The 527,667-nt window shown below is 40.1% G+C and overlaps 7 protein-coding genes and 1 pseudogene across 12 annotated transcripts; 4 read left to right on the forward strand and 4 right to left on the reverse strand.

Moving 5' to 3' along the window:
- The first annotated feature begins 21,800 nt into the window (after nt 1-21,800).
- On the forward strand, nt 21,801-258,221 carry ENOX2 (ecto-NOX disulfide-thiol exchanger 2). Of its 4 annotated transcripts, none has more exons than XM_054695559.1 (14): nt 21,801-21,843; nt 123,890-124,033; nt 198,628-198,762; nt 207,479-207,634; nt 216,091-216,297; nt 222,054-222,287; nt 225,044-225,256; nt 227,149-227,255; nt 234,530-234,644; nt 244,353-244,534; nt 247,342-247,449; nt 250,750-250,858; nt 253,606-253,691; nt 256,694-258,221. In XM_054695559.1, the coding sequence occupies exons 3-14, from the start codon at nt 198,666-198,668 to the stop codon at nt 256,823-256,825; spliced, it is 1,746 nt and encodes a 581-aa protein (XP_054551534.1). In that variant the 5' UTR covers nt 21,801-21,843; nt 123,890-124,033; nt 198,628-198,665; the 3' UTR covers nt 256,826-258,221. The 4 variants fall into 4 exon arrangements, with proteins under 4 accessions (XP_054551534.1, XP_037367833.1, XP_054551535.1 ...); XM_054695560.1 differs by lacking the exon at nt 21,801-21,843 and adding an exon at nt 25,241-25,261; XM_054695558.1 differs by lacking the exon at nt 21,801-21,843 and adding an exon at nt 35,015-35,244.
- A 47,499-nt stretch (nt 258,222-305,720) lies between these two features.
- LOC119245898 (fibrous sheath-interacting protein 2-like) lies at nt 305,721-365,589 on the forward strand. The gene is made up of 23 exons (XM_054695561.1): nt 305,721-305,966; nt 306,354-306,488; nt 306,745-306,906; nt 307,595-307,684; nt 308,040-308,176; nt 309,220-309,361; nt 310,037-310,147; nt 310,535-310,646; nt 318,265-318,330; nt 320,365-320,459; nt 322,062-322,107; nt 323,231-323,304; nt 325,099-325,159; nt 328,111-328,159; nt 333,139-333,175; nt 336,117-344,919; nt 345,993-355,222; nt 357,758-358,237; nt 359,198-359,298; nt 360,808-360,854; nt 361,551-361,594; nt 363,656-363,722; nt 365,385-365,589. Exons 1-23 carry the CDS (start codon nt 305,868-305,870, stop codon nt 365,525-365,527), a joined length of 20,331 nt encoding a protein of 6,776 aa, XP_054551536.1. The 5' UTR covers nt 305,721-305,867; the 3' UTR covers nt 365,528-365,589.
- Nucleotides 365,590-370,119: 4,530 nt separating this feature from the next.
- On the reverse strand, nt 370,120-377,516 carry RBMX2 (RNA binding motif protein X-linked 2). Its single transcript, XM_037511940.1, has 6 exons — nt 377,442-377,516; nt 377,135-377,250; nt 375,759-375,810; nt 374,081-374,210; nt 372,143-372,320; nt 370,120-371,640 (listed from the first exon to the last, which is right to left on the reverse strand). Exons 1-6 carry the CDS (start codon nt 377,444-377,446, stop codon nt 370,904-370,906), a joined length of 1,218 nt encoding a protein of 405 aa, XP_037367837.1. The 5' UTR covers nt 377,447-377,516; the 3' UTR covers nt 370,120-370,903.
- Nucleotides 377,517-382,559: 5,043 nt separating this feature from the next.
- GPR119 (G protein-coupled receptor 119) lies at nt 382,560-383,731 on the forward strand. Its single transcript, XM_037512892.1, has one exon. It carries the CDS (start codon nt 382,638-382,640, stop codon nt 383,643-383,645), a length of 1,008 nt encoding a protein of 335 aa, XP_037368789.1. The 5' UTR covers nt 382,560-382,637; the 3' UTR covers nt 383,646-383,731.
- A 9,897-nt stretch (nt 383,732-393,628) lies between these two features.
- On the reverse strand, nt 393,629-415,661 carry SLC25A14 (solute carrier family 25 member 14). Of its 3 annotated transcripts, XM_037511941.2 has the most exons (11): nt 415,465-415,480; nt 415,088-415,334; nt 409,745-409,838; nt 407,635-407,782; nt 405,006-405,100; nt 403,841-403,926; nt 401,151-401,246; nt 399,525-399,649; nt 398,518-398,653; nt 395,023-395,103; nt 393,629-394,081 (listed from the first exon to the last, which is right to left on the reverse strand). In XM_037511941.2, exons 2-11 carry the CDS (start codon nt 415,160-415,162, stop codon nt 394,040-394,042), a joined length of 978 nt encoding a protein of 325 aa, XP_037367838.1. In that variant the 5' UTR covers nt 415,163-415,334; nt 415,465-415,480; the 3' UTR covers nt 393,629-394,039. The 3 variants fall into 3 exon arrangements, with proteins under 3 accessions (XP_037367838.1, XP_037367841.1, XP_037367839.1); XM_037511944.2 differs by lacking the exon at nt 415,088-415,334 and having other exon boundaries at nt 393,633-394,081; nt 415,465-415,520; XM_037511942.2 differs by lacking the exons at nt 409,745-409,838; nt 415,088-415,334 and having other exon boundaries at nt 393,636-394,081; nt 415,465-415,661.
- Nucleotides 415,662-449,011: 33,350 nt separating this feature from the next.
- Nucleotides 449,012-452,757, reverse strand: LOC119246464 (40S ribosomal protein S23-like; annotated as a pseudogene).
- Nucleotides 452,758-452,885: 128 nt separating this feature from the next.
- On the forward strand, nt 452,886-501,804 carry ZNF280C (zinc finger protein 280C). Its single transcript, XM_037511945.2, has 20 exons — nt 452,886-453,030; nt 462,239-462,284; nt 462,404-462,450; nt 466,106-466,252; nt 469,206-469,271; nt 469,372-469,508; nt 472,323-472,437; nt 475,423-475,593; nt 475,734-475,843; nt 478,609-478,823; nt 480,955-481,112; nt 481,975-482,075; nt 482,826-482,972; nt 488,425-488,556; nt 491,885-492,270; nt 492,706-492,846; nt 496,411-496,473; nt 499,811-499,932; nt 500,071-500,107; nt 500,228-501,804. The coding sequence occupies exons 3-20, from the start codon at nt 462,420-462,422 to the stop codon at nt 500,241-500,243; spliced, it is 2,295 nt and encodes a 764-aa protein (XP_037367842.1). The 5' UTR covers nt 452,886-453,030; nt 462,239-462,284; nt 462,404-462,419; the 3' UTR covers nt 500,244-501,804.
- A 12,096-nt stretch (nt 501,805-513,900) lies between these two features.
- RAB33A (RAB33A, member RAS oncogene family) lies at nt 513,901-524,341 on the reverse strand. Its single transcript, XM_037511947.2, has 2 exons — nt 523,816-524,341; nt 513,901-514,437 (listed from the first exon to the last, which is right to left on the reverse strand). Exons 1-2 carry the CDS (start codon nt 524,071-524,073, stop codon nt 513,982-513,984), a joined length of 714 nt encoding a protein of 237 aa, XP_037367844.1. The 5' UTR covers nt 524,074-524,341; the 3' UTR covers nt 513,901-513,981.
- Nucleotides 524,342-527,667: the final 3,326 nt, after the last annotated feature.

The following is a 527,667-nucleotide window of genomic DNA, read 5'->3' on the forward strand; positions in this document are numbered from 1 at the left end:
CAACAACCCTAAAGAGTTTTCAGAGGGGCTGCAAGGGACTTGCATAACATATTGGACAAATGTTCCTTATCTGTTCTTCCAACTCCTGCTCACTATATTACTACTTCCAGTGGACTTTTATGGGAGAACAGGAAGACTGTGAAGTTCACTGAACTAGGAGCACAACCATTTCTTGTGTCAGACTTCTTGCAAGTTCATGAGGAGACAAAGTTGAAGGCAGACATGGTCTGCTCACATAAACACTGTGGTCAAGTCAAGGAGATGGACAAGTAAGTAATTACATTAGAGGACAGTGGAAAAAATAACTATTAAGGGGGAAGTAGAGGGTACTATGAGGACATAAAACAGGGGTACCTAACCTGTACTTGGGAGATCATGGAGGATCTTTTTGCAGATATAACCCCCAAGTTGAACTCTGAAAGATGCCAAAGAGGTAAGCCTGTGAGTGAAAATGGGTGGGAAGGAGGAATATTCCAAACACTGATAATAACATGTGCGTAGAGTTGGGGTGGGGGGTGTGGTATAATAGCACTGAGTGTGGCTGAAAGTCAAAGATGAGGCTGGCATAGTGTGCAAGGACCAAACCTCAGAACTCCACCTGCACAGGCTGTGCTGGGAAATGAGCCGGGATTTGAACACCCTTATAATTTCTATTGTCAGCTACACATATAGCATCTGCATGAGACATCTCAGGGCCATAAGTAGAAAATAAATTAAAAATGTAATTTTACATAATTTAAACAAAAAAGTTAATTCTTTAAAAAAAATGAAAGGGTCTCCCTGGTGGAGCAGGCAATTGAGCTCTTCACTGTGAAGCTGTCTACAGCCTCTGCAGTGCTAGTTCAATCCCTGCTGGCCTCAGAGCAACCCACATGGTGCAGCAGACTTTTCCTGTCTTGCCTGCTGCTCCCCTCAGCAGTGTATTTCGTCAGTCTACCTGTTCTGTACCCCTCTCTGTCTCTGGTGAATCCTGTCACCTTCCTGCGCATCTGGCCCACACCCCGACTCTTGTATAAATAAAATAAATCTTTAAAAAATAAAAAAAAATAAAAAAGATTTGAAACCATACAGTACATATTCACTGATCAAAATGAAATCAAATCAGGGGCCTCCCTGGTGGCGCAGGCAGTTGAGTGCCGCACTGTGAAGCTGTCCGCAGCCTAGGCAGCAGGGGTTCAATCCAGGCTGGCCAGAGAGAATCCCACATGGCATGGCAGACCTCTCCTGTCGTGCCCACTGCTCCCCTCAGCAGTGTATTTCATCAATCTGCCTGTTCTGTTCCCCACTCTGTCTCCGGTGAATCCTCTCACCCTCCCTCGCATCTGGCCTGTACACCGGTTCTTGTATAAATAAATAAATCGTTAAAAAAAAATGGAATCAAATCAGAAAACAACAACAGAAAGATAACAAGTAAATACCCCAAAAGCTGAAAAATAAGCAACTCCAAATAATCCATAGGTCAAAAGGGAAGTCTAAATAGAAATTTAAAAATACCAAGAACTGAGTTAAAATTAAAATACAACCTGTCAAAGTGTGTGATAAGGAGCTAAAGTAGTGTTGAGAAAAAAATTCTAACATTAAACCTTACAAGAAATAAGGAAATGTCTCAAATAACAGTCTAAGTACTTACCTCAAGAAATTGGAATAACCAAATAAATGCAAAACAAGAAGTAAATAATATTGATAAGAATAGAAATCAGTGAAATTGAAAACAAGAAAATAATAGAGAAAATTTATGAAAACAAAAAGCTGATTCTTATAAAAGAACAATAAAATCGACCAACCAAAAACAAGAATGACAAAGAAAAAAGAGAACATGCAAATTAACAATATCAAGAATAAAAAAAGGAGATTTCATTACAGATCTTATAAATATCAAAAGAGAATAAGGGAATACAAAGAAGACTTTATACACATAAATCTCACTACTTACATGACATGGATCAACTTCTCAGGAAAATGCAAACTGTCAAAACTCAACCAAGTTGAAAATGGCAATCTGAAATACTTGTAATTGTCAAAGAAGTTAAATTCATAATTTAAAACCTCCCAGAAAAAAATTTCCTACTAAATATTCAAAGAAGAATTAACACTGATTCTATAAATCTCTTCTTAATAATCCTTCCCAACTCATTTTATGAGGCCAGTATTACTCTGGTACCAAAAAACATACAAAGAGTAAAGGAAGAAAACTAAGGCGCAATATCTCTGATGAGCTTAGATAAAAAAATCCTCAACAAAATATTAGCAAACAGAATGTAGCAATGTTAAAAACAAATCATACACCAAATAACAAGCCAAATTTATTCCAGGCATGTGGGCTGATACGTGACATTATAACATATGTCAATAACATAACATAAATCGCCAATAACATAACTTACCATATCAATAGACTAAAGAAGTAAAAATCATATAATTATATCAATTGATGTATAAAAAGCACTTGAAAAAAATCCTGTATCCATTTGCAGTAAAAAATAATCTCAGAACAATAAGAATAGAGGGGATTTAACCTTTAGATCACTTGGGGGAAAACTGATTTACCATATTGACTCTTCTAACTGTAGTATTCTAATTTATGAACACAGTGCATCTCTTGATGTTATAGGAGCATACAAATGCATTTACAAAAACTTGCAAGTAACATTATACTTGATGATAAAAGAGTGAATGCTTCCCTCCGAGCCAAAATGTACATACATCCTACCTTAAGAACAAGGCAAGGATGTACAGCCTCACGACACTTATACAACATGAAGTCCAGCAAAAGGAATAAAGGGCCTAGAGGTTAGAGTGAAAGAAATAAAACTGTCCCATTTTCAGATGATATGATCTAGATAAGATATCAAAGGGAAACTATTTTTTTTTTGACTCTTAGAACTGATAGGTAGTTCACCAAAGTCACAGAATACAAGATAAACACGCAAAAATCAATTGCATTTCCATATATTAACAGTGAACATGCAGAAACTAAAATTGAAAACACAATACCATTGGCAGTCACTCCAAGAAATTGAATATTTTTGTATGCATTTAAGAAAAATGACCCAGGACCTGTATGCTGAATATAACGAAATGCTAACAAAACACATTTTAAAGGACCTAAATTAATGGAGAGACACACTGTGCTCGTGGATTGGAAGATTCAACACAGTAAAAACTTCAGTTCTACTCAAAATGATTTATAGATTTAATACAATTCCCATAAAAATCCATGCAAGGGTTTTTGTAGACTTAGGCAAGCTTGTTCTAAAATTTATACGGGATGGAACTGGAGGGATAATGCTAAGCAGAATAAGTCAGAAGGAGAAAGACAAATATCAGATCATTTCACACATGTGTGGAAATAGAGAAACAAAACTAAAAAAAACAAAATCAAAACCAAAACAAACCCCAGAAATCTGACTATAGAATTGAAGCTCCCAAAGGGGGTGAGTGGGGAGAGAGGAGCAAAGGAGGGAAAGGCTCTGATGAACCCCAGTGAAGGATTGTGGATGTTTTGGTGATTGGCATGGTGTGAACCTACACCCCCAATTCATATACAATGTTGCATGTCCATTTATTGAGGTGCAGTGTTACCTCAATAAAAATAATGCAATTAAAAATTTATGTGGAAAGGTACAAGCTCTAGAATAGCTCAAACAACCTTGACAAAGAAAAGCAAAGTGGGAGAAATCACTCTACCAGGTATTAAGGCTTACTGGGTAGCTGCGGCAATTAAGACTAGGTAGTACTGGTGAGGGGATAGGCGCAGAAAGCTATAGAACTGAAGAGAAGTATCAGAAATAGACCACCCAAATATGCCCTGGTGACTTTTTTTTTTTTTTTTTTTTTTTGCAGAGCTGCTAAAATGTTGCAATGGAGGAAGGATAAAAAAATTCACTTTTCCACAAATGGCACTGGAGTCATTGGGCATTCAAAGGTTAAAAAAAAATTTCAAGAAATCTTATACCTTACACAAAAAATAAAACCACTCAAAGTGCATATAACTGGTGTGACAGAAACACCAGTTACCAATACCATGGGTGGGATTCATGGAGGAGAGCAAAGATAACCATATCAACCACCAGGATGCCCACTGCAAATTGCCAATGGAGTTGGCAAAGAAAATAAGACACAGTCGAACATGGATGGAACAATGCTTTACTTATGTAAAGGAGAGATGGAGCAAGACCAGCAATGATGGTAGATGTCTGTTCCTCCTGGAATCCAAAGCAGGGCAATTGACCCTTCTCGTCCCTGCAGAGGATGGACATGGTAGGGTTGGCTGCCCAATGACACATGCTGAAGTAGGTAAACAAGGAGTCACGTTGAGCCTGAAACAAGGAAAGACATTCCCATACAAGGCAATAAACCCTGCGCAGGTTGTGAGAGCGTCTTTTCTCTTGGTAAAGAAGCGTTCCAGATCTAAAACACTGAGTACACAATACTGGGGAAGGGCATCGGATTATGCAATGACTGCTTTCCCAACAACATATACAGCTACAAAAATAAGTACCATATTTTTATTGAGGCAACATCAATTTACTATGCTGTGTATGATTTAGAGGCTTAGACTCATGCCCTTCAGGTGTATGTCACCACAGCACACCCCCCACCTGGGCACCCAGAGTCATCCACCATAATCCACTGTGCCCACTCTGGTAACCTCAAATCTATAGTCAGGTTTCCAGGGTATGTTGTTGGTTTGCCTTTTTCTGATCCTTTGTTTGGTTCCTGTATATTCCGCATGTAAGTAACATCATCCAGTGTTTGTCTTCCTCCTTCTGAATTATTTCACTTAGGGTCATTCTCTTCAGTTCCATCAGTGTTGTCACAAATGGCAAGGGTTTATCTTTCCCAATGGCGGATCAGTATTTCATCGTGTATATAGACCACATATTCTGGAGAAAACCTGTACAATGTAGGACTAAGCAAGGATTTATTAGACTTCACATCATAAACGTGACCTTAAAAGAAAAAAATTGATTTCATCAAAATAAAAAAAACTTTCCTCCATACGGGCTCTTTTGAAAGGATGAATCAGCAAAATACAGGATGGGAGAAAATACACCATGGAATATTACTTAGCAATGAAAGGAATGAACTATTCATAACTAAGAACTGAGTTGTCAAAGAAGGTTCTCAAATAAGGGCCTTAAAAAGTTATCTCAAGGGCATCCCCGGTGGCGCAGCGGTTGAGCGCTGGGTTGCGAAGCTGCCCACAGCTCTGCAGCACCAGTTTGATCCCCGGCCCCTGGGCGAGGGTCCCACATGGCGCGCAGACCTCTCCTGACGCCCGCTGCTCCCCTCAGCAGTGTACTTCATCAGTCTGCCTGCTCTGCTCCCTGCTCTGGCTCTGGTGAATTCTCTCACCCTCCCGTGCAACAAAGAGTTCTCCCCCTGTTTAGGGATGATTGGGGTAGCACACCTGGAGTGGAGACATGGGTGTCATGACGAGTTCATGTGCCACCCAAGGAAGCCAGGAAAAAATGCCACCTCTCAACTTCCCTCTCCCCCAAATAATCCCTTCAAACGACACAAAATAAAACCAGGAGGTCCAACGTGGCTGGTTTAAGATTCTGCAAAGATGTCCTGGGTCGGCAGGGACTTGCTGTGTAAATGTTGTGAAGAATTACTTCCCTCCGCCACCTGATCCTGCCTCTCCACCGGGAGTGTGCTGCTTCCCGCAGATCCAGGCTGTCAGTCTTGAGGTTGATACAAACTCCAGGAGAGGTGCAGCCCTGACTGCCACTCTCCTCTCGTGCTCCTCGCCCCATCTGCTGGCTGGTTCTAAATTCTCTGTACTGGCATTAGAATTCCCCTCTGGGAACCCAATTAGGGCATGCTTCCCAAGCAAGACGAAAGTACCCTCCGTGTGAAGTGTCTATGGAAATGTTCAACATGTTGGTTTGGGGGGACTCAACTCAGCAAGCTGACAGTGCTCCCTAACACCTGTCACTCCTGGGTAGGACCAGAGGGGAAGTAGAAAGGAGGGAGACAGGGCGTGGGAATGGGGACACATCGGGACACAGCTGCCACCGACTGCTGCTCCAGCATGCCTGGAAGAGCAACGAAAACTGAAGGCAAGAGGCGTTCCCTGGGCCCCCGGTGAGCCAGCACTAGCTCTAAGCCAATTAGTTGCATAGAAGGTGGTGAGGTTGCTCAGTCTGGAGAAGCGAAGTATGGAGAGTACTGGGAAGGAGATCAGCACTGTTTTCATTTTTGAGGAAGATGCCTCTCACTGTTGCTGACATGGGAATCGGGACCCATACTTGTTTCTGCGTTGTGGCTTCAAAGCTCACACCGGTGATGCCAGCGAGGTATGGGTGGCAAAGGAAATGGACTTAGATGGGCACAAATTTTTCAAGAGCCGGAGCCTGCCCGCCTATCAGCCTGTCTCCCTCACCCTGGTGTAGGCAGTTGGCACCTGCTAGGGCATGCCACTGCTAGGGCATTCCGTGATTGTGCATGAGAGAGGAGGGTGGTGCAGAAGACCAGCATCTTCTGGGGTACTGGTCAAAAGTACACATTCCCAGTCCCTCTCCAGGCCTCCTGAAAAGGATTCTCGATACAAGTGCTTGTCAAAAGCTGCACTTTAACACGCTCCCACAGAGAGTGCCTGTCGGAAGCCCATCTGCAGAGTCGTCTTTGGAAACCCGTAAGGCAATGGCCCTTTAAGGCTGCTTCCATGTCCAGGAAGCCAAAACTCCATCGGCTGTATCCCCATTGCCAGCCAGTGTAACCCGGAGAGAAGTAGATCCAAGTGCAAGTTGCTTTGCACAGCCAAGGAAAAGGAGACACATTTCCCCAGGGAAAACACTGGCTTCCAGGAGGCTCCAGGTGTCCCGAAAGGGAAGGCACAGTCCCAGGAGGGCTGTATCAGGAGTCACACGCCACTCCTGCTTTATACTCTCTATTTAATAAGAAATACTTCCTTTGATTCTTCGATTCATGTGGTTTCCTTTACTTCCGTGAACATATTTAGAATGGTTCCTTTAAAGTCTTTGTGTGCTAAGGCCAACCTCTGGCCCCACGTGGATACAGTTTCCATTGACTGTTTTTCCCCCTGTGCGTATGGATCCCGCGCTCCTGTTTTCTTATATGTCGCATATTTTTTGTTAAAAACTGGATATTTTAGTAACTGTAAATATTAGTATCCTTCTGAGGCTTGCTGTTGTTTGTTCATTTGTTTATATATTTAGTGACTTGACCGGACTCTAATTCTGTGAATCTGCTTTCTCTGCTGTGAATAGCCTCATATGTTCTTGCCGAGATTCCTTTCCCCTTGTTTTTATTTTTTAAATGGGCTTTCCTAGGGGTTTTGCCTGGGTCCGGTGTCTTAGTGGTTAGCCACCAATTGGCCAGAAGTTGTCTGTAAGTGCTCAGATCCAGTGCAATTTTCACCCTTTACCATTGGATCCATGTGTGGCTTACAGACTGCTTTCTGGTTCAAGGGGAAACCATTCAGTTAGGGACCAGTATTTTGGAAGTATTTTCTCTGGTTTCTCCTAAGAAAGGAGAGCCTTGAGCCTTGGTCTCCAGACCAAGGGAGATGAGTGATTTTAGAAGTACCCTCTTATACTGTTCCTTGCCCTGATGCACTCATTAAGCTTATGATTGGTCTCCCTCTGTTGGTATCACCCAGCTGTTACCCTCCTCTGATTGGTAGTCTCTGTGATCTTGAGAGTGTTCAACAACACCCTGGAGGATGAATTCCTCCACTCTCTGATCCAGATGTGCCAGCCAGTCTTTGCAGCATTCCCCATACCTACCCCCACAGAACCTCAGTGCTATGAGTTGGGAGAGAGCACCAATCAAGAGTCTGCACTGACTGCTTCTCCATGCAGATCCTCCCCATGAAGCAGGGACTGTAACTGAGAAAACAGACACCACCATTGGCTGCTCCCACCAACCCAGTGTAGATTTCTGCTGCGTGGAAATGGGAGAGCTGGGATTTTCATCAGCTTTGACGAGTTTTCCAGTGTAAATTTTCCACGCCAAGGAACTAGCAGAGATACAAGCTACCTACCAGGTTACAGATTCTGAGTCCACCCAGTATGCCAAATATGCATGGGGTAGTAGTCTTTCCACATGAGGAGCTGGGGGAAGATAGGTGCAGCTCAAATGCGATGGCCTGCCACTGTTCTTGCACGTTTCAATCAAATTTGTTGAATAAATGACTTCCCAATTTTCTGTACACCCATTGGTCAATTTTCAAAGACTTCAAAAGCTTTTCTTTCAAAATTTAACCCGTTTATTAGATTCATCTCTGCAGGAGAAAACCCTGTGAGCACTTCACACCAGAGAAAAAGTGCAAACTTTTCTCTCTAAGCCTGAAATCAAGACTACAGCTGCAGGAGATTGACAACCAAAACCAAGGTTAGGTAAGTAGCTGGATGGGAAAGTAAAAACCACCATCATTAATAGCGTGGATCAGCAGGAAGAACATCAGCTATGGCACAGGCAAAATGTATATGCATAGGTTTTTCTATAGCCACCCTTGAAGTAAGTTTCATCTTCCTAGGATGTCACAAGTGGTTCTGTTTGTGTGGCACACACCAGACTCATAATCTATTGAACTTGCATAGTACCTACCTTCCTTCTGGGGAGAGTGCTTATCGGGTGGATGGGTGGGGGTGGGGGGTTCATTCCACTGTCCTTACCAGAGTGAGCAAGTTGACATTCTCACATAGTCCTAACCAGCACCAGGAGGAAGAGAAAGCCCTTGGAGGCTCCCCAGTCTGATGAGAGAGACAAGACACACATCAGGAAGAAAGAAACTTTCAAGTTGCATATAAGAGTCGAGGGAAGTAACAGTGAGGCTAAAAGTGAAGTTAAATCCCAACTTATTCTCTTACTAAATTTGTGACCCAATGCAAGACATTTAACCTGTCAATTTCCTTGTCTTGTCCTTATCTTTAAAATGTTGATGCTTAGTTCACAAGGCTATTGAGATAATTAGATAATCTGAACCCCCCTTACCTCCTCCAACTATCTTATAGCTAATGCTCCTTTTTGCTTAACCCAAGCAACACTGATTGCTTTGTCCTCCTTGAGGATACCAAGTTCTTGCCTGTCTTGGGGTTTTGTACGTTAAATTTCCCTTTTGAAATGTATTTTTTTACCAATTCTTCATGAAACAGGCTTTCCTCTCACCATTTAGGCCTCAGCTTAAATGTCACCTCTGCAGAGTGGCCTACCCTGACATTTCAACCTAAAATAAAACAAAACAAAACAAAACAAAAATCTGATTGCTCCTTACTCCAGCCTCTCGATTCCATCCTCTTTCTTTCCTTCATAGCCCTTACTGATGCCTGAATACAGACACAATTAGCACAGTGACATAGTATCAGGATACCTGGGTTTGGACACTGGCTCTACCACTTTCTGCTCTGTGACTTTGAGAGTTACTTAATCACCCTGTCTCAGTTTCTTCATTTATAAAGTAGGAATAATAACATTATCTGCCTCACAGCATTGTGAGGACTATTGCTTCTCAATTTTAGTTACTATGGTAGCCAGTCTCCCAGGTGGCTTCCAAGGAGCCCCACCTCCTGCTAGTGTCATGAGGATTGGTCTGTATGATAAAGCAAAAGTGATAGTATGTCACTCCTGAGATTTGCTTATAAAAGATTTCATCTTTCATCTTGAATACTCTTTCTTAGATTGCTCTCTCCAGGGAAAGGAAACTAGCTGCTGTATCCAATAGCCCCATGAAGATGTCCATATGGCATGTCAAAAATATAGGCCTCTGATCAACAGCTGGAGTGAAAGAGAGGACTTGTCACAACCACTCGAGTGAGTTTGTTAGCATAATCTCAATCCTCATTGACAAATTGACTGCAACCTCGTGAAAGATCCTTGATCACAATTGTCAAGTAACTTCTGGATTCCAGAACCTTAGAAATTGTATGAAATATTACATTCTTTTGTTTTTTTAAGTTGCTAAGTTTTAGAGTAACTTGTTAAGTAACAATAGTTAACTAGTGTAACTAATAAATTATCTTGTTGGTATATTCAATTATTACTAGCGCTCTCTTATCTATGCCTAGACCCTTTAGTGGAATGCTGAATTTGGAGCAAGTACAAACATTTTATAGGGGTGAATATATTTCAAATTTCACTAGAGGGCTTGGATGGGTCTTATTTGATTGTTGCCACACTATTTCTGGGGTGATGGAAGGACACTGGGTTATGAAAGGATTTTCACTGGTTATCTGAGTGGTCTTGGATAAGTCATTTCACACTTCTGAATACTCTCATCTCTCATTTAGGGAAAATAACACTTGCCATATACATACCTGTAAAGGCAGTTATGAAGATGAAATAATAGATAATAGATGGGAAACCTAGTAAGAGAATAATCAGTGTCAGGATAACACCAAATTCCCTCTAACAACTTTTTTCTGCTTTTTTTCACAGCTAGGCAGCAAAAAAATCTTCTGAATTTTTAAGAAATATATTATTTTTAATCTCTACAGAGAAATTAAAGATTCCGAGGTAGTTACATTATACCAGTATGTTTTAGTCAGACTCCAATTTGGCAGTTCCTTAAGAGCAATATTTCTGTCAAAGCAAAGATTTTCCCCTAATGAACAAGCCATCATTCTCTGTCAGTGGTTATAATTCCCCCCCCCCCATCATATTAATTCTCTTCACTTTGGTCTGACTATGCAATTCCTTCTTGCCAGCAAACAGCTCAGTACTGAAATAATGCCCTTACCATTTGAGAAATTTTCTCTTTGAGCAAATAACTCTCCAAGCTGGAAAGACAGCCAAAAATAATAAAATTGGCTACTTTAAGAAGAGGTAGAAAATAGAGTGAAAAGGGGAATGGAAGCTACACCTATATAAATGTATCTTATTTTGTATATATGTCTTTGGAACCATGTAGCTGTTTTATAAATTAATTTAAAATTTAAATAAATCAAAATGGCAAAGCAATCACTCTAATCAAAATACAAAATGAAACTGGTGAACCTGACTATATATTAAGATGGTGACCTATCACAGTAGGGAATTATTTCAAGTGATATTCAAACACAATCACCTGATTATACATCACTAGTTTGGATATACCTTAGGGACAAAGGCAGCTGCAAACAAATCTTAAAGTGTCATCGATAACTATATTGCTAGTAAAATATTGGTATTGTTATGAAACATATATCCGTGCAAAAATTGTCAAGGTGCACACTTGAGATTTGTGCATTTAACCATCCATAGGTTCATTTCAATAAACGAGAAAAAAATAAGAAAAATGAAAAACAATATGTGATGGTGGGAGAAATTTGACCACAAAATGTGCATTTGCTTATGGGAAAGAAATACTATCAATTTTGCAGGTGTGATATTGGTGTTGTAGTCACTCCATTAAAATCTTGTATCTCAGAGAGATATGCTCTGGAAATTTCGTGGCTAAATGATACATGGAATTTACTGCAAAATCATTCAGTGTTATGGGATGGAGTAGATGGGAATACAGATCAATTAAGATTGACCATGTGCTAATAATTCCTGAAACTGGATGATGGGTGAACGTTATTTCATTACACTATTATCTCTATTTTTCATTAGATTGAACTTTTCCGCCATAAAGAGAAAAAAAAACAAACCTTCATTCTAATAGATATTAAGTTTTGCAGTGATACAGCGCTCCCCCTACTGATCAGTGTGTGAATATAGAAAAGCTGCCTGGCCTCTCTGAACATCAGTTAACGTCGTTTTTTAGATGAGGAAACTTCTAGAGCCTGCCTCACAGAGGGTGGGAGGGTTCGGTAAGATTCTGCAGTTAAGTGCCCCGTGTACAGTGTGTGCGCAGCCCTGGCTCACTCCCCTGGCTTCTCCTTTTATAACAGGTCAGTCCCTAATCGCTCAATCAGCAAAGACGGCTTGTGCTTTTGGTTTTTGCTCCCTGTGAGAGCAAAAACTCTTGCTCTCTCTCTTTCTCTTTCTCTCTTTCTCTTTTCTTTCTTTTCTTCTTTCTTGCAGAAGAACAAACTTGAAATTTTAATGGTAGTCATAGTACAAAATATTATGAAAGTACAGAGGAAGAGGCTCCTAAGTTCAAATTGAGGTATTTTCTTATTTGTTTTTGGTAGGCAACCATGAATGGAAGGATTGAAAAAGAATTAGGGGAAACTTCCAGGGACAGATGATTGAATTGAATTTTGTAGTGAAGAGAGCAGTTAATCATGCAGATGAGGAAGTGAAAGTCATTCAGGCAAAGGACTGAGACAAATGCATGATGACAATGATGTGTAGATTTCAGTGAACACGATAGAGCTTGAGAGAGAGATGAATGTGCTAAAAGGTTAGGCTGCAGAGACGGATAGAAGATCAAATAGAAGCCTTTAATGCTGGGGATGCCTGGGGGCAAAGGGAAGTCATCAAAAGCTTTTCATGGGGAGGAGGAGGTGATTTGATTGCTCTGAGCAAATTGAACTGAGGACATCCATTCTTGCATACTTTGTCCTCACCCCATTCAGAAAGAAAAAAACCCCCTTTTTTTTTTTAAAAAAAAAGATTTATTTATTTATGCATACAAGACCTAGGATACAGGCCAGAGGCATGGGAGGGTGAGAAGATTCACCACAGACAGAGCAGGGAACAGAATAGGCAGACAGACCGAAAGCACTGCTGAGGGGAGCAACGGACAGGAGAGGTCTGCTGCGCCATGTGGGAATCTCCCTGGCCAGCCTGGAATCGAACCCACACTGCAGAGGCTGCGGACAGCTTCACAGTGCTGCGCTCAACCCGCTGCGCCACCGAGGAGGCCCCAGGAAAAAACCCTTCTTTTGGAAACAAACTCACATTTCCACAAAAGATTTATAGACTTTGTGAGAAATTCCAGAATAAGTTCAGAACCAACTGTTTATTTTTGTTTTGTTTTTTTCTCAGAGAGAGAAGAAACTTCACTTTTGAGAGTGTGGGTTTTTTTTTTTCTTTTTTTATTCCCTCCAGCAAACCACCTCCCCGCTTTGCCTTATTCCCTCTGGTAACCATTATCTTCTTTTTGCCAAGTTCAAACTTCTATTTCTTGTACTGTTTGCATGTAATTGACTTGGGGGGGGGAGGGGGGAAACTTATATTCCACTGATGAGCAAGATCATCTGAAATCTGTCTTTAACTTTTTTTCATTCAACATAATCACCTCAAGATCTATCCATTTTGTTCCAAATGCCACCATTTCATCTTTCTTTTTTTTTTAATCAAATTGTATTGATTTGTCATCTATGTGCACGACTATCATTTGGGGAGCACATCTTCAGAGCTCCGTGTGTGCACCCTCCACACACCCTCCCGCAAAGCTGCAGTGCAGAAGCGATCTTGTGGCCACCCTTTCCCTGCCCTGCCCCTCCTTGTCACCACAGCCCACAGGACACAAGCTCAAGTACCTTGAGGTTCCACCTTGGTCTCCAACCAGCACATCATCTCTGATTTTCCCTTTACTTACCACATTTTAATTCAAAACTTGAGTACTTTGTAAACCAAGGGCAAATCAGTGCAATTTTATTTGAATAACTAAAAACTCGATCACTGTTACTAACTAGCTCTATTAAGTAGCTCATAGCTCTTTCTTTTTTTTTTTTTTAATAGAGGCATGTTTATTTATTTATTTGTTTGTTTTTTTTGTTGTTGTTGTTTATACAAGCACTGGGTACAGTCAGAGGCGCAGGAGGGTGAGAGAATTCACCAGGGCCAGAGCGGGGAGCAGAGCAGACAGAAGGACCGAAGGACACTGCTGAGGGGAGCAGCGGGTGGCAGGAGAGGTCTGCGCGCCATGTGGGACCCTCCTCCGGTGGCCGGGGAGCAGCCGGGGATCGAACTGGTGCTGCAGAGGCTGCGGGCAGCTTCGCAACCCAGCGCTCAACCGCTGAGCCACCGGGGAGGCCCAGCTCTTAGCTCGTTCTAAGTGTTTATCTGAAAATGGGGAAGTGCCAGGAAAATCCTTTCCTGGCTGTAAGGATTAGATTTGTAAATACATGTGAAGTTCTTAACGCTGTCCTGGCAGGTACCACACTCTCAGTGAATAGAAACTTTGGATGCTGTTAGAATAGCTTTTATAAGCCAGGGCCTTGGCACGTATTACCACTAACCTTCCGAGGTCCCTGGCTTCCTTTTCATGTCCCATAAGCTTCACCAGTCACCCAGTTATCCTTAGGCTGTCTTGGCTCCCCCACAATCCCTGGCCACCACTTACCCCCTGGACCATCCTCACTTTTTCTCCCAATTTAACAGCCCAATTTCCTACAGTTTGTTCAATACCCCTCGATCTCCACCAGGTGGCACCAGAGAATGTGAGAAGCCCATGGGCTCAGCGCAAAACTTTCCAGACTCCTGGGGGAAGAGAGGTTTTGGTTTTGGTTTGTTTAAAGCCTCTTCCAAACCACATTGCATGGACTGTCTTAGCCCATAAATCAAGTTACAGGCCTGCCCATACTTTTCATTCCTGCACCACTTCCTCCCTCGCCCTTCCTGGCCAGTATTTGGGTCTGAAGTCTTTCTTTTAAGACAGTTTCCCCTGGCACACATCCAAAAGGATCCCTAGATCCTCTTAATCCCTTTGTGGGGAGACAGCTGTTCCCCCTGCGTTTGAGACCTCTCCCTGATTCCCCAGAGTCAATCACTAGTACTTCCTGGGGGATGTTCCCCTGAAGACATTTCTATGACACTGGGAGGGACAAGAAAAGATTAGTCAGCTATGACTGGTTAGATTTCCTGGGCGCCTTGGCCCTGGAATCCTCAAAATTCTAGAGTTTGAGCATTTTTTCTCACACACTGGAGCATTCTTAGAAAAACATGTTATCCAAAGATAAGGCAGGTCATTAGTGAGGTTCAAGGTGGAGGAAGGGAATCAAGAAAAGAAAGCTCAAAAGAGGAGGGTAGAGAGTGCTTAACACGCTTCCCTTTCTCCAGCTTAGAAAGGGGGAAAAACAGTTGCTATTCATGTCATGAATAAAAACGTCACTCCTTATAAGGCACTTGTAACAGCACCTGGTGTGCAGACAGCGCTGTCTTTCCTTCATGTAATTGTACTGCTGCAATTATCTTACTGTTAGAAGTCCTGGGTCACCCTGGAGCCCTCCAGACGTGGTGCTTTAGGAGCTAACCCTTTCCTAGTTCTCCGTTACTTCAGTATCTCCAGATTCCTACTTACCCTGAATTCTTTCTGGCATGCCACAGGGTCTGCATCCTCTCTGTTCTTGTTGGTTAACTCCCACTTTTAGCTAAAGGCACAGAACAGCTAGGGGGCTGGTGATGAATGAACAGAGGTGACTAAAGAGCCAACGTCTGGTCTATTTGTGAAACTAGCCCTCTGGAAGATGTCAGTGCAGCAATTTTTAGCACCAGTGAATGCCAGAGCCTTCTCCCTGATTCCATTCCCGCTTCCTTCCTCACAGCAGCTCTAGCCATTGGACTCAGGAAGCAGCAACTTCCCAAGTGGACCTGAGGGTGATTGCTTTCTTCACTGCCCCACACTGTGCCATCCCGCACTGCTTGCTGTGACTCAGTGATTGCTGATTTCTAGAAGGGTGGAAAAAATGAAGTGTTTGAGGTCACACAGTGTTTCACCCCAGAGGTAGCGTGTTTGCTTCTTCCAAAGACTCTAGGCTCCTTCAGGCCAGGGCCCTTGATTTCCTTTTGGTTATTATTTTGCTCTACATGCTGGAGACCCAGTGATACCGTGGCAATAGAATTCATCTTCAAGTGAGAAAACTGGGATCGTGAGCAGACAGCACTCACTAATGGCATGACCGTCATACCCAGGCTGCTCGGTTTCTGTCTCTATAACATGGGCTTGGCTAATCTTCCCAACTCATCTTCACAGGGCAAGGTCAGATGTTACCTATAATCCATGACATGTCGGTCAAATCCAGGAACATAATAGGTCTGAGCTAGGCATAAGGAATTTACCAAATAACTGCTCTCTAAATGAAAGGAAACCTTTTCCTGCCACATGGCCACTAGCAAAGTGACCCGGATCCCAGAAGACAAGGGAAGAGCGCAGCAACCAGAATTCTGACTCATTGCATCTCCCTCTCCTATCTTGGAAAAGGGACACAAAAGCATGGAGCACCATCTCCCATTTTCCTGGTACACAAAACCCATTGTCCCAATCCTTCCCCTTCCTCTTCCCAAACCACTTCCCAATCCCCATGCCATCTGCAACACCTTCCACCTTTCCAGCTTTCCGGATTCTTGAAACCCTTTGCAAGGGAGTGAGGTTATAGGCTACAGCCAAAATTCCTGGCCAGGGTAGCCCCCACACTTTGCTGTTTACTAGCTGGCAGTAGGAGCAACTGCACTGGGCAGGGAATAATGGGGTGAGCACCAAGATGGCGGCCTTTGTCACTATGGCCTGTGCCAGCAGTGTCTGCTGGTGAATACCTCCAGGAGTACAGGTGATGGGTGCCGCTGCAGGTCCCCTCCATTCCTGTCTCTGCACCTATCAGCAGTCTATTTCCTTCCTTTGGAACGTCCTAGTCCCATCCCACCCACTGAGGTCCTGCTCATCTTCTAATTCCTCTATGAAACTTTCTCTGATTTCTGTAGCCCAACTTTGACCTCCCACTTGTATAAATACCTGGCTTGTTGAAAGTGCCATCCTCATTAACACGCTTATTTTACTGTACATGTCACAAGCAGTCCCTAGGCACACCTGAGCCCTCCAGACTGGGCGCTGGCCTGTCCTGGCTTTCGCTCCCCACTCCTTTTTACTGTTCACCCTTCAAGTCAGCAGCCCACAACGTCACAGGTTTAAACATTCTCTAGTTTCTGCATGTGTTTTCATCTTTTCTCGCTCACTGTAGGCAGTGGCCATGTCTTAGATTCCTGCTAGTACAGCGATTAATGCACTTAATTTACAGGAATAAGAGCTACTATTTATCAAGCACTTAATGATGGGTCAGGTACGTCAAGTGAGACATACTTTAAGTAAATGTATGTCATTCAATCCCACAGCAGCCTCATGAGGCAGGCACTATTGGTTATTTTTCACAGATGAGAAAACAGTAGGTAAGAGAGGCAAGTTGGCGTGTCTGGGCCTGGAGCTCCTCACTAGCAGGCTGACTCCAGAGCCCTCTCAATGAGCGTCTCACTGTTTCTCAAAATGCAGTCTGGGTAAGCCACTTGCATTAGGTTCTCCTTAGCTACAAGTAACAGACTGTTGCAGCCCACCCAAGCTGAAATGAATCAGAATTCTTGCAGGGTAGGACTCGGGAATATTTGAAATTCTGTCCAGGTATTTGAGATTAGACTAAATTTAAGTACCAGTGTGCTACACTTAACACATACATGCTTACACGGAATTGTGCACATAAATGCATACCCATGCATGCACATGCGGTCATACCCATCAACACATAATATTTTACATCAGACTGGTCTTCAGGTGTCAGTGAGGAAACATTTCCATTGAGCCTGCCAAATCCCATCAAGAAATTCACATAATGAATTCCACAGACATGCATCTGTAGGAAAAATGGGTATGAAAATATCTTGGCCCTAGACTCTGGCCATTGGTGTGGGTGATTGGCTGCCCACACTCACGGCCCACCCTCCCCTACCCCCAACTGTCTATGAGTCTCCCCACTAGGTTATATATACCATAAGCCAATTTCAAAAGAAAACGCAGGTACAAAAGAGGAACAAGGTTTATCAAAATCCTTGCTTGGCCAATTTCTTCGCTGTGTGGATCTGAACAAATTATGTAATCTTTCTTGCTTCATCCACTTTATCTGTAAACCTGGGGTAATAATCATAATACTTATTTCATAAGGATAATATAATGGTTAAATAAAGGTTAATAAGAGCATGGTTTGTAAGGCTTGGGACGAGGATTTGGCAAGTAGACTCAATGTCATACAGCAGTAGTTGGCAGGTTTTAAGCTTAGCATTCCCCACTGTGTCCAGAAGGATTACAGACAGGTCCTTAGGTGGAAGATCCTGGGAGTTTACTGGTATGAAAGACTATGTTTGGGGATATGAATACAGGATGGAGGAAAAAATAAAGATATTTTGTGTAGCACTTCCTCCTCTGTAATAATAACTTTTGGTGTGCAGTTTTATCACAAAAACATTTAGTGTTTTCCATTCTTTGGCCTTGGCAGATGTTGTCAGGTATGAGATAAAGTAAGGAAGGTGACATCAGACTGAGACAGTCAGAAGGAAAAGACGTAGGTGTTCCAACTTCCTGAAACAAAGCCTGTAGGGTGGTCAAATGTCTGGAATTCAGAATTTGGGATATTTTAAACAGCTGATATGGTAAATAAATGGTCCATTATATAACCCTCTGGTAGGTATTACAAACACATTAGTGTTTATTTCATAATGAAATGGATAGTCACATAAAATACTCAATTAAGATTAATATTAGCCTCACATCAGTTCAGGTCCAGTTTTACTGCCTGTGTTTGCAGCAAACTTAGGGTAAGTTTTGGTTTTAGTATCATTAATTTATAGGGTTCTATACTTAACCTTTGTCCTTTAAAGATCAGTATTCTGTGGGTAAATGCTGAGAAGTGGAATTAATGGATCTTATGGTAATTCTATTTTAATTTTTTGAGGGACTTCCATACTGCTTTCTGTAAGGACTGCACTAAATTAAGTTCCCACAAACAGTGGAAACTTTTTCTTTACATCTTTTCCAACATTTTCTATTTCTTGACTTTTTTTAAGATTTGTTTTTTATTTATTTATTTATTTATTTATTTAAAGAGGCACGTATTTTATTTATTTATTTGTTTGTTTGTTTATACATGCACTGGGTACAGTCAGAAACGCGGGAGGGTGAGAGAATTCACCAGAGCCAGAGCTTGGAGCAGAGCTGGCTGAAGGACCGAAGTACACTGCTGAGGGGAGCAGCGGGCGGCAGGAGAGGTCTGCGTGCCATGTGGGACCCTCCTCTGGTGGCCGGGGAGCAGCCGGAGATCGAACCTGCGCCGCAGAGGCCGCAGAGGCCGCGGGCAGCTTCGCAACCCAGCGCTCAACCGCTGCGCCACCGGGGAGGCCCAAGATTTGTTTTTTATTTATGCATACAAGAGCTGGGGTACAGGCCAGAGATGAGAAGGGTGAGAGGACTCACCAGAGACAGACCAGGGAACAGAACAGGCAGACAAACCGATAAACACTGCCGAGGGGAGCAGCTGGTGAGCCAGGAGAGGTCCGCTGCACCCTGCCAGACAGAGGCTGCGGATTGCTTCACAGTGCAGTGCTTAACCCCTTGCTCCACCAGGGAGGCCCTTTCTTGACTTTTTGATAATAGCCATTCTAGCCAATGAAATACTACTCAGCCCTAAAGAAAGATGAAATCTTGTCAGTTGAGACATGGATGGACCTTGAGGGGATTATTCTAAATGAAATCAGTAAGAAGGAGAAAGACAAATATTGTATGATTTCACTCATTTCTGGACTGTAAGGAAAGCAAAAGGAGAAAAATTACTAGTTCAAATACTCTCCAAGGGAAATTTAGTCTCTGTTTAGTTTTTTAATTACTGTCTAATACTGATTTCTCCCCAAAGCCAGCGCTCTCCTGTGCTTTATACCCACACGTCCTTGCAGCCTATCTGTCATCTCTACTGAGTATTTCCATAGATTCCTCAAAGTTAAAATGTGCAAAGCAGAATTCCTCGTATTATGCAATCAACAGTCTATGAGCTGAAACCAGACTTTTTTTTTTTTTAAAGATTTATATATTTATGCATACAAGAACTGGGGTACAGGCCAGAGGTGTGGGGCGTGAGAGGATCCACCAGAGACAGAGTGAGGAATAGAACAGGCAGACTGACTGAAATCCACTGCTGAGGGGAGCAGCGGGTGAGACAGGAGACGTCTGCTGCACCATGCGGGTTGCTCCCTGGCCGGCCAGGATGGCTGCGGATTGCTTCATAGTGCGGTGCTTAATCCCTTGCGCCACCAGGGAGGCCCAGAAACCAGACTTTTGATGGCAATCATTATGTCGTTTATACAGATGTCAAATTATAAGGCTGTACACGTGAAACATGTATATACCATTCTAAATGAATGCTACTTCAATTAAAAAAAAACTCAGTCAGAATTTCAAATCACGATATAAAGTGTTTGTGCCAAAATGGTAATAGTAAAATACAATTAGATCTTTCATCTGCAAAACCCCATGTCCTGACAAGCGCGGTTGTGCAAGACAGCGCGCACCGAACTAAAACTCCCAGAATGCCCTACTACTTCTGAGCCCTGGGGATCGTCGGAAGAAGTGCGCGCGGGGGAGGGAGGAATTGTGGGTATATAGAAGTCAGTGTCTCAACTCCATTTCCCACCATGCTCGGTTTTCACTCGCGTGTCTCCGCCAATGCCAAAGTTGCAACCCCTCAGGAAGACCAGCCTCCAGCGACCTCGAACTACATTTCCCATGAGGACAAGGGATTGGGCCGCAGCCGCCGGTGACCGGGAACCAATAGGATCCGCGGCAGCGAGCGCGGAGCGGGTGAGAGTCCAGCCGGGGCCAACGCGGGCCTCCGCGGACTGGCGCGCCGCCGCGGGTTCGGCGGACGCCGGGCGGCGTGGGAGCCGCGAGGGCCGGGTCTCCGTGGCCGTATAAGGAGTAGCGCTCCGGCAGCCGCGAGCTGGAGGTCAGCGAGGCGGAGAGCCCGAGGGGCCGGGGACCGTGGGACCGAGGGGGCCTCGGGAGGAGGGTGCTTCCGGGCCGCGGGCCGCTGCGCTGGCCCCGCCCAGCTCCGCTCCCGTTGGGCGGGGTTCGGGGCCGCCCGTCGGGTGGGCAGCGGCGCTCCTGGGAGCGCGCTCTTTTCTCTCCGTGCCTCCCAGCCGCCCCCCATTCCCGCCCCCGCCGGTGGCTCCACCGCGGTTAGCAGTTAGGGTGCTGGCCCAGGGTCTTCCCCAGGGGACGTCTGGACTCTCCTGACAGCTAGAAGGAGTGGGGTGATGTCTATCTTCTTCCCTCAATTTGCGATTCAGGTTTGGGCACACAATCCTCCCAGTGCACTCTCTCCCCTTTTCTTCTGAGGGCGTGGGAATCTCCTGCCACACCCAGAGTGACTTTTTATTACTTTTTTGCTTTCCGCCCTCCTCGGCCCTTCTCGATGCTGAGCTGAAAGATCGTCGCCAACTGTGTTGGCTCCTCTAGCCAGGGTTTCCCTTCAGTTTCCAGAAGGGATGGGGAGCAGCAGAGGGAAGGTTTTCTCGCTTTTGAGAAATAGATGTTTAAGGTTCCGTGCACAGTTCTGGTGAGAGTAAAAAGCAAGTCACACCTCTTTTAAATACCGAGCGCTTGCCAGCAAAGACTGATAGCACTAATGTTGACAACCATGTAGGGGGCACACCGACTGCAGAATAAAGTAGACTGTGCGAAACAGACTGTATTAATTATTTTGTTATTACATACAAACACGTGCAAAAAGTACTGAGGATTTCCTGGAAGGGGACTGGGGTGATGTAGGGAAGGTCAAGTCTAATCCTGGAAGTCCGGAGCCTGGAAACTCTCATCTGTCTTCCATACCCTCCCGGTGGGCTTTGTGGAGGAGGTGAATTTCAATTTGGGCTCAGAGTACTAACGGGGATTTGGAATGGGTAAAGAGGAAGGAGAAAATCCTTCCTGAAACCGGGCTTGCAATTTGAGAAGGGTAGATGGTAGCGGGAGCACTTAAGCGACTGGTGGCAGAGGGCAGGTTCAGGCAAGGGCGTTGTAAAGCTTGGGGTCATAATAGGACTCTTTGAAACAGCCACCTAGTTTGGATAGTATTCTGTATCAAATAAAATTAAAGACAAAAAATTAAGATTGGGTGATTTTTGTTTTTTTATCCTAGGGGAACCTGATTTGAGATCAATTCTTGGAGAACACAGAAGTGTGGTGGTATGTTCCAGGTGTGTCTAATTTAAACCCAAGAAAAAAATTGTCCTATAGACTGTTTTGTTTGTGGCTATTCTTAGCTACATTCTGGAGTTGTCCATTTTAAAGCCTGGTGATATAAATTTATTTTCTTAAGGAATGCAGGTGCTGTCCTTGTGCATCATAGTGTCTGAATTGTCATTTTATTGGGCACCAACAATGCTGGCCATTTATTGAACCCATATAATGTTCCAGGCACTATCATAAGCACTTTGTTGCATTATCTTAAGAGTCTTACAAAGTAGGTACCATTATTCTCATTTTTCTAGAAAAGGAATTTGAAAGCCAGGGAAGTTAAACAACCTACCTAAAGTCATATCGAATCCAAGGAATTCATTTGGAGTTGGGTGTGTACATTCCTGATGCCAGACAGAGTCCCTCTTACTTTGCTGGTCCCACTCTTCACTGTTGTTCTTGTCTTTCCATGTGTGTCTTTCCAAGTAGAGGTCATTGTGAGATGTAGTTCACCATCCTGGCAGAAATCCAAATGATGCAGTTTTAGTGTCTGTGTCAGTATGTGTCTGCAGTGTACTAGCTCCCAAACCAAAGTAGCTTAACTCTATTGCAGTCATAGCTACCTGTGTCTGCTGGAACAGGAGTCAGCGTAGCTCTTTCTGAATTAGATGTTTCTCTTTATAAAATATGTCAAATCTTTAAGTTATTTGGGTTTGGGCAGTCCTCTAGCTTTTATTTTATTTTAGCTTTTAAGTGTCCTTCTAGGTCACTCCTTGTCCTTCATGACCTTTGCCAACGTGAAGTATTGGGGATACAACAGAGGAGGAGGTATGAGCTCTTCCTGAGTCAAGTTGGGGAGAGAGATGCCCATCATTCTGCAATAATACAGTGTATAGCATAACAGAGACGGGCACAAGGTGCAATGGGAGGATCCAGGAGGGAGTACGTACTGTCAGAGAGTCGGGGAGGAGGCTCTGTGAGGATGTGACATGAAAGATAGGTTTTTAAGGATAAATAGCTTGCCAGGAAAAGACAGTGGGAGGGAGGCAATGCAGACAGAGGGCGCCTTCCGTGGAAGATGTAACTACACAAGCCAGGCACATCCACTCACTACTGAGGAATCTAGCATGGCCGGGATGCAGATTGGGAAAAAGATTTAATGGTAAAAGAGCCTGGAAAGACAGCTTGGGGCTGATGTGTGAAAAGCCTTGATTGAGTGCTGAGGAGTTTGGATGTGCTCCCATAGGTCAGTGATTTTCCAAATGTAGGGCCGCTGCCAGTGGTGGTGATGTTGTACTCCCACAAACATCTACGTTTCAGTAATTCTACAGTATAATGAGCCCAATAAAAGAGAAAACTATATCCTGAAGCCTAGGGTTCCTTAGGATATGGCTTACATAGAAAGTCAACCAGCTTTAAGTTAATTTAAAGATAACTGTTAAGTAAATGACAGTCACACGTGTGTGGCTATGGTAACATTGTCAGTACTCAAATGACTGAAACTGGGAAACAGTGTTGTAGGTAATACACAGCCATTGTCATCATCAGCTTTGCACTTTCAGAGGCATTGGAGGGAGGCATGACCAGTTAGGAGATGGGTACACGATCCTCAGAGAGATGGGCAAGACCCGAGGGAGCAATACATGAGAGATGCACACATTTGAGAGACATTTAGGAGGTAGACGTAGCAGGAGTTGGTAAGATGTGAAGAGTGTTAGTCAGTGGCATCAGAATTATTTAGAAGTCTGTGTGCCACTTGCCTATTATACTTTATAGTCTAAGATGAGCATATCCATACCCAAAGAGGCTGGGTACATATATGTATTAAGGTAACAGGTGGGACTGTTGTCAAGAGTGGGTTTGGATCGCACACAAGCATCCTCACTGCCTTCCTGAGTGTCTACTTGAGATCAGTGGCACCAAAATTTAGGTGCTAGAAAGGAATATAAGTATGAACTGTGACCCATCTGAGGAATTATTGCTCCTTAAGACGCAGCTCAAATGGCAACACCACTACACACACACACACACACACACACACACACACACACACACGAATCGATGTTAGGCTCCTGGCTTCTTCAGGCCCTGCTCTTACCTCTCTCCTGGCCTGGACCACAGTCATGTATCAGTCTGGATGTGTCAGTCTGCCTTTGCCCTAGCCTGTGAGCTCCTGGTGGGCAGGGTGAGGACTCATTCATCTCTATACCCATAATAATCCAGAACAGCCCTTGACACATAGTCGAAACCTAACAAATGGTTATTGGATTAAAAAAATGAATATCAGCGTATTTGCATGAACATGACTGGCTACTACACAGCGCCAAATGCTACAAAACCATGAGCTGTTTGCCACATTTGCTGAAGAAAGCAGCAAGGTAACCTGGGTGTGTAACCTCACTAGAGTTTATTTCTCCCCACTCTCCTGTGGTTACCTTACCTTTCACTTTCACGTCATGTATGTGCCCTGCTACCTGTTTCTTCAGCCTGCCATTGCTTTGCTCCTCTTGGCAGAGTTCACGTTGCCCTGATTCTCTGCCAGGGAGCCATCCCTCCTGTCACTACGTCCAATTGAGTCCATCCTTGAAGTCGCTCTCAAATGTGTCTCCTACTCATGGGCACTGCTAGTGGGACGGTAATTTGATACCGCCCTTCTGGAGAGCAGTTTGTCAACGTGTCAAAAATCTTCCACGGAAGATAGTCTTCAACCTACCACTCCAACTTCTAGGGCTTTCTGCTGAGAAAACAAACATGATGTTTCCAACCATTTAGCACCCAGGATGTGTATTATAAATAATCCCAGAACTGTTTTTAATAGCAAGACGAAAAGGAAAAAGAAAACATTTTAAGTGTCCGGTACTAGAGGTTTGAATTAAATCAATTGTGGCTACATCTATAGGATGGATTATTAAGTAAATTGATGTAACCAGAGACTATTTAATGATGTAGAAGGTTGTTTGTGATATATTAAGAGGAAATTCAGGTTATAAAGTTGTCAGATTCCAGTTTCAATACACATGCACACACATGGTGGCGGGGGGTGTTTGTGTGTGTGAGGAATCCTATAATGTAAAACATACAAAAATGTTGATAGAGGTTTGCTAGAAGTTAAGACTACACATGAGTTCAATTTTTAACTTCTTATTTTTATTTTCTAACCTATAATAAAACATCTGTTAAGTTTAAAAAGGTTATTAAAAATGTTTTCCCTGTTTCCACCCCTATTACCATTGCCTCAGTTTGGGGAACACCATCCCCTAGCCACCCACCACCCCCCAGCAAACACATGACTTCTAGCTGGAATTACTGCTGCCTGCAGCCTGCCTCCCTTCCAGTCCATTCTTCCCAGTGCTGACAGGATGATTTTTCTAAATTGCAGTTTTGAAGCCATCTGAAACCCTGTATGAAATAGTTCCAAGACTGTCCATTGTCCTAAAGGTAAAATCCAAACTTAATAAACTGACTTATAACACCTTTGAAAATCACCTCCGTGTTTCTTTAGCATCATTTTCTCCACTTAGTATTTACTTTTTCTTTGGGTCTTAGGCCAGTGTCTAGCACATAATAGGTGTTTAGTTAATGGTAGCCAAAATGTCATGTGGATTGTATGGGCTAACTATTGTGTGCGGAGGCAGTCCGCCCACATTTCATTTAATCCTCACAGTAAAAATATTAAATATATGCAGTAGTTTATAGAGGAGGGAAATTAATTAAAATAATAAAAGTGAAAGGCCATAATCATGGTAAAGAACCTGTTTTAAAAGAGAAAAATCAGCTCTCCTGTCATAACACAGCTCTCTTCATTTTCCTGCAGCCTCTGCCAGTCCTTGTCAGTATGTGTATAGATTTTGATCATTGGCTTGGACAAGTTATATGTGACCACGGCAGAACAAGAACAGTCCAGACTGACATGTTCTCACCATGTCACAGTTCACATTGTGCTAATGTACCGAAATCTTCCCTTTGTGTACATAACACTTTTCATGCAGGAGAGACGGAATAGCTCCAATTGCTCTATTTTTCTTTCTGTTTTGAAATTCTATGTCTTTTGGGATGGGAATGTCGGCAGAGAGCTCCGGAAAACCGTGATAGAATTGAATGTGCGAGAAACAATGTGTCTCAAGGGAACCAATGTCATTGGTTAATTTATTTTTTTAAATGTCATGTAGATGTATTTTCCAGCAATCTGTCCCCAGGGAAGACCTTGGTTGAATTCAACTGTTAATCCTGTTTACAGAAGGCAGTCCATGCATGCACTACATTCTTGCATTGTTAAGTGATCTCAGACATATGTAGTGGATTACCATAACGACATACAATCAGGTGGATATGGTATATCTGATTTTCTCTACAAAAATGTGTCAGTGTTTGTATTGCTATTCAGGATACTGCACGCGGTCTTTCCTTCATTTTCATTGCAAATAACACCCATTGTGCAAAAATGGATGCTCTTTAAAGCACATTAAGTCCTTAGCATGAATCATCTGAATAAAATGATGTTACCTCATAAGAAATTGTCGTTTTTAAAAACTGCAGGAAAAAGAGTTGGTCTCCTATTCCATGATCAAGTAAGTTAAAGAATGAAAGAGAGAGAGAGAAAGAGAGAGAGAGAGAGAGAGAGATTGAGAGATTGAGTAAAATTTATCCAGTTGAAAATTGGGATATGTGCCAGCAGGGATTTCTTCTTTTTTTATTTCTGTCTCTTTCCTCTGTGGGATGGATAGGCAAAAAAGAGCTACCAGCAAATGGTCTACTTCTCTGTTTACAAACAATTTGAGAGAAGGGACAGTGACTTTCTGTGCATCCAGCCCTGCACAAGCCTGCTGGTGATGTTGTGAGAATTATGACTATGTCAGCTTTTCCAGGGTTTCTGTCTCTGCTGCAGAGATTTGGCAGACACCTCAGACAAATTTTATGTCTCTTAAATCTTCCTCAAGCTAGGCTTGGCGCTTAGATTTATATGTACAAAAGAAGTGAAGTGTTTACCTGTTTGACATTTTTGAAGATCAAAACATTCAGTTTTTAATTCAGCATACACCTCAGTTCAGTCTACAGAAATAGCTAATTGCTTTTCTGTTTGTTTAAAACAACCCAAACATTTACTTTCCAGAAGTGGCGACTGATCGTATGTCTAAAGATTTATATTCCAGGCCACAGGGTTGCTTCCTCTTTTTTTTTGCCTACAGAGTGTGAAGTTTTGCAGAAGTCTTTGTCCCCTGCCACCTTTACTGATGTATAGTATAAAACAATGTAGAATGGGAGTTGCAGTGAAAAAAAGATAGTTGTTATTAACTCCACCCTTACCCCTTTTGGCTCTGTTTTTCCATGGTCCCCAACCCACAAATTGTTGTCCCTCTTGCATCACAATGGTAGGTGCGAATAAGAACTGGAGAACTTTCAGTGACTACCCATTAGCAAGGCAGATCCAAATGCATCTGTGGGCACAGCACACATGAAAGTTTGGCTGTCATTCAGCAGAGTGGAAACACTGTGTGGAGAATGTTATATAAACAACATCGCTTCCCAGATAACCGTGGGGAAATCCCCAGTAAGGGCCCTCCTCATTCGCTCCAGCTGCTCTTCTTTTTAGCCAGCAACAACTGCCAGTGAGAGCTTCCTGGGGTAGAAACTGTCCCCCAGTAAGACCCCATAATATGTCCTCCTGCCATTTTTTTTTTCATTCAGGTCCTCAGAAACACTTCACTAGGATTACTTTGGCCACATAATATTCTAATTTTCACCTTTCAAGTGACACTGAGTTTGATTTAAGGGACCCTTGATGTTCAAGCTCATTTATTCAATAGATGTGCAAGTACATGTTTAGGACCAGACCCAGTACAGATACTAGAGGTACAGTGATGAGTTCAGAGTGGTTCCTGCCTGCCCTTAAGGAGCTCACAGCTAAATAGGGGACAGAGACAGACACTCAAACCAATAATTATATTTCAGTGGGAAAAAATGTTCAAAGATGGAGGTGCCCTGGGAACACAATGGAGTGAATCGCTATGACTCATTGCTGGGTGTGAGCAACTTACACACCTGAGTCTTAACTGCAACTGTTGGATCACAAAGGGTGAGTGGGCATTGCCTACCATCTAGGTGGCCAAAGAGGATTCCAGCAGAGGGATCACTGACAGATGTGAAGCCACTGTGTCTGAAAATGCATATTTCAGAAACCAGTAAGACATTGTGTGTAACCAGTGGGAATATGGGAGAGGGGTAGGGATAAGAATCTGGAAAGGTATCCTGTGGCCATTTGGTGAAGGAAGTCTACTTGGTAAGGAGGCTGGTCTTTATCCTATTGGCAGGGGTGACCAGCATAGGCTTGTAAATGGGGAAGAAAAATGATTGGATTGGGGGATGGGCTTTATGGGGGAAAATCTGGAGACTGAGAAAGTCCATTTAATTCCACAGTCTCTGAGATCACGTGACACTGTTCAGCAGTGCCCTCACTACTGGGTTTTCTTTTTTTTTTTTTTAAGATTTATTTATTTATACAAGCACTGGGTACAGTCAGAAGCGCAGGAGGGTGAGAGACTTCACCAGAGACACAGCGGAGAGCAGAATAGGCAGACTGACGAAGAAATACACTGCTGAGGGGAGCAGCGGGCGGCAGGAGAGGTCTGTGCGCCATGTGGGACCCTCTCCTGGCGGCCAGGGATGGAACCGGTGCTGCAGAGGCTGCGGGCAGCTTCGCAACCCAGCGCTCAACCGCTGCACCACTGGGGAGGCCCTCTACTGGGTTTTCTTTCAATACGCAAAGATCACTTTGAACAACTCTTTCTTAGTGCACGCAGGATATACCTTGCTGTGCTCCTTCACATGTTGCTTAGCTGAGTATTTTTTCTTTGCAACTCAAGTCAGTGATCCCAGCAGTATTGGGACTTGAGTATGATGAAGAAAATCAGTTTCAAAGCATGGCAGCATAGTCTCCAAAACTACATGAGGCTTATTTATTGCTTACTGAGTGAGCAGGACTGAGGTGACTGCTGTCAGTGAGCTCCCCTTGAGGGTTGGGCAGGGAAAGGAACAGAGGCTGAAGAGATGACAGGAGGTAGCTGTCCTTAAAGGCCATATCCAGATATAGGAAGTAGATATAAGAGCTAGAAGTAGATGAATATAAAGCGAATGCATGTTGAAGGTACCTGGGCCCAAACAAATTGTACTGTCTGTCCAGCCAGTCGGTTTTAGAGGGTGTTCTTTCCCTGGCTCGGTATTGCAAATGGCTTTCCATTATCCATAGGATCAAGTCCAAACACTCCAGTCTGGCATTCAGTACTTTTCTGCAGTCTGGCTCCAACCTGCCTTTCCAATTTTCGTACTTCTCTCTTACAGAACTTCTCTGCTCCTGCCAGTTGTCCTTTCAGACTCTGCTTTGTCATTCCCTCACCAACACTGTGAGGCCTCTCAGGGAAGGGACTACGCTTTTTATTTTTACCTCCTGGAATCCCCCACAATGCCTACCATGAGTCTTGTGTGTAATTGGTGCCCCAGATGTAGGGATGGGTTGATTATTATTCCCTCATTCTACTGACGTAATATCCTCTCCACTAAAAGCGACCGCCAGGACAGTAGGTGAAAGGGATCAGTGGTCAGCAAACCATCTTTTAACTTTTTAGTTTGAAATAGTTTTAAATGTAGAAACATTGCAACGGTCATATAGGGGCTCATGTACCGTGCACACACGCTGACCAGAATTTTAACATTGTGCCCTATTTCTGCTTCTCTTTATAAATGTGTTTCTTTGGTTCTGAAACATTTGAGTTGAAAAAGCCATACCCCTTACCTCACTCAGTTTTTCCTAACCTTTTATGATGAAAAAAATTAAATTTTTAATTTTTTAAATTAAAAGTAAAGTAAAAAGAATTATACAGTGGACATCCATATATCTATTATAATTAACCTTTTATTCTACTTGCTTTATCACTTATCCAGCTGTTCATCCATCATTTTATGTTGCAGATACCTATACAATTCTAAATTCTTCAGTCTGCATATCATTACCTAGATGAACAAACTATTTTGTACTCTGAAATCAATCAGATCATCCAATTATACCTGCATTTACTGTGTTGCCAAAGCTCTGGCATACCTGGGTATCTTAGATCTGTGGTCAGGGAACACATGTCTCTCTGATTAACTTTCCAGTGCCCCTCTGCTTCACCTAAAGCAGTGCAGGGCACACATACTATAAATACCGCTTGATGCTGATGAGCAGAGACAGAGCTAGAACCAAGGAAAGAATCACAGTAAAACTAGAATAAACTCAGTGAGGAGGGGTGATGAGAAGATGATGGTCACAAGTGAATGGGAGAGAGAAACCGGGGCTTGGAGAATTGGGAAAAGCTTGTCTTAGTCCACCTGGTCCTTCCAGCAGCACTTCTATCTGCTGCTTTCCAACCCTCTCTAGAAGGATAGGTTTCAGAAAACTAGGGACGATTGCTGCTCAGCAGAGCACATGATGAGTCTTCTTGCTAGTACTTAGGCACAACCAATTGATATATTCATGTTGCTTCATGAATATGCTAATCTAAAAGACAGCTTAGTTTGGGAGAGTATAGGAGGGCCACTGAAAACCTCTTTTAAACTGTATGTTTGATATATAGGCCAAAGAACACATGAGGTCAATAAATTCCTTTTTTCTTTATGACCTTTCCTTTCTTGTTCTGTGGCGTATGAATACAAGGGTAGCTCTAAACTGCATTTATTAATTACTTTGTGCCAGGCACTGTGCTACCTGAAATTACATCACTGACACTTTCTCTACTTCTGTCCCCACTTACTACATAAGAAAATTTGAGAATCAGACTGGGTAAGTACCTGTCCATAAGGCAGAATTCAAGAAACAAGTTTGTCTGACCCCAGAATCCAGTGGTTGTAACCATTTTGCCACATTGTCAGATGAAATGTTTCTTTTTTTTTTTAAGATTTATTTATGCATATAAGAACTGGGGTACAGGCCAGAGATGGGGGGTGGTGGTGGTGAGAGGATTCACCAGAGACAGAGTGGGGAGCAGAACAGGCAGACTGACCTAAATACACTGCTGAGGGGAGCAGCGGGCGAGACAGGAGAGGTCTGCTGCGCCATGTGGGTTGCTCCCTGTGCCAGCCAGGGATTGAACTCGTGTTGCAGAGGCTGCGGATTGCTTCATAGTGCGGTGCTCAACCCCCTGCGCCACCACGGAGGCCCTGAAATGTTCCTTAGTTGTCAACTCAGTATAAATGCAAGAAAGTCTACTTTCACTCCTTTGACATAGTGAGCGATTTATTCACTAAGCAGCCCAACTGAATCAGAAGTCATTGAGATTTTAATCATTAGAGTGTTGATATGGTATGAACTGAGATTACTTGAGTTCAAAATCCCAGTCCTATCACTTTACCATTTGAGTGACAACAAGCAAGTTAAAGTGCAGTTGGGCTCGGTTTCATTGCCTATAAAACAAAAATAATAATAGTGACCCTGTGTTGTGAAAATTAAAGTATCGCGATACATCTGGAATGCTCAAGGTGCTCAGCTATTCTAGGTCACTTTCCTGTCTTCTTCCCCTTGGGAACTTTTCTGTAGCTTCCACTTGGGAAAACAAACTGCTCCTGAAACATTTTTTGAAAAGAAATGTTCTGAAAAGCGAATTCCCAAGGCTGAGCAAGGACAGATGTCCAACTTTTATGTAAAGCATATTTCAAAATAAGAAACATGAACCTTTAGGAGAGGCTGGATGGTACATCTTTCTGCTTCCTGGAGATTAGGGCCAAATTGTGACATCATCTATTTAGTCACTAGACTAAATGTTGTAATTGTCATAGACTAGCAGACCTGGCACACTAGTCATCTCCACGCAGCCATTTCAAGGCAAATGAACTGAGTCTAAGTGAGTACAAGTGACTTGACCAAGGTGAAGCAGTGAAAACATCACTTCTCCCAATTCCTTACCCAATGTTCGTTCTGAAACCAAGTCTTCATATGTGTTCTTTGCAGAAGCTTGAACTGATTAGACTGTCAGCACACTCTTAACCAATGCTTTACCAACACAAAAATAATTGATTTAGAAAACAATCAAATATTTGTTGTGGTTCAAATCAATTCACTGGTTGTTGCTGCTTTCAAACTGTTAAAATTTCTATTTTCTTTGGAGTTTAGCAATGTAGTGTATTTTTCTCCACATGTAGGCGAATGGTTTGGTTCAAGTTCTTGGTTCTTTGAAATCACCCACTGAGATCTTTGTTTTTGGCATACGAAGTACCCAAGGTGGTTAATGATGGGAATTCATTTGAAAAGATCACTCAGATTTGGCGATTCGGGTAGATTAAGGAGACCGTTAGTGCTGACAGTGTGGAGCTTGAATTATGGGTAATGGAAACATTACAACGGGTTTTTTTTGCATGTGTATGTTTATGTGTTTGTTTTTATCGGGGTGCTTGATGCTTTCATTGCCGTTCTTGTTAATTTGGGTGAGCCTGCTGCCTCCCACCTCATTGCCTTTTGGAACATGCTTTCAGTCACGTTGTTGATATGATCCTCATCCTTTGACTGTGGGAAAAGAGCTAACAACAAAATTGTCTTCCCCTACTTGTCCCTTTACTTTGAATGTCCTTCTGAGGAACTTGAGGAATATGAATTTCAAGCTTCAATAAGGAGGAGTTCAGATGCAACACCCAAAGGCAGAACAACCTGATTCTGAAATGCAACCTTTGTTTCTTTCTTACTAGTATGATTTTAAAATCTCAGGCAAGTCCCCTTTGCTAAACTTAAAATTGCGATGGCACCTTTTCAGTGGCCAGCAAAGTCACAGGAGAGGCTGTGGAGGAGGGTTGCAGTGATGAGGACCCTGGGGAAGTGTATCCCACCTGCCTGGCTGCCCACAGGCTAAAGAAAGTGGAGTTCTGGTGCTAGGGCTGTTGGTGCCTTTTCAAGCTCTTGACCATATACCAAAGCAGTTTTGGATGATTCCAGCAAGTGTGTTTCTGATTAGGAAAAAAAAAACAACAACAACAAATCTCGCTTTAGATTCATTTGTCCCTCTTCCCCTTTCCTGCTCCTTACCCATCCCTCCTCCCCTGTCCCCTTTTAATGAGCACACTTGTTTCTAGCCACTGACCACCTCTTTGTGATTCATATTATCCATTTCCCCCATTGATTCAACATAGATTTTGGATATATGTTTTACTGGCATTTTCAGTGTTGGCAATGGCATTCACAGGGGCATTAGAAAAGTTTTCTTCTTACAGGAAGTGGGCTGGGCACTTGTTTGGGGACACAGATGGCATTAGAGAGGGCCAAGGGGAGCTGACATCTGATATTTCTGCTATAACTCCCACCTTTCTTTTGGCTGCCTCAGATTTGGCCCATGTGGACAGGCATACACTTGGGTAACCACCATACAGATGGAAATCAGGACATGTGGGATTTGGCTGAACCAAAGGTCCCCAAACATTGCTTGGATCATTTAGTGCCTCAGGTGTGGCCACCCCAGGACTTCATGTGCTAAAATTGTGTCCCAGCTTAAGCCAGCTGGTCACTGTATATATAGTATCAAGGCAGCTTGGAGGCTCATAAAACATGACTTTGGATTTTTACCTTGTGGATTTAGACTTAGCTAGTTAACCTGAATCCCCCCACACACACTGGGCAGTGAGGATATCAGGTTAATAGAAAGATTTAACAAAAGGAGATGTTCGTTGCTCAGTAGATTGCATTCTAGATGGGGCATAATACTAGAACATACCAAAAAGAAAAAAAAAAAAAACAAATGGGCTGACTTCTCAGAAAGAAAGAAAGAAGAATTTAGAGGACTGCGGTCTCTTTAATAAACTTTCAGTATATTATATATCAGGTTTTTAATTTTTTCTTCTTAAAAAAAGTCCCCTTGGTGGAATATTAAGAGCTAACAGTGCTTCCTATTAATTCTAAATTTGGGAGAATTGGCGAAGCTTTTATGGAATTATATTAGTTATTTTGCTTTTCTTATCTGATAGAGCTGCCTCACTTTAGTCATTTAGGTGAGATTTGTTTCAAGGTATTATTATACCTTGAAGTAATCCCTTACAATTGTATATCCCTTTACAGTTTTCAAAAGCATTTTCGTATCTATTATCTCATTTGCTCTTCACAGCAATGTGAAACAGTCGGGATGAGTGCTATTATGAGCAGTTGGTATGTAAGGGTACTTAGGCTCAGAGTGGTGAAGTGACTCGCCTAGGGTCACACAGCAAAGCTGTTGTACAATTGGAGCCTGAACTCTGCTTGCCTGATGCCCAGCACCGGTTCTCTTTCGATTGTCACGTTTCCTTCCTAAGAGACTCTCCTTTTTGTTCCTACTTATAATTAATTATGGAATCAGTCTAGAAATGATGCTTCAATTTAGCAGGCGAGTGAAACTAAAGCACTTACAGGTAAAGTGCCTCCTTCAGGTCACCTATGGCGTGAGTTTTGCATGAAGCATTTAGGTTTTCACCTTGACTTTAATTGAACTATTTTTAGGTAGACATAGATTGTTTTTCTGTGTTAAACATATGCATAAAAGTTGTGTGAACCACTGATTATAGGTGTGAAAGCTGCACCTGGGGAATGGGACTAGGGATGAAAAGTTGGCTCAAAATAATTAGCTTCTTGCCTTTTTGTTAAAAGATGTCATGTTCAATAGAATTTAATTTCTTTATACTGCCTTTGCTTCCAGCCTTTTAAATACAATTCTTTGGGGAAAATTAGCAAATATTCATCCTGAATGTTGATTTCTTAGAAACAAGGGGAGCTGAAGGAAAGAGAAAGCAGAGGGGTGACTTTCCATGCTGTCTAACAGTGGAAAAGCATTATTTGGTTTTGGGCTGCGAGCTAAGATTTCTTCTAAGGCATGCAAATCGTAAAGTTCTGATTTGTCAACTGCATGCTGTTTCTTTAGGCACTGATGTATGAAATCCCGAACGAATTCTCCGATGAACATACTGCTAATTGCTTCTCCACCTGCTCTCCAACCTCCTCCACCCCACCCCCTCCACTCCCAATTCAGGCTGTAAGTGTCCGTCATTGGAGATGGATGGTGACACATGCAGTAATAGCAATTCATAAAAGCCAGTCCCAGCCCTTGTCTTCAAGGCTCCTGGATTTTCCACTGCCTGCTTTTGTGTAAGTGAAGTGGATGGAAGTACTACTGGCATCAGAATCCACCTCCCTCTGCTCCGTTGCTAGAGCTCAGTTGCTCGGCTGGAGCTGAGCTAAACAGAAGCATCGGATCTGAGCTGAATTGTGGCTGCTTTCTTTCCCCTTTCAATGGGGTGGTGGGCTAGGGGTAGTGTGTAGTGGGCGTTTGGGGTGCTTTGGCTTTTCTTTTTGTGGAGAAGAGGGTAAAGGGAGAATAACTTACGATAGGATACAACGTGAAACAGTTCCCTGAAGAGTGTCACGATGTTCCTGGTACAATATACAGGTACAGTATGCTTTATTTTATCTGAAATTTCTCTTTTGTTTCAAAGTGCATTCCTCTCTTGTTTTGCCTCTAGTTTCAAATGTACTGAAGGACATATAGGTTTCTGATGAGCTAAAGAAAATAGCTGCATAAAACATGCTTGCTCCTAGCTATAATGTTTGTGGCAAATTGCTGTGTAAAATCTGGGCTTTCTGTGAAATTCGTAGTTCCGATCCCTTAATTGTGCACGCTTCTCTGCTGTATTCTTGTATTGAATTTCTCAAGTCCTATGTCTGCAACTGGTAGTATGCAATATAGCCTAGAGTGTTTGCACAGAAGACACAGTGCTTTGGAAGCAAAAAGCAATTTTTGAACGCTGAGTATGTTGTGCTTCTCTAGAGTTTATTAACTCTTGTGTTTGTTAATTGGTTGTCTAGAATTGGGATGTTAAGTAAGGAATAAGGAAACTTCAGATAGGAAGCATTGCAGAACACGTTGCTGGGTAAATTTGTTTCTGTTTTATTATTTAACTCAGATTGATGAAAATTATATATTGTTGTTGTTTGTTTATTCTCCTGGTAGAAAAAATGAATGCTGGAAACAGCAAGACTACACATGCCTGCTTCAAGTCATCTGTAATATAGAATACCATTGAGCCACAAGTCGTCCTTAAGTATTCTCTTAAGCTTTCAGAAACATAATGGTCCATAATAATTAAGCACTGGAAGGCTGATCAAATATTGGTGAATGTTGTTTAAAAGACTTCTTATGTAGTAGCTAGACAGGCGGGATTGTTCCAAATGAAAAACCTTGGGAAAGTTTCACTTTCTTGCTGAACAGAACAGAAGCTCAGCTTGAACAAACCCCATGTTTTGATAAGTTTGAATATCATTTATTGTCAAGGACCTTCACCTCCATTCTTGCTTTATTGCCCTTAAAATATTGTGCTTCAGAGCTAAAAGATCATGTTCTGTTTTGATGCATGGTTTGACAGTTGATTTCACTCCTCATTAATTGGACAGCATGCAGATGATGTGGAGAAGTGAGTGAGTGACAGTATTTCAAGGTTACGCTGAAGAGCATACAGTGAACCTTAGTGCCTGGACCAACAGCTGCTGAATTGAATTGTCTGCAATTAAAGCAACAGCAGGTTTGTGTAGTCTCCCTGCAGCCCATTTATTTGAATTTATGGCTTCAGTTTCTTCTTGGGTAGTGGCTGGTTTGTTTCACTAAGTAGTGGGGAGTTGTGCTAGTTGGAGGTTTTCTCCATACTTCAATGCATGCTTGACTCTAGATGAGCTGTCTCTGTACATTTTAATGTGGGAAATTGTTGAGTTTTTTCTCTTTGGGCTAAAAACCAGAGAATGTCTCATTTCCTCTGCTGCAAAAGTAGATAGACACATTTCCATGGAAAATTTTGCTTTGTTCAATAAATGGACGATTCTCATGGACTTGTGTAACTGGTTTAAATTTCCAGCAGTGAAAAATGTTGGGCTTTGTTATGCTACTAGAATTACTATATCTGGGAAGAACTTGTCTATGCTAATAATACTGTATTGTTAAAAAAATAGTGGCATTATCTCCTTGCCATCTCTCTATGCCAGGGTGACTCCTAGAATAATGTTAAATCTAACTAGTTGGCTTCTATTTATATGCTAAAGTGAATAAATGTTTAATTCTTACATTTTTTTACTTTATTAAAAATAACTTATAATTGCAATATAGTTGTTGGTTATTGACTCATAGTGGATGTGATATAAGATGTTTGCATGGTCATTTAACATATGCTTGGTCAGTTTATCCTCATAACAGCCCTGTGTGAGGTCAATGGCTTTATGACATCCATTTCATAGGTAAGAAAACTGAGACTCAGGCTAAGTAACTGATCTGAGGTCTTAGATCTAACAAGTGGCAGAACCCAAATTCAAGGTTAGATAATCCGATGGAAGAGTCTGTTTTCCTCCCCTTATACCAGACTGCCTTGAAATTGATGGATCCTAGGTAAAGATGACTTAAGCTACAAGTCAAGAATATTAGATTCATTTACTAAAAAAAAAAAAAAAAAAAGGCATTATTTGATAGAACTTTAGGGATTTTTTTTTTCCAAATGATTTTGACCCAACATTTAGTATGAGTGCCTTCCAGATTAATTCTATGAGAGACATTAATGTGTTTTGATTGATTTACACACCACTGTCAATGAAGGTAGAGCCTTGTGACGTTATTGGGAAGTAAAATGTTGTCCAGTCAAAAATGTTAATGTGGAATATTTTCCTTCTAAAACAGACTAATTTGTTTTTAATAGTCTGCTCCGCTTACTTATCTGATTGTTTTCATAAAAGTAGGTGTGTTTTAAATCATACTGGCCATGAATGCGAAGTGCTGTATTTTTTTTAAAATTTGAGTATTTTATCCAGAGCAACAGAAAAAAAAAATATGCAGCTAGCTCACTTTCACACCTTCTCTCTATCTATCTGCTATGTATATTTACATGTATCTAAAGTAGACCAGCTTTCTTCATTTTAAATTTGTTAGTTTAAATGAAAAAAAAAAAACACAACATTTTCTGTCCCATTGAAAAAGGGAATATTGTTTAAAGCTCCTTTATCATGTCAGCAGATGAACCCAGATAGTAGCTCATACTTGGGTAGCTCAAACTGCCTCTCTGGTACAATATCCTTCAAAATCTCTTCAGGAAACATTCTTGAAGCAGTCATTCTTAGATCTCAATTTATTAGACTCTATCCCTTGTACTGAGGAAATGACTGGATTCTCACTCCATAGACATCTCTTCAGCATTTGACAGTGAATAATGGAGAATGTTCTCAGGAAAATGAGCCAGAGATAGGGCAAGTGTTGTTATGACCTGTTTATGAGACTTTAGCAAGATGGTAACGACTATATTGTCTCAGATACCATGTAATTAGAATTTATCCTTACTAGGATGATATCTTTATACTGTCAGATGTCTTAAAGTACAACTATCCTTATATTATTTCCTCCCAGCAAAAAGGAAAGGAAAATGATATAAAGCCCTTTTGTCATTCTTTAAACTTAAATAAAATTTGACACTTTAAAATATATAGGAAGGAACTTGGGAGAATGGGTGATGGTTAAAGGGAGGAGAACTAGGAAAACTAGTTCCTGGTTTGGAGGTATGTGATTGGAAGCTCCATATTGAACTAGGTTTCATGTGGCAAATTTTCTGTGCAGTTGGAAGGTCTACCTGACGTCTCTCACTCTACTCCTTGTCCTTGGAACAAGTGCTCTTTAAAAAAAAAATGAGGGCCTCTCTGGTGGTGCAAGGGGTTAAGCAGCGCACTATGAAGCAATCCCAGCCAGCCAGGGAGAAACCCACATGGTGAGGCAGACCTCTCCTGTCTCGCCTGCTGCTACCCTCAGCAGTGTGTTTCAATCTGCCTGTTCTGTTCCCCATTCTGTCTCTGGTGGATCCTCTCATCCCCCACATCTCTGGCCTGTCCCCCAGCTTTTGTGTGCATAAATAAATAAATCTTTAAAAAAATTTAAAAAAATGAAATGAATTTATTGGGGACTTTTAAAGAAATTGACACTTTCTGATTGGTGAAAAAAAATCTTTTCATCTGATTATGCATTATACTCATTTTTCTTCTGTGTTGTTTGAGGTCTTCCAAATTTGAGAGGGAATAGAGTTCTAGGTTCTGGTTGTTCAGAGAGCTAAGTTGGTTATCTGAGGGGTTTGCCCTTCAGTGTACCTCTGACTGTATTTTAGGGGAGAGAAAGCCACTCTTATGGATGGGGGTATAAGAGCTTATATATACCAGACGGTGGTGTGCTCGTACAGACTGACACTAGCTTACTGAAGGGGATCACTGAGAATATTTACCAATTAAAAGCTTACTCATATCTGCCTTTTTCCAAACCAGACTTAAGATATTCATTATGAATAATAGTTAAGATATGCTGTCTCTGCAGGATAGTTTACTGCTGATGTGCCAAGGACTGGGAGACTTCAGCGATCGCCTTCCTTAAGCTATAGCACCGATGCTTCAAAGGGCTATTGGACACAGCACGATAAGCTTGTGTCCCTCCCTGATACATATGCACGGTGACAAGAATAGCTAACATTTGTGGAGCGTTTACTATGTGCTAGACTATGTTCCAAAAACCTTATATGTATCTTTACAGCACTCTGATGAAGTATGTGGTGTTTCCATTTTAAGGATAGGAAAACCAAGGCATAGAGTTTAAGTAACCTGCCTACCAAGTGACACAGTTACTATCTTGCAGAATCAGAATTTGATTACAGGAAGCCTCTTTCCAGAACCCATGCTTGTTAGCTCTCTGCAGTATGTTATATATCTTTAAGAGCACTTCACTAAAGAAGCTATTTACCCAGCCATGTGCTGCCCAGAGCAGGCATCCCATCGTCTATGCCTTCCAAACACATTGACAGAGAAGAGCTGCCTGTTCACCAGACTATGAAAAATTCTACTTTCTTTCTAACCCTCAGTGCTGATACTGTCTATTGCCAGAGTCCTGGTGCATCACTGCATCTCTAGCTGCTTCTGAACACTGCCACTATTCATGTTCTGTCTTCAGATTTTTCAACTTTCAAAAAAATCTTTCATATTCTGTTGCTTCTCTCTCAATTCTCAGCTTTTTGCAAGAACAAACATTGACAGCCATAGTGCAGTTTTTCCTCCATGCAGCCAAATCACAGCCCACCTTCCCTGCATCCTCTGTCCTCACTCCACTTTGTACCTAGCTGTTAGTGTTATTCCTAAATGCAGATCTTGTCATACCACTATCCTACTCAGAAACCTGCCAAAGGATTTTGGTTTTATTCCAAACAGTCATTTGGGGCCACCCATAGCAGTGTCCCAGGCACCCGGAAAGCCTTAACCCCCTTGTCTCTCACTGCACAACCCACTCTGAATCCTGTTCTCCAGCCACTCTAGACCTCTTCTGGGTCACCAGGTACACTCCAAAATTTTCAGGCTCTTGTGCTTTTTCCTTATGCTGTTATCTACATTTTCAGTGGCCATTCTTCCACATCTCTGACAGCCCTAGAGCTTCTCTACATGTGTGCTTCGGCTCAAATGATGCCTGCAGTTGTACTAAAGTACTTATTTTTGGTCTGTCTTCCCCTACTAAACTGAGTTCCTTGAAACAAAAACCTTATTTTACTCTTAGCACATAGCCTAGTGTCTTGCATATTCTTGCACTTCCATGCAATATACAGGTCTTTAGAAACTGTACCACCAAAGACTTTTTCTCCTCTCCTTCTAGCTCAAGGTTCAGAGCTGTTCTCAAACATGAGATTTTCAGAAGATGAATGGATAGATGGATTCTGCTCTGCACAGATATTCTGGAATATTCTGCTAAAGATTTTCTTTCCTAGTGCAGCTGTCTTGATTTTTTTTCTTCCTTCTTTTGCCTTGGTGGAACACTTTTTTTTTTAAAGGTTTAGTTGATTTTATTTATTTTTTATATATTTTTTATTTTTTACATCATTGTTCATTTTTAAACAATATTTGCTTCTCCCCACCACCTCAGATGTAGTCCCCATAGAGTTTCCTTCACCAGTGCACCCGTGCACCATCACTTTAGTCCCCTGTGCTCCTCCTTCCTCCCTCTGATCCCTCTTCCCACTCCGCCCCCGCAGCAGGTCCCTGACCTATAATTGTCTGTCCTTGCTTTGTTGTGTTTTGTACTGTTATTTTTTTACACTGATGTCTTATTTGGCTTCCCCACATTCCCACCATAAGTGAAATCATCCGACACCTTTCCTGCTCCTTCTGACATTTTCACTGAGCACAATTCCTTCCAGTTCCATCCATGTCGCTGCAAATGCCATGAGTTCATCCCTCTTGATTGCTGAATAATATTCCATTGTGTATATATGCCACATCTTCTTGATCCAGTCATCTATTTTTGGGCATTTGGTTGTTTCCAGGCTCCACGCACTGAAAACAGTGCTGCAACAAACAGGTGTACAGGTGTTCTTTGAATCAATGTTTCTGTGTCCCCTGGGTAGATCCCTAGGAGTGGAATTGCCAAGTCATATGGCAGCTCCATTGTTAGTAGACTTAGGAACCTCCAGACAGCTTTCCATAGTGGTTGGACCAGTTTGCACTCCCACCAGCAATGCAGGAGAGTTGGTGGAACATTTTTGTTGAATCACAAGGGCTTGTCCATGTATACATATTAATATGTTTATTCATACAAGAAAAAGAGTATGTGTAAGCTTATTATTGGATATTTTACAATGCATATTCAGTGTGTTTCTGAAAACATGTTGTAGGGACTGCCCATCTGGAATTACCTAGGATATATGTTTAAAATGCAGATTTCAGGATCCCCCATCAGGCCTACTGAATCACTGTCTAAGTGTTCTGCATTGAGCAAACTGCCCAGATGATTCTTCTGTACAACTGACTTTTGAGAACTACTGTCCAAAGTAAAAAATAAAATGTTGTCCTAATCTATATTCTCTATAGGTATGAATATTAATTACAGTGTGGAAAAACTATCATTAAAAGGTTTGAATTTTTTGGTCTGATTTCAAAAATTTTGGCCTGTTGTCTTGCTCAGTGCAGTTCAATAAAAAACTTTCTGTGATTATAAAATATTCTCTGTCTTCATTGTCCAACACAGTCACCACTAGCCACAGTTATTGAGCACTGAATTGTGGCTTCTGCAACTGAGGAGCTGAATTATGCATTTTATTTAAGTTTAAGTTGAGATTTAAATAGTTCCATTTGGCTATTAGGTGCAATGTTGGATGTGCAGCTCAGAAAGCCTGGCAACTCACAGTGATCATTGCACCAGTGGGGAATCAAACAGGAATGTTGTCTCCTCTAACATATAGGGCATTGCATTTTTTCTTAAAAAACAGTTTACATTTTTAAAAATGGCCTAAAGTCAGTTATCCTCAGAAGTGGTTTAGCAAATTATGATTTCAATTACATTTTAAATGAGATCTACACTCTGCATTTTTCATCAGTGCTATTTTTCTAATCATATTGGTTTGCTATTGAGGGCTGGTTGTTAAGCCTTGATTTCCAAGCAAGGGATGAGACAGTTGAGTTAATGAGAAGGAAGAGCTCCTAGCTCCAATGTTTAGGTTATAGACGTTTTTATACATTTTAGCTCTCATATACCCTTTATACTATTTCATATTGATCAGCCCCATAGCCACACATTACTCACTACTTTTCAGCTTCCATCTCTCTCTTTTTTTTTTTTAAATCTTCCTTGAACCAGTAGTGTACCCCTTTCATGATAATTTCATTGTTTAAAATAGCCTTGACACTTTGGAAAAAATTGAATCAGAAATGGTTTGTAGAGACATAAAGATACACAAGTCTAGGCATTCTGTCTTATTGTATAGAGTTCATCATGTGTATTAATTTTACCTTGTGGATTCCTAAAAAGAACCTAGTGTCATAATTTATGATATTGGGAATCACATATGTAGAAGAATGTGCCGGAGTATTGATGTCTGTAGAAACTAAATGTAATAATCATGCCTTCTTGACTACCGTCTGTTGACAAATCCCACTTCTTTGTACTTTTTTCATTTGCTAAACATTTTAGCACATCCTGCAATTCCCTTCAAGCCTTTCACACTCCTCACTTCCTTGACTTGCTTTTTGTTTTTAGTGGTCCCAAGACTCCCCCCCCTTTTTTGTATCATTCAAACTCACTCCCAGAATCTATTGTTGTGTTGGCCTCACTGAACTGCCTGGAGAAGTTCAAAACTGGTGTGTTTAAGTGCCACTGAGGGCCACCCTGGAGCACTCTGCAAATAGGTTCTTTTGTTTTGAGGACTAAAGAAAAAGTACTGCAGCTCAAGGTTTGAGAAATGCTTGAAGATAAAACCCATTTAGAGTTAAAGGAAAAATTTAACCCCTCACCTTTCCCTCCCCACAAGGTATATCTTGAGTGACAGTTTTAGTTTGTTTAGGAACCTAGACATTTCTACTTTCGATGAAAAAGTTTACTCTGATCAGAACCCTTCATAATTCCAACCAGCAACAATTATATATTCTAGGACTCTTTTAGGAGTTTTACATAAGTTATTTCATTGAATTCTCATTAAACCTCTGAATAAATTCTGATTGTCCTTCTTACCCAAGACTATATATATACCACTAACTCTGCAGCTGAATCCACACCTCAAAACCTGCACTTCTGTTGCTTTTTACTTATGTCTATCTTAGGAATGGTGGTTTTTCTGTCTCTGTGTGTGTATATATGTGCGTGTGAGAGACAGAGACAGACACACAAAATTCTCAGTATTAGAGTGTTCCTTCGCCCAAATCCCAGATCAGTGTAAAGTAAGAGAACATATAGCAGGTACTCCCTGTGTTCTGTGTCTACCACACAGGAACTGGGAGGTGGCCAGTTAAAGCTGAAAGATGAAGACGTTGTAAAGAAAGCCTTCTTTAGATTCTTTATATACTTGACTCTGCCTCTCCCATTCCCTTACCCTAGACTGCCAATGCCTGTTGCTAAATATGGTTGACATTTTTCCAAACACTGCCCTTTAGTTTGGAGGTGGGGCAGAAACAACTACAACCCTAACATGTTATGCTGAGCCATGAAAATATGTCCAGCTTATTCAGTAGAAGTTGACAATATGGATTCACCTAAATTAGTGAAAGGAGCATCCAAAATATAAAATAATTGTGACAATCCATATTTAATAAATATGACAATAATTTTCAAGTAAGTCAAACTAGTCTCAAAAGTTTTTTTTGGGTGAGATCTTACATTTTTCTTGGTTCCAAATATGTAACTAGGTTGGGTTTTTTTGGGGGGGAATTATTAGGAATTATTCCTCCCCTTTGCCACTAATTATATTAAAGATCTTTTACACTATATATATACACACACACATACATACATAGATGATCATTGAAAGTAAATTTTTTTCATGCTTTTATAAGTCTGCTGATAAGAGCAAATAATAAACTATATTAAAAGTGTGCAATGTCACCCCTATGTTTATAGCAGCACTATTTACAATAGCTAAGCTTTGGAAACAGCCCAAATGCCCCAAAATAGATGAATGGATCAAGAAGATGTGGTACATATATACCATGGAATATTACTCAGCATTCAAAAAAGATAAACACATGCAATTTACAGCAACATGGATGGCGTTGGAAGGGATCATGCTCAGCGAAATAAGCCAAAAAGAAAAAGAAAAATACCGGATGGTCTCACTCATAGCAGGAATCTAGAAAACTTAAATAAGGGACCAGGAAAATGAATATAAGAAAGTGAAAATCAAAATCAACAAAAAACTATGAACCAGAGACACTTTTTGGGGGGTGGGGGGTGGGAGGGGAGGGATTGGGGTCAGAATGGGGGGTTTGCAATTGTATGGGGGAATATAAAAATAAAATTTATTATTTAAATTAAAAAAAAAGTGTGCAATGTGAAATGTCATTTAAAAAGGCAATATGGTTTTGAGTAACTGACATGGATATAGACAAATAACTTTTTCGAGCAAAGTAGTGAGAATCCCTTTTTAATTGGTAATAAGGCTGTGCTCAAATTTCCATTCTCTGGAATTGAGATGCTTGAAATGGAAAAGTACAATCGAAATGCTTTAGGGATCTAGGGTGAGTGGTTTATGAGGGTGGGATACAAAGTAAATGCAATAAAGACAGCTTGAGTATTTCGTGAATATTGGCGCTCATGGCTAATTTGAGTAGTATGAGCAATAAAGCGCACAATCTGGCAGAAAAAAAGATAAGCAGAGGCAGAATGATCACTGTTGGAGAACTGAGCTGATTCCGGTAGTATCTTTCCCCTGCCTTTCCCCTCCATGAGTGCCCTCTCCATGGGCCTTGAGACTTTTAACAAGGGAAAGAAATGATCTGGGAAAAAATGGTGTGAAGGAATCGATACGACAAGGCCACAATTGTTTTGTCAAATATTTACAACTGTTTAAAATAAAAAACTCTCACCTCACAGCAAACTCTCCAGAACATTTCCTTGGCTGGCCTCACATCAAGACTAGATAAAGCACAAGCTGTAGAGAAGAACCTCACTCTAACATGGAATATGATCTACGGCACTGCCCTTCTTGGAGCCTCTCCATGGGGATTTATTACTGGAAGTAAGAGAAGGACTGTGTTAGAACATCAGAGGACGGCTCCAAGGCATGAATCCTGAGGTTAGATTTAGAGCAAGGCTCTGGTGTACCAGCTGGACCATGCGTACAATTTTGTTGCAGATGTTTTCCATTTGCAATTTTTGACAAAGGGATTTTGCATTTGCCTAAGATGTCAGTGCGCCAGGATAAGTTAGTCAGCACTACTTAGCCACCAGCACCTACTACATGTGTTGTCTGTACATGCCTAATCCAGTGAGGCAGCTTTTTGCTTGAAGCTTTTCAGCTCTTTCTGATCCCCATCCCACTAGTGGTAAGTGCCCACACCCAGGATCTTCAACTGCCCCTTGCTTTGTGAAACAGATGATGGATAAGCAGCTTTTCTCATTGTATCTCAGCTTCTCTTTTTTAATATAAAATCATTTCCAGTCATTTTTAAATGTAAAGTAGAATAAAGGACTGCTACCCCATGAGTTTCTAAATCTAGATCATAATGGACCACCTGACAAATGACTCCACTTTATGATCCCAAGCTTAAGTTATTGACAGAGAGAAAAGCATTGCAGGATGGAGTGCCAGGTTCTTATGGCATTTATGGACTTAAGCCAGATTATTTGAAACCTTCAGCCAAACAATTCATTCTAGAGCTTTGGAAGCAACTTGTAAAAATCAACAGCCTACATGTTCCATATCTGGTGAGAGGACAGAGAAAGAAAAGAGAATTTAGACTCCAGAATGATTTGTATTCATTAACTTAACTATTATCAGTATTAAGTGTAATATAGAACCTGTTCTTACTAACATTTTTGAGTGCTAACCTTAAAAATGTAGACTAAAAAAAGAGTAATGCAGTCGATAGGCCTATTGCTAAATGATTGAGCCAAAGATAGTACATAAATATTAGAAATGGTGTAAGCCATAGACTTAAGTTTTGTATTTCATAGAAAATCAAATCAGGTCTGATTGCTCCAAGTTCCGTTATTGCAGGTCTGTTGTTATTTCTGAATCTAGTTGGAATATGGAACTATGTTTATAGCAGACATCTTTTATCACATCATTCAGAGCAGTCAAGCCTACTAGACCTCTGATTAGACTCCAGTTGTTCCCAATCCCTGTAAATTGACCCTCGAGGCATATTGAGAGGCAAGTATCAAGACAGATACAAAACCCTAAAAGAAGAAAAATCCGGAAATAACACAGCCATTTCCCAATTTGAGATTGAAAATACGCATTTTCAGACTACATTTTCATGGAGAATAATTTGGGAATAAAGCCATGATTTGCTGGGTACTGCAACACTTAGGGGTCTGCTGTATTATGCTGTGGCTCTCCCCAGAAGTTTTCCAAGATGGTCTCCAAATCATCAACAGGAGAATCGTGTTGGGACTGGGTCAGTGGCTGTAGGAATTCCTCTGTAGACTTGTGGAACTGATGGTTCCAGGTCCACTTATTCCCAGCTTGAGTTCCCCAAGTCTGACTGCTCCAGGATTGGCTGCCCTGGGTCTGATTGCTCCAAGTTCTGTTATTGCAGGTCTGGTTGTTCCCATTAGAAGGTTTTCGGGACTGTTTCCGGGCATCCCTGGTGAGAGGAATAGAGATAGGCGTATTCCATAGGTGCTGAGAGCTTCTAAGTCGTGCTGGTGTTGTTCTTTGGTCAGCTGTTTTTCTGCCACCTCTTACATTTCATTCTCTGGTTCTGGAAACAAGCCTTAACCTGTTTGTAATTGAATTTCAGGCTGTTAGAAAGTTCATGCATCTCCTGTAGGCTGAGGTACTTTGTGAGATCTATCATTGAATACACATAGCTGGATCTGAGACAACAGTTCTGTTTTTCTGTTTCCTGACCAGCACCGTATCTTCCTTCTTCACCATACGATTCCCTAGTGTTACTTTGGGACTGGTGGAGATTCAGGACTGTCAGTGTCCATGTGGGGTATCTCAACAGAGGACTTTTGCAAGGGTGCATGAATTTCTTCAGTGCCATACTTTTCAGACGTTGGTGGAGTCCTTAGAATTGGATGCTTCAGGGCAAGGCAGGCTTTGGGGTAAACTGGATCCACACTCATATGGTTGAGTTCAGAGAGTGCAAAAAACTCAGAGAACTAGATTGTCTGAAAGACCCAGGCTTATCTATGAAGAGCTTTAAAGAAATATGAAAATCTCTAGGTGTAAAAGTATCCAAAAGGGGCTGTGGCAGGGGGAGGGGCTTGGGGAGGATGAAGTGAGTCACCTCCACTGTAACAGGAGCCAACCGGCCTAACCTCGCCTTATGTCTGACTTTCTGAGGAGCCACCAAAATTGCTTTCCAGAGTGACCACACAAATTTATAATCCCACTAACAATAAGTTTTCCAGTTTCTCCATAATCTTGTGAATACCTATTATTGCCTGTCATTTTTTAATAGGTGTGAAATGGTATCATGTGGTTTTGCAAATGTTTTTCTACCACTCTGTAGGTTTTCTTTCACTTATATAGGTATTGATTTTCAGCACAAACATTTCTAATTCTGATGAAGCCAACGTACAGATTTTTTTTCTTTTGTTGCTTGCTTGTGTTTTGGTGTCACATGTAAGAAACCATTCCATTCACTCACAAAAATTTACTCTTATGTTTTCTTCTAAGAGTTTTAAATTTTCAGCCCTTCCATATAGGTCTTTGATCCATTTGTAGTTAATTGTTGTGTATGTTGTGAGGTAGGGGTCCAACTTTATTCTTTTGCATGTGAATATCCAGTTGTCCCAGGATCATTTATTGAAAAGACTGTTCTTTTTTGCATTGCATGATCTTGGCAGCCTTGTTAAAATCAATTGGTGGTAAATGTAAGGATTTATTTCTGGACTCTCAATTCTGTTCCGTTATTCTACATACCTTCCCTTATGCCTCTACCGCACTGTCTTAATTATTGTAGCTTTGTAAAAATTTTTGCAATCAGGAAGTAGGAGTCTTTCAGCTTTGCTCTTTTTTTCAAGATTGTTTTGGTTATTCTGTTTGGGTCTGTTGCACTTCTATATGAATTTTAGAATCAGTGTGTCAATTTCTTAAAAAAAAAAAACAGCTTGTATTTTGAAAAGAGATTGCCTTGAATACATAGAGTGACTGAATTTTGACAGGCACAATCCTCACTTAGAATGGACCCCATGAGGAGTGACTCCATACACAATTTCCATATACCCTTGATCACCAGTAATGCCACTTCAGAACCAAAGGCTTTACAGCTACCTATTTGTTTGTATATTACCCAGATCTCCCAGGGTGTAAATATGTGATATGAACAAGCAGAATTAAGCGATCTGCTCAGTGACCAACACAGTTGAAGAGAAAACTGGCTCAGGCAGAGATAGTTTCCTTTCATTTACTCCCATACTGGTGTGTGTGTTTTGGGGTGGGGGGCGGGTATGAGTGGCTGTGTATGTGACTATGCACGGGATTCTGTTTTAATCCTTGTGCACAGATGTGTGCATCTGTGTGTATGTATGCAAACATATGTGTATTGTTTTCTCCCTTCTATTTTGTTATTGCTTTCGAACCTTAGCAAAGATGACTTTTGATCATGGAAAAGTGTTGCAAATAAACTTTGTGGCATTTCATCCTTTTAGTTGAGCTTATTGAGATTCAGTTATAAGTGAATGTGGACATTCCATCTGAAAAGGGTTATTTATAATTTTATCTTTTATTTCTCTGCTTTCCTTCTCCTACTTCATTCCCCTGCTTGACACTAGTTTCTGCATTTACTTCACACTAGTTTCTGCATTTGCTTCTTGGTTGCAAAACCGCAACTCACATGATCTTCATGGTTTACTTGCTCCCTGCACTGCTGTGATTGCCTGTGCTGCCAAACTTGAGGCGCTGCCTCTTGGCCTTTGTCCTTTCTTCCCACCTTTTACTACCAAGGAGTCAGTTTTTCTCTAGAGCCCTTCTAATTCCCTCACACCCCATGACTCAGATGCCGCCAAAAGAGCCAGGTTATGTGTTTGCATTCTAGGTCATGACAGACACTTAGAGTGTGGGAAATAGAAGCCAATCCTTAGCATGAAGAGAATTCAGTCAAGATTTGAAAGCTTAGTCAGCTAGAAAGCTAATGTTATTTCCTCTGTTTTAAAAATTGCCTCTGCCTTTCTTCTTTTCTGATCTCTCCTTTCTTCATTGCCCTGGTTAATATGATGGCCTGCCACGCAAAGGTAGTTAGGAATGAAGTTCGGTAATAGTTGGTAAGTAGTAAGTCTAGGTTGATGCTGAAATCAAGTAGAGAGGAGATAGACCAACTTGGGCAGATATCAGAATATTAGAAGTTGGGGATACATCGTTTGAAGAGAATTTGTCTGTGATTCTGATATGATCTTCAGTGGATATAATGCCAGTCTGGTTGGAAATCACTGAGGTAAATAAAAGTGACATTCATGAGCATTTTATGTTTTGCCAACATAAAATGACTCCCTGTATCTTAATAAAAATGGGAGGGGATAATGCTAAGTGAAATAAGTTTGGAGGAGAAAGGCAAATACTGGATACTGTCACTCATATGGGGCAGAAAGAAACAAAACAAAGGGTCAGACAAAAGCAAACCAATAACAAACCCTAGGAATCTGACTGTAGAATTGAGGCTACCAGATTGGGAGGGGAGGAGGGAAGACACGGTGGGGAGAGATTGTGGACTGTGGTGGGGGGCTCTGGGTGCCTCGGCAGTGGGTGTGCTGACGTGTGCCTGCGGAGGTGTGAGCCTTTGCCTCTGAATCTCATACAGTGTTGTAACCCAATGTTATCTCAATAAAAAAGCATTTTGCTTTTTTGCTTTCTAACCTTCAAGAACTTACATTCATTTACTCCTAACCCTCATTTAGAGTACACAAACAGCACTAGTCTTACATGAGAACAGAAAAAGCAGAAAAAAACTAATGCTGAAAAGAAATAGATACTTAGAATAATTTCTTAAATGGTTTCCAGTATTTGCAATCTGCTATATCCAGGAGCCAAATAAAGATCTCGTGAAGAGGGGGACAGATAGGTTCTCCCTAGTGATTCTGCATAGCTGAAGCTCTAGCAGATTATGTGGTTAAGGGAACACCACTGTCTGCAATGGAAAAAGAAGAAAAAGGCTCTGGCGGGGGAGGGGGGCTCTCCCAGTTCCAAAATACCTTTTCCCCTTATTTGTATTAATTAGAGATTCAGTTGTTGGTTGATGATCTCTTTTAAGACACACATGTCTCAAGAGGTTAAACCTCAATCATATTTTAGTATCAATTACTTTAATCAGATATTCAGATCAATTCTGAATTGTTTCTGAGGTTTCTGTTGCTCAGTGGCTTAAAAAGGAAGGCATACAGGACGTGTGTGCACCTCCTTGTTGCCACCTTTACCTGTTTGTTGGTATTCCAGGGAGGAACGTTCAAAACACTTCTGTGTTAAAGAGCTCACGTACTGGGATAGAATGAAGGTGAATGATAAAGGTTAATTTGATGCTTAGTTTGTCCTCCTCCTTCACCTTTCTAAATTCTATTCAACTTACCAAACTCAAAATCTACACATCACAGAAAGCATCTCCCTCTTCTTCCAGTCTCCACTGGCTTCTCCCCTCTTTTGAACAGCAGCAGTCTTTACTACCTGTACCACCCAGTCCAGTGTTCCACTGGGTTTTCTATCTCCTATTCTTTGGTGAGTTTGTATGTGCTAATTCTGTTCTCATGTAAGACTAGTGATGTTTGTGTACTCTAAATGAGGGTTAGGGGCCTCCCCTGGTGGCGCAGCGGTTGAGCGCTGGGCTGCGAAGCTGCCCGCAGCCTCTGCAGCAAAGGTTCAATCCCTGACCCCCGGTGAGGGTCCCACATGGCGCGCAGACCTCTCCTGCCGCCCGCTGCTCCCCTCAGCAGTGTATTTCGTCACTCTGCCTGCTCTGCTCCCTGCTCTGGCTCTGGTGAATTCTCTCACCCTGCCACACTTCTGACTGTACCCAGTGCTTGTATAAATAAATAAATAAATAAATAAATAAATAAATAAATAAATCTTTAAATAAATAAATAAATGAGGGTTAGGAGTAAATGAATGTAAGTTCTTGAAGGCTAGGGCGGTGCCTTTCTTATTCCTCAGCTGATTGTTCTCCACAGCATATTTGGATCTAGGCAAACATCAGCTGTAACTACTGTTTGACTGCGGTGGGGGACTAAGGGTGTCTTGGAGTTGGGAGCACTTCGGTAGCAATACCTGAAGGGGGGGCTTCTATACTTCCAAAATATAAGCCACGATGGAACCACTGTTGCCTCAATAAAAATAAACAAATAAAAGAAAAAAGACAGAAACTTTACCTATGCCACTCAAAACAACCTCATTCTATACGGTTATCTACCTTAAAAAATACAACATTGGCAAGTGGACGCAGTGATGCGTCCACCAAGCCTTGAGTCACCGCGCGTCAGCTGGCAGCATTTTCTGCCTGCTTTGCACTTGCCTTACCTCGTGGCATTTGGCCATTCCTGATGGCTAAGATTTTGATACTGGATGCTTCTCATAATGAATAGTGAGAGCACTTAGAAATGCCATTTGCTAGCTTCATGAAAATAGGAGTATTGATGAAAATTTGGTAGGTTTCTCCTTTTCCAAATTCTTAATGTTAACTAATCTTATTGTGATCACACTATATACATATATCAAATTTTTACATTGTATACCTTAAACTTATATCATGTTTTATGTCCGTTATATCTCAATAAATTGGGGGGGGGGTGGAAGATCTGTATCTATGTCATCTCAATAGTTGTTTCTTTGTTAAAACTCTCTGTAGAATATAGAGAAAAAAATTTATTTAGACAGTGTTATCCTTTTTTTTTTTTTTGACATAGACTCAAGGGGGCCAAGTAAGAATGCCCTTCTAAAAAGATAGAGTGGCTTTTAATTCTCCTTAGTAGTTGCTGGCACAGTAAAACACAGTAGCCATTGGCAGAGTGTGTGTTAAAAGGATTTATATATTTAATCATTGCCCCCTGCGCTTCCTCACCTTGTACTTATTCCTTGTAACATCAGGTAGAATACAGTGCTGACGATCACTTCTCTTTCTCCCAATTGAAGTTTAAAAATTATGAACGCTGTATAATGAAATGGTGATTTTTATTCTATCCTGGTGGTAAAAAGGGATTTGCTGATGTGTAAAATGAGACAAAGATAAATAACAAACAGATGTTCTCACAAACTGTTCATTAAATCCCTGCCTGGTATAAGATGCTAGATTACATGTGTTCAAACTCCAAATGTGTTTGAGAATATGGAACATTTATACCTTAATGCCCAATTTAGGAAAGACTATATAGCTTTCTCTGTAAAAATCATAGTAATCAGTGACTTATCGTCTCTTCCTCATTTCAGAATGTCTTGTCATGACTGTTTTTAAACTTTTCTTATTGATTTTGACAGTTCCAATTATCCAAACAGACATTGCCTTATTGAGAGATTATGAAGTGAGTTTAAGCCTCCTGGATTGTAAAGGCCCAGACAGGGCTATCCCATGTGTATAACTTATGACTTTTGCTTAGATCATCTCTAATGGACTATCTGTCATGGGGATTTGACTGTGATCCTGGGAGAGGGAAGAAGGGGCGGAGGGCAGAAACAAAAACATCCTTGTCTTATTCTTCTGCTATTCCACAACAAATTCAAAATTAGAGTTCTTGACATAGTGTCCTACTTGTAGCAAGGACTGCTTGCAGCTGGTTACCCACTGTTATGCTGTGCTGAGTGCTGGGCAGGTGTTTGCTTCTGGTAAGTTGTAATATGCAATTTATGTTCCAAAAGTGGGAATGAGTACCTAGCTTTACCTGAGGAAATGAATAGCCAGAGAAGGTAGCTCAGAGAGGAGATCTGAATCTTGAAAGATGGTAGAAGCTCATTAGAAAAGATGATTCTATTTGGCTTTGTGCCTCAGTTCCTCCTCTGTAAAGTGGGCTTACCTATCTTTATGATACCTATCTTGTATGAGTGTGAAGACTAATGAATTAATAGATGTAATTTAGAACTGTGCCTGGCATATGGGTGATTGAAAAGTTTTAGTCATATCAAGACATTGATGGGTAGAGTTTGGCGTTTGTATATGAAAATGGTGAAAAATTTAGTGTAAGTAATAAGTAGAGGAGTAGGTTATAGATTTACACTTTGTAAAGGAATGTGTATTTTTTTTTCTTATAAGTAATTGGGAACTATTATGGCATTTTATGCTGAGGTTTCAAATAAGTGATCAGATTTGCATTTTAGATCACTCTGCTTGCTTTTAAAAAAATTAATCAGAATGGGCAGGGAGAGGAAAGTGTTACAGAAACTGGAACCAGAAAGATAAGTTATAAAGCTATTACTGTGGTCTAAATCTAAATTAGAAGAATGGCAGTGAAAATTGACAGGCAGGTGCAAATTTCAGAGTTACCAGTTACCACAGACTGGCAACTAACAGCTATGGTTTGTTTGGCCCATGCAGTATTTGGATTTGAATACTTTTAGATGGTGTGTGCTTTCTCCAGTTTGAGTTAGGCCTTGCCACTCCCTATTGCATTATAATGCTGTTGTTATCACAGTCTCATAAATTGATGTTATCACTGGCACTTTATGGGTGATGGAGGGGGAGAGGTTAAGCATGACCCCTAGATTTCTAAATTGAGTGATTGGATAAAAAAATATACTGAAAGCCTAGGTTAGTAATTCAAAACATGAAGCCTTGGAGAGAAAAGATGAATTATGTTTTGAGTATGTTAAGTTGGAGATATCTACAGGATATTAATCACAGATATAGATCTGTGGTTTGGGGTATAAGTCTGTATTGGAGATACAGATCTGGAGAAATTATTAGTTTACAGGTAGTTGCTGAAACCATTTAGGTAGATGATACCACTCATAGTGTATATTTTGAATGGTGAGAGAACTGATTTCAACAAGAAGCTGGTGAAGTGACCTGAGATATTGGAGGAAAGAGTTCTAGGCATAGTCTAGACCTCAAAATATAGACTCAGAGTGTAAATTCAAGTGTAGACTCCATATAGAACCATGTTGAAGGGTGGAACATGGACCCCTGGGATATCCAATACCCTTGCAGGGATCCTGAGAGGTCAAAACTGTTTTCACAATAGTTCTGAGATGTTTTGTTTGCCTTTTTCCCTGTGTTGACATTTTCACTGATCGTGCAAGAGCAGTGATGAATAAAAGTGCTGGTGCCAATCAAGGAAGTGGCACAAAGCTGCAGTGATTATAATTATATTCTTTACCACCATATATTCACAGTTTAAAAGAAATACTTTCATTTATTAATGTCCTTGGCAAAGCAGTAAATATTATTAATTTAATTTAATCTCGACCCCTGTGTACACATCTTTTAAAACTAACTTTATTGAGGGCTAATTGATACACAAAGAACTGCACATATTTAATATGCACAATTTGATGAGTTCATATCTTTTAAATAATCTCTATCAAAATGGGGATTATGCATAAAGCACTTCTTTGGTCCATACTGAAGAGTGTGGACTAAAGTGATAATGAAGTTGTTGGAAAGAGAATCTTGAGCATAGGTATGATGTTGTAGAATGAAAGAGTGGAAAAGTCTCATTCCAAGGTATAATAGTGTCTCAAGGTGAAGCACTTGCATGATTAAGTTGCAAATTGAACTAGCAGCTTTTTCCATAGAACTCCAGTTTTACTTGAAAAAACAACTGAAAACTATGGTTATTCACACTTGGGCATTTAGTAACCCTTTTATCAAAAATAAAATAAGTCCATCACTTTAAGGAAAATACCTGACAGTATTTGTTGTCAATGATAAGATTTGAGCTTTCAGGTGAAATTTAGAATTTTGGAACATTTGTATCCACCACCATGAGCTTCAGAGCTTCCCAGTACAGCATTTTCTGATGAAATTGACAGTGCTATTAACAAATATAACTTTTAAAATACTGTATAATGAAATGTGACACCACTTGATAGATCTGCATAGCTCCGTGAAATGATATTTGTTAAATGATCAATGCTTGATATTGTAAAATCATACCTTGGTAAGTGACTCATTTATAGTAGAAGACTAACCAGATAGGTTTTCATATAAAGAAGTCCAAAAAGTTCATTAATATGGATTCAGATTCCCCATTATACTTGAGGAAACTGCCACTGTCAAATTTTGGTGTAGTATCAAAGAATACCCATAATTATCTGAAAAGACTATTCAAATACACCTTCATTTTCTAATTACATATTTACATGAAACCATGGTTTCATGTAAATATGTATTCATATATTTTAAACAAAGAACACATCACAACAGATTGAATGTAGAAACAGACATAAGAATCCAGCTATCTTCTATTCAACTCTCCTCTATAAAAAACATTTGCGAAGTTGTAAAACAATGTCGTTAGTCTCAGTGTTTTTATTTTGTTTTGGAAAATATAGTTACTTTTCATAAACATGTTATTTATGTTAACATGTATTAGATTTATTGTTGTTATATTTAAATGAATACATAAATCAATACTTTAAAATATTATAGTTATGATTTCTAATACAGTAAATCTAGATATAGCCTATAAAAGTCAAAGACACTTTGAGATCATCAGTATTTTTTTAAAGTATAAAGGGGTGTCACTACCAAAAAGATTTGGAATTGCTATTGTGGATTACTGGGAAGAAGTGGTGGAGGAATAATTGATTCCACTAGTCTTTTTGTTACAGAGCCTTGACTCTTACAAAAGAAATCAACATAATGAAGACATAATGTGGAAAAATATGACTAAGTGCCAAAGCCAGTGGACAGAGACAGTAGGCACTAAACAAGAAAAAAGAAGAGTATGAACTAAAGTGATAATAGAGTTGTGGGAAAGAGAATCTTGAGCATAGATATGATGTTGTAGAATGAGAGAGTGGTAAAGTCTCATTCCAAGCTTGATGTCCACCACAAGCAAAGTCCTAGAGGCCAAGATAAGCATAATATATTCTAGGAAGAGTGAGGAGACCATCCTGACTGGAGTAAATAGTTTGTATGGGTGAATGGCAAGAAATTTCTTGAACAAATAGACTACAGCCATGTTATAGGGAGCTTTAAATATTGAGATGAGGAATTTAGATTTTATGGACAATGGGAAGCTATTAAAGGTTTGTGGTTCAGGATGATAACATGATGAAAGTGCTACTTCACGAAAATTAATGTAGAAGGAGAGGCAGGAAATAGAAAGACTAGAAATGAGTTAGGGTAATATTATGGTTATCCATGCATGAAGTGGCGAAGACCTAGTCATTCCATGATATGGAATGTAAATAATGAGAATAAAATATTGTAAATAAAATAAAATATTGTAAAGGCGAAATGAACAGGACTTGATAGATTAGAAAGAGGGGGTAAATTTTGATACTGAATGACTGAATATAGTGCTGTCATTGGTGGAATATAAAAGAGTGTGGGAAGACCCATTTTAAGTAGTGTATGATAACTCAATAGGTTGTTAACTTGTTTGTTGAAGGTGTGGGACTATCCTAATAGAAATATGTATGTATAAATAGTCACTTGATAGGAAGTTGGAAGAGAAGTATAAACTTGAGAGGCTGATTAGAGAGATGAAGGATTAGAGAGATGATTATAGAAGCTGAAGGCCAGACTATATGGAGGGGGAGATCTGCTTTCAAGCTTACATGTTAGTAGACTTCAGTCCCTTGTCACATACGCCTCTTTACAAGTCTGCCCATTGACATAGCAACCCAGTGGGGAGGATCTAAGAGAGTGAGAAATACCCAAGACAAAAACAAGAATCATTTTATTACCTAGTCGCAGAAGTGGCATCCCTTCACTTTAGCCATATCAAAATTGCTAAAAGAAAGTCAATACATCCAGGTGAAATTCAAGATTATACAAGGGTTTATGAAGACCAGGAGGCAGGGTTCATTGGCTACCATTTTAGAAACTGCCTTCTAATTTTTTGACACATATTTTACACAGAACTGAATTTGTAGAAAGAAGAAAGAAGCAACACTACAGTCAACCTTTAGTACTGAAACCACAAGCACATCCTGTCTCCTGAAATAAGAAAATTTGAACACTTGATCTTAGCCAAAAGGCTGAGAAGCAATAAAATATGAAAATTTTTATCTTCTTCTATAAAGAAATTTAGAAAAATCCTTGATACTTAATACATGTATAATAAACTATATATGATTTATATGCATACATGTGTATGTGTGTATATCTATGTGTATATATATGACTATAAAAGATATACTGTGTTTACTGAAGCACAGACTGAGAAGAAACTGAAAAACCAAAAAGGGAAAAAAGGTTAACATGAAGAGATGAAATTTATCTTCATGTGATTCCTGTAATTACAAAACCACCCGGAAGGACAGTAGAAAATGTTTAGCATTAGCAATAGCTCCATTTTTATTTCAGTACTGTTATTCAATTAAAATAAGTTAATATGAAATGAGATACAAGCTATATCATTGGGATACAGTCCCAATATGTTGTTTTTAGTGCATATTTGAAGCCAGAGAGAAGAAGTAGACTAAGCCAGTACGAAATTGAATTCTAAAAACAGATATTATGGATTTCCTTTTCATAAAAATCAGAACTATCAATCTCTTCCTCTTACCTTTTCTTTAACTTCCATTACATTTTAGTTTAATAACTGAAATTATAAAAATACCCATTTTTGATGATAAAATGGTAATTTAGCAGGAAACAGAACAATACTGTCTTGCAGCAGATCTTTAAATTCAATTTTTACCTAAATTAATTTCATGAGGTCTGAGTTGTTCTATCTAAATCCAGAAATTATATGTATTCATTTAGATTCATTTACCATATTCCATTTACTCCAAATAAAAGCTATAGCCCTGCTCTTGTCTATTGAGACAAAGAAAGGAACAAGGTAAGAGAGGAAAGTGCTTTATTAATCATAACGAAATCAGATGCCCATTTGAAACCGAGCAAGGAGAAAATATGTATAATAATTTGAAATGAGTGTGTCTGTGTATTTCAAAAAGGTGAAATTTCTGATGTAGCCCTTTTTATTGGAAAGACAGACATCTTTGCTCTCAAAAAGGAAAAGATGGAGAGAGGCAGAGCTCAGATGAGATGACCTAAGGTCCCTTGTAGCTTTAACATCCTATTACTCCTATGTTCATGAGATGCATTTGAGATGTAAGTCTTGGTTATTTGTGATAAGGAGAACATGCATAATTAAAATGTTAATATCATCTCTAAACTTAAATTTAACATAAACTTCATTAGAGTCAATACCAAATGTGTGCATGTACATGCATGCATTCAAGACATCTGGACTTGCAGGTTTTGGGAGTGGGGTAGTGCTGTGTACCTTGCAGTAGTATCTTCACTGTTTCCTACTAGGAAATGTAGATTATTGCTTTGCGGACACAAACTGCCTTTGTGTTCCTTGTACTTCAGAAATCCATTAGAATAAGAGGGACGCTGTGTGTGATCAGCTCTCCTTATACCCCTTGGAAATTCTCTTCAAATAGGCTCTTCTCAAATTCCCTTATACTTTTCAGATTTATCTAAGGTAGTTACTCCCAATTTTTCATTCCCTGTAGGTTCTGCTTCATATTCTTTGATTTATTCATCACATATTTATTGAGCACTTACTATGTGCCAGGCACAGTTCTGGGTGCTGGAAAAACATCTGAGTACAGAAATACCTCTGCTTTATTGATTAGATTCTAGAAAGAAGAGATAGGCAAATATTATACAGACATACACATATACATATATATATGTGGTATATGCATAACTACATGGTGATTATCCACACACATATGTATACATATATATATATAATATTGAAGAAATAGAGCAGGATTAGGGGAGTTGAGAACATTCATGTGATACAGGTTGCAATTTTAAATAGGATGTTCAGGGTAACCTCATATTCAAAGGACATTTAAACAATGACTTGAATGACAGTGGCTCTCTGGGAGAAGGACATCCAGGCCAAGGAAACAAGCAGCATAAAGACCTTCAGGTGTCCGTGGAGTGCATGTTTCTAGAGCAGAGGAAGTAAGGGTGATGATTGGGGATTAATTCAGAAAGATGTAATTAGGGGTAAGAACAGATTTTATAGGGCCTGGAGACCATTATAAGGACTTTGGCTTTTAGTCTGAGTAAAATGAGAAAACTTTGGAGGATTTTGAGCATAAGAGTGATGTGATCTGGCTTTTAAAAGGATTGTGTTAGCCGCTGTCTTCAGAAGAGATTATAGGGGTATTAGAAGGGTGGAAGCAGAAAGACCAAATGGGAAACTGTTGCAATATTCCAAACAAGAGAGTGGTGGCTGGGGTCAGGACAGAAACAGTGTTAGATGGTGAGAGGTGGACAGATTCAGGATAAATTATTAGGGTACAACAAACGGGATATGCTGATAGATTGGGTATGGTGTATGCAAGGGAGAAGGTAAGGATGAATTCAAGTTTTTTTGGCCTGAGGAAGGTGAAATAAGATTGACATGCAGGAGTTCAGCTTTGGACATATTAGTCTGAGATGTTTATTAGACATCTAAGTGGAAATGTCAAGCAGATAGGTATGAGTCTGGAGTACAGTAGAAAGGTCTGGGCAAAAGCTATGCACTTGGGGATCTTTGTGTTTAGCACATAGTATTTCAAGCCAAAGGAGTGAAGAGAGAGATGAGATCCATGGACTGAGCTCTGGATCAATCCACTGTTTAAAAGTTAAGGAGGAGAGACGGAACCAGGAAAGAAAACTAAGAAGGATGGCCAGTGAGAAGTAGGAGGAAAATCAAGAAAGCTTGGCATCTTAAAAGCCAAATGAAGTAAATTGACCATTGACCATAATCTGTTCTGTCCTCTAATGCTATTGCCCTCCCTAGTTCAGCACCACATCATTACTTGTCTAAACCTCAGCAGTCTCTTTAATTGGTCTTCTTGCCTCCCTTCTTATCCCCTCTGATTCATCCCCCACACTGCCAGACATTTCTATTTAAAACACAAATTGGATCCTGTCACTCCTTTGCTTAAAACACTTAATCTATTTGTAGTTTAAGCACACTCTGCTGCGTCTCTCCTTCATGCCTCTGCCTTTGCTTATGTAGTCCATCGTGCCTGAATTGCCCTACTACATTTCTCATCACCTAGCTAACTCGTGTCATCCTCCAAGACTCAGTTCAGATACTGTCTCCTTCGGAGAGCCTTCCCTGGTCTTTCCTCTGTACTTGACTTACACCTCGTCCATGTTTTTTATTGTTGCCCTAGCCATCCTATTTTATAATCTATTTATCTGTTTCTCCCATTTAGGCTGTTATTTATTGGAAGAAAGTGATGATATTTTCTCCATTTCTGTATGTTTGGCAGCACACACAGAGTCTGACACGTAGTGGGCACTGAATGGATGAATGAATGAATGAATGAATGGGGAGTTATTTTTATGCTTGCTCTGAATTTGTCAGTTTCAGCTTACAGGTTTATAGATTTTTCTCCACATCTTTGCATTATTTCAAATTCTTCAATTTTAAAATGCAAATACAACTAATTATGGGACAGAACGACAGATTTTCATCTCAGACACAGCAGCATGCTGAATAACAATGTCATGGTTTACTAGCCCTGGGATAGCATCTTCCCCAATGTAATCAATATACATCTGAGTTAGAATAATACAACCAGTGCTCATGAATTGTATTTCTCATGCTAGCACATTTACCTCATACCTTTGCCATGTAAAATACATTCTTGTGGGAAGACTCGAGTTTGCTTGTAGCTCTGGGGAGAAAGAAGGTATTGTCATTCTGGACCTTTTAAAAGGTATTTAATACTCATTTGTCATAAGCTGAAAGGATAAAGCTAGTTTTTTTTCTATTGATGACCTTCATTTCACAGGTAGAAATGTAAAAATGTTCTGGATGAGGCCTACCTGTCATCCAGCCAATCCAATATTCTGAGGAGATCATCAAATATCTCCCTAATATCAAAAATTTTTAAAATTATTGGAGTTAAACATTGGTATATGGTATTATATATTTCAGATGCACAGCATTATAATTCAATATCTGTATATACTTCATCATGATCACTAGTAGAGCCTAAGGCCATGGAGACAGAAAACAAATTTGCTAATTTGCTAGTGGATTACCAAGGATAATAGTGAGCCAAACCACTCCCACTTTCATTTCAAATAATTATTTCTGGATCCATAAATCCTGGTTATTGGAGAAATAACACCACATGTTGGTCATTGATTTAGAGCTTATACTGCATCCTGGAAGGCAGTGCCCCTCAAAGACATCGCCACCTAGTTGATACTGTACAGCGCAAGCTTCAAAAGGCCATTCAAAACAAGCCCTCAAATCTGACTGAAGAATTGAGGCTATAGAGGGGAAGAGCGGGGATGGGAAGCAAAGTGTGTATGGGGGCCCAATGGACTATGGTGAAGGACGATGGTGGGTTGGTGGTGGGTATAGTATGGTAACATACATCTGAAGAAGGGTGACCCTATACTTCTAGGTCATATATGGTGTTGTAAATCAGTGTTACCCCAATAAAAATAATACTAAAAAAGAGGCCATTCCACCAGTGTAGCATGCCTGCTGCTTTAGGGTTATTGGGAACATGGTAGGACTAATAATCCCCATTGCCATGGGCTCATTACCACTATTCATGATTTCCTTGATCAAAAGTGATTCTATGTGGAATGCTATGATGGTGGATGAGGCATTCCATGCATTTATATATATATATATATATATATTTTACATCATTTTTCATTTTTGCACAATGTATGCATTTTCGCCATGGTTATAGTCCCCATACAATTCTCACCCCCACCTTGTTTTCATCCTACTCCTTCCTCCCCCCCTCATGTTGTGTCTCTGGCTTATAGTTGCTATGGAAATAACCCAAATGCCCAAAAATATATGACTGGATCAAGAAGATGTGGTATATATACACCATGGAATATTACTCAGCAATCAAAAAAGAAAAACTCATGCCATTTGCAGCAACATGGATGGAGCTGGAAGGGATCATGCTCAGTGAAGTAAGCCAGAAAGAAAATCAAAAATACTGGATGGTCTCACTCATAGCAGGAATTTAGAAAACTTAAATAAGGGACCAGGAAAAAGACTAATTATAATAAAGTAAAAATCAAAATCAACATTCCATACATTTTAATGAACTGGAGTGGCTGTGCCACTTTATGTTATCACTAACAATATGCGAGATTCAGTTTCTCTGCATTCTTGGCAGTGCTTGGTGGTGTCACTGTTTTTTTATTTTCACTATTTTGATAGGTGTGATTTCATTGTGATCTTAATTTGCATTTCCCTAAAGGCTAGTGGTATGGGATATCTTTTCATCTGTTTATTTGCCACTCATATCTCCTCTTTGGTGAGCTGTCTCTTCATATCCTTTGACATTTTTCTAATTGGGTTGTTTGTATTTTCATGTTCACGAATCTTTTGTCAGATATGTGCTTTGCAAATATTTGTTGTGTTTTTTTTTTTTTTGCCAATTGGTAGTTTGTTTTTTTTAATCCACTTAACAGTCTTTCACAGAGCAAAAGTTTAAAATTATGATGAAATATAATTTATTGATTTTTTTCTTTTATGGATCCTGCTTTTGGTGTTACGTCTAAGAGTTCTTCACCAAGCCTAGATCCCCAAGATTTTCCCATATGTTTTCTTTTTGCATTTTGCCCTTAAACTCTATGATACAAGTTGTATTAGTTTTTTCTTACTATGTGAGTTTTGTCAAGGTTCACCTTTTTGCCTATGAATGCTAAACTGCTCTAGGACCATTTATTGATTACTGTAGCTATATAACTCTGGAAATTGGATATACCAATTCCTCATGTTATTCTTAGTTTTCAAAGTTGTTTAATTAATTAATTTATTTTTGCTATTCTAGTTCCTTTGTCTATCCATACAGATTTTAGAATGTTTGTCTATAGCTAGAAAAAAAAAATCTTGCTGAGGTTTTGACAGATATTGCGTCTATGACCTATATGTCATGTTGAGGGAGAATGATATCTTTACTATGTTGAATCTTCCAATCTATGAGCACAGTAAGTGTCTTCATTAATGAATCTCTTTGATTTCTTTCATCATGTTTGATAGTTTTCAACATATGTCAGATAGACAATTTGTTGGATTTATACCTAAGCATGTCCTTTTTCTGAACAGTTGTGATTGACATTATATTACTAATTTGGGTGTTCACCAGTCCATTGCTAGCAGATAGAAATATAGCTGGTTTTTGTATGTTGGTACTGTATCATCTGACCTTGCTGAATTCCAAATTAGTCCTAGATTTTCTACATGGATCATCATGTCACCTGCAAATAAGGACAACTTTATTTCTTCCTTTAAAATTTGTATGTCTTGTATTTTTCTTTTTTTTATTGGACTAGTTAAAACTTTCAGTACTATATCAAGTAATAGTAGTGACCAAACACCTTTACCTTGTTCCTAGTAATAGCAGTGATGTATTAAGCTCTTCACCTTTAAGTAAGATGTTAGCTGTAGATTTTTTTGTAAATGTTCTTTACCAAATTGAGAAAGCTCCACCTTCTCTCCTGTTTCCTGAGACTATAATGAATTATTGTTGAATTTTCAGATTGATTTTTTTTAAATCTTTTTTAAAAAGATTTATTTATTTATGCATATAAGAGTTGGGGTTGCAGGCCAGAGATGCAGGGGGTGAGAGGATTCACCAGAGAGAGTGGGGAGCAGAAGAGGCCAATCTACTGAAATACACTGCTGAGGGGAGCAACGGGCGAGATTGGAGAGGTCTGCTGCACCATGTGTGTCACCTCCCTGGCCAGGGATCGAACTCGTGCTGCAGTGGCTGCCAATAGCTTCATAGTGCTACGTCTTAACCCCTTGTGCCACCAGGGAAGCCCTATTGTTGAATTTTCGAATGCTTTTTTCTTGCTTCAATCGATATGATTATATGACTTTGCATGTTTAGCTTATTAACACAGTAGTTTTCATTGATTGACTTAAAAACAACAAATAGTCCTCGAATCCTTAGAATATACCCCACTTGAACAGATTCTATTTTTATCTATAATTCTGCTTATATATCTGCTGTCATCCTGTTTTTCACTTACAAGTAAAGGTGTTATTTTTCTCTCACTGGTTTCAATGTTTTGTCTTTAGTTTTCATTAGTTTGCTTATGATGTTTGTTGGTATGGATTTTTTTTTGTTTGTCCTATTTGTAATTTTTGATACTGTAGCTTTATGTCTTTGGTCAAATTTTCATCCATCATTTCTTTGAATACCTGTTAGCTTCTCTTCCTCCTCTCCTGGGAATTCAGTCATACAAATGTTATATTTTTTGTTATTGTCCCACAGGTTCTTGAAGATCTGTTCATTTTTTCAGTCTATTTTCTCTTTGTTGTTTGTATAAGGTAATTTTTATCATTTTATTTTCAAGTCATTGATTCCTTCCTTTGTCATCTCCGTTGTACTGCTGAGTCCATCCAGTGAGTTTTGTTTTTTTTTTAATTTTGGTTATTGTATTTTGCAGTTCTAAAATTTCCATTTGGTTCTTCTATTTCTTTGCAGAAATTTTCCATTTTTCATTTTGGTATGTTCATAATTACTTGTTCAAGCATTTTTATGATGGCTGATTTAAAATGCTTTTCAGATAATTTCAACATTTGTATCATCTTGGTCTTGGTGTCTGTTCTTTAAGTTGAGGTTTTCTGGATTCTTAATATGATGAGTTACTTTTTAATTGGATCCTTGGCATTTTGGGTATTATGAGACAGGCTTTCTATTTATTTTTTTAAAGATTTATTTATTTATGGATGCAAGAACTGGGGTGTAAGCCAGAGGTGCAGGGGGTGAGAGGATTCACCAGAGAGAGTGGAGAGCAGAACAGGCAGATCGACTGAAATACACTGCTGAGGGGAGCAGTGGGTGAGACAAGAGAGGTCTGCTGCGCCATGTGGGTAGCTCCCTGGCTAGCTGAAGATTGTACTCGTGCTGCAGTGGCTGGCAATAGCTTAATAGAGCTGTCTTTAACCCCTGCGCCACCAGGGAGGCCCAGAGACAGGCTTTTTAAAATAGCATTTTAAATTTACCATTGAATTGCAATACCAAATATGTTTTGGGAGTGCACCTTCACACCTCAATATGTGTATATATCACACTACACCCACAACCAGAGTTCTAGTAGCATTCACCACTATTAAATCAACCCCCTCTCCACCAACGCCTTCCACCCTCTACCCTTTCTCCTTTGGCAACCACCATATTTTTTTCTCAGGAGACTCTGAATCTTAGTTACACCTTTCCTTCTAGTAGGTTTACTCTGACATCATGCTGTCAGGCGAAGTGGTCACCACTTCATTGCTGCCACGTGGAAACAGAAGTCCAGGTTGTCCATTCAGCATCCATTTAACCTTGATGAATGTAGAGGAGCAGCTCCTTGCTTCTGGTAGGTGCAGAGGTTTAAGCTCCCGTAAGGCCTTTGCTGACACCACCTTGGTTGTTGGAGGGAGTGGCACCTGGTTCCTGCTTATCATGTGGCCTCCACCAACATTGCTGGCTGGGATGAAAGCCCTACTTGGCCTCCTCTGATACACAGCCCCAGGATGCAGCTTGGGTGACCTCATCAGAGTCTGGAGAAGGTGGAAGTTTAAATTCTATGCTTAGCCTTTGCTCATGGGCTTGAGGGCGATGCCCGGGTTTTTTTTTTTTTTTTTTTTTTTTTTCTATTGTGTGGCTGGAATCTGGTGGTTATTGTTTAAAAGATTTTAGAATTGCCTCTTACCCCTTTCTGGGTCTTTGGGTTAGGGAGAGCAGACTTTTGAGACTTTTTACTGTGTGCATTGGATTGTCTGAATTGCTGGCTTCTCTAATTAATACCCAGTGTGGGATATATAAAGTAAAAGTATAGTCAGGGAACTCAGCACTTTGTCATTCGTTCGGTCCTGAATTCCCTAGCCTGTCTGCCTTCTTTTCTCCACCTTTCAGAGTCTTCTTCTGTTTGTTTTGTATATTATTCCCAGATTTTCAACTGTGCTTTGTGGAAAAAATAGAAATGTATCTACTTTAACGTGTCCTGGAACCAGAAATTAAGGTATGCATTTTATCGTTTTAATTTACCATATGCAAGGCGTTGTTCTGGAAGTGGGTGTATCATCCTATAGCTTCCATTCATAATGTTCATAACGGTCATTGAAATTATATATTGTTATATATTTCCATCATCATGTTCCTTCTGAGCCTTCCTTCAGTCCTTGCATCATTTAGTTGACCTTTGGTGGCTGACCTTCAGCTCCATTTTGATTTCTTTGAATATTCTAATGGTATTTTCCAAATTTTGAGCTCTGTCTGTTCTTGCTTTCAACTATGAGCATAGTAGTTTTTGAATTAAGACAAGAAAAACTAAGATGAGTCCTCATTTCATTCAAAACTGTGTTCAAATGTCACTTCTTCAAAATGGCATTTCCTGAGCATTTCCTGTACACTCACCCATTTTTTCATACCACTTATCACTATCTGATACTGATATCCATGCCTTTCTCTCCCACAGTATACATGCTTTATAAGGGCAGAGGCTGTGTATTATTCACTGGTGTATATCTCCAGTGCTTAGAAAATCTCTGGCATATAGTAGGTTGGAAATAAATATTTTAACTGATTAAATGAATAAATAATTTATGAGGGATTTGGTTGGAAGAGAGAGGAGTGAAGAGAAAATTCTGGGCACTTAGTCTAAAGAAGTCTAACTAACTTGTGTGATACTAAATACTAACTCCAGATTAGAAATATACAAAACAAATTTAGATCAAAATGTGTGAGGGGAAGAAAATAACTTTTCTCTGTTTTTTTTTTTCCTCCCTTTATCTAAGCTGCTTTTTTTATTCTATGAAAATGCCTTAGTATAGGAGCAAAGTCTTTCTGCATGTGGCATTTGTAGCCCTCTGATGGGAAATGGCGTATTCAAAAGTCGAAGACTTCTGACCAGAGAGATTTCCACATTTTGCTTAGATGGCAGAAGCAAGTGACAGTTTGGCCAGCTGCCTTGGGTGCATTAAAACTCATGTGGCCCCTGGAATAACTGGGTTCATGCCAAATGCATGTCTTCCAAATAAAGCTCAACACCTTGAATTGAGTCCAATTTTTAACTGGAGAGTAGTTAAAATGAATAGAAGAATGTGGTGATGTCATATATTCTGTGTAGTCAGAGCCTGTCATATTTCTCCCCTTAATATGACTTTTTTTGCAACTACCTATGGAACCCCACAGAGACGGGGCCTCTCCACTCATCACAGCGGAGGAAAAAATGCAATCTATTCCTAAGATATCATTGCACCTTGGAGGAAGACAGGAAAGGGATGAGACATTTCTCACTTCATCTATTAGTTTGATATTTCTCTAAGCAATTCAGTTATCAGGCACCATACATTGAAAAAAGAAAACCATCCCAAGACGTTCATAAAAATATATCCATTCATAAGGCAGATTCAGAAAAGGAATAGTATATAGTATACTACAGTAAAATATTAGGGATATGCTAAAACAAAAGTGGAATTTAAATTCACCTTAATGTCCTTTCACATCTAATCACCTTCTTGGGAAACACAATTCAGGTTTGATAACATTAGTTATGTTCAACACTTGTCCTGGATAACCGATATCACCCCAGCTATAAAACTACAGAGCCACCTGGCCCTTTCCAGAAAGATTTCCTTCAGAAATTATATTGTTCCTTGAACAGGCAAAGCTTTTACTCAAATGAGCTGTCTCCAACAAGCTTTCCATCAAATTCTCTGCCATTGGTGCACTTGTCTTAATTTTACTTAAGTGCCTGCTGGCTGACTTTGAATCCAAAAAGACAAAGCATATCTTCTGGGATAGAATTTATGCTGGGGAGGCAAAAGAGAAACAGCTGCCTTCTGCTTGACCTCCCTGTCTTCCCACTACTAATGGAGATAAGGAGGAGGAGAGAAAGAAAATGACCCTTGTTCCTAACTTGATTTACTTACTTTGGATACTTCTTTACTCTCTGCATATGAATGACCTCCCTGTAAATAAGTTTTAGGAGAGAAAGATCTCCTGCCAAAGCAAAATTTAATTTGATGATTTGCTCCCACAGATTTATATTTCACATAGTTGGGCAGGGTTTTGCCTTTAGTGCTTGGCTGACTCAAGATGGTAGCAAGATTATTATCCATCTACCCACTCATCCTCCCATCCATCCATCCATCCAGCCAGCCAGCCATCCACTTATTCAGTCTTTATTGAGGACCTGCTACCCCACAGTGATGATTCTACCATGGAAAGAATGGAGAAGTAGATATTTTATTCCAGTGGGTCTTTGAAGATGTCCTGCTCCTTAAAACTCTCTCCTTTGAAGTACATCTTCATTTTATTTATTTTGTTTACCTTGAGAGGATGGTGAGCTTCTCCACAATTGAAACCCCATCTTGTGTTTTCTATGATACAGGACATACAACAAATACTTGCTAGACTTGATTGAACAAAGAATTTTGAAGATTGTAGGTAAGGAAAAGTTTCAGAGTCAGTCATAGCAGTTTAGATCTAGATGGGACCTTAAAGATCATCTAGCCCATATATTTTTAAGAGGTATTTGTGTAAATAACTTTTGTCTGCTTCGAGGGAATAGTGAAGGCCCAGCAGAGGGACTGGGGCAGCTCTTATGGTCTTTACTGTTTTTCAAACATGAGATTTCTACTTTCAACTTTTTTATTTGTAGGGCATTTTTCAAATTTTATTTGAAGAAAGGGTTTGCTGCTTTAAAAAAAAAAAAAAAAGCACAAACCTGAAAACATTGATTGGTCTGACACTTCTGTCTGGTATATCTTTTAGATCAGCCTAGAAAGGTTAGGTGACTTGTTCCAGGTGACTTGTTCCACATGCAGTTATTAATACTCTCAGAACTAAAACCTAACTCATACTTTTCTGTCTTGTTTTTTTCTATGACATTCTGTTGTTAACAGTTCACATCTGTTGCATGATCGACACAATGCTTGATGCATAGATGACATAGCTGAAAGGAGTGTCAAAATCGAGTTTGACAACACATTATCTCCTGTAACTCTGCGTCTCTGCACTTAGCCATGTGGCTGTCAGGCAGTCAGTGCTTAATGGTGGTGGTCTTACTGGTGGTAGTTATTCATCACTAATTGTTTCATCGTGGCTGATAAATGCACTCTAATCCTTTTATGCTGTCCTTATTGTTGCCCCATCACCATTTCTTCAAACAGCTTTCTCATTCTTATTCTCTGACTACATTCCTTGGGGTGGGCTGGATGTGGAAACTGGGACATATATAAGCAAATCTAACCATAGTTACCACTTAAATGCTTTTAGCTGACAGATTTAATTATGCAACACTTAGCAGTTGTCTGTTGTCAAGCTTAAGAAAATAAATAAATGGCTATAAGCATGAGTCATACTAAAAATGATTTCTAGAGTTCAGTTGTTTTTTTTTTTTTTTGTTCGTTGTTTTAAAACAAGAATCTTTGTATCATTTAACTGTACCCTCCTCCTGGCATATCTGTAGCACAATGATTTTTTTGTTTTGTTTTTATTGCGGTAATGTTGGTTTACAACACCGTGAGATCAGAGGCGCAGGATCACACCTCCTCAGACACATGTCACCACACCACACCCACCGAGGCACCCTCAGTCCTCCACCATAGTCCATTGAGCCCCCTCCCCCCTTTGTCTTCCCGCTCCCCATCTTTAACCTCAGTGCCACAGAAAAATTTCTAGGGTAGTTGGTTCTCCTGACTCTTGCTCTGTTGGCTTCCTTAGTTTTGTTTGTTTAGCTTCCCCTCCCTCCACTTCCTTTGTTGCCTGTTTTTCAGTTGTTATTTTTTCCAGTCCAGATGACCAGTATCACTGATGAGGACTTTGAATTTTGCTCCAGGGAAAGTTACTTAGTGTTGCAGTTTTTCACACCTTGCAGACAAATCCTCTAAGAATAGTTAGGCCGGAATGTTCCCTTGTAACACAGATGTAGGACTGTTTCAGGGAGGGTCTGCTGCCCCCAATCACTGCTGCTACTGCTGTTGCCAGTTCAATAGTAGCCAGTGAGCTGGCTTTGTCTCCAGACAGAATTGAGTTTTGTTGGTTTTCTCATTTATTCTTTCTTTCAGATGCTGTTGTCTCTTATTAGCATTATAACACCTCTTAAGAACATTATAATAAAAGTTTAAAATTCAAAGCTAGAATTTCGGTCTCCATTTGGTTAAAAAAAAATAGAACCTCCACTTTAAAAGTTCATGCTAGGTTTGCAATATTTAATTTAAGACTATTTTCAGTATTAATTTAGGGATGATTTTGTTACAGTGAATGAGAAGTAAGGCCCATCCTTTTCAAATGGATGGATTTATTTTATTTTTAAAATTCTTTCTCATTGTATTATTTTTTATTGAGCTTGTATTACAATTGACATTGTATTATTTTTATTGAGTATTATTTTTTAGAGCACTGTATATGATTCAGAGGTATAGGTTGACATTTCTTCGGATAGATGCCACCACCAAGGCAGCTATAATCCTCCACCATAGTCTATTGGGCTCTCTTCCCTGCTCCTACGCTCTCCCTCTGGTGGCCTCAATTCTATAGTCAGGGCTTGTTGTGGTTTAGTTTTGTCTATTCCTTTGTTTTGTTTCTCTATATTCCACATATCAGTGAAATCTTCTAGTATTTTTCTTTCTCTGTCTGACTTATTTCACTTAACATAATCCCCTCCAGTTCCATCCATGTTGTCACAAATGACAAGAGTTCACCTTTTTAAATAACTGAGTAGTGTTCCTTTGTGTATGAATAGCAAATCTTCTTAACCCACTGATAAGTGGGCACATAGGTGTTTTCTATAACTTGATTGTAGCAAAGAATGCTGCGATGGACATAAAGAGTGCATATACCCTTTCTAGTTTGTGTTTTTGCATTCTTTGGGTAGCTGCCTCAGAGTGGATTTGCTGGATCTCATAGTACATCTATTTTTAGTCTTTGAGAAACCCCCATACTGTTTTCCATAGGGGCTGTGGACCAGTCTACATTCCACCAACAGTGTATGAGTTTTCATTTTTATCCACACCCTCATCAGCACTCATTTCTGGATTTTCGTGTTTGTTTTTGATATGGGCCGTTCTCACAGGTGCATTTCCCTGATGATAAGTGAGGAGGAGCAATTTTCCATGTGCCTGTTGGTCATCTGTATGTCTTCTTTGGAGAGTAGCTAATTAGCTCTTCTACCCATTTTTTGATTTGGCTCTTTGTTTTCTTTTTGTTGAGTTGTATGAGTTCTTTGTTGGTCTTTGATATTAGCCCCTGGTCAGATATGGTATATGCAAATATTCTCTCCCATTCCTAGGTATCATTTTAGTGATAGTCTCTTTCACTGTGCAGTAGATTTTAGTTGGATGTAGTCCCATTTGTTTATTTTGGTGTCTGTTTTCCTTGCCAATGGAGTGTAGTCTGAAAAGACACGACAAAGCCAGTGTCATGGAGTGTTGTGCCTATGTGTTCTTGTATGTACTTTATGGTTTCAGGTCTTATATCTAAGTCTTTAATCCAAAAAGAATGGATTTTCATAGGGCATTCTATATATTGTGGTGTAGATTTTTATATTGTGTACTGAGAATTTATAATTCAATATTTTCTGGTTTTCTTTTTTATTTATAAATAGGACTAAGGCTTTTATTTTCATAAGATTTCATAACTATATGTGATTGTAATTATAGTGCAGTTAAATTTTTAAAGCCTAGAGGTTTGGAGAAACCTAGCCTAGTTTTATCATATCCAGGGAGAAGTTGACCAGGCTGTTTTTAGAAGAGATTTTGAACCGAGGTTATTAGATGATTTGAGGGTATGAAACTCTACATTAGAAACTTGGGTGATTTATCAGACTAAAGCTGTTTTTCTATCCTAACATCATGCTGGAACTAGGATTTACGTAGAGCGACATTTTTCTTTAGCACAATATAATTCTTCAACATTATATAATGTAAGACAATAGTTTGCATTTATCACAGTCAACTAACATGCATTGTCTGTGACCCTTTATCATAGGAGTTAAGGTATTAATTTCACAACAGTGGTTTAAATGTGTTGTAGTACAAATTCCAGTTTTTATCCTTTTGAGGTAAATAGATTATTCCTTAAAGATGTGTTTCCACATTAGACAGAAGAATAGACAGTTGTCTGGGTTTTAGTCCAAATTTTTCTATGGGTCCTCTGTCTTCCAGTCTTTCTCTCTTTGAGGTCATCTAATAGATACCACTCTGCTAATTTATCAACTTGACTAGTTTTTATAATTGGATTCAAGGAAACATTAATCACAAAAATAGAATTAATATCTAATTCTATTTTTAAAGCCTAGAGTAGAAAATATATTTTTTAAAACTTAAAACATTTTTTAAGACTACATATTCAGATAGAAGCCATCAGGTGCACACACAAACAGAAATTGTGATTGTATATTAATATACATAGACAACCAAGGACAGGCTCAGAAGTTCCTCAGAGCAGTCTTATTTATATTTATTTATTCATAGTTCCTAAGTATGTCAGACCAGTACTTATATATAGTAGAAAAATGTTTTATCCTTCATTAAAGTAGACTTCAGTGCTTAGCTCACCCTGAGCTCTCCACAGAGATTCATCTTTAACCCAAATGTGATAACACACTTCTTTCCAAATATAGACAATGCAGTGTCACTTTTTTCTGGAGGTTGCTGAGGACCTTTGTGCCTCTCGTTTATTACATTCTCCTAAATTTAGTCTTTCAAATGCCTCAAGGATATTTTCACATTCACTTATTTCAAAACTCGACTTCCTTAATGGGGACAGTGACTTATTGGACATAGATTCAGTCTCCTGGTTTTGAAGTATGGATTTCCTTTTTCTCTCTGTCCCCCTGTACCTCCAAAATAGGCATTCTAAACTTTAAGGACAGTCAGTATGTCAGTGTTCAAATTTGCAAAAGGAAAATCAAAGGCAAGTCTACAGGAAGCTTGGTGGTTCAAAGATACCTGATTTTATTTTTAAAATGTGCTTAAGAAACTGAATATATAAATTCTGTATTTGTAGAAACAAATCTTAATTAAATGTGTAATGTGAGCTTGGCATTTTAAAGACTGCCATGTGAACTGCTTCTGTCATATAAATATCTACCTCTATGATCTGTGGGTTGGATATGGGAATAAGGCTTTTCTTAAAATAGGGTACCCCTTTCCTCTGTATCACCACAGAGAGTTCCTCAAGGAGTGCCCTCCCTGTTATACCCTGATTTCTCAGACTGATCCTGCGTGGTCTCTTGTGACTTCTTCCTACTGCATAAAGGTTGGGTTAGCCAGGTGTACTTCCCTGTCCCTTGATCTCTGCCTGGTTATCATTTATGAATATATCAACTATTTATGTATTTGTATGTGAGATAGAGTGGGAATTTATATAGGAGCCCTATACACATATGTCTCCAGGTATTTATCCAAGTTTCATGGTATGTAAGACTAGCAGACATTACACACATTGCTAGGGGTTATATATTATATATAATAACTATTCTAAATATTCTTATTTTGTTTCTTAACCATTTATGTGACATACTAACTCGATCTACTGCTGAAGTGTAACCACTTCTGAAGTGAAATGGCATGTATCCTAACAGCGTTTAAAATGCTATTGGCATTGTTTATCATAGAAAGTGGACACCCTTCTTTCTTCCTTGCACTGAGAAAGTTTAACCCATCTCCAATGTTGGCAAGGATAATGTTTCTTTTGATTTGTTTTTAAAAGGGTATGCACTAGTAATCTCATTTTAGTCTTTCATTTCCCTCCTTAATATGCTGCCCCTTGGCTTCATTTGCCTCTTTATGGGGAAGAATGCATCCGAGGCTTTCTTTGCTCCTACTCTTGCTATGATATGTTGACTAGTTTATGGAGAAATACATCACCTGCCTGCTGTGCATTTAAATTCCCCACTTTCCTGCTGCATTTGTGTGCAGCAACTGAAAGACAAATAGATGAATACATGGTCATTTTTGTCAGTGTAAGTTTTGGGGTGCATACATTACCGAGCGCACATATCATTAAATACGAGTTTAATATCCTGAAGCAGAAGTGGTAGTACATCAGCTTTGTCCACAGAGGAGAAAAGGGGTCACTGTTTATGAGAACTGAATGGAAGCGTACCCTTCCTTATCAATCAAAGAAATTAAGAGATGAGAATTGGTCTTTTAGGCCATCTGCTTCCTGCCCCGGGGACCAGTGGAGGATGGGTCCTTTCATTATTATAGTCTTAGTGCTGCTTGGAGGGTGGTTTGTGGTTGTTTTTTGCCACACATTTCCATAGCTTTGCAGTAACTTCAAAAGCTTCTTGATATTCTTGGAAGTTCCTCCACTCTTCTTGACCAGAGAAGTACAACTTGTATCTCATTTCAAAGGAGATGCCCTCTCCCCTCTTTTGTAAACCTCCAGTAAGCTTTATTCCACCAAATTGTGTCAAGTTACTGGAGTTCTGCCTTTTCAAGATAACTTGTCACTCCATCTCTCTTTTTCTTCACTTCCCCCATCTTGTTTTGAGTGTTCTTAGACAAATTTAGGAATCTTGTCATCATATCGTGATCTGACATTGTGAACATCTGAACCACCGTCCCTCATGAAGGCTAGAAAGGGGTAGGGAATGGTGGCCAGGAATTGCTTCAATATCTCCTTTCCCTTTCCCGTTCCCTCCCTCATGCCCTTCCTTCCACTCTCTCTCTCTTATACACACACACACACACACACACACACGCACACACACACACACACACCCTCCTTGGACTAATGTTGAGCTAGATCATCACAGCACTGGGATGGTGGTAGTGCATGGAGGAAAGGCCTGAACTGGGCCTGAACTGGGGTTTGGGGCATGAGAATTAAGTAAGCTAAGGAAGCCGCAAACTAGGGAATTTCCAAGCCAGAAAGGACCATAGAAAACAGATCCTTAATTATACAAATGAAGGAAGTGAGCCCTAGGCAATTAATGCCTAAATCAGCTAAATTTTTATTTCTGACAACAACCTGAAGGCCAAGATTGTAGAGATTAAGAGTACAGTGTCAAAGTGCAAGTTTGCCATGAATTAATTTAGTTCATCAACATGTATGTATTGATGGACTCTTAATATGCCAGACACTGTGCCAGATGTTAAAGATACCATATGATCCCTGGCCTCAAGGAGCTTATAGTTATTCACCAAACTGTAATGGTAAATAGCAAAGCAGAGAAATAGACAATCACAGCATTAGATACTGTGTTTCCATAGTCTATGCCGATGCTAACAGAGGATATGGGAGCTGCCCCCAATTCAATTTTAGGTGGATAGGGATAGCTTCTTGGCAGAGGTTACCCAAGCCAAGATGGGGCACAGTGTTCCGGCTGATGTTAAAGTATATACAAATTTCTGAGCAAAAACTGTAAATAGTTCAGTATGGCTAGAGTATAGAGTAGTTAATGGTTGGGGAAATGGGTAGTTAAGGGATTGGTTAAGGGGGCTGTTGGGAGTATGGATGAGACTGGAAATAAGCAGTAATCCACTTGGACTGAGATAATGGTGGTTGAGATGAAGATTCCCATTTGAGGTAGGGGGTAGAGTATTGGGCTTGGTTACTGGATGTGGGAAATGAGGGAGAGGGAAGACTGTAGACCCCCAGACTGGCACTGAGCAGCTAGGTGGATTGTATGTCATTATTTTTTTTTTTTTTTTTTTTTATATTTTTTTTTTTTTTTTTTTTTTTTTTTTATAGAGGCATGCTTTATTTTATTTTTATTTTGTTTGCTGGTTTGTTTGTTTGTTTTGTTTATACATGCACTGGGTACAGTCAGAAGCGCGGGAGGGCGAGAGAATTCACCAGAGCCAGAGCGGGGAGCAGAGCAGGCAGAAGGACCGAAGTACACTGCTGAGGGGAGCAGCGGGCGGCAGGAGAGGTCTGCGCGCCATGTGGGACCCTCCTCCGGTGGCCGGGGAGCAGCCGGAGATCGAACCGGCGCCGCAGAGGCCGCGCGCAGCTTCGCAACCCAGCGCTCAACCGCTGCGCCACCGGGGAGGCCCGGATTGTATGTCATTTATTGACATAGAAGAAAGGGCAGAACTGTCAAGTGAACATAAGTTGGAGGTACCGTGGGGTGCCCACACTGAGAACAGTCTGAACTGGAAGATTATAGATAACAGAGTTATCTGCATATTTAGATATGATTTTTAGTCATGGGATCATGCAAAGCCAGTCTGAGAATTAGTTGCCCTTAGACCTTGTTTGGCCTTAGACTGCTTTAGGAATCTGGCAGCTCTAGACCCTCTCCCTATAAAATTTACATATATAATTCTGCATGCAATTTTAGGAGGTTTATAGGCCCCATAAAGCACATCCATGTGCCCACATGTTGTCTAGATTAAGAAACACTAGTTGTGGGATAAGAAGGAAAAATACATAAAGACAAAGCATTGGCATTTAAGAAATGAATAGAGGAAGAGAGGTTCAGAAGGAAACTGAGAAAGAGAAAGCAGAGAATTAGGGGTGCCACAGAAGATGAGGGGAGAATTTAAGATAGGAGTGGTCTGTAGAGTGAAGTGCTGCAGAAACAAAGAGAGAAAGACTGAAAAGTGATCATTGGCTTTAGCAACAGAGTGTCAGTGACCTTTGCAAGGGTGGTTTCAGTAAAAAGCTGCGGACAGGATCCAGAATGCTACGATTAAGCAGTGGAGGAGAGGAGAGGAAGTGGGAATGGCAAGGGCTGGCCACATGTTTCCAAGGGAATGGGGGTGGGGGGGAGTTTGTTTTTGTTCCTTTCAGACCAAGTTAAGGCTGTTGAATGTCTTTTAGTATTTTAAGTTTGTCATGTTATTTTATGATTTTTTTACCATTCCAAAAAGAACAAAGAAATTCCATAAACAATGGAGTTTCACAGATTTCAGTGCTTGTCTGATATTAATAAATTATGAATTGTGGCTTTAAATCCCTACAGTTCTGTATCTCTTCCTCAGCTTTGCTTAAGGTGTCTATCTACAGAGAGTCCACAATGCCTCAGGCGGTACTAAATTAGCACTGGAGGTATATTCGGGCCAGTCTGGCTGGGGATGAAAGAGGCAATAAGACTGGCTTTAGACCCTTGATTGAGGAGCCAGCTTTGTAATACCCAGCTTAGTAATTATGGGGCCTTTATGTGTGCAAGCGTTAACCTTGGTTAAGCTTTGTCGTAGGTTTTCCAAAACAGCTGGGGCTTTTGGTCTATGAAGACATTAATTTGTGTCTCCAGGGGCTATGCATATATCAAACTGGAAAAGAAGGGAGGAGGAGCAAATTTCTTTGTGTGAATCGCAGCTCCCTGTTAACTGTTTAATTGAGGAGAAGGAAAGAGTCCTATGACAATTACTGAATTAGGGATGCACTATTATCTTCTGCTTGATGTATTCTTTCTTGGTGTATTTATACTAAGAAAGGCAGTAAACCCTGTCTCCTCTAAGAAGGTCTGCTTTGTTGCCCTTCCGCAGAAGTGTTGACTCAGATTTCACAGTTCTTGTTGTTTCAAAAGAAGGCTTAATGTTGGTAGTGATGGTTGTTAATTTAAACTTTGGTCCTCTTTTCTTACCATCTGCTGTGTAGCAGACTCTCAGTCACAGTTCGGGGTAACAGCAAGGAGCCCACCTGGGGAAAGCAGAGTAAAGACTAGGCCTTTGGAAAGTCTGCTCTTTTTTCCTCTCTAGCCATAGAGAAGATTATTGGGAGACCACAGCATCCTGGAAACAATTGTCATGTTAGAGTGAATTAACAGTGGGACGTGAACCTGGATTTAACACCTCCTGACCTTTAAAAACATCAGCATAAATGATGCTATGGTGAGCCCGGGTTCCCCCTCTTGCACTGTTTCAGGCTGATCATTCAGCCATTGAATGAATCTAATTGAAGAATGCCAAAATGTATTAAAAAAGGAGATTCTTCATAGTTTTCTTATTGCTACCTTTTTACTGTGATGGTAAAATATCCTCTGAAAAATACTATAGGAACATTCTCACCCCACCAGTGAGAGAGAGAGAGAGAGAGAGAGAGAGAGAGAGAGAGAGAGAGAGAGAGAGAGATTTACTAAACATTCTTAATATTGGGGAGTGTGCTCATAGGGGGAAAGGATGAAACTCTCCTCTAAAACAGTCCTGTGATGCCACAGTCAAGATCCAAATATCAGAATTTATAGTCCCTGACCCAGTATGCACACTCTTGAATTAAAAGTGAAAAGACATTAATTTTATCAGTGTTTAATGGGACAGTATTTTGGGGGTTTTTTTTGGGGGGGCAGTTTTATTGATAAATATAACCAGCAATGTTGACTCTTAAGCGTTTTCTATTGAATAATGTATCTATTCAATTGGATAATTGTATTCTATTGGATAATATATCAATAGATTTCATATGAGTACCTTTAATAAACTCTTAGAGAACTGTAAAAAAGAGTGTAGCCTGTCCAAAAGATTAGTCTGTACATTGGAGGCCGCTTATAAACCAATACTTTCATATGCAAAAAGGTGCTGCTTTGTAGTCATTTTGATTATGACTTTAAATTTAAATTAATAAAAATTTTACAAATTAGCTTATTATACAATTGCTGACATGAGATAATTAGTGATATATCTTCTCAGACTTTCTCACAGCATTTTACTTGTTGAGCTATGAGGAATATAGTGTCTACCAAATGTCAGCTTGCAAGCCATTTTTTTTCCCTATGGCAAATACATTATAAAAGATCTTACTTAATTCAGTTTCTTTTTTGTACCTCAATTGTAGATGTTAAGCTCTTCCCTTCGGCTTAGCTATATAATCATAATCTTTGTAAAACACAATTTAATTAACTGCTTTAAAATTATATAAGCAAGAGGCTGGGAGAAGAAATGCTCAACTCTTTTTGTTCTCTGTTAAAATTAACACAGGTTGTTTAAAAATCCCATTTTGTCTGGGCTATTCCTCAGTGATCACTGATTAAAAATGTAAGTATGGTATAGGAAAATAGAATTCTTTAATTACCCAGAAGCTACAGAATTGAGCCAGATGTTATTGGATCTGGAAGAGACATTGAAATTTATCTAGCCCAAACGTCTCATTTTACAGATGAGGAAACTATGATCCAAATAGTTTGAATGATTTATCTAGGATTATGTCCTAAGTTAGTGGCACATATAGTGCTCAATCTCAAGTTCCATGACTCTTAGTGATCTTGGTATTCTATGCTGCCTCCAGAAAACTGGAAAGGTAGAAATTTAACTCCAGCTTTTGACATTCAAAGCATGTACTCTACCTCTGTATATTCCTGGCGGGGCTTAATCAATACTAACCCACATGATTAAAATTATTATCTTCTTAATTCAATAAGTTGCTTTGGAAAGCAACCACATAAAATGGATTGGAAGAGACACTTTGGCAGTAATGCCCCTCAATATATGTTGCATGAATTAGGCTTGCTATATTATAGATGCAGTGCAACCTGCTAAGAAAGCAGAGTCCTAGGAAAGAGCTACTGGAGCTAGCCATTACGACTGCTCTGATTCAGAAAGTAACTTGAAGTTTTGATGGAATTGATCACTCATTAGCCCATGGGCCAGAAAAAAAGAAAATCAATGAGCAAAAAAAATCATGGTGATAAGAGAATACACCTAATCCCTGCCTTGTCCGCATATGCTTTTAACTGAGCTGTATCTTCCCAAGAATAAAGAAAATTTAGGTGGAAGTCCCACTCTACTGTGCATGGTAGACTTGGGCCTCACCTCTGGACTAAGGCTTCCCATCCCAGGTATATCTCAAGAAAGACTCTTGCCAAGCTAGAATAAAATAAAGATGGTTAGGGACTAGAAAACCTTGTCATATACAGAAAGGTTAGAAATTTGGGCATTTAGTGCCTGGAAAAGAGAAAGTTTAGGCCTGGAGTAGGGAAGGGAACTGAAATATTTTAATTACCTACTGTATGCCAGGCATTTGCATGCATTATTTCCTTTCATCTGCATACCATTCTATGCAGTAGATATTATCTTTCTTGGTAGTATCTGGTTTTTTGTTTTTTGGTTTTTTTGGCAATATCTGGTTTTAAGGTGACAGATAATAAGGAGAAGACATAGGATGCACAGCTCAAGAGCTCATATTTTAGATTGGAATCTTCAAATATTTGAAGAGCTGATATGAAAAAGAGGATTGAGGATTGATATGTGATACTCCAGAGGACATCCTTGGTCATGATAGTAGTTATAGTTGTAAAAGTAGCAGTAGTATTAGCAATAAAAACAAAGCTGACATTTATCGAGCACTTACTTTTGGCCAGAAACTGTGCAAGCACTTGAATTATATTAACATATTTAATCCCTACAATAATCCTGTGATGTCAGTACCATTATTATTTCCATTTTACATATAAGGAACCGAAATAGAGCTTAAGTCACGTACCTAACATCATGCAAGTAAGGGAGACTGCATATGAACCCAGGTAGTAATAGGAAGGCAAATTTTAGCCTTGCACCAGAGGGATATCTTTCTATTCAGATTATCTGGCAGTGGAATGAGTGTTCTGGGGAAGCAAGGACTATTCCAGCCCTGAAAGTATTTAGACAATATCTGGTCGCTGCTGTCAGGCATGCTGCGCGTGGGATTCCTTTACTGGGAACAAAGTTATGAGCAAGATAAACTAAAAGGCCCATTTCAGCTCTGAAATAATATAGGTTCATAGGCAACCATGCCCTTCCTAGACCTTTTGTGGACTTGGTTCGATACTTAGAGCCCATTGATAGGCAGGTTTCACTTCTGTTACTCAGTATATGAGCTATTGGCACAGGAGAAATATAATTTAATGAACTGGCCCACCAAATAGAGAGAAGCCATTCTAAGGGTTCATTGCATGAACAAATTTAGAAACCACTGGACAAGGTCAAAAGAAATCCATTAATGAAAATTGATTAGCCTCCAGGGTTGTCCTTTCTTAATTGCAATAGTTTATAATCCCATGAATTTAGTACCCACTTTCAAATTCCAACTCTCTCATTTTATCTTAATAATTTCTTGCATTAACCTGCCATATGGTTCTTCCCTTTCCAATCTTGTGATAATGTCACTTATCTATTCATTCAGACACCTTTGTATTTCTAATATTAGCCAATTACAAAAACCATCTGGGATTTATATAGCATTCTCACCTAGAGCACAATGGGTTTCATTTAATTTAAAAATACAAATGTGCCATGCCATGAGGAAAATAACCCACAGATATAGCTAAATAGCTAGCCCTTTCTCCCTCTCCCTCAGCTTTTCTTATCTTTCTTTGGCTACTTTCTCAAAGGAGAAAAATGAGCTCTTTAGGAATTCCAGCATTGTGCATGGTAAAAGTGTGAAGACACTATCATTAACCTCTTTTGCTCAGTGATTCCCAGAAAGGCAGTTAGAGTGTGATTTATCACTACTTCCCGTGACAAAAATGACTGTAGGTTGTCACCTAGGAAAGGAATGGTTCAGGGAGAAACGAGTCAAGAATTGCTCTGGAGAAATATAAATACAAAAGCTTAACACTTCTTCATCAGTGCCTCTTCAAACTAACTAGAATCCCCATAGAAGGCCAATGGAGTCTTTGAATGTGTCCATTCTTTCTGGAGACTCGCTGATCAGTTTGGTTATTGTGTACCACACAAAAGATCAAATTCAGAAGTCCACCTACACCAGTGGAGTCCCCGTGTCTTGGCAAATTTACGTGAAGTTTTTATAAAGCTCCCAAATGCTCAATCTCCTGGAGAAGGAAATTCTCTAACTTTGGTCTAGTGATGTTTCACAGCTGGTCTTTCCCTCAGTTCAACTTTACTTACAATGATATTTCAGAAGCAATATATGAGGCTTATACTATTAGGACCATTTTTACTGACCTAACTGATGCCTTTAATTTAGTCACCCATAAACACGTTCTTCAGAAACCCCATGATTCTAGACTTAGCAGTGACCCTGTAAAATGGTTTTCTCTCCATTTAGTTCTTGTCAACTTTGCCTCGACCTGGAGGTCCAAAATTCTTGCAGACCGTCATGTTTAGTGAAGATTAACTGAAGCCTCTCTTTGGGTGATGGTGAAGGACAGTTCAAAGACTGTGCTGGCAGCGCCATTTGCTATCGCAAAAAGGTTCTCCTTTTGAAATCATCTCCCTCTTTCTAGCAGATCTGCTGGTGTCGAGGGGAAAATTTTTGGCAGAATTTGTTCTTCCAGTTGCTTCCAATATATGTTATCCCCTAAGGCAGAACATTCATGGTAATTCATGTGACATAGCATTTCAGTGGAGTGGTAGAGCTAACTGGGATGTTATAGAACCTTTAGCTTGATATCCTTGTTTTATAGATAGGGAAACTGAGTCCCAGAAGTGTTAAATGACTCAACTGAAGCCGTGTAACTAATGAGTATCAGGGTCTAGAGTAGAACCCAGGTTTCAGGGCTCCTAATCTAGCGCTTTTTCTACCAGGTATGCTGCTTCATACCTAATTTGTTTAGCAGTTACTAGTCTGTTATGTATTTTATGAGTGGCAATTAAGAGCAAGCCTGGATTTGAATTTTACCCTTTATTACTTGTGTGCATTTATACATCGAAACTTAATATCTGAACCTCAGTTGCCTGGTTTGTGAAACTGAGATAAGAATACCTACCTGTTAAAATTATGGTGAGAATTAAGTGATACAATGTATATAAAGCACTTTGCAAAGAGCCTTGCACATAGTAAACTCTCAGTGAAGGTAACTTCCTTTAACTAGGTAGCTTTTCCTCTATATAATGTATTCAGTTCTCCCTGCCTCCTCCCTAGGATGAGAATTCTCTTGGAAATATTAATTTTCTTAAATGATATGCAAATGTGTTAAAATGCAGTAATATTCTAGCTAAACTGAGTCTAGTGTATCTATTTTTTCCTAAGTTAATTGCAGCTTGATTTGGTTCTGTTCTGTATCACATCTATTTCCACAAACAGGAAATTGTCTTTTCTAGATTTTGATTGGCAGGGATGGTTTTGTAAACCTTATTGAATTACATTAGTGTTGCTCTGTGGTGGAGGAGACTCTTTCATTATAAGCCTCTGTTCCTAGGTGTTTATCTTTTTCATAAAATTATCCTTTGGACTGAAATAGTTTCAATTTGTTTTCTCTTTCTGATGGGGTAGAAAAATTGGAAGGTAGGAAAAATGGGGAAATTTATTATAACATTTTATTTGACAACTATAATCACATTTAAAGATTTTCCTGTTTGCCCCTGCGGTTTTAAAATGTTAAAACTCCATAAGAACCCAGAAACACAAAGCACAGTTATTTTAAAGAGCAACTTGCAGAAATTCCACAGGAAGCAACAGGATCTGTATGAGGTCAGAGTCTCGTGAAGACATACACCTGGCGCCAGAAGCTTTCTTTTTCAAGTTATCTTTGACAATTCAGATTTTTTTTAACAGATACATTATTTGAATTGGACACTGTCCTTTCAGATTCCCAACTATCTTCTCAGCACTGTTGGAAAATATTTGTCAGGAAAAAAGAGGTACAAAGTAAGCAAAAAGAAATGATTAGAGAGGAGTTAGGAAAAGGATTTGTAAATGGAATTGGAGGCTCAGTCAAGAAGTTAAGAAAAGACTAGTTAGAGATTTCCCAAACCAATACCTGGTGATTTTGGTCAAATTGCTGTCTCCAGGGCCTGGGAAAGATGGCTGACCCTTACGAAGAAAGCTTGTCCGTTAGGGACAATCACAGCTAAAGGAAGTTGAGGATCCGAAAGGGGAGTGGAGGCTGCTGAAAGAGCATTGGGGTAGACTTAGGAGAGGAAAGGGAAGTATAGAATCATCAAAAACAGCACAAGATAAAGGGCCAGAGCCTGGGGTCAATGGATTAGAAGCTAAAGAAAGAAGGAACACAAAGGGACTGTTTAAACGCTGGAACCAGTATTAAGCTATGTGGTTATTGCAAATTTGACTGTAACTTATCTCAACAGCTCTCATTTAAAATGCGAACTCTAGAGAGTAGGGTTTATTATCTGTTTGTCCACTGATTTATCCCTAACACCAAGATCCCTCCTGTGCTCAGAGCAGGCACTCACTAAGTATTTGTTGAATGAATGATCTGCTTAGAAATTTACTTTAAGGTTTTCTCCCAGTAGTGTAAAGATAACTGTGTGTTTGAATTGCCTGAATGTGCTACAATGGAATGATAGGGAGGAAAAGGTGAAGAAGGACCTTAAACCCAAGATGCAAAGCAAGTGACAATGGCGACCTGGGCTCAGGAAGGGATGGTTTGGGGATCTCCCTATGGAGAGTGTCTCAGTAACTCACTGTAAAATTGCTTTCCTTTTTCAGATCCCTTTTCCCTGAATCCCAAGGTATGCTATCCTGTAATTAGAAAGGAGGGAAATCAAAAACGCAGGTCGTCCCAAGGAAGAAACTCTATTTAACATCTTACCTGCTGCAAACAGCCTATAGCAGTTGCTGTTCCACTGCCTGCTCAATAAAACAAAACAAAACAAAAAAGTACAACCTTAGAAATCAGAAATCCTTGTCTCCTCCTTTCTCCATAAATTCACTTGAACCTATGCACGATCCTATTTGGGCTTCTTATGCCAACTTCTAAAACAGTGCCTGGCACTACGAGGCACTCAATAAATATTTCTTGAATGAATGGCCCTGCTTATCATATGGTTTTGAAGGACCACCTGTGTGTTGGGGCTCTTTCTATAGCCCCCTAAAGAACAGAAGGCTATAGCAGGAAGCAGAAGTGTGAGGAAACTGGGCAAAAGAAATTACAATTGCAGATATATCCGAATTCTGGTGCACTTTAGGGATTCCCCTAAGTGTCTCATGTAAGTTACCACTTCAAATCAACATGTAAAGTAATTATTTTAAATGTGTGATATGAAGCCTCAAGTAAATTTGGCACCTACTTTTCTTCTGGGATAAAAAGGAAATTTAGTGTTATGTGAATGTACCATTTTACATGCATGTTTACACTTGGGTGCCTCTTAAAATATTTGTGTCTTATGTTTCCCTGGCCCATCGGTTAATGCGTTATGCTTAGAAATGTGATTCAAGACATACGAAAAATTGTTCAATATCACTTACTATAAAGGAAATGCAAATCAAAACCACAATGAGATATTACCTCCTCCCTGTAAGAATGGCTCATATCAAAAACAATGGAATCAACAAAAACATAATTCAGCGAGGATGTGGTAAAAAGGAACCCTCACCTAGTGTTGGTGGGAATGCAAGTTGGTGCAGCCTCTGGAAAATGGTATAGAGATTTCTTAATAAAAGTGGAAATACCATTTGATCCAGAAACACTTCTATTAGGTATCTACACTAAAAATATGAAAATATGTATGGATGCCTGTGTGCATAGTAGTGCTGTCCACAATTGCCAAGTCGTGGAACCAATCTAAGTGCCCTTCAGTGGATGAATGGATATAGGAAGTGTGGAATATATACTGAATGGAGTACTACACGGGTGTTCAAAAAGATGAAATAGTGATTTGGTGCACAAAATAGATGGACACTGAGGTGACTATGTTAAGTGAATTAAGTCAGAAAGTGAAAGGTGGATTTTAGATGGTTTTACTCATCTATGGAATATAAATAATAAAAACCACACACAGGCAGAATACAGCAAGAATACATCTTGAACTCAGTGGAAGAATGCTTACCAGAGGGAACAGGGTGGAGAGTGGGAGAGAAGCGAGAGGGAGGTGGAGGGAATATTGGCGTGGGTCATTTTGTGGAGAGTAAGTGGAACATGTGTGCATATGGAAGAACAAAAATATCACCCCAAGATAAAATTAAAAATTAAACAACTTCCTCACTCCTAATCCCAAAGCATTTGAGTGTAACCAACATTTTGCTAGAAGGGGTGGTATGTGAAGGCAGATGTGCTCTCTGCAGGATGAAAGTTGGAATTTGAAGCCTGGAAGGTTTATGGGCAGACCTGGGAGGCTCCAGCTCTGGAAGCCAGGAAGTAAAATATCATGGACAATACTTTTAATACAGATCTAGATGTGTGGGAGGTGAAAGCAGCACAGGAAACATTGACCGAAAACATTTGGTAACCTTGTACTTCCTGCCTAAAAATAACTGTTGGAGAACATTCGTGGGAGGTAGTAGGCTACAGTGAATTGTAACTTTTTCTTATTAGACTCATACTACTGAATTTTTGTATGGTATAGATTTTGTCCTGTTTTATTTTTTGCTCTTAGAAAGGTCACCTCCCAAGTGTGTGTATGTAGCTATATATAGTTTCTACCTTTAGGTGCATTTGTGTTCCCGAGTTACATCTTCAACAACTGACATGATATTGTTTAGGCAAGACATTTATTTTGAGCACTATAAGATTTCTGATGGCGGTGCTGTAAACTCCAGCTCTAAATTGATGTTGAAGAATCGATAAACTGTTTAGCAGAGGAATAAATGACTTGAGGTAAAAATAACCAAGTAAAATGTAACTCCCACTTTCTGTTCAAGTGTGTGTAGTGAGAAGAGGCATACTTGACAAAGAGAGCCTTAAACAGTTATTATCCTCAAGGTCCTGTCCTTCATTTGGGTTAACTTTGCAGATATATATATGTGTGTGTGTATATATATATATATATATATTTATTTAATCAGAAAGAGATCACCATGAAAGGAAACGAGAATCCTCTGATTACAGCCTAGCAAAGGGCTCGGGGTCACGAAACCAGGCAGACTCTTTTCCTAAAGCTGTCAGGATTATTTCCCCCATCTAGAATATCTTTATTTCATAGCAATGTGCAGATGAATGATTATAGAAAAGCTGAAGAAGAGCTCCTCAGGGGAATATTTTTAACATTATAGTTGAATGGTACCAATTGGCTTCTTGCTTTATTTGGTATGTTCTAATGATGTCGCTCCCCCATTTGACCAATGTCCCAGATACTATCAATGAGATCCAGAAATTAATTCATTTCATTTCATAATTCATCAGAAATTTATTGAGCACCTCCTTGGTGCTAGATACTCCATTAGGCATTATAAATACAACAGTAAAAAAAAAGCCCTCATTGAGCTTTGAGGCAGACAAGTAAACAAATACACACATGCATGCGTATGTATGTACAAATATATACAGTATTTCCTGATAGTAAGTGCCAGGACAGCTATGGATTAAAAAAAAAAAAAAAGAGGACCTACTTAAATGACATGGAAAGTAGGTTTCTTGGAAAAGATGCATTTCAAACTGAAAGCTGAAGAATAAGAATGCAGATGGCGCACAGAGCCTGTGGACATCAAACACGGGTCCCTGAAGCAAGAAACGAACAGAGGGAAAATCAGCATAGTGGACTGAAAGGGGATATGGGGGCCTCCCTGGTGGCATAGGGGTTAAGTCTCAGTGCCATCACCAGAATGGCCTGGGTTCAATCCCCGATCCCCAGCCAGGGAGCTGACCCACATAGGGCACAGCAGACCTCTCCTGTCTTACCCACTGCTCCCTCAGCAGTGTATTTCAGTAGATCCACCTGTTCTGCTCCCCACTCTGTCTCTAGTGAATCCTCTCACGCCCTTCTCCCCCCGCACCTGTTGCTACATCCCAGTTCTGGTATGCATAAATAAATAAAAATAAATTTAAAAAACTTAATGGAAGGGCATTTGGTATGAGATGAAGTTAAGAGATGTAAGCAGGCCACATCATACAGGGTTTACTGGTCTCAAGAACTTTGGATTTTGTTCTAAAATCACTGGGAATCCATAGAAAGATTTTAAGCACAGGATTCGTATGAACTGCATTACATATATATATATATATATATATATATATATATATATATATATATGCAAAGATTACTTTGGCTGCTTTGTGGAGAATGAGTTAAAGAAGCTGGGCAGGAAAAGAAGCATGTCAGCCTATTTAGCTATTTATTGCAGGAATTTGAGTAAGAGAATCTGGTGACTTGAGTAAAGATGTATTAGGGAAGATAAAGAGAAATGGAGATTCAAGATGTATTTTGTACTTAGAATCCAAAGGCAGGACTTGCTCATGGTTGGGAAATACAAGGAGTTGAGAGAGTAAGAGCTGACTTCCAGTAGAAAGGAAAAGTGATATGGGATAAAGGGTTATTTGCAAGAGCAAAGTATAGGCAAGAGGGAATGGGACTCAGGGACACACTTTTATTTTAACAGGACAGAAGAGAAAGAATATAGATCAAGATGTAGGTCCGTTTTTCAGATTTGGTGGTGGGAAGATGACAGAGCTCTTTGGGATGGTTCTTGTTTTCTCTCTAAAGCATGAGGAGAGATTATCAGCTAAAGGCAGGAAGCAGGAGAGGAGTGGGGAAGATGTGGGAGGATTGAGGAGAGGTGAAGATGATACATCACAGTCACTTTGAAAAGTAGAAAAGCAATTTTAATGCAGAAGGAGCTTTGCTGGACAGAGATGAGTGCTCAGTTGGGGCTTGTGATCATGAATACTTTAAATCAAAGCGAAGTCCATTAGCTCAGCTATGTGAATTTTCTCTGACCATGTTCAGTGGTTTATGTGCAAGCCCAGAAAAAGACAATTTAACTGAATTTGTCTCACATTTTGCCATATGAGTGTATCTGGAAGTGCAAAATAATGGTACAATGGAATGACCATTTCATTTGGGATTAGAAGATCTGGACAGTAATGCCAACTCCAGCTACTTGGAAACTCTGTGACCTTAGGCAATTCACTTTACTTTGCTCTGTCCCACTTTTTCTCATTGGTAAGATAAGCAGGTTAAACTAAATCATCTTTAAGGTTCTTTCCAGCTTGTGAAATGTGTGATTTCCTCCTCCTTGCCCCTTGGAATAATTTCTAACCTCAACCAATCTCTCATTAAACTTGTTATTTTCCTGGAGTATAGATGAGCAGTTGGGAGCCCATCATTGAGAAAGATCTAAAAGGAAAAGCCAGATCAGCCAGGACATTAGAGGCAAGATGAAACTAGAAGGGCTAGGACAAAGAGGTGTGCATTGTTGTAGTTAAGCATGTAGACTTTGTAGCCAGACTTCTCAGATTTGAATTCTAGCTCCTCTACTTTCAAGCTGTGTGACCTTGAATACGTCATTTGAACTTTCAGTGCCACAGCTCTGTATCTTTGTAATAGCACTGAACACTGCATACCTTAGTAGGGTTATTGTATGTATTAAATGAGTTAGTGCCTCTGATTCTCTTTGAACAATGTCTCGTATGTACTGTGCCCTTAATAAATGTTAGCAATTACTATTATAACTTAAGTTCTACACCATGCTTTTGGCCATAAAACATATGAAATCTTGGAATTTCTTCTCTTGCAGGCATGCATACCAACTGAAACCATATTTAGAGTACATCATTTAGCTTCATGGTGGCATAGAAAATGATTTTGGAACCAGATGAACCTTGATTTAATACCTGTGTCTGCCATTTACTTAGCTGTGAGGCCTTGGGTAAATAAATTAAAAGAGATGATATTCAAGTCCCTCTCTTATAAAGTAAATACAACAGAAATATATATCTAATATTTTATGGGAAGAAGTTAGACGAGCTAATGCTTGCAAAGCACCTGCCAGTACAGGGCTTAGCATATAGTACAGATTTAATCAAAACAATGATGATGCTTTATAATACCATGCTCTCATGTTTACATTCTTATGTCAACTCCTGATGTAGACAGAACTCTTGTCTTCGGTACTTGTTATTTTCCTGGAGTACAGACAAGCAGTTGGGAGCCCATCATAGAGAAAGACGTGAAAGGAAAAGCCAGATCAGCCAGGACATTAGAGGCAGGATGAAACTAGAAGGCAAGAACAAAGAGGTGTGCATTGTTGTTTGTTACACTCAATTTTGTAAACTTACAGATTTTTCAACTTCGTAGTCTTCCTTCAGAGTTTGAATATTGCCTACCAGTGAGGATGGACTAATAGAGTCCAAGACAAAAGTATGCGTGATCTCTGCTCTCTATGGAGGCACCATTGCCTTTCTTCCCACCCATTACGCGTCAGTACACTGGCCATTTCTCTGAGTTTCTTGAGCTCCTGTGGGGAAAGGAAAGAGCTGGACTCTCAGAACTGCTTTGGGAGCAGTACCCACTTTGCTTCCTAGGTTTGAAAACACCCTACTGAATTGTATTGATTTTTTGTAAGGAAAATAAATATGGAGGAGAGCCCCTTATTTAAATGCTTTGTAATCAAACTAGATCATAAAGGCCTCAAAAGGGAGCTCAATTAATATGGATAGTTTAATCTCAGTGTTATTTTCCACACAGTATTACACAGATAAATCAGACTTAATTTTTTTCTTACCAATTGCATTTCACAAAAATATTAGATTTAGTTCTTCTGACTGAAATCTTGGTCATTCTTGTTAAATGTGCTTATCAACCTGCTGATTTCTTCATGAATAATGTTACAAAATTTTATCAATTTAAAATGTAAAGTAAACTTTAACCCCCACCCTAATTTCCCCTTGCACGTGATAGCTAAATAAGTATCTTGAACTGAGAAGCTGAATATGACCTTTGGCAGAGTGTGCAAAGCTGATTAGTTGGTGTGAATTATGGGCTTGCTCTCTGCCTCAAATATTTGCTCTTACCTGTTTTTCCTGCTCTAGAAAGAGTGCGATAATAATTGGTATGTTACCAGGCTACACTGCTCTAGTCCTGGAGCCTCAACTCAGATATTTTGATACCATTTGTAGTTGGCCAAGTTCACTTCACTTTTTAATCCATTTCCCCTTCAGAAAAATGACAATGATATTATCTGCCCTTATCTATTTTGCTTGGAGTTTGTAAGAATAAATGAAACATGATGGAAGCAGTTTGAGCATAAATACATAAATCTGAAAAATCATGACTTCTCTGGAAATATTTTGGTATACTGATATTTATGTTCCTAAAAGTTCTTCCCTTTTATAGAGTACATAATATACTCCATCAAATTTAAAGAAACACATACACACACAAACCCTTATGTTATCTGACATAAATTTTGAAAAATGGTTACTTCGCACTTTGTAGAATTTGATCAGCATATTAATATACCTAACTATGTCTGTATCTATCCATCATCTCATTAATATATTCAAGAAATATTTACTAAGTCCCTACTATGTTCCAGGTACTGTGCTATGCTGGGGGGAAACTATAAGTCAGGAATGATTCTTGGCTCATGAGCTTATGGTCTAGTAAGGAACACAACAGATAGTTAAAACAGTTTAAGTACTATAATGGCTGATTGTCAAAGTATAATAGAATACTGAATAGGAGTGCAGAACCTGACACATGGAGGGTAGAAAAGGTAGAAGACTTCCCACAGAGCTGACATTCATGCTGAGGAGTAAAGAATGAGTAATTGTAGCCTAGCAAAGAAGAGTAGAGTGTTCCAAACTGAGGGGAGAGGGACAGTATCATTGCAAGGTTTTGCAGTATTTGAATGTGTGTGTCCGTTCACATTTCAAAATCACTTAGGGGTAGCCGGGCCTCTGCCTAAATTTGGAGGAACTTTATGACTTTTTAAACCTGTGGGTTATTGGCCTGGATACACTATATGAATGAAAATGAAACCCTGACCTGGTTTTGCGCTTGGATTACTTTTCTAATTCCTAAATGTCAAATTCTCAAACTTGAAAGTTTTATTAGGACATTTTTATAGTCTTGACTGTTGTTTATTTTGGTTATCATAATTGAGATAATTGCACATTTGCATTTAGCATGAATTTAAATACTTTTAATGAGTTTCTGTATAATTGTGCAAAGAATGCAAACACACATATCCCTTCAAATTAGTGTGTTTTTATTCTTTGGGTAGATACCTAGGAGTGGAATTATGGGATCATATGATAGATATATTTTTAATATTTTGAGTTATCTCTATACTGATTTCCATGAGGGCTGAACAAGCCTGCATTCCCATAAACAGTGTCCAACGGTGCCTTTTCTCCACATCTTCACCAATTCTTCTTGTTTCTGGTCTTTCTGACGTGGACCATTTTCATAGGCATGAGGTGGTATTTCACTGTGGTTTTAACTTGCATTTCCCTGATGATAAGTGATGATGAACATATTTTCATGTGCTTGTTCATCATCTATATGTCTTCTTTGGAAAAGTTTCTATTTAGCTTTTTTTTTTTTGCCCTTCTGGGTTCTTTTTTGTTATTGTTGTTGTTGATTTGTATAAGTTCTTTGTAGATGTTGGACATTAGCCCCCTGTTAAATGTATGATATGCGAATATTTTCCTCCCATTCAGTAGGATATCTTTTTGTTTTAATGATCATTTTTTTCCCACTGTGCAGAAACTTTTTAGTTTGATGTGGCCCCTTTTGTTTATATTTGCTTGTTTCCCTTGCCATAGGAGTTCAGTCCCCAAGTACTTCACTGAGCCTGATGTCATGGAGTGTCTTGCCTATATGTTTTCTTCTATGTATTTCATGGTCAGGTCTTACATCTAAGTTTTTAATCCATTTTATTTTAAAGATTTATTTATTTATTTATACAAGCACTGGATACAGTCAGAAGCGCGGGAGGGTAAGAGGATTCACCAGAGCCAGAGCGGGGAACAGAACAGGCAGAGCAACGAAATACACTGCTGAGGGGAGCAGTGGGCACAACAGGAGAGATCTGCGTGCCATGTGGGACCCTCACCAGTGGCTGGGGATCGAACCGGCGCTGCAGAGGATGCGGGCAGCTTCACAGCCCAGTGCTCGACCGCTGCGCCAGCAGGGGAGGCCCAGTTTTTAATCCATTTTGAGTTAATTTTTGTATATGGTGTAAGATTAGTGGTATAGTTTCATTCTTTTCTAGGTGTCTGTCCAGTTTTCCTAACACAATTTATTAAAGAGGCTTTCCATTTTCCAGTTTATACTCTTGGCTCCTTTGTTATAGATTAACTGTCTATATAAGTGTAGGTTTATTTCTGGGATCTCAATTCTATTCCATTCGTCTATGTGTCTGTTTTTTTCCAATGCCATAGTGTTTTGATTACTATAGTTCTGTAGTATAAGTTGAAGTCTGGGCATATGATACCTCTGTTTGTCCTCCTTTTTGTTAGAACTGCTTTGGTTATTTGGGTTCATATGAGGTTTCATATAAATTTCAGTAATGTTTGTTCTTTTTTCTCTGAAAAATGCCATTGAAACTTTGATAGGGATTACATTGAATCTATACCTTAATAATTGTAAGTTGTTTCATTTTATGAATGTTCCCCAATGTACTTATCAATTTCCTTGTTGATAAGCCTTGTTTCTAATTTTTCATTGTTAGTAAAACACTCCAATACTCACCATTGTATATGCCTCCTTGTGTGGATGTGTGAGATCTTTTTCACCTTGAAGTGATGTTGCTGGGTTGCAGAATGCACGCCTCATCAACTTTAGTAGATGCTGTCAAGTCACTCTCCAAAGTTGTCATTACAAAATACCATAAACCACATAAATGTATTGCTTGTAGCTCTGGAGACTAGAAGTCCAGTATGAGAGTACCAACATGGTTGAGTTCTAGTGAGGACCCTCTTTCAGGTTGCAAACTGCAGATATGTATTCTCACATGGCAGTAAAGATGGTAGAGAGCTCTCGGAGCTCTCTTTTATAAAGATTACTAAAGCCATTCATGATGGCTCTATCTTAATGATGTCAATATCTTGCGAAAGCTACTCCTCCTAATATTAACACACTGCGGGTAAGGATTTCAACATGTCAGTTTTTTCAAAAATTTATTTATTTATGTATACAAGAACTGGGGTGTAGATCAGAGATATGGGGGGTTAGAGGATTCATCAGAGAGAGTGGGGAGCAGAACAGGCAGATCTACTGAAATACACTGCTGAGGGGAGCAGCAGCGGGTGAGACAGGAGAGGTCTGCTGTGCCATGTGGGTCACCTCCCTGGTCGGCTGGGGATTGAACTTGTGCTGCAGTGGCTGGTGATAGCTTGATAGCGCTGTCTTTAACTTCTGTGCCACCAGGAGGCCCCTCAACATGTCAATTTTGAGGGGACAGAAACATTCAGTTCATAACTTCTTTATACTTCCTGCAAGTAGTGTATGAAGATTCCTTCTCCACATCCTCCAACAATCAGCATTGTCATACTTAAAACATTTTGCCAGGGCCTCCCCTGGTGGCGCAGCGGTTGAGCACTGGGCTGCGAGGTTGCCCGCGACCTCTGCAGCGCCGGTTCGATCCCCAGCCACCGGCGAGGGGCCCACATGGCACGCAGACCTCTCCTGCCGCACCCGCTGCTCCCCTCAGCAGTGTATTTCGTCGGTCTGCCTGTTCTGTTCCCCGCTCTGGCTCTGGTGAATCCTCTCACCCTCCCGCGCTTCTGACTGTACCCAGTGCTTGTATAAATAAATAAATAAATATTTAAAAAAAAAAACATTTTGCTAATTTTGTGGGTATGTTTTAACGTGTATTTTCTTGTTTATTAGTGAGGTTTAATATCTTTCCATGTGTTTATTGGCCAGGTGGGTTTCTTCTTCTATGAATTGTATATTCGTATCACTTGCCCATTATTCTATTTTGTTGTTAGTCTTTTTTTTTTTTGATGGATGTGAAGATTATCTGTTCTGCATAGGTACTCCCTTGTTTTATAAATATCATCTTATAGTCTGTAGCCTGTCTTTTAATTTTGTTTGTGCTGACCAGAATATTAAAAAAAATTATTGAATAAAATTTATCAAGTTCTTTATTCTTTCAGTATAAAGCTGTGTGGAAAGTGTATCATTATCATTCAACCTGTACTCCTTATCATTAAATTTATTTATTTATTTTTTAAAAAAAGATTTATTTATTTATTTATACAAGCACTGGGTACAGTCAGAACCGCGGGAGGGTGAGAAAATTCACCAGAGCCAGAGCAGGGAGCAGAGCAGGCAGAAGGACCGAAGTACACTGCTGAGGAGAGCAGCGGGCGGCAGGAGAGGTCTGCGCGCCATGCGGGACCCTCCTCCAGTGGCCAGGGAGCAGCTGGGGATCGAACCGGCGCTGCAGAGGCTGCGGGCAGCTTCGCATCCCAGCGCTCAACCGCTGAGCCACCGGGGAGGCCCACCTTATCATTAAATTTGAATGAAGCAACTTGAAGGAAAATGCAAAATTATATTGCTGTGACTTCATGTAAGACAAACTTGGGAAGTTATCTAGAAATGAATGAGAGTTTTCATCACTAGAATTGTAACTTCAGTAGAACAATAAAGAAACTAAGTTAAGCAAAATGAAGACATTCTAGAGCTCTGCTATACAATAATGTACCCATAGTTAACAATACTGTACTGAAAATTTTATTAAGTTGATAGAACTCATGTTACATGTTCTTTTAGCCATATTGAGAAAGAAAATAGGTTAATAATTCAATACATATATTTTCAGCCTAAAAAAGGTAATGTCATAGGAAATGTAAGTGTTATTTCCTTCATTTATCGCTAATAGCATTCCTTGGATGACTCATTTTATCTTTCTTCTGGTCTTTTCATATATAAGTGAAGAAATTGTATCATATGGTTTCTGAGTTCTGTTCTGGTTCTATGATATGGGAAATGAAAAAATGGTTTAGGTGTAGGCTAATGATTTCAAACACTCATTCAGATCAGGCCAGTTTTTCTCAAGAATTCTGCCAGTATTTCTTAGAGACTTTGTAGTACACATTTCTATGCTGGGCTCATCCATGGTGCTAAAACAGTTCTCATAGATACTTTTGGAAGACCTAAATGAAGAAAAGCAGAAGAAGACAAGTTGTAGAAGTTCAGTGAGGGGAGTGAGGTGTGTTTGTAGAGGAAACCTCAGGACTATTCTCAATGCCTTTATTTTGCTTTTTTAAAAATGCCTTTATTTTGATAAAGAACAGACCTACTATGTGGAGGTGAACTGGTCACAGATGTGGATCTTACAGAAGCATTCACCAGTAGTATCAGACTTGCAGGGCATTGCGCCGTGCCCTTAAAGATGACCCTTATCCCCCAAACACATATACCACATGCATTCTGTAAACTTCACAAACTATTAATTTTCACATATAATAAAAATATGTCCCTTTCCTCACTATCACCGTGATCTTCTTTGTAAGTTGTTCTACCCACAATATATAAAGATACATAAAAATGAGAAGAGATGGGCAAATGTAAGGAATGACTTAGTTATGGGCCATCAAATCAAAGTTCAGGTTAGCGCAGTCCAAGTGCTTATACCACTTAGTTTGGGGGAAATAAAAAATATCTTTGTTTGGAGATTTGACTTGGCCTTGGTTAAAGGGCCACAAAAGAGTGACATTTCATTGCTACCCCTGTAGAACCCAGTACAAGAGCAGTGGCGCCAGTCTTGGCAAATGTGGAACTAGCATTATTACTTTAGGTAGTGTACTGTAAACTTCCTTTGTGACAGTGTTATAGATGCTATCTGAAGTGGGTATGCCAGCATCGATGCTTGTTACCATTGTGGTGACTGGTTCATTGTGTTTTCAACAGCTGCACATAAATCAGCTCCTCCTCTGTAGTGGAATAGCTAGTGCAGCTACCAACCAAAATGAAATAAACTATAATTTTCCTGTATCTTTAGGTACCTAAAGCAGTATGTCTCTGTTAATAAAGTTAATAAAACTCTCATGGACACTGCCACTTCCTCTTTTGTCACCTTTATTACCATTTCCTGTTGGTCAGTAGGAACAAAACAAGAACTCACTTTCAGGTCACAAGATTTTGAAGAAAATATTGACTAGCCTTAGTTAATTAAAAGGCAACTTAAAACGTTCTGGCCTTTCTATTACACACCAGGGCAATTAGGAGCCTACTGTAAATGTGCACTCTCTGGTGTGCTAAAAGAGATATGAAGTTGGTAGTTGATGCTCTACTCTGTGATGTGGGCTACAATACACAAAATGAAAACCTGTAGAGACATATCTCATTTGATTGTGCTTTACCTTATTTACAGTTTTTTCTCAGTTGCTGAGTTTTGTCCAAATTGAAGGCTGTGGTCACCCTACATTGAGCAAGTCTATGGGTACCATTTTTTTTTTCAACAGCACGTGCTCACTTCATGTCTCTGTGTCACTTTTGAATAATTCTCGTAATGTTTCAAACTTCGTTATTATATCTGCTTTGGCGATCTGTGATCAGTGGTTGTTGATGGTGCTATTGTGACTGTTTGGGGGCACCATGTACCTCACCCATAAGAGATGGCAAACTTCATGGGTAAATGTTGTGTATGTTCTGACTGCACCACCTCCCAGCTCTTCTCCCATCTGGCTTCCTTCCTCTCTGAGACACAGCAATATTGAAATTAGGCCAAGTAATAGCCCTACAATGGCCTCTAAGTGTTAAAGTGAAGAGTCTCACAACTCTCACTTTAAATCGAAAGCTAGAAATGATTAAACTTAGTGAGGAACGCACATTGAAAGCCCAGGATAAGCCGAAAACTAGTTCTGGAGAAGAGGCTGTGAACACTGTTGAAATGACAACAAATGATTTAGAATATTACAAAAATGTATGTAACAAAGCAGCAGGGTTTGAGAGGATTGACCCCAACTTTGAAAGAAGCTCTACTGTGGCTAAAATGCTATCAAACAGCATCCAGGCTACAGAGAAATCTTGCATGAAAGAGTGAGTCAGTCAATGCAGCAAATTCATTGTTGCTTATTCTTAAGAAATTGCCATAGACACCCCAACCCTCAGCAGCCACCCCCCTGATCAGCTGACAGCAATCAATACTCAGGGAGGCCCCTTCTCTGATAGAAGAGTGATGACTCACTGAAGGCTCAGGTATTGGTTTGCATTTTGCATCTTTTTTAGCAATAGAGTATTTTTTAATCTTGAATCAAGGTATGTACACATTAGTTTTTAGACAGAATGTTATTGCACACTTAGTACTACAACATAGTGTAATCATTTTTTTTAAGGAGGAACACAGTAGAGCAGTTGAACATTTTGTAAACATAACTTTTATATGCACTGGGAAACTGAAAAAAAAGTATGACTGGCTATATTGCAATATATTCGTTTTATTGCTGTGGTCTGGAACCCACAGTATCTCCAAGGTGTCCCTGCACATTCTACAGCTCAGTAGGGTGATAGAAACTACATGTGCTTGGAGAATAGAATTCCGGGAGTGGTCCTTATGCTCTAAGTGTTATATCCAAAAAGCTTTTTTCATCTCATGGGGTATTTACTATGCTACCCAAATCATTTTTGCTGTTTGGGGTCTGCTGCCCTTCCCGCTATAAGGGGTAGCAGATCTCTGAGAGTTCTGCAGATGTTTTTGGACAAAGCACTTCATCACTACTTGACATATATTTCACTTACATATTTTATTTCTGTGTTATCTCCTAGACTGTGAGCTCCATGAAGGCAGGGATTTTTATCTTTTTTTCCACTGTTTTATTTCCAGAGTCTGTTATGTAATAATTGCTCAATAATATCTGTTTTTTGGATGGAAGGAAAATTATCCAAATTTCACTGAGGCAGTCTTAGCTCAGGTTCCTAGGAAAACTACAGGTAAGAAAGAGTGAGTAAAAGTAACTCATTTTTTCAAAGATTAACTTTTATTTATTTATTGTATACAAAAGCTGGGGTGTAGGGCAGATGTGCCCAGGGTGGGGGTGAGAGGATTCACCAGAGACAGAGTGGGGAGCAGAACTGGTGGATCTACTGAACTGCGCTGCTGAGGGGAGCAGCGGGTGAGACAGGAGGGGTCTGCTGCTCCATGTGGGTCAGCACCCTGGCTGGGGATTGAACTCATGCTGTAGTGCCTGCCAATAGCTTTATAGTGCTGAAATTTAACCCCTTGTGTCACCAGGGAGGCCCAAGTAGCTCACTTTTACAAAGTATTTTGCTGTGTATCAGATACTGTGTTGACTATGTTTTACGTGGATTATCTCAATTAAATACTGTAAAGGCTCTGTGAAATAGATAGTATCCCCCATTTATAGACACAGAAATTAGTGTTCAAGGTGTTAATTATCTTGCCCCACAAGGTTCCACAGTCATGGGTGGCAGGGCAGTTATACTAGAAGGTTTGACTCCAGAGCTTTTGTTCCCCTGCCTTGTCATCTATAAAAAAAAAAAAATACCACCTGCTCCCTCCTCAGTAGTACTCATGCTCCCAAGTAAGGCTATAGGATGATCACCTTGGTTGGGGATGGACTTTAGACATGAGAAATCACTTTATTTTTTATTTTTTTTTTTTTTTACGGAGGAGAATCTGCTTTATTCAGAGTGTACTGATTGAAATATTAATGCATCTAAAAAATACCATTCACTATGACATCGAGATTGGTATCTGGATATCATGGTTTAGCCAAGTTGACATGTAAAATAACCATCACAGAGAGTGATTCTTTTTTTTTTTTTTTTTTTTCTTTTGCTTTCTTTTTTTTTTTAATAATAAATTTTATTTTTATATTCCCCATACAATTGCAGCCCCCCCATTCTGACCCCAATCCCTCCCCTCCCACCCCCGCCCCCCTAAAAGTGTCTGTGGTTCGTAGTTTTTTGTTGATTTTGATTTTCACTTTCTTATAGTTATTCGTTTTCCTGGTCCCTTATTTAAGTTTTCTAGATTCCTGCTATGAGTGAGACCATCCGGTATTTTTCTTTTTCTTTTTGGCTTATTTCGCTGAGCATGATCCCTTCCAGTGCCATCCATGTTGCTGCAAATTGCATGTGTTATCTTTTTTGAATGCTGAGTAATATTCCATGGTATATATGTACCACATCTTCTTGATCCAGTCATCTATTTTTGGGCATTTGGGTTGTTTCCAAAGCTTAGCTATTGTAAACAGTACTGCTATAAACATAGGGGTGCAGGTGTTCTTTGGAATTGATGTTTCTGTGTCCTTTGGGTAAATACCTAGGAGTGGAATTGCTGGATCATATGGAAGCTCTATGTTTAGTAGGTCCAGAAATCTCCACACAGCTCTCCATAGTGGTTGGACCAGTTTGCACTCCCACCAACAGTGCAGAAGAGTTCCTTTTTCTCCACACCCTCGCCAACATTTGTTGTTGCTAGTTTTTTTAATATGTGCCATTCTCACTGGTGTAAGATGGTATCTCATGGTAGTTTTGATTTGCATTTCCCTGATGACAAGAAATCACTTTAGATGGCACCTATAGAGAGGATGTGAATCCCAGCTGCTCCCATGAGGAGGACTTCTGTCAGTAAAGAGATTGGAATCTGTTTCTGGATATCCCATTAATTAGCCATGACCTCACCTCTCAAACACCCCAGAATTATCAGCAAAATGGAGGTGGGGGTGGGGGGATTGTAGTAGACCAGGTGACTGCCAAGGCCCCTTTCAGCTCTAAGACCTTTTTTCGGACTGAGTGAATGGAAGGTGTAGCAATTAAGAGGCATCGTTTACTTACTTTCACATTGGTAGCTCAGATGCCTTTCTAAATTTTACTTTTCCTGTCAACCTTGTTGGAAGATCCCACCCACAGAAAATAGGAATGATAATTAGTCCCTCATTTTTTAACCACCCTGCAAAATTGTCACCAATTCTGTTTCAAACTTCATACTGAATATCTTAGTCTTTCAGCTCACGAGTCTTATGCTACCAAAATACATGGCTGCATTAATCTTCACAATGGCTTTTTGCTCCCTTATTAGAAAGTAAATGACCTTATAAAATACTCCGGAATGTGGCTATAGAACTGTTTGCAAATGAGTAAATATAGTTAGGGGAGATAGTGTGATATACATATTCAGTCAGTCCATCAACAAATATTGAGTACCCACATGTGTTAGGTATTGTAAAACTCTAAATATGTATTCTTTTGGCCAGCTTAAACCTTTAGAAGCTATATTGGGCAAATTATCCTCTTTAAACCACAGTTTTCATTTTTAATAGAAAATAATAATACCTGCTCTACCTACTCCAACCCCTGGAGTTGTAAAAATTGAATAAAAAGTGGCATGAAGTACCTTTGTCAACCATGTGGACCTCATTAAGATAATTTGTCCAAAGTCTCTTAGTGAGTCATCGATAATTCTAGAAGTAGAAATCATGTTCTGATGATAAAAGTTACATTATAGAACCCCTTTCTGATTTGGAAATACTTTTTGCGGAAGACCCTTATGATGCATTGTTAATATTTTGACATTCAATAGACCACTCATTGCTCTTCTTTTCCACAGAAATATTTATGTAATTATGCATACCCTATCCTTTTGATTACTTTTGTTTGTACATGATGTTACCTTTGCTTGAATCTCTTACATGGAACATGATTTTCCAGTAAGTTTGATAGCAGTTCCTTAGTCACACAATGACAGTGTGAACAGTGATGTTCTATAACAGAAGAAAGGTTTAAATGATGTGAGAAAGTGTGCTTACAGGCTGCTGGCCTAATGGATTGTACATTTTTCCTCTTCCAGCAAAGTTTAAATGTCAGCCAAATTTTGTATTAACTAGAGTTGGTTGTGTCAGCTGTAATTCATAGCATCCTTTATGTAAATGATGACATACCAGCCCAGGCTGGTAAAAGGAACCCCCCACAAACAGATACCTGAATGTCTTGTAAACTTTTCAGTTAAGCACACTCATGCAGTTGATAGCAAATTGTGGATCACTTGTTTCTGGTAAAATTGCTTATTTTTTTTTTTTTTTAGTAAAGCCTTGAGGACAAACATTTCTAAGTTTCCCCCCTGCTCCCCTCCGATTGCTAGCAGGAATATTAATTGTCCTCACTGAGTAGAACTCTGCTTTGGGTTTGGCATTGACATTGTTTCCTAAGTGAAAGAGACCAGAACTGCCTTCACTATGCCTCCCTCAGTTGGAGGTCTAAGGAAGTGAAGAGAGAAGTGCTAGAAAGGGAATGAGTTGTTACGAGGGAAGGGATGAGAGGCCAGAGCGCTGTCATAAAACGTGCCACCACACATGTTTTGAACCCTGTAGAGTGTACAGTGTGGTGATGATATATTCCAGCCCATAAGGGTGGTGTGCATGCCTGTGCCAGGGCTGGGGAAGCGGGGAGCAGACAAGATGCCATGTGCATAGGAGAAAGAAACTGTGCTTACACAACATGAGTGGGATTTATAAAACAAAAGGAATGCAGGTAGAGCTTGGAATGCTTGGCCAGGGTAGGGGAAAGGTACTAGTAGTGTTGGCATGTTCACAAGGAATATTTACTTCATAAAAGTTTACTTTTAATGGGGTAACATTGGTTTACAACACTGTATATGATTCAGAAATAGACGTTCCCACCACCAAGGCACCCAGAGTTTTCTACCATAGTCTGTTGTGCCCCCTCCCCCTTTGCTTCCCACCCTCTCTCTTCTGCTCTAGTAACTTCAGCTCTACAGTCAGATTTCTAGGGCTTGTTATTGGTTTGGTTTCATTTGAACTTTCGTTTTGTTTCTCTATATTCCTCATATAAGTGACACCATCCGGTATTTGTCTTTTTCCCTCTGACTTATTTTCCTTAGCATTAGCCCACCCCCCCAGTTCCATCCATGTTTTCACAAATGGCAAGAGTTCATCTTTTTTTTTTAATAGCTGAGTAGTATTCCATTGTGTATTTATACCACATCTCCTTAATCATCCACTCATCTGTCAAGGGACACTTAGAATGTTTCCATAACTAGCCATTGTGAATAGTGCTGCAGTGAACCTAAGAGAAGTTAAGGAATCCTGGACTATTCTTCCTTGCCCTTCTACCACATTCAGCTTAAATTTCTTCCAGAAGTGCTAGCGGGTTTTCCTTTATCAATGACACTATTTGTAGAAAAAATATCTTTGGAAATACAGAAAAGTAGATATGCAGTCCAAAGCTGCCTGGAAACCACCATCATAATGGAATGGGCAGCTTTACCAGAAGTATGAGATCTCTGGGAATTGATGGTTTAGGAAACAGGGAACATACCAGGTTGATAAAACAGGGTTGAGAAATGAATCTGGATCTGAGTAGAGTAGCCATACCAGGGAGCCAGTTCTATAGCCTGACATGAATTCTAAAGATGAAATCAGCAATCATCTGTTTCTAAGGAAGTGAGAATAGGAGTGGTTGAAAGAGAATGGGTCGATGCAGGGAAAGGTGGCCAGAGGGCTATTATAAATTTTGTCTCCAGGCATGTAGAGTGTCTGCAGAGTGCACACTGTGGTTATAATATGCTGCAGTGTGTGAGTGTGTGCGCGCGCACGCGCACGCATGCCTGTGCTGCTGGTGGTCTCACACTTGTCTTGATTATTAAGGAATAAGAAGAGAAGTAGAAAAAAAATTAAAGCAAAATCAAGTGAGGCACTTTAGGTGAATATAAAGGAAAGGATTCCCTACAGCTCAAGTCTGGTATATGTATTGAGAGGGAAATCAGATTCTTAATTACTAAAAGGATATTCACCAATATGCTGATATTGCTGGAATGTTGACTCCTAATGATTCAACTCATCATTGCTTAAGGGAACAAGAGGTACTACTCCAGTTTTCAACCATCTCTTATGGTGTCCTAGGCTCCTGAAAAAGTTAGCGACACCTTTGGGTGCCCAATACAAGGAAAAGAATAGTGTATCAAGAGAGGCTACTAACAATGGTTCCAGTATCAAAGTTTGGCTGTCACTCCCTATCTCTATTCTTCCAAACAAGGACTTAGCAATAAACTGCAATTTTGTGTTTATGAAGCTAAAAGGAAAGTATAGAATAATGACTCTAAGTGAGAAATAATTCAGATTTAAGCCCAGCATTGATTATTCAGGAGCTCATTGTCTGGTTTGTAGATTATCCATACCCTTCGCATCCCTTGTTCTCCATTCTACTCTCTGCCTTTTGGTAATTTTACTGCTCATTTGTTCTTTTATCAGAAAGTGGGCAGAGAAGGAATAGGAAAATGGCACTTTTATTAGCCAACTTTGCTACCTGAGAGTGCTCTGGTGAAGATTCTGACAGAGAACGAAGCAGAACTTTGGACCAAATGAGAGATTTAAGGTCTATATAAATTTCAGTTTTCTTCACAACCTCTATCTCCTGTGAAAAGGTGAACTAATTGTATAGTTTTTCGTGGAGGGGACTTGATAAGAGAGGAAAATCAGGCCCTTAAAGAAAGTGCTGAAAGTTCTGTTTTTCAGACACCCTTATCGACATATTAAGCTACAAAATATACCACACTAAGCAGGCTTACATCAGGCTCTGGGGATAGGTAAATGAAACAATTTAATGTGACATTTACAATAATATGTTTTTATTTTTTATTTTTGGTGATGGTCAGCGTTTTTTGTTTTTCTGAATCACCTTTGCAAGTTTGTTATTCACTACCACTGTCATTTATTTTTTCCTCTCAGTTTTTCCAGTTCCTCTCTGTAATTCCTTTTGCTGTGTTCCATTTCATTCATTTCCTGACTAATTACTTGGGGTTAGTAATGAAGCCATATATATCATTTTATGGCTTATTTATGAAGTACAAATCTAATCATGCTATCATACATGTTTTTGAAAAGTAAAGGGTTTTCATCATGGGTAAATTGACTTGGATCACAAGGGTTATCCTTTGTGGTGGTCCAGCAAGCAATAAAAGTGACATTAGTTTTAATAAAATACATGTGTGTGATGTAGCATGTGCCTTATTTATGGTGAGGGAGAAAGAAGTCAGAGGTTTAGAAAAATCAGTTATAAACTTCAAGAAGAAATGGGTTAGAGAGATGAAGAAATCTTAAGTGTTTAAATAAAACATTTTATAAGCAAAGCATTGGGCAAGTCTATTTTGTAGAATTAAGTAAGAAATAATAAAAATTAGAACTGCTTCTGTTTTTTTTAAATCCTTGACTTTTAAAAATATTATATATGCTCTAACTAACAGAATATTTTGTGCCAAATATACATGAAGCCAATATTCTTATGTTTTAGAGGGAGTCTGAAAACAACAGAAAGGCCTCATAATTGGTGTCAGCCATGCTTTCATTTGTGAGTAAAAGATGTATCATAGCATAATTGACCCCATCCTTCCAGAAGTGAAAAGAACTCTAATAACAGAAAATATTTGTATCATTGTTTTCGTTTGAAGTCTACCTTTTTGGGCTTAATTAATGTTCCGTTTGGCAGGATTGCAATTAAGACTCCGTCTGCTTAAAACAAGTTTCTTATTCAGAATTGCCTGCTTACCATGCTGGTTTCCTTACTTCTGGGAAATCATTTGTAAATAATTAACTTAGGCAGTAGTGCAAAGTGAGCCATTGATGAGCTTTTCATGACTGCTATGGAATTCTTCCAAATACAACTCTCCTGACCCCTGGAGTCATAGTTGGGAGACCCAGCTCGGCCACTGGATTGCTGAGGAAACTTGGTCGAGTCATGTGGCCTCTGTGAACTTAAGTTCCATAAATTAATGGTAAAATCATGCCTTCTCTGGTCACCCCATTAGAGCAGTGTCTGATTATTCATTATTATTATTATTGTTAAAATAAATTCAAGCATCCATTTAATAATATCAGTTAGTGCTTTTTCCTGCTTTTGCAACTTTTCAACTTTATCTACATCTTGTCTATAGGCGCCAGCGTCTCACTGAGTCAGATGACACAGTATATTTGGTGACACAGTTCACCACTATGCTGAAGGGCAGAAGAACGCATTAAAAAAAAAAAATGTAACTTTCCAGAAGATATCTGGGAAGCAGCAACAGATATATTGTCATTTTGAGCCAAATCATTTTGTTGACCGTGAGGCAGAAAGGCAGCAAGCTCAGATGGGAGAACCATAGTCATTATCCAAAGGTCAGACTTGAAAAGCAGACTCTGCTGTTTCTTCTCCTTGCTCCCATATGTCTGGAGGGCCATGTGGGCGGCAGGGGGAGCCAGAAATCTCACTATCAAAAAAAAAACATTTAAGTGATTTTCTGCAACTAGACTTGCATTCTTCTATGCAGAATGACAAGACCTATCTTCAAGGAGTTCTTACTCTAAGAAAATAAGGCAGGAATATCAGACAGAGCCCACATCTATCTTGCTGTTTAGCTCAAAGTAATCGTTCCATAAATGTCATCCGGACAATTGGATGAACGAATGGGTGAACTGAGGAGTAATGAATGAACAATGAACTTTGAAAGGTAATTCGATAGAGTTACTATTTGGAAAAACAGAGGTGACAACTTGAAAACCTTTAGCAGTGTAACTTAGAGTCAAGCATTAGAAATGTAAATACTGAAATTCAGACCAAGGGTGGGGAATGCATTCATTATTATTAATTTGTATGTAAAATTGAAACAAAACTTAGCATTAAAGATTTCCAGTGAAGTTACACTCCAATATCATGAGGATATACTTTTTGTTGAATAATTTATCATAATATTTTAAATCTTTTTGATTTATATTCTACAAAAACATCTTGGAGGTAATATTTAAGCTTTTTCTTTCATTGATGGTGAACCATATACCTCAGTAAAAATATTTATCCCAACAACATACATTCTACAGGTGTGGCCACAAGGGACAGGGGGACAGATTTTTAATCAAATCATCTGGGTTCCAGTTCATCCACATGTTCATGTTATTACTTTAGCAATCCTTGAAGCTCCCATAAGCTGCAGTTTTCTCATCTACAAACCAAGGCCACTGACTCTCACGCAATTATAGGAATGTTCTGACGGCACTTAGTAGAATGTAAGATTCTATAATAATATAAGTTTTTCTGAGGCCAGATGTTAGACATAATGTCCTCGTGCTCCAAGACTTTCCTTTCTGGCATTCTGGCATAGAGGTTGGGGTGCAGTCCCTGAATGTTGCTTACCACCTAACAACATTGAAATTAAAGATGGTAATATGAAAGACCTCCAAGTTATTAAACGAAAAGTATTCTAACATGGCAGTCGAAAAGATTATAAGGTTTCAGTTGAGACTCCCTTTATATGGTACTACTCTTTCAAAGACTTCCCCAGACCTCACTTGTATTTGCCAATCCACATGGCACATACCATGCATTGCTCTGGTTGGCAGTGTTTAGAATGGAGTTGTTTCACTGATAGGCCCTCATCGCATTTGACTAGCACCAAAGTTGCTGGAATCTTTGCTTTAATGTAATCATCAGTCCCACTAAACTGTAAAATGCCATTTCATTTTAGAGGATTATTATCTTACTACATATAAATCAAGTCACTATCCTCTAAAATACAACTATGTTTAAGAGCACTCAGCAAGCCACAGCTATTTTCTGTATGTTGGATGAGGTTGTAAATGTGTCACCAAATGCTCAAATCAGATTGTTACTGAAGCACAATCCTATCTCCAAGAGGGAAGACAACTATTAAGAACGAGCTTAGAAAAAAGACATTTTGTAGATGTATTAAAATAGAAAACATAAGCTGATTAGGCAAAGTTCCAAAGATTCATTAGTTTATTAAAGTAGATTGAAATGAATGTTTGAGAGATTTAAATAAATTAACCTTTAATGAGTACCCAGGGGCCAAGGAAAAAGAATGACAGAGGATTAGGAGTATTTTGTCTGATTGTTGCATAATGCACACTGATTAGTTTTTTTCTGAATGCTCATTGCTGTATAACAATACTAATAAATAAAAAGATTATATTTAAAATATCTCTAGATTGTAATTGCTGCCTGCTCTTATGTGTACATAAATACCGTGCTTGGATTTAATAGCAGTCCCTATAACTTTGGCAGAGAGAGACAAGAATTTTTGTCATTACATCATTACATTTTGAAATATCTCATATGTGAGCAAAGCTTTGGTCAATTAGGATAAGTTATTCCTAACATGCTGGACATGCTTTTAGCATTTCAGCATTAAATTTTTATTCTGAATTTCCAAACTTGTGCTTTAAATATTTTTGATAGCAAGTTTCTTAGAAGATATGTTGGTTTTTAAATATCTTATTAAGAAAAAGCCATCTCTGTGCTTCTATACAAGTTCTGGTTTATAATTAGCCAAATTCTTAAGAAGCAAATTTTTTTTGGAACACTGTTGGAAATGACTTGATTTGGGGGAGACAGTGTTGTAACTGTACTACTATAAAGTCACTTACTGACAGTGTAGTAAGTTTTGTGTTGGTGCTACTGGGAAGGCATTCTTCCAGGTCTCCCTCCTCTCCTTTATTTATCCCTGTTCCTGAGTTGTGTATCAGGTTTCTATTAATGTCTTTCACCAATACCTTTGTTAATGTCGTTGCATCTTAAACTCCAAATTTAGACATCGCATCGTTTTTACCTTTCATTTCTCAGATGAGGAAACCTCTGTGAAAAATGACTTGTCCAAGGTTGATGGAACAGCAGAGAACAGAGCCTGTGTCTGTCTGGCCTGCTCTCTCACTAAACTTAACTGTGGTTTTGCACATTCTTTGCATTTTACCAGGTTCTTCCTAAAGTTCAATGGAATCATTGAGGAATAGATGAGAGGTGACGAAGGCAAAACTCATTAAAGACTGATTTTATTAAATGTAGTTGTGTAGATGCTTCATGACAGTGGTACATGAAGTGAAGTAATGAGTGATCTACTTGATGGTAAGGGTAGGTGGCCTGCCACCCTGAAGGTTATGAGATTTGAGGTCAGTCTCTAAAGACAGTTTGGAATCTTTCTTTGGAAATAAGAAAATAGAAAAGGATCATATGTCATGACCAAGTGTGATTCATTCTGGGACATAAGGATGGCTCCACATTTGCAGATCAATCAGTGTAATTCACCACATCAACATACAGGAAGAAAAAATATAACAGATACAGAGAAAGCATATGACAAAACTCAACATCCCATTTATGATAAAAACTCTCCATAACTTGGAGATTGAAGGAACATACTTCAACATAATAATGGCCATATATGACAAACCCACAGCTAACATTGTTCTCAATGGTGAAAATCCACTAAGATCTGGTACAAAACAAGGATGTACACTCTCACCATTACTATTCGGCATAGTACTGGAAAACCTAGCTAGAGCAATTAGGTTAAGAAGATATAAAAGGAATTAGAATTGGGAAAGAAGAAGTAAATAATGTCATACCACAGGGTGGTATGTAGAGATGAGAAAATGTACCATGTGTGAAAAAATAGTGAAACATGCCATATGATACTGTGTAATTCTAAAATATTATAATTTTTTAAAAAAGAAAACAGATATAATATTCCTGATATTTTAGCTTGTATCTCCTGCAGCAAGGAAAGGGACATAATCATAGAATTAATATAACTTGCCTAAATTTTCCCCAAGACTTAACAATTTTGTCCAATAACCCTCAATCTATCCATCTTTCCCCTAGAAACATTATAAACTGGACAAGTGTAAGTCTAACCTATTTATACTACACAACCTGCTTATTGTAGGTAATGAGTAAATAAACTTACCCTCTAAGTGTTATGTAGCTTTAACTTTAAAAAAAAAAAAAAAGACCCCTTTGGGCAGTGGCTATTCATTTGCTCCATTTGGAGCAGTGGATTCCAGTTTCTGGATGCACATTACAAGCAACCAGTAGCTTTTAAAATACCAGATGCTTCCCTGCTCTATGCAGAGACAAAATACTAACAGCCATGTAAACCAATGGTACTTCAATAAAAATAATTAAAAGTAAATAGTAAAATAAAAGCTTGATTCTCAGGCCTCATTGTGACCAATGAACTTAAAATTTCTGGGAGTGAGACTCAGGCATTGGTATTTTTTAAAGTTCTCCAGGCGATTTCACTGTGTAGCCAGAGGTGACACTCACTGCCTTGAAGTCTCCATCTCTTCTGGGTCACTCCTAACAAATCTGTGAGGTCAGGGACTGGGTTGAGGCAAGAAGCAAGTGGTGAAAAAAGAATGTGAGCTACTTCTGGCACTGCTCACTTTGTAGCAGAACAAATTTGAGTCACATGTGTATCAGAAATCAAGTGTGTTTTAGAAGCCCAAAGGGAGGATCTTGACATGGAATTGGTGTGCTGCACTATTGCTATGTGGTCACCTGGAGCATCCACCCAGGAGGCCCGGCTGCCTGGCCAAGGTATTCAGGATCTTAGCTCATTGCTATTTTTTTCTTTATTCTACCGTCAACCCATGATGGTGGGTTTTCTCTGTCCGAATTTCAGCCCCTGTTTGCTCTGTCAGAATTTCCAGGAAATTCTGAGCCTCAAAATTTATTAAGACTGTAAATTTACCAATTAAAATCTGTTCTCAGGGATGCATGTCCCCAAAATGAAGAGGTACGGGGTGGGGAGGATTCACAAATAAAGCAACCACGATGAAAGATGGAAATGGATTCAGTTAGAGAGGGAGCGAAAGTTGAAATGATTTTCCAAACAAGATTAACACCAGGATCCCAGTGATATCATTTGGACTGAGAGGATGTTTAGGTCTTTTCCACTCCTGGATTCTTCTTGAAGGTAGTTTGCAAAGTCCTTCGTCTTTCACGCCCTGACTTCACTTAGTACAACAGCTTCCTCTACTGTTTAATTACACTAATTGGGTTGTACGCTTGCTGCCTCTGTACTGCCTAGAACTCTTAGGTGTAAAGAATCAGTGCAATGTTTAAGGCCTCTCTCCCATGAGGTAGCTTGATTAGGTCTCCCTTACAGTGCTGTTTTGTTGCAGAGAAACTCATGTTGAAACCCTTCCTGGAATTGAATTCGGCTATGACATTCTCTTCAACTCAATCGATCACTTAACATCTCTTAGGAGCCCCTGTTTGCTCTGTCAGTTGTTTGTCTCAAAGCATCTTCCTTAAATGAATTTACTTTAAAGTTAAAGATGATTGGAGTGCTTCCTCTCCGGGAGACAATTACATTGCTGTATTCTTTGGGGGGGAGAAAAACAATGTAGCATTATTTTTTCCAAGCTTTCTTTGAGTATTGCTAAAAGGAGAATTGTCAGCTTAATCCAACATACTATAATAACCAAAAGACAATTGCTATTAAAATTCAGGATTTTCTAATAAGACCATTTTGAGGAGTTGTTTGGAAGCAGGAGAAAGGGGGAGAAGTATGAAGGGAGAAAGGGAAAGAATCTATTAAGTATTCCTGACCTTTAAAGACACTTTTGTCAGTGAATGCTGTAGACAAAATAAACCATATCAGAAACCTGTTATTGAAATGTTTTTCTGCCTCTTTAGCCCAATAGTATGTTATCCTGCCTCTTAGACTATTATACTTTATCTGTTTTCTGGATGAATTGATATCTTCTGACAGGCTTTGTTAAGTGTACATAGTAAAGGTCAAGTGTAAACCATTTGCTGGTGTTTCCTGGCAGGCTTTATGTCATGGTAAATAGAGATTGGAAGAGGGTTTACTTTGCAGTATAGCTGTGTGGATAGTCTTCCAATGGATTGTGCTATTTCTCCTAGTGAAGCTCATAAACCTTGCAGGATTTTCAGGACTGTGAGTTTTAAATGGAGTCATCTCAGACTCCCCTCTTTCCCTCAACTCTCAGATCCAATCAAGCACCAAATACAGATGATCGTGCTTTGCGGATATCTCTGAAATCCATTCATTTCTTCCTATCTGTTGCCACTGTCTGAGGTGACAGTACTGACATCTGTTCCCTGTATCACTCTGGTATTCTAAGTGAGTCTCTGCCTCTGATGCCTTCTCACCTCCCGTGCATCCTCCATGCTGCCAGCAGAATTAACTTTCCAAGGAACAGATCAGATGTTGACAACCCTCTCTTGAGAACATACACAAACCCACAAACATCCAGAATGAACCCCGAGGTACTTCAATAAGTGCTCTGATTAAAAAACAAAAATCTCCATGTCTCTCTGTACTCATGTGGAGAGAGCCTGTGGAGATTAGAAAAAATTCACTGAAAAGGTGACATTTTATCAGGGTTTCGAAGGTTGAGTAAAAGCTCTCTGGGTTGAGAACAGGGGAAATGGTAGCTCAAGCAGAGGGAATGGTTTGTACAGAAGTACGGAATAAAAAGCCCAGAAATAAATCCATGCACATACTGCCAGTTGGTCTTCAACCTGGATGCCAAGAACGCACAATGGGGAAAAGATTATCTCTTCAACAAAATGGTGTTGGAAAAGCTGCATATCCACATGCAAAAGAGTGAACTTGGACCCACAGCTTATATCATATATAAAAATCCGCACAAAGTGAATTAAAGTTTAAATGTAATACCTGAAACTGTAAAACTCCTAGAAGAAAATCTCAGGGAAAAGCATCGTGACATTGACCTTGGCAGTGGTTTTATGATACGACACCAAAAGCACAGGCAAAGGAAGTAAAAATAGGCAAGTGTTACTACATCAAGCTAAAAAACTGTATAGCAAAAGAAACAACAACAAAAGAAACAATCAACACAGTGAAGAGGCAACCTACAGAATAGAAGAAAATATATCAATTCTAAAATATATAAACAATTCAATAGCACAGAACAAAACAAAACTGATCATTAAAAAATTGGCTAAGGATTTGAATAGATGTTTCTCCAAAGACAATATGCAAAAGACCAACAAGTATATGAAAAGTTGCTCAAATCATTAATCATATGGGAAATATAGGCCAAAACTACAATGAGCTAACACCTCATACCTGTGAGGATAACTGTTTTAAAAAAAGAAAAGATAGCAAGAATGGATGACCATGTGGAGTAATTAGAACCCTTGAACACTGTTGGTTGGAATGCAGAATGGTGCAGCTGCTATGGAGAACATATGGTGGCACCTCAAAAACTTAGAAATAAAACTATCATATAATACAATCTTGCATTAGGCAATTTTGTTATTGTGTGAACATCATAGAGTGTAATTACACAAATCTAGGTTGGTTAGCCTACTACATGTCTAGGCTATAAATATCACAGTCATATTTATGGCCTTTAATTAAAACATCATTATGTGATGTGTTACTGTATAGGATTCCCTCATGTGGGAACTAACCAAAAAACTTAAAAATCAGGATCTCTAAAAGATATTAGCACCCCCGTATTCATTGGAGCACTAGTCAAGATATGGAAACAACCCAAATATCCAACAGATGGACAGATAAAGAACATATGGTATAGACATACAATGGAATATTATTAGGACATTAAAAAGAAAGAATTCCTGCCATAGCCAGGAACATGGATGAACCTTAAAGATATTATGCTAAGTGAAATAAGCCAGTCATAGAAGGACAAATAATTGACTTAGATGAGGTATCTAAAATAGTCAAACTCATAGTACCAAAGAGTAGAACAGTGGTTACCAATGATGGAGGGCTGGAAGTGGGTGAAAAACTGTTCATCAGTAAACATCAAGTTTGACTTGTGTCCTATGAATGAGTACTAGAGAACTGCTTTATAACATCATGCCTATAGTTAACAATACCGTATCATACACTTAAACTTTTGATTAGAGAGTAGATGTCATGTTAAGTGTTGTTACCATAATAAATACACATTTTTAAAAAGGAGATTGAAGAGATATGGAAAGGCACAGCATGTTTGAGGAATTTGAGAAGTTCGTTATGAGTGAAGGATAGGGTACTTGGGGGAAGTGGCAAGAGAGGAAGCTGATACAATAATTTGAGTCAGATTTTCTGTGTATTATCTGCTTGTCTTTTTGGTTGTGACCTGCTGGAGGGAAAAAAGTGTCTTACTCAGTCCGGATGTCCTAGGGCCTGCCTAGCAGACTGCCAGGCACACAGAAATATTTGAATTAATTGGATGACTAAGGAGAGAGACTGTCTGTCAATGTTAATTAATTGATCCATTCATTCCAGTACATATTGAATACCTCAGTTAGACTCTAGGCTGAAGCAAAATTAAGATCCTGTTTATTCTTTTATACAACAACAATAGTAAGTCTTGTTTCAAACACAGATTAGTTTTATTTATTTCTTTGCAGCCTTTTCCCATTACAGTCATGTTGTCTTCTCAAAGAGTAGATTCTGGTTTTCTTTGTGGTAGATTTAACTTCAGCTCAGGAATATCTCTAAAGGAATTCATCACTTGTGAACACCCTGTATTGATACTCCTAAGGTGGAATTGTTATAGGGGGAGGTATAAATCTATAAAGATGCATTATCATATTACCGGAATCTCTGTTTTCTCCCGTGTGTTTAATTTCACAGCCAACAGCAGGGTTGTTTATCATACATTCTTGAAAAATGAGTCCAAATGGGGATCCAAGATTAGGAATGCAGAAAGCATAACTCCAGAACATTAATGATACAGTATAGCAAAATTAATGTCGTGGGGGAAAGGAGGGAGGATACAAATTTTGAACATGTAAATGAAGATTTACTGTATTTATGTAGTTCTATCTTTAGGGAATGCTAAATCACAAACTCATCATTGGTTAATTAGGAGGTAATTAAAATTGTAGCATAGTGATTGGATAAATAGTTAATGAAGGCTGAATGAATGAAGAAAGAAAGTCTAGGGAAATTAGTGTGTACATTTTGGAAAACCAAAGATATAAATGGTATTCATGGGCCTCCCTGGTGGCACAAGGGGTTAAGCACCACACTATGAAGCAATCTGCAGCCTCTGTAGCATGAGTTCGATCCCTGGCCGGCCAGGAAGAATCCCACATGGCACAGCAGACCTCTCCTGACTCGCCCGCTGCTCCCCTCGGCAGTGTATTTCACTGTCTGCCTGTTCTGCTCCCCGCTCTGTCTCTGGTGAATCCTCTCACCCCACGCATCTCTGGCCTGTACCCCAGCTCTTGTATGCATAAATAAATCTTTAAAAAAAAAGAAATCAGAAAAAAAATGGTATTCATGTAGTCCATCAGTCTTAAAGTATACCAATATCCTTTTAGCATTCATTGATAAGATTAACTCTCAAACTCCAAAGGAGTTTCTATTCTCACTCTCCTCTTCAAAGCTTCCTACACTGAAATGCAGATTTATCTAACTGCTACTTCAATTTTCACTCACTTGCAGTGAAATTATTTTGCTGAGTCTTGTTTACAACTTATTTATTGGAGTCTTAAGAATCTACTAGTGGGAATTGGTGTATCCTGTAGTAACTGTTCCTTCTTAAAGGGCTGGCTCAACCTAGGCTCCTGATCAGATCCAGCTGACTAGTTAGTTTTCAAAACCAGTAGAGTGGTTTCTTCAGGGAGAACTATGCTTGCTTTTGAGAATGACCTCAGCTTTATGAAATCAATCAGCCTGAAGGGAAGATCTCATTACAGATCTGACAAGATAGACTCCAATTTCAATAGCAGAATAACTCTCTGTCCTCAGGCACGGAAATCTGCAATTATTTATTTTATTTAGACAGACACCCATAACACTACCTCTGGGGACAATCTCAGGTAAATATGAAACAGATAATCTAATGGTCAGTGTGTTAGGAACCTGCCTTGTGCCTCTCATACAGGTGGAAAATTTGTCAACAGGAATTGCAGCATGCCTAGAGCCAGCTCAGAGCAGGCTCTGATGAATCACCATCTTTCTAATCTCCTAACCCCAAAGATGTAGAGAGAAAGGTAGTTGATGTAACTGTTCCTAAGGCTAAACTACAGGAAAGTAAGACTTTCTCTTCTCATTTCCTCTGAAGACTGCCAGACTTTATCCTAAGGAAAATGATAGATCACCCGTCTGCCATCTGTTTCTTTGAACTGTTCTATCAAATCAACAATTTTTTGAACTTTATTTTCATTGAGGAATGTGATTCTTTGCTGTGCTCCCCAAGCCTTAAATTGTACAGGGGAAAAGAACCCTGAAGAGTTCTTCTTCTTGAAGTTGGAAATAAGTATTTTGCTTTCCTGCTCACGGAACTGAAACACCTTAACAGATTTAGTTCAGACTTTTCTCAAATAATTCACCTTTACCAGGCCTGGGAGATGTCAGCCTCACAGGAAAAGCACAGAGAACATTCTGAGTGTAGGAAAATATGAATTTCGAGAGAAATGGTCCTTCTATGTTCCAGCTTTAGTGTCACAGTTAGCAGTGTTCTAATAACATAGCACCCGTCTGAACGTGAGCACGATTAAAGTGTTGGGAGGAGGCATTTCAGTTGTAAGGGGGAAATGTGGTTCTTTCTTGTTGGAAAGTTCAAGGTGGTGACAAATACGGTCTCCCAAAAATAGTGCAAGCAAAGAACAATCACGGACTACTGCCAGCTTTATTTATTAATGATTTACCTTGATGACTGTGTATTAACTGCAAGAAAGGGTTATAGACTGAATGCAAAGCTCACATCTTCCAAGTCATAAATAGGATGGAATCTGGGGGCCTAAAATCAAACCTAGTCAAACTTTCATATTCTATTCTGAGACAAATATCTATAAATCCTCAATTGGTTTAGAAGGGCACTAATCCTTATTTAGTGTCTAATATGTTCTAGACCCTGAATGTATTCTAGCACTTAATTCTCCTCACTTCCCTGTAAGGCAGGCATGACCATCTCCATTTTACAGCATAGAAACCATTTTAGAGAGAGGAAGTGACTTGTCTTATATACCTTATGAGTACCTTATGAGTTGGGAATCCAGTCTGACTCCAGAGTAGCGCTGACCAGTAAAAGTTTTTGCCCCATGCGAGGCGGCAGCCACCAGCCGCATGTCACTGTTGGGCTCTTGAAATGTGACTAATGCTGTGACTGAAGACTGAAGAGCTGACCTTTTCATTTTATTTCATTTTACTTTCTTTGAACTTGGATTTAAATGGCTGCCTGTGGCTGCTGGTGACTGGATGGGACAGCACGTGTTGAGGCATGGCCTTTTCTTGACTGTAATTGTAAAGCGGGAGTCTGTAATCTGGTGTACACAGAATTAGTAAGAGAAATTCCGTGCATAGGGGTTGCCTTTATAGTGTTTTCTCATGTAAGAGTCTTGTTGGAAGGACTCTTTTACTTCTTGGGGGACAATGAAGTTATGCAGAATGGATCATAGTCTTCCACTCCACCCTGAGGAGTCTTCTGGGATCCTAGGATGGACAGGATACCAGGAATGCTGAAGGAACCCCAAAACATTTCTTCTTCCATTCATATCAGCCCCAGCAGCGGACTGGTTGCCATCTAGAGTGGGAAACATAGCTATTGTGCCCAAAGCTGATGCTGAGTTGAGTTCAGTACACATTTTGGAGTGCTGATAATAGTGTGTGGGGCACCATGCTGGGCATGGGGGAGAGTAAAATAGGATTGAGATGGACGCATGTAAAGTGTGTCCTCAAAGTGTTTAAACGTGGTGGTGAGGTAAGGCAAGAGGGAAGGGAAAGTAAGACAGATTTCCAAAGAACTATAACATACAACATGTTCTAAAAGGCACAGGGAAAGCGTATGGATTAAGATCTGAGGAGGGTCAGAATAGTGGTTTAGAATTTTAAAAGCCGAAGTTCCTTGTTCTACTGCTTGCTAGCTATGTGACCTTGGGAAATTTACTTAAAACATGTTGCAAGATGGGAATAGTAACTAGAATGTAGATTAGTAATCTATGTAAAGCAGGCACATTCTGAGCAGGCAGTGAATGGCCCTTCGCTTGTGGATGTACTCTCGTGCATACATTTTGTGTTGGGTGGAGGTGGATGTGGAAAGGCATCATGAAGGAAATAGCATCTGAGATCAACTCTAAAGGAAGGGCAGTGTTTTTGAAGGCTGGAAATCGAGAAGAAGGTGGAGGAGCAGCAGCATGACCCAAAGATGTGGAGTTCGGAAAGTACTGTAATGAATTTTAAGTGGTAGGTAGTCCCATTTTGTTAGTGTCATACTCGTCTACTCACACCTGTGTATCAGCATCTTCAGGGAACTTGGTAGAAAAGCAGACCACAACCCAGACTTACTGAGCCAAAATCTGCATTTTTCACAAGATCCTCAGGGAAACCCGTGGTTCAAGAAATGTTAGGGTAGAGCACAGGCTGGGGCATAGTAGGAAGCAAGGCTCGGAAAGGACAGGGTAGATTAGGGAGTCACTAGAAGTCTCTGAAAGATCACTGTCAATAAAAATCTGCCTGTGAGCAGTATCAGGCTTTGAAAAGGGGGATGGGACAAATGCACTCATTGTTTTCTCTCTTTTGAGCGGGAGAGGACTTTGCCCCTTTTCTTTCTTCACTTGCTTTACCTCACCCATTTATCTTTTACAATCACCCTGCTTCAGCCAAACCAGTTACAGAGAACGTTGGACTCACAAAATTGACAAAGTAGGTTTCATTCGTTTGACATCAGCTAAGACCTGCAACTGAGAAATGTTCATTGGTTTTGGCTACTAAGCCCTGTGGCTGGGGAGTGATATTGCAGTCTAACTCTTTTACACATTGTAAATACTCCTTCAGAAGTAGCCGGTGGAGCAGTTGGATGGTGAGAGCTGAAAATGTGGTGTCAGAGGTTTCAGACCTGGACTGGGGAAGGAGCTGGGGGAGCGCTCCCCAAGATGGATAAATCATACAAAAGCTCCTGCCTGCGCATTAAGGGGGCCTGGTCATTATCCTAACCACTTATTTAATTCAAATGTTTTGGATTAAAAACTAATTTGGAGACCCTCTCCTTTCCCTCACCACGGCGTCCCAGATCTGATTTTCAACAATTAGAAAATAGGACTTGTCATGCAAATTTGTTTTATACACAAATTAGCTACAATGTTCCTGTTGCCAAAAACTCATATATTCTATTTTTCAACGCAACTGTCTGTCTGGAGATTGCTGCCTTGAATTGAATTTATCAGGTTTCTCAGGATGTAACCATTTTCTTATAAAGGAAACTAATCCAGGGAAGATAATGTGTTTCTGTACCACCTAAGTCTGTGGGCCACAGCTGCAAATAAGAACTAGCAGGGCCCCACCGGGTCACCTTTTGGTCCTTTATCCTGGAGCAATCATTAAAAGTGTTAGATTGCATCATGAAGGTTAGTCCTTATTTGACCTGATAGTGGAAAGCTCTGTAAAGTGAATTGTGACCGTAACTACTACAGCAGTTGAGCACAAAGAGATCATTGATCTTCTTTCACAAGCATCATGAAAATTCTTCAGTGTTTTCCTCAAAGCCCAGGAACCATTTGCATCTGTGTGGCAGACATCATTGCATAGAAAGCCCTGACCTGCAGACCGGAAGATTCACTAGGATCCACACTTCATCCTGAGATGCTTGATCTCCCGGTTCCATTGGATAAGAAATGTCATTCTCCAACGACACCACCCCCACCCTTCGCCTGCATGCATACTTTCTAAAGGGGCCTCATGTGTGATAGGGAGTCAGATTATCTATATTTTGACACAACACAAAATAAAAGCTGGTCAGCTGTCTAAACAAGTTGACCCGATTTTAGATGAGATTCCATTGCCATGCGGATGTTCTAAATTGTGAATATAAGACACAGAGATAGCAGAAATCTCTCATTAAGGTCTAGTACCTATTTCCTTTTATTTTATCAATTTGTGCTTTCCATTAACAAGCTGTTCATTTTGTGGGGTTAGGCGGTGAGCAGACGAGATGTGAGGAGGAATGAATGAGCAAAGTTCAAGTTTTATTAAATTTATCCTCCGGAATGAAAGGGCAAGGACTACGGGAAATATATGACTTCGGGAAATTTCTAATTTTGCTCCATTAGTTATCTGTGACTCCCTCATTTGTTTTCTTACAGTGATTGTCAGTAGAACCCTTCCAAAGTTAGATTTCTCATGTAGGCTCATTTTAGGGACAATAAGAAAGTTGACGATTAAACAAAATGCATCTTGTTTTGTTTGGGGGACATAAAAGGAACCCTAATAGAATAAGTGGTAGTTTTTGAAAAGGTAAGGAAGGTCAGCCGAATCCCCGGGAGCATAAATAGGAATGGTCCCCAGACTAAGAAGAGCTCCCACTCTCCAGATTTAGGTCAGGAATTCTATAGATGAGGTCCTAAACTGCAAAGAAGAATGAACTAGGATAGCTTCAAAAGATTATTCCTAATTTAATATTCCCCAGTTTCATCATGTCCAGTTGAAAGTTGGTAGAAAATGCTTCCATAAGGGATTTAAAAATAAATTCTGCAGTTTGGGTGAGAATTACAATACAGTAATTGCTCATGGTTTATACTTAAGTCATAATTGAAATTTCAGCAACAAGAATTATTGAATTTAAAGGTGTGGGGATTTCTTTTTAACATTGAAATTGTTTAAATAGGGCTGTTTTACTTAAAATAACATCAGGCATGGATCACAAATACATGACACAGAAAAAGATCCTATAAGTATTTATTGATTTATTGGCTTATTTACTGCTGGCTAACAGTAGGAATAAAACAATACAATAAAAGTAGCTAGGCATCACCACTGTGTCTTAGGATTTTGCTATTTCTATAACCCTTGCTTTCAAACCACAAATCTTTAGAGACTGCATTGTGTCCTGGATATAATATAAAATGTGGATTTGTATTCAGTGAATCAGCTTACACAGCGTGATATCTCTCTTGTTGATAGGAGATCTTTCCCTATAAGAAAGAAGGCGTGAGATGGTGCCCTGAATTATCAGGATTTTCACATATGTTGATCATATATGAGGAGGCTACATAGAAAGTACTCAAATCTCACTCTTAATTCAGTGCCAAACAGAAATCTGTACATTAGTGTGAAGAACAAAATACCTAAATCCCTGAAGTTATCTGGGACTAAACAAAAGGCAAGCTCAATTATAGTCAAATGTCTATTACTAAATGCCTTTAGTTCATCAGATTTTTCCCCCTAAACTCCTTCAACTTTTAGAAGAAGGTATAAATAGCAATGAAAAGGTTCAATGGGGAAAGCAAGGTATATTCATGGATCAGGGCAAATTCAGACCAGTCTCCTCGCGTTGTACATTAACAATTCAGAAATTAAAAATAGAAACCCAAAGTTATAATAGTAGCAGTTAATATTTATTGAGCATCTGCTCTATGCCAGATGTGATGCAGTGTGTTCTACGTACATCATCTCATTTAATTTTTTTCACAGTCCAGTGAGTTAGGTGCTCTTATCAGTCTCCTTTTATAGATCAGGAGCTCTGTAAAATCCAATCTTCTACTTTAAAAGGCAGTGATGTGGACTAACATATTATTCTGTAAAATTACCAAGTGCAAAACAAAATAAGTACATTTTTTTCTGATTAACCATCGTTAATCAGAACCTCCTAAATCCCTGAGCATTCCATTTGATCAAGATTTCACCATCTTGCACTATAGTACTCAAATTATGGAAATGCATTTAAAACTTGATTATTCTAAGAAATGTTGATATAATCAGCATCAGAACTTTTAAGTTGTGGCATTAGCTCTTCATTATCATCTGTCAAGTTTTTACTCTAAGTGAGTAAGTTCCTAGAATGAGTCACATACTCCTACCCTATTGAGTATTAATTTATTCATTCAACCAAGGCCCACTCTGTTCCAGGCATCAAACATGGTGATGGGTACAGGGGATATAGTTGTAGAACAGAGCAGGGGAAGACAGGGAGAGGGAGAGAGAGAGGGACAGGAATAGTCAGAGGCTGAGGGAGAAGGAGGAAGCAGCTGAAGCAAAAGGGAGAAGAGAAAGGGAGAGGGAGAAAAAGATGAGATCCTCCTTAGAAAAACTTACAAACTTGCGGGGGGGAAAGTTAGGTTGTGTTTTTTGTTTAATTTTTTTCTATTCCAATCTAATCTCTTATTTATTCTAAGACTGTATGTTTGTACACATACATATTTAAACAGAGTAATAGTACATATGCTCATTTATAACCTGCTCTTGAAGTTTGCACTATAGTGATTATTTTTCCATGCCAATGAATATTCTTTTTATTTATTTATATAAAAATATTGTGATGTCATTAGTTTGTAGCACTATACATGACTTATGATTCACTTAAATTAATAAGATAATCATAATTTTATATATTTGCTTACCTTTGCAACAACCTTGTGAAATGTTATCATTCCCCTTTACACATGATGAAAGTAAGATTAGGGGAGATTACATGAATTACCCAAAGCTACTCACCTAAAGTAAAGGACAGGGAACCAATATTTGAGTCCTAATCTGTCAGGCTCAGAAGCACTACTGCTTCCATCATACCATTCTATCTCCCATGGAACTCATTTTGAGCAGTATGAAACTGCAGAAAGAAATGCCAAGAAAGTTTTGGGTAGTGTACTAATATTTGACTCTCTGGGAGCATTCAAGTGCCAGAACGGTCTTCCTTTGAAAATGATATGCAAATCTAGTCTGTGAAAATCATCTTGGTCATGACCTGCATATTTCCTAATACACTGCACTGGGTGTTCGTATCTTTAGTTCTAGTCATGACACGGATTTAATAGGACATGCATAATGATGCAGTGAGTGGTGGACTCAATATACACAAGCAAGTTTTCATCCTTTCACTTAGCTACTCAGTTGATGCAAGGAAGGAATGTTTGACAAGTCCCAGAAGACATTTAATGGAAGTGTTCCAAATGGAGTCTGATTGCTGAAGAAATGGCACTAGTTATGCAGGCTGAAAACATTAGCTTAGGGATGCTTTTTATTAAAAACAATATTGTAAAACGTCATTTTGTTAGAGCCTTAGCATGCATTGTACTGAAACTTGATTGACCTTTAGCTGACTGGATTCCAAGCCTTTTATTGACATCTCAAAACACTGCCTCAAGAATTCTATAGCTGCAAGCCCTGGAAAAATTGAGGGTTAAAGAATGAGCCCTGAGAGGCCAACCTGATTTCTCTTTTGATAGGATTAGAGAACCAGTAGATAAAAGGCTTAGGCGAGTCACCTAACTTTGGACTTTAACAAACCTTCTGATTCCACATTTCATGAAGTTTTAATTGAAACACTTGAAATCCCAGGTGCTGCTGAGGAGTTAAGAAACCATCTCTGCTGGTCCCTGACTGACCTGTGTAAGACTTGGAGAGTAGAAAATGCCTTTAGCCATTTTATTTGGTGGAGCAGTGACTAGTAAAGTGACCATGTTTCTGAAATCATTTGAAGAGGAAAGGATTAGCACTACCCAAACCTGGGCCTTAACCCCCATCACTCTACCTACTAAATAACACCCCCTTTTTATTATTTTTTTAATTGAGCTAACTTTTAAAACACTGTGTATGACTCAGAGGTGTAGAATCACACTTCTTCACATGGATGTCACCACACCATGGCACCCACAGTCCTCTGCAATAGTTCAGTGGGCTCCCACAACACTCTACCCTCCTCTCTCTCCCTCCCCCTCTGGTAGCCTTAATTCTGCAGTCAGATTTTTTAGGGTTTGTTTTGCTTTAAGGTAAACAGACGAAATAACATAAATAAATAAATAACCCCCTTGCAGTTTCTGTGTCTTTGTCCTCTTTCCTCATTTGATGTGGACCTATAGTTTTCTTTTCTAGAATCCTCTATATTATCAACCAAAGTGACTGTGGCACCAGGATAGTACAATGATTATATCTGCATCAATGAAACAAACCTTATAGTGAAAGGATGGGAAAATGTCAGGAGAAAACCTAAGGAATATATGGCCAGCATTTTCAAAGGCAGATTGAGTCCAGTCATAGCCATGTTCAAAGAGGATCCTATCTCTTTAAGGGAAGAATAGAAGACAATTGATAGCTTATGACCAAAATATTAATTTCCCAGTCGCAGGGGGGATCTTGCAAATGACAGCGTCACAACCTTTTAAGGGCCTATATTTCAATTCTGTATTTTTCAACAAGATCTGTAAATATTACAGAGGGCAACTGGCTTTAAGCAATTCATGTATTAGTCCTAGACTTTGAAGATTTAAAGAGTTTTCCTCTGGCTCAGATAAAATCTGGAGACATCCCAGTCCTTAATGGAGTCTGGACTTTGGCTTTCTTTTTCTTCTTTAGGATTGAACCAGCTGCCCTTTGACCCTGCCAACAACAACGAGCCCCTGCAATTTGGTAGTGCCAGTGGCCCTTTGGTCACAGAAGGCCTCAGTGAAAATGGAGGGGAGTCAAGCAAGAAAAGAAAGAGAACAAATGCTCCTGCAGGTAAGCTAGGCGTTAATGCACTCTCTTAAGCCAGTGCGACTGAGCCAGCATTTCCCTCGAGCCTTGTATGTGGCAGGCACTGTGCTAGGATTTGTAGGAACTACAGAAATGAAAGAGTCCCCTGACTTCAAGGAGCTCACGATGATATTGAGGGGGAGAGTAAAGCACATACAGGAATAGTTTTAATAATAAAGTAGCATAAAATAGCATATCACTAATGCTGTGGTAAATGCTTTAAAAGGAAAAAAAATGTCTATGGGAGTATAAATGGGGGAAGCGTTTCCTTCAACCTTGGGCATCGTGGAGCACTTCACAGTGGAAGTACATTTGTAGTTGGCTCTTGAACGGGTGGGCTTGAGACAAAAGATGAGTAAAGACCATTGATTTATGTGGAAGGAGTTGCATGAGTGAATGGTTTCACTGTACATTTTCCTTTGTGTGTGCACGTGATAGTCCACCCTTGGGCGCGCTTCTGATGCAGATAACTGCATATATTTACATCTCACCACCCCACCTGTTTCCCCCAGGGCACACGATGCCTGTGTGTGTGTGTGTGTGTGAAGAACACATTTTCTTAAATCCTCTATCATAGCCAGCTGGCTTTGTAGTCTCCCCTCAAGTCCCCTGTATCCCTTATGCTCCATTGGTCTAATCTCATGCTAAATTTCTCCAAAATGAGTGGGGAAACGTAGGATAACCAGGTCTTAATTGATCATTTTTATTTTAAATTTTCTTCAAAACATCTCTTTGTTGCTTGGCTATTTATTTGGAAATAGTAACTATTGTATATAGAGTCTTGCCCGAAATTTTGGTACTTTTTTTGTTCTGATTTTTACTATCACTTTTATATTCTGATTATATGTTTATAAACATATCATATCCTATTTCACTTTTAGTTTTTATCTTTTAAATTATGTTTGTTGTGGCGATTTACAATGCTGTCTGTGTTTTAGGGGTATAGGTTCACCCCATACAAATGTGTTATGACACCAGCCCACCACCAAAGCCCCATAATCCTCCACCATAACTGATTTTAAGTTATTAATTTTTCTGCTTATAAATCAAGATATTTGGTAAAGAAAACTTTGGAAAACAAAAATACAGTAAAATATTAGCTATCTGGACCCTCCAAAAAAGAGTGATTCTCAAAACTGGATTTTCTGGAACACTGGAAAGTATAGCCAAAGAACCAGCCTGAGTTGTAATGGCATCTGTCTCCCTCTGTGGCCTGAGGTTGGTTGCTTCCCCCTCTGAGTTTCACCTCTGAGTTTCTACTGTAAAGGAGAGTGATACTAAAATCTACCTCTTAGGGAGTGACAGAATTAAATGAAGTGATGCAGGTAAAGTGCTTCATATGCTGTCTGCACACAGCAGTCACTTCGAAGGTGTCATTATTTTGTTATCATTATTATTATATGATCATATCATATACTTCATCTTTTTAAGAATCAACACATTTCACAATTTCAGCTTGGCCATTGTGGATGCTAATGGGGCTTGTGTGTGTGTGTGTGTGTGTGTGTGTGTGTGCGCGCGCGTGCATGCGCACCCGTGCCAGTGCATGTGAACTTACCTGCCTTTTAAGGCGCATGCTCAACATAATCTCGACATTGCTTGCTTACAGGCATAATTCCAATCATTAATTATTGTGCTGTACTATGACATGCTACTTTTTCAGGTTTTCATGGTTTACTAAGGAATATAGGTCTTTGCCTCTACTCTAAGTGGTGGTTTTTCAGTTGTTCCAGCCACGTTTTACTTTGTCCTGTGCAATCTACGGTCACTTCTGGTTTCGCTCAATATCTCTTCATATAGCAGCTTTTTTTCCTTCATCTAATCAGCTACAAACTTTAAACAAAAAACTCATCCCTTTCTCCATGTTGGTTTAACATTATTATGTTAAGTATGAATTAAATCAGCTTCACATGAACCCCTTATGGAGAGGGTTCCAAGAGTTAGGGCATCAAAGTTCAGACATCTATTTGGGCTGTTCTGAGACCTTTGCTGGTCACCTACTAGTTTTTCCCCTGTGTTCATGATCAGGATGTACTGGTTTTGAGTAACACCTCATGAACTGCTGTTAACCCTTGAGAGTGGGAAAGTGGATGTGCATTCATCTGAATGGTGAACTCTAAAGTAGTGCAGTTTTACTTCCAATGAGCGTATTCAGCAAGAGCAGAGTAACTGTTGCAGATATAGGGTTTTAGCGGTAGACTATGCTAATCTGTAATTAGCAGAATCAATTTGCATTCAAATAATGAATATGCTGACGTTCTTAAAAAACAGTATGTTCTTTAAAATAGGTGAAATAGGCCCCTGGCAGGCTAATGATCTCTCTTGCAATCTTTTTCGCACTATTTGCTTAGTGAACCCTTTCTTTATAAGTAATACAAAGGTAACACCAGCCCAGGTTAAATTACCACAAATTTCAAATTAGTGTAGTTGAAATTAATGAGGTGTTACTATACAGGGAGTCTCTTAGAATTGGGCAACTGGTAATCTTATGATATAGATTATAAATGGGCAGGTTGCCTCATAATGATTTTCTTTTATGCAGTACCAGACAAAAGGAAGAGGGAAGTTATTTTGGGAGTAGAGACTTCCTTCTTCTTTTGTCACAGTTCTCTACATCTTAGTGAGGAATGCTGGGGTTGGAAGTGCTTTCAGTGGCTGCCCATTTCAGTGCTAAGTGGAGATACAGGTCTAGCTGTTACAAAACTCAACCCTGTGTGCCCTTTCAATCAAAGATCTACCTGCCTCTCCTTTCATTACAAATAAGGGATAGGTCTTTGCTTGCAGCTCTAGTTACTCATTACACATTCTTTTTTTCTTTCTTTCCAATCCCTCCTACCTCAACATTTTCTATACCCTGTCTCTCTCCTTTTATACTAAAATTGATTTCTTGAAGGTCAACAGTGATCTCCAAATTGTCAAAGTCAGTGGCCTTTTGGCAGGTTTCAACCACCTTGACCTCTTTGCTTCATTTGATGCTGTTAACCTCCCTTTCCCTGCATTCCCTACTCTTGCCTTCTTTGGCAATACACTTAATAGATTCCTCTTCCTTTTCTGTCTCCTTTGTACATTCTTTCTCCTTTTCTTCCTATCTCGATTGTAATTGAGGTTACTATTATCCACATTCACAAGTGAAGAAATAAAGGTTGAATAGAGTTACCAAAGCATGAACATTTAACCAATCATTTAACCAAGTCTCCAACTCTGGCCCCTAAGCCAGAGTTACTATGTTTGTAGATAGTCAGAATCTGGACTCATTACCATAAAGTATATTAAACATCAGTAGCACACTAGGGGGGCTATATTTATGTGAGAAGAAGGTGGACAGAGCTTGGATTTGATTATCTCTAGAGTCCCTTTGAACTTTGAATGCAGATCCTGCAGTTTCTTATTTTCAACTTTCTTGTCTGCTACTCCCTAAAACAATCTTCTTCTTCTTTTTTAAAAAAGATTTATTTATTGGGCCTCCCCTGGTGGCGCAGTGGTTGAGCGCTGGGCTGCGAAGCTGCCCACAGCATCTGCAGCGCCGGTTCGATGCCCGGCCGCCAGGCGAGGGTCCCACATGGCGTGACAGACCTCTCCTGCCACCCGCTGCTCCCCTCAGCAGTGTATTTCTTCATCAGTCTGCCTGTTCTGTTCCCCGCTCTGGTGAATTCTCTCACCCTCCCGTGCTTCTGACTATACCCAGTGCTTGTATAAACAAACAAACAAACAAACAAACAAACAAACAAATAAATAAATAAATAATTTTTAAAAAAAGATTTATTTATTTATGCATACAAGAACCGGGGCACAGGCCAGATGCGGGAGGGTGAGAGGATTCACCAGAGACAGAGCTGGGAACAGAACAGGCAGACCGACCAAAATACACTGCTGAGGGGAGCAGCGGGCGCGACAGAAGAGGTCTGCCGCGCCATGTGGGACCCTCGCCTGCCGACTGGGATTGAATTCGTGCTGCAGAGGCTGCGGACAGCTTTACAGCACTGCGCTCAACCACCTGTACCACCAGGGGAGGCCCCAAAACAATCTCCTTTTTCAGCCAAGCTGACTGCTTCCTCTTTTCAAAGTGACAATGTGCTGACCTCACTTGATACCTTGTTCATGCCATTTTTTTGTGTGTTTTCCCTCTACTTTCACCAGTCAACATCCTGTCCAACTGACAGCAGCTCGCACATGGCTTACCTTCTCCAGGAAGCCTTCTGGATCATCCAGTTTAAAGTGTTCACTTGTACCCCTTAGTCATTATATTCATATGAATCACTTGCTACTGACTATAAATCACCTCGAAACAGCCAGTCATCTGTTTATATGAATATGCCTTAATCTTTCAACTCAACATCAACCCCTTATTGGAAGGCTCCCTGACCAGCAGAGTTAGAGTATCTTGCATTAAACAGAATTCCAGTTGTTGGTTGAGCACATATTTGGTTGAAGAATTGCTTTCCCTTTGCCTTACTATTCTCTTGCCACTCCCGGAGTAGAATGTTGCATAAATTGGTCACTCCATTGCTAATGTTTGATCACTTGACCCCAAATGTCAAACTCCAGACATTCATGAAATTACATACTGAGAAGCAACCACAAATAAAACTGGATGTTTGTGAAAAATATACTTGGCTCCTATATGATCCTTGATTCTTTACTAGGTAAAATTTCTTGAGTGCCCTAGGGGAAAAGATAGGTAGCATTTGGGTGTCCTGCCCCACATATCTACTGCAGATTACTGATCTAGTTCACAGAGAAGGGTAGATGACTGGATCAAGAAGATGTGGTACATATACACAATGAAATATTAGTCAGCAATCAAAAAAGATAAACTCATGCCATTTGCAGCAACACGGATGGAGCTGGAAGGGCTCATGCTCAGTGAGTTAAGCCAGAAAGAAAAAGAAAAATACCGATTGTCTCACTTATAGAGGATCCAAATATAGAGGATCCAAATAAGGGACTAGGAAAAAAAAACTAATTATAATAAAGTAAAAATCAAAATCAACAGGCAACTATAAACCAGAGACACACTATGGTGGGGGAGGGGGGAGAAGGGAGTAGGATCAAAACAAGGGTGGGAAGAGCGCAAGGGACCCTGGTGATTGTTCATGGGTGAATGGGTGGTGGGTATTTTACGAGGACTATAACCAAGATGAAAATGCATACATTGTACAAAAATGAAAAATGATGTAAAAAGTATATAAAATAATTAAAAATAAATAAATTTATTACAAAATTAAAAAAAAAAAAAGATATGTTACCTCTGACCACAAACTTGTCCGTTGTGGATCCAACTGCTCACAAATTTTATCCTAAGGTGAGCTCAGACATCTTCAGAGAATGTTTGCTTTCAAATTTCACCTTTTCCCCTTGGAAATGTTTCTTCAGTGATTCTGCGACTGCATACATTGTTTAAGATGGCAATGAATACACTTAATCAGCTGGTACTCTATGACAAAAGAATGGAAGATCATTAAACTTTTGTCAAATCATAATGCCAAGTTCCTGTCCCGAAGATGCCAACTGCCTCCTGGTTTAAGATCCACCTGGACTTGTAGAAACAGATGCCAACTCTCTTCTAAGATGTACCCACTAAAGTGGAAGAATCCATGAATCAACAAAACCAGCGGGATGATGACTAAAATTGAATGCATTCTTTTAAGTAACATCATGACATGCTAGTATCCAAAGAATGTATGTGCTCTCTGAAAAAGTGAACAGCTAGACTGGGGATAATTATGAAACTAAAGTGATCATCCAGATGTGGACAACTTGTGTTTCCACTGGAAACATGGACCTGTGTTAAAAGATAGGCTTTGGGCCTCCCCTGGTGGTGCAGGCAGTTGAGCGCAGCTCTGTGAAGCTGTCCGCAGCCTCTGCAGCGCAGGTTTGATCCTGGCCAGCCAGCGAGGGTCCCACATGGCAGGGCAGACCTCTCCTGTCTCGCCCGCTGCTCCCCTCAGCAGTGTATTTCGTCAGTCTGCCTATTCTGTTCCCAGCTCTGTCTCTGGTGAATCCTCTCACACTCCCGTGAATCTGGCCTGTACCCCGGTTCTTGTATAAATAAATAAATAAATAAATCTTGGAAAAAAAAGATAGGCTTGCATTTAAATACTCATTAAATGCAGTATTTAACAATATTGCCATTTTTCATTTGAAATAATGATTGAAGATCTCTAGGAGGACCTTTATATGCAATAATATTTTTCACCTGTAAGGTGGTTCTTTCCCTTAATATATTTTCATATTGCCTTCATGTTGCAGATAAGATGCTGACAGTGAGAGGAAAAACAACTTTGTCTAAGATAGACAAGCATCACCAGGAATGTTATGATATGATCAGGACCTCCAGATAGTATCTAATTGTGGTGATAGACCCCTAATTCAATTATCAAGGTTTCCTTTCAAATTCCTGGAAGTCAAAATGAGACTTGACAATATGAAAGACAGTGAACAGTAGCGGCACTGCCAAGGCTAGACTAATGAGAGGAAGTGGGCCTCCAGAGCATATGGAGAGGTTCAGTCAGCTATGAGGAAGAACTATATCAGAATGAGTTATCAGGGGGAGTTGTTAAAGCGTGCTTAGAAGAGAAATGTAAAAATGAGATGAGTGCTCATCTGCCTAGGAGTACTTTTATTTCCTTTCTTACCTAGAAGAGGCATCACAAACCAGGAAACTTTTCTGTGACACTTTACAGCCCTTTGATTTACCTCAGACTCACAGGGCTGAGACTTTTATTTCACATGTACTTTGAAGTCCACAAATGAAAGCATTGATTGTTTTTAAAGAGAGAAAATGCCACCGTTTTATATCATGGTGTGTGATATTTCTAGCATGTCAGCTGAATTATTACATTGCCAAAGACAAGAAGAGCCTATTGTTTCCTTCAGATGGAATTAAAATAAGAAAAAGAGTAGACTAATAGCCCTACTCAGTTTCTTTAGTCCTTTGGACATTTTTATCAGATTGCAATTTCAAGAAATAAAACCATATCTTGATAACTAGAGGAAAAAAGTTAGCTGCCTTCATTCTTTCTCAGGTCTGACAGAAACTCAGTGTGAAATTTTTCATCTTTAAGGACTGTGGCGGGAGGGGAGAGGTAGAGAAGAGAGTGAAGTGGCACAAAAGAGGGAAGATAAAGAAATGCAAACATAATCTCTCTCAAGTTGCCCCGCCCTTTGGAATAGCTCGGAATGATTTTGAGACTTCACTCTACGTCTTTAGGAGTTCTTTTCTCTAGGGGACCTGTAGTGTGAGTCGGCCTCATGCATTGGTAATAAAGAGGCCAGTGGTAGATGTCAAATCAGAGTGTTTTAGAGTTACAGGCCACATCCACTAAACCCATCATTTTTACACATGAAAAAACAGAGACCCACAGAAGAAAGAGACTTGTCTAAATGTCCATGGTTAATTAGTGGCAGAACCAGAACTAGTTATTACCAGACTAGAAGATCATTTCAGGTTGGCTTGGATTGTGGCATGTGATTGATTCATTTGAACTGTATAAAGTGTTTCTCTAATCTAGGGGAGCTTGCTTCCCACGTGCTAATAATATGACCTGATTTGTAGCAAGCTAACCCACAAGTCTTCCTTTCTCTTCTGTGACACCAAAGTATAATAATTATAATGCTTTATTGCTATCACTACTACTACTACACTAGCTAGTAGTATGGAACATCTACACGTGCCAGACACTGTTCTAAGTATTTCTAATATGTTAATTTATTTTATTTTAACAGCAACTCTATGAGTTTTTAAAAGCACCCCAGATGATTCCAATATGCAACCAGAGTTGAAAGGCAGTGTAGCTGTCCTTGCTGTATCAGATAACTGGGTGTGCCTAGGCCACTGTGACAGCATATATCTAGAGTCTTCTGTTAAGAACTGAAGTGGGGCCTCCCCTGGTGGCGCAGCGGTTGAGCGCTGGGCTGTGAAGCTGCCCGCAGTCTCTGCAGCACCAGTTCGAACCCCTGCCCCCCGGCTGGGGATACCACATGGCGCGCAGACGTCACCCTCCATGCCCGCTGCTCCCCTCAGCAGTGTATTTCATCAGTTTGCCTGTTCTGTTCCCCACTCTGGTGAATTCTCTCACCCTCCCGCGCTTCTGACTGTACCCAGTGCTTGTATAAATAAATAAATAAATAAATACATAAATATATAAATCTTAAAAAAAAAAAAAACTGAAGTGACGGTGAAGTAATAGGCCAAAAGCTGACAAAGAAAGTGGTTGAGTAAATGTAGACCACTCTTGGCATTTCAACACAGAAAACAGAGACCACCTAATTTGCAATTTTTTCTTTCCTTGCTTTATTTCCAAATATCCATTTATTTCCTATTGAGATTAAAATCCACGATAATGACATTCCCTCTTGTAATGGGAGACAAGAACATCTTAATTTTTTTTCCAGTCCTCCATATCCTTGAAAATGTAAGCCGTTCAATTTAAGCCCCATGGGTCATTGTATTTCACATTGCACTATTGCTTGTGTAATAGTATTAATTTTAAAATATTTTCTTATTTTCCATTTGAATTTTAAGCAACAACAACTTTCAGTGTGCAAGCTGTTTTATGGAAGGTGGTGAGTGAGAGTTGATACAAGTGTCCCAGAAAGCCTTTAGACACATGTCCAGCTGCTGAAATCCAATGTCCTATTTGGGAGAGAGAGGTGGGGAGGGCAGTTTTCAGCAGGTGGCATTCCTTTGCTACAGTTGCTTTCTTCTGCATATTTGAACAACAGTAGGGAGTGGCAGCTTTTCTTAAATATTAATTGTATGCCAACCCTATAACCACGTGTATTATATATAAAAACTCAAGAAAAATTCACAATAAATCTGTGAAATAGATACCATTTTCTCCTTTATTTATAGATAAAAAGCCAACTGACGCTTGGAAAACTTAGGAAGCTTTCCCAGACTCCACAGAGCAACTAGTAGAACAGAATTTCAAAAGAGAGAAGCAGGCTATTATAGTTGTTAAGAGCACTGCTCAGAATCCTAGCTCTTACTTGAGGCAGGTTATTAGAACCCTTTGAGCCTCAGTATCCTCATCTATAATGTAGGGATAATAATACCAGTGTGCAGGTATTTGAAGGATTAAATGAGAAAATGAACATATAGTGCTTAGTATATGGTGTTCTTTTGTTCAGTATTTATTTAGTGTTAATAAACATGAGACATTGCAACAGGCATTAAGAATACAGCTGTGAATAAAGACAAACTCCAACCCTGGCCATGTGATGTCTAGTGAGGAAGATAGTCATTAAGCAATTAATTGCACAAATAATTATTTGTAATTATACGGAGTGCTATGAAAGAATGACTGCTTATAAAGAATACTCAGTAAATGAGAGCAAATATTTACTGAGTGGCTATTATGTGCTGGGCTTTATGCCAGGTAGAGAGTTGAGTGCAAGAACACAGTTGGGATGAAAAGTAGAGGCAGTTTCTTAGGATCTTATTTCAGATCAGGGTGAGGCTAAGGAGCCATCTTCTTTCCTCTGGTCAACCAAGGAGGGTTTTGGGGGAAGGAGGTAAAATTTCAGTAGATGCTTGGTTGAGTTCACTGACAAGAGGAGAGCTCATGTTGAAAATGTTCCTTCTTTCCCCAAAATTAGCTCCTGGGGATCAGAGGCCTCCCCAGCATTAGTGGTCTTCGTGTCTGCAGGACAGAGAACTTCAGAGGCTTGTGTGCCAAGCCACAGGGACCGGTTTTCCCTCTGAGATGAATGCTGAGTGCTGAACTTGCTGAACAGGCAACAAGTTATAACTATAAACTGTTTTCAGATGCTAATTTAAATATTAGCCCCTACAAATATAGTAGTTGTGCCAGTCAGCTATTTTCTAATGTGGGCTCGTTTATTCTTTGCCATACTTACGCTGGTCTAGGGTGACTAGACTGAGAAACACGGGCTAATACATCCTGAATTCTCTCAGCGGGATAACCTTGGGAGTAGAGCTTCCCTTGACTTTGGGCTGGGTCTCCGTTAGGCAGTTCTTACCAACCTGAGGCATGTGCACAGGGGAGTTTACAGGCGGGGGTTTCCCACCCATTAAGATTCGTGTACCCTTTGCTGTGAGCTGCCACTTTCTCTGTGGCATAGCCTGCCAAGAGGGAGCTACCTTTCACTTTTTGTCCTGCGATCAAATAGCCAGTTGGTTGGAAAGCTTTGTTGAAGCTTGGACTGCCAAAAGTGTTGTTTGTCTTGATCAGAGTGAGTAAAGTGAAAGGACCTCAATTCCTCACCTTCAGCCCAGTCCCTTCGCTGATGAAGTTGTAACTTGGGACTTGACACATCAGTTAGTGAAAGTCTGTTCTCCATAAGCTAGTCAAACCCTGGCTTCTAAGTGGCGGGTCCTATGCACTTTGCACTGTGCCCCACTGCTTTGTAGGATGCTAAAAATGGCAGTGGTACACAGAGTGGTTTTTTTTTAAAGCTATATTTTTATTTATAGAAGAGCTTGTGTGCAGGCCAGAGGTGTGGGAGGGTGAGAGGATTCACCAGAGACAGAGTGGGGAGCAGAACAGGCAGACAGTGCCTGAGGGGAGCAGTGGGCGAGACAGGAGAGGTCTGCTGCGCCATGTGGGATTCTGCCTGGCCGGCCAAGAATTGAATCGGCGCTGCGGAGGCTGCGGCCAGCTTCACAACGCGGCTCTCAACCCGCTGCACCACCGGGGAGGCCCAAACACAGAGTGGTTTTTATCATGGATTGGAAAGAGGCAAAACTAGAGCTGGAGAGAGAGAGGAGTTTGAAGACTTTTGAAGTAGCTAGGGAAAATGAAATATGGGCCTGAGTCAGTATTAATGGAATTAGGGATGGACAAGAAGGGTTAGATACAACAACCTTAATGGAGGTAAATCATCCTGAACTGTTATGGCTTAAGGAGTCATAAAGCCTAGAAATGGAGAAAAAATGAAAATCATCAAAGCCAGTCCTCTATCTTTAAGCAGAATAGAAATACGGCCACTTGTACTGCTGTGTCCACTGAGATTCAAGCCAAGCGACTTGACGAAGGTCTCACACTAATCTGGGTAGAAAGGAACTGCAACTCAGAAGTCCAGCTTCCTAGTATCATCCTCTTGCCACGAAAGCATGGAGTCTCCAAAATCTGCTTCTCAGTTTGTTAGCTTTATTTAAAAATACTTTTATTGGGCCTCCCCTGGTGGCGCAGCAGTTGAGCACTGGGCTGTGAAGCTGCCCGCAGCCTGTGCAGCGCCAGTTCGATCCCCGGCCACCGGCGAGGGTCCCACATGGCGCGACAGACCTCTCCTGCCGTGCCTGCTGCTCCCCTCAGCAGTGTATTTCATCACTCTGTCTGTTCTGCTCCCAGCTCTGGCTCTGGTGAATTCTCTCACCCTCCCGCACTTCTGACTGTACACAATGCTTGTATAAATAAATAAATCTTAAAAAAATACTTTTATTGACATGCAAACAAGTGAAAAATCAGATGCGTACACCAAGAAATTGTCACAGACAGCACACTTATGGAACCAGCTCCTGAACACATCCAACACCACGGAAGATACTCGTGCCCTCTTCCAGCCACTGACGTACCCACCAGGGATAACGTCTGCCCTGACTTAGTCTTCCTCTTTTAATACATACCTTCTGGCGGGCCACATCAGACAGGGAAATTCACTCATGGGGATCCTCCTGTTGCTAGATATTTAGATTATTCCTATCTTTTCCTGCAACAAACAGTGCCTGCACAGAACATGCACGCGCATGCTACTCTGTACATGTGAGCAGGTGGCACCCAGGATAGGGTCTGAGAAGGAAGCATTAAGGGTTTTGTACATTTTGATAACTGATACCATTATGACTTCTGCAAAGTTTTCCTTCAACCATAGTGTGGATTCCCTATCTTTTTGCTAGAATACAGTATCATCAACCCTATGAATTTTTGCCAAATTGACAGGTGAAAATTGGTCGCTCCTTATTGCTGTAATTTGCATTACTCTGTGAAGGAGTGATTTTTTTCGAATGCTTACTAATCCTTTGTGTTTCTTTTATAAATCAATTGTGGTATCTTTCCTCATGTTCCTATGGAAATTTTTCTTTTATTTTTGGGCTTGTAAGCATTCTTTTGTGGCATGAAAATTAATATATTTTCTGTTAAGTGTCTTGCAAATATTTTCCCCATATATCTGCACATTGTTTATGCTGTGCATAAACAATGTGTTCTTTTCACATCAAAACGATTTTATAAAGTTTTTGCCCTCTTGTAGATTCTTTTATCATTCCTTTAAGTATGGAAAAGCACATATTCTGAATTTTTCAGGGCAGCCCTAGTGTCCCCAAAAGTACAAGTGCATATGTCAAATCATGCCTTCCCAATTTAGAGTCAGAAAATTTAGTCTTCCTACCCATTGTGGTTCCTGGTTTGTTTTCCAAACAAATCCAGGTGCTCTTTGAGGAGCAAAATAGGGTAGCAGGACACACCTGTCTTATACTTGTGGAATCCGGTATGTGCTAAAGGGAATGTGAATATGGTGTAACCTCTGGGCTTTCTCAACATCATGTCCCCAGCTGTCTTCTGCTGCGACACTCAAACAGCAAAGACACTTTGGAATGTTTGGTTGCCATTTCAAAGTGTTTGGTTACACAGAAGGAGGTCTGGAAAATTTCTGCTGTTGTCTATAAAGGGAAATGGAACTTTTTGAGCACATGGAAAAGTCTCTTAAATTCCCATCCATATTCTTCAGGCCTATAAAGTTTAGTTGTATCTAAGAAGTAAAGAGTTTGCTAATCAAATTTTTTAACTCTCAGGATAGTGTTTACACTAATGTGACCAGTTTAAAAGCATTCTCAGCAGTAGACGATTTCAAACAAATAACATGCTAATCTGGTTATTCAGCAAACATTTATTGGATGTCCACTGTCTTTCAGGTGACATTGGATGAAAGGGTAGATGAGTGTGCTCATTTCTAGCTGAAACTAAGAGATGAATAAGACCTGGCTCTTGTCCACAAGGTGCCTACATCTGGTAAATAGAAATTATTCCCTTCCATTGATGAAAAACACTTCCCTGTGAATTCTAAAGGGACCAAATGGATTAGTTTTTAGTTAGAATTACTGAGTTTGCTTGAAAGCAATAAAAACTGAGCTTACCCTCATTTAATCTGTACCAGTGCCTTTTTCCTGTATTTTTCTCTCAGGAGCCCCATTATTATACTCATACTCTTTATTTTATTTTTTTTTTTCAGGAAAAGCTGGTATGAGCATTCAAGTAAGGAAAAAATTGTCTTTTCCTTTGCCAAAATTTCTTTTGTCCAAATGTCAGTGACACCTTTAGGATATGAAATGGTCGCAATGATCTTGGTTTCAATTGATAGGAATTTAGATGGTAGAAATAAGAGGAAATGGGGAGATGGAGACTTTGAGTCTGCTTCAGCCTTAATTGTCGTAAGGAATGACACATTTCTCACTGAGAAATGTTCTTGGTGATAATTGGCTTCCTGTTGCAGACTGAATGTGGCTTGAGAAGAAACTGCTTCCCCTAGATTATGGAATAGGCAGTGTTGGTATTGTATTTTTAAAATTAATTCAGTAAACATTTGCTCTGATAATTAGACCTCATAGAGCTTCATGCTGAGAGTACAATATCATTTGTGTGTGCAATTTAAAAGTTTCTTCAGAGTAGGTCAGCTTAAAAAAATGACTTTTCCCCTCTCTACCTGCCCCTCTCACCTCCACCCAAGCTTTATTTGAGGTTGAGACAGACAGGAAATTTTAAGGCCCCAGACCTTCAAGGATAACTCTGCAATTTGGAGTTCCATCTCTCTGCAGCCTGCCCTCCCCACAACATACTTACACCAATTCTCACAATTTCTCTTTGAAAAGATCAGGCTGCCTCTGCTTGCAAGAGAGCTCCCAAGTTATTTATGCAAGTTAGCAGCAGTCCAGTAATTCTATCCCCTCCCTGGGGAGCAGATGCTCAAGTCTTTCAGATGTCTCTGGCTACTGTTGGCTAGTTTTCTTCCAAGACAAGAATTTGTAGCTCTGAGCACCTCCAGAAAGGCCAAACAACTCTCTCAGGGGGATCCACTGTGAGACTGAAAGCTTAGTTGGAAATAAGAAAAGAATCAGAGCATGTAACAAGCAGGGTATTTCGGGAGGTGGATGGGGGTGGTGTAGAGAGAGGGGAACTTAAATATCATCGAGTCCAGTGGTTCTCAACCAACATGCCTGAGAGATGCATTCACATGTGTATCTGTTTGGCACTGCTGCCAAGATCCTTGTCAGGGGGTGGTTGGGGCTGGAAGCAAGTATTTCTGTTGGAGCAGTTTCTAAGGAATATTTCTTAGAAACTATCTGAAGAGCATAGGTGAACTTTAAAAAAACCCCTCTTTCCCAGCTTTAAGTGAACGAAGTTTCCATGCATCATGCAACAGTTCAGTGGCAAAACTGACTTGATCCCAGGTCTCTGGACTCCGCATCCTCATGCTCTGCTCTGGAAAAAAAGGAGAAACAGCAGGTGAGAAAGGAGGGAGAGAGAAGTCACTACTGTGATGGTCTCCTTGCCTCCATTATCACTGTCTTTGAAAAGTCTCAAATAGCCCAAGCTCTTGATGTCAAGCCCCACAAGACTAACTTTACAAGCTCATCTCTGGAGCCTTGTCACAGCAGCACTGGACTCCTGGACAGAATAAACCCTGTGTTTTCAATCCACTTCCTCTACCCAGACAACTTCTTCCTATTAGCCAGGCAAAATCCACTTTGCTCCCCACAATGACAGTTACTTATCACAGTGCTTGCTTGGTATTTTGCGCCACGATATCTGCATGTAGTAGCTTTCAGATAAATAAATATGCATTTAACTTCCATAATTTGCACTTTATTTGAAGGAAGACATTGCAAAAGCCCACCCCCAGTGTGGCTGCCTGTACAATCGCGCCTCCACGGACCACTCCCATCTGCATTCAGTTTTCTCCTGTGTTCACATTAGTATTTTGTTTGTCTTGTAGCACTTCGTACTTTTTGTCTTGTATTATCATAGCACTTTACATACACACATACATTCCTGGCCTGTAAGTTCACGAAGGTGAGGGTCGTGTCGCTTCATCTTCATGCTTCTCCCCTTGGTAACCATCACAGGGCTACACACGTGGTAGCTTCCCAGTAAATGAAATAAATGAACGAGTAAAATTTTCTTGTTTTCATACTTCTTTTCTTTTTGAGAAAAGTAATTTTAATGGCATTTAATACCAGATAGTGACTTACTATAGTTACTGTTTTACTATTCAATTAGTTGAATATTCTACGAGATATTTCTGAACTCTTTAAGCTGAGGGAAACAGATGTTATCTGTCTGCATTTGCAGCAAGAAAATTGAGGCACAGAGATACTGAGTAACACTTTACCCAAGTCACAGAGACAAGACTGGAAAACAGGTGCTTACTCGTAAGCATTTAACCAGGGCCTGCCTTCCTGGTGGTGCAAGGGGTTAAGACACAACCTATGAAGCTATCATCAGCCACTGCAGCACAAGTTCGATCCCCAGCCAGGTAGCTGACCCACATGGTGCAGCAGACCTCTCCTGACTCGCCCACTGCTCCCCTCAGCAGTGTATTTCAGTCAGTCTGCTTGTTCTGTTCCCCACTCTGTGTCTGGTGAATCCTCTCACCCCTCCCCCCGACACCTCTGTCCTGTACCCCAGTTCTTGTATGCATAAATAATAAATAAGAACACAATGAAGTACTGTAAAGGCTATAGATTTATGGCAATTCTGAGGGAGTTCTCAGGAGATGGGTATTCTCGTCCGGAGATGGGTATTCTCGGCATCCTATGATCCTGACCATAGGCTGTTTCCCGGGAGGAATGACGTGCTTTCCCAGCACATGTCCTAGCGCTTGCTGTGCTGCCCCAGTGCAGATCTGATCCGCTAAGATGGTTCTTGCCCTCTCGTAATCAGTTCACACCTGTGTGCATACATGTGCCTCTTAAGAAGTGTCGGGTAGAAAGCATGCTAGACAGTTTTACATCCACGAGTAAAAATTCTTTTCATGACATTTATATTTAAAAGAGTATAAGAAAGATATACCTAGTAGAGAAGGTGAGTACAACTGAAATTATATGGTGTAATCTTTTTTCCATATATAGGCAGAAATTTGTTATCTAAAGAAAACAATGGCAGAATTGAGTAATTAATACTGAAGTTTTATTTATAAATATAGAATTGTAGCACTAAGGAGGACTTTTAGGGGGGAAATAAAAGAGCAGGATCATGTCTGTAAATTCAGACTCCTCCCCAAACACCACATTATTTAAATAGTGACATACTAGTTCAGAAGACTTTATTATCAACCATTTTTTTAACCTTTAGGTTAAAAAACATTTTATTTATTTTTATTTTTTAATGATGTACCATTGTTTCACATCCTTGTTTATTTTTTCACAATATCAGATTTCTTCCCTCAGGTGTGGTCTCCATAGTTTTCCCGCCACCAAAGCACCCATGTCCTCTGCCACAGTCCATTGTGCTCACCTCCTGCCTGTTTTCCCCGTCTCCATAGTTCCTTTCTTAAACTCAACATAGTCCCTGCTAGGTTGTCAATTCTCCAGTGACAGAAGCCTTACCTTGTTTGTTTATTCATTCGTTCACTCCATAAATACTTATCATATCCCTGCTATGTACCCGGCACTGTTCTAGGCTATAGGCAGACAGCAGTGCATAAAACAGAGTCTGTCCTTGGCCTCACAGACCACACATTCTAGTGAATGAGACAGATAATAAGCAAATACCTATATAAATTGAGGTCCTTAATTAGTTAAAAAAACAACAAGACAAATGAAAGGCCTGCAGAATGAACAAGTGCTGCAGTTTAGGTAGGGAGGTCAGGGCAAGGCTGAGCAGTTGACATTTAAGCAGAGACTTTGTCTTTCCTGAACAACACTACCCCCAACCCTGGCTCAACCACCATAGCTAGTACAGAGCTAAATATATAGTTTACTGCCTGTGCAGTTACTGACTTTCACAACATCCTTCTAAAGAAATAGGGTAAGAGCTAATATTGATTACTGCCTAAAACTCTGGGCTCTAGAGTCTTGGGCTTAAAGCTGCCATAAACTAGTCTTTGCTGTTGAGCAAATAGCCAACTACTCTAAGCCAATACTTGCCTAAATCTGTGAAGTGGATTCAGTAGCATCTACCCTCAGGGTGATTTTGTGGATGAAATACCAGATATTAGATTACTTATTGCGAAAACCGCTTGAAATACACCCGTACATGTGTGGAGCTCTGATATGTAGCAGAGAGAGCATGTCAGGTCAGTGGGAAATGGAGAGACTGTTTACCAGTGAAGTTGGAAAGATGTTTATCCATATGGAAAAAGATGAAAATAAACCCTGTCACACTCTATACAGGTTCCATCAAGAGTATAAATTTCAAAAACAAATTTTTAATTCTGGGTAGAAAATATTAGTGAATATCTTACTAACTTTGGAATAGAGAGATGTCTTAAGTCACAAAACAATTAACTATAAAATAAGCAATACATGAACTATTTTAAAATGTAAATTGTTGTTCATCAAAATACTCCTAAAAGAATGAGAAGAGACAAGTTACAAATAGAGAAAATATTCACAAAACAAAGAAATAATAAGAATATAATAGCAATAATAGCAAGAATGGTGAAGGGGGTCAAAAGGTACAAACTTCTAGTTATAAATAAATAAATCTTGGGGATGTCATGTAAAGCATGGTGACCATAATTAATAGTACTGTACTGAATATTTGAAAGTTGTTAAGAGTCGATCTTAAAAGCTCTCATCACAAGAAAATAAGTTTTGTCACTATGTACAATAATGGGTGTCAACTAGACTTATATGTTATATACAAATATTGATCATTATGTTGTACACCTGCAGCGAGTATGTTATATGTCAATTGTATGTCCATTTTAAAGAGTAATAACATTAATTTTTTAAAAGAAATCCCATAAGGAATTGGAAAAAAACAATAAACAGACATTTCACAGAATTTCAAATGCATGTGGCTAGTTAACTTTGAAGAGGTTCAACATTGTTAATCAGGAGGCCTCCCCTGGTGGTGCAGTGGTTGAGCACTGGGCTGCGAGGCTGCCCACAGCCTCTGCAGTGCTGGTTCGATCCCTGGCTGCCGGCGAAGGTCCCACATGGCAAGCAGACCTCTCCTGCTGCCCGCTGCTCCCCTCAACAGTGTATTTCGTCAGTCTGCCTGTTCTGTTCCCCGCTCTGGCTCTGGTGAATTCTCTCACCCTCCTGCGCTTCTGACTGTACCCAGTGCTTGAATAAATAAATAAATTTTAAAAAATTAAAAAAAATAAAAGTAAACATTGTTAATCAGGAAAATGCAAATGGTGTCATAAGATACCATTTTATATCTGTTGGTTGACAAAAAGTAAAAGGTGACAATACCAGGCAGCCTTTCTCAGTTGCGGTTCCTGGAGAGAACAAAGTGCTAATGCCCAACAATATCCATTATGTGTACAGAATTAAATTTTATGCTTCTAGAATGGTACCAGTTATGTACCATCCTTGAGAGAATTGATGAAACAGTTACTGAAATTATTTTCTGTGTTCTGGGTTCAGATTACAAAGTCCAGCTAAGAAAGGCAAGGATGGAGAAGATGCCGTTACATGATTCCTTGTGTGTACTCATAGGACGATTAAGGAATTGCTGCAAACACTATGAACATGTTGACATTATCTCCTAAAGTTGAATGCTCATATAGCCTATGACTCCAAAATTCTCCTCCTAGATAAATATCTAAAAGAAACTCTTTTTCATGTATCAAATGAGATGTGGACAAGTATAACAGTATAGCTTACAATACAAAAACCTGGAAACAACCTAAATCCTTATCAACATTAATTATACATTAATAAACAGCTATATTCATATAGTGGAATTTATAGAGCATTCAGAGCAAATGAACTACAGCCATACACAAAAATATGGATAAATTTTAGCAATAAAATATTAGATGAAAAAGTAAGCCCTAGGGCCTCCCTGGTGGCACAAGGGGTTAAGCATGAGCACTATGAAGTTATTTGCAGCCACTGCAGCACAAGTTCAATCCCCGGGCGGGGAGCTACCCACATGGCACAGCAGACCTCTCCTGACTCACCCGCTGCTCCCATCAGCAGTGTATTTCAGTGGCTCCACCTGTTCTGCTCCCAACTCTGTCTCTTGTGAATCCTCTCATCCCCCACACCTCTGGCCTGTACCCCAGCTCTTGTATGTAAAAATAAATAAATCTTTTTAAAAAAGAAAGAAAAAGTAAGCCCTAAAAGAATCCTAAAAGATACAAAAGTATCTTTATCATACATGTAGGTATAACAAAACTAGTATTTGAAAAACAAAGGGATAATGAACAAAGGATTCAGGATGAGGGCGATCTTGACTGGTGTGTGGAAGATATGTAGGATGGGGGTGGAGGAATTGTCATAATAATCAAGGTCTTTTTTTTTCGGAGGGGGCATTATGAATTTGTAAGTGCTTATTACATTATTTAAAATGACTAGCTAAATAACTAGGGGGCCAGCGCTGAGTATATGTCATGATCCAAGTAATGTATGCACCTGATTGCTTAAAAAAATACATGAATAAGGAAGTACTTAGCCTCATGCTTTTGATATAAAATAAGGCTAAGTAAATGACAGTTGTCATTGCTACCATTTCTTCTTCCCCCTACTGCTTCTCATTTTACCTTCTGTCAAGAAATCATTATTTTCCTGTTGTGCCTGAGAATTAATGAGTAGAAATATTAATTTGCATGAAGTTTCCCCAAATGACTAAGAGAACTAGATTCAAAATTTGATAATTCCAGAGTTTTCAAACTTTTATAAATCCATTAGACATCATTCATTGAATTGTGCTTTTTTAAAATTATCAAAGTAGTTCTATACATACACTTTTAGGATTTTACTAACACCAAAAAGCTTTAACCTCTGCATGTTATGACTTTGGTACTCAAAATCGTAATAGTAATTTAATCTAATGGTGGCAGATGGTACTGAATTAGGGCACTCTGCTAGAAGATTATAGTGTGTGATGAATGGGTGGAGAAAAAAAAATTGCACTCTTAGCTTGGATCTGTAAGTCTGTTAGCTATTATTATTTATTTATTAGAGCTTACATAGCACCTACTCTTCATTCCCTGCTGCAAACTTTCCTCTATTTCCACCATCAAAAGAGCTGAACTATAACTTTTTCAGACAAGTTTTTAATGTTACAATGGGGTAGGAGGAATGATCTGGAGGTGTTGTCTCATTTCAGTCTGTTTTTGTGGTGAAGGGTTCAGTGCATAACAGGAAAGAGAAAACTGAAGGAGTCCAGAAGATGAAATGCATGAAAGAAAATAAGGTAAGGGCAAGAAAAGCAGGATAGTACTGGGGGGAAAGTATCAGAATGACAAGCCAGAAGATCTGGAGTTTGGCCTAAGCTCTGCCCTCACATCATATTTGACCTTCAGCCAGCTCCGTACCTTTTCTAAGTCTGTTTTCTGGCATAGAATGGAGAAATTAGACTAGACATGACTATGTCCTTTTAAGCGTCTGCATACAGTTTAAGACAAATAGGGGGACTTTACTTCCAGGAAGATGGAGTAAACACTTTCCCCTACTACTGCCACTAGTTCAGTTACAAACATTGGATATTATATATTTAAAAATTCAGACTGTAAGTTACAGAGACAAGGGATGGTGGTGGGGGCAGAGGGATAAGACTTAGCTCTTCTAGGGCCTGTGTCTTTCCATATAAATGTTAGAAAAAGCTTGTCTGTGTCTCCAAAAATAATGCCCTTGCTGGAATTTTGATAGGAATGGCATTGAAGCTAAAGATCAATTTGGAGATTACTGACATCTTTACTAAGTTGTGCCTCCCGTTACATGAACACAGTGTGTTTGTTCATGATTTATGTCTTATTTCATTTGAATTTTATAAACTGCAGCATATAGATCATGAACAGGTTTTGATAAACTTATATTTAAGTATTTCATTGTAATTGAATAATTTTAAATGATTATATTTTTAAATTCAGTTTCCATGTGCTCATTGATAATATACAAAAATGCAATTGATTTTTGCATATTTATGTTGTATCTTGCAATGGGATTTTCTGTATAGATAATTATGTCTACTTTGTTAAGTTTTTCTATTTTTTCACTTGACTCAAGCAAGTTCATTATAACTTGTTGGAAGATTTTTCATCAAGGCAGATTTGAAATGTTTACCAGATAATTCTAATATCTCTGTCATTTCAGTTTTGCATCTATTTATAGTTGTTTTCATTTAGTTTGAAATTTTCCACGTTCTTGGTATGACAAGTGATCTTCAGTTGAAATCTGGGCATTATGAGACTTTGGATCTCCCTCTGCCACCACCACCATCCCTTGTCTTTTTCCTTCCCCCTCTCTCAACCTGAGAGCCCTGAAAGTGTTTTATGTTGTCGAATTGTCTACTTTATAGACATCTAATATTTGTTTTTATCATCCTGGCTTGCTCTGCTGCATATATATATATATATATATATATACACACACACATATACATATTCATACATATAGACACACATATATATTCAACTTTCCTCCATTTGTTGAAAATGGCTACATTCGTACTTTTACTTTTACTTTACTTTTTACATAATTTACTTTTTACATACTTTTACTCTTTCGTATATGCATGTACCACATCTTCTTTGATCAATTCATCCATTGAAGGAGACTTAAGTTGCTTCTATATCCTAGCTATTGCTGCTGTGAATAATGTAGTCTATATGGGTTTTTTTGTTGATGGTTTCATATTCTGTGAACAAATGCCCAAGAATAGGATTGCCAGGTTGTGCTGTATATCTATTTTTAATTTTTAAGGTTAATCTGGATTGCTTTCCATGTAGATTTCATCAGTTCACATTCCCAGCAACAGTGTAATAGGGTTCCTTTTTCTCTGCATCCTCTCCAGCACTTGTTGTTGGGGCTCTTTTTGATATGTGCCATTCTCACGGTGTGAGGTGGTATCTCACTGTAGTTTTAAACTGCATCTCTCTTATTAGGAATGACAATGCACATCTGTTGGCCTTCTGGAGATCCTTTTTGGTGAATTGTCTATTCACATCTGCTGCCCATTTGTTAACTGGGTTATTTGTTTCTTTGTTGTTGAATCATATGGATTTTTAAAAAAATATCTTGGATGTTAATCCTTTATCAATTATATATTGTGTAAATATTTTCCCACTCAATATAGTGTCTATTTGTCTTGTATTTTCTTTTGTTGTATGGAGACCTAAGTTAATCTTAAAAAAGGAATATATGTGGAGTAATCAATCTATGCGATATTGTCTTGCCATATAGCTTAAGCAATCAAGTTCATGTGGTATTGATGGAATGATAGATACATAGGACAATGGAACGAAATAGAGGACCCAGAAATAGACCCACATAAGTGTACTCAACTGATTTTTCAAAGTGCAAAAGTAATTTAATGGAAAGAGCATAATCTTTTACAACCAATGGTGCTAAAGTAATTTGACATTCATAGGCAAAAAAAATTAGCCTAGATCTAAATCTCACCCCTTATACAAAAATTAACTCAAGATGGACAATGGTCTTAATTTTAAAATGTAAAGTTAATGAAACTTCTAGGGGAAAAACCAGGGTAAAGTCTTAGGGATCTATAGCTAGGCTGTTAGGTCTACTTAGGTGACACCCAAAGCACAATCCATGAAAAGATCAATTGATAATTTTGACTTCATCAAAATTATACTTTTATTCTGTAGCCTATAGACTATTTCTCCTAGCCTATAGACTAGAGGAAACCTTTGCAAATCACATATCTAACAAAGGATTAGTACTTAAGACATACAAAGAAGGGCCTCCCTGGTGGTGCAAGGATTTAAGTCTCAGCTCTATGAATCTATCTGCAGCCACTGCAGCATGAGTTCGATCCCTGGCCAGGGAGCTACCCACATGGCTCAGGATATCTATCCTGCCTGCCCACTGCTCCCCTTAGCAGTGTATTTCAGTCGGCTTACCTGTTCTGCTCCCCACTCGGTCTCTGGTGAATCCTCTCACCCCCCGCACCTCTGGCCTGTACCCCAGTTCTTGTATGCATAAATAAATAAATAATAATAATAAAATGTATACAAAAACTCTCAAACTCAACACTATAATACATAAAAACATACACACAGGTGTACATATATATGTACATGATCCAATTGGAAAATGAACAAAGACATGAACATGTCTTTGTTCATCAAAGAGCATATACAAATAACGAATATGCACAGGAAAAGATGTCCATATCACTAGTTATTGAGGATACACAAATTAAAATCACAATGAGATCTCACTTAACCACAATGGCTAAAATAAAAAATAATGAGGATAGCAAATTCTGGCTGAGATATAGAAGAACTGAATCAACTGATACGTTGCTGGTGACAATGTACAATGGGATAGCCACTGTGGAAAATTTTGATTCTTTCTTTAAAAAACTTAACATACAATTACCGTAAAACTCAGTAATAGCAGCTTGGACATTGACCACACAGATAGGAGGTGCACATGAATGTTTTTACCTGCTTTATTCATAATAGCGAACAACTCAACTGTCCAGCAGTGTGTGAGTGGTTAAACCAACTGTGCTATAAACATACCATGGGGTACTAATCAGCAATAAATAGAACCAAAGTGTTCATAAATATAACATGGATTAATGCCCAGATAGGTATGCTGATGGGGGAGGGGAATCTCAAAAAGTGATAAACTTTGTGATTCTATTTATATAATGTTTTTGAAATTGAAATTATAGAAACGAAGAACAGATTGCTGGTTTCCAGGGGTTAAGAAGGGTTTCAGTAGGAGAGGAGGTGGGTATCACTACAGAAGGATAACCTGAGGACCCTTGTAGTGATGGACAGCTTCTGTATCTTCATGTCAATTCAATGTCCATGTGATGTTGTTATATTATTCTCCATGTTGTTGTACTATGATTTTGCAAGATGCTACCAAAGGGCATGGGCAGCAATCAGTAAGGGATACACAATATCTCTTTATTGTTTCTTATACCTGCAGGTGAGGCTGTAATAATCTCTCAATAGAAGTTTAAAAAGGAAAAAGACAAATGAACAAACCACACAAGAATAACTGAATCATGGGCCTCCCTGGTGGGGTTAAGACGCAGCACTGTGAGGCTATCTGCAGCCACTGCAGCACAAGTTCGCTCCCTGGCCAGGGAGCTACCCACATGGTGCAGCAGACCTCTCCTGACTCACCCGCTGCTCCCCTCAGCAGTATATTTCAGTGGATCCACATGTTCTGTTCCCCACTCTGTCTCTGGTGAATCCTCTAACCCCCCACACCTCTGGACTGTACCCCAGTTCTTGTATGCATAAATAAATCTTAAAATAAAAAGAATAACTGAATCCCCATTCTGGAAAGCAGTGGTTCAAAAAAAAAAAAACATTAAAACAACAGGAATTGGGCAGGACCTTTTTTTCAAAATTGATGACCTCTTTCCTCTTTCCTCTCTGGCCATCCCAAGGCCCTACGAAGGTTTTATTCTGCCGCCTACCAATCTTACTGCAGACAGTGTGAAGGTATGTGAACCACACAGGGTGATGCCTGGTGGTGCGCTGTATAAATTGCACAGATCTGCCCCCGGTGGCCAATATTCTTCATCCAGAAGATCTTTACCTGCATAAGTTGGACAAAATGTGTTTGGCATGACCGCAGAAATGTAGGGTATAAATTTGTAAGGGGGCAGGCATGTACCCGATCACACAGGAATGCTAATGCTGACAAGTTTGGGGGCTAGGGCCAAGACAGGTGCCAGGGATATGTGAATGTTGCCACACACCCCACCCCACCCCCACAGGGAATTGGACAGCCTTGTTCCAAGGAAAACATTGAATGAAGAAAATAAAAGGGTGGGTAATTACAGTGTGAGAATTCTTATAGAATATGTGAAAATGTTATGCCCTAGTCATAGGAAATATTCTGAAAAGTGATGTAGCATTGTACCTCCAAAGGCAAAAATTCATTCATCACGGTGTAGGGTATGTTATGCCAAGACATTTGGAAGTAACAGCTCTTGCCTGAATGAATATGGTTTGTGCTTTCACAGTTTTCATCCATTTCAGATGAAACCATTGCCAATTGCTTACCTTAGCTAATAAGTTAGAATCTTTATACCACGGGCCGTTTTCTCAGGCTCAAGGTCAATTTGCTGATTGTTATTCTTCCTTTTCTCCAGTTGCCACTCCCCCCCTCCAGTTTATCCATTCAGAAAATGGGATTAGTAGGCCAAGAGATTAGATTTATTATTTTAAGCAAGAGAGCTGTTCAGTCTGGAGTAAGTATTCATGAGTTTGCCATTAGTTCTGTTACAAACCCCAAATCAGCAGACATATAAAATACACATATCCACTAACACAGTTCCCCCTCAGCAGCTGCACAGGGTAAGCAGCTTTGAAGAGGAAATCAATGTTTAACAATATTAGAGAGCCCTCAGTTTGGGAGATGATTTAGCCACAGATTGTATCCAAAGTGAAGTAACTCCCTACAGACAGTATTCCTCATGGACAGTGTGCCTGGGAAGGTGGAACCTTATCTGAAAAAGGTGAACCTTACCCCCATAGGCAGCATCCCAAGAAAGTCACAGCACCATTCCAGGAAAAGTACAACATCCACAGGTAGCACGGAAACAAAGTGCAATATCCCAAGTGCTGAGGAGGGCCCTCTAACTTACACAGGACCCAAGTCCTCATGTCTTTGTGGAAATGTCAGTTACCCCAGCTGTCTCATATGAGCAGCTTGGAAAAAAGAATTAGAATGAAAGTTGCTCCTGATTTTACAGGTTTTTGTCCTGATATTGTGAGAGGTAAGTAAGTCAATGAGAAAAGTTTATACATGTCAGGTTGACTTTAAAAATGTTTGGAAATTGGACCTCCCTGGTGGTGTAGAGGGTTAAGTCTCAGCGTTATCACACTATCACTGCTGCAGCCTGGATTCGTTCCCCGGCCAGGGAGCTGACCCACATGGCACAGCAGACCTCTCCTGTCTTGCCCACTGCTCCCCGCAGCAGTGTATTTCAGTCATTCTGTCTGTTCTGTTCCCCACTCTGGTGCATTCTCTCACTCCCCATATATCTGACCTGCACCCCACTTCTTCTATACAAAAACAAATCGTTAAAAAAAAGAAATGTTTGAAAATCAAAAGTTTATCCTGTGGCTTCTCTCCTTTCCTTTGTGTAACTTACAGTTCTGACAAACTTTTGAGGATAAAAATTGCATCATGGAGTCTGACCTAAAATATGACCCAGGGCCTCCCCTGGTGGCACAGCAGTTGAGCGCTGGGCTGCGAAGCTGCCCGCAGCCCCTGCAGCGCCGGTTCGATCCCTGGCCACCGGCGAGAGTCCCACATGGCAGGCAGACCTCTCCTGCCGCGCCTGCTGCTCCCCTCAGCAGTGTATTTCGTCAGTCTGCCTGTTCTGTTCCCTGCTCTGGCTCTGGTGAATTATCTCACCCTCCCACGCTTCTGACTGTACCCAGTGCTTGTAAAAATAAATAAATAAATCTTAAAAAAAAATATGACCCAATGTGTTTAGCATTCTGAAATATATGAGTTCTGGAAACATAGACCCAAAAAATGATCTCAGAGGTTCATCTTTTTAGGTAAGGTTCAATTTTTTAGGTAAGGAAACTGCCCAAAGAGCAGACTGGCTGTTTAAATATTTATATAATTATAACAATGAAAACAATTACAATAATAACAACAATAGAAGTAATAATAAGAATTTTTGAGTTCATACTATTCCAGGTAGTGTTCTGCTGCTTTACATGGATTGTTTCATTCATTCCTTGAAGGTCATTTATTATCATAAGCCCCATTTTATAGAGAAAGAAAGTGAAACCGAGAGATTTAATCACATAGTTCCTTAATGCCGCTAAAGATTCCTTATTATTGGGTCCATAATTACCAAAGTAGACTGTCAGGCAAAAGTCAAGTGATTATTCTGATATAATACAGTCTGCGGGATTTTGAATTGCTCTGTTTCGATGAAGATGTCATTTTCAAGGATAATTTGTTCAGGGTCTGTATTTCATGTGGTCTATATTCCTATTAGAATAGAGTTTTTCAACCTTCTTCATTTCTAGAAGATTACTTAAGATATAAGTCTGGTGAATGCTTTGCAAGACAAGCTTTGAGCACATAGATTATATTCTATTTTTCACTTAATGGGAAAATAAATAACAATGCTTAAAAGAGGTTAGTGTATACCTGTTTTAAAGGTGCCCAATTGACTTTTTTATTTTATTTCAGAAATTTAGTACAGTTCATGCATCTTTCGCAAGCCAAGGACTGTAGGTCCTTTCTCTGAGATATATGTTCAACTGGTAGAGGATGGGAAGAAATTTATAGTTCAGCTTTTATGGAAGACGGGTGCCATTAATATTGTTCTTCATAGCAATTCCCACGGAAAGGAGGAGATGGACAGAGACATGGTCAGGGAGAGGTAGACATACAGGCATAGAAATAGCCATGAACAGAGTTGGACAGAGGTAGGGATGGACAGACCCAGAGACAGAGACAGCTGGTGGGGTGTTAGTGGGGTGGGGGGAGAGGAGCAGAGGGAAACATAGATAAAAGGATGAAGATCAACAGATAAATGTAGAGAGATGGAAGCATCTCACAAGAGATGGACAGATACAAGGAGGCAGACAAACTGGAAGACAGAAAAAGAAAGAAGAAAAGGTAAGAGATGCAGAGAGAAGTGAGGAACAGGGAGAGAGAAATGGAGATGGAAAGATAGAATGATGCGCAGAATCTGAAGGATGAGAGAGAGTGCCAAAAACAGAAAGCTGAAGAACTAGTGGAAGACAGAAACCAAGGGAAGAACACAGGGAAAGCTGCTGCCCCCCAGAATGGAGAGATAAGAGAATAGAGGGAGTCCCAGCTTACTGCAGCCGAGACTCGTGGTCAGAAATCACCATGGGACTGGCACTGGGTAGGAAATCCTGAATTGTAATTGACAAGTGGCTAGAGGCTCAGTATCGACAAGTATGAAAACCAAAAACTCCAGAGACCGCAAGTCATGTGGAGCCTCCATTTACCTATAGGAGTTCAGTCAGATTCCCACAGTAATAATCAGAGAAACCTCATGCTTCCAGCAAAGGGAGTGGAAAACGCGCCATTTTGAAATCTGCAAAGGCTCTGTGTTCTTCCTAACAGGGTCTGCTGTCAGGGAAACTAGTTAAGCAGAGCCTGACTTATTGAGGTTTTGTCAGAGCCTTACTGACTGGTGAAGGGAAATAGCCAACTCCCACCCACTCTAGCAATCCTGTCCCACATAAAGCGGGAGTAAAAAAAAAAATGCTGAGAAACTCTTGTGAAGTTCATGGTCCAAAGGCCTAAACCTCATCATAGGATAACCGAATGCTTCTACTCCCTCCACCCCGCACAGCTTCAATACTTACATGTCATCAGAAAATGAAAATCAAAACAATGAAATACCACTCCACACCTACTAGAATGGTCAGAACCCAGAGCACTGACCGCACTAAATGCTGTCCAGATGCAGAACAATGGGAACTGTCACTCGTGGTTGGTTGTCGGGGGTGCAGAATGGTTCGTCACTTTGGAAGATAGTTTGGTGATTTCTAATTAAACTAAATATATACTTGCCATGTAATCCAGCAGTCATGCTCTTTGGTATTAGAGTTTAAAATTTATGTCCACACAAAAAATGTGCACACAGTCGTAATTGCCAAAACTTGGGAGCAACCAAAGTGCCCATCTGCGGGCCAGTGGATAAACAGTGCTACATCCAGAGAATGGAATAGTATTCAGCACTAGGAAAAAATGAGCTAGTTTTTGGTTATCAAGCCATGAAAAGACATGGCCAGACATTACATGCATATTACTAAGTGAAAGAAGGCTTTCTGAAAAGGCTATATACTATGTGATTCCAAGTATGTGACATTCTGGAAAAGGCAAAATTGTAAAAATATTAGTGGTTTCCAGGAGTTGAGGGATGGGCAAAATGAGTAGGCAAAGCACAGAAGATTTTTAGGGCAGTGAGAATACTCTGTAATACTATAGTGAGGGATACATGTCATTTATGTTTAGTGAAACCTATTAATTGTACACCACCAAGCGTGACCCCTGATGTAAATAAGGACTTTAGATGATGATGATGTGTCTATGTGAGGTCATCAGTTGTGACAAATTATACCTCTCTGTCCACACAACACCACAACTCTGGTTGTGTTGATAATGCGGAAGGCTATGGGTATGTGGGTGCTTGAGCAATATGGGACTTCTCTGTACCTTTTCCTCAATTTCTCTGTGAACCTTAAACTTCTCTGGAAAAATAAAGTTTAAACAAAGATATGAAGTACCTATCCTTGCTACAACAAGGATGAACCCCATAAACGTTATGCTACATGGCAGAAGCCAGACTCACATTTATATGAAATATCCAGAGAAGGTAAAGCTGTGGAGACAGGACTGGTGGTTGTCAGGGCTGGGAGGAGGAGAGATGGGGGTGTAACTGCTTACTGAGTGCAGACTTTCCCTTTGGGGTGAGAAAAATGTGGGACTAGATAGAAGAGGTGGCCGCACAACACTGTGTGCTAAATGCCACTGCATTGTCAACTTTAAAATGGTTTATGCTGGGCCTCCCCGGTGGCGCAGCGGTTGAGCGCTGGGTTGCGAAGCTGCCCGCAGCCTCTGCAGCACCAGTTCGATCCCCGGCTGCTCCCGGCCACCTGAGGAGGGTCCCACATGGCGCGCAGACCTCTCCTGCCGCCCGCTGCTCCCCTCAGCAGTGTACTTCGGTCCTTCTGCCTGCTCTGCTCTCCCCTGTGACTCTGGTGAATTCTCTCACCCTCCCATGCTTCTGACTGTACCCAGTGCTTGTATAAATAAATAAAAAAAATTAAAAAATCTTAAAAAAAATAGTTTATGTTATGTGAATGTTAGCACAATCAGAAGAGGCAAAGAAGAAAAAATGAGACAGAAGACATAGACCATGATCGACAATGTGACAGGGGGGAGAGGCAAGAAAACAGCCTGAACGCCGGGGTCAGACAAAGTGGTAAAGGGAAAGGGAAGCACAGACAGGCAGGAACAGAAACAGGAGGCAGGGAGGGAAGCAGACAGGTAGGAGGAGATGTCGACAGAAACAAACGGGCAAAAAGAGTCAGATGACGGGGAAAGAGACCAGGTGGGCAGAACGCACAGAGAGGCTCTGATGTGGGGAGATGAGAGGAGGTGAAACACACACACACAGAGAGAGAGAGAGAGAGAGGGAGACAAGCAGACAGACTGACAAGAGAAAGACATAAATAGACCAAGAGACAAACCTGGAGACAGAAGGACAGACTTGGAGGAAGGGAGGGAGACCAGGAGGAAACGAAGGGGAGAGAGAGAAAGAGAGAGACTGATAAAGACTGTGTGACAGGGAAAAAGGCAAGAAACAGAGGAACTGAGAAATCAGAGCAACAAGAGGCGGAGAGACAAGTTGATGCAGAGGGAGAAAGAGAGAGAAAAAAATTGAACAATAATCAGCTACACAAAGACAAGAGTTCAGCCTGACATAAATACACACAGTCAGAAACAAGCAGACAGTCAGGCTGATGGAGAGACAGGCTGACAGGTTGCACAGAGACCCAGAACACAGGCAGACAGATGTAGAAAGAAACTGATGCAGAGACAATAAAACAATAAAGAGACAGGTTAACAAAGACTGACGGAAAGAATTGACAGACAGAGACAGGGAAAAGGAGACAAGCAAATGAAAGAGGCACAGAGTCAGAGAGACTGATCCAGAGACGGGAAGGCAGATATATAGCACCAGACAGTAAAACCCAGACAGAGACTGATATTTACACAGAAAGAGAGAGAGAGAGACGGCCGACGCCATTGGTCAGAGACACACACAGACAGGCCAGAAGGCGGGAGGCAAAGACAGAAACACAGAGAGACAAAGTGAGGTGCAGAAGAATGAGGGGTGGGGGGTGGGAGGGGGTGGGGGTTAAGCCTGGGGAGAAAGAGACAGAGACAGAGACTTGAAGGAAGAAGGTAGTGGACAAAGAGTGCCGACAGCCCAGAATATTGATAGAGAAACAATCAGGGAAGCAGAGAGAACACCAAAACAGACATGCTGACCTAGACAGACAGAAATGCAGAGAAGAAAACTGCAGAACAAATGGAGGGGCCCCCTCTCCGGCCTCACCCCACTTTCCCCACTGTGACCACCACAAATGCTTCAGTATTTGGCATTAGATGAGGAACAGCAGGGAGGAATGTTCACACAGTGCCTAGGAACTGGCAGAGATTTGGGGGAAGGTGGTGTCTGGCAAAAACCATTCAAATCATGCTGGGAAGGGGATGAGTATGAACTTTTTTGCCTTTTGGAAACATTCCAGGGCCCCTGTACTGCTAGGTAGGAGAACCCTCGTCCTATGTCCATTCTGTGAGCATTGGTCCTTGTCAATACCCTGGAGTTTGGGTTGTTGTTATTTTTGTTTTTAAGCAAACACATGAAACCTCTGAGAAGTCCATTGTTTGCAGATTTCCCATCATGCTTCCTTCCTCCCTGGAGGAAAATGCTTTGTTTCTTTGATAAAGCAAACTTACCGCTTTTTTCTTTTACAGTTTTCTATTGAGTGTCTTGTTTTCATAGTTTAGAATTCATATAGCTCTCAGGCAAGTTTCTCTAAGATGTTTCTGTTTAATATTCAGCTGCAGCTCCAAGGAGTTTAACATTATTTTCCTTTTTAAAAAATGAAAATTCTAGGGGAAACTTTTCTTCCTGAAGGCATTTCACCTGAAATATCTTCAAGGGACTTCTGGCCTCTGCCTAATTATCAATGGCATCTGATATTTGCTCTCCCAATGTATTGAAAATGTGCAAATAACTAAAAAGATGTGCTCCACAGGTGGCCTTTTTGTTGCTTTACCCAACTCCTCCTTCCCAGCAGGAGAAAGCTCTGGAAAATGAGTTTGGGCTGAGAGAACTAAAGTATGAAGGGAGTCTGTGTGTACTTTGCTAAGGCCTGATGCAGGGAGCAGCAGTGGCCTATTCTCTTAGAAAGTTCTCTGGCCTGTTTGCGGAGTTCACTTCACCTTCTAGAGAAACAGACTGGAAAGCCAGTCCTTTGGGCATCAAGAATGTAATGTTCACAGGAGAAAAATTCCCGTAGCATGTGATATAAGCTCCAAGTTGTAATGCTGTCTACTAAAACTGTCTCCACATGTACTTGGAAAGCAAAGAGCTTTTATTCTCACACTCTTTAAGAAATTCCTAGAATTTTAGAATGAGGAGGATTCTGAGATCATCCAGTCCATAACTCGCACTTACAGTGAGGAAACAGGAACAGTAGCGATATGATCTGGTAAGCGGTGAGACAAAGAGGGTAGGTTCAGACCAACCTGGACTAGGTGTAACCTGTTATATTCAGCGAATGTTTGGCCTTTCTGATTCCTGTAAAAGGAGAAAGATAATACGACTCAGTGAAGAAATAAGAAGGGGGCCGTGAAGAAATAAGACAATAAAAATGGAGTAATGTGCTTCCCGTCGTATCTGGCACGTAATAGGTGCTAAATATGATACTCTTATTAGTTCAGAAAGAAGTGACTCAACGAGTTATGGCCTCTTGATTCATGATCCAGTACTCTTTGAAAACTGGGATACAATATACCCACCGAATGTGTAGCGATAGACTTAATGTACAGTTAGCATTGCAGCACTGACCTCTATGCCCTCTGTTGTTATTCCAAATTTTCACAACTTTGGGGAAAACAACAGCCTAATGAGCATTTCTAACTACATCACTCCACATTTGCGTCTAATCTTTGTTTATTTTCTGCAGGCTTTCTTCAATGGTGACTAGCCTGAGCTGGAATCCAAAATATCCGCAGGTCTCCATATGTTGAATAAATAGATCTGTCCAAAGACACTGAAGACTCCAAATTCAATCACAGCCACTTCCCCAAATTGGGGGCTTGGTAGATCTGAGTAATGCTCCAAGTTTTGCACACGTTGCTGCAAATCTCAGTTATTGGAAGACACATAGGATAGGGACCCTTGTCTGATAGCTGAGGCTAATTGCAGTGTGCCAAGAGCTTGCTCAGCAGAGAAGCTCTTTGAAAAGCCTTGCTTCAGGGGCAGTATACCCACAACTCACAGCTTCTTTGTGTCTTAATACAGGTCATCTGTACACAGTATCTGGAGTCACCTGAGGGGTGAAACTCCAAAGTCAATTCAGGGAGATAGTGATCAATATTCTGCTGAAACCAGGGGGCATTTGGGCTTGTTTTATCTGCATGGACTGTTATAAAGTTGAGCAGGGGAATTAAATTCTGAAAACAAGTTGGAACTCTATTGAAAGGGTGTTAAACTAGGAATTGATTCCAATTTCTTTTATACTTGAGTCTTTTTCATTTGAATGGCTATTTCTTATATAAATAGATTTAGGGGAATTCAAACTTTCTGCTAAGTGCCATTTGTTCTCTGAGATATATTGGGGTGGAAGAGAAACTTCATAGACTTTTCTCCTGTCTGCTAGGAGAGTACAGGCTAAGATCCCATGTAGCTTATGAGGGCTTTGTCTGGAGTAGTTGTTAAAGCTGTGATTTGCTGGCATTTTTCATAACTTGACTCCTCTGTTTCCCTGGCCAAGGAGCATGCCTCAAATCATCCTTCCACCCAAAATTAAAAACGTGAATTTGATGCTCTGCACACCACTAGTCCCCTTTTTCATATTCCAGTTAATATTTGAATGGGAGATTAGCATGAGTAATACTCTTCACATTTTCAATGTCAACAGCCCGTGTTGTGCTCTTAACAGACTCTAAACTGGCCGCCATTTTACTCACCTGTGGCCTGCACACAGCTTTGCTCTTGTGATGGCGAGAAGAGCATCATCGGAGCTCTGGTTCTGGAGGTGCCAGTGCCTGCCCAGCATGGACACAACCACCCACCTTGGTTTGGGGTTGTGGATAAGGCATCAAAATGTAATCCTCTGCCCCATTTGCTCTTGAATAGTCTCTTGTCTCACTTTCTCAATTCCTTCATGCTTGGAGACTAGCTTCGTTGTCTGTTCTTTTGGCAATGGGAAATCCTGGTTGGGGGGAAATGTGGATCCTAGGCCTAAATCAAGGTGGGGAGGCAGGTATATTTAAAAGCAGTGCCAATTAAGGCAGGAGGAAATCTGGTAGATATCAGATTTGTAGCTGCTATGTTACTAACCTCGTATCTAAAATAAGGAAGGCATCCTAACTAAGACTAGAGAAGACAAAAGCAAGGTGCCAATATAAAGGAGGATGGGGCCGTGGGTTTGTAAGCACTCTTGTTTGGCAGTGTAGCGGTTACACATTAGTCCACCTGGGAAATGAGGCTACGGATGTGGCTCAAGTTCCTGACTCTGCGATTGTTCCTGGAGTGTCCTGTCTGCATGGGGAAAATGATGGGTAGAAACAGTGTCTGCTGGCAAGCCGATTGCCTCATTAACGGGAAGCTGAAGAGGAATGTGTAAGCTGGGAAATGCACTGGCCTTTCCCCAATTGCTTGAATTAACACAGTGGCAATTTCTCTTCACAAAACTGATGCCTTCTCGGAAGTGAGAACTTGTGGTTATAATTCATCACAGGCTTTGGAGAATAGATGACAGGTTCTGAAAAAGGGCTTGAAGTTGGAGCTGGCCAACCAAATCATCTTTCCTGCCAGCCTTTACTACTGCATTGCCACCACTTACTCTACTCTTCAGTTCCTTAAGAACCAGTTGAACTTTGGACTTTCTCTAACCTTCACTCATTTATACCAATGGGGCAGGAAGGGTGAGCGTGAAGTCCCGTCAAAGGATGATTACCTTTACAGCAGTAGATCTTAGACTGGCATTGCTTTAGAACCTTGACTGAGAGACTGGGAGCTCCCACATGGGGGGATCTCAGTCCTTCTTCTGTCTCTGGACCTCCATACAGTAGCCATTTCAGGGTTCTGCATATAGTGAACAAGCAATACGTGAAATCACACGGACTGTTGGATCTTCTATCTTTTCCATCTCTCAGCAGTTTAGAATTTAGATTGCAGAAAACAGAGTGACACCTTTTACTGTGCATTCGTCCTCCAATAACTTTTTTATTTTAACATTTATCATTTTTTAATTTTTTAAACAATATTTGCTTCCTCCTACCCCCTCAGATTGAGTTCCCATAAAATTTCCTTCCCCAAGGCACCCGTGCACCATCACCACAGTCCTCTGTGCTTCTCCCTCCCTCCCTCTTATCCCCCTCCCTCCTCCTCCCCTGCAGGATGTCTCTGGTTTATAATTGTTTGTTTTTGCTTTGTTGTGTTTTGTACTGTTATTATTATTTTTTCATACTGATGTCTTATTTGGTTCCCCTATATTCCTGTTACAAATGAAACCATCTGATATTTTTTTTTCTTTTACCTTCTGGCTTATTTCACTGAGCATAATTCCTTCTCGCTCCATCCACATTGCTGCAAATGGCATGAGTTTATCTTTTTTGATTGCTGAATAATATTTCACTGTATATATATACCACATCTTCTTGAACCAGTCATCTATTTTTGGGCATTTGTTTTGTTTCCAGGTTTTACCTATTGTAAATTCAATGCTATTCAAATAAAAATCCCAATGACATTCTTCAAAGAAATAGAACAAATACTGATGAAATTCATATGGAACCACAAAAAAAAAAAAACATGAATAGCCAAAGCCCTACTGATGAAAACAAAGGAGAAAGGAGGTATCACACTTCCAAACTTCAAGCTATACTACAAAGCCATAATAATTAAAAACAGTTTGGTATTAGAACAAAAACCGACACACAAACCAATGGAACCGAATGGAGGGCCCAGAAATAAAGCCACAATTATATGAACAACTAATCTTTGACAAAGGAGCAAAGAATATGCAATGGAACATGGACAGTTTGTTCAATAAATGGTGCTGGGAAGACTGGATCTTCACATGCAAAAAAATGAAACTAGGTCACTACCTCTCACCATGCACAAAAATCAACTCAAAATGGATAAAAGAACTGGACATAAGACCTGAAACCATAAAATACATAGAAGAAAATATAGGTAAAACACTACAAGACATACATGTTAGAAACATCTTTAAAGACTCATCACCCAAAGCAGTGATAGTGAAGGCAAAGATAAACACCTGGGATTACATCAAACTGAAAAGCTTCTGTACAGCAAAAGAGACATTAACCAAAACAGTGAGACACCCCACTGATTGGGAAAAAAATCTCTGCACTCCATTCAACTGATAAGGGACTGATCACAAAGATATACAAAGAACTCAAACAGCTCAACAAAAACAAAATAAACAATCCAGTCAAGAAATGGGCAGAAGATCTCAAAAGACATTTCTCCAAAGAGGAAATGCAAATGGCCAACAGGCATATGAAAAAATGTTCAACATCCCTTATAATCAGGGAAATGCAAATCAAAACCACACTGAGATACCACCTTACACGAGTAAGAATGGCACTTATCAAAATAACAAGCAACAACAAATGTTGGAGAGAATGTGGTAAAAAGGGAACTCTCCTACATTGCTGGTGGGAGTGCAAACTGGTCCAACCACTGTGGAAAGCTGTCTGGAGGTTCCTCAGTCTACTAAAAATGGAGCTACCATACGATCCGGCAATTCCACTACTAGGGATCTATCCAAAGGACACAAACACAGTGATTCAAAAAAGCACCTGTGCACCTATGTTTATTGCAGCACTATTTACAATAGGTAAAACCTGGAAACAACCCAAATGTCCAATAATTCTTCAAGCACATTCTTCTGATCTTAACATCAAGCCTATAAAATAGGCCACGAGTATCTAAATTTCTCCTATGCTAAATAGATGTGGAGAAATTTGGAGACTCATGGCCTATTCTATAGACTTGATTTTAGGAATGTGGATTTTTTTCAGTCAGAGATCATGTGACTGTAGATGTTGATGTTACAGTGGTTTATCAAAGGTAGCCATTGCCATCTATGCTATTCCTTATCTTTCCTATGTACTTTGTGGTGACAGAGGAAAGAAGAGGGAACAAGGGCACCAATATAGCACATTAGACAACACAAAGTCAGAAATAGTTGTGTTCAAATCCTGTCACCACTATGTCCTAGCTATGTGACCTTGGATTAGTTGTTTCTCTTTGAAAATCTATTTCCTCAACTTAAAATTAGAAATAATATTATCATACTGACCATGTCAAGTTGCTGCAAGGATTAAAAAAAAAAAGATAATATGCTTCCTTATATATATTTTATGGTTTCAGGTCTTATATCGAGTTCTTTAATCCATTTTGAGTTGGCTTTTGTGCATGGTGTGAGGTAGTAGTCAAGCTTCGTTCTTTTGCATGTAGCAACCCAGTTTTCCCAGCACCATTTATTGAACAAACTTTCTTTGTTTCATTGCATATTCTTTTCTCCTTTGTCAAAGATTAGTTGACTGTAAATCTGTGGGTTTATTTCTGGATTTTCTATTTGGTTCCATTGGTCTGTGTATCTGTTCTTGTCCCAATACCATGCAGTTTTGATTATTATGGCTTTGTAGTATAGTTTGAAGCCTGGGAGTGTTATACCTCCATTCCCTTCTTTTTTTTTTCAGAGGAGCTTTGGCTATTCGGGGGTTTTGGTGGCTCCATATGAATTTCACCAATATTTGTTCTATTTCTTTGAAGAATGTCATTGAAATTTTTATTGGAATAGCACTGAATCTGTAAATTGCTTTTGGTAGGATGGCCATTTTGATAATGTTAATTCTTCCAACCCATGAACAGGGGATGTCTTTCCATTTCTTTGTGTCTTCGTCTATTTCTTTTAACAGTGTTTTATAGTTTTCTTTGTATAGGTACTTTACCTCTTTTGTTAGGTTTATTCCCAATTATTTGATTTTTTTTTGTTTTTATAATAAAAGGGATGGTTTTCTTGATTTCTTCTTCGAATTTATTGTTTGTGTATAGGAAGGCAACTTATTTTTGTGTGTTGATTTTTTTATCCTGCTACTTTACTAAACTGATTGGTTAGTTTGATTAGTTTTTCTGTGGAGTTTTTGGGGTTCTCTATGTATATTATCATATCATCTGTGAATAGTGATAGTTTAACTTCTTCCTTCCCTATTTGGATTCTTTGTATGTCTTTTTCTTGTCTTATTGCTCTGGCTAGGACTTCCAGTATTGTATTGAAAAGCAGTGGTGAGAGTGGACATCCTTGTCTTGTTCCAGATCTTAATGGAAATGCTTTTAACTTTTCACCATTGAGAATGATATTGGCTATGGGCTTGCCATATATGGCCTTTATGATGTTGAGATATGTTCCTTGTATCCCAAGAATTTCAAGGGCCTTTATCATAAATGGGTGTTGTACTTTGTCGAAAGCTTTCTCAGCATCTATTGATATTATCATATGGTTTTTATATTTCTTTTTGTTGATGTGTTTGATTACATTGATTGATTTTCGGATATTGAACCATCCTTGTGTCCCTAGAATAAATCCTACTTGGTTGTGGTGAATTATCTTATGGATACATTATTGGATTCTGTTAGCTAAAATTTTATTGAAGATTTTTGCATCAGTGTTCATTAGAGAGATTGGCCTGTAGTTTTATTTTTTTGTATTGTCCTTGTTCAGTTTTGATATTAGTGTAATGTTGGCTTCATAGAACGTGTTTGGTACTATCCCTTCCTTCTCAATTTTTTGAAAGAGTTTATGAAGGATAGGCACTAGTTCTTTTCTGAATGTTTGGTAGAATCATTTGTAAATCCATCTGGTCCTGGGCTTTTGTTTTTGGGGAGGGTTTTGATTACCATTTCAATTTCACTGCTTGTAATTGCTCTGTTTAGGTGTTCTTTTTCTTCTTTATCTAGTTTTGGGTGATGGTAAAGTTGTACACCTCAGTAACATCTTTAAAGACACATCACCCAAAGCAGTGCTAGTGAAGGCAAAGGTAAACAGCTGGGAACACATCAAATTAATGAGCTTCTGTACAGCAAAAGCGACAGTAACCAAAACAAACAGACACCCCACCGACTGGGAGAAAAAATTTGCACACAACGCTAATGGTAAATGTAAATCAAAACTACAATGACAATGAGAGACCATCTTACACCAGTGAGAATGGCACATATTAAAAAATAGCAACAACAAATGTTGGCAAGTATGTGGAGAAAAAGGAACTTTCCTGCACTGCTGGTGGGAGTGCAAACTGGTCCACCACTATGAAAAACTGTGTGGAGAGTCCTCAACCTGCTAAACATGGAGCTTCCATATGATCCAGCAATTCCACTCCTAGGTATTTACCCAAAGGACACAGAAACACTAATTCAAAAGGGCACCTGCCCCCTATGTTTATTGCAGCACTATTTACAATAGCTAAGCTATAGAAACAACCCAAATGCCCAAAAATAAATGACTGGATCAAGAAGATGTAGTACATATACACCATGGAATATTACTCAGCAATTTAAAAAGATAAACTCATGCCATTTGCAGCAATACGGATGGAGCTGGAAGGGATCATACTCAGCAAAATAAGCCAGAAAGTAAAAGAAAAATACCAGATGGTCTCACTCATAGCAGGAATTTAGAAAACCTAAATAAGGGACCAGGAAAAAGGCTCATTATAATGAAGTAAAAATCAAAATTAACTAACAACTATAAACCAGAGACACACTATGGTGGGGGAGTAGGATCAAAACAAGAGGGAGTGGGAATTGTATGGGGACTATAACCAAGATGAAAATGCATAAATTGTGCAAAAATGAAAAATGATGTAAAAATATATAAAATTTAAAAAAAATAAATATTTTACCAAATTACACACTTTAAAAAAAAAGATAATGTGCAAATATGCTCTAGCACAGTGATGGAAGTTGAAGTTAGGTCTCTACATTTTTATTATGTCTGAAGACATAGCAAGAGAATCATCCATTGATGGGTTGTGATTCAACCATTGAGATGGAATCCTTCTGAAATTTACATTTTCATTTTTTTCTCTTTTCATTTTCTATTTTTAAAAACATTCAATTCCTTTCCATCATAAATATAGCATATGCCATTCTCTCACATCATTGCATGGCTTAATGAATGGATTGTGTGTTGTTAGGATTATTTGAAACCTCCACATATCCAGATGGCATCCCTGTCTTTCTCCTTAAATACTGGTGTATATTATTAGAAAAATTACTGTGTGTGTGTGTATACACTCACAGACACATAGCAACAATCCAATAAATCATATATATGTGCATAAATATTTGAACCAGTTAAGTAGAAAATTTACTGATTCTTAGATTAGACAAGTCTTTGTCACAGTCATCTAATTCAACTCCCTCCTCCTACCTCACCACCTCGATGCAAAATTACATATGACACATTCCTGACAGGTGTTCAGCTAGCTGTGTTTACACTCCAAGTGATGAACTAAGTGAAGAAATTTAATGGTTACCAGAGGGAACAAGGGGATGGAGGAGGGTGTAGGGGAGAGAAATAGAAGAGGTATGTGGTATGGATGGTTTGGTGGAGAGTGAGTGGAACATTTGTGCACATATAGAAGAGCAAAGATGTAACTCCAAATTTAAATTAAAAAATAAAATAAGTAAATTTTAAAATAAATGAATAATAAATACTCCAAGTGACATTGAGATCACTGCTTTACATTTTAGCCACTCCCCTCTCCATGGACCGCATAGGTTCTTGTGGGGATTCCATTGGGTAAGTTAACCATAGACCATAGTGCTGGGTTATTGAAGTATTGCCTGTTATTGTAATTGCTACCCAGCTGGACTCCAGTTAGGAGGACTCTCTTATATTGAATCTTAAACTGCCTCCTGCATCCTAGGTTTGCACTACAAAACCTATCACACCAAGTGTAATCTTTTTTTTCCACATGATTGTCATTGAAATATTTGATTACAGCTCCCATGCTCCCAAGTTTTCTCCACATTCAGTTAAATTATGGTAGTTACTTCAGAATGTCCCTCATAAGAGGTGTTTCCAAACACTTCACCCCATACTCTTCCCTCTGGTGATATTCATTGTTGCTCTTGTTACCTGCTCATCACAACAAAATACAGTAGCCAGAGCAGGACTGTATTTGTTAGCTTCTCCAGGTCTGGAGTCTGGTTAATGCTTCTATTAATATAGTCTGAGTTATATCTACATTTCTCGAAGTCATTCCATGTTGTTATCTCATATTAATGTTGCAAACTAAAGCCCCTAGGTCTTTGTAATATGAATTACAATGAAGCCACATTTCTTCCATTCTGTTCTTCTGTGGCTACCTCCCCCCTCTTTCCCCTATATGCCATCTGTTTTCATAGTTGTGGGTTCATCATTCCAGCCACTTTTCTTCATGCAAATAAAGATTAATATGATGAATGCAATCCATCACAAAGCAAGGAAGATGTGACATTCACTGTCTTCTAGCTGAGAATGTTCTTGGCAGTTTATTAGTTCAAGTGCAGGTTTTTCCCATCACCTTAACACCATTCTGATCCTTCATGAAAGCCATTGTGAGTCCATGTGTTCTGATTCCTTCCAGGGCCTTCAGCCTCTGCTCAGCTCTGTCCTATCATCAGGAGAAATCATATTTTAATTTAGTTTGTCAAGCTAGTGTAGAGTAGTGGCTGGCATGCTTAGAAAAAGCATGAACTTTAATAGCAGACACATGAGGTATAAATCCTGGAAATGCCATTTACGAGCTGTGTAGTTTGGACAAAACCTCTCTCAGCCTTAGTTTTCTGTGGCTTTAAGATTTCAACAAGACAGTTTATGTAGAGTAGTGCCTAGAGAATACCCAATAAATGGAGTGACTTTTTGAAACTCAAGTCTATCATCAAATGAATATATTCTCCAGTGTTGTCTTACCTACAGTTGTAACAAGCAAGCCTATTATTTTATACATTCTTCCAAAAAGCATAGATTAAAATCTTGAACAGGAAATGGGCAAGTGGAGAGTCCTATCAAAATTGTTGTCCATTTATTCATCACCATCTTTGAGCACAATTCTTCAGCCAGTTAGGAATCCCATTAACTAAGTTATTGTCTAATTCAGTTTTTGTCATCTTTCTTTTCTTAAAGACAAATTGTGAAGGATTTGCTGTAAAGCTGTCACTCTAACAGCATTTTCAAAGAAAAAAACTAAAATCATCTTTCCTTAGCCAGATAAGTGCTTAACACTGGCTTCCCTGGTCACCACTTACTTTCCTAAGTACGTGTGCGTCATCGATTTAAGAGGCCATTGTTTAGCAGCGACGGTTTACCAGTTCAGCAAGCTGTTGGTTTTACAATCTACATTTTCTCTCCTTTTGAAAAAGAAACGGGAGAAAAAGACACGAAAGATACTGCATGCTGTCATAAAAGGTGGCTTCCCACGCCTTCTTTACTTCAAAAGCAACCCTGCAACCCCCTCTGGACCAAGGAGAATGATGTATAAACACTATTTGAAAGCACACGACTTGCATTCTGGGGGTGGTTAGAGTTACCTGGAGTTCACAAGATAATTTTCTTTATCAGAAACAGAGCTAGTTTAACTCTCTTGAGCACCTCACATTTAAATATTACATTGTTCTTTGTTTCTCCCTTTCTATCTCCCTTTAATTAGTGTATCCATCTGTTTTCCTAGTACTAGGGGGATGCTTATTGGTTGGTAATTACAGTGATGTCCCTGGGCTCCTATTTTGAAAATGTGTTCCACATTCCTGACCTTCCAGGCTCCGTGACAGTTGCTCTTTCCTGGAGTGCTGTTGCTTGTCATTGTAGGTCCCTGTTATGTCCTCCTGCTCACTCAAGCCTGGAATTTAATTCCCTAGACCACTCTTCGTGAATCTGATCCTTTGCTCCACTATCCCTGACCTCTTGTTAGAGAGTGATTATATCCAGGGTTTCTAGCACAAGATGATGATCCAAACTTCCCATCCATCAGAAAGTGTATGAGGGAAGCCAGATGTGCTCAGCATTCCATACCTTTAAGAAATGCTCCTTAGAGAGAGAAAATGAGAGGAACCAAGAGTGTCACCTGGAAGAGTGGATAGACATAAGGATGAGCAGTTTGCAAGCTTGGCACACTTTTGCCAACAATTGGCTAGGTGTCCTTGAGTTGATTCCTCTGGCTCCTTCTCCTTGGTCAGAAGGAATATGTATTCCCCACAGGACGGTCTCCTCAAACCAACCATGAAGACTGCAGAATCTGATCTTAACTTTCGTAGTCAGTGGCATCTCCCACTCTGTCCCCACAATGATGGTCATCACGTTTTATGAATCAAGGTGTGAATAAAATATTAGAACAATTGGTCCGGCCCAAACATTTCATTTTTAAATTTATCCACGTGAAAAGACTTTTAAAAAGTGTGAAAATAAAGTCTCATTCAATGGATCACCTTTATCATCGTTTCCCCTGGAGTGCTTATCACATGTCAGCACCTTGCTTAGTGCTTGATGGGCGTTATGTCATAGGCTCCACATTATAACTCCATTTTACAGAGGAGGAAAGTAAGTGCCACAAGGTTAATTTATTAACTCAAGGTAATACAGCATGTAAACGGTCATCCTGGGACTCAAACTCAGGTCTGTCTGACACTACAAACCAAGTTCTAAATCATTATTCTGTCTAATTTCAATGTGATTTTTATTCAGGAGTGAACAGAATGCTAGGAAAGGCAGACCACACTCTGCCTAAGCACTAAGGGTAAATTGTGGCTTAACCAGACATTTTCACATTTCTCTCCACTCCGATCAGTATCTTCACAGATGTCCAATCTCATGCATGTCTTTTCCTTTGATTCACTTCACACTATTCTATTCCCACACCTTTCGTTTTCCCTTTGCCCTCCTCTCTGCCATGGAAAGTCTAGCCATCCTGTCAGTGCTTCATTCAGTTCCATTCCTTTCATGAAGACTTCTCTCACTGACTTCCCTTTCCCCGTGTCCTTACAGCATGTACTGTTGTGATGATGACACATAGGAATTTATTATACTCTATGTGGTGGTTTTGAATCTTCTTGAAGTCAAGAATGTTTTATATTTTTGTTTATTTCCCTGTCACCTTGCACATGGTCATTTTTACAGAAGCTCAATAGATATTTGCTTTGACTTTAGTAGATACATAATGATCAATTGAATTCATTGACTACTGTGTATTTACTCAGAGTTCTCCAAACCAGTGGTCCTTGTATTTTCTCAGAGTTCTCCAAACAAGTGATTCCCATGATGAGGAATTAAACATATGTCACAAGTCTTCAAATGAGTGTAAAATTGTTTTGCCATATCTGATTTATTTATTTATTTATTTATTTATTTATTTATTTATTTATACAAGCACTGGGTACAGTCAGAAGCGCGGGAGGGCGAGAGAATTCACCAGAGCCAGAGCGGGGAGCAGAACAGGCAGAAGGACCAAAGTACACTGCTGAGGGGAGCAGCAGAGACTGCGGGCAGCCTCGCAACCCAGCGCTCAACCGCTGCGCCACCGGGGAGGCCCCATATCTGATTTTTAACTTACACTCCTGACAACACCTAACAAGTAATATAGTTATTTGAAAAGTGTATTGGTGAATTTGGTAAACCGGTGAAGATTTGGGTTCTGTTCTTGACTTTACCCCTTGCTATGAGAACGGGGACAAGTCCCTTAACTTCTGTGAGTCCTAGTTTCTTTATCTGGTAAGTGGGAATAATAATACCTGCTTTCCTCACCTCAGTGGGTATTAAGAAAATATAAATGAGAAAACACATTTGTTGGCATGTATTACAAAATGTAAAGCATTATGCAAAATTGACCTATTATAATTACTTTTCTACTTTCTTAGCATTTGTAATTATCTAGGAAAGAGATTCACTACTATCAATTATTTAGAAGTAATTCCATCACTTCCTATGGAAAGGACTCCAGCTTAATCCTCAAAGCAAGTGTTAGACTTGGCATAGGGTTTCTGTGAGTTGGCCAGGATTCTTTCAGTGATGGAATCATGTGTTCCTGATCTAAAAATTGGCTAGTGTGGGCACAAAGAGAAAACCACTTTGTTTTCACTAGGTAATAGGGCAGCCCTCTCTGGCTGCACAGTTGGGGCCTTTGTAATAGTACTTGCTTGCTGTGCTTCCCATGGGGTGAGTTAATGAACCACCAGAGAGCTGCTCTGAATTAAAAAGGTCACACCTGACATGATCCATTTCAGCACAAACATCCTGTTCTTTTCCCCTCTTCAAGGGGAACATTTTACTTAAGACCATCTGTGATTGGCTAAAAACTTAAATTGTGTGATGGCACAATGACCCTTGCAAATAAATGTCGGGAGAGAAAACCCACAGAATCATAAAATGTGAGTGGTAGAAGATCCTTTAGAGATTATGGAGTCCAACCTCATCTCACAGGTGAGGAAACCGACATCCAGAGAGAGGAAGTGACTTAGTCAAGATTACACAGTAAATTTGTGGGCAGAGCTAGCACTAAAGCCAAATTTCCCTGTCTCTATACTTTCTGTTCACTGTACCTTCCTCTGCTTCAGTTCATTCAAGTTAAAGGTCTTAAGGCTTTTCAGTACTGACAGTGACTTCAGTGTCATCCTCTAAATTGGACAATCTCCATCTAGTCTCCTAGCCAGGAACAACTGCTGTGTGCCAGCCCCATGTATTCAGAATCAGACACTTTCAGGTTTAAAGCACCAGTTATCATACCTTCAAACTTCTGTCATCTCCACAGAGGAGTCCAGCAATCATTTCACACCTACATAGTACATAGTTTTTCTAAGTTATTGAAATCTTTTTTTTTAAGATTTTTTTTTTATTTATACAAGAACCAGGGTACAGGCCAGATGTGCGGGAGGGTGAGAAGACTCACCAGAGACAGAGTGGGGAACAGAACAGGCACACTGACTGCTGAGGGGAGCAGCGGGTGAGACAGGAGAGGTCTGCCGCGCCATGTGGGCTGCTCCCTTGCTGCCCGGGGATCAAACCAGCCCTGCAGAGGCTGTGGACAACTTCACAGCGCTGCTCTCAACCGCCTGCGCCACCAGGGAGGCCCCAGTTATTGAAATCTTTTGGAAAATAAAGTCACTAGCATGGTGAGCAGCTGGGTGACATGGTAGAATAGAGCATCGGCGTGGAAACTGAAAGTGAATTCACCTTTTCGATCACTGACAGGAACCCGGAGCAAGTCACATAGCCTTTCTCTGTCAAACAGGAGCCTTGATTCCAGCAACACATCTGTGCTCCCTCTCTGGTCCTCCCTTTCGCCCTTAGGTCACTCTTACCTCAACTACACCTTTGACGCCACTCCCCACTCCCCGTGAACCTTCCAAACACCGTCTGTTAAATTGTCTTGGGTCTCTCGAAGACCTTCCTTTTAACCCACCTTAGCCCACTCCCTGCTCTGCTAAGTGGCTTGGACTTGGGCTGCTCCACCCGGGTGCTGGCCGGCCTGCAAGACCTGAGATTCTATCACTGAATCTTTGGTGCTATGGGTTAGATTTTCCCAGGCTAGGAATTCAGAACATCCAGCTCTGCTGTGGCCCAGAATCTTGAGTAACTGGCTCTGGTTCTGTGGATCTAATACTTAATGCATTCTGTTCTTAGGTGGCTTTTGAGTGACCAGACCATTAAATGTGATTGGATCATATTTTAGATGGCAGGATCTGGGTGATCTGGAAGTTACATAGCTTAGAAGCATTTTAGTGTGTGTGTGTGTGTGTGTGTGTCTTAGCAATTAATCCAACTTCAAAGAGTAAAGAAGAGGTAGAAAGTACTCTTTGCAGATTGAATATGTCAAATAAATTGCTTTAAGAAACTGCAACACGGATTGCAACTTAAGGTGAAGGTGAAGGTGTGAACTAGGTCCTTACAGTTGGCCTCATTCCATACTCTGCTGGGCATTCCGGGTATTCTCTGTGACTGGGTGTGCCTGACCATCTTCAACCAAAATGTTCCCTTTGTTCCCATGTATATTTTGCCTCAGCTATTTAAGTCTTTTAAACTTCTAGATTTAGGATGTTGTTGAACATTTTCACCCTCCTGGAAAACTTTCCTGTGGCCAGACATTAAGAATCCACCTCCTCAGAAAACTGCTTGTTGTAATGTGTTTAAATACTAATGGGTATAGGGAACACTGATTGTTTTGCCCTTTCTGGTTCGCTAAGGTCATTCAGTTGGTGGTTATACATTCATCAACCCTTTCGAGACACTTCGGGAGCATTTGTATCATGACTTTATCTATGGTAGAGCTAGAGACCCCTTAGGTGGGCAGGGTGGCCTGAGATGAATCGTGACTTAAGTATGGAGTAGGAAAATTCCCAATGCAAGTAGCAAAAATAGAAGGTACCAATGATGATGTCTCCAAGCCATTTCATCTTCAACTTTGGAATGCTGCATTGACCCAGGGAAGCAAAGGACACCAGATTAATTCTCAAGGCACATAGGACTGCAGCCCCCTCTACCTCTATTCTAAAGCACAGATCGGTAAACTACAGCCTGTGGGTGAAATCTGGCCCACTGCCTGTTTTTTTTTCTTGTAAATAAAGTTTTATTGGAACACAGCCACACCACTTGTTTACATACTATCTCCGACAGTTACAGGGGCAGAGTGGGAATAGTTATGACAGAGGCTACATGGCCCACAAAAACTAAATATGATCTGGCCCTCTATATAAAAGTCTGCTAACTTCTGCTATAGATTAAAACCTGAGTTTGAATAGCAACATAAAGGTCACTTGGAATTCAATTTCAAGTAAAAGTAATTTGCAAGTTGTATAGCTATAATCCCATAGTATTTTTTAACAAAATAATTTTGCTGTGTATGCTTTCTAAAAATTCAAACAGTAAAGAAAGATGTGAAAATCGCTCACCATCACAACACCCAGAGAGAACTTGTTAACGTTTGGTGTATTCTTTTTCTCGCTTTTTGACCAGTGTGTCTTTTTTTTCAATAAAAACAATTGAATCATATTGTACATACTGTTTTGTAACTTAACTTTTTTATTTATTAATGTTTCTTGGCATCTTTCCATTTCATTAAACAGATCTACCTCATCATTCCTACTGGCTACAAAGTATTGCACTGTATGAATATAGCATTTAATTTATTTAACTAATCTTCTATTGTTGGACACAAATTGTGCCTCATAGATTTTCTTCTCATGGCAGTCCCATAACAGGCATTCATTATGTGTATTTCTTTTCACACTTGTGACTTTTTATGTTCTCCAATTTTTTAGAAATCATCAGTTACTTATGATGTCAGAAAAAAATTCCTATAGCATTCTCTTCTTGGGTGAATGAATGTTTTTTCTAAATGGCAAGAGGTTTCACTTACATTAATGTAGACACAAAACCAGGAGGGTCCAGGAGGTCACCTTCCCTCACAGGTAGAGTGAATTAGTGTACCCACTGAGATCATTAAATAACAGCTTTGCCACGTAAAGCTTGTACATTTTGATAGGTTTTTGTGAAAGCTTCTCATCACATTAAATATTAATGACTGATGGCAAAGCATTGCTTTAGGAGAACATAATGGCCCAAAGAAAACTAAAAAACACTATTAAAAAAAAAGGAAAAAAAAACCCTCTGGCAGGATCAAATTTCTAATGGAGATAATAGAGCTGGCATCCAGAAGAAGAGGTGGGCAAGGCAAGAGGGTGCTATCTCCTAGGGAAATGGGCTGAAAATAAAATGAACTCAGAAGTCCAGGAAGCTCCTCTGTGCCCCTGACAATTAGGGACGTGTGAGGGGGGCGGTGCAGAGTGGGCACAAGTGAGCTGTCCACCCCTGCCCTGCTCCTAGGAGACATTAGATCCCCATAGCTGCAGTAGGCATTCACATGGATGTGGTTTTCAGGTCCCCTTAGGATATCTTTATTCTCACCCATTGACTATTCACCTGATTCCAAAGAACTCTGCTGATAGTAGGCAGCCCGCCCAGGCATCTGTGGTGGGTTTGGTAAACAGGGAGCCAGTGTGTGGGGAGGCGTTAAACTCAGTGCTAATCAAGTTGAATAGATGAATGACATCAAGGAACAGCAGAGCGCAGCAGGAAAGACTACAGTCATGTGTCGCTCGGCGACAGGGCTATGTTCTGAGAAATGCATCGTTAGGCAATTTTGTCATTTCACAGATGTCATAGAGTGTAATTGCACAAACCTGGCTATTGCGGTCGACTACACACCGAGACTAGATATAGGGACTGCTGTCATATAAGCCATCCTTCGTTGACCGAGGGGTCTGTTTGGAAATGCTCTACCATGGCGGAAATGTATTCTCTCTGCGGAGGTCCATTCTCCAAATGGAAAAGCAGACCGGCCTTTAACATTCCGCACAGCCGGGTCCTGTGTGTCCAGTTAGCCTTTAGAACAACTCTTGGTCTTTACCCAACACTTTCCTTCTAAGTCGCCTCCAGTATTGCAGGGCATCCATGATAGGTAAAGAGATGCCCGCTTACCCAGGCACGCAGAAGCACAGAAGTTTCTGCTCACTTCCTTTCTTGTCAAGGCGGTGATTCTCAGTCTTTTCTTCCCTCCCACTCTTTTCCTTCTCCACGTGGCATTGCGACCTGTCCTCTGGTTGCTCTCCCTTGTCTCTCCAAAGGCCAAGCAAAAGAATACCATTTCCCCTGAGTTCCCTCCGCCTAAATGAGCCTGGAAGTTTCTTCAGTGGCAATCTCATTAACAGCATCAGAGCTGCTTGGAGGACTTTCAGGAAATTTACTGGTTCTGATTCTAACCCAGACCTCCCTAACCTTGATTAATTGTGTCACATCCCTCCCAGTTGCCAAATTTGTAAGAGCAATAACTAACATCCCAGGGAGAGGAGCAAGTATTATCTCTGCAGGAAAACTCTGCATTGCTTTCCCATACTGGGCCCATCTCCGCAGTACATTGGATTAGCCTGCCAAGCTGGAAACCCTGTTCTAATCTGGAACACATATCTGACTCTATTGGAATCAGCAGGGTCTGCTTCTTCTCTGCTGCTTCTGTCTACCCACATTTTTTTCTTTTTTTCTTTTTTTTACTTAAACTGGCGAGAGAGAGTGGGGCAACTCAGGATGTTACAGCAATGTGATTTTTAGTAAGTAACGCTATAGAAATAGTGGCTAGCACATGAGACATTTTTGCTGTGTGCCAAAAACTTTACACATCTTATTTTATTTATCCCTCATAACATCTTATAACGTACATACAGCGATCACCTTTTTGCAGGTGAGAAAACTGACTCAGGGAGGTAAAGTACCTTGCTTGTGAACCTGGCAGTCACACCCAGATCTTGATCCTAGGGCCCATCTTAAACATTAACTCCCCCTCCTCTCCACACCAGCTCTTCAGATGGCAGGGCAGCCACCCTGGGCAGGAACCAGCCCTCTAATCTATAATCATTATAATGGCAGCAACAGAGGACTAAGTCCCATTTTGAAAGTAAAGGCAAGTCTGAGCTCATTTCCAGAAACCCCTAGTTTATTTCAATAGCTTTCAGACTCTTCAGGAAGAAGTTTTAACTGGGGTAACAAAGCCCTACATATAACCTATTCTACCTGTCCCTACCAGCTGCTACAGTATAAACAACAAAATGCTCTCAGGCAATCTTCCAGTCTTGGCTGTGTGATCCCTCTGTGTGTGCATGTGTGTATATATATATGGGGTGTGTGTGTGTGTATATATATATATATGTGTGTGTGTATATATATATATATATGTGTGTGTGTATATATATGTGTGTGTGTGTGTGTGTGTATACACACACACACACACACACACACACACACATACTTTATGTGGTATATATAGGGGCAGAGGAAAAGAGGGAAAGCTAGTGAAGTTTCTTAGGGACTTGGGCCAGGGCTACGTTTGGAAAGAGCAGACGCAAGAAGGCAATGAGAGGCCGTGATTGGGCTGATTTTCTGAAACCAGCTGGTTAGTTTTCTAGCAGGAGAATCCTATGACTCAATCTTTTCTCATTCGCCTGTGCTGATTGGGATCTCCCAAACATAAACATTTGGTGCCCTGAGTGATCCAGAAGACCACCTGGGAGCCTCTCAAAGATCATAGGTTCTAGTATTGTAAACCAATGCTACCTTAGTAAATAGTAAATATATATATATATATATATATATATATATATATATATATATATCATAGGTACTGCAGATCACTCTGGGTAGATACCCTTTATTGAAAACCGCTTTGGCTCCAAATACAGTTGTTATTGCTATGAGAGTTCTAACACATGGAAAGTGTGTATCAGAAACTTCTAGCAATTAAATAGGCTGGCTGATTAGCTATGATGCTTTCAGTGTTTCTGATTTTGATCTGGGCCAGTGCTTTCTAAATTCTCCAAAGATGACCTTGTATCATGTACAGGCAACATTTTAGTTGATTATCAGACCTTGAGATTTACATTTCGTTGTTCTCTCCTATTTAACTGCTTGTTTTCCATTATGTATTCATTGAGCTTTGGGGAGGTGATATTGCAGTTTGAGGTGATTTGGAGGGGCAGGGAAGCATGAAGGCATAAAGAGAACAAAAGTAGAAAGGGAGTGGTTAATTGCCAATATGTGTTTTGGAAAATATGTTTTATTCAAATTCAAAAAGAGAACTCAGCTGCACAGATCCAAGATGAATACCACAGTTAGGACGGTGTTCAGCCACCGGTGAAAAGCATTTCTCCCTATGGTACTTGGAAAACATCCTGACATGCCAACTCTAGACACCTAAACTTCTGAAGTTTCAGAAGTTTTTACAGAATTCCTGACACATTGAGCTGTCTGACCACATCTATGAATTTGTCCAGAGGAAAACTGGGTGAAAAAGGAAAATTACTTCCTCTCTGGCAGTAGAGGGAACACAACCTTGAACTTTGAGAAAGGAGTCTGTGAGCACTCACAGAGATTTGGGGTCCATTCGTCATCATTTTCTTAAATGAGGGTAGTCATTCTGAGGCTGTCATCACAAGTACCCACATCCCCCTTGGAGTACCTATGCTGTAGAACATCAAGTGTGGTTTGAACTAGAAATCATCATAAACCCCTTGAGTCTCAAGCCCGAAGCAGTCCTCAGACTCCAGTTGCCTTTCCTATCTAGCAGGTTCTTTCCTACTCTTTGAAAGAATTCCAGCAACCTACAGGCCCCAGGTGTTCTAATTCGTTTTCTTATACTGGAAAGCAAACAGAAAAGTCATCTCCTGCATCCTGAAAAAATAAGATGTTATTTCCTCTTATGACCTTGTCTCTGAGGAGAAAGTCATCCCCCACCCAACTGCTCTCCCCCCCTAGAAGCATCCCTTTGCCCTGGAGTTGCCTTACCTTGACATATGTGGAGAGGGAGTTATTTATATCATTTTGAAGAAATTCAGTACAGAGAAACCACATAGTATTTTGTTTTTTGGTTTTTGTTTTTTTGTTGCCGCCCTCCATATTTTATTGCATCTGGGTGTCTCACAGTGTCATACAGAGGTAGGACCATTGATTTTTAGGCCTAAGCCTCATTCAGGGCCTTCATAAGCTTTTACAGGTTAAAAAGGGTGATTTCCATAGCGTAGCTATTGTAAACAGTGCTGCTATAAACATAGGGGTGCAGGTGCCCTTTGGAATTAATGATGCTGTGTCCTCTGGGTAAATACCTAGGAGTGGAATTGCTGGATCATATGGAAGCTCTATGTTTAGTAGGTCCAGAAATCTCCACACAGCTCTCCATAGTGGCTGGACCAGTTTGCACTCCCACCAGCAGTGCAGGAGAGTACCTTTTTCTCCACATCCTCACCAACATTTGTTGTTGCTAGTTTTTTTAATATGTGCCATTCTCACTGGGGTAAGATGGTATCTCATGGTAGTTTTGATTTGCATTTCCCTGATTACAAGTGATGGTGAACATTTTTTCATATGCCTGTTGGCCATTCACATTTCCTCTTTGGAGAAGTAATATATAGATGACTGGATCAAGACGACGTGGTACACACACCATGGAATATTACTCAGCAATCAAAAAAGATAAACTCATGCCATTTGCAGCAACATGGATGGCGCTGGAGGGGATCATGCTCAGCGAAATAAGCCAGAGGGAAAAAGAAAAATACCGGATGGTCTCACTCATAGCAGGAATCTAGAAAACCGGCAGTGACAGCCGCCGTTGTGTAAAATCTCAGGGGCGTTGGGGGGAGTGGCGCGAGTTGGCGGCTTCCGTGCTCCGGCCGCCTCAGGCCGCCTCAGGCGTGAGCGCCACCCCCGTGTGCGCGGCCCGAAGCCCCGCCCCACATAGTATTTTGAAGAGAGAAGATTTAATGCAAGTATTATCTATATGAGAGACTTGACTAGTAAGAAGTAAAGGCATATTAAGATATAAAGAGCAGTCACTACCCCTCAGACTGAGCTAAAGCACCCATGGGAGAACCCTTCCCCCAGGGATGAGAGCCAGACCTTACCGGAGAGGACACAGTTATGGCTCACTGAATAGGAGAAAAGTTGCTGTGGTGCGGTGCCAGCAGAACTTGCTGAAATTCTGCTTCCTGGAATTTTCTGGATATCTGTCCTGTGGCACTTCTGGGAAATCCGCCCACTACAGTGCCAGGGAGAGCTCCCAGGGAGGTATCTCAGCATAGGCACTCCACACAAGACCACATGGGGGAGGGGTACCGGGAGAAGCTGCTGGATGCTGTCGATCACCATGTACTATAGGAACTACATGTTAGAAAATAAACCGCAGGACCTTGGCTCAGGGGAAGCCAGTGTGCTGGCCAGGCACTGGGAAGCCAGGGCCCTGCACATAGGAGCCACCAAGTGAACACTCCAGCACACCAGAACAAGAGAGAAAAGCCCCTTCCTCCTGAAAGGTCTCCTTGAGCCACTTAATGACAAAGCTTAACACTCTGCTGCAGAGAAAGGTTAAAAACATAAAGCGCCCAGAATCCTTTTCACAGAACAAGCAAGAAGGGTAAATTTGGATCTAAAAGGTGATAACTGACATACCAATCCAGCTCAGGTAACTCTCTCATAGTGTTAACTCCTAACCCAGTTCGTGTTCTGAGTGGTCTTTCTTCTCTTATAATTTGGGGATAAGGGGGTAGAAATCAGTTTCTTTGTCACCCTTGCCCCATCCTATATACACCAGGTAGATAGCAACTATACCTCTGGCTCCACTACACAAGATCTCCTGCTATAACTGCCAAATCCAGGTTACTTACCTTCAACTCTTTGTTCTCCACTATTCTCACTGTACCAGCTGGGATGGGGACACACATTTCCTGATTGTATCAGGTGGCACAGTTCAGCAGCTAAGATCATGGACTTCGGAGTCAGGCTTGGATTAGAATCCTTGCTCTGCCACTTACCACCTGTGTGGTCTTAGGCAAGATGTCTAACTCCCTTGATCCACCATTTCTTCAAGTGTAAATGGAGATAACGAGACCTGCACCTCAAGAGTACTGTGGAGATTAGGAACACAGAATGTACCAAGCACACCACCTGGCACCTAGGGTCAAAAATAGGAACCCGGATTCAAATCTTAGCCCATCAGGCTTGGTGTGAAGCCTTTGAGTAAATTGCTTCACCCTCCAAGGTCGAGGTGATGAGCAGTTCAGCCCCTGGGAAGACGAAAAAGAGGGGATAGATTAATATTTCTATAGGAACAGTTTCTGCATTTGAGTTTAACGTAAGGAATAACTTTGATCACAAACGTTTCCTTGAGCATTGAGGCTGCAGGAAACTGCAGCTAGGGGTAGGAGTACCCACTTACTTACACTGCATGTTCACATAACAGTTGGTCCCCCACCTCCAACCAGTGTATGTTTAATGACTATACCCATTTAAAAATATTGAAAATCTTCTGTTCTGGTTGATAAATAGATGTTGCCAGGAGCCCCCTATGTGGTCACCAGTCCCCGTGTTCAATAAATAATCATTGTTCCAGATCCCCCTCAGTAACCTGTCACCCAGGCCACCCCATTCCTTCTGGCACCCCCCTAGTCTTCGCCACAGTCTAGCAATAATTGATTGACTGCTGGCATAACAAAGGTGTCTCCCAGGCCCTGCTCTGGTGCTAAAGTTCACTGTCCAATTCTGTTTTATTGCTCATGCCATTCTGTTTTTTTTTTTAATATTTTGAATATCAAGGCTGCTTCCCTTGATCTTTCCCCCATGACCTGAGGTCATTCTTGCAAAGAGAACCAACCAGCTTATCAGAGGACCACAGTGGAGTTTCTTGCTCTTATGTTAGCTAGTCAGTTCGTGAAAGAAGAAATTAATATGGAAATATTAGCACGATTAACTTGGAATTTATGTTTATAAAAGTGGGGGAAATCATTTCTACTTAAAAACAAACCAACAGTTAATATTCACCACAATTATTGTCAGGCATTACAATGCTGTCAGCAGATTTGAAGGTGAAAATTGCTTGTGCTCTCTCGGCTATTTTTTCATTCACTGTGCCATATACTGAGTGTAAGTAAATAGTATATAATGCATCACCCCTACCCTCAAGGTTCTTATAGTCCAGCTGGTAGAATATGGCAGGGACCCATGCTCTTATCCATACAATGTAAATTACTGATACCCATTTAGAGAATCACAGTAGTGCTAAGTGTCTCTTAGAAAGGTACAGTCAGTATACTTTCTGTGCTAGAGGAGAATCCCCAGACTGGAAAATGCTCAGTTCCTGTGGAACAAAAGAGGGGGGCTCACCTAGACAAAACCAGGTTATCTCTGTATTAAATTAATACTGACTTAGCAGTGATGAGTAATACTCCATGCAACAAACCCTGATTATTAAAGAAAAACTTACTGAACTCAGTAGAATGAGGCAAAACAGACCATTGAAGGATCCCTTCTACTCCTGTGATGGAACAAATTAGATAATTTTGATTTCCTTATCCTCCTCTGTGAAATTATATTTGCTAGTAGAGTGTTAATGTCACCGGTAAAGAAAGAGCAAAGATGAATCATTAGAATGAATGTTCAAATAAAGAGCACCAGATTCAGAAAGTCACATTATATTGCCTAAATAAAACCAACCAGGGTTTTCCACTCAAACAATCTTAGCCCTTTGTGTGTAACACGGTTGTTAAAGTGCAGTCACTGGAACACAGATTCCTCCTGAGTAATGCTAGAGTTGGTGCTTCTGGTGCAGAGACTTTCTAGAAATCCAGCAGGGTTCTCCTGTTTGACGTTTTCTCAGCCACCTTGGGGAGAAGGCATCTTTCTGAATTCGTCAGAATCCATTTGGCTTTCTTCGTTTCTGATTAGCAATCTCCTGCACCAGCTGGAATGGGAAGGGGAGTGCAGAAGGATGGCATGTCCTGTACTATCCCCAACCCACTCAATTACCAGCCTCACCCTGGAGTCTCTGGTGCTTGCCAAATGGCTTCCCTATGTGGGAAGCTCTTAGGGATTGAAGTTGCATCTGCAGGTGGTAGGGAAGTGGCCCTGTGGGCGCCAGACATCAGATTTGTCTTACTCTTTTGCCTCATTCTCCAAATCAGTTCTCATCGAGTGCCTACTGTGCACCAAGGATAGCCCCTTCCACTTAATTCCTCGAAGTCTATCTGCCTTGTGTTTCCTACATGATTTGGCCAATTGGCTGGTATCCTAAAATGCATCAACTTCAATTCTCCCCTCTGATGAGCTTAAGTGGAATTTAATAATCCCTGCTAAATTGTCTTATGATTCTGTCATATGAATAAAGGCTACAGACTCTAGGTTAGATTGTAAGCATCGGATTAATTTTATTGCAAAGGTCAGGCTGCTCTCCTGGTGTTCTGTTGTGCTTGAAGGTTAGTCACTGCATGCTTGACCAAAACCTTCCTGTCTGAACTGTATTCAAAACAGATTTCAAGGTACAGCCAGATTGAAAACCAGACATTTGGAGATAAAAGACTGTGGACTCTGACCCCCTGGAAATAGTAAGCAGCTGCAGTGATTTTATGTGTATATATAATACATCATCATCTCTAGGAGCTGATGGGCATTAAGCTCAGCACCTCTTGCTCCCAAAGCAAATGTCTGCTCATCTTTTCCACCTAGCTGCTCATGTCAGAGTCAAGAAATATTTCTTCCCAAATGACTTCTAAGCTTGCTAGCCTGAGAAGTGCTGCCCCTGGGGATGCGGGGTCTATCAGTGGAGTTTGGCTCAAAAAAAGACATAATCGTATTCAGATAATAGCAGACACCTCCATCTTGGTTCCCTTTAACCTTCATCTGTCTTCCTAATTTACCACCAGCTCACCTTTTCCAGCTCATGTCCTTTGGCCAACCTTATCATGAGTTCATGCACTCCTGATGTATGTGTCAATATACTCATCAGTTCAGGTTCTACAAGTAACATTCATGTAATAACCTGTCATTTATATACCTAGAAAAAATCCATAGATGGGCTCTCAGGGTATAAGATAGCATTCGGGCTATTGTCAGAACTGTAATACCTGGAAGCTCGAGGGGCTGGGGTCACAGACTTCTCATCACATGACAGTTCCTTTGGGAATAATTGTCATCGCTTTCAAACTTCCTAAAATGAAAATTGGCCCTATAGAAGGAAATGGAATCAGATTGCAATTCTGCATTAATTCTTCTCAATGAGAAATTTACAAGAATATCCAGGGAAGCCCAGTAGCCTGTTACTCCTCACAAAGTTCAGCTTTTGCCTGTGTCAATAACACTGTGGACTCACTGTGTGAAGAACTGTGGACCCACTGTGTGAAGGACAGTGTGTGAGTTCAGTGAGTTCAGTTAAATTATCTACAGTAATCCCCACCCCCTACCCCATCTCCTTACAACCAGTCGTGTTTGCTAGACAAGGACAGGTGCGGTGTATAATCTGAGGTCGTGAACCAAAGGAAAGTGGAAAGTGAAGTTGCTCAGGAAGGCTTTGTCTGAGATACCTATGAACACCAACTAAGTGATGACAACAGATCCACAATGCCTTTTTCCAGGAGAATTCAGTCTCTCCTTGCACATACTCCATGAATGGACTAGCACTCCAACTGGACAGACAAGTCAGACTTAGTTTCTGAGACAGAATGACGGCTTGGCCACGAGATGTCTAATAACTGAAACATGTGGCCTCTCTTCAGCCCACAGCACAGACTACCTGCCTTTTGTGTGCTCACCAGGCACTAGAGTACTCTATCTTGAATTATCTGCCCTCCAGCGCTTAGATGTATATATAGGGATGTGCCAACCCGATGTGCTTGCCTGAGAAGCACTGCCCCCATGGAAGCAGGACCTATCAATAAAGTTTGGTTCAAAAATGACATGATCATATTCAAATAATGGCAAACGCCTCCCTCCTGGTTCCCTTTAGCCTTCATTGTCTCCCTAATTTGCCTCATGTGCTCTCCTGTTCATCTCCATCGGCCACCTTTAGTGTGACTACTGCTGATGGAAGTGTGTAATACATTTGTCTGCTTGAGTTCTATTAGTAACATTCATACAGGAATTTGCCAAAAACCTGCTTTTCAGGTTTCCTCATTCCTTTCCTCTAGCTAGCAGGATATAGTTCCTTTTGTTTACTTTTGCTTTTGTTTTCCTTGCTGTTAGAGTCAAGTCCCAAAAGAAATCCCTGAAGCCAACATTGCAGTGTTTTGCCTATGTTTTCTTCTATGCATTTTATGGTTTCAGGCTTTACATCCAAATCTTTGGTTCACTTTGAGTTCAGTTTTATGTATGGTGTGATATAGTGGTCTAGTCTCATTCTTTCCCATGTGACTGTGCTATGTTCCCAATGCTTTTTTTGAAGAGACTTTCTTTTCTCCATTGCATACTCTTGGCACTGTTGGTATAGAATGACTGTCCCTATAAGTGTGGGTTTATTTCTGGGCTCTCAATTCTATTACATTTTTCTGTGTGTCTATATTTATTCCATTGCCAAACTCTTTCTATTGTTACAGCTTTGTAGTATAGTTTGAAGTCTGGGAGTGTCTCTAACTAGTAAGATAAACAGGATTGTCACTCTATATTTAGGGCTTCTGTGCAGTCTTGTTTGATCTTTATTTTGTGTGTGAATTTGCCCATCCCACTTCTAAGTCAATCATAAACTCTCTTAGTGAAATAACTATCTTCTGCTTCTCTTGTGTCCCTCTCAGTCACTAAGAAAAACTATAACTAGGGCTCAGTACACACCATTCATTTATTCATGAAACTAGGAAATACCATCCATCCAAATGGATTAGACTGGTTTCTTAACTCAAGTGTATTCCTTTTTTTTTCTCAGAAGTAAAATTGTACTCTAAAATTGTACTGTGCTCTAACAGAAGTAAAAATGTACTCTGGTTCTGGGCTTTTATCTGCAGATTTTCCAACTACTATGGTTGAAGAAATCTATGCCTTTCACGGTAGCTGAGAGCATGACCGCAAACCATGATAGGTTGCATAGAGTAGGTACTGTCATCTTCAGAGGAGCAGCTCAAAGCCCTTTGCCTCTTTATCTTGGCTCTTTATAACCCAAGTCCTGCTATGGAATGGTGGCACCGCTTGTGCTAATTTTCACTTAACCTCTCCATGCCCCCATGTTTTCTTCAAAAAAAGCCCATCAATATCGACCTGTCTTCCAGGGATGTTTTGAGGACATAATGCTGATAATAAAACATTCTCCACGAGAGAATATTAATGACTGTTATTTTGTAGCCTCAAAAGGAGCGGGCACTCAGCAGTAATTGGGGGCCATGTTTAGCCACCCAACCACCCATTATCGTTAGTACTCAAATTGATTTTAATGCATCATAATAATGCAGCATATATTCCACATTTGGGGGGCAATTTATTGTCAGGTGGTGATTGTTAGTGATAGAGAATCATTTGAATGTATTCAGAACATAGTTGTACACATCTCTTCTTTTTTTTCCTTCCTTTGTTTGCAGGTCCAATTTTATGCCCCTTTGCCAATCCAGTTTTCTCCTTTACACTGCATCTTATAGTATTGTTTTTACTCCTTAAATAAGCTTAGTATTTCAATGAACAGCTTGAACTCAGGAGACTGATTTAGAAAAGCAGTTTAAGTCACCAAGTCCAAGTTAAGAATGGTGGCAAATTTTATCACTCAGCTTTATTAATGGACCTCATTGCGCTGTATTGCGTTTCTCTCCCTGATGCGTTTATATAAAAGCCCTGGCCTCTCTCATTAACCCCTTTGGCTGGTGTTAACTCATTCCTGGGCATTTGTTGCCATAGTTGCAGCCACCCCTGTGGAGGCCGTGCAGGGGCTGGCCTGGCTTTTCCAAGCGTCAGCTGCTAGGCGGAGGGCAGGAGCCTTGCAACCTCAGAGGTCAAACAGCCATGTGCTTAAGTCCTATCTATTTTTTTTTCCTTAGCAGCAGATGGGCATGTGGCTGTCCAGTCTCAAAGTTGGGAAACCTTTGTGGGAACATTACCTGCACGCTTCCTCTCTCACCTTCTCTTGGGCCTGCAGGCAGGTAGCCTTGCTCCGTGTTCAAAAAGATGATCAGTATTTCCCCTTTGTTGTTTGAATGTCTTCCTTCAGCACCTGCAGCAGCTGTGGGGAAACAGCCACAACTTGCTTCTGTTCCCTGAAATAATTGCCAGCAGTTTTATGGAGAGTCTCTTGTGTGTGTTTTTGCCGGTTTACAGATTTGATTATATCATTTGCAGAATAGAAACGTGGCTTTCCACTGCTTACTCTCATTCTTGTAGATCTTCAAGGAGAGACCCTTTTAAAAACAAAATGGAAATGACATGCAAATAGTTATGTTAATAGCACACACACAAAAGTCAGAACTTTCAGAAGGTTCCTCGGGTGCAAACAGATCAGGTGATGAACACATCTTGCATACATTTCGATTTGAGTTACCAGCTGGTGCTGTCCTATGAGAAATGACAAGCACCAGAAGATGGTAGATACCTGTAATGGATGACGTGGTCTGCGCCAGGCTCCGGCACTGACATAGCTCAGAGCAAACGCCACAACTCCCACACACACACAGATTGGGAAGGTGCAAGGGGTTTTGAGGGATATGTTTGAAAGTGGAAAGTTTCCGCTGGTCATACAGAGTTTAAAATAAATTTTCATTTTGGGCCTTCCTGGTGGTGCAGGGGTTAAGTCTCAGTGCTACCACTATGAAGACCCACCATAAGGGCCTGAGTTTGATCCTCCGCCAGGGAGCTGACCCACATGGCGCAGCAGACCTCTCCTGTCTTGCCCGCTGCTCCCCTCAGCAGTGTATTTCAGTAGATCCACCTGTTCTGCTCCCCACTCTGTCGCTGGTGAATCCTTTCACTGCCTCACCTCTTGCCAATACCCCAGTTCTTGTATGCAGAAATAAATAAATCTTTCAAAAAATGAAATTTTCATTTTGTCTGTGCTATGCCAGTTTGGCCAGACAGCTGGCAAGGATAAACCCAGGACTTGGTTCAGATTTGGAAAATTCATAGCCCTCTATTCCTTTACCTTGACTTTAACGGAAATGATATTATATCACATCATTAACAACAGCAGCAGAACAGCGACATCGTTAACAACTAACCTTTACAGCGGATCTTAGAGCTTTCAAAACACTTTACAATGCATATATCTTGTTTAACCATCTGCCAACCCTGCAAGATCAGCATTATTCTTCTCTGCATTTCTATAATGAGGGAACCAAGACTCAGAGACATTAAGTGACTTACCCAAGGCCACACAGCCAGTAAATAGCATAGTCTGACTCCAAATTCCTGGGGTCCCCATGCTAGGCAATGTGTACAGCCTGTCACCCTGCTCTGCAGGTCACTGCCACCTCCATATCCCCAAACATGTGGATAAACAAATTAAGGCCCATGGAGGGATTCACTTGAAAAACAAATGGAAAGTAGTCAGGTTACAAAAAATAACTGTCTTTCCAAGTGGGTTTACTATGAAAGGATATCTTTGACACTCATGGAAAATTCATACCTTCCTAACTACTGGGTAGGCTGGGTCGAGGAGTAGGGGTGTATGAACAAGGCAGAGGGGTAGAACACGAGGGTGGTCAGCACAAATTCAAGCTCCTAGCAATTAAAGAATCCTTCAGAAATGCAGGCAAAACTTTTCTGAATGGGCAGCATCAGCATATGTAATTACTATAAAGATAAACAAAGAATAAAGAATACAAAATTCAGAAGAGTGGTTATTTTTATGGGGAGATGGGAGAAATTAGGGATGTGGTGACCTTTAAAGGTAATAGTTACAGGGCCTCTCTGGTGGCGCAGCGGGTTGAGCGCAGTGCTGTGAAGCTATCTGCAGCCTCTGCAGCACAGGTTCAATTCCTGGCCAGGTGGGGAGATACCCACATGGCGCAGCACACCTCTCCTGTCTTGCCCGCTGCTCCCCTCAGCAGTGTATTTCAGTCATTCTGCCTGCTCTGCTCCCCACTCTGTCTCTGGTGAATCCTCTCACCCCCCCGCACCTCTGGCCTGTACCCCCAGCTCTTGTATGCATAAATAAATCTTTTTTTTTAAAAAAAAAGGTAATAGTTACATTCTTTTGCTTAAAATGTTGGTTGAGTACACAATATTCATTGCATTTTTTTATACTTTTCACTGTCTCATAAGCTCTCCTTGTACCTACTCAATATTTATTTAAAAAGTTAGAAAAAGGGTGTAAGTCCATGCAAAAATAGGAGTTGCCATACAGAAATTACCTGTACATTTTCAAGTTGTGTAGTCACTGTTGACAACTACACTGTGCACTGTGCACTTTAGTTAAAAAAAGAAGAAAGAAAAAGAACCTTAGCAGTTTGCCTTGACAGGGTATCCCAGTAACATGCCAGTTAGTCTCTCAAAAGTTGTGATTTTCTGTGAGGACATGTTTACCCAGAATTTTCCTGACGTCTCTAAGTATTTCAGCTGCCTGCCCCTCATCCCCTTCCTGACAGTGAACTTCTGGCTTGTGAGAGAGGAAAGAACAGAGACATAGTCATATGGAAATCTGCAGTTAAGTGCTTAAACTGTAACCAAGGATTTATGGGTTGTTACCCACAGACTTATTATCTTTCTGGCTTTTCCCGGTGTTGGACCTGGCAGCTAAGGCAGAGAATGGATGTTCCTGTATGTTTGTTCTCGTCACAGGTTGGTTTCTCTCCGGCCAATCTAGGCATGCTGTAAACACAGGCTGTCAGGAGTTATGGCTTCTCTTCCATGTGGAAATAAGTGGATAAGCAAATACTCCTAGCCTGATTTTCTTTCCAATTCATTATTTACAGGGAATTCACCCTTTGTAATCATTTTCAAATCAAATTTGCTCTACTGATCCCTGTAAGGTTTACTCTGGAGATCATCACCAACCTAGACATCTTTTATATTTTAATAGCTTAGGTCTCCTTCATATTAATACCAATTTAAAAAAAAAAAACATGAATGAATTAGAGATAATGTCACTACTGGCTTGGAGATTCACTCAGGAAGAAAATTTAAGTTACCTCAGAAATGGATAAAAGAAAGTCGATGATTCACATGTGTTTGCTATTTGGACTGCTATTGCTGTATTGAAATATTCAGGAGCACTATTGAATTAAATGGGGCAAAATATGTCATATATTAGAAAGGTTCTGGGAAGGTGCTATTCTCAGTACTTTTCCAGAATCCCAAACTGTCAACCGAATCACTTGCATGAGATAGCTCCTGGACTAGGCCGATAGTGTGTGTCCTGCCCAGCTGCCACAAGGTCCCAGCCATGGCCTTAGTCTCCCTTTGTCTTCTTGAAATGCTGGCCCTGAAATCCAGGTTCTTCTCCTGCCTAGCCCCATCGCTTCCCATCCCTGTTATGGATAATCGAGATGTGATACTAAGTAATTCTGGCTTTCCTCCACCACAGATGGGTGATCACAAGAGAAAGCATGGATGCAAATAAAATACTGGCCATGTCTTTGGAAGAAAAGCAAATGGGTTTTGGCAGCAGGTCCGATGGGCTTGGGATATAGACAGTGGAGAAGGGAGACACTGGAAAATCTTTTGAGGATTTTATTAGTAGTACCACTTTCAGAAAATGCATCAATCAGATGAGAGGCATATAAATTAGTCCTGCTGTTCTTTTTGGCAGTGTTCTTGGCAAAGAACTAGTTGAAGGGAAACCATCTCATGTTGTGTGTTTTTGTTAATAGATTCTGCCCTTTTATTAATAACTGGTTGTTCCTGTACTGGTACTTTGCTGTCCTTTTCACCTGAATGAATTATAGCACCAGCAGTGGCCCCTCAGTGGCCTACCCAGTAGTTAGGAAGAATGAACTTACCATGAGTGTCAAAGATATGCTTTCATAGTAAACCCATTTGGAAAGACAGTGGCCCCTCTTTTCCATAAGATGTCAGAGATAATGCCCACTAGTATTAGTACATTAATAATAATTACTAATATTCTACTACCCTTTACTGAGCTCAGCATGGTATTGTGCCTTTTTCTCACATGTTTTCTCCTTTAATCCTTACCACGGCCCTGTGCAATAGGTGTAAGTATTTTCCTCATTTTTCAAATGTGGAAAATGAAGAACAGAGACATGAAGTCACTTCCCTAACATCATACAACTAATAAGTAGCAGGTCAAGATGGGAACTCAGATCTAATTCAGACCGTGATCTTAACCCCATTTTTATTTCATTCGCATACATAGCATTAGAGGTTGCAAGTGTAACCTAAGTAAAAATGGGGGTTGATGGGAGTGTGTTACAGTCTTAAAAGAAACAGTCCTTTTGAAACATGAAGGGTGTTGGCAAAGTGGGAGGTTCTATACAGTAAAGGTATAATTTCTGTAAAAGCAGAATTTCTGGAACCTTGTCAAATTGAGGTGCAATTTGAAAAGTTCAGTGAGGTAACCTGGAGAAATAAAGAAGCTAGAAAGGGCCGGGGCTGCTGGCCTTCCACAGCTGAATGTGTATATATAGCATTGCCTTTGGTATTTGAGGCTGTCTCTGCTGAGGCAGCTGGTTCTCAAGCCAGAGTTCCCATTATTAGTAGCAGTTAACACTTGACTTGTTTATGGTGGTCATGGCCAGTGTCCCACCCCCCTCACTAAGACCACGGTCTTAGAAAATACAAGTGACTCCAGTTGTATAACTTTTTTTTTTAATGTGATTTTTTAAAAGATTTTTATCTATTTATTTGTACAAGCACTGGGCACAGTCAGAAGCGCGGGAGGGTGAGAGAATTCACCAGAGCCAGAGCGGGGAGCAGAGCAGGCAGAAGGACCGAAGTACACTGCTGAGGGGAGCAGCGGGCGGCAGGAGAGGTCTGCGCGCCATGTGGGACCCTCCTCCCGTGGCCGGGGAGCAGCCCGGGGATCGAACCGGCGCTGCAGAGACTGCGGGCAGCTTCACAACCCAGCGCTCAACCACTGTGCCACCGGGGAGGCCCCAGTTGTATAACGTTTTGCTTTTAGGAAACACCAATGACAAATAAACTGATGCAGAAAATATTCCCCACTCATGCCCGTAATGGCCCAACACGAAGAAATTCTATTCTAGGTTTTAGCCTGATCTCCTAAACCCTGTAAGATCTCCATGGTGCCATCACTGACTTAGCTTTGGAGGCTCGGTTTAAAGTTACCTCCTCCAGCTTACCACCACTTCCTCCATGCTCCCTGCTTCCTCCACCCCCTCTCCTCCTGCTAGAGTCACTGCCTCCCCTTTGTCCTGTCTCAGGTAGCCATTCTCAAACTACACGGGAGTTTTAGTTTTCTTGTCTGTCTCTCCCACTACTCTGTGAGCCCCTCAAACGGTAGGAAAGCAGGGATTTTTTTTTTTTTTTTACCTTGGCACCGCCGACTAGCATATGAATTTAACATGCTTGTTAAATTAAGGACTTTTTATGGGGACAATAACCAAGATGGAAATGCATACATTGTACAAAAATGAAAAATGATGTAAAAAAATATATAAAATAAAAATTAAGAAACACACACACACACACACACACACACACACAAATTAATGTTCAGAATATATCCTCAAATATGACCATAATCTCCCTGAAAGATTCAGATCCAGCTGCGCAGGTTCACCCCTGTGAGAAGAGCAGGATCATCCTTAGTTATAGACAAGGAAACTGAAGTTCCATGTTTCTCACTTTGGCCGTGGGAGTAAGAGTTACCTAGGGCGCTTATTCAACACATTCTCCAGCACCACCCGGATGCAAACCTCAGCCTTGGACCTTCCACCTCAGCGATTGAGCAGATTCTGATGCACGTGGTTGAGCTGCACTCTGACAAACGCTGGCGTGAGTGATTGCTACACAGCAAGTCAAGCCAGAGTCCAGGCCCCGTCCTTCTAATTCCAGCTCATGCTCTACCGCTCTTTGGTGTACCCTGTCTCCCACGGCAAGGAAGTGGACTGAAGTATGTTGGAAAGATTTTCAGCAACAAGGGCTAAAGCAGGATGGCTTGTGGATTAACCCCAGCGCTGTTTATTTTTTTCCTCCAAGAGATCCTGCCATTCTTCCAACAGCTTGGCATCAGGGTTGCCAAGTCATCTCTTAGGCAACGACCTCAGGGAAGCGTAGACACGGGACATTGGGAACTTACAGAGTTTGTGCTTCTGTTTTTTTCTTTATCCATTCCCCCACCACCAGCAGCCACACCCTTTACTTAAAGAGTCGCCTTAATACCTGTTGTGTTAAATAATCAGGTTTCTAGTTAAAATCCAGTAACTACCACGTGAATCCTGACAGTAATGTTAATGTGTCTGTTTCAAAACCAGGAGAGGAGGGGCCTCCCTGGTGGCACAAGGGGTTAAAGACAGCGCTTATCAAGCTATGGCCAACTACTGCAGCACAAGCTCGATCCCTGGCCAGCCAGCGAGTAACCCACATGGTGCAGCAGACCTCTCTTGCCTCGCCCACTGCTGCCCTCAGCAGTGTATTTCAGTAGATCCGCCTCTTCTGCTCCCCACTCTCTCTGGTGAATCCTCTCAACCCCCACACCTCTGCCTTACACCCTAGTTATTTTAGCATAAATAAATAAATCTTTAAAAAAACAAACAAACAAAAAACCAGGAAAGGAAATGTTTGACTTAACAGGCAATTAGTAAAGATGTTAGAAGAGCTGAGGTAAGGTCGCATTTTTACTGCCTGTTTATGCCTTCAATGCTCTTTGTCTTACTGTTAGGCGAGGAAACGGGATGAATGTGACGGTGCAATCCTGGAGACCCAAGCTCCTCAGTCAGCCATTCACTTCAGCCAGGGTAATACGAGCTCACTGGTAGCTCAGAGCTCAAGAAGCCTGGGCTGGAGAGGTGGGGGATTATAGTCCTTAGTCCAGAAAAGCCCTAGAGAGTGTCTGTGGTGCAGCTAGCCACCACTCTTCCTGACTAAGGAAACCCTCCAGCTTTCCCATGGCAGAGTCTGCTGGGGTTCCGGGACCCCTCCATCCAGCCTCAGCCTATCCTCCTGGCTCAGCTATCACCTTGATGTGACAAGGACTATCCCTAAGATTCTTCAACTTGTGCTAGCCTATCCTGCAATCACAAAGGGGATCCTTGGCTCTGGTTCAGTGAATGGAAAAAGAGACCCAGAGGGCAGCTGAATGGCTTCTTTCTTAACTGGGAAAAGGGGGAAGGAAAAGTTCAAGGAAGAGGGGTTAAGAGCAGTGATTGCTTGTTCTGTGCCCGATGTTAGACTCAGCATCCTTTGTAGTGATTCTAGAGCAATCGTACTGAGCTCAGTGATTGAGAGGATGGGCCCTGGAGCTGTCATGTCTGAACTGGAATTCCAACTCAAGCCTTCACTCCAGCTGTGACATTGGGCACCTTCCTACATTGTGTTTCATTTTCCTGATAAAATGAGTATAATGATACATGTTTCCTGTCTCATAGGGTTGTTGCGAGGACATAATATATGTAAAGCCTTAAAACAGTTTTTGGCATATAATGAGCATTTAATCAGTATTAGGCATCAACATCATTATTGAGTATCATTAGCTTATTAGCTAATATCATTAGCTAGTTCCTAAATGATAACTACCGTTAACACCAACTCCAGGTGACTAAACAGGCTAAAAAGTTTGTAGAACTTTCCTAACGTCATACAAGCTAGTGAGTGGTAGAGCTAAGGTTTGATTTCAGATCTGTCTTGCCCCCAAGTCTGTATTCCTGTCTCCTGTTGCCTTCATAAGCCTAGGGCATCTGCTGTGAGGTCCTTGGAGAGGTGCATGCGACCTCCTTCCTTGCTCTGCCCCACCCCCGCGGGAGGGCTGGCTTCCCTAGCTTTTTACAGACCTGGTTAAAAACCTTTTAACTGCTCCAATGTGGAGGTGGCTGTCTCTGGGACACTCCCGCTTACAGACTAGAACCATGGATCTTCCAGGATAAGGGATAGCCTGAGAAAGCACCATCTGCCCTAAGGTTCTCATCTGCATACCTCGAGGATAGAGCTACTGTGCACCCCCCAAACCCCATATCACACTCAGAACCTACGTGAGAGTGACTCCGTCCTGCATAGGCTGACATAAAAAAAAAAAAAACCCTTTCCCTTTCATATTTCCTTTTCCTTCTCTTTTTCTCTTTCCCAAGGAGGAACATGTTGTGACATCCTGACCCCCTTGAGTGCCTCTTTGATCCATTCTTGGTAACACTCAGGAGGAGATAAAGCCCTTGCTTGTCTCAGAGCATCATTTCTCTCAAGCTGCCTGGGAGCCTGTCTTACAATAGCCACCCCCACCCTCCACCCCCGCCCCCGCGTTGGTTCTCTCACCTTGCATAGCCACGACACAAGCTGTGGCGTCACTGCTGGTGACGTCTGATCCCAGAGAGTGGGGGTGTGCCTGCGGCGTCAGTCATTCACAAACAGTGATGCATTGTTAATTTTCAGAGAAAATGAAAAGGGATTCAAAATAACACCTGCAACACACAATATATTGCTTCGTGAGCAATAAATACCAAGCAGAAGATAAAGACCTTGAGCCCTAGGCTTAATACAGACCCAAAACACAATTTATCTACTGCTGTGTTACATAGTTCTAGAAGATCCAGCCCTACCCCTGTGCCATCATATTCCACAACACATATTTCTTGAGCGCCTACTGTGTGCAGTGCCCTATATGATGTGTTCCATGCAAGCATTTTCTAAACTTCCTCTCTCTTTCCTTTGTATTCCCACTGCTGTTCACAGAACAGCTTTGTAAACAGTACCCCACCAGCCTTCCATGGCACCTGGACTCCCCACCATGGGAATCATTTCTTCTTGGTGAAGCATAATAGATTACTAGTTCGGGTTGGCGGGGTTGAAGGTGGGTGATGATCACATTAGTCTTAACTCAGTGGTGTTAACGAGTAGGGCATAAATTGTGGAAGTTGGGATTGGCTGCATTGTGGATGGGGAGGGAATTTTTAAAAAACCTGGGGTAGAGGTTTCTCCAGTAAGAACATGAGAAAATTGCTGCAACAGAACAGGATTTCTCAACCTTGGCATTATTGATATTTTGCACCAGATAGTTGTTTGCTGTGTGTATGTAGGAGGGGATCTTCCACACATCAAATAACTTTGATAGTAATTGACTAGTTAATCAGAGAAGAATAAACATAACAAAAATAAACAGATGGCATGATTTGATAGCTATGGAGTGACACCAAGTCAAAGCGGATGATTACTTCTTAATAAATAAAGTCTTATTCTTTTGGCAATAATGAACTCTTGTTCCAACGTGCCACATCATCTGTCTACTGACCTAGAAGGCACTCATTCACAACTACTCTACAACGTGCAGTCTCTTGAGGAGTTGCCACATGAGCAGAACAAGAGACCCAGCACAACATGACATGTTCTTCAGATTTGGGTGAGGTATTTTGAATACCATTTGACAACCAACTGCTAGCACTTGTCTTCTGAATATTCTTGGCCATTGCCAGTGAGTGTAGGACTCATGCAAAAATGAGAAATCTCTTATTTTAGTGAGGTAGAACTACTTTTATGAAACAGTTGAAGAAGTTGCTAGATGCCCATTTTTAGTCTGGAGTGTGAATCAGGCCAGGACAACTTTTCTACCGTTAAGTGATGATTCTGAACAGATGTTGAGCACAGCATGTTTTGCTAGTGCAGACCTTAACTCCAGATTGCTGCCGGACTGAGGTGATCACCTGGGATTTTTCTTTGAAAGTAAAAATGTACAAACTTATCTGTACATGTGACTGCCTATATGGGGAAAAGGCTATAGCTAATGAGATTAATCTGAGTTATTAGTTGGGTACATCTATCCCTGGTTCTAAGTCTAAATAAATTCCTACATGTAGATTCAGTTGTCCTGGGGAGTGAATCAGTATAGCAATTTTTCCATCTTTTTTAAGTCAAGTTATCATTCTGAAAATGTACACAAATTATCAATGAATATCATTGCATAGATTGCTTATTGTGCCCCACATCAAGGTAGTCGATAGTAAACATCCAGTTGTTCTTGCTTCCTGGAATGCTCTGAACCCTAATCCTCCATTCACTACCTGAAGGAAAATCTTATCCTCCTTAAAGACTCATTCCCAATGATTCTTTCCCAGTGAAGATTTCCCTAGCATTCCTCATCTCCTCCCTGCCTACAGCCCCAATCATAAATATCTAAATCCTCTCCAGCAAATTTAATTACTCCTGCTCTACTCCTACTTTACTGATAGTTTTATCACAATACTTATTACAGTAATTTGTATTTGGTTGTTTATATGTCCTTTCTCAGACTGTAATGCAAGTTCTTCCAGAGCAGTTAATAAATGGATTTTGGTTCATCTTTGTATTCCTAGTCACTAGAACAGAACTGGGCTTAGAGTTCGACTCGATAAAAGTCTGGTTTGGGGCAAAAGAATGAGAGAATAAGCGAAAATAAGCAAACATGAAAATCAAATTCTAAATAAAATGTTATAAGGACACATAGGACAGAGTAATTAATCCCAGTAAGGTGACGTCACAGGCAAGGTGGCATTTGAGATGATCCTTGAAAAGTGAGTAGGACTTGACAGGTGGAGATGAGTGTTGGGGAGTGTGTGTGTGGGGGGGGCAGTTAAAGATGAGAAGGGCACTTAAGGCAGAACTCCTTAAGGATTTAACAACCAAATTCATTATGAGAAAATAATGCTGTTAATTACACATGTTCCTTACCTATTCATGTAACTCTAGCAGGAACACTGCTTGCTAACATTTTAGCAGGCAGTTTGAATTAACACATATTTTGAAAATAGTAACACTGCTTTCTGTTTAAAAAAAAAACTGATAATTTTTTCAAGTACCACTTTTTAAAAATTTTATTAAAATAACATTGGTTTATAACATATAGGTTTCAGCATCGTACATCAACATCTGTGTATGCTCCATTAAGATCACAACCAAAAGTCTGGTTTCCATCCACCATCATACATTTTACCGCCCCCTGCCCTTTGCCCATTTTAGCCACTCTTTTAACCCTCTCATTTTACCCACTCCCCTCTGGTAAACACCATTCTGTTCTCAGAAACTAAGAGTTTGTTTTTGTTTTGTTTGTTCATTTTTTTTGAAAAATAGATAGTTTAGATCTTTTTCTCCTTTTCGCAAATTAGCCCACAGCTTGATTGGGTGAATTACATTGTAAATTCCCATTCTTTAATCTCAAAATTCTTTATTGAGAATAATTCTTGATTCTCTTATATTCCCCATGGTTGCAGAACCAATAAGTCATCAGAATGTTGCAAGAAATTGCATCGGGGCCCAATCCTTCTAAACCTAGCTACTTGCTCTGAGAGTCAGTATGAACACAGTAACCTCAAAAGTCCCTTCCAGCTATAACATTCCCTAAAAGCCCATCTCCCCTGGCTGGAAATTGAGAATGATCTAGATGACCCTAATACTGACTACATAAACTCTTGACCCAAAGGGTATTTAATGCCCACGTTTGTTTTCTAGATAATATTTACAAGAAGACTATTTCTAGCCTTCTCATATACCTTCATGAGAGAACACTAAAAACTGGGGGTGAGGATTTGAGTTCCTACAGATTTAGAAATCATCAGTTCTGAAAGGTGACTTCTGACTGCAGTAACGAATTCTTAGGGCCAGCAATAGGCAGCATAGGAGAAGAAACACTAATATTTTAGAAATAGTATTTTTGGCCACTTGCATTTGTTGTTCTGACCAATTAGTGGCCAAAATAGCACTTGTATAAATAACCCGGCCAAGGATCAATTCTGATGTTGCCAAGTTGGAAGGATGTGATAGACGTTAGCAAGCTACTATTAGAACAGTGTTGCCTTCCGGGGTTTAATTGGTAGGAGTGTACACTGGGAGGTAGGAGAAAAGCCATAGAAAGCTTTTCCTATGGATATCTGCAGTGAAAGGGTAAGTTCCAAAATAAAAGTCTCTTTTTTTCCCTTTTTTTTTTTTTTTGCTCACCTGACTTATGATTGTATCTCTCTCAACTGTATAGTATATATACATCACTTGCAGATATAAACCACTTCAATGTCTTTCCTTATATAATCACAGTTTCTGGAATGTCTTCCTTCCCTCATAATTTTCCTATCTAATAACTACCCTGCACCCGAGACCTGTTCTATAGAAATCTGGTCCATTCTCTCAAATTTCATCTTCTCCATGAAGTCCCTTCCACCTACTGATGCCTTAGTCCTCTTCATTCCTTAAACTTCAGTAATGTTTCTGGTCTGTACCATTTGAGTCATTGTTTCCTAATTGTTTTATTGGAGGTAGTAAAGCATAGTGGCTAAAAGCACATATCCTGTGACTTAATTGTGAAATGCAAAACTATTAAACTTTTAAAAGATCACAGGAGAAAACCCAGATGACCTTGGATATGGTGATAACTTATTAAATACAGTATCCAATGTGTGGCCCATGAAAGAAATTATTGATAAACTGTAATTCATTAAAATTCTCAGTACAAAAGTCTGCTCTGCACAATACAATGTCAATAGAATGAGAAGACAAGCCACAGACTGGAAGAAAATATTTGCAAAATACACATCTGTTAAAGGACTTATCTAAAATATACAAAGAACTCTTAAAACCAACAATAAGAAAACAAGCAACCAGATTAAAAAGTGGGCCACACCTTTAATAGACATCTCACCAGATATGACATACAGATGGCATATAAGCATATGAAGTGATACTACACATTATATGTCATCGGAGGCATCGCATGCATCAGGAAAATATAAATTACAACAACAGTGAAATGCCACTACACACCTATTAGAATGGCCAGAATCCAGAACACTGACAGCACCGAATACTTACAAGGATATGGAGCAACAGGAAATCTCATTCATTGCTGGTCGAATGCAAAATGGTTCATCCACTTTGGGAGACAAGTTGACAGTTTCTTACAAAACTAAATACGCTCTTGTTATATGATCCTGTGATGGCACTTCTTGATATTTACTCAAAGGGGTTGAAAACTTATGTCTACATAAAAACATGCTATAAACATGGATGTTTATTCATAACTGCCAAAACTTGGAAACAACCAAAATATCCTTCAGTAGGTAAATGGAGAAATAAACTGGTATATCCAGACAATGAAATATTGTTCAGCAATAAAAATAAAAATAAAAATAAAAATAAAATACTATCAAGCCATGAGACATGGAGAAAGACGTGGAGAAAGCTTGAGTACGTGTGTCATCATACATTTGTTCAAACCCATAGAATGTATAGCACCAAGAGTCAGCCCTGGGCCTCCCCGGTGGCGCAGTGGTTGAGCGCTGGGTTGCGAGGCTGCCCGCAGCCTCTGCAGCGCCGGTTCAATCCCTGGCTGCTCCCCAGCCGCCGGCGAGGGTCCCACATGGCGCGCAGACCTCTCCTGCCGCCCGCTGCTCCCCTCAGCAGTGTACTTCGGTCCTTCTGCCTGCTCTGCTCCCCGCTCTGGCTCTGGTGAATTCTCTCGCCCTCCTGCGCTTCTGACTGTACCCGGTGCTTGTATAAATAAATAAATAAATCTTTAAAAAAAAAAAAAAAAGAGTCAGCCCTAATGTGAACTGACTTTTGGGTGATTATATCAGTGCAGGTTCAAAAATAACAAATGTACCCCTCTGATGGTGATACGTTGATAATGAGGGAGGCTGTGCATGTGTACAGGGTGGGAGTATATGTGAAATCTTCCCCTCAACTTTTCTGTGAACCTAAAACTTCTCTAAATAGATAAAATATTTATTAAAAAAATAAGGACAGAAAGAAGGGATGGAGAGAGGGAGAAGATAGCAAAGCAGAGAGGAAAGGTAGGAAAAAGGAGGGAGTAATGGAGAGGAAGGGAGGGAAAGAGAGAGAGAGATTCTGTGACTTCCTGCCAGCTCCAGCTGTATTGTTTGGGTTGGGTTTGGTTGGGGTTTATGGTTTTTTGGTTTTTGTTTAGTTCCTGCTATTGAGCTAATGTTGGTTTACAACACTGTATGGGATTCTGGGAAGTAGGTTCATACCTCATCAGATGTCTGTCACCCAGCCACACCCACCACCAAAACACCCACAGTCCTTTACTCTTTTACCAGTGGGCCCCCTCCCCTTTTTGTTCTCCCCCCGCCCCCCGCCCCAGTTCAAGCTGTATTGTTTTAACCCTTGTAAAAACCTGGAATTAAAGCCTTATTCACAATCCTCCATCAGTCCATGTCTATAGTTGGCCAGAGTTTACGTTGATAGGTAAACTTGATACTGAAACCTTAATATAACAAATGCTTTTGTTTGTTATTTATTTCTAGCTGATAATAGTAGAACTCTGAATGTGGATTCCACTGCAATGACTCTGCCTATGTCTGATCCAACTGCGTGGGCCACAGCAATGAATAATCTTGGAATGGCACCGCTGGGAATTGCTGGACAGCCAATTTTACCTGGTATGCTATTTTTAATCACCTCACAAGTGTTTCCTTTTATTGACTATGTGGTAATAAATATAACAGGGTGACGCAATTTATTTTGAAGTTGACATTTACCAGATTCTGCCTAGAGTGTGCATTTTTTGGTAATATGAGCTTTATAAGCTGGGTGACCAGTAATTACTACTATACTCCCTATGGCATGATGGACCAGCTGGAGGTATTTCTTTTGCAGCCTATGGCCACTGAACATTTAAATACCTCATTGAAATAAAAGGCAACAGGATTTGCAAAGAATTACAAAGCTTGTCTCCTTTTATGTATTTCTAAGAGGAGTCAAATAAGCGTAGAGCTGGAGTGAGAACTGACTTAACAGCTCAAAACTTTTAGATTGCTAAAGAGGACAAAATGAGATGGTGGGGGACATCAGAAAAACAGACTATGTCTTACATTAAATAGCTATTAGTATTTTTTTACACAAGTAACCCATGGCATAGTAACTCCATTTCCACTAAAGGTAAAATCGGAAGAAAACTGCCTCTGCATTTGAAAGGTTTAGTTTAACACCAAGAAAAAGCTTTCAGTACCATCAGCTATTAACCATTAAAATGGTTTTGTGAAGACATTAGAAAATTGCTGTCTTGAGCCAGGGTGTCTTTTAAACATCTTAAACATGAATCTTCCCAGTTACATTTAATGTGATCCTACTTAAAAGCACGAGGGTCTAGGACCTCGCTACTCAAAGTGTGGTCCACATAACCTGGGGGTCGTTAGGAATGCCAGAATCTGAAGCCCTAGTTCTGACCTACCGAATCAGACGCTACATTTTATATGATCCCCAGGGTTTTCCCAGGGACATTAAGAGTGAGAACCAGCAGCTCTCCTGCCTGCCTGTGACCTATGCAGGTGTTTCTTTTCACCCACATTCCTCCCTTTGCAAAGCAGCAGCGAGAGCTTCCTCCCAAGGCCGCCGACCTGTGACTATGCAGGTGTCTCTTTTCGCAAAGCTGTCCCTTTCAGAGGCAGCTCTTTCTGCCCGCCTGTGTCTGCGCAAGTATCCTTTATTCCCTCCCCTTTTTATAATAACCTGCCCTTTTGAATGTAAAAAAAGTGAGAAACAGAGCTAGAGTCTGCTAGTTTGTTGTGCAATCTGTTTATAAGTTAGCTACCTCCTCCCACCACCCCCCCCCGCAGATAACTTCATGATTCTAGATTTTGAATCCTTGTAGGTTATAATGGGAGTGAGGTAGGATAAGCAATACTTAATAACCTTAATAATGTTATTACATTGAAAGCGAGAATAAAAAGTCAAACATAAAGAAAAAAGATATGTGAATGAGAAAAAAAAAAAGGAGCTCAGATTCTGCATGTGGCGGAGACAAAGAACTGTCACACCAAACTGAAATTCATACCATGGGCTGTAGCAACCAGACCTCATCTGACTCTGTTAGCCCAACCATGATTGAAATGAGCAACCAGTGTTCCTCTGAGGGCTAAGATGATTGGACCACGGACCTCCTGGTACTTTCTTTTGGTATGTGTACTTTTAAAGTTGTTAGCACATTTTTAAAACTTTCTCACTGAAATAACATTTAACATTGGTTTATAACATTACATAGGTTTCAGGTATACAGCATTATATTTCAGTGTCTCACCACCCAAAGTCTAGTTTCCACCTATCACCATGCATTTGGTCCCTTTTACCTGATTTATCCCCTTATTCTCCCTTTCCCTAGTGGTAACCACAATTTTGCTTGCCTCTAACACCAGAAACAAAAGTGTTAGCAAAGAAGTGGAGAAAAGAGAACCCTCATACACTGTTAGTGGAAAGGCAAAATGGTGTGGACACTATGGAAAGTAGTATGGAGATTCTTCAAAATATTAAGACTAGAAATAACATATGATCCAACTGTTCTACTCCTGGGTATTTATCCAAGGAATATGAAAACACTGATTTGAAATGATATATGCACCCCTTTGTTCGTTGCTATTCACAGTAGCCCAGACTTGGCAACAATCCTCGAGTTTTAAATAACTAACAGAGCCGGTCTGGGATTGGAGGGTATTAGGACAAGAGCCAATATTACATTGCGGTTAAGAGCTCAGACTCTACAGTTAATCCACCTGATTTCCAAGCCTGTTTCTTTCTACTTCATCTTGGGCAGTAATAGATCTTCTGTGGGACTCAATTTCCTCATTCATAAGATCAGACTAATAGTACCTAACCCTTAAGTTTGTTGTGAGAATTAAATTGTGTCTAGCATACAGTGCTCAAAAACGGTGGCAATTAAGAATCATTCTTTTCAAGTGAAAATCAAAATCAACAAAAAACTATGAACCAGAGACACTCTATGGGGGGTAGAGGGCGGGAGGGGAGGGGTTGGGGTCAAAATAAGGGGGTTGCAATTGTATGGGGAATATAAAAATAAAATTTATTATAAAAAAAAAGAATCATTCTTTTCTAATGACTTTTACGTTATTTTATAAACCATTATTAGCATATGTTCTCATGGACATTTCTAAAGGAAGTGATGGGGTTTTGTTTCATTTTTGTTTATTTCATTAAAATAGAATTTAACTATTAAAATAGAATTTGAAATATTATGTATTATTTTGACTCCACCCAGAATGGTCCTGAATCACAATCCTTTATAGTTTAGAGAGACTGGAAAACCTTACTTGGCTTAAATGTGTATGGAAATCTGAACTGTATGGGTGGATGTCACAGGAAAATTCTTGAGTCCAAATCTGCTCTGATGTCAAGGGTACTAAGTTTCAGGTTACATCAGATTACTTGTAAATCAGCACATCTGAGCATAAACCTATGCTCACAAAGTAATCTTCATTGCCAAGCCACCCATCTATCACGTAAAGCAAAAAAAGGCTTAACTCAGAGAGTAAAAGATCATTCAAGCCATCATTACAGGCTCTAGAGTGGTTATAATTCCTACCTCTATTCCCCTTTACCTACATGTTGTTTTCTCTTTTGTTTGTTTTATTTTTTTTTTATTGAAGTACTGTTGGTTGACATCTTGTTAGTATTTTGGGAGTATAGGGTCTCCCCCTTCAGTCCTCCTTAAGGACTATGAAGAAATGGCTTCTCAAGGTCCCTTTCAACCTTGTGATTCAGTGATACTCTAGCTGTGTGCCAGAAAAATTAAAAATCCATCCTGTTCTAGAAATACTGATACTTAGTTTGGTAAGCCCTTCTTGGCTTAAAAGTGCATGGGACACTAGCACTGGACCAAGGCATACTTCATAAGCTTTGTGTAAAATCACTTGAGTTCTGTGTGAAATCATTTTCTCCTCTCTGTATTATTTTAAGAAAGCAGTTTAAAATCAAGATTAGAATATGGATTCTGGGTTCAGACTACCTAGATTCAAATAAATCCATGCTCTGCCATTAAGTAGTTATGTAGCAGTTGGCAAGTTATTTAACCTCTGTATGCCTGAGTTTCTTCATCTATAAATGAAGTCATAGTGGCACCTTAGTCACAGGGCTGTTATGAGCATTAATGAGTTAATGCATAATTAATGTATATAAAGTAAAGTTAATAAATATAATGTCTTAGAGTAATGTTTGGCTCACATTAATCCTTCAGTGAACTCAGCTATAATTATTATTGCTTCAAATTCACATCTGATATATGATTCACAAAAATTTGAATTGTGGCTCATTTGTATTCTTAACAGTGAAGAATAACAAATGCAGGGCTGAGATTTTTCCCTGGTGACGCACTGGACAGTGGTAGGTGAGGAGAACAATGTGTCTTACACTGCTGATGACTGGACTACTCCCTACATCGAGTGGCATGTCCCCAGAATTAGGCACTCAGTGCTGTCTGCCCTTCTTGCCAAGGTCTGGGTAAGAGGGTGCCATCATCTTTATTGTGTAATGTTTCAACTGAATGGGCTAAAACTTCCCTCTAGTCTCTCCCACTCAAGATCCCTTACAATGGAAAAGCAGCAAATGAGCCATATGCATCTGTTTTCCAAGGGGGCCACTCATTGATGGCTCAATAATTCAGCTACTTTTCTGCCCCTTAGTAAGCATCCCACTGAGCTAGCCGACTTTTCTTTGTCCTGTCTCATCTGGCCTATCCGTAACAATAGAAAAGGCTTTGGCAATGATGAAAAACAAATGATACTGAAGCTTCCTTGACTTCCTCCAGAGAGCTCAAATCTGTACTGTCTTTTGGACACACACTTGCCCTCAAGGCAGTGTCTGGGTTATTCTGCCCACTCTGTGGAGAGCTGAGACAGGCCATCTCTGGGGTTTGACGTGGAGCTCACATTCACCTAACTTGGCATTTTCTCCAGCTGCTCTTCAATGAAGTTAATCCACATGGCATGATTAGGAGCCCCCTCTGACTGGAAGCTGTCTTTCCTGCAAGACTCTTTGCTTTTCTAAGCTGGTCAAATAAGACCAAAGTTGGTTTTCAAATGAAGAAAGGCATCGAAAAAGAGCCAGGCCTTCTGCTAAGAAGGATTTTTCCACCCATCACCTTAGATGAATGGAAGGATGGACCAAGTAAGGGGTGCTCATTGAATACTGTGTGTTGTTTTCTTTATTTCCCCCCTCAATTAAAATATCCTTAGGAGCCCATCTGGCCTTTCTGACATCCCAAGAGAGAAGAGTCTCTCCTTATGGTGTCTCCTCTGTGTTGGCTATGTTACCTCCATAGTGAAAGATGTTGGAGAATGTAGATTCATGGACCTTATTCCCAGAGCAAGATTCTGCCCATCAATGGGCGTTGTCACTTTTTGTGTATTTTAATTGCTTTTATTGCACATAAGCTATTCACTGCATTCAGTTCAATATATTCAATATTGTGTGTGTTGCCTTTTTATTAAATATAAGTTTAATAGAAAAGTTTTAGATTTATAGTCAGTGCTGATCATTGTATTTATAAATGAAATAAAGGCCTTTATTGATATCTCATTTTGAAAGCAGGGAGAGGCTGGTAAAGTAAAATGATTTCTAGTAAAATTATTTAAATCCAGGAGGAGAAAGAGAAAACTAGAATAAATTCATTTTTTAAAAAATTATCCATCCATGCACACAAGAACTGGGGCACAGGCCAGAGGTGTGGGGCGTGAGAGGACTCACCAGAGACAAAGTGGGGAACAGAACAGGCAGATTGACTGAAATACACTGCTGAGGGGAGCAGAGGGCGAGTCAGGAGAGGTCTGCTGCGCCATGTGGGCTGCTCCCCGGCCGGGGATCGAACTCATGTTGCAGTGACTGCGGATTGCCTCACAGGTTGCGTCTCAACCCCTTGTGCCACCTGAGAGGCCCAGAATAAACTCATTTATAGTAGTACAGTCAACAATTGAGATTTAAAGGATTCCATTAAAAGCTGAAAAATCTACTAGAAAAAATGGTAAATAAAATAGGATTAAGACTACTATAAAAGTATAAATACAAAATTGACTGCTAAAATAAAAGATAAAAACCTTGAGTCACAATGGTTTTTGAAAAAAAATACATTAGGTAAGGAAACAAGCAAATATAATGTAACTCGCATTATTGTAAAATGCTATTATAGTTAAAAAACATTACTCATGTCAATAAATATGAATGGACTTAAATCAATTACATCAAAAATTATCAGTTTGTCAGAAAATAGAGCCCAACTATATCCTTTATGAAAGAGTGATTCAAAAACATTAAGAGAATGAACAATGGTATTCCAAAGAAATAAGAAAGCAAGAACTATCATCTTGATATCAAACTGAGAACAGTTCAACCTCAAATACATGAAACATGAAAATACTTTTTAATGGCACAAGTTGCAGTTCACCATATGAAAATTATGAACACTTGTACATCAAATAACAGTAAGGCCACCTTATAAAAACTATAGAAGATGCAGGGAGACATATACAGAAACATAGGAGACTTTAAAGCACCTTTAAATAATAGGAGACTTTAAATAATAGGAGACTTTAAAGCACCACTCTCAGTTCAAGAGAGATCAAGTGGATAAAAAAAAAAAAAGTAACATGTAGAAGACAGAAAAGATATACTGAGATTGGCATTGTCATTCTTGGGAGATAGTTCTCCCTGGACCGAGAAAGCCAAGTTTGATGGTAACAGAAGCAAAGAATGAGGACGTGCAATACATGACGGGCCACTCCTCTACAGGCTCCTCAAGGGGGTCTGGACTTGAGTTTCTGTTATTTTTAATATCTTCCACTGATAGAAGATGTCTTCATTAGCAGATAAGGTTGAAATTCTGAGAAAACACTCTTTTGTACATCATCATGGTGGACACTTCACCAAGAGCTAATAGTAGATAAAGCACTAAACCAATTAGAATTAATGTCTCTCCAAAACATCCTTGAAGCCTACCCAGTGATGGTGCTCTCAAGACTCCTCTTGGAATCTATTATGAAGGATTATCAAGTGACCACTTATTCTTCATTCATACCAAAGCTATTTACTGAGACCTGCTGTATACATTGTACTGCCAGAAGCCCTGAGGATAAATGAATGAACAAAAAGGTCAAAGATTCCTGCCCTAATTAAGAAAATCATCCCATTTACAATTGTGCCCCCCAAAACTAAATACCTAAGAACAAATCTAACAAAAGATGTCAAAGACCTATATGAGGATAATTATAAAACATTCTTAAAAGAAGGCACAAAGATATGGAAAGATATTCCCTGCTCATGAATGTGGAAAAGCAGCATTATCCAAATGCCCATCCTACCCAAAGCAATTTACAGTGTGTTGTAAATTATTGGACTTCTTTGATATTTTAGGTTCTGTAGTACTTGCATAAGACCCATGAGTTCAAATGGTTGTTTTCTTGGTTGACATTGGAAATTGACATCTACTTTTGTAATTAGTGGTTGAAGATAAACAAAAGAAATAATCAGTGTGATAGGAGCCTTTGAAATGTCATGTTCTCCTGCTCTCTAGCAAGCCCTGATGGCCAGGGTAGCCTGTGGAACTCCTGGCCTATTAAACACAAGGAAGAAAGGGCCTTTATCTACTCTGGCTGTAACCATATGTCGTGAAGGCATCTGTTTTTAAATGAATTTCATACAATATTAATGTAACCTACCAAACAGCAGAGTGGTGAGTACATCAGTCAGAAGTTATATTTATCCTGTGTGTTTGTTTTTTTTGTTGGCCTCCATTTCTTGGTAGACAGTGCGTGGAGACAGGCATTTCTTTCTGTCAGAGTGGCAGAACTTGTTTAATGAACTAATGTTTCTGTAATCTGTGGTAAGGTAGAGTTGTGGGTGACAGAACTATATGAATAACAGTGAGGAGGCAGTGGAATCATAAAAGGAAGACAAACATTTCAATAGGAGAGGGAAAATAGGTAGGATGGTTTCGTTGGCACACAATCTAATCTGACCTTTCCCTACTGAAAATTAACAGTTTGGAAATGGGTGAGATGTTGTGACCAATTTTCTGAAATCGTCTACACAAGGAATCAGATTTTCCAAAGACATAAACCCCATTCTTAACCACGGTGTTCCTATTCTACAGCATAGAAACACATGGTATTGGGGTCTTAAGTTCCCCAAGTTAGGAAGGAAGGACTGAACTCCTGCCCACCCCCGTACATGGAGCTTGACATAGAGGAGGCCATCACAAATGTTTCTGGAATATGGGAATGAATGTCTGAACCCATATGAATCCCAATCTCCATTTCTCCCCTGGGGGCGCTGTTCAATCTTCTATGCTACCTGAGGGTCAACTTGATGTCCAAGAAGCTCCAGGGCTCATGCCTATAGAGTTCTCCAGAGTCTTGGTTCTAGGAGCATAAGCTGGCAAATGAATCAACCCAGCTGGCTGACACAGTATGACTTTCACATCATGTGACATATTGCATGAATATGGTGTTGACAGTGATTTGGGTTGAATCAAATTGTAAATATAGACAAACCTCACACGACAACATTGCTTTGGGGCCCTGCCTATCATAGATGCATCCCTGAATGAAACAAAGGATGATGCAAAATAAAATAAAATTCAGTGGCAACAGACATAGAACAGATTTTAGACAGCAGTAAGAATGATCCAGACTTACCTGAAAAGTGTTCTTCAGGGAGGGTGGCAGTTAAACCAGGTTTTAAAGCATAGGGATAATTTGGGGGATGGGTGTCTCAGATGATTCCAGGCAATGAAAATGGCATGATCAAATGCATAGAGAATAGTTATTTATTGAGCATTTTCATTTATGAATGGTGCTAAGCACATTACATTCATGATTTTGTTTATTCCTCGCAGCTCCTTGTACAGTAGAGCGTATTAGCCTTATTTTGCAAATGAGGAAATGGAAGTTTGCAAGATTCATCCTGCTAATGAAAAATGGTAGAACTAGGACCCAGGCCTGCCTTATCCCCAAAGCTGTGTGCTCTGAACACCATACTATACTGCAATGAGACAGCAAGTGCTGCAAGGGAGAACAAGAAGCCTTGGCTGACGGGAGCAGAGGGTGTATGTTGGAAACTAGTGGAAGGGCCTTCGATATTGAAATGAGATGTAGAGGTTTAAATAGACACTGGTCAAAAAAAAAAAAACAACAGCCCCATTTCAACAGGAAAATGCACAACTATAATATATTTAAGACCTGGCGATGCTAGCTTTCTGTTTTTGTAAATATTTTGCCTCTGTCATTGAAAGACCTTTGGTTTGAAGCTTATAAGAGTCTGCTCCACTTGACCTCGCCTACTGTCATTTATTGTTTTCTCTTTCCTTTCCTTTTTTAGACTTTGATCCTGCTCTTGGAATGATGACTGGAATTCCACCGATAACTCCAATGATGCCTGGCTTGGGAATCGTGCCTCCACCAATTCCACCAGATATGCCAGTAGTAAAAGAGATCATACACTGTAAAAGCTGCACGCTCTTCCCGCCGAACCCAAGTAATATTCTGCTTTGCTCCATGCAACTCACAATGTTTTGGTGTCTAGAAACACTTTCTTCTTTTTCAAAAGAATACCCGAGGGCTTCATAGTTGTATATATAGACGGTTCACCTAGAAAACAGAAGATGGGAAAATATTCCCTTACTAGGCAAGGCTGAATTTTAGGCACTGAACAGTAGATTTCTGTATGCTGGTTGCAGTCCAGATGATAAAACATGTTTCTAAGGCCACTCATAAGGAGCTGAAATGTGTTGGTACAGAAGGAGGCACCTGACATGAATCGTTCAACACTGTCATTTGAAGGCTCTCCTTTTCATAACCAGCCCACATGCTGATGAGGCAGAAAGAGAGTGAGGCCTGAAGCTCCCCTGAAGCACACGAGAATGTACATTTGGTACTAAGAACTCGCCACTGCTACCAGCTATGCACACATCACTCAAATTACTGCTGGACAACTGATGGGTGGTGATAGGCAGTGAGGTGAAGTTCGACTTACTATGAGAGTGGAGAGGAATATTGAGGTTAAGTCAGACTACCTGCAGCCATCCAGTCAGTGCAGTTCATGTGGAAAAGATCTAGGGCTCTATCTTGTCAGTAATGAATAGGTTTCTTCTTGGACTCCTCAAAACATCTGCAAAGATGGGGTGGCCATCTTTTGTTGAAATTCTAGCAGCAACAATAGTTGACTCAAACTTTTTTTCTGGATCTGTTTGGAGTTCTGTTTGTTTAAAGGATCAGAAGCTACTTCTGCATGTCACCCAAGCCTCATTAGAACATCTCCCACTGTTCTAACGGTGCTGCCTGGCTTACTAAAGGGAACCCCCACTATAGTGCCTAGAGAGTAGAGCTTTTAAGGAACACGCTCAAAGGTTCAGGCCATAGATCAAATGAACTTGCCTTATCATGATAAACATGAACCTTTGGCGTGCGACTTCAGTCAACTACATCATCTCCTACTTCACACAGGGATCAGTTAATCATAGTATCAGGCCCTGACAGAGACACAGAGTCCACTTAGTATGGTCTGTTCGTAACCAAGAGAATTTGAGTCACTTCGGGTTAGTAAGATACATCATCTTGGCTCCTTGCTAGTGAAGAGTGTTCTAAATACCTTCTTCAGTTCCTTGAACTTGGTGATCATCAGGGTACTTTTTGCCAAACCATTAGGAGAACTAGGAGGCCAGCCTCTCAAGAGGACCATGTTGGGAGAAGAGCTAGCATGTCACAGGAGAGTAAAACAACCCTAGGCAGTCTTACCTGCCATCTCAGGTGAATGAGCAGGGCTGTTGTACCCTAGTCTCTTTTTTTTCTATTTAAATTTTATTTTTATATTCCCCATACAATTACAACCCCCTTATTTTGACCCCAATCCCTTCTTTCTCCACCCCCCACTCCCCATAGAGTCTCTTTGGTTCATAGTTTTTTGTTGATTTTGATTTTCACTTTCTTATAGTTATTCATTTTCCTGGTCCCTTATTTAAGTTTTCTAGATTCCTGCTATGAATGAGACCATCCGGTATTTTTCTTTTTCTTTCTGGCTTATTTCGCTGAGCATGATCCCTTCCAGCGCCATCCATGTTGCTGCAAATGGCATGAGTTTATCTTTTTTGATTGCTGAGTAATATTCCATGGTGTATATGTGCCCACATCTTCTTGATCCAGTCATCTATTTTTGGGCATTTGGGTTGTTTCCAGAGCTTAGCTATTGTAAATAGTGCTGCTATAAACATAGGGGTGCAGGTGTTCTTTGGAATTGATGTTTCTGTGTCCTTTGGGTAAATACCTAGGAGTGGAATTGCTGGATCATATGGAAGCTCTATGTTTAGTAGGTCCAGAAATCTCCACACAGCTCTCCATAGTGGTTGGACCAGTTTGCACTCCCACCAACAGTGCAGGAGAGTTCCTTTTTCTCCACAACCTCGCCAACATTTGTTGTTGCTAGTTTTTTTAATATGTGCCATTCTCACTGGTGTAAGATGGTATCTCATGGTAGTTTTGATTTGCATTTCCCTGATGACAAGTGATGTTGAACATTTTTCCATATGCCTGTTAGCTTAGTGCACATGTCTCTGCAAAGGGACGATGGACTTTTCCCTCTTTCTTCCAACATGTTGCTTGTGGATTCGAGAAAGCTGTACACCCGTGATACAGCCATTTTTACTTGAAAAGCCATGAATTTAGGTATTGACAGTTTTAAAAGCTCCTGCTTATGAAAAGGTAAAACCCTGCAGATTTAATCATTAATTTATCACATAGCCTGCATTAGGCTTGCATTGTCTTGATCAAGTCTAACCTAACAGGATGGCTCATGACCTGTAATGTCTAGATTGGGTGCAAAAGATGACTTTACAAGATGCTCAGCTTCTAATTTCCAAAGAAACAGAGATGACTTGTGCCCAACAGACCACTTTGTTGAACAGTCTTTAAACAAAGTACAAATACATGGCTTACGAGGACTCTGACTTTCGACAGTCTCTAGTGAAAGAAACAGACATCTCTCAAATGTTTTTATCTTTCCCCACCCACTGCTTTCTCAGTTCTGCATTGGAAGGGCCACAGTGTGAGAGGGAAAAATTTTGCCTCCACAGCTCAGTCCTTTAGTTCTTCATCTCTGCGTTAAGAATGCTGACAGATTTTGATTTTTTCTTTCTTATAGTTATTCTTTTTCCTGGTCCCTTATTTAGGTTTTCTAGATTCCTGCTATGAGTGAGACCATCTGGTATTTTTCTTTTTCTTTCTGGCTTATTTCGCAGAGCATGATCCCTTCCAGCTCCATCCATGTTGCTGCAAATTTCATGTGTTTATCTTTTTGACTGCTGAGTAATATTCCCTTGTGTATATGTACCAACTATGAATGCTGAAGTTAAAACTAAATTTGCACACCTCATCAAACTTACTAATTACTAAATACTACTTGATAAATACCCTTATAATCAGTTTCTCAAAACACAATCCCTAGCCTAAAATAGATTTATTGGGTAATATTACTAAACTGAGACAAAAATAAACAATTTTGCAAAGAACCATAGTTTGAAAAAAGGGAGAAAAAAAAAGAATGCTGACAGAGCAACTAGTGACAGTAAAGTGGTGGCTTCTGAGAATGAACCTGGCTTTGGAATTGAATTCATAATAACACTCCTACACCACTTGAAGAAAACTGCTATCTATTTCCTTTGTAGAACTTGAATTTTGTTAAAAGGGGGCTCAGGCTAACTGGGCGGGAAAAGCAGTAACAGAGAAGCCTCCCTGGGTTCTCAGCTGAAAACTCGGCAAGTGCCTTTTTTATTAATAGTCCCAAGACTTTTTGAAGGTGAGATGGAGAAAACTGGAACTTGGTATGGCTGAATCCTTTATCTTCTCCAGACCCAAGCAACCCTGTCTGATAAGATCTTGATTAGAAACTTACCTCTCTGCTATAGACTCTTGCATTCAGTGACTTCTGATATTGCAATAAGGCTGCAATTTAGGGTCCCTCATAGTCTTTCATGTACCCATTCGATCTGTTCCTAAGTCTCGTTGCTTCATTAGAAAATAATTTAACCATCAATTCCTTTCCCTCTCTCCTACGTGACTCTTAAGCCAGGTGCTTTTCACCTATACAGAACCCTAAAATAGTCCTGGGGTCCCATCCTGAGTCTAACTCCTGCTTCAAGAACCTTTCATTTGTGTGCCTCATGCGACTGTCTTCAGTTCACAAATTTCCTCTTGCTACTTACCACCCTTTAGGCAGGTTCAACTTCTTCCTCACCCCACACTCCTCTCCTATCCTAACCCTCTATTGGAACATTTCTACATGAAATGTACTGAAATTAAAACAGTAGTTAGTCATTCATCACACTAATGCATTTCCACTTAAATATTGGGTGTTAAATCCAATAGACACTGTTTAGTCCTTACAATAATTTATCTCCCTGCTATATGTAGCACTATTGACCCTTTTATCCTTCTTGAAACATTAGACCATTTACAAGTATAATAACAACTGAGATCACCAGAGAGATGATATAGATCAAGAAGGGAAGATGTCCAAGTAGAGCACCCTGAGGAAGTCCAATAATTCAAAATTGTTGGAACAATTCAAAATTGTTAGCAATTTAAGCCTCTAAAGGATTCATCTTTCTGAGCTGTTTCCAGTTCTTCTCTTCTTCTTAAATCTTCAGTTATGCTTTTTCCCTACCCTTCTCTCAAAATGTTCCTTCTTTAAGAACACTAGTGCCTTTGTAACACTAAATCGAATGGTCAATTTTCAATTCTCTTTATAATTGACCTAATAGCCATATGTGATGCAGTCGATTACTCCTTACTTCTTGACATCCTTTCTTCACTTGCTTCTAGGACACCACACTATTGGTTTTCCTCCCACTGTCCTGTCTGCTCTCTTGCTGGTAACCTTCTCTCCTCCCTGATTTCTTATCATTGGAGAGCACCCACTCTCTGTGTCCAGACACATAGGAAAGTGCCCAGGAACTTAAAAAAAAAAAAAAAGGAGCATTTTATTTTGCATTTTACGATCTCAAAACAAGCAGACCTCATTTTGTCTTCTGGAGCTGGATTCTATAAAGAGAATTAGGGAAAGAGGATAAATTGAGAATTGATAAAGATTGTCAAGCCTTCTGATTATTTCCAGTCAGTTGGGATTACATTAAAATCCATCTGACCCCTGCTGATTATCTAAGGGGCCTTCAACCTTGGACTGTCTAATAAAACCAAAGACTTTGTAGTATGTAAATTCTTTTTTTTTTTTTTTTGTGGGACCCTCACCAGCGGCTGGGGAACGAACCAGCGCTGCAGAGGCTGCGGGAAGCCTTTGCAGCCCAGCGCTCAACCGCTGCGCCACCAGGGGAGGCCCTGTAGTATGTAAATTCTAGCAAACCAGTTTAGTAGTCTGTGATGCTCTTTTTTTTTTTTTTTTAATAGAGGCATGCTTTTTATTTATTTGTTTGCTGGTTTGTTTGTTTGTTTTGTTTATACATGCACTGGGTACAGTCAGAAGCGCGGGAGGGTGAGAGAATTCACCAGAGCCAGAGCGGGGAGCAGAGCAGGCAGAAGGACTGAAGTACACTGCTGAGGGGAGCAGCGGGCGGCAGGAGAGGTCTGCGCGCCATGCGGGACCCTCCTCCGGTGTCCGGGGAGCAGCTGGGGATCGAACCGGCGCCACAGAGGCCGCGCGCAGCTTCGCAACCCAGCGCTCAACCGCTGCGCCACCGGGGAGGCCCTGTGATGCTCTTTTGAAAGATACAGGTGGTTTCTAGATCCTCCATGCTGCTCCCAGCCTCACTTCTCGAAGATCATCAGTAACTCTTATCTTAATGCTGATTGCTCCAACACAGCTCCCGGAGGTGGATGTTTGGATAATTAGAATTGCTAGAAGCTCCTCCTTTTCCATTACCAGAGATTAGAATTCTTTATACTTCCAGTTATCTTGAATTGTTTTACATGAAAGTTTTCTTTTTCTCCAGTTGGAGTGGAGATTGGGGTGTTACAAGAGCTAAGCACATTACCTGATTAATAGGTGGACTTTGAATTTGCTTTCCTATGGAGTTATCGTGGCTATACTAAGATCACTGTATTTCAATGGGATTCGGAAATCAGGTTCAGGAAACAAAGTGCTTTGAGCTGTTAATTAAAGAACAGTACTATCCATTAAGGAAGATAGTGCAGCCTACTGCCTTGCTTGGTGCCATACACCTAAATCTCAGCAAATGCTATCAAAGAGGCTTTCTACATTTATCTAAGGAAAACAAATAAATCCTCAGCATTCTTGACACAACACTTACTGGCTTTTATACTCCTTGACTTAGCAGAGAGTCACCCTAGAATAATCACTATATCTAAGTACTGTGATTATTTCATCACCGAATTTTTAAAACCCACAAATGTAGTCAGGGGAAAGAATCTTTGTGTCTTCAGTGTTATAATATACAACTGTAGCAGTAACCAGACATTCCTTAGTCTTTCAGTGGACAAAGGTAAACCTAACTAAGCAAACTCAAATAAAATAAAAAAAGGTGATTATTTAGCTTCACAAAAAGACTCTTTGCCATTGAATTCCTTCAAATTGTAAACTTCAGAAGTCTTTATTCTAAAACAGGATTTTAGACGCCTTTGTTTTGAAACTGTGGCTCTAAATTACATAGATACCCAAATGCTGATTGGGAATGTTCTTTACCTAAATAGTCAAAGACTAGATTGTGTTCCACACTCAAAACCATATGTGTCTTCATAGCTATAGGGTCCTCTGTTGGTAAAATTGATTCCTTCCCAAACCCAGTGTATCTAAAGGTCTGGATAAAGCAAGGTATGGGGAGTTTAGATGCCCAGGTCTTCTCTACCACTCCAGTCTGGACTTGTGATAGGGCTTTGGAAAGCCTGAGATTGGTAATTAAGAAACCTGAGTTCTATAATAGCAAATAATAGTAACATTATAATGACAACTGGTAGGGAACCTGGAAAGCGCTAGATACCGCATGCCATACACACAATATATTATCAATTATCCTACCCTTCTCAGGTATATTATCAATTATCCTACCCTTAACATGTAAGGGACAATATCCCTATTTTATAGATGAAAACAAAAATGATTTTCTTAAAGGTTATGTTATTTTCCCAGTGAGTAATTAAGCTAGGACTTAAATCAAGGTTTACCTGTTCCAAGTTCATGTTCCTTCTCTAATTTGAGGACTTTGAATGCATCACTTTAGCTCACTCAGCTAAGGGTTCTTCCTCTGTAATATGAGAAGTTTAGATTAAGTCAGTGGTTTTCAGCCCCAGTTACACATTAGAATTGCCTGAGGATCTTTTGAAAAATAATGTGCAGGCTTCACCCCCAACTAATTAAATCAGAGTCACTGGAGTGGAGCCCAGTCAGTGTTTGGTTTTGTTTGACGCCCCAGTTGATTCTAATGTGCAGCCAGCGTTGATCAGCACTAGAAGTATGATGTCTAGAATCTTTCAGTTTTTAAGAACACAAAAGCATAAGTCATGAGAGATTCTGGACTTTATTTTCCCCTTTCCACTAAAACTATAACCTTTCTAGTATCTGTGACTAAGACATTTCAGATTCTGGCTCACTTGCTTATCTTTTTCTCTTTAAGTTTCTCATATGGAACATAAATCAAGACAGTAAGTTCTTGAAATTAGAGACAATTAAAAAATTAACAGAAACTTTGTAAGTTCCCTGACTCTGTTTACCCCTTTAATTGACTGAATAGAGGAGAAGACAACTTCAGGAACAAAACGGATTATCCCGAACCGCACTGATTAAATAGGCAGTGGGAGCAAAGGGAGGAAGCTATAGGTACCTGAGGAAGCACCCACACCATCTGCCTGCCAGCTTGGAAAAGCGTCAGGTGGGCACCTTGGCCTGCTCTACAAAGTGAAACACATTTATTTTTGCATGTTAGCTGTAATCACCGGTTGAGCTCTCCAAATCTGCAGCTGGGAGAATTATTGTTAAGAGCTGAATGGAAAGAGCGGATTACACAAAATAAATCCTTGCAGATACAAAACCAACACTAGAAAAACCCTTGACCATCATGCTTTGTTTTGGGGGGCTATGAACTGTAAGATTTTGCTCAGAAGATGCTTTGATACATAGAAATAGCAACAAGGAACTGGCAGATACAAGCTTTATGTATAAGATGAGTGAATAGAAAGCATATTTTTTAAGCAGAGAGAGAAACATCTCATTAAGTATGTTTTTAATGACTCTCTATAGCCAAATTTATCTCACTTTAGTTAATAATTTCCCAGATGAGCTTCCTTTCTCTGCTGTCTTTCACGCTTCCTTCTAAATGCTGAATGATCAGTTCTGGATCTTACCTTTCCAGCAAGGAATTTGAGAAGGGTTCCCTGCTGTCAAAAAACAAACAACCTAAAAGGGATGGGTTGTCCTCTGGCTGAGTTTGTTAACCAACTCATTCTGACGGGTATAAATATTTTTGTAAATATTCACTCCATCATCAAATGAATCCTGAAACAGTTCTTCCAGTGAGCCTGAACACAGTGTATGTAGTAACTACACACTCAGTTGAACAAACCCTTCTCTTGGGGACATTGGTTCTGAGATTTCCTGAAATTTTTAATTCATTAAGTGGGATTTCCCTCCACTGCCTTCTTGATGACTGAAAATCGGGCAGAGTTGGGTTGCCACAACAAAAGTAAAGAACAAAATTAAATAAACCTTCACTGGAGTGGACAGGTATGTCTGAGTCTTTATATAACCTGTAGATGTCATGGTCACCAAACAATTGAATAAAATGATTTTGAGCCTCATGCAAACAATTTACTTGGAACAGAGAGATGAGCACCTTGGAGGTGACTTGCTTCCTCCAGCATTCTCATGCAAAAGTTTGATGGGGACAGTTGGGCTATCTTTGAGACATGTTAGCTTTCCAAGAGGTCTGTCTCAAATAAATATTTTAATTTCAAATGCTTTTGCACTTACTGTAGATCTTCCACCTCCTGCAACCCGAGAAAGGCCACCGGGATGCAAAACAGTATTTGTGGGAGGCCTGCCTGAAAATGGGACCGAGCAGATCATCGTGGAAGTGTTCGAACAGTGTGGCGAGATCATTGCTATTCGGAAGAGCAAAAAGAACTTTTGTCACATTCGCTTTGCTGAGGAATACATGGTGGACAAAGCCCTATATCTGTCTGGTACGTGTTTCGTTGTGCGGGCTGTGCCCACCAGGCACAGCAAATATTGGGGGTCAGTTTAGGGTCTTCAATAGCACCCAACTGTCTATAGGACAACTGTAAAACTCCTTATTTATATCACCTAATGTCCTTAATAATCTGCTCTACCTCTCGGTGCCATCTCCCAATCCCTCCTTCACACACCAAGTCCCAACCACACTGAACTAATTCAGGTTCCCAGAATTTGCTGTGGTGTGTTATGCCTTTTCTTCTGACTAGAATTAGCTTCTGCATCCTCACCCGCACACACACATCTTCTAATCCTAAATGCTCCAGCTCAAGCATAACCTTTCCTGGAAAACTTTGTCTGACTTCTATATGCTGCCTCGGGCTGCTTTGGGCACTCTTTCCTCGCTGCTTCTGCAGCACCCAGTGACTCCACCTAAGGTGATACCTGTAACACCATGCTAGAACTGTCTCCACATGTCTCCCTGCCAAAGTGTGAACACAGTAGAGGCAGAGATTGTGTCTTATATAACTCTGAGTGCCCAGTATCAAACACATAACCTGGCACAAAAAGAGAAGCTGAAAATAGCTAAAGAAATCAGTTACCAAGTTTGTATTGACAGCTAGGCAGAATGATAAGATATTGAGAACACAGCAAAGACCAGGACAGAGTTCTTGCCATCAGGGATATTACATTCTGGAAATAGCAAAATATGAGATATGTATGAATAAATATCAGGTAGCATTGATCAGTGCTACAAAGAAGATAAAAATGGTTAATGTACCTAGGATTATTAGGAAAACTAGTTTTCACTAACATTTGAATTAAAACCTGAACAACATAAAGGAGGCTGCTCTGGAACATCTGGGGGAAGGGCATTACAAGATAAGGAAGAGCAAGTTAAATACCCTGAGCTGAAAATGGACTTGGCATGTTCAAGCAGAGAGGAGGTTACCATGACTGGAGCATAACAAATGAGAGGTAGTAAAGGGAAATGGAGTCTGAGAGGCAAGCAATACTGAATCACGTTGTGCCTTATACTCCACTGTAATGAGTTTATTATTCGGGATGCAATGAGAAGCCATTGGAGGATTTTAAGGAGTAGAGTGACAAAATATGATTTAGAAATATCACTTCTGATTAAAGGATGGACTGAGGGATGTGGGCAGTCGTGGTGACTGGGAGATAAATTAGTCAACTGTAGCATTAGCCAAACACAGAAGTGGCACTGGCTTATATAGTCCAGTAGTTGGAGTGGGGATAGTAAGAACTACTTTGTATAATATTTCTTGTTTGTAATAAGTTCAGATATGAGAAACTGAGGTAAGAAATTAGAATTTGAATAATTTCTGTTGAGTATTATAAAGAGAAACCCTTTGTTTTTTTTGGAGGGGTGGTTTCAAGATAAAGTTTCATGGCTGATAACTTTATTTTAAATTGGTATGCCATGCAGAATAGAAAATAAGTAAAACCTACTTCACCCCCTTAATGAACTTAGAGTTATCATGCAGCCATACATTCATTTATTAAAGAAACATTCAGTGCCAATCATTATTCAAGACATACTCATTGCTGGTAATAATAAGAAATTGAAAGTTATAAGTGCTATAGGAGAAGTATGAATAAAGTGGTATGGACATTCAGAAGAGAAAAAGAAAATATGTATTTCTGACTCCTAACTGAGGGTATCAAGAAAGGGAGCATTTGGACCAAGTGTTTGACACAGAAAAGCATTTGCATATGGACAATGGGCCATAATACAACCTGAGCAAAAGTACAAAGGGGTAAGTTCAAGGAAACAATGAATGTTGGTTTGTGTACTGAGCAGAGTTGAAAGGGAGAGGGAAAATATCAGTTGTTAGCATACTATTAAAGATTTTTTTTTCATTTTTTTCATTTTTTTATAATCCCCATACAATTGCACCCCTTTTATTTTGACCCCCAATCCCTCCTTTCCCCACTCCCCCACCATAGTGTGTCTCTGGTTTATAGTGGTTTGTTGATTTTGATTTTTTCTTTCTTTTTTTTCATGTCAATTCGTTTTTTTTTTTAATTTACTATTAAAGATTTAATGGAGAATAGTTGAAATTTTTGAACAAGGAAGATGATCGTTTCTGAAAGATTAATCTGACAACTCTGTATAAAAATGAATTAAGAGGAGAGAAGAGAAAGGGGGAGAGGAAGTCAATTAGAAGCGTGTTACATAATAGACCAGAGAAAAGGTAGTGAGGGTTTGAAAAAGTAGGCTGGTAACAGGGAAGGAGAGGAGGCAGATGTAGAATACGCGTATTATATTTTCTAAGTGCTGCAAAATCTAACTACTGAAGATTCAACAGACCTTAGCAATGATAACAGCACTTCACAATAGACTGTTTTAATAAGGTCTTGAAAAGCCCTAGCAGTTGTACATAAAAGATGACAGTGCTGCTTAGGTAGCATCCACCTAAACATCCCTGAAACCAGCTCTCTAGTAACAATCACCTCCTGGAAAGATTCTTAGTGCTGCCAAAGGAAAGGGGATTGCAATCAGTGATGTGAAAACAACTTTATTTTGTTCTTTATATTTGAAGCTACCTGCTGGAAGTTCACAAGTGCTAGAAATCTGAATTGGATAGCTGTTCTCCCACATTGTAAAAGAAAGAGGTCAAAGCAAACAAAGATACCCCAGAAAGGGGGCTACAACATGTAGGAATAATCTTTTTATTTCTATTGGAGTAGGAGAACTTTCAGAATCTGGAGTTGTTTCTAGTATACCAACCTCATAGCATCACAGCATCTTTTGTGTGTTTACATAGCGCTTTCAGATTATTCTCTTATTTGGCCCTCTCCAAGATCCTGGAAGGATAGGCAAGGTGGTCTTGAATAGCCCTATTTTTCTCATGATTCAACTGGTATTATTGCAATGAAAAATATACAATAAAAAATTTTAAAGAAAAAACAAATGACAGTATATTGTAAACTGTAAAGCAATAGTTGCTTGTGAAATTTATTCTTTCTCTTCCTAAAAAGAATGGGTGGTACTTTTAGTGTTATTGCACTTTATTCTTCATAACAGATTTATTGAAGAATTAATATAATCATTGACATACCATAAATTTCACATATTTCAAAAAAGCAATTTGATATACACACATACAGCTGTTATATCATAACCACATCAAAATAATAAATATATTGAATACCCCCACAAGCTTCTTCATGCCCCTTTTGTACTGTTCCTGCTACCCCTGTCCACTTCTCTCCCAAGGCAACCATTGGTCTGTTTTTAGGGTTTCATACAAATGGAATCATACATTATGTATGAACTTGATTCCTTTATAAAGATCCAGTTTGGTATCATTGACCCCGTGCTTGTATTTCCTTTAACTTTCTTTTTTTTTTTTAGCATAGGTCTGCTCATGATGAATTCTTTCAGCATTTGTATTGAATATGTATCAAAAAGAATTTATCTTACCTTTCTTTTTGAAACGTATGTTCTCTGGGTATTGTATTCTAGGTTGACAGATTTTTTCTCTTAGGTGTCACTCCACTACCTTCTGGCTTGCATTGTTTTCACAAAGAAATATGATGTTATCCATATCTGTTTTTTCTCTGTACATAATATATCTTTTCTCTGTGGCAGCTTTTAAGATGTTTTCTGCTTTTTGTTTTTGTTTTTTTGCCGCTGTTGAACAATTTGATTTTGATGGCCCTAGTGTAGTTTCTTCATGTCTCTAGTACTTGATGTTCATTGAACTTCTCAGATCTCTTAGCTTCCATCAAATTTGGAAATTTTCCTGTCCTTATTTAATCTTCAACTATTCTCTAACCTTTCCTCTCTCCAATCGGGGCCCTGATTAGGCATATATCTATATCTAGGTATCTAGATATAGATATATAGATATATCCACACACACACATATATATATATTATATACACACACATACAGCTCTCCACTGGTACACTATCCATATTGTCTGTCTTTTTTCACTCTGTATTTCATTTTGAATACTTTCTATTACTGTGTCTTCAAGTTCATTAATCTCCTCTCCCATAATGTTGAATGTGCCATTGGTCCTATCCACTGATTTTTTTTTTTCAACTCAGTCATTGTAGTTTAAATCTCCAGAAATTGGATTCTGGCTCCTTTTTATATCTTTTGTGCTTCTACTCAATATATTTAATTTATCTTTATGTTCTTAAGCATAAGTAATCCACTGATTATAGTTGTTGTCCTTATCTAATAATTATATTATCTGTAATACCTCTGTTTCTATTTTGATTGTTTTTTCTTTACTATGATTTTCCTACTTCTTTGCATCTTGGAAAATTTTTTGTTAGATATCACACATTTGGAATTTTACCTTATTGGGTGCCAGATACTTTTCATTACTATAAATATTCTTGAGCCTTGTCTGGGATGCAGCTAAGTAACTTGAAAAAAAATTATCCTTTTGGGTCTAATTTTTTAAGCTTATTCAACAAAACCAGAGCAAGGTCTAGTCTAGGTCAATTTTTCTCCACTAAGTGAGGCAGAACTCTTATGATTATTCTACCCAGTACCCTATAAATTATGAGGTTTTTCTGCTCTGCCTGGTGGAAAGAGGAACTATTCCTAGTCCTTTGTGAGCTCCAGAATTGTCACTTATTATGCTCATGTAGTTTCCACACATAAATGTGGACATCAATATTCAGCTAAACAATAGTGGAGAACCCACTTCAAATCTGTGAAGCTCTTTCTCTGTGTGACTTTCTTCTTTCCAGTGCTCTACCTTGTAAACTCTGTCTGCCATAGTCTCCCTAGAGCCCCAGTTTAGTCTCCTCAGGTGAAGAAACTGACATACTTTTCCTGAATTCACCTCCCTGTACTAAGGCCTGAAAAGTCTCTCAAAGCAGTAAGCTGGGAAAATAACAGGGATCACTTCATTTGGGTCTTGTCTCTCAATAATTGTTGTCTTTATGACCTTATGTCCTGTGTCTTAAAAACCATTGTTCATTATATTTTGACCATGCTCTTCAAGCTTGTTCTGAGAATGAAATGAGATAAATGTGTGTAGACACATGTATCTCAACTCCTAAAATTAAAAGGTTAATAAAAATTTAAAATTTCCCCCACTTTTTGTTAGGAGACATATCTTGGGTAGCATAGCTGGTAAAAAAGTGGAAGTAGGGACTTACATATCCTGGTTTTCTGGATGCTAGTCCTATACCACTTATATTACAATCACATTATCTCTTTGTTTTAAGGGTCCAAATCATGTCACCTGGATCACATATATATATCACTTCCCATCATATCTAATTTTTTTCCCAGAAAAAAAGATTCAGAGTCACCAAATACATCAAGGAAGGAATTTTAGGGATTGAAATGCCAAACTGAGCCATTTAAATTTCATCAAAATTCTGTGTGGTGATATTGAATGAGTATCATTGAAATTATCCAAAGACATCATAGTTTGGAGCCATTTCTAAATTCTTCCCAGCCCTCGATGCCATGTAAAGCCCATTCTTGATATTATTACTGAGCCTCCTTCAGCCAGAAGTAGGTGGCACATGGAGGAATTGAACACCTAAGAACAAGACTAACCAAACCCATAGGCTAGTGAACTGTTATCAGAAATGAGAGTATAATCCAAGTCTTTTGACAGTTCACCACGCTAGTAGTGGGAAGAAAGTTTGGGAATATGTGGTCCCTTGAAACAGCTGCAAGTGCATCTGAAAAGCTGAACTTAGTTGCTCACTCACTGGGCTACCTTGTACCCCCTTCTCTCCTTGCCTCTGTGCATTTAGGTTACCGCATTCGCCTGGGCTCTAGCACTGACAAGAAGGACACAGGTCGACTCCATGTTGATTTTGCACAGGCTCGAGATGACCTGTATGAGTGGGAATGCAAGCAGCGAATGCTAGCAAGAGAGGAGCGCCACCGTAGAAGGATGGAGGAAGAAAGACTGCGCCCACCATCCCCACCCCCAGTGGTCCACTATTCAGATCACGAATGCAGCATTGTTGCTGAAAAACTCAAAGGTATAGAATACATTTAAGCTTTGTGATTAAAATAACTTTTTAAAAGAAATTTGATAAATGTATTTGTGTTGTTGGCAGACATCCTTTGACTTTCCCATTAACAGAGTCTGGGGATTTCTTTTGTTGGAGCCTTGCAGTTAGAAAGGTAGACCTAGTAACTGAAGAAACCAAAAGCATTCCACCTGTGTCTCTGCACCTTCACTGTCCCAAGGAATGGTATTTTTCCTTCCAAACAGCAGGTGACTAGTAGGAAACAGGTTTTCTATGTCAGAGGCTTTTAGTTGTAATCCATGTCTTGGGGCCTGTAGGCACACCCTTACACAGTAGATATAAGTTAGTTTTAAATTCTAAATCAAAGTAAATAAGAATAACAGAACTTGATATGACCCCAGAAAACTCGGGAAAAAAAATCCTCATTTTACAGATGAGAAAACAGTGGTCCAGAGAGCATTCAGAGTGGACAGTTTTCTTAGATTACCTTAAGATTTGGCCACCAGCAACTGAAACATTCTTAATCACTTTAAATGGCCCACTTGTTTCACACGATGACTGTGGAGAGTTACGGACATGAGTAAATCAGACTGGTCTCCCTTTAGTTTTGATTCCTTTTCCCCTTGCTTGACTCTTAGAGCCATTTTGCTGCTCTCACATTAGTTGTCCTGTCTAATTGCCTGTATTAGTAGCTCAAATCCACTCTTTTTCATTCTCTGAATGTATTTGATTTTATTGAGTGAGTGTTAATGTCCCACTAATCACATCGATGACACCAAACCACCGCCAGAGCATGCCTTTTCCTACCTTCTTGTGCTCCAGGCTCAGCAAGAGTCTGCTAATTCCACTTCCAAATAGGTCTCACTCACCAACCTTGTCTCCACCATATAGTCTCAGGGATGCACACAATTAAGAAATCTTTTGTTTGGATTGATTTGTCTTCATGTCAGAGAAGAGCAGAAAACAGAATCCAAAGAAGAGACACAGAAATCATGATGCTTTTCAAAAGTTGGAAAGGCTGAAAGCATTGGTAAGATACCAGTTCCAAGACTCGCCTGTTCACACACTACCAAACAGGTCAGTTTGAATCTTTTTAAAGAGTGAATTTGCTGGTTATGTGGACCCCAGAGGAAGCATCAACATATTGACTACATGCAAGTCATCAGATAAAAAGCCGCTCTATTGAGGAGGCCAAACTCATTACAGACACACCTCAGAAATATTGCAGAGGGCCTCCCTGGTTGTGCAAGTGGTTGAGCGCAGCACTGTGAAGCTGTCCACAGCCTCTGTAGCGCGAGTTCGATCCCCGGCCAGGGAGCTACCCACATGGCACAGCAGACCTCTCCTGTCCCGCCCGCTGCTCTGCTCAGCAGTGTACTTCAGTCTATCTGCCTGTTCTGTTCCCCACTCTGTCTCTGGTGGATCCTTTCACCTCCCACACCTCTGGCCTGTACCACAGTTCTTGTATGCATAAATAAATAAATCTTTTTTAAAGAAAAAGAAATATTACGGAATCTGTTCCAGACCACCACTGTAAAGTGAATGTTGCAATAAAGTGGTTCACAAGAAATTTTTGGTTTCCCAGTGCATATAAAAGTTACATTTATACTCTACTGAAGTAGTGTATAAAATGCACTACAGCCTTATGTCTAAAAAAAAAGTACACTCCTTCATTTAGAAATACTGTGTTGCTAAAAAAATGGAAAAGTGATGCTGCTGGACTTGCCCATGCAGGGTTGCCACAAACCTTCCATTTGTAAGAAGTGTAATTGCTAAGCAGCACAGTAAGGCAACACACAATACAAAGAGGTGTGTCTGTATGTGTGTGCACTGCCAGAAGCCAAGAGGCAAGAAGTTCAAATTGCAGACATAGGGTTTCTGACCTGAGAGGATGAGGAATCCTAGAGCCTTTAATGGGATGTGAATGAACTTTCCCTCTGAGGAGTCTTTAACAGCAAGAGAGAGATTTAGATGGCTATCTCAGAAGGCTGAGCTAGAAACTTTGGAGTAGCTGTTGCTACTATTTAAACATCAGAGAATAACTCCTAACTAGCTGCAGAAATCTACTTAGAGGGTTCCTCAGGCAAGAGAAAGAGCACGTGGAGAAATGTCAAAATAGAATGAATTACATCAAAACAGATTGTGACTGGAGCTGAGTAGACGGCCTGGAGCTGTGGATTGAATGCAAAAGTGATGTTATAAAAGGTCAAAGTTGTAGGTGTTTAATACCTGAAGAACTGCCCATTTAACTCGTTCTTAAGGCTCCCTCCAGCAGTTTCCTGGATCCAGGATAAACTTACCGTCAAATTCAAGTTAGACTCGAGACATGTTTACTTTTCCTTATTAAAAATCTGGGGTTATAGAATTCTGAAGTTCTCTCGCTGCTCACTCAGACATTACACACATACACACACATACACACACACACACACACACACACACATACACCATCGGAGGGGTTAAGACATTTGCAAAATGTGGAAACTGCATCCGTAAAGAAACGATTTTTTAAGGAAAGAAGAAACCATTTCCTTTCTGAAAATTCTTCATAGCTAACAAACAGCCAGTCTGAGGACTTCTGAGTCTCCCACTCCCTCGGTGGGTCCGCCGGCTGCCCGTGCGCGCCGCGTGCTCGCTCAGCCCCTCGCCCTCAGCAGTTAACAGCCACGGCGCAGAAGCCACGGTGGCCTCCTGAGCGCATGTTGGAAAAGTAGATTGAGATTTGGTTACTTTTGAGGATTCTAAACATGCATTTTCCTTTTCAGACGATTCCAAATTTTCAGAAGCCGTGCAGACCCTGCTCACCTGGATAGAGCGAGGAGAGGTGAACCGCCGCAGCGCCAACAACTTCTACTCCATGATCCAGTCCGCCAACAGCCACATCCGCCGCCTGGTGAACGAGAAGGCGGCCCACGAGAAAGACATGGAAGAAGCGAAAGAGAAGTTCAAGCAAGCGCTTTCAGGAATTCTCATTCAATGTGAGAATAAACATATTGATTCCATAAAACATAGTTCTGCAGGCAGCAGAGTTCTACTGAAAGGGGAAGGCAGTCCATCACAGAGTCACCACTTGTTCCACACACAAGCCCCAGCCTACAGTGCCCCCTGTGGCAAAGGCAGGGGTCCCCTGTGTCACCAAATGCCCAAGCTCCAGTTTCACAGGATACGTGGAGTCACCGCCTATTTTCATGTTCTCTGGTGTATCGGCTGCAGCACCTTAGAAATGTTGACACTGAGGCCCCTGTCCTGTACTTTCACTGCTGCTTGTTCTCAACTTGAGTTCCAAGCACCCTCAGGTCTCCCTGGAGAGTTGAGGATCTCATTGCTGAAGTTATAACGCGACATGAGCACTTGTGAACATCTTAGCTCTGATTTTCATCGTGATTATCATGTAATAGGGTTTTTAGGTACTCCATTTTAGTGGTAAATGTAACTGTACCTCCCAAGGTGATTGAATAAAAAGCAGATATGGCACGTCTGCCTTTGGTTTTAGTTTCCTTTGATATTTCCTTAGCTGGATGCCATAGACACTAGGCTGGAATGGGAAGCCACGGAAATGGCTGTTTTCCAAAAGAAATGCTTATCCAAGATCTCAATGAGATAGATGAGAAAAATTCTCACGGTCTGTTTTTCTTTCACCGTACTATTAAATTATGCATGTCTATCCTTTGAGTAAGGAACTGTGTCTACCTTAAGAATACAGGTGCAGTTGTATGATTTTGCTTTTAAACTGTTATGGCCCACTGTCCTCATATTTGACTTCCCGGCCTTGATTTGTACATAATTTGAATTAAGGAGGCGTTGTTTGATTTTCCTTTTTTATTTTGAAAGTATATGTGGGCATAGAATCCGGGAGGAGAAAATACATGTGTTTAGGACTTCAGAGTAAATTGAAAAAGAAAGCAGCAAACATCATGAGACTATAAATGTTTAAATCGTTGTTAAAGAAGCTTCCCTTCTCTTGAGCTGGCTAGGTAAAGACCCCAAATAGTTGTACACATTTCCTTATTTGACATTTTAAGAAACCCTGGAAAATGCTCTGTTTGACAATACTTGCACAGTATACTTCCATAACAAATATTTCTCCAGTCGACAAACCTACTTAGGTTGACTTAAAATACATTCCATCTGGGGTCTCCCTGGTGGCGCAAAGGGTTAAGACACAGCCTATGAAGCTGTCCGCAGCCACGGCAGCACGAGTTCGATCCCCAGCCAGGGGGCAGCCCACATGGCACAGCAGACCTCTCCCGGCTCGCCCGCTGCTCCCCTCAGCAGTGTATTTCAGTCAGTCTGCCTGTTCTGTTCCCCACTCTGTCTCTGGTGAATCCTCTCACCCCCATGCCTCTGGCCTGTACCCTAGTTCTTGTGTGCATAAATAAATAAATCTTTAAAAAAAATACATTCCATCCATCTTAGGCTTTGATATGATGCTAGTTAAACATAACTTGGAATAATAGAAGATTGGATTCTGTTCAAGTATCCAGGCTCACTTCGGAGGACTAGTTTAGGAAAGCAGCCAGTGGCCAAAAGGAGCTGTTACCAAGCAGGGTACATAGTATAAGTCACATTCACCGCCATGCCTGCCTTTCCTGCCTCAATATATACCGACTCCCTGTATTAACACTTCAGTCACTACATCACTCCAGACCTCCCAGTGTTCCTTTTTTTCGGCACACTGATGTCTCTGCCTTTGATGCTCCTTTAAAATCATGGTACCCCAAAGTGCATGGCCTTTCCAGAGCACAACTACAGCCTCATGGTATAACAAGAAGGCACAACAAGCCTGATTCTTCTCCTTTTTTTTTCTTCTGTCTTCTGCCATCCCTGGATGACACCCTGGCCTGATTCGACTGCTGATCTGATGCTGCAGTTGAGCAGATAGTAGCTGTGTACCATTCCGCCTCCAAGCAAAAGGCCTGGGACCACTTCACAAAAGCCCAGCGTAAAAACATCAGCGTTTGGTGCAAACAAGCTGAGGTTGGTAACTTCTCATTCTAGTAGCCTTGGGGGAAGGGGGGCAGTTTCTTTCTTTAACAAGTTATTGATCTGGAGGTTAGCCAGAATTAAATAGTGCCAAGCTCTCATGGGCACAACGAGGCCCTAATGAAACACTAAGATGTGTTCTATAGCCTGTCACTGTATCCAGACCACCTGCTGCCAGGAGGGTAATAAATGTGCACGTGTGGTCTGGAATGCATTCTGCTGGCTAGAAACCTTAGTAGTGAAAATGTAGCTGCGATAATTGTAAGTTTACTTCTGTAAGCGAGCTAGTCTTGAGTACAACAGTAATTACTGACCTGTGTATCTACTGTTAGTAATATTAGGGCTGTCTTAAGTTTATTAGAGCCTTGACAGTTGATGCTGGAAACTGCCTGGTGTTACACTGGAGCATTAGAATGTCTAAGCTTCTTTTATCAAAGCCATTCAGCCATCTTCATAGGTGGCAGCTTTAAAGGTATCAGAGGACTCTGATTTCAAATCATGGTTGACACACACCTCTCTGCTTGTGCTCCAGTGACATTTTTAGCACAATTCTAGAATATGTCTGATGTGATTCGATTGCTATTCTGAATCTGAGATTACAAACCAAGATGAAAGATTTGTTTTCACTGATTTCCTTTGCAAGGGTGCTGTGTATACCCCCAGTCCTCCCATTCCTGTGGGCGGCTCCCTTACCCAGCGCTGACATTTTTGATCTATATATGCAGCGACTTTTTCAACTTCATTTCTGAGTTTTCTTTGCCCACGCGGCGGTGGTCCCATCACAGCTGTCAGTGCAGGTCGTTGTCGTCCTTAATATTTAAATCGCGTCTGGAAGGCATTTACCTTTATAAAGCACCTTCGCATTGTTATGCCACCATTGCAAGCCCCCTACTGGATGTGGAAAGAACACTGAACTCAGAGCCAGACACAAATCTAAAGCTCAGTTCTGACACCTGATAGCTGTGCGACATTGAGCTAGTTCTTCAGCATTTCTCAGTCTGTTTCTTCACAGCTAAGTTGTAGATTTATACAATTGAATGGGATAAGAGATGCGTCGACTGTGAAAAGTAAGTGGTAAATAGTATTCTTTCAATTTATTGTTAACATAGACTAGGAACAGGAATGGAGGAACAGAGAGTAGGAAGAGTATTCATATTTTACATGTGAGGAAAGTGAGACGCAGAAATGTTAAGTGATGGACACAAATTACATAGTCAGCAAGTGGTCATTTCACAACTAGAAACTTTTATCTCTGGTGCAAACTGCATTGTGGTCTTGAGCAAATCATTTAACCATTGTGGGTCTCGGTTTCCTAACCTGTAAAATGAAGATGATGATCTATCTATTTGTCTGTCCTTCATGAGAATACATGACAGAGTTTGTGGTGCAACAGTTTGAAAGCCATGAAGAACATGAACAAGCCAAATCCTGTTCATAAATGGATAGTCTCAGCCCTCAGTTCGGATACAGCAAAGGCATCTGGGAGACACTGGGGAGAAATCCCTGAAAGCATAAGCACAGTGAATGGGTGGAGTCATAAAAAGTCAGTAACATTTTTAATTTTTTTTTTAAGAATTAGGAACAAAGGGAAAGCTATTGACTTACAGAAGCACAAAATGATTTCAGAATCCTAGGGTCACTGCATGTTTTTGAACCTCAAAACAAGCAGAGTTCAACATTTCATTCCAAAAGGTTACTGGACACATCCTCTGTTTCAGGTATTATAGCAGGCAATACAGAATGAAATCGTTTTTTGCTCTCAGGGAGTTAGAAGGGTAACAAAAGTGGTCAAGAAGGGAGTAAAGTTGAGTACCCTAAATTTAAAATATCCGAAGTCTTACTGCAAAAGAATTAAATATTGAGAGAAAATGCTCAATGTTCCTTACCATTGTAGAAAAGTGATAGTAAGTCTTTACTTCCCCTTCAATATGTGTATATGGGCATAGAAGACCATGTCTAAACTGCCTTGCCCTGCACAGAAAATCCAGCCAGGACAATGATGCCTCTTTGTAGGAGGAAAAGAGCGTCTGGTTAGAGCGCTGACTCACCTAGGCCACAACCCGTTGGTAAAGGCCTTTGCAACAAGACACTTTCCACTAACATTATTCTTCGAGTCTCTCAGTCATTCTGTGGAGTCTGCCTACCTGGTGGGTATATACAGTCATGGATTTAAGGATGTTTTGGTGAACAACAGTCCACATATGCAACGGAGGTGGCAACAGGCCACACCATAGAGCCGAGGTGGGTGGAAGGCCCTACCATCTAAGTCTGTGTGGTTCTCCTCTATGACATTTACACAACGATGAAAATCACAAAACCAGGCATTTCTCAGACTGTGTCCCCATTATGAAATGAAGGAGTTTAAATGTATATGCTCAGTAAAGGGACCTCTGTCAGAAAACTGGACATTCTCTGGGCCTGTGGAGAAGTGTGAGAATAAAGTACATGGCCACTGTGAGTGGCCAAAGGCCAGATGTTTCATGCTGTGCTTTTCAACTTTTTAGAAACCAAAACAAATTCTTCCTGCCTGTGTGGACTAAATTAAGGTCCACCTTGTATAACTCGGTCTTGAGAAGTAAAACTACTAAGAGTGGAATATAGCTCATGACTCCCTCTGACACTGTATTCCCTACTTTATAATGATACCTTTTAAAATCATGATTTTTTAAAATCTCTGCTTACTTTCACTTTATAACAGACAACTCAGAGGACTAAAGGAGGTGTCCTATGGAAAGTAACAAAACTGTCCGCTCCAATTGAGACAGTCTCTCAGCACCCCCACTGAGAATCAGAGCATCTCAGTGACTTAACCAGACTGGCTTTTCTTGACCTTGATAGTGAAGCTACAACTCATATGTCAAGGTAGACTTTTCTGAAATTTAACCTTTCTCATCAGTAATCTCTGGGAACAAGGTAGCTGGTCACCTCCTCCTGTCATAAAGTATCTGTTCTTTGTCTCATTGTCCTCCTGCCAGCAGCTAACACTGTTTTCCTCTGGTGGAGAGAGGAGGTGATGGAATAAGAAGGAAAAGTCCCTGCCTTGGGAGAGTTTAGGCACTCACTTTGGTAGCACAAGCCAGCAGACTAGCTTGCTAATGCATCTTGTTCACTGGTTCACTTTCATGGTTATCTCTGTGTGTGTGAGGCTCCTGCTAATTCAATTGGAAAGGGCAATAAGAGAAGGTTAAAGTGCCTCCCCTATCTAAAGGAGGTGCTCACTTTACTAGCAAATCTGTTTGTTGTGGGAACTCTGCACAGAATTGTTTAAAACCTATGAATTTCTCTCACCGAGAAGCTGGCCTAGGTTGGAAGCTAGCCCTTGGATATCCATAGGTACTAGAAGATAACCCCTTGAGTCCTCCCTGTTGGGAGATTTTGTACCACTGGGCCAGGGGAGACGGTCCTTGGCAATGACTGGCATTCAATCCATAAAAGGAAATACTGTGATTGCTAAAATAACTTTCTTTCCAGATTTCCAGGCCTACTTTTCCAAACTCTGAAGAACTGTTTGCAGATAGACATCACATCATCTGCATACCTGTGTTTTAGGACCCATTTGCATAAACACTATTTATTGATTTTCACCCTCCAAAACACACACTAACATGGTTTGGATCAATTGTATTGGCCAATACATGTCATACAACAGACATTGATTAAGAGCTTGTGTTTGTGTTTTGCTTCATGGTATTGAACGATCTCAGAATCCGATTTCTACGTAAATTAGCTCTCTCCTTATCCTCTGCTCTTTTCATTCCTTCATCTGACCCCTTCCCCACCAAGTATCCTGTTAATATTATAAGTCTGGGTAAGTGCAATTTTGTTACACATTTAATAAGAAACTTTGCTTTTCTGATAACCATGCTCCAATCAGACATCAATAAGGTATGTTTCAGTCCACATAAATTTTTGTGAAACTGTGTATAGGTAGGTAATTAACATGCAGTGATTGATGATGTGCTTATTTGATGATAAATCAGAAATGTTAGCTGATACAAGGGTGATTCTTTTTATACATTCTCCTCTGTCTTGGGAGCAGTGTGTGCATTTCCAAGCTTTAGAAAAGTTACTGATAGAGCAGTCTCAAAGTCATTATAATGCGTTTTCAGAAATCCCCAGGAGTTCACTGTTTAGGTGAAAATATCACAGATCCACTGTGATCAGAAGAGTGATATAGAGAACTTTAGGAGGACTGTCTTACCTTTTTTATGATGTGACCTATCACTTACATGGCCCAGTCAATCAGTAGATTTACAAATGTACTATTCTGTCAAATGTTTTGATGTCATTTCCACTCCTAGTTTCAGCACCAGTTATAAATGTCAGCAACTGTTGGAGGCAGCTGTTTCCCTTGTGGCCTGCACTTCAGTGGCTGAGTACTCTTCCTATGTCCAAGTTAGGTAAAATGACTTCAGTAGGTAAATGCCACCTTTCAACCATTCATTTTGAAGGTATTTCCCAAATACCTTGATTTTTTGATCCAACTAGAGAACAAGGTAACAATTACTTAGATAACAAGTGTTTTAATGGTAAGGTTTTCAAACAGTTAGAATCTCTCTTTCTGTAGTTAGGGGTTTGGACATAACTAAATGCTCTGCATAAGTTTACTTTAGTATGCTACTTTAGAACCTCCATGTCCTCCTCTTTTAACCCAGTCATGTGACTCAGTATGGCTAGTTCTAGAAGAGTAATGATAAGGACCTTAGTTTCTTCATAGCTAAAAAGGTTGTCTAATAGTTAGGGACTTTAAAGCTCTGCCCCTTTACCTGCCTCACTGGAAACTTAGAGCAAAGCTGCTTCTTAGTTTATCTTACCCTCATTTCATTATCAGCTAAAAGAACTGCTAGCTCTTGTTCCTGAAGCATTTTGAGGTATTGATATTAAATTTGCCCAGAGGTCAGTTATATTTTTAGGGATTTTTTTTTGAAGATGTGAAAGACCTCTAGGTAAGCTGTACCAATTAGACATTGAACTTCTTATACTTCTAAAGAGAAATTAAGCTTTCTTGCCCAGCTGGAAGCAGAAAGCTGCTTTGTGGATGCTGGGCAGCTACAGGGCATATCTTAACATTCAGTTAGATCTTCCTGCCCTGGGACATTTCCCCAGAAAGAACGCAATTTTCTCTTCTGAGAAACACAATAACTTTCCCAGAGTTCAACGATGCATTTGTGAAATCTGAGTTGGCCTCTCTTATACCCTCTGACAGTCTACATTTTTGTTAGGCAATGCAAAGACCCCAGCTTTTCCTGATACAGTAAGTTGTACAATATTGGGATTTGCCAGTGTCAAACCTCATCATAACCACCTTTCCAATAACAGCTCTTTGACGGTGACTGAAACACAGATGCCTGGGATAGAATGAATTCTTAAAAATGACCAATTCCTATGTTGTTCGGTGTGCCATGTGTTTGAATAAGACATAGAAAATCTTTCTCTTGACACAGCCCCTTCAAGTTCATTTTCCTCGAGCAAGTCATTATATTCCGCTATTTTAAGGAGTGCCCCTGCAGCACATGAGGAAGCTATATCAGTATTTCTATCTTCTATTACTTCTATTTTTATATTACCTCTTAAATTGCCATGATAACACTGAATAGCTCATTTTTTAAAACTACTTTTATTTATCTTTAGTGAAAACTTAACTTGATATAGACATTATTTTTTCTGGTAAAGGGAATAAAAAAGGATATTCGTTGAGATAGTGATTAGCTATAGCATAAATTATTAAGAACGCCATTTGGAATATTTATAATCCCCCTAAATAGAGGCAGTTTTTGCCAGACAGCTTTGGCTATTTCCTGCGTTATGGCACAATTGGGGCTACCCGAGGCAAGGAATTCTCAGTGCTGCGGAGCCTCTGACAGACAGGTAACAACTGGCTTCTAAATGATTGCAAGCTGCTCCGAGTGCACCGTTCTCCTGCTTCCTTTTTTTTTTTTTTTTAATAAAGTGACTTTTTCCACTGTGATCTTGGTCATTCCCAGGGTTCTTCCTGAAGATGTGCGTTTACCTGGCAGCGCTCCCCTTCACCCTGAAGAGCTTCCTTCAGCGTTTCTTAGCTTGCAAGTCTTTGGATGACAAATTCTTACACTTATATTTGTCTGAAAATATATAAATCTAATCTTCATTCTTGAAATAATTTTTTCTCTGAATATAGAATTCAATATAAATTCAAAATAGGTATTTTTATTTCTTCTTGTACTTTCCAGATATTCCCAGAATTCTGGCCTTTATTGCTTCAAAAAGAAATTTAAGTATTCAAATCACTGTTGCCCTGAATAGACTTTTTTTCTGGCTGCTTTTAAAAATTTCTCCATTTTTCTCAATTTTATTGAGGTGTAATTGGCACACACGCTATATATGTAACATATGCAAGCATCATTACTCACATATATTGTGAAATGATCACCTCAATAGTTTTTTTTAAGATTTATTTATTTATGCATACAAGAGCTGGGGTACAGGCCAGAGATGCGGGGGGTAAGAGGATCAACCAGAGACAGAGCTCGGAACAGAACAGGCAGACTGACTGAAACACACTGCTGAGGGGAGCAGCGGGCGAGACAGGAGAGGTCTGCCGCTCCATATGGGTTTCTCCCTGTCAGGCCGGGGATCGAACTTGTGCTGCAGAGGCTGCGGATTGCTTCATAGTGCGGTGCTTAACCCCTTGCACCACCAGGGAGGCCCACCTCAATAGTTTTTTTAAGAATCCTATGCTTTATTGTGAGTTGTTGGGTTGAAGTTCGAATTTCTGTCTCTTCTATGGCAGCTCAACTCTCAGTTCAGTTCTTTTAGTCTTAGTTTTGTTGTTTGGAATCTACCCTATGCTTTCAAGTTCAATTAAGTTCTATTGAGTAAGATTGTAAGGGGAGACAGAAGAAGATGGAAAGAAGGAAAATCGAAGGGTTTGACATGGAAAGGTGAAAATGATATATATCTCTTAAGGAAAATTCCAGAAATCCACATGAGTGAGATGTGACAGCTCTTTCCTCACCAACACTGTTTTCTAATATGGGAGGAATACAAGAATCATCAACTATCAGAACTCTGGTTATGGAAAGAAAAGCCTATGCAAGACAGTATACAAAGTCTAGTTTTTCTATTGAGATTACTTCAGCCTCAACACACCCCTATGCCTTTGACGTTAGAGTACTCTGAAATTTTATTATTAAAAAAAAAAAAACCCTGCCTTATCCTATCCTTACTGTGTTCATTTCCTCAACATTTTCAAGGCTTTCCTATCTAAAAAGCATACCTTTGAATCTTAGGAAATTCGCAACATTCATAATGATGAATTAATGGGAATCAGGCGAGAAGAAGAAATGGAAATGTCTGATGATGAAATAGAAGAAACAGCAGAAACAAAAGAAACGGAAGAATCAGGTAAAGATAATTCTGCTTTGTTTTACTTAATATCTACTTGAAGGGGAGATATTTTAAAACCGTTAACGCCCGGAAAGGTGTGGGCACAAACACATCAGACTGAAATCAGCTAGAAACAATTGGTCGAGGGCATTTAAGTACATACTCACAAAATATCAACATTGGCTACAGGGTATTTTGTAGTCATCATTTACCCCTGCCTTCCATCATAATGCCTAATTAATTGTAAACTATCTTTTCTATAGGTGCTAAACATTTAGGCAGATTAGTCTATATTTTGTTTGGGTTCATTAATAACAGTCTACAGTAGGACTCGTAAGAGTTTATACATAAGTAGGTAACTAGCCAAAGTTTTAGGAAAATTAGTTCAATCCCTATATCACATATACCTTACACCAAAATTAACAGCAGATGGTTTTAAAATGTAAAAAACAAATACATATAGCAAAAGATATTCTGGAAAATATAGGACTTGATTACATAATTTGGGGTGACGGTCTCCCAAGAGACCTTTTGACTTTAAGAAATCATTAGACTGGTCCAACCACTATGGAGAGCTGTGTGGAGATTTCTGGACCTATTAAACATAGAGCTTCCATATGATCCAGCAATTCCACTCCTAGGTATTTACCCAAAGGACACAGAAACATCAATTCCAAAGAGCACCTGCACCCCTATGTTTATAGCAGCACTGTTTACAATAGCTAAGCTTTGGAAACAACCCAAATGCCCAAAAATAGATGACTGGATCAAGAAGATGTGGTACATATACACATATACACCATGGAATATTACTCAGCATTCAAAAAAGATAAGCACATGCAATTTGCAGCAACATGGATGGCACTGGAAGGGATCACGCTCAGCGAAATAAGCCAAAAAGAAAAAGAAAAATACCGGATGGTCTCACTCATAGCAGGAATCTAGAAAACTTAAATAAGGGACCAGGAAAATGAATAACTATAAGAAAGTGAAAATCAGAATCAACAAAAAAACTATGAAACAGAGACACTTTTGGGGGGGTGGGGGGGGGAGGGGAGGGATTGGGATCAGAAAGGGGGGGTTGCAATTGTATGGGGAATATAAAAATAAAATTTATTATTTAAAAAAAAAGAAATCATAAGTTTATCAGCATAAAAATTAAATTAATTAAATTTCTGTTAAAACATCACCAAGTTAAAAGAGAATTTACAAACTGGGAATATCTATAATATATGACAGTCTACCTTTCTGCAGCCCTCCACAACCTACTGTCTATATTGAATAAACCCTTTGTGATTAGTGCATAGTTAGCATTTTCAGTCTTAGGGGTTTATGGTGATCCAAACAGGAGTCTATAAACAGTTGTCTGGGGAAAAACTTTTACTCTTACCCAGTATAGTCAGGACCTCATTGTGAAACAGAAGCCATGGTGTGTGTCCCCTGTGGAACTTATAAGTCAAATCTGTTAAGCAATATAGAAATATACCACCCTTCAATTTCATAATGAACCACCTTGAAGATAGGGTTACTATGGGGAAGATAAAAAATATCAGCCAAAAGACCAGTGTTTTCAGGTAAACCATTCTTGACAATCATAAAAGTTAGTAAGGTACAAAGGACAAAGCACAGGACCCACAATTAGAACACCTGACTTCTAGTCCCAGGTCTGTCCTTCTTGACATAGGAAGCACTTCTTCCTCACTGATCCTCAACTTCCACACTTATGAGAATTGCATTATAAAAGACATAATAGGGATTTTTTGATGGTTAAATGAGTCCACTCATTCATTTAATAACTATTTCATGACAAGCACTATGCTAGATATTGGAGATATGGTAATATACTGTCTTCAGTGCATACACTTGTACATGTGTGTGTATGCATGTGTGCATGAGTGAGTGAGAGAGAATTATGTGTGTGAGAAGGAGATACAGAGACAGAAACAGATTGAAACTAATACAAATCAGAATTTCTTGGTTTCACTGCTTGCATATTGAAGTCAGCAGCTCTATAGCTACTTCACTGGCCCTAGAACATTCACTCCATTGAAACTCTTAAGGGAAGAAAACCACCAAGTCAGACTTTTAAAAAGCATTTGTTAGGTGTTGTATCTGAATTTCTTCTATTTCTAACATATGTTAGATACCTAAACATACAACCTACCATCTTTATTGAATAAACCCTTTGTAATTAGTGGATAGTTAGCATTTTCAGAATAGTGGTCTAATTACTGTAAATAATATCAAGCCATAGCCAAAATAAACAAAAGAATTTAAGAATAATTGAGCTGCTCAAATTACTTAATTTCTTAGTCAGAATACTTTATAGCTGATTAACCTTTGACTTGTAGGATTGCCTCCACCTCAATATCTACAGTATTGTATACAGTGCTAATCCAGTGTTACACCGACATGAATGCAACCATAAGTTGCATCCACTTGATAAATTGCTGAGTTTGAGGAGTTATTGGGGGAGGAGAGGGGTGTATGAGAAATTCAGATTGAATGCACTTACTAGGGTTATATAATTCCATTTTGCTTCTGTATCTCTTTTGAGTTAAAAGCTGTATTGGCTACTGCACAGAATCTTATTCGTTTAGAGACTAGAAACTCCCTGACAGATCATCTTATAGCTATTTTCTTTCCTGTTCCACATGCCAGGATGCTGCTTTGTCAAATAAAGCTATCTACAATAGACTTAATGGAGCTTACCAAATAGCTTTTCTCCCAGAAGGTTTCAATTCATTTTAATTCAAGGACTTTTGTGCATTTTTCTTCCCCTCGATCGTATCTAATTTTGTTATCTTGCTTCTGTAGTACTCAACTGCAGAAATCCTGCACAGTGTAAGCCAGTGAGCGGCTACTCAGTTTTTATCTAAATCTGATACATGTTTTAGTTATCATTTGGTTCCAATTAAAAGCTTATGCAACTGGATCTCAGGGTTGTTGGGTTTTTTTTTTCTCTCTCTCTCTCTTCAGGCTGCCCAACTTGAATTCCAAGAGCCAATAGCACTTTTCAGGTTAAACTTTAGTTCCCAGAGAAAGTAAGAGTCAAAACTAGCCTAGCAGTTTCAGTTACCTTTCCTTGGAGTGCCACAAAATTTCCATTCTTCATGAGACTCTACACTAGCCAGCCCATATTTGTGATTTTGTGCTGGAAATACTATTGCCATAGAAAAAATGACTGCTATGTTCAAAGCCGTGTATAAGAGGAAGAATAACATCAAAGCAATTCATAACCGTGTGAAACTATTTCATTCTATTGTTAACTATGATGGAAAATCCTTGTACCCATGTATTTATATGAGAACAGCTGTTCCTTTTCAACATCTATCTTCTGCCTTCTTCACTTAGATTAGTGCTTCTCAGACTTGGCATACGTAAGAATCATTGGGTTACCTTTAAAAATCTAGATTTGGGGACTGCAGAATCTGACTCAGTAGGCCTGTAATATGTATTTTATCAGGGCTGCTAAATGATGCTGCCAATCCAAGGAACACATTTGGAAAACATTGACTAATTCTTCTTCATTGTTGTAGCCAAAGTTTTCCCATCCCAGAACATCCAATCTCCTTCCTTCTCTTTTGTGTCCTATAAGTTGATGATCATACCGATATAATATTTGTAAGTCCATAAAAAATATAAGCAAATGCAACTTGGTGCTCACTTGGAAGGTACTAATTAAAAAATGCATCAGGGACAAGCGATATTAGTGTGGGCCAGAGTGGTTGTAGTCAGTGAAAATTGATGAAACACTTTGAAAGATGAACAGGTTTGAATGAAAAGAGGGGAAGAAAGAAAGCATCTTGGGGTGGAGGAGGAAGAAGAGAAGGAGTAGGGCTTTTCAGAAGGGGGAATAAGGATAGTATGGATAGGGAATAAAAGACTGATTAGGCAGATGGGTCCAGATTATGGGGAACCATAATTATGGTGCTCATCTCATTATGAGAGTGTGCACCTCATTATGGTGCTCATCTCCCTCTCTTTCTTCCAACTCTTTTTTTGTTTGTTTGCTTTTTGTTTTTGGGGGTTTTTTTTTTTGGCTTTTTCCCTGTCACTCACTCCAGCTCTACCTTTTTATGAACCTGCAGAGGAATGTTGTAAACTTTTCCTTCTATAATTTGGTAACATTTTTAGCACCTCTTGTCATACACGTTTGTCAGGGTAGCTGACTTCTTGAATTTACTTCCACTCACCTTTTGTCTTCTTTGTACCATTGTACCTACACATTAATTTTTTTAATAGCACAAAATGCTTTTAGATCTTTTGTTGTAGAAAAACATGTCTGGGATTTTGCTCAAGTGGCTTCTCTAAAAGGAGTTCACAGCTGTCTTCATGCTTTTATATTGGCAGGATGAACTGACAGCCTTTAGATCTGAGGAGCAATCCCCATAAAGAGAAACATTTTTCCCACACAGGAAATAGTCAAAAAGGAGAAGCCAAGAACAAATGATGGTAGGATATGAGTAAATTCACTGTCCTATGCTCTTTAGTATCAGGACTAATGGATTCACCTACTCAAACATATTATTAAAAGGTAATATTGAACTTTTCAATGTTCTGGCAATGTACAAGGAACTCCAACTTCAGAAACAGGCCCAATTAATACTAAGTCTGTGAAGGTAAAGACTTAGTGTCCTCATTAAAATGACAAAAAACCCTCATTTCAGAGAGCAGGAAATACATTTTGTGAGTAAGGCCCCTCAGTAGCATTATGGGAGATCACATTTTCTTTTGCCTAGTGACAGGTCCAAGCTGAGGATATTATTATCTGCTCCCACTTGGCTGCAGATACCATCTCTGCTCATCAGGATATCCTGCCCCCAGGAGGGAAGCCATCTCTCCTCTTTATTTCCTCAGAGGGCAAATATTTTCATATTTCACCTACAGAATATGCCTCTAACCGTTCTCCCAGATCTCTGCCCTTTTCTTGACCATGTTTCTCCACATGATTCATAAGACATGAGCATGCTTTACTGACCTACAGTACAAGAAGAAACAAAAAGAGAAAAATGAAATATCACCATTTTGTATTGAGCGGTGTGGCTCGCCAGCGGACAAACATGCAAACCAAAGCAGAAATAAATAACCGTCCATCTGTAGCAGTCACTTGATTTACAGACTAACCTCTGTGCTGTTCCTCCAAATGCCAGCTCCAGATGCTATCCTTGGTGCTGACCCAGCAAGCAAATCAAATATTTCTTCCCTTGTTTGGCAGTTAGTGGCCCTTTTTCTATAGTTTCTTGTGTACAGTTGTCTTCACTTTGAGCATTGTCTTTTGGTGTCGTTATTGTTAAGAACATTGCCTGTCTGATGACAACTATCTCAACTGCTGGGAGAAATGGCAAGGATACCTATTATTTAGAGTGTTTGCAATCCAAGTCTCTGTGTAACAGCTTTCTCTTCAGAGACACAAAATATGTGTGATTACAGCAAGAATTTAAATCAGTTATAAAACCAAACTTAAAATGTGTCATGCCAGAGGTCTTTTGACATTTTTTAAATCAAAGTGCAAGGTTTAGAAGACATAGAGATGGTCAATAGGCACATGAAAAAATGTTCAACTTCACTTATCATCAGGGAAAGCAAATCAAAGCCACAATGAGATACCATCTCACACCTGTGAGAATGGCCCATATCAAAAAGACTGGAAACAGCAAGTGCTGGGGAGGGTATAGGGAAAAAAGGGACTCTGTACACTGTTGGTGGGAATATAAATTAGTTCAGCCTCTATGGAACAATATGGAGAGTCCTTACAAAACTGAAAATAGAAATACCATGTGATCCAGCAATATCACCCCAAGGTATTTACCCAAAGAATATGAAAACACTAATTCAAAAAGATATATGTACCCCTATGTTCATAGTAGCACTGTTCACAATAGGTAAGACATGAAAACAATGTAAACGCCCAACAACAGATTACTGGATAAAGAATTTGTGGTCCATGTCCTCACTTGATACTTACTACTCAGCTATTAAAAATGATGAAATCTTGTCTTTTGTGGCAACCTGGATGGAGCTTGAGGTGGGTGTGCTGGGTGAAATAAGTCAGAAAGTGAAAGATAATTACCAGATGGTTTCTCTCATATCTGGAATATAAATAACCAAAGCAAATGAACTAACAAATCACAATGGAAATAACTCTTAGACTCTGTGAAAAATGTGGTGGTTACCAGAGGGGATGGGCGGGGGCTGGCTAAGCAGAAAGGGTTGAGGGATCCATCTGGTAGCAGGAAGGGCACTAGAACTATGGAGGTGGGTGGGGTGTGGCTTATACACATACAGAGGCGTGAAGCTGTACTCCTGGAAATAATATACTTTTGGAAATCAATAAAAATTCTTTTCAGCAGAAAGGAAAGGAAATGCAAGGTTTAAAACTGTAACATATGGACAATTGCATGGCCATCCACAAAAACAAGTGTAAACTCTGAGAATATGTCTCGCCGCTACTAGGTCTTTCTCACCCAAACCCTGCCTATTACATTGCCTGCCTCTGCTCTGGGTAGACAATCTGATCACATCAGACTGTGTCGGTGCCTAATTGTTTTAGGAAGACCTGGAAGGTTTTGAGTAAACCAAGCACCTCCCTAGAGGCACCTTCCTTTTAGGAATTGGGAATGTTTTCACCCTGGAATATGCTTTTCTTTTTTCTATTTCCTCTTTGTAAAGCACAATATCTTTCTATCCATTATATAGAGGGTGAATCTTGTCTTTGAAATTCCACCATTTATAGCTAAAAATGTCAGATTTCATTTCTATTACTTTCTTTGACTTTCTTCTACCCAAAGATAGCAGAGAAAATTCATACCTTTGTTATATTGTCTTTAAACATTTTAAACATTTAATGTAGAGTTTTGTAATTTTGATTCATTTTGATAATGTCTCTTTTCTGGGCTTTATGCTCTGTTAGGAATTTAAAAAAAAAGGAAAATCTAGGTGTTGCCACTAATTTGGAGTGTAAACAGTAGAGATTAGTGGAATCTCATTTTTTACCATAGTCATAGACCTGGAACATGGAATATATTCAATAAATGTCTGTTGAATTAATGAAAATCCTCTGATTAAATATTTTGAAATAGCCCTTATGATTCTTAACCTTGAAAAAGGTACCATAACCATAAATAATTAAATTTAACCTAGGTTTCTCCATGCATCTCAGTTTTAAAAAAAATTTTAAATGAACAAATTTTTAAAGCAGGTTTTGGCTCACAAAAAATAATTAAGCCAGAGGTATAGAGTTCCCAAATAGCCTCTGACCCCCTGCACATAGTCTCCTCCACTACTGACATTCCTTACCATAGGAGTACACTTGTTATAATCAATGAATATATCATTATTACCCAAAGTCCATAGTTTTCATTAAAGCTCACTCTTGGTATTGTACATTCTATGGATTGGGACAAATGTATAAAATGCAAGCATCCACCACTGTGGTATCGTGGAGAATAGTTTCATTCACGAAAAGTCCTCTGTGCTCAATCTATTCATCCTTCCTGCTCCCCTCCCCCACCAACCCCTAACACCACTGGTTTTACTGTCTCTCTACTTTGACATTTAGAGATATCATATAGTCAGAACCATACAGTATGCAGCCTTTTCAGATTGGCTTCTTTCCTTTAGTAATACTCATTTATGTTTCCTTCATGTCTTTTCATGGTCTGATAAATCATTTCTTTTTAGCACTGATAACTATTCCATTGTCTGCATGTTACCACAGCTTACTTATGCATTTACCTACTAAAAAACACCGCAGTTGCTTCCAAGTTTTGGCAATTATGAATAAAACTGCTATAAATATCTATGTGCAGGTTTTTGTGGGGACATAAGTTTTCAATTCACTTAGGTAAATACCAAGGAGCATAATTGCTGGAGTATATGATAAGAGTATCTTTAGTTTTGTAAGAAACTCAAATTATCTTCCAAACTGGCTGTACTATTTTACATTCCCACCAGCCATGAAGGAGAGCTCCTGTTTGCTCCACATCCTCACCAGCACTTGGTGCTGCCATTGTTTTGGATTTGGACCTTTCTAATAGGTGTGTAATGATATCATATTGTTGTTTTAGTTTGCAATTCCCTAATGATACTAATGATATATGATGAATGTCTTTTCATATTCTTCCCATTGGTGCGTGTGTGTGTGTGTGTGTTGTGTGTGTGTGTGTGTGTCTTTGGGGAGGTATCCAGGTTTTTAGACCAATTGGGTTGTTCATTTTCTTTCATTGAATTTTAAGAGCTCTCTCTCTATTTTGGATAATAGTCCTTTAGGAGATATGTCTTTTGCAAATATTTTCTCCCAAACTGTGGCTTGATTTTTTCCCTCATTCCCTTGGCCTCTCATCCACGGTGGAGAAATCTTTAATTTTAATGAAATCCAGATTATCAATTATTTCTTTCATGGATCATGCCTTTGGTAATATATCTAAAAAGTTACCATCATATCCCAGATAAACATTTTCTTTTATGTTAACTTCAAGGTGTTTTAATAGCTATCACTAATTTCACTTCTACATAAATATATATGTGTATTTATGCACATCCAGTATAAATAATTAAATATATAGTTACTCTTATTTTGAGCCAACTATTTTGTTAGGTCAATTAAGACTAGGAAAAAATAAAAGTTTTCGTTTCACTTTCACGTATTTCTTTTTTGATGCTCTTCCTTTCTTTCTGTGGAGTTAACTTTCTGACCTGTGTCATCTTCCTTCTCTTAAAACCTTTTTAAAATTGAGGTATAATTGACATGTAACATTATATTAGTTTTAGGTGTACAATATTATGACTTAATATTTGTATGTATTGCAAAAGGATCACCACAATAAGTCTGATTATACATACATAATTACAATTTTTTCTTGTGATTCGAATGCTTAAGATCTACACTTAGCAACTTTGAAATATGCAATTCAATATTATTAACTATAGTTGGCATGCTGTACATCACATTTTCATGACTTATAGCTGGATATTTGTTTGGCTCTCTTCCCCATTTTATCTACCTCCTTTACCACCCACTCTGAGCAACCACCAGTCTATTCTCTGTATCTATGAGTCTGAGTTTTTGTTGGTTTTTAGAGTCCACATATAACTGAAGTCATATGGTATTTGCTTTCCACTGCCTGACTTGTTTCACTTAGCCTAATGTCCTCAACATCCATTCACATTATCTCAAATAGCAAGATTTCATCATTTTATGGTTGAATAATATTCATATATATATTCATATATATATATATATATATAATCATGTACAACATATGTAAGTTTTGGTCAACAATGTACCACACATACATAGGTGGTCTCAAAACTTCTAGTGCCTAATGACGTCATAGACTTCATAACACTGGCCACAACCTTGTGTTAACCATGTCTCTTGATAGCCTCATTTTCCTTTGTGCTTGATTCAATCTCATGTTGTTTTGTTCATCATGGACCCTAAGTATACAAAATCTGTGGCTAATTTGTCAATAAGAAGCCACATTGACTGATTGACCTGGAAACAAACTGAAAAGTAATTAAGGACTAAGAAAATGGGAAGTTGGTCATGGTTAAAGCGCACCAGCCAGATATGTCCCATTCCACCATGGCTACGATCTTGAAGAACAAGAACAAAGTGGCAGAAGCTGTTAAAGGCTTTATACACATCAACTTTCATGGTACTCAGAGGAATCACAAAGGAGTCTGGATATATGATTTTATTACTTTATGTTGATTGTTTAGCCTTAGTATCACAGGCAGAAGCTCTGAAGGAAGAAAATGACAGCCTCCGTTGGCAGCTTGATGCCTATCGGAATGAAGTGGAACTACTTAAGCAGGAACAAGGCAAAACCCACAGAGAAGATGACCCAAACAAAGAACAGCAGCTGAAACTCCTGCAGCAAGCTCTGCAAGGAATGCAGCAGGTAAACGCATTTTGGTTTTCTGAGATTTTCAGAGGGATACTATCCGCTTCTGGCCTGTAAAAGTCACCTGCAAGCAAATAGAATAGCAAGCCTCTTACTCTTCTTGATATTCTGTTCTCTGGCATAGCTGAGGAAGAAATTATGTGTTGTGGTTAATGAAATGTTCTAGTTAATATAGGGATAGCAGTGGGGCACCAATTTTCAAAGAATGAGCATTCAGTGAAAAATATTTAATAACAAAACTATACAGGACATAATATAATCCTTTCTTTATGCTTCAGAACGTACAATGGGATCTGGACAGGGCTTCGGGATCTTTATGAAGAACCTCAATTTCTTAGCTATGACAAAGTGAAGGTGAATAAGTATCTAGCTGATGCAATGCTGAAGGACTATCTTTTGGAAGGAATGGTAGAACTCCTACCCTTGACTTTGGTGGAGGCAGGGGTGTTATAGGTTTTTAAATGTTAATGCTCTGGGCATACAATACCAATTTGCTTTTGTTTTGTTTTGTTTTCGGTCACTCATGTGAATGAGCCTATCTGCATATTACCAAGTGTAAAAAGTAAAGTTAGTAAGTGCATCCAAATGTCACTGCATTCAAATACAACATCATGTAATAGATGCTCAGTATCTAGAAGTTTTATATAACCATCACCACAGTGAGCCTACAACTTAAAAGATATCAAGGGCCTCCCTGGTGGCACAGGGGTTAAAGACAACACTATGAAGCTGTCGCCATCCACTGAAGCACGAGTTCCATCCCCGGCCAGGGAGCTACCCACATGGCGCAGCAGACCTCTCCTGACTTCCCCGCTGCTCCCCTCAGCAGTGTATTTCAGTAGATCTTCCTGTTCTGCTCCCCACTCTGTCTCTGGTGAATCCTCTCACCCCCCACACCTCTGGCCTGTACCCCAGCTCTTGTGTGCATAAATAAATAAATCTTTTTTAAAAAAGATATAAATATCTAGTCTCATGAGGGTAGAGGAGGGAACAAAGGGGGGAGGGGCCCAATGGACTATGGTGGAGGATTATGGGTATTTTGGTGGTGGGTATGGTATGATGACATACAAGTGAAGAAGTGTGAACCAGTACCTGTGAATCACATACAGTATTGTGAACCAACATTTCCTCAATAAAAAATGATACAAAAAAATAAAAATATCAAATGAATAAATAAATACATCTATTTTTACATAGTATGGGAGTAGTTTCTGTCCAAGGGAACCACCCGCTTCTGCTCACCAGACTACCAGCTGTTTTCCTTACAATTTAAACTGTGCAAGAATTTTTTTTTTATTGTGTGCCTTGGGATTATCTCAGATTGAGCGAATTGTTGGTTAGAAATCACATATTGTGAACAGAGAGTCTCTTCTGGCTCTAGAAGTCCTGTGTTCCTGTTACTTCTGCTACCCTTGTCTTCCCGTGTGACAAGCAATAGCACGTTAATATGTCACCTTTCCTGTTAGCAAAATGTGTGAAGTAATGCTTACCTTCCCTTTACTGTCACCGTGGAGTTTAATTAGAACATGTAAATTACTTCAGAGATGTTTCCTCCAAAAAAAAAAAAAAAAAAGCATCTTCTCTGTTAGATTTCCAAGAATTTTGACAAGGTACATGGTGCTGTGTCTGTTAGCTGTTTTGTGATGGTCTTTTGCAAGCCTCTGAAAAGCAAAATTTTGGAAGCATTTTATTGTTGTTTTCCCCTCTTAGTTTGAATTTGAAGCCATTCTATATACAAGTGGTTCTATTACTTAAATACAATTCAGACTATATAAGCAATTTTTCATTTTATCATTCCAGGAGACCACAGCGAGACAGTCACACCTATACATTCTGAAAAATTAATATCACTCATCTTGATCACTTTTTATTGGAAAATAGCCCTGTAAACAATAAAGTTTCTTCCATCTTATCCTAAAAAATATGTATAGTCAAATATGTTAGTTAAGATCATGAACTCTGGAATTGACTCAACTTGAGTTTCAACCTCAGCTCTACCTCTTACTATCTTAAAGGCTTTAGGCTAACACTTCTTTAAGCCTTAGGATCATGTATCCACAAGGTTATTTGAGGCTTAAATGAAATAATGTATGGGAAACCCTTGGCACAATGCTTGACACATGTTCGGAGCTACATATATACCATTTGTTGTCATTATTGACAATGAGGAATGAAGTACCTTGCCTACTGATATGAAAACTAAAATTTGTGAAATTTAGATTCTTTACTAGTTTCCTCACAGAAATTGAACTTCTCTTGGAAAATTGCTATTTGCAAGAAAGTTTTACAATATTAAAGTCACTTCTAGGCAGCAATCGAGATATTGTCCATTCAGTTTTAGCTGCATCCATCCCTTGTTTCTCACTGGAATAGGAAACCAAAGTAATTAGATGAATCCGTTTCTCAGGCTCTTTCCAAAATATGAAGAAATCCAAAGGAAGTTCATTAGATCCAAGATAAAATAACTTCAAGTGGAAATTATCTTGATTTTTCCCTGGAGTACCTCTGCAAAAAGAAATGATTGTGTGTGCTGGGGGAAAGTGAGGCTAGCCCATCTAATATCTAACTTCATCCGGGATTTTTAAGTGAAGTGGACTCCTTGAGGCTTGATTGTCATGGTGGAGTGTGGTGGAAGACTGTGGGCATTTTGGTGTTGGGAAAACTATGGTGACTGCACCTGAGAGGAGCAATCCTATATTGTGAAAAAAATAAACAAGGATGTTTTAAAAAATAATAGTGATGATGATGATGATGATGATGATGATGATGATAAAAGACTTGATTGTCTTTGGCTTTTCTTGTAGCATCTGCTCAAAGTCCAAGAGGAATACAAAAGGAAAGAAGTTGAACTTGAAAAAATCAAAGATGACAAGTTACAGGTGGAAAAAATGTTGGAAAATCTCAAAGAAAAGGTATGAGTCCTACGTGAGCTTTGCCCCTCACCCCTTTCCCCGCTTTTCAGTGAACAATGAAAATGTCCTGGAAGTTACTGCGATAGGAATCAATATGGAATGTTTGGCGAATTGTGGATTAAAAGCCCCTCTCCAGGGTAATTCTTGGACCTAGGACTCTGCTTTTAGGTTCTTGACATTTCTGGAGTTCCAGAGTACTTTTCTTTTCTTTTTTCTTTTTTTTAAAAAAAAAAGATTTATTTATGTTTGCATTGAAGAACTGGGGTGTAGGCCCAGTTCCCAGCACCCAGAGGTGCTAGGAGTGAGCGGGTTCACCAGAGACAGAGTGGGGAGCAGAACAGGTGGATCTACTGAAATACACTGCTGAGGGGAGCAGTGGGCGAGACAGGAGAGGTCTGCTGCACCATGTGGGTTGCTCCCTGGCGGGCTGGGGATCGAACTCGTGCTGCAGTGGCTGGCAATAGCTTGATAACACTGTGTCTTTAATGCCTGCGCCACCAGGGAGGCCCCACTGCCTGATCTTAATGCCTTAGAAGGAAGAGAAGGTTAGAAGCTCAGACCAAGAGCAGTGCTACGAGTTCCACAAGAGCTCATGCTCTTTATCTTTCATGCTCAGCTGAGGAAGATGCAGTTGCCTGCGGCCCCCGGATGTGTCTGGCAGCACAGTGACTTCCCCCAGAGTGCCATTAAGAACTGGCAACCTTGTGTAGTGGAAACAAATGATTGAAAGTGTTTTCTTCTGGAGGCCATTTGCAATATGCTTTTAATTCTTCCACTTCATAAAACCAACTCACTTTCCAGTTTTGTGGGTGCTATTAAAGAAACGAGCGCAATCCCAGAGAAATTCATTTATCAAGCATTTAATTGAAAAGTGCCAAAGCTGCTCTATTTAGCAGGACTTTCCTCACACTATCAAAGCTTTTAAAATGTCCCAGAGCTGCTGCATAGCTCTGTTGCGCCACTTATATAAAATGGAGTGTGGAGTCAGAGACTAGAGAGACAAGGGGTTGTGCTGATGACATTAGGCTTAGAATCACTCTTTAAAATTGACCTCACAAATTGACTGAAGGTATTTTTTTTAAGATTTATTTATTTATACAAGAACCAGGGTACAGGCCAGATATGCAGGAGTGTGTGAGGATACACCAGAGACAGAGTGGGGAACAGAACAGGCAGAGTGACTGAAATACACTGCTGAGGGGAGCCACAGGCGAGGCAGGAGAGGTCTGCCGCGCCATGTGGGTTCCTCCGCCGCTGGCGGGGATCGAACCGGCACTCAGAGGCTGCGGACAGCTTCACAGCGCTGCGCTCAACCGCCTGCGCCATCAGGGAGGCCTGACTGAGGGTATTTTTAGCATAAGAAGCTTTCTGCCTTGTGAAGTGTCTCCTGTAAAAAAAAGCAAGAGGTCAAATAGCATAGAAGAAATGTGCCATATTTTACCTAAGTCTAAGTGTCTCCCATTCCAAAACTGAATATCCCATGAAGTGGCAGCTAACAAGGACAAGGAGAGAAATCCAACAGACAATCAGGAAAATGTGGCTCAGAATGTTTTTTCCTGTTATTTTAGGCAGAGCTTCTTTCAGAGAAAGGTATGACAGTTCATTATAAACTGATCTTCCCTGAGATTCTGATTTGTGACCAAATATTTCAACCTGACACAATTAGGTTAGGAAGCAAAGTACCATCGCCATTAGACAGCAAAAATAATTTCAGGTTGAAAGGAAACAATACATTTTTGTGAGAAGGGCTCTTATTGTTTTTGTTTGGGTTTCTTGACAATAAACCACAATATGAGTTATTGTCCATGTTTCACAGTATAACAATATGACTTATGTCTGTCCTACTGCAGAAAGAACCAGCTTTTTGAATCTGCTAGTAAAATTCAAGGTGATAAGCATTCTTTCACTATACCTTCTAATTTTTTTAATGCCAGCTATAATACAATGGAAGTCAGGTTTCAGTAAGGCTACATTTCTATTCACGATGACTAAAACTTCTCGGTATGTCTTCACATCTTAAATCAACCCCAATCTGCCACACTCTCACACTTAAGAAATGGCTTACTGGATCATTTAATGTTTTAAGGGGGTGAGAAGCAGATGTACAGCCCATGGCTTAGACGTGAACCAGCAGCTTAAATCAAACTTGGCATGATGGTTACTGCCTGGATTGGATTCTAAAGGCCAGAGATTGAGTAGGTCATCGAGAAACGTTTCCCTTCTGACTGCAGCCGGGAAGCCTGTAAATCCACAAAACAACATAACTTGCAGCGTAGACCATTCATTTCATTCAAGGGCAGCGTCCTGGAAGCTTTGAAGACATCTTAAAGGAAACACAAGGAAATCCCTCCCCGCTGAGGGCTTGGGAAGGGAGGTGACAAACCATCCTAGTCGGCCATGATCTGCCCCCACCCCACCCAGAAGCGTTTCCCCTGCCTTTTCTTTGACAACAGCAATGAAACTGAAGTAGTAATTTCTCTTATTCCTTCTGAAGGCTCTTCCTTCACATTTATAATACAGGGGGGAAAAATGTCCTCTTAGAGCAAAAGAAAGATCTTTGAAAGGTCTGGAGGTCTTTTTCGGTTTGATTGCTAGTCATAGATTTCATTCGAGCATCTCCTAGGAAACATACCTGCTCTGCTCAGACAGGGGAAAACTTTCATCCGTAAAGGCCACTGACTAATGATATTTTTGGTCATGGTCATTTTTTGCTGGTAAAGTAAGAACTATCCTAACTGATAATGTCCTTATCAGAGAGAGGAGAGCTGATAGTCAATAAATAAGAAGCTCTAATGCTTAGTTGAAGGACCCAGAGTTGGTTGCCTGCGAGTGGATTAGCTATGCTGTCCATTCTCCACTCAGAGGCAGAAAGTACCTTTAGCAAAGTGTGCACCTAAAATTACCAAGAGTCCTTTTATTGGAAGCCTGCACTGAAATATGACTCTGCACTTCTAGCAATGTGGGGCTTTCCTCAGACAATTTCCCTGATTTATCTGAGCCTCACTTTCCTCATACTGTAGAAAGGAGCTAAAACATACCTAACAATGTATGGTATCTAGTAGACAAGAAATGTTGTGTCTGGTTCCTCAGAAATTTGTAGAGTCAAAAATGATGAAATCAGAAAAAAAAAAAAACTGGCAAAGATGAATATCTAAATTGTTCTGTATTTTGAAACCATAGAGAAGCTTTGATAATCTGTGTAGGATTTATTTTAATGAATGCTGTTTTCCCTACTGTAACTGAAAGGAAATCTGTTACCAAATAAGGTGAACTGACCCAGGAAGCATATTATTCCCCCAGGAAAGCTGTGCTTCTAGACTGTGTGCCTCAAGCCAGGAGAGCGACTACCCTCTCGAGAAGACCCTGAACAGCAGTCCAATCAAATCTGAGCGTGAAGCCCTGCTAGTGGGTAAGGAAGCTAACACCCGCATACACTGTGTAGTATGCCGTGGAGGCCGGGGAGGGCTTACCTGCAATCCATAAGCACAACCAGGCATTTATGAAGCATGACAATGCAAGGAGAGAGTCCTGAAGACAACTGAGTCAGAAGCAGTACAGATTTCAATAAAAATAGTAACAGCAAAAGAAAAAAGAAGAAAAAGAGGAAAGGTAATAGCAGCTCCTAGCCCTCTTCCAGGTCCTGTGGCCCCTGCACATCAAGCTTATCGATGTTGTACTGTATGCTAACAGGGGTCTCCTGGAAAAACTCATTGGATATTTTAAATCTCTATGTAAGGATAGCTGAGCCCGCTCACTCCCATTCAAGGGGCAGCGCAAAGCACATTGGGCAGAGAGTTTTTCCAGATCAGCTTCCAGAAGAAGTGTGTGCCTCATTGATTTTTTCCCAGGTTACTGGCAAATGACTCAGGAAGCTGCCTTTGGGGTGTTGGACTCTGAATGAGGTCAATGCTAGAATTGCTGTCATTATATAAAAACTGATTTAGGGAGACAAGGTAGCATAAATGGTTAAGGAATGAATGGTATTTGCCCCACCATTTCCATCTTGAACTTCAGTTTCTCCATCTGCAGAATAGGCACGATCATCTGACCTGCCTCTAGTGGCCACTGAGGGTATTAAATATGAGATGCATCTAAATCACTTGGCACAATGGCCAACCCATAGTAAGCCCTTAATGAATGGGAACCATTTTGCTCCTACAGCAGTGTTGACAAAAGCTTGTTGACATCACATTCCGTTTGGAAAACAGTGACAGACTGAGGGGCTACAATATGCAGTTCTTTAGAAGAGGCCAATCTTAGGGCTCAGCAGATAACCCCAGCTGCTTCCAGGAAGCTGAGCCACAGATTAGTTCTACCCCAGTCTCAAAAGTCTTCCACAGAGATTGGCTTTTGCATATTTTTAAGATATATTCTGCCTCCTTTAGTAATAAGTATTGTACTCAGATTTAATACTTTGATATGTTAATAAAGATGCACAGGGGATCTGCCATTGAGTCTTCAAGAAAAGTGACAACTTATTTCCATTTTCCAACTTCAGGTTCTTTAACAAATTGGCATGGCAACAGGGAGACCAGTCAGAGAAGAGCTGGGGTAGGAAGAAGCTTCGTAAACAGATAGTTCTAGAAAAAGAGATGGTTATAGTGTTTCTTATTTTTTAAAGAAGGTAATTAGGGGCACACAGAAAGGATATTTGTTTTTTTTTATTGGTGCTTTGCATGTGAAACCACAAAACCTGTTTAGTGTTTTGAAACCTATGACATTATTCTTGGCCTCTCTCGCAGACTTTCTTGGCCGTAGCATTCAGAATTCTTTTGAATATGGACCACTGTCTCAGGAATTTAAGTTTCTAAACAGCCAGTGTTTTGAAATTCAATTCACCTAGTCATTTCAGAACAAAGTAGCAAGATGCCAGCCTGTACCTCCAAGTCACATACAGTGTTGTCAGCCAACATTACTTCAGTAAAGAACAAACTTTAGGTGAAAACATTAAACCTATAGCTTACGTGTAGTCATTTTTCAGACTTTATGAAATAAATCTGGTGACATCACTATTGGGGGAAAAAAGAATAAAGTAGCACTGTAACTAATAGCATACATTTTGAACAGATTTGCAACATGGATTTTTCAGCCAACCTCCTTGTCATCTAATATTTGGAGGATTTTCACAAAAAAAAAAAAAACTGATTTCAACTTCAATCTACAATTTAAACTTGTGCTATCACTTGCCAGTCTCTTAAATGGATAAAGAAGTTGTAGTTAATAAACCAAATCAGATTTAGCTCTTATTTCCTGGCAGTTTTCAGCAAACTCAGTTCTGGGTCTATGTGATACACCCAAGATCTTAAGAAAGGAGGTAAATTCAAACAATTTAAAGAAAGAAGTATTAGACTTTTGAACAATTTATTTTCTACCTATTGCCAGAGAAAGAGGAATTAAAACAATTAACCCAATGGCCAGAACCATCAAGGAAGCCGCCAGTCACCCCAGACTTGTGCTGAGCTAAGCAGAATTGATGCCCAGTCCTGGAGGCTGTAACCCCTATGGAAATGACTTGAAGAGTCTCAGGCTCTGAGCACAAATAAAATGCTCATGATCACTTGAATGAATGAAATGTTTGGCTTTTCTTTACAAAGCTACTCCCAGAATAAAGCCCAAATACCATCAAAAGATTCTCTTGTGAGACGCACGAGATTAGTCAGGGAAAGATTTGTACCACTGAGCTTTGTACTTCTGCTGGCACAACATTATTAACACGTAAGAGGCTGAAGCCCAGTTTAAAGACCATGCAAAGGAATTGCAAGCACCCAGCACAAACTAACCTCATTGTCAAATGTAGAGCTCAAATGGCCGTTCACCACAGTGAATGATGGAAGGGACTCTTCAAATGCCAAGCAGTGACAGGTTGTAGTGAGAAGCAGCATGGGCAGTGGTTAAGAGCAGCATTCTGGGTTCAAATACCAGCTCTGCCACTTACCAGCTATGGGAACTTGGGCAAGTTGCTTAAACTCGCTGTGCCTCAGTGTCCTCATCTATGAAATGGGGGTGGTAATACCTACCTGAAATGGGGGTTGTTGTAAAGATTAAATGTGTAAACTAGCTGTCTGGTGTACACCAGTTAGTTCTTGCTATATACATTGTCATGTGGCATCTCAAGGGGTAATGCTAAGTGTGACTTTCGTGGTATTGTGTCTATAGGGATTATCTCCACTTTCCTTCACGTCCACCCATTCGGAGCAAGCATTGAATACATCTGTTCCTACTTACACCGTCTAGATAATAAGGTATGTTGTGGGGGAGCTGTAATAGGCATGCAAGGTTGTTTGTAAACAGGTGACCTTCCTCCCCTCAAGTGTAAATAGGTCATTAGTTACAGCTCTATGGAAATTTTGCTCTCCTTTTCTCACTGTGATTCAGAGTAGAGCTTCAGTAGAGTTGTTACAGGACAGGGAGAGGGGCAGCCCAAACCTGTCTATTCTATTAAATGGTTTCTGCCATTCGCCTCATCAACACAAAACTTATGAGACTTTAATGGAAAGGAACTTTAATAAAACTAGGAAATAATACAGGAAAAGCAAAGAGTCTAGTTTCTAAATGAAGCACCCAAAGTTACCCGTCCCCTCGTGGGTAAAAGTCCATCCAAATGGGATTGGCCCAGAGCAAGGCCCCAAAGCCTGCCACAGGTCTAAAGCATCTTCCAGTGGGGACCCACAGAAAAGGGTCAGAAACAACCAGACAAGCCCAGAAGGAAAAGAGCAAAATCAACATCAAGATAAAAGCCGCCATTGTCACCTCCCCACGGGTCTCACCCACATCCGTGTCACCCAGTCCACGACCAAAAGGCAAGCGCAATTTCTTCACGTGTCTCTTGGCTCCATGCGCCTCTTCCAGGTCTCCTGGCTCCATCCTGCTTCCTTCCTTCCTCAGTCTCCTCTGCAGCCTCTTCTCTCCCTGCTCAGCTCCACCCTCCCTTGGGTGGGGCAGGAAATCTGGAACCTCCCCCTTTCCTGGGGACCAGCCTGTTACAGGGTGACCTCCTGTGCCTGTTTGCCTGGACTTGGGGCTTCAGTGCTAACACCAGGGAAGTCCTAGGCCAAACTAAATGCACTGGCCACCCTACTTCCAAGATACACCATAGAGGAGTTTTCCTCCTTTCTCCTAATTTACATATAAGTTGCAAGTTAACGATTATTTCTCACCAGTCAAACTTATGCCCTGGGTCTTTAGCCATCAGTAGATGTTAATGTTCAGAATTGAAGGCCTTACTCCACCTTTCTCCCCCACCAGCACCATCCCCATCACCTCTGCCATTATCTATGATGAAACACCCAAGACAAGGACAAAAAAGCGTGGAACGATAAGTCTGTAGCCAGCTGAATATTGGCTCTCTTGAACCGCTTCCTTCTCTGGATGCTATCCTGTGGGGGAGCTCACAGGGCACCAGGAGCAAGGGCAAGTGCTGGTTCCCTAGAAAGTCAAGGGTGCAAGGATGCCTCTTAGAGGCAGGAGGGAACTCTATGGACCCCTCTGAGCAAATAAGCTCATGATAGATTTTTTTCAGAAGCAGCACTCAGTGGAACTTGCTCCTGGATTATACTCACTATTTCACAGGATCTGGGCCTTCTGAGAATGCCATTCAAATGCAGATGCCTGACAATTGGCTATCCACAATGTTAAGCCATTTAAGCACATGTCCTCATAACAAAGTAACTGGCCCATTTGGGAATCCAGCTGTGGTGATAAATCCTCCTCATGGCATTTATTTTAGTTCTAGCTAGCAGTCCCCTCATTTATCTCTGGGAAGTGATGCTATTCTGCAATTAAATAGCCCATTTGGCAGCTAAGGGAAGGATGGAATGTGAGCTCCCGGACCAAGTGGTCAGTGGAAGTGGTATGAAAATGAGCTATACGTCAGTAAAATGATCTGCTTCTGTTTTCAAATTGCAAAAATAATGCATATAGACTGTCTTAAAAATGTAAGCAATGTAAAAATATAGTAAATGGAAAGCTGCCCCCATCCCACCCCTCAAGAATAAGCACTGTTAATAGTTTGCAATATCTTATTTCAGGCCCTTTTCTATACCCATGCTGTACTGCCATTGTATGTATCTCTAAGCATTAGATATTTATGTTTTTTGAAATGGGATTTCAATTCTACATGATATTCTGCAATGCGCTTCTTTCTCTTAACTGGATCCAGTCTACTAGGTGCTCTGGGAGGAAGACCTGACCTCTCCCAGCCTGGCTCCAGTTCCCCCTGAGCAGCTTTCTGCCACAGTGGTGGCGGGGCCACCCCAACGGAGCCTGCAAGGTGTCAAAAGAATTGGGGAAGAGTCCCAAGCGTCCCTCTCTCCAACTTCAGGAGTATCCAGTGAGAGAGCAACTCAGTTTCTTTAAGGAACCCCTAGTGCTCTTCTGCCATGCCCTGGTGCCCAGGTTTAGCTAGGAAGGTTGCTGGTAACATAAAGATGGCCACCTGGAGAAATCCTGAAAGGGGTGCATAGGTTTATTCCTGTATTGATGAGGGGGAAGTAGGTGTGGTGTGGGGCTCTGTGGTGGGGAGAGAGAGACAATGCACAGAAGTAGGAACACAGAACATCCCCCATTCCTGTCACTTTTCCTTTGTGAATTAATGCATGTCCGTTTCTACCTCCTTCCCCTCCCAAAATGGGAGCTTTGCAGCTTCAGTGGGCCAGCACCCTGTACCTCAGCCCTTATCAGCCACCATTCAGCTGGCTACAACCCCAAGCCATTCCACACAAGTGACACCAGACCTTTCCAATAGAACGCTCAGTGGCAATCGATCTCAAAACAGCATGCTCAGTGAAAGAAACTAGTCCCACAAGAATATACAGCATATGATTAAACATAATATGAAATCTCCAGAAAATGCAAAACCACTGTGAAAAAATCTAAATCAGGGATTGGAGTGAAGACGACCGCAAAGGGACACAAAGGAGTTTTGGGGAGGTGAGAGAATGCTGTAAAACTCAGCTGTGTCAGTCGCACAATTGTATAAATGTATCAAGGCTCGTGGAACTGTACGTGTAAAATAGGTGAATCGATTGTGTGAAGCAGTTATAAAACATTTAAAAGGAAAGGATTCTATCTGGTGGTCACAGCAGAGGAACGCTGCCATCTGGGAGCCACTCACCCAGCACACACGCACACGCGCACGCACGCACACACACAGCTGTGCTCTTCGGCACCCCAAAGCTGGGAAAGAAGAACCCGATCAGGCTAGGGCGAGCTGGTTTTAATTGGCCGTGTCTTCTCTGTCCCACAGATCTGCACCAGTGATGTGGAATGTCTCATGAGCCGACTCCAGCACACCTTCAAGCAGGAAATGACTGGCGTTGGAGCCAGTTTAGAGAAGAGATGGAAATTCTGTGGCTTTGAGGGCTTAAAACTGACCTGAAGCACTTTGCCTAACAACTTGGGATCCTGAAAATAAATGTGGGTTGGACAAGCTTAGAAAGTGATTTGTATTTTCAATGGTTTTCAAGTGGAAATTGTTTTCGATTTGTCCATTCATTCCTGGAATATCTTTTGAGTTAAAATAAGGATCCTAGAACAGCACCTCGAGCTATAGGCCCTAAAAAGACTCAAACCTCAAGTGCTGTAACTTCCTCCCCCTCTGTCAATTGGTTGTCTTTTTCCATTGGTAGTATTGAAAAGGGCCTGAGGCTGAAGCGTATTTGGGGTGTTTTTGGTGTCTGTACTACTGTTATAGTCTTTGGTATTTTTTTAACACTGTTCATGGAAAGCTTTTGATGATTTTATGTGCTTTGTGTTTCAAAATGTTGCTTCACATTAATGTTGCTGCTGGTGAGAGGGATGAGGGGAGCACTAGGCGCTCTGTAACTTACATGTCTTTCTAATCCCTAGTAAGCCAGTTAAAAAATAACACATCGGTGTCTTCTAAAAGGTGTTTGACCGGGTTCACCTTTTAAAGGACAAAAGCATGGTTTGTGGCTTTTGCAAATTTACTGTGAGCCAAAAGTTGACAAATGTTTCGAAGTTATTTTCGCTAATATATCAGATTAAAGATTTCAGAATTAAAAATAAATAAACCTAGCTGTATTCGCAAAATGCAAGTGTCCAGTATGACTGGCATGTGAACGTGCTGCTCAGAATCACTTTGTAAATAGTCTGCTTTTGAAGGAGGGCATGTTTAGTTTTCTATGAATTAAAACATATGTGAGCAAATGTGAGTGTGCGTGCACACACGCACACATTAGCAGAAGGGATTTATTTTAATATGCTTTCCCCTCTGACTTTCTGACAAAGTCTGTTGCTCCCTTTCCTTCTGCTGTCAGTGTGTTGAATTGCAAACTGTGTACTGCTGTAAATACTATGTTTACTTCATGCTGAATGTTTGTAAAGAGTTGATATGAGTATTAATAGAAAACTCCTGGTAACAAATAAATAATGGGCCAGAGAGTGTGGCGCTTCCTGTAAAAAGGTCAGCTCCATGTTGGGTGTCGATGGCCGGGGTCACCCCAGCTCTGTGGTGCCCATCAGCTGGTTGCCATGGCAAAGGGTGCACAGACTAGTCAGGAACTCTGCTGGGCAGAAAAGAAAGCGGCGGGATGATGATTTGGGGCTAAAATCTAGAGGCAGAGATGATCTTGTCTTTAGCGGTGGTGGTGGTGCTCAAGCAGACCCTCCCTTGAGTCTTGATTCAAACTAAGGAAACAAACTAAGAAAGCAAAGCGACAAAGGGTATTTCAGGAACATACTTTGTAAATGAGATGTCAGTCGTGTTCAAAATTGTATTTTTAAAAGATAAATATTCCTTTTTTTATACCTCACTTTGGTGTTCTGTTGTATTTTTTTTTCCGGTGAACTTGTCAGTTGTTTCCATGTCTATGTAACTTTGGGGTTACATCTTTACTCCTCCATTTGCGTGTGTTTCACTCACCCTCTCTTGCTCTCTAAGTAATGATTTAGTAGATCATCTCTCTTGCTGCCTTTGGGTTACCAAGATAATGAAGGAAGATGCTAAACCTTCAGCCTTGACAACTAGAAATAGGGTTCCATGGCAGTCCATTCATGCTGAAAGCCGCATCCCTCTCAAGCACCCGCTGTGACACCAGCAGGAAGCTCAGGTTATTGTCACATTAGCTTCCTCGCTAAAGGTCTGTGCCATCCACACTGCAGAAGGCCTTGTTCATCAGTCCTGGGGTCCAGGAAAGCCTTACTTTAATCATACCTGTGTAATCAAGGGAAATTTACTACTTGTCAATTATTTCTTATTTAAATAAGTGGAATAAAATGAATTTTTAAAGCAACAACTGTCACACCCGGGCCACTCGCTCTCCTTCACCTCATGTACTTGCACTATAAATGGCCTCTTTCTATTACTCCTGCCAACTTAGTGCAGACGTGCACCTCCCAGCCTGCTTGCATTGATCAGTTGTCATCATTAGTTTTATGTGTGAAGTTGGCGAGCCTAGAGTGCTCGGGTTCTTGGTCAAACACCAATCTAGATAATCTAGATGTTACTATGCAGGTATTTTTGATATCTAAACATTTAAACTGGTGGTCTTTGAATAAAGCAGATAACCCTCCATAATGTGGGTGGACCTCATCCAATCTGTTGAAAGCATTAAGAGAAAAGATAAAAGCCCTCCAAGGAGAGAAAAATTGTGCCTCCAGGTTGCCTTTGGTCCCAGGACAGCAGCATTAATGCCTGCCAGACTTTCCCGACTGCCTCCAGCCTTGCCAATTTTAAACTTGCCACACTCTACAATCACATGAGTCAAGTCCTTAAAATAAATCTGTCTCTAGATACCTATGTATGTTTGCATGTATATATTATACATCCCATTGGTTCTGGTTTTTTGGAGAATTCGAATACACTACTCCAGAGCACAAAAATAGAATCTGTTTGTATCATCACATAATCAAATTGCACACACACCATCTTATACAATCCTTTCCATTCACCATGGAAATATATCTTACCAGTCTTTCAGTTGGGCAGGAAGCTTTAAAGATTTCGACTTGCCTAAATTTTCTATTTGCATGTAAAGGTCTCAAAGGCATACTGAAGCAAGTAATTGGGGCAGCACAAGGAAGGAAAATGAATTTATTGCACACATGAGTGTTTAATGCAATAGAACCTTGTGGAGATATCAGATTTGGGGTGGGAAGTGGGATGCAGGATATATTAAAGAATATTATTCCAAATTTCATTCACTCCCACGCTGTGTGACTATTAGACTACCCTAAAATTAATAGTCTTTGGCATCAGAAGACTTGACTCATTAACAGTCATCACTAAATACCTTAGGGTGGTACTTTATAGTATTTTCAAAGCAACTCTGAAAATAGACATTATGTCATCTGTGACCTAGCAGGGGCGGATGGTTCCCTCATCATTTTATTGCAGTTAAGGAAAACAAATCTCAGAAGGAAGAGGAGCCGTAGTTTAGGTCATACCGTTAAGTGGACAGTGGAATTGGTGTGAGACTACAGGACTCCTGAATTCTCCTGATCTCTTCCCACCTCAGCCCCAACCTCTGCCTAGTATGGCTGAGAGAATGTAAAATTAAGAGTTGACAGATTTTGGTGCCATGAACTCCTGGGAAAGCCCGTGAAGCCATTATCAGAACCACATTTCAAAATGCATAAAATAAAACACAAAATTGTGATTACAAAAGAAATCAACTAGATGGAAATAATACAGTTATCAAAACACATTTGTAATACAGTAACATGTGCTCCTTCAACACTTTAAATACAATGGCAGGTCAAATAACTACTATAATTCTGAAATACACTCATGTATGATACGATGATGCCTGTGATACTGGTGGGAAAGTCACAGGTATTGCTAATACCTCTGTATTTTGTTGTCTACATTTATAAATGGAAGAAAATGTTAAATCTCAGTTATTAAACATTAACCAAAATATAAATGTGGTTAACCAAAATTTAAATGTAGTTTTTCCATCAAAATTCACACACTCCCTAAAATTTATTTCTAGATAAAAACCCCCTGACAGAAGAGACTGATAGAATATAAAGTGAGCGCCCCCAAAGTGGGAGCAAGAATATTTTTATTAACTATATAACTATTTATAAATTACTTTCAGCCGTGGCTATCACACAGCAAGCTTATGAATGTGTTTATTAAATAAAAGTATATATTAAATATGAAGTTTCATAAACGATAGATATAAATGCTTTGCACATTTTGAAATAGTGAAATTCTAAGTCACTACATAAATGGTGGGAGGGTCACGCAAGCCTGTATTTCTGGGTGAAAAAGTGACAGATGAGCTTCAATGTGAGCAAATACAAAGTACTGCATTTAGGAGAAAATGAGCCGAATGCTATTCAAAAGATGTTAGTCTCCAAACCATCAGTTCTGGCACAGGAAAGGGATCTGGGAGTTGTTGAAGAGATATCCCTGAAGACATCTGTCCAATGTGTGATTGGAATAATAAAAAGGCAAAAATTATTAACACAGTTATAAAATATAGAAACAAAATATAAGACATCATCCTATTCCCTTTACTTAAAAAAAAAAAAAGTTTAGTACCCACACGGTAAATTGGCATGTTTCATATGGATGGGCCTCACTTCAATTCATATTTTTAAAAATTATTTATTGAAGTGATATTGGTTTATAGCATTATATAGGCCTCAGGTATATGGTCTTATAAATCAACATATGTATATACTACATTATGTTTACATCTTAATTCCAACTCAGATGTTGTTCAAGTGTTTATAATGTCCAAGACACACTGCCAGCCAATAGTGGATGCAGAGCTGAATGTGAGAGTTTGAAGAGAAGCTCAAAGAGTCTAGAGTTTGAGTGGGCGTTAATTCATTAACAAGGCATGTCTATCCTCTGCACCAAAGTCACCCAGTATTTGTCTTTCATTTCTGGCTCATTTAGTATAATCTCACTCCAGTTTCGTCTATGTCATCACAAGTGGCAAGATTTCATCTTTTTTTTTTTATATATAGCTGTATGTAGACCACATCTTCTTAATCCATTCATCTGTCCTTGGTCACCCGGGTGAAATAACTTGTCTATTGTGAACAGTGCTGCAGTGAACATAGAAGTGAATATATACCTTCAAAGTAGTATTGTTGCATTCTTTGAGTAGGTACCTAGGAGCAGATCTGCTGGGTCATGTGGTAGATTTATTTTTTTATACTTTGAGAAACCTCCAGACTGTTTTCAATAGGGGCTGTATAACTATTTATAAATTACTTAGAACAGTTGCCATCACACAGTCTACATTCCCACCAACAGTGGAAGCGAGGTGTGAGGAACTGGTAGAGGCAATCAGTTTGATGGTGGTGAATGATATTAGCACTTTGGTGATGGATGAAGTGTGGTATATGCATCTATGGAGCCAGCAGGATTTACTGACGAATTGGTTGTGAGGGCAGAGAAAGAGAGGGTTCAAGGATGACTTCGAAGTTTTTAGCCTGAGCAACTAGAAGGATTGAGAGCCATTACCTGAGGTGGGGGAGACTATGGGATGAGCAGATTTGAAGGAAAAGGTCGATTTGAGGTTTATTCCTGACATGGTAAGTTTGAAGTACCTATTACGACTCCAAGTGAAAAGGTCAAGTAGACAGATATATGTTTGGAAATTGAGAGGAAAGTTCTGCACCAGAGCTGTAATTTTTTTTTAAATAAATTTTATTTTTATATTCCCCATACAATTGCAACACCCTTATTTTGACCCCAATCCCTCCCTTCCCCGCCCCCCACCCCCCATAAAGTGTCTCTGATTCATAGTTTTTTGTTGATTTTGATTTTCACTTTCTTATAGTTATTCATTTTCCTGGTCCCTTATTTAAGTTTTCTAGATTCCTGCTATGAGTGAGACCATCCGGTATTTTTCTTTTTCTTTCTGGCTTATTTCGTTGAGCATGATCCCTTCCAGAGCCATCCATGTTGCTGCAAATTGCATGTGTTTATCTTTTTTGAACGCTGAGTAATATTCCATGGTATATATGTACCACATCTTCTTGATCCAGTCATCTATTTTTGGGCATTTGGGCATTTACAATAGCTTAGCTATTGTAAACAGTGCTGCTATAAACATAGGGGTGCAGGTGCTCTTTGGAATGGATGTTTCTGTGTCCTTTGGGTAAATACCTAGGAGTGGAATTGCTGGATCATATGGAAGCTCTATGTTTAGTAGGTCCAGAAATCTCCACACAGCAGAGCTGTAAGTTTCAGAATTGTTATTGTATAGATCATATCTGAAGATGTAATAGTGGATGAAATCACAAAGGGAGTGGGCGTTGCTAATGAAAAAAATAAATTAAGCACTAAACCTTGGGGCACCTCAATATTAACAAAGTGGAGAAATGAGTAGGAAATTGTAAAGGAGAAAGAGCAGACAGAAACCCAGGAGGAAATCATATTTCAGGAGTCTTGCCAACGTCTACCTTCATGAAAAGCAGCAGAGTCTAGAGGGTTATCTGCAAAACTGAGTGAAAAAATGAAGAGTGAATAGATTAAAGGTAAAATCTATAACAATTCTGAAATTACTTGTATGCACACGCCAGTCTATTAGGTTAGCTGTGTGGACTATGGAGGAGACCTGAGGTCACAGGATGATGTCGCCAAATTCAGCACACAGGCCATGGCTTGGGCATCCCACTTACTCTTCAACTCCCTGTCTTCTCCCAAAGTTCTGGGCGTGAAGTCCCTTGTTCTTATTTGATCCATTTCTGGGCTCCCTTCCCCAGATTCTATGCCCAAGCCCAGCCTTGGAAAAATTAGCTCACTCAAATACTCAGGGAACTTCTTAATGAGCTTGATTTTCAGCTGTTCAACTTGATGGAACTCACAAAACTGTAAAAAAAAAAAAAATCAACTGAGACAGTCTGACAGGAGACAGAACGCTATTAGCAGCCCCTATTAGCAGTGAATGAGTGCCTGCAAATACGCTCATCTCCCCAAGCAGCGAAAGGTGGGGAGATGGTGGTTTGGCTGAGACGCGTCAGGAAGAAAAGGGAGGCAAGATAAAAGGAGGGGTCTTTATTTTCCTTCACTTATTACATTTTCACTTTTCTTACCACTAGGATACATTAGTTACGTAAACACCACCGGATAAAGAACTCATGGAGAAGCAGCAAAGAGATCATCAAACATTACTGCTTCCCTGGATATCTACAGATAAGAGTATTAACTCTAATAGTACTCCTGTAATGACTCGATCATTACGGCTGCAGCCTGTAGGAAATTCTAATTTTGAAATCCCACCTCTGAGGCTTATTATTGAGAGAAAAAAGAGATTGTCTAAAAACCTGCCAAGGCCAGTTACAAAAAAAAAAAAAAAATTCATGAAAACAGCATCGTCGGTTGGAATTTCAAAATATCAAAGCTGGAGGGGCCCTTCACAAGCAGAAGTCCGAGCCCCTCTTTTCAAAAATGAAGAAAGTTAGGCCCAGCGAGGGAAATGACCTGACCACCGTCGCAAAGGAGAGCGGCAGAGCTGGGCCATCCTTCACCTCCCCTCCCAACTCGGTGCTCTTTCTTTTCAGTGCACTTGAGCGTGTACTAATGGAAAACAAATTAAAGCAGAAGATTACAAAAGAGTTAGAAGACCTGAAATTGTTCATAAAGGATTGTTATTTTCTCGACTGGTTCCCTGCAACACCAGAAATCCTCGCTGCAGTAATGCACAGAGCAGAGCAAAGACAATGACACTCAAATGCTCGTCCCTACTCTCCTCTGAAAGCATTGTATTTGCAGCCTTTTTTGCCTTCACGGGGTGAGACTCCACATATGTAAAAACTCAATTCAGTGCCATTGAAGATTTGTTATAATGAATACTGAAAATCACAGGTAATTCACCGTCCCCCTGGAACATCTTATTATGCCATCAAACAGCTGAAATTCCCCACCAGCCACGACAGCGGAACCCAAGAGTGAGTCCTTCTTGTGAGATGGACAGAGTAGATTAAATCGCCGATGACATTAGGCTGGAATTTTCATGAACGAGGAAAGGTCAAGGAGACCGATGATTGTGTGTGCAAATGTGTGGAGCTGGAAGCCACGCCCGCCTCCTCTCCACGGGGGGCTTGGGGAGCCCCTGCAGGGCGCCTCCTTAATGGCTCACCTGGGAGCAGAGAGTGCCGAGAGCCACTTTCATTAACAATGGGGAGGGAAAAGAGGAGGAGGAGTTTGTTTCCTTGCATCCTTGTCCTGTCCTGCGTTTCCTAGGCGCACTTGAAGAAGAAGAATTGTTTCAAATGTTTTCCGAATTTTCTCCCTTCACTTTGTTAAAGTCAGGAAGCAGCGGCCACTACAGCTGGAAGTAAGTCTGTCTTTGCCCGGGGCATCCAAAGGTAGAATTAAAGGCCCAGTTCCTTGTCTTTTTCTGGTGTCCGGGCGAGGGAGTGCTCCCTCTCCAGTCATCTGTTTTTCTTCCCAATTCATTCTGACTCAGAATTAAGAATATCGACGTCCCATCACCTCCAAACCTGTAAAGAAAACCAAGTAGTTGCAGGTGAGGACACCACAGTGTTCCTTTCATATAGACCTTCCTTACTCCAGGAGAAAAAATGTACCAGTGGCCAGAGATGGGTTAAAAAGGCAACTCTCAAAAGTAAAAGGTATCTTCCTGGCTTTAAATTGACACTCTAATCAGTGAGAAAATGCTAAAATAACCCAAGGGGAGAAATCCTGGGCTCTCAAAATATTAACAAGGATGTAAAACAGTGCTCCTCCATTAAATAAAAAATAATAAGGGCCTCCCCGGTGGCGCAGCGGTTGAGCGCTGGGTTGCGAAGCTGCCCGCAGCCTCTGCGGCGCAGGTTCCATTCCCGGCTTCTCCCCGGCCACCGGAGGAGGGTCCCACATGGCGCGCAGACCTCTCCTGCCGCCCGCTGCTCCCCTCAGCAGTGTACTTCGGTCCTTCTGTTATAGGACAGGGAGAGGGTCAGCCCAAACCCCGCAAACCTGCCTATTCTACATGGGTTCTGCCATCCGCCGCATCAACACAAAACATAGGAGACTTTAATGGGAAGGAACTTTAATTAAACTAGGAAACAATACAGGTAAGGCAAAGAGTCTAGTTTCTAAATGAAGCACCCAAAGTTACCCGTCCCCTCGTGGGTAAAAGTCCATCCATATGGGATCGGCCCAGAACAAGGCCCCAAAGTCTACCACAAGTCTAAAACATCTTCCAGTGGGGACCCACAGAAAAGGGTCACAAACAACCAGACAAGCCCGGAAGGAAAAGAGCAAAATCAACATCAAGATAAAAGCTGCCATTGTCACCTCCCCACAGGTCTCACCCACATCTGTGTCACCCAGTCCACGACCAAAAGACAAGCGCAGTTTCTTTACGTGTCTCTAGGCTCCATGCGCCTCCTCCAGGTCTCCTGGCTCCATCCTGCTTCCTTCCTCAGTCTCTTCTGCAGCTTCTCCTCTTCCTGCTCAGCTCCACCCTCCCTTGGGTGGGGCAGGGAACCTCCCCCTTTCCTGGGGACCACCCTGTTGCACTTCTGCCTGCTCTGCTCCCTGCTCTGGCTTTGGTGAATTCTCTCACCCTCCCGTGCTTCTGATGGTACCCAGTGCTTGTATAAACAAACAAACAAACAAATAAATAAATGAATAAAATACATGCCTCTTTAAAAAGAAAATAAAAATTAATAATAATAAAATTTTAAAAAGGTAAAAACCGAGAATGCTAGAGTAAACCAGGGAAGCATTTATATGCTTAGCATTTATATGCTGGGGAGGGGAGGCTAGAGGGTACAGCCTTTGCACTCATGCAATCACTGTTGCAGTTGGGAAGGCAAGATGTACACGCTCAATAACAAGCAATATAAGAAAATACAAAGACTGGGTGGAGCATGTGACAAGAGTTCACATGCAATGAAAGGAGAGCGGTGAGGCTAGAGCCCTCCGCGAAGCCTTTGTAGAGGAGGTGGCACCGTGAGACCAAAACAACTGCATACACAAAGCACAGTGGAAAAGTGAGGACGCCGGCCTATTTGGAAGAAAGTTAGTGTAAGATGAGGCGGGGCCTGGAGACCCAGACGGAAGAGCCTGCACCCAGTGAGACTAGAAATGAGGACACTGTGTCAGTCTGAGGTTAGGAAATGCTGCATTGCCAACAACAACAAAAAAAAGTAGGCAGGAAGGATGAGCTTCTGATAGAAACAGAAAGGTGGTTATGGATCACCCAGCAAGAGACAGTGAGAGTTTACATTACAGACTCAGAAAGAGAACTGCAGTTAACAGGGTAAATGTGCCTGAGCTGACAGAAGGGGAGAGGTTAGACAACTTGGGTATAAACTAATTTTGTCACCAGTTACTGTGTAACCATGATGATGCTGTATGTCCGCTGCTCTCCAGTAAACAGGAATAAGAATTAATGAGGTGCTCTCTCTTGCTCTTGCTCACTCTCGCTCTCTCTCTTCTCTTCTCTTCTTTTACTAGAAATATTAGAGGGGAAAAAAGGGAGTTGGTTATAAGAATTAATACATACAGATATTTTTGGCTTAAATTAATGACATTTATTATTTCACATACTACGAAGTGTAGAGATAGAGCAGAATCCAAGCACAGTGCAATTAAGTACTGGAATAAGTGTACAATGAACCTCATCCTCATTTCTGAACATTTGCACTAAGCTGTTCTCATTTTAAGGACTTTGTAGCTGATAATGTGTAGAAACATAAAGAAGCAAACCATGAGAATGGTACACAACTCTCAGTATGGTCCCTGTTCTATTATCCTTTTACATAAAAGGGTGATACAAGTTTTCCCAAACAATGAACACCAGTGGACAGTAGACTTCAAAGAATCAGCTTGGTCTCTCTACACAGATCAACTCTAGCCCTGCCTCTCTATTTATTCAACGAATGATGATTCTGCTATAGGAAACTTTGACATTTTAAAACAGTTCATTAATTATGCATCAACATCTGTATGGCAAATGTGCCATTCAGCAGCAACAAGTAGGACACATTGAAATTCTGATTTGATAACAAAAAATATGTTCTTCAGATATCCATTTATGTGTTAGAAAACCAATGCAATGCACTATAAACCTTAGGATTTTGCTTTCTGTTAGAAAACAATTAGGTGTATATATTTGGGGGAGGGTTGCTAATTTCATCCCCATATATCATGGGGACCAAACCCAAGGCCTTTGTAGAAAGGGGTCTGTGTATCAATATATATATTTCTATAAGCCAATTTTCCAGAATTTGATTAAATCTCCTCTGGGTAGTTTCATGCCAGTTCAACACAGACAAAACAAAGTTAAAGAATTAGGAGAAGCCCATACTTTGTATAAATGAACCATTTCAATTTAGCTCCTAAAACTAGGCCTTAATACAGCCTCATGTGTATAAACATCATTCTGGAAGAGGAAAGCAAATCATTATTAAAATAAAAAATTTTGAGTCCATTAATTTACTGTTCATGTGCCTTGAGGCCAAAAGTGAAGAGTTCTATGGTCAAAATCCAATCATCAAAAAATAAAAGTCATTTTCTACTAATCCAGAGATTCCTATCTTGGGATCATGAACCCCTAGGGGGTCCACAGCAGACTTCAGGGAGACTTTGAAGTCTCCAAAATTGTGTATTAAATTTTATGCTGGGGCAAAGGGTTAGAGCTTAAGTACATTCTTTTGAGAATGGAGTCCATGGCTTTCATTATACTCCCCAAGATATTGAAAATTCTTAGCAAAATGACTGCGCTGGTAGATCAAGAAAAACAATTAAACATCTGTCCCTTTCTACAAAGGCCTTGGGTTTGGTCCCATGTGATTCAAGAGGCTGTCCAAGTGGCTAGAGTTCATGAATAAACAGTAGTTGCAAATAGGTTCAGATCTGCCAGATGATATTCAAAATGGGATGTGTGGGTCAAAGGTAGTGAATTCATCAAAAGCTATTTTGATACCCTATAACATGTGCTGAATGTGGGCACTAATGAGCTTTGGGCAGATGAACCTTACAGTTTGACTTTTTCCAGAATCATCAAAATGTGTAGGGCTCCAGCAGCACAGTGTATAAACTATGTTCCACAATTCAATACTGTAGCATCCAGTTAGATGTGCTTCTGATGTGGGGTATCAAATTTCAAATGGAGAAAAATTAAAACAACAGCTAATAATAATCAAAGCAGTATGGCACTGGAATTAAAATAGACACAGAGAACAATGGAGACTTAAGAGCCCAGAAATAAACCCACACTTATATAAACAGGTAATTTATGACAAAGCAACCAAGAGTATACAATGCAGAAGAGAAAGTCATTTCAACAAATGGTGTTGGGAAAACTGGAAAACCACATTCAAAATATTAAACGCAGACCACTCTGTCACACCATACATAAAATTAACTCAAAATAAGTTAAAGACTTGGATGCAAGACTGGAAACCATAAAATACATAGAAGAAAACGCATCAGTGATTGTTTTGGAGACTGGATTCCAAAGGCAAGGGAAACAAAAGCAAATATAAACAAAAGCAAATGTAAAAAAATTACAACAAAATTAAAAGTTTCTGCACAGTGAAAGAAACTATCATTAAAATGAAAAGACACCCTGCCAAATGGGAGAATATATTTGCATGTCATACATCCAACAAGAGGCTAATATCCAAGATCTGCAATAAACTCATACAACTCAACAAAAAAAAAAAAAAATCAAAAAATGGGCAGAAAAGCTAAGTAGACACTGCTCCAAAAACACATACAGATGGTCAACAGGAACATGAAAAAATGCTCATCGTCACTTATCATCATGGAAATGCAAATCAAAACAGTAATGGGATGCTATCTCACACTCTTAGAATGACCTTTTTTTTTTTTAAAGAATCAACAAGTGTTAACAAGTATATGAATAAAAAGAAACAGTTTTATACTGTTGGGGGGAATGTAGGCTGGTAAAGACCCTGTGGAATGCAGTATGGAGGTTTCTCAAAATATTAAAAATGTACCTACCTTAATGATCCAGGAATTTCCACTCCTAGGTATCTACCCCAAAAATACAAAAACACTCACTCAAAGGGATAAATATTTCATTTCAGCACTATTTATAATAGTCAAGACATGGAAACAACCTGAGTGCCTAATGACAAGTGAGTAGATTAAGAACATGTGTGTGTGTGTGTGTGTGTGTATGTATATATATATATATATATATATACACAATGGGATATTACTTTGCTATAAAAAAGATAAAATCTTTCCATTTGGGTTGGAATGGATGAAACTGGACAGGATCACGTTAAGTAAATTAAGTTAGAAGGAGAAAGAAAAATACCAGATGATTTCACTCACATGTGAAATATAAAGAAACAAAGCAAAGGACCAGACAAAACCAAACTTTAATAAACCCTTGACATCTGACTGCAGAACTGAAGCTGTCAAAAGGGGAACACAGGGCTAGGATGCAAAGAGGGGAGAGCGTCCAATAGACTATGGTAGAGGATTATTGGTGCTTCGGTGGTAGGTACGGTGCGGTAACATACATTTGTAGAGATGTGAACCTATACCCCCGACACACATGTTGTGTTGTACCAACATTTCCTCAATATAAATAACTTAATATTAAAAATAAAGACAAAAATAAAATAACATACACAATACAATGTTAAAGGTAATCTGTCATCAAAGTTTATACTGACTTAATGAGGTGGAGAGAAGGCATAGACACCTCACTTCATTTTCCTTGGCTGTGATACTCTCCCTGTCCTCTGTAGCTCTCTAGGTGACATTGCCTCAAATGCAGTAATTTGTGCTAACGTGAGCACAATGAGACAGAGCCTCGACACCGTGCATACATAAGCAAACAATGCACAAAACTTCCAATCAACTAAACCAACCATGCCGGGTTTATGAAGGAAAAAGAAAAGGGCAGAAGACGTGACAAAATATACTCACTGAGAAGCACTTTTGTCCACCTCCACCTCTGCTTTATTGCCTTGTTAAACAAGAATTATAGCATAAAGCACAGGGTTTATATTGCAAGCTGGTCACATGTGGTGCCAGCGACCTGAGGCTCTTATCGACCCCCAGCAGATTCGCTCACAGCCCTCTTCTGTCTCTGCACACTTTCCTGAATTCAACCATGCTTGCTCAGTGTCCTGTACCTTCCATTCTCTTCCCTGTACTGGCCTTGGGTATGGAACACCCAGCCTCCTGGGACCAGACAGGAGGACCCTTTAGTGAGTCTTCGTTCTAACAAAAAGGAAGGGGGCTACTGTGTTTCTATTGCAGATGGCATTAGAGGAGGGGGGAGGTAATTAGAATATTAAATCGCCTTTATTTTTATGCATGGTCAGATTTTCTATTTGAAATTGAGAAAGCTCTGAAAACATGTGGCTGTGCACTGTCTCCAGGCTTGGCAGCTCATCCTTTCCAACTGTTGGGATGAGTGCCCGGCCTCAGGGAATCGTCCCTTTATATGGCAGCTACACACCTTGCCCAGAAAAAAGCTTCTAACAATTTGACTTATTCTAAAGAACCCCCATAGCAACTGAGAGGCTATTAGAGCGGTGAGATGTTAGGTACACTGAGCTGCATCTGCAGAAAGGCAGAGAAATGGAGATGAGAGCAATATTGCCCGCAGAAGCTTTACAAATGTGTGTGTGTGTGAGGGGGTGGGGATGTGCAAGTAGGAAGGAGCCACTTAGAATTTTCTGCAGAAGAAACTTAGGTTCTTTTCACCAAGATGGTATGAGGACCTGCGCTGAGGTTAGTTTCTGGAGAATTCAACTCCAGATTTTAGTGTCCCAAGAAAAGTGTTCTTAGGAAAGATTGGAACCCATCCAGTATCTTAGAAATACCAGTATGTAACTATTTACTTGAGGATGTCAGCATTTCCATCATACCCAGTCACTCGTTTGCAACACTTAAGCAAAAGTTAGCAAAAATCTCACATTTATAGAACATTGGGTATTTTCCAAGGCAAAAGCATAAATTATTACATGTAACTCACAGACTAATGAATCAAAAATATTTAATGTGAGCCTACTACACACATAAGATACACACACCATACCTAATCGTGCATATAGCCTCGAAGTTGGCCGATAGTAGATTATTTTAGGCCTCTTGAGATTTTTATATATTTTTATATATTTTTAGTATTTGTGCTCTGATATTTCTGTCTCAAGTGCTGTTACTTAGACAAACAATGAGTTTGACTTTAATCCTGGTCCAACCATTAACTAGTTCTTAGAGAGTTGGCACCTTGCTTAATCTCTCTCTTCTGCAAATTAATTTTTTATAATTATTTTTTTGTTTATATCTTTTACATATTGTGTATTCCCCGTAACATTCCCACCACCAGTGAACCCATGAACCATCACCGTAGTCCCTCGTGCTCTTCTCTCCCCTGTTTTGATCCCTTTTCCTTCCCCTCCCTTGTAGAATGTCTCTTATTTATGGCTGACTGCTAGTTTTGTTGTTTTATTATTATTATTATTGTTATTATTATTGTTATTTTTTCCTGATCCCTTATTTGGTTCCCCTAAATTCCTACTATAAGTGAAACCATTCAATATTTCTCTTTTTCTTTCTGGCTTATTTTACTGAGCATGATCCTGTCAAGCTCCATCCACGTTGCTGCGAATGGCATGAATTTATCTTTGCTTTGTTGTGTTTTGTATTTCACAGGGACAGACAACCCAATAGAACAGGACAGAGTCCAGAGATATATATGTATAAGAATACATGTATTGATAGTTTCTGTAAAGCTGAAGTAGGATGAAAAGTAAGCACTTTAATTAAAAATGCTGGGAAAATTAGGCATCCACAGGGGAAAAAATTTAATATTGACCTCTACAACACTTTATATATGAAAATCAATGCTAGGAGGAAAAAACACCTAAATGAAAAATGTACAACTTCTGGAATTAACACAGCAAGTTACTTGGCAAGCTCAGGGTAAGGAAGGATTTATAAAACAGGGGAAGAAAGTAGTTATCACAAAGAAAAATATTAATAAAAATCCAACTATGTTAAAAATGAGAACATAAGAGATGTTGTAAGAGAGTTAAAAGACTGACCGTATGGATAGAAAAGATTTTGCAGCAGCCATAAACCTGTAAAGGACTCGTGCTCAGAATATGTAAGAACTCGTACAAATCAGTAAGAAAGTAAGAGTTGTGAACAGGTACTTGATAAAAGAGGAAATTCAAATGGTCAGTAAAAATGAAAAAGTGTTAACTTGATTAAAGATTAGGAAAATGCAAATAAAAACCGTAATAAAAACCTACTACAGGGCCTCCCCGGTGGCACAGCGGTTGAGCGCTGGGTTGCGAAGCTGCCCGCAGCCTCTGTGGCGCCGGTTCGATCCCCAGCTGCTCCCCGGCCACCGGAGGAGGGTCCCACATGGCACGCAGACCTCTCCTGCCGCCCGCTGCTCCCCTCAGCAGTGTACTTCGGTCCTTCTGCCTGCTCTGCTCCCCGCTCTGGCTCTGGTGAATTCTCTCACCCTCTCGTGCTTCTGACTGTACCCAGTGTTTGTATGAATAAATAAATAAATAAATCTTTAAAAAAAAAAAAACTACTACATACCCATTTGACTAGCAAAAATTTAAAAGTCTGTCAAGAGCAGGTCTTCAAGCAGTGGCTGAGTGTGGAGAGAGGCAAATCCATTTTACCCAAAGCAACTACAATGCTAGGCAGAATGACAGAAACCATCTTTTAGGCATTCTGGATATTAACCAAAAATAGGCAGTTATCTGAGAAAATATGTCTTCTTGAAAACCTGCCAAAGTTTGGAAGTGGATTCTGGCCCAGGGATGTTTCAGTGGGATTCTGGCCCAGGGATGTTTCTTCTTTCCCGCCTCAGGACCACTGATGTGGAGGTCCTACCAGATCTTGACATGGCAGTTTCTCTGCCAAGGTGAAGGGGCAGGCAGGGCTCACTCTGTTTTGAGAAGAATGTGATGCCCATACTTAGCAACACTGTCTGTGAAATTAACCTCTAAGAGGTTGACTAGTGGCAGAAGACCAATCACTTGGCTCTGTTAGCTGGAGGTTGTAGCTGTGGTGATGTTTAACATATTTCTCTCTGGGTCTGCTCACATGCACAGAAAAGGTCTCAAGAGGCCTAAAATAATCTACTATCGGCCAACTTCGAGGCTATATGCACGATTAGGTATGGTGTGTGTATCTTATGTGTGGTAGGCTCACATTAAATATTTTTTGATTCATTAGTCTGTGAGTTACATATAATAATTTGTGCTTTTGCCTTGGAAAATACCCAATGTTCTATAAATGTGAGATTTTTGCTAACTTTTGCTTAAGTGTTGCAAACGAGTGACTGGGTATGATGGAAATGCTGACATCCTCAAGTAAATAGTCACATACTGGTATTTCTAAGATACTGGATGGGTTCCAATCTTTCCTAAGAACACCACACTAGACTTAAATTGACTGTGTTCCCATCTCAACTCCACCACCACTTGACTGTGAACTTGGACCCCAGCTTCTACATCCATAAAATGATAATAAGAGTACTTATGTCATCAAATTGTTTTGTGAATTAAGTGAGCACTTAGTGCATAAGGACATAGTAGGTACTCAATAAATAATGGTTATTAACCAAATGTGTCTTCTATTTCTTTTTACTTAGCAGTGTTTTCTACTTTTTTTTATAATGAACATTTTTATGTGAAAAGACTAAGTGGTAGAATTTAGGTAGATGAGAAAGTGATGTTAAAAATAGTATTCCTTCAGCTAAAATGAACTATTTCATCCCATTTTTTGGATCCTCAGCTGCATCCCCTCACTGTCTCTCCTGTACTCTTTCTGATACATTATTAGAGAGAGGAACACAGATTGGATTTGGAGGCCCCATTTTTTAAAAATTATAATTCATAAGAAGCCAAAATGCACGAGGGAGAAAACTTAAAGGGGATGCCTTCATTCATTTTATTCAGAAATAAAATTTCTGAATTCAATTCATTCTCTTGTTAAAAGAAGCAGGAGGATACAAAGAGAGAGTTCTCCAGCTGAAGAATCAACTTTCAACCTGCTTAGAATTTCAGAAACTGTTCATGTGAACAAGCTCAATTTTACACTCTGTTCTTCTCATCTTCAACATCCAAGAAAGTAAATTCAATAGGAAACAGCTCTTTTAGGCTAGTGCCACATCAATTTATTTTGTGTTTCTCAAGTGTTGATGCAGGAGGGAGAAGGCTACTTTGCTCAATCCAAAACTGTAAGAACAGCTGCTGTTACAGTCCTGCTTGCTGGGCTGTAACGCCCCTAGTGGAGTAACAGGTTTATAAAATGCATTTCTTTCTGTTCCCTTTCCGTAGAAATGTTGATTTTCAGAGTTGAGTCTCCTGGATACTTTGTAAGCAATAACTTTTTAACCTGGGGCCAACTGATGGCCGTAAGTGGTTCTATGAACCCACTGAAATTATATGGTCAGTTTTGTGTGTATGTGTTTCCATCAGATTTCCAAAGAACACCATGACCTAAAAGCAGGAACTGGCTCAAGAGATATAATTTAGGGGCCTCCCCAGTGGCGCAGCGGGTTGAGCACAGCGCTGTGAAACTGTCCGCAGCCTCTGCTGAGTGATTCTATTCCTGGACTGCCCGGTAGAGTCCCACGTGGCACCGCAGAACTCTCCTGTCTGGCCTGCTGCTCCCCTCAGCAGTATCTGCCTGTTCGGCTCCCCATTGTGTCTCGGGTGAATCCTCTCACCCTTCATGCCTCTGGCCTGTATCCAGCTATTGTATGAATAAAAAATAAATCTTTTTAAAAAAGAGATGTGATTTTACATCTGTCATTGGTATAGTTAAATGGAAATAATTGAAACCTAGCTGTACTAGATTTCAAAGTCATTATAGTGAGGAGGGCCAGCATCATAAGTCAGAAAGCTGCATAAATGGTTTGAGTAGAGAGACTCTGAAAAGGCATTTTTGCCTTCGATATATTCACTCCCTCCATTGGTTTACCAGGGATATCCAAATTCTTTCTATTAGCATATCCCTGTAGGGGCCTCCTTTGATTAGTTTCAAAAGCTTCCAGGGACCTCTGCTTCCTCTCATGGTAGACTAGGTTATTTGAAGGAACCCTACAGCCAAAAGCAACAAAAATGCTGTACAATATACAAAGACGTTCTCTTCAAAATACTCACATGATTAAAAGATAGTATGAGAACCGCCAGGTCGTTGTTTCGGAAGAAGTCCAATCCCATAGAAGTAAGTGAAATTAGGACACCAAAGCCACGTTAGCCATGATAGCATTCACTGGTACTGCACATTTTGGGCACCAGTTCCACAATCAAGGGGCAAGATGTGGAGAAGTCACAGTCCGGATGTCTTAAAGGAGACCCAATTTACAGGAACCTGACATTCGAAAGGACTCTCTGTAAGTTAGGGTATGGATAAAACCACAACTGAAATAGCCCAACTAGATTAATCAAGGTTTGGTCAGGAAAAAAGTCACTCTATTTACCACATTTAAATACAAAAAGTGTAAACACAAAGAAGCAGAGCTACGTATCAGTTGGAAAAGCAAAAGAGACAAATTGGGTCAGGGAAGTTGCATTCGCAGTTTTCAGCCTGATGCACCAAAGCCAATGATTCTTCAAAACTCATCTGGAACTACACTGGATCTAAACCTTTGGATAACTTCCATCAACGTATCTTATATTTCTAACTCTTTTACAGTAAAAATCTCACTTAATTTATTTATTTTTTTTTAAATATTAAATTTTATTTTTATATTCCCCCATACAATTGCAAATGCCCCATTCTGACCCCAATCCTTCCCCTCCCGCCCCCCACCCCCCAAAAAGTGTCTCTGGTTCATAGTTTTTTGTTGATTTTGAAAAAATCTCACTTAATTTAGATGTTACTAGGAATTATTGTTCATTGTCTTAGTGATGATAATATTGTGATTATGTAAGAGAATGTCTTTGTTCTTAGGAATTGCATTGTAAATAATGCTGCAATAAACATGAGAGTGCAGATAAACTTTTTGATATCTTGTTTTTATTTCCTTTGGATATACACCAGAAGTGGAAATACTGGGTCACGTGGTAGTTGCACTTTCAATTTTTTTGTGAGAACCTCAATGCTGTTTCCCATATGGCTGAACCTATTTACATTCCCACCCACAGTGCAGAGTTCCCTTTTTTTCACATCCTCACCAACATATCTCTTGTCTTCTTGGTAATAGTCATGCCATCAGGGCTGAGATAACAGATCATGATGGTTTTGATTTGCATTTTCCTAAAGATTAGTGATATTGAGTAGCTTTTTGTATGTGTTCTTTATCAAAAGTTGTATTATATGTATTTTTATATCCAATTACAATGCTAGAGAAGTGATTTTACATTAACATTTCACAATGAGGTTTTTAATAGATTACCCCTTCCCTATAATGTGATCCTTGAACTTCTAGCCATTGATTTATGAACATCAGCAACAGACATTGCACAAGTTTTACTCAACTCTTCTACTGGATCTCCAAAGCAGCCACTGATAGCTGCAATGCTTTTTGATATGAGCAAATGATAAATCCTTTGAAATTTTCCACTAAGATATGGACATTAAGAGACTTGCCCCAATGCATACATAAATTGATTCCTAGAAATTAGTATTCTGCCTGAAATATCAAGAACATTTTGCCCATCCATAAGTAGAGCACAAGGAAAGAACACTGAACAAAATGTAAAACAGGGCCTCCCTGGTGGCGCAGGTGGTTGAGCGCAGCGCTGTGAAGCTGTCCACAACTCTGCAGCGCGGGTTCGATCCCGGCCGGCCGGCGAGAATCCCACATGGCGCAGCAGACCTCTCCTGTCTTGCCCGCTGCTCCCCTCCGCAGTGTATTTCGTCATTCTGTCTGTTCTGTTCCCCGCTCCGTCTCTGGTGAATCCTCTCACCCTCCCACACATCTGGCCTGTACCTCGGTTCTTGTATGAAAATAAATAATAAAAAAATGTAAAATATAAAAGAGAGAACAAGCATTGTGTCAAGTTAAAGGAGAAGCATTTGTCAAAACCAGGGGACTGAACTGAAACTTAATGTGGACACTTGAGGTTGGTCCAAGCATTTATCCACATGTGTTATTTGAAAGCTGGAGTCCTAGAATCAGAAATGTGAGGCTAAGGGTGGCATTTCAGGTGACTTTACAAACCTTCCCTCACCTGACCCGCTTGCACACATAAGACATGGAGAAGTTAAGTACGAGAGAATATCTGGGAGTACCCGAGAACGAAGGCCCATCTGTAAGTCTCTTTACCGAGGAGCCATACACCTTTCTCTCCATGATCTGTGCAAAGTCATCTTCTAACCCTTGATTCCAATGTTTCTACAGCAGTCTGATTTAGAATTCAAACCTACCTCCGAAATATTTTGAAATGAGTTTTAAGATTGAACATAATGCAAAAATTAGTCAAAAAACATGAAAGGAAAACAAGACATAGAGAAACTTGTCCTTGTCAAAAACCTAAGGAGACAGATATCATGGTAACAATATTCAGAAGAGCTTCCCTGGTGGCGCAGGGGTTAAAGACAGCACTATGAAGCAATCACCAGCCTCTGCAGCATGAATTTGATCCCCGGCCCTCCAGGGAGCTACCCACATGGTGCAGCGGACCTCTCCTGCCTCGCCCGCTGCTCCCCCCAGCAGTGTATTTCAATAGATCTGCCTGTTCTGCTCCCCACTCCCTCTGGTGGATCCTCTCACCCCCCGCACCTCTGCTTTACACCCCAGTTCTTGTATGCATAAATAACTAAATCTTTATTTTTTTAAATTAATTTATTTATTTATACAAGCACTGGGTACAGTCAGAAGCACGGGAGGGTGAGAGAATTCACCAGAGCCAGAGCGGGGAGAAGAACAGGCAGACTGATGAAGTACACTGCTGAGGGGAGCAGCAGGCGGCAGGAGAGGTCTGCGCGCCATGTGGGACCCTCGCCTGGCGGCTGGGGATCGAACCTGCGCTGCAGAGGCTGCGGGCAGCTTCGCAGCCCAGTGCTCAACCGCTGCGCCACCAGGGAGGCCCCAATAACTAAATCTTTTTAAAAAAATTTCATAATATAAGGAACTTTGAGGCATGCAGAAGTTGGTATCAGTATCCAGCTACATAAGCACTGAAGCCATTTTTTCCTTCTGAAGAAGAGGATTTCAAACCACTGGCTCCAGACTGTACTGCTATGCTACAATCCTTGCCATCAACAGGTGGCCTGTACTCTGCATTCAACACCTATGACTCTAGAAACTGGAACCTTGGGCCTATGGTGGAAGTGGCAGCTTCCCTACTCCTCCCTCCCGATTGTAGCAGAGGCAGCAGCTTTGGGGTGGTGGGTCACTTTTATGACATGTATATCAACCACCTCTTGTCACAATAATGCTGTGTGACAAGTCACTCCAAAACACAGTGACAAAGAAAGTCACCATTGATTTGTTATCGCAAGTCTCCAGCTCTGCTGGGAACTTCTGATCTGGATTGAGCCTGGCTGGACAGTTCTACTTTTAGCTGATGCTCACTTCACAAATCTATCATTGCCTAGATGTCACCTGAGACAACTGGAATGTCAACTCAGGCAACTAGGGTGACCAGGCCACATGTTTCTCACTATTCAAGAGTCTAGCTCTAGCATGTTCTCATAGTGAAGGCAGAGAAGCAAGAGAGAAAGTGGACAGGAGCAAGGGCTTTTCCAGGCCTCTGGTGACATCAGGTTTGCTATTATCTCATTGCTCAGAGCAAGTCACACCGGCAAGCCAGAATCCTACAGGAGGGCACTATCAAAAGGCATGGCAACAGGGAGGTGGGCAAACTTGGGGCAATTAGTGCAATCAGTCTACCAGTGTTTGGAGAGTCATAACTGGAAGCTGAACCTATAGCTTGTCCTTGTGGCCCTTCCAATTGCAATACATCATAAACTCTTAATTCCCTGCACTAAATTTTTTCCTACAGGCAACGATAGTCCCTGCAACTGAACACTCTTCCGAACAGGGTGACTCCAGAAAGTCCTCTTTGAGGAGTGGACTTGAATGAAGTGAGGAAATGAATTTGGAAGCATCTTAGGGAAAAGTGCTCTGGGCCAAGGGCACTTCTGGGAGGTACAGTCTCATGTCCATGAGGCACGGGTGTGCTGGGCGAGCAAGTCCTCTTGTTTCTCTTCCTCAGCCTCTCTTAGATTTGTTGCCTCCTCACTCAGTCACAGCCATATCGCATCCTCAAACTCTCCACACTCTGCTACTGAGCACACTCCCTGCCTTTATGTGCTGCCTTCCAACTGTTATTACAGCCCTTGGTAATGTTTCTAAAATGTATAATGTAGATGTTGCTTATCTCCACACAGGGCCTCTATTTTTGTGCCCCACACCAACCTTAAAGTAACCATCAGCACCTCACTGCTTCTTTAAGGAGCAGATGTCCTCTTGCCTGCGTCGCTGCAGCACGGGTCTGCTGTCAATTCTGTGGAGAGGAGAGGGCATATACAGCACAACCAGCAGCGAGCACATTAACACAAAACCCCCATTAGATATCTGTCTTGTGTTTCTCCATCGCCCTCCCTCTCTTTCCTTTTATTTTTTCTTTCTTTCTCTCTCCTGTGAACTAATTTATCCTTCTCCTCCTTTAAGCAGAGCATTTTGGTTCTCCAAACTTGCGTAAACCACCCTCATGACACCAACGAGGGACTCTCTGGTGATTCTAATGCACCTTCCAGAGAAGTTTGTGAGACCGGAGGTGACTATGCTTTCCTGTCACAATATACATTGATTCTGTTCTCCTATTGTTGTGCCAGAAGAAAACAAGTGTGTGATTCTTCTGCTTACAATCTTTTATTGGTTCTCCCTCTTTCAAAGACTGAAGGACAAACTCCTGTGTGCAACATCCAGGCCTGCCATGATGTGCCTGCTACCTACTTCTCCAGTCTATGTCTTCCAGGATGCCCCTCACATACTAGACTCCAGACATACAGAAGCATTTGCATTTATCCAAATATGTCAGGCTACTTCAAATTTCCGAGCCTTTGTCCTGTTGATTCTGCCTGGAACAGCCTCTCCCCCACTGCAATTCACTTTCTGGTGGATGCCTAGGCATGACTTACCTATGAAACCTTTCCCGACCCTATCTGCTGGGACAGGTCACTTCCTCGTCTATAACCCAGCCACACATCAGAACACTCGAGAACATTTACCTATCTCTGCTACACCACTGGAAGGGCCTGAAGGGGAGAGAATTCATTTTTTCAGCTCTGCATCCCCAGTGCCTGGCACATAGTAAACGACTAAGTTAATCAATTTGGAGACTAGGTTGTAAAAGTCATTTCATAACTGTTTTAACATTATTTAAATTATTATATAATCCCACAGTAACTACTTTGAATGAGAGAACATTAATTTGGAGGATTATAAATTCTGGCAAGTTGTTAAAAATCAGTCTCATTAGCTTTACCCTGACTTTTCATACTGTGTCCTGAAAGACACCACCAGGTACTAAATTACGGGCCACTTTGCATTCACTTTGAGGGGCATGTAAATCAAGATACACCAGGTTATGCCATAATAGTAAATGATGTCAACATCTCAGTGGTAAAAATAGCATGAATTTCTTTCTTTCCCTAGCAGTCCACTGCAGGTCGGGGTGACTGTCCTGGGCAGCTATACTTTGTTTGATGGCTCAGCATTGCACTTCCATTATCAGTGAGTGCTCCCCAACTTGGCAAGGCAGAGGAAGAGAACACAAGAGAGTAGAGACCCAACAACGAAATGTGTCCACTTAAAATTACAGGTCAAGGGGCCTCCCCTGGTGGTGCAGGCGGTTGAGAGCAGCACTGTGAAGATGTCCGCAGCCTTTGCAGCACTGGTTCGATCCCGGCCAGCCAGGGAGGGTCCCACATGGAGCAGCAGACCTCTCCTGTCTTGCCCGCTGCTCCCCTCAGCAGTGTATTTCATCAGTCTGCCTGTTCTGTTCCCCACTCTGTCTCTGGTGACTCCTCTCGCCCTCCCACGCATCTGGCCTGTACCCCAATTCTTGTATAAATAAATAAATAAATAAATAAATAAATAAATAAATAAATAAATAAATCTCTTTAAAAAATGAAAATAAAATTACAGGCCACTTCTGCTCATATTCTATTTATCAAACAAGTCAGATGGCCACATTTAACTTCAAGAAAGGAGAAAAGTATAGCTCTACTCTGAGCTCAGAAGGAAAAGGCCCAGTAATATGGGTGAGAAGCACTAGTATCTAGCAGACTGGGACACTAGTAGACCCAATCTAACAAGGAGCAATATTTTTCAGGCTACCTTTTGAATTATGAACCCAGTTCATATATGCTATTTTAATTTTTTACCAAGGTCAGCTTAACTATCAGATACACTGGCTTTCAACACTGTAGGTGATTCAGAGGTATAGGATCACACCTCTTCAGATGTATGTCACCACACCACACTCATTACCAGGGCATCCACAGTCCTCCACTATGATCCATGGGGCCCTCTCCTCACTTTGGTTTCTACTCTCCCCTTTTCCTCTGGTACTAATACAGATTTCTAAGGTTTGTTATTGATTTGGGTTGGATTGACCCTTTGTTTAGTTTCCATATATTCTACATATAAATAACACCATCCAGTATTTGTATTTCTCAGCTGACTTATTTCATTTAGCATGAACCCTTCTAGTTCCATCCATGTTGTTGCAAATGGCAAGAGTTCATTTTTTCATCACTGAGTAGTATTCCATTATGTACATACACTACATCTTCTTAATCCGTTCATCTCTCCTTGGGCACTTTGGTTGTTTCCTTATCTTGGTTATTATAAGTAGAGTTGAAATGAAACAGGTATGCATACATGCCTTCAACTAGTTTCACCAATTCAAATGTTAATCCCATCCAAAAAAAAAAAAAAAAAAACACCTTCATGGAAACATCCAGAATAATGTTTGAACAAATATCTGGACATTGATTGTGGCCCAGCCAAGTTAATGCATAAACTTAGCCATCACACCCACACAAAGCCAGCATGCACTGAGAATTCATTACGGGTGCTAACTAACATGGTGTTATTCAGAAAACCCCACAGCGAACTAGAAATCTAATATTGTCCTGACAGATTCTAATTTATAGTTTTAAAGTAAAAATACCATCCATTATTTCCCTACCCTTTGGATATTCTTTTTCTGGCTATATTAATTAACTCTGCAACAAGAGAGTCTCTACCAATCCCTGTCATTTCAGAAGCAAATTTAGTTCCTGTATGTCAGATTCTTTTTGAGTTTTCTGTGTTAATTGCTTTGAGCATCTATGTGGTGGCACTGGGGAAGAGTGGTAGGGTCAGGCAACAGGAGATGAATGTGTTTGGGGAAGGAGGTACATGAGACTACAGTTGTATTTGTAATTATAATTATTTTAAAACTTGATGGTGCATGCATTTATGTTTATTACATTATTCTTTTTTATCATTGGAATGTTTGGTATTTTTCATATAAAATTTTAAAATCTGAACCTCAATAAATTTAGGTCATATTTCCAAAATCACACAGGATTCAAATGCAAGGCTGGGTGATGCCAAAGTCCTTGATGTTTTCATTCAGCCTCCACAGTACCCATTAGTAATGCCCTCCATAAAATTATACCAATTTTCCTCATCAATCATTGTAAGGTAACTGTTTCTTCTCCTTGACCTCAATGGAGTCTTCAGCCTACATTGTCAGGCCATCTAAGAGTCAGCAGCATTGCCAATACAGCCCTGGAAAGCACCATCAAGAGAATTAAAAGCAAAGATTGCTGTGTATGAAGATTTCCAAGCATCTGTTCATGCAGTCTGGTCTGGGCACTTCCCATGACGATTAGCACAACACATGTGTTGACAATTCTTGGTGAACTGTTCACCAAGAAAAAGGTAGTTATTGGTATGAATTTCCTGGCTTTGATTGGCAAAAAGTAAATACACATCATCCCTGGATCCTGCCACTGTCCTGTGAGACTGCAGTGACAGCTGAGCTACAAAGGCAATAGTAAGAAGGACCTCATATTAACATGACCTAGATACATTGGCTTGAAATCAAATTGTGAGAACAAAGTTACATCTGGAAGAGTGCCACACAAGTAGAGGACCACTAACAATCTCAAAAACTATAGTTTTGCCTAGAGAAACAGTGTTAGCCAGCACATCTACCCAATGCTGCCATCAACCAAAACGTACTACCAGAAATCCTCCAAGTCTCAAAAAAGCGCAAGCATCAAAATAAGAACAAAACAATTTCAGAGTCAGCAGAAGGCATAGGCAACTACCACCGATATTTTGTTTGACTTCCAAGTAAAACACAATATAATCTAACGTAGACAAGTCTTGTGTGCTAGATACTTTCTCTTGGATAAATCCCTCTCTCTGACTTTAACAATATTTCCCCTTTGGAATACAACAATATGCAAGATGAATGTTTCCTACGGCTGTCATAATTAACGACAGTGGATTGGGTGGCTTTCAACAACACAGATATAGAGGCTATATCTCACAGTTCCTGAGGCTAAAACCCAAAATCATGTTGTCCCTTGGATCGTGCTTTCTTTGATGACTCTGGAGGAGAACCTTCCTTGCCACTTCTTAGCTGCTGGCATTTGCTGGCAATCTGTGGTGTTCCTCAAGTTGCACATGCATCATTCCAGTCACACGGCCATCTGTTCCCTGGATGTTTTTGCACTAGCTTCCCTCTGTGCTTGTTTGTCTCTTGTCCAATTTCCCTTTTTTTTTTTAGAATGCTAGTCATAGTGGATGGGAGCCCATCCTCATAACCTCATTTATCCTGTTTGCCTCTACAAAGACCTTGTTTTCCAATAAGGTCACCTTCTGAATTACTGAGGGTTGGGACTTCAACAGTCATTTCTGAGGGATAAAATCCAACCTATAACACTGGGGAGGTGGGAGTAAGAAACAATAGGAAAAACAAAATGGGTGACTTTAGGATAAATAAAAATGGTAGAATAGTCTTACTAATGTGTGGCTTAATAAATAAAAAAATCTAAAAAAAAAAAAAAACACAAGGCTGAGTGATAAGCACTGGTCTAGTTTCAGGGACTTGGTCTCTAATCCCAGCCATGTCATGTGCCCCTTGGCTGGCCCAGAACAAATAAGTAGCCATCTGTGAATCTCAATTCTCTCAGCTTTAAAGTGAATGGCTGGAAATTACAGTCTCCAAATGTCTTCCCAACTCAGATATGCCATGCTTTTCATCCATTTAAAGAAAAATAAACTAAGTATCAAATTCAGTCAAATGCAGGGAAGGTGGCAGACAAATGGCGTCTTCTCCAGTCTTAAATGCCACCAAGGTTTATGCAGGTAGGAACCCTGCTAATAAGACGCAATGAACAAGAGAAGAAAGAGGTGAAAGGTAGACAATGATCTCTGAACATGACTTTGCATCAACCGTCCCTAAGGCCTGGAGTAGCCCACTCAGAGAGTGACATAGAATGGGGGCCTGTGCCACAGAGTGAAGAAGACCCAGGGCCCCCTAAGGAGTAATGAGAAATATGGTCTATTGCACTAATTAGGTCAGGTACACTGGAAACGTTTGACAATCAGGATGGCCTGATTAGGAAGAATCCTGAAATCCTTGCTTTGGGGACCAATGATAACTCAGCTTCCTCCCCATTCTAGATCTTATTTTACAACAACAACAACAACAATAATAATAATAATAATAATACAATGGGAAAGGGAGCCATTAATTATTGTCCAACTACCCAGGTTCTGTCCCAAGCTATTTACACATATTTTCTCATTTTAAAAAAACCCTGTGTAATAGTTAATTAAAACAATGACCAGCATTTATTGAGTGTTCACTCTGAGCCTGGAACTTTCATATGCATAACGTTTATTTCCTCCAAAAAATACTTCAAAGTACAAAATATCATAAGCACAATGATCTCCATCTTATAGACAAAGAAGCTTAGGCTGAGAGGAGTGAAAATGATTTGCCCATGTTCACACAGTTAGTCAATGGCAGAAGTAGATTATGTGACTTCTAGTCCTTGGCTCCTTATACTCTACATGTGAGTTTCTGATCTTAAGATTTAAAAGTGGGAGGGGGGAAGAGCGAGGAGAGGGGAGGAAGAGGAGGAGGGAGGAAGGTAAGAGGGGAGAGGGAGGAAGAGAGAGACCGACAGGCCTGATTCTGCTAATAGAAAGGAGAGAAATGAGGACAAAAAGCTGGAAAGGAAATGTTACATACTCGTGGAGGAAAATAAAACTGAGTCTTCTACAGAAGTGATTCACAGAGCACTTCTCTCAATTCCATTCTAAGTGACCACGAGGCCCTAGAGGAAAGGGAAAGCCAAAAAGTAGGACTAGCCATGACAGGCAGCCAATTCACAACAGATGTACCAAACGAGATTGTGTGACTGTGTGTGTGTGTATATGTGCATATGTGTGTGTTAAGAAAATCAAGGTAAAATCCGCAGCAGATTCCAAAGTCATGCTCTCTCCTGAGGGGAAAGGAAGTTGGGGTAAGACAGGCGGTGATAAGGCAAAAGCAAAAAACATCCCAAGGAGATTATTATTGTGAGCACTTATTAGCCCATGGAAATGACCTCCCATCAGGGTGCATAATCACCATTTTGCATCCAATTACAACTTAAAGATGAAGCATGATTGCTGGTGTCATGTTTGCAGCTAATCAGAAGTTGGGAGACAATTATGGTAATGACGCAGGGTCCTGGTGGGGGGAGCTCACATCAGGAAGAGAGGGCATACCTCGCTTAAGCACTCATGTCTGCTCTGCAGATGAGTAGAGGTGCAATGAGACTCTACAGCCACACCAGCTAAAGGATCCAAGGACTCAGACTGACACACGTGCCTCACAGAGTGGCCAAGGATGCCATTGGTGCAGGGAGAGGACGGATCCTATTGAACATGGTTTTCAAAGTCTGATTTTTGGACCCTGGCATCTCAATCAGCTGTGGTGCTTCTGATTCCCAAGCCCCAATCCAATCTTTTTGGACCTGTAGGGGCCCAAGAAATTATATCTTTCAAGCTATCCAGGTGGCAATTCTTCTGATGTATCCATCAAAAAAAAAAAAAATGATGTGAGAGAAATTATATGCTCCACACCTCTACTAATACCAAGCTAAGTCCCTGGGCCCTACCACTTGATATGTTAAAAAATATATATGTGTTATTATTAATACCGATGTAATAAGTTATAGGTGACAAAACAAATTCTTACAGTATTCTCTCAAGTTCTGAGGATATTAGCAACGGCAGATTATTGCACCCTTCTCGTTGTAATTTAGTTTAAAAATCTTACGTATGAAATCCTCACATGCAAAGAAAATAGACATGTCAGTATCTATTTCTTTACCTACCCCTCTGTCCTCATGTTTATGCTTCCTTATTCAAAACACCTTTTACCAGGTCGAATCAAATAAAGTGAATCAACCTTCAAAGTACACACACTTCCAATTCATTAAACGTTTGCTTTAAATGGCTGTGACTGTTATCATTCATCAACTAAAATGTACTCGGCGCCTGTGCACTGTGCTAACGACTCTAAGTACATTACTTCACTGAGCACTCTCAACCATCCTCTGAGTTAAGTTTCACAATTATCTCCATCTTACATAGGAGGACCTGAGGTTTCAAGGACTCAAGTCATTCGACCAAGGTCACACAGCTGGCATTGAGGGAACCCAGGATAATTAAATGGTCCTGTGTGCCTTGTCCTACAGGAAAGAAGGGAAGCAGCAATACAGATGGTAAACCCACAATTCACGGGCCTCCCCTGGTGGTGCAGCGGTTGAGCGCTGGGCTGCGAAGCTACCAGCAGCCTCTGCAGCGCCGGTTTGATCCCCGGCCACCTGTGAGGGTCCCACATGGCGCGCAGACCTCTCCTGCCGCACCCGCTGCTCCCCTCAGCAGTGTGTTTCGTCGGTCTGTCTGTTCTGCTCCCCGCTCTGGCTCTGGTGAATTCTCTCACCCTCCCGTGCTTCTAACTGTACCCAGTGCTTGTATAAATAAATAAATAAATCTTTTAAAAAAATCTATCGATTAAAAAAAATATCCACAATTCACAAGCTCTTTAGGTTTGGCTTTGGGATACAGTGGGTGATTTCCGGCAGCCAAACAGTCTCCCTAGTTTTGTTTAGGCTGGCATTATAATTAGTCTGCTGGTGCTGAACTCTTGTCAGCAGGAGCCACTGGGGAAGAAGGTCAGATCTTGTGTTTAAAAAAATGAACAATCCAAACTTGACAGCATCTCTGAGAGTAATACATGATATGGGATTGGGGCAAGGCAAGGAGCCTGAGCTGTTCGCAGAGTGGTTTGGTGCTCACATATTGAGTAGAAACCCTTGCTTTCACATTGAAATCTCCCACTTCTTCTAGCCAATTTATAGCTTTCATCTTCATGCTCCCTACAGATTTACTCCTCATAGTAATATCCATGTCATCTAATGACAAGATGCGATAACTAATGTGAGGTAGTGCCTGACCCCTAATATTCCCACTCTGAAACTCTATTAGATTCCACATTGACAGCTCCTTCTGACTCCAATCTACCAGCTTCTCACTGAGCCAGTGTACAAGGTCCCTCAAGAGCAAAGCAATTTATTTAAATAACACAATTAAGTAGATGGGAAAGTGTGTTGCATTCAGAACATCAACATGCTCCTGCGGAAGGCGAAGGGCCCAGTGAGGCCAGTCCTGAAGCAGTGGTGTAACGGGCACATGTCCCTCTAACACCCACCCCCCACTTCAGTCCTATTGGGTCATTTCCAAGTTCATTTCAGTGGAACAGGCTAAATTAGTTTCTGAAAGATGCATTTGCAAGAGGATGGTAGCCTTTCTATGGGGAAAATGTAGATTTTGGCTTACTTCACCCAACACCCAGAGACCTCACTTAGGAACCCCAAGAAGGACAGATATGGAAGAAGTGACACGCGCATGTCCACATGGGTACAACAGATCAAAGGCATGAGCTTCTCACCATTTAAAACTGCCTTGACTCCTTTATATTCAGAAAGATTAGGGGGATCTTGTCTAACCATGTAATGAATAAGATCTAGGGCTCCTCCCTAGAGAAAGTGAAGGCATCTACTGCTTCTAAGGTCACATTAATTTCTCCCCACTTGCACTGGGAACTCCTTCACTGTGGGACTGTAATCTGTGTGAATGTGGAATTGCAGAGTCTACTCAAGCAGACATGGAACTGCCATTGATTCCTTTCAAGTGATTGCTGTTTAATTGGTTGTGTAATGAGGCTGCCTAGGTGAGGAGCACAGCCTGCTCTCCGGGGAGAGCCATTTATACTGTCTTTGAAGCCCACCAGAAATGTTGTCAACTTGCTGCAGGAAGAGTTGATCTGACTGCAGTTGTCAGGTTGTCTCTGCACAGAGCTGAAGAGAATCAATCAGGCCTTAAATCTTTGGGAAGAAGCCTGGGTGACAGACCTTGGTGTGTCTGAGTATTTTGCCAAGACAGCAAGGCTCTCTGTGCTGACCTGTGCAAACTTCTGTTACTCCTTCCTTTTCTCGTGGCTCATTCTCTCACTCAATACATATCCTCCCTCTGAAAAAAGGAAAATGGTGCTCCTTCCACTAATTCCCATCTTAGCCTTCCTCCTCCACCCTCTGTGTATACGAATTAGCCAGTCCCTCCGGAATTTCTCCCTCTCTGCAGGCCGCTTCCTCTCTGCCTTCAAAGACTCTGAAAGCCTTTCTTTGGGCCTCTGGTCCCTCAAGTCGCTAACGCTTGTTCACATTCCCTCTATAACTACACCCATCCCTTTCTAGCTTAGAAATCTGGCTTCTAACGTCATACCGGCAAAAGTGTTCTTTGGGCAGATCTTGAATGATCCTGATCAAACACAGTGAGTAGCCTTTCTTCGTGCCCATTCTCTTGACTGCTTGCCAACTGTTAAAAAATAAAAGCCAACACATTGGCCACCAGTTTTCATCAGCTTTATCTTAGGAAATCAATGTCATTATTCTGCTTTGAAAATCTTGAATGGCTCCCTAATACCTGCTAAATGAAGGACAAAACTCATTAGCCCAGCCTTCCAAGTCCTGAGACTCCTTCCCAGCCTCACTCCCCACTCCTTGATATATACCTTTCACTCTGGCCTAAAATACTTTTTGTTTCCAGGACATATTGTGACATTTAAAAAAAATTATTGTGGGGCCTCCCCGGTGGCGCAGCGGTTGAGCGCTGGGTTGCGAAACTGCGCGCGGCCTCTGCGGCGCTGGTTCGATCCCCGGCTGCTCCCCGGCCACCGGAGGAGGGTCCCACATGGCGCGCAGACCTCTCCTGCCGCCCGCTGCTCCCCTCAGCAGTGTACTTCGGTCCTTCTGCCTGCTCTGCTCTCCGTTCTGGCTCTGGTGAATTCTCTCACCCTCCCGCGCTTCTGACTGTGCCCAGTGCATGTATAAACAAAAACAAACAAACAAACAAACAAACAAACCAGCAAACAAATAAATAAAGCATGCCTCTATAAAAAAAAAAAATTATTGTGGTAAGAATGCTTAACATGAAATCTACCCTCTGAGCAAATTTCAAGTCTACAATACATTATGAACTACAGGGGCAGTGTTCTACAGCAGCTCTCTAGAACTTATTCATCTTGCTTAACTGAAACTTAACTGCTGCTGATTGATAATTCTCACTTCCCTCTCCCCCAGGCGCTGGCAAACACCACTCCACTCTGATTCTGAGTGTGACTGTTTGAGGCACCTCATGTAAGTCGAATCACGCAGGATTTTTCCTTCTGCCCCTGGCTTACTTCACTCAGCATAATCTCCTCAAGGTTCATCCTTGTCACATATGGCAGAACTCCCTTCCTTTTAAGACTGAACAGTATCCGTTTATGTATATGCCACGCTTTCATTATCCATTCATCTGTTAATGGGCATTTAGGTTGTTTTCACTCCTTGGTTATTGTGAATAATGCTAAATGGACACGGAAGTGCAGGTAGCAGGTAGAAATCCTGATTGCAATTCATTAGGATAAATACCCAGAAGTGGGACTGAATTGTGTGGTACTTCTATTTTTTAATGTATTGAAGAAACTTCCTCTTGTTTCTCATAGCATTTGCACCGTTTTAAACGCCACCACCATGTGTAAGGCTTCCACTTGCTCCATTTCCTCACCAACATTTGGTGCCTTTTAGTTTCTGATAATCACCATCCTGACATTGTGACCATTCTCGCCTCCACAGTTCCCTCAATCCATTCCTCCACTTATGATTCCCTTTCTCATATTTCATCTGTCTAACCCCACTTTAATAAATACTTCCTGATCACTTATTTTGTGCCAAAATCAAGGCAGATATCACTTCCTTTCTGAAACTTTCTCTGGTTCTACAAACACTGTATCACCAGTGGATTATTTTCTTCTTTGTATTTTCCCATAGAACTTTGAACTCCACAAAGATTTCAAAGGTTATTTTAACCCTTTATTAACTCATAGGCTCCATAAAGACAGAGACCATGGCATTGGATTCCTGCAGCATCCAGAACCGGGCTTTCTTCTCACAGACATTTGATCATTTTCTGTCAAACTCAGACCATGCAATTAATAATGATGCCCAATCACAATTCCAATAATTTTCTTGAGACTTTAATCCTGCTGATTCCTTGCTCTCCCCAAATTCAGCAAGATAAACTTGCCCCTTTTCACCCCTCTGCTTGTAAGAATAGCGAGGCTCTATGGGGCACCATGTGTCAGCAGTACTAAATGGGGCACGTGTGAGCAATACCTAACAGGGACTGCAATTTCAAAAAAATGAATTGACACCAAAGCTGCAGAGATGATGAGATGCCAGGACCAGCAATGCCATGTGCCAAAAAACCAAAGCCAAAGGTGTGTGCATGGCATCATGTAAGAGATAAGAAAAGCACACAGGGCTTCTGAAAACGTGATGTCTAGAATTTCCTATATGATCTGAGTGCAGCACTAACATCACTTCCACAAAGATATTGAGGCGGCAGACAATCCTTAGACCTGAGGTCCCTGTGTTTGGGGCAGCAGTAATCTACCTGAAAATAAAAAGCTGCCAGAAAGTGGATGCTTAGCAGGAGATGAAAAGGCTGAAACATCAGAAACACCTTTGTTTTGTGGAAATAACACTAATTTAGTGAAAAGGGGAGCAGGCTTTGGAGAAGGAAAAAACAGCTCCACCAAACCTTAGGTAACAAACAGCTCCTTTTCCCAGGAGTTGAAAGGGAGTGAAATGAACAGCCAGGGTACCCCAAGGGCTAAGGAGTATGCTTGGGGCTTGTTATTGTTATTATTCTATGGTGATAGCTGATCTTGTGCTTCTAATTTCTGGAATAGGAATAATGTTTCTGGGAAACATAATGGAGTGGTGGAAAGATCACAGACTTTGGGGTAGATCCATTGCAATTCAAATTCTACCCTCACACTTAATCATTATACTTTGGATAAGATGTTTCAGTCCTCTAACCCTCAGCTTTCTCAACTGTAAAATGTGCAGAACCATGCCTATTTTGCAGGGGGGTGGAAGGATAAGGATAATAATAACAGCACTTACTATGTGGCATGCACTCTGAGGTTACTTCACATGCATTATTATCTCACATGTGTTATCACTCTCTGAAGTAGGTTTTATTACTCCCCCATTTCACAGATGAGAATACTGAGGCTCTGAATAATTCAGTGCTTTATCCAAGGCCATGCAGCTAGTGAATGACACAGCAAGTCCTAAAATCCAAATCTAGATGTGCTTTTACTCACTACAGTAGTCAGCCTTGCTTGAGGACATCTTCAAAAGTATTCAAACCTTGCCCCCAGGGCTGGAAGTGAAGTCAGTTGCCAGCCTATTCCTAATTCCTTCTGTTGCTTGCAGACCATTCTTTCCCTGCCATATCTGAAGAAGCTGGTACTGCCCTATTGCTGTCTTGTTCCAGCAAGGATTTTGGTTATTAGACCCTGGACTTTGCTTTTTCAAGGTCATTGGCTACATCTTATTCCAGTAACTCACCACTAATAATAGTAGCAGAAATAATAGCACACATTTATCGACAACTTGTTATATGTCAGGGACTGCACTTCATACACATGACCTTGCTCAATCTTGATCACAACCCTGATAATAAGGGTAGGTACCCTTATTACATTAGATAGGGTATATTATACCTCTGGCACACGGTAAGGTCAATAATTTCTAGTTCTTACTATGAATATTATTTCTCAATAGGTCTGCAAAATACAAAGGCCCCACAGAAGGAATGGGCAATCTTTGTTCCTATTCAGAGCAACTGTCCCAAAAGGAGTAAAAACAACTTGAAAAAAATTAACTAGGTTAGGTTTTATGGGCAAGAAATATAAGAAATCCCACTCACTAGCTTTTACAATAAAAGGTAAAAGTGTGCAATAAATAAAAATGAATAAAGAAAACTTTGCTTCCAGCGTATGTCTCAATTAGGGAGAGAGGAACTTGGGGAAAGAAAAGACACAAAGAAAAGGGCGCTTTCAAAGAAGAGGCCTCTTAGGTACATATTGAGAGCCCTTGGGTTAGACGGGAGCAGAGCAGAGAGCAGAAACATCTAGGCTTTCAGAGTTCTGGGTCTGGACAATTTACAAACCACAGATCCTTCTCTTTATCTAAATGTCAAGGAGTTCTGAAGCTCATGACTGCTGCTCCTACCCAGCGAAAGGGGGAGAGAGGACAAATTCAAGCCAGAGAAATGCTTTGTCTTTGTGTTATCTTATTAGGGAGTTAGAGGTCCGTGTTTAAAATGCCATTTGGTATAATAGGTATGAAATCAGTTCTGTAAATCAGGAGTGAGGAAACTTGCCTCGCAGATTTGTTGGTGCAGGGGATGAAAACCACAGCTTTATTGGGATAATGCAGCAATGCTTTGTTGGTCTCCTCTCAAGTGGATGTTTTGTTTTGGGGATGGGTTTTTTTGTTTGTTTGTTTGTTTTTTGTTTTTGTTTTTGTTTTTTTTTGCAATTTCTTGAGAGCAGACTTTTTTAAGTTGAATTTTGTTTAGAAGTGTGAAGCCTGTGCTCATAGGCAGGAAAAAATGAAAATTAACTAGGCCCACATTTTTGGATTTAGTCTAATATACCATTTAAACAAGCGCTGCTTCTGAGAAAAGTTTGAAAGTCACCCTTTTTAGATTTGAGTAAGCCTGTAACAAAAAGGGTCTCTTAACTAAAACATCCTGGATACCCTACACAAAATTGTCTGCACAGTACCACGGAAGCCACATAAAGATAAAAGCTCTTGGTTCAATCCCATGCCTCCAATGGAGATGTAGAACCCTGAATTATGTAAAAAGTAGTCAGTAGTGGTATTGATACTGGTGTTTATTGAAACTGATGGAAATTGAACATTAGTTAAATAAAAAGGAACAATATATATTTTTTAATAAATTTTATTTTTATATTCCCCATACAATTGCAACCCCCTTATTTTGACCCCAATCCCTCCCCTCCCGCCCCCCTGCCCCCCATAGAGTGTCTCTGGTTCATAGTTTTTTGTTGATTTTGATTTTCACTTTCTTATAGTTATTCATTTTCCTGGTCCCTTATTTAAGTTCTCTAGATTCCTGCTATGAGTGAGACCATCTGGTATTTTTCTTTTTCTTTCTGGCTTATTTCGCTGAGCATGATCCCTTCCAGCGCCATCCAGGTTGCTGCAAATTGCATGTGCTTATCTTTTTTGAATGCTGAGTAATATTCCATGGTGTATATGTGCCACATCTTCTTGATCCAGTCATCTATTTTTGGGCATTTGGGTTGTTTCCAGAGCTTAGCTATTGTAAATAGTGCTGCTATAAACATAGGGGTGCAGGTGCTCTTTGGAATTGATGTTTCTGTGTCCTTTGGGTAAATACCTAGGAGTGGAATTGCTGGATCATATGGAAGCTCTATGTTTAGTAGGTCCAGAGATCTCCACACAGCTCTCCATAGTGGCTGGACCAGTTTGCACTCCCACCAGCAGTGCAGGAGAGTAAGGAACATTATTAACCTTAAGGAATGTACACTAGTAAGCAATGGTAGGATTGGGGAACTCGTGACCATTGCATAACTTCCAAGTGTGAGACTAGAAAATGAAAGTCCACTTTGATCAAAAATTTAAATAATTTTTCTGTTATGCTAATTTGTAATCATTATGAACACAGAGAAACACAGTTGGCTTTATTAAAAGTATATCATTGCTTATAAAACTTAAAAAATATATATCATAGCTTACAACAGTCAGTCTTAAAAGTTGTCTTGAGTCAGCCCACATTACCTACTACCATAAAGCTACTGAGGCATCACCTATCAGGTGTAGGTCAATAGCACCTGATGGTTTTCAAGTTACCCTCAAAAATCCTTACCATACCACAAACTTGCCAGACCATCAACTGTGCCCACCTTAACATTACACATAATACTACATACTATTGAATTGTTTCTGTTGGTATAATGTCTCCAATAAACTAGGCTTTTATTTCCAGGGTGAATTTCAAATACATAGGAGATGCAAGGAGGACTTACCCCAATCCTTAGCAATTCTAGGTTTGCTGACTTAGGAAGATTTAATTTCAAGATGTAATTGCTGGTATCCTTGAACTAATTTTTCTGTTTTCTTCAGGGGGCTTAAAAGGGTTAGTTAAATGATTTCCAGAAAACATGAAGTAGGCTATTAAAAACCTCCTGAGATCTAAATCCCTTTCTGACAAGCAACTATAAACTAGAGACACACTATGGGGGGAGGCGCGGGAAGGGGAGGAGGGACTAGGGTCAAAATAAGGGGGGGTGGGAATTGTAAGGGGAATATAACCAAGATGAAAATCCATACATTGTGCAAAAATGAAAAATGATGTAAAAAATATATAAAATAAAATAAATTTTTAAAAAGAAATAACAAAAACTTGAAAATGACCATACCTAAAATTATGGTTTAAGGCAAAAAAAAATCTTAAGTCATATATTTAGGTTGCATGTAGAGGTTGTTCAATTAAAAGAATAAATGTCTATTAGATTAAAAAAAAAGAAATAGCCTTAATACATTGTGCTATGAAATATTCATGATAAAAGGTAAACATATTTTTAAAGTTAAATTCTTTTTCAGTTAGAAGATGCATCTAATAGGTGAGTCATTTTATGGAAGGAATGGAATATTACACCTGTCACGAAGACCATTCCCTGCTAGGTCTTTTAAATTAAAAAAGGTTAATTATTTCATGCCTGGTTACAAAGACTTCATTGAAATTTCTTGTGAAATCTGATTAGAAAGCAAGTATCTGATTGTTGGCATGATAGGGAAGACCAATGTGTGTTCTGAAACTGGGACAGTATGACTAAACCCACAAAAGAGTGCACGTGGTATTTGGTAATGAAGAGTGGCAAACTGGCATTAGCGAGTTTATATAGCTGGCATTAATCAAACAGACATAACTATTATTCTTTGTATCTAATGAATTTTTTAATGAAAATCTTGGAGTTTTCCAACTTTATTCATGATAGAAATCAGTCTTATTTAGATCATATCAGCTTCTTTTTTTCTTTTTGCATCAAGGTAATTTAACAATTGAGTTTAAAAGTCTCTAAGGCAGCAATAAGACAAGAGAAAGACATACAAGGAATCCAAATAGGGAAAGAAGAAGTCAAACAATCACTATTTGCAGATGATATGATAATATATATAAAGAACCCCAAAAACTCCACAGAAAAACTAATTCAACTCATCAATCAGTTCAGTAAAGTGGCAGGATACAAAATTAACACACAAAAGTCAGTAGCCTTCCTATATACAAACAATAAATCTGAAGAAGAAGAAGAAATAAAAAAAAACAACCCTTTTATTATCAAAACCAAAAAAATCAAATACATGGGAATAAATCTAACAAAAGAGGTAAAGGACCTATACAAAGAAAACTATAAAACACTCTTAAAAGAAATAGAAGAAAACACAAAGAAATGGAAAGACATCCCCTGCTCATGGATTGGAAGAATAAACATTATTAAAATGGCCATCCTACCAAAAGCAATACACAGATTCACTGCTATTCCAATAAAAATTTCAATGTCATTCTTCAAAGAAATAGAACAATTATTGATGAAATTCATATGGGATCACCAAAAACCCCGAATAGCCAAAGCTCTCCTGAAAAAAAAAAAAAAAGAAGGGAATGGAGGCATCACACAGCCAGACTTCAAACTATACTACAAAGCCATAATCATCAAAACTGCATGGTATTGGAACAAGAGCAGACACACAGACCAATGGAATTGAATAGAAAATACAGAAATAAACCCACAGATTTATGGTTAACTAATCTTTGACAAAGGAGCAAATAATATGCAATGGAGCAAAGAAAGTTTGTTCAATAAATGGTGCTGGGAAAACTGGGTCGCTACATGCAAAAGAATGAAGCTTGACTACTACCTAACACCATGCACAAAAATCAACTCAAAATGGATTAAAAAATTAGACATAAGACCTGAAACCATAAAATCAATAGAAAGAAATATAGGCGAAACACTACATGATATGCACATCAAAGACATCTTTACAGACACATCACCCAGCAGTGACAGTGAAGGCAAAGATAAACAGCTGGGACCACATCAAATTAAAGAGCTTCTGCACAGCAAAAGAGACAATAACCAAAACAAAGAGAAACTCCACCGACCGGGAGAACATTTTTGCACACAACACTCATGATAAAGGACTGATCACAAAAATCTACAAAGAGCTGATGAGACTCAACAAAAACAAAGAAAATAATCCAGTCAAAAAATGGGCAGAAGAGCTAAAAAGAAACTTCTCTGAAGAAATGCAAATGGCCAACAGGCATATGAAAAAATGTTCAACATCACTTGTAATCAGGGAAATGTAAATCAAAACTACTATGAGATACCATCTTACACCAGTGAGAATGGCGCATGTTAAAAAAACTAGCAACAACAAATGTTGGCGAGGTTGTGGAGAAAAAGGAACTCTCCTGCACTGCTGGTGGGAGTGCAAACTGGTCCAACCACTATGGAGAGCTGTGTGGAGATTTCTGGACCTACTAAACATAGAGCTTCCATATGATCCAGCAATTCCACTCCTAGGTATTTATCCAAAGGACACAGAAACATCCATTCCAAAGAGCACCTGCATGCCTATGTTTATAGCAGCACTATTTACAATAGTTAAGCTTTGGAAACAACCCAAATGCCCAAAAATAGATGACTGGATCAAGAAGATGTGGTGCATATACACCATGGAATATTACTCAGCATTCAAAAAAGATAAACACATGCAATTTGCAGCAACATGGATGGAGCTGGAAGGGATCATGCTTAGCGAAATAAGCCAGAAAGAAAAAGAAAAATACCGGATGGTCTCACTCATAGCAGGAATCTAGAAAACTTAAATAAGGGACCAGGAAAAAGAATAACTATAAGAAAGAAAATATCAAAATCAACAAACAACTATGAACCAGAGACACTCTATGGGGAGTGGGGGGTGGGGAAAGGAGAGATTGGGGTCAAAATAAGGGGGTTGTAATTGTATAGGGAATATAAAAATAAAATTTAAATAAATAAAAAAAGGCTCTAAGTCTCTAAGTATTGCTTCCATTTCCAAAATTGTAAGAACCTAGACCACTGCTCCAAAGGATGTGGTTCCCATGGCCCGTCAACTTGCAAACGTTGTTGGCATGTTCTTCATTTTCCTACCTCCTTGCCAGCTGCTCAGTTGGATGCTACATTCAACTTTGGCCTGTGTCTACAACATACACGAAGGGGCCTCCCTTCTAGGGCTTCATTAATAGCCTTCAGCATCTGCTCACATTCCAAGCATCAAGTACTAAATCCAGAGAGGGACTGGCATATGGCTTCATTGTTCTACTTGTGGAAAATGAAAAGCATAGGAATGAGGCCTCAACAACTGAACTTCACGCTTCCAGTCACTGCTGGAACACCTTCCCCCCCCCAAAAAAAAAAAGAAAACCTGAAATAGCTCCTTTCATTTGCATATGTGTGTGTCTCATGCACACACACACACACATTTGTGAGTAATACATAGCAAAAATATGCAAGTAATCACATCAAATATACATCAATATGGTAATGGTTACCGTGAGAAATGGAATTGGGAAAGAGAATGAAGAACTTCCACTTTTTGTACTATATAGGTCTTTCTGGATTGTTTGAAATTTTTTTGGTAACAATTACAAAATCCTTTTATTATTAAAACCAAAAAGTAAACACACACACACACACAGAGAGAGAGAGAAAAGTCAGTGAGAGTTCAAAGTATTTAAAATTGTTGCCTCCAGATCATAGGGTTAGAGAAGGTCTTTCACCTCTTTGGACATTGTGCATATTTATACATTTTAAATGGTTGGATTATGGGAATGTTTTCTTTTTAATATAAGCCTATGGCATTTTTAAACTTTTAAATTATATTTAAAAGCTGTAGTTACAGAAAAGTGTTCTAGATCTCATGAATGTTGCTTATTTCTTGGTACTCCCATGCGCTAGTGGTATGCTTTTAAATATTAACAATTTTCATTTTGTTTTTTCATCACCATTGAAAGATTTGGGTTATAAATAACTCATAGTTACATGAATCTTGGCCTGATAGGAAAGAGCAGAGGAGTGAAGCATACACTTGCCCTATGTCTCAGTGATATACTCATCCTAACAGTGAATGGGCACCACCTTAGGCCTGGCAATGGGTTTGCTTCATGGCCAAATGTCCCCCAGCAAGTACTGCTACTCGGAATACCTCCCAGCTCCATCCGCCCCTCCCAACGCTCCCCACACCCCAACATCAGGATTGATTTGGCTTGAAAACAAGGAGGAAAAAGCTCCCTGGCCATTTCCTCTAAAACCATCATAGGGCCTCCCTCGTGGCACAAGGGGTCAAGCACTGCACTATGAAGCAATTCTCAGCCTCTGCAGCACGAGTTCGATCCTCGGCCAGGGAGAGCCCACATGGTGCGCCAGACCTCTCCTGTCTCGCCTGCTGCTCCTCTCAGCAGTGTCTTCGGCCTGTTCTGCTCCCCACTCTGTCTCTGGTGAATCCTCTCACCCTCCCGTGCCTCTGGCCTCTTGTATAAATAAAAATTAAATCTTTTAAAAAAAATCTTGGCTCATTGAAGATAATAAATGACAACTCTTAAAAAAATAGAAAAAAAAAATCAGATGGAAGCTTCTTTGACTCCTTTTTCTCCAAACTTTATATGGTACTTGATGAGCGTCCGCCCTCTAGTGACTCCATCAATGACTTACAAGTCAATAGGCACCTTAAGTCAGAACATACTAACTTGAGCCATATTAATTTTTCCTTTAAAGGTTAAAAAAGGAAAAGGACCTACCTGATTTTAAGTTTAAAAAAAATCACTCTCCTTTGAAAGGTGATACCATCAAGTTCAGTTTACTTTGATAATTCCCTCTGTGCAATATAAAAGAAGTCTATCCAATGTTAGTGTCTTGGAGGGATGACTTCATGAATTATTTATTTTGTTCTTGTTTATAATAAACATGCATCACCTTTTATTTTTAAACGCTACAAGCAGATAGAAAACTAGAGATAATATCCTAACAAAGACTCTAGAATGGAAACATTTATTTCAGTGATTTTAATTATTTTCTATTTTGAAACCTACAGAAAAGTTACAAGAATAATTCAATGAGCTTTTTTTCCAATTGCCAAATTGATATCCCAAGCTCTTTAGCATTTAATATGCGCAACGATATTTTCCTACATATCCACAACATAACCATGAAAATTTTCAGACTGCATTTATGTGCTGCCAGTTATCTCAATAATGTCCCATGATGACTGATAATCCATGTCTGGCTGTCCACACAGTCACCCTCATCACTATACTCGTTCTCCAAAGGGCAGGCTGTTGTTGGCTGAATTGTATCCCCAGAAAAGGGAAAACTTCTGTTGAAGTTCTCACCCCTCAGTGTTTCACAATGTAATCTTATTTGGAAATATGGTCATTACAGAAGTAATATATTAAGTTAAAATAAGTTAATTCCAGAGTAAAGTGGTCCTCTAATCCAACATGATTGCTCTCTTTGTAAGAAGCTGACCACATGAAGACAGTCACACTAGGAAGATTTTCTGTGCCAATGAAAGCAGAGATTGGCGTTAGGCAGCTGCCAGCCAACGAACAGCAGATTGCCTTCAAGCCACCAGAAGCTAGGAAGATTCAAGGAAGGACTCCACTGCAGGTTTCAGAGGGAGTATGGTCCCACTAACCCATTGATTTCAGAGTTTTAGCTCCTAAGACTATAACTCAAGAATTTCTTGTTGTTTTAAGCTACACGCTTTGTGTTAGAGCACACTTTTGTTAGAGGAGCCTGGGAAAACTAATGCTGGCTCTGACATACCATGGTGCCTTGCATGTCGCTGACTCCCTTGGCCGACTCATGCTCTGAAAGCCCATGCTCGACCACACTCCACGTAAACACCCTAATTCACCCGCTTGCACTCTGACAAGCCACATTAGAAAGTCCACAAATGTGGGTGCCCTCTTCTCTCCTCCTAGGTTCTGCTTCTTACACCATATCAGTCCCATGGGGGAACAGTCCTTTCCACTCTCCGCAAACTGATTCCACTCCAGGGTGCCTTCATGCTTGGCTTTTCCCTTATTCCAGTTAAGCACGCCCACCCAGAACAGCTCCTCTCCACGGACACCTACCTTCCTCTGCACCACATGATGACTCCAAAAGAGATGGGGAGCAAAGGAAAGGGAAAAGGAACAGGGAAGGGTGAAAGAAGAGACAGACTTGGTTTTGAGAAGTAAAATATGAAAGATGAAGTTGAAGTCTCCTTTGTATTCCTCTATGATCTCATTCACCTTTATTTCTGCCCAAGGATATTGCTATCCTATGTCTATATTTCTCCTTTTCATGTAGGACTTTCTGCTACTACTGTATATCTATATGATTATCCATAAACATAATTCAAACTACAAATAATGTATATCATTCTGCAGCTTACTGGGTTTTGCTCAATACTGTGGTGTTAAAGTGCATGTTGTTAATATATGCAGCGCCAAGTCTTTCACTTAAACTGCAGTATAGGCATATGTATTGCATAATTTTTATTTATTCCATTTTCTATTGATAGGCATTCAATAAGTCCCACTGGCATCTGTAGTTTCTGATGAAAAACACTATCATTCACATTGGTGGTTCCCTATAAGTAATGTGTCATTTATCTCTCACTGCTTTCAAGAATGTTTTATCCTTAGTTTTTAGTTTAATTATGGTGTGTCTTGGGTTTGTTTTTTCAGGAGGTTTGCTCAGCTTCTCAAACCTGTTGATTTACATCTTTCTTCAAATTGGTTTATCTTCAGCCGATATTTCTTTGAATATTCTATCAGCTATACTGTCTTCCACCTTCACTTCAGGGAATCTGATGATACATATCAAAAATGAGACACATACGAGTATTATTTCTCTAAAGTCTATTTTCTTTCTGTGGTTCAGATTGGGTGAATTCTATTGATGTGTCTGCAATTTCATCTCCATTCTGTTATTGAGCCCATCCAACCAGTATTTTTTTTCTAATTTCCGTTATTATATTTTTCAGTTCGGCAATTTCCATTTAGTTCTTTCCACTTGTACTTCTTTGCTGATAATTTTCTCTTCTCTTGTTTCAAGAAAATTTGTAATTGCTTGTAGAAGCATTCTTTGAGGAATGTCTTAAAATCATTGTCAGATAACTCCAACATCTGATTCATCGCAGCACTGTTACCTTTTTCAATTTGTGATTTTCCAGGATCTTGGTGTGATAAAAAAATTTCTATTTGAACCTGGACATTTTAGGTATTACATTTTTAAGGTCTGGATTTTATTTATGTCTTCTGCTTTAGTAGGCCTCCACTGACATTGCTATAGCAAGCAAATGAGGGGAAGGACTCTGCATTATTAATATCAGGTTGGAGAGGGGGTCCCCCAGGCCTTCTCTGACAGCACTTTAGCAAACAGGGGGGAATGGTGTCTTATTACTCTCAAATGGTGTTGAAAATCCACGCTTCCTATATGGCTTCCATTGCCACTGAGGAGAGAAAAGGGGCAGGGGCGGGGGAGGAGGGAGATGATTGTTACTGCCTGGTAAAGATGAAAGGTTCAGCTTTTCAGCAGTCAGTTTCTCTGACACTACCCTGGCAGGGAAGGTTGGGCATCTTACTACAGTTTATTACAGAGTGGAATGCTAGATGCCCCACTCAGCTTTAGCTGCTGTGGGTAGGGATGGAGCCACACTTTTGTCTGTGGTGTTGGCTGGATTGAGCAGTTATTGTCTAAGAATTTTCTATCTTTCTAGGCGGCCCTTTTCCTGGTCCTTTGGCTGAACAGAGTAGGCTTTACTTGGGATTCTTTTTGTTTGCACTCACTGGCTTTTCTGGGTTACCAATTTCTCCAGTGTTCAGTCTAGGATATAGGAGGCAAAAAATATATAAGGAAGTTGTCTCAGGTTTTAAGGTCCCTCATTGGCCTTCCTTCTCTTTCAGAGAAGATATTGTATTCTTCTTATGTTTGCTGTATATATAAAGTGCAAGGTCTAGCTGTACTTAATGGAGGGAATAAGGAAAAGTTTATTCTACACTACCTTAGCAGAAGTCCTCATCTTTTAGTTATCAACTTCTTGTTTATTTCCCTTATGATCTGCATTAAGCTCCTAGTGCTGCCGTTAACATTCCCCAAAACTAGGTGGCTTAAAACAACAAAAATACATTGTATCATACTTAACACTGCAGAATTGTACACTTAAAATGTTTTTTTTTTTTAAAATATATTTATTTATTTATTTATTTATTTATACAAACACTGGGCACAGTCAGAAGCATGGGAGGATGAGAGAACTCACCAGAGCCAGAGCAGGGAACACAGCAGGCAGACTGACGAAACACACTGCTGAGAGGAGCAGTGGGCATGGCAGGAGAGGTCTGCGTGCCATGTGGGACCCTCGCTGGTGGCCGGGGATCGAACCCGGCGCTGCAGAGGCTGTGGGCAGCTTTGCAGCCCAGCGCTCAACTCCTGTGCCACCAGGGGAGGTCCTGTACACTTAAAATATTTAAGATGGTACATTTTATGTTATGTGTTGTTTTAGCACAATAAAAGCATGTATTTAAAAACAACATTAAAAAACATGGGGACAAAGCACAAACTGGACAGTCAGGTGCAGTCTCAGCCCTTATTGTGTTTACAGTTGTAAACTAAGGTGCCCCTCTCCATAATCCCAACTAAAGACTGTAAGACAAGGGTGAGGATGTGAACTGCTCCTATCCTTTAAAGAACCTGCCTAGGAAAAATGTTGTCTTTGTGAAAAAAGAAGTGTTTTTGGAAACTTCTGCCTCAAGACAAGTCACTTACTTCAAAGAATGTCAACTCCGATGTAACATGGCTAAAACTCCCAGTTCCCAGAAGATAAAGCTCTAAATAAAGAGGGTAAATTTTAGAAGTCTTCTCCGTGTTCCTTAATGCATAAACATCAAATAGGTACATTAGCCAGACACCTGCCCAGATCCTTGAAATGTTTCCTGTGCAAATTGTGTAAAATCCTCATTGAAAAGCTCAAAGTTCGGGCAGATTGCCCAGAGCTATCTGGAGGCTGTTTCTGGGCTCAACTCCTGAGTCTTTATTCTTTAATAAACTCACTTAATTTTTGCTTGCCTCAAATTATTTAAGTCAACAGTCTAGTGAGCTCCTTGGTGGCAGGGTCTATATTCTATTCACTGTTGTATCCTCAGCACTCCACAAAGTGTCTGACATAAAATATGGTCTCAAAAAAAAATGTTGGCTAGCCAAATGAGAAGGTAGAAAGAAATAGAAGAATGGGAGGGAGAGAAGTCAGATATAGATGGAGATGAAATAGCCTAGGTTAATTAAACAGCAAGCTTGAGGGAAGGAGATGATTTGTTTTAACAACCTGGGAGTTACCTAGCCTTCTGCTTTAAAGCTGCAGCTGGCAGAGCAGTTACCTTGCACCCAGCTTCTAACAGATGGATTGTATCATAGCTAGCAGTAATCATTTAACATATTGTTTTAACAACCTTGAGACATCCTACCAGATTAACAAATAGTCACATTTTCACAGTGTGTTCCATCTTGGTGCCAAACCTTAACAAAAGTTACCATATATTTTGGTCAAAGTTGCTTGAACAATTAATTGTCATGCCATATTCTGGAAGATAGATGGGTAGTTAGCCAGGGCCTCGACCAAAATGTGACCTTAGGCTGATAGCATGTTAGAGCATACACTCCTAGGTGGAGATTTTGGATGCCAACAAGTCACGTAAAGTATGAAGAACCACACAGCTCTTCTATGGAAGCCCCAATATAGCCTTGGCCCCAAATACTTCAGTGTTGCTTTCCTTTACCTCATCCTGGTAGAATGGCAATTTTATTTTCTTTAAAGATTTATTTATTTATGCACCTGAGAGCTGGGGTACAGGCCAGAGGTGAGAGGGTGAGAGGTTTCACCAGAGACAGAGCAGGGAGCAGAACAGACGGATTGACTGAAATACACTGCTGAGGTGAGCAGCAGTCGAGATAGGAGAGGTCTGCCACGCCATGTGGGTTGCTCCCTCGCTGGCCGGGTATCGAACTTGTGCTGCACAGGCTGCAGATAGCTTCACAGTGCTGTGCTTAACACCTTGCACCACCAGGGAGGCCCCTAGACTGGTGATTTTAAAAGCCCTTTTTCAATTCTTCTGGGGAGTCAACTTGGGAAACTTTGTTTTTCAACCCTGACTCCTGTACGTTAGAGTGTAAGTGTAACAACGCCTTGTCTAGATTCCCTCTGTCTTCCCTTCTTGTTAAATTCTTTTACAAGGAGTTAGAAACTGCAAGGAGAACCTTGAGTTCTGTAACAGAGAACCCAAGACAAGAAAAAGGAAGATGAGGGAGGAAATCTTTGAGCCCTGAAAAAATACCAGCGTGCCGTAAGCGGGACCTTGGGATCGGCATGCCTAGGAGAAAGTGGATCCCGGCACAGTGTCTACAAAGGCGGCAGATGTGGAAAGCCAGGGCATTGGCACTAGTACAACTCATTGACACGAGCTGAAAAGAAAGCATAGCTGCTGAAGTCAGCTAACCACTGACAAAGGTTGATACACTATGGTTTAGTTTAAACCAGTGGTGTTGATCTCAGAGAGATTAAAAAAAAAAAAAAAAGCTCAATTGTGAATCTCACACCTAGCTTTCTAGATACCTTTCCCAATTCCGCGGCACTTGAACCGCGAAGCTTGGGTTCTACGCATGCGCCAAAGGCTCATGGAAACAACGCGAGAGGTCGCCGCTCCCCTCCTCTTCTTGGAGGGCGACGCCAGTTACTGGAGGCGCCTTTTGAACACGTCACACGCCTGGCCGTAATGCGCCATTGTGGGGGGCGTGGCTTAAGGACGCGTTACCCTGGCGACCACTTTGTTGTCCTCGGCCAGACTCCTGTTGGACGTCCAGCTGTAAGGTGGTGCGTGAAGAATAGAGGTGAACACGGTTTTGCTGCTCCAGCCCCCGGCCCCCCTGGGGGCTGACGGGCGGCCATGGAGCTGTACCTCAGTAACTGCAGTAAGACTGCTCAGGCCGCAGCCAGTAAAGCGGCTGCCAGCAGCCTAAATGCCAAGAAGGAACAGTGCGAAACCGTGAGTGGCTGCCGATCCGCCGTCCTTTTCATCCTGATCTCTGGGCGGGATCTTGGGCTGCCAGAAGGAGCAGCGGGGCGGAGATCTCAGAAATGGGGAGGGGAAAAGGGCGGGTTCATGATGCCTCAACATCCATCTCCTAGGCCCAGGGCAACTAATGGCTAAGACTGCCTCTGGCGAGCCTCTCATTGGGTGGGGCCCAGAAAGAGGGTTGGTGACTTGGGTGAGCTGGGAGGGCTTTGTTGTCAGCGGGACGGGTTCTTTCCACCCCGAGTGTGATTCTTGGTTTAGTTTGGAAGTATTACTCCGTGGAAGTGTGGGTAGGTTGGTCTACACTAAATGAATAGTTCCTGAAGAAAAAACAAACTTTCTAATTTTATTTGACAGAGCTCGCCCAAAAAACCCGTTCCAGAAGTTCCAGAAGTAGGAGCTGCTAATCTTTTAGATCTTCCTCTTGGCGTCAAATTTCCTGTTATCCCAGGAAGCAATAATGTATTCTATACTACAAATTTAAGTGAAAAGGTAAACTAGGTTTTAATAGTGCTTAACTGACTTTATCCCTTTCAGCTTGATGTTAAGCTTGAAATACTGCTATGAATTGCTTGGAGTCAACTTCAACGTCACCCGCCAGATAAATGAGTAAAAGTGTGTAGTGTCATTATTCCCTCACCCTTTCTTTTAGTTTCAATGAGCAGTCTAAACGTTTCAACAAATTGATTTTTAAAAGTGTGATTGCTTTCATTTTGCATGTGTAATATTTTTTAATCTGTATTTACAGCTTTATCAACCTTCTTATGATTTTAACCTGTCTGATCCTTATTGTCAACTTTTGGAAACCAACTACAAAAGCCTGCACGATCCTCACTTAAAATCATACTATAGGCGTAAAGATATCCTGAGAAGATTAAAGAAAGATGGCTACATCACCAGCAATAATAAAGTGCGTTGCAGCCTGTTTCCTATTAACTAGCAAAAGCCTAGGGACTTGATAGACACTGGCTTCTGTACTTCACTGAGAGCCTATATTAACTTTTAGTTGAGCAATAAAGGGTACCTAATAGAAAACAAAATGAATTACTATGTATTTGGGTAAAGAGAACTCGTGCAGCTATTATTTCTAAATGAACCTGCTCTAGTTCCCACTTGAACTTTCCTCATCAAATGATTTGACACACATATCCTAATTTAAATATTTTCTCCTTGGTGCAGTGTCTTTCCTCTGGCTCTAAAGGTAATAATGGCACTGAATACCTGTCAAGGAATATTTCTTATACCTTTGAGAAGCCTAGAGACAAAAGGAAACCCAGTAGAATATAGCATGATAGAATAAATTCTTTGGGTGGGGTTAAATGACATTATTCTCTTGCTGTTTTAATAACAAATTCATTAGGAATAATAAAGACCTGATTATCCATATTATTGAACTAACATTATTCAAATAGAAATTTCCTGGTGATATAGCAATTACAGAAAGGTACTATCTTCTAAATTGTTACCAAAATATGCTATTATTACTCTTGATGGCAAAATTGTTACAAAAATGAATGTTCTTATAATGCTCTTCTCTAGAAAGTTTTCTGACTGTTACAACTTTCTATATATTTGAGTTTTGTGTTATGTTTTCATAGGTTGTATGTACCTTGAAGGAACTGAATAAATACCGGCATTATCTGACCAGTTTAAAATTAGACTTTGAAAGAAATTATATAAGAGAACAGGTAAGTTAAATGCTTAAATTTGTCTTATTTGGGGCCTGTAAGTTTTTATGTAGGATTTGAAAGAAAGATTTGGTCTTCTGCAGAATATCTTCTAACCTAGAAGTAGACCTAGAAGTATAAAGGTAACAAATAAGCTACCTATAGATCTATAAGAGATAAACATGAGACCTTTGCCTTTCATTTGGAGAATTTTTCCATTGTCTGGAATGGAGCCACCCTAGACTTAAATGCAGGTTAACAGAATTAACCACTTGTAAAATATTGCAAGTTTCCCAAGCCCTCAATGAGAAGGCATATCAAAGGGTAGGTTTATCTCTGACCAGTATAAAAACTCCAATTCTCTTTTTCCTCTCAGAAAAATATTGAAAAAGAAGTAAATAAATACTATGAAACCAAGAGAGCCTCTAAACCTGGAAAGTCACAGTTCCACGAATGGTTGTTACAGGACCGTGCACGAGCAAACCCAGAGCAAGAGCTATTATTAAAGAACAGGTATGATCAAAGTTATGCAGATTTTACAGACATGTTGTGGGCCCCAGAAAGTTGTAAATGTACTAGGAAGAACTGAAAGCAGGGTAAAATAATTAGACACTATTGAACTCCCTATTCTTCAACATGGAAAGAAACGAAAGGAGGTGAAACAGTAACAGTTTGGGAGTTTTTGATACCCAGGTTAGGGAGGAGAGTTTCTACCTGAGAATTTGGAGTCTCTAGGAGCCTAAGAGGTAAGCCAAACTGAGATTTGAAGGAAAAGTCCAAAAGCAAAAATCCCCAAGGTCAGGAAACCCAAGTCCATGGTAACAGGAGAGCTCATTTTAGACTTTAAAGTTTTAAGGAAATTACTGCAAGGTGGAAGTGGGAGAGTTGATATAACTTTATCTGATGCTAATATAAACAGGTGGTATTCCCAGCCATGTATGTTCATTCATTCAGCTATTACCCTTACACATTCAGTGTTATCTTTGGGAGGACAAGTCCATGCCCCAGGTGACAAAGACATCAGTTAGGGTACTTTCTCTTTCTTCATGGGGCCACTTTCCCATCACCTGGCTTTTATATTCCATGGACTCATGTCATGATACATCAGATTACATACTTATCCAATAGCTCCAGCCTGGTCATCTGCAGACCTATATGCGGGTCTGCAGGAGAGGTCATTCAAGGACTTGGGAATTATATAGAAGCCCACTAATTTTTAAAGGCAGTTGTTGTTTTTTGAAGTCAGTCCTTAGGTTGATTTTTGCCGTCATTGGAAACTTATTCCCAAAACAACCAAGTTATAAATAATCTCCTGTAAGATGTTTTTAAACTGTTCTACATTTAACCACAGTAGCAGAGAGACTTACTTTTATAACAGAGAGTATGGTAACCTGAGTAGTGTGGTGAGTTGGTAGACCAGGCTAGCTTAAAGTTCCCTGAAAAACTGTATTTCCTGTAGTTCATACAGAAGCAACCCAAGGTAGTTTGGGGATATCAAAGTAGATAACAGGGGAAACACTCCATTTATCTTCATTTCTATTTACACTTTTATTTAGGTATGTAGATATGATTGATAAAGAACTACTCAAAGCTGAGCACATTGCGGAAAGTCAAAGTACAGGCCGTATCAAAAAAGAAGAAAAACGACTTCGAGAGCATATTAGAAAAAAACTTAATCTCCGTAAAAAAATTGAAACGGTGAGAAGCACTGAATGGTGGTTATTCATAAACATTTCTAGCATACCCACTATATTACCTGAAGTTACTTCAGCTCTAAAAATAAATCATTGTTAAAAACAGTAATCATCTTGAATATAATTAACCACTGCTAATCTTTCATCACTGTTATAATAGACCAGTTTTTACTTAACATAGTAAGATTGATAGCACAAATAATATATCTGTTGAATTACAGTCAGAGCTCATTTGGTCTTAGTTTTAGAATTTAACTCTAGCAAGAAAATAATGGCTCCATTCTCACTCTTCGAAGTTCAGAGAAGGCTTTTTGTTTAGCTTCTCTGTCAAAATGCATTTAAGGACAGCATGTTACATATGCTACACACCCCATAGTCTATAAGACAAAACCCTCTTGCCAGAATCTTTTTAGATCCACCTTTGGAGCCAGGCTTATTCTTGAATTAAGTTTCCAGTAGCAAAATAGTTTCCTTCCATTTGGCATTCATTGCACCCACCAACACATTCCCAATAAAAAACAGGAAAATATGCCCATTCTAAAGCCAGTAAAGGATTTTCATTATCGTTGACCAAATTTCCTTTAGGCCCTTGAGTTGATCTAATTTGCTTATTCACAATATACCCCCAAAAATATTATGAAAGAACATCAGTTGATTATTGTAACATTTTGCCCCTTAGGAATGGAAGACAAAAGAAATGTTACTGCTGAAAAAGATTGGGGAAGAAGTGAAAAGAGAAGCAAGAATTGAGGAACAACGTCGAAAAATCAGAGAAGCAGCTGACCAAAAGGTAGAGTGAGCTTTTACCAGTAACATAGGTTATTTGAGGAAAGGGTTTCTTTTTTGCCAATTCTGATATTTTTAAGCATGAATTGTTAGAACTGGCCTACACTCACAAAGATAACCATGGCTAAAGAGATTTAGTCTGGTCTGAACCTGGATATCAAGGGCTGGTCTTAAAAAGGACCAGTCTCCTGAAAGTGGGCACTGGGTTAACTTGGATCTCATTGTTAAGAGATATCTTATTCTTGCTAGGGACACTTACCCTTATTACTTTCCTTGAATAGGAATGAAGGCTCCCTTCCAGTATTCTGTCATATTTGAAATCTCTACATTTCCAGTAGCAAGTTATAATACATTAAAAAATATATTAAATACACATTTTTTAATATTTTAGAAACAAGAACTTCTGGAGAAAAAACTTGCTTATCATTTACAAAAAATGCGAAGGAAAGGCGATGAGAAAGAAGAATCAGAGAAAATCATCTTTGAAAATGATGAAATAAGAGGTAAGAGAGAGACAGTAAAAGACAAAACCACTTAGTAAAAGATGTATATCTGTATATTAAACATTGGCACTCGTATTAAATATTGGCACTTAGTAAAACCCCTCCATGTGCTTATATAGTGATATCACAAGGCCCTGGCAAAGGAAGATCCTAGAAGCTCACACTGCCTGTGGCAGGCACTGTGCAAGGCACTTCCCAGTTACAACTCAAGGTGTAAAGAATGTGTCCACACACACACTACATCATAAAAAATCAAATGCTTCTATCACACACACACTACATTATAAAAAAAAAATCAAACGCTTCTATAAAGTAGCTCAGTGATAAGACTACCTATACTACAGGTTTAAAAAGGAGCCAGTACCAAAAAAAAAAAAAAATAGAAAGCAAAAGACAGAAATACAGAGGGAGAGAAAAGGATCCAACAAGAGAAAACATCACCCCCCCCAAAAAAAAATAAACTAAAACAAAGAGGGAAGCAGTGAAAGAAAAATAGAAGAAAAAATTTTACTCAGGGCGATAAGAAATAATTATACAAAACAGACAGGGAGAGAAAGTTAGTGAGAAAAAAAACAGGTTTTTTTTTTTTTTTGAGGGGAGATAAGAGAGACTTACTTAGACAGGTAAGAGACATTTAAAATATACCAAGCAAGAAACAGCAATAGAAAAAGCAAGGAGAACGCAGTTAAGAATGAGATGGAACGAGGAGAAGAAAAAATCCAATAGAAGGCAGTAAGAAAAACTGGATGAAGGAATGGGAAGGAGGCAAAGGCAGAGAAGCAAATAAAAGACAGGGAGAAGGAGGGAGAAAAGAGCAAAGAAAGGAGCAAAGAAAAGAGTGAAAGAATGAGAGCAGGGCCTCCCTGGTGGCGCAGTGGTTGAGCGCTGGGCTGCAAAGCTGCCCACAGCCTCCAGCGAGGGTCCCACATGGCGCGCAGACCTCTCCTGCCGCCCGCTGCTCCCCTCAGCAGTGTATTTTGTTAGTCTGCCTTTTCTGTTCCCCACTCTGGCTCTGGTGAATTCTCTCACCCTCCCGCACTTCTGACTGTACCCAGTGCTTGTAAATAAATAAATAAATCTTAAAAAAAAAAAAGAATGAGAGCAGGAAGAAATACAGAAAAAATACAGAGGGAAAGAGGGAAGACGTTTAAAAAGAATAAAACCAGTAAGAAAAGAGACAGGAGAAAAAGAATGAGAGTTGAGAGAGGAATTTGAAACAAAGATGAGCCACTGAGAGAGAGAGAGAGCTGGATGATATAGATGGATATATAGATAGAAGATAAATGGATGATAGACATATAGACAGGTAGATGAATGATGCAGATGATAGCAAGATAGGTAGATGATAGATAGATAGATAGATAGATAGATAGATAGATAGATAGATAGATAGATAGATAATAGATGGGGATAGCTGTATTATAGATACATAGATGATACCTTGATGACAGATCAAAGATAGATATGCAGACAGACAGATATGAGTGATGTCTGATAGACAATAGATAGCTGATAGGGTTAGATTGAAAATAGATAGATAGATAGATAGATAGATAGATAGATAGATAGATAGATAGATAGATAAACAGAGACAGGTATATGATAGTTACATAGATAATGTTATGAGAGCTAGATGATAGATACATGACTGATGGATGGATGATAGTTAAATAGGTAGATGACTGATAGGTGGATGATACAGATTGATAGATAAGAGATAGATGAATGATAACTGATAGGTGATTAATAAATGAGAGATAGATGGATGATAAAGACAGACAGATGGATGATAAATGGGTGTATACATTATAGATAGTTGAACAAGAGAGATAGATAAGAGAAAGAGACGTGGATGAGAGATATATGATTGATGATAGATTATAGATAGATAAAAATAGATACATAGATGGCAGATGGGTGCTAGATGGTAGATGGATGACAAAGATGAATAATTGATATAGATACATGGATAATGGAGAGACAGATGAATGATAGATGATAGGGGAATGGAGGGATGGATGATATAGATAGATGGATGATAGATGGTAGATGCATGACAGAGATAGATGGATAATAGATGACAGGTGGATATAGATAGATAATGGAGAGAGAAATAGATGGGTGGCGGGAGATAGATAGCTGGGTGATACAGATGGATGATAAGATAGAAGATAAATGGATGATAGATAGACAGGTAGATGAATGAGATAGATGATAGAGAGATAGGTGGAAGATAGGTAGGTAGGTAGATAGATTGATAGGGATAGATATATGATAGATACATAGATGATACATAGCTGATAGATGAAAGATAGATAGGCAGACAGACAGATATGAGAGATATATGATAGACAACAAAAAGCTGTTAGGGTTAGATGTATGAAATATTGATAGATAGATAGATAGATAGATAGATAGATAGATAGATAGATAGATAGATAGATAGGTTGGTAGATAGATAACAGATAGGTTTATGATAGTTACATAGATAATGGATGATAGGTGATAAATACATGGCTGATGGATGGATCATAGTTAAATAGATAATTGATAGGTGGATGATAGAGATTGATAGATAAGAGATACATGAATGGTAGTTGATAGATGATTACTAAATGAGATATAGATGGATGATAAAAATAGATGGATGATAGATGGGTGGATGAGATATATGATTGATGATATATTATAGATAGATAAAAGTAGATATATAGATGGTAGATAGATGGTTGATAGATGGTAGATGGAAGACAGATGGATGGATTAAGGATGATAGATGGATATATGATAGATAATGGAGAGATAAATAGATGGGTGACAGGGGAAAGAGACTGGATGTTATAGATGGGTGATATAGATAGAAGATAAATGGATGATAGATGGATAGACAGGGAGATGAGGTAGATGATAGAGAGATAGGTGGATAGTAGGTAGGTAGATAGATAGATACATAGATAGATAGATTGATGTTTGATGGGAATAGATAAGAAATAGATAATGATAACTAATAGATGATTAATAAATGAGAGGTAGATGGATGATAAAGATAAATAGGCAGAGAGACAGATATGAGAGATATATGATAGACAATAGAAAGCTCTAGTTAGGGTTAGATGTATGAAATATAGATAGATAGATAGATAGATAGATAGATAGATAGATAGATAGATAGATAACAGAGATAGGTTTATAATAGTTACATAGATAATGGATGATAGATGATAGATACATGGCTGATGGATGGATCATAGTTAAATAGATAGATGATTGATAGGTGCATGATAGAGATGGATAGATAAGAGATACATGAATGATAGTTGATAGATGATTAATAAATGAGAGATAGATGGATGATAATGATAGATGATAGATGGGTGGATGAGATATATGATTGATGATAGATTATAGATAGATAAAAGTAGATACATAGATGGTAGATAGATGGTTGATAGATGGTAGATGGAAGACAGAGAAGGATGGATTAAGGATGATAGATGGATATATGTTAGATAATGGAGAGATAAATAGATGGGTGACAGGAGATAGAGATTAGATGTTATAGATGGATGATATAGATAGAAGATAAATGGATGATAGATTGATAGACAGGTAGATGAAGGAGGTAAATGATAAAGAGATAGGTGATAGATAGATAGATAGATAGATAGATAGATAGATAGATAGATAGAGAAATGGGGATAGCTATATGATAGATATATAAATGATATATAAAAACAATGAAAGATAGATAGTCAGACAAACAGAAATGAGAGATGTGTGATAGACAATAGATAGCTGATAGGGTTAGATGGTAGGTAGATAGATAGATAGATAATGGATGGGGATAGTTATATGATAGATACATGATACATAGATAAATAGATGATACATGGAGAGCTGGATGATATAGTGGATGATATAGATAGAAGGTAAATGGATGATAGATAGGCAGATGAATGAGATAGATGATATATAGGTGGATGATAGATTGATAGATTGATAGATTGATGGGGGTAGATAATAGATGAATGATAGCTGAGAGATGATTAATGAATGAGAGGTAGATGGATGATAAAGATAGACAAATGATAGATGGGTACATACATTATAGTTGAACAAGAGACATAGATAAGAGAAAGAGAGGTGGATGAGAGATATATGGTTGATGATAGATTATAGATAGATAAAAATAGATACATAGATGGTAGATAGATGGGTGATAATGGTAGATGGATGACAGAGAGATGAGTAATTGATATAGATAGTGGATAATGGAGAGACAGATGCATGAGAGATGATAGGGGGATAGATAGATGATATAGATAGAAGGTAGATGGATGATAGATGGTAGATGGATGACAGAGATAGATGGATAATAGATGATAATTGGATAATAGATAATGAAGAGATAAATAGATGCGATGGGAGATAGAGAGCTGGATGATATAGATGGAAAATAAATGGATGATAGACAGGTAGATGAATGCGGTAGATGATAGAGAGATAGGTAGATGATAGATAGATAAATAGATGATAGATATGTAGATATTACATAGATGACAGATGAAAGATAAATAGGCAGACAGTTATGAGAGATGTCTGATAGACAATAGATAGCTGATAGGGTTAGATGGAAGATAGACAGATAGATAGATAGATGGATAGATAGATGATGGGGATAAATATATGATAGATACATAGATGGTACATAGATAAGTAGATGACACATGGAGAGCTGGATGATATAGTGGATGATATAGATAGAAGGTAAATGGATGAGAGATAGACAGGTAGATGAATGAGATAGATGATATAGAGATAGGTGGAAGATGATAGATAGATAGATAGATAGATAGATAGATAGATAGATAGATAGATAGATAGATAGATGGATGTTTTATGGGGATAGGTAAGAAATAGATGAATGATAGCTGATAGATGATTAATAAATGAGAGATAGATGGATGATAAAGATAGACCGATGATAGATGGGTACATACATTATAGATAGTTGAACAAGAGAGATAAGAGAAAGAGGTGGATGAGAGATATATGGTTGATGATAGATTATAGATAGATAAAAATAGATACATAGATGGTAGATAGATGGGTGATAGATGGTAGATGGATGACAGAGTGAGAGATGAGTAATTGATTTAGATAGATGATAATGGTGAGACAGATGCATGAGAGATGATAGGAGGATAGAGAGATAGATGATATAGATAGAAGGTAGATGCATGATAGATGGTAGATGGATGATAGAGATAGATGGATAATAGATGATAGGTGAATAATAGATAGATAATGGACAGATAAATAGATGGGTGACGGGAGTTAGAGACGTGGATGATAGAGCGATTAGACGGATATTATAGATAGAAGATAAATGGATGATAGATAGATAGATATGTAGATGAATGAGATAGATAATAGAGAGATAGGTGGATGATGGTTAGATAGAAGATAGATAGATAGATAGATAGATAGATAGATAGATAGATAGATAGATAGATAGATAGATAGATAGATGATAGAGATAGATGATTGATAGGTGGATGATTGATAGAGAGATGAAAGAAATAGATGGATGATGGATGAATGATAGAGATGGATGGATGACAGAGAGAATGATAGTGGATAGATGGATGATATAGACAGATGAAGGCGGGATAGGTGACAGATGGACAATAGGTACATAGATGATAGCTAGATGGAAGAGCAATAGATGGACAATAACTGATAGATGTGATTTTAAAAGAAGACAGAAATAAAACAGTACAAAAATAATTATGAAAAATGCTTTAAATACAGCCAGTAAGAAAAAAAAAAAAAGAGCAAAAGAAGGTAGAAAGTGGGTTAGTTGTGGGTAGAAGAAAGGAATGGGCAAAGAATAGAAAAAATGAAGGGGCCAGGAGGAAAAGAGAGGACTGGAGAGCAAAACAAAGGCGGCAGGGAGGGAGGGAGGGAGGAGGATGGGGAAAAGTGGGACAGAAGATGGAAAGAGAAGTTTTAGGTGATGCGTCAAAAGGGAGGGATTTCGATAAAGAGGAATGAGAGAGTGAGAGGAGGAGCCAGTAAATTCCTGGGCAATGCTGTGTGACGGGGAGGAGATTTATTAAGTATAAGTCATGGGTTTTTTGGTTTTTTTTTAAATAATAAATTTTATTTTTATATTCCCCATACAATTGCAGCCCCCCCATTCTGACCCCATGGATAGACCTTATTTTTCAAAGGAGAACCCAGTAAAAAGTCAGTACTTAAAAGATAGAAAGGGACAGAAGAAATAAAAATCGTTTTTTAAAGGTAGCTAGTTCATAGATAGTGAAAGAAGAGGGAAGATGGGCAGAGCAGAGTGGGATCGAACAGGGAGGGAAGGGAAAGGTAAGGAAGGGGAGGAGCGCGGGAGAGAGGGAGGGAAAAGGAACGGAGAGATAAAGAGAAGGATGTTTTTAAAGGAGAGCAGAAAATAAAAGACTTTAAAAATGAGAGAATTTATGCAAGAGAAAGTTTTAAAAGATCAGGTCTTAGAGTGACAATAGAAGGAGGAAGGAATGACGTATGTGAGGGAGGAGTCTGTAAGAGAAGTTCCTAATTCAGTTCAGTAAGCTGTGCTTGTGCTACTGGGACCAGAAGTCACTTCAGCAGTTCTATTGCTGCCTGCATCTGCAATTGTTAACTTCCGCTTCCAGTAGGAACAGAGTTGCAGGTAGGCATCTAAACAGTGGCCATCGCAAATGTTTTTTGAAAAAGAAAATATAAATGAATGTATAGTCACAATATTACAGGGTGACGGGAGAATGAAGATGTCTATTGCACCAATGAAATTGACTCGTACTACTAACTAATAGGACATCATCTTAGATGCCAAGTGACGCATAACTATTGCAAACCCAATTTTCATACATATAGTTTGGGATCCTTTTGTCCACCTACGTGATTAGAAACAGGAACTGTGGTCATTTCTTTCACAGTTGAGGTGTATGTATATAGTTGTCTCTGCCAGGTCCTGAGGCACAACCACGCATTGGCATGGCCCCAGCGGCCTGGTGGTCTCCAGCGCAGTCACTATACTGGTCTGCATCCCCACCCAGAGATAAGGCCACATTCTCATTGAGCAGGATGGAGGGATGAAGTCTGTCCTTTCTCCCAGAAGTCAACTCTGTCCCCACAAAGTTTAGCTTTAATTCAACAAGAGACTATTATGAAGGGATCATCCTCTCTCCCCATCACATCTCTCTTTATCCTGGGAGTTCTCAATCTTGCACTATTGACATTTTAGGTGAGATAATTCTTTTGTTGAGGAGGCTGTCCTATGCATTGTATGATATTTAACAGCGTCTCTGGCTTCTACCCACTAGATGCCAGAAGCAAGCCTCCCTCCATTTGGAATAGATCAGAAATATCTCCAGACACTTCCAAACGTCCACTGAGAGTTCTAAATCGCCTTCCATTACAAACCACCACCTAACCTCTCCCATTCCTGCCCACAAGCCCACATGTAGATTAGCATATTGTTCTCTTCCTAGTGAGTATGAAAGGATGAGATGAATAGAATCCATCTTGGATAACTTTTCATCTCTTCTATAAAATAAATGTTTTATTATGTTTCTTTAAGATAATTCAGGCACCAAGAAAACGAATGACTTGTTCAGTGATGCACAATCACATCAAGAACAGAAACGTAAGTGAAATTCTTTGATGAGAAATATTACAACAGTAATTTGTAGAAGTACTGGATTTGGTCAGGACCCTCCGGCTAGACTCTCAGCCCTTTCTGGGCTTATAAAGCAAGAGCGCAAGGGAGATAGGGACAGGTTGGTAAAAGGGTACACATTTTCAGCTACAAAACAAAATGTCTGAGGGTCTATTGTAACATCTGGTGACTACACTTGATAATGCTGTGTGGCATCATTGCCATTTACTAAAGGAGCAGACCTTAAATGTTTTCAACAATAACAAAAGAGACATGAGGTGACAGGCTGCTAACTAAGTAGGGGGGCATCCTCTCCCAATGCATACATGCATCTGATCACCACAATATATATTTTACCTTACAATTTTATGTCAATTATACCTGAATAAAGCTAACATTATTTTAAAAAGAGAGAAAGAAAAAGAAAGCAATCCCTCAGAGAGAGTCTTGCTCTGCTTGACCACACTATATTGCAGTTTCTGAGCCATGTGGGTAGGGGCGACTTGAGATGTCTTTCTAGAATCCTACATGGAGAACACAACAATAACTTTTCTCTCCATGTTAACCTCACTCATTTGAAGCAGTTAAGGTAAAGAACATGTGAAGCCCCTTTTGATTTCTTTGCTCTTTAGCCTCCTACCACCCTTCCATTTCCCATCATCTCTGAGCTGCTAAAGCAGTGGACTTTCCCCCCATAACTTCCTTAAGTTACATCCTCCTCCTTCCTGAGTCCAGACATCTCTTATTGGAGGACTTGACAGCATTTTGAGCTAGTATTTCAGTCCATTGCTTGCCTTGCACTGCACACTGTCTGGGCTGTGTCATCTTGTTTTGTGGATGGCAGGTGTTGAATATTACCTGCATTTATTGTGGCTTTCCTCCCATGAAAATTTTGAACCTCCCCTCTCTACTCTTCAGCTCCATTCCCAGGCAGGTGGGTGTCTCTGGAAGGCTAGGCAAAGAACTCTACCATAAGAAGTCACACACTGAGAAAATAATATAAGATGGTGAGACAATAACCCTGTCACATAATGGCTCCTTTTCATAAAGTCCCCCAAGTGAGCACAGCAAAATAGGACTTTCCAGACTTATGCTCACTGTAAAAAAATATAAGATACAGGGAAATATACAGTACATATGTATGTATATATATATATATATATATGTGTGTGTGTGTGTGTGTGTGTGTGTGTGTGATGCATTTTATATCTGTGTATATAAAATGGGCAAAAGAGCACGAACAAACATTTTCCTAAAGACATGCAGGTGGCAAATAAGCATGTGAAAAGCTGTTTAACATTACTAGTCATTAGGGAAATGCAAATTAAACTACAGTGAGATACCACAGCATACTTACTTAGCAAAATGGCTAAAATTTAAATACCTATGACGCTACTAGAACTCTCTGAAATTGCAGGGGGAATATCAAATGGTACAACCACTTTGGATACAGTTTGGCAACTTAAGTTAAATATACATCAATCACATGATTCAGCCATTCTACTTCTAGGTATGTGCCTAGGAGAAATGAAAATATATGCCCACATAAAGAACATGTACATCAGTGTTCATAACAGCATTATCCATAATAGCCCCCAAAATGGAAACAACCTAAATGCCCTTCCACAGGCAAATAGATAAACTATAGTACATCCAGACCACGGAATACTACTCAATAATAAAAAGGAATCATTTATTCATACACTCAATAATATTGATGAATCTCAAAAAGTAACTATACTAAATGAAGAAAACCATTTCCATTTCTAGCGAACTCTAGAAAATGCAAACTAATTTATGTGATAACAGATCAGTGGTTGCTTAGAGGACGGGTAGAGGGACAAATCATAAAGGGGTACAAGGAGACCTTTGGAGGTAATGGAAATGTTTATCTCCATAGTGTTAATGAGTTTATACCTAAGTCAAAATTGAATCAACAGTACATTTAAAATAAGTGTGTTTTTTTCTTTAGTTGGACTTAAAAAATTGTTTAAAAATTAGATAATTTTCATTTATTTTTAGGACATCAGCGTTCTCCAAGTTTTTCTAAGACTTCTCCCAGAAAACCATCAATCTCAGTATCTCATGACATACAGAATAACCCAACAGAAGAAAAGGTAGAAAGTTGTGTGTCTCAGATGCTTTGCATTCATCAGTAATTGATCTGGTTAACTTCTTTAAAACAAACTGACTGCAGTAACATTGGTTTATAATATTATAAAAGTTGGTTAACTCTCATTTCTTTGGGCTGACCCTTTCTTCAGCACAGTTCTGGCCTGTCAGAGGCACATGGCTGAACCCTGTCCTTAGGAGGAAAGGTTTTGAGTAGGTTTCTTGCCAAATGTACTGTGTAGTTTAACAGAAATAACTTATACAGTTGATGAGATGGATGGAAGAGGAGGAAAACCTGCTGTGGGCCAGACCCTGTGCTAAGCTAGAGGTGTAAGAGTGGGAAATATTTAGGTGACATAGGGTAGAAAGGTGGGGAAGACACACCAATCCTTTTAAGGACTCACCATCCTGGAATCAGACATACATAAACAAAAGCCCTTATGGTAAAATGAGAGGTGAACAAAATGCAGCAGGGGCACAGAAGATTAGAGACTACTGCCTAGAGACATCGAAAAAGACTTCATTCAAGGAGGGTTTAATTGAGTTAAGTCTTGAAATGTGAGGGAGAAGTTTCCACGTGGACAGGTATGAGATAATGAAGCAGTGTGGCAGACAGATGTTAAGGCATTAAGGGAAAGCATGGAAGTGTGAGCCAGCGCACCCAGGGCAGTGCAGGTGAGGAGACAGAAAAGGTAGGTTGAAGCCAGGGCTTTGTATACCTTGTCCAAATATGAGTGTCATCTCTCAGTATTAGGGAGCATTGCAGTTTTTTTGAGTAGGGTTTTGATTTGGGTTTTAACAAGGCAATCTGGTTGCAGTGTGTGAGTGATACAGAGAAGAGATTGAGAGGCAAGATAGTTTTGCATCCACTGGCATAGTTCAGATAAAAATGACAAGAACCTGAACTAACTCAGTGGCAGTAAGGGTGACAAAGAGGCCACAGACGTAAGATGTTTCAGAGTCAGACCATGTCAGGGCTTGGTGACTCAATAGATGTGTGGATCCAGAGAGAAGGAGACAGTGATGATGATGGTGGTGATAATGATGTAATTTTTGTGAATAGATTGTCTTGAAGATAGGGACACTTTTCTCTGTGTCCCCATGGTGCTCATGCTTACCTCTAGCTCACAACTCATCACACTGTATCACTGTTGTCTGTTCTACTAACTGAAACTTCTTCAAGTCAGGAATGACATATCTGAATTCAGTTCCAAGCAGTTTGCTCTATAAGCATTAGATTGGAGTCAGTGGGCCTTATCTTAAATAGATGGAACAACTCGAAGCTTTCTAGAATGGAGTTTACCTTTAATGAAAATATGAAAGACAGAAGAGTAGCAAGCTTGGAAAGATGGGGGCAGTGCCTGGGTACATAATAAGCTTCATTTTGAACTAGTTTAGTTGGGTACCTGTAAGAGATACCCAGTAAAAGGTTGATAAAATATGTGTGAGCATTGAGACCAGAGCCTAGCAGAGAGCTAGGAGACCCCCCTGTCGGGGGTGGGGAGGCAGGAGGAGATACTTAGTAACTTGATTGCTCTAAATTCGGCAAGAGTCTCTTCTAGAAACTTAATTACTAATGAATGTGTTTCTTTTGAATATTAAAACAGGAAAGTAGAAAGGCGCATAAAACTTCAAATATTTTAAGTGATGAAGGTAAGAAAATGAACAATATTCATATTTGTTTTGTTACCTTTCAGTTAAATCACTATAGTTTTGTCGTTTTTCTGGGTTTTGCCTCTTTTTCTGATTACATAGTCTGTGATTGTTTTGATACAGGAAGATATAAAAAGTATTCATGATTATAAAAGTTAGTAACCCATGCTTTGAGTGATTGCTGGGTCCATGGGCCCTTTGGAATTTGCAAAGCCTGGGGAAGTTGGAGACCCTGCTGTGGCCACCTGTACTGAAAGGCACCGTAAGCAGCTCACTGATTGCTATTTGAGGGTCCCAGTGCTGAGAATTGTTCCCATAAAATGCTCCGTCTCTATTGCCTTCCTTTCTCCCCAGACATAAAAACATATTTCTGTTCCTCCTTTTCCAGAGCTGGATTTGAGATTAGCTATATCTCTGCTGCTCTCTTGCATATTCTACACAAACACCAAGAGTGTTAGGACATCCGGGCAATTAGCACCCCAGTCCAATATGTAAAACCCAAATTTGTCATCTTCAGTCATCGCAAACCTGTTCTTTGTTCCTCCTAATTTTATCTAGGTACCAAACTTGAGCCATCTTTGACTCTTTCCTATTGCTTATATTCTACAGCCACAAGTGACCACATTCTATCTAAACTACCTCCTTAAATTCTCTAATAACCTTTCCCTCCTTCCCATTCATACCACCCCTGCCCTTGTCTACCATAACATCTTGCATCCAATCTCTTCTTCCTCCCATTAATCTGGACTGTGTTTTGCCCTGAATATAATCCCCCTGCAGTACACCTTTGGACGTAGAGTTCTCCTACTCTAAAGTTTTCAGTGGTTCCCCCTTGCCTACTGACAAAAGTGCAAAACAGTTCATTGTGGGGCAGGTAGGAGGAGTGATGGGAAATAAAGCAGGCAAAGGAACTTAGGAGCAGAAGATGGGGAGTTCAGACTTGTCCCTGATGTCAGTAGTGAAGCCCTGGAAGTTTGTAGACAGGAAACTTCAGAAAAGGCCTTTTAGACTTGGAGATAGTGCCTTAACTTGAGTAAATCAATACATCCTTGACTATGATAATTCTAGACACTATGGCAATTCAGCATGGAGAACTATTGTTTAAAGGTCTTCTTTTCCCTAGGTACTAAAAATACAAGTGTGTCTTCCAAAGCAAATGCCTCCACATACTCTTCACAAGATGGCCACAAACGTGAGGCAAGTAACATTTTGTTTATCCTAGATATAAACAGAACAAATGATGTATGAACTTATGATCAAGATTAGTGTAACACAATTTCATTCATTAAATTGACAATTCAGAACAGCCTTCCTTACACCCAAAATTAACCACCCAATAGTGATGTGCCATAAAAATTGACATGTGAACCCACTGTCATAAACCTGTGTTACTCAGACTAGCTGCACTCATGATATTGGGTTATGTTAGTGTCCAAAGTGCAGGGATACTCAGTAACAAATGGTAAGGTAACAAAAGAGGAGTTCTGAGATTTCATCTCGATCTTATACATTATTGTAAACCAGTGTTACATCAATAAAAAAAATCACAGTAAAAAGTGGTGAACCTGAGACTGAATGTTATAGTTACCTCGGTTCTTTAATAGAGATTTACTTGAAACAATTTGGTGTTCCCACTTAGCCCTTAGGTTATAGGCTTCCTAATGATGAGCTTCGAGAGCTTCAAGGTACAGACCTATCCCCTGCAGAGGAAGGAACCAATTGGACTATTGTGAATTCTTTCTCTTCTAGTGCTGATGGGTTAGGCAGAGACAGACACACGGCCTCACCTTATACCCTTTGCAACCAGTGATGAGAAGTTAGTAGCAGACATTCAGTGTGCAGTCTCTGATCACAACATACATGGCCTCTGTGGCTTCCCAACTTGTCATTAAAAGAATCAAATCCACATCCTTGGTGCCCTTAGTACTATATCAATTGACTCATTTGTTCTAAAAAGTTAACATGGTTTGGAAGAGATGTCATATAGCAAGAAATTCACTGAAGTCTTCCTAAGTGAATTCTACAGATAGAAAGCAGCATCGTTTGCTATGTCCTCTGTTAAATGCTTAATAAGCAGCAGACTCAGTTACGTGTAATAACTGCTCAAATGTAGCACATTAGTCACATTATGCTTCTCTGTAAAAGCCAACATTTATGAAACACCTGCTGTGTACAGGGCTCTGATACTAGGTCAACTTGTATGGTTAGAATCTGGAAAAAGAAACTTTTAAGCTACTTAGAGATAGTTTAGTAAATGCTCATCAGAAATTAATCACTTTTTCCACTAGCCAGGAAAACAGTATCCCTTCAGTGTAACATGGCTGGCAAACCTAATACTATATACTTTACCAAAAGAGTTAATTAACAAATCTAGATTGTTAGTTTGAAAGGAGACTTTTAAAATATTGGACAATCTGAATACATCAAATGGTCACAAATTCCCAGTTTATTTTGAGAAATACCTTGAGCAATTTTATTACAATAGAATACTATATTGTTTTCCAACTTATTTCACCCATCCCATCAGTGTCAAGAAATGTACATCTGGTGGTTTGTGTTCAGCTCTTAGACCTGGGAAAAAAAACTAAATCTACTTTGTTACTTAAGTAGGTAGAGCTCTTGGCCAAATCAGAGAGTTACATCCCATGTATGCTGATAACCTGCTCTCTGCCTTCCAGCTCTCAGAAAACATTTCCCCTATAGTTAGCTTTGTTTAAAAACCACACATATTCTATTATAACCCATTAGCTATTCAACTAATTACCTTCTACTGATCAGATGACTTTAGAATACCCATGAACTCTATAAGCCTTTGAATTCTATGAGTAATATGTGTGGTATAAAGTAAATAAAACATGTATATTTATTAGATGGACTTTTAAAATGACTTAAGTTTCTGTATTTTAAATATGAAAAATAGCTAATGTTCAAATTCTTTAAAAACTCCTTTGAGTATTTTCTTTGTTTTTATTTTTCTTGTGGCATTTATAGGTAACATATGCTGATTTGAATGAAAAACAGTCCAAGAAATCAAGTGTTAGCTTTGAGTCAGGTAAACTTTAGCAATAGTTAAGTAAATTCTATAGTAGTCATTCAACTAACATTTATTGGGCTTCTGCTATATGCCAGACACTATGCTGAATAGCATACAAAATAGAAAAGCCCTGGTCTCTATCCTGAATTTTACAGTTTACTGGGGAACAGTCATGCCAATAATCACAACCCAATATGATAAGTACAATAATGGAGGTGCAAAGTAGACTGTGCAAAGTCTACTGGAAGCAAAAGCATTTGCAGAAAAGACCCAAGTTGAGCTGAGATTTGAAGGATGAGAAATAATTTTCTAGGCAGACAATTGGTAAGAGAACACATTTACAAAAATACAGACTTTGGAACATAGTGTGTTTGTGGAAATACAAATTATTTAGCTAATGTTTCAAGTTAGAAAATTGAAGATGAACTTGACTGGTAGATATCATTAGACTCTGGTAGATTCATGCCAAGAAATCGACCTTTCCCATTATCCAAGGGAAAATATTGAACAATACTGGCAGGAACATAATATGATAAGAATTTTCCTTTTCAAAAAAGGGATAATGGAAGTATAGGTGAAGCGATTGAAAGCAGTGAAACAATGAAAGTTACAGCATTTATTGAATGTTTACATGTACAAGGACTATGCTAATCTCTTTATTGTCTCTCATTTAAACCTCCTAAAAATTTAATGAAGTAAGAACTATTTTTATCTACCATTTTACATACAAGTAAACTAGTAATATATCTTGCCCAAAATGTGCAACAGTATGTGGCAAAGCCGGGTTTTAATCCTGGTCTCTCTTACTTAACAAACCACAATACCATGCTACCACTTCTTATAATTAAAGAAACTATTACTATAGTCAAGGCTAGAAATAAATCCTGAAGAAAGTCAGTGACAATGGGGATGGAGAGATAGGCACAGACTCAAACTAAGGAGGTCAAGTGGATGAGATTTGGGAGCTAAAGGAGTTCATGACAACACCCAGATTTCTAGACTGAGCAACTAAATGGTTATTGGATAGTGGTGCCATTCAGTTGATAGGCAAGATAGAAGGATGATCAGGTTTGGAAAAGAAAAAATTAGCTCAGCTTTGAATATACTGAGTTTGAAGGGTCTACAGGATCTACACAGGAATGTAAGTAGAACACTTTTAACAGCAGTTATGGATTCTGATCTGGGGCTAACAGGAGAAACAATGAAAACACCTTATACCAAAAATGATAGGAAATAAAACCTGTGCCCATAGATTTTGGTATAAAATGTACTTTTTCAGGGAGATTATACTTTTTCCTCTTAATTCCCTCTTTGATTTAAAAGTTATCCATAAGTATGATTCTTAATTATCAAGAAATTCATATTTTGGGTCACTTTTTTAATTAGGTTCAGAGAATATAATCCTCTGAATCTTTTGGACATTGAAATTCTTAAGGTTTTCTTTGTATAATTTGAACATATTCCATGGAGATACCCCAAAATATATATTCTCTAGTTGAAGAATAAAGGCTCTAGATGAATATTAAGTTATATTGATTGATTGTATTATTCAATTTTCATGCCTTTGTGACTTTTTTGTCTACTAGACTCCTTTCTTACCATCCAGTAGATATGTCCAGCCATCGAAGAGGTGTATCAAAGTTCTCCACTATAATTGCATTTTCATCAGATTCCCATTGTGTATCTAATAGGTGTTACAGACAGGTTAGCTTATTTAATGCACCATATTGTTGGAAACCATTAAGAATTCTTTATATTTTTAACAATTACAGTAGTTATCTATTGGTGGGGAACAAATCACCCCAAAACTTGATAGCTTGAAAAAATTATTTCACAATTTTTATGGTCTCTCATGAGGCTACAGTCATCCAGGCTGCTGCAGTCACTGAAAGGCTTGACTAGCTCTGGAGGATTCACTTCCAAGGGGCCTCGGTCTTGTGACTGTTGGCAGGAGGGCATAGTTCCTCACCACATGGGCCTCTCCAAATTGCTTCTTGAGTGTCTTCATGATATGGGATCTGCCTTTCCCCCATGTAAGTAATGCAAGAGAGAAGTTAGACACCATCATTTTCACAATATACTAGCCATTCAAAGCAAGTAACTGAATCCAACCCACACTCAAGGGGAAGAGAATTAACCTCTACCTTTTAGAGGGAGGAGTATCGAAGCATTTGTTAACATATTTTTAAAACCACCATACCAGTATTATCTTTACACATAATTTTTCAGGTTTGTGCATAGTTAATTCCAGTTCCTTCCCAAACCTGTACACATATAAAACCATGCTCCTACCCAAAGAAATTCAAAAAGGTACATAAAAATTAAGTAAGGCTTTTAAAGCAGGTTGTTGGAGTTGTCTCATCATACATTTTTTGGGACAGAAAGAATAGATGGTGTTTGAGTGGAAAACACCAATGGCAGACAGAATGATGAGCAAACATCAAATCAACACATATGTTAAAGAATTTATTCAACAAATAAATCTTATTGAGCACATAGCATATGCCGGGCACTATACAGTGGTAATCACAACGCGAGATAGTAAGTCCTAGGATAGAAGCCGGTATCAGGTGCTTCAGGAGCTCTAACAGAAGGTGCTTGTCTTGTCTGCCCAGGCAGACTTCAAGAAGACTTTCTGAAGGAGGTTACATGAGCTGAATGAGTCCTAATGGATAGGAATTAAAAGAGGGAGAGCCAAGCTACAATGGACATAATGAGGGAAAGAGCGGGAATTGCATGTTGTTCAGTGTCTCCGGAACAAAGTGTCTATGGAGAACAATGACTAGAGATGAGGCTGCTAATGTAGACAGTGCCCCAGATCTTGCGGTATATTTTATGCCTCTCCGGGGTCCCTGAAGGGTTGAAACAGAGCAGTGACAGCAGGGAATAGACCTATTGACACATGTTGCCATTTTACGAGTAACCCATGAAGGACATCAACAAATTGTAATTTTCTTTTCTCTTTGAAGATCTACCTGCAGCTCAAAAAACCACCTTTTCTCATGACTCATCATTTAAGTAAGTAAGAAAGTCTAAAGTCCAATAAGTAGTTACTTTATTTTTTTTCAAAGGCATAGATTTCATTTGCACTTACATGTAATAAGGTCACAAGAACAAATATTACATGCTAAATAATAAGTAGTTATTTTAAATGAACATTTTGATGATTACCCAGGAAAGCTGCTTGAGGGCACAGTCTCTCATGAAATCCTCCATTCTTAAAGTACTGTTTGCATGTGGTGAAGCTCTCATCGTTTGCAACCTCTCAGGACTAAGCTAAAGTTGTGAAGTAGAAAAAAGTTAGTCCTTCAGCTCTTCTACCTCTTTTCTCTCTCTTCTCACTTTGATTCTATGCTCCCCTTAAATACAGGGTCTAAATCCCCCTTTCAAGTCGTACTACAGGTTAGCCTTTTGGGATCTGGATCTGTTTTGTTTTTTTTTTTTTTTCCTTCTTTCCCTATTCAAACATACATTGCTTGTGCCTTTTTGAGCTTATTTGTTTCTCTTTTTTTAAGATTTATTTTATTTATACAAGAACTGGGGTACAGGCCAGAGGTGTCGGAGGGTGAGAGGATTCACCAAAGACAGAGCCAGGAGCAGAACAGGCAGATGGACTGAAATACACTGCTGAGGGGAGCAGCAGATGAGATAGGAGAGGTCTGCTGTGCCATGTGGGTATCTCCCTGGCGGCCGGGAATCAAACCTGTGCTGCAGCGGCTGTGGACAGCTTTACAGCACTGCACTCAACCCGCAGTGCTACCAGGGAGGCCCTTGAGGTTATTTGTTTCTTAAAGATAATAGTTTACTGTGTAGTATTAATGACTTAATCTGTTAACCCATTCTAAGGATATTTCCACTGCAATTCAAAGGAATCAGTCTCTAAGGATACAAAATGAAGACCAGCGGGACAAGATTTGGTAGGGGTGAGGGTAGGGAGGCCTAGGGCCCTTTCTGTCCTCAATCCTTGGTGGCTATCTATGCTGCTAAGTTCCTGTTCCCCTCAAGCTTGAATAATATTTCATGCACATAAAATAACTCCTAATGGAACACACAAGCCTAATCTTTTAAAAATTTAACAATCCCTAGGCCAAGGATAGTTTTTCCAGATGCCAAACTCTGATGAAAATGATTGGGTAAAGTGAAGTGTAGTATGTGCTGGTAAATGGTGTTCATATTCGGACCAAGCTTCCTAGAGAGGGTTTTGAACTTGGAGGTAGGAGAAGTCAGATTCTATGACTTGCTGGGTGCCCGTAAGATAAGTACAAAGATGCCAGAAGAAGGAAACTAACCCAATATTAGGATGATTTAAAGAAATAAATGAAAGAATAATGATTATGTGTAATTTTATAAATGTTAATTCCTGTCTCTCTCTCTCTTCCTCCTGCCCTCACCCCCACTACAGAGCTACAGAATCACTTGTGTCTTTTTAATAGCAAATCCTCTGGATACCCTTTTATTAGCTCAGCTAAAATGATGAACTCTGCACATGACCTGGAGCTTTTCCCCCATATCCCCCATAACCGTATACACAGCTTAAAATACTCTTACCTACACTAAGGACAATTCCAGGCCAGCATAACAAAACCTAGCTAATGGGTCCTCTCTGGTGGCACAAGGGGTTAAGTCTCAGCACTATGAAGTTATCAGCAGCCACTGCAGCGCGAGTTCCATCCCCGGGCAGGGAGCTGACCCACATGGTGCAGCAGACCTGTCCTGTCTCATGTGCTGCTCCCCTCAGCAGTGTATTTCAGTTGATCTGCCTGTTCTGCTCCCCACTCTGTCTCTGGTGACTCCTCTCAACCCCCGCACCTCTGGCCTACACCCCAGCTCTTGTATGCATAAATAAATACAAGAAATCTTTAAAAAAAAAAAACCTAGCTAACACCACCATCTGGTCTGGCTCCACCCACTGCAGCCAGGACACACTCCTTATCTTACAGAGAAGAATACAGGTTCAAGGTCTTTGTCTTAGTCCTCTTGTTCTGATGCAGCTCCTTGTTTCCCAAGGCTCAGCTGTGACTAGATATGCCATTTACCTTCTTTGTCTCCTCTCCCCTCAACTCTTTAGTTCCCCCTTTTTTCCCACAAAAGACATACATAGTAAGCTTCATAAAATAGAATTAGGAGCCAGGGAATTGGGACAAGAGAAAGCAAAAATGATAAGATAATGGTGGGAATAAGCAATTGTAATAAGTAAGCTTTGCATTTAGATACCATGTCCTTCTGATTGGGATGGAAGACAAGAGGAGAGACAGAGTAAAAGGAGGTAGTGAGTCTGTTGTCCGGAAGCCTGTGCTCAGAAGTTTGCATTCATTCGTTGGGTGATAGTTGAATGGTTTTGAGGAGGGATGTCGTATCATATCAATAACTCTTCTGAGCACTTGTGACAACAGCCATCTAAGACCAACTGAAAGTAGTTAACTAGATGCCAGTTGCTGAAATCCATTAAAGGTCTGTATTGCATATGAAGGCCTTCATTTTGGAGTGAGAAGTATACATAGTCCTAAAACATGTTTAGTGAGAATTTGTTTGCCAAGCTTCTTGAGAACATACATGAGTTTGGGGGGGATATCAAGATAAATAAGGCACTGCTCTCACCTCAGTTGCACTAGGAGAAAATCCAGGGAGACACAAGAATTCCAGATAATGAATTGAGGGCAGGAAGTAGATAAAATGCCAGACAAAGGGAGCACCACCCACCCATGAAGCTACGTGGTTGTTGACTTTCAGATTGGAACACTAATGTTGGGATATAGAGATGCTGTTTTTAAATTCCAGCCAACCACTAGAGTGAGTGAATGGGTTTGACAATAGAATGAACAGTAGGTATCAGGTATCAGGAATGATCAGTAGGTATCAGTCATCACCTAAAGCTATGGGTGTGAGATACAAGTAGAAAACCAATTACATTTAAAGTAGGTAAATAAATATATTGAATTTTAAAAATATTAAAAAATGAAACATAAAGCAAGACTTTGAATTAGAAGTATCTTCAGGAGCCAAACAGAATAAATAATCATTTGGATTTAAGTCCAAAAAATGTAGATATTCAGAAGGCCTAGGCAGACAGACTAAAATTTAGTCCTACCACATTCATCTTTTGGGGGTGATTGGCCAACCCTGTGAAGAGATCTTTCAGGTATCTTCTGGACTAAAGTGAGGTTGGAGGGAGGGGAGGGTGAAAATTTTATGACAGCAAATTAAATTGTGAAAAACTATGTCTTCTATTTGGAGATTCTGAACTGATTGGCATTAATATTACTGCCCTCTGTAATTAAGAAGTAGAGAGTTGACACTACAAATGACCTAAATCTTAAACACTCTGCTCTAGTAGCATCAACCTAGAATTAGGGAAAACCACCTAAGACCGGGAAAAGTGGATGAACCTTCCCAACAAAAATCTGATCATTCATTGAAATCTGTGTCTGATAATACATCTCGTTTCCAGTGGCCTTATATGAAACTTACTCCATTTATTTGGTTAGTCTTGCTCTCGGATCTTTGCTATTTGCTTTTATCTAAATGCATGCCTTAAAGATAGAAAGCCTGTGGGGGCAATAGTGACAAATACACAGGGCTCCCTGGGTTCCTCCACTCCCTGCTGTGAAATGAGGTAGAGGGAGCAGGAAGAAGAATCTGGGAGCATTAGATTGCAGAGGATCTACAAGAAGGAAATTGTCTTGGAGTTGGTCTAAGAAACTGAGTCTTGGAAAAATAAATGAGTCCAAAGATAGGAACCCTGTCACTGACATCAGCATTCATGGTCTAGTTTCCATGTTGCTAAAAGGTACTAGGTCTGAGAATGAGCTATTGCTCCCTAACCCTAGCTGAGACCTATGAAGTTTTCTTTTCGTACTAGGAATTAGGTTGTGACTTCACAATCCGACTATTTCTCAAAATTTAATGGTAGGTCTTATGGGGAGAAAGTAAATTTGATAATATAACTGTAGGTCAAGTGAAAATGAAGATAGAGCACCATTTTTCCTTTAAGAAGGTCAGGAAGAAGAGAGGCAAAGGATGCCTGTAGGCTTGAAAATAAATCAGAATTGCAGTCTTAGGCCTTGGGGTATTTTTTTAAGTTTATTTTGGTTATTCTATAATTTACATGATTTTATTGCTACCATTTAGTAAGATATATTTTTGGTTCCATGTCATAGATAACAATAATTCTGATTAGAATGGAAGAGAATATTGTGATACCTAGAAAAGACATCCAGTTTGTTATTGCATATATCAGAAACCAGTTATATTAATCCATCATGATCACTCATAGATGATCATTCATAGATCCTTTCCTATTGTGGAGTGAGGCAAGGAGACTAAGAGTTTTGAGGAGATGGGTAGAAAATGAATTACCAGAAAGATCTGATCAAGCAGAGCAGGCAGAAAGGTCTGGCCAATCCCATCTCTCTCCAACTCCACACTCTTCCCAGCTCTCTACAAAACAGACATGGCAGCAGAGTACTGTTTATGCCGCATTTATTCTACTCCTCTGAGTAACAGAGCATGACCTACACCCTGGGACCAATATGTGAGTGGGAAATGAAGGGATTAGACAAAAAATAAAACTTGTTGGGCCTCCACTGGTGGCACAGCAGTTGAGCTCTGGGCTGCGAAGCTGCCCGCAGCCTCTGCAGCACTGATTCAATCCCCAGCCACCGGCGAGGGTACCACATGGTGCGACAGACCTCTCCTGCTGCGCCCGCTGCTCCCCTCAGCAGTGTATTTCATCAGTCTGCCTGTTCTGTTCCCCACTCTGGCTCTGATGAATTCTCTCATCCTCCCGCGCTTCTGACTGTACCCAGTGCTTGCACAAATAAATAAATAATTTTTTAAAAAAATAGAATGTGTTATTCTTGGTGAATTGCCAGGGAGAAAAAACATCCCCCACGCACAAAGGGGTAATCTGATTCAATGATTAGGAATTGGGGACAGGGGGTTGAATTACATAAATTATTAGCCATAAGTAATAAAATCCATCTCTCTTTACCTTTCAGAAACCCAAACTGCTATCAAAGTTGCTGTCAAGAAAAAGTGAGTACGATGAAATTGATAAGCAACATATCAAAAGGTATTTTATAATGTTATAAGAGAAAAATCTGAGCCAGCCAACTTGCAATCATCTGTTGACATTAGTCAGTCTCCTTCTTTGCCTTTTTCTCTTCCTTGACTTTCATTCCCAGTTAATCTTGAGTTTTGCAGGTTCCAAACGTATTTTTAAAAGGGGGTCCAAATTACTGTTTATTGGTCCTTTCGCAGGCGTTCTCAGGAGGGTAAATTGGGGAGCCTTGAGAGGTCTGGTCATTGCGGGGCGAAGCTCCATAATGGGCAGCCATTAAGGGGAATGCCTTTGGGGACCACTACAGATCTGGCTCAGGGCTGAGCATCCTCCCCATGGACAGGTGACTTGCGATGCCTGGATCGCTCTCACTTCTGGGAATAAGACTCCTAAAAGCGCTCCTTCATCAAAAGAAGGGGCCTAGTTCCCTGAAAGCTGCAACTGGGACCACACAAAGATAGGAGGGTGAATTTGATGAACCCAAACTCTGAGGCTCGAGAGAACAGTCATGAACTAAAGGGGAGAGTAGCACAGGCTCTTTCACATATTTTCCTGCTCAATTTATAGACTATGCAGCAAACACAAAGACCTAGACATGGTGCCAAAAGGCTATTTCTCAATTTAAGCTAAAAAATCTGATTCTATTTACCATGTTTCGCTTGATTAAAAACTTTAAGAATGGGACCTCCCCTGGTGGCACAGCAATTGAACGCTGGGCTGCGAGGCTGCCCGCAGCCTCTACAGCGCAGGTTCGTTCCCTGGCCGCCAGCGAGGGTCCCACAAAAAAAGAAAAAAAAAACTTTAAGAATGCTCCTATTTTATATACCGAGGTTAGAAATATCTGCTGTGCATTGTCTCATGAGAAAATACTGTGTGTTGAATTCTTAGCTCAATGTATTGGAATAGACTTAGACCAAGAAGGTAAGTAACTTATCTATCAATGTTTGGATGCTATTCTCAGCAGTGTTTGATGTAGGATGTGTTTATGTAAGGTAAGTGTTCTGCAATCATATGTTGTCACCCATGCTGGTTTTCATACTCATCCATTATCTGGACCTGGTGGTAAGTACTCGATAGTGATGATATTTGCATGACATTGTGAACTTAGTGTTGCCAAACTGTACATTGTAAAATGGTCAAATGGTAAATTTCATGGTATGTGTACTTTGTCACATTTATTGTATTTTATCACATTTATCAATACATTAAGAGGGAATTGGAGTGGCTTTTCCCTGAGGTGGCCCTCAGACCTTCTCTAATGGGCCAGAAGAGAGTATGCTCCATACGACAAGGTGTTAACTTTGAATGTTGGCCTAAACTTGGGAAGTCTGGGAATTAACTTTGGAGATAACTGGGAGGCAACCAGGTACATTGTAAGGAATCTGGTGCTCAGATGCCAGAATATGCAACAATACGTATCTCAAATGCCCAGCATCTGGACTTTGTTGCACTGACTTGTGTCTCTAGCCTTGAAAAGTAGAGTTTCTGTGGGAGGTACACACTCCTCATCTGGCTGTGTTGACGGTAAAAACTTAAAAATTAATAATACTGTTATAGGCAAGAGGATTTTTTTGGTCCCCAAATTTATCTGCAATAAGTAGAAATGCATAAGCATGTGGGGAGTTTTGTATCTGCCCCTGGCCCAGCCTAATCTGTGACAATGAGCATAATTCACCACTGAGCAAATGGTCATTCAAGTCTCAAGTCTGGGTTTCTACTTCAACATATTAAAGGAGATCCAATTTCCCTTTACTGCTCAGCCAGCTGACCTTACTGAACTTGTCCCAGTTCTAGTGCAGCCCTATTTCTCTACCTAAATTACTGTGTTCCTTTACTGCCTGAGCTGTCCTGTCTCCCTATCCAAGGCAGTTTGCACTGATAATCTTTTGTTGGACCCAAAATGTATTTGTTTTCCCTAAATCATAAGTGCTGATTGTCACCCATCAATTAAACCTTAACAAATAGTTGTGGTCATTTACATATTAAATGCAGTCAATTAACAGAAGAAGCCAACAGCAGGGTGGCCACAGAGCAAACAGACTGACTTCAGGAGTCTTTGTTTTTCATGCTTGCCTCCTAGCTAAACAGGTGCCTAAGTCAAAGGAGGCTATCTCTGTGAAGAAACATAAATACTTTGGTTGCAAATTTGTTTCACAGAATGGTTAATTAGAGATAATCTGGCTTACATTTTTAAGAAATATTGCTTGAAAAGATAAACTCTTGCCATCTGTGGCAACTTGGATGGAGCTGAAGGGGATTAAAGAAACCAAAGGGGCAGATAAAGCCAAGCCAAGAACTAACTCTAGAAAGCTGACTATCGAACTAAGGCTGCCAGAGGAGGAGAAAGAGGGGGGAGAACAATGAGTGGGGAGCACAAAGGACTATGGTGGAGGACTGTGGGTGCTTTGGTGATGGGTGTGGTAAGGTAACAACATGGGGCGGGGGTAGATCATCCCATACTTCTAAAACACAACAATGTAAACCAAAGTTGCCTCAGTGAAAGACACACACACACAAAGAAGTACTGCTTGAATCATCAGTACAGTCTGTCTTCTTGTCAGAGCGTTTGTTTTCTATGAGCCCAGACACCCACTTAGCTATTTTTCAAACCAGGAAGCCATTTATCCTTAAAAATAAATACTGAAAATAAAATTTCCAAAGGATTTCAAATCAAAGAGATTCTTATTCAGAGCATAGATCATAACCATAGAAAATAAACCAACTTGAAAACCAAAATATTACTTAAATAGATCCTCTCCTGTGTTCTTGCTTTACACCATGGCTGGATTCTGTGTTCTTGCTTTACACCATGGCTGTGCATTGTTTGACATAAGGAATTAAAAGTTAGTCCCTGCCCCCAAAATGGAGTAAATTCATATTTGATTTCCCTTGTATCCTTGCTCACTTCCTTTCCAGGTAACTTCTGAAGAACTGCACAGTATAATTCATGACACAATGACCTGGGTCGTGGCTGCAGTGACCAATGTATTGTACCCAGCCATCACAAAGTATGAAGAAAAGTTACAAAACATTACACCCCCAATGCCTGATGCTTCTGTCTCCTCCTCAGATACTATGAACAGTGAGACATTTCCTTATAAAACAAGTCAGAAGTTTCAGGCAGAGCCCTGTGCAAACACAGCTGGTAAATCAGAAAAGCAGCCCACCACACCTTTAAAACAGGCTTCTGCCCATAAAGAAGGAACAGGTGTGGAGAAAAAATATTGTAAGAAAGGACAACTTAATGTCTTGGAAGCCAAGTATTATGAGACCTTTGAGCCCCCCAAGCTTAAACTTTCTACACCTGTTAGTCACCCTTCCCTCCAGGTCAAAACAGACTCAAAGAAATCTGAAGATGCCTCCACTGACCGTGGCTCACTGTCTTCCAGTAAAAGAGGAAAAAACATAAATGAGATGCAGGGATTACCAGATGTTCGTGCTGACTTTAAATACTATCTAAAAGAGGAAACTGAGTTGATTTTAAAAAACATTTTTCATGAGGTGATGTCTGAATTAACCCAGGCCATTTCCCCTCTTTCCTTGGCTACATTGGAAATTTCAGCTGACCAGTGCAATACTAACAAAGAGGACGTGCCCTCCAATGTAGCTGTCGCTTCAGCATCAGTTGAAATTGTGGAAAACGTGCTGGCGAAGCTGCAGTCTGCCATTGAGAAAAAATGTATTGAGATATATTCCCAAGAAAGTATGACAGTGAACTTTAACTCAAACACAGCTGTCAGTGAAAAACATCTCATAGCTTCTAAGGAGCAAACCTCAAAAGTTTCACCGCCTTATACTTCTGATAACATCAGTGAAGTTGCAGATAGTATGATTCATATGATTTTAGAACAACTGGTGGCTCTTGTATCTTCTACGCAAAATGAACTTGCTCGTCTTAAAATCACCACTACTGCTTATCCCCAACACAGGGAAGATCCAACATATACATCCCTTCCAAGAGCCGGCAAAAAGCAATCCAGTGCTGAACCTGATAGAGCCAGTTTGATTAGCAAAGAAGAACTTAAAACTTTAGTGTCAAATATTTTTTCTCAGCCCTCTCTAGTGGTTGCTATAGAGGAAGTAATCAGCTTTATTCTAGGTTACATACAAATTGGACTTAATAATGAAAAGCTCATTGCGGCTGAAGAAACCGTGATCATCCTTCAGCTGCTTGACGATATCTTGACTCAGCTACATCAGAGACCAGCAAAAACAGATGCCCAGGAGAGTACGCATGCCAGACTGAGGAGCCCTCCTAACACTAAAGAAAAGAACAGACTCGCCAGTACTAGAACAACTAATGGTCCTAACTATGCATGTCTGTTTCCACCTGTAAATGTTCCTGGTATGGTACTTTATTCTGAAGATGAAAAAGAAGAAATAAACAGAATAGTGGGAAATGTACTGATTTCATCTATCCAACAAGAAAAAGCAAACTTGCAAGAACAGTCTCCTGATCACTGGTTAACAAGGGAAAATGCTGGTTTTAAGTACAAAATAAATATGGACTTGCCTACAAAGACTGCTTATGGAGGCAAAGTAGCATTTCACCAATGCCAATTAAACACTGACTTTCCAGCTTTTACTAATGAGGAATCTTTTAAGGATGAGCCACATTTGAATAAAGATACTTTGCTTTTTAGTCAAGAAGAAAAGTATCAAATAGAAAAAGCCTCAGAAAATATAATTACCCATATTTTAGCACAGATGCTCAAAGACTTACCTTCTGGACCCTCTAGTAACTTTGATTATAAAAATGGTAAAGAGGTTTCTCTTATTACCTTTGTAAAACCACATGATCTGTCACATGAAGAATGGATGAACCGTATGTTCTCTGTGTCAGAAATCCATATAGTAGCTCAAGAAATTGTAGATGCTATATTAAAAGTACTTCACACGACATTTAGTCACATTGAGCATTCTTCATCAGCACATGAAACCTCTCTAGAGAATATTGATATACCAAATGAAGACCCATTAGAAAGATGGTTTGATAGTAATAAGAAAATGAAATTTTTATCTGCACTTGACATAGATCCTATAAAACATAACTGGTTAGAATATGAAGAAAGTGAATCAACATCTGAACCTCCAGTTCACATTAATGATAAGATCACTTATACAGTTTTTAAGAAACTGTGCTCGTTTATTTGCCCAAAGTTGCAAAACTGCTTTAAACCAGAAAGTCATACTACCTATTCAAATCCCGCACCTGACAAGACACCACTTCATTCTCACATTAGTGCTTGCACAACAAAAGTGGTAAATATCATTTTTGATGCTATTCAGAAAGAACTGAAATACAATAAGAAAAACCTAAATGGGAAGACAAGTCAGCCTGTCAGCAACTTTGTAGATACAGGATTTGGGACTGACGCAGAAAAGAAATTAGACTCTGTTGTTACAAAGCTAAATAATGACATTATGAAAAGTTCATTAGCAGCTTGTATTTGTGAAATGTTAAGTGGAAATTCAAATAAAAGCAACATTCTTTTCCCTTCAGATAAGTTACAGTCTAAGATCTCCTATAGAAGTGCTGACAGAGGTCAGCAAAATCTTTTGCCTTCTCATTGCCCCCCTATGGATGAGGAAGTTCACAAATGTCCAAGATCACAAGTGTTAGATAGAATTGGAAGTATTTTGTATGACTTGTTATACAAGCTCATAGGAGACCACCCACATTCTCCCCTATCTGATGAGCAAAACCAAGAATGGATCAATGAGAATTTAAGAACAATCACTCCATTGAGGTCTAACATTCAGCTCATCGCTCATACAATTCTAGAAGATACCATTGCAAAATTATGTTGTACTGAGATGGACCATAGTTTCACAAGTTCAGAATTTAAAGTTCCTTTGGAGTATATTGACACTGACAGCCTATCATTTGCTTTGCTTATTAAGGAAGTGAGCAGATGCGCTGACATTATCTCCAGCATGGCATCTGGCTTGATCCAGGCGGGTAGTGAAGACATAACTGACAGCAAGAGGGAAACTACTGCACCCCAAACAGGGGCCGCACAAGAAAAGCATCCAAATAAACTAAAAGTCATAGCTTTAGATATCCTTGAAATGGTTTTTGCTAAATTGGAAATGTTTGCCACTAGAGATTTGGAAACCCTGGGTGCTAGAATCAATGGAAATGAAAGGAGCAACGAGATACACTGGAAAAGTAGAAGTAATAATATTTGTGAAAAACTACTGCAGCCTATGGTATACCTGCATGCAAAGACAGTGTCAAGTACAATTTTGAAGGCTATTCAGACTGAATTGAATGTGAGCTTGCCAGATTTGGGAACATATATAAGCAAGCCACAACAAATAAAGCAAATGCTTAAAAATCTAGTCAATTTAATTTTAAATGCAGTGCCTCCAGATACTTTTCATCAAACTGAGCCAGAAGAGAGAAGCATTGAATATTATAGTTATAAGCCAACCTATGGAAATTTTCTTCCTGGAGGAGCTGACCCAGAGTCATATTTAGATGATCCTGTAGAGACAGAAAAAGAAAGTACTCGAAAGGAAAGATCCAAAGGGGAAGAAACTAAATCAGATTATTTTACACAACAGGAACTAGAAAAAACATTTAAAAAAATTGAAGTAGAACTCAAAGAGCCGCAGAAATCCCCAATTGTTCCTATTATAAGAAATATTTTGAATGAAATTTTTCAGAATGATTTAATTTGCCAGTTAAATGTGCTTCCTCTCCCCAAGTCCCATTTATGTGACATTCCTCATGCTCAAGATGAACCAGTTGCTCAAACATCTGTTCATTCCCTGGCTGAAACAATGGATCCTTTAGTGTCTGAAGAAGACGTAACCATTGTTGCAGATAATGTGATGAGAACCATACTTCAAAAACTTTATTCCACTGCCATGACAGATAGAAAGACAAATGAAAATAGGTATAATGCTATCACTTTTCCAGCAGATACCTCTTTTCCTCAACAAGCCTGTGGAGGTAAGACCTCTGTTTATTCTGACACAGAAAACAGAAATCCATGTACATATCAGTCCATCTTCAATATTGGAGAATTGAGAAAAAGAAATGTAGCTGAAGATATTCTACAGTCAGTATTAACAGATTTAGAAACATTTGCTACTTCCAAAGTAAATGCTCTCTTTTTTCCTCATATGGATTTCACTGTTAAAATGTCTTTGCCTTTACAGTGTGATGAGGCTGCTTTAAGCCAATCATGGTTATCAACCAAAGATTCATATCCTGATGATCAATTTTCCTGTTGCTCAATGGACCATAATATGTTCGGAAAGACCACCTCAATATGTCAAGGGACTGCCTCTAAATTAAATATATGTGCAACAGAAGTGGCTAGACAGATTTTACAAGAAATCAAGCATAAGCTAGATAAAGGAGTAAAAGGTCCATTCTTCACTCATAATGTGATTTCTGAAAATATTCCAGGTCAGATTGTTAACACAATGTTAGATATTGTGTCTACTAAGGGCAACTATGAAAAGAACATATTTTATAGAGAGACTGATTCAGGTCAGTCAGACTACCTTGTTGAAAAGTTGTTTAATAAAAGTGACTATAGGAAAAAACTTCAATTTCAAATATTGGATACCATTGAGGGTATCTTAAATGACATATGTGAGAAAATACTAGATGAAAGCAATCTCCCACATGCTGCTTCCACTCTTAAATGTAGTGTAAGTGGGAGGCCTTTAGAAGTAAATTCTGAAATGGACAGTGAATGTGCAAATAAAGCCCTTCCAATGCTTTTAGTTCCTAAGTCCTGTGTTGCTATGATTTCTAGTGATATGGTGGCTATTGTTCTTCAAAATCTCAGTTCTGCTATCATAGTTGGCAGAAATGCAAAGGATTTGATTTTTCCAAGATTGCCCCTGACAGTTTCTGATACAATTCCTAAGGCAGAATGCCAGCAATCTGCTGTTACAGACTCAGTGAATGAAGGGAAGAGATTTCCATGTGCAAGGAAGGAAAGAGATGAACGATTGAAGTCCACTTATTTTGATCAGACAACCATACTTAAGAAACAAAATGTCAAGAAATCTGCTCTTGACCCATATGACGAAAATGCTCACTTCATTACTAAAACTATTTTGAATAGATTAAAATCTTTTGCCACAGAAAGAATAGATTTGCTCTTTTCTCTTGATAGTCAGACTAGAAAAAAAATATTTGCTGGCTCAGAATTTACAAACTGTAAGCAAGATGACAGTGTATTTCTTAAATCGAACAAAGTACCGTCAAATGTAAATATTCTGAAAATGTCAAATAAAATCATTCCAAGTCAAAAGGACATAGGTGACATAGCCACTAATTATGGGGGAGAATGTGAACCTGCAATTCAGATACCACAAGCTTGTCTTAAGGAATATGCTGACATAATTGCCAGTAACATTTTGATGTTTATAAAAAGTGATGTAGACCTAGAAATCCAAAAGATGTATTCATATCCAAACAATACTTCACTGCAAGGAAATATCATTGCAAGTGAAACTGTAAACAACATCTTAAAGAGGTTACATGATAAAATATCTTTAAAGACAAGTAGTTTCTACTCAAAGCAGGACTCAATTCTCTTTATACAAACAGCTGAACAAAACGAAATATATCTGGCTCAAAGAAAAACAGAAGACACTGAACTGTCTCTCTATTCAAAATGCCCAGATCAAAACCTGATAACATCAGAAGCAAAAAACCTGAGAAAGGTTTTGGGAGAAATATTTAGAAATGGAGAAAACACAATTGCTTTATTGAATGAAGTTAAGTGCATTTTACAGAAGGTGAATAGAAAGGTAATGGAAGACATAGCCCACTGGCCTCCATTTCACGAACCCCCTCACTTTACATCTCATTCTAAAATTAAAACAGCAGCAGCTGAAGAGGCTCACAAGAAGACCTTGCAGTCCCATATAAGTAGTGTTGCAGATGATATAGTTGAAAATGTGTTCAAAGAAATGATCTCAATAGTTACATCTTTGTTAGAAAAAAATGAGACCAAGGGAGAATTGGGAGCATCTGGCAGTAGTGAATTACCAGTGAATACATCATGTTTTAGAGGACTGAAAGAGGCAGAAAAAAGAAGTGTTTCCCCTGAATGTGTGTTACTACAAGTTTATCCTTACACAGGCATTAAAAATGTCACTTCATTGGAAAACACCTTGCAGTTTTCTCCCTTACAAATGAGTGAAGAATTGGTCCAAATAGTTCTCCAAAAGATCACAAATTTTGCTTTGCTCATTCTACAAGAGAGCTCATTCAGCGATGGTCAGTCTGATGAAATGAGATCATTGAGGTCAGGCAGTTCTAAAATTAGTCCTAAAGTCAGCCCTAAGTTAAGTTTTAAAAACAGTTTTAAAACAAAATCAAAAGTTGTCTCTTTACCTAAATTTGAAACAAAACCCCAGCTAGAACCTAGTGGCACTAGAGCCAAAGACAATACCAAGTTAGATCTTGGCGAGAAAACGCTGAGAGACAGCTGTTCCGAGACCACCATTGGGCTGCCCTACCTGTTATTTACAGGGGATGCCAGAAACTTCTTACCTAGATCAAAACTCCCCATTCTAGAACTAAAAGTGTATGCTAAGGATATAGTAAGCAATATTCTGGAAGCAATCGTGAATGAATTTCAAAAGGTGAGGCAAGCAAGAGCAATGGTAAATGTAAATTATTTACCTTTAGTTCAAATTGTGACCGCAAGTGAAATAGTTAATGCAGTTTTGCAAGGATTGTATACTACAAAGAACAATTTGACTGACCCAATAAAAGGCTCATACTCAGATAATCTTGAACTTTCACAGAAGAATTTTAGCACATTTTATACTGCAAATCCAGAAACCCTTGTCTCTCTGGAGAATGTTTCTTCACAGCTAGAGAAAATCTTTACTAAAGATGTTTCTAAACAGATGTTTGATAAATGGCGAACAGAATCAGGTAGCATGGAAAATGAAAGATATAAGCTATTGATGATAGCTAAGACTAGTTTAAATGAAATTTCAATGAAAGCAAAAGAATTAGAACCCTATGTTTCACTTTTAAATTTGCCTCCTCTTCAGGCTTGTGAAAGCAGGTACCATAATTTTAAAAGAGCTACTTCTAAAGCTGAGGATTCCCAGGCACAAATTAATATATTTGCACAGGAAATTGTTGAAAAGCTACTTGAAAAATTAGAGTTGTGCTTCTTGACTCAAATGTTCATAAAAGAGAGTAAAGAAACTCTAGAAAGCAAGGAAGAAACTACCACTGGAAGTAAACATGGTTCCTTAAGAACAACCAGCCTTGACAATATACCAACTTGTAATGCACAGTTGAAAGACAAAAAATTGGGGGGCTCTAACCACCCAATCACTGAAGTGATCATAGAAGGAGTTATGAACATCTTAGTGTCATTTGCAGACCTACAGTTTAAACATATCTCTACATATGCTTTTTCTGAAATTGTGAAAAGACCTATCAAAAGCTTTTTTGATCTCCAACAGAAACCATCGACAGCGATACTGCCAAAGTTACCACCACTGACCAAATTTCCTGGTGAATCTCAATCAAGTAGTATGATAACACAAGAAAACATACAGAATAGCCTTCAACAACTTAACTCATTCCATTCAGAATTGCTTACTTATACTGCTAATACTGTCAGTGGCATGCTTGGTATAATTAAGAGCAAGCTATACAAAGCAAAATGTCAAGTGGAACCACCTTCAACCAATGTATTTGAAGAAAACCTGATAGAAAGTCAGATCAGCATACTGATGGATCAGTGTACCCACTGCCACAAAACAACAATCACAAGACATCCAAAGGAAAATCTTCTGGGAGCTGAAGATGTCTATGCCATTAATCAAGCAGAATTTGCAACAAGGTTGGGAATGCCCACTTTAGAGTTAAAAGGAGCTGACAGTGGGGATGAGCCTCCACAAATATCTAGCTTATTTAATGCAGAGGAAGATAAAATAAAGGTCACATCTTCCTCAAATCTACCTGCCTATGTCAGATACTCTGTAGAAGATACAGGTAAAACCACAGAAATTGAATCAGAAAGACTCAAATTAGAATGTAAGCCATCATTTTCTGGAAGTGAAGCCCAAGGCTCCAGCTGTTTTTATCAAGCTGTGGAAAAACACAGTTCTCACCCAGAAGGCATTGTCTTACAGAAAACATCTCAGCATTCCAGTGGCTCAACACAAGCAGTACTAGAGGACCCCATGTCCCTCAGTGAAGTGAAAAGTGAAAATCAAGGCATGCTTCAATGTAAGTCCTCCAAACCAGTTGTTACGCCAAACCAAAAACAGACAACCATTTCACCACTCAAGATACATTTAGCTGCAGAAAATATTGTCAATACCACGCTGTTGCATTACGGCCTTACCATTGAAACCCCACACACTGATGAAAATGTAGAAACAATGACGCCATTTTTGGTACCAAAGGAATGGTCTCCTATAACAGCCGAAGAACAAAAAGACCAGAAAAGTTTACTTCACATATGGGGAAAAAGAAATATCTATAAAACTAAAGAAGAAAATAAAAGCCTTATAGCAAGTGGAAAAGGTCTCACTTTACTAGAAAAGTGGAAAATTAAGTACTCAAAGTTAAAGAATATAGCAACTCTTGAAGAGGTTGAAGTCATTGCTTTTGCTGATCAAGAACTAGGACCATGTGAAATCCATGCAATAGCAAGATATGTCACTACATCTGTGGTCATACATTTAAAGAACTTCAAAACCAGAGGTGAGTGCAGGATGACTAATAGAGTCTGCATGATTTTAGGGGAAAATGTCAATGATAATTTAAAAAAAAAAAACTGACACATCCAAGACGTTACATTCACTGCTTCTCTGAAAATAGCATTAGATTCGGGGTGACTGTTTATCTACTTGTGTGTTTTTCAGCTGGTCACTATGCTAAGAAAAAAGTTACACATTTACATAATTTTTATTTGTAGGCATGCTGTTCAGCTCTCCCTATCTGCAGGTAGATTAAATGGGCATAATTTAAAGCAGAATATTTGATTAGGTATGAAGTACGACCATGAAACAAGACCAGTTATCTTGCATGGTACATACAACTGCTATAAAGGCAATTTCCAAAGAGAAATTGCAAGAGTTTTTTTTTAAGTTCTTTTAAAAAGGGACTTTACATTATTGTCAGACCTTAGTTGATTGACTTTAAATAACGATCCAGGTTCTTTTTGAGGTATAAAGTTAAAATCTTTGCCGTTATTACTGGCAGAGTTTATAAGAACAGTGGCATTAAACTTTTTATTCTGTTCATGTTCCTAAATTCATTTTAGGTATAATACTCTATAAGCTCATGATGACGAATATGGTATCTATGCTCCCTTTCTGTGATTGCTTATATGCATATATTGGGTTAAACCATATGAAATAGCCATTTTTGTATGTCAAAAACTTTCAAACATCGGTAGTATCATTCAGTTCAATTTACTATGTACTATATAATCACAAAATGGGTAATTTGCTGAACAGCTGATAATGTTACAAAAATTCTAAGCCTCTTGATATCATTGGAATCACTCTAGAATATTATCACACTGAAGCTGGAAATCATTTCTTTGCTCCAGGATTTCCAGCTTCTTAAAGCAGCAGCTATCCAAGGAAGAAACCAGTACTTAGAGATTTGAATTTTTCTGGTCTGTTTTCTTAACTTCCAGGGAAAGAGTCCACAGCATGGCTAAGTTTTTCTATGTCTTGAGTGAGGGTACACCCAAAGTGAAATTCATGTATAATACCAGTATTCTGAATGGTCATCATTTTTCCATAATGCATGTTTTCTGTTTTAAGGTCCTCTTGATGAAAAAGTACCTATTGCGTCCACATTGTTGAGGAAAAGATATAAATCAAAACAGCCTTTAAGAAGCATCAACAGTGATTCTTCACTTAATCAATTTTGTGAACATCTCACTGAATTGGTTATTTTCTATGTAAGTTCTAGCATTTCTGATTGCGCCGAAGACAGTGGAAAACAGAAATCATTGGCAATACCAGATTCAACTTTTAAAAGGTTTATTTTAGTTAAGTCCCAACTGTTTGGGAGTCGGTCATTTTCTATTAGTGGACTTGCTTTGAACACTTCTGAAATCATTATTCAAATCCTTTTTAATAGTGGCATTTTAAAGGCAGATATACAAAAAGTGCTTCAGGTGAAGACAGAATATATTTACTGCCCACAAGTAATTGTGACTCAGTTTGACGATCTCTTTCAGGATCTCTTAGTAGGAGTGACTCACGTTTTGTCCAGAGAACTAGGAATAAATCATCAGCCTGACAGCAAAGGAAAAAACAAATTGCTTCCAGTACTTAAAAGTCAGAGGTTGCCCATTGGCAACAAAGCCAAAGGGATGAAAAGACAAGCAGGCCCTGGAGGTTGTAAATCATCTCCCACTCGTCTAATTAATCAACTAGTACAAAAAAATAAACTAAAATTTCTGGCATATAAATTAGACACTCTAGTTGGTAGCCTAAAAACTCATGAATCTAAAGAAGTAGCTAATAAGATTTTTGATATTGTTTTAGATGTGTTTTTGCCAGATGAATGTCCAAATTGGGATACGGAGTCTTGTAAAATAGCAAGAGGAATGTCCCTCTCTTCAAATAACCAGCAATATCCTAGAATACCTAGAAATAACCTACAGTTCTCCCCAAAATCAGTTTTTCTTATGAAAGTTGTGTGTGAAAACAGACTACTTTCAGAAAAATATCCAACCAAGAACTTTCTTATAAATAGTCCTTTTGCTGATGCAGTATCCACAGAACATCAACTATTCAACATACTTCAAGATGTAGAGGATTACTGCAAGGAAATAATATGTGGCTCACCATTTGAAGGATATGATATGTCAGACATGGATCAAGAATATATGCTTAATGTTATTTCTCACAGCTTAGTAAAATCCTTGATGGATAAACTGTTATGCAGCATGCAGCCAACTCCCAGAAGGCCAGCTTTTACAAATGAGCAATTAACATATAGAAAAAGAACAAAACTTCCTAGTTTTCCCAAAACAAAAAGACCAGAATTAAAAGAATCAAGACAGGGTAAAGACTCCATAAGATCCACGAGTTATGACAGCAAGCCTTTGACAGCATCAGCGAATAATCTTAGGGCAATTCATTCCAAAATGCAAGCCCCATTTGGTAGACAATTTTCACAAAAATTTCCTTCTCATTCTCTTCAAAGACCAGGTGAAGAGGAAGTGAACTCAAAGGCCATTCTTAATATGCAATACCCAGAAGGCATGTACACAGGAGTTTACTCTGCCGCATTTCTGGAGGAAATAATTGTAGACATTTTTCTCAATCTCTCCACTTCATTGCAAGGCAGAAACTTAAACATCACTAAAACCCAACTGAATGAGATGATAATACTAGATGCCATCTCTGTGGTGAATGAGTTTAATAGTGCACGAGTCACTGTTTTGCGGAATATTGTAGAAAGGAAATGTTTTCCACCTTTCTCTAAAGAAACTGTTAGTAAGATTTCTGAGTCCGTTTATAGTGATGTTTCATGCAACTATGCACGGCACATTACCTGTGGCAGTCATCTGGCACATGCTACCACCTCAATAGCAGAACAGATAACTAATGGTATATTGAGGGAGAGTGTAGACTACCAACTCCCAGTGTGCTTCATAGGAAAGCTCATGCCTAGTTCATATTACCCTCTCAATGCTGAAAATATACTGCAGAAACTTCAAAACAATCTGAGAGAACTGAATTACCAAAGTCAATATTTAACTGGCTATAGTACCATGTTATCATACTCATTTTTAGAAAATGTCATCAGAAGACTGTTATCTCAGTTCATTCCTCCACCCCATAAGTCTTCTTGCTTGGAAAAGAAATATTTAAGAACTTCAGATTTTAATGAGATATCCACCTGTATAATAAATAAAGTTATGTTAACCATTTCAAAGCATAAGATTTGGCTCACTAAGTATGATTGCAAATACCTATGTACAGAAAAAAACCTTCAAAATATGGTGGAGTCTATTTATAATAATATTTTGCAGATGTCTGATTCTCTCGGGTCAATACAAAAAAGTATAATAAGCCAAAGCCCAATTATGGTTGACCAAATAGCTAGTCTCATTATTCAAGAGATTATAGAAAAACATCTTCAACCCTTTTTGTGTGGAGAGGGCTTACCTCATTCACTGGCTCCATTGAATAAAATACCAAATATGGTTAAAGAGATTCTCAGTGAAGTCACAGAGTCACACAGACTCCAGAAACCATCAACACTAGGGATGGATTTTTATCCTCATACATTTGTAGAAGAAACTGTTGCCAGGCTTTTATCAAAGGTATTCAATCCAAAATATAACTCTGAGTGTGAACTGGATAAAATCACCCAAAAAATAGTAAGCTCAATTAATAACCATTTTAGCAAAGCTAAAATCTGCGTTCTTCGTGATGACCAAGAGCAGTCTTTCCCCAGTGTAGATGTAGATGCTGTGGATAAACTTGTCAATTCAGTTTATGAGAATGTTCTGAAATGGCAATGCCTGGAACCAGAAGTCGATACTAACATACTCAGGGACAGTGATATTTTTGCAGAAAATATTGCCAATTTAATTGTAGCAGCAATTTCTGATTATCTTTTCCATCCACTGTTTTCTGGGGATTTGTCAACTTCATCCTATGCTATGTTAACAGCAGAGAACATTATTCAGAACATCTTTAGTGACATCAGTGAATCTACCAACCCAAGCCAGCATTTTTCTCCATATAACACCTTGGTGCCTTACACATTTTTGGAAGACATAATCAGAGTACTGTTAATGAGAATTTTTCCTTCTGCATTTAGCATGGCTCCATTCTGTGAAAATCTCAAAGATAAATCAGGAATTCATTGCAGTGAAATCTCTTCAAAGTTAATTGATGATATTAAGATGAAAATTTCCCAACATGAAATTCAATTTTCAAAAGATGAAGAAGGAACTAAATCTGTTTATTCAGAGGATGCTGCTCAACATCTCGTTGACTCCGTATTCAGCAACATCCTGCAAAACTTTGGGCCCCAAGAAACAATTGAACAAGATATCACAAGCACTAACAATGTTCTCATCGATAGAATAGCAGGTTTTATCATTAAAAATGTCTGTGAGCAACATCTTCATCCTTTTGTGTGTGGAAAGTCATCACTTCCTCCTTCATCTACATGCTTTGATGATGCCAAAAGGCAACACTCTTTTGCCCGTGTTTACTCTTCAGCCCTTTTGGAAGATGTGATCTCTGGGGTTTTAAGCAAAATATTCCACAGGATGTTTGGTATTGTACAAACAAAATCATTAAGAGATTCAGAAAAAGAACTGTTGCAGAAAGCCGAAAAACTCATATATTTGATAACAGAGGAATTCTCAAAAGCTCAAGTTAACAACATAGAAAATGCTAAGGAACAATTGTGTTTGCCACCAGTACATAAAGACATAGTGATCAAAATTATTGATACAGCATACAGCAAAGTTTTACAAGAATATGAACTGGAACCTGATACGGACTTTCTCAGTGACACAAAGACATTGGCTGAAAGGGTAACTAAAATTATCATGGGTGAAGTTTTTGATTTGGGGATTCATCCAGATTTCATAGCAAAACTGCCTTTACATTCATATTCAAAACTCAATACTGATGTTTTGATGAAGAGAGTTCATTACGCTATTAGTAATTCAAGAGTCTGTAGACAGACTTATACAACATATACTACCATATTATCACATACACATTTGGAAAAAATAATCACACAAGTTTTATCGCAGATAAATCTATTAAATTGCAATGCAGGAGACCCAGACTATTCACAGTCAGACTTCAATAACACAGATACGAGACTGATTGATGAGATCATGTCAATAATTTCTAAACATGCAATATGCATTATTAAACATGGAAATGAAAAACAAAATGTGATTTCAGAAAAAGATATAGAGATTATGGTCAATGCCATTTATGCTGATATTTATCATTCAAATTTATACCGCTCTCTTACAAAAGATAAAAAAGACTTAAGTAATATACCTGCTACAAAAATAGCAAGTTATATAATAAAAGAACTGTTTAACCATCACCTTGAGTCATTTTTATCTGGAGATAAAAGTCTTCCTTCAGATACAGTTGATGAGATTTATCAAACGAGAGCAGTAGATCCTAAACAAAGGGAGTTAGCTCTCATTGTGAATTCAGCTGTCTTTTTGGAGGAAGTAATTTCTAAGCTTTTATGCAAAATCCTTTATACATTCTCATATAATGACTTCACTGCTGAAAACCCACATAAAGCAAAAGCCGACATTACTGACATTGTTACAATATTAGTAAAGTCAGTTGTCCTGGAGTTCACCACATCACAGATTCTAGTTACAGATCACTTGGATGAAAACCTGTATATTTCAGTGACATATAATGAAATGGTTAAAAAAGTGGTCAACCAAGTGTATGAAAAAATAACTGATTATAACGCTATACAAAGCGATACCATCAGTCTTGGAAAAAATATATATTATTTACTGTTAGAAGAAATTTATGATTATCAGATAGAGTCATTAGTTTGGGGAGAATTAGCAATTTCTTCCTATTCCTCCCTCCATGAAGAAAACATCATCAGAAATGTGCTTGACATCATCAACAATGATGGCAATGTCTTACCATCATGCATCACTGTATTGTCTCATTCCATTTTAGAAAATATGATTTTCAAGCTTCTGGCACATATGTTCCCTTCATCTGAAACTGGACTAAATGAAGAAAGGGTATCACCAGATCATGAGTTTGTGGATGCAGCTTCAAAACTAACTGATGAGATTATAACAGAAATTTCTGAACATGAGATTAGGCTTGCCACAGCAGACGAGCATGCACCAAGTATGCAGTTAGGGGCAATTGAGAACTTTGTTGACTCCATATGTAACCATATAACGAAAAACTTTAAATTCCAAGATGAAGCACAAAAAGATACATGTAAAAAGGGAGGCTTGTTCCTCAGACAAATAGCTAGTTTTATCATGAAGGAAATTATAGCCCACCATCTGCAGCCATTTTTGCATGATGAAGACTCACCTCTCAGGTGCTTACCTGAAGCAGACCCTGCCACTGAACTCTTGTATCCTGGTAAGGAAAAAATACAGTCCTCCCCACAACCTTCTATATATCCTGCTGCATTCTTGGAAGATGTTGTAATTGATCTTACTCGCAAATTTTATAGTCTCATGAGTATCACTGAAAATCCTAAAGACAAAGAGCTATCAGAAAGAGACCTCATGGGCATGAGTATAAAATTTGTAAATGCCCTGATAGGGGAATTTAGGAAGAGTGAAATTAAAGTTCTAACGAATGCTGAAGAAATGCCTTCATTTCCACCAGTAGATAAAGGGAGAATCAATAAACTATCTGATTCTGTGTATGACGAGGCCATGGAAATCTATGGATCTAACAATTTTCCAAAATATGCCAGAAATAAGACTGCTATAGGGATGATTGCTACGTTAGCCCTCAAGGCAATCTCTGCTTTCAAGATTCAACCACTTTTTTCAGGAGGCTGGTCTACCATCTTCTCATTTCTAGATGTAGATAACATTATCCAAAGAGTCCAACACCTACCAAATGACACCTTTACAGAGATAAATGGAAGCTTGAAAGTAAATCCAGTTTCTTCACCTGAACAATCATCATCACGTACTCCTCTAACTTCAGACCTCAAAGACAAAATGGGCACTTCAGAAGCTAGTAAAGGAGCACTTAATAGAAAAGATAATTTCAAAAGTAACACTGATGATCTGTTCCCTTCTACTATAACTAGCATTATGAAGAGCAAAGTAACTTCCCTAGCACCAGGTTTACCCAAAGATGGGGCAAATAAAAAGGGGAATGAAACAAAGAAGGAAAGTGCAATTGGAAAAGGTAAAGAGAAGTTATCAGAAGTCACCTTAACAATCAGTGAGAGAAGTCAAGATATTCAGGGGCGAGGCTGGAGTCCAGCCCTGACAAAGAATGAAATCAAGAAAGACAGTTTGGCTAGAAAAGATGAGAAAGGACAAGCTGATGAGTTACACCATTTTTCATCAGCTACTGATGACACAAACAACAAAGTTATATCTGAACCCAATGTAAAAATCTATAAGAGTAGCAAAAAAAGAGAAAGTTCATTAGAAAAAGAATTACCACATCTGAAATCTGAGGTGAGAAACAGAGGGAATCAAGAGGAGAGGACAGATTCTCCGGCTGACAGAATCATGGGTAACAAACTGATCTTGCATCCACAAAATATCACTGAAAGTATTGACAGAAATGCCTTAGAATTATATTCTTGCCAAGACCCAATAAATGATGCAAAACCCCCAAATTGCCTTGGTGATAAAGCCGCATATGTAAAAGCCGATGACAAGTATTTTGCAGAGCCTACTTCAGTGGAGACAGCTCAACAAAATGCTCCTGCGAAAAGGGGAAAGAATGAGAAAAGGAAAGATAAAGAGATCAATCTTATGATTCCACCAGAAAATAACCTGAGGATTTTCCCTGCCAACTTTTTGGAAGATATCATCTCTGAAATAATTAACAAATTAATTTTCTCTTCCTCACCAGGCACCGATGATTATGATGCAAATCAAGATGTAACTGATCATGTAAATCAACCTGAGCTCTATGACACCGCTATAAAACTGATTGATTCCCTACTGAAGGAGTTTTCAGATGCTCAAATTAAAGTATTAAAACCCAATCAGGGAAGTAAGTTCCTACCATCGACAGATCCGATCTCATCAGTTTGTGAAGTACCTCTCAGGCAAAAAGAGCCCTCTGTGGCTAAAACATCTCCTGAGATAAAAATGACAGTTATGGATAAAGCGCCACGGATGCCTAAAATGGCTACTGAAACATCTTCAGCTGAGGCACTTTTAATGACTGAAATACCATCCATTGATAAAATGTTGGTCAACAAGATAGTTCACTCGTCAATCTGCAGAACCTTACAGGAGTATACGTCCCGAAGCTCCATTTGTAAGGACATAAATAGTAACGGAGAACATCTAGCAAGAAAACTATCCAATGCAGTAATGAAAGAAATTGTCCAGCATGAAATAAACTTGCCACTTTATGATGAGGTTCCAGCTTCAGTGTGTTTGCCCCTAGAATCTAAGGAGGTTATGAAAAGGGTCCGGAGGTTTGCCCAAACAGCTTGCAAAGAATGTCAAACTTCCTCGCCATATACCATAATGCTGCCTAATGATTTTTTAGAAAATATAGTTTCTTCCCTTCTATCAAAAATCTTCTCGAGAGTACTCAACACTAAAACAGAAATATCTGAGGATAATTTGTCCTCAGAATTGGATTTCCTTCAAATGAAGTTAGTAAGTACAATTATGGTGCATATTTCCAACGATGAAGATATGATTCTGCAGAATGTCAAATCCTTACATCCTAATGATGATGAAATTATTCAATTAGTGGCTCAGACAATTTACAATAATCTCTTGCCACAATTTGGATCTCAAGAGAGCATACAACATTGTGTCAGTAGTGGTTGCAAAATACTTTCAGAAACCATAGCTAATTTGGTTGTACGGGAAGTGGCTGGCAATCAGTTGCAGAATTATTTTTCTGGAGAGTTAACACCACCTCAGTGTACAGAAGCTGACATTGTTGTTGAAAATATCCTTAAAGATATCATCCAAACCTCTGAAGTTCCCCAGCCTCAGCTGTCACAGACTTACAAGCTACCTTTTAACATAATAGAAGAAATTGCTGTAAATTTGTTGTCAAAGCTTTTATCTGTGTTTCCAAAAGTGGAAAAGAAACAGAGCAATTCTCTAAATACTGAAATGCAAAAAATAATCTCAAAAATCCTAACTTCATTCCAAGAATATATATCCAGAAGTCAGATTACAGTTGTCCCGCAAACCCAAGAATCATGCACTCTATCTTTAGCAGACAGCACAAGTATTGAAAAAGTAGCTACTACTGTTTATAATAGTGTTTTAAAACACTCTGGCTCCCATATGTCAATGTATAAAGATTTGATGGGCAAAAGCAGTGTCCTCTCTGATATAATAGGATTTTTAATGGTGAAGGAAATTTCCAGTTCAGAATTTCATCAAGCAAAGGAAGAAGCATCAAGTACAGAGCTAGTTTTTGAAACTATTAGTATTATGGAAAAAGTGGTTAAGATTATTGATGACCTTAAGTCAAAGGAAAAGCCTTCAGCTGAGAAAGAGACTGTGTTAGATGCTAAGGTTGTAGAGGAAATGGTTGCCTTGTTCTTGGCTAAACTAGTGAAGTTGCCAAGTGCCTTAAACAAAGATGCTAAAGACTTATCAAAGCCTGAATTAATTAAACTTGCATCTCAGTTGACAAAATCAGTGACAGCGGAACTTTCCAGGAATAACATTAGTGTTAGAGCTGCTAATCCTGAAGAAAATATTTTAAATCCAAAAAGTATGAAAATTATTTCTCAGATGGTCGATTCTGTTTATAATCTAGTATTGCAACAATCTGGGACATACAAAGAACTGTATTATGATATCAAAGTTGCCAACCACTTCTTCCCTAAAGAAGTAGCTTCATTGATTGTCAGCAAAGTTTCAAATTGTCCACTCGAAATGATTAGCCCAAAAGATTCAAATGCTGATCTCTTTGGCAATCTGGACGTCAGTCAGATTGTTGAAAAGGTGCATGAGCATGCTGTTGAAATGGAACCTGAGCTAGAGCCATATGCATTAGATCAAGATTTAAGTGAAAAGGATGTTCCGATTAAAATAATTCCTCACCGTGGAAAACAACCAATCAAAATCGACCCAGACATTGTTGCAGGTCACTTAGGAGTCCTATCTATTAAAACACAACCTCTCGAGAAGCTTCAGATGGACTGTTTGGCTAGAACCAGACATAACATTGAAACCCTAAGAAAAGCATCAATAAGTGGGAGGAATTACTCAATATACCATACTCCTGATGAAGGAACAAGAAGGAAAGAAAAACGCATCTCACTGGATAAGGCCGGAAGACTGAATGTAAAGCCTCGTGAGGTAAGTGCAAAGGCAGTGGTTGAGAAGAAATTGGTTGTGAGATCTGGTTGTCCTGTGATTTTCTTCCTTAGGTAGATTATACAGATGCATGTGATCAGTTTTCTCCTGCCCAGCCCACTAGAATTAGGCACTCTGATTCATCCAATAGAGTTTTCTGCTTTCCTTGCATTTACCCCTTCAGTACTGTGGCTCAGTGTAAAGGTGACAGGCTAATAGAACTAGATAACAATATAGGCAAATACCTTTAACAACAAACCAGGTTGATTGAAATTGTAATACTCATTTGGTGACTTGGGAGAAATGTAATGTTTACAAATGCCTGTTCTTTTTTTAAAGATGTACATAGTCATAGTAATATGTGGGTCCAAAAGGACCAGGTAGGATATCAGCTAAAACAGCCTCTATCAGAGATTTAAATCCTCATCTTAAGATACCATGGTAGAGTGTTGTGTGTATTTAACTATCAAGAAACATTAAACTGCAAGCTCTTCAGAGTTCTTTCATTCTTGTTACATCACTTTCATTACACAAGACCCTTCCACGTCCCCATACTCTTACATCCTCAGGACATACCCAATTTCATTCCTATTTTTCCTACTTTATCCTTATCCTAGACCCAGTTGCTTTATGCTACTAATTTATGAACCAGTTTCTCTGCTCTGGAGGTACTTAAATAATGAGAAATTGAAACACCAAAAAGTTTTCCTTGATACAAGTCAACTACTTAGAAAGAAATAGTTCTGTTCACTGATCTTAGGGCACAAGGACATAGGGATGGTCTTGTCAGAGGTGGAGTTACACTGCTCCCACCCCACGTCCTCATGTAATACCAGAGCCCCTTGGATCAATGAGCCTCATGCACTTGTGGTTTGCATTCTCACTAAAGGGTGTAGCCTGTGACTACACGCTGAGCAAAGTTCTATAGAACCAACTACCTGATGCATGTTTCCCTTAGCCTTACTTCCCAATCCATTGAACTAAGTCTTAGAGCTGATGACTACTTTGATGGGTTTGTTTTTTGTTTTTGTTTTCTTGGTCTCAAATACTGAGATTATCATGGACTCAGGTGGAATCTCCTTGGTCCTTACTTTCTTGGACAAGATGAATGTCCCTTCCAGCTCTAAAATGTCCTTTTCTTTCTGGATTCTCAAAATAACATTACTGTTTACTTAGTGAAGTCTTCACTTTTATTTAAGTAATTCCTTGGACACAATCTGTGTGCCTACAGTGTAGAATATCATTCCCAAATCGTTCCTCCTTAATCATCTGCAGAAACATCCTTCAGTTCTTGGTTACCTGCTTGCTTCTCTTGCATCTTTTATCAGCACTTTATCTCTTTATAGCCCAGAGGAAGTTGGAAGAGAATAACTAATCCAAAACTATACCTACAAACTTTCAGGGGAGCAAAAGCCTTCTGAGAAAAGTAAACATAGATAGCTCATCTAAGACAGATCCTTTGTGGTTATCTGGATAGCAGTGCTAGACAACACCTGGGCTGTTCCTCAATTAGAGATCTACAAACAGGGCTTTATTTATCATTTTAAGGTACCAAAACTCCGCAGTATACCAGACACATATCCATTAAAGATTTATACAGTGACACATACCAAAGCCACATATAATGACTTTTGAATCATTGAACAGCTATTTCCTTCCACCACAGAAAATCAAAATTGATTGTTTCCATTTCTTATAGAAGTTCTTTCTGTTTTACACAAAGCATATTCCTTTAAGGCAGAATTTATCTGAAAATTTGGTGTTGCGGTGTCACAGAGATTTAAGATTGATAACTCAAATTAATGTAAAGTCTGCAGCATTATCCAAGGCTACAGAAATTAGACCTATCTTTTCCTTGATCTGTGTTTAACTTTGCAAAATGGAAAATAACATTTGACCAGGGAGGTGAGAAAAAATGATTTACTCTTTGAAGCTCCCTTTGGAAAATATGTCCAAAGGTTTAGTGTTTAGTGGGGTGAGGAATGACCATTCAGAGTCCTTCACAATTGAGCTATTATTCATCATTTTAAGAATCCAAGTAAGAATCCAAATAAGAATCCAAGTCAGCCAATACCTTGTCTTTTTTCATGAAATTGCCTGTACTTGGAATGCTGTATCTGTGGTTAAATTGTTCTATAATTAATTCCCTACTACGAAGTTTAGAAAACATGTTATCCCCATGCTTACATCTGTTACAAAACTTTCAAGGTAAGTGATGGAATAGAATGTAATTAAAGTATCTGTACCCTTTGCATTTCTTGAAAAGTAAAAAGTTTGAAGCAAAAGAAAGAACCCTAGGTTCTTTTCTTTGGACTGCAGTGAAAATTTTGAATATAAAGTAATTATAGAAATGAACAAATATTGCTTATCATTCGCACTTAATTCTTTTAAATATATTACTTGTGTATAAGTAAATGGCATTTGAAGATAAGTAATTTTTACTAAATTGAAACTAAAGTTGAAAATTGCTTTATTACAATAGAAACACAGGAAAAGTGACTAAAGCAATTTTTTTTCACATTGTCTCTTCAATTCCAGGCTGCTAGTAGGAATTCATTTCCGAATTTAATGAAGCCTGACATCACCAAAGTGGAGCTTTTGAAAGATGTCCAGAGCAAAAAGGATCTTATTATTAGATTAGTGATTCATGATATTAAGCAAGAAATTTCAGAAAATAATGAAGACGAGAGCTTCACTTCTGATGAAGATGAAGTTGTGTTACAAGAGATTGTCAAAGATGAATTTCCAGAAGGTCCACTCGAAGATCAAGTAAAAGAAGACATAAAGCCTATTACCAGCACAGCAGCCAAGCCACTGATGAACAAGAACAGTCTGGAAAAAAGTTTGTCATTTGGAAAAAGATGTCACCGCAAATCCGTTTTAACTACAAAAAATATTGAAGCATCACCAACTCAATGGACAGAATCTACAGATACACAAACAAAATTTATTTCTAAACCCTCAAAATTCTCAACTGAAACAGACCCTTCTTCCTTTTCGGGAATTAACACAGAAAGTGTAAGTGAGAAATGTGACTTGCAGGGCTGGGTTACTAAAGAAAAGGTATTTTCACACACTTAGACCAAATAAAGGATGTTGGGAGTCTCTCCCTACTCTGATGATATTTACCCCAAAAGGGAAATGATTAACAAATGAAAACAGCACCCTCAACTGGAAAAAAGGGAAGGAAAAAAAGAGTCCTAACAACGTGGAAACTAGTTAGGAGACATGCAAGCTGATTATTTAAAATAATAGGTGTCATTGTTCTCTGTACTCTGACCAGTAGATACTCATTGGAAGTTTTCTGCACAGAAACTCCATGCTAGTGGGCAGGACCATAAGAGAGGTCATAGGGGGGAAAAATCATACAAATTCAGCCTACCTGGGCTTGGATTCTGGCTTTGCCACTTTGTAGCTATGTGACCTTTGAACAAGTTACTTAATCAACCTTTTTTTGTTGAAATTTATTTGCCCAACTTGTTGAAACATGCAAGTTAATCAAAGTATGCTGAATATTCCCACTGCAGTCCACCCATAAATCTCACTATCACCCTCACGCGACGCTCCTATCCCTGGTCCTATATCCTAGTGATGGCTTCACTGACTTCTTGGGTTGACCCTCCCTCCAAAATTGTACCATACCATGTGTTTGGAGAATACATATGAATTGGGCTTTCCTGGCAAGACAGTTCTCTGGATTGTCCATTTATAATAGTTCCCAAATTGGCCCAGAAGCTGCAGTGAACTAGAGGAAAAACAAAAATACAGACTTACAGCTCTGGCCAGTTCAGGAGCTCCCAAGGTCAATATCCTTTACACAAACGCTGATTTATTTCCTGGGAAGCCATGTGAGATTTCATGACCAAATATAACGTGCCTGGTTTAAATGCTGGCTACATAGATAACTAAGCAAATGTAATATATTTTACTTGATTTATTGCAAATTCTTTGTGTAATTCCTGACTTGTACTTTTCCAGGTAGAAGAAATGAAATCTAGTACTGAACCGACAGATTACTTCATACATAGACTTATGAGTGCATCCTCATACGATGAAGATGATCTGCCTTCGTTTACTAGGTACATTCAGTTGAAACAATACGAGTTGATTAAGAAAATAAAAATCTGGAATGAAACTATATTGATAAGAAGGATGGGTTCCTCAGATAAACCTGGGAGGAAGCCAGCATTTAGCCCCTCAACCTCCCTTCCTTCACTCCTCTTGTTCCCCTCTATAGTTACTTCCTGGACCGCTCATCCCCTGCTTCTCACCCACTCCTATCTACCTGGCCTCTACTTCCCTTCCCTTGGGACCTGTGGTCTATTTATTATAGTTAGATTAAGTCTTTGACTAATGTATTAGACCCTTGAAGTTGAGAGAAAAATCTTGGGTAACAATAGGCCCTGCACTAATGGCTGACCTAAAGGGGTTTCTACTTAGTTCCCTTAAGCACCTAAATGCTCAAAAGTGTACAACTGACTATCAGAGGAATCCCAAGCATGGAGGGAGTGAGGTAAGCTGGAGCATTCAGGGAAGAATTCTCAAAAGCAGTGGCGTTTAAGTTGGGCGTTAAAGGATGGATAAGATTTAGATAAAATCATCTAAGTTGGGGGTGTCTGTAAGAGAAAAGCCAAAATAAGTGACATTCAACTGGATAAGGAAATTGTGTTAAATGTACTCAATGGCACAATACTGAGCTATTAAAAAATGTGAAATTGTGCCTTTTAGGACAATATGAATGGATCTTGAGGTAATTATACTAAGTGAAATAAGTCGGAAAGTGAAAGACTATTAAGAATGCCTTCATTCATTTGTGGAATATAAATAACCAAAGAAAGCAAACTGGCAAAACGCAACAAAAATAACTCTTAGACTCTGAAAATTGTAGTGGTTTCCAGAGGGGAGGAGGGTGGAGGAGGCACACTGCAGGGTGTGGGCGCTGGAGCTGTGTTGGCGGGGAGGGAAGCATGGGCACATGCCTGGAGTATGACTGTATAAATTTATAAATGAATAACAAATCATTAAAGTTGATTATATATGCATATCATGAAAACAAGAAAAACCAAACTCTGCAGTATCTACAGGGGACAGGGAGGAACAGAGTGGACTGTAGGCTTGGAATCTGATGTGTACTTTTTTCTAGAAGAGCCAAACCATATGTACAATTGTTACGTTTACAACAATATTCACAAACTGGGAGGAGCAGCACTTTGTATCATGGGAAAAAGAGTGTAAGGAGAAAAATCTCCCTGGTTGCAACTACGTTCTTTTCTGCCTGCCACGATGAAATTAAGGTTTCTCTTTGAGCTGATGCAAATTCACAGTATCTTCTCCTCACCCACCATTGATCCTACCTCCTGTCATGATTGTTCTAACATACATAATTGATAGTGCAGGCAACTCTCAATTATTGTATCGTTGGAGAAGGGAGGGGTGCATCCAAAATGAAATAAATCAATGCAGCAAACATTTTCATTTGTTTAGAGAACTCAAACCACTTCGGGTTTGCTCCTATGTGCATAATGGCTTTGACAGGTTCTTATCTTTCTACATACATAGAAAATGAAATGTCTCTTATCCTTTTTTAGTGAGGATGAATATCGTTCCCAAGATCCAAGCGCCAAAGTAACAGAAGGTTAGGTGGATTTTTTTTGTTTAAATTAGTACTTAAAAGGACAATTTGTTTATCGATTGTATTGATGAATCTTCCTGTTGTCAAACCTGAAGTTACTACTGAGTTTTCTAATAAATTGATGTGTTTTGAGGGAAGTACTGGCTCTATTAAGCAGTGAACATAAGCCAACTAGTTTACTTTTCCTGAATCACTAGTAAGATTTTATTAATTTTGGTGTGAAGTATGAAATATGATACTATGAATTTTAAAATTACCATGCTCCTCTGGGAAATATCCAGAAATAAGAGTTTATCACATCTCTATGTAGACTGGAACCCAAGCTACCAGGATTTGACATTTTTTAAATATTGTCTATTACCAGAGAATTGTGGGGTCCTTAGAAATCACCCCCAGCCTAATCTCTTATTTTCCATATTAGCACAAGGGCCCTTTGAGTAAGAGAGGTTGTGCAAGGCCATAGCTAGTTACCGAGTTGCCCCTCCTGAGGTCCTCCCCAGTGCTGCTTCTGCCAGTGCACACCACATCCGTCCCAGTGTCTCAGCGAGGAGCCAAGGGCTGTGCCTGGCATTCTAGCAGTCTCACCCTTTTCAGCTTTTTCTGATTACCCAATTTCTGTGATTCTTTGATAAAGTTACTGAGATTATTTCTGTGCTGAAATTTATACATTCATTTTCTAATATTTTGTTTTTCTCACAGATAGTCTTTACTACTCGCGTCTGGACAGGGACAATAGTGTTAAGGTGAGTCTTTTTCACTTCGTAGGGAGCCAGTGGAGCCATGGTAAAAATGACACTGTGGTCAAGGTAACTAAGGGGCTGCCTGTCAGTGTGCTTTGAGGGGCCTTAGGAAACACTGTCTTGTCCACACTTTTTCACACCCAAATCTATCTCAGCTACTGCAGTGTACCTGAAAATCCCTCTATCAAAACTCTCACTTTTGGGTCCAGCCATTGTCCTGTGTCTGTGCGTGGCATAAGCCACGGTGCCACTTAGCCCCTTAGGACAGTTTTGCTCTGGCAGCCTCTAGAGAAAAGCCAGACCAGAGGGAGATGCAGGAATGTGCTAGCCCTAGGTAACTTTGTATCTTGCTTCCTTATCCCCTTCTTGTCTTTGCAGAAATTCACCTCCTTGGTGAGGCCTTCCCTTACCACACCCATGTAAAGTAGACACACACTCCCCTGTCCCTCTTTATTTTTCTTCATAGCACTCAAGTCACCATTCATTCATTCATTCATTCATTCATGCAGCAGTGACTTATCAAGCACCTGCTATATACCGGGCACTAGAGCTAAAGCAGTAGAAGAAAAGGACTAACATTCCTGCCCTCCCCATCTCATACACTATATATATAGTCACTTTATTTTGTTCACCGCCTTAGATGTTTACCCAGCACCTAACACAGAACTGAAATACAGCAATTGCCCAACAAACTTCTGTTGAAAGAACAGCTCTTGCCATCAGAGCCAATTTTTTTAAGATTTATTTATGCATATAAGAACTGGGGTACAGGCCACAGATGAGGAGGGGTGAGAGGATTCACCAGAGACAGAGTGGGGACCAGAACAGGCAGACTGACTGAAACACACTGCTGAGGGGAGCAGCAGGCAAGTTCAACCCTGGCTGCGCATCGCAATCATCTGGCAATAAAAATAACTGATGGCGGGTCCCACCCTGGAGATTCTGACCACTTGGTCTGGGTACATCTAGGCCTTGGGAGGGCTATAAACTTGCCCGGGGACTTGCGTGGCCAGTCAGCATTGAGCAGCAGGCATTTGTGGCACCTGCCCCTCCTACTTTCTTAGGATCAGGACTCTCACACAGGTTGCACATTACAGACACCCGAGAACTTAGAAAGCTACTTGTACTTGACCCCACACCTCAGGGGTTCCTGCTAAATTGGGGTGGGCTCAACATCCTTATTTTCAAAATTTGTCTAGATGGTTCAGTTGTACAGCCAGGGCTAAGAACCAGTACTTTAGATTGGCCTTGTCCCAGTTTATCCCTGAAAGTATCCCAGTTTTTAAAATTTTAATCTATATACTGCTTCACATTCTCTTGTAAGAATGAGAGTCAAACTTCCACCATAATACTCTGTTCCCCATACCAACAGTACGAAATACCCTGCTGTCAGCTCTCGTGCATCTAGGCCTCACTTCACTGACTCATCACTTCCCTTTTAACCACCACCACCAAGTGGCTACATGCAGCCACCACCTTCTCCACCTGTTAGGTGCCCTTTGGGAATCCTGCTGCTCCTGCCATCCAGGAGATGGTAACCGTCCTCAAAGTGAAGCCGGCTCAAGGCCCCAGCCCGGCCCTGCCCCTCCATGCTCCTGCAGCCCCACGCTGCCACTTTCCTGCTGCAGATCTCATGTTAAGAATTCCTTAAAAGGAGGTTGGACATCTCATTCCTTGCAAGTGAAATAGATATCCCATGTCTCCATTCTCGCCCTATCATCATCTCCCAGAGAAGGATCTACAGTGTTTTATTGCTTCCAAGCTCCACAAGGAGGCAGAAGCAAGGCTAATGTTTTTGTGACCTGGCATACCTGAGTCCCTGAAATTATCCTACAGGATATCTGACGTCCAGGCTGGGACCAGCCCTGGGTTCATAATTGGCCAGCAATATAAGAAATAGCCAAAGCCCTGGACAATAATTCTTTGGCTCCATAGAACATCGAGATTATCGTGTACGATGACATGATGCTTGTGCTCTGTCCCTGTGGGTTTCTAGGTATTTCTAGTATTCACTGCCCAACAAAGGGCAGAGGATAAGCTGCGATTTCTCCTTTGTCTTGGCAGTTTGTCACCCTCTATCAACGTGAAAGTTGTCTGGACAAGCTGTCGTCTTCAAAAGAAGGCACTTCAGGTATAACATATTTATCATTTTCTACTAAAGTTCTCGGTGACATCATTTTAATTATACAAGTTTTAATTATCCCCCCCCCCTGCAATGAGTGGCTCATGGCTTGCAGCACCTCGATCCCCCACCAACATAGGGTTGAAAAAATTATACTGCCTGTAGATCATAATTTATAGTTGTTATGCAGGTCTGAGCTGAGCCTCACAGCGAGGGGCAGGGGGTGAGAGGTACTGGGAGTGGCATGTATTCAGTAGTGACTGTGGCGTTCTGCCCTGGCCTTGTCTCCCATCCACCCGGGGACCCACCCTGCAGTCGCTCCATTGCACTGACGACACAGCCACTGCTATGCTCCCCTGTGGGTCTTAAAGTCCTGTGCAAAAGCAAAGATGGAGGTAAAAGACCTACCACTGGTTGCACAGTCAGCAGGCGGCAGCACTTTCCCTTTGAAAGGAGTGAATTGTCAGCCAAAGGGTTGGTTCCCTGTGCCCCTAGGGATGAGCTTCGTGGGTGCTATTGACAGTGCAGAATCCTGGCCCCTTCCCAGCCTTGCCTAAGTCAGTATCTCAGGGAAATGAATTCCAAGCGCCTGCATTTTAAAACAAGATCCTCAAATTGCAAAATAACAAGCTCCATCCTCCCCCCAGAGAGATTTCCAAAACATGGCCTCACAGCACATGCATCAATCCTGCAGCTAAAAGTCTTTCTCTTGCTTTTTCACAGTAGAGATTCCTTTTCTATTCAAGCTTTTTTCTTCACCTCTGCAGAGTTTGGCTTTTTCTTTTTATGTCTTCATTGTTCTTATTTAAACTACCAACATGTGCTAGTACTGCATCATTAATTTGAAAAGCTAAACATTTTCCTCTTTATTTGGGGTTAAAGTTGCTGTCTGCCACCTTAGTTTTAATCATTGATTCTTGAGGTTCCCAAAGTAATATTGCTGAAAAGGTAAAACTGAGGTAACTGCAATAGGTAGAGAAGTACTTTGTCTTTTGTTTGAAGCAGGAAGGTGTGTGCTCTGTTGCCTGTGTTCATCACCTCTTGTCATGAGGCATCAGCAACACAGATAAATGCCCACTCTGTCCTCACAGATACAGCAATCGTTATGTTAGCATAAGCGATGATCTGCTTTAAGAGCTCTTTGCACAAAACAAGTGGTGCAGAAAAATGGGTCCAAATGGAGATTCTTATTGGCCACACAAGTGCTTTATAGCTCACAGGACAAACAGGTGACTTGGGGTCAGTCAACTGAAAACTGACTGAAAGCGAGTGAGAACGGATAGCCTTTTTAATGCACGACTGCTTTCACCCAGACATTAGGCAATGGACACTCGCACGGTCAAGAATGGAAGGTTCCCTCTTATGGAATTAGTTCATGTGGCTCTTTTGACAGACATCTCTTAGGATGAGGCAGGCATACCAGAAAGCCGGGGCACTACTGCAGCTTAACTGCTTTCTACCCACGGAACCTTGGACAAGGTGTCTGGCCTCACTGAATATCTCCTGCTCTCTTCCCAGGGTGTCAAAAGGAGCAAATACTTTGGGAAAGCATATTTAAAATCAAAGGTTACTATGTAAATGCTTTTCTGAATCCTAAATTTTCAATCCCCTAGCCCGACAGCCTCAGGTGGAAAACCCAATGACCATGTTTCTCTTTCGGTTTGTTCACAGACTCCAAAAAGCCCAGTACCTCCAAACAAGGGCTTAACATGCTGAGGAAGGTCCCATCAGTGCTGTCCAAAGTGTTTTCGAGGTCTAATGCCAATGTTCCCAAATCTTCCTCTCCCTCAGCTCCTGACAAGGACAAGCGCTAAAGCTTCTACACTTGAAATCAATAAGCATGCTGACCTTCCTCAAAAAAATAAAAACTTTTGAAGCACGACATTGTGTCCTGCACACTGATTGTATAAGTATTAGAAATAGGAGCAAAGAAAACACAAGGGCCACTGGAGGAAAGAAGGGTTTGATAAATGCTTTTGACAGGCATCTGCCAGCTGGCGTGGGACTCTAGCTCTGCTCTGGAGAGCCCTGCAGCCTTGCTGGGAGACAAGCAAAAGTGGGACAGCAAAAGACAATGTGGCAGCAGGGGTCTATGGGTTCAAAGAAGGGAGTCCTCCAAACACCTCTTTGATTGTGTTTAGCAGCTTAAAAATCACTTTCACCAATCACAAGTTCATTCAATGCTCTGAGTTCATTTAATGCTCAACACCCTGTGAGGTAGTTGCTACCGTTCTCATTTTGCAGGTGAAAAAAATTAAACCCCAGAATGCAAATGAAAATAACCGGAAGGTTACACAAAATACCTTTAAGTGAAGAAAAAAAAAAGAAAGAAAACAAAATGCAGTGTTGTCCGGAATGTCAGAAAAGAGTTACACTATTATGATAGAAAAGTGAAACAATCCAAGTGGGGGATTGGAAGCATATGATTAGGGGAAAATGCTGTAAGAGCCACTGAAAATGACAAGGACAGTGACAACAGAACCAGAAAGGCACATACGAAATAAGTTAAGTCACCACACAAAATAAGACGCACACAGTGAAACAGTCATGTGTCTCCCTTGGGGCTGACTAGGGAACCAAAGAACTTGGGGACTTAAATTAATGATCGTGGAGGCTTTTTTGTTGCTTGCCAATAAAATCATTTCTCTTGTAGAAATATTTTTTTAAAGATTTATTTATTTATGCATACAAGAACTGGTGTATAGGCCAGAGGTGTGGGTGGGGGGTGAGAGCATTCACCAGAGACAGAGCGGGGAGCAGAACAGGTAGATCCACTGAAATACACTGCTGAGGGGAGCAGCGGGCGAGTCAGGAGAGGTCTGCTGCGCCATGTGGGTAGCTTCCTGGCCGGGGATTGAACTCGTGCTGAAGTGGCTGCGGATAGCTTCATAGGATGTGTCTTAACCCCTTGCGCCACCAGGGAGGCCCTTTGTAGAAATATAATCATAATCATTACTGGCATCACTTCTGAAGCCAGTTCTGACCCTAAAGTAAGGGCAATGGAATATCAAATGCTTCCATTCCTTATGAGGCATGAGAAAAAGGAAAGCATTAGTTCAGACTTCTTTTTAATGGCTTTCTTAAAGAAGCTAGGTTATCTCAATCTTCCCCAAAGTTCTCTTCTAACTTCTAAACTGGCAAAAGATATGCCCAGTTTTGACTCATGTTTACTGTAGAGTGAAAAGTGATCAAATTGTTGACTGACGTTCACTATAGAACGTGTAGATTAGATATACAGTGACAACATCTACACATCTGTGTGACGAGTTATACTTTCTAGTGTCTTAATCAATATGTGTCATGGTTCCGCCCCTTTATAGGACCTGGCATATAATTTCAGTATTGTTGATGATTCATCTAGGGACTGACGTATCTTTGATGTCATACTATCGTCATGCTTAATTTATAGAATACTAAATGCTTATCTGGAATGTAAGTGTTGATTACTCCCAAGTGATCAGTATGACTGGCTCTTATCATCTGTTTTTCCACAGGATTTCCAGTAACACTCGCACTAGTCAGGAAGGAAGAACACTAGGTTAAAGCCTTCTAGTGCAAATAATCACACCCAAAATTATGTCTTCTAAGTTTACATTTTCAGATAAAAACAGGAAACATTTGACTTTCTTCTTTGGTCCTAACAGCACAGCTTGGTGCACTTTACGGCCCATTAGAACACCATTTAGAGGATGAGCGGGTTAATCTAGTCAAAGAATTTCAAAACATGTACAGAAGGGATGTCCTGAACCAGATAAGGGTTATCTCCAGCTTATGATGCAATGAATCCATAAGCTGCGAGGACAGATACTGTAAGGTACATGCCCTGGTGAGGTCAAGGAATCAGAAAGAGACAAGGAGACAAGCGTGTGAATCAGGCCACATGAAAGAAAGAGACTGACTGATAGACCAAAAACTAAAAAGTGTTCTCAATGAGCATTTCACTCAATGTGGCTGTTTAGCTGTGAGGTCACTGGGAAGTTGTCCACCAATGAATTCCTGCTGTTTTCCTTGAGGTGAGCCTAGGAAAAGGACATATAAACATGCATTGTTCCCAAAGAGCAACTAAAACTGATGTCTGGCTGATTGTCTCAGGCTGGGCCTCATGCAGGGTGCATGTGACCGCTAAGCTCTCCGACAGCAAGGCGCTTAAGTGACAGGCAACCACAGCTGCTGAGTTCTGAAATCCAACGCTGCAGCAGCTGAAATTCGCCATCACCACAGTTCCGCTGAAACCAGACTTCCCAAGGGTGGCTCCTGGCCAAAGACTGCGTGTGGGAGAAATACTGAGACAAGGCCTCCCTGGTGGCGCAAGGGGTTGGGTACAGCACTGTGGAGCTATCCGCAGCCTCTGCAGCACGGGTTCAATCCCCGGCTGGCCAGGAAACTACCCACATGTGCAGCAGACCTCTCCTGCCTCGCCTGCTGCTCCCCTCAGCAGTGTACTTCAGTCACTCTGCCTGTTCTGTTCCCCACTGTCTCTGGTGGATCCTCTCATCCCCCGCACTTCTGGCCTGTACCCCAGTTCTTGTGTGCATGGATAAATAAATCTTAAAAAAAAAATAAGATAGGGTTCTGGTTCTGCTTCAGTCCATTGCCTGGTGAGCAAAATGGACACAGGGGGCACAGATAGTCTCGGGCATGGGATGGCAGTGCAGCTGCTAAAGATTTTTCTTGTAATGACCTGGGAAAATTGGGAGGAACAGCCTTGCAGGTGGGGTGATTCAGACTTTTGAAAAATATGGGAGGAATACGAGCTACAAAGACAGTGGAGATGGCTGGATGCCATCGAGCTAATGCCCTACAGCAGGATGACAAATGGGTGACAGTTCATAAGTGGGGAAAGATTGAGAGCGTGAGGGCTTCTGAGGAGCTTACAAACAGGCCCTCATTTCCTGCAATGGAGAAACAAGCACAGCTGAGCAACGAAAAGATAAACTAGAATTGCAGAAGTCCAGGGAGATTAATTGCTCAATATTTAATAAATGACAGGTCAGCTTTGATGAAGTCAGTCACATGACTTCACGCGGCTGTAAAATCCCAGGGCCCTGAAACATGGGATGAAAACATCTGGTCAGACACCCCTACCCAGCCATCAGTTTGCAGAAGGGGCCACTCTTCCCTAAGTAAGAGCCAGCATGTTTGTGCTAGATCCTGGAGAGGCTTCTGCCCCCACAAAACAATCAGTGACCCCTCTAAGGAGCTGGTCCAGCCCCTCTCCTGCTACTAAGCTAATAACTAGAGTGACATCCCAGCATGACCTTGCTGGGGAAGTGCTGAGCCTAAAAAGAAGCATTCACCAAAGAGCTGGTAATAGAAGGGGAATAGACTTACTGTCATAATCATTTTGCTCTTAACATACAAATGTCAATTCATTATTTGAATGAAACTAACATAATGCTGTATGTCAATTACAAAAATTCTAAAGGATAGAGTTATGGCTTCTATCCTATCTTTGCACCTGTGGTCATATGGAGGTTCCCATGTGACCAGTTGAAGAAGCAGCTTAACCTTGGTTTACAAATGAGTCAGTTCCATATGTGGGTGCTAAGTGAAGATGGGTGGAATCTGCATTACACCCATGTTCATGGGTGAAGGAAAATCTTTCCAATGGGTGGAACCCCAAACAGTGTACTTGGTCATCCACTTGGTGTGGAATAGGCTGGAAGAGAAGAAATCCTATATGGGAGCATTTTCTCAAGATATAGGATTTAACCCTTTGGTCACAGCAAGTGAGATACTGAGGTGGCTCTTTGAGGTTAAGAGAACATGATGGCCAACACTGAGCAAAGTAGAAATGCCTCCTTTCTAAAGATCAGACCTACATCATAGTCTGAGAGCTTCCACGTATTCCTCCATCTCCCTTCCTGTTTCCCTTCCTAGGCATTTCCCCTCAAAAAATAAAAAAAATTCTCTGTGCATGTAACCAGGACCCAAACTAACACATTGGGCAAGCTAACTCAGTGCGCTATTAAAGCTCGGGTCCTCAGTTTTGCAGTCAGAAACACACGTTTAATAATTCAGCGGGAATAGTGAGGTCTTGTGAGCTAGTTCCTACTAAATGCAGAAGGGACTGGTTGATAAAATAAAGACAGGACTCAAAATGAGCAAGAACTGCCAAGCAGACCAGATGGATATGCAATGGAGCTGACAAAATGTTCCCATCTCAGCAAGAGCAGCTACTTGAAAAGCAGACGAAGCCCAGAAGTAGGCTGGTATGTCTGGAACATGAGAGGGAGCTGCTTAGTCAAAAGGTAGAATCAACCCAAATGTCCACCTACTGAGGAATTACGTAAACATACAATGGGATATTTTATAGTCATAAAAAATGAAATACTGATCCCCTGCAACATGATGAACCTCAAAAACAGGCTGCTAAGTGAAACAAACCAGACACAAAAGGCTATAAATCATATGATTTACTTAACTTATATAAAATGTCCAGAACAGTCAAATCCATAGAAAAGGGAAGCAGATTGGTTGTCGCCCAGAGAAGGAAAGGGTGTCATGTGGGGCTATTACAAGGTCTTAGGACTGGGAGGTGGTGGTTTTCAACACCGTGAACGTCCCCTTTAAATGGTTTATGTTAGGTGAATTTCACCTTCATACAAATAAATAAATAAATAAATCGCAAGGGGAAAATACAGGGACATGTACCAACCAATACAACAGAAAACAAAGATGTTTAAAATTTCATCAAAAGGTGAGCGTTGGAGCAAGGGTGTGGACTAATGTTAAGAATCATTATCACATTCACATCAAGCAGTGTGAATCCATGAAGTCACATTGTCCTGCTTCTCAGTTCTACCTTCAAACAGGAAAGGTCAACTCAAGAATTCTAAGCATCTAGCACAAAGACTAGAATTCGAGAATTGCCTAGGATTTTCCCCTTTCCTGCCCATTTTATCGTAAGTTGGGGTCTATAGGCTCAAAGGTCCTCTTATGAACCCAGATTTAGGACACATACTCTGATGGCACCAACTGTATTCCCAGGGACCTTGGATTATACTAAAAAAATTACAGGACCTCTGGCTGTTGAAACCGCAGCTATCTCAACAACTCCGATCTCTCGGAATTAAAAGAATTCAACCTCAAAGGCTGTACATATAAAAAAATAAAAACAGAACTAAACTTGTTTGCAATTTAGAAACAGTTCACTTCCAGTTCTACAGGCAGCAGAACAGGCTGCAACTTCAGTGATGCCTGCGATCTCGGTCACGGTCACGGTTGTGGTGGTCACGGTCGTGGTGGTCACGGTCGTGGAGGTCGCGGTCGTCGCGGTCGCGGTGGTCACGGTCGTGGCGGTCACGGTCGTGGCGGTCACGGTCATGGTCGTGGTGGTCACGGCCACGGTCGCGGTCACGGTGGTGGTGGTCGCGGTCGCGGTTCCGGTGGTCACGGTCACAATCGCGGTGGTCGCGGTCGCGGTGGTCACGGTCGCTGGGGTGAGAGGGCTCCCGCTCCCGGGAGCGCCGGGCCCCCTTATACCTGTGGGACTTATCGGGGCTCCTACTCCTACTTCTATGGCTCCGGCCCTCAGAACGCCCATCCTGCCGCCCGTCGTGCCGCCCGGAATGTGTGTCTAAGCTTCTACCTCTGTGCCTATCCCTGTTCTTCTCCTCTCTGTCCTCCCTCCTACTTGAGGACTTGTGTTCCTGCTTGGGCTTCTCCTTCTTCAGCGGCCTGTCTCGGTCCTCTGCCCCACTGCGACTCGCCCTGACTTCAGGGGAGCTGGGGTACTGCTTCTGCTCCTCCCTGGACTCTGACCTCTGCCCCTTCTCTGAGCTCTTACTCCCGTTCTTTTTAGAGCCAGACTCATCCTTTTCGGCTTTCCTCTTGCTGCTGGGCAGGGAGGAGGCTGGCTGCTCTTCCTGGGCCTCACGGGCAGGCTTCTCTTTGTCTTTCTTCTTTTTCTTTCTTTCCTTTTTGTCTGGAGAGAAAGGGGAGGGGGCAATAAGAAAAGGGAAATAGCTGCACCCACAAGTTTCTTTCTTCTCTAAACACATGCAACACTAGCCTCACACTTCAAAAGCGTTCATACCTTAGGAGGCAGAGGACACACACAAGACCAGCATCCTTGGTGGCAGCGTGCAGTCTTCCTGCGCCTCCGAGAAGTCAACGTTTGCCTCCCTAGATACATCAATTCCCACCCTTAATCTACGTAAGGCAATTCCCGCCCTTAATCACCTCTTTAAAGACCCTGTCTCCAAATAGTCACTTTCTGAGATATTGGGGGTAGGACTTCAACATAACTATTTGGGGGACACAACTCAGCCCACAACACTTAGCCTTCGGCTGATACCTCCCCTCCCCCAATTACAGTATCATCCCCACACTTCTCTTCTCCATTGAAAAACTGATCACTAACTCCTAATAATGTCAGGAAGAGCAACAAAGACTACCCAGAATCTTGCCTTGGGTCTTAACACTACCTTTTTTGTGTTTTTTTATGGGTTTGTCATCTTCAGAGTTCTCAGATGAACTTTCTGAGGGGATGGGAACCCCACAGCCCTTCGCCTGGAGTTGTCTGGTCACCTCATCCATTTCTTCTGAGTCCTTAGGAGGCCGATAGTTAGACACATGATCCACTCGGATAGTTCTGCCTTTGATCTAAGACAGAAAGGCAATGCTTCAGCAAAGACAGCCCACCTGTCAAACTATTTGGACCCAGCTGCAGAAAGCCCCATTTTTGAACCACACCCATGATCTTCCTAATTCTATTTCTGGGAGAAGCTCTAAAGCAGGCCTGCCCAACTGCTGTGTCATAGCACATATACCTACAGATGAATGTGCTGGGCCCTCAGGACAGCCAGGTGGACCTGGGGCAGCCAGAGCCCCAGGGGCAGCAGCTGACCTGGTGTTCCATACAAATATCTTCATATGCTAAGTCCTTTTTCACAGAGTGAAAAAAGCTGGCAAGTACAGCCCCAAAGCAAAAACAGCAGGGAAAATAACAAGAGTTTACATGCACAGGGCCCCCCTGGTGGCACAAAGGGTTAAGACACAACCTATGAACCTGTCTGCAGCCACTAAAGCGTTCAATCTCTGGCCAGGGAGAAACCCACATGGCACCGCAGACCTCTCCTGTCTCGCCCACTGCTCCCCTCAACAGTGTATTTCACTTAGTCTGCTTGTTCTGCTCCCACTCTGTCTCTGGTGAATCCTCTCACCTTCCACACCTCTGGCCTGTACTCCAGTTCTTACATGAATAAATAAATCTTAAAAAAAAAGAATTTACATGTACAATGAATTACCTTCAATCTGTAATGTTAATCTATAGTGAAACAACCCATGGGAAAGCCTGGCATCTAGAAGCAATTCCTGAAATTGAGCACAATGCCACAGCTGCTTTCTTGACACAGCAATTAGGGTGAAGCCAAAACAGACCAATAGTTGGGAGTGGGGAAAGAATTTAGAAAAGCTCCTTTTCTGAAGCCTGCCCACCTAGCTCTACCCCAGCACACTGCCAATGGCTCACACTGACACTTCTGCTGTGAATCACAAATCTCTGGGTACACAACAACTAAAACTGTTATCACTCACTTAAAGACTCTGTCATCCATTCTACTCTCCATTTCAAAACATTTCTGAAGACCTTCCTTTTGCAGTGACTCCCTTTGACTATTGACTACCTTAAACACCCAGCTAGCAACTTGCTCCACCCTGACCTATAGATTCCAGCTGTTCCATACTGGTGTATCAGGGACAAATTCTCTAAGTCAAGTCACTCCCAACCAGTGACAATGCTTGTTCAACTGCAGTGCTTGTCCTAAATGAGTGCAGGGACCATGTGGAGCAAATATAAACCTGACTTGCCCCATCCCCTTCTCTGAGTTCAGGGTCTCACATAAAAGGGTGGGGGGAAAGGGAACAGAGGGAAAACTTCAGAATGAGTGACTTTTGTAGCCTTTGTTATCAGAATATAAATGGAGAATTTCCATGCCCACTATATAGGTCAGTGGAGCCATATAACAGACACATGGCTATGTCCTAGGTCATGACACCATATGGAGCCCCCAATCGCTACATAGACCTGCATGGAGGAGCAGGTTTTTTGCAAGTCTCTTTGTTCTCCAAAACACCAGAGAGGAGAGTGGAGGGCGATGAGACAAAGGCGAGAAACAGAGGGATGACTATGGGGGACAAAAACAACAGATGCAGAAAAGAAACAAATGCTGGCAGGGTCATAAGGCAATGAAATTATTTCCTGGGGTAGTTTCCTGGCCAATGTGTTCCCACACCGCTGCAACTGATGCCCCACACCCAACTGACCAGAATTGTCCTTGAGCCTTGGGGATCAGAGAGAAAATGAAACAAAACCCCTGCACACAGAAACATCTAGCCAAATCCTGCTTAAGAAGGAAACTCACCTTGATCCCATTAAAATTATCAACGGCCAGAACTGTGCTCCTCTGGTCTTCATAGCAAAGGAAACCGAATCCTTTGGATTTCCCAGTCTTCTTATCCCGCACCAGATTAATGTTAACAACCTCCCCATATCTGTTTATTTTACAAAAGAAAGACAGTATTGATTTAGAATGCAAAAACTTTCAGACTGGATGGTAAAATAAATTCAAATAATGAGGTCTGTACAGGAGACAAATCTAACAAAGGATGACATAGAAAAGTTAAAAATACAAAGTCAGACAGGGATAGAGCAAGAAAGTAAAACAAAATTAGGGGGAAAAAAACACAGTGGCATACTATTTAGAACATAACTAAAATGAGAAGAATATATACCAAAACTTAGTGGGATGTGGTTAAAGACATACTCAGGAAAATCTGCAACCTCAAAGAATTTTATATTTAAAAAAGAAATAATGAATATAAAGGGAAGCAAATCTAAGGAAAACAGATGGGAGTTAAAGATAAAATCAGAAATTAACTTCTATCTCAGATAAAGTTAAAATTTCATAAAATAAAAAGTCATAAAAATAAAAAAGGAATTGATGGCTACATTATAACATGATCATACAAATACACCTGGAATCTAGCATCTTAATAAAAATACTGGAGAAGATTTAACTAAGGTCAGGAACTATTAACACTACCTGATATTGTATAGGTACTGGCAGTACAATTATGAGAAAAGAACTACAAGTATGGCCGATGGGATGGCCCAACCATCCCCTGCCTGGCAATTCTCTTCCAGGATATGCTGCCTGTATTTGCTCTCCGAACCCCTCTGCCTGTTCCTGTGTCCAACTTCTCTGCAATCAACCTCCGCCCATGAAGGCTACGCAGCCCAGGAACCGTGGCCCTCTGCTTTTGTGAGCTGCTGAGGTCCTCTTGCCCCATGGAGTAACCACTCTGCAGTTCTAGGGTTGTGCATAGCCCCTCCTCTCCTACCAGCTGCCCCTGCCGGCGTGAGCTTCCAAGACCCTCTCCCACCTGGCACTGTTGCCATCATCTCATAGGAGAATGAAGAATATAAGATTTTCCTATCCATCCTTCCTCTTCATCTGTGAGTCTCCGCCTCTAGGTGAAAAAACTATCTCTGCTCACTAACCTTATACTCATCCAGAAACAAAGAAAGTCTTGCAGCACTGGTGGATAGTGGTGAGCATGGCTGCCTTCCAAAGAGCACAAACTGCTATCTAAACTTTATCGTTTTTTAATTCTTCTGTGTTTTTTCCTAATCCTACAATGCTATACATGTGTGTGTTCAGAAGGGCTCTGTGATCATGGGTTACCCTAGATCGTAGGAGTCCAAAGAGAAAAGGCAACACAGTACTCTCCTGAGAGTTCTAATCAGTTCCAGTGTAAGTCCAGGCTCAACAGGCCACAGTAGAAAAGCAATAAAAACAGACCAGAATTCCCAAGACAACCTCCTAAGTCATCCAACTTCTAGGATTTTCTACATTGGGAGAGCTCTAGAGCTATGTCCTGGAATGGAGCTAGACTGAAGCAGGAGCTTTTACCCTCCCCATACAAGGATGCTTGTCCGCCTAGAATTAAAATCAATGGTTTTTGTGATGCCACATAATTTCTGAAAATGGCAAACTATTTAGAAGGCTCAGAAGACAGGAAATGAAATGGGGGACTTACTGTGAGAATACACAGATAATGTCCCCTTCAGTCAGTTCATAAGGAAGTCCTCCTAGAAGAGAAAAATCACATTTTAGCTTAACATTTACCAAGGCTGGTCTTCATAGAACTTGAAATCTCATGTGATGATAGAAGGACATATAAAGTATAGCAGTAGTATAGAAAGACAAATGATTAATTTGATTGGAAAGTGGTGGTTACCACTAACCAAACTGATCCTTCTCACACCCAAAATCTTATGGGCAAAACAGTTTCCTGGACAAAACTGCACTTCCACAAATATATCTTGAATTCATCTGCTCTTTACCCACATATCAAAACTGAGATACAAAATCAGTTTAAATATGCAAATATTAATCCTACTTCACAGAGACCAAGGAGTCTTTTTTTTTTTTTTAAGATTTATTTATTTATACAAGCACTGGGTACAGTCAGAAGCACGGGAGGGTGAGTGAATTCACCAGAGCCAGAGCAGGGAACAGAACAGGCAGACTGACGAAGTACACTGCTGAGGGGAGCAGCGGGCTTGGCAGGAGAGGTCTGCGCGCCATGTGGGACCCTCGCAGGTGAACCGGCGCTGCACAGGCTGCGGGCAGCCTCGCAGCCCAGCACTCAACCCCTGCGCCACAGGGGAGGCCCGAGACTAAGGATTCTAAAGACAACTGTAAAGCATTTTATAAGAAATAAATTCCCCACACATATGTCCTTCCTTATCTGTAATATGGGGATATTAGTATTTGCCTCACAGGACTGTCATTAATATTAAATAAAACTATGCATATAAAGTGCTTTGCAGTGTCTGGTATGATGGCCTCTTTAAACAGTCACGTGACTGGATATTTCACAAAGTGACTACAGAGATAGTAAAGTGGCCAGAAAGAAGACAGGAGCTAATGAGATGAGGAGAATGAATTCTGAGGGGAGGGAAAAGAGTGTGGTAGTCAGTAGTAATATAGACTAGTGTCTGAGACCATGAATCCTGTATTTCCATAGTTCTGGCTGTTTTCACTTACTAGCTCTGTGACCTTAAGGAAATCCAGTAACTTCTCCGCACCTCCCTTTCCCAGTCTCATAATGGATAAAGGGAGGGAAAGGGCATGATGACGGTCTCTGAGAAACCAAGTGGCAAGATTCTTAGCACCGTTAATGGCAGACATTAACTATCAGGAACGCTGATTTGACAGGGAGAGCAAACTAGAAATGATGGAGAAACAGAATATGGACAATGATTTTCGCAAGACAGCAAAAGGATTTGAAAGGGCGTGAAGAAAGTGGGGGAGAGAACGGGCAGGGACGCTGAAATGTCAGGAAGCAGGCCAGGGGAGGAGCTGAGGGGAGCTGAGGGGCCCTGAGGAAGACATTTATGTGGACCTCACCCAGGAAGATCCAAGCGCTGTCCTTGTACTCAGAGTGCCAGGACACCTTTTCCGCCACCCCAAGCTGTACTTCTCGCTCATTCAGCTCGTTGATCAACTTCACCTTAGTTAAAGGGCTGCACAGGGGGCGCAAAAGGGTATAAGTAAGTGCCGATCGGCCAGAGGTCGGGAAGCGCAAAGCTACGGTACTGGTTTCCTAGTCTCCGCGCGGCTCCCGCCCTCGGCCCGCAGACGCTCTACCACCCCAGCTCTGGTGGGCCACTCCCGGCGGTCCGCCCTTGGTTCCACAGAGAAGCTGAGGCCTTACTTCATTTTTCTCCAGTTCGCGCTCAACACCGAGGAATCAACTTCCGGGTGAAGCTGCGCGCGCACACGCTCAGCTGCGGCGCCGTGCGCCTTTGGCAGTCAGCGGAGTTCACGCAGCGCCGGAAGCGATCCCGCGCGTCGGAGCTTGGCGCCTGCGCACTAGCGCCACAAGCGGCTTTCCGCGCTAGGTAGGTCTCGTTCGAGTGCAGAGGTTTCTGCAACCGGTCTGTTTTTCCTTCTGTGAAATGAAGCAAGGGTATGAGCCTGGTCTGATACGGAATTCCCAGCTCCAGGAATAGGTCTGGCACTACTTGGGTCAGCTATATATGTTTACTGAATGAAGTCAGGGGAAAGAAGTACTAAAAAAAGCACCCTTCGCTCCCGGGGCGAAGCCCCACTCTCCCCCCCCCCCCCCCCCCCGCCTTCGAAACATGTCTGATTGAGAGTTACAGAAGGAAAGTGAAGATACGTGAAAGGGAAAATCCTTTGTTATCCTTTAAATCCCATTGCATAGTCTGCTGGTTGGTTTGACTCTCGGCTGAACTGAATACCCAGATCTGTGGGACATCTACTACACTCACCCTTCTCCTTCTCAAGGGGGAGGCAGAAACTAATATTGTTAAATAAATAGCTAACCGTTGGGCAGATAATGTACTAAACAGTACTAGATTATATGCTAAATAATTTGCGTGTATTGGCTATCCAGCTTCACAATGACCCATGTAGTAGATACAATTTCGTAGAGGAATAAACAGATTCGAAGGACTTCGTTAGCTTGAAAGGTATTCAGACCCTGCTGATTTCATCGGTTCTCTTTGAGCTTCCATAGTTGCCCTGTACAACTAGCCTGTAGACAGGAGTATACCGTTGGGTTCTCTGCTGGCAAGGAGCTAATAATATTGAGACAAGATGATGATGATGATATTATTATTATATTTCTACAATATAATATTACAATATCATTACAATCGGGTTATTAATAGGGTTAGAATGGATACATTCCACTCCAGGAATACTCAGGAACCAGAAGAAGAGTTGGTTGCATATAATAGGTGATATAAGCTATATTAAAGATTTGCTTTCTCTTGCATGTGTTCACATCAATAACTGATATTATAAGCATGAAGATCCACACCTGTGTAGTTCTCTGTGTAGGCCTAGCTCAGGATCCCAGAAATGAGGCCCTTCATAAGAGCATTTTGATGATGATGGTGATGAGGAATGTACCCAAAAGTGGCTCACCAGGACTCAATGTTCTGCCAAGAAATAAAACGCGCTGCCCACCAATGATAGTTTCTCTTCCTTCACTCTGTGCCCCGCCCCCACCTCACCCCAGCTACTCATTAACTTTGTAAAATTATCTTGGCAGTGAAAACTAAACAGTGACAGATTGTATACAGGTTTTATCTGCTCCTAGAAATCTTAGGTTGCTTAGTTGTAGGGTTGAAGTAGCCACTGCAAAGTGGTAAACTATCATGCAACATTCGTTATCTGGCTGGCTTCTTCAGGTGACTACGAAATGAGAGAGTTGGGGTATATCTAGGCCTTAGTCATCAAAATTCAGAAAGAAGCTGGAGCAAAAGAGGAGACTAAAACCAACTAAATGGAAGGACAATTTAACTTGAGAACATGAGAAGATGACTAGTATATAGCTGGTGGGTTCAGCAGAGATATATTCTGAAGCTGGAAGAGCTGAAAACCATCCCAGGTTTGCCCAGGACATCTCCACAGATGTGCTTGGAATTGGTTGGTAAGATGCTGCCTAGAGATTTACATAAGTCTGAGTGGGAAAGGCATAGGGATTCAAAGGATCATCTGAACTTAACGTCTGAGAGGAGGACCAAGGTTTGCTGTCCAATGTAGCTGTTAGTGATCTCCACCAGTAACATACACTTAGCACACAATGTATGCAGAACTCAGTTCTAGGTTCTCTGGGCAATGCTAAGGAAGCTGGTGGCCGTCTGCACATTTAAGGAAAGACCAGACAGTTTGTCTAGCCAACATTATCTCTCCACTTCTCACCACCATACCACATCCAAAATCAGCTTTACCTCCTGACGTCCCTATTCAAAGTTAACACTGTTTTCCTGGCTGCCCAGATTCAAAAACTGGGTGGAATATTCTTGTCTTCCCCAGTCCTCACCCAAAGATATGTAGCCAGTCACCAAGTCCTAATAATTGTGTCATTGCAGTGTCTATAAAATGCATCTTGTCCAGTCGGTCCTTTCCTAGTCATTAGCACATGCTTCCTAGCTCTTCTGTACTTTCATATCTGCCCCAGCACCCATTTGGCAGTTTTTCTCCCACTGTTCCCCAATATGAAGGCACAATTTCAGCGAAGCTCCATTTCTATCCATTTCATCTAGGACCCCTTTTATTATCCAACTTTGATACTCTTGGACCACTCTTCTCTCTCTGATTGAAACCTTCCCAAGCTCTGAACTCCCATCAAGGGATCTCTCATGTAAGAAACTTCCTGACCTCATCAGTCCACAGTGATAGTTCCCACTTCTGAACCCTTTTTTTTTTTTTTTTGCACATTCATTCCCTATTGATGTTAAAACAAATTTGCAGATTTAGTGGCTTAAAACAACACAAATGTATTATCTCACAGTTCTCAAGATCAGAAGTTTAAGGCCAGATTCACTGGACTGAAGCTAACGAGTCAGCAGGCCTGGTTCCTTTGGGATCCTCTGGAGAGAATCCATTTCCTTGCCTTTCCCAGCTTCCTGAGGCCTCTTGCCATCTTTGACTTTGAACCCCTTCTTTGCTTCATTCCAATCTCTTGCTTCCATTGTCACATCCCCTAATACTGCTCACTCTGATCCCCTGCCTCCCTCTTGTAAAGGACTCGTGATTGTAACAATGGACCCACTTGGAAAATCCAGAATAATTTTCCCACCCCAAGAGCCTTAATTATACCTCCAAAGTCCCTTTTGTCATGTAAGGCAACACATTCATTATTTCAGGGATTAGGACATGGACATCTTTGAGGTAACATTATTCACCCTACCATAGCCAGTTCCACAACATGGAATTGCAAAAAAGCCCTTGGACCAGCAGTGAGAACTGGATTCCAATCCCAGCTCTGCCACTCCTTCCTAGTTGGGTAGCACTGTACAGGCCCCTTCAGCTCTCCAAGACTAAGTTTCTTCACTTGGAAATTGGTGGAAACAATGTCCCTGGCCCACCACCTCTAGGGGCGTCACAAGGAGGCAGGCAAGCACAACCCCAGCTCCTGAGGCCAGCTGCTAAGCGACTGAAATCAGCCTCCTAATGGATGTGCCAAAGAAGTGCTGTCAGGTTGGTAACAGGCAGCCAGCCACCACTCCACAGACGTTCTGCTCCCCTGTGGGGAGGCATCTGCCAAAGACCCTCTCAGACTGTCAAAACATCCTGAAAATAATATTTGCCTTCAAATCTGCAACTTGCTCTCCGCTCACTTAAAACACTAACCTTTCCCATTTGTGCTCTCACCTGAACTGAGTAAATAAGCTTCTAACAGCTCTTCTGCCCACCCCTCTCTCCTTGGTATCTAAGATGGACAAAGCAAAAGGTCACTTCTAATGGACCTAAGCAAACGGAGATACCACCCGAAGCAGGAGCGACCAACCCAGCTGCTCTCCCCAGGCTCTCTCGCCTGACTCAGCAACACTGCTGCTCCATGGCTTAGCCCAGACAAGTCCTAACCCTGGAAAATGGAAAATTCCACAAACCATTAGAGCAGACACCTTCCAGAAAGCAGCCTCCCTCCTTGTCTCTTATCCCAGAGGTAGCTCAGGTCTGCAGGCTCAAGTAAAGCAGGCACAGGGCAGGAAGAACATGAGAGACTGTGATGATGTCTCACGGGTGACTTGGTGGTGGGAATTTTACGGGGACTATACCTGAGAGGAGAAATCAGACATTGTACAAAAATGAACAATGATGTAAAATATATATATAAATAATTTTTTTTTTTAAAAAAAGCAAGGCAATAGCCGCTCCTCACAACCAGAGACATGCCCGGGCATGATGCAGAACAAGGTTTCAATGCACATGTTCCGCAGACAGCAGCATTACACCAGGGACAGAGCTCTGTTCTGAGATGAATGATAGCTATTCATTCTCTGCTTTGTTTTTCCTGCCCTTCTGACTCCTCAGCAAAGTGAGCTTTAAGGGAAATGAATAGGAGAATGGCACACCATATTTGAGAGAATTAGAATCAGAGGTGCCCGGAAGCAAAAAGTAAGAACTAGTCTGAATATGTGCTAACTCCCCTGAAATTCGGCTGGGCCCTGAACTAGCTGGCATGCCCTCATGTCCCACTTCAACTGATTATGATCATCTTGCTTGACTAAAAGCAGTTATAGGACCTCCCTCGTGGCCTAAGGGTTAAGTCTCAGCACTATCACTGCTATGCCCTGAGTTTGATCCCCAGCCAGGGAACTAACCCACATATGGCTCAGCAAACCTCTCCTGTCTCACCTGCTGCTCCCCTCAGCAGTGTATTTCAGAAAATCCACCTATTCTGCTCCCTACTCCATCTCTGGTGAATCCTCTCAGCCTCCACACCCAGTTCTTCTATGAAAAAAAAAAAAAAGCAGTCATAATAGTAACTAAGTTAGGTTAAAACACTAACCTTTCCAATTTGTGCCCTCACCTGAAATGAGTAAATAACCTGTTAGAAGCTTAGTGTTAGAATTTAGGTTAGTGTTAGAATTTCTTATTAAGCAAATTATAAATCAACCTGAGTTATTAAGCTAGTACTACAGGCTTAGGAAGAAAAGAAGTGGAAATTTAATATCAAACTATAGAGGAAGGAGAAGTGTGATTATAGTCAGTGATATCTCCTGTCAGACAGGAGACCCGCCCCGGTCCCTCCCAACAGAGTTCTCAAACCTCAGTGCAGGCAGAGAGCCTGGTGTGACAGTGTGCACGGGTACTTGACAGTTGTCTAGTGACTTGCTTGTTGCAGGGGGAGGGACCAGCTTTGGGCCCAGGGGGAGGTCTGCCCAGGGATTGCTGCCTTCAAAGCTGGAGAGGCAAGAGGCTGGGGAGTGAAAAAGACGGGATCCCCAGGGTGGCAAGCTGCCAGTCTGGACAGCCGGTGATGGCCAGAACGGTGCCACAGCTGTGAGCCCAGGGCTCCTTCAGCCTGGGAGAATTGGAGCTGGAGAGAGGCATGCCCTGGTGAGTGGGCATCCTGCCATTTCGAGACATGGAGTCATCTTTTCCATTTGGAGTGATGCTGGCTGTGCTGGCCTCCCTTATCATTGCTGCAAATGTACTAGTTGCTGTGGCCGTGCTCTTTTTGATACACAAGAATGATGGTGCTAGTCTCTGCTTCACCTTGAACCTGGCAGTGGCAGATACTTTGCTTGGAGTGGCCATCTCCGGCCTAGTCACAGACCAGCTCTCCAGCCCTGCTCGGCCCACGCAGAAGACCCTGTGCAGCCTCCGGATGGCCTTCGTCACTTCCTCTGCAGCTGCCTCAGTCCTCACGGTCATGCTGATTGCCTTTGACAGGTACCTTGCCATCAAGCAACCCCTGCGCTACCTGCAGATCATGAGTGGGCTCGTGGCTGGGGCCTGCATTGTGGGGCTGTGGTTGCTGTCTTACCTCATTGGCTTCCTCCCGCTGGGAGTCCCCATGTTCCAGCAAACCACCTACCAGGGGCCCTGCAGCTTCTTCGCAGTGTTTCACCCGCTGTATGTGCTGACCCTCTCCTGCGCTGGCTTCTTCCCAGCCCTGCTCCTCTTTGTCTTCTTCTACTGCGACATCCTCAAGATCGCCTCCGTGCACAGTCAGCAGATCCGAAAGATGGAACACGCAGGAGCCACGTCGAGAGCTTACCGGCCCCCTCGGAATCCCAGCGACTTCAAGGCCATTCGTACTGTGGCTGTTCTCATTGGGAGCTTCACTCTGTCCTGGACCCCATTCCTGATCACTGGCATTGTGCAGGTGGTCTGCCAGCAGTGCCACCTGTACCTGGTGCTGGAACGGTACCTGTGGCTGCTCGGTGTGGGCAACTCCCTGCTCAACCCACTCCTCTATGCCTACTGGCAGAAGGAGGTGCGGCAGCAGCTCTACCAGATGGCCCTGGGCGCCAAGAAAGCGCTCGCCTCACTTCTCCTTCTCCTCTCAGCCAGGGATGGTGGCCCAGAGGGCTCCAGGGAAAGCTCCTGTCACATCGCCACTCTCTCCCACTCACAGCTTGATAGCTAACACGGTAAGGGCGGTGAAGTTTCAAAGTGCCTTTTCCCACCCTGGCTCGCCCCAACTAGATCAGATGGAGCTAGGGGATTAAGAGCACTTGCTTCAGGCAATTGGCCAGCATCACCTCCAGCACCTCTCACTGCAGATTGAGAGTTAACGGAGGCAGGGTGCTGGCTTACTTCTGTGATCACTTTCCCCCATTTGCCATTCTCCAGTCCTCTCTGTTCTCCTTTTGCCACAAGCCTATTTCTCCTGTACAGGAAGACATACCTAAAGCAAAAAGTGACTCCTGAAAAGGCTCAAAAATAAAATCTTAGATTTGAATGCACTAGAGTAGTATTAATAGAAAGATAATACTTTCTTTCTATTGCAAGCCACATGTATCATTTCACATGTTCTAGCAGCCGCATTAAAGAGATTAAAAATATAAGAGAAAGTGTTCATCTTTAGCTCAATATAATCAAAATGTTACTTCAAAATGTAATCAGTATAAAAAATGATCACACCATTTTTTCATATCAAAAAGCTTCAAAAGCTGGTGTGTTTTACCCTTACAGAGCACCTTCCTTCAAACTAGCCAGATTTCAAATGCTCAGTAGCCACTTGTGGCCTTTGGCTGTGGGGACTGGTGCTGCACAGGAGAAATAAGGTTCTGTTCTTTTCAGCTGTTTACCACAGTGATTGCTTTGGTAAACTTAGGAGTCCTCTCCTTTCAGATGTAAATGAAGACATTATCTAGCGTGCCTGGAGGAAATGTAGGAACCCGAGTCAAGTTCTAAGCTTGTCTTTGCCCTCCCTCAGGGTGCTCAAAATAGTGTTCCTTTGGGAACTAGCCTATCTTGTCATTGTCTCTGCTGTTACTGCTCCCAATCCACCCTAACTGCGCTGTGCCTCTTCCCCTCGGCTGGCCTCCTATGTCACTTTGTAGCGACTTACTGGTAGCAATGCTGAAACACCAATTCTGAGACACTGGGAGGGAAGAATGAGGGAAAAGGGCTAGGGGGAAAGGTACCAAGCAGGCAATGTCAGGTTCACCACACTGGACCCACTTTGCTCTGTAGAGCGTGACCCTCTTCCATTGGCTCCCAGATTTGCATTTCTCTAAAAAACTTGTTCACATAAGAGGATGCGACCAAAATGGCTCAGGAGACCAGCTAAGAGCAGGCACCTCGTCCTGCTTTCTGCAGGCACAGAAAATGAGTTTGTTAGCAGCTGGTAATTATGCTCGGGGCCCCTCAGGCAACTGTGGCAGCAGAAATTCAAGAACAGAGAGAAGAAACCCAAGTGCCAAAATCAGCTTCCCTATAACCCTGCCCGCAATCTCCTGGCTGCCACCGTGGATTCCTAGCCTTGTCTCTGACAGCCCTAAACTAGATTATCTCCCCAGCCCGCTGCTGTGTAGACAACAAAAGAGGGCAACAGGAAACCAAACAGCCTGGGTTAATTTGTCTGGATTTTGGGACCCAAACAACTTTGGAAGGTTAACACCTCAGTATATCTAACATGATGGTCAAAAGATGTACTTAAGCTCACTGTGTGATGGCTAGTTCTAAGAGGCCTCAAAATTTTTCATTTAAATCTCAAACTATAATGTTCAGAATTTGGATAGCATCTGCCCATCCTTCTCTCGAAAAGATGACACCACACCACGGAAACCAAGGACTTTTAATTCCCTTTAGTCTTACATCAACTCCCACTTTCACCAGTTTTCAGAAGTTAATGATGATTCGTTTAAGTTTTGGTACTCTTGAAAATTCCCTCTCCCTCTTCTCACCCTTTGCCTTCAGCCCAAACAGCCTGTCTCTCTCTGATCTATCCTAATACTCACCAACCTTCCTTTGGCAGAGCTTCCTGCAGTTGCTCCGCTGACCACTCTGGCCCAAAGAACTGTGCTTGTTTTCACCCGTAAGAGGCTTTTTGTGCCTACAGCCGGAGGACTTTTTGACTCCTGAGTGGATGAAGGAACCCAGTATGCCTTGAAGTGCTGAGCACCCAGCAAGTACCAGTTATGCCCACACAATGGCACACTTTTGGACTGGGGTGTAAGTTGCTGGAAACTAGGTGAAACACAAAACATAACTGGATTTGGGCACAGACTTGAAAGCAATGCCCCCCTTGGTGGTGGTTCAAAGTTCATTTTCTGGCCTTGCTGTAAAGGAGAAAGGCTGGAGCAAAGGGGCAGCTGGGTGATGGATGTGTTACTCTGTTTGGTCGAGGAAAGCCTGCTACCACTGGAAGTCAGTATGTGCAGAGGAGAAATCACAGACTTCGAGAGCTGATAGATCAGTGTTCAAATTATGATTCAGTTGTTTAAATTCTCAAAGTAAAATTGGGGTAATTACACCCATGTCATAGGGTGACAGTGAGGATTAACTCAGGTAATGTGTGAAAATGCCCTAGTAAACTATAGCACATTGTTACTGCTCAGAAAATGTTAGTTCCCTTCCTTAAAAATTCTGAGGAAATACCCAGCTGCCCAGTTTAAGGAAGTCTGCCATATTTATAGATTTATGACCTTCAGCACAAGGACAACTAGCCTCCAAACTGTGAATATCTCAACACCTGAATTTGATCTTTGAAAATGAGTGATGAGAGATGACTTGGGTTGGAAAAGACAAACCATAAATCTCATACCTTAGCAGAATCAAGATAGAGCAGATATAAATAAGGCATATGTCGTATGCTTGGGTTTAAGAGTAACTATAATTAAGAATGCTATGGTTAATAAGCCACCAACAGCAGAGATAGAGAACGCTGTGTAAAAACCCTAATGACTTTCTTTGACGCAGCTCCTTCACAGATAAGACACGGCACTGGAGAGGAAACATTTAGATTTCACTCCCGCATTCAATGTTGTCTCCCAATGACTTGTGAAGAAGTCAGATCCTGTTCAGCAATTTCATCAAAATAGAAGATATTAAGACCTTACAGTATAGAAAGTAGGCTAATCGGTCCATTATAAATCAGACATTTAAAATGTCCATGAATTTGTGTATTTGAGAGCTGGCCAGTCAGTAGCCTGGGGATATCTTCTCCCTATATGGAGAAGTGTTCACTGGTTCAAATGGGAAATGAACTCGTGACTTGGATTTCACTCTTACTTGTTCAGTTACTGGCCAAACTGAATAGAGACCAGTGAAAAGAGCAGACACACGTGCTAGAGGACACACAGAGAACTAGATGGAACATGCGATCAACAGCTGGGCAACAGGTGCAGCAAAGGGACCCGAGTCCAGATCATAATCCCTGGCTACCCTCAACCAACTCTTATTCTGGAACTCCTTCAAACTGATGTCTGGAATCTAACAAATATTCATTTGTTATTTCTGCAGTTCTAAAAACTCAATGGCGATATCCATGAGTCAATTATTATTCAGTCATTCGTCAGCTACCTACCCCACAATGTGTATTGATAGCGAGGTGCTAAAATTGCTCCAGCTTTGCTGGGATTTCTTTTTTAAATATATATAGGTGTATATATGATGTTTATTATTCTTTTCTGATTATAAAAGCAATTTTTGTTCATTTTAGAAATTTTGAGACTATAAAGTCAGAATTACCCAGAATTGTACCATCCAGAGATGACCTCTGTTATTCTCCTTCTTCTGTTTTTGTAGTTATTGTACCTATTTTCTGTATGAAGTTTTCTTCAAAAAATGACTTGTAATGACCGAATGCTTTTTCAACATGAGTATAAAATATTTAACTATTTCCCTATAGTTGTACATTTATGTCATTTCCAATTTCTCACTATAAATGCCTTTGCGTATAAATCTTTCACACATCTCTGTTTAATTCTCCAAAGCAGTATTACTAAGTCAAGGAGCATTAAACATTTATAAGAATGGCAATCCATATTTTTGCTGGAATTTCTTGAAATGTGATGCTTCCCTACAATACTTGCTAAGAGAAGTCAGAAGCGATCCATCAATGAACGGACCAAACTGTTAAGAATGTCTCAAAGAAATAAAAGTGCATGGCTCCCTGAAAGCATAAACCATGCTGAGGGGGGTTAAATCAGCTATTTTCTATGAAAGAAAAACACATACAAAAAGGACATACAAAAGCTTTATGTCCTACAGCTACAGTTTATCTGCAAATTTAGAAATCTGGACTAATGCAATACAGCAGGTGAAGAATACCCCACACAGTATAATGCAGCTTCAACACAGCACAGTGTGATATCCAGATGTCAGTTTCACTGTTTTCACTCTTAAAAATTCTCCGAGGTAGTTGCTTTGTGAAATATCGTAAAATGCAGGTAGGCATAAGAATATAGTACGTTCACATGGAACCAGGAACCTGGTCTTAATGCAATGAAGTCTTGAAGTCCTAGCCTTACAACCTTGCTGAAAGGGAAAGATGTGCTCCACTTAAAGGATCAACTGTGGCAGGGTAAAGTGCATGAGAGCTGAACATGCTACCCCCAGCCATATGGTCACTGCATTTATAAGCTGTTGGGACGATAATCAGCCACTGCACCCAAAGAGCCCTCTCATGACAGTCCTGGAAACAATCAATGCAGCTGCTAAGGGTCTCCGAGTTCCTGTTTGTTTTCTTTCAAAATCCCTCCTATACAATGCGGCAGGCAGAATTCATTGGCTCCAGAAGATTCATTTCATATATATATATATATATATATATATATATATATATATATATATAAACCATGTAGCACCAAGAATCTGAGGGGGTCTCTTTGTTTAGGTTTGTTTTTATTTGGTATATGTTGCCCAACAATCCCATGACTGAATCATATTTCCTATTTACTATAATAAACCCAGATCTGTTCCAGGTCTGTCTCAATTGTGTTGACATTAAGGCATTAAAAAGCTGATAAAAACACTGAGATAACAGTGATAGGCCCAGTGAAATGCCATGTTGCCTTGCAAAATTGCTCGTTGTGCTTTTTAGCACTCAATATTTTTGCAGAGGTGTCCACTGAGCCATTCAATAAATGCCATGTCATTTCAGGGTGTTTTTTTTTTTAATGAGAAAACTAAACCAAAACAGTATATATGAATGACTAAGAGGCTATTTGCAATATGGAAAAGACTTCAGATTCCAAAATTCCAACCACTACTTGAAGATGACCAGGTCCCTTAGAAACCTTATGCAATGATGGGTTAAATTCCTTTTTATTAAATAAGTTACTAAATGAATGGAAGAGACAAGGATGCATGAAGAGTATTCTTAGTGAGCTACCTGCAGCGCAAAATGTAACTGAATTCAGATGTTAATACACTGAATGGAGAGAAGGAAAATCCTTTACTGTGTAACTTCAGGAATTAAAATTGAGAAATAGTCATTCTAATGGAGATACTTATTTTAAAAAATAAATTTTATCACTTGAACTTACTTGCAATATCCTAACTGGGCTAGGCTAACAAAAGCATTATCTCTTAAGTGCCATGCTTTTTAGTGACTAGAAAACATTTATAATCAGGTCCTTAATAGTTTAATCATTCCTCCCATAAATGTGCTCATAAGCTTAACAATGTAGTTCTTTGCATTGGAGAAGAGAAACCAGAAGTCTGACCCAATGTCCAAATCATTACATTTTAAACTAGTGACATCTGTACCAATAATTCCAAGTTCTTCAAAAAATGATACACAACAGGTACAAGTTCTTGTGTGTGTGGTGAGCTGTGCTCCCTAAGGCTGGAAGGAGGGGAGGGCGTGTGAGGCAGGCGGTCCTAGAGAAGGAAGGTCAGCCAACCAGAGAGGGAAGCAATTCATGAAGGGAATAAGAGGAAGGTGGTGTGTTCACCGTCACAGGTCTCCAGGAAAATAATCTAAATCAAGTACTAGTTAAGTGTCAAAGACTGACCAACCACAACAACTATTGACCTTCTCTCTCCCAGGGTGCTATAAAGATAGGGGAATTAATGAAATCAATATTCTTTACTGCTCACCTGCCATAAACTTTAAGTGACTCTGGACAAGGTGGAGTCAGTGCACCTCTAACATAGTTGTTAAAAGCATGCCTGGGAGCCAGAAGACTGCCTGGGTACAAGGGCTGGCTCGGCTCACTAGGGGAAAAATGGCTTCCCTTTCTATGCCTCGGTTTCTCATCTAAAAAATAAGAATAGTACCTTTCACATAGGGTAGTTGAAAGGATATAAATCCCTCACTAGCCATCCTAATCAAGCTCAAGCTCATACTGTTTTTTTTTAAAGTTTTATTAAGATATAGTTTCCATACCATAAACATCACTTGTGTAAAGTCTGCAACTCAATGCTTCTTAGTATATTTATAGTTGCACAACTAACCCCATACTCTAATTTTAGAACACTTTCATCCCCAAACAAATCTTATATCCATTAACAGTTCCTCCCAATTACCCCCTCCCTCACCATCCTACATAACCACTAATTACTGCCTTTATGGATTTGTCTATTCAGCCTGGAAGACTTTATCAAGCACATGTTAAGTGCAAATCCTCACACTTGGACATTGCTGTAAAAACAATGAAGAGAAAAAACAGTGAGTAGCCTGGGAGTCGGGTGTGCCCATGGGATTTCTTGGTAATACTAGAAAAATAAATTTTTTGGTTTCTAAAGATGAAAGAAATCAACCTTTTAAAAATGACACTTTTACTAATTTTCCATTAAAATATGGTAGAATTTAAATTCTTATTGTAATCAGTTTGGACATTTCACATAACTGGGATCATACAGATGTGGTCTTTTGAGTTTTGCTTCTCACACAGCTAGCATAATGTCTTCATGGTTCAGCCATATTGTAGCAAAGTGCCAGTACATCATTCCTCCATACAGTTGAATAATATTCCACTGTATGAACAGATCACATTTGTTTATCTACTCATCAATTGATGGACATCTGGGTTGTTTCCATCTTCTCACTAACGTGAGGTTGCAATGAATATTGGTAAACAAGTCTCTAAGTCACTGTTTTAAATTATATTGTGTATAAACCTAGAATCAGAATTACTGAGTCATCATTACTGAGCTTTTAACTTTTGAGGAAATGTCCAACTGTCCTCTAAAGGACACCCCCCCCCCCCATTTATCACTGCTGCAATAGTATATGAGCTAGGATTTCTTTTTTTTTTTTTAAGATTTATTTATTTATGCATACAAGAACTGGGGTGTAGGCCAGAGGTGCAGGATGAAAGGATTCACCAGGGACAGAGTGGGGAGCAGAACAGGAAGATCTACTGAAATACACTACTGAGTGGAGCAGCGGGCGAGGCAGGAGAGGTCTGCTGAGCCTTGTAGGTCAGTTCCCTGGCCAGGGATCGAACTCATGAGACAGTAGCTGGCGATAGCTTGATAGCACTGTGTGTTTAACCCCTGGGCCACCGGGGAAGCCCTGAGCTAGGATTTCTTCATATTCTCACCAATTCTTTATCCTTTGGATATACTGGGCTTTTTACTTGGAAAAAGAATTGTTTCTCTTCCAAATAGTGGTACCTGTTCATCTTTATGTTATCCTTTCATTCTGGGCATTTTTTTAATTAAAAATTTATTTCTAGACATTTTAGATTTACAGATAAATTGAGCAGACAGTATTGACAGTTGGTCTGAATTTTTTGACAAACAAGATTTCAATCAAGGTCCTCAGTCCCTTTAAAAATGGTTTCCTTGTATTCATTGACTCTAAAAGATTTCCCTTCTCAATATACCTCCAAAGGACTCTGGAGGGGGGCCTCCCCGGTGGCGCAGCGGTTGAGCGCTGGGTTGCGAAGCTGCCCACAGCCTCTGCAGCACCGGTTTGATCCCCGGTTGCTCCCTGGCCACCGGAGGAGGGTTCCACATGGTGCGCAGACCTCTCCTGCCGCCCGCTGCTCCCCTCAGCAGTGTGCTTCGGTCCTTCTGCCTGCTCTGCTCCCCGCTCTGGCTCTGGTGAATTCTCTCACTCTCCCGCGCTTCTGACTGTACCCAGTGCTTGTATAAATAAATAAATAAATCTGAAAAAAAAAAAAGGACTCTGGAGGAGCTTCTCCTATCTGATGTGCCCCTAAAGTTATTTTACAATAAAAAATTTCAATACAAATATACAACAGGGAGCTTATTATTATTATTATTATTTTATTTATTTATTTATACAAGAACCAGGGTATAAGCCAGATGTGTGGGAGGGTAAGAGGATTCACCAGAGACAGAGTGGGGAACAGAACAGGCAGACTGATGAAATACACTGCTGAGGGGAGCAGTGGGCAAGACAGAAGAGGTCTGCCGCACCATGTGGGACCCTCGCGGGCCGGCGGGGATCAAACCAGTGCTGCAGAGGCTGCGGACACCTTCACAGCGTGGCGCTCAACCGCCTGCGCCACCAGGGGAGGCCCTAAGGGAACTCTATGATGAATATTTTTGTAAAACACTAAATTCAATAAACATGTGAAATGATGCCCTTAAAATGTTATGTGGCAAGAGGTGGACCCTCACTTACTCCCCGAGGCACCCTCACTGCAGCTTATTTCACAACAGAAGTGAGTTAACCCTTAGTGTTCAGTCAGAATGTGCTAGTAATCTTATCAATTCCCCAAGGGGATCCTGTATTAATACATGACTGAGAATAAGGATAAGACACTGCACAAAAATAAAACAGCATCAATTTCTTTCATTTGTACTCTGTGCCAAAGTCTATGGCTACAATAAAGGCAGCAGTCCTTAAGTTTGATAATTTGGCTAAAGAGCTCATCAACTTCAAACTTTTTTTTCAAATTTAATGAAAATAATTGACCTTCCCCCCTTTACTCTGGAACACTAAAAAATAAAATAAATTTTAAGAAGGAAATCACGTGGGGTGGTAGAGTGAGACAGTGAAGAAACCTGATAATGAATGTGTGTCTCAAATCTGCCAGTTTGATTATGTAACTTAGGACAAATTAGTTTTTCTGGAACCTACTTTGTCCACCTGTATATAAAAGGGAGTAGATTTCGGTGGGTCTTGACTTTTTTGGGGTTGCCCTCCTCACTCCCCTCCAAACTAGGGCTACTTTCCTAAAAATAAAAGCTAGTTATATTATTCCCCCACTTTAAACTTTCTTTGCCCCGCCCCCCCCTCCAGGATAAAAACTGAAATCTTTCAGGGCATATAGAGACCCTTCATAATTTGACCCTTTGGTTACACTGTCCTTATTTCCTCTCATCCTATCCCACACTTCTTTACAAGTGCTTCTCAAAGTGTGGTCTATGGACCATCTGCATCAGGTGTCTGTTATGTAAGAATCTACATTTTCACGAGATCACCAAGCCATTCTGCCTCACCACTGCTTTACATTTCAGTCATGCTGAAATTCCCAGTCCATTGCCTTGAATGTCCTTCCCTGCTATATCCACAAGGCAACATCTGCTCTTCTGCCCAAATGTCACCTCTGCTACAAAGCTTTGGCCCATCCCCTAGTCACTGGCTGTTCCCTCCTTTGCACTTCTACAGCACTTTTTTTCATTTCTCACATGACATTTCAGGTACCTACTGTAATGATCTACTTGCCTATTTGTCCTACTATAATGTGAGCTTGAAAACCAAAACTGTGTCAACTCATTTTTATATTCCCAGTCCTGGGGACATAACAGACACACAATAAATGTTTGTTGAACAAATAAATAAATTGATCAAGATGACCTAAATTATTCATTCAACAAATATTTGAGCGCTCACAATGTGCTAGGCACTTTTTTAGCAGATGAAAGTAACCAGAACTTGCTGCTCATAAGACAGTTAGAGCCTTGGGCACAGGGTTCTATTTTAAGATTCTTTACATTTTATCTATAGAAATTTGCAAACGAGTCACATGTTTGCTTATTCATGCTTAGGAAAGAATGATTTGCTTGATGTTTACAAGTTGAGTGGCATCATGACCAAAAATGGCAGCGGGAAAGCTCAGCACACATAGTCTATACCCCTGACGTGCTTTAAGAGTCTAGACTGGGTTTCACAGTCACCTGCTTGTTATTCCTTCCGGAAGAATATAACTTAAAGAGTTGGCAAAGGAGAAAATAGTAAATGAAGACAAAGTCAAAGTGATCTGCCAATAAATACTTTAATGAGAACTGAGGTCTGTAACTTACACTGCAATAACTGCCCTGGCCTATGCCTTCTGCTTGAGCCCAAGTCTGGGGCTAACCAACCGCATTTAACCCACATTTGAAAAGAAGGCCATTTGGAATGTCATCCATCAGTATCCATCTTCACAGAAGATACCAATCTGTGGCCAGACTCTCAATGTTAACACTTTCTCTCAGGGAAAAGTTAACATGGTAACACAAACACAAACAATTTAGAACCATCCTATTGCTCTTCCATCAGGAGGTTCTGGGAGACCAATGGTTCAGTAAACACTTACAACTTTGTCAAAAGACAATAGAACATGGAAAAGGATAAAGTAGCGAGTAGAAAGGTTGGCAGGGTTTGGCTCACATGAAATTCAGTCCTTAGATTTGAAGCCTCTTGAGCTGCTCGTATGTAATAAAAAACTGAGGAGTTAGTCATGGAAGATCACTGTGTTGATACTGAAAGCCAAACCCAGCTCTAAAATTGTATATGGCATTCTTTTAAATTAAGGTACTTAGCCTGTGCTATTCTGAGTTGCAATTGCTTAAAAGTCTTTTTAAAAATCATGTCTTGCAATTCAAGTACGTGTTGAGTGCCCACCATGTGCCTGTTAGGATTGTTGGCATTTAGCAATATAAACATAAAAATTCTAACATACCTACACTCTTTGGGGGCAAATAGGACACCCACACAAATAACCAAGAATGCAATAACTAAGAACACATAATTCAGTGCTAGAGTATTTGTTACAGACATTAGGTGATCAGAGCAATTCAAGGAGGGAGAAATACTTCTCTCAGTATAAACTCCACAAAGGCAAGGAATTCTTTTTCAACCCTGCAATGCTCATCACTATACACAGAACACCAGACACATTATCCAATCCACGGCCATATATAGGAGGCACTCAAACAAAACTGGAGGGAGATTCATCCATAAGTGCCCTACTTATCTCTGGAATCTTTGTTTTCTGCATGTTTTCTGTCTTATTTCTCAGCTATTTTAGTCTTATAGTTAAGGGTAAGAAATGTGGACCAATTCCCTATGGACTTTCCCATGGGCATCTCCCATCAGGGTTTCCAGAAACTTCAGAACCCCTTCCAAAATGGCCGTGTCTGTTGGTACATTGTTTTGTTTTAAAGATGAAACTGAGGCACATCTTTTCTACTCCCTGTAGCTTGTATTAGACTCTAACTGAGAACTTCTTCTCTACTTTGTTCCTTCTTCAATGATCACCATTAGAATGCTTACACTTCTCTCTTGCCTTTTTAAATGCTTCAATTATCAAATATTCCTTTCCATAGCCTACAATTACCTGAGATCTTGATGGATTTGCTTATATTCTTGTGTTGTAAAAGGATACAATGATGTTCCAGGGTCCAAGTCGAAGCCAGTTTGGCCAAAATCCTTTATAGAGTGCAAAAAAGCCCTCATGTTTCCACATCTGAGAGAAAGATATAATTAAAAACAGGTGAATTCCCCTTTCTCTTTACATCTGACAATTTTATTTTATTGCTCATCTTCCATGCCCCTCCCCAACAACTTAGGGCTCCATGAATGGTCTTTTTTTCCAAATGCATATATTTTGAATTTGTATGTATTCTAACTCCATCCTCTCATTCATTCAACATATATTTAGTAAGCACCTATTAAATGCAAGGTCCTCTTCTGATGCTGAGAGTGTCACAGTAAACAAGAGAAAGAAAGTATCTATGGTAGCCAGCCTCCAAGACGGCCCCAGTAAAAGGCACAGCTTATTTGGATTGTTTTGTGTCACTAATATGGTAGTAGTGAACATGTCACCTCCAATGCTGTGTTATAAAAATATTTTTTATATAATAAGTCATCTGCCTTGGTTCTCTCCTGGATGATTCACTCTGGAAGAAGTTAGCTGCCATGTCATAAAGAGAAAGGCTGTGTGGTGAGAAACTAAGGCCTTTGGCCAACAGCAAAAGAAGAATGGAGGTATCCTGCTACTAGCCACATGAGTGACCTTTGAAACAGATATCCCAGACTCAGCTGGGTCTTTAGATGACTGCAGACCAAGGTCACATCTGGACGACAACCTCAGGAGACAGCCTGAGCTGACATCACTTAGCTAAGCCTTTTCTGAATTCCTGACCCACAGAAAGTGTGTGCTAATAATAATAAATGTTTATCTTTAGGTGCTGAACTTTAAAGTAATTTGTTACACAGCAAGAGATAACTTTTACAGTTCCTGCCCTCATGGAGTGTATACTCTCCTGGAGCTGACAAACACATGAGTTAATATATAGTCTCTCCAAAAAATGGTAAGTACTAATAAACCAAGTAAAACAAGGTAAGGAGTTAGGCAAGTCACAGTCCTCTGAGTGTTTCATCACTGTAAATTCTGTGTAATGCCATGGCTACCTCGTGTGGATGCTTTGAGAATTACATGTGGAACTGTGTGAATTGCCTTGGTTTTCCTGTTTTATAAAATAGGAGTTCTACACACATCAACTGAGTGGTTCTGAGAACTAAATGACAATTTATGTACAACATAGGGTCATAAACTGGTGGTGTGTACTGAACTCAGAAGAAAGTTCATATTTAATAAAATACACCTATCAAGTAACTTCTGCATTAGGCATTGTTAGACATTGAAAACTGTTCATTTACCTTTCCACTGTGATGTGAAACCCACCACTATACTAAAAAAAATGGATATATTTGGGTAAGAAAGTAACACGAGAATATGGATTTGTAAGTGGCCCTTATCCCATCCAATAGATTAGGAACATTTGGGAAAATTAGCTTCAGTAACTGTTTCCAGGAGCATATAGTAACATAATAGAGGTATTAATAGGGAAACGTAATGGTATATGGATACTGAGGATCTCAAACCAAAACTCATTTTGGAAAATTGTGAAAATCAGCCAAAATAAATCCCAGATGCAGAATCATAGACTGCTATAATGACCAGGGATCTTAGATAGGATACCACCTCATCATCTCTTCCTTAGACTACCGCAATAAGCCTCCCAACTGGTCTATAATCTTCGCCTAGAAGCCAAAACAATCATTTAAAATTATAAATCAGAGAGTGTCACTTTCCTGCTTAATGATCTCCAATGGATTCCCAGTGAACTTTGTTCTAGTTGCAAACTTTCTGTGATGACCTTCAGGATCCTCCATGATTTAGACCCTGCTTTTCTCTCGAGTTTCATTTCTTATCATGTTCTCACTTCATTCACAACACTCAGTTACACCAGCCTTCTTTTGAGCCCTTGAATATGTCCAGTTCATTTCCAACTCAGGGTCTTAGTACCTGTACCCTCTTTATGAAATGTTTTTCTCTCAGATACTCACGTGGCTACCTTATCATCACTCATACTTCTGCTTAAATGTCACCTCTCGCAGCCTTTTCCTGGTCATCCTAGCTGAAGCAGTTCCCTGTCACCAAGTTCCTCATGCTGTTAGTTTCTTCATGGCATTTACTTCTATCTGAAATTATACTGTTTATTATTTGTGTGTTTATTGTCTGTCTCCCTCAACTAGAATGTAATCTCAAGGAAAGCAGGGACTATGTCTTGTTCACGCTACATCCCCACCACCTAACACTGACACAGTAAAGTTTCCAACAACAATTGCAATTAATGATTTGCAACCTTGGATTAGCATTGTAATCATCAGAATGTGTTTGAAAAATATTCACACTCCCCCATCCCAAGTTCTGAGTTCAATAGTCTATGGTAGATGTGGGAGCTGTGAAAGCTCCCCAGTGATTCAATGTCTTTCTAAGATCAAGAACCACTGTCTTAGATCAAGTCTCCACAAAATCAAAGTGATGTATTTAAAATGCAAATATGACCTGATTAAAATCTCTCAATTGCTCCCCATAAAGTAAAAAAAAAAGTATCAGCACCTCAGCATAGCAGTCAGTGTCCTCTAAGACCCAATTAATCCTCAGCTGCTGACATGAGGAAGGCACCAGAGGTTAAGAATGTTGGTTTGAAGTCAAATGGTTAGAGTTGAAATTCCAGCTCTCCCATTTACTAACTGTGAAACCTTGGGCAGGTTAGTTAGATCTCTCAGTGCTTTGTATCTACCACATTTGGTAATGGTGAAGACTAAGTGAATGAATATATATGCATCTCACTAAAACAGTTCCTGATGCAAATACATGGTAAAGCTCTTGACAGATGTGAGTTACTATTATCCAGTATGCCAGGATCAACAGGAAGCCAATCTCAAACTTCCAAATTGGACTAAAATGTCCTCCCATAGATCCCAGAATTTATCACTTTACCAAGCTGTGTTGATTATGTTTGGACAAATGCAGTATGCTAAAATTTCTCTGTATCTGTTTAAATGGTGCCTGATAATAGTTGTTAAAACAAACTGGTAATAACAGAAAAACCATATGGTAATGGCATATTATAGCTCCAAATTTGTTTTCTCTAGTAGAATCACTAGAAATTATATAATACATTTATAATATCCACCTTCCTACAAACCTAGCACTGTAGAAACATTCCAAGCCAATAGCACAATGCTGAACTGAAACTGAGTACCTGATCCTATATCACAGGGTCTCTGTCTTATCTGAAGGAAGAAAACATTGGATATGGCCTTTTCTATCAATAATTCTACATGGAACTATTGGTAAAACACCTGCACTCAAGTATTCAAATTGGAATAATATTAAGGACCACTGTGCATCAGCAGATGGCTAAGGAGACAGCTTTTCAATCTGAGAATGACTGGGAGACTACTAAAAATAGACTGGATGATTCTCCCATTTTCAGAAAGATATGCAGCAACTAAGAAGGACTGAAAGGAGGTCTGAGACAGCAAAGAAAACTAAAAATGCAGCCCAAGCTCATAGTCTGCAGACCTTTAAAATACCATCCAAAGTGCCCTTGTAGAGGTCCACGTGTCCCACGATTGCTCTCTGGTTCATCATGCGAGTTCGAACCACATCAACAGGATTCGAAGCCAGAGCCCCAGCCAAGCCACACGTAAAGCTGGAACTAAAGATGAAAACTTTAAGGAGAGAGATTGATTCATTTCCACCCCTACCCTCTGAACAGAAACTAGCCAAACATAGAAATCACTGGAGCTTTGGTAGAGGGCAAGTGAAATATGTACACATGTTGAGGTGTGAAGCTGTACTCCCAAACATATATTTTTGTAAAGGAATGGCAAATCAATAAAATTTTGATAGGGGGGAAAAAAAAGTACAATGAGTCAGGCCTGTCAGATAAAACCTGACACTTGCCCTTTCGTGACAATCTAAAGTGAAAGGAAATCTTTTCAAGAGTATCATCTAAAAGTTGCCTCCTTAACTTTTCAATCTGAAACTCAACTAGCCTTTTTTGTTTGTTTTTTAAAGGAGACATGTAAATAAGCCTAACTAGATCCCAAAGCAGGGAGGGTCATACATCATCTGCTAGTTATGTGAAATGTTCAAGCCACAGCATCATGTACCAAATGCATTTGAGCAGTAAAAAAACTTACAAGATGAAGAAAATGTAGGATGAGATTAGCAACAGTCTTCAACCCAAAACTGTGGTTTTATTTCACCTATTTTTCTCATTGATCCAAAATTACCCAAATCCAAGTAACAGATGAGTTTATTAAATATAGAGACTGTGGAGGAACAAATGCAAATCCTATAGACATCTGATAGGCTGCTGGGTTACACGCTGGCCCAGGCACCAAATGGCCCAAAGAATCTAGGATCGCTATGCATGTATCAGAAGGCCTGAGTTTGTGGTGAGAGAGACAAAGGCGTTTAGACCATTCGTACCTGTTATCAATTCTATATGAGAACTTGAGTGAAAGATGCTTTTTGTGCCAAAATATTGGAAATAAAGAATGAGCACAACCTGCAATACTTACACAAAATGTGTTAAAATCGTATCTCCCATCATCCCTGACAAGATTAGGTGCTTCTTCGTAATATCATAGACTGGCAGCTCTACTCCCACAACAATGGCAGCCCGCTGAGCAGTTGGGACGACACCCTACAAAACAAAAGTAACATCGGAGACCAAGAAAATACACGGGTCATGACATAAATCTAAAAGTGAACAATGTGGGTTAAGAATTGAAAAGCAACAGAAAAATCTAAATGTGAAGTACAGAGGTCATTCTTTCAAATCAATGGCTAATGCTGGAATACTTATAAATTCCCAATTTACTTGCTGTACTAAAAATAAAACCACTGACATGATGCTCAAAGCACAAGCAACAAAAGAACAGATAAATTGGACTTTATCACAATTAAACAGTTTGTGATTCAAAGGATACCATCAAGAAACTGGAAAGACAGACCACAACATGGAGAAAGTATTTGTGGATCATATGTCTAAAAGTATCCAGAATATGTAAGGAACACTTACAACATAATAAAGAGACAAACAAATTTAAAAATGAGGAAAAGATCTGAGTGGCCATTTTCTCAAAGATATACAAATGGGCAATAAACACATGAAAAGCTGCTCAACATCATCAGACATTAGGGAAGATGAATCAAAATCACAATGACATACCACTATGTACCCACTACGATGGTCAGAATTAAAAAAAAAAAAAAGTGTCAGTGAAAAGGTGGTGAAATTGGAGTCCATGGACATTGCTATTGGGGATGCGAAAATGGGACAGCTGCTGTGGGGCTCCTCAAAGAGTCAAACATACAATTTACTCAGTGACCCAAGAATTTCACACCTAAATATATGCCCATGTGAAAACGTATTCACCCAAAACCTTGCACACAAATGTTCATAACAGCATTATTCATAATATCCAAAAAGTACATATAAGTAAAATGCTTATTGATTGACAAAGGGATAAACAAAATGCGATACACTCATGTAATGAAATTATTATTTGGTCCTAGAAAGAAATGAAGTACTGATAAATGCTACAACATAGCTGAACCTTGAAAATAGCTAAATGAAAGAAGCCAGTCACACATGCCATGTATTGTATAATTCCACTCATATGAGCTGCCAGAACTGGCAAATCAATAAGGTCAGAAAGTAGATTAGTGGTTGCCTAGGGTTGGGAGGTTTGAGGGACATAGGAAGTGACTGCTAACTGGGTGGGGTGGGAGTTTCTTTTTGTGATGTAAAGGATGTAAACACAATATACTGTTTAAAATACATCTTTTGGTGATGTAAAGGATGTAAACACAATTCTGTGAATATACTGAAATCATTACATTGCACACATTAAGGTGAATTAGATAGTATGTGACTTACAATCAATTCTTTGCATATACACAATTCTTAAACTATAGTTCCAATTATACTCAACCCTCCAAACATTAAGCAGAAATAAAGATGACTGGTAAGTTTGGTCCTTTTATAAGTGTTAGAGAGCTTCTTAGGTTATTTTTTGTGGTACCAAGCATCTTACAAGCATACGATGGCAATGCATAATTTTATGGTTTTGTATAAAAAGCATTCTTTGCAAATTCTAGGAACTCGGAGTACAGAACAATACCAGGAAGAATGTACTCACCCTCCACAGACCCCGTGTTCCTTCTTGTTGGTATATATCAATAAAGCTGCCAATCATGCTGCCTTGGAACAAGCTTCCTTGAGCCTGCATTCTAATCTAAAATAAGAAGATATGAACTTGTTTTTGACAGAAAGAACCAAAATGAGATGTTTCACTCATTTGAAGTTAGAAACATCTGAAATTCAACATTGGCCTTGCCATCTAAATGGTTTCATGATCACGTTGATGACAAGGGGCTGGGAATCACAGCACACGTCAGTCAGTATGGAGGTCTCTTTTTGATGCTCTTGAGTCACAAGGCATAAAGGGCACATAACTAAAAAAAAATGCTTACCATGAGTTACATGGTCATAGCTAACTCTGTCAGCTCCACCTCCATGAAAATTCTCCTTCCACCAACTCCAGACAGCAGCCAAACTAAATACCACAGATGATAAGCTTGAATAAATTTTCCTCCATTTCTTTCTCACCAGTTCACCCCAATTTTAATCTTGGCATGTGAGTCCTTTTTCACTCCATTTTCTACCATTCATAGGACATCAACTTTTACCTCAGGCAATTTATGTTCCACACAAACTTTCCAAACATACTAAGACACCAGCATCGTCAGTCTCTAACTTGAACCAGCTCCAAAAGTCCCTCCAGAATTTCCACAAAAATCTCTATTGGTTCAGTGCTACATGCTCCAGCATTTACCAGAAATGAACACCATTACTTTTTCAATTTATTTTTTCTATACTGTTTAAAATACATGTGTGTTACTTTCTAATTAATCTTCATTTTTTTTAAATAAAATACCCTTTCTAGACGTTGACCTTGACATACAAACAGGGCCTGGTAAAATGGTGGGTTGGGGCTGAGGCACCTTATCTGGCCCTCTGGGTGTAGTGACTTCTAAGTGTAAGCACTTAGAAGTGCCCCAGGAAAATATTCAAAGTGGTAAAGTTTGCCCCTCTTTAGGGATTTTGTCCTACCTCCTGGCAAGTTATCATGACTTCCACTTGTACAGCTAATCTAACACATTGACATGGATCATCTCATCTCATGCTCACAGATACCCTGAGAAAGGCATCATTACCACTGTAACCCTCATTTTATAGTTGAAGATACTGGGGTCATTCAACTCACATTTATAGAGCAAACACTGTGTCAGGCCCAGTTGAGACATAAAATAAAAATAAAAATAAGAAACCAGTATTTAGGAATTTAAGTCTGAGTAAAGAGGCAACAATGCACTCTTCTCTTGTATTTTTTCTGCCTTCTACTCTTTTCTACAATGAATATGCATTGCTTATGTAATTATGGAAAGCAAAGAGTGTTTTAAAACATAATTTTATGCTTAGAAGACCTTAAATAGAGCTTTATTTGTAAAAAGCATAATACTATCATCTACAAAGTGGGTTTTGTGAGTCAGAAAAAGGAGCTGTAGCATTAAGTGGGCATGTGAAAGGTCTGGTACAATTCCTGACTCTGCGTATGCAACCGCTGGTCATTGCTAGTGGCCAAGTGTGTGGCTGACCTTCATAAAGCACAAGTCCAGGTTTCAGTAAATGTCCTCAGTAGGTCCTAGAACAGCAGCGTTTTTATGTGGCAAGTCAAGTGCTACCTAAGAGTTTTTAAATAAAAACCTAAACCCAATTAAACTGGAATAGAAACTATAACAAGACAAATTAAAACCATAAATAACACCTATGGTAAATAGAAAACTTCTTTAAGGAGGTGATTCCTGAGCAAGGGGTAGGACTAGAATGAGGCAAAAAGTCACTTGCCTCAGACATAAGATGTAGGATGGGCAGATGAAATACCTTAGTAATCAAGATGACTAATATCTTAATGCAATATTCCAAGAAATCAAAATTAATACACAAAAATCTACAATAAACCAAATGTCAAAACTTTACTAAAGACAGGATACAACAAACCAGAATTAGGGTGAGGTGAGAAATATGAATTCTACCAAATATCAAGATTTTGTTCATCATGAATTTTTTTGCATTCATTTTCATTTTTTGAAAAAGATTGCATTAACAGTTACTTCTCTTGATTACTGAGTTTCCTGATGCTTTATGATATTCTGCACCCACGGGGAGTACCTCATTTTCTCATACTAGTCCTGGTTCTGTTTCTGAGCAGTCTTGAAGGATAAGTTCATGAGGAAAGGGGAGAACAGCATCGAGGGCAGAAAGAGTTAGATGCACAACAGCAAGGAAGCCCCCGGGAATAGAGAAGGAGCCATCGAAGAAGTAAAGGACTGAACAGTTCAAGTGTGATAATAAACCCTATGTTAGTACTGCCACAGTCACAGCACCACTCAGCCCTACCTAGTTAGAAGAAAGGAAAGGGACATTACAACACTGGTCAAAAGTTGTAATAGTACAGTCCTTGGAAAGATCCTATAGGATTTTTGCAGACTCTAGTTTGAAGACCAGTGAATTACTGCACTATCATAATAAATTTACTACTATTTATTGGGCATCCACTACCAACCAGTTAGAATGATAGGCAGTTTACCTATATTATCTACCTCTAGTCCTTAACAACCTTATGCAATAAGTGATGCATAATATTCATTTCACAAAAGAGGGAACAGAGTTAAGTGATTTACCCCACATCTGAACCACATCTAACTCAAAGCTCATATTCTTTTCACATCACACGACATACATCCAATGCCACGAGACCTCGCTTACCTTTAGTACATCAGTGGGATTGGCTATAGTGGAAGATATCACTCCTGACACTACCCCACAGATCATATTGATTAGCAGAGTTTCATCTGTAGAAAAGAAAAAGAAAGGTCTGCTTGTACAGGTGCCAGTTTCTGAGAACAAAATACGAAACTATCGAACAAAGAAACCTGATCAGAGAAATGATGATAGACGTGAACTACAAAGCCTCTAAAAACTAAGAAACTAAATATTTCTAGATCACAAATCAATAATGAAACATAAATATTGTAAAATATCATTTATAAAAAAGGAATCACTGTTGCTAAAGGATACCAGGAAATGTCCTATTATCCTACAATCCTGCCAATACCCCACATAAATTCAGGATTATCTTTTTCTGGAGAATCATCAACTCTAAAGACTCAGAAACTGAATGTTAAAAGATAAAATCCCATGTCTAATAGAAAAAAAAAGCATTAATTTTGAATGGCTTTGATATCTATTAGCCTCTTTTTATTACAGAAGATTTCTGTAGTAAAGTGTGTGAAACTAGTCAAGAAGAACCAAGTCCTCTCAGCTAGAAAAAAGAAACCACAGAGCATATTGTTCTAAAGTGAAAATTCAATCTTCACCACGCCTCCTCACCACGAAGAACCTACAAATAGAAACTAGGTAAATCCAAGTTAAGAATCTATGAAAGCAGGGGTCCCACTGGTGGCGCACAGGGTTAAGACACTACCTATGAAGCTGTCCACAGCCTCTGCAGCATGAGTTTGATCCCCCGGCCGGCCAGGGAGCAACCCACATGGCGTAGCAGACCTCTCCTGACTCGCCCGCTGCTCCCCTCAGCAGTGCATTTCTGTCAGTGTGCCTGTTCTGTTCCCCACTCTGTCTCTGTTGAATCCTCTCCCCCACCACCCCGCACCTCTAACCTGTACCCCAGTTCTTGTATGCATAAATAAATAAATCTTTAAAAAAAAAAGAATCTATGAAAGCAAATTATTTAGGTAGGAGACAGTCCTTCAGGATTCTCAAAAAAAAGTGGTTCCAGAAAGAGTAGATAAGGGATAATAAAGTGATTCAAAGGAAATTACTTCTCACTGGGCTTGATTTCAATAATCCCTTTTAATATAACCCCAAAAGAGACTGAGCCGTCTCTTTAGAGAATACAGAGGTCTATACTGACCTTCTAAACGTTCTACAAACAATCGCTTCAAACTTTGGTAAATGCCAATTTTAATGGTGCCATATGATGCCTGTCTTAGTAAAGCAGGAGCAATTCTGCCAAAAAAAAAAAAAAGGAAAGAAATGTCAATTACACTCAACATGTACTTGCAGATTACACATATCGAGACAGCCTACTCGTTTCTATTACCCCGCCTCATTCCACCCAACAGAATACACATTTTTAAAAAATCCCCATGGCCTCCCCGGTGGCGCAGCGGTTGAGCGCTGGGTTGCGAAGCTGCCCTCAGCCTCTGCAGCGCCGGTTCAATCCCTGGCTGCTCCCCGGTCACCGGAGGAGGGTCCCACATGGCACAAAGACCTCTCCTGCTGCCCTCTGCTCCCCTCAGCAGTGTGCTTCGGTCCTTCTGCCTGCTTTGCTCCCCGCTCTGGCTCTGGTGAATTCTCTCACCCTCCCGCGCTTCTGACTGTACCCAGTGCTTGTATAAATAAATTAAAAAATAAAATAAATCTAAAACATGCTGTCTAAAGTATAAAAAAAAATGCCCATGAAACATTCATCAAGAAAGAGCACAATATAACAACTTCAGAAAATTGAAAAGAATTGAAATCACATAGCACATATTCTTTAACCATAATGGAATCAAACTGGAAATTAATAAGGAAAATCTTTACACACTTGGGAATTAAACAGCACAATTCTAAACAATCTACTGGTCATAGGAAGTCTCAAGGGGAATTTTAAAAAATACATAGAACTAAATGAAAATGCAAACCGAACCTATGAAAATATGTGGGATACAGCCAAAGCAATGATCATGAGGATATTTATAGCATAAAATATTTATATTAAAAAGGAGGGAATGCTTCAAATCAATAATCTAGCTCAAGAAAATGGGGGAAAGAAAGGCAAAATAAACCCAAAGCAAGCAAAAGGATGGAAATAATAAAGAACATAAATCAAAGAAATTGAGATGTGTATAAGAAACAGGAAAATAAAGAAAAATTAATGAAACCAAGTCAGTTCAAAAAAAAAATCAACAAAATTGATAAATTTCTTTTTTTTTAATAATAAATTTTATTTTTATATTCCCCATACAATTGCAACCCCCCCATTCTGACCCCAATCCCTCCCCTCCCGCCCCCCACCCCCCAAAAACTGTCTCTGGTTCATAGTTTTTTGTTGATTTTGATTTTCACTTTCTTATAGTTATTCATTTTCCTGGTCCCTTATTTAAGTTTTCTAGATTCCTGCTATGAGTGAGACCAGACTCATACACAACAGAACAGACATATTATCATCAGTATCAGGAATGAAACAGCTTAACACTGCAAATTCTGCATCCATTAAAAGGATAATGGAATACCATAGATAACTTTATACTCAAATTCAATAAGTAAGAAGAGATGGACAGATTCCTTTACAACCACAAACTACCAAAACTCAATCAAGATGAAATAGATAACCTGAATAGTCTTACAACCATTAAATAATTTAACTTCACAATTTAAAACTTCCCAAAAAGGAAATCTCCAGGCCCAAATAATTTCACTGGGAAATTCTATCAAGCATTTAAAGGATTAACATGAATCTTACACAATCTCTCCCAGAAAACATAAAAGGGAACACTTCCCAACTCATTTTACAAAGTTAGTATAATCCTGATACCAAAACCAGACAAAAGACATATACACTGTGACTCACTTCATAGATTAAAAAAATAAAAATCAATCATCCTCTACTTCTAACAGTTGCAAGGCACATCTTTAATCTTATCAAGAAAGAGGTAGTGGAGCCAAGATTTCACCCTATTTAAGTTCTGCTTATAAACTAGAGACATTTCACTCATACTTCCTGATTCTTCCAAATTGCACACTATACTTTAGTAGTTATAAATAGAAAGACAGCAGCAGCTCAGATGGTTAAGATTTTTAAATGATGACTAAATATGCATATTTCTAACTTTATTGCTTGCTATCAGAAAAAAATCTTATGATTATTCATGCTTATGAAAGAAGATCAAACAGATGATCCATGATTCACTTGCTTCAGGATTTATTACTTCGTTTTTCCCCAAGAAAATTATCTTTTCAAATAAGTCTAATATTGGTTAATAATAAAATTGATGTCCATTTTCTGAGCAATTACTGGTACCCTAGATGCAGGAGTGGCCTAGGAAATTGGTAGCAGGTAAACATACTGGGTAATAAAGCACAAACTTATGGCTAACCAAAGGTTGGCCAAAAAGCTGGGTTTCCCTCTCTTAATCTGCATTTTCTTTAAAGAGGACAATTTTGAAAGACGTCAGCATTTGGTAACTCAGGGAGAATATCACAAAGTATATGCTCTTAATTGGTGTTGCTCTTCCCAGTGGCTATAAACGTCTCTGGAGAAAACAAGATGGAGCCAAGGCTGCAATGAGATATCCACTTTAAAATGTATTACTTATAGTCAGATGAATACAAATGCAAAGCTCTAGATTTACAAGTAAAATATAACCTGGCACATCAGTATGAATTACAAGTTGAAATGGTGACTATGAAAAACACAAACTATCAGAGAGCTGAAAATACATGGCTTCCTTAAAAAGTACTTCTATTTATGGTGTAAGGAAAGAATGCCATCTTACCCTGAGTAGAGAGCAAGTACACCTTCTTCTTTATAGATTCGGAACAAGGCATGAAACATTCCTCGGTATTTTATCTCTTTGAAGCGGACATCAATGCTTTGGCCTTGAACTTGAAGTCGAGTTTTGGTGAGGTCCACAGGGAAAGTTCCTATAAAGGAACACTCTCATTTATAAGCTTGTCCAAAGACTCACAGTTAAATTTTAGCTGAATTTAAGCCAAGGACAATTTTTAAAAGATAAGGCAAAGTCCTTTTCATAACACACAGAAGATCTCTATGAGAAGACCACTGTCAGAGGACAGGAGTTGTATTGGTAAAGTAAAAGATACTGCATTGTATCTAGTAGGTAGGGTTTGACCGAGTATAACTGAAACTCATATAGCAAATTGCTTTAAGATGGTCTCAACAGACTCTCAGACAAAATAATTTAAATGTTTTAATTTCATTTGTAACGTACAATCTGGCATTTCTCTCTCTTCTCCTTCTATCCCTCTCCGACCCCAAGTGTCATTGCTCCATCATAAAAATTTCCCAAATTTTCACAAAGAAGAAAGGAAAGCATGGTTGCCACGCCACATACTCATACATTACAGAGTTTTGTGATTGTTTTATCTGTTTACAAGAAACAAAAAGTTCCCTAATATTATGAAAGATAACAGGGAAAGTCCTATTAGGTAATTCAGGGCTAAGTTTGGTCATTAACCAAACTTCTTTCTCACTATGTTAACACATAGAAGTGGTCAATATATTGACAAGATGTTTCCGGGATTATTTCAAGGTCCATGAGAGGGTTGATTCCAGCCTCTCTATACCTCCATGCTGTTGACGTCATCTGTATTTCAAGGTCTAAAACTAACATGATTATGTAGCTCAATATCACAACACCAAATCATATGGCGAGAAAGTCAACAAAGTGGATGGGACTGACTTATGAATAGTTTAGGAAAAAGATTTGGAAGATGAAAAAACACAATCTAAAATATTTCCAAATGAAAATCAAACAGAAGAATCTGGTTTGATCTTATTAGTCAATTTCTAAAATTAGAAGTTTAGAAAAGAAGTTTGGATCCTTATTAAGAAAGTTATAAGCAACTAAGCAAAAAGGAAAGACCATTAGTACAAGAATGGGGCAGAAAACCCCATCTTACCTATGTCCCTCTGTATTTTCATGTATATTACTTAAGCCTGGCAAACTAACAAATCATTAAACTATAAAAAAGTTTCCTTGACACATATTAAAAAAACTAGCAACAACAAATGTTGGCGAGGGTGTGGAGAAAAAGGAACTCTTCTGCACTGCTGGTGGGAGTGCAAACTGGTCCAACCACTATGGAGAGCTGTGTGGAGATTTCTGGACCTACTAAACATAGAGCTTCCATATGATCCAGCAATTCCACTCCTAGGTCTTTACCCAAAGGACACAGAAACATCCATTCCAAAGAACACCTGCACCCCTATGTTTATAGCAGCACTATTTACAATAGTTAAGCTTTGGAAACAGCCCAAATGCCCAAAAATAGATGACTGGATCAAGAAGATGTGGTACCTATATACCATGGAATATTACTCAGCATTCAAAAAAGATAAACACATGCAATTTGCAGCAACATGGATGGCGCTGGAAGGGATCATGCACAGCGAGATAAGCCAGAAAGAAAAAGAAAAATACCGGATGGTCTCACTCATAGCAGGAATCTAGAAAACTTAAATAAGGGACCAGGAAAATGAATAACTATAAGAAAGTGAAAATCAAAATCAACAAAAAACTATGAACCAGAGACACTTTTTGGGGGGTGAGGGGCGGGAGGGGAGGGATTGGGGTCAGAATGGGGGGGCTGCAATTGTATGGGGAATATAAAAATAAAATTTATTATTTAAAAAAAAACTAATAATAAAAAAAAAAGTTTCCTTGATTTGGCTTTTTCTTAACTTCACCTGCCATACCATTAGTAGTACTTTCTCAGAAAAGACTGCTTGATAGTCGTGAGACAATGTTTTCAAAACAAATAGGGAAAGCTTTTTACTTTTTTCTAGTTTTCACCAAAAACAAGTGTCACCATCAGCTGCCATTTATACCTTAAAAGCCAATTTGTCAGTTTTCACATTCTTACCAAACTCAGCAACAATAGAGGCAAGGCCGCCATATACAAAGGGTTTCCAATTCAGACCAGACATCTCATGGCTTACAGTGGCACTTTTCTGGTGCTAAAAATAAACATAAATCAGAACAAGGCACAAGAGTGAGGAGTACTTGTTAGTATCTGATTGTATAATTTACATTGACAAAACATAGAGAGAGGAATAACCCCACCAAGTGGAATGACACAAAACGGGCAATCCTGTTTTACGGGCTGGATGAGCAAGAATTTGTTCTTTACTGCCACTCTGCAGGGAGGTGGGGGGGTGTAACTCACTCACAGCTCAACCTGTACCCTTCATTCTCTCTAGTTTCCTTAATGTCATTCCCCAACCCAGCCCAAGGAAGAGTCCATCTAGCACACCCAACTTAGACATTCAACTAGACAGTTACAAGTAAAGGAACCTGGAGTTTAAATTATATAGGCTGAGGCATCTCATAAAAGCAGTTCATGGTATTCAGTTAGCTCGATTCAGGTGTAAAGCACAGGCTGACACCACTACCCCCTCATATTCTTAGCCCCCTCACTCTCATCTCTCCACCAAACTTTAGGGCATTCAGCTAGTTTACTTCTAGCTACACACATCTCCCCCACCTCCCCCATTAGGCCTAGGCTCCAGCTAAACACCCTTTCACTTTCTTTCTGGTTCCCAGAAGAATGACAGCAAGATGGATGTTGTCTCTCTTCCCACATAACATCCAACCAGCTAATGAATCTTTTCCCAGGTCTTTTAAAACATACATACAGATATACTTCTTTTATGTTTGCTTCTTAAAAGTGTATTCTACTCCCAGTTCCCCATTACTCTCTCCCTTCCCACCCCCAATAGACCTGTCATCTTCAATCTTTTCAGCTTTTTTAATTTCTACCACCCTCAGCTATTTCTCTCTTAGAATTTTTCCCCCATAGCTCTACCCTCTAGATCAGTGTTTTCCAATTTTGATGTGCACCAGGATCATCTATAGAGTACACTAAAACATAGACTGCTGGACCTCACCCTCAATTTCTGATTGGTGGTCTGAATCTTGCCTGAGAATCTGCAAGTTCCCAAATAAGGCTAATGATTCCACACTTTAAGAACCATTGTTCTAGGCATGTCTACCAAATCCTGGTCCAGTTGGAAGTAGTCTCTTTTCTTAGGATGGACTCTCAGATTTCTTTAAATATTCCTTTTTATAGAGCTTCACAGTATGAATACTACTGAATTTCAAAAGAATCTACAAGTGACTTATGGTCAGCAATGAAGACTCTGAAGTCTTAACTGCCTTGGTTCAAATTCTGATACCACCACTCACTAGTTCTGTGACCTTGCACAAATTACCTATGCCTGGGTTTTCTGAGATATAAAATGGGAATAATAATAAATACCATATTATGGGGTAGTTGTGAAAATTAAATAATATATGTAAAAAAATTTAGAAAAGCACCTGGCACCTAGTTCAATAACTGCTGGTTATTATTATTACTACATTTTGAAAAAAATAAGTACCCAAATTTACATTTTAATAGGTATTATTGCTGCCCACCTCCCTTGTTAGCCAATCTAAGGCTAGAACCACTAAGTCTCTTTTTAGGGGAGATGAGGTTTTGCTTTGTTTCCACAAAAGAATTCGCTGTAACTAAGCACAGGACAATTTTTCAGAGAGGACAGCAAACAAGCAGACGTATGTTTTAATTAGAGGCCACAAAAATACTCATGCAAACTTCCTTTCAAGCATAGTTTGATCAGCCAGTCTATCTGACATAGTCTGGAATAGCTCTTTTGCAGGAAAGGTATTGAAAGGAATTCTACAAAGCAAAGAAGGATCACCACTTCAAATATCAGCTGCAGCTTAAAATAAGAGTCTTCAGTACTAAATACCACCTTATCAACATGTCCAGTTATGCCCACATTTTAGGATTCCAGTTGATGGTAAAACATGACACATATGCTGAGGGGAAACAGGGACAAGCATGGACCATGGCATATGCCCTGAGTCTATGGGTGAAGACATGCACTCTCCTTTCACCAACTTAGAGATTCCCCCAGTCAAGCATTTCAGACAACTGCTGTGCTGCTCTCTAAAGCTTGCTCTGCGCAGCTTCTTTCAACAATTCTGGATACAGAGAAAGCCTCTATCGGAACTTGACTACCTGCCACCCAGCCTTTCAATAGGATGTGCTCAGGGTTCAGGAAACAGTAAAGAATCAGTTAAAGTCAGAGGGCAGAGCCACAGCAGGGAGCAGAAAGGCCAGTCACTGAATCTTAGGTCAGTTAGTCCAGAGGTTCCTTAATGAAGTTTTCCCAATTCCGAAGTGAAAAAATAAGGACACCTAGTGTCTTCAATTTAATTCACTTTATTTAATTCACTTAATTTAAAGGACTATCTATTAGGAGAGCATGTTCTTCCTATCCCAGGAGGGTTTTTTTCAATTAGCTCTCTTTTTCAAATGATAATAATGATTGATGTTGTTTAGTGCCCTTACATGACAAAATAAGACTGGCTACCTTAATTTGTTTACCTCCTCACACTTCTAAATTTTATTGGTCCACGAATTTCAAACATTCTGGGAACCACTGGCCAAACTGAGCATTGCTACCCAACCACCCCCACCTGGACAGTAAAATCCTTTCCCTCCCATGCTAGGAAAGAATCTTGCTATAAAGAAGTCCTGTGTCATCTTCGATTGGGTCAGATCTTAGATAGTTGTTCCTCATACTGAGCCAAAAGGGCTGACTTCACCCATTTTTTGGAGCAATATTAAACAAATTTATCCTTTTTCCCTTGGGGCCTCCTTCAACTATTTTAAGACAGCTACTGTGTCCTCCTACATCTTATCTTTCTCGGACTAAATATCCACAATCATTTTTTTCATTCTCTATATTATACTTCAATTACTACAGGAGAAAATTGCAGTTGCTTTTGTGGAAGATTTTGACTGAATCATCAAAATGTCACCCTCAACCTCAGTGTTTACATCAGGCATGTACACACATGCACGCCATGTCATACCTAGCCCAAAGCAGGAATATGTTTTTTAAACCTTCATTTATCCCTTCTATATCTTACTTAATCTCAAACATAAAAATAATGACGAGCATGAGGCATATCTTCTACTTGCCCCATGTGATTTACTCTCTTGGCTAGGTGAGATCCCTTAAGGCAGACACCATGTCTCACAATGCTTTTTATAACCCCCCGAATAGCTTACATAGAATTGGGCACACCATCAAATACTTAGTTGGTTCCCGTATGATGTCCTTTATCTGTGTATGCAGCCTGGAAGTAACAGACTATGATGGGAATCAGAGAGGTAACCCGCTGGACCTGAACATCGCTACATGCTCTGTACATGACACCACTGACCCTTAGAGCTTCTCTGACTACTCACTCTCTTCCCTTGCTAATAATATTTTTGACTTCTGGGGGTCATCTCTAGATATGGGTAAAGGAGAGAAGTCATATCAGACTTAAAATAAAATTAGAGTACCTCAAACATTTTTCTTATATAAAGAAGTCAATGAAAATTGCCTTCAAAATGCAGATGTGTATGCTGAAGATCTAAGGAAAACTTCATTCCTTAAATGGTGATAATAAGAATGTCCTTGGGCAGCGCTGTGAAACTGTCCACAGCCTCTGCAGTGCAGGTTCGATCCCGGCCGGCCGCAGAAATACCCACATGGTGGGGCAGACCTCTCCTGTCTCGCCCGCTGCTCCCCTCAGCAGTGTATTTCAGTCAGTCTGCCTGTTCTGTTCCCTGCTCTGTCTCTGGTGAATCCTCTCACCCTCCCGCACATCTGGCCTGTACCCCGATTCTTGTATAAATAAATCTTAAAAAAAAAAGAATGTCCTAAAATACAATTTACATAGCCCTACACTACTCCAAAGATCTGGTCAGTTACTTTCTTGCTTTCTCCTATAAGAAAGAATAGGCATTAGAGATTCTCAGATTCAGAAGGCAATAATGGAGAACCAAGCAAATATTTCTTCAAGATATACTAAATGCCCAAACCTGCAATGCACTATGGGTATAAGCATGCTTTTAAAACACACACACACACACACACACACACAGAGAGAGAGAACAGATGTTCAAACACACCATGATGACATTTATCATTCGACCTGTCTTCCCTGGATCATCAAGGAGATGGGGATGGGAAAATTTGTATGAAATACAATACTTGGCTTTCAAGAGTTTATAATCTGGGGGCCTCCCTGGTGGCACAGGAGATAAAGTGTCCATGCCATGAAGCTATCGCCAGCCACTGCAGCATGAGTTCGATCCCCCGCCAGGGAGCTGACCCATATGGCACAGCAGACCTCTCCTGTCTCGCCTGCTACCCCCCATCAGCAGTGTATTTCAGTAGATCTGCCAGTTCTGCTCCCCACTCTGTCTCTGGTGAATCCCCCTACACCCCATACTTCTGGCCTACACCCCAGTTCTTGTATGCATAAATAAGTAAAATAAATCTTTTTTTAAAAAGTATATAATCTGGAAGGAAAAAATTAAAGTAGTTCATTAGAGAAAAATATATAGTACAAATTATAAGAAGAGAAGCATGGAAAAAGAGACCATATGGGCTTGAACAATTTGAAAAGACTGTGGTGGGGAAGGTGAGAACAAGACCAACAGAGACACAAAGATTATGACAGCACAGCACGTGGGCACAGCATGTGGGGGCACACATCAGTACCATTTTATTTGAGAAGTACCAGTACCACTTAATTGTAACAGACAGTCCCCTTATCTGCTTGAAACAATTATCAGACAATGAGTATGGAACGAATAGGTTAGGTTGAGAGGTTTGCGACCAAAAGTGTATGTGGCAGGAGCGTGGGGGAAAATCCTGGATACCAGACATTTTTTGAACAGAGAAGTGCCTTAAATCCATCACATTTTAGTCACCCTACTAAGGCTGCAGCAAGCAGTGGATTACAAACCGGAGAGACAGGGAGATTAGCTTAAGACAATGCGAAGTCAAGCAGAGGAGAGGTGTTTTGGCAGTGAGGTTAGCGATAAACTTCTGAAATGGAGACACAAAGCAACTGGATGATGTAGGCAATGAAAGGGAGGGAAGAATTCACGAAGATTCTATGCATCCCTAGCCTGGAAAATACACGGAAACACTCACAGAAAACTAGAAATGTCCCTGCTGCTACCTTGTCTGAGAAATTAATTCAGAGTGATAATGGCTGTCATCCCAGTTAGCCGAACTGCATTTTAATAGATGCCTTCAATGCCTTCACCTCAAGGGTGGCAAGGGGTAGAAACTGAAGGGGAGTATCTTTCCAAAGCATCCCTCACACTAATACAATGGAGGTGTTTGCTTACTCCGCTTACAATCACCGCCGCCGTTGCAAACTTCACCCTTAGAAAAATTAGGATTATTCCGGGAAAGATACCCATTCACCCTCTGGGTAGCAGGATCTTGCCAGTTCCTCGGCTGTCAGAGCGAGTTCGTGGAGAGAAGGGAGGCGCCTGAAGGAGGCGGCCTCCCAGGGGGGTCGAGGAAGCAGGGTTCAATCGAAGAAGTAAAACCACCGATGCCAGAAGAGTGAAAGACAGGGAAGGGACTCAGCTGAGGGGAGAGAGAGACCAAAGGACCGTTAAGCCCCTCCCAGGCCGGGAACCAGGCCAGCCCGGCCCCGCGCGGCCTGGCGCGGCCCAGCCCCGCTCCCCAGCCTGGAAGTCCAGGAGCTCCCCCTCACCTGCTCGGGCTCGTCGGACGACTGGGAAGCCGCGACTCCACAGTCGGAAACGCCACCGCAACACCACCCGGAAGCATTGATACCAACGGAAGTAACCAAGACGTCGCCCCGGCAACGGCGCTGCGGCCATGCCAGCGCCGCCTCCACCTAGCCTAACAAGAGGGCGCGAAAGAGGAGAGGGCTGGGGTCTCCTCGCGGGATCCCGCTAGCTGCAGGCGCAAAGGCCCAAGGGTAAAAGCTGACTTTCAGAGGGTGCAGGGAGAGGGAGCGATGGCGGGAGAATTTGTCGATTTCTGCAATTAACATGCTCACCAGTGGGGGGCATGTGCCCTGGTCACCTTCCCACCCACCTCCCGTGTCGTGTCCCCAGCTCCGAATCCAGGGGTGGGGCGCCTGCGCGCATCGTACGAAAAAGGAGGGAAAGTGAAGGCGTGGGGCAAAGAGCTCAAAACAAAGGTGGGGAAATGGTGGAAACGTATTTAGTTACAAAATAAAGATCCGGGAGGCAAATATACCTCAGCACCTATGGGGCTGCTGACAAGTGGGGCTGCAGAATTAGACTCAGGCCCTGTACTCAATTCGCGCATGGTTGAGAAAGTATATGTTGGAAACAGAAAGCGGGGGCGGGGGGCATAGAAAACCAAAGCGACGGAAGGTGAGGGGTTGAAATGCTAATGGAGGAGTCCCAGTTCATCACACCTCCCAAGCAGCCACAAAGGAAAGAGCCTGCTCACTAGCATGGGCGTCTCACCCTTTAGGTGCTGGAAGGAATCGCATTTAGCCCTCTGGCTAACTAATCTGATTAGTAAGCATCCTCCGTGAAGGTTCCATAATCACGCGGGAGTACACAGTAGAAGGATTTGTAGATTGAGTCAACGCAAGGCACATGGCACTGTCATTATTTGTTGAACCAATAAATGTGATACCTTTATTCCAAAACAGTCTTTCTCATTTTAGTTCACATCTTCTTTATCTACCCACCTCTCCCAATTTAAAAATATCTTCGGGCAGCGCTCACAAATAATAGCTGACATTATGGAATGCTAACCAGGGTGGGGCCAACAGATTCATGTGCACACAACTACCCTATGAGTCAGGTACTATTATTTTCCCCTTTTCATAGGGGAGAAAACTGAGTTCCTAAGAAGTCAAGAGTAACTTGGTAAGTGGCAGAGGTGGGATTCAAATTCCCATCTGACTTAACCACTATGCTCTACCACTTATGGCTTTAACAATACCCTTGTTACCTTCCTATATTTCCTTACTAAAAATAAAGATAATATAAGGAACACATGCATGCATTCCAAATTGCAAGTCCCCTACAATAGATGAATTTAAAAATAGCATTTTTAGAAACATTAACATATACCACACTTTTATTGAACATGATTGCAATCTGATTGCTTAGTTTAACATTTTTCTAAAACTACAGCATGGAAAAAATCTAATCCTCATTATCAAAGCATCACCTTCTATTTGTAGTCACTTCCACGCAGACCAGTATTTGATTATACTCTGCTTTGTGTTATGCTAGAATTCTGAACTCTCCAAGAGATAAGCTATTCTAGAGGATAGCATCCTGGAATCTTCAGCTGGAAGGCAATTTATAGGTCCCTTATATAGTATTCATTATAGACACATATTCAGTGTCTACTAAAATACTTTTTTTTTTTTAATAGAGGCATGTTTTATTTATTTATTTATTTTATTTGTTTGTTTTGTTTATACATGCACTGGGTACAGTCAGAAGCGTGGGAGGGTGAGAGAATTCACCAGAGCCAGAGCGGGGAGCAGAGCAGGCAGAAGGACCGAAGTACACTGCTGAGGGGAGCAGCGGGCGGCAGGAGAGGTCTGCGCGCCATGTGGGACCCTCCTCCGGTGGCCGGGGAGCAGCCGGGGATCGAACCGGCGCCGCAGAGGCCGCGGGCAGCTTCGCAACCCAGCGCTCAACCGCTGCGCCACCGGGGAGGCCCTACTAAAATACTTTCAATGTACGTTTACATCACAAATCAGTCCACTGCACTATTGGATAATAGTTCTCTCATTTATGTTAAACCAAAATGTGCCTTCCTCTTTCTACCTCCCCCACCCCCAACAGAAGCACCTGGTCTTAAAGAATGAAAAGAACATTGTATTTGGAACCAGAAGACCATGTTGTATTAGTTGAGGTGAAATTCACATGACCAATACAACAGTATATGTCAATTTTTTCTCAGTAAAACTGGGGGGCGGGGAGGAGGACAAAAAAAAACAATAAATAAAATTAAATTTTTTTTTAATTTAAGAGAATGAAAAGGTGGACCTCCCTGGTGGCACAGGGGTAAAGTCAGCGTTAACAAGCTATCAGCCGCCACTGCAGCATGAGTTCGATCCCCGGCCAGGGAGGTAACCCACTTGGTGAGACAGACCTCTCCTGTCTTGCCTGCTGCTCCCCTCAGCAGTGTGTTTCAGTCAGTCTGCCTGTTCTACTCCCCACTCTGTCTCTGGTGAATCCTCTCACCCGCCTCACCTCTGGCCTACATCCCAGTTCTTGTATGCAAAAATAAAAAAAGAGAGAGAATGTAAAGTCAAACTGCAACTGGGAGGAATGATTTTTAAACCTTGTATCCCACAAAAGCTCACATCCAGTATACAAGCAAAGAACTCCTCAAGTCAGTAATAAAAAGACAGGCAACTCTTTTTTTTTTTTCTGGGAAAATACTTGAAAGGTGTTTCATCAGAGTACATTCAAACAACCAATGGAAAAGTACTCAACATTGTTAGTCATCTCAAAAGTTAAAATTAAAATCACAATATGCACCCACCACCAAGGCCAAAGTTAAAAAAGGATTGACAAATACAAAGTGTTTCTCAGAAAGTATCTCAGATTCTCATACACAGCTGGTAGGAGGAAGTATTCGTTGTCTGCAGCTGCATAAAAACTACTGTCACAAAGTGAGCGGCTTAAAACACCACTTATTTACTGTCTTCCAGTTTCTGCAGGTCAGGAGTTCTGGTATGCCTTAACTGGGTCCTGGGTCTCATAAGAATACAATCAAAGTGTCCGCCACATTCTTTTTATCTCGAGATCTAACTAGGAAAGAATTCACTACCAAGCTTACTCAGATGGCTGCAGAATTCACTTCCTGGCAGCTGGAGCACGTATGGCTTCAGTTTCTCCCTGGCTGTTGGCCAAAGGCCTCACTCAGCTCCTGAAGCTGCCCCAGTTTCCCACTGCTTGACCCACCCTAGGCAGTTCACAGCATGGCCACTTGCTTCTTCCAGGCCAAGAGCAGAGCAAGAGCCTAAGATGTGGTTTTATCAACACAGAGTAGAGGGGGACTATTATTCCTGCGATGAAGAGCATACCTATTTTTTTTAAATTATAATAACTTTTTTCTGATTATAAAATAGTACATTTCATTATAAAACCTTATAACTAGATACAAAAGTGTTAAGAAGATAAAAATGACCTGAAATCCAAACAGCCAAAGACTATACTACTCTTAGCAGTGTGGAAAGCTTCCTTGTACACACAGGCTTACACGAGCACACATGTAATGTGCACGTCCCTGTCACAAGCCCTGCAAGGTGGCCTTGTGTGCTAAAGTCAGTATCCCTGGTTACCTCTAACAACTGCTAACCTACATAGCCCCCAACCCCATTTTTAAAGGTGTGCATCTCTACAGAGGGAAAAGAAAAATACAAAAGAAAGCAAAAATAAAGATAAACATCATTCTGACCACCCAGATACCACCACCAACATTCTTCTGTTTCCTTCCAGTCTTTCCCTCCATAAACCTTGCCTTACCTCTTACCCCCTCATAGACTTCAACCCCTCTTCCCCTCCCTCCCCCTTGTTGATCCTACAGAACCAGCCTCTCCCTCCATTTATCCTTCCTGCCATCTTAAGGATACCAGCATAAGAGGATCCTCTTCTAACTCTCTGTCGCCTTCAAGATACTATCCAAATACTTTCCACTCATACCCTTTTACAAATTGTAACAGTTTTACTTAACCCAATATAACCAAACTAATAACACTTCAGTACTAATTAATATAAAAAGTATCAATGAAATATTGCACATTTTGTTTTTATATTAAACTTTTGTGATTTTTACACTCACAGTCCATCTCAATTCAGACTTGCCACATTTCAAGTACTCAAAACCACACATTTTGAGTCGGTTACTGCACTGGACAACACACTGAACTCATTGCTCCATGTGATGGTTTATCACACACCTTCTCCAGCAGCCTCCCCACCCCACCAGCTCCCAGATGAATAGGCAGCATAGGCACCACCAGGCTTATTAGAAATGCAGAATCTCAGGTCCCACTAGGACCTATTTAAATCATAATCTACATTTTAACACTATCCCCAGGGGATTCGTTTGCATGTGAAATTTAAGATGTCTGTTCTGCCACCTATTAATCACATACTGTAGCAGAGAACTCACCACTCCCAATGGTGAATCCACAAGGAAGCTCATTCCCTCTTTCAATGGTTCTAATGACTAGAAAGACATTTGTCCTTCCTTTAGTGAGGATTCCCTATTAGTCCAGCATAGTGCTAAGAATCGCACATGAATTATCTCATTTTAGTCTAGCACTCTAATGAGATAAAGATATTAATTTTAACTCTGTTGTTGTTTATTGAGATAAACTATATGTAACACAAAAATTCACTATTTTAACCATCTTAAGTGTACACTTCTGCAGCAAGTGTACACTTCGGTGGCATTGAGTACACTTCCATGGCATTGTTGTGCAAATATCACCACTACCCATTTCCATAACTTTCATCATCCCAAACAGAATTCCATTAAGCACTTTGCCTACTCCTCTCCCACCAGTCTCTGATGACTTTTCTTCCTGTCTCTATGAATTTGACTATTCTGTGTACCTCATGTAAGTGAAATCATACCATATTTGTTCTATTGTGTCTAGTTTTTTCACTTAGTGTGTTTTCAAGGTTGATCCATGTTGCACCCTATATCAGAATTCCCTCCCTTTTTAAGGTCAAATAATTGTTCCATTGTATGTATAGACCACATTTTGTTTATTCATTCATCTGTTGATGCGCTTTGGGGGAGTTTCCAACTTTTGCTGATGTGACACCGCTATGAACATTGTTGTACAAGTATCTGTTTGTCTTCTTGTTTTGAATTCTTCAGGGTGTACACCTAGAAGTGGAATTTCTGGATCATATGGCAATTTTATATTTAACTTTTTCAGGAATCACCAAATTGTTTTCCACAGTGGTTGAACCAATTTATCACAGCCTTTTAAAAAATATAGAAGGAATTGTGGCTATCTTTTCAATCAGAAAAAATTTAAAACATGCTCTTTTTTTTTTTTTTTTTTTAAATATTTATTTATTTATTTATACATGCACTGGGTACAGTCAGAAGCGCAGGAGGGTGAGAGAATTCACCAGAGCCAGCCAGAGTGGGGAGCAGAGCAGGCAGAAGGACCAAAGTACACTGCTGAGGGGAGCAGCGGGCGGCAGGAGAGGTCTGCGCGCCATGCGGGACCCTCCTCTGGTGGCCGGGGAGCAGCTGGGGATCGAACCCGCACTTTAGAGCTGCGGGCAGCTTCGCAACCCAGCGCTCAACCGCTGTGCCACCGGGGAGGCCCTAAAACATGCTCTTTAAAGAACACTGGAAGGGCATCCCTATTGGCCTAGGAATTAAGTCTCAAGCTGTCACCACTATTGCTTGAGGCTACAGCCTGAGTTCTGATCCCCCGCCAGGGACCTAACTCACATATGGCGCCAGGGACCTCTCCTGTCCCACCCTCTGTTCCCCTTAGCAGTGAATTTCAGCAAATCCACCTGCTCTGCTCCCCACTCTGTCTCTGCTGATGTGAATCCTCTTACGCCACACACCTCTGGCCTACACCCCAGTTCTTCCACACCAAAAAAAAACTTAAATAAAATATTAAAAAATAAAGGAAAACTGGAGTGCAGAGACATTATCCAATGAAACCCTTCGCATGTTGATACAGGCTCATCCAAGATTTCTTTTTATACCTGTTGTATTTTTTTAAGATTTATTTTACTTATTTATGCATACATGAGCTGGGGTGTAGGCCAGAGGTTGGGGGGGGTGAAGAGATTCACCAGAGACAGAGTGGGGAGCAGAACAGGTGGATTAACTGAAATACACTGCTGAGGGGAGCAGCGGGCCAGGCAGGAGAGGTCTACTGCATCATGTGGGTTAGCTCCCTGGCTAGGGATTGAACTCATGCTGCAGTGGCTGCCCATAGATTTATAGTGTTGAGACTTAACTTCTTGCACCACCAGGGAGGCCCTGACTATGGTATCTTAAAAGTTTGTGTGTTCCCATGAAATTCTAAATATGCTTTGAAAAAATAATATTTTAGAAATGTCGTCACCTTAAAGTATACCATTTTGGGGTCCATGATAAAAGAATATGGTACTCTGGGGTTGGTGGTTTGGTGATACTCATTTGAGGTGGTATGAACATATTCTCTTGAATCACATATATGATGTAAACCAATGTAACCTCAAAATATATAATGTAATGAACCATTCTTTCAAACATAATATGCAGATATCAGAAAGTATTCTTATGAGAACTATGCAATAATAATAATAACAATAACAAACTCTAACTTCTACTGACTGGTAAAGTTTCTGGAATAAAGTAGGCAGGAACGTGCACATACCAATTCCAATCCTTACAATATCCCGATGTAGGCTTTACCAATGGATTAACCAGTTTTATCAGCTGTGTGGTCCTGGATAAGTACCCAACCTCTCTGTCTCTGAGTTTCCCCAACTATGAAAAAGATTGTACTAGCAGTACCCCTGAAGTTACCGAGCATTCAAACGAATAATCCACATACTATTATATGCCGGTGTAACAAAGGCTGGCATGCATAAAGTCTCAAGAAATGACTTTTCACCAAATTCCCGGTGCATAAGTCCTCTGCTCCCTATATTATACAACAGACTATCATTTTAATCTGATGTGGGACATGCCTTGAAGGTTTCATAAACAAGCACTGCTTCTATGTCTGCATGTCCGCTTCTCCGTGGTCACCCTTCACTTAGTGCAATAATTTGTCATCCCCATGAGACCGAACACTCCTTGTGCCCAGGGAACATGGACTGATCATTTTTGTCTTACCCAGTAAATTCCAGTGAAATTTCAATAAATGTTTCACAAGTGAAAGGAGGGGGATTTCCATGTGCAAAGCCCAAGAACAAAAGCATAGACATCCAAGAGAAGAGCACAAGTTTCTAAGCTGGGAAGGAAGGGACTGAGGAAAAATGACATGTGAGAGGGAGAGAGGATTAGTGGGAAATTAAGAACAATATTTGCACAGCAAGGAATCAAGATAGTAAACCCAATGAAATGTAATTGGTATCACTAATGCAGACAAGATATTTGATTCAAGACAGCTGGTAAGTTATTGCATAATCTCTAATTAATTAGCTATGCTAAATGCCAAGAAAATGCTCTACCCCCACGCAAAAAAGAATAGCCCATTATGACATAACTACAGTAAAATAATTATTTCAGTTGGACAGCACTGGATACATATATCATAAATGTCAGTTCAATTTGTTGAATGAAATAATTTAAGCATTTTATTCTTAATATTAGAATATATGGAAACAAAAGAACATCATAAAAAGAGTAATATTTATTGATCATGCCACCCTTTTATATAAATGAGCTCTTTAAGTCTCATAACTACCCTGTAAAGTGAATATATCCCCATTCCTTTAAAAAAAGATTTGAGGAATTAAAGTCTCCTAAGAATCTGTAATCTGTCATAAGAATCCGAGTTGACTGTTTTTCTCCTAGTAATTTCCAAATCCAAGAACTTTAAAATATTTTCCTCATGATTTCCAAATCTAAGACTTCTTAAAATGCAGTGGGCTTTTTCAATGATCCCAAATTCATAAATAGAAGTTAATTTTCCTGACTTACAGAATGTCCTGTAGAGCATTTCAAAACAGGTCCATCATGCTGTTCAGGGCAAAAGCTAGGAATTTAAAACAGCTGCCACTCTAAGGAGTATCCAAGACTTGTAAGAGTTCCTAACATGGTTTAGTATCAAAATCAATTTGTAACTTTTCATGGGAACAGGAGTAAAAAGAGGAATGGATTCTTATAGGGTATTTAATACATTCCAGATACTGCACTGAACATATAAAGCTTCTTCTATGTAATTTCCACACCCTTCTTGTGATATAAAATGTATCTTGTGTCCAGAATACTTATAAGAAATTATTAGTTTTAAAAGATAGAAAAACAAGATACATAAATGGGGTGTTTAATCATGGACTACCTTAGTCATAAATATACAGTGGGAACTTAGCAACAGCACTACTGGAAGAATAAGAATCTAATTTAACTTTAAATTTCTATTTACTTGTACCACTCCTTTCAGTAATATTTTAAGTAACAATGCACAAATATAAGGCAAATGTATTAAATGATACTTGTCCCTAACACTTCTTGGAAATACTGGTTAAAGTTTGTTCTGGAAAACCAATCACTTACATGAGAGATTTGATGATTATGAAGATAAAGTTGTAAGATGTTGCTAAGACCTTCACTTTGTTCCAAAGTGAATGTGTTTACACTTATAATACACACAAGCAGTTCAAATCATGTCCAGTGAAACTACCACATACAAAAAGGATTCATTATAACACAGTTCTATAGAGCAGGTGTTGGTCCTACCTTCTAATAGTAGTTAAATAAGGAAATTCAACACATTACAAGTAAGGGCACTGAGTCCTTTGGTTTTAGCTGATAGTTTTAAATGATTACATTATTTCCCAAGTCAAAAATTTTTTTTTCCATCTCAAAAGCACCGGGCTTAAATGGCTGAAAATTCTAGCCCTGTACTGACTTTCTTGAAACTGGCATCTTTCAGGTATCCTATACTATATTAATCTGATATTCCGAAGGGAAATGGAACGGGATCCTGAAGAAAAATTAATTTTTTCATATGAAACCCCAAATCCTAAATATCAGGGTCAGAGAGTAACTTTTGATGACTCTGTTCTTTTAACTTTCTCCTTGTAACTGGTTAAATCAAGTGACCTCTCTGGCATTCGAGTTTTAAATCTGCAAGTCTAGACATTACATCAAAGTTCAGATGTCCAGCTTGACGAAGCTGGACTCCAGCACCCAGAACTACTGCTCAAAGCAGATGGCAGTTCACGCTTCTTAATCTCCGCATCGACTTTTTCTTTCTTTTCTTTCCCCCCCCCCCCCCCGTTTCCTTTCTTCTTTTGTAAACCTCGGCAGAACTCAGGTTGCCCCGGAAAGTTCTCACGTGGCACTGAAGTGGAACAGGTCGTTTCAGCTCCTTGTTGGGTCCCCAGAGCGGCCATGGGCTGCTACTGGGATTCATGTTTGGTCACTTCCAGAAGAATCCGAGGCAGAGGAAAGAGCCTCGGGACGAGATCGCTGAAGCCAAAGTGGGGAGTAGGGTGATGTGGGAAGACGTCGAGAAAAAGAAAGGCTGGGGACTACAGACTGAAGTCCAACGCCTGTTCCCCTGCACCCCATTCATTGCCAAAGTGGCGCGGGCTGGAGGCGGGAGAGCCAGGGCAGGATGAGGGGTCCCCGGGCGGAGACGAGGGAAGATGCGCAGTGAACTGCTGCGCCGGGGTAAAATTGACTAGTTGCAGGGAGCGCGCCTCTGGCCGCCCTGGGGCTGAGCGGCCGCCCGACGCCTCCAGCAGACCCAAGGTTCTTTGTTAAGAAGAAAGCCGGCAGCTGGCTTCCTTCTCCCCTGGCTCGGCCTCCCAGTTTTGCTGCTCAGCTGGCGGCCACCGGCCAGGGACCTGCGGAGAGCGCGAGGCTGTCTTGCGAGCCGTCCCGCGTGCCCGGACACCGAGCGCCGCCGGGGCTGAAGGGGAGCGGGGCGCGAAATGTGGGTGCGCCGCCCTGGGGATCGTGTCCCCGGAGTTGCGCCCCGACTCTGATCCCCAACGAAAGGGAGACTCGGCCTTCGTCACCCTGCAGAGGAGGGGGCGGGAGTCGGTGCGCGGGCCAGGGACGGTCCTTTCCCCCTCGCCGGCCCCCAACCTCCAGCCCCCCGCTGCTGAACGCGACCCCCGGGGAGAGAGTTCCCAGGAGCTGGGGGAGCGGGCGCGGGCCTCGCCCCCACCGTTTGCTCCGCTCCGCAAGGGGTCTCGGAGCAGAACCGCCGAGAAGGTTCTGGAGCGGGGCCCCCGCTCTTCCCGGGGAGGGCTGGCGGTCCCCAGGATTAGCACTGGGGTTCTCGGGCCGACATTTTTTTTCACCCGGGTGGTCTCAGCGTGGGACTCGGCCCCAGCTAGCGCCCTGGCGTCCCTACGCCTCGAAAGAGGCCCCGGTTAACTCATTGAACGCCGGCTGGCTCGCAGCACCTGCGCGGAGGAAGGCCCCGGGAGGGGATTCGGAGGAGCCGGCGGGGGCCTGGAGGGGCTGCTGCGCCGCGACAGGACAAAGCCCTCAGCTGGGGGCGGGCGGGAGGCCGCGGGGCCGGGAGAGGAATGCAGGCCCCCTGGGGAGCATGCGGCGGCCGGCCTGGCGGCGCCTCCTCCTCCCGCCTTTCCTCCTTCCTCCGCCCGCAGCGGCGCCAGGAGATACAGCTGCCGACGCATCTGGATCCGAGGCCCAGGCCACGGATGGCTGCTTTTCCCCGGCCAGCCGCGCTGGATGCTGGCGACTCAGGCCCTGGAGGGCTGCGCTGCGCTGCGCTGGGCGCTGAAGATGCTCGCGTGAGAGGAAGGACCCTGCTACCCCGACCCGCTCTTGGAGTGCGCTGTGGTTCATGAGACTCGGTGCTAAGCCCGATGCCGCAAAACGGGCCAAACCTCCCTACATCTCCACGCGGCAGTGTGGGTTTCAGACTTCCAAACATTACACCCAGTACCCACACCCCCCACCCCAAGTCTACACCCAGTTTCATTCAATCCTATTCGGGGCCACAGAATTGCACAACACAGCAAGTCCTTGGAAACGTATCAGGACCGATCATTTCATTTTACACAGCATAATCAGGTTTTGTCACACAGCCACTATCTGGCACAAGTTCTGAACTTCTACTCCAAGGGAGTAGAAGGGAGTAGAAAGACAAGATAACGAAACTTCATTCTGTTCAATTCAGGGATAGAAGTAAGGATATGGTCAGTGAGCGGGTCAGTGAATGCAGTAAAGAAAGGTAAGGTCCATTCAGAAAAGACACAGGTGAGAAAAAAGTTCAAGGAAGCAGCCAGCCCGGAGAGCGACAATATGGCAAAAGGAGATCGTTGGTACTCTCATTACGATAGAAAGACGGATGTAGAGTTAATTGGAAATATATTGAAATTCTTCTTTACAATAGAATTTGACCAGCAGGGAAGGCAATTGTAATGTGGGGGTGGGAATTTCCACAATGTTGTCTGTGGCTACACCCAGATCCCACACCAGACAGACCCTGGTCCAGTGGTCATTTTGGGGAGCAAAAGAGCAAAGTGACCAAACACTAGATGGATCAAATAACACTGAAGGCCCAGTACTCAAACTGTCTCATCTCAGTGGTAAAGCTAGAGGTAAACCCTGGGGAAGGAGCAGGCATGTAATCTGATCTGACGGATTTAGGTCTGTTTGGAAGAATGAAGGGCAGCCAACCCTCACCCTTCACGTACCAACGGATTCAGAGGGAGAAATACCTATCTGCCAAACCCTTAGTCATGGCTGCTCCCATGGGGAATGACTGGTGGAATTTTTCATCACTGTTAGGGTCCATAGTGTTTTATTTTATACCTTCTTTTCCTCATTAGACTGCAAATTCCTTGAGGGTTAGAGCTGCCAAGCATCTTTCTACAACATACAACTAACAAGGTAGACACTCAAAAATGGGAACTGGGGTGAAATCTATAAACATTTGACACCACAAGGGGGAAAAAAATGTTAAATTATAATGTAGTCCTTGCATGTGTCGTTTTAAATGATTTTCAGTGATATGTTTTCTTATTCCCACCACTAGATTTCTATAATAGCTCTGTCTCTGCACTTGGGACTAGAGGGAGCAATATCACATAAAAATTCATTTAATTGCAATCAAACCCTTTCGTTCATGACATGCCAATCACTGCTAAGCTAAAATCCAAGAACTAGGTTTCAGCATTTAGCAATAACTTACTCCCACTATTCTTTATCAGTCAGTAAGAACATCCCATTTCAGGGATTCCCTGGTACAAAATGTGTTTACATTTATTCTCTGAACATACATCAATAGATATGATTTCTCTAAACCTTGTTAGTATTCTATATCTTTGTTAAGGTAAAATTTGTATGGCATACAATTAACCATTTTTAAGTGTTTAATTCAGTGCCATCTTTCAGTTTTGGATCACCTTCTAATCACCCCAGAAGAACACTCCCAGTAAGTAATCACTCCACATTTGTTCCACGACTCACATTCTGGCAACCACTAATCAGCTATTTCTCTGGATTTGACTATTCATATATTCGAAAAATCATAAAAGTCATGTGACTTTTGTGTCTGACTTCTTTCACTTAGCATGATGTTTTCATGGCTCATCAATGTTGTAGCATGTAACAGTACTTCGTTTTTTTAGAGTTAAAAATATTCCATCTTATGATTACACCACATTTTGTTTATCTTTTCATCTGTCGGCATTTGGATTATGTCCACCTTTTGGCTGTTATAAATATTGCAGTTATAATCATTCATGTATAAGTTGTTGTGTGCACATGTTTTCATTTCTTGTGGAAATATATGAAGGAGTAGAATTACCTATGGTAATTCCATGTTTAACTCTTTGAGAAACCTCAACTGCTTTTCCACAGCATCTGCAACATTCTATATCCCCACTAGGAATGTATGAAGATTCCTGTATCTACACATCCTTGCCAAGACTTTTATTTTTCCTTTTTTAAATTATACACACCCTGGGCCTCCCCGGTGGCGCAGCGGTTGAGCGCTGGGTTGCGAAGCTGCCCGCGGCCTCTGTGGCGCCGGTTCGATCCCCAGCTGCTCCCTGGCCACCGGAGGAGGGTCCCACATGGCGCGCAGACCTCTCCTGCCGCCCGCTGCTCCCCTCAGCAGTGTACTTCGGTCCTTCTGCCTGCTCTGCTCCCCGCTCTGGCTCTGGTGAATTCTCTCACCCTCCCGTGCTTCTGACTGTACCCAGTGCATGTATAAACAAAAAAACAAACAAACAAACAAATAAATAAATAAATAAAACATGCCTCTATAAAAAAAAAAAAAAATTGTACCCTTTATAAAAAAAAAAAAATAAAAAAATAAATTATACACACCCTGGTGTATAGGAAGTGGTACCATATTGTGCTTTTGATTTGCATTTTCTTAAGAACATCTTTTCATGGATTTGTTGGCCTTTTGTATAACTTCTTTGGAGTAATGTTTACTCAAGTACTTTGTCAATTTTTAATTGGGTTATTTCTCTTTCTGTTAAGTTGTAAGAATTATTTATATATTCTGGATATCTAACACTTACAAGGAATATGATTTGCAAATATTTTCCACAATTCTGTAGGTTGTCTTTTCATTTTCTTACAACTTAGAGGCACAACAGTTTTTCATTTTCATGATGTCCAATTGATCAATTATTCTTTGGTTGCTCATGTTTTTATGTCAAATGAAAAATGCATTCCCAAGCCCTTATACAGTGCTAGTAAGAATGTAAAATGGTACAGCCAATATGGAAAATACTTTGGTTGTACCTCAGATAGTTAAACATAGACAATATATGACCTAACAATTCCATTCCTAGGCATATACGCAAAAGAATCAAAACCATATGTTCACTTAAAACCAATGGTCTAAACAGCACTATTCATAATAGCCAAAAATGGATACACCCAAATATCCATCAACTGAGAAAGAGATAAACAAAACTTAGTATGTGTATGCAATGACGAGTACTACCTCATCTTAGGAGAAAATAAATAACATACTGATATGCCTGATGTCTGTATAAAGTTTCACATGGATGAACCTTGAAAACATTACATTATGTTGACTGAAAGAAGCTAAGCCCAAAAGCTACATTTTGCATGGTTATATTTATATGAAATGTCAAGCATAACCAAATACAGAGACAGCAAGTAGATTAGTGATTGGTTAATTCTGAGAGGGGAAAGGGGAAACGGGGTGTGAGAGATAGCCAAAGTGTACAAGCTTTTTGACCAAGGTGATAAAAATATTCTAAAAGGATTGTGATGATGGCTGCACATTATACTCTTTAAATCAGTGAATCTCAATAAAGCTGTTTTAAGAATCCATTATCACCCAAAAAAGTATGAAGGACAAATATACTTAAGAATATGTTTAGCCAAGGAAATGTAAGACTTGTACAATGGAAAATACTGTTCTTTTTTTAAAAAGATTTATTTATTTATGCATACAAGAACTGGGGTACAGGCCAGAGGTGAGGGGGGTGAGAGGATTCACCAGAGACAGAGTGGGGAGCAGAACAGGCAGATGTACTGAAATACACTGCTGAGGGAAGCAGCGGGCAAGGCAGGAGAGGTCTGCTGCACCATGTGGGTTGTTCCCTGGCCAGGGATCGAACTGGTACTTCACTGGCTATGGATAGCTTCATAGGCTACGCCACCAGGGAGGCCCAGGAAAATACTGTTCTTGAAAGAAAATGAAGAAGACAAAAATAAGCAGAAAGTCAACTTGGTTTGATTGACTAGAGAGGTACTATTGTCAGGATGGTAATTTTCCCCAAATCGATCTGCAGTGTGATGTTCGAACAATCAATATACCAGTTGCATTTTTTATTTTCACTGAAATAGATGGACTTATCCTAAAATTCATATGGGATTCCAAAAGAACGTGAATTGCCAAAACAATCTTGAACAAAAACAACGGAGAAGAGTTCACACTACCCAATTACAGAACTTACTACAAAGCTGCAGTAATCAAAAGTGTTGTTTCTCCCATGAGGAAAGAAAAATACAGTTAATGGAATAAGACAAGAATCCACGGATAAGTCATAGATCTATGGTGTGTTGATTTTCAATGACGACACATGGATTCAATGGGGGAAAATTGCGTTCTCAGCAAGTAGTTCTGTGACTAGATATTCATATGCAAAAGAATGTACTTAGCCCCTACCTTACACTATATTCAAACATTCACTCAAAATTAATTTAAGATTGAGTGCCACCAAAACTATAAAAAAATTTAGAAGGAAACAGGCTAAATCCCTATGATCTTGGGTTAGGCAATAGTGTAATTCTGATGCCAAAAGTGCAAGCATGAAAAGAAAAAGTAAATGAATTGGACTTCATCAAAATGAGTGTTTGTGCCTCAGAGAACTCTATCTAGAAAGTGATGAGACAACCCACAGAATGGGAGAAAACACTTACAAAACATACATTTCAAAATAAGTCAGTATCAAAAATATATAAAGAGTTCTCTCATACAACAAAAAGATAAATAGTCCAGTTAAAAAATAGATAAAGCATTTACCATGTCAATGAACCCTATGGGGATAGTGCTAAGTGAGATAAGTTAAAAGGGGAAAGACAGATATCTTATGATTTTGATCATTTGTAGAATATAAGGAAAACAAACAAAAACAAGCCCTGACCACAGAGTGGAGGTGACCAGAGATGGAAGGAAGGGGGAGGGAATGGACAGAGGGGGCCAATTGGTTGGTAATGGATGGTGACTGAACATTTGGTGGTGGGTGTGATGAGATATACACAGTTGTTGAGGTGAGAAAGAACGTACTTCTGGAATCTATACTGTGTTGTAAACTAATGCTAGCTCAATCAAAAGAAAAAGGAAAAAAAAAATAAGTAAAGCACTTGAAAGTCATTCTCCAAAGAAGATATGTAAAGTCAAAAAACACATGAAAAGATCCTCCAATCACTGGGTACTCGGGGAAAACACATCAAAAGCACAACGAGATAGCATTTTACACCAATTGGAGAGTTGTGTTTTTTAAAACTTTAAAAAACGAGAGTGAGCAAACGTGGAGAAATTGAAACCATCATATATTGTGGTTGTGGAGAGCCCTTGTAGAAACAGTTCCTCACAAGGATAAACAACCTGGACAGCCACATGCAAAAAATTGAAACTAGATCACTCTCCCATGTCATACACAACAATGAACTCAAAATGTATTAATGACTTGGATATAAGGCCAGAATCCATTAAATACATGGAAGAAAACAGGCAAAACACTCCACAACGCTGGCTTCAAGGATGCCTTTGGGGACTCGACTCCAGCGGCAAGGAAAACAAACAAAAAAAAAGAAAACAAATGGGACTACATCACACTAAAAAACTTCTTCACAGCAAAAGAAACTACAATTAAAATGAAAAAGCATCTGGGCCTCCCCGGTGGCGCAACGGTTGAGCGCTGGGTTGCGAAGCTGCCCACAGCCTCTGCAGCGCCGGTTCGATCCCCGGCTGCTCCCCGGCCACCAGAGGAGGGTCCCACATGGCGAGCAGACCTCTCCTGCCGCCCGCTGCTCCCTTCAGCAGTGTACTTCGGTCCTTCTGCCTGCTCTGCTCCCCGCTCTGGCTCTGGTGAATTCTCTCACCCTCCCGCGCTTCTGACTGTACCCAGTGCTTGTATAAATAAATAAATCTTTAAAAAAAAATGAAAAAGCATCCACTGAATGGGAAAAAGCATTTGTACAGCATGCATCTGACAAGGGACTAATACCCAAAATCTATAAAGACGTCACACAACCCAACAAAAAGAAAACAAAGAACCCAATCAAAAAAATGAGCAGAAGAGCTAAATATGCACTTCCTCAAAGAAGACACAGATGGCCAACAAGCACATTAAGTTATGTTCAACATCGCTTATCATCAGGGAAAAGCAAGTCAAAACCACAATGAGATACCATCCCATTCTTGTGAGAATGACCAAACAAACAATAAGTGCTGGCAAGGATATGAAGAGAATGGACCCCTCTTACACTGTTGGTGGGCATGTAGACCAGTCAAGCCTCTATGGAAATCAGTATGTAGGTTTCTGAAAATATTAAAAATGGATCTACCATACGATGCAGCAATTCCACTCTTAGGTATCTACCCAAAGAGGCAAAATCATCTAATTTGCCTATATAAAATAAAAAATATAGGAAAATGTCATTCTACTTAAAGTTTTTATAATTTTTAATAAATTCACCCCTGCAGTGTTTAATTTCTTCCATTTGTCTCATGAATGTTTTCATTCCAGTTCATTTGTTCCAACTGGGATCCAAATAATCTCCACATACTATAATTGTTGGATATGTCTGTCTTAAGTGTCTTTTAATCTAAAACATCTCTCTCCTCTTTCTATTTATTTTTGAAACAATATTGGACTATCTGTCCTATAGAGATTTCCATAGTCTGGGTTTTCAGATTGTGTCATTTAGGGTGCTATTTATTCTATGTATTTTCTGTAAATTATTATTTAGACTTAGAGGCTTAATCAGATTTCATTATGATTTTTCACAAGAACTATTCATATATACTAATAATGACCACTTGCTCTGTTATTGTATAGTTAACCACAAAAGAACCTTTCCCAGTTTATACTATTTTATTAGTTAATAAAAATATGAAATTCCATCATTTCTTCTCCATTTATTAGCTGGAATACCTTTGTATAGAAAAATGCCCCCTTATTAATTCTAGGGTTGCCCTTAGGTACAATATGCATATGAAAAGTAGAATAAATACTTTCTTCATTTTCTTTTATTTTCTAGTTTTTAAAATAATGAGTTGATTCCCTAGCATTGTTTTAGTGTATCTATTTGACCTAATGCATGAAAAAAGATTTGATATGTTGTTTTCATTAATACTCAAATTGTCTCCCCCTTTGAGGAGCAAGGGGTATCTTCAAATTGGTTTCTGAGTCCTTTTAAGCATGACTCATGGTCTTTAGTACCTAACTTCTGGTATAATGAGATGTTCCATGATCATCTTGTAATTTCTTGTTTTAACCTGCAATCAGCTATATCTCCAAGGAGCCTGGAAAAGATGATTTTTAATGACAGCATCTCAAGGATGTACTATTATTATTTAAGCAGTTCACTATGTGGAGGGAAAGCATTTTGGATAGTTTCTATATCTTCTGCATTATAAATTTAATACTGAACTATTCTATATGTGACAGGTGGTAAGCTTATAAATGCTTTCCCTGTTACTTAATATTGAGGAAAGCCTAGTCAATTTGCCCATTTATAGCCTGACCCATTAATTAGTGTGCATCATCCACCTGTTAGAAACATCTGCCTCTCGAGTGGGGCATGCAAATAATGAATTAAAAGTTGGCAGCAAACGCAGCCTCTGCAGCGCCGGTTTGATCCCCGGCCATGGGGCGAGGGTCCCACATGGCGCGCAGACCTCTCCTGCCTCCCGCTGCTCCCCTCAGCAGTGTATTTCGTCAGTCTGCCTGTTCTGCTCTCTGCTCTGGCTCTGGTGAATTCTCTCACCCTCCTGAGCTTCTGACTGTACCCAGTGCTTGTACAAATAAATCTTAAAATAAATAAATAAATAAATAAATAAAGCTTAAAAAAAAAGTTGGCAGCAAAAAAAAAAAAAGTTTTTATAAGGTGGCAGCAAATATGAAACAAAACCACTGAAGGGAAAAGTAGGTATATTTAGTCCCTAATAGTCATTATCCCCTAAAGATATTCTGCTTCCTGGAACAATAATCCTTTTTCAGGTATAAAACATGATGGAGCCATGATAACTGAAAGACTGTGTATGTTAAACTTCATTGGAGGTGGCTCAATTATTGTTACCTTTGATCTAGAAAACTACTCCCTTACTCCCAAGAATTATTAAATTACTCTCTCCCAACTCATTTTGGTTGCTTGACAACATTGCATTGATTAAAATCTTAGAATTAATTAAGACATTTTATACTGGGTATATATACCAAGGCAAATGCTATATATTTTTGCAGTACTAAAATTTTTTCTTAAAGTTTTGAACATGATGCTTCTAATTCTGATTAACAGATCATATAATCTGCCTCTTTTGCAGACAGATTATTTGAAGTATCTTTTTCTAAGAGTCCTGGACATGTAAAACAATTCTTTCCTTTAGGAAGAAAGTGAAGCATTCTCCAGAGGGAAACCAGCACATATTTACATATTTCCTTTATTTACTGGATAGTTTCTTTATTTAATATAAGACTCATTTAGTCAGATTCTATGGGATAAAGGTGCTCTTAGTCAAAAATTCATCAAGTAAAAATAGTTGCAATTCATAGGTACATTTTTTCAAAAGATTTATTTTATTTGTTTGTACATGCAAGAGCTGGGGTATAGGCCAGAGGAGCAGGGGGGAGGGTGAGAGGATTCACCAGAGACAGAGTAGGGAACAAAATAGGCAAATCTACTGAAATGCACTGCTAAGGGGAGCAGCAGGCGAGATAGCAGAGGTATGCGGCACCATGTGGGTCTGTTCCCTGGCTGGGCATCAAACACATGCTGCAATGGCTGCGGATTTCTTCATAGTGCTGACTTAACCCCTTGCGCCACCCGGGAGGCCCCCATAGGTACATTTTTTAAGAAAGAATTTTATCCGATGGAACAGTTAATACTGGAGTCCTCCTTCAAATTATAAGGGCCTCAGGCATGGAATACTTGTGCAGAACTCAATGTGCCTGAAATTGTATAGAGTTTACATGTTCTGCTGCCATCCTGTTTATAAACCACCTTGTCAAATTGGAAACGTGGTGTGTATGCATTTCTGGAGGTCGTTATGTGAATGTTCCTGTTTGTCATTTTGCTAATTGTGGAGAGAGGTGTATATGGATACATAGAGGTGACATAAAATGCATGATACTCATCACTAAAAAATGATTTGGTTTTTTTTTACCTTGAAATACAAATTTAACTGGCAGTCTTTTTTTTTTAATTTGCTAAATCCAACAACTCTATGGGTGAGTAAACAGTGACTAAACATTGGAAATTAACGATGGCACATTGTATAAGGTAAAACAGCACTTCTAAACTTTAATGTACGTATAAATTTTCTGGGGTGGTTGTTGAAAGGCACATTTTCATTCTGAGGATCCAGAGCAGGACCAGAGGTGCTTCATTTCTAACAGTGGATGTCAATAATTTTCATCTGTGAACCACAGTTTAAGCAAGGTCATGGAAGAAGAATGTGTGTTTGTGCTCATGGTAATGTGTTTTGTTGCCCAGCAACTAAACTCACTTTAAGTAAGTAGTGAATTCACCAGGTATGATTCTTAAAGGAAAGTAGAGCCTGGCCCCCACTGTGGAAGCTGACAGAAGGGGTCCAATACTCACTTTACCTGCCTGTCTTGCAACCTGGGTTGAGTTCCATGACCTATGCTGGCTCAATCAGAAGTATCAGGAACTAGCAGCACATAAAAGCTATGATAGTAATGAGTTCTGTCTCTCATAATAGCCTCAGTTGTGGTGAAATTGAGTTCCCAGGGCGATGGTGGTGGTGGAGGGAGGGGCAAAGTCCAGCACCCATGGGGATAGCAGCAGTTTTCTTGCTGAGCTGAATCTACAGAATGACTTTAGGCCTTGTATCTTCTGAGTTTGGTTCTGAATCCTCAGAATGAGTCCATGAGTTGCTAAATTCCTTTTGAGTCTCAATCACTCAGAATTGGTATTTATGACTTGATATTAACAATTCTGATTAAGTCAAAGGATGGGGTGGGGGCTATGCAGAGCCTGATGAGCTGGCAGCATAATTGTGAGATGGCCATCAAGGTCACCACTCCCGGTGATCTTTGCTTCACAGATTGGGGACAATTCTGTGAGGGAGGCAACCTCTCTCATGATGGGAAAGGTATCTCTTTCCTGGCATATACCTCTATATCTTTTATTATTGCCTCTGCTGATGACTGGTCTTGGCTTAATAGGACTAGATTCATATGCTAATCCTATCACTAAGGAGTTATGTGACTCTGAGCGAGTCACTCTGTCCCCCTTTCCTTGACTGTTAAAAGGCGACAAGACTATACAATTTCATTGCATTTATTCACATCTTATCATAATCGTTTGTTTTTTTACAACCTTACTGAGGTACAAACTACACGTCATAAAATTCACCCTACAGAATTGTTTTTTCTGGTCATTTCAAATAGGCTTATACAATCATAATTATTTTTACACAAGGTTTTTTCTGCTATATAATGAGTTCCCAAAGAACTCCCAAAGAACTCAAGAGCAGAAGTCAGTGAAATTGAAAACAGAAAAACAATAAAGAAAATCAATGAAACAAAGAGCTGGATCTTTGAAAAGATCAATAGAATTGACAAACCTCTAGCAAGTTTGGCAAAGATAAAAAAAGACACAATTACCAACACCAGGAATGAAACAGGGAATATCACTACAGACCCTGCAGGTATGCAAAGGATATTAAGGGAATGTTATAAACTAGCCTACCAAATATATTTTAGAATTTAGATGAAGCAGACCAAGTGCTTGAAAATCACAAACTGACAAAACTCACAAAAAGACAAAAATGATAATCACAATACTCATAAATATTAAAGAATGTGAATTGATAGTTTAAAATCTCCAGGCTCAGATGGTTTCAATGAATAATTCTGCCCAACATTTAAACTGAAATAACACCAATTCCTATAATCCTATAAATTGACATTGAAAAGCATTTGGCACAATTCAACTCCCATTCATGAGAAAGGCTCTCAGTCAACTAGGAATAAAATGGAACTTCCTCAACTTGATAAAGAGCATCTACCAAGACCTACATCTAATGTATACTTTAAAATGATGGAGGATCATACTTAAAAGTAGAAGACCCAACGCTTTCTTCTGGGGTGCAGCCGTGTTCCAATCCACTCAGTTCCCAGCCTCTGTGCTGCTTGCTGTACAGCAATCTGGAAGGAGGGACTGGGTCCCTGTGGCTCCTTGGGGGAAAGAGGCTCTGGACCCCACCGCCTTTGTCTGCTCCAAGGAGTGGCCGGAGAGTAGCCTAGAGCTAAGCCAGAATTGCCACTCCAGGTAGCTTCAACACCCACGTTTGCTCCCTTCCCACTCAGTGTTCTTTCTTCCACTGTATTTCTTCTTTGAACCTTCTCTAGTTCTGGACCTTGTCTTTTGGACACCTTGATGTTTTTCTCTAAACTGACAATGGATGAGGATAAAGTCAGAGTGTTTGTTAGAATGGTAATTAGTATTTTGGCCAAGGTTTATGCTCCAGTACCGTCTAGGATTTGTTAACAGAGCACGCAAAGAGCCGTGCTGTGGAGACTTCTCTGGAAGGAAGGAGAAAGGTCACATCCACCCTATGATTTGAAGACTGAGGGGAACTTTTTCAACATTTTTTTTTTATAATAAATTTTATTTTTATATTCCCCATACAATTGCAACCCCCCCATTCTGACCCCAATCCCTCCCCTCCCGCCCCCACCCCCTTTTTTCAACATTCTTGAGTGTTCACTAGTAAGAGGATCTTAAGTTGGTGGCGTTCTCACTTGGGTTTTCACTTGTAGTCCATTCAGGACACTTGATCTATCTTTTGCTTTTTATATCTAAGGGAGGAGCCAGGGAAGCACTTCTTTCCCTAGCACACTTTTTTCATATTTATGAGGCCACACTTGATACACATGTTTCAAGGAGGAAAATACTATCTTGTGTCTTGTTTTTCAGTTGTATTACATTCTTCTCAGACAGAGGCTGACATGTAGACAGACACCTGGTGTTCCTGAATATGATTGGCTCAGGTAATTGGCAGGCTAATAAGAGGGTACAAAGAAACTGCTATCAAAGGAAGTCCATCCAGGGCTATGAGAACAATGGCTTGAAGGTCTGAGGACATAATGGACTTTGTCAGCTCTCTACAGGAGATACGTTCTGGGACCTTGGTTAAGTTAGATCTTCCCTTTGTGTCTTCCCCTCTTGGTAAATTAAATTAAATTAAATTATCCTTACCATTTCCCACATAACAAGTATGTCATGAAAACAACAGATAATTGAGATGAGATCTTGGTTTTGAGAAGGAAGGGACTGACTGCTAAAAGGTGCTCTCTGAATGGAAGTTTCAGTAATAAGAAACCTTTTGACCTTTGGTTGAGAAATCAGTCATTTCAATAAAACTCAGTACCCATCTGTTGAGTACTAACTGCGTTATGAGCTGTGCTTTGTGATCCTCACAGCGTTAAGATCTAGTGGAGTCACACTAACTCCTGTGTACTCTCAACTTCTATGCCTGGCCAGTTCCCAACCCTGAGCCCAGGACATTTGCAGACTCTCTGTATTCATGCTCAAAGGCAGCAGAGCATTCTAGATAGAGGCAGAAACTGGTGCTGTCTTTGGGGGTATCCCTTAAACCTAAGCTGTGGCTTGGGGTTCAGACATGCCTGCTTACTCCAGTGAGGAACCACTCAGAAGAGAACACATCCTCAAGGAAGAAGGAGCCAAAAACAAAGTCAAGGTCATCTGAAGGGAGAGAGGCTCTGAGTTCAGCACTCTGTCTCCTTGTCTCTGTCCAGTAGAGGGTGAGGTGGGGATGGAGTGAGGGGGGAGGGGGAAGAGAGGACAGGGGGCCACAGGTGAAAACTGAAATATCTGTTTCAAACTTTTCAAACCCACACTTCATATTTATAACATGTGCTTTTTGTACTTTACTAGAAAGGATCAAGGCAAGCAACAGAATACCTGATAAGTTCATTGACTCATGAAATAGGGAGAAGATGGTTCCTAAGTTGGTTAATTGAGTTGCTCAAGGATGTCATTGAGAAACAAAGTGGATTTCTTCTTTCTGCTCTGCCATCCTCAGCATGATGGTAAGACTCAGCATGACGGTAAGATCTCCTGTCAGGGCTGCACATAGCTTCGTTGTTTCTTGGCATCAGATACAAATGCAGGAACTAACAAAGAAGAGGGACGTAGCCTCCCATACCTGTGATTTCCTCTTTCCTTCTCCTCAAATGAAGAAAAGCCCTTTCAAGGGGCCTCTAGCAGAATTGGACCCCAGTGGACAAAATTGTAGTCCACACCCATCCTCAACTGATTTCTTTTAAAGGGAATGAGATTAATCATAATTCACTTCTCATGCTAGGGAGGGAAATTCACTTCTCCAAGCATGTGGCAGAGTAAGCTCCAACAACATCACCCTTTACCAGAGAGAAATAAGGAAAGGTGGCTGTAGCTTAGGCCTGAACAAGTTCCTGCATCTTCCCTCTCTTCCACGTCAAAGTGTTTGTACATACATGTTTTTACTACAAAATGTTTCTTTACCTACCCTCTTCATCACCTCTAAATTGTTCTGTCTTCACCCAGATTCTGTGCTATATCCGTGGGAGAAGTAATCCCCCCTCTATTTCAAGACCTGGCCCTCCATCTGTCTGCCGGACAGATCCTTGACTTTGCTTTTCCTTAGCCCCTTCCCTCACAGAAGTTCCTAAACCCCATGTGCAGCTGTTCCACCTGATACTCCATTACTGAGAATCAGAGGAGAGCTGAAGTCCTTTTTTTCCCCCAGGATAATGCAGACTTAAAGATGCAAGAGCATTTTCACACCCCACGAAGTAGGGTGGGAGTGGGGGTAGAGAAGCAAGGACCAAAAAGCGTGCTTTATCATTTCCCACCAGGATTCTATACCCAAGGAGTCTCTGTTCCACTCTGGGATATAGGAGTGCCATGTTGTAGCCTCAGTCACTTAGCTGGGTTCTGTTTCCAGTTTCCCTCAACTCCCCATCAGCTACCATCTACTCGTCATTAGGTTCCACACTAATTTACTTTGTCTCATACTGGAGTAAATCTAAAAACGACTCAACTTGGACCTGAAACTTGTTACTCTTTCCTACATTCCCATTGATGCATTTATTCATTTAATGATATTAAACTCTGTTCCAAGAACAGTGTGCTAGGGAGACACTGGCAAATGGACCACAGTTACCTGACTTCTTGGAGCTTATATTCTGGTGGGGGACATTTTTTCTCCTACAACACTTGGCTTTAAATTCAGAGCTTTCTCACAAGAACCAGAATGAAAAAAAAAAAAAAACAGCAGTTTTGTAATAGTATAACCTATGTTTTATTCTTTCACAAACAACTGTCATTATTAATAAAAATTATTTTCATTTTTATACACCTTATAACATATATTTTTCACTGAGGCTGTTATTCTAGACAATTACAGTTTCTGGTAAGATAAACATAGTGTGGGGCAATGTATTTCCTTGTCTACTTCCACCTGCTCTAATTTCTTATTTTTCTGAATTCTCACTGTACTTGATAGTCTGAACCACATCAAGTTAGTACTTGATTGTACATGTTCTTGCATTGCTCACTAATCATTTGTGTATATTGAGCCTATCTTGCCAATTGGCCATTAATGTCACAAGAGATGGGTCTACATTGTATACTTTCTTGTGTTAATCCCTCTCCAACTTTACTAAATAGCATAATCCAAAATATTGATTACAAAAATTTAAACCTTTCACCTTGAAGGACTAAGTCAATCTCTGCAGAAAGGAGTGTTAAAACTCTTTTATTATGTAAGTGGGCTGATCATCCTCAAGATTTGTTCAAGAGCCCTCCACTGCTAACTCAAATCAGAAACAGTTGTATCAGAGATGTGAGGGACAAAAAAAAAAACCTTACCTGGAATCCTAGAGATCTAGGTCATTGAATGTATTTCTTCCCCCCAAATTCATGAATGGAGTAATTTTTTCTTAATGGAAGATTCGTTCCACTGGCTACTTTATAGAACTTATTCTACATGAAAACAGCATGGTTAGCTATCCCGTTATTTCATATAGCCTCAAGAATCTCTGATCCCAGTCTCCTATACTATGCATACATTTATTTAGCTTTTCCTTTCAACATATGTATATTGTGTAGCTAAACAGACAAGATAGTATAATGGCTAAGATTTTAAATACTTTGAACCAGAATGCCTGGATCCAAACCCTGGCTTAATCTGTTTCTAGCTGTGTGACTACCAACATGATATTTACCATTTCTGTGCCATCTGTATATGGGGATGATAAAATAGTAATTTCCCAATAGAGTTGTCCTATGAAATAATATTTGTAAAGTAATGGGAACAATGTTTGGCACACAGTACCTGCTATATAATTATAATTGTGTTCTAGATACAATTATAATCATTATCCAGTGTCTCTCTCTATTATTCTCATTTCTTTCTGTTATTGAATGTCTTGTATTTACTGAGGCTTTCTAGAGAGGTGCATTTTCTCTTGAAGGCCCAACTTATAATAAATATACATCCTTGGGAACTTCAGTTACTGTATAATTGGCATATTTATGTACTACTTGGCATACTTATTTTTGAAGGGATGAAGTACACAGTAGGAAATATTTAAAGCAAGGACCACTGAGCAAAAAGGGGAAGAACATTAGACTGGAAATAAGGAAACTTAGATTCTAAGACTTGCCCTGATACTTTTCTCTTGCTCCTTGTGTGATATTGGACAAACCTCAACCTTTGTATGTTTCCATTGACTCATCTTTTTTTTTTTTTTGTCCACCACCCAAGAGAGCACCTTATTCTCCAGATGAATTTTCTTTTTTCTTTTTAAAAGATTTTATTTATTTGCCCCCCCACCTCTGGCCTGTACTCCATTGACTCATCTTTAAAATTAGTGGGTTGATTGCTGGTGAGAATGTAAACTAATTCAACCACTATGGAAATCTGCTGGGCCCCCCTGGTGGCCTGGGGGCTAAGTCTCAGCCATATCATTGCAATGGCCTGAGTTCAATGCCCCGCCAGTGAGCTAACCTACATGTGGCACAGCAGATCTCTCCTGTCTCGCCCGCTGCTCCCCTCAGCAGTGTATTTCAGTAAAATCCGCCTGTTTTGCTCCCCACTATGCCTCTGGTGAATCCCCTCACCCCCTGAACCTCTGGCCTACACCATAGCTCTTCTAAGCAAAAATGAATAAATAAATATATTTTTTTTAAGATTTATTTATTTATTTCTACATACACGCACTGGGTACAGTCAGAAGCGCGGGAGGGTGAGAGAATTCAGAAGAGCTAGAGTGGGGAGCAGAGCAGGCAGAAGGACCGAAGTACACTGCTGAGGGGAGCAGCGGGCAGCAGGAAGGGTCTGCGCGCCATGTGGGACCCTCCTCCAGTGGCCGGGGAGCACCCTGGGATCGAACCAACCGGTGCTGCAGAGGCTGCGGGCAGCTTCGCAACCCAGCGCGCAACCACTGCGCCACCGGGGAGGCCCAATAAATAAATATTTTTAAAGAAGAAAAATTTAAAGGACACTACTTTAAAAGTTTATTTATTTATTTATTTATACAAGCACTGGGTACAGTCAGAAGCACGGGAGGGTGAGAGAATTCACCAGAGCCAGAGCAGAGAACAGAACAGGCAGACCAATGAAATACACTGCTGAGGGGAGCAGCGGGAGGCAGGAGAGGTCTGCGCACCATGTGGGACCCTTGCCCGGCAGCTGGGAATCAAACCAGTGCTGCAGAGGCTGTGGGCAGCTTTGCAACCCAGCGCTCAACTGCTGCGCCACCGGGGAGGCCCTAAAGGACACTACTTTAAACTGTCTGCAATGTCAGCTTTTAGGACATAGAACTAGAATCTCAGCATATTATATTTGTCTCCAACCTTTCTCCATATTCAAGAGAATGGGAGGAGGAGGAGTAAGAAGAAGGAGGGAAAGAAGCACAATGGAATATGGAGGTAGACAATGGGTGATTTAGGTGGTGGGTGCATTACGGTGGCAATGTCTGATGGGGGTATCCTAATATTACCTCAATTAAAAATTAATTTTTAAAAGGAAGGAGAATGAGTAGATCAAAAGCCATTGAGGAAACTAAGGAACCACAAACCTACTGAGAAGAAAGAAAACAAACAAAAATCTTACGCAAGTTTTATAATAGAGTAAATTGAAATTTCAGGTAATCTGTCAGTCCACATCACAAAGTTTCCTGGTAGTCAAATATTTTTGGCTTCAAATTGCTTCAAATTACTCTGTGCTTGGGGATATCATAGCTGACAGATTTAGAGGACACCTACCTTGGGCATCAGACTCAGCCCAAATTCAAGCCAGGAAAAAAGCTGGAAATGGAGCTAAAGTTGACGGTTCAAAAATTTTCAGATCTTGCATAATTCTCCTGTATTCTCTATTCATTCTCATCTCTCCTCCCTCTGCTCTTCTTTCTTTCCCCTTTTCTCTCCTCCTCGCCCTTGTCCTCATGCCCCAGAAGGAGGCTGTTTTGGGGGCTGCACCAACCTGAAACACAGAAGTATCAAAATAAAATGTAAGAGACCCTGAGGATCAGGCAGATGACAGATCTGAGATTTGGTTTCCCTGACATGTTTTCAGTTGCCGTGTGACTAGGATGTTGAGTGGAGAGCCGATGGCCCTCCCACAACAGATCTGTGGTGAGCTACCAAGGCCCGTGAACTGACAATAAGAAGTGACAGAAACTCTGAGATTAGAACAAGTAGAAACCAAGGTGAGGTCAAGTCAAGCAAAAAAGTGCTGCCACACTCAATATAAGTCAAAATAAACCAGAGCACCAGAGTCACCAGCCAGACTTGAGTTTTGAATGCTCACAGGTGAATCATCGCCCAAATGGACCAGAGTCACTGCCATGAAAAGAGGTGATAGAGGAAAATTTACTTGTACTCTCCATTTTTCCTTTCACATACCTTGACAGTATCTGAGGAAGAAATTCAGGGATGGGAAGACCTTCTAAATATTGAACATTATTTAAAGGACCTGAACGTTAGTTTAAGGGGCTATTTAAATTGTCAAATTGGATTCATCCTCAATCATATTGGATTTAGGTATTATTTTCCTGAAAATTTTGAGTGGAGGCTATGGAAATTAGGTTAATTATTGGAAAAAAGCAAAGTCATCTTTTTTTCTGGACACTTGATTCATATGATGTATTTCATTTGCGAACCATACTACACCCATTTGCAATGTTCTTTTTAAATATTTATTTATGCACACAAGAACTGAGGTACAGGCCAGAGTTGTGGGGGGGGGGTGAGAGGATTCACCAGAGACAGAGTGGGGAACAGAACAAGCAGGTTGACTGAAATACACTGCTGAGGGGAGCAGTAGGTGAGACAGGAGAGGTCTGCTGTGCCATGCAGGTAGCTTACTGGCGGGCCAGGATTGAAGTGGTATTGCAGTGGCTGCGGGTAGCTGAATCTTAACCCCTTGTGCCGCCAGGGAGGCCCCAGATTTGCAATATTTTAAGTGCTTGAAATTCTTGAGTTAACCTGAGGGTGGGGGATGTTTACTGTAATTCATAAGGTATGCAGAAATCTTGTATTTGCAAAGTCTATACACTTAAACAGCAAATAATAACAGCTAAAACTTACTGAATGTGAACTATGATTTAACAAGCCACCTTATAAGAGTTATACTAATAACACCATTTAATAGCAATAACCCACCGTATTTAGATGATAATTGATGTGTACAAAAATCAAGTAGCTTACCCAAGTTTACATAAACAGCAGGCAATGGAAGTTGGATTTCAACCTGGGCTTTCACGACAGCATGTGGCCCCATGACTTTCCTGTACAATCTCCTACTGCTCCAGGGAGTTTCCTAGCTACCTCTAATGATGAAAACTACCTCTAGTAAATAAAAACCATTTACTCATTACACTACTATTGAGAGTCTATTAGATACCAAGTGCCATGTTAGACCTTGAAGAGAAAATGGTGGGTATACTTAAAGGAGAGTTTTGTGTTGACTATATTTCTGTGCTGGGAAGAAAGAAAGAGACAATGGAAAGAAGTAAAAGAAACTGTGTGGAGGCAGAGTCTTGGAGCAAGATCCCCAAGGAGGTGAGAAATGATCCAAAGCAAGAGATTTGCTTAAACAGGAAGAGAAATACCTATTTTGAAGAGATGTGGGAAATGAAACTAGTAAGGGTTGGCTTTATTTATATAATGTGATCTAACACTTAAAATCCAGCTGTGTATTTATAGCTTTCCACTGGCTTTCTAAGAACTTTATGTTAGGAAAATACTCCAGGTTAATCTTTTGGCAATTATAACTCAAGAAAATCTTATTTTATTTACAGCCTCTAAAACAGAAGGATTTAACTTGAGTTTTCTTTGCCAAAAGAATACTAAAACAGTGAATAACATGGTATAATTGTGTATAGCTTTTCTGGAGTTTAAATGTGCTTATTTGTGATACCTGGTGAATTGTGCAAGGTAGCGTTAAAATTATTTCCCAGTAGCTTTGAGTTAGGCAGTCTTCATTTTAAGGTGACTGTCTTTTAGCAAAGAAAAGCAGGTAAATTAACTTTGCATGAAAATAGAAAATGACTTTGTGAGTATAGAAGTTTATTTTTAATTCAAAGCAAAAAAAAAATCACTGTTAAAGATCACAGAACATAATTGGTTCCTAATCTATGCAAATTTTTCCTTACCCATTCCACAGCATGCTAGATGTACACTGAATTACAATAAAATGAATATAATAAACTCTTAAAGCTGTCCTTGTTTATACTGTTGCCCTGAAAAGTTTCTTACCCAGATCACCAATAACATACCAAAGCCAATGGTTAATTTTTTCTCTTAACCTTACTCTTAAACCTCAGCATTTATCACAACTGACTTGTAGGGAGAAGCAGGGGTCCCTTGAAATACTTTTTGTGTGGGTATTGAAGATTTTTTTTATGCATACAAGAGCTGGGGCATAGGCCAGAGGTGTGTGTGAGAGGAAAGGATTAACCAGGGACAGACTGGGACCAGATAAGGTGAACTGGCTGACTGTTGAGGGGAGCAGCAGGCAAGGCAGGAGAGGTCTACTGCACCATGTGGGTAGGCTCCTGGCTGGCCAGGATCGAACTGGTGCTGCAGTGGCTATGACAGCTTCATAGTGCTGAGACTTAACCCCTTGCACCACGAGGGAGGCCCCTTGTATGGATATTGAAGGCATCATTTTGAACATATTTTCTTGGCACCTTACTTGTAGATTTCTCCTAGTGTACTTTGCTGGAACTTCTCTTTCTCTTTAAATGGATTATCTTGAATTTCTGTACCCAGTCCTTGCCTCTTTCCTCTCTCCTCTTCTGCCCTCCCTTCTTCCTTTTGTAAACTATTCTCTAAGTAATCTTACCCAGAGTAATGGATATTTCAACCTGTTCCTTTCCTGAGCTCTGCTTATTCAACACCCCACCTGTCAGTCTAAGAGGTGTCTCACATTAAACATACTACAATAAAAAAATGTGATTTTCACCTGCTTCACCTATTTCCCAAATATGGATCTCCTGAAATTATATCCATCCTAGTAGGTTGTACCTCTATTATTTAATCCAGTTGCTAGCACAGTTGTTTTATCACTGTACTCCACATCCCACATCCAGTTCATTTGTAGGTTTTTATCAACTCTAACTCAAAATTACATCCAGAATTGAATATTTCCATCACCTCGAGTTCATATTACCAAGTTATATAGGGTGGTATATAATGCTAGTATACACTACCACTCTATTTTGCGCAGTCCATTGCAGGGGCATCGTAACAAGTACTTTGACTCATCTAGATACAGGTAAGCCAAGAACAGAGAGTAGGCATTCAGAAGAATTTAAGACCCTGTTGTGAGTACGAGCTTAATTGTGTAAAATGTCTGTGCAAGGATGATCATGATGAGATGGTCAACAGGTCTGGACTGGGACTGTGAGGTTGCTCAAGGACTGTGCACTCTGGCTTTGGGGCTGAAGCAGAGTGCCATTCTGATGCCCCCCTTTCAGACAGGCACCACCGATGGACTGTGTAGTGGTAGCAAGAAAAAAGAAAATATAACATAGGGATAAAAGTCCCCTTCTTTGTGTGCTGTCTCCCCAGTACTCTCTACGGACAAAGTTTAACATCGTAGTCACTGTAAGGGAGAGACGGAGTCTGGTTTACCATGTCAGGGTGAGTTTGGAGCTGAGAATTAATACATTGATAAATGGCACACCATATTTCAAATACATGAATCTTTTTAAAAAAAGATTTAGTTGTTTATGCATACAAGAACTGGGATATAGGCCAGAGTTGGAGGGGTGGTGTGAGAGGATTCACCAGAGACAGAGTGGGAAATAGAACAGGCGGATTGACTGAAATACACTGCTGAGGGGAGCAGCGGACAAGACAGGAAAGGTCTGCTGCACCATGTGGGTAGCTCCCTGGCCAGGGATCGAACTCTTGCTGCAGTGGCTGCCGATAGCTTCATAGGTTGCGTCTTAACCCCTTGCACCACCAGGGAGGCCCCAAATATATAAATCTTAATTGACTTTTCACTCTACTGTAGTATAGGACTTATTGTTATCTTCATTTCTAAGATAATACATAAATTATTTGTGCAACTGGAATTTAACTTTAGAATTTACCATTTCATGTCTTTGAACCTATTCTTAGTGTAAGTTTATTCTATGAACATCATTAATATAGAAAATAATTTAAAGTCTAAAAAGTACATGTCACAATGTCACTGGGTCACTGCGTCCACATTTAGCAAATGTGTGGGCAGAAGCTGAGCCTGGGTAGCTAAGTGATTTTTGGTTTAAGTTCTTTCAACTTATCCAAGGAATAAGAATTGCTGTATTTTCCCATATGCAACCGCTCTTTAACAGCAAAACTAGTCCACGATCTGATTAGTTAGTTACAATGCTGCCTAGCAAAGAACAAGTTCTTGAGGGTTATATTAGGGATAGGGAAGGTTTCAGAGAAAAATTAAAGTAAGAGGTAAGACTAAAAATATATAGAGGGAGACACTGGAAGGAGCTGGGGGCGGGGGAGGGTCCATAAGCCCACAAGGTGCATCATGAATTTCCAAGATACTTGTGTGTGTTGGCAATAGAAGAGGAAGGAAGATGAGTATCAGAGAATCTTCTTTCATAATTTCACCATTTTGCTTAGAATTATTTTCTAACCAGTGGAGGAAAATGGAATCAAGGGTATCCAAAAATACATGCAACGCTAACATATTTTTCTACTTGAGTTCAGAATCTTTTTAAATTTTCATTTGAATATACATCTATAGGAGTTCTATTCAAAGGAAATGTAACATGACTCAGGAGACACTGAGTTTTCTTATCCTGCTTTTCTAGTTTTCTTATCCTGCTTTTCTATTCAGGTACTTGCTGCATCCCAGCATCCTGTTATGAAGGGACCATCCTTTCTGAGCATGAAATATGGACTCACACACTCAGTGCCCAAAAGATAACTTAGGGTGGGGTGATATTTAATTTTTGTAATTTCCATCAACCTGTCGATTAGTCCCCCCAACTGCACCCCTCCATTGGTGTAGACAACTGACCATTTCTCATTCTTTTGTAGAACACAACTTCTAAACCCTACTTCAGACTAGTATTGCTTAAGCCCCTCTTATATAGAAATAGAATCTCAACTGTTCATTGGCTCTTCTTAGTAGAGGAAAATGGGTAATTTGAGTCCAAAAGGACTATTGTATAGACAAACTCAGCACAATGTATAAAGGTATCCATGAGGTGGTAATGTAGGTGATTTAGGTATAAACTCTCAGTAGTCTTCTGATACTGAGGTTCACTAAAGACACTGTAATAAATGAATTAAATTAATTTTAACACTTAAGCATCACCTCACACTCTCAATGTCCTGACGTTGTACCTCCTGAACAGGTGCTGGTTCTCAAATTTGCTGAGGCTCTGTCTCCCTTGGTTCAGGCTAAGATATTTGCTGCAGATACAAAAAATGTGAATAATTGTTATTTGGTAAATCCAAGGATTCTTGGCAATAAAGAGCCTGAAAAATTGTGATGAAAAAAATGAGCATTTAAATATTTGTAACAGTAACGGGAAAGGCAGAATGCAAATTTGTATATACTATATAACCTTCACTGTGTAAAAATAGAGAAAAGAGTAAGAATTCAAGGAAATAAAATTTAACTAACGGTTGCCTCTGGGTGGTTGCATTATGCATTTTTTGTCTGTTTTAAACTTTCCTATATGACAAAATTATTCTCTAAAGATCCTGTATTTCTTTAATAAGAAAAAATACATTAAGAACCAATTCAAAACTGTAAAATAATAGCTTCTTGATACGTGTAATGTCAACAAAAATATTTTATGCATCTATATGAAATTGACTAAAGGTTTTGAATTTTTCTAGAAACATTGTAGACTTATAAAACACAATTCAGTTGGTTATGAATAATTCAACTGTGAATATTAGGAAATTCATCTTTTTTTCCTAGTTCATTGAAAAGTGTTATACCTTGAAATTAACAAAGCATAGGCATAAAAATAGGGGGGAAATAAATACATAAAGCTATAGCAGATACTAAAATGGCACAGTAATCTGTCTATTTTAACACCAAATATCAATTTACTATTGTTAATTCAGAATCATCTTTTTTTTGCCATGTGAAAATTAACTGCTACCGTGTTTTCACCGTCTAAACTTACCATCTTGGTCTTTCCTTCTTGCCTTTGCATAAGGCCTGAAGAGATACATCGGCTACTTGCCAACTTTAAAGTAGGCGCCAGGAATGTCACCAACAGCATGACCTTTGCTACCAAATCCAGCAACCAGAACTTCGTCATTTTCCTCAATAAAATTCAGACAACCATCATAGGGTACAAAGACTGTGATTACCCTCCCCGCCCCCCCCCCGCCCACCACTGCACCCCCTCTCTCATCCCCCCTACCACCCCATCCTCCCCACCACCTTCCCCCACCCCACCTCCCCACACACAGTTAGCACCTCCATCCATTCAGCCGGGCACCCCCTACGACCCCTCCTTTCTTGTTCAGCTGAGCTCTGACATGCTTGCAGGTTACAGAATTTGGCTGTTTGGCTTTGACTCCCACTTTTCCCAGCACAATTCCCTTTGCGTGCACAGCCCCACCAAAGGAATGGCCTTTAGGGCAGCGCCTAAGTAGGCTTTCTTGTACTGTTTATCGTGCCACTTCCGATCTCACTGTGCTGCGGACCAGCACAGCAGTAGACGATGAGGCCGTCTCAGGGTTGAGAGACTGCGCTGGTGGCTTCTGAGCTCCTGGCAGTGCGAAGACCTCTGTGCTCACCCACCCTGCAGGTGCTCAAGGCCGAAGTGAAAGAAACAGCACCTAGAATCACTTTTAAGTAGGGAACTTAAGACCTACCTTTTGGAAATATTTTAGACACACCAAAGTTACAGCAGTAGTGCAAATAACACCTCTGTGCCGTTTACTGGAATCACATATCTTTAGTAATTTATCCCACACATTTTGTCAGTTGATCTGTGCATCTATGTTTCTGTCATGAACAGAAACAGGGGATATTTATGCCCTTCCCCCCCCCCCCAATTCATAGGTTTAAATCCTAAACCCCAAAGGGATGATATTAGGAGGTGGGGCCTTTGGGAGGAGATTAGGTAATGAAGGTGCAGCCCTCATGAATGGGATTAGTACCCATATAAAAGAGACCCCAGAGGGTTCTCAGGTCTCTTCCACCATATGAGAGCACATCCAGAAGACTGCCATCTACCAACAAGGAAATGGGCCCTCTGCTGACTAGAAGCCTTACTGGTAACAGTTAACATTTTGTATGTTACATTGTATACTGTATTCTTGCAATAAAGTAACCATAGAAGTAACCAGAAAGAGAAAATACATTTCCAGTACTTTACTGTATTTATCAATACCATAGGCTTACACCATCTGTTTATAAGAAAATCCACATGTAAATAGAGCCACATAATTCAAACCCATGTTGTTCAAGAGTCAATTGTATATGCTATATTCAAAAAAGGCAAATTTGTAGAGACACAAAGTTGATTAAAGATTTTTTGGGGGTTGATAGAAATGTTCTGTAATTTTATAGTGGTGATGGTTACACAATATTGTTAAGATATTAGAAACCACTGCATTGTACACTTTAAAATGGTGAAATTTTATGTAAATTTATTTCAATGAAAAACTTGCCAAGAAATGTAATACAATAGCAAATTCTTATTTAATGGCAATCCTAAAAGAAAAAAAAAGTACTTGTGATAAGTTAGAGAACTAAGAGAGTGGTTTTCTAGAAGCCTGGGGAATTCTTTGGATTGAGTAGTGAAATCATCCAAACAATTTCCCACATACTGATTCTATTCTCACCAGCCATCCATTGTATTCTAATTTGACTTCTTGTGTACATTTTCTCGAGAGAAAATTTGCTAACCAGAGTTTTCTTGGCCATTGTATTTTCCATAAAAACAGCAAATTGGATTTGAATTTTGGTTATAAATGTTTTCTGGTCATCCCCCTGAGACAGATTGATCCTCCCTACTCCTAATTATAGTGAGGATGTGGAGGCTCTGACAGTCTATATACCACGGGAATTTGAGAGAAATTTCAGTACTCAGGGAACCCCCAAATGAAACAGGAGGATCAATATAGATGAGGGATGGCTTTAGAGAGAAAGGCTAAGGAGTATATAGGGCCTTTATGGTCTCTAGGGGGTGGGATTGAGGAAAAACTCCCCCACAGGGCTTACAGATTTTCAAATTTTAAATTTCCCACTCACAACAAAGTTGAAGGCACTGGACTTTATTAGTTTGAAGTGGGGGGAAATCTCTGACTGCTCCAAGGTTTTGGAACTTTTAACTTTCCATGTTTGTTAGTTTGATTATTCTCTACCTTTTCTTGTAAAACTTACTTTCAGGGCCAGTATCAAAGGGCACTGTAGATGAGAAGAAAAAAAAAAAAAAAACTAACCCAAATAGGAAGAACTGGTAAAATTCAATTACTGGCTGACGTAACATGTATTAAGGAACTAGTGAGGCGAGATTTGATTTTAAATCTGGGCAATGCTTGACAAGTGGCCCACTCATTTCATTGACCTTGTGAAGATAATTGGGAGAGGAAACTTTGTTTACAAACCATTCAGAACCCAATGTTTAGAAAATGTTTGTGCAGTTATCTTTATGTTTTTCTTGCAAATGTATTTTTTTTCTTCACAGTTTGGTTATTAGAGACATCTATATGTCAGAATTAGGAACAATAAAAAGATGCAGTTAAAACAAATGTAGAGAAATCAACAGATTATCTAAATACCTTGACCTTTATTCCTTTTAGTCATCCGGTTTGTTATTTTCACCTCCCTGCTACAGTATTTTCTTTTAAACAGTATTTGTTTAAAAATTGGTGTTGCAATACGGGCGGGGGGGGCATGTTTTGAGGGGGCACGTGAATACCCGTTTCCATGTGCTCAGAGGCGCCGTGAAGCCCCTGTTTCGCGATTGTCACTCGGATTGGACAGTGGGCTCGTCAGGTAACGGCCCCGGCCGGGGGGCTTCGGCCGGTGACCCCTGGCCCCGAACCGAAGCGGGGTGTCTTCGAGGACGCTTAAGGTTGCGCACATGTCCGCGCCCGCCCTCCGCGGTCAGTTAGAAGAGAAACCCGGATGTGCGGAGAGCTGGGGGGGGGGGGAGGGATGGACGGTGAGCGAAGCTGGCGCTACCCATGAGGCAGCGCGCGCGTGGTTATATACTTCTGCCCTAATCTGAGGCGCTCATTCCGCGCTGGGAGTCGCTGAGGCCGGCGCAGTTGTAGTCGCCGCCGCCTAGTGTTTTCGCGCTCCTCCTCTTTCTCCTCCTCTCTCGCGTCCCAGTCAGGCCGATCTGCTCGGCTCGCGGTAAGTGTCCCCCTCCCTGGACTGCGCGGCAAGGAAGCGTGTAGTGGCTCGCCCGCGCGGCCTGGGCCTCCCGGCTGTGAGGGCCGCCGCGGGGGCGGTTACGGCAGCCTAACGCCCAGGGCAGCGAGCGAGGGTCGGGAGACCCGTGCGCGTTTTCGGGACTCGCCCGAGGAGCGGGGGAGGGGATGGGCTTGAAGGCGCAGTGGCGGGTGGGCCACCATCTTGCGCCTACCCCGGCGGGGGAGGGATCGGGGCAAGGTAGCTGGCCGCTCCGCGGCTTGGTTAGCGCCCCCGAGGCCGCGGCCCCGGGCCGTCGCCGCCGTCGTTGCGGCCCCGCGGCCGTCACTGCCCCGCCGCCGCCGTAACCGCTGCCCTCGCTTCCCGAGGCCTGTGTTTCTCAGTCCCTAGCCTGGTTTGAGCTTTTCTTTCTGGAGGCAACTCCCTTTGGTCTTTTGTACATTTGATGCCGATGTTTGGGGAGACCCGCCCACCCCCAAATCTTTTTCAGTCAGAGGACAGGAGACCGCTGATGGCCCCGAACTTTCTGCATTTAGGTCCCCTTGGATCCCGCCTTCTGGTCAGGTTTCCCCCACCCAAGTTACTGGTCATTCAGTGCTCACAACCCTTGTTCTTGCCAAAGGACTTCGCTCGTGTGTCTGGGAAATCAAGCTCTGTTCCGTTATTGTCTAGAGGAGAAGAGCCCTGAGGAGAAACAGTGGAGTTGGAGACACATTTTTTTTTTAAGTTTGCTTTTCAGGTTTTCCTTAACGAGAAGGAAAATTTTTATCTCCTCCTGAGGTTTTAGCCTTCTCTAAGCAAGGGGGGAGTTCCTCTTACCTCAAGTTTTAATGCTTTTATAAACAGAAATCAAAGAGGAAAATGTCAAGTGAACCAGGTTTTGCAAGCATGGGGGACCCTCATCCAAGAGATTCTCTTTGTTTGCAAAGATTTTTTTTAGCTTTTTAATACATCTGAACTTAAATTATGCTTTTTATTTTGGTTTCCAGGTTTAGGCTGTGAGTTTTAATGTTTTTTAGTGCCATTAAGCATCAAATTGAAACCTACCAATACTTTTAAACTACAGAAGTGTCCTGTTAGCATTTGTGAGATACCCTGTCCTGCTTTTGGGGTTACTGTGAAAAGTCAAACTGTCTCGTTAAGTGGAAGCTTTACTGAGCCTGTGAAGGCACTGGTCTGCTTATAATTCAGTTAGGGACGCTTTAACGTGGGTACGGATTCCACTATAAGTGCCTTGCATTTCTGTATATTTTTGATATCAGCCCTTTTGAGGTGGGTTATAGGTGTTCATAGACCAGTTTAGACGGTGAGGAAGTAGACTCAAAGACTACAGCCATCATGTGGCTAGGAAGTGATACAACCAGTTCTTGAACCTAGGTCTTCTGACTCCACCCAATGCTCAATTCCGTACATTCCCCACTTTTTATGGGAGTGAGGTGGTCTGGGAGATTAAGCAAAAAAAAAAAAAAAAACCGCACCTAAAATTTTAAGAAATAGTTTTCTTTTTTCCTTTATATTTTTTAGACTTAACATCTTTTCAGCATTTTAGTTATTATTTCCAAGCATGCTGAAAAGTTGAAGAAAATACCATTGAAGAAAGTTCTGGTGTTGAAGGGCTCTAAATCTTAACTTCCTCTGTTCAACCCATTTCCCCCAGTTCAATTCCTTAGTCCACTTTCATTTTTTCAGCCCATCTTTTTACTACACAACATGAACGTTTTTTAGTAGAAGAAGAAAGGAAAAGGATATATAATTCTGTACCTTCTTTTTCCCATTTGTTTTCATTATACAAGAAGACATTTGTAGCCATACCAGAATTACTTGTTGCTACACTAAGTGGACAGGAGAAAAACCTAAATAAGTACCAATTTTTATAAATAGAAATTAATCCGTGATTCTAGTGACATGAAATATTGGAAATTTATATTGAGAACTTATATCAAAAGTAACTTTTCAAGGATCAGAAATATTTGACATGCTCACTAATTAAAATTTATAACCCTGAAATTTTTTTGTTTCTATGCTTCAGGAAGGGGCCTGAAAATACTTGATTTTTGCTCAGCTTGTCTTAAATAATGACTCAGAAAGACTTGTTTTACTTAGTAATTTGTTTTTTTGTTTGTTTGTTTTTTGTGGGACCCTCGCCCCGGTGGCCAGGAATCGAACTGGTGCTGCAGAGGCTGCGGGCAGCCTCACAACCCAGCGCTCAACAGCTGCGCCACCAGGGGAGGCCCTACTTAGTAATTTGTATTTAAAATGTATGTTTAGATTTTTTTGATTCATCCTCTGCAAAGCAGTTTTCTTTTAAGGGATATGTTTATTAAATCTACATCAAGAAAAATAGTTATATTTTATAGGCCCAATGGACCATTTTTGTTTTACTTTATTTTTTATAGTTGAAATCAATTTTGTCGTTTACAAATAATTTACATATGAATAAAGAAAGTGAAAGCAACTTTATCAAATATTTAGTAAGGATTTAGACATGCTTTATTTCTTTCAATGTACTTAGAAAAATAAAAATTGCATTTCAGGCCAATAAAAGAATCCAACTTTATTTTTATTAAGACAGACATTAAAGACATTTGCAAAGATGTAAATCAGTGTCACTCATTAAATATTTTGTTTTAGGAAAGTTATTTTCATTTAAAATATTTATACTAACATATAATGGATTTATTACTATCCATTTAAGTTAATGCCTATTTAATGTTTTCTCAATTTAAATTCTACTATGGTAAGTATCAGTATCTATATTGCATATAAAAGAAAAGTGCATTGGGATCCTCAGTAAGTTTTAAAAATGAGAAGAGGCCCTGAAACCAAAAAGTTTGAGAATTAGTGACCTGGTGTACTTCATATGTGACAATATTTTAACAGTTCTTAACATGAACTAGAGTTTTTTAATCTTTTTAGTATTTGTACTCATCAACTTGTATTGTTTCCATTGAGTAAAATGATAACACTGTACAATAATTTTTCACGTTCTGTAGTCTTCCAAATAGTGTTGCCAGGAAAGTGTTACTTACTGCATTACTGTTTCATTTTATAGTCAAAGAAAAAAACCTAAAACTCAAAGGGACTGATTAAACATCCTATAGGTTTGGCAACCAGAAAATGGCAGATTCAATACCTATTTGTTCCCAATCTGTTATTTAGCCCTTGTGTTCAGTGTTCCCATCATTGTACCTTTTGATTTGACATTCTTAGTGGACGATTTTTATTCCTATAAAAGATGAATTAATTCGGTGGGAATTAATCTCCTGTCTATGCTTTCTTCTACGTTTGATTCATTTCTAAAGAAATGCAAAAATTTTCCTTATCAAGGTACACTCCCTTATATACATAAATAAATAAATCTTTTTAAAAATTAAAATAAAAATTGTAATTAACAGAAAATCCTATAAGAATGAACATTGTTAAAATGGACACCTTATCCAAAGCATTGTACAATTTCAATGCAATTCCTATCAAGACTTGGACTGAACCATTTTGTTTAATTCATCTTCATAAAAGATTACTTTATTGATAATACATATTTCCTGGGGTTACTTTGGGAATTAGCAACTATATAATTTCTTATGAAACAAAATATTTATCACATAATTTGGGTTTGAAAGGTGAATTATGCATTAGTCTTTTATCCAGGTTATATCTTTTACACATGAATTACGATGAAAGCATACTCTTATAGGGGTCCTTCCTGGTGTCACAAGGGGTTAAGCACCGCAATGTTAAACAATCCACAGCCTCTGCAGCATGAGTTCAATCCCCCAGCTGGGCCGGCCAGGGAGCAACCCACATGGCGAGGCGGACCTCTCCTGTCTTGCCCGCTGCTCCCCTCAGCAGTGTGTTTTAGTCAATCTGCTTGTTCTGTTTCCCACTCTGTCTCTGGTGAATCCTCTCACGCCCTGCATCTCTGGCCTGTACCCCAGCTCTTGTATGCATAGATAAATAAATCTTAAAAAAAAAAGCATACTCTTATAGATAAATTCTTTACCCTGAATATGATATAAAAGCTACTTTACAGAAAGTACAGTTTTATTATAGTGCCCCATCCCACGAACTAAAGTAAAATAAAATGTTGTAAAGAATAGGCAATCTTTGCAATGAATTATGCTAATTAACTCAAAAACTTAGCGTTAGCTAGCTATTTCCTATAAATAAATGAAGTATGAAAATCAACAGAGACAGAAGATGAAAACCTAAATAAAACCAGGGGGGAAATTATAACGTTATTAAAGTACCTGCGGGGGCTTTAAAAATAAATTTACCTGGGCCTCCCCTGGTGGCGCAGGTGGTTGAGCGCCTCACTGTGAAGCTGTCCACAGCCTCAGCAGAGCCGGTTTTATCCCCACCAGCCTCAGAGCAACCCACATGGCGAGCAGACCTCTCCTGTCTCGTCCACTGCTCCCCGCATCAGTGTTTTGTCAGTCTGCCTGTTCTGTTTCCCACTCTGTCTCTGGTGAATCCTCTCACCCTCCCGTGCATCTGGCCTGTACCCCGGTTCTTGTATAAATAAAAAATAAATCTTTAAAAATAAATAAATAAATTTACCTGAACTTTGTTCAGGCTTAAAAAAAAAAAAATACTTCCTACAACTTAAAAAACTTCTTGGGCAAATAAAAAGTGGATGAGCCCATGTTTTCAAATTATTTGTGATTTGTTCCCCAAATTCTGGCTTGGAAGTTTAAATTGTTTAAGTGCCAGTGAAATGATCTAAAGAGGGCCTCCCTGGTTTCGCAGGGAGTTAAACACCTCAGTATGAAGCAATCCCAGGCTCTGCAGCGCAAGTTCGGTCTCTGGCCAGCCAGGGAGAAACCCACATGGCACAGCAGACCTCTCCTGTCTTGACTGCTGCTCCCCTCAGCAGTGTATTTCAGTCAGTCTGCCTGTTCTGCTCCCCACGCTATCTCTGGTGAGTCCTCTCTCTCACACACACACCCCCCGCATCTCTGGACTGTACCCCAGCTTTTGTATGCATAAATAAATCTTTTTTTTTAAAGAAATGATCTAAATAACCAAGGTATAATCCAGTGTTTCTTGGATTTGAGTACTGTATAAGAATTTCTGTTATAAGAAAAACATTTTCACAAACACTCTCCTATTTAAAATGTTACACACCATAAAACAAAATAATTAAACAGAACTACAAAATCAATGCCATTTGAATCAACTTTAATACACCAAATGAATAATATATTTTTATGAAAAAAGTTACTGCCTGCTTTTGTTTTTCATACCTATAATTCATTCCTGTCTAAACAATAGCAAGATTTTTTTCTATTTGAGTTTCTTTTAATACCTTCATTTTTGTAGCTAACTGTATTGTCATTTGCCCTTCATTTAGTGCAGATGCATCATCCAGATTCTCTTTTGCTTTTTCATTATTAACCTGCAGCAGTAAAAGTGATAGTACTAGACAATGCAGTAATAAATAGACAAAAAACATGAGTGCCGTTATAATCCAGCAATTTCACTTGTGGGTCTTCAAAGTAAATGAAAACACTAACTCAAAAAGATATATGCACCCCCATGTTTATTGCAGCAGTACTTAGAATAGTCGAGCTATGAAAACAGCCATTCATCACTGGATGAATGGATTAAAAAGTGTGTGTGTACTTATAGTGGGATATTATTCAGCCATAAAAATAAGGAAATCCTGCCATTTGTGACAAGTATGGACCTTGATGGCATTATGCTAAGTGAAATGTTAGATATATGTATATCTATTTGACACCAGGTATATACATATGTGTGCATATATCAAATTGTTATATTGTATACCTGAAACTAATGTTATTTGTCAATCAGATCACAATTTAAAAACATGAATACTAAAATTATGTGACTGAGCTTTGATATAAGGTAATCATCTAGATGATTCCCAAGAATATGCTTATTTTTTTTTTTTTTTGGATAGCAAAACTAAATATAGAATTGTATTGTTTCAGAGCTCTTTTGCACCATCTGGAATATATCTGTTTTCCCCAGAGGTCTCTTATTTTGAAAAATGTGAGTGTATCATTACTCTTGAATGCAAGTATCAGAAACCAAACTCAAAGTAGATTAAAACAGAAGTGAGCAACTATTTTGTCTCATAACTGAAAAGTCTTGGTAATGAATTTGCTGCAAGCATGACTAGCTTCAGGTGTTTAAGTGGTATCATCAGATTGTGAATGTCTTCTTACCCTGTCTTCTCTGTCTTTCTCTCTACCCCAGAATATTATGACTTTGCTATCTTTGTTGACTCCTTAAGTAATTTCTACATGTACGTAGAGTTTGTTCTATCATTCCAGCCTTATACCTTATCAACTTATTTTCTTAAAAGCTTTATTGAGATACAGTTAACACAACATATAATTGAACTATTTGATGTGCAAAATTCAATGGTTTAGTATATTCGCAGAGTTGTACAACCGTCACCACAATTTTTGAATATTTTCATTATCTGCTAAAGAAACTCTATGCACATTGGAAGGAACTTCCCCTTCCCCCCCAACCCTCTTAGCCCTAAGCAACCACTACAACATTCATGTTCAAGTTTTTGTGTGGACATATATTTTCAATGATCCCTTACTAAGAGAGAACCTGCCCAAATATTTTCCAGTGTCTGCACCATATCATATTCCCACCAGTGTATGAGGGTTTCAATTTCTTTCTTTCTTTTTTAAAGATTTATTTATTTATTTATGCAAGATCCGGGGTACAGACCAGATATGCGGGAGGGTGAGAGGATTCACCAGAGACAGAGCAGGAAACAGAACAGGCAGACTGACAAAATACACTGCTGAGGGGAGCAGCGGGCGCCACAGGAGAGGTCTGCCACGCTATGTGTGATTCTTGCCAGCCGGCCAGGATCGAACCCATGCTGCTGAGGCTGTGGACAGCTTCACAGTGAGGCACTCAACCACCTGCACCACCAGGGAGGCCCTGAGGGTTTCTCCAAATCCTTGCCAACACTTGTTATTGCTCATTTTTTTATTACAACCATCCTAGTGGGCATGATATGATATCCATTAATTTTCTTCTTAATTTTTGTAGAATGAACTCATAAGGAGTTGGATCTTAGATATAGAAAAACTGAAACCAAAAAATATTAAAATAGTAATTACATTTACCCAGCTAGTCCCCCAAAACTGGGTGAGTTGTATTCTAAAAGGTCTTTTATTAGTGAGTTACTTGGAATTTATTTTTCCCTTCAAAGGAAAAGCATAAACAGGCATAGTATCTCTACATGACAATACTTGAAGTAGAGAGTTCTTTCCTCTTCTGCCAATTTTAGTGACAAATCTGACTTGCAGAAGGTAGAGACTTTCTGGAGTTGCCATTATAGTACCTCTAAGATCCTCACTGCATGTCTTGCTGGAGATTCTATTTCTTTAACAGATGACTTAATCTCCCATCGCATTCTTTGTGTTGCCACCAACACTCTAAAGTGATGATTTGAGAGTATTTTTGTGGTGATAGTTTTAGGGAACTTAACTACCTTATTGGATAGCACAGCTTTAGATAGCACAGTTATAGCATCTGAGGACTTACAACTAATATTCAGTGTTTATAAATGTACCAATTGAGGCTCTTTGGTGACTGCTGTAGGCCTCAAAACCCACCTCTTTAATCCAAGGCAGTGGATGTTAGTTGTTTATATAGACTACTTATACAGTAAATATTAATTTTAGGATATTTTGCCAATAGATATTTTATATGGTCATTTATTAGATGTGTTCTACTTAAGTCTCACAGGCTATGCACATATACCTGTGTACTCTTAAAAAATATTTTGTGTTGTTAGTAGGTCCTTAATGTTAAGCGAAAATAGTCTTGTATTTATGTACTTGACATATTTTTGCCTCAATTATAGTTTAGGGACAGACGATAACTAGTCAAATTGAGTTAAAGAGATTTGAAGAGTGAAACCTCAGAACTCAGGAAAATTACTTAAAGTACAGAATTCACTAGAGATTCTTACTTCTTCTGGAGTTAAAGTACTTTTTCTCTTTATCATCTAGTTCAGCTTACATAATTTTGAATTGGAAAAAGTAGAAAAGTAGAAAAGTTGGTTTTTTTTTTTGCCAGCATGAGGATAAAAATACATATGAAGACTCAGTTAACTCTATCAATATTTTAGGTTTCTGATGTCTCATTTTTCACTTTTTTCCTGTTACAGCTGAAATAGTGTTTTAAGTTTATTTTGTATGTAAAAAAATATGGCATGTGCATGAGAATCCATAATACAAAGACCTATTGTAAAGAAAGCAATTCAAATATTTACTTGATAATGCTTAATATGACTGTTGTTTCCAAAACCCAAAGAACCGTGGACATATTAAATTCTAAACTTGTGAAGGCAGAACTATGACTTATTTGTCTTATTTCTCCTCTGGGACAGAGCACATTACTTTGAGTCCAGAAGGCAATGACAAGTCATATTTTAATAAATTAATCTACAATGAAATTTACCTAATTTTCTGTTCTTTGATTAACATTGATAAGCAAAAAATATAACCTAAAAATCTCTTTAAATACGTTTTTCTTATAATAGTAATGACATTTCTGAAATGTGAAGAATAACAGTAAAGATTAATGTCACTTAGCATTTCAAAATTCAGGTTTACTAAAATATACTACAGGGTGATTACTCACTTTTATAAAAGGATGCCTTTCTAAAGTTATTTGTAATTTAATAATTCATAAACGTCAAGTAACAAATGTTTAATATACTCAGCATTCTGTACACCTAATTTGCATTCATTCATGAGTAACCAGTTATGGAAAATGAGTTGCATGTGTATATCAAACCTATCAAATTCAAAAGGTAAGCTTTTTGTAGGACAAAAAGATTAAGGGGCCTCCCCAGTGGCGCAGTGGGTTGAGCGCAGTGCTGTGAAACTGTCCAGCTGTCCACAGCCTCTGCAGCGTGGGTTCGATTCCCAGCTAGTCAGGAAGATACCCACATGGTGCAGCAGACTTCTCCTGTCTTGCCCACTGCACCCCTCAGCAATGTTTTTGGTCTGTCTGCCTTTTTTGCTCCCCCTGTGTCTCTGGTGAATTCTCTCACCCCCCCGCACCTCTGGCCTGTACCCCAGTTCTTGTATAAATAAATAAATCTTTTTTAAAAAGATTAATTTTGTGTGTGTACATTAAATTTAACAAATAAGCCCTAATGATAGGTATCTTTATTTTACAGGGCAGAAAACTAAGACCTAATTTGCTACCGTATCTGAAGTCACATGGTAAGTTTGCTGGAGATTGAAACTAAACCCAAAGATTTCTGAATCCCAAGTTTGATGTTTCAATACTTAGGTTACTTAAAATGAAATTAAAATGACTGATGATATATGTTGGTATTTAGGTGATTCTGCAACTTGATGGACAACAACAGCTCCTTTCAACCAAAAAGTAAGTATCACTGAAGTTGGTATTGGTGCATGGCATTTGTACTGATAACCTCACTTCACGAGAAGAGGTAAAAGACAGAGAGGTGGACATATTTTTTTTCTAAAGAAAGATACTTAAATTTAAAGTGCTTATTAAGGTAAAAAAAGCTTACAATAAAAATATTGGTGAAGTAGAAATGAAGTATTTCTTCCTCGTCTCCAGAGATAACAACTGTTACTGGTTTGTGATTATGATATGCATGATTATTCTGTGCATAGATGAAAAATAAATTATTTCAAAGTAAGATCATACTATATGTGCTGTTATGTGCCTTCAAATTTTTTCTAATCAATCTATCTTGAATATATTGACAGTGGCAGTTAAAAAGAATGAAGAAGACTTTATATGACCATGTGGTGTTATCTATATTATCAACATAGATAAAAGCGATTTTTTAAAATTACCAGTATACATGGGTTTTCCTCATTTTTAAGAATCTGGCATTGCCTGACTTTGTATGTATTTTAGCTCTCAGATTATCATGTATCAAGTGTCTACTCCATCCAGTAGACTACTGTGTGCAGAAGAAAATACAAAGAAAATCTGTGGTTCATTCTTGAGGAACTTGCTTTGGATTTAGACATGTACAATTAAGGCACATTAAGAGCTAGTGAACAGTTTGAGTTAATATATAGTAAATCTTGAATAGCATGGCATAGACTATCAATGTAAATAAGCAAGAGGTGGAAGAAAAACTAATGTTTTATTGAAGAAGTTATAGTTGAACTCTGAGTTGGGAAGAGTCAGAGAATTGGTATTTTGTTGAGTATCTACTTGAAGTTGGGTATGTTATATGACATTTTCCCGAATTTACATTACCACTTCTATTAGTTATACTGTGTACCCATATTAGAGATGAAAAAGAGATTCAAGTAATTTCTTGGAGTTGCATGATTAGAAATTGTGCAATGAAGATTTGAGCTATTCAATTTGATGTCAAGTTCATACTCTTTCTATTCTACTCAAATAATGTAAACAGTATAAGGTAGGGAAGAAGTATATATCAGATGAAACAGTGCAAATAAATGCTCATAGTGACACATTGAGGATGATGTTTTCAAGTACGCAGAATATGCAAATGCTAATCTGTGAATTGCACTTTGAATTTGATTTAGAGCAGATATTTTTAAAGGTATGACATAGAAAAGAGTTCATAAAATTGGTTGCATTTGGGAGTGTGGGAAGGTTGTTTTGTTGTGAGTTGATTACTAAACATTAAACAACATTATACCAAGAAATTATTTTGGCATACCTGTATAAGTGGTGAAATTAAATTTAAAATTGTTTAAAAGAATATCATTGTTTTGTCAATTTGTTTATTGTGTATGCCATTCCCATACGGCATGGGAATGTTTTCAGATTGTACCTTTAATTTTGAGTCAAAAACAGAAATGACGTTATTTACGCTAATAAATTTACCTTTAAGAAGTACTGCATTTAAAAGATGTATATTGTCTAAAAGAATGTATCATTGTCTAAACCATATCTCCTTACATCCAGCAACACTTGTATCCATGTCCATTGCTATTCTTTTAATCTAGGTATTTTCTAAATATTCTATTTTTGAACCAGAATAATATATGCATAGTTTTATAAGGGCAAATAATACGAAAAGACTTTAAGTTACATAACCACCATGTCTTGAAAAATAAGAGAGAAAGGGGTGTGCATGTGTTCTTGGCTTTCATACTACCTGTTTTTTCAGGGTATTCACTTTCAATTAGTTTAGCTGTTCTCCTAATAATTATTTCCATACACACTGAATTTTAAAACTCATACATACTGCTGTCTCTTGACTAATCAATTTTTATGATCTTTCTATTAAGGAAGAGGAAGATACTTATCCGCTCTGTAAACATCTCCCGATGTAGTTGTAGCTCAATTTTTAGTTAGATCATATTTGCTTTTTTCATTTTGATGACCATAATTAATATGGTTTACTGATTAGCATATTACTATAGTATTAATAGGGTATGGATACATTTCCTTTTTTTTCTTTATATAGCAATTTAAAATTTTCATTTTTTAAAATTTGTTCAATTTTATTGAAATTTATAGCTACGTCTTCTCACACTGTTCTACACAGTAAAATTTTCTACACAGTAAAATTTTTTAGGTATCTAACAATTTAGTTTTCATCTGTGTGTTGCGGGGGTGGGGGGTGGGGAGACATTCCTCCTGGGGGTAATATTATCATGCTCTACTCTGACTGGTGTTCTCTAGACCAATTGAACAGCTATTGCCCTGGAATTTTCCTTTGTCTTTGTATTGTATTGAATGTCATGTGTTCTGCATCCTCTGTCCTCAAATTCTTATATTTTGGTAGATTCTTCCTAGGAAAGGGTGAATGTGAGGTAAATTTTGTGATATTAATTATCTTTATTCTTGATGAAAGAATATATACCTTGTGCTTGATGAAAACCATGACTGGGTATAGAATGCTAAATTGAAATTTATTTTTACTAAGACTTTGAAAGCTTTGTACACGTGTGCGTGCACACATACACACACACACACGCGCGCTTGCTCGCTCTCATCTCTCTGTTTTGAAGATATTCTCTTGCTCTTCAGCATTCTGAAATTTCATGATATGCCCCTCTACTGTGAGTTTTTTTCAAATGTGTTAGATTGTTCTGGGTACTGGTGTGTCCTTTCACTTGGAGATTTATGTCTTAGACAATCAGAAATTTTTATTGCACTTTCGTTTGATCACATCCCCTCTCCCTTTTCTATATTGGCTCTTTGAAATTGATTGTCTTATGAGCCTGTCTTTTATATTTTTCTTTTAGTTCTACTTATGAGACATTTACTCACCACTGGCAGTTGACTTTTTTAAACTGAATTTTGGATAATTTTTAATCTTTTTGTTTTCTGAATGCTACTTTTATAAAATTCTTAAATCTCTAAAAGTACTTCTAATCTGTTACATTGCTGTGGTCTTTCACAGTGAAAGTTTCAGTCTTATTTCTAGTGCACATTGCTTGTCAATCCATATTTAAGAATGAGGCATTAAAATGCTTCGTAGGAGCTCTGTGCTTGGTCAGCATTTGTAGGCTGGTGGTATTCCCAATATGTTCTTTGCTTAGTTTCTTCAGGTGAGAAATATCTTCTCAACCCTTGGATATAATAAACTTCATATAATTCTTCTTTTCATTCTAGTAATTTATCCATGCTTTGTTCAGTACCTCATATCCCATAATCTAGTACAGTTTTTCTAATGTATATGTCACCTGTTGCCTCTTACTCTTAATTTCTCTCCTTTTGTTAATAAAGGTGTTTGGGGGGTTTATTCAGATCATAGGTACAATTTTCTTTTGTCTATGTAATCATACTCTAGTCATGAAACTAAAACTTACTTTGATTAGACCTGCTTGTTCCCAAAATTTATTGACCGCTGTAAATGACTCTTGTCATCTGTTATCTCCTACTGAGTTAGTTTTACTAGTTAAGATCTTAGATATTGAATTCTGAGTTTTTCACTATTGCTGCCATGAAGAGACTACAAATATCAATTTAGTAATTACTACTATTATTAATAAGGTATATCTTAAATATCAAATTATGTACTAAAAATGTTTTTAAAATAAGATTTATTTCTTCCTAACTTGATAATTAGGTAATTCAAAAATGGCAGAACTCTTCATGGAATGTGAAGAAGAAGAGCTGGAACCATGGCAGAAGAAAGTAGAGGAAATTCAGGATGAAGATGATGATGAGCTGATCTTTGTTGGAGAGATATCAAGTTCAAAACCAGCTATTTCAAGTAATCATTTACTTTCATTGAAGTAAAGTTTTATAAGACGTTGTTTCTAATGGAAAAATATCTGGACAAATATGTCCTTGTTCTGTAAGGATTTGGAGGTGGGGGGGAGCATGAAATAATTTAATTCTCATAATTTCCTGTGGCAAATTGAGAGATGCTAAGTAGAATACCACTTCAATTATAAAATGAACTAGACATATTGGCATGTTGCTGAAAGTGGAACAGAACATTACATTCTCTTAATTATTGTTCCTTAATCACCGATTAGTTTCATGCTGAAATATTAATATATTTCAAAATTATTATTTAAATCATCTTATTTGAAAGCATAATAGTTCAAAGGGATTCATATCAATTTTAGCCAACTTAACAGTACTCAACTAGAACAATGTATTAGTTCATTTGTTTTTTTTTTTTAAGTTTTATTTATTTATGCATACAGGAGCTGGGATACAGGCCATAGATGCAGGGGTTGAGAGGATACACCAGAGACAGAGAGGGGAACAGAACAGGCAGACTGACTGAAATACACTGCTGAGGGGAGCAGCGGGCGAGACAAGAGAGGTCTGCCTTGCCATGTGGGTTTCTCCCTGGCTGGCTGGGGATCAAACTTGTGCTGCAGAGGCTATGAATTGCTTCACAGTGTGGTGCTTAACCCCTTGCACCACCAGGGAGGCCCAAACAATGTATTAGTTTTAAATGACTCTCAAAAAGAAATTTGACCCCATTGGGATTTCTTTTCTAAATTAACTCAGAATTTAAATGATTTTATTAATGTTTTATGTGTGAGCCATAAAAAAAATTTTAGCATATGGAATATGAACTAAATATTTATGTACCACCACCAAGAAGGGAGTAGGAGTGAATAAAACTTGTGTTTGAAAGACTATAGTCACCAAAAAGTATAGAAATAGCTCTTTAAGCTTCTGTACAGCAAAAGAAACAGTAACCAAAACAAAGAGATGCCCCACAGATTGGGAGAAAGTTTTTACACACAACACTAATGATAAAGGACTGATCACAAAAATTTACAAGCAGCTGACGAGACTCAACAAAAACAAAGTAAATAACCTAGTCAAAAAATGGGCAGAAGAGCTAAAAAGAAACTTCTCCAGAGAGGAAATGCAAATGGCCAACAGGCATATGAAAAAATGTTCAACATCACTTGTAATCAGGGAAATGCAAATCAAAACTACAATCAAAACTACAATACCATCTTACACCAGTGAGAATGGCACATATTAAAAATAAATAGCAATAACAAATGTTGGTGAGGGTGCGGAGAAAAAGGAACTCTCCTGCACTGCTGGTGGGAGTGCAAACTGGTCCAACCACTATGGAGGACTGTGTGGAGATTCCTCAATTTGGAAAAGATGGAGCTTCCATATGATCCAGCAATTCCACTCCTGGGTATTTACCTGAAGGACACAAACATTAATTCAAAAGGGCACCTGCTCCCATATGTTTATAGCAGCACTATTAACAATAGGTAAGCCATGGAAACAACCGAAATGCCCCAAAAATAGATGACTGGATCAGGAAGATGTGCATATACACAACGGAATATTACTCAGCAATCAAAAAAGATAAACTCATGCCATTTGCAGCAACATGGATGGAGCTGGAAGGGATTGTGCTCAGTGAAATAAGCCAGAAAGAAAAAGAAAAATATCGGATGGTCTCACTCATAGCAGGAATTTAGAAAACCTACATGAGGGACCAGGAAAAAGACTAATTATAATAAAGTAAAGGGCCTCCCTGGTGGCGCAGCGGTTGAGTGCTGGGCTGCGAAGCTGCCCGCAGCCTTTGCAGCGCCGGTTCGATCCCTGGCCGGCCAGTGAGGGTCCCACATGGCGCGCAGACCTCTCCTACTGTGCCCACTGCTCCCCTCAGCAGTGTATTTCATCAGCCTGCCTGTTCTGCTCCCCACTCTGGCTGTGGTGAATTCTCTTTCCCTCCCGCTCTTCTGACTGTACCCAGTTCTTGTATAAATAAATAAATCTTTAAAATATATATATAATAAAGTAAAAATCAACAAGCAACTATAAACCAGAGACACACTACTGGGGGCAGGGGGAGAGAAGGGAGTAGGATCAAAACAAGGGAGGTGGGAATTGTATGGGGACTATAACCAAGATGAAATTGCATACATTGTGCAAAAATGAAAAATGGTGTAAAAATATATAAAATTTTAAAAAATAGCTCTTTAATGGCTTGAGTAAATACTTATCTTGAATTTCTGAATCAGAACAATATCAAGTTGAGTGGCTTTTTCTCCTATAAGACCTTTGTAGTATTTAGCACTGCATTTTCATTATCAAAACAATCCTTCTTTTTTGTGACCTTTTATGAGATCTTATTTCTTCAAGGAGGGAAAACAAAGACTTTTTTTTAGGTTTCAGTGGATTTATTTGTTTGTTTGTTTGTTTGTTTATTTATGTATGCATAGAACTGAGGTGTAGACCCGAGGTGTGGGTGGTGAGGAGCAGAACAGGCAGATTGATTGAAATACATTGCTGAGGGGAGCAGCGGGTGAGACAGGAGAGGTCCGCTGCGTCATATGTGGGTCGCCTCCCTGGCCAGGCATCAAACTCGGGCCCTGGTGGTAATAGCACTGAGATTTAACAACCCCTGTGCCACCAGGGAGGCCCTTAATGGATTTTTAATGTATCCTTTCCTGATTAGTAAATTTTAGACAAAAGGATTTCAGATACTCTGATAAGCTCCAGGTTTAATTTAGTCTGCAATCTCTATTAATATCACTTTCAGAACTCAAGAATAGTAATACAGATAAACTAATCAGCTTGCCTGAGCCTATAAACCTGTCACCATTAAGGGAAAAAATATATATATATACTACAATTATTGGTTTTATACAGATATGTTTTTGGAGCGTTTTTTATTAATATGTTTCATCAAAGTGACAATTTTAAAACAAATATGATTTTTATAGATATATTGAACAGAGGTAACCCCAGTTCATCTTCAAAGGGAATAAAGAAGGAGACACCCAACCAAGGTACAGTCTTATTATGCCATTTTAATTTTAAAGTGTAATCGTTTGACAAAGTTGGTTGTATACAAATATATTCAATATATTGTGTAATTTTGAAATATAGGTCCTACTGATGCAGTCAAGCCTGCAAGTCAACACAACAAAGATCCAACATCAGATACAGGGGCTACATTGCCGAGATTTCATCCTGAATATAAAGCTTCACATAGCTCTGTTATTGTTCACAACGTGTCTAAACCAGTAAGTGTTTCTAAAACTACATAATCACCTCAGAGACACATTGGATATTGTAATACACAGTTAAGATTGTAGACTCGGGGGTGGGAATTGTACGGGGAATATAACCAAAATGAAAATGCATACATTGTGCAAAAATGAAAAATGATGTGAGAATTATATAAAATAAAGTATAAAAAAAAGATTGTAGACTATCACAGCTAGTCACCATGCCAGTAGAAGCATAATCACTATCAGAAAATGTCACCATCTTTGTGATAGCTCAACCAGTACCCAAAATAATAGCTGCAATAGGTTACTATTCAACATATTAATGTTGAAAACTATGCCATCTAAATGTAAGTAAAATAATGAGTATTGCATAAGAACAGAAATTTTAAGATGGTAAACTGAATCAGGTTTTCTTAATTGAGGTCATTTGTTGCTGTTTATTCTGAAAACATACCTTCATTATTTAATTTTATAAACTGAACAGAAATAAAAAATAATGGCATTAGCTAACCTAACATTTCTTAGCCCATTAATATGGGTAAGTCTTTGTGTTAAATGCTGCATATAAATTAATCTAATTTAATTCTTGTAACTTCCCTATAAGGTAGACATGATTATTATCTCCGTTATATAGTTGAGAAAACCGATGCTCAGACAAGCTAAATAAAACCCTCAAGGCCACACAACTTGTAAATGATGGATGTGAGATTTCAATCCAGTTGGCCTAGAATATTAAAAATATACGTGTAACACCATCCATTCATACAGCTACGTATACACTTTTAATACCAGAAGCGTTGCCTTAGAGCAACAGACCACTGAGTTTCACTGAGATGCTTTCAGGAGTGTATGGTGTTAAAACTATCATAACAACACTAAAACATTTGCCCTTTTTCATTCTGTCAGCATTTGCCCTGATGATACAAAAGCAGTGGAGGGTAAAACTGCTGGTGCCTGAATATGAATCAAGGCAGTGGCAGCAAATTAAGCTAGTATTTTTCATATTGGTCACCACCAAACACTGGCAGTAGAAAAATTTCACTTTCACTTCAGAATACCCTTGAAGAAGTAATAAATCAGTACTAATTTTATTAACTCTCTGTGATATAGCTTAGGGGCACAGGTTTTGTAACCAGGCTGACCTGTGTTCTAATTCCAGTTTCACCATCATTAACAGGCTGGGGCAGGCAGTATTGGGAACCTTCCTTAACCATACTTGTATCTTTTAGGTATTTTTGTTTTTTTTTTAATGATTTATTTATTTATGCATACAAGAACTGGGGTACAAACCAGAGGTGTGGGGTGAGAGGATTCACCAGAGAGATTGGAGAGCAGAACAGGCAGATCTACTGAAGTATAGTGCTGAGGGGAGCAGTGGGTGAGACAGGAAAGGTCTGCTACACCATGTGGGTCACCTCCCTGGCTGGCCAGGGATTGAACTTGTGCTGCCGTGGCTGGCAACAGCTTGTCTTTAACCCCTGTGCCACAAGGGAGGCCCTCTTTTAGGTTTTTATTTGTACATTACATTTGCTAGAATATATATACTATGAAAGAGGCAGGTATATTTTAAATAGATAATAGAGCCTCCCCGGCAGCGCAGTGGGTTGAGCGCTGTACTGTGAAGCTGTCCGCAGCCTCTTCAGCGCTGGTTCGATTCCCAGCCAGCCAGGGAGAAACCCACATAGCGTGGAGACCTCTCCTGCCTCGCCCGCTGCTCCCCTCAGCAGTGTCTTCGGCCCATCTGCCTATTCTGCTCCCCGCTCTGTCTCTGGTGAATCCTCTAACCCTCCCATGCCTCTGACCCGTATCCCATTTCTTTATAGATAAAAATAAATCTTCAAAAAATATTTTAAAAAAAATAAATAGATAGATAGTAAAACATGGTTATTATTTCAGTTGGAAAGGGGAGTAATTTATATCTCAGAATCAGTTGCCAGAGGTGCTTTAGTTAAATAAATGGACAGATCTTCTGAATCCCAGTCTATTGCCTATAGTATCTTACCATTGTATTTGATATCTTGCTGAACTATTTTATGGATATGAAAAATTCCCAATTGGAGAATTATTTTAAAAAGTTATTTAGTAATATGTCTGCTCTCTGAAATGGTGTTACTTAATTCATCAGAGTTATCACCTAGGAAAAATTTGACCTATTAACTTTATTTGGAAACTCTCCTGTTAAAAAACTATTTGGGAAATTATTAGTGATTTTTTTTTTATTTTTAAGTGCAAATATTTGTAGAAAATATTAATCAAGACTGTATCTTTTGCACAGCTATCTGTGTCTCTTTTCGCTAAAATATATATGAGAAACATTTTTGTCATTGGGTATTTCTCAAAAACATAATATTGCATGATAGTATGTTATTTAATTCATTTAACCATTTTTCCATTGTTTGATAGGCTTTTATTTCTCACCATTATAAATAACTTTCCACTAAATATTATTACTTCCTAATTTAAATTCTTAGAAGTGGAATATTGAAATAATTGGCTCGGAGGATGTGAACTTTTTAAAGTCCTTGATAGATGCTGCCTAAATTTCCTTACCAAGATTTTGTGCCAAACTATAACCTACTTTGCCAATAACATCATTTTTTATTTTAATTTCTTATTTCAAGCTAACTTTAGATTTCCAAGAACATTTTAAAAATAATCCAGAAAGTTCCTGTGTACCCACTACCCAGTAATGCTGACTTTAACAGAGTAATAATTGTCTTTGTGTTTTACAACTTGAGTAATTAAGGTTATTTTGATAATATTGACATACAGTTAAATTTACCTGTATAAATGTACATGAAACAAAATAATTACAACTCTTTACAGGATTTTACAAAGAATTCATCACAAGTTGAATCAGATGATTCTTCAGACTTACTATTTGATTTGACCCAGGAAGCAAATCCACTGTCCCAAGAGAGAACATCTATTTATATAGAAGGTTTGGTTTAGTACTTTTTACAAATATAATAACAAGATTTGTTAAATTTACATATGTAATGAGTTTCTAGTAAACTTTTCATACATTGTAAGATGGAAGTTAATATTTCTGGAATGCCTTGATTAGGTGGTTTTATATAAAATTCTATTTAATAATAGGATATTTTATTTCTTTCTATTAAGATGACTAATATGTATTCTTTAAATTCATTCTCACTTGGAACTAGCCATGAGATGAAAAAATCTTGATATGTAAATTTCTGCAAATCAAGGAAGTCCCCTGATGCCTTAATATTATGGTTTTAAAAACTTAAAAATTATTTGGAAGGTCATTAGTATGAGAAAAAGTACATGGTTATAGTTGATTTCTTAATAGGCTAGTGTCTTTCTAGTCAAATAAATGATGTAATTGTGATAGTTAAATATGATTACAGAATAGTTTTATTAAGTGGCACTACTAAAGAAATAGTGATTTGCACATAGTAATATCTGTGGAGGAATAGTGAAAATTTGTATACTATAACAAATATCTTCATTAATCTGTCATAAATTAATATGCTATGAATTTTACCTAGTTGAGAAAATCCCTATAACCAAAGCAATTACTCTTTCTATATTAGCTAATTTGATATATTCCACTAAATGGAGGGAGGTACACAAAATTTTTTTGAATGTTTAAATTGTTTTAAACAAATTAAGTATACTTTTACCAACACAAAGTAGAAATTTATAGTAACGTGTGTCAAAATGTTTCCCCCATTTTGATAATAATTGATTTGATATTTACCTATCTCAGTGCCCTTTATCTATTTAGAAAAATAGCCAAGAACCAAAATACATAAGGAGCTAAAATAGTTGTGTAGCATTTGATTTTATTTAAAAAAATCTTTATAGAAAAAGTCTGAAATTTTTAAACTTCTAGTGGGTAAAGAAAAGTTGTTATACTGTAGGGAGTACCTTGCCCCTGATAGTATAAGTAGGGTTATAGTTCATTAGGAAAATACAGGTTCTAAAGTTTTTCTGTAGCTTTTATCAAGTCATCTAACCATTTTACAATTATATTTTTTCTCATCAAAATTTTTTTCCCAGTCTTGAAATCAAGTCTTGGAAATAAATTTTAATTCTTATTCTGCTTATCTCAGGGCTTTTTTTCAGGTTCAAATGAGATGAGATTAAGGCAGAAATGCATTAAAGCTTTAAAGGACCTGACAATGAACAGTTGGTTGTTAGAATGATCATTATGAATGATAATATTTATTGTATGTCCAGAAGCATGATTAATGGACTCCTGTCAGGATGATCACAGGTTTTTGGAGAAGGTTAGAGTTGACCTTGATTTTGAAGAATGAAAATAGGATTTTTGTTGGCACTGCTGAGGATAGTAAACAGCACAAGCAAAAGGCAGCAAAGAGAGATAAGTGAAAAGGTTAGAATTTGAAACAGTTGAGCCAGAGTGATTTTATTTACTTGGCAATTTCCTCATGCTTTTAAAAATTATATATGAAAGTATTTTTAATGTACAATTAAAATTGTACAGTAGATAATCAGTTGCCTAGTCCAAATTACCAGCATTCTGATTGATCAAGTGACCTACAATCTCAGAAAAAATGTTAGTGTGGTCACAAAGAAATTAGTCTCAGGTGTCTGGCAGTGTAACTGTCAGTAATTTTGTGCTTTCAAGATGGAAAAAATCATTTGTATGTTATCTCAAAGAATGAAAGACCAAGGCCTCCCTGGTGGCACAACGGTTAAGCACTGGGTTGCGAAGCTGCCCGCAGGCTCTGTAGCACCAGTTCGATCTCTGGCCACAGGGCGAGGGTCCCACATGGCGCACAGACCTCTCCTGCCGCCCGCTGCTCCCCTCAGCAGTGTACTTCATCACTCTGCCTATTCTACTCTCCGCTCTGGCTTTGGTGAATTCTCTCACCCTCCTGCGCTTCTGACTGTACCCATTGCTTATATAAATAAATAAATAAATCTTTAAAAAAAAAAAAAGACCGATTTGACAGAGGAGCGCACTAATGTAATACTCTTATTTCCCTTGCACTTACCTATTCTACTGTCTCTCTTACTAGTCTGCAATAGGGAGCAATAAAATATGTGCAGTTTTAGAATATTTATTGTCAGTGTACAATTGTGTGTTGTTTTCAAAAGGACTTTTGCTGAATTTGCTTATAGACTAATAGCTCCACTCCTCGCAAATATCCTGAAAGACTTAATCCTTTAGCCTTTAAGGTAATGGTTTTCAAGCTCAAAACTATTTTAGCAATGAAATCACTAATCAAATAAAATCTTATGTAAAAATCTAATTGTTTAAAAAATGTAAAAGAAGAGTTTCTCTATGTTGTATACCCAATATTTTTAAGACAGACCCATTAGGCTCAGGGCAACATAGATTGAAAGGCATTATACTAACTCCATACCTTTTCATATGGATGCGTAAGGTATTAAAACTACCTGTCAGGTTAAGTGGAAAAAGAACCAACTTGAGTTTTCCATTAGTTGTCTTAAATTGGTTTGTTTAAGTATTTTAAAGGGTTTCTCTAAATTTTCAGAATACAAATTATTTTTTTTATAAGATCAAATGTATTTGAGCATCTAATGATAAATTCACTTGTAGGAACTGAGTTTAGATTATCTTTAAATTTTTGCTTGAAATTTATTTGGTCCTGCTTCTTTCATGGTATTTATTTATATATTTCTTTATTTAAAAGCATCCTTAGAATTTTCTTGAACAAAAAGTTTATTTTATAAATTGTCCAAATATGTGTAGATCATAATAGCTATTTGTGCATTGTCTTTCTAACTACTGAGCATATACATTTTGATCATTTTTTTTGTGATTTGAATGATATAATTCAATATATTTCCCTTAATGTAGCTCAAAAGTATGTTTACTTAATTTTAAATGTAAGGCCACTTTAGTAAGCAATGTTTTATACTAAAGCATTTACAAATACCTTTCTCACTATTTAAATCATTGTAGGTTTGGACCAAACTGTGCCATTCTTAAAACGTCCTTCTGCTTCTAGAGTAAAGAGTGTTAATCCAAAAAAGCCAAAGACTAGTGAAGGTGTTACTGAAATAAATGCTTCTGCTTCACTGTCTTCAATTAACTCTCCTTCAGTGACATCCTCCCAGGCTATGATATCTAAAGGTAAGCATGAAATAAGAATATAAAGAGGAAATTGTACTGTTTTTACATAAATTTTAAATTTGTGATAATTTTAGAAACTATTACTGCTGATTAAGCTCTGAAAAAGAATTTGAGTTACAAAAGTTCTTAATTTATTTTAGGTACAAATACCTCATCAACTCATTGTAAAACTGGAAAGCCTTTTCTAAGATCTTGTCCAAAGTGCAATATTCAGTTCAATCTTCTGGATCCCTTGAAATATCACATGAAGGTAAAATTTTCAAAATTTGATTTTTTTAAAAATATTCACAGATCTATGAAAATATTAAGGATTCATATGTAATGAATGTTAGTTTGTCCATGTATTTGGATAAGAAATCTCATTGGTATTTTCTTATTAAGTAAAAATTAATGTTATCTTTTTACAAGATTTTAAAATCCTTTCCAATCATCAAATTTTAGAAGTTAATGTGCACTGCAGTCTATGCATATTGTATTTTAGTTTTTAATAAAAATAATGTGTCAATTATAATACTTTGTTGACTATGTTGTGCCATTTTTCAGACTTCTGATATAGCAGGCATTTTCTTGGGTGCTTAATCATTCATGTAACTTAAAATTCCCCCATTTTACCTTACTTTTTTGACTATGTGACCATTTGCATTTTAATTTCAACACTCAAATGTAAACTCCCAATGGTGGAGTATTTCATAAGAAATTACAGTTTTAGCTCAATCTAGAATGTAGTTTATATAGTTGTTATAAATTAATTCTGGCTCCATATTGGTATAGAAGTCCCTTGAAATTGTTTTAGGTGGTTTTCAAAGACTAATGGAATATGAGGTTTAGGTAACACATCACTTAAAACATTTTAGTAAATATTACAGCTGTGTGTGTGGAAAGTTCATTGGTATTCTCCTTGCATATCCAATAGAAATGACTGGAAGGGGGAAAGGAGGCAAGAAAAAAAGCAAGTAGATTGTATGCAGAAGCAGGGAAGCAACTTAGGAAAACCTTTAGTTACTGTTTCAAAGATTGGCAAGTTTTTCATCAAAATTCATTATTTTGCAGAAAGCATAGAAAGAAAAGGAGTGCTCTAAAATTCCAAATATTATCATTTATTCTTGGGCAAAGCTGTATGTAATCTATCACTATTTCCACCTCCCTTAGTGTTAACTCCTCAGAACTGGATTTTTGTAAGAAGTAACTTCTGTAAGTGCTTTTAGTATAACATGTAGATATTTAATGCTTTTATCTTTTGTATTAATAGGTGAAGGCAGGAAAGAAAAGACTAAGTTTTTAAGTTGTCTTTATTTTGTTTTGGAAGTAATATATGCACATGATTCAGAAAATATTAAGTACAAAATATAAATTATAATATCTTAACCCCCATGTCTTATTTGCCAGTTCCCAGTATAAGTCACAGAGACAATAATCTTTTTATAGGTTTATTTTGTATTATCTCTGACTTTCTGCGTATACAGTATACATGAATGCTCTTATTTTCCATTTATTTTATATGCAAATCATAGCATATTATATTTATTCTACACCTGGGAAGTGGCATTCTCTACAATGTAGCTTCTATTTAATGTAGCATTATTTGTGATTAAATCTATGAGACTAACTTTTTAGCTTACAATATTTTATATCAATTAAAATTTTATATTATAAAAAGGATTTCCATTTCAAAAAAAGTTTGGTTATTTGTGAATGATCTTTTGCTGTTATTATGGAGAAATAGATTATTATACCACAGACAAAATCTGTTTTAGGAGTGTTGCTATTTAGGACATAGGTGGATCTATCTCTTATGTGAATGTATCCTTTAACATTTTCTTAATAAAATGCTACTTCTTGACCTAGGTACAATTTTGTTTGATATCAGGCTCACAACCCTTGCTTTTTATTAATTGTAAATTTCATTTATATTTATTTATAGGATAGCTTTACATGGTCTGGTAGGTTTAATTAGTCTTGATTCTGTCATAATTTTTTGTTATGGTTTATTTTTAAAAGTTTTTCACTTTGTGATTGCATTGTGTGTATAGAGTTTGAGTTTTTAGGTAAGTTTATATTTTTACTCTCATTATTTTTAAAGAATTCTTCTAGAGAAATTCTACAAATGAAAATTGTACACAATTTGAGGTCTTGATTTTTATTCAAGAGGTATATTTCTCCTTGCAGATATTTCCAGCATACTGTATAGAATATACTGAGATTTTCAAAATGTAACTGATGTGTCTTTCTTTGCATCCCCTAGGTTTTCTAGAATCTTGAGTCTGGAGAATGGCAGGTTAAAATGTGCTCACAATCTAGTACCAACCAGGTTTTACTGAAATACTACTATGTTATTTGATAATTAAGCATATACATAATGTCATATAAAACTATCTTTTCAGCAGTACCTTTACACATATGTAAAACATAAGATTTTTTTGATATGAATTAAGTTTTTTTGTTAGGATTTGTGAAAATTGTTGCTACTGCACTAATTTTATTTTGTTGTTTAATTTTTTGTTGTTGATTAAACTTTTTTATTTTCTTACATTGTTGTTTATTCTTATAAAATATTTTATTTCTCCCCTCAAGTGTAGTCCCTGTAGTTCTCCCATCACCACAGCACCCTTAGCCCATCACCACTCTTCCTGTCCCTATTTTGACCCCTCCCCCTCACCTGCTGCATACCTCAAATCTATTGTTTACCGTCAAGTTTTTCTTGAAACATAAGATTTTTGACCAAGAAACTATTATTAAATATTTGCATCAGAAAAATTTAATTGCAAGGAAAAGGGTATTAGATACATCCCCCATCTTAGGGTTATCTATTTGTTTGGGGTGTTATTTCTTTACAAAAATAATATGTGTTTACTGTTTGAATTTTTTTTTAGACTATATAAAGAAAGAAGCCAACATTTTGGTGAATAACTTTCCAGATATATCGTCAAGCATAGTTTTACATGAGTTCTAGTTATCAACACAGTATCATCTTTTATTATTTAATTTTTATAAGGCTTATATCTTTGTCTCTTTCAGCGTTGTTGCCCAGACATGGTAAACAAGTTTTTGGACATGATTAAATTAGAACTTTCAACTACCGAAAACAATACTGATGCAGAGAAAGGAAAATTGATCATGTTAGTTAGTGACTTTTACTATGGAAGACATGAAGGAGCTGTTGATGATGACCAGAAGACTTACACAACCTTTAAATGCTTCAGTTGCTTGAAAGTTCTTAAAAATAATATTAGGTATGTAAATGATTATTTCAATTTCTGTTTAAAAATTGGGATGCAGGGCCTCCCCTGGTGGTGCAGGGGATTGAGTGCCGCGCTGTGAAGCTGTCCGCAGTCTCTGCAGCGCTGGTTTGATCCTGGCCGGCTGGCGAGGGTCCCACATGGCGCGACGGACCTCTCCTGTCTTGCCTGCTGCTCCCCTCAGCAGTGTATTTCGTCAGTCTGCCTGTTCTGTTCCCCGCTCTGCCTCTGGTGAATCCTCTCACCCTCCCGCGCATCTAGCCTGTACCCCGATTCTTGTATAAATAAATAAATATATTTAAAAAATTGGGATGCTGCAGATGTAAATACTTTATCTTTCTTTTCTTTGCTGTCCCAGTAGCTTGACAGAAGAGAAATTGTGCTTTGAGATATAACACTGAAGTAATGTTACAATAAACTTCTGTCATCTTTCATATTTTTAACATTTTCACAGTAAAATACATCAGAAAATGTTAGTAATTTTGGCAAAATGAACAGAAAAGTGGTTCACTGTTAGGTTCCTTATTATACTTAAATACTTTATGAATAATATGCCTATGATATTAAAAGTTCTTTCAGTAATAGATTTTTGGCTTTTTTCTTTGATTATCCACTTAATATTAACCATGAAAATATGTATGTTTTGATTTCAGAAAAAAACAAGTTATAGATTTCTAGATATCAGAATATCTATAGGGATTTTATAGTTATTTTAGTATCTAAGAATTTTGTGGGGTTTTTGAAATACTATTTAGAAGGTGAAACCTCAGCAATAAATGCTGGGTAACCAAAGATGTTACATGTGTTAAATGACATTTTTACTTAGTGGTGGTAAAAACTAGGATTGAAAATTAATGGTTCCGGAGCACGGTAGAAGCTAAATAGCTCAAAATTCTACTCTGTCAACATATTTTGGGGTTGTCACCAAAGCCAGATATGGCTATTTTATTCTGAGAATAGCCTTCTGAGGGGTTTGCTTTTTTGTCCAAATCTCCATGTTCTGGTTGGAGAATTATGAGCTACTGATGAGGGCAGTGTAATATTTGAGATCCAGCTAGTTGGTCAAGAGATTACTTTATATAGATAGATTTTATATAGATAGGTTTTATTACTTAAAGTCATGAACTGAAAGTTTAATGGCCCATGATTTTACATGTAAACATTTAGGCAAGACTAGGATTTTTAAAAAATAGACTTAATAGAGGTGATGTTAAAATAAAAGGAGGAAAAATTCTATTTCCAAATGTTCCATAACCGGGTCTAGAGTTAATAGTGCTTTGAAGGTGTGAAAAGATAAATGTTTAAATTTTCACTGTGATTACTGCCTACGTTGGTGACATTATCACATTGTGTCAAGACTGTTTCCATTAGGGCATCATAATGAATAAGTGTTAATATTCGACCCATTCTAAAGTTATTATGATAGAAAAACTTCACTTTGAAACTCAGCAAAATATTTTAATGACTCCTTTGACATACATATACCTGTTTATATTTGTAGTCTCTGCCATTGAAGGGCATAGTTCCTTTTTACAAGAGGCCTTTTAGGAAAGCTGAAATAGCAGAATATATAACTGAAAATGGACAGTCGTACTAAGGGCATAGTTTGCAAGTTAAAACAAATCATTTGAACTAACAGTAAACCAGAATCATTAAATAAGATGTTGTTATAGTTACAGAAATTGCTATTACATGCATTTAGAATCCAACACTAATGAAAATACCAATAATTTTACTTTTAAACAGGTAAAACCCATTTTATATTTTCAAGGACTTCAAAAGTTTCTCTTATAACTCTGTAGCTGTTTTTCCTTTAAATATATTAAAATGTAAATAGTATGTCATGTATGGAACCTGCCCTTTTTCTTTACCAAAAAAAATTTAATCTAAAATAATAAAGAAGAGTTATAGCAAACTTACAGTATTTCATATTAACTACAATAATGGATCATTTTAAAATAAAGAAGGCAAGAAAATGCTTACTTCCCTAGCAGGTTTTAAGACATTGGAGATGCTATTGAGTTCTATAACCACATTTGTAACATTTAGATTCAGATACTTATTTGTGTGAGATTTCTTTTTGATTATAAATCTGAATTTTTTACCTATTGACAATCATTTATAGGTTTATGAACCACATGAAACACCATTTGGAACTTGAGAAGCAGAATAGTGAGAGCTGGGAAAACCACACTACCTGCCAGCACTGCTACCGTCAGTACCCCACACCTTTCCAGCTGCAGTGTCACATTGAGAGTACACACACCCCACACGAGTTTTCCAGTAAGTCTCAACTTCCATGAAGTCCTGAACATTCATAATTTTGATAATGGAAACTGTGGAATCCTTAAGGATTCTGATAGAAATTAAGACTATGAAATAAGCTTTGTAATTTGAGGGCAAAGTTAATAAAGAAGTTTTAATTTATATAAACTTTTCAATAAAGTTACTTGTGAATAGAAACTTCCTTGAAAAGTAACCCCTGCATTATATGTCATAGGAAACTACATTAGAAATCAGAGTCCCTGGTTTTCAAATATGAAATCAGTGATCTTGATTCACACTGTAATAAGAAAAGTAACTGCATCTGAAGAGATGTGAGCCTGTTCCCTAAATCATACAGTGTTATAAATGAGCATTACCTCAAAAACAAAAATATCAAAGAAAACAACTATACAAGCAGTTTTCTCACATTAGTTTTCTCACATAGTTTTCTCACATTAACTGCTTTCTACCCGTTCTGTTCTTATGATTCATAAATAAAAACAATCTTTTTAGTTAAAATGAAAATTAACTGCAATGATATTTAGAGTTTGGTATTTGCTCAGATTTAAATCCTAACCTCTTAACACAACTGTGAGATCTAAGGCATGTTACTTAATCTTTCTGTGTCTCACCTTCCTCATCTGAAAAATGAGTATAAAAATTGTATCTATCCCAATGATGGTATGAGAAATAAATAAGCTATATACGTAAAGTTCTTAGAACAACATTAAAGAGTTCTAAAAACTATAGAATTGTTGGAACCACAATCATTACTTTTATAGTCATTATTATTGCTGTTGTTATGGATATACAAAATGAATCTTTTATTTGTACATCCTTACAATGCATTGTGTAATGTTTTTTTTTTCCCTACTTCCAGCTATTTGTAAAATCTGTGAATTGTCATTTGAAACAGAACACACTCTTTTACAACATATGAAGGACACTCATAAACCCGGTGAAATGCCATATATTTGCCAGGTACACATATATTTCATTATGTACTTATGTGTTTAATTTTCATGTGCCACAATTAGTGTTGTACTTTTTATGTGTTTAGCCATTTAAATAAAACTATTTAGTAAAATTGAAGATCCACTTCATTAGTGGAAACACCCTTAGTTTAGTTCATATCTGTGGGGTTGATGGTGGTGGATTTGGCCTGTGGGCCATAGTTTGATGACCCCCGTGTTAAACAAACAAAATGCTCTGCTGGAGAAAGACAAACGTATGGACTTTCTTGCCTTGTAGGGAAGAATATAGACATGCTGGAGAAATGGGAAATGCTGTTTGTTGTGGGGAACTCAACTAAATGTTTTGGAGCCAGTGGTTTTTCCAGAATTTGAAGTGGCTTCTAATAAGATGGCAAAATAAAGATAAACTACCTCTAGCATAGCCTAGATGCTATTTAAAATCCAAAGAAGAGAGTATTCCATTTTATATAGCAGGAAAAACTTTAAAGGACAAGAGGTATTGGAGTTTGAAAATTCAAGATGGGTATAGTAGATCTAAAATTCCTACTATGTTTGGGAATATAACCCTAAACCTTGAAAGATATGTTTTTATTTCTCTGTTCCAAAAGATTATCTTTTTCTTTCAGTAATAAGCTTATTTGTATACAACAGCAGTACAGCTAAATTAGCAGTAAATTACTCATCATTGCTACTTTGATGTAATTGCATGTCAATTATAAATTTTCAAGTTGAACTTAAACCTTCTTTATATTTCTAGGTCTGCCAGTTTAGATCATCTATATTTTCTGATGTAGAAACTCATTTCAGAGCGTCCCATGAAAACACTAAGAACTTGCTTTGTCCATTTTGTCTCAAAGTTAGTAGAATGGCAACCCCCTACATGAATCATTACATGAAGCATCAGGTGAGATCTAGCAGTTCTTATTTGTTCATTTTTATCTTAGTGAAAAGTTATTTACATTAAGTTAGTCCTCAATGTCATTGGCATGCTCTTGGAAACTGCAACTTTAGTGAAACAGCATATAACAACTTAATTTTACCTGAGACCAGTTAATATAAATGACTTAAGTTCCTACCATATATTTCTGGTTACAAAAACATCACCAAACTTCTTTTTTTTTTTTTTTTTAGAGGCATGCTTTATTTATTTGTTTGCTGGTTTGTTTGTTTTGTTTATACATGCACTGGGTACAGTCAGAAGCGCGGGAGGGTGAGAGAATTCACCAGAGCCAGAACGGGGAGCAGAGCAGGCAGAAGGACCGAAGTACACTGCTGAGGGGAGCAGCGGGCGGCAGGAGAAGTCTGCACGCCATGTGGGACCCTCCTCCGGTGGCCGGGGAGCAGCCGGGGATCGAACCGGCGCCGCAGAGGCCGCGGGCAGCTTCGCAACCCAGCGCTCAACCGCTGCGCCACCGGGGAGGCCCATCATCACCAAACTTCTTAATAAAGACCCACAACACTTCTAATATTAAACAATTATTTATATTCTTTCATTTTCCAACCCACTTACTCCAGTTTAGGGTCTTAGGTGGCCTGAACCTATCCTGGCAACTCATTGTATCAGCAGGACATGATGCCCTTCTTCCACCATGGGGCATACTCACAGCCACATTCACTCAGACTGTAACAATTTAGACATATCAGTTAACCTAATGTGACATTTTGGGAATACAGGAGGAAACCCATGCAGACATGAGGAGAATGTACAAACTTCACATGACAGTGAACCTAGCTGGGAATTGATATTTTTTTCTTAGTAATGTTAGAATGAAATGACATTATTGGAGGACCTGCTGTATCATAAAACTTAAATACTGGTTAGATTTTTTTCTACAAGGAAAGCAAAATTGTTCCAAATGATGCAATTAATTTACAGTTTATCCTGAATTACTTGTAAAACTAACTTCTTTTCTGTCTCTATGTCCTAGTGGTGATAAGGCTCCTTAATAATGAAAATTCTGAAAAATAGGTAGAAATCAGAATCCTAGAGTGGAGGGGAAGAGAGAATGAGTGGGATAACTAGGTTGGATGTTTTAGGGTGAGAATGAAAATAATTTTGAGGGCAGATATCAAGAGTAGGGGAAAGGGTAAGTTTGGTCTGAGAAAGTTAAGACTGAAGACTCATAATCTTCTGCTTTCCTTTTTCTCTTCAAACCTAATTTGCACTTTATATCCTGGGGTTTTTTTTTATTTTAAGATTTATTTGTTTGTGCATACAAGAGCTGGGGTACAAGCCAAAGGTGCAGGGGGAGGGGATCAGTGAGAGGATTCACCAGAAACAGAGTGGGGAACAGAACAGTCAGACTGACCGAAACACACTGCTGAGGGGAGAAGCGGGCGCAACAGGAGAGGTCTGCTGCGCCATGTGGATTGCTCCCTGGCCAGCCGGGGATTGAACTCATGTTGCAGAGGCTGAGGATTATTTCATAGTGCTGTGCTTAACCCCATGCACCACTAGGGAGGCCCCCTATCCTGGTTTTTAATGTAAAACATGTGGTCACCATCAGTGACACAGAATGGTTTTTTGGGTCTACTAGGGGCAAAGGAAAAAGCAATGACAATTGCTAGATATGTGAGCTATGCCAAAGAATTGTATTTCGGCTGTAATTTCTTTCCTAGAGGACTTCTGCTATTTAATTTCTAGAATGCCAGTATTACTGCTTATACCTTTCCTTTAAACTCTCATGCTTCCTGGCTCTTATCCTGACTCAATTAGAACATCCTTTATCATGGTTGAATACTTTGATCAGTGAGCCAATTTTTCAGTGTTTTAAAGAGTAGTATACATATGCTTAAATCAGAAATGAATGAAATTATTGAATCTGATTATGTAATTGAGTTTTGTCTCCTCAAAACTTGTGATTAGTTCATTCCATTTTCTTATTGGTTGCATTGTCAAGGCCAATTTATTCAACACTGGTGCTAACATTGCTTTTAGTTTCAGTCATTAGATAAAGAAATCAAGTTGTAGTTGTTAATTGGAAAAAATCATAAAAGTAGATATTCAAATACATTCAAGATCACCTATATTATGACTGGTATGTACCAACATGCCTATTTTTTTATCCCAGCATGCTAGCTAATCCTTAAGAACCTCTGGGTTTTCCCAGTAGTATTCCATTCAGGTTCTCAGAGGTGCTATGCTCTCAAATTATTTCTGGAAAAAACGTTCTTTAAATGGCTAAATTATAAAATTTATATTTTTAATTTTTTAGAACAGGAATTTTTAGAGTTTTTAATGTGCTAAAAAAATCTAAATGTCCAAGCAAGGAGGGGTCCAACAATATATATATTGTTCTCATGACTTGTTTGGCCATCAAATCTATATTTACATAATACCTATTAACATTTCTTGAGGAATAGCATTTGGGGAACACTGTTCTTAGTGTGCTTTATATTTCATCTTTGACCTTTTATTTTGAAAGGAAGACTGATACATAAAACAGTATTGATTGTTTCATGATGAAACTTTTAGTATACTATTTCCTCCTATACTTTACTAACACCAGAATGAGGAAGTAGTAATACATACTTAGAAAGGTAAAAAAGAGATTGATGGGCCCACTATGTGGACTAGGTTTCTTAAATGGTGGTTTACCTGATTTGTAGTCACTCTTTATACCCTGAGTGTATGTCTTAACCTTGCCACATAGATAGGAAAGAGTTAACCCCCAGGTTTAAGTCGCTCAAATCATGCATATTTTCAGAAGGTACAGCTGCCCCTTGGGTAATTCCTGGAGATTTTGTTCTTAACTAACCTTGACCCATAGTGTTCCAGCATTTCTAGATCATTTGTGGAAAAATTATGATTTTGGAGACACCCGCTTTTCTTCTGGGAATCTAAAGGTTTGATGACTGAACTCTATAAAAAGAAACAAACCCCTGGGCTTAGACTCGAGAGCTGCCACATCAAAAAGCACTTCATGCATGTTACTGCAGTTATTTGCTAGGAAATTGATTTAGCGTGTCCTATTCGACTCCATTGGGAGGGGTTCTTGGAAACTGATGCATGGTATTCTCAAGACTCCACCCCATGCACTTTGTCCTTTATTGATTGTGCTCTGTATTCTTTCACTGTAATAAATCATAGCTGTGAGGTTAACAGTTTCTAAGTCCTAGAAGTCCTTCTACTAAATCATAAAACCTGGGGAGTAGTCTTGGGGACTACTGACACACCATTGGTGCCAACTTTTATCAATAGGTTTGGCGTATGTAAAAGGTAGACAGTAGTCAATAGAGAAAAATCTATTAATAAAAGGGTTCATCAGGCATACTTCAAAGTATTTGCAGCATGTATAGTTAATTCACAAAAGACTAAAATATCATAGCTGAGCAGAATTACAAACTTGTAGTAAAGATGATCTTAGTGTGATTTTAGGCAGTAAGAATTGTTGAAGAATTGGTTCATTTGATTATTTTTGAAGACTTTTATTATAACTTTTTCCTGAAAAGAATATATTATTATATCTTGAGTGATTTTAGAGCCAATAATAGTTTGTACAAGTTTTAAGAAAGGATGAAAGATTTCAGATGTGTTAAATATCTACATTAGATCTTTATAATAATAACTAGTAAGTAGCAAACACTAACCACTTGCTGTGTGATAGACTGATGCTTTTACTTGCATCAGCTTGTTTAATCCTCACAACCAACCTATAAAGCAGGTAGGAGATCATTTCCACGTCACAGATGAGGAAATAAAACTTAATAGTTACTTGCCCAATGTTCCATTCTTGAATAAATAACATAGCCAAAAAGTGACTTAGAGACTAAGCTTTTACCAGAGTTGTATTCTTCACTGTCAGTAGGTCTAAAAGCAAAAATTGCAGTCAAAGTTAGCCTCAAAAATCCCTCCAATCAGCCGAGCAATATTGTAAGTTCAACACAGACAATTTTTTCTTTATCCTTGGAATACATCACCAATTTTTGGTTTGAACATCATAGTATTAAAAATAAGCTATGGACCTAGGGATTAAGTCTCAGTGCTATCACCACTATGGCCTGAGTTCAATCACCAACCAGGGAGCTAACCCACATATGGCACAGCAGACCTCTCCTGTCTTGCCCCCTGTTCCCCTCAGCAGTGTATTTCAGTGCCTGCTCTGCTACCCACTCTGTTTCTGGTGAGTCCTCTCCACTGCACTTCTGGCCTACATCCCAGTTCTTCTACACAAAAATAAATAAACGTTTTAAAAAATAAAATAAAATGAGGTATACATGGAATATTACTCAGCATTCAAAAAAGATAAACACATGCAATTTGCAGCAACATGGATGGCGCTGGAAGGGATCATGCTCAGCGAAATAAGCCAAAAAGAAAAAGAAAAATACCGGATGGTCTCACTCATAGCAGGAATCTAGAAAACTTAAATAAGGGACCAGGAAAATGAATAACTTTAAGAAAGTGAAAATCAAAATCAACAAAAAACTATGAACCAGAGACACTTTTAGAGGGGCGGGGGCAGGAGGGGAGGAATTGGGGTCAGAATGGGGGGGCTGCAATTGTATGGGGAATATAACAATAAAATTTATTATTTAAAAAAAAAAATAAAAGATTCAGAATGCAAAAAAAAAATAAAAATAAAAATAAAAAAATAAAATGAGGTATAACGTCATCATCATAAGAGAGCTATGCAACACTTTAATCCAACTAAGGGTTTCATAGTGAATAAATGTCTCCATCAAGTCTAAGTAAATGCTTTCTGAATGAAATGACAAACATTTTTAACTAAATTTAAAAATCAGTTTCTCCGTTGCCTTTGCCACATTTCAACTGCTCAATAACCACATGTGCCTAGTGAATATATATTGGACAGTGCAGCTATAGAAGAACATTAATGTCACCATAGAAAGTTCTATTGGATAGCACTACTTTATACCATCGTGTCTATAACAACTTTCTTGAGAGTGGCTAAATGTTTGGTTTTAGGAAGTTTAATTTATTTTACCAACTTGTGAAACAAATGGAAATAACAAAAAATAAAGAGAATTTACTCTTTTGAAAGAGAAACGTGTAGAATAGCTCATTTTCAATGTCATACTAATATCTAATAGTTTGTACTTCAAATTTATCATTAAAAAGGCTTGTATACTACAATTGGTATGGGACTTGTCCCATGGTAACCTAATTGATGTAATTTTCATGCTAATTGCTTGTATAGTAACAAATAGTTTTGAAACCCAAATATCAATGAAAGACCTTTCAAAAATTTAATAATATTTTAGGATGGGAAATGATAAAAATACTGGCTTTATTAATTATCACCTATTATTTAGCTTTAACATTTAAGAGAAATTTCAGGCCCTGGGATTGGAGGTGGTAGAAATTTGTTATTTATAGTACTATTTGTAAACAGAAAAAAGGAGTTCACCGTTGTACAAAATGCAGACTACAATTTTTGACCTGCAAGGAGAAACTGGATCACAAGACACAACATCGGACATTTATAAAGCCTAAAGAGCTAGAAGGATTGCCTCCGGGTACAAAAGTGAGTTTTAAATATATTGTGTTTTAACATTTTGTGTGATAAAAGAAACTTGTGCCTGGCTTTATCTGTTAAATATAGTATTAAAATTGACTTCTGCTTATCATTAGGATTTTAAATTTAGGTTTTATTATTTGTGTGCTTGGGAAGAAAAACTTCTATCCGTTGTGGGGTTTTTTTTTTTTTTTTTTTGAGGTGATTGACATGTGCTATATTGAAACATACTCCTTTGTAGGGAGTGTAACTAGATTAACTATAGGCTAAGTCAATGAGTTGTTTCAATAATCTATAGGTTTTTTATCTCTTCCAATTGGCATATTTCTGTTTCAGCTGCTAGATTCTTTTTTTTTTTTAAAGATACACGTTTGTTTTTTTTTTTTAAAGATTTATTTATTTATTCATACAAGCACTGGGTACAGGCAGAAGCGCGGGAGGGTGAGAGAATTCACCAGAGTCAGAGCAGGATGCAGAACAGGCAGAAGGACCGAAGAACACTGCTGAGGGGAGCAGCGGGTGGCAGGAGAGGTCTGCGCGCCATGTGGGACCCTCCTCTGGTGGCCGGGGAGCAGCCGGGGATCGAACCGGCACTGCAGAGGCTGCGGGCAGCTTCGCAACCCCGCGCTCAACCGCTGCGCCACCGGGGAAGCCCTCAGCTGCTAGATTCTAAGGTCAGGAGTCATGTTTAATTCATCTTTGTGTCCCTGGCATCTGTCATGATGCCGTAAATGCCACAATATGTTCGAGTTGGTTTTACTGAGTCTATTCTCAGAGAAGCAAGTTGTTTTTCTGGATAACACTGCTGTTTTAAATGAGCAAATATACATTTGACTACAGATTTTCCTTTACCTCTTTACCTTATGTACATCTGTTTTCTCTGACTTCTTTCTGTAGTCAGTTCTTCACTATTTGCTCCAGTGGGTGGATGCATAATCCAAAGTGAAATAATTCCCATTTATCTTTGGCTTTGAATACTTACCTGTTAATGTTACTATGTCTGCTATTTGTATGAACTAAAATAATATAAAGCAATGCTCTAAAGATCTAGAGTGAGAGAAGCTATCCAATATCCTTCCCTGAAATCCATTCACTCCACGCTGGGACTAGACATGCTAATGTAAGTAATGCAGTCCCCTCTCATATCTTCCCTTATCAAGAATAATAATAATTAGCATATTATTAATAATGATACTTATGTATTATAACACTTTAGAATTAAGTTTTCAGTGTGCTTTTTTAATGTATTATTTAATTCATGTAGCAATCCAATGAAGTCGGTAAGACAAGTGTTATTCCTATATTATAGATGAGGTTTAGAGAACATTAGTTATTTACTCAAGATCACATGCTTAGGAAGATGTTGTATTCAGATTTAACCTCTGGTCTTAACTCTTGGTTCAATTTTTGTATGATGCCAAACCACATGCATTTCATAGGATTTCTTCATTGTCTGCTCCTCTAGTACATGGCAGTAGAATAGTAAAATGACTAAAGAGAAAGTTAACAGTTTTTTATTATTTATCAGTGGGTATAAATGAAGATTTTCCTTTTCTGAATGCTAAATGAAGTTTTTTCCTAGTTTTATTGTGAAATAATTGATATATATCAGTATGTAAGTTTAAAGCACATAGAATGATGGTTTGGAAATGATAAATTTATATTACCTCCCTTTAAGGAAATTCTGAATATTATTACTCTCCATATCATATGATGAATTGATGTAACCACCACAATAACCTTTGGAACCATAAATCCTGCCCAGAGAGCCCTGGAGACAACAGGTCACATTTACTGAAGAGCTGTTGTATATTTACCAAAGAGAAATGAAGGCCTTTGCAAAGTTATTATTTCAGGCTTTGAGATTTCAATTTTGCCCTCTGTATTTATGAAAACTGTATCAGAGCATAAAATAGCAATAGAATGTGCTCTTTTGAAATTCATATCGTTTGCCCTAACTACTAATAATTATCCATTAATATCTGTTGACATATACACAGAGATACTAAATACTATTAAAATGGTATCAACATAAAACTGTAATATTATAACATTAAATAAATATCAGGGTAAATTTCATTTAATTGGTATGACCGTTTGTAGGCCAAATTGGAGACTCACCTGATTATAGTTTATACTTGTAATTTTCAAAATAATGATGTGACTTTTTATATTGTAGGAATCTTATTGTAATAGCAATTGAGATATAATTCATATACCACACAGTTCACCCATTTAAACTATAAAAACTGAAAACATCACTGCAAGCCACTTTAGAACATGCCTGTACAAGTTTTGTGTGCTGCATTATATTGATATATCTTATGTTTAACATTTTGAGGAACTGCTAAACTGTTTTCTAAAGTTACTGCAACATTGTTCTTTCCCACTAGCAGTATATGAATATTACAACTTCTCCACATCCTTTTCAACACTCGTTACAGTTTTGTTTTTTTTTTTTAATGCCATTCTAGTTGGTTCTAAGTAACAGCTCATTGGAGTTTTGATTCGCATTTCCTTGGTAACTAATGGTGTTGAGTGTCTTTTCATATATTTATTTGCCATTTGTATATCACCTTTGAAGAGGTGTCTATTCGATCATTTGCCCATTTTAAAATTAGGTTGTCTTTTTATTGAGTCATAATAGTTCTTGTATATTCTGTATGTAAGTCCCTTACTAGAGAGATGATTTACAAATAATCTTTTCAATTTCTTAGTGGTGTCCTTTGAAGCACAAAAGTTCTAAATTTATGTGAAATCAATTTTTTTTGATTGCTTGTGCTTTTGGTGTCATATTTAAGAAATCATTGCCTAATCCAGTGTCATGAAGATTCACTCCTGTGTTTTCTTCTAAGAGTTTTATAGTTTTAGCTATAAAACCTCTTACAAGCAAAAGAAACAATGCAACAGAAAGAATAAAATCAGCATAGCTTTGAAGAACTTAAGGTAATATTTTTCGTTCCTGATATACAGTACTAATGTAACTTAAATATTAAAAGTTTGTTTTGATATAATTTACCATATCACAGAAATCTTTGCACATTTGCATGATTATCACTTATCTGGGATAAAGGCCAAGCAGATACAATAAAAAGGTACTTGTTAGAACTGCTGAGCTAATTTTTCTATCTAATGTGAGGTAGGGGTCTCAATTCACTGTCTTGCATGTAGATATCTCATTGTTCCAGCACCATGTGTTGATAATGTTATTTTTATTCCACTGAATTGTTTTGACACCTTTGTCAAAAACCATTTGACCTTAAGGTGAGGGTTTGCAGTGGTCTTTTTAACGTTAGTGTGATGATTTTTCTAAAATATATTGTCTTAATTTTTATAGGTGACTATTCGAGCTTCAATCGGACCTCATCATTCAAGACCATCAAGTACATCACCCAGTAGTGTCCCAAGTACTTCTTCTCTTCAGGTCTCACCTCCAAAATCTAAAATTACAATTGCTGAAAAACCCACAAAATCTAATACAAGCAAATCTAATGTAAACAAATCTAAGGTGAGAAAATCTAAGCCAAACAAATTTAAGGCAAGCAAATCTAAGGCAAGCAAATCTAAGGCATGCAAACCTCGGGCAACTACATCCCCTGCAAGCAAACCTAAAGCAAGTAAGCAAGGTAGAGGGGCATCGAAATACAAAGCAAAAAGCTCTTACAAGCAAAAGAAACAACGCAACAGAAAGAATAAAATCAGCATTGCCTTGAAGAATTTAAGGTAACATATTTTCTTTGTAATATACAATAAAAATTTAATCTTAAGTTTATTTCAGTATAACTTACTGTATCACAGAACTCCCTTGTACATTTACGTTATAATGACTTATCTGGCATAAAAGCTAAGTAGATAATAAAGTACATTTTACAACTGCTGGACAGAACTTGAATTAATAATTGTCATCTTTTACACTATTTTTCTATTTTGTGGTTATATCTTGTGATAGTGAATGGGTTAATAGGATCCTTTTTATTGCATGGAAATATTAACTGGTATTAGAATTCTTATTTAGCTTGTTTCAAAGCAAAATTTCAAATTATAAGTGTCTTTTTAAACGTGTTAATTTAAATATTTGGTTTATTAATAAAACCTAAGACTTCCCCTATTATTTTTGTTTTGCAATATATTTTTACCACTTTTGTCTGTCTCCATAAGGTGTCGTCGGGGAGTTCACAAGTGCATTGAATGTCATTCCAAAATTAAAGATTTTGCAAGCCACTTTTCGATATATATCCACTGTAATTTTTGCAAATATAACACTAACTGTAACAAAGCCTTTATTAATCATATGGTGAGGTAAGTTTAAATACATGCACTGCCAATCAAAGTTGCTATTCAAGATTTCTGGTTTTTTGCTTAAAAAGTTGTCCTGTTAGAAGCCAGTTTGTCACATCAAGGAGCTAAAAGGGTCTAGAGCAATAGGAAACTTTAGAATATAACCCACTACTTTTAATAACTTGTGAAATTAGTGGGACAACAATTATAAGAACAGACTAATGAAATTAGAATATAAGTGTATTGGGGAAATTTGTTTTGCTAAGTGTTTATCTTGAAGCATACAATTTTAAATGTTTTAAGAATATTTGTCAAATGAACACATGTAACCACATGTATGTTATTTTCTTCAGAGTAGTCATTTTGAAAATCCAGGTTTGTCAAAGATGCTGAGAACATTAAAACTTGTGCACATGCACTCCCTCTCTCCCCCTCCTGCCACCCCTCCATCTTTTTGTCTTTTAAGCATCTGTTGCATTCTTTCAATGAATTATGAAAGAGAGACTATGGGGATATTCCAGTCATCATGTTATTGTCATAATTCCTTTTTATACATCAATTTACATTATTTGAGCTTCTATTATATATTCTATGCTAGAGAAAGACTTCGGAACCCATATTGCATTCATTTGAAGCTCAGTAGGAGCTTGCTTTATCCCTTTAGGATGGATTTATTTTTAAATAGACAAAATTTGGTCAGATGGAAATATGCCAGGTTGATTGCATTCCATTTATTGTCAATAAGAAATAAGGTATAACTAGTAAAAATCATTTTCTTGCAGACCATAACAAGGCCTCTATTGCTGATCATAGTCAGCTACCACTTTCGGGGATTTGCCAATATATATATATATATATATATATATATATATATATATATATATATATATTGGCTTTAGCACTTGGCTCAAAGGGATTTCTTTCCACTTGATGGTCAAACATCTTTAATGTCTGCATTTCACACCCAACTCTGACTTGTATTCCCTTCCTTACCACTGCCCCATTTCACCTCATCATATATAGTGTTCATTCATTTTGAATTCTCATTACCCCGTGACTTTCAGAATCTGGACCCATCTTTCCAGTCCAGCAGCACCAATACAACTTCAAGGTCAACCTCACCCTCTTTGTCATCTGTTTTGAATATCACTTTGTTTTTGCTCTGGAATCTTTTCCATCTTCAGTCATATTTAACTTTGCTATCCTTAAATCTCTTATCCTTTATGTTCTTTCTATGCTCGCTTCTAAACTACCAGTCTCCTTGGTTCAATCATTTCTAAATGCATGATCTTTAGTTTTAATTTGGTCCTGTCTTTTTAAAAATACTTCTTTGTTTTATCTACAACATCTGTTTAAATCCTCTTAAGTACATTCAAGATTTTAATCTAGAGTCTCAGTTGTTAACCTTGACTACTAATTACAGAGGTCATCCTTTTCATTTTTCCTAAGATTAACTTTTTCAACATTGTTTTCCCCCTTTATTCAGACTAATCTCAGAAAAATACATGCCCCACATTTCAAAGCCAGCTCTGCCCCTTATGTCCATTTCCTCCACAGATTATTTCTTTACCTTCGTTTCATCTTTTTTGATTGCTGAGTAATATTCTTGATCCAGTCATCTATTTGCACTATTTACAATAGGTAAGCTATAGAAACAACCCAAATGCCCAAAAATAGTTGATTGTCATTTCTTTATCCTTCATAATTTGAGTATTGCCCTCACTTATCAGCTAAAGCTACCCCTGTAAAGATTGTGTCACTTCCTAATCATTCAGCATACTCACTATTTTCCATTCTTACTCCTCTGTTATTTCTTGAGTATTTGATAGTTTTGATCAGTCAGTTTTGAAACTCTTCTCAATGTCTCTTAAACAGTTACCAGCTTTTTTTTTCTTCATTGTTGGATGCTCTATTTTATTACCTCTTCTTCAGCTCTTATTGCCTCTTTACATTCCTTTTCTTGGTACCTTAACCACACTCAGTTTTATCTTTTACTTTTCAACTGTAAATTCTCCAATTTAATTGTTGATTTTGCCCGAGATCCAACACTTGCTCTCATACCATATGATAGGTAGTTTCACCTTTGATAGATACACTGGCATCTATGAAGAAAACAAATCAGCAAGCATTATTGTCTATCTAGGATCTAAACCTCTATCACCCTAGTGTTCTTTAATACTGTCTCTTTCAGGGCATCATTTGCATAAATGTGTAACTTCAACTGGAAATAATACACCTGTAAGTACCTGAAGCCTGTGCAGTTCTTTTGATCTGCCACCATTCATTATGGCTTCCTAGAGTTCACCCTCTGCAATTCACCACTTTGCCTCCCACCTGTGCAGTGGTTCTGCACCATACCTTTGTTGCTCTAAACTTGGACCCAGGCAGTCTTTCTTTCAGTATATTGTTAGGAAGAATGCAGGTCTCCTATTCTGTGTCAAGCACATGGCTGCCTTGATAGGCCTTTAATTTTGCCCTTAATTTATAGGAGATTAAATTGGAAAATAATTTTGGCACTCCTTAAATCGTTGGGTCATTCTGTCCTCCATTTCTATTCTGTCTCTCACTCAACTGTCTGTGTATCATCCCTACACTCATTTATTCCCAAAATATTCCCATTAGGCCTTAGGTTTCCATCATAACCTTTTCCTAATTCTAATTTTGAGTGAACCTCAGCCCTGCTCTTCATTATCATCTTACACTATGAGCTTACTCATCATCAGTCTCACAGGGAACTGAAATCTACTCTTCTAAGGGCCTTAGTGATCCCTTTGTATTTCCCTTACCTCTCTGTTACCTTATTTCTCTTATTGCCTTAAGTACCTCCCCCTGACTCCCACTGTCACCTACACATTGTGAACTTTCGTCATAGGTTTGAAGTCTATACATACAGAATCTCCATTTTCTCAGCAGTAGAGTACCCTTATTCCCAACCCATACTAACTCTGTAATCAGAAATCAGGGCCCCTTTAAAATACATTAATCTTCCCTAATATATATTTTGTACCATTCGTTATCTAAAGTGACTTTTCCATATTCTTTGCTATTCTTTGTCCCTCTCTCTCCCTCCCAGTTTACCTCGTTATGTGAAGTATCTGATTACCACAGTCACTCAGGAATCATCCATTTGAGTTCTACCTTGTATTAACTAAGTGTCTTTCTTATCTACTTGAGAGGGGAATTCTTTGCATTTGCCATGACACCTATTTTGAGGATACTTTCTTGGGATTATAACTAGCTAGAATATTTCTTTTCCCATGAGTTCATGGTATACTAGTGATAGCTACCTTGTGTCCTAAAGATAACTGTTAACCTTGTGTTGGCTGTTTTGTGCCTGTCAGTACAAGCCAAGCCAGGGCTCGTCATGAGGTACCGATCATCTAAAATTATTTTCAGAGAAATATGCTAGAAAATGCATAGATGCAATAAAAATGTAAGGTAAAATGTTGACTTAGGCAGAGATAACTAGTAGAATTTAGGAAGAGAATTTTTTTTATTTAGAACTCAAAAATTAAGTATAGGCTTGAAATATGGTTATAAAATCAATGACATTGTATAATAAAATCTCTTTTGTCTCCCACCCAGCTCTCATAGCAACCATCCAAGTAAGCGGTTCTATATTTTTAAGAAGCATTCTGGAACTCTCAGGTAACAAGTTGATCTTTTTCCATTCTCTTTATTGGAAAATTTCAGTAATTTTTTTTGACCTAGTGCTGGAGTGCCTAGTTGGGAAATGAAATGATTGCCACTGGGCATAACTGAGTTCTAGTCATGATATATTTTCAGATCAAAGAGGAGATAGCTTATATTATGTATTCTCTGACTAAACTTTATTTCAGTGGTATTAGGCATTAAGATGAAACTTTCATAGATTTACATTATAACATAAATAAGCCTCTCTACAATATTTGAATATTGAAAAAAAATTTTAGATACATAGTAAACTAACATTTCTTTGATTTCGATCCATAGGCAGCCTTCATAATTAGTTATTTTGTATTGAAATAAAGAAAATCACAAAACTTTTTTATGGTACCACATGCTTAGCTCTGAATCCTAAGCATTTTTTTTCACATTCTTCTGAATCCTTCTGACTCCACCTGCCTTTGATTATTTTGCTTATGTTGTCATTGCTATTTGAAAATCACAATCAAGATTTTATAGCCGCAGGCTAAGACATAGTCTCAAGTTTAGCCAATATTTGTTTTGATACTTTGGGCTAGTGGAAAAGTGGAATAGGGCATGATATGACTCAGGACCTTAGTACTCATTTGCTCATCCTCAGATATCTGCATGGTTAGCTCCCTCACATGTTCTGGTCCCCACTGCATTTAAAATAGTGTCCTTTCCCTTGAGCTTCACCCCCAGCACTCCCTACCACCCTTTCTTGCTTTATTTTTTTACTAGCTAACATATTTATACTTAACTCTTATGTTTATTATCTTCTTACTAATATGTGTGGTTCAGATATTTTCCTATGCCAGACATTTGTCAGGCATTGAATAGTGCCTGGTACATGGTAGGCACGCTGTAAATATTTGCTGAGTAAATGAATAGATTTATTGAAATAGGCATATGTGGATGATGTGGCATCAGCAGCTCATAGGCAGAGGAAAGTTTGATTCTATTCTTAGAATATATTAGCATTATTTTAAAACTATTATTCAATTAGAAAAGAGTAAGCTGTATTGCCTTTACTGTACATTTTTATAAGAATAAAAAGGGATTTATTAATTCTAAAAATTGGACTTTGATTTTTATCTTGCTTATTAAAATCAGTTGTGTATTTGGTTCTTAAATTCATTGTCTCACTTTAAAGATCTGAGATGCTTTCTTCTCAACTTAGATGAGTTTCAGATTTAGATAGAGTATCGGTTAATTTCTGCATATGGGATTTACCATATTGATAATTCTAAAGTAGGATAATAAATTTAGTAATTACTGTTTTTGTTAAAATGCAGTGTTCATCCTTTAGGTATTTATTTTGCACTTAATCATGTATAACACAATGAAGCAGGTCCTGTAAAGATGACAGTGATGAAGAAGGCTTGGTACCAATCTTCAATGAATGTACAATTTATAAGTGTGAACATAAATTACTACAGTAATAGTAATACAAGGAGGTTTGTAATGCACACCATGAGATTTATTAAATTCAAAGGGAGAAGAGGTTTCTACTTATAAGAGGCACAGGGGCACTCTAGTTCTTTTTCTTTTTTTACCAGTTTTTTTTTTATTTTATGTTTAATTATTTTTTACATTAAAGAATAATATGAATAAAAGTACAAAAAGGAAAAAAAGTACAAAAAACAGTGAAGGATGAGTAGGACAGTTTGGATAGAGCATGAAGTTCATATAACATGCTATTAAGATCTGGCCTCCCTGGTGGTACAAGGGATTGAGACGCAAACTATGAAGCTGTTCACAACCACTGCAGCACGAGTTTGATCCCCAGCCTGGGAGATACCCACATGGTGCAGCAGACCTCTCCTGACTCGCCTGCTGCTCCCCTCAGCAGTGTATTTCTGTTGATCTGCCTGTTGTGTTCCCCACTCTGTCTCTGGTGAACCCTCTCATCTCCCCACACCTCTGGCCTGTACCCCACTTCTTGTATGCATGAATAAATAAATCTTTTAATAAATTAAAAAAAACATGCTATTAAGATCAAAGTCTGGGGGAATAATTTTGAGCTTAACTCTAGATTATGGAATCCTTGAAAACAAGGCTAGGAAATGTGGACCCAATTTTAATTTGAGAACACTGGGGAGACCACTGGTGTTTTGTATAAAATCAAAGGTATGCATCAATTTGGATAGGCATATAAGGTGAGTGCTAACTGCACAAGAGACATAGACAGTCTATGCCTGCGGTGGTTGTTAACAAGTAGTAACCCATTGTATTTAAGAACATGGGTTCTGGAATGGAAGGGCTGTTTCAAACCTGGTCCTGGCCTCGGTAGGATACTAAACCTGCCCATAGACCTTTTTTTAAAAAGAGATAAATATAGCACCTACCTCTTTAGTTTGTTGTAAAATTTACAAGAGATGGATGATATGTCTAAAACCCTTAACCTGGCACAGAATAAAGGGTTCAATAAACTGTTAACACTCTGAAATGTTTGATATATTAACTGTTTTAAGGAAAAAAGAGAAATAACTATAATTTTGAGCCTTTGTATCAGGGACATGGTATCATAAGAGATACCAGTCAGGAAGAGTGAATTTCAAGGGTGGGCAGGAAAGCACAGGACTTCAATTTAATGAAGATCAGTTTGGATGTGCCAGCATGACAGCTAGGTAAATACACACAGGCTGTTAAGACTAGAGCTGCAAAGAAGTCACTCTAAGGTATGCTCCTGGTTTTTATTCCTATAGAGGTGAAATACTTCAAGTACTTATATTTTAAGTGAACCTGCAACAGTATACTTATGTTTTGTTAATGAGCTAATAATAGCAATAATTATATTATGTAAATAATTTTTAAAGCCTTCCCGTTTCTCCGAATTTTATCATCACTTAAATAAGACATTAGATTGTAGTTGCCACAGAGTGTACCCTTTCTGGTTCACTCTTACATCCACAACACAGAGTATGCAAGAGGGTCTTCAGCAAATACATGTTTGGTGAATGAATTGCATATCTTTAGATGGGCAAAGGCACGGAAAGGCTGTGCCTTGCACAAGTTCCACAAGTCATGAGTGCATCTAGAGCCATGGCTTTAGATCTTTGAACGCCTATCTTTTAGCAACTAGTACGAGAGGGAACACTCTTTATAAGACACTAAGTGTTAGCATCACGTGGTGTTGCTGCCATTTCCTGGAGTACCATTTCAGATATCTCGGGCTTGTGTAAAAAAAAATTGGGAAATGGTGGTCATGGCATGTAAAAAGCAAATCAGGTTATTACTTGGAAAAATAATTATTGAGTTTGGATATGGATTCTCATAAAAGATAAAAACCTTTTCTTTCTGCCTTATTTTTTCATAGGGGCATTACTCTAGTGTGCCTTAAATGTGATTTCCTAGCTGATTCTTCTGGTTTAGATCGTATGGCTAAACACTTAAGTCAACGTAAAACTCATACTTGCCAAGTAATAGTCGAGAATAATGGTATGTATATATACTAGTGTTACTTTGAATTTCTGATACGCCAGTATTTTTGATCAGCCACAGTATGGACTCTTGTGTATTAAATTGATGGTTTCACTTCTATGCTGTTTTGAATGTAAACTCTTCCTCTGATTTCAGTTCCTGAAAGTACCTCAACTTCTGAACCCATTTCTGAGTAAGTTTAATTTTCACTCAGTGCATTTTTCTTTGATGAGTTTTAGTACTGTTGCATTTTAAAAATGTATCATTAATAGAAATGAAAAATATTGAAGTATTTTGTTTTTGTTTTTTTAAGCCGCGTGTTGAAATAGATTCCTGCTTTATGGAGCTCGTGCAACCTGGTGCAAGACAAGTTGGAAATACCTAAGTTCAAAGCTCTGGAGTGTTTTCTCACATAAAAATGGTTAAACAGCCAAGTTCATGACACTAGCTTTCATTATTCAGCTCTTTGCAGCATTCAGACGGCACTAGATTCTTACTCCACCTAATCTTGGTGTCAGGTTAAGATATCTTAACATATGCTTTTTTCTCCAGTTGGCTTTCTCCAAACAACCTTTGTTGCTATGGTCTTTTCTTGCTCTGCTTAAAATAGTGTTTCCTCTGCTGTACTTGCCTTCAGAATATCGCATTTCAAATATGGCTGTTCACCTTTTTTTGTCTGTTTTGTCTGTCTTCTTTTAAGTCTTAGATTTTTAGGTCAGATAGCTGTCTTTTCCCTTACTCCTTGTCTGTCGTCGTTCTATTTTTCGTTTTTTTCAGCTGCAGAAACAACACAAATTTCATAAAATGTTCAGGGTACTCCTGGTCAGTGTCCCCCTTCGATGGACACAACTGATGCCTGTTCTCTCTTTCCAAGGAATGTGAATTATTTGACTGTGAGACCTCCTCTAGGTTGTGGCCTTAAGAAATCAGATTTTGGGGAGAGTCTCTTCCTCCATGACAGGCCTCCCATAAGGCTAATGTTAATTTGGCCAGAAATGACCTCAAGGGTCAAGATGACCCAGATTGAGCACAACTTCCCATTGGGGGCTTTGGTTCTTGATCTTAATAAGCTTGTGGGTTGATTCTGACCTAGAAAAGCCCATCAAATCACTGCTTCAACATCCAAGTTGAAGTTTAATCATTTTGGCTGCTGCCCTTTAATCTTCCTGTAGCATGCATGCAGTCCAGGAGATTATAAAAACTGGTTGTGTAGGGAACTAAGGTTACTTTCATATTCTTGGAAAACAAGTTTTTAAAATTACAGTTCCAATGTTACAGTTATTTTGTACTGTCTAAATTTAAAGTTTTGTCCAGTATTAACCCTAGGAGTTTTCAGCTATACTAACATTCAATTTTTTTTTATTTAATTTTGTTAACTTGGATTTATGTTGTTCCTCATGAGATTTATTGGTGTCTGCTTTGTTATATCCACTTTTATCTCTTCTTAACACTTTGTGTTTGTTTTAAGGACTCCAAGAAATTCCTTAAAATTCTCTACAGATTTCATATATTAGTACCTTCTTAATTTGGTGATTGTTCAGAAAGTTAGATACTACTCCATTCTCTGTCTATTGTGGGGCTATCAGTAACATCTTAGTTATTGTGAGTTCAAAGACATAAAAAAATTGGCAAAAATCTTTCCTACACACCTTAAAACAAGTTTTAAAGTTACATTTCTGTACATCTAATACATAATGTCTTCTTAGCCACTAATGTAATTCCTTTGGATAAAGATAATATATTCAAAAATATTGGGACCAAAAAATGCACTTGTTTCTTGCCCATATATATATATAGATGTATATTTTTTTTAATTTGGTGTTTGTTTATTTTGGTTACATTGAATATAGATTTGCTGAACAGTTTTGATGTTATTACTTATTTTTTTAATAAAATTTGTATTGTTAAAGTGCCTCGAGAATTATTTTCTAATAAATAACTTCATCTAAAAATTGTAGATTTACTGAATTATGTCCTCCCAAAATTTATATGTTGAAGCTCTAAGTCCTGATGTGCTTGTATTTGAAGATAGGGTTTTAGGAGGAAGTTATAATTAAATGAGGTCATAAGGGTGAGGTCCTAACCCAATAGGATTGGTGGCCAAGAGGGAGAGAGAGATTGCTCTCTGTTTCCGTGAGCACATATTAAGGAAAGGCCATGCGAGGACACATTGAGAAGATAAGATGATGTCTGCAGGCCATACTGGTACCCTGCCCTCAGAGTTCCAACCTCTAGAATTGTGAGGAAATAAAGTTCTGTGTTAAGAAACAAAAGCTGTATGCCTCCCTGGTGGCGCAAGGGGTTAAGCACCGCACTGTGAAGCAATCCGCAGCCTCTGCAGCATGAGTTCGATATCCAGCCAGCCAGGGGGCTACCCACATGGCACGGCAGACCTCTCCTGTCTCACCTGCTGCTCCTCTCAACAGCATATTTCAGTCGATCTGCCTGTTCTCTTCTCCACTCTGTGTCTGGTGAATCCTCTCACCCCCCGCATCTCCGGCCTGTGCCCCAGCTCTTGTGTACATAAATAAATATATCTTAAAAAAAAGACTGTAGATTTTATTATATAACTGGGTGCATGCCTTCACTTCTAACTTGGAAGTCTGATTACTTGGCTTGCAGATTAGAGAGCTTTATCTACTGAGAGTATCTTGCAATGTGTCCTCCAGCACACTTTACCTTTTACACTTTACGAATTTCTTAAATTTTAAAGGCTGCCAATAGTCCTTGAGTTTTAATGACCATGAAGGTGGGTAGGCTCTGAAGTCATTTACTCAATTATGAGTGTTTTTTTTCCTCTTCACATCAGAATTTCTTGAATTCTGAAACTGTCTTTGTCCATTTTGGGCTGCTGTAGCAATACCATAGACTAGGTGACTTGTGAAAAAGACTTATTTCTCACAGTGCTGGAGGCTGGGAAGCCTATCGTCAATACGATAGTGGGTCATCAGCATGGTCTGCTGATGACCCACTTCCTGATTCATAGACAGTTGTTGTCTTGCTATGCCTGCACATGGTGGAAGGGGCAAGAGAGTTCTCCAGGATTCATCTTATCAGGGTGCTAACCACATTCATGAGGGCTTCACCTTGTGACCAAGTCACCTCCCAAAGACCCCACCGTCAAGTCTCATCACACTGAGAATTAGGTTTCAATATGAATTTGAGGGGCCGGCACAAATATTCAGTCTAGAGCAGAAACATACCAGGTTTTTCCCCCTAAGATTTATTTATGCATACCACAACTGGGGTACAGGCCAGAGGTATGGGGGGTGAAAGGATTCACAGAGTTGGGGAGCAGGACAGGCAGATCTACTGAAATACACTGCTGAGAGGAGCAGTGGGCGATCGAAGTCTTGCTGTGCAGCAGTGGCTGTGGATAACTTCATAGTGCTGCGACTTAAGCCCTTGCGCCACCAGGGAGGCCCCTGAAAGCCAGTTTCAATGACCACTTGTGATGTAGTCTACTCCTTGCCATTCATAGTCAAGAGTTAAACCCACTGAACTCACTTGGTTTCATTTTCCAGACTGATTTCAGCTATAAATGATTTTTCAGATTTATCAGAAGTAGCTATTTCTTAGTAGCGGACTTAGTGATATTCTAGTCTTTTTTTCTGTATTTGTCTCTAGGATGTTTTTTCATCATACTATCCACTTTTTTCTAACTTTTCCAAAATTGTGTTTAAATATGTAACAAAATTTGCCATTTTAACCATTTTGTTCGTATTGAAGTGCCATTGTTTTACATCCGCGTTAGTGTTTTGACCTAGGATTTCCTCCCTCAGGTGTAGTCACCATTATCACTCCCACCACTGAAACAGCCACAGTCCTCCACCACAGTCCACTGTGCTCTCCCCCCACACCCCCGTTTCTGCCCTCCCCCACTTAACCATTATCAGATGAACAGTTCAGTAGCATTAATTACACCAAGTTTTAAACTCTTACACAGCAGTAGCTTTTTTTCAGGTTTTAACACAGGTTTTCTTTATATAAAGGCCTTTTCTCTACTTCTGTCATAATTCAAAAATATAATAAATCACATTTTTGCTATAGCAGTATTTTAGGTAGGGAAAGAACTTTGTGTACAGTATATATTAGGTTCATATTTTTTTTAATATAATTACTCTTAAAAGTTCTGTATACTGTAGCATCATTTTTTAAATTTCATTTAAATAAAACTTTTTTTTTTTTTTTTTTAAAGATTTATTTATTTATTTATACATGCACTGGGTACAGTCAGAAGCGCGGGAGGGTGAGAGAATCCACCAGAGCCAGAGCGGAGAGCAGAGCAGGCAGAAGGACCGAAGTACACTGCTGAGGGGAGCAGCGGGCGGCAGGAGAGGTCTGCGCACCATGTGGGACCCTCCTCCGGTGGCCGGGGAGCAACCGGGGATCGAACCGGCGCTGCAGAGGCCGCGGGCAGCTTTGCAACCCAGCGCTCAACCACTGCGCCACCGGGGAGGCCCTAAATAAAACATTTTGGTCAGTACCTCTGGCCTACACCCCAGCTCTCATATGTATAAATAAATAAATCTTAAAAAAGTAAAAAGTTACAAGACTATGAGATAGAGTAGGAGTGAGAAGACAAGGGCCACAGACAGATCCAGGGAGTTCCAGCAGTTAGAGGTTAGGGAGATGAGATGGACTCAGCAGAGGGCACTGAGGAGTGGCTAGTGATCGGAGAGCAATGCTCAGGAGCATGACAGTGTCCTGACCTTAACCTCAGATGCCCTCTCTGTAACACTTGGGTGATAATCTCTTGTAGAATTCTTGGTTTCTATTATGGTTCTATCTAAATGTTACATGTAATTTGTTCATAAGAGAGACTGACTCCAGACTACCGTCACCAATAGCAGAAACAAGGACTTTTTCAACATTGAGAAAATGAAATATTTCAATTACTCCTAGGTGTGGTTAACTCCCTCCAAGTACTCTTGTGAAAATAATAATACCCTTCCATTTCTGCAAAAGAAGTAATCTTGGTCTAGAGTTAATGTCCATTATCTATAAATGGTCTGCAAAATAAAAATCCCATAGTCAAATAAATTTAGAAAAATGCTGGGCTACAGTTAATATAGATTCTTTATTATGGGATTTTTTTTCATATTACATGTGCCCTATAGTTCTCTACCAGAAAATTACTGGGCACTTATTTGTCCCTGGAATCCCCCCTCCAATGCTTAATAACTTCTAAACATTCATCTCCATAATTTATATTGGGGAGGGCACTGACCTAGAATAACCATTAGATTTTCTGAGCTGGAAATAAATAGTTGGGTGAGAGTGATCTAAGATGAAGTTCAGGACATTTCATTCCATGACTCACCTGCAAGGTGGAGATGTAACTGGATAAATGTAATATCCATTACATTCTATGTCTAGAAATATACCAGGAAAAAGTACTCATTACTGTGTTTGTATAACTTAAGAAATAGGTAACTGGAACAAACTACTTTGTGTTGGGGATATGGTCACTTTGCACACTTCAAATTCAAGAAGCTTCAGGATATTGTCCTAATCATGTCTAGCTTCTCTGTAACTCATACTTAGCTTATCAGTTTACCCACTTACCTGCTTTTTAAAAAAACTACTTTTCAGCCTACTGTTACCTTTTAAGAAGTTTCTTACTCTAAAGTTTACTGCCTGCTTACACTGCGTCACGATACCCAACTCCATGGCAAACCCTCTCCGACCTGAAAGGGGCAGTGCCTATCTTGGAGATCCTGCTCTGCCAATGACGAGATGCTTGTCTTTGGGCTCAGTTTCCTCTGTTGTAAAATGGAAATAGGAGCACCTGTTCATAGACTGACGGGATGGCAAGAGCTAGTACATGTGTCTGGAACTCAGAGCAGTGAGTGACACACAGGTGTGTAAGCCATTGTTGCTATTCTTGCTAGTGAATTACTACCGTTCCTGATTTTATTTATGTCTTCATGTCAAGTAGAATGGCCCTACTTTTCATTCCTAATTCCTATTCATTTTTCATTCTGACTCGCCCCACACACACACCACTTTCACAGTCATTTTAGTTACCTTTCTTTCCCTAACCCAGGCTGTCTTTTCTTGAGTCATGGTTGACGCACATAGTACCAAACAAAAGCAGGCACACTATTAGCGTTTTCATGTCTTAAGCTCACCAGAATTCTATTTGTAGAGAGCAGCTATAAATGCTCCCAAAATGTTCATTTGAGTCATAACTGTCTTTTATAAATAGTATTAAGATAATTTCCTGGACCTCCCTGGTGGTGCAGGGGTTAAGTCTCAGCGCTATCAAGCTAATGCCAGCCACTGTGGCATGAGTTCCACCCCTGGCCAGGGAGCTGACCCACATGGTGCAGCAAACCTCTGGTGTCTTGCCCACTGCTCCCCTCAGCAGTGTATTTCAGCAGATCTGCCTGTTCTGTTCCCCACTCTGTCTCTGGGGAATCCTCTCACCCCCCCCCCCACACACACCTCTGACCTGGACCCCGGTTCTTGTATACATAAATCTTTTTTTAAGAAAAAAAAATTTTTCCCTAGAGGATACTGCCTTGTTTTTAACCACACCACGGCTCGCCTCACACTCATACTCACACAGCACCCTTCTCTGATTTGGAGATGCAGCTGCAGCCTCACTTTTGTCAGTTTGCTACTCAACCACGTGGGAAAACATGCTGTCATCAACAAACTGGGAGAGGCCACTGTGCGTCTCCTCAGCTGTTTAGAATTCTCCATGCCCTGGAAAAATATCCATTTTTTTCAGGTCACTGTGATGTGTGGCAATTTGAAGGGATCTCAGCCTTGAGTGAAGACCGCCCTATGTTTAAATCCTGGTTTTGTATCTAGATAGCTTTGTCACCTCAAATAAATTACCTAAACTTGTGAAGCCTCAGCTCCTTCATCAGTGAAAGGTATGAAATGATCATTTCTTGCAAGTTTACTATAAGGATCAGAGATAATAAATTTTATATTAAAGCAGAAAAATTTCTATTAATATATATATATATATATATAAAATTTGGCACTGGCCTGACAAAAATCAGGCACTCAATGAATGCTGCTGACTCTATCACCACGAAAGTGAGTGCTATTCCTGTCACTGCTCTGGCTGCTATTGCTGTCACAGCTGATACTGCTGAGAGGACACCCAGGAAACTACACAGCGATGGACAGTTGTGGTGATCCATCAGCACTGCCATTAAATGTACTTGTCATATAGTTCCCTGGTCTCAAAATACCTTCCTCCAAACAGTTGGGTGGGTAACATCTTATGGTGCTTCAATCACCTGTGGTAAAACTGTCTGGCACTAGAAATGAGTGTCTTTCCAGTTTTTTCCGTAAGGCTATGAAATGGGGCCTCCCCTGGTGGCGCAGCCGTTGAGCACTAGGCTGCGCCGCAGCCCGCAGCCTCTGCAGCGCTGGTTCAATCCCCGGCCATCGGCGAGGGTCCCACATAGCACGACAGACCTCTCCTGCCATGCCCGCTGCTCCCCTCAGCAGTGTATTTCGTCAGTCTGCCTGCTCTGTTCCCTGCTCTGTGTCTGGTGAATCCTCTCACCCTCCTGCGCTTCTGACTGTGCCCAGTGCTTGTATAAATAAATAAATAAGTCTTAAAAAAAAAGACTATGAAATGATACCACCTGTTGAAAACCAGAACAGCCTATCTGAGTCAATTCTGAGGAGTATTCTGGAGGAATTCTGGGGAATATTCTGGAGGAAAGCATTCCTTTCTGCAATTAGCGAGTCCCTTCTTTACAGGAAACTTTATAGTAATTATTACCAGGAGTTCATTTCCAGCAATGTCAGCTAGTAATCTAATATTATTCTTATGAAAAAGTGTAATTATAAATACTAGCAGTAAGTGATGTAATTGTTTCATGCCTTGGTTGTGGTGATGGTTTCTCAGGTATTTGCATATGTCCAAATGCATCAGAACTTGGGCCTCCCCGGTGGCGCAGCGGCTGAGCGCTGGGCTGCGAATCTGCCCGCAGCCTCTACAGCGCTGGTTCGATCCCCGGCTGCTGGAGAGGGTCCCACATGGCGCGCAGACCTCTCCTGCCGCCCGCTGCTCCCCTCAGCAGTGTACTTCGGTCCTTCTGCCTGCTCTGCTGGCCTGCTCTGGCTCTGGTGAATTCTCTCACCCTCCTGTGCTTCTGACTGTACCCAGTGCTTGTATAAATAAATAAATAAATCTTTTTAAAAAATGCATCAGAACTTGTATGAATATGTTCAATTTTTTAAGTATATAAATTATACCTCAATAAAGCTTTTTTAAAAAGTAAACTTTCTAGCTCCAGCTGTCTGGTGACCAGACTGGCACCAGGATTAGCCTCTTCTGTACGGGTTGCCATCCCAGGAAATTGGAAACACTTGCCAACCTTCATGCCTCTTACCAGCAGGGGGCGCACAGCCAACATGTAATCTCAGTGACTTGTCCACCTCCTGTCTTGTTACCAGAGTGATCCTGGTAGTGCAGAGATATTTATACTCTGGATTAGTTCTTCCTCCGTTGTCTCTGAGGTAAGAGACCCTTGCCTACTGTTTTCAGACAAACATCCCAAGCCTGTTGGTGTGATTGAAGCACTTTCATTGATCCTAAGAAAGAATGCAGAGAGGATGTGCCTCATGAGACAGGGTCCATGGTTAGATAGCTAGTTTCGAAGCTCTGACTCAGGATAGGTAGTTTCTGATTTTAGTGTTCATTAGGAAGCCTAGGATTGTGTACACACACACACACACACACACACACACACACACATGCGTTGACCCTGACAGTTGGGCTTTCCCTTTTTGTAATGCAAGTGTCTGACATAAGCTTTGATTACTGAAGTATCCACTTCAAAGAAGGTTATCTCAGGTAAACACACGGTCAGCCACAAGACCAGATACAAGCCAAGCCGCCTCCCGCACTCAGGGTCCTTTGTTTAGAGATCTTGGTGGATTTCAATAACTGTCCATTTGGGCTACTTGATTTTTTTCTCTTCCTGCACTTTGAATTTCCACAATTCACCAATAGAGTGAGCACATGAGATCTCAGACTCCCACCTTCCACCCCATAAAAGCAGAACCCCAAGTCCATGACAGCTAGATGTTCCTCTTTCTCTGTCTCTCTGCACCCTGCTTGACCGCTCTATGTAACCTCGGTGTGCTGTGTAATTTCCAGGTTCTGTAATAAACCCTTATGTTTTCAAAGTTTCCCAGAGGGCATCTTGCAATCATAAGACCCCAAGGGCTGATCCAACCCCAACGTTGCCTATTGATAGGCTGAAACTGGCCCAGAATGCACACACACAGACACACAGACGTGGAGCCGCATCAGAATCAATATGGACATTACAAAAGTACAAATCCTTGGGCCCTGCTCCCAGATCTAGTATATCAGAGTCTCTGGGGGTGGTGGCCCAGAAATCTATACTTTAACAAGTTCCCAACTGATGGCATACACTCAGCTAAGCCAGTACTTGGGAACTGCTGATCTGAGGGGATTTCTGGGGTCCCTCTTTCAGTCTTGCTACTCCAGTGCCAAGGGATGTGGACATAGGATGCTTAGAATCAGAACGAGGTTGAGACCAGTGACTGCTCTGTCTGAATCATGTTGGGATCTTCAGGGAACTTTCAGATGGTTCAGGAGCTTCAGCCAGCCCTTCCAGAGGGGGCAAAGCCCCTCCCAGTGAGGGGATGAGGGGTGACAGGTTCAGGGTGGAGGGAGGCCTTTACAAGTTCCGGCAGCCGCCCTGTCCCCCCGAATGTCACAACGGAACAATGACTGACCTCTCCCTCAGCGCTGAAAGTGGCAGGAGAAGCTGAGCCTTGCTCTCCGGGGAGCTCCCGGCACCGCCACACCCTCGGGCCCCAGCACCAAGCACACGCGGGGTGCGCTGCCGTGGGCTGCCCTTGGGGCCGGGCTTCTGCGGCTGTTCTGCACGAGGAGGTGCTTCTCAGAGCAGCATCAGGCCTTGGGTTCTCTGCGCAAGGGTCCTGCTGACAGGCCCTCGGCCTCGACGGGTTGTTACCGCAGCGCGTCCTCGGGCCGCATCACTGGCCTGAGCAAAGGAGCAGCTGTCAGAGGAGGGGAGACGAGCGCTGGGGGGGCCCAGTGACCCGTCCCCACACGCCCCAAAGGCCGAGCAGCAGAGTCCAGCCGGCTCTGTGGTTCCCAGCTGTCGTCCAAGCTGGAGACCTCTCGGCCGCGCCTTGGACGCAGAGCTGACACCTCTGCCGGTCGCTTGGGCTGCTCGGAGGGATCTGGGCCGCGGCACCCATTCAAGGGAACGTCCCAGTGTGGCGTCCTGGGTCATGAACGACCTGCTTGCCCGGCCCCCAGGGGTCAGCGGGACGGACCCGAGTAAACCTGCAAGCCCCAAAGGCCTTGGGCTTGGAACTAGCTGAGAAAACAGTATACTTCATAGCAAGAGCCTCAACTTGAAGACAGACTGCTCTTTACCATTTGCTCTCTTGGACAAGTCACTAAATGTCTGGGTGCATCTGTATTTTTTGTTTATAAAGTGGAAGCCATGATCCCTACCTCCTAGGGTTGAAGGCACATCAAATGAGCTAGTGAATGAATATAAAGTGTTTAGCACAGAGCTGGGCGCATAGTAAGCTTTCCAACGTTGGTAGTTATGTCCGGGGGTCTTACCTCCGCAGTGCACATGTGGAAAGTGAAGAAGAGCTATAGAGATTTATTTGGGCTATCACGGATCATTCCAGAGACACAGTGAGGTTGAGTGAAGAGCCAGGAAGCAGCGCACTTCCCTCCAGGCCCCCTGCTCGCTCCAGCCTCACAGCAGCAAGCGTGCCAACAGCTCTCTGCTCTCCTGAGCGCGCTCTGGGAACAGGCCTTCCCAAGTCAGCTTGCTCGGCTGAGGTGAGCCCGAGGGCCGCTGTGGCCCCCTGCTGGTAGCAGCAGGACGTGCTGGCGCCGGGAGCCTGTTTTCAGGGTTCCTGGCACCAGAGTGGCAGCCCCAGGACTTCCTGGCTGTCCCCAGGTGCCTGAGGGAGATCAGTGTCATACTGTGGGGGGCCGGGGGCGGGGGAGGTCGAGCACTTAAGGCACAGAGGATAAAGGCAGGTAGGGTGGTGAGGGCCTGCTTCTCGCAGCAAAACTACCAGACCCTGTGGAGGACCAAAAGGGGGTGGTTTGGGGGAGGTTTTCAGAGTTATCTTTTAAGGTGAGGCCCAGTCAGCCTGGAAGAGACTGCCCAGAGGCCCACATTCAAGAGTCACCCAGGAAGGGGTCTCTTATCTCTCTGAGAGGAGCAAAGTGGAGGCTTTTCCCTCTCGTAGGTCAGCAAGCCTGCTACATGTCCCCAAAGGTTACGGAGTCTAGATGATGCGAAAACCTTCCACTGCTTCTCACTGCACTTAAATGAAACCGCGACCTGACAGACCTGTCCTTACCCACCTCTCTACCTCGTCTTGTCCAGGCTCTCCCTTGCTGGCACTATTTCCTGTTCCTCAAACCTCAGGACACTGGCATCTGCTGTTTCCTCTGCTTGGGGTTTCTCGTCAGCCCGGTCGTCATAGCCAGTTCCATTTCCTTATGCAGGTGGTATCAGCATAAATCTTATCTCCTCAAAGCATGCCTCTTGTGACCACGCCATCTACTGCGCTACCCTCCCCCCGCTGTCCCTTTGCCTGCTTTATGGCCCATAGTCCTCTCCAGTTACCTCCCGTGTTGTTTGCTCTCTGTCTCCTTGAAGAGAGCAGGATTTTATTTTGTTCACCTGTGTAGCCCCGGGGCTTAGAACAGTAGCACATGGTAAGTTTTTTTTCCCTTTTTCAAAGGGTTTTTTTCCCCTTTTGAAAAAAATTTTAATTAAAAATGTGTTTCCTTTTTTTTATTGAGGTAACATTGGTTTACAACACTGTATATGATTCGGGGGAATAGGTTCAAGCCCTTCAGTGCATGTCAGCACACAGCACCCACCACTGAGACAGCCAGAGCCCTCCACCACTTTATCCCTCCCCCCACCTTTGTTCTCACCCCAGTAAATGTTGAATCCTGGAAAGGTGTCGAGGCAACCTAGGTGTGGAAGAGGCAGTCCTGGTTAGAAGACTTGGAGTGTTGTCATCTTGGCCCAGTTATACCAGAAAGTCACCCCGCCCAAGATGGGCCAGGACCCAGGCTGCCGTGCGCCCATCATGTATCTGCAGCCCAGTCCTAAGAGCCAAAAGACACTACCGTGGGTCTTGTCCTGGGCAATGGATCAGGGTATAAAATCTGAGACAAGGTCCTGGTGTCCCACTAGTGAGAAGCACGACAAACAGGGGTGTTGGCAGTTCACACAGACAACAGGACCCGAGCCCCTTGGGTGACACTCAGGGGCAGAGCATTGGGTGGTTCCCCTGGTCTGAAAACCCTGGGCTACTGGGCAGATTCCAAAGACAGGCAGGTGACAGGTGCCCCATGAGGGGCCAGACTGCAGGCTGGGCCGGGAGGCTTAGCCTGTGGCTAAAGGGACAGGACAGGACCAGGCAGGCTATTTGTGTGGGTGGGAAGCTCTTCTGGGTGTATCAGAAGATCAGCCTTTGCTAGAGGAAGAAGTTTACCAGAAGAAAGTGCTCAGCCTTCTCTGTCACCTTCGGTGACACCACCTTTGGTGTCAAAGAACACTTGTCCAGGACCCTCTCCCAGACGTTTCACACAAGACAGTTCCCTTAAGGAGCACCCCCAAGCAAAGAATAGACTTGGGGCTATTGTAGATAAGTCTTTAGAGCCACTTTTGTTCTTTAGCTGGACGATTGGGTTCCACGTGCATAAGAAAGACCCGCAAAACCCCTGCTGGAAAGCCTGAAAGCTCCCCTGGGCTTAAAAAGCAACCGCTGTCTTGCCTGATGGAGAGCCTCCCCAACCTCAGCTCCCCCCTAGGGCTGTTCAGCTCTCAGCTGGCCTAGCAGCTGTCCTCCCACTCAACCCCCAAGTTCATTCCTGCCTTCCTGCTGTTACCCACTCCCTCCTCTTTACCAATCCAACCCAATCGTTACACTCTAGTCAATACACAAAATAAGTCCAGTTCCCTTTTCCTGAACCATCCCTGATGTTGAGCACATGGTGTTCCCCCTTCCCATAGCACAACCCCCCACTTGGTGATATTGTCTCATTTTTTTTTTTCTTTGCAAAACATTGTTCCTGAAACTAGATCAGACCTTTGGACTTCGGAGAGGAGTCCTCCTTCTGTTGTTTCTCCCATAGCACCCTGCGAAGATCTTGGGGCATATTAGATACAGGTTAACTTTGAATCCTGTGCTCGCTGAGAAAGGGCACAGGAAAAAAAAAACACCTTTGGTGTCAAAGAGCACTTGGTGAAAAATGGGGAAGCAAGCTGGGCCTCCCTGGTGGCGCAAGGGGTTAAGTCACAGCACTATTAAGCTATTGCCAGCCACTGCAGCAGGAGTTCCATCCAGCAGACCTCTCCTGTCTCACCCACTGCTCCCCCCCAGCAGAGTATTTCAGTAGATCCGCTTGCTCTGCACCCCAGTCTGTCTCCGGTGAATCCTCTCACCTTCCCCCCCGCCACCTTACCTCTGGCCTACACCCCAGCTCTTGTATGCACAAATAAATAAAAATAAATCTTTAAAAAAAAAAAAGATGGGGAAGCAAGCTCCAGCTGCTCTGGAAGCAATCTGTACCTTTTATTTTTAGACTTTGGAAATAAGGAGAGAGCAGCCTACTCTGGATATCCAGGGAACCTAGGAAATATTTATAAGGCAACACTGCCTTTCAAGACTTTTTTATCCCCCCCCCCATAGAAGAACTGGCCTGTATCCCATCCCCTTTTGGGTGTTTCTGGCCACTCAGCACGCCAAGTGAGAGAATCAATTAGTCCTGAAGAAGTGACTCAAACGATGAGGTGGCACAGGGGGTTGGTAGGGAGTGTGCCTTGGCATGGATATGCCATTTAGCAGGGCAGGCTGCCCCCAGAAATACCTTCCTGGAGGAAAGCAAGACATGAAGGCATGTGATAACCTATACAAATTTTATTTTAATATCAATTTGTATGGAAACAAGCAGTTGTCAGCGTTACGCAGGAAAAAAAGGGAAAGAAAAAACTCCAGTGAGGACTGATCTCCTAGTTACACCATTTGGTTTCAACAAGGACAGGAAGTTTTACTGTTAGCTTCCTGTGGGAACTCCAGTTTCTGCACCTTCCCCTGTTGCCTCTCAGCATCGCGATAGAGCAGGGATTTCTGGGCCTTCAATCGGCAAGCCAGGCACATGAAAATCGACTCCACATTCTGGCTCTCTTTGGGGTCCTTGGCCGATGTCTCAAACAAGAGCATGTTGTGGGCGTCGGCAAATTTCAGGGCTAAGTTGGAGGGCACCTGGATCTGTTCCCTCAAGTCACACTTGTTGCCCACAAGCACTTTCGGGACGAGTGGGGGCACAGCGTGCCCGTTGCATTCTTGGATCCACATTTTGAGGTTGGTGAAGGATGTCATCTTGGTGACGTCATAGACGAAGACCACGGCGTGCACGTTGCGGTAATAATGCTCCACCATGCTCTTGCGGAAGCGCTCCTGACCCGCCGTGTCCCACACCTGAACCTGGAAGATACAAAGACCCATATTTGCAGTCAGAAAAGGAACCTGAGCACAGGGGAGAGAGGATGGTTCTGTGGCATTATAAAAATGAGGCCATAGGCCCCAACACAGGAAGTGGTTCTTTGAGCAGAAAGAAGGGACTTTTGAAAGTAGACAGTTTTTGTATGGGGACTATAACCCAGATGAAAATGCACACATTGTGCAAAAAATGAAAAATGATGTAAAAATATAGAACATTTAAAAAATAATAACGAAAACAATTTGTCTCAAGATAATTTAAGCTGAAAACCTTAAGTTTTTTCATTGAAAAGCAGAAATGTAAATTGGTCAGCTTTTCTGGTGGGCAATTTGGCAATGTTATCAAAAACCTTCAAAATGTTCAAAACTCAATGTTTACACTTGTCTCCCAGAAACGGCACGTGAAGCCTCTGCCTGGGAGGAAACCAGCATTGCAGCTCTCCTAACCGGCCACCTCGGGTCTCCCTTGCATGTTGTTTTCCAAGCTGCATGACCACTGTCTGTTCCGGCCAACCAGCCGTCTCGAAAAACCTTGCAAGGTGAGAGAACATGGGCAGATCCTGCACCTGCTCTTTCCAGATGTGCATACCTGAGGGACAGGTGTTTGTTAAAATGAGTCAGCTGTCAACCCAACTGCCCAGCTTCTCAGACAGTGTCCATCAATTGCCACTTCCACCTTCCAGTCGCTTTCACGTAATACGCTATTTAATATTACTTCTCTTCTTATTAGAAGGCAATAATGATAAACAGTAAAAAAAATAATAATTTACACAGATATGGGAAAAATGGGAAATTGATTCTAAAAGTGGATTTAGTAAAATGTAAAACACCTGTATCCACCATGCCTGCCCTAAAAATCCCCTGTGCTCTGCCTTTTCATTCCTTTCTTCCACCTATTCCTTGACAACTAATCTTTTGGTAGTTTTGCCCTTTTCAGAATGTCATGTGGTTGGAGCCATACAGTATGTAGCTTTTACAGTGGACTTCTTTTAGTCTGTTTTGTGCATTTAGTGTTCCTCCAGGTCTTTGCATGGCTTGACAGCTCATTTCTTTTCAGTGCTGAATAATATTCTATTGTCTGGATAGGATGTACCACGATTTATTTTTCCATTCTCCTACTGGAGGGCATTTTGGTTTCTTCCAAATCTGGGCAGTTATGAATGAAACTGCTATTTAAAAATGTTCAATATTCTGAGAGTCTATAATCCTTGTTTCAGATTCAGTACAAAAGAAATAGCAGAGATATGGTCAAAATTCTGTAAAAATACCTTAATTGCAGTGTTACTGATCCTTTTTAAAAAACAGGAACCAACCTAAATACTCCCTAGGGGAAGACTAGCTAAAGTATATGCACATATCTATGAAGCGGCTAGTATGCAGCCTTAAAAAATCATGTTTTCAAAGAATAAATGGCGGAGGAAATTCTCACAAAATACAAGTCAGTGGGGGGAAAAAAAGGAAAGAAACATTTTCATGTCATATATGGTCCCAATTTTAAGAAAACTACTAAACACAGACGCACACAGGAAAGACTGGAACTGTAGGCATCAAAAAATTAATAATTATTTATGGGCAGTGGGACAGTAGGTAACATTTAATTTCTTTTCATTTATTGTTTATTTCAAATTTTCTAGTGTAAGCATACAACCCTTTGTTGGGAGGTGGGTTGCATGACTTTGAAAAGAAAACAGGAAACTCCCTGGTGGCCTAGGGGTTAAGTATCACTGCTGTCACCACTATAGCCTGAGTTGGATCCCCAGCCAGGGAGCTGACCCACATATAGCACAGCAGACCTCTCCTATCTCACCCGCTGCTCCCCTCAGCAGCGTATTTCAGTAGATCCGCCTGTTCTGCTCCCCACCCTGTCTCTGGTGAATCTTCTCACCCCCCACACCTCTGGCCTGCACCCCAGCTCTTCTAAACAAAAAAAAAAATAAGTAAATAAATAAAAATTAAAAGGTAAATAAATAAATGAAAACAAAGTGTTAAAATCTCACCTTTACATGCAGTAGGGGAGGGAAGGCAGTGGCGTGCAGAGGGCAGGGAAGAGCACAAGGGACGGGGGGAGATGGATCACAGGTGCTGTGATGTAGGAGAGCTACAGGGACTACACCTGAGGGGAGAAATCAAATACTGTTCCAAAATGAACAAGGATGTAAGAAAATAAAAAAAAATAATTAAAAATGAAAAAATCTCACCTTTAGCTCACTTTATTTTAAGTTCACTTCTTTGTTATGTGAAAGCTAATTTAGCTCACCAGATTTTTCTTCTACATCTCAGCTTTTGGGATAAAGGCCAAATGATGAAGGGAAAGCGCTGATACCAGTAACAGGTACAAAGACACAATTCCCAGGGGATACTCTGGAGTCACCATACCTTCAGCCCAATCTATTTGCCATTACACATGCAGAGACTGGGGCACAGAACATTCATAATCAAAATGATGTTCCCCGGCCATATACAATTCTCAGTTATCAAGGCAAATTTGATTATGGCCACTAATTGACTACTATGGCTGTTAAAACAGACAATAGCCTTTATTTGGACTTTGCCGTCAATAAGTATAATCTAGTCAAGAGAATTCAATCTCTTTGCTGAGTGAAGATTTTTCAGGGTCCCAGAGTCATCATTCTGAACATCAGTGTTGATCACTCAGCCTCCCCTGCCTCTCCTCTATCAACACGGCCACCACCTTCCTTTGCCATGGCCTTCAGACCCCTTTCGCTTTGATTTTCATGTCCCTAGGCCAGCCCACCTCTCCTCACTCCTGGGGGACAGCAAAGCCTTTCAGACTCTAGATGTCTCCACTCGGTGCCTCTGTATGCTGCTTTCTTAAGTCCCTGCTTATAGCAGCAGCTCATCCTCTTTTTCAGGAAATTATAACAGTGCTGCATGTGGCATCAAATGGAAAATGTTACGTTGTGATCTGATCCACACCCCCCTCCGCTATCAACGGTACTCGGCTACACCTGGTTCAGTCTCTCCTGTACCCGGGGCTCTGTTAGTCCATCTTTCTCTACAGAATTGGGGGCCCCTCCAGTACTTTCTCTAGATTTCACCCATTCTTTAAGACTCAGCTCATGTGTTCAACTTTCTTCCCAAAACCAACTTCCACTCACTTTCCTTTCCCTATGAATATCTCCTGCACTCTGAGCCTGGACCACACCCTTTGGAACATATTTGTTCTCTAGTCGTGTCATCGGCACCTCTGGCACCTTTCCAGCAGAACTGCAAGCATCGCTCGTCATCACGGTTGTCACTGTCATCGTCATGGCATCCTCATCCCCATTATTGTCGTCATCAAAAAGCAGCATTGGCTCAAGTCCCCAAAACTTACAAGCGATCTGGCATCCTAGGGGCCTGCCAAAGTGATTTCAGAGAGAACATTCGACTCTGGTTACCCAGAAAAAAATAAAGTTAAGTCCTTGAAGACTGATTTGCTTCACCCTGCAGAATCAGAAGAGGTTTTCATTTCTTCTACCCCTCTGGTGCTCTGAGCTGGAAGCAGGGGCAAGCTGGCCAGGGAAGGAGTGGGGGGCAGTGGCAAGAGAGCAGGTATAATGCAAGAATATCATTACCACTTGGCTCCTGATCCCCACCTCCACCCCCGGTAGTCGTAACTCCTGCCTCTGAGTAAGACTGAATTCCTACCAGCCCTCAGGCATGTGGCAGATGCTTTAACACCATGAGCTCAGCACTCTAAAAATACCTGCCATTAGCAGGAACACGGGTGGGAGTGTGTGAGGTGCTTGGGGCTGACTAGGTTGGTTGTTTGGCTTTTCTTTGGCTTCCTAATTGTTGACACCACCCAGGCTGCTGGACTCAGGGAGGGCTGCGCCTCTGGAGACCTCCGTGGCCTTCGAAGCTACGCGGAGCCTTGCAGCTTTCCTGTGGAGGCCTGGAATGTAAAGGGGAGGCATGGCTCCCATTCCAGCTGTTGAGAAACCCCATCCCCAGCTCTCCACTGCCCTGTTTGTGGTGTCAGGTGAGCCGGAAGCAGGCTGCTCACAATAGAAAATCAGAAGCAGCGATGGGGTGGCCTCAGAACCATCACAGAGACACAGCACAGCAGTCGAGCTGACTGGAACACGATTGGCCTCATTTTCTGTTGCTGCGTGGCGTCCCTGTTCGGCATTCTCAAAAAACCTGGGCCCCTGCCAGACAGTAAAAGCATTTCCTTCCCCTTCTGCAGCTAGTGCCCTGCTCATTGGCTCCTCCCTTCCTGGGGCAGGGGTGACATCTGCCCTTTCACCACACACACCTTTCCCAGATCCTCTTTTCTCTCCGCGAGCCAGCGGGGCACACTGCTGTCAAACCCACTGCCGTGCAAGTCTCAGCCCAATCATGCTGTACCCATCATGTTAGGTGTCTTCAGCAAAGCGAGGGGTCCACGCAGCCTCGGTGTCCTCTGTCGACCGAGGGAAACCACAGCAATCTTGTGGAGATCAGCATTCCTTGTAAGTGCATGACACGGTGCCTAATCACACTCTCCTTTCCTTCCTGTCCCCAGTGCTTCACCATCCACTCTGGCTGGACAACTGACGGAGAAGGAGCTGCTGGAATCTCAGCAGTAGCTTTGGGCTTGGTCGTCCAGCAGAGGACCCTGCCGAGCAAAGGGCAGATGGCACAAGAAAGGGCTTTGGCAAAATATAAAGTGCTCTGCAAATATGACTTGTCCCCTGGCTTCAGAAGGCCCTGGGCTCTGTCCTGCTGGTGCTGCTCCTTTGGTCCATGGGCTCTCATCCTGGAAAGCACAGAGTGTTTGGCTTCTTGATGAGGAGAGAGAGCCAAGGCAAAGGCAGTCCAGTGGGGAGGGCAGGAAAGGAGAATGGCAGCAAGGGGCCACGGGTACGGGGCAGCACGGGGGTGGGGGGCTGGGGGCAGGCCCCAACTGAAGGGGATGCTGGAGGAGGGCCCAGCCCCTGTGCGGGGCGCAGCTAAAGATAAATCTGGCCTTTTAAGCCCCTTTCCCGAGGTTAAGGCAACGGCTGCCTGAGCAGGCTTCAGCAAGCCCCCTACTCCCTGCACGTGCTCCTGGCCAGCATGGGTTTTTCTCTTCCACAGGGAACATGAGGGGCATCTTTCTGTAGATGAGATATCAGTGTATTTTTCTTGAGGGCTGCTGAGGGAGGGCAGAAGTGGGGAAAGGGGAGACAGGTATATCTGTAACCTTTGGCACATGCCTGAGTGGATGATGGGAAAAGGTTAAAACAAACCTTTTGTTCAACTACCGAGACCATCCCTTCTGGGTCTCTCTCTCACACACACGGGGCTGACACAGAGAGTGGCGAAAGAGGACAGAGACAAAGAGAAACTCATGCACAGAGAGGTAGCAAGGGAGATGGAGAAACACACACTGATGGCTAATGAACCATTAAGCTAACTGGCAAAGATGGAAGCGCAGAGCCCGAAGGAAGGCGTGATGTCATCCTGACTGCAGGCGGCTTCCGAGGGAACACTCAGCTTTGCCTCCGTCCACTCGGTCACGTAACACCGGATGGTGTTTTCCAAGTGATGGGCAGAGGAAGAGAAATAAATGCACTGTCCTGGGTGGCACCTCACCCACGGCTGACCTGCCCTGTGCCTAGGCTGGGGGCTGGGGGAGACGGGAGGGCCCAGCCTGGGGGAGAAACCAAACCAGACAGGAGGGTGCTTCCGTGAGAATTTAGAGAATGGCTCAAGAGTGAGTTCTGAGACGTCCCTCTACCACCTCCTCTTCCCCTCCTCCCCCCACATCCTGATTTGGCACATTCCAGTACTTTGAGACTGAGAGGGGCTCAGGAAGATTTAGCTAAACCTAGAGGTGACAGCCTCATAATGTCATTAAGGGAAGTTGCACCCTTCCTTTGGGGGCTGGGGGGGGCCTCCACCCTCCCCAGGCTGGCGTCAGGAAGGACTGTGGGTTTCGCCATTTGGTATCCCTCCGTGTCTCTGTCATGATTAACCATGTGGGTCGAGGGGCCACAGGGCTAGTGCGGAGCAGCGGGCTGTGTGTTCTTCCAAGCCAGGTGGCATGATGTGTGCAAAGAGCAGCAGAAGGAATTAGGAAACCTGAATTCTAGGCCTGAGTCTATGTGATCTTGGATAAGTCACTTTCCCTCTCTGAGCCTCAGAGTTTACACGGTTTGCATAGTTTCCTCTGTGTAAAATGAGGACATTGGATTCGAGATTCTCTGAGATCCTTCCCAGCTCAGAATATTCTCTGATTCTCACACCCAATAGGAGACTGTCAAGGGGCAAAAAGTGAAGCCCAGGTCCTCAGCTCAGTGTCTGCAGTGCAGCTGAAGGAGCTCTCTGGAAGGCTCCTGGGTCCTGAATCTGGATCCCTGGGCCCCTGGACTCGAAGAGACCACTAGGCCCCTGCCCAGAACACCACCTCCCCTGGGCACGCTCCCCAGGGCTCACTGTTGCCCCTGAGAGTCGAGTGCTGTGTTGAAGAGCACAGGCCCCCAGCGTAAGTGAAATCCTGGCCCATCCAGGGAAGGCAGGACAATGAGACAGTTCTTGGGCTCAAGGATCCAAGACTGAAGTTCAGATCCATGTGCCAAGGATCCTACTTCAGATCCATGTGCCTTTGGGTAAGTTATTTCATCTCTAATCTGGGTGTCCTTACCTTTCAAAGGGAATGCTAATAACAGTACTGATTTCATAGGGCTGCTGCGCAGATGAAATGAAATAAAGCCTGTAAAGTGCCCAACCTGATTTCTTCGTCGAGTCAGTAAATTGAAGTTATCGTTGTAATGAGTATTGCCTACTCATTGGAGGTTTTTCTCCATGTTCAAGTGAACCAGGAAACACTGGACTATAAATACATGGGGAGAGACTGGGGGCACATTGATCAGGGACACCAAAGAGGCTTCCAAGCCCCGGGGATGGCCCTGGTAAATAAGAGAGTAGCCCAAAGAGCTGAATCAGTCTTGTCCCTGCCGAGGTTGTCATGAGAGCTGTCCTGGGCCAGGGAGAGGCCGAGGACAAAGCCACACCCAGCAGGCCTGAGAGCAGAGCGCTCTGAGACCTCTCCACGGAGCTCCTTCAAGGGCTGGCATTTCATAGCTTGGCCATCTTCCGTTGCTGGCTGTGGACTAAGGCTGCCTCCTCCTGTCAAACTGGACTTTTCTCTCTACCCCAAAAGGGGAGCCTTTGGCAGTCACCTCCTAGCATGGTTTTGGCACTTGTTCCCTGAGAAAATCCAAACCAGCCGGAGCGTGGGGCAAGATCTCCTGTGGGAATCATGTGTAGCTGCCCGGCTCTGCCGTCTCCCCGCAGACATGCTCGTCTGCCTGGCACGGACCCTGAGCGGCAGCCTCTGTGAGAGGCAGGGTCACCATCTCCCCACTCCCACACCCCACCAGGAATTCCTTCAGAATCTGCACTCGGAGGGCACCTCTGGGGGCAGTGTTACCAGGCTTTGCCCTCTGGAAAGTATCATCTTTCCCCAAAAGCCTGGATTAAGCACTTCTCTGCACGTGGCGCTGAGCTGCGCTCTGTGAGGAGTGAGTCACACTGTCACCGGCTCTGCCCTCTGGGAACAAGTCCGGAATCTTTGGCAGACACTGGAAAATCCAGTTTGGCTCCAAGTGCTGGGGTGTTAGAAGGGAAGGAGCCTCTAAAAATTTCCCCCAAGGCCCCTGGGTGGTGACCTCCCTTCCTTGTTTTCACTTCTCATTTCCCACTTTCTACCTTCCTCCGCCCTCGTCCTGTTCTCCCCGCGCCCCCACCTCCACCTCTAGGCTCCCAGACCCTTTTCTTTGCCCCCATCTCACGCTCAGGTGGACTTAGCTCCCCTCTCTGAAATCCAGACAACTCTTTAGCCCTGCGTGCCCTTCGGTTTTAGACAAGCGATAGCTTATAAGTTTTGGGCTTTCAAGGGTTGAAGAGCACGTCCATAAATCTCTCTCGACTTTGGATTTTAAAAAGCTGTGTTTTAGAAATTCCAGAATCTTACAGCCTGACATTTAAAAAGCCAGATGCGCCAGCAAAATTCCTAGCCCAGCAAATGTCAACATAGCAGTCCTACAGAGGGCAGAGGCTTCTGAAAGGAAAGGTAGCGGCCCCTCCCCGCAAGCCCCACCCCCCATGCAAGGGCAGAAAAAGCTCAGTTTCAGAACAGCCGCCGGCCTTGCTGCCCTCCTAGGGCCTTGTCCTGGTTTCTGAAGCCATTTGAAAATATGTTCATGTTAATAACTAAGGAGTTAGGAGTCGTGCACAGTTTGGACTTTTTCATCATTCTCACATTCTCCACCCTCCCCCCTCCTCGTTCCTCAGAAGCAGAACCTCTTAGTCATTTGGGCTGTTTGAGCAGCCAGAGGGAGGTTTACCTTCACCTGACAGGGTCTGACCAGAGCTCCAGACAAGGCCGGCCATGAGTCTATCAGATCTCCAATGCCTGTGATTTGGGGGGTGCCCTTTCTGCCCATAACCCTGCCTCCCTCTGCACCCCGTTTTGTATCGGGGTTGCTCTACAACACCTGGACCCATGAAGCTACCCTTGCCTGCCCTCCCTCCACATTGCAATATTCCTGGCCTATCAAGTTTCTATCTGTTCTGAACCAAGAGTGCTCCCACCTGGACAGAGGAGACTATCTGTATTTAACCCATTGGGTCGCCCTCAGGTAAGGTGCTCTGCATTTTTTTCACACAGGCCTGCTGAGGACAATACCAACACAGTGAGTCAAGGCAGTTCATCCATTAGGTGCCCCAGGCGAGTAAATGGCTTGAGAGGAACAGCTCCAGAAGAACAAGTTTTGTCTGCTAGGGCAGGCTAGAGGGCGACCCTGTCTCCATAGCTTTAAAAGAGCGGATGGGTTTGTGCCAGAATCACCCACTTCACCCCTATTCCAACTCAGCCCCAATTTTAACTATAAACTGTAATTTAAAATAAAGCGCCTTTCATCTTCTGTGGATGTCCATCCCCCACCCCCACCCCACCCCCATGCCTCCGGGCTTCAAGTGGCTTTCTGCAGGTTATTGGCACCCACGAAGCTGAAGGGACCTCAAGATGTGTGAAGTGCTTTGGGATCCACCCCGCAGACCAGGTCCAAGCGCTGCCTCATGCCTCCCGCCGCCCACAGGTGCCGCTGCTGTGGCTCAGGGTCAAGGATGGGCTCAAACGTGTTTTTCCCAGCTGAAGCTGTCAGGCAAGGGCAAAGGGCAAGAGTCCAACCACTCCCGCCGGCCTTTAGGAAAAACAACACAAACGGGTGAGGTGGGAACCGATACAGCGAAAGGGGAAAGGGAATGAGGGGGTGCCGGGGGCGTGGGGCTCAGCGAGCGGGGACACAGCTACTCACGCTGGACGTTTACAACCCTAGAGCGAGGCCCTCTCCCGGTCCCTCCCTACCCGAGCCTGACCATCTGGATCACCTTGATCTTCTCGCCCTCGATTTCCACCGTCTTCTCCCTGAAGTCCACGCCTATGGTGGCTTCAGTCTTGTCCGGGAAGGTCCCTCCGCAGAAACGGAAGGTCAGGCAGGTCTTGCCCACGTTGGAATCCCCAATCACGATGATCTTGAAGATGCGAATCTGCACGTACTGGTCCAGCGACGAGTCGAGCTCCAGGGACGCCAGGCCAGCGGCCGAGGCGGGCTGCAGGCTCCCATGGCCCAGGATGGGCTGTGCCATCTCCCCGGGACCGGACCGGGGCCCCAACCCCCCTCGAGGGCTCCACACAAAGAAAACGGCCACGTTAGTGCGCTCGAGGCGAGCGAGCTTTGTGCGTGTGTGTGCGCGTGTGTGTGCGTGTCTGTGAGTCTGTGTCCGCCCGCGTGTGCGTGCGCCGGCAGCGTGTGCGCGCGCGCGTGAAGGGGGTGCCTCTCACCCCAGGCCCCCCTCCTCTTTCTCCAGCGCACCCTCCTTGCAGCGCCCAGGCACCGACACAAAAGCCAGGGAGGGGAGGAGAAAAGGGGAGGCGGAGGAGAGGGGGTACGCCGCGAGCCTTCCCCTGCGGCCCGCGCCCTCCGGCCGCACGCGCGGGTGCGCGATCCTGCCGCGTCCCTGGAGCCGCCGCCGCCCTTCCCCGGCCCGGGCCCCTGGGACCCCTAGGGAGAAAAAAGATTGGGAAGGGAGAGCGGCACGCATCGCCCGCGGACTGTCTTTCTTTCTCCCTGCCCCCATTTATGTTGTAGGGTTCAGGCTTCCCACCCCCTGTTTCTCGGAGCGCCCCGGGTCTGCGCCCCGGGAGCACAGCTGGGGAGGACAAAGAGAGCTGCACCCGAAGGCATGTCTGGAACACTTCAGCCTCCGAGCTACAGAAGTCGGCGGGGGTGGGGTGGAAGGGGAAGATCCCTCTTTCACCTTCCCAGCGCCGGCAGCTGAGCTGCGCCCGGGCGGCCTTCTCCAGAGCCGTGGGGTGAAGGGATGCTCTATTTTATTGAGTAAGCAGGTGCACTCGCGCGCCCCAAGCAAGCCGGGAGGGTGCTGCCAAGACACGCCCTGGTTTGTGGGGGCCCGCGCAGCTGAGGGGAGGCAGCCGGGGGGCACCGGTGTGCGTGTGTACGGGGAGTTACTGTTTCTGTCACAGACTTGCCAGATGTAGGGGGGCGCGTGCCAGGCGCCAACCTCCCCTCATCACACCATGAGCACCCATCCCCTGAATGTTCAGGAGAGCAGCTCCCATTGGCTGCCGCAGTCGGTTGTGTATGGCTGGCCAATGGGGAAGGCCCGCTGCAAGAGAGGGCCATACCGGGGACTCAGAAGGGGGGACTCTAGTGGAGGCAGCTCCAGCGAAAGGGGACTTTGTTTCCAGGGCTAACCATTATAGGCCCAGGTGGTGCGCTCTTGGGAGAAGGCATAAACCTCACAGTGCCTTGTATTTCCCAGCCCGCCATATACAGTAAGTCCTTCCAGAAATGGTGGGATTTCAAAGGGAACTGGAAACCCCTAGGAGGGTTCACCCCTCTATATGTGAATGTAGAACAAAGTGGTTGGGTCTAATTTACCAGGAGCCCAGATTATGCTTGGAAAATGATAAATGAACAGAACTTTCTTAAGGCATTAGGGGCAGCTTCCCAAAGCTTACTGAGCACAGGGTATCTTGGCAAGGCCTGTACTCCCTCCATCGAAAGTGGTCTACTGGTTCAGAATCTATTTCAAATCAACTTTACTCAGGTACAATTGACAAGTAATAAAATAAAGTCATTTTATGTGTTTTTAAGATTTTATCCTTCCACTCACATATTTAATAAGCTAAGGTAATATTGACATATACTAATAGTAACATCAGAGGAATTATTTGCTAATGCCACCAAGGTCAGGGATGCCAGCAACACACATGATCTGCCATCTTATTTGTGTGTGAGGCCAAGCTGAGGAAGAGATTACCACAACTAAATCCATTCCCATTATGAGAAAAACTATTCAGTGCATAAATGATAAATCTGAAAGCAAGTTGGGACGGCTCAGCCAAATCCAAGTAACTAAAAATGCCTGGAAAAATATTTGATAATCTTTTTAGCTTGAGTTACCAGATATATTTATAGCTAACTCTTTTAGCAGCTATGTAGGTCACCTATTTCTAAAACTCTATATTATACCATTCAATATTAAAACCACCTCTAGAAGGATTTAATCTTAGCTGACTAATCCAAGATCATCATTATGATCATACAGTGTGAATAGCAATCATTGTTGTACAGCAGTTTGGATTGGTTGATGTTGAGATGACAGTTTGCTGCATGATTGTCCTCTGTATTTTCAAATGTAGATCTCCGGGTGATTACTATCTGCAGAAGAGTAGTTAGAAAAAGGTAGGAGTGGGGAGGCAACTATTACGTAGATATATCCAGTAGAGAGGAAAGCTTTGCAAACTCCTAGCCAGAATTAATACTAACTTCCCAAGAGATACAACACACATTATGTCCACATAAGATTATTTAGATGTATGCTTCTGGCAAAAACTTGTCACTTAGTCTGAGAGTTCACCTTCTATTTGTAAGGTAGAGACATTGATTTCTGGAAATGTGATATCTCAAAATGGGCTCCTATAATTCCTTAATAAAAATTGATACCCCTGAGGGGCAAGATTTGTGAGAACTTCCACTTACGTTTTTGGAGTTAGTTCAATGTGTGAATATTGCTCTTGCAAAAAGAGAGAGATAAAATAGAATTTTTAATTAAAAGGACAAGAAAACCACCTCATTGCACTTATTAAAAATTGGGGTATACAGTGTCTTTTCTTTGTTTCTTGTGCACCATTACATGCTTTTATTCAAATGTACACACAGGTACCTGACCATCACAATTTGGACAGTGTTTTCCAAAGCCTCTTTCACCAACTGATATGATTACCTTGTAGTTAATCAATCCATGTTTATTACTGGCTTTTAGAAATGGCAAAAAAAAAAAAAATCAGTGTCTGTGAGGCCTTTAAAATATTAAATATATATTTTTATTTTATGATATTGCACAATCAATATTTGCAACATTTACCCCTCAAGATAGCACTAGGTAAGAAGTCACTCATTGCATGCAAGTCTGATCATTCATCTATTCTTAATGAGTAATGGAACCACGGACTTTCACCCAATAAAAAGGAGGGCTTCCTGGGTTAAACTTCCTAAACGGGTGCATTTGTCCTTTCACTCCCTAGCTCTATTCAACTTTAAAAACAAAACAAAACAAAACAAAACACTTCATCACCTATAAGGTCAGGCTCAAACTCTTGTCAGTTCAAATCTGCTTATCATATTACTTAGTATATACTCTGCCATTGTCCCCTGAAAATGTGCTGGGTTTTGTTTTGTACCTCTAAGACTTTACTTTCAAGCAGCATGGTGCTTCCTCTAACTTTACAAATATTAGCCCATTTTATTTCATAACAACTCTGTGAGACTGGTAGACGAACAAAGTGAGGCACAGGCACAGTTGAGTCGCCTAAGTGGCAGAGCCAGTATTCAAACCAGGGCAGATTGGAACCAAAGTCAATTGTGCTTAATCACGGAAAATATTGCCTTTGGTTCGCATGTACTCACCATATAATGCCATTCCTCCACCACGGTCTTTCTGAATTTTACTATTGGTCCTTCAAGACACAGCTGAAAAAACACTTGTTGCTTCAAGCCCTTTCTTAGCTATTCCATTGCATACTCTTTTCTCTTGCTCTGGCACTGCATCAGATATTACCTATTAGTTAAAGACCAGTGTATATCATCTCTCCACCTAGACAGATACCACTTCCTATACTTTTCATATCTCCCAGAGCCCCCTTCATAGCGGAAC

The sequence above is a fragment of the Talpa occidentalis genome, unplaced genomic scaffold (assembly GCF_014898055.3).
Source record: "Talpa occidentalis isolate TD23 unplaced genomic scaffold, MPIMG_talOcc4v2.1 talOcc4.15, whole genome shotgun sequence".
In the NCBI taxonomy this organism is placed as follows: Eukaryota; Metazoa; Chordata; class Mammalia; order Eulipotyphla; family Talpidae; genus Talpa; species Talpa occidentalis.

What these genes read in the sequence shown, in the direction of transcription:
- ENOX2 (XM_054695558.1), top strand. Translation starts at nt 35,223, where the DNA reads ATGTTCCTGGTACAATATACAG. An exon ending in CAAAGCCCTATATCTGTCTG is followed by an intron (nt 216,298 to 222,053) that starts GTACGTGTTTCG and finishes CTGTGCATTTAG; the next exon opens with GTTACCGCATTCGCCTGGGC. An exon ending in TGTTGCTGAAAAACTCAAAG is followed by an intron (nt 222,288 to 225,043) that starts GTATAGAATACA and finishes TTTCCTTTTCAG; the next exon opens with ACGATTCCAAATTTTCAGAA.
- ZNF280C (XM_037511945.2), top strand. Translation starts at nt 462,420, where the DNA reads ATGGACAACAACAGCTCCTTTCAACCAAAAA. An exon ending in CCAGGCTATGATATCTAAAG is followed by an intron (nt 475,594 to 475,733) that starts GTAAGCATGAAA and finishes AATTTATTTTAG; the next exon opens with GTACAAATACCTCATCAACT. An exon ending in CCTTGAAATATCACATGAAG is followed by an intron (nt 475,844 to 478,608) that starts GTAAAATTTTCA and finishes TGTCTCTTTCAG; the next exon opens with CGTTGTTGCCCAGACATGGT.
- LOC119245898 (XM_054695561.1), top strand. Translation starts at nt 305,868, where the DNA reads ATGGAGCTGTACCTCAGTAACTGCAGTAAGACTGCTCAGGCCGCAGCC. An exon ending in AGAAGGAACAGTGCGAAACC is followed by an intron (nt 305,967 to 306,353) that starts GTGAGTGGCTGC and finishes TTTATTTGACAG; the next exon opens with AGCTCGCCCAAAAAACCCGT. An exon ending in GAGAAGCAGCTGACCAAAAG is followed by an intron (nt 310,148 to 310,534) that starts GTAGAGTGAGCT and finishes TTAATATTTTAG; the next exon opens with AAACAAGAACTTCTGGAGAA.
- GPR119 (XM_037512892.1), top strand. Translation starts at nt 382,638, where the DNA reads ATGGAGTCATCTTTTCCATTTGGAGTGATGCTGGCTGTGCTGGCCTCC.
- RAB33A (XM_037511947.2), bottom strand. Translation starts at nt 524,073, where the DNA reads ATGGCACAGCCCATCCTGGGCCATGGGAGCCTGCAGCCCGCCTCGGCC. An exon ending in TCGAGGGCGAGAAGATCAAG is followed by an intron (nt 514,438 to 523,815) that starts GTGATCCAGATG and finishes TGTATCTTCCAG; the next exon opens with GTTCAGGTGTGGGACACGGC.
- SLC25A14 (XM_037511941.2), bottom strand. Translation starts at nt 415,162, where the DNA reads ATGGGTATCTTTCCCGGAATAATCCTAATTTTTCTAAGGGTGAAGTTT. An exon ending in CTCTATTGTTGCTGAGTTTG is followed by an intron (nt 407,783 to 409,744) that starts GTAAGAATGTGA and finishes GTTCCTTTATAG; the next exon opens with GAACTTTCCCTGTGGACCTC. An exon ending in ACGATTTTAACACATTTTGT is followed by an intron (nt 398,654 to 399,524) that starts GTAAGTATTGCA and finishes TTTCATCTTTAG; the next exon opens with TTCCAGCTTTACGTGTGGCT.
- RBMX2 (XM_037511940.1), bottom strand. An exon ending in CAGCGCTTGGATCTTCCTGG is followed by an intron (nt 375,811 to 377,134) that starts GTGAGGTCCACA and finishes TTTCTCTTCTAG; the next exon opens with GAGGACTTCCTTATGAACTG. An exon ending in ATTATCTGTGTATTCTCACA is followed by an intron (nt 374,211 to 375,758) that starts GTAAGTCCCCCA and finishes TAAAATAAACAG; the next exon opens with ATATGGGGAGGTTGTTAACA.